This window comes from Monodelphis domestica, chromosome 5, assembly GCF_027887165.1.
Source record: "Monodelphis domestica isolate mMonDom1 chromosome 5, mMonDom1.pri, whole genome shotgun sequence".
Lineage (NCBI taxonomy): Eukaryota > Metazoa > Chordata > Mammalia > Didelphimorphia > Didelphidae > Monodelphis > Monodelphis domestica.
This window is the reverse complement of record NC_077231.1, coordinates 85,303,762-85,828,240: the sequence shown is the minus strand read 5'-3', so window position 1 is coordinate 85,828,240 and position 524,479 is coordinate 85,303,762. Positions and strand designations below refer to the sequence as shown.

At 37.4% G+C, this 524,479-nt stretch overlaps 1 protein-coding gene across 2 annotated transcripts; it reads right to left on the bottom strand.

Moving 5' to 3' along the window:
* Positions 1–41,611: 41,611 nt before the first annotated feature.
* ANO4 (anoctamin 4) lies at positions 41,612–516,802 on the bottom strand. 2 transcript variants are annotated; one of them, XM_007503277.3, is made up of 30 exons: positions 516,441–516,802; positions 500,312–500,395; positions 494,041–494,292; positions 292,732–292,923; positions 262,396–262,500; positions 250,634–250,770; positions 244,764–244,922; positions 226,452–226,552; positions 222,248–222,292; positions 207,747–207,878; positions 162,283–162,389; positions 155,752–155,807; positions 150,259–150,380; positions 146,700–146,834; positions 142,656–142,752; positions 138,111–138,171; positions 132,048–132,130; positions 129,331–129,471; positions 127,465–127,629; positions 120,020–120,056; positions 115,439–115,550; positions 113,953–114,010; positions 113,073–113,170; positions 109,964–110,106; positions 102,947–103,099; positions 101,911–102,058; positions 64,829–64,948; positions 58,678–58,783; positions 45,419–45,614; positions 41,612–42,383 (listed from the first exon to the last, which is right to left on the bottom strand). In XM_007503277.3, the coding sequence occupies exons 1-29, from the start codon at positions 516,574–516,576 to the stop codon at positions 45,423–45,425; spliced, it is 3,477 nt and encodes a 1,158-aa protein (XP_007503339.1). In that variant the 5' UTR covers positions 516,577–516,802; the 3' UTR covers positions 41,612–42,383; positions 45,419–45,422. The 2 variants fall into 2 exon arrangements, with proteins under 2 accessions (XP_007503339.1, XP_007503341.1); XM_007503279.3 differs by lacking the exon at positions 262,396–262,500.
* Between the last annotated feature and the right edge of the window lie 7,677 nt (positions 516,803–524,479).

Below are 524,479 nucleotides of genomic sequence, written 5' to 3'. Positions count from 1 at the left end.
AGGGACAGCTACCAGAAGCCTGGGTCCTGGGGCCGGGCCTGGGGCGATGTGGCTCTAGGCTGGAGATGATCTTGGACTGGGCCAAGGTAGGTTGGGATCAGGAGAGCGATCTGAGTCAAGCAGGTCTGTAGCGGATGACTGGAGCACAGAAGCAGGCAGCAGGAGCAAGTTGAATCAAGAGGCTTTGCTGAAAATCCTTGGAGAAATGTGGCTTAAAAAAGTTATCTAGGCAGTTATTCCCTCTGCAGCTGATCAAAATAAGCTATTAAAAGCTGAATTTATAGATAGTCACAGTAGAGAAAAGGTTTAGGAAAGTTAAGAAGATTGAAGATATTTCATCACAACCGACATGGTCAACCAAAACTGTAAAAAATAAATTAGTCTAGTAATCAAATATTATATTTTAAGAGGTTTATTAAAGATTATTAGATATCAAGGAATAATGAAAATACAAATAAGAAAAACCACATGCCGGGGCTTATTAGTCCATTCAAAGCTTACTTACTACATCTTGCAATGGCCAAGCCAGAGAGTGAGTGCATAGAAGAGCATAGAAATGGCCGAGGTAGGTGTTCTGCCAGTTTAAATACTAATTGTGATCTCGCCTAGGTGGAGACTTAGGTGAGATTATAGGGAATTCTGGGAAATACCAAGGACTTCTGGGGATTGAAGTCTAGGGTTCAAATCTCCATTTTACAATCCCATGATGTCTTCTGTTCTGTTCTTTCTTCTGTGATTCCCAACACCTAAATAAGGTGAAATGTTCTTTTGCTTGGAGTCCACATTTTAAAGACAAGTTTGTATTCGTTGGGGATCAAACTAAAAGTAAATAAGGCTTAATAGACCACCTAATCACTCTCACTTTCTTCTTTTCTATTTCCTATCCATGCTTTCTTAATAATGAACTAAGTGTTTTGTGTTTAAAAAAAAACTCAAGACTTACAAATTCAAGTGAATTTGAAATCAACTTGGAAAGAACTTTTCAATTGATGTGTTTTAAAAATAATTTTTTTCTTTTTAAATTTAAAATTTTTTTAATTTAAAAAGAAAAAAATTACTATAAACCATGAGACTGCATGTTATAATAGATTTTGTAATAGAATCTTAAGAATTATTTTGCTTCTTGTCCCCCAAAGAAGGGCTTATTTTAGAAATTAACTTAAAGTGTATATTAAATTTATTTAGAAAGATATTTTGTGGTTCCTCTTGTGAATAATTTGCAAGAACTTAATTGTTATTTGAATAAAGTTTTTGTAAATTATTACAGATTTTAATACTTGCTAATCATGCATCTCATGTTGTTGATGCCTCCATTTCTTAAAGAATGACATAATAAATAGCATTTCAACAGTTTACTTCATAGTTATATTAATAGTTGATATTGCACCTTGAGAATAAAAGTTTTTATGAATATCTTGTTAAATGGCAATATAGGCTAAAATTATAAAGGGGAAACTCAGTGAAATAAAGATTAAAGTTTTGGGCCCAGATAAGAACTTAGGACCCTCATAAACCACAATCCTTAGGGGAAGTCAGGCAGAGCAGGATGCCCCCAAGCTCCCATCAGCAACAGCCTCCTTACTCTTATCAGCCAGAAGCTGTAACCTGAAAATGCTCCCTACCCTATAGAACAGAATATAAACCCTGCATCAACCCCTAGGCGGGGTCCAGACTTGTATTTTTGGTCCTGGACCCTAGCTGGAGCTAGCAATAAAGTTCCCCTTGTGATTACATTGTTGGTGTGGTGCCTTCCTTGCATTCCGAATTGATTCTGGGACTAACAAAAGGATAGTCTGAAATACTATTAGAATAAGAAGGAGACTTTAGAAAGTAAATAAAATGAAATTTTAGGGAAGAATATAAAAGGAAATAGAACAGTGTAGGCTTTCAGACCACCAGAGAGATGCATAAAGAAGAAAAGAAAGTTAGGGTGTATTGAAAGAAAGCTTTAAGGGAACGTTTGCCTTTATTTAAGTGGGAAGTTTTAGATGTCCATTTTATTGGAAACGATAGTAAAATATATTGTAACTTGATCTGGGAGTAGAGAATATTTATTATAGAGAGCTAAGAGTACGCAGAACTGATAAACAATGAGTTCTTCCTGAAATTGTAAATGTTACCGTAGTAATGGTAAAACTCAGATTTCAACTAAATTAAACCGAGTAGAGTGATTTGGAATGGATTAATAGCTGATTTTGGACTGCTGTCTTTGAAATTCTTTGACAGAAGATTAACTGCTTGTCAAGGAAGTGTATCCCCTCCCCTTCCTGAGGAGCTTTCCCTGTCTATCAAACATTCCTAACATTGCTTGGATCAAAGTGCTGTGTGTGAATAAAGGTCAAGGTTTGGGGATTCTTAGCGGGGAGAATGGGAAAAGAATCGGGGAAGCCAGAAGAGAACAAAGAAGGAAGGAGTCAGGATGCAGAGCAGGCAGGTGAGAGAGAATGAGGAAGAGACATGCAGGCTAGGCACCACGTGGTCAGGTTACTTAGAGGAATAATTGTCTACCCTTTCCAATAAACTTTATAAAATATATATCTGAGTAGAAATATTTCCATTTTTTACAACTGGAAATAATAGACCCAAAAGTATTAAATATAAATAGCCACTGGATTAAATACAATGCTAACCGCTGAAATGAAAAATTGGGATTCTGTGAGATGCCATTTGGGAAATCCATCCAGGTGTGATTGAATTCAGTTTGGGAAGCTTTGTCTGATTGATTTACCCTCCCAACCCCTCATCACCTCCACATATAGGCAAAAACATGTAGAAACTCTGTCTTTTAACCTTTACTTTGCTCAGTCCTTTGAGAAACTTATTTCCGATGGAGCAGGGTCGCTTAATAAATTGCTTTCTTCCAGCATTCTGGGCAGGGTCTTTGTGTTTTTCCTTGCCATTTTCCCCTATCATTTGGTGCACTGGCCTGGAAAACACAAGGACTAGGCCATAGGCTGTGAGGCCACCCAATTGAATCAGTGCCGTGTCACTTGCTGGGGATTCCTTGGACAATGACCCTGAGGCCCCCATCGTGTGGACCCTCAAGGATTGATGGAAGGAGCAGACCCCAGGCTCATTGGTACCCTAAGTCAGACCTACCCCTACTGAGAAGGGGAAATGATCACCCCTTAACTCCCGGCTCACGGGCATAGGCTTGGCCCAAGTGTGCTGGTTCCTGAGAATCCTGAGGTTCCTTTATCAGGTTTTGCCTGGCAAGGTATTATTTTGGGAGGGAATGTCTTTAGCCTGAGTTTGCCTGAGTGTGTTTGTTGAGTGTGCCTGTTTTTAAACACGCCTGAAAATGGAGGACTTAGTTCACATTTTCAATGTCTCAAGATAGGCTTGGCTGGAAATTGGCTCAAGTCCTGTGTACCCCTGTTTGTTTGGTCCCAACTGGGGCTTGTGCCAGAGGGTCTAACAGCCTGACTCATGCTCCTGAAGTTTCAGCATAATGAATGGGTTTGCTAACCCCCACAAACTATTAGGGCACTCTTAGCTAAGTTGGACCTAAGTGCTGATGAGGGACGTGAGCGGGAGAGTATCTGATATCTGAGAGGTCCCAGCAATGGGGCTCCCTACCTTTGTCTGTCCTCACCAACATTCACCGTGGGAGGGTCTTCCTTTAGTTAATATAATAAATAACAATATATAGATTATTTATTATACATATTATTATTATTGTAAAACACTGCTTAGAACCACTAAGGCAATCTACGTCCATTGTTTCCATCCTGTAAATCATTGCCAATCATTGTTCCTGCAAAAGGCTTACCCAATTCCTTACCCTACATCATTTTCCCTATAAATTGTGTACCTCAAATCAATAAACTAAGTCACCACCTGGCCCCTCCTGAGTCCATCTGCATTCATACCCCTTGGGACCCCCAACCAGGTGATCTTCATGGGCCTGACAAATAAATTCCCTTTTCACCCCATTTAAGTCCTCAGAAAGACCAAATCTTTATTCAGGACAAGAGACAGGGCTCAGTATTTGGTGACACACAGAATCAAGTGCTAAATACCACACAGAGCCAAAGCTCTGGGATGCTAGGAACAGTGTCTCTGGGAGAATGTGGGCCAAAGATGATTCTCCAAAGAGGAAATGGACTGGCATCTGATACACCTTTGGGGGAAGAAAAGGCAGGGAAGTAAGATTGATTAGCTCTACAATGGATACAAGGAAAGGAGGAGCTCAGGGCTTGATGAAAAGGAAGAGACTGATGCTTTACACTGGATACAAAAAAAGATGTTTCAAGCCACAGGCTATTGGGGAAGGGTCTCTGATTAATGGAGTTAAACTTCTAAGGCAAAAAGGCTACTTAAGAATTGATTGCTTACTAATCTTATCTAAACTGGGATCATTAAGTACCTAAGGCCTCTTGCTCAGTCTGGAGATAAGTCAGTCTGGGACCTCCCCCAAGGACAGGGGCAAAATTGGGGGTTCCAAAATCACAGTTGATACTGGCCAGTATGGAGTTAGGATGGCCCTGCGCTGCTTGCTCCCTCTGTGCAAGGTAGAATGGCTGGCTTTTGGTATAGTCTGGCCTCCTGAGGGGTCCCTAGACCCAGGGACTAAAGGCTGTTTGACGCATAGTAACAGGTGACCCAGACTACAATGACCAGTTTCCCATATTGATTCTTGGCTCTGTATAGTGAACACCAAATCCCTATGGAGCCATTTTAGTATAGGAAAGAATGACAAGGTTAAGATACTTTTAAAACACTCCTTTTCACTTCTCACCAATGGAAAAGGAGGAAAAGGTAGCCAACATGTTGGGGAAAGAGGACAGCCCCAAACTCCAGCTTGGTGCCACCACCCCACAACCACCACCAATACTCCAGCTGATGCAGAGGAACCTTCTACCTGTCCCCTTCACTGTACCCTCAGCTTTCCACATTGGGGGTCCTAGACTCCCCACCTCCTTCTGTTTCTCCTATGCCACAACCAGTGCCCCCACCTATGCCAGAACAAGCACCCTGTCCTCTGCCTTCTGCCCTACCTGAACCTGCCATGTCCTGTTCTGGATGCTGAGGTCTATGGGGAACTCACAGTGTTCCTAGTGGCTCAGCCTTCCAAATGCCCCTCCATGAGACCCAGGGCCCAGGGCAGACCCGGGAGGATGGTCCTTTTCAGCCTGGCAGATCCGATCTGTACTAGGTTCTCTTTTCTATCTCCGATTTGCTCAAATGGAAACAGCACATCCCCTCCTAATCTGAGAAGCCCCAAGTTATGATAGAGCTCTTGGAATCTCTCTTTGAGACCCCCGAATGGGCAGTTCCTCCTTACCCTCTTTAACACAGAGGACCACCAACGCACCATTGTTGACACCCCAAAATGGGCCCGGGACTGAGTGATGAAGGAGGCTAATGACCCCAGAAGTGGGTCCGGCCCTTGGTCTCAGAAACATGCCCTGATTGGGGCTTTACCAATGATGATGGCTGGGCCACCCTCCAGACAGATTGAGAGGCATTATTCAGAGGGATCAGAGAAGATGGAAGGTGGCCCATGAACATGAATAAGATCACTATCATCACTCAGAGGGGGGATGAGGTGACTTCCTTGAGTGAATCTATGAGGCCTACCCCCTCTACACCTCACTGGAACCAGAGGCCCCTGAGAACCAAAGCGTGGTCCATATGTTAGGGTCCGGGAATTCACCCCCCCCCCACCTTGGAAGAGTTTTGGGCAATGCCATCAGACACGGAGCAGGCCCTTTATTGCAAAAAAACCTGATGCGCATCAGTGGGAACCTGTCGGCAGAGTTGCAAGTTGCTTCTGACAGGCTGGGGTTTAAATACTTTTTTTAATGAATAACCTTTGTTGGAAAGTTGCTTTTTGCACCTGGGGTCTCAGTGCTGAAGTTTTATCAAGGACCTTGGACTGCCCCGGCACAAGCCCGGAGCTTATCTGTCTGTGGGGCCTTGGCATTCTTCCTGGCTGAATTTCTCAGGGCAACTTTCAATTTTGATCTCCCTCACATACTGCCTTCAATCAGTCCCTGAAGGCTGGAAAAAGATCCAAAAGGTGGGCATTTTGAAGAAATATATATCCATCAGTGGCTTGAAGTAGCAGTTAGAGTATTTGGGAATCGGGGCTCGTAGGTAGGAGAAATGCCAAGCATCACTCCTGGCAGCAGCTATGGGGCACACTGACCCTTCCCACACACCTGTGAAAGCACCAGGTGCACTCTCCTACAGGGTGTGGAGGAAGTCCTCCGGGCAGCCTCCTCCAGAGCTGCCTGATGGAAAGGCACTCTCCCTCCTTGCTCTCCTCTCTGATTTGGGGTATAACGTTTCTAAAAAGGAAGCCCAAATTTGTGTTCCCCAAGTGAAGTACCTGGGCTACCCCATCTTTAAGGGCCACGGGACATTGGGGATAGAGAGGAAGCTTATCATCACTGGGTTCCCCATCCTCCAAACCCAGAAGCAGCTGAGTTCCTTGGGGAGGTGGGCTCCTGCCCTATCTGGATCCCCAGCTTGGCACACATCACTAAGCCCCCTCTACAAGGCACTCTGGGGACTAGAGACTAACCCCTTTCAATAGGGTAAGTCCCAACAGGCTGCTTTTAAGGAACCCAAAACATTACTCTCTCAGGCCCCAACCTGCGGGCTCCCAGATGTCACCTGTCTGTGACTGAGAAGGGGAAGGTAGCCCCGGGCATCCTCACCCAAGCTGTGGGCCCGTGGCAGCGCCCCTGGCTTACCTGTCCAAACACCTTGACACAGTGGCCGCTGGGTGGCCCCCTTGCCTGCGTTCTCTTTCTGCCACAATCTCTTGCTTAATGAGGCAAAGAAGCTGACTCTTGGACAGCCTACTTGCCTCAAGGTCCCCCATGCTATTGACACCCTGATGGATTCACACAGGCACCGCTGGATATCCATGCGTTCACACTGAAACCCTTCTCAGTCTTGACCATGACTGTGTGGAACTCTCAGATGAAGTGTCTGCAAGCAGACCGGACACCCTTGAACATCCCCTCGCTTAGGCTGATTTAACCCTGTTTACTAATGGTAGCAGTTTTCTCCTCAGTGGGGTCGGGCGGGCTGAGTATGCTGTCACATCACCTTGGAAGACAATGTGGCTGAAGCAGCCCCTCTGCCATCTGGCTCATCAGCCCAGAGTGCCAAACTGCATTGGCACTGATTGGATAGCATCCTGATTGGAGCTCAGGAGCTCTCCACTGGCAAGCCAGTGGACATTTACACAAACTCTGGCTATGCTTTGCCTACACTGCCCCGGTGTGGAGTGATCTACAGGGACAGGGTGCTGTTCAGTGCTGAAGTGCTGAAGGAAAACTCATCCAAAACAAGGATGGAATACTCCACCTCCTCGAAGCAATTTGGGCACCTGTGCCCGTTGCTATAACGCACTGCAGGGGCCACCAGCCTAGAGATCCACCTGTGGCCTGATGAAGCAGCCTGGAGGTGGGCAAACCAGGGAAGTAGGCAGAATGAACACAAGACAGGACCCTCGGGGAGAGATGGGGAACTCCTGGCACTGAGGCAGCACAAAGACAATAGGAAGAGAAATGGCTGGCTTACACACAGGCTGAAAAGGAGTGGATCAAGAAGGAAAAGGGATTTAAAGACGAGGTAAGAAACTGGGTTCTATTAGGTGGTCTCCTTTTAGTCCAACAAAATGACGCGCACACCGTTGTCCAGCAGTGCCATGCTGGATCACATGCCTAGGGAAAACCACTCTGGAGGCTCTCCTCCAGAAGTGCTACAACAGAGCTCGCTTGTCATCACTGTGCATGCCAGTATGCAGCCGATGCCAGAAGTGTGCAGTCCACCCCCTGGCCCAGAGACTGCCCCCACCTATGAGGATTCAACCAGTGAGGAAAACTCCTTTTGAAAGCATCGTTGTAGACTTCCCCGATGTCAAGCCTTGTAAAGGGTACAAGGATCTTTAGCAATGGTCTGATCATTCACATGTTGGGCTGAAGCATTCCCAATGGGAACTGAAAAAACAAAAAACAAAAACAGTTGAGGTGGAACTGGCCCTCCTGAGCGACATTTTCCCTCTTTATGGCTTGCCTCTAACTATAGGGAGCGACAGCAGCTGTCATTCAGAGCCTTTCCAAGGGTTTGGGGATAACATGGAAGTTACATACTGCATACAGGCCCCAGAGTTTAGGGAGGATAGAGAGGATGAACAGAACTCTGAAAAGCACCCTGGTCAAATTTCATCAGGAGGTGGGGTTCCCATGGGTGCCTCTCCGTGCTGGATGCACCCATGGGCCAACTGGATACACCCTACATGAGTTGTTTTTTAGTCTTCCCCTACTGATTATCAAGGAATTTGGGGGACATCCTAGGATTTTAGGGAAATCTACCCAGGATAAGGTCCTCATTCAACTTGGGAAAACTGTTCAAATTACTCAAATTAACATGGGAAAGGGAGCCCATTCCCTAGGGAATCTCATCCACATGACCCAGTGTGGGTAAAAGATTGGAACAAAGAGCCCCTTGTAATATTTGTTGGGAAAGGAAATAGGGAATTGGAAAACAGGGATAATGGGAGGTTTGTATGGGGTATGGAGGAGAGAGGGAAGAGGGAACACTGCTTGGTGAGGCAAGGGAGGGAGATGCCCCCTGCTGGGAGGAAACAGCAGGGGTCTGATAAGGACTGTTTGTTGTAGAATGACTGAAGTTCAGCTCCCTCTATGACCAGAAAAGATAGTCCACTTATCTGACTGCAAATCCAAATAATATAAAGTTTAATAACCAGTTGGAATTGGAGTTTTTCCTTAGCTTCAGAGTATAGGGCCAGGCCCTAGGGGCTGGCGGAGGATTTTCCCACTTCCATCTACTCTATATCAGTCCAGTTTTTCCTAATTCAGAATCTTAGCAGTAGATAGAAAGCAAACCAGAACAGATCTGACCTTCAGAAGCCTGTATCTTTGGGCTGAACCAAGAAGAACATGCCACTCCAGACTGGGCTGAACAAGCCCCTTCCCCCTCCAACAACAGGAAACAAGTCCCAACCAGCAGGAAGGAAGTGCTACTCACAAGACCCAACTGCTACTCCCAGTTGCCCCTTCCCCCACAAACTGTCAGTCTAGTTTCCTTTCCACACCCTGAAGTCCATATGGATGATACCCTATGCTGTTGTTCTTGTCACCCCAACTTCACTTAAAGTTACATGTGGAGCCATCATTTTCTGGTAAAGAAAGCGAGTCTGATACTGAGTAGGCTGCCAGTCCAATTCCAAGAGAACCAACCAGACTCCAGATGACCATGCCTGGGACTCCCAGCCAGAGGAGCTAAAGGCAAGGACAGCAGTGGCAGACAGCTCCTGCCAAGACCACCTGACCACCAAGACCTACTTAATCATCACCCTTGATGTTGGATTTGTACATTGTGTGCTCAGCCTTGTTGGTGTTCAGGAGAGCACCCTGTATAAATTCCTAGTTGTGGGGGGTGGAGATCCTAATCAATCCTTTCTGGGTGACTGCCTTTTGCTAATTTGCCAAGCATGTTCCCCACAAGTCTCTCCTTTCTGAAGTTATCTTGAAATGTAACAGGGAGGCTTAGGCTCCAAGTCACCCAATATTGACTGTCTGAAAAGATACCAGACTAGGTGTCTCCAAATCAGGAAGTCAAGGACTCCTATTTCTGTGAAGATTTGATTGATTTACCTACCTTACCCCTTGTCCATAACCTCAACATATATGCAAAAACATATGTAAACTCTGTCTTTTAACAATTACTTTGTTCAGTCTTTTGGGAATTTTTTTTTTCCACTAAGCCAGCAAGCTTAAAAAAAAACTGCTTTCTTCTAGAATTCTGGGGTTTTTGTGTTTTCCTTGACATTTTTCCATATCAACTGAGAATGCAAAGAGAATCAAAAGACAGTCTCTTCCCTCAAGGAGTTCATAAACTTTTGGAATTAAATCTAAGGAATAAACCAAGGATTCTGAATATTTCTTTTTTGTGTGTGGAATGGAGCACACCGATAGTGTAGTGAAGCCTCTGTATCCCTTTTGAGTTATTTTAAACAGATAAAGCAAAATGCATACAATTAATAACAACATTCATGAAGCACTTAACTCTGTGTGAAATCTCATTTAGATCATACAACTATTCTTAGAACTATCTCTTTTTAGTTCTTATGATAACCCTGGGCTGGGTGGGGGGGGGGGAGAAGAAAGGAAGGAAAAGAGTAGAGGATGAAGGATAAAAAGGAGGTAAGGAAGGATAATTATACGGTAAGGAAGAAATTATTAATGATCTATGTGCCAGGCCCTGTGGTAAATACTTTAAAAATTTGCTTTAATTTAGTCCTTAAAGTAAGTGAGAGCTTCATAGGTGCTGGTTATTAGCCTCACTTAAGGACAATGATGCAGACAAGTGAAGTGATTGGCCCAGGGGCACAGATTCAATAAATACCTGAGGTTGGTAGGGCAGGAACTCAGTCTTTTCTGACTCCAAGTGCACATGCCACCAAGCTTCCTGAATTACCAAGGCAACAAATATGTTGAAATTGTGGGGAAATTTCTATAAGCAGAAATGCCAATAAAAGAAACAGTCTCCAAGCCAAAAATAAATAGGTTTATTGAGAGGGGAGTAGTCTCACAATAAAGCCAGACTCTGGTCGAGACCAAAGACCCCAAGTCTTGTGAGATGGCCCCCTTTTATGCTCAAAAGACTTATCACAACTTATATACTGAGGTAAAAATAATACAAGAAGAAGGGAAGTGTGTCATATACAGAAGTCAATCATTTGGGTGACACTTAAAGGTCAAGACATACCTATGGTGCATGAGTAGCCTGACAAAGTCAAGTCATATGATAGATGCTGAAAGAACAAGGTTACAAGTTCAAAGTCATAATACTTAGATAAATACTACTAAAATCATAAGGGGGTAGAATAATATTAATTAACTCATGTTAACATTGTTTAACTATGCTAAAATTATAATTCTGAATAAATCAGGATATATAATGAAATAATTATAAAGACTGATGCTAAAAAATCATCATGAAGTTAATCATAAAGTGGGGTAGGGGATTTATGACTCACAAAATAAAGGTGCTAGAGATCATTAGTAAGGCGGCTCTGAAAAGAGTCATATAGCATTTGGGCAATTTAAGTACAATAAAGCAGAAAAAGTATGCTTCAATTTTCATTCAGAGTCTAGCAATTCTCTTCCTGGAGTTGAATAATATTAAAAAAAATCAATCATTTGGATATGTTGTAGATCATTGCTGAGTAGAGTAGCTAAGTCTTTCAGTGTTTATTGGTATAGTATTGCTATTATTATATACAATATGGTAGTTCTGCTCACTTTGCTTTGCATCAGTTCATGTAAGTTGTCTAAAGTTTTTCTGAAGCAACTTTCTTCCGTATTCTTTTAGCAAAATAATATTCCATAACATTTAAATCATTTAGATATTCAGCCATGGAGCCTTCTTGATTCCTCCCTCATGCAGAAAACTGTTCTTCTCAGATTTGTCTAGAATCCTTTTTGCCCATTTATTTTGTTCCCATAATACTATACTTTGTGTTACATTTTATAAATTTATATTCTTTATGTTCCCCCACTTGAAATACTAAATGAGTGTGGGGTTGTTGTTTTTTTTTTGTATGCTCAGCACCTAGCAACATAGTAGGCATTTAATAAATATTTGTAGAGTTTTTTTATTATAATATCTTCCCAGAAATAGGAAGTTGCTGGTGGTGACTGCTGCTGCAAGTGGCAGCTGCTCTAAGCCTCATTTTCTTAGAAATTCTTGCATAAGCCTCAGCCTAAGCACTTTTGGGCTTCTCTTGGCCCCACTCCTAATTCAAGCTTCTATGGACCTAATGCAAGAAAGATGACCAGGCAACATAAGGGCAAGACTATTAAATGAATAGAGAGAGGTGTGAATTTTAAAACTATTCCACCCTAATCAGACCATTCTTTAGAAGATCTGACTTAGCTATTTCTTCAGTAACAATGTTCAGTAACAATGGAGATAACTTGGAATAGCAGAATCAGGTCTTGGGAATTCTACATTTTTCCTTCTTAGTTTAACAAGATTTGAAAGGTCTGTTAGTGATAGACTCTGTTAGAAATATTTCATCTGAGGTTGAAAGATTGGCTCAAAACACAGCTCAAGCCATCTCCCAAACTACTAAAGCCATCTCTTACTACAGGAAGAGATTGATTCCTTAGCAAAAACTGTTCTACAAAATCAGCTGGCCCTTGACATGCTCACAGCCACATTGGGAGGTGCATGTGTCTTTATTAATCAATCCTGTTGTTCTTATGTAAATAGATCTGGAAAAATTGACACCTATCCATGAGCTTCAAAGGATTTTAAATGACACACAACAAGTGGCTATAGACACTCATGACTCCTAATGATAATTGGTGGAACCTGTCATGGCTACAGGTAACTGGTTTATTTGCAATTGTCATCTAATGAGCTCTTATAATTTTGGGGATTGTGATACTTCTTAGAATCTGTATTAGGTGTTGTACTACTGTTTACAACAAGCTTTTACCTGATCAAAAAATTATGTACACTCACTCTATGGATCATTGCCAAGTCAGAAGGGAAATAGAGCTCACTTTTGGTAAGAAACCTTTGTGTTTTTGCCTCTGTTTGGCTGACCCATTGTCACATGGAATGTGAACTATGAATTTCTAATTTATTATTATTGTTGTTATTTTTGTTTATATTCATAATAGAATATTTGATTTTTCTTTTTTCTTATTTTTTTATACTTGAGTACATGAAATCTGTATTAATGTTTATGATTTGAAGGATAAGTTTATAGTATCTATTAGCCCTAATACCAAAGTATACCCCAAAGCTTTAGACGATGGAAACTTGCCATTGTTGAATATTATGGGAATTTTATTAATAATTGTGTCTGATTTCAAAAGAAGGGATCACAAAAGAGTCATTGCACAGTGCAAGGAAGCAAAAGGCCAAGGAGACCAACAATCCCTGTGGGATTGATTAGGATCCTCACCAATATAGAGGACTTGTTTTGAGGTTTGAGGAAGTGGCTGTTTGACAAATTCAGACACTGGACTTTCCCATGCCAGGTTCCTACATGTACCTTAGTTTCATTTTCATTTGACCCTCCTGTCCCTGAGATTGAAGATAAAACCAGACCATGGAATCATAGTTGCAGTTTACCTCAAAATCTAGTCCCTTCTCTTTTATAGTATGGCAGTTTTGGTAGTCCTGGCTGCTGATGCATAAGTGCAATATTGCTGCAATTATGCTGCAGGTTTGTAGGATGTTGATAACTTTAATTGGGTCTTGCTAGTGATTCAAGGACCTGTTGTGGGTTTATTCTTTTTTTAACTCATAATTTGATACACATACGATTTTGATATATGTTTTTATCTAGAATTTAATTTTTTCTCTTCCATTGGATTTTTTTTTGTTGTTTTCTTTTGAGAATCGAATCATATACTCCATAACTCAGCCATGTATTCTGGGGTGATTGTAGTGTTGGTTAATAAGCTCCTTGGGGGGATGGAGAATTGTATAATTATTCTAAAATCCAAGGTTTAAGAATTTTTAAAGCAATTTTAGGAAAAGAAAATTGCCAAAACCCCAAATCGGGAAAGTGAATCCTTTGAAGAAGGTGCCATAAGGATGCCTACAAAAACCACACACTTCATCAAAAGATCTAGAGTGAACTTTGGGATATAATGAACTGAACTGAAGGGGGTTGAACGATATAATTTATTCTGAATGTAAACTTTTATGCCAAAGGGGAGTGTCCCCTAATTGACTTTTTTTCAATACCTCTATCAATCATTTTTTGTTTTCTTTATCCTTTTTCTTTTCTTTCCCTCTTATGCCCAAAATTGTTGTAATTCCCTCTATGTGAAGTGTAAGAGAATCTTTAGATGTATAAACTGGTTATGTGAAATGATTCATTGGGGAGACTAGGCATGTTAATCTCACAAAGACCCCCAATGGGGATATTTTTAACATGCTTGTCTCCCAATAGAATCACAGAGGGGATTATCAGAAGGAAATTTCTCTCTCTCTCCAGTGTCACTTCCCAGTGACCTGGAGGTCAAATACTACTGAGTTAATTCAGGTATAGACAAGCCTCAGATAAAGGAAGTTAAAGAACTAGTGAGCTAAAGAGACAGAAAACAATGATTCCATAATAATAATCCCTAGGCAAATCAAAAAATTATGACTGGTTCCTGAGATGTGACATGTGAGAGTTAGTGGGTGGAGAAAAGATCTTATAAGCTGAGACCTGCAGGAAGTCAAGGTCTTTGGCATGCTGGTGGAGGAGCAGACACACCTTTTGGAGTGTAGGAAGGAGCCCCCAAAATGTTGGCCAATAGATTAGAAAGCTAAGTACCTTTCTACCTCTCTCTTACTTTTCCCTCTCTTTTACTATTACTACTACTATTACTACTACTACTACTGCTACTACTACTGCTACCACTACTACTACCACCACTACTACTACTACTACTACTACTACTACTACTACCACCACCACCACCACTACTACTACTACTACTACTTCTACTACTTTTGATTTAATAAAGTTATTAAGCTACAAAAAGCCTCATAACTTTAAATATTACACAGGAAAGCAGTATTTTTGTTTACAACTTTTCAACATTAGGAAGATTAAGGTAATTCTAAAGTTCCCGTTTCACAATTTGTTTGCATTTTTCTTTTTAGTCATGGAACTTGAGATTCTGGGCTGAAATCATTGCAACTGGATTTTTCTGTACTTCCTACTTCTCATTGTTATGTTTATCTATTATCTCTACTTATTCTGTTAAATAGTCTGCATACCTAAAACAAAAGGGAATATTTCAGTATCTTAAAACAAGTTATAGTCCAAGACTCTATTCTAGAGCCTTCTGCTGAGCTTTTCCCCATTCTTCGGCCTCATTGCTTCTGGTTAATTACAGCATGTTGGGCTAATCCAAGTTCTGCTGGTTCTCACCAATGCTGAACTGCCTGGGCTATTCTCTCTTCTTACCCAGTGAGATGTGTTCCTCCTAATTTCCTTTGTTTTGAGGCAATTTAATATTATTATTGGTACTCTGTGTGTATGTGTCTCTGTGTGTAAGAATTGGAGGAGCAGAGCATTCTTTACTCTTCCACCTTAGCTCCCAACATTCAACTTCAACACTTGTGGTTTTAACCATCATCTCTATGCAGATAATACCCAACCCCAGTCCTTCTCACTTGACCACTTCACTTCAGTTTCACTTTACCAATTGTCTACTAGACATTTCAAACTGAATATGCATGTCCCAGAAAAATGTTGAGTTCAGGGTACCTAAAACAGGACTCTTTATCTTTCTCGCTTAATCTTTCCCTCTTGTAACATCTTTCTTTCTTTTGAAGGCTCCACCATGATTCCAGTGTCTCAGCTTTGTAGTCTTGGCATAATCCTGTATGCTTCACTTTCTTTCACCTCATATGTCTGATGAATTCCTAAGTCTTACCCTTTATACATTCACAGCATCTCTCATATCCAACTCTTTATCTCTAACCACAGAGCTGTTTTCAATTCAGGCTTTCCTCATCATTTCCTGAAATTATTTCAACAATTTCCAAATGAGGATTCCTGCTTTCAGCTTCTCCCCACTCCAGTCAATACTATGCATTACTGCCAAAATAATAATAAAAAAATATTATTACACTACAACCAAATCTGGCCTAAAACATGTACTAGCTACCTGATTCTGGGCAAATCACTTACCCTTCCTTTGCCTTAGTTTCCTCACCTGTAAAGAGGGGAAAATAATACGATCTACCTTTCAGTGTGGTTGTGAGGATCAAGTGAGATAATGATTGTAAAGTACTTAGCACAGTGCCTGGCACATAGTTAAGTACCATCTAAATGTTAGCTTTTATTATTATTATCATTAACCAACTCCAGTGGTATTTTGAATAAAGTACAAACTCCTTTGTTTGACTTTGAGAAGCTTTCGCACCCTGGCCCAGCTTATCTTTCCGGTCTCCCAGTTTATTACTCCCTCAGCACTCTGCTAGACAGCTACATTGGCCTTCTCTTTTTTTCTCACACATAGCACTCGATCTCTCATCTCTGGACCTTTGATCTCACTACTCCCCATGCCTGGAATACTCTCTCTCCTTCCTGATAGAATCCCTCATTTTCTTGAAGTTGAAGTTGAGCCTTCTCCGACTCCTAACTGTTGGTGTCCTCTGTCTCAAACTCCCGCACATTTAACCACTTTGCATATATTTGTATTTATTCACTTTACACTTACACATGGACTTGTTATCTTCTTCTTTAGAAAGTAAGTATTAAAGGCATTTAATAAATGTTATTTTGCTTGATTGATGAAGTCGTTGACAGAAGCATGGAGGAATGCTCCATAGATCATAAGAGCAAGAATTTAGAGTTGAAAGAGAGCTTAGTGAGCATCTGGTTCAACCTTCTGATTTTATAGACGAGGTTGGGTGACTGGTTTGATCTTACAGTGTAGTGTGTAGCAGAACTGAAATTCCAATCTGTGTCCTCTTATTCAAAATGTGTTTCTCTGATCAGTGGGCCATGATGTTCCCCCTAAAGTAAAATGTTTACACGGAGGTAGGAGAATAGCTTCTTTTCTACTGCAGATGCAGTAACCTTCCAGAGGTGTCCTGTACCTTAGAATGATCCCTAGATTTGGAGAATGGAGGAGCTAATCAGATTCAGTAAGATTCAAGTGATATCTGTTAAATGCCTGCATGTACAAGACACCATTTTAGATGCTGGGGCTATGTATAGGCAAATGAAAATCTCAGCACCAAGGGGCCTTGCAGAATTTAAAATAGTTGTAGGTATAAATTGTAATATTTAAAATTGTTGTGGTTGTAAACTGTAGTGAGTTAAAATGATAGGAGATATAAATTGTGATAGATAAGAGAGGGTGAGTAAATTTGACCACTGAAAATATGTTTCACTACAGTGTCTTGTTTTAAATCAAATATAAGGTGGTCGCCAGGGAATATATTCCCAAATTATGAATATGCCCAAGTCAATTGGGTTTTATAGAGAATTTAATTAACAATACAATGAGTAATCAAAGGAAGAGAGAGAGAGAGAGAGAGAGAGAGAGAGAGAGAGAGAGAGAGAGAGAGAAATATAAGTATGAAGGGCCTTAAGCCAACATGGCCTAAACCTGAGTCTTAAGAGAGAGAGAATCAGTCAGTTTTTTATCACTCACATAAGATTTGTCCAAGTAAGGGATGTCTGGGGAACAGAGTCTCCCCAGAGGGAGTTCCAGCCAGAGTCAGCCTCCCAAGGGACTTCTTCTCAAGAGATCTTCAAAGGGTCTCCTCCAAAAGGATCTATCTCCAAGGACCTAAGGATCTAAGGATCTCCAAGCCTCCCATGCTCAAGAGATACCTTTTCTTATATAGGGTTTTTTTTTTCTATGTCACCTCCCCTAAGTTCTTCCATCTACCAATCACCATAGATGTTTCCTAAAGGACAGTCCATCTGAATTCCTGCTAAGTCGACTAATCTCCTCAGTAAGTCTGAACCAGAGAAAATCCTGCTGTGACGACTAATCCCCTCAGTAACTCTGAACCAGAGAAAACACAGCTGAGTCAACTAATCTCATTAAGAGAAAACTTGCCCGACCCTTTTAGGTACCTAGCATCCCATTGTATCAATTCTAAAAACAGGTATGGCTCAAAGAACTCCCTGCCTCATCATAAGCATGGGTCCAAGTACTTTCATTGCTTAGCAAGGAGTTTTCTCCCCTAAAGCAGTCTTAAGTATGGGTGGAGTAGAGGTCCTCCCATAGCAAGGAGTTTTCTCCCCTAAAGCAGTCTTAAGTACAAGTGGAGTAGAGTTCCTCCCATTTCTGATCCTGGTGAGTTCTCACATCAAAATGGGGAATGTTTCCAGTAGGGAATTTTTCTAATTGAGAATTCCCCAATGTGGAAATTTTTAACATTCACAAGTCTGAGAATTTTCAAGATTTACAACCTACAAGGGGAGAAATCTCACACAGGCACCCATCTACACCATCACACAGAAGTCAATAAAGTATAACTTGAGGACAAACTACTGGGCAATCAGGGTAAGCTTCATGGATATCCATGAGCTATGTTGAAAAAAGTAAAATTTGGGATGCAGAGTAAAAGAAGGGAGTGCATTCTAGGCATTGGTATTGGCTTCTGCAGATGCCTAATGAGGAACTGTAATGTCAACTCTTTACAACATAGAATTGACCAAATGGAAGAAGAGGTACAAAGGCTTACTTGTGAAAATAATTAAAAATTAGAATTGTGCAAGTGGAAGCTAAGGCATTAAGAAACAAAGAAAGTCAAAAGAATGAAAAAAAAAGAAAATGTGAAATACATTATTGAAGAAACAACTTGACCTGATAAATAAATTCAGGAGAGATAATTTAAGATTTATTGGACTATCTAAATGCCATGACAAAAAGGGGGGAACTTTGATATCATCTTTTAAGAAATTATGAAGGACAACTGCCTTGATATTCTACAACTAGAGGACAAAATAAAAATTGAAAAAATCCAACAATAACCTCCTGAAAGAGATCTCAAAATGATAAGTCCCAGGAATATCATAGCCAAATTCCAGAACTTCCAGGTGCAAGGGTTAAAATTATGATTGAGACTGAATGTAATAATTATATTTGCTCGCCAAGGATTTATTTATAAAATCCTAATGAAACTCCCAATGGAAATTTTATGGTGATTTAATTGATATAGTGGAGGATATTTAAGAAGAAGGAAGAAGGAAGGGGCTAGTACCAAGCGGGAAGATTAGGAGATCTAGAAAGTAAGGTTTTGAGTGTGAAGGAGGGAAGAATCAGCTTGACCTCCAAAGGGGCTCAGCTAAGATGCCCGAAACTGAATCAGCTCACGGGCAAAACTCACCACCCAACACTCCAATATGTCGAAATGCCTAGCATACTCTCAACCAGAGTCACCTCTTCAGGGAAAGAGGAGGAGAGAGGAAGTGGCATGCCTTATATAGACAATTATACATCACTTTCTTGCATCTCATCTGTACCAATGATGACTTAGTTTGACTTAGGACAGCCCAGAGATCTGTCCTTTTTTCTGCACATGTCTGTTGAAGGCCATTTCCTTAGATAATTAAATCTTGAGTTTGATGCAGACCTTTCAAATCTTGTTAAACTAAGAAGGGAGGAGAAATGTAGAGTTTCTAAGACCTGATTCTGTTATTCCAAGTATCTCCATTGTTACTGATTAGGAAATAGCTAAATCAGATCTTCTAAAGAATGGTCTGATTTTAGGGTGGAATAGTTTTAAAATTCATACAGGTCAAGGAGAGCATATTACAAGCATTCAAAAAGAAGAAATGCAAATATTATGGAGCCAGTCAGGATAATGCAAGACTTAGTATATTCTACATTAAAGGATTGGAGGCTCTAAAACATGTTATTTCAGAAGGCAAAAGAGATAGGACTTTGGTCAAGAATCTCTTACCTAGCAAAACTGAGCATTATTCTTCAGAGGAAAATGGATATTTGGTGAAATATAAGACTTTTAAACATTCTTGATGAAAAGACCAGAGCTTAATGGAAAAATTGACTCTCAAACACAAGGCTCAAGAGAAGCATAAAAAAGATAAACTGGAAAGAGAAAGCAAAAGACATTCAATAAAGTTAAACTGTGTATATACTTACACGAATCTTATTATTTAGAAGAACTTTGTCATTATTAAGGTAGTTAGAATTATACTTAGAGAGTAAGGATGTGAGTTGAATATGATGGGATGGTATAAAAATAAAATTAAGGCATGAGAAAGGAATGTTTTGAGAGGAGAAAGGGAAAAATAGAATGGGATCAATTATCACACATAAAAGATTTATGAAAGAGCTTTTACAGTGGAGGGGGAAGATAGGAGAATTGGGGAGGAGAGCATGTGAACCTTATTCTCATCAGGTTTCACTCAATGAGTGAAGAGCATGCACAATCAATTAAGTATATAAAGCTATCTTTTCCTACTAGAAAGTAGGAGGGAAAGAGGATAACAGAAGAGAGGTGGGGCTGATTCAAGAGAGGCAAATTGGGGGAGGTAGAGGTCAGAAACTAAACAGAAAAATAGGATGATAGTAGTACACTAATCATAAAGGTGCAATTTGTTTTTGCAATTCTCTCTAATAAAACTTCATTTTTCAAATACATAGATAAATGACAGATCATTTCCCAGTTGATAAATGGCCAAAGGGTAAGAAAAGGCAGTTCTCAGACAAAATAATTAAAGTTCTCTATAGTCATGCAAAAATGCTCTAAATCACTATTAGTTAGAGAAATGAATATTAAAACAAGTCTGAGGTACTACTCCATACCTATTAGATTGGCTATTATGACAGAAAAGGAAAATGATAAAACATGGAAGGGATATGGAAAAATTGAGAGATGAATGCACTTTTGGAAGAGTTGTGAACTGATTCAATCATTCAGGATTTAGACTATTTAGACCTATGTCCAAAGGCCTGTAAAACACTGCATACCATTTGGCCCAGTGATGCCATTACTAGGTTTGTATCCCAAAAAGGTAAAAAAAATGGGGTGGTGGGGACCTATATAGAAAAATCTTAAAAGCACTCATTTGGGAGGGGAGCAAAGGTTTAGAAGGTTAAGGTATCAATAAGGGAATGGCTGAGTAAGTTATAGTATATATTATTGTAATGGAATACTATTGTGTTGTAAGTATGACAAACAAGAGAATCTGAGAAAAATTTGGAAAAACTTACCTGAACTAAAGTAGAAAGAAATAAGTAGAACCAGAAGAACATTATACACAGGAATAGGAAGAGTGCACAATGAACAAATATGAATATTAGCTATTTCAGCATTATAATAATCCAAAACTCTCCCAAAGGACTCATGATAAAAATAATATGCCATCTACTTCTAGAGAAAAAGAACTGAATCTGAATCCAAATCAAGTCAAAACTTTTTTCACTTTTATTCTTATTTTTTTCTGAGCTTCCTGCCACAAAAGATTCATGTGGGAAAATGTTTTACATGATTCGCACAGGTACAATCTATATGAGATTGCCTACTATCTCAACAAGGGTAGGGAGTGTGAAAAGAGGAAGGGAGAGAATTCAAGACTCAATATTCTTTGAAAAGTGTTGGAAACTTTTTATATATAATTGGGGAAAATAAAAATTAACCTAAAATTTTGTGATCTTTTTAATATTTAATTTTTGATTTTTCAGTTTGTATCTAAATTCCTTAATTACATCAATGTAATAGTTGCTAAAGTGCATGCTAGGAAGTTGTGATAATGAAGCCAATATTGATTTAGACAAGCACCCTTAGCTTTACTTTATATATCTATGTAGGTAAACATAAAATTAATATTTTTATTTTTAAAGTTATTTTTAAAGATTCTTCCTTTAGCTTGATATTAGAAAGACCTATATCAAGCATAGAATTCAGAAAAAGAAAAAGAAAAATTATTGAAAAACTGAAATTTCTGAAGTCTCAAGTGAACAATAGCTTCCTGATTTAGTGTTATCAGAACCACAAGGTTTTACCTGGGTTTAACTAATTATTGGGGAAAGTACTGCTTAAGAGGCTTTTTAAATTTTCTTTTTATTGTTTCAATTACATGTAGGAACAAATTTTTTTTATTAATAAAAACTTATTTTTTGAAGAGCTGCATACAGAAATAAAATTTGACAATTGTAACATGACATTTTAGGATTCAGATTCTCTTCTCCCTCCAAGTGGTATAAATATATAGTAATATATAGTTTGATATAGCTTATACCAATATGCTCATGCAATAGGTGTTTCCATATTCCTCATGAATATTTGACAGATATCACATCTATAATAACAATATTAGTGAAGGAAATACATTGAAAAATATCATGCTTTGATCTACAATCAGACTCTAAGAATTCCTTCTTTGGCTATGTATAGCATTTTTTCATCATGAATCCCTTGGAATTATATTGGAATCTTGCTTTGCTGTTTTAATTTAGTCCTTCACAGTTGGTTACAGTGCAGTATTTCCATTATTGAATATAGCTTATATAAGGTTGAATTTTTTTTAGGTTGTATTTTTTTTAACTCATACTGTTCTTCATTTCTTATGGTACAATAGTATTGCATTTCATTGGTATACCACTTGTTCAACCATTCCCCAGTAGATGCACCTTCCCTTAGTTTCTAATTATTTGCCACTACAAAAAGAGTTACTAAAAATATTTTTGTACATGTAGGTACAAAATCTATCTCTGATATCTCTGGGATACAGACCCAATAGTAGAATTGCTGAGTCAAATGTATGCATAATCTTAAGGCATTTTGGGTGTGGTTTCATACTCTTCTTCAGAATGATTGTTGTACCACTTCACAGTTCCACTAACAGTATGGTAGTGTTCATTTCCCCCATGTACCCCACCTCCAAAATATATTGTTCTTTTATGATATCAGCTAATCTGATAGGTGTGAAGTAGAATCTCAAAGTTGTTTAAATGTGCATTTCTCTAATCAACAGTAATTCAGGACATTTTTTCATGTGACTATAAATAGTTTTAATTTCTGCATCTGAGAACTGCCTATTTATGATTTGGCCATTTATCAGTTGGGGAATGTTTTGTATTTTTATAAATTTGACTCAGTTCTCTATATATTTGAGAAACAAGGTCTTTGTCAGAGACAATTTCCACAAAATTTCCCTCCAATTTGTTGTTTCCCTTCTAATCTTTGTTGCATTGGTTTTGCTAGTTCAAAACTTTTTAAATTTAAAGTAATAAAAATTATGTATTTCATTTAAAAATGTTTTCTATGCTTAGTTTGGTCATAAAGTCTTCCATTATCCATAAGTCTGGCAGGTAAACTATTTTGTGTTTTCTTAATTTGCCTTAGGTTTCATGCTTTGTTTCTAGAATAATTATACATTTTGACTTTATCTTAGTATATGGTGTCAAATTTTGGTCTTTACCTATTTTCTGCCACACTAGTTTCCAATTTCCCCAGAAGTTTTTGTCAGATAATGAGTTCTTCCCTAAAGATCCTGGATCTTTGGGTTTATCAAACACTATATACCTCTATGGTCATTAACTACTATGTGCTGATTATCTAACCTATTTCATTGATACACTACTCTATTTCTTAGCCAATACCAGATTGTTTTTGACCATTACCACTTTATTATATATTTTGAGATATGGTACAGACAAGCAGCATTCCTTCACATTTTTTTCATTAATCCCCTTGATATTTTTGGCCTTTTGTTCTTCTAAATGAATTTTGTTATTATAAAATTATGACTCTATAAAATAATCTTTGGATATTTGATTGTTATGGGACTCAATAGATTTTATAATTATGTTTATATAGCTGCTGGGTTTGTTTTGAAGGTAAACCCCCAGTATTTTATATTGTTGAGAGTTATTTTGAAAGGGATTTCTTTCCTACCTTTTGCTGTTGGACTAATGATTTATGTGGATTTATTTTTTATCCTGCAACTTTGTTAAAGTTGTTAACTGTTTCTATTAGTTTTTGGTTGAATCTCTGGGATTCCCTATGTATAGCATCATATCATCTGCAAGAGTGATAACTTTGCTTCCTCATTGCCTGTTCTAATTCCTTCAATTTCTTCTTCTGCATTTATTGGTATAGCTAGCATTTCTAGTACAATATTAAATAGTAATGGTAATAATGGGCATCCTTGCTTCTCCTTTGATCTTATTGGGAAGGCTTCTAGTTGATCTCCATTACAGTTTATGTTTGCTGATGATTTTAGATAGACGCCTTTTATCACTTTAAGCAAATCTCCATTTATTCTAATATTTGCTGCCGATTTTTTTTTAAACCTTTGCCTTCCGTCTTAGAGTCAATACAGTGTATTGGCTCCAAGGCAGAAGAGTGGTAAGAGCTAGGCAATGGGGGTCAAGTGTACTGGGAAGTGTCTGAGGCCAGATTTGAACCTAGGACCTCCCATCTCTAGGCCTGGCTCTCAATCCACTGAGCTACCCAGCTGCCCCCTTTGCTGCCAATTTTAAAAGGAATAGGTGTTATATATTTTTTTCCAAAAGCTTTTCCTGAAACTGTTGAGACTATTACATGATTTCCATTGGTTTTATTATTGATATGGGCCATTTTGCTGATAGTTGCCCTAATACTGATTCACACTTTTATTCTTACTATAAAACTTACTTTGTCATAGAGTAAACTTCTAATATAATGCAGTAATCTCCTTGCTAGTAATTTATTGAATTTTTTGCATTGATATTTATTAGGGAAATAGGTCTGTAGTTTTCTTTCTCCTCTACTTACTGTTTTGGGTACTAGTATCATATTTGTGTCATAACAGGAATGTAGAAGAATTCCTTCTTCCCCTGTTTTCCAAATAGTTCTTGCAGTATTGGAGATAGTAGTACTTTGAATGCTTGGTAAAATTTACTTGTGAATCATCTGGCTTTGGGGCCTTTTTTCTTTGGGAATACGTTGATAATTTCTTCAATTTCTTTATCTGATATGCAGTTGTTCTATTTCTTCTTTTGTTTATTTGGGTAGTTTATATTTTTGTAAATATTCATCTTTTTAACTTAGATTCAGATTTATTGGCAAATATTTGGGGAAAATATCTTCTAAGAATTGCTTTAATTTCTTCCTGGTTGGTTGTGATTTCACCTTTTCTTTTTTTGATATTGGTAATTCAGTTTTCTTTTTCTATTTTCTTCTATTTTATTGATTTTTTGAAGGTATTTCATATAATTTAATAATCATACATGAACTTAATTTTGATTGGTACTTTTTTCCGTTTGAATAAGTTTATTTAGTCAATTTAGAACATTATTCCTTGGTTACAATAATCACATTATTTCCCTCCCTTCCGTCCATCCACTCTTCCCTCAGCCATCCCGCAATTTCATTGGGTATTACTTGTGTCCTTGATCAGAACCTATTTCCATGTTGTTGTTTACACTAGGATGTTCATTTAGAGTCTACATCCCCAACCACATCCCTTCGACCCATGTATTCAAGCAGTTGTTTTTCTTCTGTGTTTTTACTCCCACAGTATTTCCTCTCAATGTGGATAGTAGTTTTTCTCGAAGGTTCCTCCAATTTCTTCAGGGTCATTGCATTGTCACTAATGGAGAAGTCCATTACATTCGATTGTACCACAGTGTATCAGTCTCTGTGTACAATGTTTTCCTGGTTTTTCTCCTCTCACTCTGCATCGATTCCTGGAGGTTGTTCCAGTCCCCATGGAATTCCTTGATTTTATTATTCCTTTGAGTACAACAGTATTCCATCAACAACATATACAACAATTTGTTCAGCCATTCCCCAATTGAAGGGCATCCCCATATTTTCCAATTTTTTGCCACCACAAAGAGCACAGCTATGAATATTTTTGTACATGTCTTTTTCCTTATTATCTCTTTGGGGTACAAACACAGCAGTGATACTTTCTAGTGTTTTCAATAGTAATAGGTATTGTATTTTATCAAAGGCTTTTTCTGCATCTATTGAGATAATCATGTGATTTTTGTTGGTTTGATTGTTAATATGGTCAATTATGTGGATGGTTTTCCTAATATTGAACCATCCTTGCATTCCTGGCATGAATCCTACCTGGTCAGAGTGAATAACCCTTGTGATAACTTGTTGGAGTCTTTTTGCTAGTATCCTATTTAAGATTTTTGAATCTATATTCATTAGGGAGATTGGTCTATAGTTTTCTTTCTTTGTTTTTGACTTGCCTGGCTTTGGGATCAATACCATGTTTGTGTCATAAAATGAATTTGGTAGAACTCCTTCTTGGCTTATTCTGTCAAATAGTTTGTATAATATTGGGATTAATTATTCTTTGAATGTTTGATAGAATTCATTTGTGAATCCATCTGGACATGGGGATTTTTTCTTAGGGAGTTCTTTGATGGTTTGTTCAATTTCTTTTTCTGATATGGGGTTGCTTAGGTAATTTATTACTTCCTCTGTTAGTTTAGGCAGTTTATATTTTTGTAAATATTCATCCATATCACCTAGATTGACGTATTTGTTGCCATATAATTGGGCATAGTAGTTTTTAATGATTGCCTTAATTTCCTCTTCATTGGAGGTGAGGTCTCTTTTCATCTTGTATACTGTCAATTTGGTTTTTTTCTTTCCTTTTTTTTAAAATTAGACTGACTAGTACTTAGTCTATTTGTTTTTTCAAAGTACCAGCTTCTAGTCTTATTTATTAAATCAATAGTTCTTTGACTTTCAATTTTATTAATTTCTCCTTTTATTTTTAGGATCTCTAATTTAGTTTTCATCTCAGGATTTTTTATTTGTTCTCATTCTAGTTTTTTAATTTGCATGCCCAATTCTTTGACCTCTGCCCTTCTTAATTTGTTAATATATGAACTCAAGGATATAAATTTGCCCCTGAGTACTGCTTTGGCTGCATCCCATAGGTTTTGAAAGGATGTCTCATCATTGTCATTTTCTTCAACTAAGTTATTGTTTCTATGATTTGTTCTTTAACTAACTAGTTTTGGAGAATCGTATTGTTTCATTTCCAATTAATTTTTGATTTACCTCTCCATATGCTCTTACTAATTATTATTTTCATTGCATTGTGGTTTGATAAGGTTGCATTTATTATTTCTGCTTTTTTGAACTTCTTTTCAATGTTTTTATGCCCTAATACATGGTCAATTTTTGTGAATGTACCATGTGCTGCTGAAAAGAAGGTATATTCCTTTTTGTCCCTATTTATTTTTCTCCACATGTCTACTAACTCTAATTTTTCTAAGATTTCATTCACTTCTCTTACCTCTTTCTTATTTACTTTTTGGTTTGATTTATGTAGTTTGGATAGAGGAAGGTTTAGGTCTCCCACTAGTATAGTTTTTCTATCTATTTCATCCTTGAGCTCCTCTAGTTTCTCCTTTAGAAATTTGGATGCTATGCCATTTGGTACATACATGTTGAGTACAGATATTTCCTCATTGTCTATATTGCCTTTTATCAGGATGTAATTACCTTTTGTATCTCTTTTAACTAGATTTATTTTTACTTTGGCTTTGTCAGATATCATGATTGCGACTCCTGTCTTCTTTTTATCAGTTGATGCCCAATAGATTTGGCTCCATCCTCTGACTTTCACCCTATGTGTATATAACTTCCTCATGTGTGTTTTTTGTAGACAGCATATGGTATGGTTTTGGATTCTAATCCACTCTGTTATTCGCTTGCATTTTATGTGTGAGTTCATTCCATTCACATTCAGAGTTATTATTACTAGCTGTGTATTTTCCAGCATTTTGATTTCTATTCCTGGTCCTGCCTTTTCTTCTTTCACTATTTCCTTCTACACCAGTGTTTGTTTTTAATCAGTCCCCCTAGTTCCCACCCTTATTTTACTTCCCTTTCTACCCACTTCCCTTCTTATTTATCCCCCCCCTTATTTTCCCAGTAGTAGTATTTTCCCAGACAGAAGCTGTCTATTGTAATTTCTTTCTTCTTTTTCTGTTGTTTGCTAATATTTACCCCTTCTTTGCTCCCTGTATTTGTCTGTGCTCTTGCTCCTCTCATTTTTTGTTTTTTGTTTTGGGGCTTTCTGTCAGTCTCACCTCTTGGAGCTTTGTCAGATCTCTCAGTGCAGCCTCTGGGGGAGGAGTGTTGGGGTTTTATTGATTTTTTCATAACACCAGCTCCTTATCTCATTCATTAGTTCATATATTTTCTTACTTTCAGTTTTGTTAATCTCTTCTTTGTTTTTAGAATTTCTAATTTGATATTTAATTGTAGTTTTAAAATCTTCTTTTTGTCTTTTTAGTTGCATGCCCAATTTACTGATCCCCTCTTTTTCTATTTTATTGATTTATTCTATTATTTTATTGAATTTAGAGAAATAAAGCTGTCTCTAAGTACTGCTTTGGCTGCATCCCATAAATATTTGAATGATTGCTTTGTTTTCACTGTCATTCTCTTTAATGAAATTGATGATTATTTCTATGATTTGTCCTTAGACCCATTCATTTTTTAGGATACTTTTACTTAATTTACAATTATTTTTTTAGTCTTTAATTCTGCTACCCTTTGTAGGATGTAATTTTTATTTTATTATGATTTGAAAAACATGCATTTAATATTTTTGCTTTTCTGTATTTGGTTGTGAGGGTTTTTATGCACTAAAATCTAGTCAGTTATGTGAAGGTGACATGTACCGCTGAGAAAAAGAGAGGGTAGAGAATGTGATTTTCCCCACATTCAGTTTTCTCCAGAAGTCTGTCTTATCAAAATTTTCTAAAGTTCTATTTATCTCCTTAACTTATTTCTTGTTTATTTTTTTCATTGGATTCATTGATTTCTGAGAGTGGAAAGTTTAGATCCCTCACTAGTAAAATGTTACTATTTCATCACATAACTCAAGTATATTTTAGGAATTTGGATATTATTCCATTTGGTGTATATATGATAAATACTGATATTGTTTTCTTGTTTACAGTAGCTTTTAGCAAGATGAATTTCCTACCTTATCTCTTTTAATTAGATCAATTTTAACCTCTGCTATGCCTGAAATCATGATTGCTTCCCTGCTTTTTTAAGTTCAGCAGAAGTGTAATTGATTCAGCTCCAGTCCTTCACCTTTGTTCTGTGTGGTTTTCTTAGCTTTAATTGTGTTTTTTTTTTAAGACAACATATTGAGGGAGTCTGCCTTTTAATCCAGTCTGCTATCTTCCTTGGTTTTGTGGGTGAGTTCAACCTAGTTCACATTCATAGTTATGATTACTAACTTTTCCCTTCCTCTTCCTCACCTATATTTCTCTTTTTTCCACTCAGCCTTACCCTGTTCACAAATATTTTTGCTTTTGACTACTACCTCCTCTACTTCCCTCTCCATTTCATCCATCCCTGCCTTTTTTGTTCCCCCTCCCCTTCTTACTTCCCTTTAGAGTAAGGTAAGCTTCTATAGCTGACTGAGTGTGGTTGTTCTTCCCACTTGGAGCTAATTCTAATGAGAGTATTCTTAAAAGCATTGTCTGCTATTCTCCATTTTCTACTCATGTACCTCTTCTTATGCCCTCCTTCTTTTTGTTTTGAAGTGATTTGTTTTCTATATTTGTATGCTTGGAAATTTTGAGTAAGCAGACCATCCTTTACTCTGCCATCTTAGTTCTTAGTGTGCAACTCTCTCCTGTTTAAGAATCTCTTTTGTGTAAAAGATTTCAGTGAGAATAATCATGCTCTACAAGTGATATGGGACCACAGAAGCAAATCTATGAAAGAAGAGACCATTTTAGAGCTGTCCTGAGAGTGAAGATATTTCTCAGACCTGACAAAGTCAGAAATTCAAGCTGAAATGTGTGGATAAAATAGTCATGGGAATGGATTACTAGTATATTAGTGATGTTAACTAATTTTGATGATCATTATAGTATTATTTTATCTTTTTGCTTCACAAATGTCTATGTTTACTAAATTTTCTTAGTTTTCTTGAGAACATATTTATCTCTTCTAAGATAGTCCATAATTTTTATATTATTACTGTGGCTTATACTGTGATTAATCAGCCCCATTATTCTTTTTACCTTTTATATTTGTTTCTGTGTTAAAGCCTATTTTAATGATCTATCAGAAAATTTGTATCAGTGTACCCTACTAATGATTAAATTAAAGATCTTATAGATTAGATTATAAATAGTTTATGATATACAGACATTTTATCAAAGGAAGGATTTAAAATTGATTGACCCTGTATTCACTGATCTTATTTAAAATTAATTGATTTTTCCTGTAACTGCTTATGTTGTGTTTTTTTCTCTCTCTCTCAACTTAATAAAGAATTTAGCTGGCTTGTAATGGATTAAATTTAGAATCTAACTTTCCAGCTAATCAGTGATATATTCTCACTTCAAGGAATTTTTGTTAATTTGGGGAAATATGCGAGAAAGCAAAAGAGTTAGACTTAATATCTTTGTGCCACTAAGCTAAACTTCCAGGATGTCTGGTTTATTGCCCAAAAGTCTGGGTTGCTATCTTGCACCTGAAATCCAACAATAAACACTTCTTAGTTTCATGAGAGAAAGAGAGAGCTTGTTCCTATCCCCTATTACCAAACTTCCAACTAATCATGTTGTTCCCTGTGTCTGTGCTGTGTAATTAATCATGATGCCTTTAATCACATGATGCCATCTAACCTTCTTCCTTCTGTATTCCCTGAAACCTACATAAGAGTAGATATCCTTTTGCTTGAATCTTTGGCACAAATGGAGACAAGCCATTGTCCCATTTATTGACAGATAGCATATCTCTGCCAATAAATGTTTTCTTGCTCGGATCTCCCTCAGGTTATACTTTTGTTCAAATTAAAATGTGTCATGACTTAAAAAAAAACCCTCTGCTAAATATAATATAATAAACATAAATATATTTTAGTGTATATGGGGATTTTCTTTTCAGCAGCTTCCTTGGGGTACGAGTCCAGTAATAGAGTCTCTGGTTCAAAAGCTTTACTCACTTTATTTGTATAACTCCAAATTACTTTCCATAATGGTTGCATCATGCCACAGCTCCACCAACAATTCATGAGTGTTCCTAACTTTTTGTTAACTACTCTACCACTTTTACACTTCTCATTTTTTTGTCATGTTGGCTAATTTTCAGGGTTTGAGGTAAAATCTAAGATTTGTTTTGGTTTATATTTCTCTTATTGTTAGTTATTTGGAGTATTTTCTCTGGTTGTGAATATTTTGTGATTTTTCTGAGAATTCTGCTTATCCTTTTATCACTTTTCTTTTGAGGAATGGCTACTGGTCATGTATATCATATATTTTGGATACCAAACCCTTATCAGAAAAAAATGCTTCCCTTCTTTTCCCAAGTGCAAGTTATTTTTTACAGAAGCTTTTCAGTTTCATATAATCAAACTTTCCATTTTATCTTTTATAATTGCCTCTATGCATTGTTTGGCTAAGAATTCACCTCTTGCAATAATAAAAAAATGGGAAAGCATCTACTTGTTCAAAATTATTTATAGAAGCTCTTTTAGTAGTGGTGAAGAATTGGAAATTATTTGAGGGATGTCCATCAATTGGGGAATGGCTGAAAAAATTGTGGTACATGTTGTTGATGGGATACTATTGTGTTATAAGAAATGATAAACAAGAATATTTTAGAAAAAGCTGGAAAGATCTGCAGGAATTGATGCAGAATGAAATAAGCAGAATTGGGAGAACACTGTATATAACAACATCAGTATTGTACAATGATTATCTGTGAAAAATTGGCTAGTCTCAGCAATATAATGATCTGTGACAATCTTGAAAGACTTTTGATGGGGAATGCTATCCACCTCCAGAGAAAGACTGTTGGGGTTGTCTTTCATATCAGTGAATTTATAGTTTTATTTTGGAGTTTTGGTTATCTATGCATTTGCTCTTTCATCATTGATCATTATGAAAGTGTTTTGCATAATAATAAAATAAAAATAAATAAATAAAAATAAAAGAATTCACCTTTTGCCCACAGGTGTGAAAGAGAAGATGTATAAAGCTCTTCTAAATTTTTAATAGAATGACCTTCAATATTGAGGTATCTGTTTAGAATGCATTATGGAAGATTGTGAACAGTACTAGTCTAAATCTAATTTTGCCCAATCTGGTTTCCATGTTTCCTCCCAGTTTTTTTTTAATCAATTAAGTAATTATTTTCTACGTAATTTATGTTTTCTGCTTTATTGAACACTTTTTTATTTCTATTTTTTTTCTGATTTTCCCCTATCTAATCTTTTCCATTGATCAACCTCCCTATTTTAAGCCAATACCAGCTGATTTTGATGAAAACTGTTTTGCAATATATTTGAATATCTGAAAGTGTCTTCTTTCCCCCTCCATCATTTCATCATTTCCCTTCACATTCTAGATCTCTTATTCCGAATAAATTTTGTTAGTATTTTATCAAGTCCCATAAAGTATCCCATTGGAAATTTGATTGGTATATCATTAGAAGTGCATCTTTAGTTGCACTGTCATTTTTATTAGCTTGGCACAGCATAGGTCTGAGCACTGCTATTTAAATTATTCTACATGTCTTTAAGGAGCGTTTTATAATTTCATCTATAAGGAAATATTTTGGTAGATTGATTTCAGATACTTTAATACATTTTGTACTTACTTGCAATGAAATTTCCCTATTATTTCTTCTTGTGTTTTCTTATTTTTATGTATACCATTTCTATGTACTATTTACTATTGATTTTTGAGGGTTTATTTTGTAGACTGCACCTTTGTGGAAGCTATTGATAGTTTAAATTATCTTTGCTCATTCTCTAGGATTTCAAACATCCCATTGTATCATCAAATAGAAATAGTTTTTATCTCCTCTTTACTCATTTTTATACCTTTAATTTCTTTCTCTCATCTAATTGCTATTGCAAGCATTTCCAGAACTGTATCAAATAGTAGAGGGGAGAATGGGCATCCTTGCTTTACTCCCATATTTATTAGGAAATGTTCTGGTACATACATTGCTTGCTTTTGATTGTACATAATTCTCTTTATGATACTAAGAAAGGTCCCTCTGTGCCAATATACTTTGTATGGCTTTTAGCACAAAGGAATGTTGGTACTTTGTAAAAAGGCTTTTTTCTATATGTGTTGAGATAATCAATATGATTCATCATGTTGCTTGTTCTCATAATATTGAAACATCCTTGCATCCCTGATATAAATCCTACTTGGTGATAAATGAATGATTTCCTGGGTAAATTGCTATTTGACAGTCTGACAGGATTTTCTTTAAAAATTTTAAATGATGATATTGATTCATAGTTTTCCTTCTGTGATACACCCTTCTCTGGTTTAGGAATGAGGATCATATCTGTTTCATAAAAGGATTATAATAGGAATGAGAATTTTTTTTTCCAAATTTTGAGCATAGTTTTGAAGTATGGGCTATAATTATTTATTTAAAGTTTGATATACTTCTGTAAATCCATCAGAGTTAGGGGATTTTCCCTCCCCACTTTTGGGTAGTTCCTTTACAACTAGTTCTGTTTAATTTCATGAGATTGAGTTATAAAAGATATCTATGTGGTCTACTAACAGTTTGGACATATTCTATTGTGGAGGTACTTCACTATTTTTTTTTGTTTTCCCAGTTTCTTAGCATATAACTATGGACAATAAATTCTAATTACAGGAATTCCTTGGAGCTATTGCAGGTTCAGTTCCAGAATACTGCAAAAAAAAGCAAATATCACAATAAAATTTTGATTTCCCATTGGCTCATAAAAGTTATGTTTACACTATATTTGTACCTTCAGTGTATTATTATCATTTTGCTAGAAGTGGGTCTTGCTTTGATGTTGATGGCTAATGACTGATGGGGGCAGGGGGTGGCAGCCAGTGGTTGAGGTGACCATGGAAATGTCTTAAGTGATGAAAACAATGACGTTTGCTACATTGATTGACTCTTCTTTTCACAGAAGATCTCTCTGTAGCACAAAATGCTGTTTGATAGCATTTTACCCACATTAGAACTTCTTTCAAAGTTGGAGACAATCTTTTCAAACTCTCAATTATGTTTATATAATATTTTTCAATATTGTTGTATCCCAGGGAATAAGGAGGCAAAAGGAAGAGGAGAGAGATAGGAGAATGGCTAGTTGGTGGAGGAGTCAAAGCACATATAACATTTTATTGATTGGGTTTGTTATTTTATATTGGTATGGTTCATGATACCCTAAAACATTACAATAGTAACACCAAAGATCATTGATCATGGACCACCATAATAGGTATGTTGAAAAAAATGTGCAATATCATGAGAATTTACCAAAATATGCATAATAGCATAATGTGAGCATGTGCTATTGGGAAAATAATGTTGATAGTTTTGCTTAACATAAAGTTGCCACAAACCTTGAATTTGTTTTTTTTTAAATATCTGCAAAGTGCAAAAAAGCAAAACATAATAAAATAAGGTTTCTATATATTCTTTTTTCTTGTCTGTAGTTTTCTTGTAATTCACATTTCTCTTATTTATCTGCTATTTTATTGATTTTAATTGACTTATTTTTCAATCAAATTTGCTAGAGCTTTATCTATTTTATTATTCTTTTCCAGTAATTGGTTCTTGGTTTTATTTATCATTTATATATATGTATATATATATTATTTCCAGTTTTTCTATTTTTCACTAATTTACATTTCCCCTTTTTTGATTATTTTTAAGTTTATTCATTTGCTTTCTAATTTTTAAAATGTATATTCAGTTAATTAATTCTTTTTTCTACTGTGTCAATGTATGTTTTTAAGGATATGACTTACCTAAGGACAACTATCATTGAGACCCAGAAATTTCAATATATCCCTTCATCATTATAAATTTCTTTTGAGTAATTCTCAATTATTTTTATGATTTGTTCTTTGATCCATTCATTATTTAGGTTTTCATTATTAAGTCTAAAGTTATAGATGGAGGTGGAGTTGTCTAGAAGAAATTTGGAGATGTGAGCCTAGATGTTTGCAGATAGGTAGCAGGTAGCAGATAGGAAGCAGACAGCAGATAGATAGTAGGATAGGACGCAGAGAAGTAGATTTGAAAATCATTTTCACAGAAACAGTTAAGTCCAATAGAGGAATAAGAAAAGAAGGTTCAGGATAGAGCCTTGTGTGTCACCTATGGTTGGTGGGTATGGCTTGGACAAAGATTCAATAAAGGAGATCATTAAAACATAGAGAAAAGAAAGCATCAAGGAGAAGGGGACGATACTGTCAAAGGCTGGTGAGAGGACAAGAAGAATGAGGCCTAAGAAAAGATCACTGAATTTGGCCATTAAACCATTAATGGTAACTCTGGAGAGAACAGTTTTTGTTGAATGCATTCAGAGGCAGAATGCAGAGTTAAGAAGACAGTTAAAGGAAAGGAAGTAGAAAGTTATTATAGATAACCTTCTCAATGAATTGCAGAATTCACTATTTCCAAAAGAAAGACAGAAGGAATTATATATAGCAGGGTAGATTAAGTGAAGTTTTTTTTTTTGAGGGTAGAGACATGTTTGTAGGAGGAATGAAAGGACTAAACATTTACATTGGGGCTGGGGGTGTCTACATACATGTGCACCAGGCACTATGCTAAACACTTTTTATAAATATCTCATTTTAGCTCCCAACAACTCTGTGAGGTAGGTGTCATTTTTATCCCAATTTTATGGTCGAAAACCAAGGCAGAGTTTAAATGACTTTTCTAGTGTAACACAACTATTAAGTATATCAGAATTTAAGCTCAAGACTTTCTAATTCAGGCCTCAATCCAAAGCTACCAGCAGACTTGATTATAGGTAGTAGGGAAGGATCCAGTGGAAAATTTAAAAGTGAAATACTGAAGATAAGTGAGAAACATAGGATGATAGAGGAAGCAGTCTGCCCAGGAAGCTGTGATAGAATTAGACTACTTTTTCATTTAGAGGGATTTACCTTGGTAAGGAGAATAATTATCGATAGATTTGAGATGGATGAAGAAAGAAATGGTGGCAGAAGATATCTGGAACATATGAGATGAGAAGAGAAGAAGAGGAAATTCTCAGTAAATGGTCTCTATAATTTTCAGGGAAAGTGCTCTCCTAAAGGGTGTGGGGTGGGAGAATTTGGGGAAATTGAGGAATAAAAATATTATGAAAACCTGATATAATAAGTGGGATAATGAGGCACTTAGAGATGTGTGAAAGGAGAGGATCTGGTTGACATTACTTAACCTACATTTGTATTGGGTGCTGTTAAATCAGTTTCATGTTTTTCTTCAGTTTCATTTAGCAACATGTGAGGAGGAGAGAAAGCAGCTGATGGTGGAAGTAATTGAGTGATGAAGCTTGGTTGGGCAAGATTGGTGATAAGATAAAAGTGCAAGAGATTTAAAGAAGGGGACAATGTAGAATTGGAGTGGTTCTCCATGGGTTCAAGATGGTAAAGGGAACCAGTGCAAGGGGATAGCCTGGGAAAGACCTGAAGGATGAAGGGATTGTAGGACCTAGTGAAATCAAAGAATAAAGTTTGGGGGATTACAAGACAAAGTGGGGTGTAGAGTAATGACAGTTAAGAGAATTTCAGAGATGTTGTAAAATAGAATTGGTATGTCTATGAGTAATGGCAAGATCTGTAGCTGAGTTGGGTAGGCTGTATGAAATGAATATATTTGGGTTGGAGCTATGGGTATTAGAAGGAATATCAATGTATATTTTGAATTATCCTAGTATAAGGGTATGAGTTAGAGAGGAGAAAGACTGTGGGTCAGGCACTGAACTTATTGAGGAAAAAAGGCTGATTTCCTGAATTAAGATTGGTAGCAGACATGGAAGTGAGTGGACCTCAAAGAAGGAAAGATCACAGAGTAATGGCAGTAGAGGGTGAGCTTGCATGTGGCAATGGGGGGCAAGAAATATTCTTATTCTTCCACCTTGACCAGTGAGCTGGAGGATCAGGTGAAGTGAAGCTAGAACTGGAAAGGAAGCTAGTACTGGTCTGTGTTAGCAACAGCCACATCTCAGAGCCAAAAGGTGAAAAGAGTGGGAAGGGAAAATTTGAAGATGCAAGCATCATTTTAAATGGGGCAGAAATTCACAAGAAAACAGAAGAAAGGCCAATCACAGCACTCATGCTGGATCTGAGCAGGATGTAATATCATTAGTGAGGGGCTTCAAAGAACTGAAGTGGAATGTGTCACCACAAAAACATACAAGAAGAGGCAATGGACTGATTGCTTGGGGTAGGGAGGCTGAAGAGGACAGGTAGACAACTTGATTGCTTCACACATAATGTGTCAAGAGAAAGCATGGACAGACTGCTAAATGTGTGACATCACATGGAATGACCAGGCATTCTTAGGCTATAATGTGAACTGTTGGCCACAGAGATTTGCTTTTAGTGTGTAAGTATGGAGACATATTTACTTGTATATATACATATATGATGACTCTCTTTCACAGATTGATTGTTAGATGGAAGTACCCAAGTGTGTATATAAGGAAGCATATGACAGTCTCCTCAGAGTCTGATAATCTAGGTCCAAGCCCAGCCTCACTTGGTACTAGACCTTGTGATGTTGGGCAAATCACACCATCTCTTCATGCTCTGGGCAACTCATTTCCAAGAGAATAATTTGCAGAGATCATTGCAACCTACAAAGTGAGAAGGTTTCTTCCCCTGGATTCTTTCTACATCAAAGAGATTGCAGAATGGACCAGAAAAAATATATGCTATATGATTATTTGTTTGTATGTTATAGCTAAAGGGTCAGGGCTCTCCCAGGGAGGAACCATCTCCACCAGTGGAGGACAGCAGAACCTTCTCTGTAAAATCATTAAAGAGTTCACTTTGTCACTAAAAAATTAAAAAACTTCCAGGGTCACACTACCTGTATTAATCAGAGATAGGATTTGAGCCTGGGGTTTCCTTTGAGGCCCCTCTATCCACTATGCCACATTGCTTCTGATATATGTCTATGTGTGTGTGTATAGAGCTTATATATATTATAATATTCCATATGATATTACATAGGTATGTGTGTGCGTGTGTTTATCTTTCTGTGTATATACACACACACACACACACACACACACAAGTCTCTGTGTATTTAGTGGGGGTGGGGCAGAAAACTGGACTTGTGACTTTATTGGTATAAGGAATTCCCAATGAGGAAACTCCTTTTTAACAGTAGTGTTTTGACCAGGATCATATGGAAGCTGACTTGAACTCAAGACTTCTCTATATATTTATTCTATACCTGTAATTTCATATATTTAACAATAAAATTCCACCAAGCCCAGGATATCATAACTAGGTAAGAAAAGGCATTTCAGAGTTTTACCAACTACCAAAAATGAATCTAATTAGTGTTGGTCCAATCCTGGTTCCCTTAGAAAATTGGCTAATTTTCTCTTAATTAGAGATAAGGAGTTTAGAGTAGCTTGAGTGGATTCTCAAGAAGAAGAAACAATTCACTGTGAGGTGAAAGGTTGGGTGGAGATGTTTTATAAACCTACCTATCATTTCCCCTTTACTCCTCTTATTAAAAATAAACTTTGTTTCTAGAGCCCATATCTGCTAAGAGATATGGGGAAGCCATGCTTAGAGACAGTTCAATGGACTCTGAGTACTGTAACCTCTCAGACCACAAATTATCTCATCTCTGCCTCATACTCTCACCCTTGGTCAGCTTGGGTCTGGGCTCTGGGTTCCATTCTCAGCCCATTTCCCCAGAGTCAGGACTCCAGATTGGCCCTATTTCATACCTTGTTCTTCCTTGGCCCTTGCTGCAGTCATACTCCTGTAGGCAAACACCTTAATAATCTTATGACCAGACAGCTGCTCCCAGGCTTGACAAGGACTGTCCTGACTTTGGCTTTGTATCTCATGTGACCCAATGAATTCTCACATCTTAGGGCTAGGCTTCTGGCTTTAGTGTTCACTTCTGAGCATGACACTCACTATGGAATATTCTTTTAATAAATTTTTGTTTTTCTTCCAGAAAGGAAAGGATTCCTTATAGGACATTGAAAGACATGAAGATCTTTGTCAGGTTTACCTCATATGAAAAGTGGAGGCAGGGGAGAACAGCAGTAAGTAAATGGTCTTGAAGAACAATAACAATAAAACACTGAAATAAAAATCCTTTCTAGATAGATAACCACCTACTTAGGGACCTCTTCAGGGCCAATAAAGCACAAAACCCCTTGGGCTCTAGAAACAAAGTTTATTTTTAATAAGAGGAGTAAAGGGGAAATGATAGGTAGGTTTCTAAAACATCTCCACCCAACCTCTTTCACCTCACAGTGAATTGTTTCTTCTTCTTGAGAATCCACTCAAGCTACTCTAAACTCCTTATCTCTAATTAAGACCTAGAAAACCCAGTGATCTGAATATAAGCTAACCTAATTAGTATGTATTATCAAAAAGGTAATGAGGAAGGTCTCAAAGATGTATTTGAGCCCTTATCTAAAGCCTGGTGTTGTTCCTAGGTATACCCAGAGTTCCAGATGACCAAACCCTGGGATATACCATCACCAAATGGATTTCTGACAGATGGTCTCTGTACTTCAGGGAAAAAGCAGTATATTCCAAGGCAAATTCTAAAACCAAGGAATCACTAATCTTTCCACAAGATTTGGATTTCCAAGGGCAAATTGCCAGAGCAAAGATCCTCCTTCCAGCTCAGCCAAAATAGGAGTGACAGTTAAAAAAAAACTCCCAAGATCCTTTTCTCCTTGTCAGAATCTTCTCCCAGGGCTTGTAGCCAAAGTCACCTTTTTTCCTCTTAAAGCTAATGCATGAAATTTACTCTATCCCTTACTTACTTCCCACAACACCTGAAGATTTATGAAGCACTGGGCACATTTTTGCCTTTGACCCTTCTGACAACTTATTAGGGTGTTATGATCCATTTTTTTTTACCAGTGCAGAAATGGCCTCAGAGAAATGATTGTACAAAGTGTCATATATTTAGTCACTGTCAAAGGGAAGCTTTGAACTCATTTTTTCTGAATTCCAAGACTTATCACTTATTCTACAATATCTTAGATCAAAATCAGATTTTTGTCACTATGAAGTGCCAGTGTCAGAAAGGTTTATGGCATGAATAGTTTGAGCAAACTTTGGAGATTTTTTTCTCACTTATTTTGGCTGATATCTACCCCCACCCCCACCCCTGTTCCAGTATACTTAGACTACCCCAGTTGGAAACAATTAGTTTAAAAGGAGAACAAAACAGAAATTTTTCAGTAGACACTTATTAGCCCCAAAGATATATGTAAAACTCAAGTCATTTATAATATGCAATGTGAGGACCCCTCTGTTGGGAGGGCCCCTTTGGTATAATAGCCTTTTGAATGAGGCTCTTCCACTAAATTTGATCATGATATAAATAGAATGAATTATTCCTAATTCTGAGAGAAAAAAATAAAGGGATTGACTAGATGACCTCTACGATCCATTCCCACTGTAGGCCTGTTATTCCATGATTTTCAAGCACTATTGTGGCTTTTTTTTAGTGTCTTTCCTCTTCTCTGTTCTTCATGACTTTTCCATGTTCCATTATCTCCATACCTATTTGACAAACCAAGGAAGAGTATTAAAGTTTCTTTTATTTTAGTGCCATCTAAAGACAAAACCTCCAATATGGTTCTCCTTTCTCCTGCAGTTACCTGGATACTTGAGAAGTTCCATAGAGGCTGCCTTGAATTTGAGAGAGGTTTGATCCACACTGTCTCAACTTGTGATTTCATGAATGTAATTTCTCCAAGCGCAGAGTGTTATGCTCAGCTGTTTCTCACTATTGTTCCTATTTTTTCCTGGCTTCCTTCCATTACTAGTCCGATCCAATACTATGAATACGTTTCTTGATTATACACTATACTCTCTGGGCACTTGCATGGGAAAGGAATTTGCTATCCTGTATCACATAAGCATAACTGTGCTAATCATGTAGTTTCAAGTAAAACCAGAATTTCAAAGATGAGGGGAAAAAAAAAGATGAAAAAGATGGTCTCCTCTGTGACAGAGTCGACATTGAGTGCTTACTGATTATAGAAACATGGATTTTTTTTCAGCTTATTATCTGATCTGATGAAGTTGCATAATTAAATAAATAAGCATTTATGAAGCATCATGATGGGTCAGGTACTTGTGAAAGAAGGCTATTGGCTGCCTGCTCATCCCAATTTATGCAGAGATTCTAGGAGTATTACCTATATTTGGTGATGCTTGGGTCTCTCATTTCAGTGGATAGATAGACCACAGGAAATAGGTAAGAGAATTTCCTTTCAGAAAATTGAAGCTTAAATCTATCATCCCTGCTTTTTGGGTCACCATTCTTAATAATGGCCCCCATTTTGGATAGGCCTCAAGTCAGGCTATAGAAAAATTGGTGTGGAATGGATGATGAATGGAAAATCATCCATCTCTGGGTGGTGAAGATCAAGGGAGAAAAAAACAAACATCTGAATTATAAATTGCACTTCTAAACAGCAGGGAAGACAAAGGTAGCTGTAGCCTAGAAATAGCCATTTTTGGATGGAGGGACACCTAAGGACAGAACTCCCAGTGTTTACTGGTATTTTGAATACTATTTTATTTTATTTTAAAATATATTTTTTCCATGAGAGATTCAGAAGTAGTATAAATCTATTAGTTATTTGGGGAATTTCCCCAGAAAATTGTCCTTGTAGCATCATTAAAGTTTCTTTTAGGGATAACTCTTCTGAGGTATAACCCATACTAGAGGTATGCTCAGAGTAGACCTCCAGACAATGAAGGAAGAATGAAAAAAGGAGAATAGCAGAAAACACTTCAAATGCTCTTGAGAGAAAATGTTCATACAGATTTGAAGAATTAGACCTGGAAAAGACCTTCGAGGTTCTCTAGTCCAACCTCTCCAATTTACTCCTGAAGAATTTGAGGCTTACAGAGGATAAGGGAGTCAATAAAGTTTCTCAGACAGTATCAGAGGTAATACCTGGACTTTGGTTTTATGAATCCAAATCCAGAAGTTTTTTTTTTCTGTTTTATCACCAAAAGGAGATGTGGATATTGCTCCACTAAAGTTCCTTTAATTCTTAGCAAATGAAAAAAAAAAGATTATTTGAAAATAAAAGTCAACTGAATTTCAAATGACTGAACAAAAACATTCCTTATGCATAATTTCTTTTAAATTTTATTGCATCACATTATTGAAGCATTAAACATGGCTTTATGTGAATGACTATTTAAATGTGAAAATTCAACATTGTTCGCAACTTTTGGCTATTTACAATTAAGGATACTTTATATTTATATATTTATAGTATATAAGTGTAATTGTATGTACATATGTAGGGAGAGGTGACTATACATATGTACATACACATACATCTATAGCCATTTGCTGATGGCTATAGAGATATCATGTAATAACTCCTCAGAAAGAGCTAAAATTTTTAGAAAAACAAAAACAAAAAAACCAAGAATAAATTTGTAAACAGGGTTTTGGTTCTGTTTGGTGATGTATATGGAGGCCTGGGCTAAGAATATCTATCTATGTATTCAGATTTTAATATAATTTTTTTTGTTGGTGTCTGTAAAATTCAACTGGGACAGACTGCAAAAAAGGTAGGAAACAGGCTGAAAAACAGTCCCTGTATACAATTTTCCCTTGGTTTTTTTAAAGTTCATATATATAACTGCCCATGAATGAAGTACATGCTTGGCTTTGTCAAAAAATGGCCTATGAAGAGCAGTCATATGCTGGATTGCAAAACGATTTCACAGTAAATCCTCGCAATGTGCTGACCAATTTGCTACTGAAAATGTCTTTGACATGCACTCAGGTTGCATTTTTTCATTCTCTTAAAGGGAGGGCTCTTCCACAGTTGGAATGAGTAAATAGAAGACAGATCCTTTGCATTCAAATGATCAATTAGTTACCTGGGGGAGGGAGGGAGAGGGAAAAAGGGGAAAGAAAACAGAATTAAAATCACATGCATAGACTGTACATTAAGAATACAGTAATTTGTCTTAACCATTCATTAGTGACATTTAAAGAATCTGTAATCCAAAACTGTGAAGAGGGGAAAGTAAAAACTGAATCATGCCTGTTTTGGAGGGAGATTAATGGAGGCAGAAGAAATTTTCAAGAACACAATGTCAAGCAAACAAGCTGTGCAATGATGTTCTACCAAAAGCACCAAGAAGGGCGATGATCTCCAAGCAGCCTGTGGTCTCCAGGCTGTGCTTTCAGACCCAGCTCAAGGTAGCCACAGCTTTCAGGAAGGTAGCACAGAGGCCTGGAAATGTTTATTTGTTGTCTCTTGGGCAAGACAGAACTTTTAAGTAAGATAATCTCTTAACCTCAAGGAGTTTGGAATCCAGTAGGGAGACACCAGCATATAGAGCTAAATAATGAAGTGATAAGGCTAGGGGAAAGTTTAAAAAAAAAATATGACTCTTTGTGGTCTGAAGAGGAACACTTCACGAATTAAGTGTGTATTTAAAGAAGGATGAGGGAAGGCGCAGGGAGGAGGGTTTATAAGGAAGAGCCAAGACAATACAGTCGGCATCCAGTTTGACTGGGGCTTAGAGTAATAAGAAAGAAGGCAGGAAAAGCAATGTGCTTTGGATGAACTTGAATGCTAAAAGAATGTTGTGACTGTGACTAGAGTTAAGAAAGATTGTGGGGGGTGGGAGCTGGGTAGCTCAGTAGATTGAGAGCCAGGCCTAGAGATGGAAGGTCCTAGGTTCAAATCTGGCCTCAGACACTTCCCAGTTGTGTGACCCTGGGCAAGTCACTTAGCCCCCATTGTCTAGCCCTTACCACTCTTCTGCCTTGGGATCAATACATAGTATTGATTCCAAGATGGAAAGTAAGGGTTAAAAAAAAAAGAAAGATTTGGTGGACAACGATAAGAAGAATGGAGTGAAAGAAAGAGCAAATGTGGAAAATCAGGTCATGGTGGGGCAGTGAAAATAAAGAAGAGGCAGCTGACAACAAAGATGATGAAGAGAGAACTAATGGACTTGATTAGAAATAAGAGGTGAGAGAAAAGAAATGAGTCAAAGATGAGTCCAGATTTGAATTCATAAAAAACACAGAAGACTTCCAAAAAGATGGTGCTGCAAGAAGGGGAAGTCAAAAGAAGCTGTAGATTTTGGGGGTGTAAGGTAATAACCTCAGTTTGGGACATGTTGAGTCTGAGGTCCTGGCAGGATATTGTGGTAGAAGTGGCCTCCTATAGCCAGGTCAAGGTATATATCTGAAGTTCAGGATTCAAAGGACCTTTGAGGTTATCAAGTCCAACCCTCTCTGTTTTACAAATGATGAAAGTGAGTCACAAAGGGGCTAGTTTCTGGGTCCTGGGCTACACAGCTAAAAAGTATATAAAGCTAGATTCAAATTCATGTTTTCCTGATTCCAAGACCAGTGATCTATGTAGTATTCTATGCTGATGTAATAGTGGAGAGGGATCAAACACATACAGAGGTTAATCAAACTGAACCACAAAATAGTAATGGACCAAGGAATGAATGGAGGTCATGATAAGGGCAAAAGAGGTGTGAATAAGAAGAAAAATTGGGGGGGGGGGCAGAATAGAATTTTGGAATAGATGCTGGAGTACATTCCATCCCAGACCATGGAAATGAATACCCTTGCTAAGAAGAGAATCTAAAGACAGAAGAGATGTGGAAAACATCTGCATGAGAGAATAAGTGCCAGCAATGAACATAGGGTATTGATTTAAGAAAGAGGAAGAGAACCATAATATCTTACCAATACCTCAAACTTAACATCCCTCAATGTCCCTCAAAACTGCTGCTCCTCCTGACTTCTACCCTTTCTGCAGTGCTACCATTCCCCAAGTCTTCCATATTTACAATTTTGGGCTCATGTTAGATTCATTAATTTTTTCCTCACCTCTCTTTTTCTGTGTGCCTTAGTTTTCTCATTCACAGAATGAGAAAAGTGGATTTGATGGCCCTTTGCAATGTCTGATTACAAAGGAAGAGAAAGTAGTAATAAAGAGATCACAAAGGTGGCAAGACTTGAAAGGAAAAAGGACAATGAATTTGATGATTGGAAGTTCACTGGTGATTTCTTGGAAGTTATTAATATTATTAATAGAGTGCTGGGGGCAAAAATGCTCATGCAAACAAAGAACGAGCAATGAGCAGTTATGAAGAGGCACAGTTGGATCATATGCTGAAGGACTAAGATGAGACTTTTAAAGTCTTGGGCACATGTAGGATTTGTGTTATTTAGATGGAAAAGAAGTGTTGCTGAAGCAAAGTCCCAGAGAAGTCCAGAGAAGCTTGGATCATGGGCACAAACAGAGAAATCGGTCTTTATGTTTCTTCTTCCATTGCTTTTTTTTCAGAATTTTGGTAAAGCTTAACTCAACCCAAAGGAAGGTGAATGAGTTCTTTCTTCCAGCACCCTAGTGCTTGCAGTTAGCTGATCTGTGTATATTAAGGAGAGAGAAGACACGAATCTGCTGATCCTATGTAGACTTTCCCTCCTAGCCAGTCACTGCCCTGAAATTCCTGGAAGTCAGAACATTGAAATAGCTCTGAAATATGTGACAAACCCCCAAACTGAGCTGCGATCACAGGACTTGGTGCTGCCTAGAGAGAAGATGCACCTTGAGATTGAGAGGGGTCTTAGTACTCCAAGTTTAACTATAGGAATTTGAGAGGAGGATCTGATACTGTTTCTAGTAAAACCCTCTGGTAAAAGAAGCAGGGCACCTCCAAAGGTCAGTAGAGATTGCATGTCTTTCCCTATCTCAGAGTGCTTTGGGGTTCTTTGAAAGAAGGGATGGTCCTGAAAACCCCATGGTGTTCTATACAATCTTATCAGTCTGATCTCTCTTTCCTGTTGGTAATTCATCACAGTCATGGCATGAGAATTATGTTTAACATTTAAACCTAACGAGCAAGCACATGAACCCACATGTTTTCTCACTTACCTAGTCAAGGCCACTCATTATGATGAGCTTTCCCATTTTTCTTCCTTTCCTTGCGTTCCTTCTGAAGTCGTTCCAATTCAGCCTCATACATCATCTCCTGAATTAGGTACTTTTCTCTCCTCATTCGATCCCTTAAATCTTTTGGAAGGTCTGGGATCAGGTAGGAGATCAGATGCTTTATGCAAAATACAAGATGCTAGAAGATAAGAGAGGATAAAACTGACTCAGGTCTGGGCTATATTTTTCCATTCATTTCCAGAGGGACACTGAGAGGGTAGATTGGCTTTGGGATCATCCCAGAAATTCTGATTCCATTTGGAGATTGACTTATAAACTTAGCTGATTCAACTTAGTCCTTCTTGGGCTTGGCTGAATTGAAGCAGCAGTGGGGAAACATTGGTTCAAATCCTTTCTGACATGTACCTGTCATTGAACCTTTTTGCATCTCAAAATGAGAGGGTTGGTCACTCTTCTAAGTGTGCACCCAGTTTGACTGCACTAAATCTGATTATATGACCTTGATATGAATAGAAGCTTTTGGGAAGATAGTGGAGTAGGCTATGAGACTACCCACTCTCCAAATTCTCCACTATTCTCTAAATTCTCACACAAACAATAAAAAGTAAAGCCTCAAAAACTAACTCTAAAAATGGATGAAACAGATAAGAGTAGGGCATGAAGTAGAGTAGTCAAGAACAACTTGGGAGGAAGATCTCTAAGCTCTCTGACCACAGTCTCACTGGATTGAAGTTTAAAGTGCAACTTCTTACATGGGAAAATATTATTTATATCTTAGGAATGACAACACTACTTGGATAACTTGAAAGAGCACATAGAGATAGAAAACTTGAGGTTAAGTTGAATTTAAAGGAATCAGTTCCAAATTGTAGAAAATAAAGTAGGGCAATGTAAAATGGAACAAATCAGGAACAGGTACAGTGGTAGTCTCTCATGATCGAGAATGACTATTGCCTTTGTACAGTTTCATCTACGGTGTACCCTCATGTGGCTTTGGAGTCCAAAGGCAGAGGCGCACAGTTTGTGGCACATGGGGCATGGGACGCCAGTTGTTATGGGAGGTGCAGTTGTAGCCTGGTGTCGGTTTTCACGCGTAGCGGCAAGACGTCGACGTTGCTCATCTTCAAAGATGGTGGCGGCATGGTGAATGTGGGTTCGCCAGCTTCTTCTGTCAGAGGCAGCGAGTTCTAGCTGCTTTGGTGTAATGCCAGCCCACTTCAAGTTGGACTTTAGCTGATCCTTGAATCTTTTCTTTGGTCGGCCTTGTTTCCTGAGTCCAGCTGACAGTTCACCATAGAATACCTGTCTTGGTATTCACTGTGGGTCCATGCGGATGACGTGTCCAGACCATCGTAGCTGGGTTTTGAGGACCATGACTTTGATGCTGGTGGAGTTGGCTCTGTCGAGGACTTCCTGATTGGTGATTCAGTCCTGCCATCGGATCCTCATGATTGACTGGAGGGAGCGTTGGTGGAATTGCTCCAGCTGCTTCATGTGCTTCCAATACAGTGTCCATGTCTCACAGCCATACAGGAGTGAGCTGAGGACCACTGCGTTGTACACTTTGAGCTTTGTTGCAGTGCTTACACCTCTGCATTGGAGGACTTTGTAGCGCAGCCACCCAAGTGCCTGGATGGCCTTTTGGATCCTGGCATTGATCTCGTGGTCTAGGGACCCGTCGTTGGCGATGGTGCTGCCCAGGTACTTGAAAGTGTTGACATTAGAAAGCTGCGTGCTGTCGATTGTAATGCACGGCTGGTTAGTTGGCCTCCCTGGTGCAGGTTGGAACAACACCTCTGTTTTGCTGAGGCTGATGGTCAGGACAAATAGTTTTGTTGCAGTGGAGAACCTGTCCACAATGGTTTGGAGATGATTTTCTTGGTGGGCCATGAGAGCACAGTCATCTGCAAAGAAAGCTTCCAGGATGAGTCTCTTTGTTGTCTTTGTTTATGCAGTCAGGCAGCGAAGGTCAAATAGCAAGCCATCCAGCCGGTATTTGATGTAGACGCCCAGGTCTAGATCCATCACAGCATATCGTAATACTTGGGTGAAAAATAGGTTGAATAGTACCGGAGCGAGGACACAGCCTTGTTTCACGCCATTGGAGATGTTGAAGTGATTGGAAGTCTCTCCACCAGATAGGACTTCCCCTGTCATGTCGACATGAAAGAGCTGGATCAGTTTGATGAATTTTGCTGGGCAACTGAGCTTGCTGAAGATCACCCACAATGCATCCCTGTTCACTGTGTCAAATGCCTTTGTCAGGTCTATGAAGACAATGTAGAGACTCAGGTTCTGCTCAAGGCATTTTTCCTGCATTTGCCTCACCGTGAAGACCATGTCGATGGTGCTGCGATCTGGTCGGAAGCCACATTGTGATTCAGGCAGGTTCTGCTCTGAAACAGATGACAGGAGTCTGTTGAACATAACAAGGGCGAGTATCTTTCCGGCAGTGGAGAGTAGTGAGATGCCTCTGTGTAGTAGAGGATCACCTCCTCTTTTCTTTATTTGTACTTGCTTAAGATAAAGTTGTGGATTTGCTTGTCTTTGCTTCAGACAAAGATGTGAATTAACCTTTACCCATCCTGGGACCAAGGATGGAACAGTAAACATGAAGGAAGCAGGATAACACTTATGAAAGGCAATTTATGATTAGGTGGGTGCTTATCCCCTTCTCTGCCCCTCTTCCCCTTGTTTGTATTTGTAATAAATGAAGGATGTGGGTTAACCTTTGAACACCTGCCTATCCCTGGACCAAGGTTAGGGTTTCTGGAATGAAGAATCATAAATTCTTGTGGGTTTTGTCTAAGTAGTCCTTGCCTATAAAAGTTCTGTGTGAAGCAAATAAAATTGGCACTATTTCTCTCTTTTCATATAGTGTCCATCTCTTCTTTTGTTACTCTTCATTTTTCGTTACCCCAAACAGGATGTCACAGGACTGGCCGACCCTGTGGATGAGTCTTGTAAGCCATAGAGTCTTACAAAAGGCGCCTAGACAGGGACTTTCATTCGTAACCCTGATTCCTTTGCTGGTCGTAGGATGACGAAGAGTTAACAGCTTTTGCCCCAAGACTGCAGCTCGGATGGGCAGAAGAATCAAACAGAGAGAGTGCAGTATTTGTGGGCCTCCTCTGTTCCCCAACTTTTTTTTCTCTCTCTTTCGCTTTTTAGTTTAAACTGTCCCCTATTAGGGACCCCCTTACCCCCATTCTTTTCTTTTCTTGGAACCCTTCCTTCAGTTCTCTGGAGAACCCCCGACGCTATGTGCTGGTCATGCAAAGTTTCAATGCTATGGAGATCCCCTCGGTGGTGAGTATACAAGATACTCTAAGGGTGAGAGGGAAATTATATTTTTTCTTTAGAATGGATCCTAAAACACTGATTTTTTTTCCTTTCAAAGCATGCTTGTCACAATGTTGTGTGTTTCTGTTTTTGGTTGTCTTTGTCAAAGTCTCATCTCTATGTATTCTTAAATTGGACACTCACAAAAAGAAAGAATATAAAATGGGATAGTTGCAAGATTGAACTTGTTTGTCAAAAATCCTCAGCAGAAGTCAAAAGCAAATACCTGTTCAATGATTTTTTCCTCTTTCTTCCTTTGGATGGGCCCCCAAAGGAGCGAAAAAGAGAAAAATTCAGAGCAGAAAAAGGGAGATTTTTACTCCACAATTAGAGGCTATTTTCCACTTAAGATTAATCCTATGGTTTGATGTATGCAATTTGGGAAGATTGTTAATGATTTTGATATGATCTAAATTTAATTTTGTGCAACTATTTGTCAGTTAAATGTGAAATATTAATCAGATTTTACTGAGCACAACAAAACTACTGGTTAGAAGTTTGTTTTATTAAATATTGCTATGCATAATGGTTTCAGTGAATTTGAGAATTGTCTAAATGTGGCTGATAGCTAGACTGACAGAGAGGGAATATTTTATTCTATAAGGACAAAAAATTGCACTGGCTATTTTATATATGTAAAAGTCATCATGTTGTTGAGAAGAACTTATTCTAGAAATTAAATTTGGGATTTTTTCAAATCAGATTTATTTTAATGCATGTGCTGTCAGGAATAGTAACAAGAAATCATATAACACACAAGAAGTTTAAGTAATTAATCTGTTCATGGAATTTTATAATACTAGTATTAAGAATTTGGTATTTTGCAAGAGAGAATTTCTAAATGATGTTTTTGATCAAGGTTATATGAATTGTTTTTAAATGTGAAAAATGCATAGGAAGGAATTGGTAATCTAGAGATGAACATGTATGTCAGCATGGGACACGCTTTATCAGAAGTCATCTTATATACAAAAACTAACTGATATTCCTGGCATTTACCATTTTGAGAGACAAGCTAAGGACAACAATCAGGCCAACAAATTTGTTTGTGCCTTTCAATTGGACTGGACTAGTTGAGGCACCCCCAGTGTGCCTTGCAAGAGACCATCCTGCATGCCTGCCCCTCAGATCTCTGCAGGTGCATTATTATGGTCATCCTGACCTGTCAGACTCTTTCTGGATAAGACCTTATTGTGTAGATAAAAGGGAAAAATATGAAGATTATGACCAACTGCAATATCTAGGTTGGCTAGGGGAATCTTGTGATAGTATTTGGGGACAAGAAAGACCTATTTGTCCATATGTGATGGGATATGAACAAAGAGACACTGTTAATATGTTTCTGCCCTTGCTATCATATAGATCTAAAAGGGCATCATGTATTCATTGGAAAAATATGATTTGGGTGTATTGGCATAACAACACAAGGTGTATTGGAAAGAAATTGGATTCTTATAAATTTCATGATTGTTTTATAGGATACAGCTCACCTTTGTGGGTAATGCCCCCAGAGGTAATTGGTTACATTTTGTTAATTTCACACAGATTTTGACTGATTATGGAAAGATAGCCCTGGCATTGGATAAAGTAAATATGTCTCATTATGTTAATGTTACTTATAATGGAAAAGTCCAACATCCAGTAACTAGAAGTGTTACATTAGACATTCAAGGTAAACACTCAGGGGGATGGTATCATTCACCGGCAGATAGAGCAATGGAATAATTGTCTCAACTAATCAGCCCTAAGAAAAGAAGATGTATTTCTTGCTTAGTTTTAGGAATTGTAGTCTTTATAGCCGCCATAACAGCTACAACTGTCAGTAGTGTTTCTCTAGTAAAAAATGTAGCTAATGTACAGATCCTGGAACATGATGCAGAATACTTACATGGGCTAGCACAGAATGTAACCCAGGTTTTGCACTTACAGCAGGATATTAATACAAGGGTTTTTATGCTTTACAACAAATATCTAAAGATGTATTGTTATTAACCAATCAAGTAGAAATTTTAGCTATTAAGGATAAATTAAGGTGTGATTATCGCTATTCAGCCTTTTGCCTCCTTCCTGTTAAAGCTAACACGTCTGATGCATTTGAAGAAATTAGAAATGATTTACAGGGTCTTTGGTTAAAAAGTAACATCTCAGAGGACATCCAACAATTGAACCATATCATTGATGAGATGGATAACTCTTTAGCTGAAGACTTTTGTCCCGAACATATTGCTGATTCCTTATACAATTGGATTAAGTCAGGCCAAAACTGGCTATCTCCTTTAGCTCAAATGAGTATAACCATATTAACTTTCATACTATTCATAGTTATCTTAGCAGTCCTTCTTCCCTGTCTGTTCCGACTCCTTTTGTCCAGCTTGGGCAAAATTGGCCTGACTTTGGCTCTCCACAGAATTCTTTTGCAAAGCAAATAGGGGGAATTGTAGTAGAGGGTTACCTCCTCTTTTCTTTATTTGTACTTGCTTAAGATAAAGTTGTGGATTTGTTTGTCTTTGCTTCAGACAAAGATGTGGATTAACCTTTACCCATCCTAGGACCAAGGATGGAACAGTAAACATGAAGGAAGCAGGATAACACTTATGAAAGGCAATTTATGATTAGGCGGGTGCTTATCCCCTTCTCTGCCCCTCTTCCCCTTGTTTGTATTTGTAATAAACGAAGGATGTGGGTTAACCTTTGAAGAATCATAAATTCCTGTGGGTTTTGTCTAAGTAGTCTTTGCCTATAAAAGTTCTGTGTGAAGCAAATAAAATTGGCACTATTTCTCTCTTTTCATATAGTGTCCATCTCTTCTTTTGTTACTCTTCATTTTTCGTTACCCCAAACAGGATGTCACAGGACTGGCCAACCCTGTGGATGAGTCTTGTAAGCCATAGAGTCTTACACCTCTGTAGTTGTTACAGGCTGCTCTTGAGCCTTTGTTCTTGTATAGGGCTACAATGGAGGCATCTCTGAGTTCTGGGGGCATGTCTTCCTCTTCCCATATGCTCGTCAGCACTATGTGGAATGCCTGAAGCACCTTTCCATTTAAGGCCTTGTACACCTTGGTTGGGATCCTGTCTTTACCGGGTGCCTTACCTGCACTCATTTGTTGAATGGCTTTTTGGACTTCCTCTATTGAAGGAGGGATGTCAAGTTGTTCAATGATGCGGTTTTGGGGGATCTGGTCAAGGGCACTTTGGTTGACTGAAGAGGGTCGGTTGAGAAGCTGACTGAAGCGTTCTTTCCACCTGTTGATGATGCCTTTTTTATCTTTTATGAGAGTGTCACCGTCAGAGGATAGCAAGGGAGTGGTGGTGGGTTTTGATGGCCCATAGACAGTCTTGAGGGCACTGAAAAATTGTTTGTAGTTTTTCATTTCAGCAAACTGCTGGATTTCTTCTGCCTTTTTTTCCCACCATCGGTCTTGCATCTTCCTGATCTCACGCTGCACCATAGCTTGGAGAGACTTGAATCTGTCCTTTTTAGGAGCAGAGTTTGCATTATTTTGTCACTCCATAAAGGCTTTGTTCTTCTTGCTCAATAGGTCTTCAATAGCAGTGTTGTTCTTTGGTGGTTGCGTTGTTTGGGGCCTAGGACTGCCTTTGATGTTTCCTTCACTGTGTCTCTGAACTGGTTCCATTTCTCCGTTGAGCTTCCAGTGAGTGGTCCCTTGGCAGACAGCTTGTCATCCAGGCAGGACTGGAATGTTTGCAAATAAGATGGATCTCTAAGATGACTCACGTTGTAAAATGCGCGAACTGTCTGGGCGCGTTTTGGATGGCGAGGCGCAATGCGCATTTGAAGAGTCACTCTAACCAATTGGTGGTCTGTCCAGCATTCAGCTCCTCTCATGGCTCTGGTGATCTTTACATCCTGGATGACTCGCCAGCGTACAATGATGTAGTCAATGAGATGCCACTGTTTTGATCTTGGGTGCATCCACGTTGTTTTATATTTGTTCGCCATTCGGAACACAGTGTTCGTGATGGTGAGTTCAAACTCTGAGCATTTGCTGAGTAGCAGTAGGCCGTTGTTCATTTTGCCCATGCTGTGTTTCCCAAGCACACCTTTCTATCTTTCATGGTCCTGGCCAACGTGGGCGTTGAAGTCTCCCAGTAGTATCAGCTTGTCATTTGTGGGCACTGAGTGCAGGACGGCACTCAGGTCAGAGTAGAACTGCTCGATGGTCTCCTCTGTGCTGATCAGTGTTGGGGCATATGCGCTGATGATTGTGGCATACGGGTCTTTGCTGAGAGGCAAACGGATCTTCATGAGCCTCTCACTGATGCCCACAGGCAAGTCTGGCAGCTGTTTGAGCAAACTGGTCTTGATGGCCAGGCCAACACCGTGGATTCTGTCTTCATTTGAGGCTCTACCTTTCCAGAAGAAGGTGTATCCAGTGGTGGGTTCGCTGAGTGATCCCTCTTCTGGTAAGCGTGTTTCGCTTAAGGCTGCGATGTCGATGTTATATCGAGCCAATTCTTTACCGATTAGAGCTGTTCTTCTCTCAGGTCTTGGGGTATTCTATCAAGAAATGTCCTGATGTTCCATGTTCCTAGTAGGAGTTTCCTTGTATTTTTTCTTTGATTACGACCGCTTAAAGGGGATGACCCGCCAGCCGCAGAGTGCTGACTGGGTGTTTGTAGGGCAGGCAATGTTTGAGACACCTTTTCTAGTCCCCTCCCTTGATTAGGGTGAGCAGTGCTGTCCTAAAGAGGGCTGCTCAGTCACCCAGGATGCTGCCGAACGTCCCTGCTGCCCACAGGGCCGAGCGACCACTGGTCCGTGGGCTGCCTACGTGCAGGATCGTGACTACAACTGCCAGTGGTCACCTCCACCTGTTGCGTCATCACTCCCCCATCGCCGCAGGTCTTGAAGAGGGTGGACGGCTTTAGGATAGATGAGTGTGCACAAAGATACTTGTGCGTGAAAGAGATTTAAGTGGAAAAGCCGATGCACAGAGACAGTCCCACTCTCTCGGCGTTGGAAGCCTGGGTCCAGTGGCACGAAAAATTGTTACGTCTGGAGACTTCCTCAGCTGCATTGGATGGCCGTGTTGTCCTTTGTTCTCCAACACGCCCTAAGCACTCCACAGTGCCTTGCTGCATCGCCCTCTCAGCCATTGAACCTTCTTATTGGTTTCTTCCGTCTGTTCGGCCGAAACAGTCTTCACATGCTGGGTGAGCAAAGCCCTGGTTCACCAGGGGTCGATGACCCGATGGCTACCCTCACAAGGTTTGGCTGGCCTGTCGAAGCTGTTGCCCGGGGTGTGGCCGCTGCCACATGCTAGCAGCTACTGGGAGCCACAAGTGAGAGCTGGGTGTCAGGTGGGGGTCAGAGGCTGGAGAGCTGCCCTAGGAGGGCACGACAAGCCCTCCATACCAGAGATACTACCCTCCCTGAGCACCCCATACAAATATCTCATATAAAAGAGGCATGAGTAGATGAACTGTCACAGAAAGAGAGGAAGGGGGGAAGAGCTAGAAGTGTCAGAATCCTATTCTCAGATTGAGGTTAAAGAGGGAACAACATATACAACTAGAAAGATAAAAGTCATCCTAACTTAAAGAAAAATAGGAGTGTGTGGGGATATTATAAAGGAATCCCTATAAGGAACTATGGGACTGACAAAGGAATATAGATTAAGAGAAAAGAGGGCAAAGAGATAAGATAAGGGAGTGATTCCTAGAAGGGAATACATATCAAGAAAAAGGATAAGGAAATGGAGGAACTCTTAGGATAAGAGAAAGGAAGGGTTCTTAGAAGGGAGGTCATATCAAGAAAAAGGAGGGCAGGGTGGAGGTGATAAAGGAGGGGCTTTTCCAAGAGTGAATAGAATAAGAACTAGGAGGCAAAGGGAAAGGAATAACAGGATGCCCTTAAAAGTGTGGGTTGATTTAGAAATATAAAGGCAAGAGAAGAGAATAAGGGAGGGACTCTTAGAAGGAGTGAGGATTAGAAAGGTAGTGGTCAGGAGTTGGACTTTTGAGGTGGGAGAAGGGGAAAAGGGTGGTGAAGAAAAATAGAATGGGGAAAAGTACACTTAGTATTTATAACTTTGAATGTAAGTGGGATGAATTCACCTAAAAATGGAAATGGATATCAGAATGAATTAAGAAGCAAAACCCAACAATAGGTTGTTTATAAGAAAGATACGTAGAAATGGGATACACACAGCCAAAATTAAAGACTGGAATGAAATATACTATGCCTCAGGTGATAGAAAGAAAGAAGGGGTAGCAATCATGATCTTTGCTAAGTTTAAAACTAAAATAGATTTAATCAAAAGAGATAAACAGGGAAACTATATGATGTTAAAATGTATCATAGATAATGAAGCATCATTAATATTAAATCTATATGTAGCAAATATTATAATAACCGATTTTTAAAGGAAAAGCCAAATGTTACACATGGAAATAGATATCAAAACAATAATAGTTGGGGACTTCAACTTTCCCCTTAAAAAATCTAGATAAATCTAACCAAAAAACAAATAAAAAAGTCAAGGTGAATAGAATCTTAGGAAAGCTAAGTGTGATAAATATCTGGAGTGACAGTAGTATCTGGTACCTTAACATAAATTGACTGTATTAGGGCACAACAATAACATTATAGTTAAATGTAGAAAAGCAGAAATATTAAAAACTTCCTTTGCAGGCCAGATTGCAACTATATATAATAAAAGACCATAGAAACACAAAATAAAAATTAATTTGAGATTAAATAACTTAAATCTTAAATAATGACTGGGCTGAATAAGAAATCATAAAAACAGAAACTATTAATGAGAATGATAATGAGATAACTATGGGAAACAGGAAAAGCAGTAGAGGAAAATTTATATCTCTAAATGCTTATATCAAATTTATTTTTAAAAAGAGAGAGAAAGAGTAGATCAATGAATTAGGAATATAATTTTTAAGACTAGAAAAAGAAAAAAGGGGAGGGGTGGCAGCTGGGTGACAGAGTGGATTGAGAGCTAGGCCTAGAGATGGGAGGTCCTAAGTTCAAATCTGGTTCAGACACTTCCTAGCTATGTGACCCTGAGCAAGTCACTTGACTTCCATTAGGAGGTCTTTACCACTCTTCAGCCTTGGAACCAATACAGAGTATTGATTCTAAGATGGAAGGAAAAGGTTTAAAAAAAGGGAGACTAGAAAAAGAAGAAATTAAAAATCTCCAATTAACCACCAAATTGGAAAGCCTAAAATTCAAAGGCAAGAACAATAAATTTGTATGTAATAAAATGATTGAATTAATAAATAAAACTAGGAGTTGGTTTTATGAAAAACAAAAACAAAAAATAGATAAAACATTGGTCAATATTATTTTTTAAAAAAAGAGAACCAAATCACTACCATTAAAAATACGTGATACTAGTGTCAGCTATTGTGGGAGCTCTGCAAAGCCCCCATTTGTTAAAAAATTACTTTCTATAAACTTTTTGGTGCTATTATCCCTTTCTTCTGAGTTCAAAATTCAAGTCACTTTTTGGGTCATTATGAAAATAAATATGTTTCCTGGAATAGAAGAAAGGGCTACAGAGATCAATTTTTACTTTCCCGTTAGCTCAATTAATTAGACATGACCTTGGAAGTCACAAAGTTGAAGCCAAAGGAGATAGGTATCACAGTACTAAATTTTAGAGTCCAATAGTGAATCCACCATGGTAGCAGGGCCACTGGTCCAGGAAGGTAGATAGGCACTACAAGAGGAGTTGAGAGAGTTATGGAGAATCAGTTTTGTAATTTATATTATATCCTATAAGGATGGAAAATCATAACTGGAAGGAACTTTTGAGGTTTTGGAGTCTCACCTCATTTTAGGGATGATAATACGCTAGCTGAGGATCATAAAAGGAGTAAGCAACACAATCCAAATTTGAAATCATGACTTGTTATTTCCAAACTACAGTTATTTCCACTGGAATGTAAATTAAAACTCAGTGTCTCTCCTATACCTTCCACTTACATTGAATATATCTTAAAAGCACAAAATCATTCATATATTGTTTTCCTCACTCAAATGTCTCTTCCTTACCAGCAAGGACCAATCTGTAGGGCTTAGCACAGAGCCTAGCACAGAGCAAATGTTTATTAAATGCTTGCTGACTGACTGAAACCTTGAAGAATAAGTAATGAATGGCATCAAAGAACTGTAATATAGAAAGAGAAGATGGGCTGTTTCCACAGCAAGAGGGAGAAAGGATATTATGTTTTCTGTTGTGTCTGATTCTGGGTTTTGGATGCTGGAGCAGTTTGCCATTTTCCTCTCCAGCTTATTTTACAGATGAGGAAAGTGAGGTTAACAGGGTAAAGTTACATGCCCAGGGTCACACAACCAGGAAGAGCATGGGGTCAGATTTGAACTTGGAAAGATGAGTCTTTCTGACACCAGGTCCATCCACTGCTCTACTTAGCTTGCCTTATCAGAGAATATTTATTTTTAATATTGCATAAGATAAGGCAAAATATTTGTTTCACAAGACAATCATCTAGAATTAAGATCCTCATTTATCTCTTTGGTTATAAAATTACAGTGTTTCAAAAGTTTCTATTATTCTTGGCAATATTCTAAATGCCACAAGATGGCAATGTTGCTTTATCCCCCCAAAATGTGTTTTGAATTGTCTCCTCCTAGGCATGTTTCTTTTTTCTTTCTTTTTTCTTTTTTTACAGGATTGTTGGGAAGCTCAAATGAATATAAGATACTTTGCAAACTTTTTTTAAAAAGTGACAAGGTGAATGAATCACTTATAGATTTTTATGTTTCTCTTTATGCCTCTTTTTCCCCCTCATTTTCTCATATGCATATATATACACACGCACAGACAATAAAGATTCACACAAACATAGTGTAATAAACAGTAGTTTCAGGATTATAATAAAGGTACTTTCTCCTATATTTGATGGTACTTTGAAGGATCAATTATAGTTCTGACTATTAAAGGAATATTTTATAAAGAACATAAAGACAGAAGCCTTGCCCAGAGAGTGGGTTTTTTTCATACTTTTTTATTCTGTTAGTGGCCCTTAATATACAAAAGGATGCTAAATGTTGCTATAGTGCACAGAATGCTGACCCTGGAATCAGGAAGGCTTGAATTTCTTCAATTATAAAGTAGAAGTAATAAAAGCACCTCCTTCACACAGTTGTTATATAGATCAAATTGGATAATGCATGTAAAGCACTTAGAAGAGTGCCTGGCACACAGCAGCAGGTACTGAATAAATTCCTGTTGCCTCCCCCTTCCCTTGTCTATATTTATTTTTATTTTCCTATCATGTCTTCTTTTACATGACCACATTTGGGGTTTTCTTGGCAAATATACTTGAGTAATTTGCCATTTCTTTCTCCACTTCATTTGACAGATGAAGAAACTGAGGCCAACAGAGGTTCAGTGACTCACCCAGTGTCCCAGCTAATAAGAGTCAGGCCAGATTTGAATTGGGGTCTTCTTTACTCCAAACTGTGTCCATTGTGGTAAATATCTACTACCTTACAACAAAAAATTTTCTCAAACTTAATAACAGATAATTCCTTTTCCCTGAGAGAAAATTGCCAGGTAGATAGACTTTTTCAGCAGCCCTAGTCAAAGGATAAACATTGATCTCTGAAGTTCAAATATGGATGCCTCACACATAACTGCTACTTGTTTCTAGTGTATTAAATTAATGATCTCACTTAGAGGTTAACAATAAAGGTTTTCTAGATTTAAGGGCCATAAACATAAAGGAGGTTTCCAAGGAAAATGCTTCAAATTGCTAATTAGACAATGGACCAGTAAAATGGTCACATCCCAAAGCTCCCCTTTGTTCTTGCCTTGATTCAGAATCCTTCCAAATTCCAAGTGACTTAAAACATCCAAGGAAACAAGGGAACCAGTTGTGGAAACTGACCTCAAATACGATAATAAAAGCCAAACGTGCGGCCAGGACATGCCAGAACTGCAGCGTGTAGCCATAGGGCACCAGCGAGTGAGGAGGGTCCCGATAATCTCGGTATCTATGAAAAAAGCAGAGCAAGTTATCTTCCAGTATGAGCCTGATTCTAGGATTGGCCCCTTCTTTTTCCCATCCCAGAAGGGTCATCTAGATGGACCAATCCACTCATCCTACTGTCACGACATTTTCAGGGCCAGATCAAGACCTGAGGTCTTAGGGAAGTAGAAAGTCACATTCAGGGCCACACAGGATAAAGTTCAGAGATGGAATTTAATGTCAGGTCCTTTTAATTCTCACATCAGAATTCTTCCCACTATGCCACAAGTCTGTAAGGGATGCCCTGGAACTCTTGATGTAGCTCAAAGCACTTAAAACTGCACTGAGACCTTTGCTACATGCTGCATAATTCCTCATTGTAGTCCTTCCTCTTCTCTCTCATAATATCTAATATTCCTGTATGTATAAAACATTCTTTTATGTTGTAAAACCCTTGACAAAGGTTATCTCATTTGATCCTCACAACTTTTGAAGGAAATTCTGTAATCTTCATTTTATAGTTGGGGAAACTGAGGTAGAGAAGTCTCAACACATTCTGAATTTAAATGAAAACATCTTTCAAGATTCAAATACTGTACTTTAAAGAAGCTTTGGGAACACAACCCATTGTAAGGTGGTATCTGAAGCTCTGAAAGAAAATGATCTGACTTTGATCTTGTGTAAACAGAAATTTTGTACCCGTGAACTACATTACACAGTATCCCTTTCCTTTTTGTTCCCAAGTCCTTACATTGTATCAATAAAGGTGTGTGTAACCCCGCCCTGGCTCTCTTCTGGGGGTGCTCTGTGCTCTCCTGGCCCCCTAGTGTGCAGTCCCTGGAAGCTTCTTTTCTTTATTGAGGCTATTACTTTCCTTTTGTTTCAAGTTATCACCAATAATCTTTATAAAATATAATACTTAGAGCATCTAGATACTAATTTTTAATCTTACAATCTTTCTAAAACTTTATTTTAAAGAAAAACCCCCAGAGTTTCCCTAGCCTGAAATTAACTATCCTCATTAAACCCTGAATCTTGTCAGATTCAAGGTCCCTCCTTGGATTGGTCCTTATATAGACCAATCCCGTGCCCGGAAGTGGGAGGTGTGGTCCCTCCCTAGCATGGGATTGGACCAGTTCAAGATCAATCCCATGCCAGGAAGTAGGGGGGAGGGACCATTGGGGCATGCTGGGGGATGCAGTCCTTCAGCCACAATATTTTTTAAAACCCACATACCTTTACATAATAGGTTAAATGATGTCTTTCTAGAGGTCCTAGACTTGGAGTTGTAAGAGATCCTGGAGGTTATGTATAAAATATGCTCATTTTTTTTTAAATGAGGAAATTGAGTCTCAGGGAGGTTAAGTGATTTCAGATGATATAGGAGTCAGAAGTATGTTTTAAACCTAAGTTTTCTGACTCCAGAGCAAGTACTCTGCATTGTATTATATCAACTCTTCACAGTCCCATCTGCGGTTTTCTTGGCAAAGATACTGGAATCATTTGCCATTTCCTTCTTCAGCTCATTTTACAGATGAGGAAACCAAGGCAAACAGGATTAAATGACTTTGCCAGGTTCACACATCTAGTAAATGTCTGAGCAATGAAGCTTCCTGACTTGAGACCTACTAGCTGCCCCTTTATAACATTATTAGAGGCTTGATATCATGATGCATTTTGCCTACAATGCAGGCTGTACAATCCTGTGATGATAGTATGTTAAAGCTAGAAGGATGAAGAGACATAGACAAATCTAAAGATGAAGAAACTAAGGCTTAGAGTTTAGAGAAGTGACTTGTGCAAAGTCACACTGTTAATCAGTGATTAAGAACTAGTTTTTCAATTGCTTGATCAGATGGGTCAATGGGGATATGACTGAGGATGTAGACTCTAAACAATCACCCTTGATCAATGACACATGTAAAACCCAGTGGAATTGCTCATTGGCTATGGGAGGGAGAAGGGAGGAGGGGAGGGAAAGAATATGAATCATGTAACCATGGGAAAATTCTTAAATAATCAATAAAATTTTTTAAAAAGAACTAGTTTTCAAATTCTTTCACTATACCATGTCTCTCTCCCTCTCTCCTAGTATAAAGTTTTCCTAAGAGTCCAAAAAGCTGACTTTAAGGTCAGCTAGGTAGCTCAGTGGATAGAGAGCAAGTCTTGAAGACAGGAGGATTTGGGGTCAAACCTGGCTTCAGATACTTCCTAAGTGTGTGACCCTGGGTGCCACTCAGCCCCCATTGCATAGCCATTACTGCTCTTCTGCCTTGGAACCAATACACAATTCTAAGACAGAAGGTAAAGTTTGTTTGTTTGTTTTTTAAAGAAAGTAAGTCTGGGAGGCAAATATTTTAGTCAATCAATCCAAAGACCTTTCTATCCCAATATATGGTAAGACTAAAAAATTTACGCCATTTAATAATTAAAGTAGCCCAATACAGCAAAACAAATAATTAAATCATCATCAGCTACAGATTTAACCTGGTTGAAAAAGAGATCAAAATAACTATAATCATTTCCATTTCAACAGCTAGGATTGAAAAATTAAAGTAATCTGGGGGCAACTGGGTGGCTCATTAGATTGAAAGTCAGGCCTACAGATGGAAGGTCCTGGGTTCAAATGCGGCCTCAGACACACTTCCTAGCTGGGTGACCCTGGGCAAGTCACTTAGCCCCCATTGCCTAGCCCTTACCACTCTTCTGCCTTGGAACCAATACACAGCATTGATTCTAAAACGTTAAGTAGGGATTTAAAGAACAAAAAGAAAATTAAAGTAATATTTGTTACCATTCTTCCTATGTATGACAATAGGCCCTCTAGTCCAAAATTTTCATTTTATAGATAAGGAAATCTAGGCCCAGAGAAGTTATGATACTTGCCCAAGGTCACACAGATGAGAAACATGATTCCATGTTTGTTTGGTTCTTTTTTTTTCTTGACTGTATATTTTTCTGATTTTGTATGTGGCCTTGGCATGGGAAATATATATGTTCAAATCCTATCTTGTACCCACAGAATCATAAAGCCATAGAATCTGGAGCCAGAAGAAGTCTCTGAGGTTCTATGGTCTAACACTTTCATTTTATAATTTCCTCAAAGTCTGAGAAGTTCAACAATACATATCTAATGTTCTTTCCCCTTTACTAATTAGGGGACAGCAACATGTGAATAGAAAGAAATACTTCTTAATATGCACAGTCTGTGGGGTTTTCTGTTTCTAGTACCCATTTGCCTCCATGGCTACTTTTTAGAATATTTCCCATCTCCAAAATCACCAAATCCATTTCCACTTAAAAATCAAATTAAGGTATATGGAATAATGGATCTCTATTAGTGTTCTCACTTGGAGAAGGAGTCTGAAGACCTCAGCTTAATTTCTCTTTGATCAATTACTAGCTATGTTACAGTGGATAAAGCATAGGGCTCTCCAAAAATGGTCCTAGAGTCAAAGGATCATGGATTTTCAAGGGTCCTTAGAGACCATCTCACTTAGAAGTCATCTTGCTCTCACTAGATGAATGTGGTACCTGAGGCCTAGAGAGTGTGTGACTTAATTAAGGACCAATGAGATTAAGTGAATTGACCAAAATGATTTGGCTCTACTCAAGATTTAAAACTAGGTCTTCTGACTCCAGATTTCATATTCTTTCTATTATGTCAATTATATTATTCAACTTGCTTGGTGAGATTTTCAATTTAGGGTATATATATATATATATATATATATATATATATATATAAATTATCAAGTCTTCACAGACTTCCAGCATCACTCTGTCCCCTCCACTCTATCTCAAAGGGTCAGCATTGTAGCAGGACATACAGAATACCAACCAATGTGAAGAGTCCACGTGATTAATATAGCTATAACAGTCCTAGAGTAGATGTGGCAAATACATGTCCCTTGGGCCATAGGTGGCTTGAAAATTAAAATGTAATTGGTCAATGTTTAACAAAATAAGAGGAATAAAGAAGACAACCATATAATATTGAATGGAACCACAGACAACAAACCAATATCAGGAATAAAGTTGTATACTCCAAATACCTCACCCTCTAAATTCATAAAGAAAACATTCCAAGGTAGCTGCTAAAAAGAAGAAAGCTCAAGTACACCAAAATATTTACAGCAGCACTTTTTTTTTGATAGCAAAGAATTGAAAACAAAGTTGATCACAGATATCATTGATTGGGGAATGGCTAGACAAATCATGGTACAAGAAATTAAAGGAATCTTACTGGGTTATATAAAATCATGATGAATATGCTAAATGCAGAGAAGCCTAGGCATAACTACATGAACTGATGAAGAGAGAAGGAAACAGAACCAAGAGAATAAGAGATAATAATAGCTACCACAATGTGTGAGAACAGCCTTGGAAGAATCAAAATTTCAGAATTACAAAGTGCAAGGATGGCTTGAGAGAAGATAGGAGAAGAAATCAACAAACTATAGAAAAGGATTGAGAAGGTCCTATGTGAAAGATCTGATCAGGAAGAGTATGATGCAAAATGAATAGTTGAGAAATTCCTTTAGAAAAGATGAGATAATATATAAGAACTATTAGAATCCTATCTAGAAGCATCGTGAAAGTCCAGAAAATTACTGAAGAGTCTTACTGTCTATCACCTGATGTACCATGCTGAAACTTCCTTGCAGTTGAGTCTTTAGAGACTATTCTGAGGGATGATGTGACAATGGATTTGTTGTAGCAAAATCTTCCTGGGACTGTAGGTAATACAGCCATCCTAAAGGAGCTCTGACTTATCTCACTGCTACTCATTAGCTGTGAGACTTTAGATAAATGACTTAGTTTCTATGGGCATTCAGTGATCTGAGTTTCCACCTTCTGCAAAGTGAAACAATTTGACTAGGTGATCTCTAAGTAGACTTGCTTCCCTGGGATCAGGTGCTACAGGACATCATGCACTGAGCTTGGAGTCAGGAAGACCTGAGTTCAGATGTAGCCTTGGAAACTAGCTGTGAGATCTTGAGAAAGTCACTTAACTCCTGTTTACCTTGGTTTCCTTTAAATGGAGATAATAATCACACTTCTCTCCTTAGGTCGCTGTGAGTCTCAAAGGATATAATTATTGAAAAGGGTCTTATGCACCTTAAAGTCCTATGAAAATGCTAGCTGTTACTATATTAAGGTTTTTTGACTGAAGCTGATTTCCCACCTAAGAACTGCTGATATCAAGGAGTCAGTGTGTTATACTGTCAAATCCAGAGAGATCAACATAGAAACAAATATAATTTTTATATACTGCTATTTTCTTTAAACAGCTGCAGATACTTTATCCCACTGGGGAACTTGGCATTACCATGGGCACATTCCAAAAGGCCCTGATGCATTCTCCCTCCTTAATAAAGAAAAAAGAAGAGTACATCTACAGCTTAATGTAGAAACAATCACATCAGGCTTCAGTTTCCTCATCAACAAAATGAGAAGGTCAAACTAGACAACTTCCAAGTTCCTTTTTACTTGAGATCCTATAGTCAAACTCTTCCCTCTGGCACTTTGTAGTTATGTGCTTCTTGCAAATTGCTTAAAACGAGGAAGGATCAGACAAGACAACTGCTAAGAACTCTCCCAACTCTACATTTATGATTTGGATTAGACTGATAAAGTCCTGTCTAATTGTTTATTGGTGATCTTATGAACTTCCATTGGACTGGAATCCTTGATCATAGTGTGCCCAACATCAGGGAGTGGAGCTAAACAGGAGTGGGAGGAGATCATACTCATTGGTAGAGGAACCTGACAAGAACTGTCCTCCCCACCCATTTTACAATTGCTACTCATGCTCTTGAGAGCTGTTTCATCCCAGTAAGTCCCTGTTCCTGTTTCTTCATGATGATTCTGAGTAAATTCTAAAATCCATTAATAAATTTATTTTCTAAAATGGTCATTATGAGACTTTAGTAGGAGTTATACTATTCTATAGTGAGGAAAAGGATTGAGAAGCAAAACAATGGATGGGAGAAAGGAAGAGAGAAGGGATAAGGGGAGGGAACCAGGTAGAGAGAGAGGAGGAGGAATAGCAGGATTGCATTCTCACCTGCAGTATTTTAGTGGTGTTCCAGAGAATTCACTTCCATCTGATGTAGGCTCAGATCGGTTTTCAAAGTCAGAAATGAGAAACACAGATAGGCTGGCATTAACATACCCAACCATGCATCTATGAGAAAAGCAAAAGTCTCTCAATTAGAACATTACAAAATTAACTCCTAATATGAGGTAGAGTCCTGTATTCGAGGGGTCAGGGATAATGACAATAATAATAAAATTTATATAGCACTTAATATGTACCAGCAGCTATGTGCTAAGCACTTTACTACTTTCTAGGACATTGCCTGAAACACAGAAAGATGAAGTAGCAATAGCTTTTATATGGTGTTTTTTAGATTTGAAAAGTGTTATCTGAATGGAGGCTAGTAATATATTAGTAAGGAAAATACTATTGTTATCCCTTGTCCCCCAGATGAGGAAACTGAGGGCAAAAGAAGATAAGAGATTTGCCCAGTCATGCATTATTAATAATAGTAATAACTTTATATAGTTCTTATTATGTATCAGATACTGGGCTAAGCACTTTATAATTATTATCTCATTTTATATTCACAACAATCTTTGGAAATACTATATATATATATATATATACATATATACATATATATATTAAAAATATATATATATATATACGGAAACTGAGGCAAATAGGTTGAATCTTGCCTAGAGTCACATAGCTAATTTGTAGAGGATGTAGGATTTGAATCTGGGACTTCCTGATTCTCTACAGCTAGGGCTCTATTTGCTTTACCATCTTGCTACCTTGAAAATAACTTGCCTAGTGTTGCACAGCTAGAGAATGCCAGAGGCAAGATTTGAATCCATGTCATCTTGATTTCAAATCCAGGTACCTAAAAATACAATTTTTAAATTATATTTTTTAAATTTAATAATTTTTCCTTCAAATTAATCTTTGATGTTATATTTTTATATTTATTTCATTTTATAATGAATCTGATTTGTTTATTTTCTGAATTCAGCTTCATTTCTATAGTTTCACAAATCCAAGTTATGTTCTAAAAGTAAAAACAGAGCTTTTAAGGTTTGATTTTTACATTTCAATCTTGAAATTTAATCTCTCCACCCGCCTAGAGACCTATGATGTACTGGTTTCAGGAACTCCTGGGAAGGAAGTTTTCTCCATTAATACAGAGAGATAATTTATAGTTCTAGAGGAGGAGCTTTATTTTTTAGACATTTTTGCATGTCCTAGACCCCTCAAAGTCTGGTAACATTTGTGTGTAACCCTTCTCAGAACAATGTTTTTAAATGCACAAAATAAAATAGAATAGATTACTAAGGAAACCCATTAATTTGAAATATAGACATATATATATATATATATACACATGTCTGTCATGTGTATATATGCACAAAACATATAATGCATGTGGTTATGGGTTATATACCTGTACATAAGTATCTATGTATCTATGTATCTAAATATTTCTCTATCTATATATCTCTCTATGTATCTACCTATCTCACAAGTAACCAATCTCCAGTTTAAGAAGCATTAGATGATAAATAACTTCATATTACAACAACCAGTGCAAGCTATCAATCTGCATATATGAATAGAAAATCTATTCCATTCTAAAAAGTACTATAATAGTTTTAAGACTTTTTTCAGTATGATACCATAGGATTTTATTAAATTTGTTATTCTGAGTACTCCTGGACTTCCAGGGAAACATGGTGGCAGTCTAGATGCGGGACACTTCCTCTCCCCAGCACTCACCAAAATAGACTACCCCAAAAGACCATTAAAACCATTTTAATAAGAATGGAGGGACCCTACAGTAGGGCACAGTATTGAATGTATGTGGGATTTGGGCATTTCCACACTATAAGAGGGTGAAAAAGCTCCCATCCAAATATGAGCTGATCTATCCTCCCCCACCCCACCTACGGAGCCAGAGTCAGAGCCAGTGCACACCAGAATCAGCGAGTGAGCGAGGGGCACCTCTAGAGAAAGCAAGGGGCACCTCTAGGTCCCTGGGAGCTAAGACCACCAAAGACCTACGCTGGAGAGCAGATACACCTGAAACTCGGGCAGGTGGGAGTGTAGACCTTGGGTGCTCAAAGCAATAGTGAGCCAAAATCAGTGAGTGAGTGAGGGGCACATTTAGAGTGAGCAAGGGGCACCTCTAGGTCCCTGAAAGCTGTCTAAGACCATCAAAGACCTACCCCTGAGAGCAGCTACACCTGAAACTTCAGCGGGTGGGGAAGCATAGACCGTGGGTGCCCCTGGGAAGGTAGTGCAGAGCGGTGAAAGACTGTGGTGATTCAAGAGCTTGCCCCAGGCAAAATCCTTATTCCTTAACTCCATACACAGAGAACCTGCCCAGCTCACTCAGATTTCTGACTAAAAAGGGAAAGTAAATCCCCACAGTGATGGCTAATTTAACACAGAAGGCCCAAAATCCCTCCAATAAAAGAAAAGAAAAGGCTCTGATCCTCAAAACTTTTTTTTGGAGGAAAAATCCAGGCTACAGAGGAAATGCAGGATGAAATTCAAATAAAGGCAAAACTTTCTAAAAAAATCCAAAAATTGTCCACAAGCTCTGGAAGAATTTAAATTGGAACTTATCAAAAAGATGGAAGTCTTCTGGCAAAAGAAGTGAGAAATGGTTCAAAAAGAAAATCAAAAAATTATAGCAGAGGGGGCAGATGGGTGGCTCAGTGGATTGCGAGCCAGGCCTAGAGACAGGAGGTCCTGGGTTCAAAATCTGGCCTCAGACACTTCCCAGCTGTGTGACCCTGGGCAATTCACTTGACCCCCATTGCCTAGCCATTACCACTCTTCTGCCTTGGAGCCAATAAACAGTATTGACTCCAAGATGGAAGGTAAAGGTTTAAAAAAAAATTATAGCAGAAAATCAAAAGATTAAAGCAGAAAACCAGGCCTTAAGGACCAGAATTGAGCAACTGGAAACCAATGATCTTGCAAAACATCAAGAATTAATAAAAACAAAGTCAAAAGACTGAAAAAATAGAAGAAAATATAAAATATCTCACTGATAAGGTGAGCCAGGAAAAGAGAGGAAGGAGAGACAAATTGAGAATCATTGGTCTACTTGAAAAGCCAGAAATAAACAGAAATCTTGACATCATACTACAAAAAATCATCCAAGAAGACTGCCCTGATGTTCTTGAACAAGGGGGCAAAATAGACATTGAAAGAGTTCATAGAACACCCTCTACACTAAACCCCCAAAAGACAGCTCCCAGGTATTTACATGCCAAATTCCAGAGTTTTCAAGCTAAAGAGAAAATTCTACAAGAAGCCAAAAAGAGACAATTAAGATACCAAGGAGCACCAATCAGGATCACACAAGACCTGGCAGCTTCTACACTAAAGAACTGCAAGGCCTGGAACACAATATTCAGAAAGGTAAGAGAACTGGGTCTTCAACCAAGAATCCATGAAAATGAGTATATACTTTGAGGGGAAATTATGGGCATTCAACAAAATAGAAGACTTCCAAGTATTTGTAAAGAAAAGACCAGAAATAAGTGGAAAGTCTGACATCCAAGCACAAAGATCAAGAGAAACATGAAAAGTTAAATAGGAAAAAGAGGGAAAAGGAGAAAAAAGTTTTTTATTCAAACTCTCTTCTTTAAGGGCTACAATTAGATCAAGTTATATATATTAATATGTGGAGAAAATGTTATTTGTAACTCTCAAAAATTGTGTTCATTATTATAGCAATTAGAAGAATCACTCATAGGAAAAGATTGGGGCATTAAGGGATATAAGATGATATGCAAAAAAAAGGAAAAAGGGTGGGGGGGGAATTGAAGATGGTACCAAGAGATACTTGAGGAAATAAAATAAGTAGAATAATCTTTTTCACACAAAGATACACATGGGAAGGGGAGGGGAAGAATACTCTTATAAGAAGGAGAGGAAGAGAGTACTAATAGGTAAAACTTAAACCTTACTCTCAGTGAAATCAACTCTGAGAGGGAAGAACATCTAGATCCATTAAGATCATGAATTCTATCTTATCCTACAGGGTAAGGGATAAGGGAAAACTAAGGGGGTATGGAGGAGGGAAGGAGAGGGGAGAGGGAACTTAATAGACCCTAAGAAAAACAAGAAGGGAACAAAAAATGAGGGGGCATAAAGGGAAGCATATCAAGGGAGGATATTAGGGGGATTGAATAAAAGTAAAACACTGGTTTAGAAGGATATAGAAAAAGAAGAAAGGACAGAACAAGGAGAGGATATCAAAATGCTAGGGAATACACAAGTGACAATCATAACTTTGACCGTGAATGGGATGAACTCACCCATAAAACGTACACAAATAAGAGTGGATTAGAATCCAAAATCCTACCATATGTTGTCTACAGGAAACACACATGAGGTGGGTAGATACTCACAGGGTCAGAATTAAAGGTTGGAGCAAGACCTATTGGGCCTCAACTGATAAAAAGAAGACAGGAGTTGCAATCATGATATCTAACAAAGTCAAAGTAAAAATAGACCTGATTAAAAGGGATAGGGAAGGTAAATACATTCTGATAAAAGGTAGTATAGACAATGAGGAAATATCACTAATCAGCATGTATGCACTGAATGGTATAGCACCCAAATTTCTAATGGAAAAACTAGTAGAATTGAAGGAGGAAACAGATAGTAAAACTATACTAGTGGGAGACCTGAACCTACAACAATCAAATTTAGATGAATCAAATAAAAAAATAAATAAGAAAGAGGTAAAAGAGGTGAATGAAATCTTAGAAAAATTAGAGTTAATAGATATATGGAAAAAATAAACAGGGACAAAAAGGAATACACTTTCTTTTCAGTAGCACATGGTACATTCACAAAGATTGACAATATACTAGGTCAAAAAAATATGGCATACAAATGCAGAAAAGGAGCTATAATAAATGCAACATTTTCAGATCATAAGTCAATAAAAATAATGATCAATAAGGGTACATGGCGAACCAAATTAAAAATTAATTGGAAATTAAACATTATGATTCTCCAAAATCGGTTAGTGAGAGAACAAATCATAGAAACAATTAATAATTTCATTAAAGAAAATGACAATGATGAAATAGTCTTTCAAACTCTATGGGATGCAGCCAAAGCAGTACTTGGGGTAAATTTTATATCCTTGAGTTCATTTATTAACAAATTAGGGAGGGCAGAGGTCAATGATTTGGACATGCAAATCAAAATACTTGAAAGAGAACAAATTAAAAATATGCAGAAGAAAACCAAATAAGAGATCCTAAAAATAAAGGAAGAAATTAAAATTGAAAGTCAAAGAATTTATTTAATAAATAAGACTAGAAGCTGGTATTTTGAAAAAACAAACAAAATAGATAAAATACTGGTCAATCTAATAAAAAAAAGAAAGAAGAAAAGCAAATTAACAGCATCATAGATAAAAAGGGAGAACTCACCTCCAATGAAGAAGAAATTAGGGCAATCATTAAAAATTATTTTGCCCAATTATATGGCAATAAATATGCCAATCTAGGTGATATGGATGAATATCTACAAAAATATAAATTGCCTAGATTAACAGAAGAAGAAATAGAATTCTTAAATAATCCCATATTAGAAAAAGAAATAGAACAGGCCATAAAAGAACTCCCTAAGAAAAAATTCCCAGGACCTAATGGATTCAAAAGTGAATTCTATCAAACATTCAAAGAACAGCTAATCACAATACTATACAAACTATTTGACATAATAATCACAGAGGGAGTTCTACCAAATTCCTTTTATGACACTAATATGGTACTGATTCCAAAGCCAGGCAGGTCAAAAACAGAGAAAGAAAACCACAGACCAATCTCCTTAATGAATATAGATGCAAACATCTTTTTATTATTATTATTATTAAACATTATTTTATTTGGTCATTTCCAAACATTGTTCATTGGTAACAAAGATCATTTTCTTTACCTCCCCCCCCACCTCTCCCATAGCCAACACACAATTCCACTGGGTGTCAGATGTGTTCTTGATTTGAACCCATTTCCATGTTGTTGGTATTTGCATTAGAGTGTTCATTTAGAATCTCTCCTCGGTCATATCCCCTCCACTCCTGTAGTCAAGCAGTTGCTTTTTCTTGGTGTTTTTACTCCCACAGTTTATCCTCTGCTTGTAGATAGTGTTTTTTAGATCCCTGCAGATTGTTCAGGGACATTGCATTGACCCTAATGGAGAAGTCCATTACCTTCGATTGTACCACAGTGTATCAGTCTCTGTGTACTATGTTTTCCTGGTTCTGCTCCTTTCACTCTGCATCACTTCCTAGAGGTTGTTCCAGTATCCATGGAATTCCTCCACTTTATTATTCCTTTGAGCACAATAGTTTTCCATCACCAACATATACCACAATTTGTTCAGCCATTCCCCAATTGAAGGGCATCCCCTCATTTTCCAATTTTTGGCCACCACAAAGAGAGCAGCTATAAATATTCTTATACAAGTCTTTTTCGTTATTATCTCTTTGGGGTACAAACCCAGCAGTGCTATGACTGGATCAAAGGGCAGACAGCCTTTTATCGCCATTTGGGCATAGTTCCAAATTGCCCTCCAGAATGGTTGGATAAATTCACAACTCCACTAGCAATGAATTAGTGTCCCTACTTTGCCACATCCCCTCCAGCATTCATTACTTTCCATAGCTGTCATGTTAGCCAATCTGCTAGGTGTGAGGTGATACCTCAGAGTTGTTTTGATTTGCATCTCTCTGATTATAAGAGATGTAGAACACTTTTCCATGTGCTTATTAAGAGTTTTGATTTCTTTGGCTGAAAACTGCCTGTTCATGTCCCTTGCCCATTTATCAATTGGAGAATGGCTTGATTTTATTATGTATAATTGATTTAGCTCTTTGTAAATTTGAGTAATTAGACCTTTATCAGAGGTTTTTATGAAGATTGTTTCCCAATTTGTTGCTTCCCTTCTGATTTTAGTTATATTGGTTTTGTTTGTACAAAAACTTTTTAATTTGATGTATTCAAAATTATTTATTTTGCATTTGGTGACTCTTTCTAAGTCTTGCTTGGTTTTAAACTTGTTCCCTTTCCAAAGGTCTGACATGTATACTATTCTGTGTTTGCTTAATTTTCTTATAGTTTCCTTCTTTATGTTCAGGTCATTCACCCATTTTGAATTTATCTTGGTGTAGGGTGTGAGGTGATGATCCAAACCCAATCTTTCCCACACTGGCCTCCAATTTTCCCAGCAGTTTTTGTCAAATAGTGGATTTTTGTCCCAAAAGCTGGAATCTTTGGATTTGTCATATACTGTCTTGCTGAGGTCACTCACCCCTAGTCTATTCCACTGATCCTCTTTTCTGTCTCTCAGCCAGTACCAAATTGTTTTGATGACCGTTGCTTTAGAGCATAGTCTGAGATCTGGGACTGCAAGGCCCCCTTCCTTTGTATTTTTTTTTCATTATTTCCCTGGATACCCTTGATCCTTTGTTCTTCCAAATGAACTTTGTTATGGTTTTTTTCTAATTCAGCAAAGAAGTTATTTGGAAGTTCCATGGGTATGGCACTAAATAAATAAAAAGTTTGGGTAGGATGGTCATTTTTATTATATTAGCTCATCCTACCCAGGAGCAGATAATGTTTTTCCAATTGTTCAAGTCTAGTTTTAGTTGTGTGGAGAGTGTTTTGTAGTTGTATTCATATAGTTCCTGTGTTTGTCTCAGGAGATAGATTCCTAAGTATTTTATTTTGTCTAAGGTGATTTTGAATGGGATTTCTCTTTCTAGTTCTTGCTGCTGTGCTGTGTTGGAAGTATATCGAAATGCTGATGACTTATGTGGGTTTATTTTGTATCCTGCAACTTTGCTTAAATTGTTGATTATTTCGATTAGTTTTTCAGTTGAATCTCTAGGATTCTTTAAGTAGACCATCATGTCATCCATAAAGAGTGATAACTTAGTCTACTCTTTCCTATTTTAATGCCTTCAATTTCTTTTTCTTCTCTAATTGCTACTGCTAGTGTATCTAGTACAATGTCAAATAATAGAGGTGATAATGGGCATTCTTGTTTCACTCCTGATCTTATTGGGAATACATCTAGTTTATCCCCATTGCAGATGATATTAGTTGATGGTTTTAGATATATACTGTTTATTATTTTTAGGAAAGAGACTTCTATTCCTATGCTTTCTAGTGTTTTTAATAGGAATCGGTGTTATATTTTATCAAAGGCTTTTTCTGCGTCTATTGAAATAATCATGTGATTTTTGTTGGTTTGCTTGTTGATGTAGTCAATTATGTGAATGGTTTTCCTAATATTGAAACAGCCCTGCATCCCTGGTATAAATCCTACTTGATCATGGTGAATGACTCTTCTGATCACTTGCTGGAGTCTTTTTGCTAGAATCCTATTTAAGATTTTTGCATCTATATTCATTAAGGAGATTGGTCTATAATTTCCTTTCTCTGTTTTGCCCTGCCTAGCTTTGGAATCAGTACCATGTTTGTGTCATAAAAGGAATTTGGTAGAACTCCCTCTTTGCTTATTATGTCAAATAGTTTGTATAATATTGGGGTTAGCTGTTCTTTGAATGTTTGATAGAATTCACTGGTAAATCCATCAGGCCCTGGGGATTTTTTCTTAGGAAGTTCTTTGATGGCCTGTGGGATTTCTTTTTCTGATATGGGATTATTTGAGAATTCTATTTCTTCTTCTGTTAGTCTAGGCAGTTTGTATTTTTGTATATATTTGTCCATATTGCCTAGATTGATATAGTTATTACCATATAGTTGGGCAAAGTAGTTTTTAATGATTGGCTTAATTTCCTCTTCATTGGAGCTGAGGTCCAGCTTTTCATTCTTGATGCTGTTAATTTGCCTTTCTTCTTTCCTTTTTTTAATTAGACTGAGCAGTACTTTGTCTATTTTGTCTGTTTTTTTAAAGTACCAGCTTCTAGTCTTGTTTATTAGTTCAATGGTTCTATCACTTTTGATTTTATTAATTTCTCCCTTAGTTTTTAGGATCTCTAGTTTGGTTTTCTGCAGGGGAGTTTTAATTTGTTTGTTCTGAAGTTTTTGATTTGCATTTCCAATTCATTGATCTCTGCCCTCTCTAATTTGTTAATATATGCACTCATGGATATGAATTTTCCTCTAAGTACTGTTTTGGCTGCATCCCATAAGGTTTGAAAGGATGTCTCACCATTGTCATTTTCCTCAATGAAATTATTAATTGTTTCTATAATTTCTTCTCTAACTGGTTTGGAGTATCATATTATTTAATTCCAATTAATTTTTGATTTGGCTCTCCATGTACCCTCACTGATCAATATTTTTATTGCTTTATGATCTGAAAAGGTTGCATTTATTATTTCTGCTTTTCTGCATTTGAGTGCCATGTTTCTGTGACCTAGTGTATGATCTATTTTTGTCAATGTGCCATGTGATGCTGAGAAGAAGGTATATTCCTTTTTGTCCCTATTTATTTTTCTCCATATGTCTATTAACTCTAATTTTTCTAAGATTTCATTCTACACATTTACCTTTTTCTTATTTATTTTTTGGTTTGATTTATCTAAATTTGATAGTGTTTGTTTCAAGTCTCCCACTAATATGGTTTTACTGTCTATTTCCTCCTTCAATTCTCCTAGTTTCTCCTTTAGAAATTTGGATGCTATACCATTTGGTGCATACATGTTGATTAGTGATATTTCCTCATTGTCTATACTCCCTTTTAACAGAATGTATTTACCTTCCCTATCCCTTTTGATCAGGCCTATTTTTGCTTTGGCTTTGTCAGATATCATGATTGCAACTCCTGCCTTCTTTCTGTCAGTTGAGGCCCAGAAGGTGCTCAGCTCCGTCCCCGTGCTCAGCTCAGCCGTAGCCCCGTGCTCAGTGCAGGATTCCCCTGTGAAATGGCCCTTAGAGGTCATTTCCTAGCAGTCTTTAGATCCCAAGGACCCTGTTGTGCCTCCCCAGACAGAGATGTTCCTCACTTTGCTTTATTAATTCTTGCTGTTTTACCAGCTCACCTTCTTCCAGTTACTTATTTCTGGCCTTTAGGGACTGGATTTGTTTTTCAGCTTATTCTACCCTTTTGTTAGAGACTTCCAGCTCTTTCTCCAATTGTGAAGTCTTGTCTATCAGACTGCTGATCTCTTTCTCCTATTTTTCTTTCCAGAAGGTTTCCATCTTTTGGGTAAGCTGTCCCAGTGAGCTCTTTGATACCTTACTCTGGTTTGGTGGGGGAGGTGGAAGGGAGGAAGAGTGGCTCAGTTCACGTTTTTGTGCAAGCTTTTCCTCCTTCTTATAGTGTGGAAATGTTCAAACCCCATGTACCTTCATTTCTGTAGGGTACTGGAGAGTCCCTCCGCTCTTCCAAAGGTGATTTTTATGCTCTTCTAAGGTAGTCTATTTCACTTGGTGCCGGGGAGAGGAAGCGATTCGTGTCTAGATTGCAGCCATGTTTACCTGGAAGTCTAGATGCAAAAATCTTAAATGGGATACTAGCAAAAAGACTCCAGCAAGTGATCACAAGGTTTATTCACAGGTGGGATTTATACCAGGAATGCAAGGATTGTTGAATATTAGTAAAAACATCCATATAATTTACCACATCAACAAGCAAAACAACAAAAATCACATGATTATCTCAATAGATGTAGGAAAAGTCTTTGACAAAATACACCACTCATTCCTATTGAAAACACTAGAAAGTACAGGAATAGAATGGTCTTTCCTACAAATAATAAACAGTATATATCTAAAACCATCAGCAAACATCATCAGCACTGAGGATAAGCTAGACACATTCCCAATAAGATCAGGAGTGAAACAAGGATGCCCATTATCACCTTTGTTATTTAATATTGTACTAGAAATACTAGCAGTAGCAATTAGAGAAGAAAAAGAAATTGAACGTATTAAAATTGGCAATGAAGAGACCAAGCTATCACTCTTTGCGGATGATATGATGGAATACTTAAAGAGACCTAGAGAATCAACTAAGAAGCTAGTGGAAATAATCAACAACTTTAGGAAAGCTGCAGGATACAAAATAAACCCGCATCAGTCATCAACATTTCTATTTATCTACAACACATCTCAGCAGCAAGAATGAGAAAGAGAAATCCCATTCAAAATCACCCTAGACAATATAAAATACTTAGGAATGTTTCTGCTGAGACAAACATAGGAACTATATGAACACAACTACAAAACACTTTCCACACAACTAAAATTTGATCTGAGAAATTGGAAAAACATTAATTGATCATGGGTAGGAAGAGCTAACATAATAAAAATGACCATCCTATCCAAACTTATCTATCTATTTAATGCCATACTCATCGAACTTCCAAGAAACTTTTTTACTGAATTAGAAAAAAAAAACATAACAAACTTCATTTGGAAAAACAAAAGATCAAGGATATCCAGGAAAATCATAGAAAAAAATACAATGGAAGGTGGCCTTGCAGTCCCAGATCTCAAACTATACTATAAAGCATTGGTCATCAAAACAATTTTGTACTGGCTAAGAGACAGAAAGAAGGATCAGTGGAGTAGAGTTGGGGTAAGTGACCTTTAGCAAGACTGTCTATGACAAGCCCAAAGATCCCAGCTTTTGGGACAAAAATCCACTATTTGATAAAAACTTCTGAGAAAATTGGAAGCCAGTATGGAAGAGATTAGGTTTGGACCAACACCTCACACCCTACACCAAGATAAACTCAGAATGAGTGAATGACTTGAACATAAAGAAGGAAACTATAAGTAAATTAGGTGAACACAGAATAATATACATGTCAGACCTGTGGTAAAGGAAAGACTTTAAAACCAAGCAAGACTTAGAAAGAGTCACGAAATGTAAAATAAATAATTTTGAATACATCAAATTAAAAAGTTTTAGTACAAACAAAACCAATGTAACGAAAATCAGAAGGGAAATAAACTGGGAAACAATCTTCATAACAAAAACCTCTGACAAAGGTCTAATTAATCAAATTTACAAAGAGCTAAATCAATTGGACCCAAAATCAAGCCATTCTTCAATTGAAAAATGAGCAAGGGACATGAATAGGCAATTTTCACTTAAGGAAATAAAAACTATTAATAAGCACATGAAGAAGTGTTCTAAATCTCTTATAATCAGAGAGATGCAAATCAAAACAACTCTGAGGTATCACCTCATGCCTAGCATATTGGCTAACATAACAGCAATGGAAAGCAATGAATGTTGGAGGGAATGTGGCAAAGTTGGGACATTAGTTCATTGCTGATGTAGTTGTGAATTGATCTAACCATTCTGGAGGACAATTTGGAACTATGCCCAAAGGGCACAAAAAGACTGTCTGCCTTTTGATCCAGCCATAGCACTGCTGGGTTTGTAACCCAAAGAGATAATAAGGAAAAATACATGCACAAGAATATTCATAACTGTGCTCTTTGTGGTGGCAAAAAATTAGAAAATGAGGGGATGCCCTTCAATTGGGGAATGACTGAACAAATTGTGGTATCTGTTGGTGATGGAATACTATTGTGCTCAAAGGAATAATAAAGTGGATCAATTCCATGGGAACTGGAACAACCTCTAGTAATTGATGCAGAATGAGAGGAGCAGAACCAGGAGAACATTGTACACAGAGACTGATACACTGTGGTACAATCGAATGTAATGGACTTCTCCATTAGTGGCAATGCAGTAATCCTGAACAACACAGAGGGATGTATGAGAAAGAACACTATCCACATTCAGAGGAAAAACTGGGAGTAAAAACACCCAAGAAAAACAACTGCTTGATTACATGGGTTGAAGGGGATATGATTGGGGATGTAGACTCTAAATGAACATCCTAATGCAAACACCAACAATATGGAAATGGATTTTGATCAAGGACACTTGTAATACCCAGGGGAATTGCACATTGGCTATGGTAGGGAAGGGGTAAGGGAGGGAGGAATATAAAATGATATTTGTAACCAAGGAATAATGTTTGAAATTGACCAAATAAAATAAACAAAAAGGAAAAAAATTAATTTGTTATTCTAATGTGAGAAGCATAGTGAAATGAGATGTCTTTGAAGTGAGGCACACCTGGGTTTAAGTACCTCCTCTGACATGTACTGTCCATATGGTCCTAGACAAAGCATCCACATCCTCATTGGTTGAGTGAACTAATTGCATGTCAGTAATTTTCCAACATTGTAAGTGGCAAAGCAGTTATCCAATGTCAAATTTCATTCTAGAACAAGGGTTCTTACCCTAGGATCCACAGTCCCACTTTGACCTTCTATGGGAAAAATGGTTTTTCCCTTCATCAACCTTTTACTTTTTTTGTCTTTCTATGAATTCATCTTATTCATTTAAAAACATTCTGAGACTGTCAAGAGGGAGCCATGCCACAAACAAGGGTAATAACCCATGTCCTTGAGATGATAGGAGCCATTGGTGTTTGAAGAGGAGAATCGATGAGAGTTGTATTTTAGGAATATCCTGGTAGCAGTTATGTAGACAATCAGTAGGAGAAGAGAGAATGTGGAAGCCAAGAAATTCAATTGGAGGCTCTTGTAATACTCCAGGTAAGATGTGATAATGGTCTAAACTGGGAGTGGTAGCCATATGAATTGAGAGAGGGAAAAACACACAGGTGTTTTGATAAGTTCCAACTCCTTAAAAATGCATCTACAATTTTGGGTTTAATTTGCATTATCATTTTCCCATTACTTGTTGAAGTCTAGGAAATGGATTAAACAATGGATTAGCCCCTGACATATAATTTTCCACTTTTGAGCTATAAATGTTCACAAAGAAAGTTTAACCATTAATTTTCTCCAGTGGTTCCAGTAGCTCCAGCCCACATTGGGTCAATGTAAAAGGAAAAATGTGTTGTTAGTTTCTGACAACAATGTTATGGTGCAGTTAATGCCATAGGAATAATGTTATAAAGATCAAATCAGCAGAATGACAATGGAGTTTGTGATTTTACAGTATTTGACTTTGTGATTTTGGGGTGGGGTAGAATTAATCAATGAATGAAGGAAAGCCCTTAGGCAAAAGTGATATTGTAAAATCTCTCATTTAGGGTATGTCTATATGTCTTGGGATAATTGGTCTTTAGGCCCTATATCATGATCATGATGATAATAATAATAAATAACCACAACACTTAAGTAGCTCTTTAAAGTTTGCAAAGCACTTCATATATAGCAACTCATTTGATTCTCATAACAGCCCTGATATAAGGAAATTGAAGCACAGAAGTTAAGTGATCTGCCCAGGATCGTAAGTAGGCTAGTAAGACTCTAAGGCAGAATTGGAACTCAGGTCTTCCTCTCTCCAAGTCCAGAGCTCTATCTTCTATTTATATAGGTGTGGCAGTGTTCTCCCATCTCCATGAATCTGTCCAGGTTCCCTGGATGCTTGTACCTCTAAAGATGCCTTGTATCTCTTTGCTTGACACGTGTTTTGAATGCAGCTCTAGTGGTATTGTGTATATGCCTTTATAAGCATATCTTTCTTTTAAACAAAGTGGCTCTTCCTTTTCAGTATATGAAATTCAGGGAAATGCCTTGCCAGTTACCCAAAGAGCAAGATGGAAAGTGGGTCCAAAGGGTGGAATCAGATACTTAAAGTGTTTTCCCATCTACACTAAGTAATTTTATCTGAGCTGTAACTTCCTAAATAAGATAATAAGTAGTTCATATTGGCACTACTCTAATTATTTTAAGGAAACAGCTTTGTCAACTATAAGTTATTTATGACCTGAGACCATTGCTTTTAGGCTCAAATACAAACGCCTTTGTATGGAATGCCCCTTACAGTCCAGCCCCAGGCTACCTTTCTGGACTTATTAGACATGATTTCCCTTCATATGGGTTATATTATGGCCAAAGCAACCTGCTTGTAACTGTTTGGAAGCAACATTTCTCCCTCCCACCTCTGTGCTTTTGGCCCAGGCTATGTCCCATGCCAGTGATGCATTTTCTCCTCACATCTAAAACTTAAAATCTCTCAGCATGGAAGCTCCATTTTGATGTTCCTAAATGAGGTCTTTTCTGAGCCTCACAGTCACTGATGTTCTCCCAAATGACTCTGTATTTATCTCACATATATATGTGCATATGTGTGTATCATATATACCTTATATATGTACCATACATGTGCATACATACACTACATATATATGCATTATATGTGTGTATATATGTGCACACATGATATATGTATAATTTATATATATATGTTGTTTCTACCATGGAATACAATCTTCTTGAGTCCAGGTACCATTGTTCTTGTGATTTGCACCTGCTCAATAATATACACTTAATAAATGCCTGCTGATTGATAAATGGGAACTACTATTACTGTTTTGTATCATCAGAACTTCAAGGTTTTGCTCCAGTGTTTTCCCACACACTATGTTTCCATTCTTCATTAACTTCCTTGGTTTCTTTTCTTAAAAACTCTTCCCTTTTGACATAGAAATAATTCTAAGACAGAAGAGCAGTAAGGGCTGGATAATTGGAGTTAAGGCACTTGCCCAGGATCATACACACAGCTAGGAAGGTTTCATCTGAGGCCAGATTTAAACTTGGAGGTCCTCCCGACTCCAAGGTCACTGTGCTACCCAGTTGCCCCTGCTTTTCCTTTCATGAGAAGGGCAGCTAGGTGAATAGAAAGCCAGGTCTGGAGTCAGGAAGATTCATTTTCCTGAGTTCCAATCTGGCCCCAGACACTTCCAGGATGTTTTCCTGGGCAAGACACCTTAACTTATTTGCCTCAGCTCTCTCATCTTTAAAAAGCAGGAGAAGGAAATGGCAAACCATTCCAGTGTCTTTGAAAAGAAAATCCCAAATGAGGGAATCACAACAACAACCACAAGGAAATTAGACAAAGCAGCGAAGTGACTTTTGTGGAGTAGGGCAAACTCTGACAATACTTACTACTGGGCTAGCCACAAAACTTTCCCTGCTATCTGTGGTTAAAGGAAATGAGATATATTTGCAAAGAGCTGTTCACACTCAATGAGTCTAAAAGCAAAGTCTAGGGGATTAAGCGTAGTCGCTGTGATAGCTGACAGTTTGCCTCAAAGGAGGGTAGAAACTCTAGAACTTTACAGAACAAGTCAGCATAGTTTAGCAAGTATTAATTTAATGATTATTACATGTAGGGCATCTTGATGAATATTTCTGTCCCAGAAGAGTAACCAAACCTCAAAACATTTGAGTAAACACCTGTGGTCTAATCTGATCAATTCCCTATCCTATCTCAATGGTCAAAATCGTTACTGGATGATTCAGAGAGAGCATCATTCATGGTTTTCCGGGCCCTGACCAAAGATCATCCATTTATTCATGTCAGCTCAATTTCAAACATTAATTTCCCTTGGGTAGGAAATTTTGTCAGACCTTGCCAATATGAAGAAACAGACACGACACAGAACTTCTTTTCAAAAAACACGTATACAAACATACAAGGGAGAATGTGGCATGTCCAAAGGAGAGAGATATTTGTGTATGAACTTGTTCTAAGTGAGGGGAAATCATTAACCCTTTTGAGAAAACATTACAAAGAAGCAGCATAATATGGTAGAAAGAAGAAGAAGGCCTCAGAGAAAGGTAAAGGTCATTTCAATTCATTTCCAAAATGTATTAAGTATCTTCTCCATACAAAGCCAGAGAGGCAGCATGGGGACAGAGAGAAAACTGAATGAAGAATTAGATAGATCTAGATTCAAACCTTGCCTCTACCATTAATTGTACTATCACTGGCCATTTATTTTTTTCCATTAGTGACTCTGCTTGCTTTCCATTCAAGGGAATATCATGACTCCCCCAGTCTAAGACTGTCTGCCCTTTGATCCAGCCATAGCACTGCTGGGTTTGTAACCCAAAAAGATAATAAGAAAAAAGACTTGTACAAGAATATTCATAGCTGCACTCTTTGTGGTGGCAAAAAATTGGAAAAAGAGGGGATGCCCTTCAATTGGGGAATGGCTGAACAAATTGTGGTATATGTTGGTGAAGAAATACGATTGTGCTCAAAGGAATAATAAAGTGGAAGAATTCCATGGGAACTGGAACAACCCCCAGGAATTGATGCAGAGTGAGAGGAGCAGAACCAGGAGAACGTTGTACACAGAGACTGATACATTGTGGTACAATCAAATGCAATGGACTTCTCCATTAGTGGCAATTCAGTAATCCTGAACAACTTGGAGGGATCTACAAGAAAAAAACACTATCCACATTCAGGATAACTGAATTCAGGAAAAACTATGGGAGTAGAAACACAGAAGAAAAACAACTGCTTGAATACAAGGGTTGAAGGGATATGGCTGGGTATGTAGACTCTAAATGAACATCCTAATGCCAACACCAACAACATAGAAATAGGTTCTGATCAAGGACACATGTAATACCCAATGAGATTGCGTGTTGACTATGGGAAGGGAAGGAGGAGGGGAGGGAGGGAAATAATATGATTCGTGTAACCAAGGAATAATGTTCTAATTTGACTAAATAAATTAATTTAAAAAATAAAAGCAAAAGGAGGTTCAGAAGCTCATGGAAGAAAGATATTTCTTAAACATTAGAATTGGGCAACTAGAAGTTAATGACTTCATGAAACATCAAGAAAAAATAAAACAAAATCAAAAGAATTTAAAAAAAAAACTGAAGAAAATGTGAAATACCTCATTGAAAAAAACAACTGACCTGAAAAAAAAAACTCAGGAGAGACAATTTAAGAATTAATGCACTATCTGATAGTTACGATAAAAAAGAAATCTGGACATATAATATAAGAAATTATCAAGGAAAACTGCTCTGATATTGTAATAGTGAGGGAGAATTAGAAAAAGAAGGAACCAGAGAGCAGCTGTTTGGATTCTAAGTTCTGTGTAATACTTCCTCTTTCTTTCCACTAAGTTGAGCAGCTTTAATGGAGTCAGTCAGTCAGATCAGAGGGTAAGTCAACTTCCCAGAGCTTCCTTCTTTTGATGGATTGAAATTCCCTTCCTATTACCTAGCCTCTGAGTCAATTTCTGTTGTGACTCCAAGTATCTAATTTATTTGATATATAGGTTATAGATGGAATGAGGACATGAAGAGTAGGGCAAAGAAAGAAGGGACAGAGAGAAGAAAGGAAGGTCCATACTACTTCTTTTTTACTACAACTTTTGAGAGCTTGACCAAAGAAATCTCTCCAGGGAGTATGCTCTGAGTTCCCTGAAGGGAAAAATAGAGTCTCTATTCCAAATGTTGGCTTCAGTTGGGCACTGATATCTTCATTCAGTTCAAACAGAAAGGATTTAGAGATGAGTACTTTCTTCTACACAGCTCCCCACAGAGTCCCAGATAAGAAGAACAGATCTTTCTGGATCCAACAGCTTTTTTGAATCTTCATGAAACTCTCCCATCCCCTACAGGTCCTGAAGGTTTCATTTGCCCTTCCTTTGAAGCATCCCTTCAAACTTCAGGTTTCTCTTGCTTTTGGTCATTCCCTTATTCACAATATTCTTTTTTAAACCCTTACTTTCTCTCTTAGAATCATTACTGTGGATTGGTTTGAAGTTAGAAGAGTGGTAAGGGCTAGGCAATGGGGGTGAAGTGACTTGCCCAGGATCACACAGCTAGGAAGTGTCTGACGCCAGATATGAACTTAGTACTTCCTGTCTCTAGGCCTGACTCTCAATCCACTGAGCTACCCATCTGTCCCCTGTTCTGATATTCTTGAACAAAAAAGTAAAATAGAAATGGAAAAAATAAAAAAAAAAATCCCTCCAGAAATAAAACCCCAAATGGGAATTCCCAGGAATAATATCACTAAATTCAAGAACCTGCATGCTCAAGAGAAAATATTGCAAGCATCCAGAAAGGAACAATTCAAATACTATGGAGTTACAGTCAAGATTACACAGAACTTAGTAGCCTCCACATAAGAAGAATGGTAAGAGCTAGACAGTGATTTCAAGGGCTTTGATGACTTAGTTGCTTCATAAGTAAAAGATAGATAAATGCTGGTGGTGAAAGGGAGTGAAATCCAGAGGTTTAGTTGGAGAATGTGTTGAATCCTGCTGGGATCAGTTTTGAAAGGAATGTACTTGGCCTTAGAAGTGAGGGTAAGAATTAAGAACCATCCATCTCCTGAGGTAAGAAAGTTTCAGACTCACCCTATTGTTACGCCTTCCTCAACCCAAAGTGATTTCCTTCCTTAAGGGTTTAGCGTTTAGGAGAAGTATAAACCAGCTGGTTGAATAATTATTGTTGAAAGTTTGTTCCAGTGGAGCCAGTTTAGCTTACCATTTCAAAGTCAATATAATCAGAAACTAGAGATGAGGACTGTCTGTGTCCCTTTTTAGGCAGTTAATATGGGGAATTATACATACAGTAACCATCACACATACACTACCATCGGCCAAACAGATGGAAGAAACCAATAAGAAGGTTTAACAGCTGAGATGGCGACACAGCAAAGCACTGTGGAGTGCTTAGGGCGTGTTGGAGCACAAAAGACAACATGGCCATCCAATGCAGCTGAGGAAGTCTCCAGTTGTAACGACTTTTCACGCCACTGGACCCAGGCTTCCAACACTGAGAGAGTGGGACTGTCTCTGTGCATCAACTTTTCCACTTAAATCTCCTTCACGCACAAGTGTCTTTGTGCACACTCATCTACCATAGATGAAAACGCACAAAGACAATCATCATCCTTGGTTACCGAGAGACTACTATTATACTAAAGGATCAGAAGGCTTGGAAAAGGATATTCTAGAAGGCAAAAAATCTAGTTTTAGAACCTAGAATCACCTATCCAGGAAAAAGGAGTATATTCTTTCAGGGGAAGAAATGATCATTAATAAACCAGAAGATTTCCAAGCATTCCTGATGAAAAGACCAGACCTAAACAGAAAATTTGATGTCCAAACAATAAGACACAAGAGAAAACTAAAAAAATGTAAATAAGAGAAAAGTTAAGGGACTCAATAAGATGAAACTGTATCTATTCCTACAAGGAAAGCTGATATTTATGATTCTTAAACTGTTTAATAGTATTAGAGCAACTAGAAGAATACACATAGACATAGGGTATGAGAGTAAGCTGATTAGGATGATATGATATGCATAAAAGAGGGGGTGAAAAAGAGAAGTACCCTGAGAGAAAAGGGAAGGGTGAGGTAGAATGTGGTAAATTATCTCACATAAAGAGGTGTGAAAAACTATTATAATGGAGGGGAGGATGTCTGGTGATGGGTAATGCTTAAACCTTACCCTCATCATAATTGGCTCAGAGTGATAATAATAAGAGCATTCAGAATATAGAATGTTCAGGTTATTCAGGCAAAGAATAGGAGGGGAATAAGATACGCAGATGAGAAACAAGTGATGGGAAGTAGAGGTTGGTAATTAAAAGCAAAACACTTGTGAGAAGGGACAGTGAAAGGAGAAATAGCAGAATCAAAAGGGAAAATAACATGCAGAAAAATAGTTGGTAATTATAACTGTGAATGTGAATGAGATGAAATAACCCATAAAACGGAAATTTATAGCAAAGTGGATTAAAACCCAGAATCTTACTATCTGTTTTTTATAAGAAAGGCATCTGAGGCAGGAAGACATACACAGAGTAAAGGTAAGGGGCTAGAGCAGAAATAATTGTTCATCATTTAAAGTAAAAAAAAAGCAGAAGTAGAAATCTTGATCTCAAAGGTAAAGCAAAAATAGATCTGATTAGAGTGCTAAAAGAGTGCCTGCCCTTTGATCCAGCTATTGCTGAGTTTGTACCCTAAAGAGATAATAGGGTAAAAGATTTGTACCAAAATATTTATAGTTGTGCTCTTTGTGGTGGCAAAAAATCGGAAACTGAGAGGATGCCCTTTGGGGAATGGTTGTACAAATTGTAGTACATGTTGGTGATGGAATACTATTTTGTGCTCAAAGGAATAATGAACTGGAGGAATTCCATGCGTACTGGAACGATCTAAAGTAATTAATGCAGAATGAAAGGAGAAGAACCAAGAGAACATTATACACAGAGACTGATACACTGTGGTTCAATCAAATGTAATGAACTTCTCTACTAGCAGCAATGCAGTGATCCAGGACAATTCTGAGGAACTTATGAGAAAGATGCTATCCACATCCAGAGAAAGACCTGCGGGAGTAGAAACACAGAAGAAAAACAACTCCTTGATCACATGGGTTGATGGGGATATGATTGTGAATATAGACTCTAAATGATCATGCTAGTGCAAATATGAATAATATGGAAATAGGTCTTGATCAATGACACATATAAAACCCAGTGGAATTGTGCATCGTCTATGGGAGAGTGTGGGTTGTAAACCTTAAAATTTCTTAGACTTATGAATGTTGGAAAGTTTCCCCATTGGGAATCTTGTGCTTGAGAAATTACCTATTGATAGTGGGAACTCTATTAGAATGTGAAACTCCTTGGTATGGGAGGATCCTTCTCCTCCCTACTTAAGACTACTTTAGGACAGAAACCTTTTGCTAAATAATGAAAAGGGCTTTGACCTAGGCTTATGAATAGAACAGGAAGTTCTTTGAGTTATGATTGATTTTAGAATTGATACAATAGAGATACTTGGAAACTTCAATCTCCACCCTACTCAGGGTAACAGGATTTAGGAAGGGCTGCTGCAAAGCTCAAGATTTAATTATTTGAGAATATGACCTTCAACAGACATGTGCAAAGGGGACAGACCTCTGGGAAGTCCTGGGTTAAGCTAGAGGCACCATTGGCACAGGGGAGACATTGACAGTGATTGGTAGATGTGAGAACTGAGGGGAGGGAACTTAGATTTTTCCTTAAAGATAGCAGGGTCTGAGGACTCAGGATGATTTGCTCTGAAGGAGGTGTTTCTCTGGAGAGAGGACTCAGGAGGGCTTGCTCTGAAGGAGGTCTGGAAGAGAGGTCTTGAAGGAGAACTCAGAGGAGGCTGGAAGGAGAACTCAGGAGGAGTCAGGAGGAGATTGTCTGGGAAGGTGAGACTGAGGTTGGAGAGATTCCCTGGAAGGTGAGACTGAGGAGGAGCTCTTGGAGACTCAGGTGGTCTTGGGAGAAGGATTTGGGGAGACTCTCCCTTTGAGGAAGGATGCTGGCCTGGTGTGATTAGAAGCCTTACCTAGACAGTTCTTGGGTGAGTGATAGAACAAACTGACTGATTTCTCTCTTAGGACTGAGGTCTAGGCCTTATTGGCTTGAGGCCCTTCATGCTTATTCCTTTCTTACTTTCTCATTTTCTATTGATTAATCAGTGTATTATTAATTAAATTTCTCTATAAAGCCCAGTTGGCTTGGGCATATTCATAATTTGGGAATATATTCCCTGGCGACCATCTTATACTAATTAAAACAAGACACTGTAGAAAACATATTTCAGCGGTCATAATTGTTATATAATTCCTTGTCTCCCAAACATTTTAATTATAACAGATTATGGCTCCCACTCTCTTATCTACAACAATTTAACCCCTCAAAACTAATTTAAATCTTACAGGGTACAGGAAAGGAAAGAACAAGGAACTTATAACCGTGGAAAAAATATTCTAAATTAATTAAATAAAAATTTCCCAAACTTAAAAAAAAGATGATTAAAAGAGATAAGAAAGAAAATTACATCTTGCTAAGATGTATATCAATAACAATATCAATATTAAATGTATGCAACAAAAGGTATAGCCTCTAAATTTGTAAAGAAGAAATTAAATGAGCTATAGGAGGAAATAGACTGTAAAACTATATTGGTGGAGAACCTCAACTTTGCCCTTTCAAATCTAGAGAAATCAAACCAAAAATAAGTAAGAAATAAAGGAAGGAAGTGAATGAAGTTTTACAAAAGTTCGGGCTCTGGGGAAAATTGAATGGAAATAGAAGGAATATATCTTTTCAGCAGTGGAAGGCATCTCCACAAAAATTTACCATGTATTAGGGAATAAGATCTTCACAACCAAATGAAGATAAGCAGAAATAATAAATGCATTCTTTTTAGATCATAATATAATAAAATTATAATAAATAAGAGTCCATGGAAAGACAAAGTAAAAATTTATGGGAAATTAAATAATCTAATGCTAAAAATGGGGAGGGCCAAAGATAAAATTATAGAAATAGTAACTTCATTAATGAGAATGACAATGAGTAGACAATATATCAAAATCTCTGGAATCTAAAAATCTAAAGCAGTAAGTACTTAGGGGAAAATTTATATGTAAACATTTATATCAATAAAATAGAGAAAAATAGATAAATTAAATGGGCATTAAACTAAAATAAAGACTAGAAAATGAACAGATGAAAAATCTCCAATTAAAGATTAAAATTGGACATTTTAAAATGAAAAGAAAATGAAATCAAAAGTAAGAGAACCATTCAACTAATAAATAAGACCCAGGGTGGGTTTTATGAAAAGACAAATAAATCAGAGCATTAGTTAATTTGATTTAAGAAAATAATAAGAAAAACAAATAATCAGTATCAAAAATGAAAAGGGAACTCACCACCAAAGAAGAGGAACTTAAAGCAATCATTAGGAACTATTTTGCCCAATTATGACAATAAACCTGAAAATCTGGGTGAAATGGATGAATACTTACAAAAATATAGATTGCCTAGATTAACAAAAGAGGAAGTAAAATATTTAAATAATCCCATCTCAGAAACAGAAATTGAACAAACTCCCCATTGAATGAACTTCCCAAGGAAAAAAAATCCTCAGTGCCAGATGGATTCACAAGTGAATTCTATCCAACATTTAAAGAACAATTAATCTCAATGCCATACAAACTATTTGGCAAAATAAGCAAAGAAGGAGTCCTATCAAATTATTTTTATGACAAAAATATGGGGCTGATACCCAAGCCAGGAAGACCAGAAATAGAGAAAGAAAAATTACAGGCCAATCTCCTTAATAAACATAGATGCAAAAATCCTAAATAAAATACTAGAAAAAAGACTACAGGAAAATATGACAAGGATTATTCACTATGACCAGGTGGGATTTATACCAGGAAAGCAAGGCTCATTTGATATTAGGAAAACCATCAGCAAAATTGACCATATCAATAATCAAACTAATAGAAATCACATCATTTTTTCAATAAATGCAGAAAAAACCTTTGACAAAATACAACACGTATTCCTATTGAAATCACTAAATAGTACCTGAATAAAAAGACCTTTTCTTAAAATAATATGTAGGATTTCTTTAAAACCATCAGCAAGTATCATCTGCAATGGGGATAAGTTAGACTCCTTCCCAGTAAGATCAGGAGTGAAACAATGATGCCATTATCACCCAATATTATTTAATATTGCACTAGAAATGCTAGCAGTAGCAATTAGAGAAGAAATTGAAGGAATTAAAGCGGGAATCAAGGGACTAAACTATCATTCTTTGTGGATGATATATGGTATACTAAGAGAATCCTAGAAAATCAACTAAAGGAGGCAATTGGGTGGCTTAGTGGATTGAGAGCCACATCTAGATATGGGAGGTCCTAGGTTCAAATGTGGAATCAGATACTTCTCAGCTGTGATCCTGGGCACGTCACTTAACCCCCATTGCCTAGCCCTTACCACTCTTCTACCTTGGAACCAATACATGATATTGGTTCTAAGGCAGAAAGTAAGAATTATGAAAAAAAACCCAAAAGAAAAAAAAAGAAAATGAACTAAAAAGCTAAAGGAAATAGTTAAAAACTTTAGCAAAATTGCAGGATAAAAAATAAACACACAAATCATCAGCATATCTATATATTTCCAATAAAACTGAGCAGCAAGAGTTAGAAAAAGGAATTCCATTTAAAATCACTCTAGACAATAGAAAATATTTGGAAATCTATCTGCCAAGACAAACATAGGAATTATATGAACACAATTACAAAACAATTTTGACACAAATAAAATAAGATCTAAACAATTGGTAAAATGTTAATTATTCATGGGTAGGAGGAGCTAATATAATAAAAAATGACAATCCTACCTAAACTAATTTACTTATTTAATGCCATACCTATCAAACTACAAAAAACTATTTTATATATGTAAAACTATAAAAATGTTTTATAGAACTATATATAATTATAGAAATAATGGGAAAATTCATCTGGAAAACAAAAGATCAAGAATATCAAGGGAACTAATAAAAACATGTGATGGATGGTGGCCTAGCAAAACTTAAACAATACTATAAAACAGTGATCATCAAAATAATCTGGTACTGGCTAAGATATAGAAGGAGGGACCAATGGAATAGATGAGGGGTAAACGACTCCAGCAATCTAGTGTTCGATAAACCCAAAGATCACAGCTTATGGGATAAGAATTCACTATTTGACAAAAAATGATGGGAAAATTTAAAAACAGAATTGCAAAAATTAGGTTTAGATCAATATCTCACATCCTCTACCAAGATAAGGTCAAAATGGGTATATGATTTAAACATAAAGAGTGATATTATAAGCAAATTAGGTGAAAATAGGATAGTTAACTGTCAGAGCTATGGAGAAGGGAAGAATTTATGACCAATGAATAATTTTGATTTTATTAAATTAAAAAGGTTTTGTACAAACAAAACCAATGAAAGCAAGATTAGGAGGGAAACAAAAAACTTGGAACAATATTAATTTATCTGATAAAGGTCTCACTTCTCAAATATATAGGGACTAAATCAAATTTATGAGTCTAAGTCATTCCCCAACTGATAAGTAGTCAAACAATATGAATAGGCAGTTTTCAGATGAAAAATTTACAGCTATTAATAATAGGAAAAAGTGCCCTAAATCACTCTTGATTAGAGAAATACAAGTTAAAACAACTCTGAAGTACCACCTCACACCTATCAGATTGACCAATGTGAAAGTAAAGGAAAATAATAAATGTTGGTGGGGATGTGGCAAAATTGGGACACTAATGCATTGCTGGTGGAGTTGTAAATGGTTCTAACCATTCTGGAAGTGTAAACCTCAAATTTCCTTAGACTTATAAATGTTGGTAATTTCACCATTGGGATATTTCATACTTGGAAAATTTCTTACTGATAGTCTATTGGAATGGGAACCCCATTGGCATGGGAGGTTCCTTCTCTTCCCTTCTTAAGATTACTTTAGGACAGAAACCCTTTGCTGAACAATGGAAAGGACTTTGACCTATGCTTAAGCATAGAACAGGAATTTCTTTGAGTCTTGATTGATTTTAGAATTGATACAATGGAGATACTTGGAATAAATCTCCACCCTATTCAGTCCTAATAGGATTGAGTAAGGGCTGCAGCCTATATCAAAATTTAATTATTCCAATCTCTACCATACTCAAGTTAACAGGATTTAGAAAGGGCTGCAACAAAGGAGTATAGATTTAATCATTTGAAAATATGACCTTCAACAGACATGTGCAAAAGCCAGAAACCTCTGGGCGGTCCTGGGTTAAGCGAGAGCCTCCATTGACAGGGAAATTGATGAAGAGTGATTGGTAGATGTGAGGACTGAGGGGAGGCAACTTGGATGGTTTCCTTAAAGATAGGAGGGTCTGGAGACTGGAGGGGGTTGGAGTTTTTGGAGTCGGTGTGGTTCCTGGGCTCTGAGGGAGCTTGCTCTGAAGGAAGCTGAAGGTGGGGGCCTCTGAGACTGTTTCTCCATTTTGGACACGTGAGTAATAGGGACTGATCTCTTTTCTTTGCCCCAGCTATCTAAGGGCTTGGGCCTTTTGGCCCAGCCTAAACAGAAGGGGTATTTAAGCCCTATTCCCTTCTCTCCCCTTTCTCTCTGAATATATATATATATATATATATATATATATATATATATATATATATATATATATATATATATATATATAATTCCTTTCTTACTCCTATTGAAATTAAACTCCAAAAAAGGCTGACGGCTGACTTGAGTTTTTCATTTAGGAATTACATAGCTGATTCCTTGGCGACCTTAAATTAATATATATATCAGTCTTTTAAAGTGATTCCCTTGTTACACTGTGGCTGACCACACGGGAGTCTAAAGAATCCTCTCAATAAAACTTTTTCCTTGCCTTTTTACTATACTGTTTCACCACTTAGTCCTTTTCTTTTTAACAAAAAACTTGGCTTAAAGACACAGCTGCTAGAACACGTGAGTATAAAAAACTTTTTCTCTTTTATCCTTAAGTTAAATTGGAATCAGAAGTTTTTTTCTTTTTCTTCCCTTTAATCTTAAGGGACAGCTGGGTAGCTCAGCGGATTGAGAGCCAGGCCTAGAGATAGAAGGTCCTGGGTTCAAATCGGACCTCAGATACTTCCCAGCTGTGTGACTCTGATAGACAGAAAACAGCTGTTTTAAATCTCAGCAACAGGACTCTAAAGTCCTGGCTGGAAGAACTGTTTCTAAATATCCTTTCCCTTAAGGAACAACTTCCTGGATTAAAAAAAAAAAACCCTGTGGAAAGTTTGTTGCTTTGCCCTGCTCCCCACGTGTTTTGTGAAATTACAAAATATACATATAAAAATGAGTACTACATTCTTTGACAATTATATGGCAGCTGAAGAAGTAGGGGCATTGAGGAATGAAGGATACCTCCAAATTTTTATATTAATAGGTACTGTCATTTTTGTACTCCTCAATACTATATTTAGAGATGAAAAAATAAAAAATATTGAGGATAAAATAAAACAAAATGAGGATAAAATAAAACAAAATGAGGATAAAATAAAACAAAATGAGGATAAAATAAAACAAAATGAGGATAAAATAGAAAATATTGAGGATAAAATAGAAAAAAAATGAGGACAAAATAGAAAATATTGAGGATAAAATAGAAAATATTGAGGATAAAATAGAAAAAATTGAGGATAAAATAGAAAAAATTGAGGATACAATAGAAAAAATTGAGGATAAAATAGGAAATATTGAGAATAAAATAGAAAAACTTGAGGATAAAATAGGAAATATTGAGAATAAAATAGGAAATATTGAGGACAAAATGGGAAATATGGAAGATAAAATAGGAAAAATTGAGGATAAAATGCAAGCCCAATTAGAAGATCTAAAAAGTTTCTTACAGGATCAATTGGCAAAAAACCACTCTACCAGAAACAGACTTGTTTCTGAACCTTTGAATGAGGAAATTTCCTTCCCTGAAATAGAGATGGAAAACACCTTCCCTATAGCCCAGTTAACAGACTGCTTCTCTCGTGTAGTGCAAATCTTGTCTGAATTTAATCCCCAAAACCCTTCCCCTGCAATCCCAGCTTCTCATGTTCCTTCTCCTACAGAAAACCAAATTCCAATGCAAGGGAGATCTTGTCCTCCTAGAGAAACCTGTCCTTGTCAAACTGACCCACAGGTGCAAAATTCAACTAGAGGCCTGTTTCCTCTAAGAGAAGTACCTGAAATAGGACGAAATGGGGATGTGGTGACTTTAAGACATAGGATACCGTTTACTCCCCAAGAAATAAATGAATTTACACGAAATATCCCCACATATGAACAAGATCCTTTTCTAGTAACAAAAAAGATGGGAGATATATTTTTTCAATATAATCCGTCTTACAAGGACGTTGAGAGCTTACTACAGGCTTTTTTAAGTGAACGTGAAAAAAATAAAATAATTGCTCATGTCAACAAAACCCGGGGGCGTAATGCAGCACATTGGCCATCTCAGGATCCCGAATGGGACTATAATAATCCTGAGGACTATCTACAACTATACCTTTGTAGAGAGGCCATCCTCACGGCCATGAAGGAATGTGCGGACAGTACAGATAAGTGGATGGAACTCGAAAAAATTAAGCAAAAGGAAAATGAAACACCCTCCAGATTTATGGACAGAATTATCGAGTTTGGGGACAGATACTTAGATTGGGACTTAAATAAAGAGAATAGTTTAAGACAAGTTAGAAGAATCTTTGTAAACAATTCTTGCAAAGTAATTAAAAATTATTTTAAAACACAATGCCCAAGATGGTCAGATATGGACCTTGAAGAATTGCGAAAAACAGCTATATATGTTTTTAAGGGAAATGAAGAAAAGGAGAAAGAGAATAATGATGACATGGAGGAAATGAAGAAAAAAATGAGATGTGTAATAGATAGGATAACTAAATTAGAAAGTGGGCATGATAATGAACCAACGACAATTGCCCCTCTCCAGAAATCCAATTATCAATCCATTACTTGCCACTTCTGTGAGAAGAAGGGCCACAAAATGATGGAATGTAGAACCTTTCTTAAGATGTTTGGAAGGAATACACAGTTTAATAATGGTTTTAGAAATAATAACTATAGAAATTATGATAATGGTTATAGAAACCAGAATTTTAGAAATTATAATAATGACTATGGAAATAACTATAATGAATATAGAAATAAGAACTTTAGAAACCAGAATTATAGAAATAGGAATTGGGAATTTAATGACAATGCTCAAATCGAAGAAAATTTTAATGATAATACTCAACAATATATGAGAAATGGCGCTCGTCCAAAAATTACTCGAGGTACTAATGACCCTCAGAAAGGTGCCCTTCAGGGGGGTGCCCAAGGAATATCCCAAACACAATGATGGTGCCTGGGGGGGGCTGAGGCACAGGAATCAGAGGATACAACCTTTGATTTCCCAGACCCTGATGTCCTACTACCCGTTGTCCCTATCCACTGCCCTCCCCATACTAATGAACCCCATGTTACCTTAAAAGTGGGTAACACCTATTATGATTGTCTATTAGACACCGGAGCTTCCTGGTCTGTATTAAAGAGAACACCTGATTTACAATGTTATTCTATTGGCTCAGAGAATGTAATGGGATAACCCAAAGAGTTAAAAGACTTCCTCCTAGAATGGTGTCTGTAGGACCCCTAGAGGTACAACACTCCTTCCTTTTGATGCCTGACTCCCCTTTAAATTTGCTGGGGAGGGACCTTCTATGCAAACTCAGAGCCACAATAACCTGCTCCCCAGATGGCTCATTATCATTAGAAGTACCAGAGGAATCTTTAAAATTACTCCCTGTACTTCTCTCAGAAAACCAGGAGGCAAAAGAACCTTCCATTTTTGAAATACCTAAAGATATACCGGAGTCTCTTTGGGCCACATCTTCTTCTGATGTAGGCTTACTTAAATCTGCTGTTCCTGTGCAGATAAAAAATAAATCTAGCCCACCTCCTTCTATCCCTCAGTATCCCCTCTCAAAGGAGGCAATTGAGGGTATTACACCAGTTATTAACTCATTAATAGAAAAGGGAATAATAATCCCTTGCAAATCTGAATACAACACGCCCATCCTGCCAATTAAAAAACCAAAAAAAGGACCCGATGGCAAACACATCTATAGATTCGTACAGGATCTAAGGGCAGTGAATAATCACGTTATAAAGAGACACTCCGTAGTTTCTAACATACATACTATTATTTCATCTATTCCTAGCACAGCTACATACTTTACAGTAGTAGACTTGTGTTCAGCTTTCTTTTCCATACCAATACATGAAAACTCCAGGCATATTTTTGCTTTCACCTGGAAGGGCTCACAATATACCTGGTGTCGGCTGCCACAGGGTTATGTCGAAAGTCCGAGCTTATTTGAGCAAATTTTGAGCCAAGACATAGACAATATAACATTTAAAAATAGCAAATTAATCAAATATGTAGATGATCTACTCTTGGCTTCAACAGATGCAGAAACATGTCAAGAAGATAGCAAACACCTTCTTTTGGAATTGCACAAAAGAGGACATAAAATCTCTAAGGATAAAGTTCAATGGTGTCTCCAAAAAGTAGAATACTTGGGATTCATCGTGACTGCGGGTGCTCGTTATATTTCTCCAAAACGAATTGAGAACATTCAAAAATTGAGTGCTCCTACCACTAAGAAACAGCTGAGAGCAATTTTAGGAGCAACAGGGTTTTGTAGACAATGGATTCCTTGCTATGGGGAAATCACTAAACCCCTTATAGCATTAACAAAGGATTTGGTTCCTGAACCCCTCAAATTAGAGCCTGAACACTTGTCAGCTCTAACAGATCTGAAAAAGGCTATCATGTCTGCCCCTGCTCTAGGCATCCCAGATTACAACAAGCCATTTACTTTATATGTGCATGAGCGAAGAGGAGTAGCCTCTGGTGTGTTAACTCAGACTTTGGGACCTTCTCAGCACCCAATTGCTTATTATTCTGCCCAACTAGACCCAGTAGCAGCAGGAGCACCACCATGCCTTAGAGGAGTAGCTGCTACAGCCTTACTAGTAACAAAAACCGTTAATTTAGTATTGGGATGTCCATTAACAATAATGTGCCCACATGAGATTGAAGCATTATTGGTAAAACATAGAACACAGGCATTCTCGGATCAGAGAATTACAAGGTATGAAATAACCTTATTAAATAGTGAAAATATTACCTTGAAATGCTGTTCAACTCTTAACCCTGCCACCTTGCTTCCAGATTTACCCACTTCAGGAGAACCACTACATAACTGTGAAACATTAGTGTCCATGGCAGAAAAGCCTCGAGATAATCTCTTGGACACTCCCTTAGACAATGCAGATCTGATTTTATTTACCGATGGTTCCTCTTTTATGAGGGATGGCATACGTTACACTGGAGCTGCCGTAGTCTCAGAATTTGCCACTGAATGGTCAGCTTCACTACCTTCTAACATTAGCGCTCAAGGAGCAGAACTCATAGCTCTAAAACAAGCTTGTATAATTGCCAAGGATAAAAAGGCAACAATTTATACGGATTCTAGATATGCTTTCGGCATTTGTCACTCAGTCGGGATGCTATGGCTCCAAAGAGGATTTTTAACCTCAGCTGGAAAATCCATAGCTAATGCAGAAATTATTAATGAAGTTCTTTCTGCTCTCAAACTGCCTAAAGCCCTAGCTGTAGTTCATTGCTCTGCCCATACAGGTGGCTCTGACCCTGTCTCTAGAGGAAATGACCGAGCAGATGCCGCTGCAAAACTAGCAGCCATAGAAGGACCTGGATTAATTTTAACATTAACAACCACTGATAATTTAAATTTATCACTCTCCTATAATGAAAAGGAAGTGGAAAAATGGAAACAAAAATTTAAAGCAAAACAAATTAATGGAGTATGGGTGTCATCTGAAGGAAAACCCCTGCTCCCTAGAAGTTTCTATAACCAAATTTGCCAATCTATTCATAAAAATGGTCATTTTGGCACCCAGGGCATCGTGGACTCTGTCAAGAGAGTATGGATAGCCCCTGGTATAACTACTGTAGCCTCTAAAGTATGTTCAGCCTGCCCCATTTGCCAGGCATATAACCAACATGCATATTGTGGAAAAGCCTTTGGGGGACGTCCTCTGGCTTACACACCTTTTGAACATCTACAGATAGATTTCATTACAATGCCAAAAGCTGGACGTTATAAATTTTGTCTAGTAATTGTAGATCAACTAACCAGATGGCCGGAAGCATTTCCTACGACCCGAGCCACAGCAGATTTTGTTGCAAAGATACTTTTAAAAGAAATTATTCCTCGTTTTGGCCTACCAGCACGTATTGACTCCGATAGAGGGAGTCATTTTACCGATTCTGTCTTAAATCAAATATATTCTTGCTTGGGGATAACTCCAAAATTCCATGTTCCATATCACCCCCAGAGCTCAGGCCAAGTGGAGAGGATGAATAAAGAACTTAAGACTATGATTGGCAAATTATGCACTGAGACCCATTTAAAATGGCCTGAAATTCTCCCTCTGGCCCTATTTTATCTTAGAAGCAGGCCTAGAGGAGACTTACATATTTCACCATTTGAGATGCTTTTTGGACATCCACCTATACAGGCTAAGCCTTTCTCCCCGGCTTATACATCGCTATTAGGGGGAGATATTACTATTGCTTCCTATATACAGGAGTTACAGCACAAACTACGTGAACTTCATGAATCCGGAGCTACAGTACAAGCTGGACCATTAGACTTTTCTCTGCATGACCTGAACCCAGGAGATAAAGTTTATATCAAGAATTTCAAGTGACCTGGAGCAACTGAACCTTCATGGGAAGGACCATTCCAAATATTATTAACTACTCCAACATCTATAAAGATTGGAGAAAGAGACTCTTGGATTCACTGCTCACATGTGAAGAAAGCATCTTCTGCTGAGACTGATTAACTCTATCTTATCATATGAATTGTGACTCTATCTTATCATAAGAATTGGAGATAATAATCCATAGACAAATGGATGCTGGTTTTTTTTCTTTCAAGAATATATTGAATTACTGATTTTTTTTCTTATTTTTTCTTATTTCTTTTCTTTTATTTTTTATCAGAATATTTGATTTTTTTCTCATTTTTTGTACTGAAGGTACACATAATTAATATTAATATTTTTCCCCTGCAGTAATACAAGTTAATATATATACTCTTGCTATAATATCAATATTTGCCTAAAAGCTTTAAACTATGGGAACCTGCCATTTATTGATAAAATATTATAGGACTGTGATTAATGTTTGTGTCTGATTCCAGGAAAAGGGATAAAAACAAGGAGCACAGACTAAACCTGAATAGTGCCAATAGAGCACACAAGAAATATTAAAGTGAGACTCAAGGTTGCGACGCTTAACTTATGTTTAAGTCGTAGGACTTCCTTGTATCTACACTCCTTTTGAAGTACTCAAACAAGTACAAAGCTTGACTATCATGCTGGCTCCCTATATCTCTGAAGGAAAAAAATCAGACAAGGGAATGACATTTCCCCATCAAAATAGAATTCTAATTCTTTCCTTCTTATATTATGGCAATTTCCTGTAGTCTTGGCTACAAATGGCTAAGTGAAATATTACTGCATTCTGTCCTACATACTTGTGGGATAGAAATTACTTTAAATTGGACCTATACAAGGTCTATTTTGAATTTTTCTTATGTTTTTGATTATTTTTCTATTCTTTTGATAATTGACACATATACCCCCATAACTGAACATTGCATTCTGAGCTAAACTTGATATTTTTTTTAAATACTTACTTCAGGGGGGATTGTTTTTTAATTTAAAATCTAAGAATTTTTGAATTTTTTTTGTTTGAGATTATATTTTTATAAAAATCCAAGACTTTTGTTTAAGATTTTACTGTTATAAAAAATTCAAAGACTTTGATTTTGTTTGAGAAAAGATCTTCAAGAAAGAAGCTTGAAACTTTTATATCCAGAGAATGAACTGTTGCAGAAAGATGCCGAAAACCTACACTTCATCAAGAAGATCAAGAATGAACTTTGGATGTGATTGATTGGACTGAACTTTTGATTGAACATTTATTGTAACATTTATGCCAAAAGGGACTGCCCCTGATTTGGCTTTCTGTCAATGCACCTAGCAAACATTGGTTTTGCTTTCTTTTCTTTTTCTATTTCCTCTCTCACTATTCTAATTTCTCCGAGAAAATTGAATATTGTGTATATCTTTAGTTAGAAGTGAATTTAGAACTACAAAATGATTATGTTAAATGATCAATGGGGAGACTAGTCTCCCAATGATCATCAGGGGGGATTGTAAACCTCAAATTTCCTTAGACTTATAAATGTTGGTAATTTCACCATTGGGATATTTCATACTTGGAAAATTTCTTACTGATAGTCTATTGGAATGGGAACCCCATTGGCATGGGAGGTTCCTTCTCTTCCCTTCTTAAGATTACTTTAGGACAGAAACCCTTTGCTGAACAATGGAAAGGACTTTGACCTATGCTTAAGCATAGAACAGGAATTTCTTTGAGTCTTGATTGATTTTAGAATTGATACAATGGAGATACTTGGAATAAATCTCCACCCTATTCAGTCCTAATAGGATTGAGTAAGGGCTGCAGCCTATATCAAAATTTAATTATTCCAATCTCTACCATACTCAAGTTAACAGGATTTAGAAAGGGCTGTAACAAAGGAGTATAGATTTAATCATTTGAAAATATGACCTTCAACAGACATGTGCAAAAGCCAGAAACCTCTGGGCGGTCCTGGGTTAAGCGAGAGCCTCCATTGACAGGGAAATTGATGAAGAGTGATTGGTAGATGTGAGGACTGAGGGGAGGCAACTTGGATGGTTTCCTTAAAGATAGGAGGGTCTGGAGACTGGAGGGGGTTGGAGTTTTTGGAGTCGGTGTGGTTCCTGGGCTCTGAGGGAGCTTGCTCTGAAGGAAGCTGAAGGTGGGGGCCTCTGAGACTGTTTCTCCATTTTGGACACGTGAGTAATAGGGACTGATCTCTTTTCTTTGCCCCAGCTATCTAAGGGCTTGGGCCTTTTGGCCCAGCCTAAACAGAAGGGGTATTTAAGCCCTATTCCCTTCTCTCCCCTTTCTCTCTGTATATATATATATATATATATATATATATATATATATATATATATATATATAATTCCTTTCTTACTCCTATTGAAATTAAACTCCAAAAAAGGCTGACAGCTGACTTGAGTTTTTCATTTAGGAATTACATAGCTGATTCCTTGGCGACCTTAAATTAATATATATATCAGTCTTTTAAAGTGATTCCCTTGTTACAGAAGGCAATTTGGAATTATGCCCAAAGGGCTTTAAAAGAATGTATATCTTTTGATTCAGCAATACCACTACTAGATCTATATCCCAAAGAGATTAAAAAATGGACATGGACCTGTTTGCACAAAAATATTTATAGTTGTACTTTCTGTGGTGGCAAAAAATTGGAAACTGAGGAGCTTCCCCTAGATTGGGGAATGGCTGAACAAATTGTGATATATAAAGGTGATGGAATACAATTGTGCCATAAGGAATGATGAAGCTGTTGATTTCTGTAAGAACTAAAAAGCTCTATATTAACTGATGTGAAGTGAAATAAGCAGAACCAGGGAAACATTATACAGAGTAACTGAAACACTGTGGGATGATCAATGTAATAGACTATGCTACTAACTGCAAAACAACGATCCGGGACAGTTCTGAAGGACTTATGAAAAGGAATGATTATTTATACCTAGGGAAAGAACTCTTGGAGTAGAATGCAGAAGAAAACACAGGCTTTATCACTTGTTTATTTGGGTATAGGATTTAGGGTTTTGGTCTTAGAAGATTACTCTCTTACAAAAATGAAAAATATGGAAACGGGTTTTGAATGATAATATATGCAAAACTCAGTGGAACTGCTTGCCAACTCTGGGTGAGGGGAGGGAATAGGAGAGGGACACAACACAAATCACATAACATTGGAAAACTTATGTGTAAATTTGTCACTGGAATAAAATAAAGAAAATTTTAAACAATTAAATTTAATTTAAAAAGAAATAAGAACATTGTACACAGGAACAGTAATATGGTATGATGATCAGTTGTGAAAACTTGGCTACTGTCATCAATGCAATGATCTGGGACAATTCTGACAGGGCATGCTACCCACCTCCAGAGAAAGAAGTGTTGAAGTCAGATAGATGCAGGTAAAGGCATTTATCTTTCACATCAGTGTATTTATGATTTTATTTTGGAGTTTGGGTTTTGTATGAGTGTGCTTTTACAATAATAACCAATACAGAACTGTATTTTGCCTGATAAATTTATAAGCAAATGCTTTTGTCAAATCTTGCTGTGGGAACAGAGAGAAGGGAAAACATTTTGCCCCAGGGCTCTGAGTTGTAGAGAATGGCAGCTTAAGACAAAAGTAATTCAGGCTATCTAGTTCTACAACAGTTGTATTGGGTTGGGTCTTAGGCAACAGCACTGAATGACATGTGTATGATATGTAGGGTTATTCAGGAAGGACTTGTCACAATTCCAGGATCACGGATGGAAGGGACCTTGAAGATCAACTAATTGAACTCTTTCATTTTACAAATGAAGTAACTGTCATCCAGGGAAGTGAAGTGAGATCTCTGAGATCATTCAGGGGGTAAACTTCAGAGGTTAGATTTGAACCTGGCTCCTCAGACTCAGACTATGGTCTGTTTTCTTTCTACTACAAGCAACTTAAAAAGATCTCTTATGTTCACAACTCTACCCTTAACAACTACCCCTCTCTCAGTTGTATCCCTGCTATGAATATTTCAGAAATGAATAATTCAGTACATGATGGCTCAGTGGCCCGCACTTACTTTTGTCCAGCTTCTCCTTGGCCTGCACAAGGTCCATATTTGTAAGCATAAACCAGGCGAGGGATGAAGTCAGATGTTATGGCTATGACAAATGCATTTGTGATCACAGAGAGTATCCCAATTCCTTCAAGAATTCCATACCAGATACCTAAGCCCCCCAAAAACAAATATATGTATTTAGTTAGCTCTAGGAACAACAATCTCTTAAGCAAGATTACATTATTGTCATCATTCTTCGTATTCTTTTTGTTTTGCAAGGCTCTTTCTGCCCTCAAAGAGTTTACAGTCTACAAGAAATTGTCTAAATCATGTTTTGAGGAACAATTTCTGTTGCAGCCATCACTATTTGAAGTTCCCTTTCATTGTGCTATAATACTATAATACTAATATTTTGTTTATTTTCTTTTTTTAAGCTATAAAGATTAAAATAGCAGTAAGACCTTTGAGACAACTTGTAGATGCTTCTTGGCCAACAAAATGAGCAGTGTCTTAAATGTCCAATTGACAGCATCATTTCTTCTTTCAGGCTATTATTTTCCAGAACAACAATAATAATGACTTCTATAATGCTTTGAAGTCTGCCAAGTGCTTTATATTCAGTGTCTCAACTGGCCTTCCCAACAGCCTTAGGAGGCAAGTATCTCTATTTTCTTTCTTTTAAAGATGATGAAATGAACTGGAGGCTTAGAGACACTAAATGACTTTCTTCCCTCTGAGGCTAGCAGAACAAATATAAACATTTCTCTACATGACATCCCTCCAAATACTTGAAGACAGATACTACATCATCCTGGAGTCTTCTATTTTATCTAATGAGTCAGGTTACCTCTCACTTCAACAACAAGAAAGAATATTTTTACATTGGCAACCACAGATTCATTTTCAACCCAGTGTAGAAAAAACAGTGTAAAAAAACCCAGTGTAAAAAAACCAAAACAAAAACACGTCGTAAGGTTTGCTATTTCTATTTTAATTTCCAAGTCCACAATGCCTCAACTTCTACCATGCATACATACACACATTTCCCCCACCTTACCTATGTCTTTGGCTCTAGAAGCTAAAGGTCGCCTCCACTGAGTCACAAATTTGTATGCATCCAGGCGGATTTCAATAATATTGTTCAGTAAGGCCAGGAGTGGTGCCAAGGGGAAGGCTGCGACAAAGATAGTGGTGAAGCCAAACTGAAGAACTAGAAAAGGGAAAAGAAAAAAAAATTACCAAAATCATGGGTTTCCACCCACCCTTCCCTAAAGCTAAACAGTGGCTATCAAATACTATTAGAGCCTTCCTTGTTTTCAATAAGAGAGATTAAAAGGGATCTTTTCCCAATGAGCAATTTAACAAGTATTTATTAAGCACCTACTGTGTGCAAGTATCAGGGCTAGGGAGATCAAAACACAAAAATGAATCCATCTTTGCTGTTTGGGAGTTTATATTTTATGGAGCAGTATGATTTCAAGTAATGCAAATAGATATCTGAACTATAGTTTGTGAACTAAAACAACTAGTTAAGAGTTTTAAAGGGTAAAAGAAGACAATTTCACTTTTTTCTTTTTTAGTCATCTAGGCAACAGACAAGTAGAATGACCTTTCCCCTTCCAATTGTTTCACTTTTGGCCCTTCTCATCAATCTTGTCATGATAAAAAAATTAGTAAAAGAAGCTAATTTTTCCAGTTGGATAGAAAATTGGGATGGGGAAAGGGCTCTATTTCTAACAATAAAAGTGTGTGAGATAGAATTCAGGGTATTATTCTCAGTGTCGGTTTATTCTCCAATATTTTTAGGACCACAGTTAGATTTAGTACTTCCCCTTGGAATAAAACTTTCTTCGATAAAATATTTGTCCTGTGTGCTCTAAATTTCAAAGACCTAAGGTGGCTTATCTTGTCTGGAGGCAGCCTTCAGATACAATAGGAACAAAATCTCCCCATCTAAGAATAATCTACAACTCAGTAACTTTCTTGAAGATATCATGTTCCCTTGCATAGGTATACATTGTCCTTTCTCAAGCCCTACCTTACAGTCTCTTAAGACAGAGCCTGGAAGTCAAGAATCTGATAAGATGAATCTGAGGGGAAGAAGGGAGGATAATTAGGGAAGAGGGGGTAGTTTTCTTTCGTGATTAGAAATCCTATAAATTGTTCTTTTGAATTTGATGCTTTGGCATCTCTGTGCATCCTAAGTTGGGGATGTCCCCTTTTCGTGAAAGGTACAATAAATTGCTATCTTGTACTGGGGTTTCTTGACTCTAGAGAATTGTGTTATTTGTGAGAAGGGGGATCCACCATTCATGACCCTGTCCCACACAACAGGAATAATGTTCAATATAAATGAGAGAAAAAGGCTACTTGGAGAATGAGGGCCCTTGGTAGGCATGTTTCCATGGCAACAACAGTTACTTAAAATATGAAAAAAACATAGTGGCTTGGTTGATTTTGGTCTACATGACACTAAAGAATGGGATTGATGGAGATTTTTCTGAAACTGAATTCTAGTTAGCCATTTTATCAATTATACTGATCAACAATTTTGGTGCAGCATAGAGAATTCAATCTAACATTTATTGTATCTTTGAAACTCAGCCAAACAAAGGCATTGTGCTAAGTGTAGTAGAATTAGGAACAAGAATAAGACATGGGGATTATGCTCAAGGAACTTACAATATGATAGGAGAATTATTAGATATATGGACATCAAGTGCTATTTTTTGCCATTATTTGCCAATAAGAGCAAGAGAGGTCTACCTAAGTGCTATGAAAAATTTGACAGGGAAATAGTTGCATCCAGCTTAGAAAATCAGAGCTTGAAAGAAGGAAAAGATTTCAGCCAGTAAGAATTGGGGAGGGAAAGATGGAAAGGTAGAAAGTTTATTCTTTGCACTGGTAATGGCATGAACAAATACATGAATATAGGAGAAAGGAAGACAAGTAAAGAGGAATGGTGAGTAGTCCAACTGGGCTCTCATGTTAGAGTATGCAAAGGAGAGTAATGTGTGATGAGGCTGGAAAGTTATATTGGGACCAGACTGTGGAGAGCCTTGGATACTTAAGAATTTATAGTTCATTTATTAGGTAAGGGAGTCATTGATGATTACTAATCATATTATATATTCAATATAGCTACTTGTACATTAGAAATGTGAATCAGATAGAGGTGTGAAAGATGAGTTACAGGAAGGTAGCTTGAAGAAAAGAACATTAATTAGGAACCTATAGCAAAAGTTCAGGAAAGAGGATAAGACTCTGAAGTAGGGTAGTGTCATTGGAGATGGAATGGATAAGACATGAATTTAAATTTCCAGAGGTCTTGTAGGGCTTGGAAATAGGATCTGGTATGAGATAAGGATGATTTGAAGACTGATATATCAAGTCTTGGAAACTAGAATGAGGATGGAGTCATTAATAGTAATAAAGAATTTAGGGAAAGGCAGATGAGTAGGGAAGATGATAAGTTGAGTTTTGGAAACATTGAGTATGAGGTGCTAGCAGATCATCAAGGTAGAGATATATGGTCAATCAATCATTCAACATTTATTAAACATGATTGTAAGGCACTATGCTAAGGGGTGAGAGTACAAATACAAATGTGAAATAATCCCTGTCCTCAAGGAACTTGGATCCTTAATAGAGGAAACAACAGATACATATGTGAGTATAGCAATTATATGCAAAATAAAGACAAGACCAAACACAAACATGAAAAAATTCTGATTCAGAGGAGATCTCTGTGGTCACAGTCATACTCATATCTAAACAAGAATGTCCCCTTTAAATATAATGGACAAGTTGTTATCCACTGTTAGCTAAAAGACTTCCAGTGTGGACAAACCTAATGCCTTCCTAATGCAGCCCATCCCATTTTTTGCTGTTGTTTAGTCATTTTTTTTTAGTCAGGTCCAACTGTTTGTGACCCCTTTGGGGTTTTCTTGGCAAAGATACTGGAATGGTTTGCCATTTCCTCCTCTATCTCCTTTGACAGATAAGGAAACTAAGTCAAATGGGGTCAGGTGGCTTGCCCAAGATCACATACCAAATAAGGGCCAGATTTGAATTCATTTTTTTAAACTCTTCCCTTCCATCTTAGAATTAATACTGTGTATTGGTTCCAAGGCAGAAGAGTAGTAAGGGCTGAGCAAGGGGGGTTAAGTGACTTGTCCAGAGTCACACAGCTAGGAAGTATCTGAGGCCAGATTTGAACCTGGGACCTCCCATTTCTAGACCTGGCTCTAAATCCACTGAGTTGCCCAACTGTCTTCAATTTAAATTCTTTTTAAAGAAAATTCTAATCATTTTGTAAACTTTCATTTTATCAGGTCTTAAATTTGTCCTCTTTAAACTCTGGACCATTACTACTAGTTCTGTTCTCTAGGGGCCTAACAGAACAAATTTAATCCCTCTTCAGCCCTTCAAAGTCAAAGAATTTGTTCTACTTCCCAATATCTATCCCCTGCTGCCCTCATATCTTTACTTCTTCATGGGAAATATTAACAGCAAAGAAATAAATGATCATAGATCCTTGATTTAAAAAATCATCTAGTCCAACTCCTCAATATACATATATGGAGACTGAGACCCATACAAGTTAAATATCTTCTTTAAGCTATGTCCTTCAGTTCAGCATTTCTTTAACTGCACAACACTTCACGTCCATTCTTGGTGTCTGACTAATTCTCACAATGCATGAACATGAAGTCCTTTACCTTCTTCGTTGCTCTCCTGCTTATCACTGCATTTCTAAATGATGGCAGACCAAACACTATGGTCCTTTTCACGGAAACTCATGTACCAAAGTTTCTAGTCTTTTAATAATTGAAGTTTTCTTCTTCCAGAAACTCTCTGGCTAGTCAATGTCTGCCTTAAAATAAATTACCTAGGACTGAGCCTAAAATCTGAGCATGTTCTGACACCTAGATTATCATCTTTCTTTTTCTTGACATTATATGCTAATTTTGGTTTGAAATCTTGTTTTTGGTGCCAGAACATTTTGCTAATATCTTGAAATTGTTTTAAATTAATTCAGTATTTAATATATAGGAATTAATATGTTTGAGAAAGCTTTAATTACATATGGGTTTGATGCATGAAATGATAAAATCTCTGAAATTTTAATTATCTTGTTTATTTCAGGGATGTCTCTGTTACAGATTGATTGACTGGCATTTCATCTCACTGACTGCTTGTTTGTCTTGCTATATTTTTTGAAAGAACTTAATGACCTTTTTATGAAATTTTGTATACTTGATCTATATTAGATTACTTCATAAATAGAATTTATATTTCCTTCTGCCGACTTGAAACATAATAACAAAGAAGTTTTTCAAATGGGTAAAAACTTCTATAATTTTTATATTTCCATGAAATTTGGTACATTGAGAGAAATTATAAATATCATAAGATTCATAGTAATAAAATTTTGATTTGTAAGACCCCTTAGAGGTTTATCATTTTATAAATAAGGAAGCTGAGTCTTCAAAAATTTAACTTCTCCATGATCACAAAATTCATATCAGAGACGGAATTTGAACTTGGGACTTCTAGATTCTAAATATAAGATTCTATCTGCTTTATTAAAAATTGTGACTTTACTTGGAATCCTCGCACTATTTAGCAGAAAAAAAACCTAGTTCCTTCCCCTTTCAAACTTTAAATTCCATTAGTCCAAAGATTATGCCTTATCTGACTTTGTTTCTCAGTGCATAGTAGTTGGTTAATAAATAGTTGCTGAAGAATGAATGGTCAAATCGATGAGTACAAAATGAAAAGGAATAAGCAAACTGGAAAATTGTGGTTTGAATATGTCCAGTGTTTCTTTTAGTTATGTAAGAAGCAAAGATATAGGAAACCTCATGGACTCATGTTTAATAAATGTGGTTTCAATTAAAGAGAAGTCCCAGGTGAAGGAACTCCCTCTACCAATGGCAACTTAAAGTCATAAAAAGTTGTCTGGGGGCAACAAATAGGTTCAGTCACTTGCCCTGGCTCACTCAAGTTATATTTGTCAAAGGAAGACTAGAAGCCAGGTCTTCCTAGTTTCAAGGCCAGATCTCACTCTATCACACCATACTGCTTATTTAACACATGCTAATTTAAAAATGGTTAAGGTTGGGTCTGCATGAGAATGTAGTGGACAAATGAAACTGATAATAAAGTACAGTTCAGTTGGATGCTTGAGATCTTTCTGCATGATGCACCCTCATTAAGGGAATAGAAATAATTATTTCCCTACTTCTGCTATGGCAATATCCCTTTGAGAAATAAGGTGAATTGTTGGGGATTTGCGGGGGGGGGGGGAGGGGGGGAGTGAGGAAAGGTACTTTCAGCACAGGTGTCCATTGTATGAAAACTATCGGTATCACTGTGATTATGTTTTAAAATCAGAAGATGCCATGATGTAGAGTGCTAAAATGATTATTCCCCTTAATTATTATTCCTTCTGTACATTTCAAGAATTCTGTTTTCTCTTCTCCCAGATCACTTTCCACACATCAGGTGTTTTGACTCCTATGAAGATGATTCCACACAAAGGTCAACTCATTGACTAGTGAGACCTTGCCTGGATCCACTATATCACCATTGGCAAAGATGTGGCATGCGTGCAGAGCAAGCACTCAGGGAGCTGCTCTGTTGCCCCTCTTCTCAGCACCCAAGGACATTTTTTGCATTCCCTGCTCCTCTTTCCAGCCACCCAAAGCAAGCACTTCCTCCTTCAGTAATGTTGGGGCTCACAGACATCTTGAATTTGCCTTCTGGGCACTTGAACTCTGAAAAGGTTTGCCAGTACTGCAACTATATCATCACAATCCTGGTCATGCTGCCTACTTTCCTCCTGGCTCACTCTGTAGCTGCTCTGAACCCACTTGGGGTGACTTCTTTGATCTCCCCTAATGCTTTTCAGCTCCTTGTGTGCTGTCTTCCCCCATTAGAATGAAAGTTATTTGAGATGGGAGATCATCTAACTTCTGTGTTCTTCAGTTCCCAGGGTTTCACAGTGTCTGGCAAATAATAAACACTTTTTTTCTTTCTTTCTCTTCTTTTTCCTTTTTTTCTTCCTTCCCTCCTTTCCTTCCTTCGTTTTTCTTTCCCTTCCTTCTTTCTTTCTTCCCATTCATCTATATCTCTCTTTTATTGGGGAAGAAGAAACAATAGAGCAGTGCCATCAAATGTTTTTTTCTAATAAACTATATTAATTAAATTCTGACAGTATTCAAATGATTTGTATTTAAAACTATTTCATTCATGCATTGTGTAACTGAAACTCTAATATCATTAGCAGATATTTAGTGTATAAGCCATCTAATAAATATTTCATATCAGAAGAAGGATTTGCACTTGAATTTTATTAGTGTCCAAAGAGATTTAATTATATTTTTTTAACCAGGAAAAGTATCCTAATGGGGGAAACTTTCAAGTTGCTTTCAAAATTTAGTGTCTGAGAGAAGAATTACCTCTAAAATGTGAGGCTAGTACAGTTTTTCTTTGGCTGGATAATTCTTGTTTCCTTGGTTTGCTATTTTCTGATAACTCATTAAAATAACAACTCATTTATGTTCTCTAATGACTTTGAAAGATATGAACACTGAACTTGCTCCTGAACATTCTGACAAATGTATACTTGGTATCAAAAAAATTTTTACTTATTTGCTTTTTCTTCATGTTAAATTTGTCTTTTTGCTATGGTGAATACAAAAGCAGAATCTCTTAAAGAAATCATCATTAGAAAATCTGTCATTTTACAGAAGATAAAAACTGAGGCCTAGGGAATCCGTCTCATCAGAGGTAAGATTTGAACTTAGGTCCTCTGGCTTTATGAAACAGTGCTCTTTCCCTTGTGCTATCTGATTTATTTAGCTCCTTGAGAACAGGAGTCATGATTTATTCAATATTATTTATATTGGTAGCCCTTAGGATGGTGCCTCACACACGACAGGTACTTTTTGTTGTTATACTATCAGTAAAACATCTTTCCAATAAGAGGAGGAATATATTTAGGTAAGAACATGCCAGAGAGCTAAAATTTACATTTTAAAATATAGGCAAAAGAAGTTTTCCATACTCATTTCTAGGTATTCATCAAAGAGCCCATAAGCATTCATGGGCTGCAGGTTATAATCCCTTTCCCACTGTGGGAAACTGGTTTTTCTCTGTGTGCCTTGCTCTTGACGGACTTTTCTCCTTGTCCACCAGTTCTGAATTAACCTGCATGACAAAAAAAATCAATTTGTGGAAAAAATATGTATTTATAAAAGACTTTCCAAGACTCAAAGGAATCAGTCACCACATGCAAACACAATAAAAGAAAAATGAAAAATTGAAGAACACATTCAAGACAAGGGAAAGAAGGATTTGGCCTTTGGAGTCCATGATGGTGGCAGAATCAGTGGTAAACAAGGAAAATGTGTGTCATTTACTAGATGCTTTATTTCCATCATCTCACTAGAAGTTCACAACATTCCTGTGATACAATTAAAAGTATTTCTGTTTTTCAGAGTATTCCTGAGATTTCTTCCATTAGCAGACAGAACTTTGAATCAGTCAGTGGTATAGAACAGAGCCCTGGGCCTGGAATCATGAAGACCTGAGTTTAAATTTGGCCTCAGACATTTATTAACTCTATCATCCTAGATAAGTCACTTATTCTAACTCAGGCTTAGTTTTATCATCTGTAAAATGAGCATAATAATACTACTGACCTCCCAGGATTATTTTGAGGATAGTATTTGTAATGAACTTTGTGAACCTCAAAAGGATATATATATATATACATATATATATATATATATATATATATTCTGGCTATCTTCTTCCTCCTCTTCCTCTTTATCTTTCCTGTTACTAGCATAGTGCCTGCATCATCTAGCTTAAACCATTTAAGGAGTCACGACAAGCTTTATCCTTGGAGCAACAAGAAATAAAGAATGAATTAGACCAACAAGAAAAATGCAGAGTACAGGGTAATGCTTCATCCAGGGGATGGCTTTAGGTGGGATAGCTGTGGGTAGGGACAAATGGTGGTGAAGAGAAGTGCTAAGGCAGGCAAAGGATTTGGAGAAATTGGAAATTGGGTGCATCAAAAATAAAAACAAAATAAACCCTCAAATTCACTGACTTTGTAGTAGGTCTCAGATTAGGAGTGCTACTCTAGAGCCTTTCCTGCAGTGACATTTTTGAGTTATCCACTTTTCTAAACCCATGCTTTCTCTTTTAAGAACAACTCTAAGACAGAGAGGCAAGGGCTGGGCAAATAGGTTAAGTAACCTGCCCAAGGAAGTGTCTAAGGCTAGATTTTAACCCAGGTCCTCCCAATTCCAGGCTTGGAGCTGTCCACTGTGCTACTTTGCTGCTCTGCTTTATTATCTGTATTGTGAATAGAATTTCCATGATAGGTCTTTTGAATGGAGAGAATCTTATTATAGTCAGTGATTTCAAATAGACTTCCTTGTTTTTGAACGTTTCTCCTTTGGTGCCTTAAGAAACTGGAGAAGGAGAATCAAATGTTTGTAATAAGGGACTTAGGAGACACAAATGAAGATAACAAACCACTCCCTGCCATGAAAGTTGCCAAGGAGGAGGTAAGGCTGACTTTTTAAGGCATATTGCCTGTTAGTTGTCTTGGCATGGGAGTGGGAAGTGAAAGGGAGGATAGAGGAGAAGGCCATACAGAATGTCCTAATAAAGGACTATGACACAAGCAGGCAGAAATGGGGAGTAAAATAGGAAGAGATAAAGCATTACAGATTTACATCCCCCATAAAAATTAACTGATTAAAAAAACTGTGCAAACATAGGTTTTATTTATTTGCAAAAAAGAAAGACCTCACAAAGAATACAGCTGTATGTGTATGTCTGTAGTCATGGACTTGCATTATTTCCACTTGGAAATTATATTATTATGAGTTTAAATCAGCGGGCTGTCCAAAGGAAATCTAGGGAATTTTTCCTAATTTCCTGAACTCCCCTTTGCCTTCATGTGCTTAGAGGAACTTAGATGCAAAGCTGGAAAGAACTTTGAAGACCATCTAGTCTGACCTCTTCATTTTACCACTGAGGAAACTGAGACCTAGAGCATATAAAGGACTTGCCCAAGGTCACACAGAGAATATATATCAGAAGTAAGAATTGAATCCTGGTCATCTGCTGTGGCAACTTCCAAATTATAAAATGATCATCCTCCTCCTAAAATGGTTACAGGAAGGGCATAGGTACACCCTTCTTATTATGAAGGCCATGATCCCAGGGATAGAATGAATCCTGAGGGTACCACCAAGGTATAAATTCAGAAGAGCTCCATGTACAAGGCTCTTAGCAGGTTAAGCACAGACTTTTATCAGCATATTTATTATTTTTAAAAATCATATTTTTAGAAGGCAGTATGGTATATGTAAAAAATGTTGGCTTTGATGTCAGAGGGCAGTGCTTAGCATATAGTAGGTGATTAATAAATGTCTATTGATTGACTGACCAGGGTTCAAAGCTTGGTTCTGCTCTTTTAATCTTCATTTCTTCATCAATGAATATACTATTATTTTATGTTACATAATTTATATGTAATGAATGTTTTATATATATATATGTACATATATATATATATATAATATAGACAGATGATCTTTGAGGTCTCTTATGGTCTAGACCTATGGTACTAATGAGAGTGGACACATATGTCATTTTAAGTTCATGAATTATCTTAATACATAATTTGATTGGATCCTTTCTGCCCCAACAGCATCTGAGAGGTAGTAATAATCTCATTTTCCAAATTCAAATACTGAGGCTCAGAAAGTTTCGTGACTTTTCCATCACATGTGTCAGAAGTAGAAGCATGGATTTTGATCTAGAAAGAACCTTAAAGGCCCTTTAATTCACTCCATTAGTCTCAGAGAAGGAAAATTATTTGCCTAAAGTTGTGAATCATAGAGCTGGGATTCAAACCCAGATATCTCCGGGCTCCAAGGCTAGCTCTCTTTCTATTCTACAGTGATACCTCTCACTGTTACTCCTGTTGGTGACTAGTATTGAGTCTTCTATAATAGGTCCTACCTTCCAAAGACCCAGGAAACACCTCAGGGATCTGGTTTGCCCAGACGGTCAGCTGCCTATGGCCCTTCTCTCAGGCCATTCATGGAAGGCGGTGAACCCTAAATTCAGAAGGTCTTTGTACTTACGGGTAGCCGAGCTCCATGAAATTGTTCCAGGTCTGCTTTAGCACCATTATAATACCCATTTGCATACAGAGATCAATAAGGCATCCACTAGGGTGGCACTACAATGTAAACAAACAGAGAACTTCATGAGATTGGAAGTTCCTTGAGGGCAAGGGCTATCTTTTGCCTCTTTTTGTATCCTCAATGTTTAGAATGGTGCCTGGCACATGGTCGACATTTAATGTCTGTAGAATGAATAAGGACATAAGAAGAACCAGGCTTGTTCTCTTCCTTTCTTCCTTCTTCCTGGTCCTCCTCATCTTTTCTCACAAGCTTTGAGAAATATATATAGCTATATTTACATGTCCTCTTGCTTGTTTTATTTTACCCAAGGTAAAATGCCCAAATTAGAGATTTAGGGCTTGAGTCAGGTGCTGGGGGAACCAGGGTTACAAGTATACACATATTATATATATATATATATACACATATATATGTATGTGTGTGTGTGCGTGTAAGATGTATATACACTTTTACACACATACATACATTACACATATTTTCTCTCCTAAAATATAAGATAGATAGATAGATAGATAGATAGATAGATAGATAGATAGATAGATAGATAGATACACCTCGGTCCTCTCTATACCAGTGTAACAATATATGTGTATACATATATATATAGGGAGCTTATAATGTAGATGTAAACGGGATTAGGTTAGCTTCCTCTTTACTTTTATTCCCTCCCTTCCCCCTTTGGATTTACTTCTGGCATAAGAATTTCTAGTTAGGACACTGCTCAAATCAAGAGCTTGTTTCTTTTTCCCCCTTCTTGTCCCCCATGTTACTTATTTGAAGGATGTAGGATGTGAGGCATCTGGGAGAAAATACAGACCTCTTCTAATCTCCACCTGTTTATCAGCCTCAGATAGGCACCTGGGTGTCCTGTAAACCTTCAACACAAGACAGCAAATTAATGCACCACACACATTGGCCCCCATGTATACTTCACATAGTTCAACTCCTCTTTCAAAACAAATCAGCTATCCAAGGGAGCTAGCACAGCCCTCGCTTTCTCCAGAATGAGCTAAGCCTTTGGGAAATTCCTGGGACATTCCAGGTTGTCCACAGTTCCTGAATTAGCTCTCCCCTTTGGTTCCAATGTAATAATCACTATTTAGGCATTTGACATAAGAGCAAATGTTTGGCAAAAGACTACTGAAGTTCACAGTGTTTGGATGGGGTGTGCTTAGGAATCCAGACATAGATTTTGGTCCCTTCCCTTTAGGAGAGTAATACCGTTACTATGTATGCCTGTACTTCTGACCCACTGGAAGAAGCATTTTTAGAAACTGAGTCTTAGATAAGATATAATCTTTATATTTCTTTGAACTGGCTTTTTGTATCAATATCAATGACTCCTGGGAAATTAAATAATTTGGACTCACACTGACTTAAACCAATAACTGGAGAGCTGATACAAATAATATTATCCATCCTAATCAACTTCCTTCATCCTTGTTTACTAACTGTTTTTTCTTGTTTCTCACAGCAATTACTGGTTGATGGGTCCATTCTATGAGTCCAGTAGGTCCAGGCAATTCTCAAGCTGGGAGAGGTCAAGAGGTTTCTCTGAACCTCCAGGAATAAAGGCTTAGCAGCCTCATTGGGTAGCCTCTTTCAGCCCCACTCATCATAAATCAATTTCTTCTGATCTCAATCTCCAAATCTTCCTTGCTGCCATTTCTGTTTCTTCCTTTTCTATTATTTGGAGACAGAGATCTGATTTACTCTCCTCCTTGTGAAAAGTTCTGGTACTGGTCTCAGATCCAAGTGGCTGATTTCACTGCTATGACAGGATGTGGGTGGTTTAAAAATGGTTGTTCACAAATGCAAGTGATCTCTACTTATATTAGGCACAAAAGGAATGAATGGAAGTCTTAGAATTCTGAGAGAATAAGGGGGTGTTTTCCGGATTCCAGGGAGTTAGAAAAGTGGGGTAAAGACCCTCCTATTCTTTAACAGGCCCAAACAAGTTTGGAATTAGGATGGCAGATGTTCAACTCTATTCTACACTAGGCATTGTTCTTTCTCATCAGTTGCCTTAGTAGGCTACATTTTCTTGGTAATCAACTCCTGGTCTTTGTGGGAAGAACACTTTCCTGAATTTCCTTATTTTAATAATACCTGTCTCCTCCCATACAACTAATTTCTAGGCCTTTTTCATCCTCCTCTCACCCTACAGGCATACATATAGCTGCTATATACATACATTTCACTTATGCCCCTGGGTACCCATGGGCTAGGGTATTGTCTCAGGTCAGCACCATGCCCATTCTCTCTTCCCAGTGCAAGACAAGATGCATAGACTCAGTCCTTACCTTCCAAGGAAGAATGCAATGTAAAAGGTAGAGCTGTTCAGATTGACAAACTGAAAAAGAAACATTTTCAAAGTGAAGCTGTTCTCCCACTCAGACTCGGTACGAGGCTGCTCTGTGGAAAAAGAGGGAGCAGAGGTTGAGAGCCTTATTAGTCTGATATCAATTGGGATGGGACTCTCAGTCAAAGTTCTGGACAGCTCCAGCCACCTTAGGTGTGCCTGCTTCTTGGCCCTCAGCAAGGTCCCACACAAGTGGTCCTTTTTGGCTTTCAGAAAGTTTTGATGGCACAGATTCTTTTCACTAACATCAAAAATTTAGCAGGGTAGTCCTAAGAGTTATCTGAGGCATGTGGGTATTATTTCATTGTGTGTACTGTAGTGATCAGGGCCTGGAACATTAGCAAACACTGGTTGACTGTTACAGAGGTTACATGACTGGACCTGGTCTACCCACCTTGTGTCTAAGAGGTGATATATGAACCAGGTCTCCCTAAATCTTAGCCCAGCCCCTATTCACTTTACCATCACTCCCTCTTGCAATAGGAATATTAAAATTCTATTATCTCTGTTGTCTAAAAAGCTATTTAGCTCAGGGTGTGTGTGTATGTATATGTGTGTGCATGTGTGTGTGTGCAAGTGCATGTATGCACACATGTACACTCACCTGGTTTTATGAAGTAATTATTATCAGTGACAAAATCCCAAGTTCCTCTAGTATTGAAGTCAAGGCAAAAAAGTAGTCCTCAAAGAGCAGTCTACATCCAATCCTGGGAGATTCATGTTAACTAGAACCTTACATTTCATCTTTGAAATGTACTGGAGTATATCCTTTCCTTTGTGTCTTTTTTTCCACTAGTGCATTAGTAAATGCTTACCAACCAACTCTCAAAAAAAAATCCCCAAACACCATACACTTTTAAATTTAGGCTTTGTTAGTAACATTTTTCAGTGACTCAAATATAGACAAAGAACAAAATAAATTTGATTCTGATATGTAGTTTGCTGATTTCTGACATGTAACTAAATGCTCTCATAGTAAATTCAACAATCAGCTCTAGCACATTTCTGCCTTTTGTAGTTTATTCTCACTAGAATGTAAATAAACTCCTTGAAACCAAGAATTGTATTTTATTTGTGAGTTAGGTGAAGTAACGATTTCAAATTCTACTTGAGCTACTTTACTAAGTGTGGGAATTTGGGTAAATTGCCTCAGCTTCCTCATCTGTAAAATGAGAGTAGTGATTGAACTTTTCTCCTAGAATTGTGAGGATTAAATGAAGTAACATGTGAAAATATTTTGAAAACTTTAAAGTAACATATAAATGCTTATTATTATGTACCATGACATGGACAGTGATGACTGTTAATCTTGTTTGGAGAAGCACCATCAGGTAATGGAAAGAGTGTACTGCATTTGGAAACTGAGGCCCTGGGATTAAATCAGGATTCTGTTCTTTACTACCAGTATGACCCTGAGCAAATTGCTTAGCCTCCTTGGGCTATAAAATGTGGAGAGATGAATTAGTTGGCTTCCTAAGGTGCCCTCTTGCCCCAAATTCATGATCCTATGAATGTTTCTAGGCCCTAACTGAGTTTCTACATTTTTTTTAAGACTAAGTGGTGTGATACTAAGACGTCAAATTTGCTGCCTACCCCAATCCTCCAATCTCTTGGGCATATTACCATTTCTGTTCCTAATTTCAGTATCTAATCTTTTGCCTCTGAATTTTTGTCCCTCCTGCTTGGAATAAATTCCTTCCTTTCCTCTCTCTCTCTCTTAGATTCCTTTGAGACTCAGTTCATATATTTCATATATATATATATATATATATATATATATATATATATATATATATATATATATATATATTTCCTTCAGGAAACCTTTCCTGATCCCCACAGGTTGTTAATGTTCTCTTTCTGCTCTTTATAAATTTAAGGGCTATAGTTCTCTCATTCCACTGCAATATATTTTCCTTAAATGCAAATATTGTTTTATTTTTATCTTTGTATCTCCATGCTGGATACACTGTTTCTCATTAAGAGAGTGGTTAATAAATCCTTAGAGGATTTATTCTCTCCACTGCACATTCTACCCCCATGGCTAGGTCCTCAGGAGAAGCTCTGGTCTAGCTCCAAACCCTAAATTTGTATTCATAATTTCTAATCCCAGGCAAGGACATTCTCCTCTCCTAAATTGCCTTGAGCTCTATTGCTATGAAATGCATTTTGAAGAATGTGTCAGCTGCCACAGATTCTGCCTCCAAATGGAAATTGTATGGTTAATTTCATTTATTCCTAATTGCATTCTCAACTCAAGTACTTGTTAAAAAAACTATATTTAATATAAAAAAATATTTTTTTCCTTTTTTCTCCCATTTCTAAAACTTAGAACAACTTGCCTTAATATTTCTTTTCTGTATCAATTTTTCATTAAGGAAAAGCTCAAAATGTTTCCTGAAAAGCCTCCAGAAGAGGAGGAAGAGAATCATTTTGGTTTAAAATGATCTAAGAATAGTTTTCAGAATAGGACCAAGTTGCTATTAAGATAAAGGCAGCTAGGTGGTTCAGTGAATAGAATGCAGGGCCTGGAGTAAAGAAGATTCATCTTCCTGAGTTCAAATTTGCCCTCTGCCACTTAGGTATGGGACCCTACACAAGTCATTTCACCCTCTTTGCCTCAGTTTCTCATCTATAAAAGGAATTGAAGAAAGCAATGGCAAACCACTCCAGTATCTTTACCAAGAAAACACCAAAAGGGATCATGAAGAGGTGGATACAACTGAAACAAATGAGTGAGCCATTAATAGAGGATATACTATCATTAGGACTGGGGACAGATTTTACCTCTTTGTCCCCTAGACCAGTGTTGGCAAACTTTTTAGAGAAGGAGTGTTGGGCCCCATGCCCACCAGACCAGGTGCCATGCTGCCTCCCCATGTGTTGCACCCCCCACGTTGACCCCTGCTCCCCACTTTACTACAGACAGGGGAGGGAGGAAGCACTCCCATTAGGTTGATGGGCAGAGGGACAGGTGAAATGAGCAATTTCTTCAGGAGTGTGTGGAGAGGGGGAGGGGAGCATCTCCCTCCTGAGTCCCACTGGCTTTCCAGTAATGAACTCTGTTGGGTTTCTGCAGGTGTATCCACTGAGAGGGCTCTGCATGCCATTTTTGGCACCCATACCATAGGTTCACTATCACTAGCCTGGATCATCAACCAAAGCACATTAAACAAAATCTACTAGATATGAAACAATGTGCCAGGTGCTAGAACCCAAGTTAATTTGGGGTTTCAGGGGGAAGCTAGGCACTAGTAGCTGGGTGGGATGTGAGAAAAGGTCTCATGTAGGAAGTGGTCATAGAACTGAGTACTGAAACAGGATTCCAAGAGGCAGGTGTGAAGAGGGACTATATTGAAGGCCTGGACAAGGGCATGGAGACTGGAGGAGTAGAGTATGACAGTTGTCTGTGGACCTGATTAGCTTTCAAAAAGATCGACATTTGTTTAAAAAAAGACTCCTTACCAACAACTTTTACTACCACTCTTTATATCAGAATAGAGCTTTCCATTTACACAGCTCTTTAAAAATATGGCTTTCTCTTTAATATTATGCTCATTTTATAGGTAAGGAAATGAGACTCTAGGGGTCACATGGCAAACAAAATGTAGACTTCAGACTCGATCTCAGGCTTTATTATTCAAAGTCTAATCACTTTGGTAATACTGACAGACAGTGGTTCCATTTTGTATTTTCTACCCATTATTTTTTACTGAGGCTGTAAGATAACTCAAGCTTGTGTATATTTTGTAGATTCATATATAAGTATATAATTGAAATATTGAATGGCAAAGAAATCAAGAAGCATTTCTTGCTAGAAAAACTATATATGGAAATGAGTCAACATGGGTCAAATGTGAGAAACTATATCTATGATTCCAGAGACTAATAGTTTGAGTAATCAAATTGGAGTTGTTCTTCACATCTTGAAACTGTGAAACATTTGTGGTCACTTCATGGTTTGTCCATCAGCTCATTCCATTGCTCTGTGAGGTCAGCAGAGTTTTCTTGGATGAATACCATTTTTCATTATCATAGATCACTGGTTTGGAGGGATTAACAAGTTTATTTACACTCTTTGTGACAACCATCTTGCTGTTGTTGTTCAGTCTTGTCTGACTTTGCAACTCCATTTGGGATTTTCTTGGCAAAGATACTAGAGTGGTTTGCAATTTCCTTCTCCAGCTCATTTTACAAATGTAAAAACTGAGGCAAATAGGGTTGAGCAACTGGCCCAAGGTCACATAGCTAGTAAGTGTCTGAGGCTAGATTTGAACTCAGTACGATGAGTCTTGCTGACTCTAGGCCTGGCTCTCTATCCACTGTCCCATCTAGTTGCCCCTATGCCAAAAGAAGGTATCAAATAAAAATAAACAAACATAGTTCCCCACCTTAGACAAATTCAGAAATTGTTGCTAACTGTTTCTGAACACATGGCATCTTCAACTTTTACCCTCAGGATATTTGAGTGCTGTTGTGCATCCCACCTCATAGTAGGGTGAAGTAAAACATTGTCACTTACCTAAATTTGTCAGAAGAAGAGCAACTTTTTCATACAACTGCAAAATAAGGAGAAAAATCATTCACAATTCAGAAATAATGTGCACAGACCTCAAAATATGTAACTCAAGAAGAAGAAAGTGACACAGCAATCAAAATGGAACCTTCCTATCCCCTCCAAAAGAGCCCATTTTATATTTTAGAGGGAACTTGTTGTCAACAAGTCCTGTGTGCTCTTGACTCCTTTTTTGGAGATTCAACATCATTGGGAAAATAAGTTATTGCCTCTTGATACATGATTTTCTTCCCTAAGATTGGACTTTCTTTCCTAAATGGCTACAGTTTCTTGGGACCATGAAATACTGTAGAATAGGATACAGAGTCTAAGCCCCAGAGTCAGGAAGACCTGACTCAGTCTTGCCTTTCATATAATCTCTGTGATTTTGGACAAATTATTTAATTCTCAGAGCTCTAGATGACTTTCTAAGATTACAAATAGTACCAGAAAGGGATTTTTTTTTCCACTGGGAGCCTCCATTACCCATGAAAATATAAGTCTAGTCATGTTTCCCTGAATTCTTGAGCAGAATGCAAATATCAACTAATATTTATTGAGGGCTCATGGTGCCATGGAAGTAGACTTCTCCATTAACACAAAGGGTCCCTGTTGACTATCTTGCAAATGGATTGCCCTATGGGGAAACTAGTTGAGAGTCTGAAGATAGTGCAGCTCTGATCCACCTCTACAATTGAAAAGACAGTGAAAGTTCACAGCTAACTGATCCTGGGTCAGACATGTGATTGCTTTATAGAAAAGCAAACTATTACTGGTTTAGTATTAAACAGCTCTTGAATGGTACCAAAGAATTTTATTTCAGTTTCTCTCTAAATCAGATGGTAAGATCTTTGAGAGTACAGATTACCTTTTGCATCTTTTTTGTATTCCCATCACTTAAATAGTGCCTGGCACATAGGCTTAATAAATGTTTATTGATTGATTGATTAGTTGATTCTCAGAAATTCTTAGATTTCTATTAAAGACCTCAAAACTGGGTTGGATATGACCTAATGATGATTTGATTAGAACAGGAATATGTATCAGTGTATATGGTTATATATGGACATTTTGAGACTATAGACAATATGAGAACAATTTGTTCCAATGGCCAGGAAGGCAGTGGAAGTGGGAGCTGTGGAACACTTCAGGGTTGATATAAGCATCACAGTAGGCAAGGTTATCCACTGAATCCTAGGCCATCATCTGTCATCTTGACTTTTGTCTCATCACTGGACTTCAGTGACTCTGGAAGAGAGAGTGAGGCAGATGACTTCATGCAGCTCTGCCTCACCTAAATCCAATTTCAGCATGAGTTGAATGACATCACCTTATAGTGTCATTTTGGTCCTCTTTGAGTACAAAAGAATACCATCAACCAACCAACATATGAACCTATTTTCTCTTTTGATAGATGAGACACCTTTAAGACCCTTAAGGGCAGGAATTTTCTTGTTTTTCTCTTTATCTCACTAGTGCCTGTTACAGAGTATGTGTTCAATAAACACTTATTCTTTAACAAATGTTGGAGGGATTTTTTTTCCAGATATAGGTTAGACTAGATGGCCTTAAAGGTTTCAGAGCTTCTATTAGCTGTGGTTGTTGCCGGCCCAAGACTTTTTCATCCTTTTGGGGAGAAAAGGTGCACAGAAACAGATTACAAGGTAGTACCAGTGTCCTATAAATGATTCAGTCAGTAAAAGCTATTCTTAGAAGTTTTATTATGAAAGATACCACTTAACTACAAGTGTGATTAAGAAGGAATTTCAGAAAAAGGGTGGATATTAAGGGCAAAAAAAATGGAGATGATTTATTTTCTCTCCATCAACATTCATTTTTAATCTTCTCAGGAGGCAAGGAAGAGGGTAGAGTGAATCAGAGGTATCAAACTCTACTCTATCTACCCATAAGTAGCCAAAACTCCTGTGTGCCACTGGAACCCAATTAAAATGTAACTTAAAAATAAAAAAAGAATGTAGTTAAGAATGTGTTGTTTTCTAAATCTATATGTGGCTGCTAGGACTTGTTTCTCTTTTAGTTTGATGCCACTGAACTAGATGATCTCTAAGGCCTGTTCAATAAATCAATTAATGACTTCAACAACCCCAAAGCATTAAGTAAGTGCCTAATACATGGCTGTTATGCATTGGGCATACAAACAGAAAGGAAGTATTATCTCTGCTCTGAAGGAGTTTACAATATGTTCAGAGCTACAAATTCATCACCAAGGCTTGTAAACTGATCTATTGTATCTTTTGCTATCAAGATGGTAGAAATGCAAAAGAAACATGCTGGTGAACATTTGAATATGAAATGAAACTTGAGAGAAAAGATGTCCTCTCTCCCAAAGGAAGCAAACCAAATTGCTTGGAAACCTCAAAGCTAAGCAAACTTGGAGTCTTTACCTTGGGGACATTAACTTTCTACTGGTTATCAAAATATCCATGAAAATACAATTCATCCAAATGACCTACAGGATCATATTTTGAACAATGTGATGACAGCAATAGACCATTCCTTTTATTTTAAGACTATGAAAGTCAAGTCTTGTTCAGGAAGGAGCACTGTGGTATGGATTAATCACACAACTTAGCGTGACAATAAATACCTAAATTATAGGCAAATATACAACATTAAAATGCATACCTTTATTTTAATCATAAAAAGACAAAAGAACTGTCATTTTGCGCAGAAATAATAAACCATGTATTGGATTAGACTGTTGGGGGCCTATTTTGTGAAAATTAAATTCTGTGTGACCTAAAAATTCAGCTTTAAGAGCAAGGCAGAAATGAAAGGAATATTGGCTTTGAAGTCCAAGGACCTGGTCTGATACTAAGCATCTGCAAAAGTCAATGACTCCCTGGGTCTTAGTTTCCTCATCTGTAAAATGAGAGGGTAGGATAGTGATGGCAAACCTTTTAGAGACAGAGTGCTGGGCCCTTCCCCCACCCTACCCCTTAGACCAAGTGGCATGCCCACCCCACCTAAAGACCAATTGCTCTTCCCAGCCCCTCACCTCTCCCACCTCACTTGCCTACTTTCCTCATTGCCCCATACAGGAGAGGGAGAAAGCATTCCCACTGGGCTTCTGGGCAGAGAGGCGGGTGATAAAAGATGTGTTTGGAGAGGGAGAAGAGAGTGGCCTTAGCACTCCACTCCCACCCATGCTCTGCTCTGCTCCAGCTATGAGTCACACTGTGAATTCTGCTTCCCTCAAACCTAACCCCATCACAGGAATCTATTCACCACAGACTCAAAAGGCTGCCATCTCTGCCTCCCAGCACCTTACCCCAGACAGGGGAGGGAGGAAGTGCTCCCATTGGATTGTTGGGCACAGGGGTGGGTGATGAAAGAAATGTTCTCAAATGCATGGAGAAGGGGAGGGGAACAGCTCCAACCTGAGTCCCTCTGGCTTTCTAGTACAAACTCTAGTGAACAACTGCAGGCAGAGAGAGCTCTGTGTGCCCTTTCTGGCATGCATGCCATGAGTTCACCATCATTGAGGTAGGACAAGATGGCCCCTGTCTCCTCTAGAATTCTGTTATTCTTTAGTCTGGATTTCACGAAGGTCTATTTGTTTCTGGAGTTCACAAGAACAACTGCTTTGCTCTATATAAATGGAGATTTTGAGCCTTTGACTTTGAGCCTAGAAGTCCTTAGTATTTCCCAAAATTTCCTGTAATATCTACTGTGTCTCCATGTTGGAGGGATCACATTATTGGTATTTAACTGGTGGTAACTCCTCCCATGTCCTCTTTTTTGGGCAACAATCAGCAGTGATGGTGGTGAGTGGGGATGGCTGAAAATGGCTAACCAGTCATGGGCATGTGGTTTTATTTTGTATACTCTTTATTCCTTGACTTCTAAGGATCCTTAATAAACCTCATAAAATATAATAAATTTATTATTAGAGATATTAATATAACTTTTGCAGCCCCCACATCCACATATATTATAAATGTATCAAAAGTCTTAGCAGCTAAAAATATTATATATTGTAGAACCAAGGACCTTTGTGAAAACACCATCAATGATAAAGTTACTGTTAGCATAGTAGACGAACATGATGCATATTAATGTTGTTCCAACTAGATACGGTACTATCTAGTAGAGACTGAACATTTAGGAAGATAATCATAATAACTAAGATATATAAGGCATTTTAAGCTTTATATACATAAAGTCCTTTGAGTCGTTATTTCATTCTATGAATCAGATGCTACTGTTACTCAAAAGCCATGATATATAAGCTTCTTATGAGAAGAGACTGATAAAAGTTTTTGGATTTGTATCCCAGAGCCTGATAGAAGGTGCTCAATAAATATTTGTTCAGGGATTAAACAGATTAGAGGTACTTAATCTTGGTATGTCTTGAATATCTTTGGCAATCTGGTGAAGCCTCTAGTTCTCTTTGTAGAACACTAATAATCAGCAAAATAACAATAACTAGCAGACAATTATGATAGCTGGCTTTTATATAGCATTTTACAGTTATTATCTGATTCTTATAATAACTCTGTGGTCAGTGTTATTATCATTCCCATTTTACAGATGAGGAACTGAGGCTGAGAGAGTTAAGTGACTTGTCCACAGTTGGGATAGCATTTAAAGTAAAGCCTTCCATTCTTCCATTTCAGGATCCTATATAATTGTTTTAAATGTATAAAACAAGATTCAGAGGATTATGATGAAAACCAATCACAATGAAATATAGTTATCAAATATTAAAATAAATAAGTTCACAGATTCTGGGTTAAGAACTCCTGAATTCAAGATTAAGGTTTTCTATGACAGGCTATAGATGGAGTCTGAGTCACAAACAGCTAAAGTAGTCCCTGTAGCTATGAAATAAAATAGCTAACAGGAGGGAAAAGATCTTATTGCAGCTAAACGCCAGCAGATGGCATAAGCAACTCTGATGAGGGAGAAGAGACTACATGAGAGGTTCCAGCTAGGAAACATCCTTATGAATGTGACTTACCCTGACAACTCATCTTGCTCCTGTGTCTACTTGTCACCTGGCTACATGTGATCTTCCACATGCATTCCTACTCTTATTAACAGTCTTAAAATTCCTGGGAGAGGAGAGCCACTGTGTAAATGGGTGGAAAATTCCACAATCCAAAGGGATACTTTACTTTGTAGAAAAAAATTCTAATATTGAAGAATGATGACTGGTACACTGTGGTACAATAGAATTTAATGGACTTCCCTACTAGCAGCAATGCAATGATCCAGGAAAAGTCTGAGGAACTTATGAGAAAGATGCTATTCACACTCAGAAGAAGAACTGTGGGAGCAGAAACAGAAGAAAAACATATAATCGATCCCATGGGTCGATGGGGATAATGATCACCCTAATGCAAATATCAATAATATGGAAATAGGTCTGGATCAATGACACATGTAAATCCCAGTGGAACTGCTCATTGGCTATGGGAGGGGGGAAAGATGAGGGGAGGGAAAGAACATGATTCTTGTAACCATGGAAAAATAATCTAAGTTAATTAATTAAATACAATTTTTCAATTAAAAAAACATTGAAGAATGACATTTTAAGTATCTTAGTTGCTACTGTGTAAATCCTTTTGCAAAGTGAAGAAGTCTTTGTTGACAATCAGATGATAATTGTTATCTTCTTGCTGATGCTGATATTGATAATCACCCCCCCATTTTATCTATTTTGAAAGTTCCAACTATTTTCTTTGCTTCCATGGTACCACTTAGCAGCAGTAGTCATAATACTAGCTAATATTCATACAGCACTTGTAGTAATAGTAGTGGTAGTGGTGGTGGCGGTGGTGGTAGTGACTGACAATGGTGGCGGTGGCAGGGAGGTTAGCAATAGTAATAGTAATGATATAGGCTGTACAAAATTGGCATCTTTCAAATATTGAGCAAGGCATGACCTTGAGGTGAGAACTATAACTCAGAGTGCTGCATTTCATGGACTGACAGATGACAAACTTCATATTTGTGAATATGAGGTCTCAAAATATAAATGTCATTCAAACCTCAAAACAACCTGGAAATTTCAGTCAGTAAAATGAATTGGGACCAGACTATTGACATAGACTGAACTACTTCCTACGGTGGACTTAAATTTGACCCATAAAGGCTCAAGAGTCTCATTTTTCATAGATGTCACCACACCAAACAGTCCTAACCTCTAAGTGTGTGAAACAAAAAGCTTTTGAAATACAGAGACTTGGGAATTATACTGAGCATGCTATCAGTAAGCCTACAAAAGATGAGCTTGTATTCAATTTAACACTTATTTTATCTGCCTATCCAAGAATTTAGGGCCATTAAATGTCTAAGACTAATAGCAGGATGGACTTTGTTCCAGGACCATTTCTACTGGGATCCCATTAAAAAAAGATGGTGATGATGATGACCCCCATTTTGCTTAGTTTTTTAAGACTCATGAGATGCTTAATCTCATTTATTTCTCAGAAGTCTTAGTACGATTTAAGGCTATTAAAGTTTTCGTGTTTGTTTTTTCTGTTTCATATAATTCTCTACAACAACTCTGTGTAAAATAAGTGATAATGTAATCCTGATTTTACAGAGGAAGAAATTGAGGTTTACAGAGATTGCAATCTGCCCAGGGCCTCACAGACCCTATGTGTCAAAGATGGAACATGAACCCAATTCTTTGCAACCCCAAACTCAGTCCTTTCTCTCTTGAGCCACTCTGCCCATAACAATAATAATCAACAGCAAAGCTCACATTAATATAACAATATATTAATATAGGGCAGCTAAGGGGCACACTGGATAGAAGCTGGGCCTGGAGTCAGGAAGAACACTCATGTTTCTAAATTTAAATCTAAATTTGGCCTCAGACACTTTCTAGCTGTGTGACCCTGGACAAGTCACTAAACCTCACTTTCCTTATCTATAAAATGAACTGGAGAAGGAAATGGCAAACTACTCCAATGTTTTTGCCAAGAAAACTCCAAATGGGGTCATGAAGATTTGGACATGACTGGAAAAATGACTGAATAATATTCATGTAGATTAAAAAAATGCTTGATATGTATACTGATTTGATTATCACAACCACCTTAGGATGTGGGTGCTATTATTGTGCCATCTTAAATTGAAAGAAGCTCAGTCTCTGAAATTAGGTGAGGTTCAAAGTTCAAGGCTTACAGAGTTAGCAAGTGGCTGAGGTGGGATTTGAACCCAGGTTTTTAGCACTTTCCCTCCTATACCACACATTCTCTCAGTGTTGATTGACCACAACTCCTGTGGCTAGTGAGATACCCCTGTGCCTAGACGAGGAACTATAGGATGACTGAGAGTTGACTCACCCCAGGTCAGCTCCTCCTAGTGCTTTAAGTCCATTGAAGCAGTGTATCTCCCTCACCCTCACCCTTCTTTCTTCTCCCTTGTTTACTTACCACATTCAGCAGCATGATGATACAAAAGTTGATGCACACTGCTGTTCCTGTGGTCGCAACCTGAGAGTTATTCCTGATTAAAGCCCACTTGAAGGCAGCAAAAGTACTGACAGTCACAACACGATAAATGACAATTCCAAACACAGCAGCAATCACCACACAGATCTATAGTGGAAACAGAGAAGCCCTCACATATATCAGAAAAAATTCTTAATCTTCGTGATAAGTCTAGACCACAGGAACACTGTAAAGCTGGGAGGGATTTTCCTCAAGAACAGTGTTGTTATACTCAAATAGAAGTGCATATTGACTTTGAAAACCATAAATTAGCATTATTTATGTTATGATGTATTTTAATTATTTACTTCAACTGTTGTTAATCATTTGTCAGCACATCCAATGTTACAATTCCTTGTCTGTTTTTTTTTAATCCTTACCTTCTGTCTTAGTATGATTTCTAAGGCAGAAGGGTGGCAAGGGCTAAGCAATTGGGGTTATATAATTTGCCCAGGGTTACACTGCTAGGCTTGCCTTACAGATAAATCAACTGAGGCTTAGGGAAGTTAAATGACTTAAGAAATATAGGTTCCTAGATCTCGAGATGAAAGGACCTTTGAAGGTCAGTTAGAGCAACTTCTCAGTTTGCAAAGAGCTTAAATGACTTGCCCAAAGTCCCTTGGAAGTACACATTGGAGGTGTGATTTGACTCTATGCCCTCTGACTCCAGATGCAGTTAATTCTCTTCCCACTCTATCCTGTTGCCAAATAAGCATCAATGAATTGTCCAGATAGAGATATTTTTTAGTGGTTAATTTTTCATTGTGTTTTCCCTGTTGAATTTATGTCCTCTTTAGTAATATCCTAGTAGGTGAACTGTACTTACTTAATTTCAAATGATTTAGAAATGAGTAATTCGTATTATAAAGGACAATTGTCTATGAACAACTCTGTATTCTGAGATGTGCTTCCCTGAAACCCTCCATTCTGAGTTTATTATTATATTTTTCTTTGAAGATTTCAAAACATGTGTGAAGCATATCAGAGAAACAATAGTGATATAGATTTATGCACACATATGTGTATGTGTGTCTAGGAAGAGCTCAGGAAAAGAAGCTAGCTCCAAAAGCTCTTCCTCTCGCCTCCCTTAAAAGAGAGCTCAAAATCGCATCATTAGTCACCAGCTGCTCTGTTTGGTCTACGCTACCATCATTTTCATCATGCCCCCACATTGCTATTCCCTGGCACTCACTTTTCAGCTTCTTTTGGGGTGATATCTCCCCCTCCATTAGACTGCAAGTTCCTTGAAGGCTTCTGGTCACTTCTCTTTATGCTCTGACTACTGAGCTCCCTGATTTCCTTTAAGTCCCACCACAATCCCATTTTCTACAGGGATTGTCTTTTCCTAATATCTTTCTTCTCTTATTTCTTATCTACCATTTATATGGATTACTTTGTATATATTTGTTTAGACTATAAGCTTCGTAAGGGCTTTTAGCTATTAGACTCTTTTTGTATCCTCAGCACTTAACATAGTGCCTGGTACACAGCAGGTGCCTAATAAATGTTTCCTGGCTGATTCACAGTACCGTGTAGAGAGAAAATTGACCGTGGAGACCGTGGAGAGGTAAGAACTTGATATTTGTTTCAGCTCACACACAGACTTGCTGGGTGGCTTTAGGAAAGTAACTTCTCTTCCTCTAAGCCTCAGTTTCTCCATCTTACAAAATGGGAATGATGATAATAATTTTCCCTCCCACTTGCTTCCTGGGTTTAATATGATGATGAAATGAGATTAAATCTTTGAAAGTACTTTATACAAAGATAGCATATTAGTTTCATTCAGAAAAAAGGAAAAATTCCTCAAACCATAAAAAATATTCCAGATGCAGAAACAACAAGTCTGCTGCATTTATCTGTAAATGCTTGATAAGGTTCTGGTTTTCCTGAAATAGGGTTCATCCGTTCTTTCTTGGAGTACTTGGCTTCAAACTGGGGCCGTATTTCTTCCTAAAGAAGAGATGGACAACTTTTATAGATAGTAAAGTTGTGACAGAAAAAAAAGATATATAAACAAGTCACTCTTTTATATTAGTATGTCATTCCATTGTGCTGGCAATAGCCTTCCCATCCACCAAGCAATGAAGTGACCAACCAACCAACCTATCTAATATGGCAGGTGCAGAGCTCCAAATATGATGTCAAGAAGTGGTTATATTGAAGAAAGTATACTCCATCACTTCCAAGCTGTGTTACCCTGGGCAAGTTACTTAAAACCCATTTCCTAGCACTTATGACTCTTCTGTCTTGGAATAAATAGTATTGATTCTAAGAGGGAAGGGAAGGGTTTTAAAGCAAGCAAGCAAACAAACAAACAAACCCTTACCTTTTGTTTTAGAACCAATACTGCTTATTGGTTCCAAGGCAGAAGAGCAGAAAGGGGTATGCAATGGGGGTTAAGTGACTTGCCCAGGGTCACACAGCTGGGAAGTGTCTCCTGGGACCTCATATCTCTAGGCCTGGCTCTCAATCCACTGAGCCACCCAGATGCCCCCTTTGTTTTGTTTTTTAAAAGGAAGTATATTCCAAATCTGCCATTGTTGAGAGCAAGTGATTCAGTTGGATTTTTAAAAAATCTTACAAGTGTTTCCATTATTGTATTAAATCAAACTATAAGTCATGAATGAAAAAGATTATTTTAAAGTGGTCCCCTACTAACCTGAAAGAATGAACAAATTTCCTCTCTACTACTAGGGAGCAACTCCAGACATCATAGAGAAGACGAAAATTGTCCATATTGGAAAATATAAAAATACAGTTCTCAGCTAGCTTCAATTATTCTCTTTGTTGTCTATCTTATTTCAGTAGCTGAAAATATGTCAATTAAATTTTTTATTAAGAGAAATTAATCTTTAATTAAATTATTTTATATATAATAATTTATTTTGTGAACATAATAATAATTTATCAATTCTGACTATATTCAGGGCTTTTGAGACCTCTAAATCAAATATAGATTTAAGTTATCTAGTTGGAATAAATCCTAATAAGAAAGAATTTTTTAAAAAAGCAATTGTAGGACTAGGGAAAGAATTCTAAAATATTAGATTCTCACTGATGGATATTGTATATCCTTTTCATGTATCTTGGAACAATAGAGGAAAGGAACTGAAACTGGGCTTTTAATAAGGTAGAGGGTGTATTAAACCCAGAGAGAAAGCTAGTCAGTGTTAAGAGGTGGGTACAGAAAACAAGTAAGGTGGGGAAAGGGGAGATAGTAAGAATGCTAATGAGTTCATGTTTATGTAGTGTTTTAAGAATTGCAAAGTCAGGACAGATAGATAGTACAGTGGATAGAGTGCCAGGCTTGGGTCAGGAGGACTTGAGTTCAAATCTTGTTTAAAACACTTCCTAGCTTTGTGACCCAGGGCAAATCACTTAATCTCAATTGCCTGGCCCTTGCCATTCTTCAGTTTTAAAATTGACACCAAGACAGAAGGGTTTAAAAATATTGCAAAGCCCTTGACAAATGTTGCATTTGATTCTCACAAGAACCTTGGGTGCTATTATTACGACTATTGTCCTTATTTTACACATGGGGAAATTGAGGCACAGAGAGGTTAAGTGATTTGCCCAGGATTATACAGTTAATATGTATCTGAGTCAGCATTTGAACTCTGCTTTTTCTGACTCTAAATTGGATGTTCAAATACCCAAACTATATAAAAAGCCTATGAGGTTTATGTGAATAGGTGAAGAGCTAAAAGCCTTTGTACTCCTAGTGCTTGGCACAGTTCCTAGTGCAGAAGAAGTGCTTAATAAATGTTTAGATTATTGTATCTAGTCAGCTTCTGGAATACATTTACCCTCATTCCATTTATTTAAGGCAACCACAATGGAAGATAAGCATGGAGACCTAGAAAGTCCCCCTCTCTGTCATATACACACAGACACATGCATGCCTCCAATTTTTCAGTTCTTCTTCATGTTTTATCTTCACATAGTAGAATATGAGTTCCTATAGAAGAGGGAATATCTTGTTTGCTTGTATTTGTATTCCTAGCACTTGATACAGTGAGTACTTAATACAGTGCTGGACACATAGGGAACACTTAATAAATGTTTCATCTTTCTATTTTCTCTATCTCCCCTGTCTGTCTGTCTGTCTGTCTGTCTATCTATCTATCTATCTATCTATCTATCTATTATCTATCCAACTAGAAGGCATGGAAGAGTACATTTTGGAGTAACTCTAGGTAAAAGGACAGGAATAGGACTGGATTGATGATTTCATTGGCATAAAGGACTCTCAAAGAAGTAAATCCCCTTTACCCAGGCATGTTGTAATTTACAGTTTTAGAGATTTGCTTGGAACAATGAGAGGAAGAAGTGACTTGCTCAAGATCACACTGCTACTATATATCAGAGGCAGGACTTTGACCTAGAACTTCCTGACACTGACTGCCTCTCCATTATGCCATATTGCCTCTATAAATACACCTGGAAGAAAGGAAGAATATACATTTCTAGATCACTCTTAGGAAGAGGATGGTCTTGCGATCTGGGAGGGATATTTTCATACAAACCTCTTCTTCTTCCCAGTCAATCAAGTCCCAGTCATAAGCAATTACTGCTCTTCTTCTCTTCCAAAACTCCAGGAAAACAGTGGCTAGAACACAGAGAGAAGGGCAGAAAAGACTGTGTTCAAATGAAAGTAAGAATGCACTGAAGGTACCAAGGAAAGAGGGATTGTACAACTGAGAATGGAAATTCATTGAAAGAAATACTGTTTCAGTTTTAGAACTTTTAGACCAAAAACCCAACATTTAATCGACTTAAGAAATTAAATTGAATGTGGAGAGTAACATTTATTGAAATAAAGGTTAGGGAATGGACCTGTAATTTCATTGAGATAGAGGGGATTCCAGATGAAGAAAGTCCCTCCATAACAGCTGAGAACTTCAATAAAACATTTAGGACATCTTGTATATCTGGGCCCCTTCTCTGAAATTTATAGTCTTCTTCTTTTGGTGCCTTCTTCTTTTGGCACCAACTGCTTGGATTGGTGTCCTCTGGCCCTCATCCACTCGTTTTCAGCTTCTTTTTGCATGATGTCTCCCTCCATTGGATTGTAAGCTCCTTGAGAGTAAACATTGTATTTCTTTTTCTTATTTGTGTCACTAGTGCTTAACAGAGTGCCTGGTACAGAGCAGTTGCTTAATGAATGTTTATTTTTTATCATATTCAATTAAAAATTACTGAGATGTCAATTGACTTGCCAACATCACTAAGCTATAAAACAATGATGATATAAAAATAAAACTGATAACTACAATAGCTAATATTTTTATTGTGTTTTAAGTTTTATAAGGTGCTTTGTAAGGATGACTCTAGGTTCCTTAAAGTTATACCATCATACACTGTTATGACTATAACTTTCAATCAAAAGATAATCAAAAAGGCTATCAATTTTCACTCATTATTCTTAGTTTTTCTTTAGATTGGCTGAGGGCCAACAGTTTGCTTTTTGTCTAGACACAAAAATAACTGGTGCCTAAATTCAAATCTTTCCAGAATCCTGGGTGCCTTTTTCTGGACACCATTATTAGTACCCTTCCCTAAATGTCTAGCCTGACAATTGAACATAATCCTTCAGATATGGTACAACTATAGCAGTCACTCAGTCAGTAAGTAATCATTGAGTACCTATTACATGCTGGGCATTGTGCAAAGAGCTGGAGATATGAATATTGACAAAGAATAGTGCTCACTGCTCACACAATCTAAAGGGAGAGATAACATGCAAAGAACTCTGGATAAATATATCACATACAGGACAGATTGGAAATAATCAAGAGAGAGAAGGTTTTTTTCCCCCTTAAACACTTACTTTCTGTCTTAGTAACAGTTATAAGATAGAACAGCAAGACTGAGGTAAATGGTGCTTAAGTGACTTGCCCAGGGTCACACAGCTAGAAAGCATTTAAACCTAGGTCCTCCCAACTCTATACTTGTTGTTTTATCCACTGTGCTACATTGCTGCCCTGTAGGAATAGTTTTTTTGTCAAGGTGGGATTTTAAGTGGAACTTGAGAGAAGCCAAGGGTAGAAATGAGGAAGAAGAGAATTGCACACAAGAGGACAAGTTCATGAAAATGCTTAGAGCTAGGAGATGGAGTGCCATGTGGAGAAACAGTAAGGAGGCCAGGTCCCTGGATTGCAGCGTAAATGGAAGACAGTAATGAAGAAGACTAAAAAGACAGGACAAGAGTAAATCAACGATTAGAACTTCTGTTGAGCAGTCTGATGAAGCCCAAGGAACCCTTCTCAGAATTATATTTTTAAAAACACAGAATGGCAAAGTATACCAATTACCTAGAAATGTAGCTTTATACATGCTTGTATTTTTGAATTGAATATGTATTGTGCATACACATATGCACATATGTATATGTAGACAATGGAATATTAGATACATAGAATAGGATACCAATATGATATGTGTACATAAAATTATATATGTATAAGTATATGAATTTATATACATAGATGCATATATATACATTCAAATATTGGCATGTATGTGTTGTATGTGGTGTGTGTGTGTGTGTGTGTGTGTGTGCGTGTGTGCTGCTCTCTGTTCTCTCTACCAGGAAACCAGGAATGCCCAGAGAAGCTGAATAAAAGGCAGAGGGGTTCCTGGCCCCAGCTCTTCTTCTAAAACACTTTTAAGATATCAAAAGGACTTGTGGCTTTTCCTCTTGATAGTGGATATTATAAATTTATCTCCAGAGAGAAAAGAGAAATTAATTTTTTCCTTTGAGCATTAATAAAAAAAGAAGAAAGAAAATGAGTTCCAGAGTTTAAAGGAGTGAGGACAGTATGATTCCCCTCTCTCCTTTCATTTTGGAAGAACAGTTTTTTGCTTGCTCATTAGACCAGTCATAAGTGAGCTGTGTGTGGCCAGTGACACAGAGGCAATTCTGTTGGGAAGAAAAATCTCTTTGATTTATTTGGGTTTTTTCCTCTCATTTCTGCAAAAAAGGCCTACATTGGGTTTCCCTGGAAATATTTCCAGTGAGCAGGTGAAGGCAATATTCATTTTCTGGAGGGGAGATCTCCTGCTGAACAGCTCCACCCTTAATGACTGTTTGTTCTATGGCACCTGACCCCAAGTGGAATTCTTTCTCTCTCTCTCCTCCCCCACCCCCAAATCATCCTGGGTTTATATGGTACTTTATAAGAGTCAAAACATTTCCATGCCCATTGAGTCATTTTCTCTCCTAATAGCCCAGTGAGATGAGATGAGATGAGTGAGATGGGGAGTAGAGGAGGTACAGCATGGGATTTAAATGCAAAAAGGTCTGGGTTCAGATCTTTTCTCAGATGTATCCTGACTGACTGGTCAAGTCAGGACTTATCCCTAAGCCTCAAATTCCTCCTTGTTAAAGTCTATCTTTGCCTATTGGTGGAAAGAACACAGGTTTCAGAGAACGTGGGCTCATCTGCCATCTGGTGACCACTGGGTAAATCACACACATCACAACAAAATGAGAGGACCGGGCTAGATGACCTCTCAGTTTCATTTAGATTCTAAATGCCTGATTCTGTGGAATGACATCGTGTATGTTAAGCACTTTGAAAACTTTTTAAAAGCACTACGAAAGTTCAAACTATCATCACCCTCATTGGGCAGGGTAAGTATTACAATGCCTATATTCCAACTGAGGCAATGGAGAGAAGATGATAACTGACTTGCTGAAAGTCATTTAAATCTTAAAAGAGGGTGTAAAACTCATCCTACTAATCTAATGTTCTCAATGGTAAATATTTTCTGCAATTAAAAACTCACTTCCATTATCTCTTTAGGTTGATTCGCCTGTGACTAATAAAGCGATAATTAGCACAAACATCCAGACATAGGAAAGACAATATGTTGTAACAGGGCTGGCTTTAGGGCCAGAAAGACCAAGATACAAATTCTACCTCTAAAACATGCTGGCTGTGTGCTCCCAGTGTCCCAACCAACCTCCTAAGACTATGCAGAAGAGTTGCTGACATGAATCAGTGGAGGGAGTTTTCATACTAGGAGTTCAACACACTGATTTAATCAGAGGCCTAGAACCCCTTTTTTCACACACCCTCAGATTAAATCTGGGAAAAAAGCAAATTATTTAAAATTAACTTTCAATAATTGGGGTATAATGAGCCTCAAGAAAAGAATTTTCTTTCCATTTTTCTTTCCTCTCTCCCTCCTTTCTTCCCTTCCTCTCTCCTTTATTCCTTCTCTCCATCCCTTCTTTCTTTCCATCCTTCTTCCATTCCTTCTTCTCTTCTACCTTCCGTAATGAGATTCACATTAAAGCAATCATTTCTATGGTTAGAGTTGAACTTGAGATTTAATCAATGAAAGGCACTCCCACAGTAAAAACTTTATCTACAATTACAGATCAGCAATTTGTCTGTAATTTAAAGTTTAAGGAATTGCCTAATTCCTAATACTAATAATGCCTAATTCCTAACAATGGAGCTACTGAGAGGTTCGGTAACTTATCCATAGTCACACAGCCAGCAAGTACTGGAGGAAAGTCCTGACTGAACTGAGGACTTTCTGACTCCCAGATCAACCCTCTATTTATTTCACCAGGCTGTCTCTTAACATTTTGGTTTGACTTAAAGATATGACTTTGGTTTGACTTGAAGATTTCACTGAGTTTCTCTTTAGAAGATAATTTAGTTTTGGGAAACACCTGAAACAGACCCAAAAAGCCATATCACAGAACCAAAGAGAAGCTATGATCAGTATCGATAATCTGCTTGCTGACTTGTCTCTACCAGTATCTAGCTCTCTAGTGATCCCCCCTTCCCCAATCCAGGGAGAGAAGCCAATTTGAATTCTGTAATGACTCTATCCTTTTATGAACAAAATCCATGGCTAAGGAAAAGTCTCAGTAACCCCAATTTAAGGCAACCCAGTTATCATTTTCTTTCCCTAAGGTATCAATCATCACTCAAAGTGGTGCCATCTTGATTGGTCCATGATGGCTAATGCAGCCATTGGAAGTGTTTCATAAAGTCAGTTTTAACCTGGTAAAGGAGTCTTGTGGTCCCCGACAAAGTTAGCTCAAAATAGAACCTTGGCAGCAACTCTGAAGGGGTATGAGAATTAAAGTACGAAGGCAACAAGGGGTCCTGAAAAGGTTGCACTGAATTCAGCTGATGTAGTGATTACCCCAGGCCCAGTGACTGCATGCAAAAAGCCTGTTTTTAGGCTGCAAATCTTTCCATCAACTGGGAAGCAATGATTAAACACCTATTATGTGTCAGGCATTATGCAGCAAGGTAGCAAGGACATGAAATGATATTTATGAAAGGCTTTTTAAACTTTAAAATGCTATATGAATGTTATCATCAACATTATTATCGCAAAATTTTAATTATATATAAGTATGAAAATGCTATTACATTTTGTGGTTGTTGTCATCATTGTCATTATTATTATTTGCTTCTCCTCATCTATATTGTTTCTTCTGAACAGTTCATATTTTATCTCAGTGATATTATCAGCTCATTGTTGTTGGATCATTTTACTCATGTCCAACTCTTCATGACCCCATTTGGGCTTGTTTGTTTTTTTTGGCAAAGATACTGGAGTAGTTTGCCATTTACTTCTCTGGATCATTTTACAGATAAGGAAACTGAGGCAAACATGGTTAAGTGACTTGCTAAAGGTCACAAAACTAGTAAGTGTCTGAGGCTGGAGTTGAACTAAACAAGATGAGTCTTCCTGACTCCAGGCGCAGCACTCTGTCCACTATCCCATCAGCTAAGTCTATGATCTGACAGGAGTCTCTTTGAATTCATACTAGGAAGAATACCTTCTTTCCTTCAAATGTTAGTCAGAGCAAACAAAGTGATTCAGAATTTAGTTCTGACCTTACATTTAGGAACAAATTACTCCAACTTAGACCAACCTTTCTTCTTATCAATATTCACCGTCAGATTTTTAAAGGTACATATTGAGTGAATTTGGCAGGTAGGTGGCACAACTGAGCACAGAGAGCACCTGAAATCAGGAAAAGAGGAGTTCAAATCCACCTTCAGACACTTGCTGGGTGTATGACTTTGGGCAAGTTACATAACCCTGTTTTGCCTCAGTTTCCTCATCTGTCAAATGAGTTGGAGAAGGAAATGACAAACCACTCTAGCATCTTTGCCAAGAAAACTGTAAATGCGGGTCATGAAGAGTCAAACATGATGGAAATGACTAAACAATTCATTTCACAATCTGACACACATTTATTAAATGATTCCTATATAAAAGTCCAACTGTTGGAGAGATGCAAAAATTAATAAGATGTGATTTCTCCAATAAAATGTAGGCTCCTTGAGGGCAGGGTCTATTTTCTTTCTGCATCTTCATGGACAAGTGCAGAAAACCCTTTAAAATTATTTGTAGAATTGAACTGAATTGAATTACTCTCTAGGAGTTCACAATATAAATTAAGGACACTGAAGTCAGAGACACAGACAGAGAGAAATGAAATTATCCTGGGCATCAGTGCTATGAAATCAGATAGAGGAGAACTGTATTATGTAATCTCTATGGAGTAAAGTACTTAAATAATAATACACCTTCCAAAAACTTACCCCAGACTGCCATGAAAACAGCAAAAAAGACAGTAGCTCCATTGTCAAAAAGATGGGTTACCTGAGGACAACAGGAATCAGGAGTTAGATTTATTTATAAAAAGCAATAATGCCCACATATAGTTTTTCTTTTTTTTCTGGTTTCTATAAAAAACAAGGTGTATATTATTTCAGTGTTTTGTTCAAGATCCAAATGATGAAAGGGTGCATATAAGTCATGAAAAGGATTAAAGTAGGGACATAGAATAGTTGAAATCCTTTGAAGAGAAGGAGCTGTTGAATCAGAGGTTGCAGGGACATTCTTGGAAAATTAGGGATCAGATTCACAGATCCATTCCTTTAATGTTGTAAAAAATAGACTCGAATACAGGACTACAATCCCCATGAGCCTTTGCTCCACTTCCCCAGAATGCCTTGTAATCTCACCTGGGCTGAGATCGAGAAGATATTTAAGCAAAGGCTTTTGAAGTCTTGGGCCCTTTTTGGACTTGCGTTTTGGAGCAGAGGCGTCTCTTCCATGATGTGAGGTTATTTTGTCTAGGCCTCTGGCCTAGGCACATGTTTCTTACTTGTATATTCTTAATCTTTAACCTTTAATAAACCTCTAAAAAATATAGTACTCCTTGCAGAGAGAAACTAATTTCTACCTGCCTCAGTCTCCCCATCTCCCCTAAATTTTAATCTTTACAATGTTAACCACAGCAACAAAAACTTCATGCATACAAAGAAATTCCTTACTTTGAGGGGAGGGATTGTAGTGGTTATAAATATCTATAATGTAATGAATATAAATGTCTATATCTATCTATCTGTCTACTTTTCTATATCTTAAGTGCTTGGCAGATAGTAATCATTAAATGAATACTTTTCATTCAATTATTCATTCATTTATGCAAAGAATATTTTGATATATCCTTTTAATGTTAGTGCCTTCCCTCCATTGATTACTCCTAATTAATCTGTACATATCTAACTATCCATAGTTGTTTGGAGGTTGCCTCCCCCATTAGCCTGGAAGCTTCATGAAGGCAGGGGTTGGGGTCCTTATTTTGTTTCTGCCTGTTCTTTGCATCATCAGTGCTTTACAATGTATCCAGCACATAGGAGGATCTGAACATAGACTTGTTGGCTTAAATATACTCTGGGTAAACACAGGGTTTTCTGTCCTAAAGATCCCCAACTTCATGTTTTCTTCATATCAAAAAACAAAACGCTGAAGCAGGGCTGAGATAGGAAAGCCACAGAAACCATCACTTTGACCCATATTAACACTGCTGAATAACAGCTATATTTATCCTTTATACATAACAGAAAGACAGCTGGGGATTTCTCCACCACTTGGATCACTTATGTAGCAGTGAAGGCTCTAGAAGAAAGTGAGATCTCTGCCAAGATCAGAATTTCTAGCCTGTGTAAATCACACCAGCATTGATGCCAAGCTGGAATGAATGATGCCTCTTGGCAAATGAGGATCTTTTTTTCATTTTATGTCCCTATATAAAACATACATTGTTGCCCCTGAGAGAAAAAGCCTACTACGAAGAGATTGTTTCCTGAAATATTAAAGGTATGATTGATTTTAGGTTCTTCCTGAATTTTATGCCTTGTTTTTTTCTGAAAAAAAAAAAAGGGAAAAGAACAGCTTATAGAACATGGGAAGAGAGAGGAAGGACTAAACTCTGAGTACTGTGGATGAGAGGATTACAGACTGCATTTTAAAGATTTGTTGAAATAACATCATGCAGAAAGAGGATGGAATTCTGCTGTCAACGGGGGATGGGGCTAGGACCTCTAGCCAAGAAAAGCAGATCAGCCGTTGGAGAGAGGGTTCTTCTCTCTTTTGAACTTGAAGAGCATCTTGCTGAGCTCAACCTGTTGTGATCCCTCATTTTTATCTGAAGAAAATCAGATTAGCTATCCATTCCTCAGGAGTGGATAGAGACTCTTCCCTTTGGGGAACAGAAGAAACTATCCATCCAAGAAGATTTTCAATTGACCTCTTCAATAACTGTACACTCCTCTAGATCAGTAAAATCCAACAGCCTCACTCTATATAATTCTACAGGGACTCAGGCTCCCAGACCTAAATCCTCAACCTCTGAAGGGAATTTAGTTTAAAATAATAATTAGAGATTTCCTAATTTTCTCTCTACCCTAAACCTTATAATTCCTAAAGACTCTAAAGAATAAACAGACCTTGTTACTTAGAAGGGACTGAATATCTTATTCATCTAATGTACTAAGGGGATCAGGATAATATCTATCAAGAGAAGCCAGAAACCAGAGACTGAAGGGGATTTCCTCCTTACTTCTCAGCTCTGGACCTTGATCAAATCTCTCCCCTTCCCTTGTGTAGCTCTACCTAAGAGAGGAAGCAGTGCTTCTTTTTATCTATCCCCTCTCTGTCTTAGACCTTTCTAACTTTGGTTCCTGATTCTTCACTAGTACAGTACTCATCTGCAATGGGCATCATTAGGATATAAGCTAAGGGCTACTAGATGAATGAACCTGCATTAATTATGCACATACCAAATTCCAGGCATTAATCTCTAGAGATACAAAAGCAAAAAGAATCTCTGATTTCAATCACAAAAGTGTAATTGTATATTTTTAGTCTGCTTCTGTTCAGTTTGGTTGTTTAGGAACTAGGATTTCATTAGATTTTCTACTTTGCAGGGAATTTCCCAGGGTGGAAAGTCCCTTCTCTGGTACATATTGAGATTTCCTTTATCATTTACAGTTAGTCCAAGAGAGTTACCTAGGGATGCTGAGACTTGCCCATGGTCTTACACCTAGTTTGTATCAGAGGCAGGACTTGAATTTCTGTATAATACTAATCAAGTCAGCTAAGTAGCCCCATAATGCACAGAGTGCCAAAACTAGAATCAGGAAGTCTCATCTTCCCAAGTTCAAATATGGCCTTAGACACTAGGTTGATGTCTTGGAGGCATAAGATGGGGAAGTGACTTGCAATGGGGATCACAGGATCAAAGATTTAAAACTGGAAGGGATCTTAAAAGTCATCTTGCCTGAGATCACATAGGCAATAAGCATTAGAAGCAGAATATGACTCCAGATCCCCTGACTCCAGAGCTAGTATTCCTTTCACCTTATCGTTTGCCTTTCTATGCCAAAGAAGGAGGGACAGTCAACAGACCAAGTCATTTCAATCTGCCCATTCTTATGATGGCTATCATTTTACTAAATCCATATCTAAGACCTGCTGTTGCAAACAAATATCTAGTTCTTACCTTGATAGGCATTCAGAAATACCAAGTCAACAAAGTTCTTTAGAACAGATAAAAGATCCTATGCTATTTCTAGTACATTTCCTCTTGAAACTTTTATGATGGAGATCCTCTTAGAGAACATCACTCAGATCTTACCAGAGACGATCTTTTTTTTTTTTTTAAACCCTCACCTTCCATCTTGGAGTCAATACTATGTATTGGCTCCAAGGCAGAAGAGTGGTAAGGGCTAGGCAATGGGGTCAAGTGACTTGCCCAGGGTCACACAGCTAGGAAGTGGCTGAGGCCAGATGTGAACCTAGGACCTCCTGTCTCTAGGCCTGGTTCTCAATCCACTGAGCTACCCAGCTGCCCCCCAGAGACTATCTTTTAATAAAAAAGCAACAGAAGGGGACCAATCTGAGATTTCTGAACAAGAACAGATTTGAAACTAACTACTTAAAGACTCAAAATCTGCCCTGTAAATTCAGTTATGCTGTGGATGGAACTTTCTGTCCTCATATCCAATTTAAACTTTCCTAACTCTCATTGCAATGACTCGCTTAATCTGTTCTCTCCTCTGTAGAATCTAGTTTTCTCTATCTATTTCACTTTTCTAACAGTTTGCCAAAGGTAGAAGGCTTTCCTTTTTTCAATTTATTTCAGAACATTCCAAAGTTCAGACTTAGTCTAAAATGCAGAGATGTTAGCATAATGGATAGAGGGTTGCATCTAGAGTAAAGAAGAGTTCAAATCACATCTCAGACACTAGCTGTGGCAGGTTGGGAAAATTCCTTAACTTTTATTAAACCTGAAATTTACCTCAATTTCCTCATCTGTAAAATGGGGGTAGTAGTGCTGCTGTGAGAATCAAGATTTTGTATCTATAGATATATATCTATATATCACATAGGAAATATACCTGTGATATATAATAGATATTATACATATATAATAAATTTAATTGCTATTATATGAATAACATATGCATATATATACACACATACATATATCCATATAAAACATATTATACACAGACACAGACACACATATTGAGCCTCATTCTACACCTGTAAAATGAGAGGAGTGGAATAGATGGCCTTTGAGGACCCTTCTGGTTGTAAATCTATGATCTTATCGCCATCATCATCATCATCATGTATTTATTTATTTCTGCATATAACATTAATCAGATAAGCAGACAATTAGAGAAAAATATTGTAGACCAACTAAACTATCCCACTTTGCCTGAGAAGAAAGTATAAGTAAGTCACATAAAAAATACAATGTATGTAGAATCCACAAAACTGGAATTTACCTTGGCATAAACACAGCTGTCTGACAGCCTCATGAAAGGACAATATTTATCACACACAGGACACATTATGATATCGGTAGCTTGGCAGACTTCTTTACTGGAAAAGAGAACAGACAAGGGTTCCTATTTTATCATACAAATGTAATTTCTCTCCACCTTCCCCAGGATATTCTATTGATAAACTGCATTGGGTCAATTAAGTTTCTGTTTTCACAAGTTTTGTGCTCTTTTCTGCTGGAGCTGATAAAAATCATCCATACATTTTAATAATGTGATAAATTCCCTTATTTATGAGTGTGTCTCCTCAGTTTTACATATTAACAAGATAACATCAGAAAAATATGATATAACATTTGTAGTTATGCACAAAACTGCTGAAAATTGGTCATAAAGACTGCAGAACTGAAACAATTTCTCTCTCTCCATTTCTTTCTCTCTCTCTCTCAACTAGCTATCTAGATATCTCTAAGTATCTAGCAATGGGATTCATTATTGAAAAAAAAGTAAAAGACTGGATTTGGGCCCCCCAAAAGTGTGGGGAGGCACCAGCTTTCACATTTCATTTTTCAGCAAACATTTATTAAGCACCTATTGTATATGAGGTACCATGTGGGATGTACTTTGGGGATACAAAAATGAAAAGTAAAATTGTCCTGTTCCACATAAACAGATACTTTATGGTTTCATTGAGCCAGACCTTTGACATATATGCAGGAGTAGGGACTGGGGCTATGATAGCATTAGCATAGGAAATTTCCATTTGAGGAAACATCCTCTATCAATCCAGGTACATATCTCTGCACCTTCAATAAAACATTTTCTTAAAAATGTGAGAGAAATTTTAAAAAATGTGAGAAGAAAAATAAAACACAGGAGAGGACACAATTGAATAGAACAGATTCATTACTAGGTTAAATTTTAAGTACAGGGTGTCCCAAAATCTTAGTGAGATCTAAAGTGATTAATTATAACTGAATTTAATAGGTTCAAAAATGCACTCAGACTTCTGGGACACCAAGTATGTACAGGACCTAGACCTCTGATTTTATTTGTACAGGGAACTCCTGGATGAGGAAACTCCCCTACCCTGGTATGTCAGCAACTTCCCCACCTCTTATCAGCTTAGAGCTCTCTAGAATGCTGAAAGGGTTGGTGATTTGCTGTGGGTGTCAGAGGTGGGACTGACTTCCAGGACAGCTGGTGTCAAAGTCAGATAGAAAAGGGAGGCCCCTATAGTGTAAAGAAAAATCTCTTATTGGCTTCATTCTGACTTAACAACAACATATGAATGTTATCCATGTTCTACTGTCTTTTTATTTATTTTGTTCAATATTCCCCCAAATTACATTGAATGTGGTTCTGAAAGCACTCAGAAATGTCAGAGGCTAGGGATGATTTATCTGACTCTTTTATACTGTCACCTGCCTCCTTATATGTACATATTTTGCATATATTTGCATGTATATGTGTATATGTATGTATATATGTGTATATAGCTATATATATATATATTCATTTAGATACCATTTAGTAAGGGCCTACTATGTGCCAGGCACTAAATTGAATATTTCACAAATATTTTTACATGCGATCCTCAAAACATTTCTGAGAAGTAGGTGCTATTATTATCCCCATTTTACACCTGAAGAAATTGAGATAAAGTAATTTGTTCTATTATCCTTCAAATCCCCAAGCTCCTATGGCTTGGAAAGAGGTATTTATTTTTTTAATTTGATTAAAAGGTTTCTGTAAGGGGGCAGCTGGGTAGCTCAGTGGATTGAGAGCCCAGACTAGAGACGGGAGCTCCTGGGTTCAAATCTAGTTTCTGACACTTCCCAGCTGTGTGACCTTGGACAAGTCATTTAACCCCCATTGGCTAGCCCTTACCCCTCTTCTGCCTTGGAACTAATACAGAATATTGATTCTAAGATGGAAGGTAAGGGTTAAAAAAAAGTTTCTGTAAAATGGGCAGCATAATAATAATAATTTGATGATGATGATGATGATGATAACTACAGGGATCACACAGCAAGAAAGTGTTTGAGGTTGAATTAGAACTCAGTTCTTCCTGACTCTGACCCTGGCATCTCTATCCACTGCACTACCTAGCTGCCTCTATGGTACAGACACAATATAACTTGGAAGGGGAGAGAACACTCAATAACCAGGGCATTCAGGATATGCTTCTCATAGGAAATGATTTACTAAACCAAGTTAAAATGGTTTGTACAAAAGCCAGGAGATTTGACATAGAGAGTTGGGTTTATGAACATCAAGTAGTAACACACTGCTTGTGGTTGATTTGGGCCAACAGTCCTGTTGGAGTAGAATAAGGGGAATAATGGGGAACAGCCCTGGAAAAGTTAGCTGCAGTGAGGTTGAGGAGGTTTGGGAAGCAAAAAAGTGGTGAAACAGATGGGGTGCTGGAAGCTGGAATTAGGAAGATCTAAGAGTAACTTCTACCGAAGTCTAACTGAGTGATTTTGAGCAAGTCACTTAATCTCAGTCTCAGTATTTATGTTTACAAAATGGAGATAATAATAGCACTTTCACTCATAGGACTGTTTTACAGACAAAATTAGGTAACACAGAGAGAGCTCTCCCAAACCTTACAGTGCTATGAAATTGCTACCATTATTTTTTTTAATGTCAAACTGATTTGAAGGATCTGGATACTGATCAATACAATGACCCACTATAATCCCAAAGGACTCATGATCAAATCCACTTTCTGTCTCCAAAGAGAGAAATGATAGATTGAGATACAAAGATAGAAAATTCAGAAGCTTCTCTCCTTTCTCCTCCATCTTCCTTACTGTTTCTTTTTTCCTTCATCCTTCCCTCATTCCTTCTTTATATTCTGTCTTCTTTATTCTTATCTTTTGTCCATGTTTTCAACATGGTTAAAGTAGGATTTTTTTATCTTATTATGCAAAAATTGCAACAGGATTTGGTTTTCTTGCCTTCCTAATTGATGTGGGATGGGGAGAGAGAGAGAGGGAGGGAGGGATGGAGGAAGAGAGGGAGGGAGAACATGAAAATTCAGGACTGAAAAGAAAATAAAACTGAACTTAAAAACTGAATTTTAATTTTGTCCTAGAGGAAAAGGGAGCCTTTGGAGGTCATTGGGTATAGCAGTGATCTGGTTGAGAAGTGAGTTAGGGCAATTATTTCAGCAACCTCATGAATGGAGACCAGCTATGAACAAATGACTATCACTTTTCAAAAATAAAGTGATAGTTTTAGATTAGCACCAAAATGAAGATTCTTTGAGCTTGAGAACTGTATTGCTTTTGCATTTGTATCTCTCAAACCTAGCACAAATCTTGCCCAGAAGAAAAATGCTTAATAAATGTTGTATTGAATTGGATTTCTGAAATAATTTTAACTACTTCCTGTTGACAGAAGAACTTGAATTTGAATATTCCTTCAAATTCCTAAATTCCTATGGCTTCAGAAGAGGTACTTCTTTCTAGAATATGAGTAAAAGACTTCTGTAAAAATGGGAAGCATAATATTAATATGAGGGTAGGGATAATAACCAGCACTCATTTAACACCTTAAACTTTGAAAAGCATTTTACAAATATCATCTCATTTTTATTATGAAAGGATTCCTTATAGAAGAATCAAAGCTACTTATTTAAACACATTGGGTAATTATTTTGTGAGTCGTTGAAGCTACAAATATTTCCAGGATCTGCTATTTTACCTGACGTTAATTTCCTACATGGACACTGATTATATTTCTTTTGCAATAGATTTGATGGTCTTGGAGAACTGTTATGGCTAACAAAACTATCACTCCTTGGCCAATCCGGGGATGACTGTCTCTGATTTTGACTAGTGTAGTCTTCAGAGAACAGATGTCCTCCATCACTTAGTCCATGTCTGCTGGAGACTGAGCTCTAGGAAGAAGGACTTTGCATTTAGCACAGTCACCCCCAGGTCACTATGGGGCATTAGTAGAACATAAACACAAATACCAAGTTTCTAATTGTGAAAGATAAAAGCCAATAGGCTACTCCAAGCTCTCCCTTCTTACCTGACTTGGCAGTGGTCCAGAGTGGTAACTCCATACAAAAAGACAAAGAGTCCAATGAAGGCAGCTGGGAAGAGCATTCCTGTGTACCAGCCCAACCAGGCAAAGTAGAGACCAATCTTCTCACCAAAATACCTCCTGTGTAAAACAGAACCACCTACAATATCAGGCTTATGGGTCATTTTATAATTTATAATAGCATTTTATTATATTATATAATAGCAATATAATAACAACTTATAATAGAATTGTTTAAGAAAGCAAAATTGTGGGTTTATAGAAAGCTTGTGAGCTGGGAAGGATCTATGAGGTTATTTATATCAGCTCATTTCATAGATGAGGAAACAGATTTACAGTAGGAAAGTGATTTACTCAAGATTACAAAGACTTAAAGTAAGTTTGACAGTATGTTAAACAGTCCTTTTACTTCTCAGGTGACTTACTGATGGCTATGTGCATTACCTATTTATACTCTCAGTGTAAATAGCATCTTGGAACCTGTTAACAGCCATAGGGACTTGGGAAGGAGTCAGATTTCAATTCTGCCTTAGACAGGTATTGGGTATGTGGTCCAGGGCAACTCAACAAGCCTACCTGAGCCTGTTTACTCACCTATAAAGAAGGGATAGGTTCTGGATAGGGATTAAGTTTCTAATTTTCTTCATTTATGAAATGTGCTAGATAACTTTCATTGATGCTTTTTAGTTGTTTCAGTCATTTCTGATTCTTTGTGACCCCTTTTTGAGGTGTTCTTCTCAAAGATACAGGAGTGACTTGCCATTTCCTTCTCCAGTTTATCTTACAGATGAAGAAACTGAGGCAAACAAAGTAAGTGACTTACCTGAGATCATATTGCTGGTGTTTGAGGACAGATTTGAATTTGGGAAGATGAGTTTTTCAGACTGAAGACTTGGTTCATTTTCTACTGGACCACCTAGCAGTCTTTTTTTTTAAACCCTTACCTTTTTCTTAGAATTTATAGTAATTATTGGTGCGAAGGTAGAAAAGTGGTAAGGGCTAGGCAATGGGGGTTAAATGACTTGCCCAAGATTACACAGCTAGAAAGTGTCTGAGGCCAAATTTGAACCCACAACCTCCTGTCTTCAGGCCTGGCTCTATCCTCTGAGCCATTTAGGTGCCCCAACTAGTAGTCTTTAATACTAAAAATTACCAAAGAATTGAGGGGAGGAGCTTATCTGCATTGATAGAAGGACTTTCCTCATCTGGAACTTCCCTCCTACAATGAAATCATGGACCTAGTCCAAATGTAACATATTGAATACAGTATGGCAATTTTTTTTTCAGAATCTCATCTAATTCAACCTGCTTATGATATAAATGAAGAATATAAGCCTCAGTAAAGCTATAGAATCATCCATCTCAAGCTGGAAAGAACCACAGAGGTCATCTAGTTGTACCCTTTCATTTTACAGAGAACACTGGGCCCCCAGGGATCTCTATGGAGGGAGTAATAGAATCAGCATTTGAACCTGGTTGCCAACACTGTACCATATTCATCTATTTCTCATAGATACATTAAGCTTGAGTTCTTCCTACTAAAGAAGTTGTGCCTTACTTTGTGACCCTCAAAGCTAACTTTATTTTCAAACAGTTATTTTCCCAGGATCTTTTTCTCTTTTATTATAAAACTGCTGATCAAAGGATCATAGATTTAGTTCTGGAAAAATTAAGTCCAAGTAAATTGCTCCAAGTCACACAGGAAGTGGGATGGGGGGGAATTATGGGGGTGATGAAGGGTGGTGGGGGACGTGAGAACTCAAGTTCTCTGACTTCCAGAGTCAAAAAGTGTTTCCCTGTTTGACGTTATGCTACAGCTCTGCAGTCTCTTCTAAGCTCCAAGATTCTGTAAACTAAATTGTAGATGGATTGAATTTCTTGATTTCTTTTCCTCCCTTCATATTTCATTGCTGTGCATACACTCAATACCTACTCATTGGTAGACTTTAAAAATCCAATTTGAAACCACAATCATGAACCCATATTTTTCTGCCTGTGGCAGTTTTCTCTAATATCACTCAATACAATATCCTCTGGGGACAAAGCATGGGGAAGACAGTGGCCTTGGTTCTCTTAAATCCTATTATACAATACCCATGTGGAGTTGACTTGAAACTGCAATACTCAGTCTGATACAAAGGATACTGATTCAAAGGGGAGGGATTTTTTGGTAGCAAACATTTCCTAACCATAGATCATCAGACTCATCTTCCACTTCTACAAAGAATAGGCTTAGAATACATTTAATCTCTTTTGATCACTGAGAATGAGGTTAGAATGAGAAAAGGCACAAGGATACCATTAATGACTCCCCAGGGAATGAAAGTATAAAGTGGTCTGTATAGGAACCTCCCCTCTAACCCCCCCCACCCCATTTTTACTACCACAATAAACACAGAACTAATTCAGCTGGTTTTAGAAACAACCCATTGCTCTTCCCATAAGAAATCCTGAAAATTGAGCTAACTGGTATTTTAGCCTAGTAATTACTTTCCAGGTAATAGCAGAAACTGTCTGTGGTTTCATGGCTAGGGAATACTCAGGAAAGAAACTCTCTCTGATAATGCAAATGGGCACCTATTCTGTGATTTTTAGGTTAAGAGAGTTTCCCAGGGTAGTAAGAGATTAAATATCCTGCCCAGGGTTACAAAGTTGATGTCACTGGTAAGATTTGAATATAGGTCTTCTTTTCTTTGAGGTTCTCTCTCTATTAAGCTGCAATCTTCAATGTCATAAAAAAAAAGAAAATCTTAAGGATCTAAATTAGCTTATAGGCAGACACAGCCTTGAAATGGAAATGACAGCCTTCTCTGAATAAATGAGCAATTGGCCAAAGACTTCCAATGACTGAATTACAGAGTAGAGTTCAGTATTCTGAAAGGCACTGTGGAGAAAGGGTTGGTTTCAGTCTGCTTTTAAGTCTGCCTCTGATATGCACTAGATAATTTCTCAGTTCTCTCAGAAAACTCAATTAACATTAGTTACAGTTGAGTTGATTATCAGTATCACTGGATGGAGTTTCCACATCAGAATTTCCATTCACCAGTAAGTTATACGTTTGGAAAAAACACACACATACAAGTTTTCCTCTGTGAACAATATAGATAAGATTAAAATATTACTGTTTTATCAAAACCTTCTAGAATTCTTTTTTTAGAATATTTCAATTGAGAGCTGTGTGATCTAAGGAAGTCACATGGAAAATACAAAATAAGAAATGCTTTGGGGAGAAAAGGATCAGAAGAATGACCCAACCTGGTGTACAGTTTTCTACACTACTCCTCTTAGATTTTCTTTAGCAAACACTATCTCCCCCAAAAGAGAGCTCCTTCAGCAAGAGGGCAGACAATGGAAAAAGAAACTTCCCTTCCCCATGAGGAGTCATCTCTCCTTAGGTGAAATCAGTTGGATTAACTTAGCTTCTAGGGATGTCAGGTACTTTTTTTTTCTTGTAAGAATGGCTCGTTCTACCTGTTGCTGCTCTCTTACCATTTGATCTTGGACTAACAAGTGCCTTTGTGGTCATAATCAGGTCAGAACTCACCGTATGAGATCCAGGGGCTGGTATTTATACCACACACCCCAAGAGGCCCAACACTCATACAGCAAGTGCCTGTGGTTTTCTGCTCCATGGGTTCTAATGGAATTTTTACTTCTGTAACTTCCCTAGGATTGAAAAAAAATTAAAAAGAGGATTGGTGATGCTTGTACTGACAAGGGCAGTGAGTACTATTGCCCCAAAATATTTCTTTCTGATATCAGGTTGTAAACATAAGAGCTGAATCAATATAATATCATATAATTAATTCCATTCCACAAACATATATTATATACTTACTATGTGCTTGGATTGGGATACAAAGACAAAAAACCAAAACATTTCCTGCCTACAAAGAGTTTACAGTCTACTTGAGCTACATGACAAAGACTTAAACCAAGTGTTGGGACTATAAAAATACTTTTTACTCTGCAATTAAGAGTGTTGCTCACAATACTGAATCATCAAACTACTTAACCAGGATCACACAACTGGGATATAGAAATAGTATTTGAACCCAAGTCTTCCCTATTCTCATATACTCCAGTATATATATATATATATATATATATATATATATATATATATATATATATATATATATATAGTGAAGTATATACTGACTTAAATAATAAAATTCGAAGAGGAATAGAGTAACAGAACTATATGTTTCTGAATTACTTTGTTTTCTTTTGGGGAAAAAACTTATTTGTAAGTTCATGGGTTCGGTTTAGCAACATTTTTGTAGTAGATTTGAATAAGCTGTTTTTTTTTTTCAATACTCTATTTAGCTTACATGCTCTTGAAGAACCAAAGTTTATATAGTCTCATAGGAGAGGCTTTTGGAAACAAGGGTTATACTTCTTTTGTATGGAAAGAAAAACTTTTGCAACACAGCCATAATAAGTTTATACATAATAAGAATGTAACCAAGACTGCTTTTGTCTTAGTCCTGAATTAAAACTGGATGGTGCCATGTTATATTAAACTAGCTTAAAATGGCAGTATGAATTTTGGGAAACTATGTAAAGTAGGCACCATAGTGTACTTGGAATAAGTTACACATAGAATTAGATCTTCGCTCTTGACAAATATTGGCTATTTGATCACAGGCAAGTGTTTTCAACTTTTTGTCTACCAGAATATTTAAGATTAGAGGTTATAGATGAGTTAATGATTTGCATTTGGTAGAGGGAGTCCCACAACTGGAGTTCCCAATATAGATGCAATCACAGGTTTTCTAATTTTCCCCACAAAAGTGCAACAATAAACCAAGGATGCCAACCTCTATAAGTCACACATGAAAACTAATCTCAGTATTTTGTTATCGTACTATCTGCATATAAAGAAAGCTTTTATGGAACCCAGACATGGGATTTTATTTGTATAGTGGAGTTCTAGATGAAGAAATCATTCTACTAAATTTTCTATCTCATATAATCTAAGAAAGTTCATGGGGCATTCAGAGATTACATTTCCTAGAGTCAGGATAGTCAGAATATATCAAAGGTGGAACTTGAATCTAGGTTTTTCTGACTCTAGAGGCTATACTCCATACACTATATCAGGCTGTCTCTACAATGCTATGATGGTGGTAAAGGACTAGACAATGAGGGCCAAGTCATGAGAGCAATTGTGTTTGGAGTCCTTGCTTCTGGAAGGTCATTATAGCATAAGGTGGGGATGGGATGGGGAAGGCAGCTCTATCAAGGCATGAATAGGACTTCTCAGAATAGCCTCTGGCCATTTACTATATGGCAAAGAAAAGGTTTTCCGATTAGTGGCTGAGTCAGAACTGACAGGGCATATAAAAAGGCACACAATGGCCAAACCAGATTTCACAAGGACTGCTATAAGTCTTAAGGGTGTGGAAAGTAGTGCCAGTGATTTACTCTCTCTATCTGGGTCCACCAGTGGCCATGAATACATGGTGCTTCTGTTCTCTGCCTATGTGTTTTCTTTTCTGCTTTGGGTGCAGAAGTACTGAAGATGGTTATAGATCCTTGAGCTTCAAAAGCATAGAAGATTAAGCCACCAGAAGTTGAGGAACTGGAGTCCATTATGGATCTTGCCAGTAGTAAAGGTGAGTGAAACACTAACAGAGATTTTATTTCAGCCTAGTGTAGCCTATAGCAAGGGAGTCACTGTCCAGAATTTCTGCCATACTGCCAGCACATATGCCATTCAGAAATGAAGTTAGTTCTGGTGAATATTTTAACTGCTTTAAGTTTGAATCCACTCTCCCTAGTGATCATGGTGATAGAATAGGGTGTCTTCTGTGCTCCATTCTAGTGATAGAAGGAATGCTTTGCAGAATCTACTGGTGCTATAAATTTCTCAGTAAATTATTTTTTCTGAAAGTTAATTGACATCATTTGGTTAAATATTGGATTTCTGAGGGGGTAGAGTCAAGATGGAGGCTTAGAAGCAGTGGAAGTTGAGTCCTCTGTGAAAATCCTTCCCCACCAATCAAAAACAAAGCACTTTGAGAGGGACACAAAGCCAAATACAACAGGATAGAGCTGGGGGACCCTCCTGCTTGATTCAACTTAAAACGTATGCAGAGAAGGTTGAATTCTCGGGTTTAAGAAAAAAAAAAGAAGGAAGGTCCCAGGGCTCTTCCCCCACCTACTGTGCTGAGACTCACACAGTTGCAGGGATCTCAGAGTGAGGGCTCCAGCCAGGAGGAAGTGCCTTGCTACCATAGTTACTTGAGTCTCAGGGCTCTGACCACAGCTGGCAGGGAGGCAACTGGAAGAGAGGGGCAAAGAGGAGGGCAGTCTGGTTGCAGCCTTCAGCCAACACTCCTCCTTCCTAGGGCTCTGCCTCTCGAGGTTTTGGCCTCTGGGCCCATCCAACTCTGTAGATCAGCTTCATAGGGAAGCTCAATCTCCAACACCCCTCTTCCACTGACTATGCTAAGACATTGTAAGAATACAACTAACTGGAATCCCAGGGCAAAGGCTGCAACCCTGACAGAGTACCTTGGTACCATCAGAGGAAGCTCAGGGCTCTGACCTGGCAGCTGGCAGGGAGGTGGCTGGCAGAAAGGAAGAGAGGAAGATGAGAGTAACTATCTTCTGCCTCCACACCTTCACCTTCACCTTCAGCTTCTGCTGTCAGCTGGGGAAGATCAGGCCTCAGGGCTCATTAATATAACAGATCAGCTCCATCAGCCTCATCCAGTTAATCAGAAGAGCAAAGAAGAAGCCCCTTTAGGACAGAATAGCCCAAACCCAGAGATCCAGCAAATAAACTGGGTGGGGGGGGTACATGAATACAGCCAATGAAGGGGGAAGAAGGAAAATATGAGTAAACAACAGAAAATGAAAAAGTAAATTACCATTGACAGCTTCTATCTAGGTAATGAACAAAGAACAAATGGAACAGAGGAGGACCAAGGAACACCAATCAAAAACTCAGGAACTCCAGCGAACTAGACACAGGCTTTGGAAGAACTCAAAACACAATGAAAAAAACACAATTAAGAAAGACTGAAGAAAATTGGGAAAAGAACTTAAAAAGCAAAATAGGCATCTGGAAACAGAGGCAAATGAACTAAAACAAGAAAATAGTGCCTTGAAAGTCAGAATTGACCAGCTTGAAAACGAGGCAAAGAAAGTGAAAAAATGACCTACAAAGAAAAACAGACCAAAAGGAAAAGGATGACCAAGAAGCCAGGAATGATATTCAGGCTTTAAAAATTAGAATCCAACAACTAGAAGCAAATGACTTCACAAGGTAACATGAGTCTATAAAACAAAATCAAAAGAATTAAAAAAAATTAGGAAAATATGAAATACCTCATTGATAAAACAATAGATATGGAAAATAGATCCATAAGAGATAATTTAAGAATAATTGTACTACCAGAAAATCATGACAAAAGAAAAAGCCTAGACATCACTCTACAGGAAATTATCCAAGAAAACTGCCCTGACATTCTTGAACAAGAGGGTAAAGTAGAGATTGAAAGAATCCACAGATCACCTCCTGCATTAAATTCCCAATTGACAATGCCAAGGAATATTACAGCCAAGTTCAAGAACTCCAAGACCAAGGAAAAGATAATACAAGCTGCTAAAAAGAAACCATTTACATATCATGGAGCCACCTTTAGGATAACACACAACCTGGCTGCATCCACTGAAGGACCAGAAGGCATGGAATACGATATTCTGGAAAATAAGGGAACTGGGTCTATAACCAAGAATCAATTGCCCAGAAAAATTGACTATATTCTTGCAGGGGAAATTGTGGTCATTTAATAAGAAATGAAGAATTTCTTAAGGAAAGTCCTGACTTAAACAGAAAATTTGATGCCCAAACACAGAATTCAAGAGAATAATCAAAAGGTAATTAAGAAATGGAAAATAATACTAGACTTCTAATCACTGGGTCAATCAATGATATAGAGAAGTTCTTAAATAATCAGCAAATTATATTGGAAAGAACATACTGCAAAGGTGGCTCAAACTGAGAGTTTTAGAAAAAATCCACTATACCTCATGTGTACCTTTAGAACTTTGTTTGGAATATGTAGTGGGGGGATCCAACTTATTAATATGAGCTTATATGAGCTATACATATATGACACATATTATACATGTCACTTTTAATTAGAAAACAGTAATAAGTTGATCTTGTTTCTATTCATTAAGAATATGATAATACAGCACTGTTTTCATAGTAGATGTTCTTCAAACATTTGAAGATAGAATGAGATAAATTAGGAAATCAAGAGACCATGAAGTGATCAGTACAGATAACAAAAGGAGAAACTGAACAAAATCTTTTTGAAAACAATAGACTTCAGTCATACTCATAATAAGAGGCAGTATGACAAAGTGAATAGACTGTTGGCTTTAGGGTCAAGAAGATTTGGGTGTAAGGTCCCTTACTATAAAAATGGCTGTTTGAATATGTGCAAGTAGATTAATCTCTAAGTATATTAGGCAAATACTGCAGGAAGGGTGCCAAGCTACATTGGTATAGGCAATATCCTTATCTAGGAGTTCCCTATACTAATGAAATCCCCAGTCTAGTCATTATTCCTCCATATCCCTATCAATACTCTGAAATTCCATTATTATATCATGATGTTGATGATGATGTCTAGCATTTATGAAGTGCTTTAAAGTTTTAAAAGCACTTCCTTGATATATATCAAGTGCCATCATATCTATAAAAATGGCTTCATAAGTAGGTAGGGCCAAAGAAATCCTTAGAAATGTGTTGCTTGGTGGTCACACTCCTGGAGATAACCCCTATTATATTTGGCTAGACTGATTCACAGAAGACACATAGTCCTTTGTTGGTCCCCCCACTCCCATTGCTTTCAACTTGGTGGCACCTGCCAGAAGTATGCCTTATTGGCATAGCTTTGGGGAATCCATAGTCCCCTCTATGATACAATGGGGCACCAGAGTAGGACTTGATTGGAGGGCATCTTTAGCAATCAGGATAAAAAACAAGAGGGGAGTTGAAGAGGGAAAATACCTCATGAAGTGGGAATGCAGCTTCATAGGAGCCATTAGTAAGCAATCGATTCAGTCCTGGAAAACACAAAATTCATCTTAAATCAAAATATGTTTAAATCTCTGGGAATCATTTTATCATAAATTTAAAGTTGAAAGGGACATTAGGGATCATCCAGTCCATCCCTTCATTTTATAGACAAGGAACCTGAGGCCCAGAGAGGTTGAAAGACTTATAAGATCATAGATTAAGAGTTGGAAGGGACCTTAAAGATCATCTATTTGAAACCCATGATTTTACAGGTGAGGAAACTGAGACTGAGGGAATTTAAGTAATATATAGGATTATAGATTTAGAGCAAGATTAAACCTTAAAGATCCAGTTGTCCAACCCCTTTATTTTATATTTTGTCTAGGATATGAAAGGGCTAGTCTAAACAATCTCTAAATTCCCTTCTAGTTTGAAATATTTGAACCTCTAATCATATGAATTCACTTGCCCAAAGTCACAAGGAGAGTTAGTAGAAGAGATTAGTCTTGAAGGATCACAGTTGTAGAGCTTGAAGGAAATTCAGGGGCTTTAACTTAACCTTTCATTTTACAGGTGAACAATTAAGCTCAAAATAGAGAAGAAATTTATTCAAGGTCACACAGAATATTCTTTTAAAATGTCTGTCTCCTGATTTTAAAACTAGTTCTTCTTCCACCATATAAGATACAAAGGCCAGATTCTTCCATATATAAGATCCTTACAGAGTTGAATATTGAATTTCTGTTTGTCTGAACCAAGGATACTGGCTTGCTTTTGGTTTTGCCTGGAACTTTTCTCTATTATGTCATGAGATTTTGCAAGTATTGAAATGTTTGCACCATGTTTCTTCTTAATTTCTTAGTATGAGACCTAACTGTGACACATATAGGATGTATTAATCATTTGATCTCTAAGTTCTCTGAACATCTAAGAATATAAATACAAAAAGTGCCTTGGCAGAGAGTGGTTCCTCATCTTGGGGCTTCTTGCATAAATGAAATATGCATACAATCTCTGTTTTTTTAAATAGGGTGTCCAGGGACAGCTGCCTCCTTTAGACAAGCATTAGTGGTTTACCTTCTTCTAGTAGCCTTCTAAAGATTATTAAATTAATATTTAAAGCTCTCATCTTGTACCTAACCTTCTCTGAGCTATGAAAATATAATTTGGGTGAGTTAGTCTGTAAAGAGATAAGAATCATAGGATCGAATATTAAAGAGTCATGGGATTTGAAGCTGGAAGAAATCTTAGTGATTATTCAATACATTTCTCTTATTGAAGCTGAGGCCCAGAGAGGTAATTTGCCTAATATAACTAACTTGGTCAAGATTGTTTTTTTAATTTAAAACTCCTTACCTTCCATCCTAGACTTAATACTAAATATTGGTTCCAAGGCAAAAGAGCAGCAAGGTGGAGGCAACTGGGGTTAAGTGACTTGCTCTGGGTCCCACAGCTTGAGTTCACATTTGAACCCAAGATTTTCTGTCTCCAGGCCTGACTCTCTATCAACTGAGCCATCTACCTGCCCATTGGTCAAGATTTGAATGCAGGTCTCTTGACTCCTAATTCAGTTCATTCTGTCCATTATACCCATATTCAGCCCCTTCAATGTACAGATAAGAAAAGTGATGTGCCCAACAGTAGCCAAGCCATTTGAACCATTTCTTTTGACTCTAGAACCTCTGATTCTTGTTTATCAGGCGGCCTCAATTCATAGTATTTAAATGTCTGAGACATTCATGCATCTTTCTGTTCTCTGCCTCTGTTCTGGGAATCCTTCACAAAACAGCCTCTGAGCACTCATCAGTTACAGGAGCCATGTTCAAAATCACTTAAGATTAGTCCTGTGAACTTCTCCATTAGTGGCAATGCAATGATCCAGGACAATTCTGAGGGACTTATGAGAAAGATGCTATCCATATCCAGGGAAAGAACAGTGGGAACAGAAACACAGAAGAAAAACAACTGCTTGATCACATGGGTCAAGGGGATATGGTTGGGGATGTAGACTCTAAATAATCACCCTAGTGCAAACATCAACAACATGGAAATAGGTCCTGATCAAGGACACATGTAATACCCAGTGGAATTATACATCAGCTACAGGAAGGGGGTAGGGGAGGTGAGGGAAAGAATATGATTCTTGTAACCAAGGAATAATGTTCTAAATTAACTAATTAAATAAAATAAAAATAATTAGTCCTGTGACATGAGAACCCTAAACTATTCAACTGTGCAGATTGTAAAGATGTTGTCTTAAAGCCCACTGTTCACACACTCATATCTTGTAAATATTTGCTCCAGAATCAATCACAAATATTTGTTGTCCATCTGTATTGTTTTAGGCATTGTGGTGGGTGCTGGAAGAGATATAAGTGTAAGACATAAGGACCCTGGTCTTAGGAGCTTAGTCTATAGGGAAATTTAAATCCACAAAGGGTTACTACCTAACAAGATTTAAATACTGCTGATAGATAATAATTAAAGAAATAGCATAAATTTGTATAGAATTCATTTCCAATTAACTAAGTGCATAGACAATTATTATGGGAATTGGTAGTGGGGAGAAATTGCTTTAGGATGAGGTGACCTAGGAAGACTTTTTGGAGAGAGTAGGATTAGAAGGGAAGAGAGAGTATCTATGATAATGTAAAGATTATAATCTCTAATAATTGATTCATTGTCAGAAGGGTAATGAACATGGAGTTTCAGAACTTGAGTTCACATCCTGGCTTTGCCATTTGTTCTTCTATGAAATCAGGTGAAATTGGAATAAATGACCTCAACTTCATTTCAAGTTCTGTGATCCCACCAAGACATTCAAATAGCTTCCTTTATTGCTTCAGTCATCTTTTTCTTCCCAAAAAGTTGCATTTGACAACTGATAAAAATCTGATGATGCTTACTTTAGCTTCTATAGTGTCTAACTCTGAACTAAAACTGCATCAAAGTCTTCTGTGCTCATGATGTATTGATAAGTATGAATTTGGTAGGAAATATGCCAACATTTTTCCATCTTTTCTTATGATATATTAACCTATTAATTTCCAATTAAAGAGAAAATACATCTGCATTTTTTAAAATCACATTTCATCAAGTCATACTCTTCATATTTCAGGTAGTAATGAGACTAGGAAATACTAAAAATCTTTTGTTAAAAATGAAATCATCATGGGAAAGCATTATTGGGTTGGAGTCAGAGAATCAAGGTTTGAATCCAGATTCTTTCACTTATGACTTCAGTGCCCTTCTACTTAAAGACATATACTCTTGGGACATCAAGTTCTTCATCTATAAAATAGAGAATTTGGTCTATGAGATCTAGAAGTTCTCTTCTTGCTCTAAATCCACTCTTATGATTCCTTGATTTTTCATACAAGACGGACATAAATTAAAATGCAATAGTGAACTAAATGAGAAAATTTTATATGGAAAATGGATATTTAAAGATTTTGATATTAAATCAACCAACAAAATTTAGATAGTATTTGGCAATTTTCATTCATATTCAACTGCTATGCACACAAATTATGAGCACATTTGAAGTTTTTTTAGTGAAGATTTTGTGAATGTTTCTTGGGAATTTTTGTGGGGAATTATGGAGAAAAGGTTGCAAATTCCAATTCTTTAAAATAATTATAGAAAAAAAGTTAGTTTAAACTTAGAAGATATCATGGTGTGATTTTTTTTTCCTTTTGGGGATAGGTTTTTTTTTAATTTTTAAAATTAATTTATTTAGAATATATTTCCATGGCTACATGATTCATGTTCTTTCCCTCCTCTCTACCCTTCCTACCTCCCAGAGTTGACAAGCAATTCCCCTGGATTATACATGTATCACTGTTCAAAACCTAATTCCATATTATTAATATTTACAATAGAGTGATCTTTTAAAGTCAAAATCCCCAATCATAAACCCATTGAACCATGTGATGAATCATATATTTTTCTTCTGAGTTTCTATTCTCACAGTTCTTTTCCTGGATGTGATTAGCATGCTTTCTCAAAAGTTCTTCTGGTTTGTCCAGGATCATTGCATTGCTACTAGTAAAGAAGTCCATTACATTTGATTGTTCCACAATTTTTCACTTTCTCTGTACAATGTTGTCCTGGTTCTATTTATTTCACTGTGCATCAATTCCTGGAAGTCTTTCTAGTTCACATGGAAATCCTCCAGTTTGTCATTTCTTTCAGCACAATAGTATTACATCACCATCAGATACCACAATTTCTTCATCCATTTCCCCAATCAATGGACACCCCCTCATTTTCCATTTTTTCCCACTATAAAGAGCACAGCTATAAATATTTTTGTACATGCATTTTTTCTTATTATCTATTTGGGATACAAACCCAGCAGTGCTATGGCTGGATCAAAGGGCAGACAGTCTTTTAGCACCCTTTGGACATAGTTCCAAATTGCCTTTCAGAATGGCTGGATCAATTCACAACTCTACCAGCAATGAATTAATGTCCTGACTTTGCCACATCCCCTCCAGCATTTTATTATTTTCCTTTATTATCATATTGGCCCATCTGCTATGTGTGAAGAGGTACCTCAGAGTTGTTCTGATTTGCATTTCTCTAACTATGAGAGAGTTAGAATACTTTATCATGGGCTTATTGATAGTTCTGATTTTTTTTATCTGAAAACTGCCTATTCATGTATCTTGACCCTTTACCAATTGGGGAATGACTTGATTTTTTGTACAATTGACTTAGATCCTTATAAATTTGAGAAATTAGACCTTGGTCAGAGGTTTTTGTTATAAAGATTTTTCTTTAATTTGTTGCTTCTCTTCTAATTTTGGTTGCATTGGTTTTGTTTTTATAAATTTTTTTTAATTTTAATTCTCTGTCTCTTGCTTAGTCTTAAATTCTTTCCTTTCCCATATATCTGACAGATATACTATTCTATGTTCATCTAATTTTCTTTTAATTTCCCTCTTTATATTTAAGTCATTTACCCATTTTGAATATATCTTGGAAGAGGGTGTAATATGTTGATCTAAATCTGATATCTCCCATACTATTTTCAAATTTCCTCAGTAGTTTTTGTCAAATAATGGGTTCTTGTCCCCCAAACTGGGATCTCTATCTTGCTGAGGTCATCTACCCTAAGTCTATTCCACTGACACACCCTTCCATCCCCTAGCCGGTACCATATTGTTTTGATCATCACTGCTTTATAGTGAAGTTTAAGATCTGGTACTGCTAGGCCGCCTTCCTTCACATTGCTTTTCATTAGTTTCTTTGATATCCTTGATCTTTTATTTTTTCAAGTGAACTTTGTTATAATTTTTTCTAATTCTATAAAAATGTTTCTTGGTAGTTTGATAGGTATGGCAGTGTGTTGTATTTGAAATAACATTGAATTAGATTCAGAGACCCAAATTTGAATTCCTGCTGTCTTGATTATCATTCAATGTTTATTAGCTGTGTAATGTGGGGCAGGCCACCTAATCTTTCAAAGGCTCAGATTCATCATCTGTAAAATAAGGAGGAGGATTGACTATAAGGTCTCTTCTAGCTCTAAATCTATGATTCTATAGTTTTATGACTTATCACCTATGCGACTCTGAGCAAGCCATAAAACCTGTTGTTCCTCAGTTTTCTCATTTGTAAGATGAAAATAATAATGACATCATCTTCAAGCATTTGTTGTCAGTGCCAGATGAAATATTCTATGCAAAGTACTTTGCAAATATGAAGATACTCCTATGAATCAGCTACTAATGCTACTATAACATCAGCCAAAGTAACAATTAATACTAGAATTAGGGCTATTACTACTTTGACTATTGCTACTACTATTATTGAATAGATCATTCTTCTGAAATGGCAGATGTAAGAAGGAAATTTAATTAAGCAGCCTCTCATTTGTATTAGTTTAACAATCCCTTTGGTTTGATACCTTGCAACCATCTGATTCTAGTAAGAATATAGCCCCAGGCAAGAGCCTGTGTATCTAACCAGATCAAGAATATAGTCCCAGGATAGTCTTTGAGTTATAACTTTAAGTGTGTGTGTTACTATGCTAATCCAAATCGATTATGTTAATCCTAGGGGTGTGAATCTATTTTATAATGTACTTTATATAAAACTAATTCATGTGAGAAGCTACAGAGGCACTCTGAGGGCTCATGAGGGATGGGATTTGGTAGATTGCCTGTTACATCAAGAGTAGCCCTTGTCAGTCTTCCCACATACACTATATAAGTTCCTTTTATTTTTAACTTTAAAAACCTGTCAATGTCAACGATGAGTATCTTAGATTCAATTGGAGTATCTACAGTCATCTGACTTGTTTGCCCACCAAATATAGTCAGACTTTGCTCAGAAAGTCTTTTTCTTTCACAGATAAATGAGACATTATTGTATAAAAGAAGATAACTTGAAATACATTACAAATCATAATCCATAGATGAGTCCTTTCCATGATCAAGCTTTGTCAATTAGGGCATTTCCCAAGTTCATTTTCCAATTCCATGTAGGCTTAAGTTATTTGGATGAAATACTTACCAATTTTATTTTTTCCTTCTTCATATTTAATTCTTTGTAAAATATGATGCACAATTCTACTTCTTGTGGCATTGTTGAAGAAAGTATCTTTGTTGTGAATGATGAAGCTATATATGCATACATAAAAAAAGAACAGAAGCGCATGGCATTAATTAGAGACAAAGGTATAAAGACTTCCAGAGTTGTTGAGCTGTACCCAAATGGGAGAAACTTTTCATTGACTCAAATGTGTTAAACTTATATGTGACTGTTGTCTCCTCTAGCAGAAGGATAACTCTTTGAGGGAAGAGATTATTTCGTTTGTTTTTCTATTTCATTTTTACTGTTTATCGGAGTTTATATCTAACAGGAGGTGCTTAATATGCATATTGACTGAATGACTGATGATCTATGTATGTGTTACCTCCAACAAAAGTAAATTCCTTGGGGGATAGGTAGTATTTAATTTATTTTTCTTTGGGTCCCTAGAACTTATTATAGTGGCTGGCACTTGAATGTTTATTGTTTGGTTGATTGTCAGAAAATATACTCCTTGGGGGCATGGGCTATTTCATTTTTCTATGTGTACCCTGGCACAGATCACAGTATCTATCTAGCACATAGCAGGTAATTAATAAGTGTTTGCTGCTTGATTGACTCATATGAGAACAGACAAAGGTTGACATGATCCAACCTGATTTAAAACTGAGAAACACTCTGAGAAAAACAAAACAAAACAAAACAACAACAAAAAAAAAACATACCCCAGATTGAGGGTCATAGATCTGGAGATAGAAGGGATTTCAGACATCATCTCCTTTAACCCTCACATTTTACAGATAGGGAAACTGAGGCTCAGAAAGGAAGTCACATCATTAGGAACATAGAATCATAGATTTTCAACCAGAAAATGCTGAAACTGAAGCCCCATTAGGTTAAATGACTTTACTAAAGTCATAGAAGTAAAATATAGCAGTATTTGCATTTGAACTCAGGGCCTACACTTTGAGTTCAGAGTTTTCCTCACTTCATCTCTCAGCCTCACAATCCTGGGCATTAATTTCAAATGTTAGATAACTAAAGAAACAATAATAAAATGCTTCATTCATTTCCCAGCAAAACACTAAGTAAAACTAACCAAAAAAATAAAAATAAAATAACAGAAAGTTTTGGGAAAACATTTCCCAGCATTTTAGATGCAAGGACTTTTTGTAAAAAATAGAAAATAATAATAATAATGATAGAGAGTAGGAACTTTTTTAGTAGGAGAATGATGTAGGCTTTGGGAAATGGAGTGGAGAATAAATTTAGAAAATGTCCTGTTTCTCTCCAAGATTTTTTCCTCAGACTCAGGAAATGTCTGTTCTGTCAGAGAGATGGACATTTGGGGTGGGTGACCAAGGCATTTCTCTGAGTTACTAAAAATGTTAAAGTGACCTTGGAAGCAATTCCACTAATCCAACCACAAATCATAAAGTAAGTATTTATCAACTGCTGGCTAGGAGCCAGGAACTGTGCTAGGATTTGCATATATATTTCAAAAGTGTGAAAGCTCTAGATTTGCCTGGTAACCCATGTGACCAGTTAGACTCTCCAGGAAGGCTGGGAACAGCAAGGAATCTGTTTCACTCATACTGCCTTTGAATATCCTTAGTGGAGTTGGTGGTACTGGGAAAGCTTGTATGAACTTATGATGTCAAAGGAAATGAGCAGAATCAGTATAATAATTTATGCTATCACAACGATTTTTGAAAAATCCAACAACTTTGAAAAGCTTAAGACATCTTACTAATGCCATTACCAACCATGACTCTAGAAGAACAATGTTAAATAATGCTCCCTTTCTTCTGACAGGCTCAAAGTGTAGAATGAGATGCATACTTCTATTCATGACCAATGTGGGAAATTTTTTAGCTTAGTACTGATCACAAGGGTTTTGTTTTTCTTTTCTTTTTCCCTTGGAAACAAATGGTAGTAAAAAGAGCAAACAAATGCTTGCTAACTAAAAACATAAATAATATTTAATTTGATAGTCACAGTGGTCAAAAACTGGAGAAAACTGGAGATCTATGGTGCAGAGGGAAAAGCATTGACTGCAGAGTCAGTGGACATGGGTTCAAATCCTGATTCTGATGCTTACTAACCTATGGGATATTGTGTGATCTAATTCACTGGGGCTCAGTTTCCTCATGTATAAAATGAAAGAGTTGGACCAGATGACTTCTAAGTTCCTTTCTGACTCTAGATTTTGATCCTAAATTGAGGAATCCAATTAGAAGTACAGTTTTGTTGCTCAAGGAAGATTCTAGGTATTGGATCTGGTTATTTAAGATCAACCTATGTTTGTTCTCAATTGAATGACCAAGTCTATATTCAATACCTACTCGGTGACAGCCCCTGTGACTGGTTCTGAGTTTACTGTACAAACAATGGGAGAAAGAGATTTTGATGAATTAGAAGAGGGACTGTAGTTTGAGCAACACATTCAAGGATGGTGGAAGGCTTAGAATTGAGACAGAAACTGAGGAAAAGAAAATAGGAATTTGCCTGGCTAAATCAGAGAATGGCTGTATTGAAGGCTATTAAATAAGAGTGATAAATAGAGGAAATGTTCTCCTGACATCACCATTTCTGAATTTTGATTATTAATCATTCCTGAGTATCAATCAAGTGAATGTGAATGAAGCATCTACTCTGTGCCAGATCAGGGGGAAGAGACATAAAAATGCAATACCTATCCTGGAAAAGAATTGGGACTGGCATTCAGATCACAGGACCATAGATCTAGACATAGAGACCTCAGAGTCCCAATTCTGCTATAGAGGCTCAGAAGGTCATAGAGAAATCTCAAAGGACTTTAGCCTGCCTCTCTATAGAGGAAACATCAAGTGGATGAAAAATGTTTATGATTCAGATTTCAAGAGGAGCAGACAACCCATAGAGCTTACCCAAGAGTACCTATATCTGAGCCAGATAGTATTGATGGAAAATGAGCTGTTTATAGAAGTGAACAAGGGTAGGAGAGTGGGCAAAGTTGCTCTGAGGAAACTGTAAAGCTCCTTTGATGATATTATGCCCTCTTGGAAAACAACATCTCACCTTTCCAATTCTATTATTTATGAAAAATGAAATATGAGTGACACATAGATGGCAAAGGGAGGTAGAGTGGGTATAATCAAGATGAAATGTACAACTAAAGAGGAGCTACAAAGGAAGACAGGAGTTGGGTTGTCATCAAGCAATGGTATGACAGGAAGAGAAGATGGAGTAGTCATATGTCAAGAGCAAAGGATGACATATGGACATACGCAGAGCTCCATGATACCCTGGTGACTTCTGGAGAAAGTGAAGGAAGGGGGTGCAGTTGGGTGGCTCAGTGGATTGAGATCCAGGCCTGGAGATAGGAGGTCCTGGGTTCAAATCTGGCCCCAGATACTTCCTAACTGTGTGACCCTGGGCAAGTCACTTGACCCCCACTGCCTAGCCCTTACCACTATTCTGCCTTGGAACCAATACACAGTATTGATTGCAAGATGGAAGCTAAAGGTTTAAAAAAAAGAAAGAAAGTTAAGGAAGGTCTCTATCACACTGGATGGACCTCATAGCAAATGATGGAGAGGAAAAAGGTAAGAATTGCACAGGTTGGGAAAGTATGGATAGGGTGTGATCTGTATCACTAATGAGAAATCTTGAATTGTTGAGAACACAAGTTCATGTAAATGTCTATAAATAGTTTACAAATGACTTCCAAAGAATGATAAAGAATTACTCCATTTTACAGTTGGAAAAACTGAGTCTTGATGGAGTGTGGTAACTTATTTATGGTTAGGAAGATTGTATTAGAGCTAGAACTTGAACATAGACTTTAAAAACCCAAAGTGTAAAGATTTTACAACTGTACCACCCTGTCTCTATGCATACACAGAGCAGCATCTAATCTGTTTCAAACAGAGGAGTTAATGCTGGGGCTGGGAGGGTGGATGGGCAATTTGCCTATGTGAGTCCTCCATAATGAGGCAGAGCCCAGACAGTCTTTTACCTACCTCAGTACCCAATCTCTTGAACCCAATTCCACTCCAGGTTCCACCTGGGAAGGTGATTTTCTTACCCTTCTAGGGGATAGAAATGCTCTTATTTACTTCCTTACTTTATAGCTAGCAAATTCTCTCCTCCCTTCCTAATGAGGAAAGACAAACTTCGATGTAAACTTCAAGATGGAAAAGATCCTAAGACTTGTAAAATCATATAACTATTACCTGATTCAGGGAAATAAACACCAGAGGACAAGTGATACTTTAAGAGTGAACCTAAGAAACTTTGGGAAAGAGTATAAAGTCTTGGGTAAAAGGAAAAAAGCCAGTTATCTTAGGGCAGAGATTCTTAACCTCACTGATATCATGAATGCCTTGGCTGGACTTGTGAAGCCTATATATCCTTTCTCAGAAAAACTGTTTTTAATGCATACAATAAAAAATATAAGATTTCTTAGTTACCAATTACATTGAAATAGAAAACAAATAAACACGTTCCCTGCTTTAGGAGCCCAAAAAACACTTCCATCAGTGAGGTCAGTGAAAGGCAGGTTTTAGATGACAAATGCAAATTTGGGAAACAGGGATAGTTAAGAAGTTGGTGTCAAAGAAAGGGTCCAACGAGGGATGGAATAGGATGGACTTACTTTTAAATTATGGTACTTGCCTGGAATCTTGCAAACCTAATAGAAATTACTTTAAACTGTAAAGGAAGAGGAGAGGAAGTAATTGACTACAAATACCAATGAAGCTGTGGAGTAGACCCTGCAGGGTTCTTCACCTGGGATTTGTGAACTTGAATTTTCTGTTATATTTGATAACTCATAATTGGTTCCCTTTTTAAAACTTTGTATTTTATTTTATATATTTAAAAACATCATTCTGATAAGGGGTCCTTAGGCTTTACTGGAATGCCCAAGGGGTCCGTGACAGAGAAAAGGGTTAAAACTCCTGCTGTAAAGAGGAAGGAAAATTACAGCACTGAAAGCATACAGTCTAAAAAACAAGAAAATCCATTAAGGAACTGTCAATAAAAACTGTGACCTTAGAAGTCAAAGCATAAACTTACAAAGGATGGCTAACATAGAAGAAAAACAAAAACTACAACAGCTAGCATTTATATAGCATTTTAAAATTTGCAAAGCACTTTACTAATATGGCATTTGATTTTCACAACAATTTTGGGAGGTAGGTGCTAGTGTTATTCTCATTTTAGAGGTGAGGAAACTGAGGCAGGAAGCAGTGAAGTGAATTGCCCAGAGTCAGACAGCCAGTAAGCATCCAAGGTGACATTTAAACTCAGATCTTCCTGATTAATTTAAACCCATGGCCTTCTGCACCTCACTAGCATCACATTATCTCTTGAAGAGTGTACCTTATTCAAGTGCAACAGGATTCATCACAGGATCATTTGGGGAAACAAAAAGAGTTAAGGTTTGGTATCTGTAAAAAGCTCCAATCAGAGAGGGAACATACTGAATAAGTATTTCTCTCTCTCTCTCTCTCTCTCTCTCTCTCTCTCTCTCTCTCTCTCTCTCTCTCTCTCTCTCTCTCTCTCTCTCTCTGCCTCTCTCCCTCTGTAAACCTTAAAATTTCTTAGACTTATGAATGTTGGAAAATTCCCCATTGAGAAATTTCATACTTGAAAAAAATTTCCTACTGATAGTAAGAACTCTATTGGAATATGAAACTCCTTGTCATTGGAGGATCCTTCTCTTCCCTACTTAAGACTACTTTAGGACAGAAACCTTTTGCTAAACAATGGAAAGGGCTTTGACCTATGCTTAAGCATAGAACAGGAAGTTCTTTGAGTCATGATTGATTTTAGAATTGATACAATAGAGATACTTGGAATGACAGAACCAGGTCTTGGAAACTACAATCTCCCTACTCAGAGTAACAGGATTTAGGAAGGGCTGCAGCAAAGATCAAGATTTAATTATTTGAGAATATGACCTTCAACAGACATGTGCAAAGGGGAGAGACCTCTGGGCAGTCCTGGGTTAAGCTAGACCCACCATTGGCACAGGGGAGACATCAACAGTGATTGGTAGATGTGAGAACTGAGGGGAGGTTGATGCTCTGAAGAAGTGGATGCTCTGAAGGAGGTTGATGCTCTGAAGGAGGTCTGAGAGGAGAGAGGTCCTGGAGGGAAAGCTCCTAGAGAGGTCTTGAAGGAGGCTGTGGAAGGAGAACTCAGGAGGAGTCAGGAGGAGAATTCTCTGGAAACATTTCTTGAAAGGAGGCTCTCTTGAAGGTGGAGCCTGAGGTTGGCATGAGAAGCCTTGCCTAGAGAGATCTTGGGTGAGTGATAAAACCAACTGACTGATTTATCTCTTAGGACTGAGGTCTAGGCCTTATTGGCTTGAGACCTTTCATTCTTATTCCTTTCTTACTTTCTCTCTTTTTCTATTGATTAATCAGTGTATTATAAATTAAATTTCTCTATGAAACACAGTTGGCTTGGGCATATTCATAAATTGGGAATATATTCCCTGGCAACCATCTTATATTTATATAAAACCAAGACACAGTAGAAAACATATTTCAGCGGTCATAATTGTTATATATTTCCCTTGCTCCCAAACATTTTAATTATCACATTTTATGGCTCCCACTCTCTTATCTACAACTATTTAATGCTCAAAAATATTTTAAATCTAACATCTCTCTCTCTCTCTCTCTCTCTCTCTCTCTCTCTCTCTCTCTCTCTCTCTCTCTCTCTCTCTCTCACTCTCACTCTCTCTCTCTCTCAAACCCTTACCTTCTGTCTTGGATTCAATACTGATCTTTGGTTCTAAGGCAGAAGAGTGGTTCCAGTTAGGCAATGAGGATCAAGTGACTTGTTCAAGGTCACATAGCTGGGAAGTGTCTGAGGCCAGATTTAAAACTAGGACCTCCAATCTCTAGGCCTGGCTCTCAATTCACTGAGTCACCCAGCTGTCTCCAGGATTTATTTTTAAAATACAGTACTTGCTTGGAGTTTTGAAAAACCTAATAAAGAGGTCCTAAAACTGTATGGATTTTTTTTAAAAAGTGATATTGTCATCAGGTCATCACCCTAGACTAGAGATATCAAATTCACAGCCCACTGGTCATATGGAACCCATAAAACTCTCTAATGTAGCTCTAAACAGATTAAAATGAAATTGGAAAAAGTATAATAAAATAAATAAGATAACAAATATAATGTTTCTTTGTAGCTCTCTAAATCAATGTACACCTACAGGGTTCTGTTTCCATCTGAGTCTCACTCCTGTGTATAGATAGATGCCTTAAACAGAAAGATGCAATAGAATTTGAGAACAAAGGATCATACCCACAGCTAGGAGCCATGAAAATATTATGACAGGGAAATTTTAAGTAGCCATGCACATCTGGATGCTCTTATTAAAGCAGAATAGTCAATGCATTCTTGACTTGCACTAGTGATAATTTAAAGTTCCAATGGCTAGTAGAACTGGAGACAAACTCATATGATGGAACTGATTCTCAGCAATATGGAGGAATGGGTTGTTGACAGAAATAATGGGGACTTAGGAACCATTCTGTCTTGGAATGTCTGGTGGAGAAGAGGAAAGCTGGTTATAGTCTACAATGTACCCTAGATTTTAAGAGAACAGATTTTAAAGGGTACAATATCATGGCCTAATCTTCTACTGATTAGAAGATGTGAAAAATTCTTGATAATGAATTCAGTGTTGCAAAAATTACAGAGAACAAATGTGGTTATAAGGAAGAGATAGCAGGACATTTGGAGGGATTCATTACTGCGGAACTTTACAAATGATGTCAGATTACTTTCAATGTATTGATTGATTTTGTTGAATGTTTTAATTTTTTCTTTTTTTAAGATTTGCTGTAAGGGATAGCTTTTACAGACAGAAAGAGAAAGAATCCAAGAGGAAAATATAGGTGACATAAAAACAAAACCACACAAATGTATTAAATATATATTAAAATAAATGAAATGTGGAGGCAAGAAAAACTCCCCAATCCACTTAGATTTTCCAAAGATGTTATCAAAAAGTGGAAGCAAGGATAGAGAAAAGAGAATAAATAAAAAATTGTTGCAGATATTCTGAGAATAATGTCAGGAGAGCTGATTCTGGACAGGAAAGCCAGGAACAACAATTTCTTTTAGACTTCTCCAACATGATCTTGAAATTCTGAATGGGGTAAATGGAATAATAGGTATTGGAGAGGAGGAAGAGGGGCTCAAGTTCTATCTTGCTCCTGTTGTCTTTGCCAAAGGGAATGATTTTTAGGCTGGGAAGTATAGCACAAAATAATTAATAGGGAGATAACAACCAAGATAATGAGAAATAGCTGCCCTTTATATATTCAACTCACACGTTCTAGATGTACTATACATGAGGCTGGGATTCTTAACTTGGGATCCCCATATTTTTTATATATTTTAACATCCATATTCCAATATGAATGGCTTTCTCTGTAATCCTACATATTTTATTTTATGTATTTAAGAATATTATTTAGAGATGATGTCCACAGGCTTCATCAGACTGCCCAAAGGAGCCATGAATGACACATAAAAAGTTAAGAACTCCTTCCCCAGAGTAGTGAGAAAATCAGCAGATATGATAGCTGATATTTAAGAGATTGTCGAAAACAGGACTGCCATCTCCCTGATCCCCTACCCAATAATTTTTTGGGAAGTGAATGGAATCTGTACACACTTTTGGCCAGTGAACTTCACTATAATGCTCACCAAAGATCGGGGTGATTTGTGAATATCTATAAAAGAAATCATTGATCACAACAGATAAGTATGGCTTCATCAAGAATAGATAATACCAGACTAACATAATTTTTTTAGAAAGGAATATAACACTGGTAGATACCAATCAAGGAGATACTGTAGATTTTACATGGATTCTAGCAAAGCATTTGGCAAAATCACTAATGCTATTCTAATGGAAAAGATGGATCAATAGAGGCAAGGTGAGGCTTCTGGTCAAGATGGCGGCTTAGAGAAAGCTAAAGTTCAGATCTCCGGAAACCCTTTCCTACCGAACTCAAACTATATGCTCCTAGGACACTGAAATTCAAAACGAACAATAGCATAGACCCTGGGCATCCTCCTCCTGGACCTGGACCTGGATCAAAAGGTATGACCCACCCCAAAAGCCAGAACACGAGATCACTCAGATCTAAGGGACAGGCAGAAGGAAGGTCCCAGGACCCATTCCTCCAACCCAGAGCACTGAGTCCGAGGCAGCAGAGGGAACTTCAGAACCTCAGGGCCAGCTATCCTGAAGGCCGCTTCCTGAAAACAACCTGACCCAGTCGTGGGAGCACCCAGACAGCAGGGAAACAGAGAGAGACAGGAGGAGCCTGTAACCCCCTGACCAGATCCTTCCATCTGAGTCTCACCTAAGGTCCCTGCCTCAGGGCATACTCAGTCTGAGGTTAATCCTATCACCAGACCTCAGAGCTCCAGGAAGCCAGGGCCCCTCCCCCCTCAGAGAACAGGGTCCTCTGAAACAACAGTAACCCTCAGGGCTGGCAAAAGGGCCTCGGGAGCCAGCTATTCTGAAAGCCACATTCTGAAAACAACCTGACCCAGTCAAGGGGGCACCAGGACAGCAGGGAAACAGAAAGAGATGGGGGAGCCTGCAGCCCCCTGGCTGGATCCTTCCATCCAAGTCTCAAGGTCCCTGCCTCAAAGCATACTCAGTTCAACCCAAAGAAAATTAATCTTATCGGGAGCCCTCAGAGCTCTGGGAAGTCATGGCCCCTCCCCCCTCAGAGTGCTGGCTCTCCTGACCAGCTAAGGCAGAGAAACAAACACCCCGAGGAAAGGGCCGAGCCAGGCTCAGAGCATGGAAATAAGGCAACAGAGAAGCATAGGGAGGGAACTGAGGAGGGTAGTAACAGGGAAACACCAACAATTCCTGGATTCCCTGGGAAGACAGAACAACAACTGCATAGAACGGACCTCTGAACACTAGACAGAGATAAGAAAAGCTAGTCCTCCCCACTCAGATAGAGATGGCAAACTCCACAGAAGCACAAAAGCCCCCATATTCCAAGAAAAACAAGAAGAAGGGGGTGACTTTGGACACATTTTATGGAGCAAAAATAAAAAATACAGAGGAGATAGAAGAGGAAACACAAGCAAATGCGCCGAAAACTTCCAAAGGAAATGGAAACTCTCCACAAACCCATGAAGAATTTGAATCAGAAAGGATCAAAAAGATGGAAGCCTTCTGGGAGGAAAAGTGGGAAATAATGCAAAAGAAATTCACGCATCTACAAAACCAGTTTGACCAAACTGAAAGGGAAAACCAGGCTTTAAAAGTCAGAATTAGGCAACTCGAAGACAACGAGCGGGTAAAAGCAAGAATCAATAAAGCAAAGCCAAAAGATCAAGAAATTAGAAGGGAACATAAAATATCTCACTGACAAGGTGACAGACTTGGAAAATAGAGGGAGAAGAGACAATTTAAGAATAATTGGACCTCCAGAAAAGCCAGAAATAAACAACAAACTTGACATCATAATACAAGATATAATCAAAGAAAATTGCCAAGAGATTCTAGAACAAGGGGGCAATATAGTCACTGACAGAGCTCACAGAACACCCTCTACACTAAATCCCCAAAAGACACTCCCAGGAATGTAATTGCCAAATTTCAAAGCTTTCAAACAAAAGAAAAAATCCTACAAGAAGCCAGAAAAAGACAATTTAGATATAAAGTAATGCCAATCAGGGTCACACAAGACCTTGCAAGTTCCACTCTGAATGATCATGAGGCATGGAACATGATTTTCAGAAAGGCAAGAGAGCTGGGTCTTCAACCAAGAATCAGCTATCCAGCAAAACTGACTATATACTTCCAAGGGAAGGTATGGGCTGGGCATTCAACAAAATAGAAGATTTCCAAGTTTTTGAAAAGAAAAGACCAGAGCTCTGTGGAAAGTTCGATATCGAAAAACAAAGAGCATGGAATACCTGAAAAGGAAAATATGAAGGAAAGGGAAAAGGAGAAAAATGTTATCTTTTTCTTTTACCCAAACTCTCTTCTATAAGGACTACATTTATATCAATCTATGTATACTAATATGTGGGGAAAATGTAATGTGTAAATAGGGGGAAAAGAAAGACCAAATAGAATAATCTTTCTCACACAAAGATTTACACAGGAAGGGGAAGGGAAGAAAACTCCTATAAGAAGGAGAGGAAGAGAGTTTTTACTTAAACCTTACTCTCAGGGAAATCAACTCTGAGAGGGAAGAACATCCAGATCCATTGGGATTGTGAATTCTATCTTACCCTACAAGGGAAGGGAGAAGGGAAAACCAATGGGGGAGTGGGGAGGGAACACAAAAAAGGGAGGAAAGAAGAGGGGTGAGGGGGAGGGAAGAAAAAGGGAGGGACTAGAAAGGGAAACATATCAAGGGAGGGGACAAGGGGGACTGATTTAAAGTAAATCACTGGACTAAAAGGTAGAGCTAAAGAAGAAAGGTTAGAATTAGGGAAGGATATCAAAATTTCAGGGAGTCCACCAGTGACAGTCATAACTTTGAACGTGAAAGGGATGAACTCACCCATAAAACATAGACGAATAGCAGAATGGATTAGAATTCAAAACCCTACCATATGTTGTCTTCAAGAAACACACATGAGGTGGGTTGACACCCACAAGGTTAGAATTAAAGGATGGAGTAAGACCTTCTGGGCCTCAACTGACAGAAAGAAGGCAGGAGTTGCAATCATGATAACTGATGAAGCCAACTCAAAAATAGACCTGATCAAAAGGGATAGAGAAGGTAATTATATTTTGTTAAAAAGGACTTTAGATAATGAGGAAATATCACTAACCAACATGTATGCACCAAACAATATAGCACCCAAATTTTTAATGGAGAAACTAGGAGAATTGAAGGAAGAAATAGACAGTAAAACCATATTAGTGGGAGACTTAAACCAACCATTATCAAATTTAGATAAATCAAATCAAAAAATAAATAAGAAAGAGGTAAAAGAAGTGAATGAAATCTTAGAAAAATTAGAATTAATAGACATATGGAGAAAAATAAATAGGGATTAAAAAGGAATACACCTTCTTCTCAGCACCACATGGCACATTCACAAAGATTTACCATATACTAGGTCACAGAAACATGGAATACAAATGCAGAAAAGCAGAAATAATAAATGCAGCCTTTCCAGATCACAAGGCAATAAAAATAATGATCAGTATGGTACATGGAAAACCAAATCAAAAACTAATTGGAAATTAAACAATATGATACTCCAAAATCATTTAGTTAGAGAAGAAATCATAGAAACAATAATTTCACTGAGGAAAATGACAATGGCAAGACAGCCTTTCAAACCTTTTGGGATGCAGCCAAAGCAGTAATCAGAGGTAAATTCATATCCCTGAGTGCATATATTAACAAACTAGGGAGAGCAGAGATCAATCAATTGGAAATGCAAATAAAAAAACTCAAAAGCGATCAAATTAAAACCCCCCAGCAGAAAACCAAACTAGAAATCCTAAAAATTAAGGGAGAAATGAATAAAATCGAAAGTGATAGAACTATTGATTTAATAAATAAGACAAGAAGCTGGTACTTTGAAAAAACAAACAAAATAGACAAAGTACTGGTCAATCTATTTAAAAAAAGGAAAGAAGAAAAGCAAATTAACAACATCAAAGATGAAAAAGGGAATATCACCTCCATTGAAGAGGAAATTAAGGCAATCATTAAAAATTACTTTGCCCATGGGTTCGAATCAAGACATATATGACACCCAGTGGAATCACGCATCAGCTACTGGGGGTGGGGGGGGGGGTAGGAAAAGAAAATGATATTTGTCTATAATGAATAATGCTTGGAAATGATCAAATAAAATATTATAAAATTAAAAAAAATTACTTTGCCCAATTATATGGCAATCAATACACCAATTTAGGGGATATGGATGAATATATACAAAAATACAAACTACCTAGACTAACAGAAGAAGAAATAGAATTCTTAAATAATCCCATATCAGAAAATGAAATCCAACAGGCCATCAAAGAACTTCCTAAGAAAAAATCCCTAGGGCCTGATGGATTCACCAGTGAACTCTTTCAAGCATTCAGAGAACAGTTAATCCCAATACTATACAAACTATTTGACATAATAAGCAAAGAGGGAGTTCCACCAAACTCCTTTTATGACACAACCATGGTACTGATTCCAAAACCAGGCAGGTCAAAAACAGAGAAAGAAAACTATAGACCAATCACCCTAATAAATATAGATGCAAAAATTTTAAATAGGATACTAGCAAAAAGACTCCAGCAAGTGATCAGAAGGGTCATCCACCATGATCAAGTAGGATTTATCCCAGGGATGCAGGGCTGGTTCAATATTAGGAAAACCATCCACATAATTGACCACATCAACAAGCAAACCGACAAGAATCACATGATTATCTCAATAGACTCAGAAAAACCTTTGATAAAATACAACACCCATTCCTATTAAAAACACTAGAAAGCATAGGAATAGAAGGGTTGTTCCTAAAAATAATAAACAGTATATATCTAAAACCATCAGCTAATATCATCTGCAATGGGGATAAACTAGATGCATTCCCAATAAGATCAGGAGTGAAACAAGGATGCCCATTATCACCGCTACTATTTGACATTGTACTAGAAACACTAGCTGTAGCAATTAGAGAAGAAAAAGAAATTGAAGGCATCAAAATAGGCAAGGAGGAGACCAAGTTATCACTCTTTGCAGATGACATGATGGTCTACTTAAAGAATCCTAGAGATTCAACCAAAAACCTAATTGAAATAATCAACAACTTTAGCAAAGTTGCAGGATACAAAATAAACCCACATAAGTCATCAGCTTTTCTATATATCTCCAACACAGCTCAGCAGCAAAAACTTGAAAGAGAAATCCCATTCAAAATCACCTTAGACAAAATAAAATACCTAGGAATCTATCTCCGGAGACAAACACAGGAACTATATGAACACAACTACAAAACACTCTCCACAGAACTAAAACTAGACTTGAACAATTGGAAAAACATTAACTGCTCATGGATAGGACAAGCCAATATAATAAAAATGACCATCCTACCCAAACTTATTTATCTATTTAGTGCCATACCCATGGAACTCCCAAAATATTTCTTTACTGATTCAGAAAAAACCATAACAAAGTTCATTTGGAATAACAAAAGATCAAGGATATCCAGGGAAATAATGGAAAAAAAAAACACAAATGAGGGGGGCCTTGCAGTCCCAGACCTCAAACTATATTACAAAGCAGCAGTCATCAAAACAATTTGGTACTGGATAAGAGACAGAAAGGAGGATCAGTGGAATAGACTGGGGGCAAGAGACCTCAGCAAGACTGTATACGATAAACCCAAAGATCCCAGCTTTTGGGACAAAAATCTACTATTCGATAAAAACTGCTGGGAAAATTGGAAGACAGTGTGGGAGAGATTAGGAATTGATCAACACCTCACACCCTACACCAAGATAAATTCAAAATGGGTGAATGACTTAAACATAAAGAAGGAAACCATAAGTAAATTGGGTAAACACAGAATAGTATACATGTCAGACCTTTGGGAGGCAAAAGACTTTAAAACCAAGCAAGACATAGAAAGAATCACAAAATGTAAAATAAATAATTTTGACTACATCAAATTAAAAAGCTTTTGTACAAACAAAACCAATGTAACTAAAATCAGAAGGGAAACAACAAATTGGGAAAAAATCTTCATAAAAACCTCTGAAAAGGTTTACTCAAATTTATAAAGAGCTAAATCTATTGTACAAAAATCCCAGCCATTCTCCAATTGACAAATGGGCAAGGGACATGAACAGGCAGTTTTCAGATAAAGAAATCAAAACTATTAATAAGCACATTAAGAAATGTTCTAAATTTCTTATAATCAGAGAGATGCAAATCAAAACCACTCTGAGGTATCACCTCACACCTAGCAGATTGGCTAACATGACAGTAAAGGAAAGTAATGAATGCTAGAGGGGATGTGGCAAAGTAGGGACATTAATTCATTGCTGGTGGAGTTGTGAATTGATCCAACCATTCTGGAGGGCAATTTGGAACTATGCCCAAAGGAAGATAAAAGAATATCTATCCTTTGACCCAGCCATAGCACTGCTGGGTTTGTACCCCAAAGAGATAATGGACAAAAAGACTTGTACAAACATACTGATAGCTGCGCTCTTTGTGGTGGCCAAAAATTGGAAAACGAGGGGATGCCCATCAATTGGGGAATGGCTGAACAAATTGTGGTATATGTTGGTGATGGAATACTATTGTGCGAAAAGGAATAATAAAGTGGAGGAATTCCATGGAGACTGGAACAACCTCCAGGAAGTGATGCAGAGAGAGAGGAACAGAACCAGGAGAACATTGTAAACAGAGACTAATACACTGTGGTATAATCAAACGTAATGGACTTCTCCATTAGTAGGGGTGTAATGTCCCTGAACAATCTGCAGGGATCTAGGAGAAAAAACACTATTCATAAGCAGAGGACAAACTGAGGGAGTAGAAACACCGAGGAAAAGCAACTGCCTGACTACAGCGGTTGAGGGGACATGACAGAGGAGAGACTCTAAACGAACACTCTAATGCAAATACTAACAACATGACAATGGGTTCGAATCAAGAACACATGTGATACCCAGTGGAATCACGTGTCAGCTATGGGTGGTGGGGGGGAAGGAAAATAAAATGATCTTTGTCTTTAATGAATAATGCTTGGAAATGATCAAATAACATATTATTTTTTAAAAAAAGGAGGCAAGGCAATAATGCAGTTTAAATGGCTTCAAAATTTGTCAAATGGAAAGACTCAAAGATAATAGTAGCAGGTATTTATAGAGAGCTTTGGGGTTTGCAAAATGTTTTAATACAGAAACTTTGGAACTTAGGAACTATAATTATCTCTATTTTACAAATGAAGAAACTGAAGCAAAAAAAGATTAAGTGACTTGCTGAGATCATACAGCTAGTATGTCTGAGGCAGGGTCTGAACTCGGGTCTTCTTGACTCGAGGTCCAATTTTCTAAAAACTACCACCTAGCTGCCTCACATGAATATTCATAAATGGTTTGATGTCATTTTGGAAGATCTCCAATGGAAGCCTCCAGGGACCTGTATTTGTCTCTTTGCTCTTTAACATGTTTCTAAATGATGTATGTGAAGGAATAGATGTTGCGCTTTCAAATCTGCAAATGATACAAAACTGGGAGGGATAGTTAAAATAGTAGATGCAGAATCAGAATCAAAAAAGACTTCAAAAGGCTAGAATACTGGGCTAAATCTATTAGGATTACATTTTAAGAAAGATGGAAAAATGTAAAGACTTAGAATCAATGGTCAGGCCCACAGGTATAATATGTGGGAAGGGTGGCTTCATAGCAACTAAGCTGAAAAAAGATGATATGTGGGTTTTAGTGGACTACAAGCTGTGATGATACTAAAAGTTAACATGTTTATTATGGCAACTAAGTGGCAGAGTGGATCGAGTTCCCAGCCTAGAGTCAAGAAAATCTAAGTGTATTGGGGAGTTTTTCTTGCCTCTATATCCTGAATTGGCTTCAGTTTCCTCATCTGTTAAATGAACTAGAGAAGGAAATAACAAACTACTCCAGCATTTTTGCCAAGAAAACCCCAAATTCAGTTATCAAAAGTCAGATACAATTGAAAACACTGAACAACAACAACAAAAATATATGTGTGTGTATTTAAGATATACAAAACCTTACAAAAATTATCTCATTTGGTCTTCACAATAAACCTGGTACTGCTATGATTATTATTATCAGTCCCATTTTACAGATGAGGAAATGGAGGCAGCCAGCAACTTGTGGAGAGGTTTTTTAGCACTAGTTCAGCCTAATTATTCCTGACTCCACCATATCATCGCTTCACTGACTCAACATGAATCAATGGTCTTATCTGGTAACTCCAACAATGAATGCAATCTTAGATGAGACTAAAAGAGGCACAGCACACTGTTTAGGCCTAGAGTGGTGATGGTCATACTGTACTCTGCTATGGACACATCTGGGGTTTTGTTTTCAGTTCTGGATCCTGCATTTCAGCAAGTATCTCAGTAAGGTGAAGGATGTTCAAAGGCAGACAACAAAGATGTGAAAGACCTCAAGACAATACAATTTGAAGAGTAGATGAGGACTGTAAGCTTTAAATTACTCCACCTTACTTAAACCTTACTTTAGGGGAAGATAAAGTTGTAATCCCCTGATTGAACAATGAAGGTACTTAGTTCTCACCTTATAGTGAAGAGAGAATGTTAAGCTAAGTCTATTTTTAGATCTTAATACAAAAAGGTGTTAAGTAACTATAAAGGTTAAAATTATCACAAAAAGGTCAAGTAACTAACAAAAGGTGAACTTAACAAAAAGTGTGAAGCAACTCTAAAGATATAATCTAATCAAAAGAAGGTGAGAACTAAAAGTATGGGCAGTCCTGGAGAAAGCCTTTGATGTGATTGGTAGATGTGAAAATTTAGAGGTGACACAAGAGTGAAAGGTCTATATATTTGGCTCCCTTGCTGTCTCTGGGAGAATCTTGATTGGAAGGACTCTCTTTCCTTTATTGGTGGCAGAGAGTTAGCTGAGAGGAGCCTGCTGAGCCTTTCAGCATCTTAGTGTGGCTACAAGCTATTGTCTGGTTTGATGGGGAGTTTCTGGCTGAGTTTTCCTCCTTTACTTTCCAACTATCCTCTTAGAAGCCTCTAATCTTCTTCAGAAACCTAGAGGCAGGGATTTTTAAATTCCCCCTTGCACAGGCCAGGTGGGAGAAATCCTATATCCCCTTCCATCCCTCTCCTTAATTCCTTCCCTCTATATTAATTAAATTACCATAAAATACCAGACTGACTTATTTGGGATTTCCCCTGGTGACCAATTAAATCTAGATTTTAAGTCACAACTCTTAAATCATCATTACAGGACATGGGGATGGTCCTGAAGAATTGCTTTGAAACACTTGGAGGTGGTAGGAGATATCCTGCTGCCTTTAAGAAATTGAAAAGCTTACCAGTAGGATGGGGGAACTATATTTGTTCTGTGTGGTCCTGAAGGACCAACTCTGAAGTCATGGGATTATAGATTCCAAACAGGAAGGGATCTAAGAGGACATCTAGTCCAACCTCAGAAGAATGAGGAATGCCCAAGGGCCATGAGAATGAGGTTATAATATGTTACTATGAGCCACCTAGCCTATAATAGATCCTTTCCAGAAGGAGAAGGAAATGGTAACAGTTAATTTTGGTTGAAGCCATTAAGTTAAAAGACAAATTTAAACCTCAGAAAACATTTATAATAATGATGTCAACAAAGAAAACTGTCACAGGGTAGAAAAATAGCACAAATTAATGCCAGATCCTAAAAATCTCTTTTCTAATGACTGAATTTGGTTTGAAAATAAGGAGGGGTTTTTAAAGACACAGGATAGAAATTCTCCCAAAATATGCTGGTAACCAAGCCCTCGAAGCATAAACCTGAAGGTTAATTGCTTTGACAAGAATGCTTTAGGTAACTACCTTAATTAGACATTCAACTAGTGATTTCATTTTTAACAATGAAAAACAAAGGTAATACAGCCAATTGTTATTTAAATAATGGCTTTGGAAATAATGAAAACCAAGTGAGGAACAAAGCAGCCAATTAATTTTAATCTTTCCTTAAATGTGTGACAAATGCTAGGCAGGGATTTTTCTGAGTTTTAGTTTCCCATCATGCATAACTTTCCTACTCCAGTTTTGTCTTAAACACATTTGTTAGCAGGAAAAGGGAGAGGAGCAAGTACAGGCAGATTGACAAGTGATATAAAAGGTAACATGCAAATATACAGTTGTCTGGCAAAGGTAATTTGTCATGCTACATTCCTTTGCAGAAGATGGCAAGTTATTTAAATTGCATCTAACAAGAGGCAGCTTGGCAGTTGTGGAAACACAGATAGATAAATCATTTATTAAGTCTTTACTATGCACCAGATACTGTGCTAAGTTTTAGGAATACAAATATAAACTGTAAGGCTGTCTCTGCCCTCGAAGAGTTTACATTCTTTTAAAATTAATTTCAAAAATGATTTGAAAACTAATTGTATTAATATTGCTAATCAGTTTTGAATCTTGAATTTCACATTTAAATTTCAATTAATTTGAATTATTTTCCCAATTCCCAAACTTATAATTCTCAAAGTGGATGATTGTACCAAAAAAGTAGCAGGGAGATAGGCAGGTAATACACAGAAGGAGGATATGGACAAGTATAGAACTTGGACTCTAGAAGCTTGAGTTTGAATTTTGTCTGTCACTTACCAGCTTTGTGACCCAGGAGCCTGAAGTCAGGAAGACTTTTTTCTCTCGATTTAAATCATTCAGACATTTACTAGCTGTGTGACCCGAGGAAAATTATTTCATAGGCAAGACATTTAACCTCTGTCTGACTTGGTTTTCCTAACTGTAAAATGTGGCTAATAATAGCAAGGACTTCATAAGGTTGCTGTGAGGGTCAAATGAAATAACATGAAAAATGCTTTGAAATTTTTAAAGTGCTTTATAAATGGTATATTATTATTATTATTATTATTATTATTATTATTATTATTATATAGAGTACACTGGCCTGAGAATCAGGAAGACCAAAGTTTACATGCGATTTGTACTTCACATCTAATAGTTTCTGGAACATAGGGGGTACATAATAAATGATAACTTAATTGCTGCACAATCCTCCATAAGTGATTTATCTTCTCTGTGTCTCAGGCAATTCTCTAGGAATTTTTTACTCAATCTTAGTTGCATTGAGACCTATTTTCATATAGGCAGTATGCAAAAATATCCTTTTTCATAGATATCCCCAACCTTTTTCCTGTAACTCATGTTAGGGTTTAGCAGTAGATGGAACCAGAAGAAATAACCAGTAGTGGACATTCCACTTTGAAGATGAATTGTGGTAACAGAAAGAGCCTTGCAATTCATCAGAGTGAATGTTAATACATTCATCTGTCTATAAGCATGTTTACTTACTCAGCAATTCCAAAAGTGTTGGCCTCATTTAGCAATATCACAGCAATCTTGAATCTTGATGTCTTGAGCAAATGAAGACTAAGAGAGAGTATAGTCTTCATATTTTATATTTTTATTCAAAGCCTAACACCCACAACTAAGAAGTTGCAAGGTTCTATGAAAAGAAAGAATGCTAGCATCAAAACAACTAGATTCCAAGCCTACCTTTTCCTCTTATTAATCTCATGACCTTGGGCAAGTGCCTTACACTCTCTTAGGCTCTTTCCTCATCTTTAAGATGGGAATAAAAAACAATGGTTCATTACAGGATTGTTTGTGAGGATCAAATGAGTGATGTATAGATCAGTCAAGCCTTCTTTTCCTCCTCTTTTCTTTCCTCTTCATTACTGTTTCATATCCCATCTATCCATGCAATCTTTCTATCTGTCATGATGATTCCTATCTTGGACCAGCATCCTATGAACCAGACCTCCAGAATCCAAGCTCCTAATCTCTGGAAGAAAATAATGGATTCAGTTCTAGAATTTCTGATGGAAGGCTAAGCTGGCTTGTTGGTGATATGGTGATTGCAAACTTGCTTGGTTCTGTTCACAACTAATTATCCAGTCAGATAAGGCTTTTTGACATCTCATCTAGTTAGATGCCATTTGGGCATCTGCCCTGGCAATGCATACCCGTTTCTCCTTTCTTTCCAACCCTTGCTCTGGGCTCAATAATCAAATCAATGGTGGTTGTTCACTTGTTTTTCAGTCATGTCCAACTCTTTGTGACCTCATTCAGGGTTTTCTTGGCAAAGATACTGGAGTGATTTGTCATTTCCTTCTCCAGCTCTTTTGACAGATGAATAACTGAGGAAAACACAAGTTAAGTGACTTGCCCAGGGTCAAAGAATTAGTATCTGAGGCTAGATTTGAATTTAGGAAGATGGTACTTCCTGACTCCAAGCTTGGTACTCAGGTCACTGCATTACTTCTATTTTTAAAAGGGATATGTCTAATTGACTGTTCTATAGAATAAGTAATTATCCCAGTGATTCCCTAGATCAAAACTCCCTTTCCTGACCACGATTCCTCTTTGTGTGTTGTCTCTCTTCATTAGAATACACACAACTTGAAGCCAGGGAAGAAGAGTTGATAATGAGTGTTTTTATTTTTTTTTCTATCCATTCATTATTAGTCTGGGCTTGTTATTTCAGCAGTGTAGTGACCACTAAGCTTAGAAATTCCCTCTACAGATGCATAATTCAACTAATTTGGAATCCCTGAGAGTTGCCTGAAGACAGTAAGAATTAATGAATTTGTCCATGGTGGTACATCTATGTTGTGGAGGCAGGTGCTGAATTTAAGTTTTCCTGATTTGAAGTTTGGTCCTCTATCTGCTACCTCTATTTTTATTATTCCACTAATTAGCATGGCAGTCAGTGTATCTGGATCCTGGGAAAGTTTAAGTATGACAAAATACTCTTATTTTATGAATTACTTGAATAAAGACACAACTGGAATATTTAACAAATTTGCAGATGCCAGAAACTTGGGGCAAAAGGATAATATACTAGATGACAGAATCAGCATACAAAAAAAGCTTTAAAGAAAAGAACATTTATCCAAATCTCATATGGTCAAAATCTAAGATAAATATAAAGTCCAAAAATTAATTTCATGAATAAAAAAGGGGCAAGATATGGCTAGACATCAGTTTATCTGAAAAGTATTTGGATTTTTTGAGGGGGGTGGGAAGAGGAGAATTGTAAGAAATAGATGAGTCAACAGCGTGAAAAAATAGCAAAGAAACTTCATGTATTATTAGGCTACTTGGAAAGGCTAAGGATCCAGGGATAAGGAGGAAATAACCTTGCCATGCCTTTTATTGGTCTGAATCTTCATGGAGCATATTGTGTTTAGTTCTAGGGGCCATATTCTAGGAATGTAATTGATCCTTTAGAAAGGATGAAGGGGAAGACAACTCGGAGTGATGAAAAGCCTTGAGATCAGGCCATTTGAATATTGAGGATGTTTAACCTGGGAAAAAAGATACAAGCTGCCTTCAAGTATTTGAAAGCCTATCATATGGAAGAATAATTAGACAATTCCTGTGATCCTACAGGGAACAAGTTGTGGGAGTGGGGGAGTGATACAAGGAATCAAATTTACATTTTCTTGTCTGAAAAGAATTCCTAACAATTAGAGCTATTTTGAATGTAATGAGCTAATTTAGAAGGAGAGAAGACTATAATCTCAAAAGATCAAGTCAACAAGTATTAATTTAAGTGTCCATTATGTTCTATGCTAAGTCCTGGGCATAGAATGGTTAGCATTTTTCCTTCCCTCAAGGAGCTCACAATCTAAAGGGAGAAGGCAACATGCAAACAACAATGTACAAACCAGACATATGGAGAGAATCTTAGAGGCAAGATATAAGCATCAAGGGAGACTTTAGCTGTGATGTAAAGGAAGTCAGAGGAGCGAGAAAACAGAAGGGAATGGGAAGCATGGGGGATGATGCAGAGAGCTGGGAATTTGTAAGTCTTGTGCAAACCACAGCAAAAAGCCAGTCACTGGATGGTAGAGGCCATGGACAGGGCTGAGGTCTAATAAAGGAACAGGCTGGATGATCACTTGCCAGGTATTCTGAAGAGGTGTTTTTGTTAGGGTCCAAGTTGCAGACCACCCAAGGAGCACATGAAGACAATGCAATTCAAGCAAGGGAAAGCCTTTATTACTAGCACGCTATCACTAGCATGCTAGGGGATAGGTCAGCAAAGGAGTCCCATCCTGCCAAAGTTGGGACTCTACATATATACCTCACAATGTTGCTCAACCTGGATGGTTGTTCCAGCCCTGTAGCACCTCATGGTCAGTTATTTTGCTGAAATGTTGTAACTGGTGTTACAACTGGGCAGTGTATCTGGAGGATGTGTTTATCAGATGTTGGAGGTCCTGTGCCCTTTTTCCTTTACTTCACCTTGAACTTGAATCCACTCTTCCTCACCCCAAGTCCAACACCATCCATCATGCCACACTGCCGATGATGCCTTGATTTTCTCAACTACATTTTTATCTCCCCTAAGTTAACTTGTGTGAATTATTATTACTAATAGCTTTAATTCTTTCCAGAGAATTCTATTAATTCATTATTATTAATTCATAATTATTAAAGTGCCTTCATTATTTCCTAAAGAGAATTTACATAATTCAGGAGAGATTAAGTACTCTGTAAAATTTTAACTGTAGGAACACTACTAAAAAGAGACTGGCTTTCTGAAAGAAAAGTCAAATGAAATAAGTCTTCAGTCCAAAAGTAGGAAGAATGCACTTCTTATGTAAATGGCTATTTTTTCTTGCATTGTCTTTCTGTGCTCCTTGGATGGTCTGCAACTTGGACCCTAACATTTGGGGGCTCGTCTGTATGACCCCCTGAGGACCACCATGACATGGGAAGCTCTTTTTCCAGGTCCCGTGACAATTCTTGAGAGGTGGGCAAAGTGGATCAACTGAGGAAGTGTGAATGGTTGTATGAATGGTTATAGGGGGATTTGGACTCTGGTTGGACAGAAGGCTTAGTGGATGAGAGATCCCATACCCCCGGATTATAGGGGTCGTCCTATGCCAAGCCCCCAGGGTAAAGTCCTAATCCTCACTTGTTTCTGAGTGTGGACCACCAAGTATCCACATTTTCTATTTTCCGTGAGGAACTAGGTCGGGAAAGGTGGGAAGTAACTGCAGTGAGATGGGTGGAGAGAATTGTCCGGCGCCTTGAAATCTCTTCCAGAACATTAGAGGGATTGAGTCCCTCTGCCCCGACATTGTAGTGGGGGCACCAGAGTTCGAGTCTCTGATGGTCCAGGGTTCAAGTGCCTGAGACTTGGGGTTCGAGTCCCTGACAAAGTAAGCCCCATAGTGGATGCACTACGGGCACAGATTAAGTAAAAGGGTACTGTGCACTGCAGGCACAGGACAAGTAAACGGGACACTGGGTCTTTTTAGACACCAGGGAAGGTGGGCTGGAGCCTTGAGCAAGCTCCAACCCCTGAAAGAGAATTCTTCGTTTGTCTTTTTGTCTCTTTGTCTGTCTTGTTCTCTTTGTTATTGAGCCACAGAAAAAATCCTCTGTTTGGCACTCTGCCTAACACTTCTCTGTCTTATTTTCTTCCTCTTCTTTTTTGCCCTTGATCTTTTCCTCCATCCCAGTCATGGACCAGGGGCAGTCAGTCCCCCTGGACTTGGTCCTGAGCCATTATCTGGACTTCAAAGCCCATGCCCATAAATTGGGAGTGACAGCAAGGCAGGGAATATAGTGACTGTTCCCCTACCTCCCCCACCTGCATCTCCACAGGGTAGGTAATTGGGGAGGGGCTCTGCCTGCTCTAGCAGCAAGCTTCCAGGTAGGAGAGAGTCACCTTCAACTCACTTGGGAGTAGATAGTTTTGTCCAGATCCTACAAGAGCATAGTAAAAAAGAGAGTCAGTTTCTGATAAGATCAATTCAAAAAGAGCTAGGGAACAAGAAAGTCAGCTCAGCCAATCAGATGGCTTAGCTCATCACAGCTTCCCTGAGTACGATGAAACTGTTTTAATGAATTTTCTCCCTGCAAATATTTTTTTCTCTTAAGAATGGATCCTAAAAACACCTATTTTTTTCTCTCAAAGCATGCTTGTCTCAGCATTGTATGTTACTGTTTATCTTTGTCTTTGTCACAGTTTCATCTCTATGTAAAAAGGGGAGAGTTGCAAGCTTGAACTTTCCTCACAGAGGACAAAAGCAAATACCTGTTCAATGATATTTCCATCTTTCTTCCTTTGGATGGGCCCCCAAGGGAGTGAAAGAGAGAAAAGCAGAAAAGGGAGATTCTTACTCCACAGTTAGCAATATTCATTTAAAATTAATTCTCAACTTGGGAGGATTGCTAATGATTTTGATATGGTACAAATGTAATGTATTGCAGTTACTGTTTGTCAGTTAAATGTGAAATGTTAGCCAGATTTTATTGAGCAAAAAAAAAAAAAACCTCATGGTTAAAGGTTTGTTTTGTTAAACCTTGCAATGCATAATGGTTTGATTGTCTAAACATGATTGATAGCCAGCCTGACAGAGAGAGGAATGTTTATTCTATAAGGACAAAAATTGTACTGGCTAATTATAGATGCAAAAATCATTCAGAAAAAGTTGTTATGTTGTTGAGAAGAACTTATACTAGAATTTAAAACTGGGAATCTTTCAAATCAGATTTATTTTAATGTATGTGCTGTCAGAACTAGCAGAAAAAAATCATATGACACAAGAAGTTTTTAAAGTGGCTAATCTGTGCATGGGATTTAATAACTGAGCATTTTATAAAAGAGGAAATTTTTAAATGGTGTTGTTTTTGTCTAAGGTTATATGACTTGTTTGTTTTAAAGAAATGTGCACAATGCATAGGAGGGAATTTGTAATCTAGAGATGAACATGTATTCAGATACCAAATGCTGGAAATTAGTAATGCTGAGTGAATGCAAAATATGTATGAATTTGTATTATGAAGAGAATTAAGTTTTACACCTAAGTAGGTTAGGGATATATGATATGTAAACTGTATGTCCTTAACAAGACAAACTTGACCAGCCCTGAAATCAAGAAGGGCTTGTCATGAGGATTAACTACAATTCAGTATAGTACCCTTTCTCTACTTATAATAATGGCAAAGAGGATGAGCCAGAAGAAATAAGAGTAATGGATAGAGTTACTAGTTGATACTATGAATTCTAGTGTGAAATAGACACAACAAATTATAAATTGGAATAATGTTGATGGACTTTAATTAGGAATGTGGTAATGTTTTGAGCTAAAAGAAAACTAAATTGGAGGTTCTATTCTACTTTAGACAGGTTTGAGAGAAGTACAGGTAAATGCTTTGCACCTCAGTTTGGTTACTGGTTACACTGAAACAGTGCTAAAGGACTTAATCAGAGTCATTTGGATGTGTGGAGTTCAAACTGAAATCCATTGAGAGTAAAGTATTATGAAAGGGGTTTTGATGCATTCAACATTTTATAGTAAGCTTACTTGTTAAAGAAGGATGGGACAAGGTTAAAATCTAAATCAAGCCAGGAAGCCTTAGAATAAATTGCTCACAGGTTATTAACCCCTTCCTTGCACACAGGAAGGAGAAAGAAGTGCTTATAATTGTTCCACACTGATACTTAGGGACTGAAATAGGGATCTAAAAAAGTTGACAATCACTGTGTGATATAACTTAAAGATGAGTATATTAATTGTATATTTTGTAGGTTTTAAGGTGCTCCAGCAAATAAATGTTGTCAGTCCTGTCTGACCAGAAAGCTTGTTTGAAGCTGTGGAATCTTAATGCAAATATTCCAGGTCCAGAGTAATAAAATGAGTTGATATGTAATTGATAAGTTACCTCACAAGAGTTCTGGGGATTTGTTGGTTGATATTTTTACATTTTGATCTGTATAAGGATATATGTTGCAAACAGTAGCCAAAGAGTGGGTAGGATGTTAAAAATGGTATATATGTGAAAAATGCTTGCTCAGAATGTTACGATTGTTATGTGAGTTGCTGCTAAAATATGTTTAAGTATTCTTTGTATGTAAACAAAAGCTCATTGTAAACCTGTACCATAGATTTTGTTCAATACTCAGTGGTTACCTCAGTTTACCAATTTGTACTATGAACTGAAATTTATAATGGATGAGCACTATGCCAAAGATAGTGTTTCAATGATGTAATCCTTTAAATCAGAATTCATTTGGGTTACCGATTAGCAAATTGAAATGATACCAATAGTATGTTTGTTTGACTTAATTTAGTCAGAAAAGGTGGGATGGTGTGTTGGATTTGAAATTGGAAGGAAGGGACTTTGATCTAAAGTCCATAAAGCTTTAGTATGTGGGTTTGTAAAGGAAGAATGGAAGCTGTGTTATGCTTTTTAAGCAGAAGGGTTTGCGAAGGAAGAAAGATAAAGAGAGAGAGATAAAGAGAGAGAAGGTGAGAGAACAGATAGATGTTCTGTTCTCATAATTGTATCTTTAACTTAGGGATAATTTCTAGAATTGATGTATGTGGAAAATCACAAATAATTCTGGAATTTCTCTGAAAATTCCTTAGAATTGTCTTAGTTCCTTTAGAAGGCCTAAGGCCAGTATTTGATATAGCCCAGATTTGTATTTACTGTAGAGCTAATGAGTTCAACATTCCTGTTCAGGTTTTGTGACTAAATTGTGATAAATTAATTATTGCTAAAATATGTAAGAATAATTGCTATAATGTAGATTCATAGGCTTTAAGGAATCCTTAGAGAGGGCAAATGGTCAGAAAAGCTTCTTTGAGGGTATGGAAATTTCTTTCTGGACTACTGATAAGCAGAATTTCTCTGAGCTGTAATGGGTGAGATTTGTCCTTTAAGGAAAAAGAAGGTTTCTGGGATCCAATGGCGACAAAATGCTTTAACGAGAGAGAAAATCCTAGGATGGTTAGAGAAGGCAAGCCACGGCTCACCTTGGACTGGACTTTCCTGACCATCTAGGCTGCTAATCCTTGAGTGAAACAATAATGGCAGTGACAGCCTTGCTTGGTACACAAAGGCACTCTTGGTATCTTAAGATGATATTTTCCCTTTTGGGCCTTCTTCCTTCGTGACATTTCCATAATCAGCACATAATACAAATTGGAAAATTAAAGTTTCCATTTCCCCAAACAACATATTAGGTTAATAATTGAACATTCTCAGATTGTTAGGGAACATACTTTGAGAAATAGGTGTTTATTAATTGATGACTTGTATTTGCAGCCCCAGTTGAGGATTGGATCTTGAGCTTGGAAATATAGCTCAAAGCTTTCTTGAATTTCCACCAGAATCTGGGGTAAAAGAATACATCTGTAAAATGCTGTTAATCAAATTTTTATAGATGTTTATAGTTAATGCATACTTTGCTAAAGGATATTTTTTAACAGAAATATCACATACCAGCTATTCAAACAACTCAAGAATCTGATTTCCTAAATGGATCTATTCCTGACAGAAGATGATTTCTGAAGATGGAGTCTGTTGGCTAAGATACCCAAATGCAAATGTGTAATGCCAATTACTGTTATACTAATTTTCTGTTTCTATTTGGTGTTTGCCCCAGTCCTGGTTTCTACACTTCTATCTTAAGAACTGACTCTCCCCCTTGTGACCTGTCTGCCAATTGGGGAAAGCAGTAGCTGGACATTCCACCTACCTAGGACCCAGGCATTCACTGAGGACATGCCCCTAAGGACCCTGCAGCCTTCTCCTCCCTGTTCAAGTTTTGGCTGTTCCCCTGTGGGATAGGTATTTGTATGCATTTGTAACCTTGGCAACCATTCCAGCCTGAAGCCCTGGATATTGCCTATAGTCAATACCTCTCTCTTCTAATGTTAGGAAGGGACAACTCTATGCCCATTTTCATCTCTGAAGAAATTACAGAAGACTGAGACCGTCATCCTTTTTCCTTATATATTAGGAGAGGGGGGAGATGACATGGGCATTGTACCTCCAGAAACTCGGGCTGACTATTGTCAGGGAAATTCCTTTGCTCCCTTACATCATCATGACTCCTAGCAACAGTAAATACCTTCTCCCGCCCGAAGGCACCCAATGGTTGTGCACGTTCTCAGGTTTGACCCCCTGTGTAGCTAAAAACTCCATAGACTCAAAGGTCTTAATTGGAGAGGGTCATATCTTCTATTCCTCCAGCAGGGTGGTCTTTGTGCTGCCCTTTGGGAGGAGTGTTACTTCTACTCAGACCACACAGACATTGTCAGAGGTCAGTAGCAGAGCTCAAAAAGAGTCTAGACTCCAGGGAGAGGGTTTGGGCAATAGGCCAGCTGTGGTACCAGCAGTTATTTCAGTCTTCCCCTTGGCTTACAACTCTTATCTCTACCCTTGTCGGACCCTTAGTCCTTCTCATCCTCCTTCTCACCTTTGGCCCCTGCATTTTGAACTGGTTAGTCCGGTTTGTTAAAGACCGCACTAATACAGTTCAGCTCATGGTTCTCAGACAGCAATATCTACCCATGGCTACAGAAGAGGGTTCCCCATGTGATGAAGCTTTTTCCATGAGGATGATTCCTCATGGTGGTCCCTGAAAAAAGTGGGGAATGAAGTAAAGGAAAAAGGGCACAGGACCTCCCAAATCTGATAAACACATCCTCCAGCTACGCTGCCCAGTTACAACACCAGTTATAACATTTCAGCAAAATAACTGACCATGAGGTGCTCCAGGGCTGGAACAATCATCCAGGTTGAGCAACATTGTGAGGTATATATGTAGGGTCCCAACCATGGCAGGACGGAACTCCTTTGCTGAGCTTTCCCCTAGCATGCTAGTGATAGCGTGCTAGTAATAAAGGCTTTCCCTTGCTTGAATTGCATTGTCTTCATGTGCTCCTTGGTGGTCTGCAACTCAGACCCTAACAAAAGTAGGGCACTTAGTGGTCTGTCCAGCTAGTAGTCTGGAAGCCTTGAGTTTAAATCTCTTATCAGACTTTTACTAGCTGTGTGACCCTGGGCAAGTCTCTTAATTTCTGATTCCTGCAGTTTCCTCAACTGTAAAATAAGGATAATAATAGCATCTACCTCTCAGTGTTGTTGTGAAGATCCAATGAGATATTTGTAAACTGCATAGTATGTTCCTAGCTATATAGTAAGCTCTATATAAATGTTAGCTGCTATTATTATTCAAATCCTGTGTTAGATAGCTACTAGCTATGTAACTAGGGAAGCCAGGTGACATAGTAGATAAAGTGCCAGCCCTTGAATCAGGAAGACTCATCTTCCTGAGTTCAAATCTGACCTCAGACACTTACTAACTTAGTCATTTTGGGCTCCACTTAACTGTTTTCCTCAGTTTTCTCATCTGTAAAATGAGCTGGAGAAGAAAATGATTAACCATTTCAGTATCTTTGTCCCTAAATGGGGTCACATAAATTTGGACACAACCAAAAATAACTGAACTAAAGCTGTGTGACTCTGGGCAAATCATTTAATCTCTCTCCTTAGTTCCCTCATCTCCAAAATAAGGATAATAGTAACTTATTGTGAAGATCAAGTAGATAATAGATACAAAGTTCTTTGTAAAACTTAAAGCATTATTAGAAATGTTGCTATTATTATTGCAATTATCATAGTTTCCCCCTTGAATTTTTATATCCTTTAATTGACCTTGATATTAAGATCCTTTGTTTGCCAGTCTTTGCCAATATCATAATCATCAATTAATACTTTCTTTTAGCTACTTGGAATGGGAAAGAAGGGAGGATTCAGAATAGCTTATCCTTTTTTCATTAGTCTCCAACCACAACAAGGACTCTCTGGAAAAGGACATAGCAATTAGCCATGTGATTGGATGAAGATGGCAGATTTCTGTTATTAATGGGACTGGACCTTGCGGTTTCAAAACTGACTTGCCCCTTGAGACATGATGGCAATCTTAACTGATGACCAGATCTAGAAATGCGCAAGGGACTGCCTTGTGTTCAGCCTTCTGGGGGGAGCTTGGGAGTGTGCTATTGAGACACTGGAGAGAGAGGAATGGTAGTTAAACGTGTAATGCCTAGCCTGAAAATTATGAGAAATTCTTCCAGGCCGGCTGGTCCCTATGTCTTCACTCAGCTTCTTTCTTGATGAACAGAATGACAGCTGCTTCCTTTCTTGATAAGAATACTGTAACAGCTAGTAGCATTGCTCTGATCCTCTTATTTGGTGGTCACATGGGACAAGGAAACTTGGGAGACAAGTTTTAAAAATCTACTCACCAAGCTGGGGTAGAGTAGTGATGGGTTATGTCAAGCACCTGCATTTCTGCTCACATCCTTGCACTATAAAAAGCACAACTACTAATATATTCTGTACTTGCCTTTCTGATATTTTCATTTTTTTTAAAAGGAGAAGAAACATCAGAGAAACATCAGGACTTCATCAGGACAGGTAAGAAGTAACTGATTTCTGAAAAAGGAATCATCAGAACTGAGAGGAAGAGACAGCACCATATTAGGGTGACATGGGCATTGTACCCCCAGAAACTCAGGCAAACTATTATCAGGGAAATTCCTTTGCTACCTTGCATCCTCCTGACTCCCAACCCAAAACATCTAATGACTCCTATAAAGCCTGAAAAGATTGTCTTCTTTTGATCCTCCTTTAGATTTAAGATGGACAGAGAGATGCACCTCCAGGCTACACCTAGATACTATCTGTTGGTATCTTAGACATCTGTCTGTTCCCTAAAGCTGAAGAATCTTTTATGAGAGTCATTCCCTATGTCTCCAAGCCAGATGTCAGATGACCAACCCCTGACCAAATGCCTGAGGGTTTACCACTCTACAGTCACGTCCTCACCATGACACAGCATATGTCTAAGAGTATAAAATCCCCAGAACTGATATCAGCTTTTCTATCCATGCTGTCTTCCCAAGGAGCAGCCTTCCATCTTGCTGTTCCACCTATACTATCATCCTGTCTATTCTCAACATTACTTTCTAAATTAATAAATTTCTCTTTTTATTTTTAAGCTAAGTTTTGAAGTCTTGCATTCTTGCAGAAAGGTATCCCTCCCAAACCCCAGGGGTGCACTTCTTCACCCCCACAGCAAGGGGACATGACATAAAGGAAAGAGAAAAACCAAGGTCCACACCTTGAAAAGAGTCTCTCTTTTCAGTCATCTTTGTCAATTTTCTGATTCACCAGAAAGTTACCTTCAATCAAACTAAATGTAGAAGAGGGAACTAACACATTCACCAAGTTGGAAGAGTGAGTCCTTATGGGTGATGTTGACTGGATTTTTGAGATAATTTTCTATTGAGACTAGAGCAGAATCCCATTGATTTGGAATTGCATGGAAATAAGCTAAAGATATTAATTTGGAAGAGCACAAAGAGGGTACAGGAACAGAGTGGATAGAGAGTTAAAAGCTTTGAGGGAGAGAAGATCTATTTCTGACACATACTAGTATTATCAGCAGTTATCTGTCTTCTTAATGGATAAGGTCATTCTTTAAGACTATACTATAGGATAAGGACAGAAAAGTGGTTCAATGGATTGGGAGACATGCCTAAATAGGAGAACCTGGATTCAAATCTGACCTCAGACATTTCCTAGCTGTGTGAGCCTGGGCAAGTCTCTTATCCCCCATTGCCTAGCCCTTACCATTCTTCTGCTTTAAAACCACTACACAGTATTGATTCCAAGATGGAAGGTCAGGGATTAAAAAAAAAAGACTAAGTCATAGGTAAATTGCTAAACTCCATGGTAGGAGAAGTTTTTTCATCAAGAGTTCCCCAGATCAATAAGATTACAAGTTTGAACCTACACACAGATGAAAATGAAGAACAGTCCTGATAAATGACATTCTTTTAAACAGGAGGCTTTCCCTTACTTATAAATCAAACCCCATTTGCCTATTTCACCTACATATAAAATGAAGCATTCAGAAAACTTTTGCTTTAGATAGATCAAATACTTTTTGTCCCAAATCTAAAAATCCCAGACTTAGTCTCAGGGTTTTTCTAGACCCTGGGGACACAAAGACAAAAATGAAATCCCAAAGAGGTGACAGTAGTTTGGTAGCCAAGGACATCTCATTATGAGATAGTAGAGAAAAACTATTGATGTGGGGCAAATTTCATGCATTTAAGTGTGATCATTAGACTCTATTGTGCCTTTCTTCAGAATGGCTTTATATTAGCTCATAATGTGGGGGCAACTAATCTTAACTTTAGTTTAGAGACAAGATAAGGAAGGAACATAATGGATGAGTGACTTGGGATAAGGTTATTTCAAAAGTAATATATCAAAGGGTACAGGTTAAATATTGGGTCTCTTGATACCTAGGGTAGAGATTTCTCCTTTTGACTAATTGGCCTTGTGCTGTAAAGACGAACTCAATAAATAACACCTTACTGAACAAAAATACCAGCTCCTGCAAAAATTCGAGCCTGAGATTGCATCATTTGTTTAATTTCCATAGCAAACCCAGACTTTCTTGAAGTCATCTGGATCTCTCCTGACAATGCAAATCAATAAAAACAACCAGCATCCTTTTGGAGTTCAATAAAGAATGAACAAAAGTAATAAAACAAATGTTTCGAGATACTTTGCAGTTACTGGGGGCACAAAAATGAAACATTCAATCCAACCTAAATGAACCTTAACCTTCCTCTCCTTTCCTGAGGGACTTCTCTAAAGTATCAAGATCAATAAAAATAAACACAGGCCAAAGAGATGAGATTGCCAAATGCTTTTGGTAGATGATTTGATCAATCTTAGGTACCTGCGGTGTGTGTTTACAAAGTTAAATATGAACACTTTACTGATGGGTACAGTGAAAACATCTTTATTAGGTGAATGATACTTGGCTTTCAATGATGATGCCCATGCTTGGGCTAAGCTGGGAAAAGAGCTCTAGGATTTAGAGGAACAGGGTTCAAATTCAACCTGCAACACTCTGGGTGGCTGTGGGCAAATCACTTGATCTCTTTGGGGCTCAGTACCGTCATATATAAAATGAAAAGGTTAGACTAAAAGACTTCATAGACCCCTTCTATGTCCAAATCTATTCCTCTATGCTTTTAAAGTGAACAGTCTCTGTAATGTATATCTCCCCCAATTTCCCTTTAATCACCAACTAAACTTTCCAAGTACTCTCTAGTCATCAGGGGGTTCTCAAGCTAAGACTAATGCCTTCTTAATTCTGTCCTCAAGCACCTTTCTATGACCAGGACTATTCCATTCCCCATTCTCATTAAATCTTACCATTTCCTTTGTATATTTCTCCATACCTAGTAATCTAAACAACTAGATAATATAATTCATTTATTTATATTGTCATTAGTGGCAAATTATATTACTCCTTTTAGATATCTTTGTCCTGTCTACTCATCAGAAAGTTTTAGATTGTATAATTTGAATCTGTTACCCTAAAAACGATGATCCCCAGCCTATGATTCCCAGCACCCTACTCTCTTCCTGTCTTTACATGCTGATGCAGACAGAAGATAAATTTGGTGGAGTTCTATCTCTTGTCTTCTTTTTCCTTCCTGTGGCCGCTTTGGTGGAGCGGGCTTTTTTGAGCAGGTAGAAAACCTAGTCACATGGTTCTATTTTGGCAGATAATAAACTTTATAAAAATAATACTTGAAATATTGGACATTAATTTAACTCCTACAAGATATAAACCTGGAAGGGACCTTAGAGTTCATAGACTCTCTCTCTCTCCCTCATTTTACAGACAAGGAAACTGAGGTGCAAAGTCATGACCAGACACATGTGAGCATATTCCAGTCAGTTAATGCATAATACAAATGTAAGTTATATTCCCAATATAAAGTTTGCTTCAACTTTCTACAGTCCCCTCAAAACATACACAGATATCAGCTATTAAGAGGAAGTGCTGCCAAATGAGTAGAGAGTCTGGCTCAGCTAGACTTGCATTGAATCCTGCTCTGACACATAGCTATTGTCTCTTAACCTCTGGGTTAAGTTATTTAGCCTCTCACTGCCCTAGGCAATCCTCTAAGTCTGTGGTGGAGTAGATATCAATCTCTTTTGGAAGGGGAAGTTTCCACACTGGAAGTTCTTTAAGTCAATAATATTACAAGTCCAATCCAATATGATAACACTTACTGACTCCTCTGTACTAAGTGTACTGATATTTCTTTTCCTCCTTCTATCTTCCTCCCTTCTTCTCCACTTTCTCTCTCCCCCCCCCCCATGTCTATAGCATTTTTCTGCATCATCTATGGATCTGTGATGTCATTGTTATGAGTACTCTCTCCAATGATACAATCAATCTCCCATGCCATGTCTTCTCATCCCATGTTGTTCTCAGGTATTCCATTCCATAAATTCACCATTGAAAACTCAGTCAGTAGGCTGGGATCCTTGCCCTTGGAGTTTTGTCCTAGATCCTCTTATAATTTGAGGGCAGCTCTACAATATATGCAGACTGTCTTTTTTCTACTCATATTTGACTAAACTAATGGCATCAATTTCACCTTTGTATGGTGATTTGATACAGAGAGGCAGCACTGGAGTCAGGAATATGCAATAGACACTCAGCATCACAGACTTAGAGCATTCTGACAGAAATGGTTTCCTTTCTAATCTAATGTATTTTATACATTTCACAACATTATTCTGAGAAGGTCTATAAACTTCAAACAAACTGTCAAAGGGTTTTATGTCTCAAAAATGGTTAAGAAAACTTAAATTTAACATTTGGGGAATGGCTAAATAACTTATGGCATATTATTGTGTGGAATAATACTATGCCATAAGAAATGATGAGCAGATTAATTAAAAAAAAAACATGGAAAAGCCTTCATGAAATTTGAAGCGTGAAAGAAGCAGAACCAAGAAATCATTAAATACAATGACAGAAATATTGTTTGAAGAATAACATATTAATTTTATAGAGAACTGATGAATGAAGATAAATAGAAATAAGAACATAGTTTTATATACATTTTTTGCTTTTTGTCAAATGATGTCTTTTCTAGTACAGGGAGGGAGGAGTAGGAAGGAGATACCTGGGAATTTTAAAATAATAAACAAATAAACTTAAAAATAAAAAGAACTTATGTTCTAGTCTGCCCTCTTCATTTTATAGATGAAGAAACTGAGGCCCATAGAGTTTAAATGACTTGCCCAAAGGCGCATAGTTAATAAGTGAAGGAAATGAGATTTGAACACCAATTCTCTCATTCTAGATCCAGGGTTCTTCCTACCATCCCATACTGACTCTTTCACTTACTACATGTTTGACTATAGACAAATCAATTAATCTTTCTCATCTTCATTTTTCCCTTCTGTAAAATGGGAATCATAATGGAAACTTATTCACATGGTTGTTAAGAGGACTAAATAAGTTAAGATATGTAAAGTAAAAAACTTTAAAGGGAGTTACTGAATGTGAACCTGATGGTCAAAATGCGAGTTTACAGTTCCTTTGATATCTCCTGAAATTTTGGCTCTTCTGAGATCCTGGTATTCTACTGGTATTTGCCAGTGAATAGACATATGAATGAAAATTCATTTATTAAGTATTTCTTATGTGCCAAGCACAGGATTTGAAAAGGTGAACTGTTTCAACAGTGAGCAGCTTGAGATCAATTACACTCTGGGCAATTTCCCAAATATGGCCTGGCTTGATGTCTTCTTCCTATTTAATTCTGGGCTCAGCTTATTGTCCATCTGCAATTCCTGTCAGAGGTCCATAGACTGATAGGTACAATGAGGCAATTGAGAAGGATTTTGATGGAGGATTTATAATTAGGTTGGAGAAAAAAAAGTTGGATTGTCTTTTGGAAACTGTAGACTCTAAGCTTATATCTTAAACAAAAGCTTATCTTTTTAATTCAGTAATTTTCTAGTGACATTAGATGGATATGATTCATGAAATACCAGGTTCTCTGAAGAACTGGAGTTGAGATTCACCTAAAGGGCAAAAGAGAAGATGCATGGTGGGTATGAGCAGGCTGCAATCTGCTACAAAGGAGGAATCATTAAGAAATGGTTTGAAGGAAGATGGCTTCAGGGAAATAAATGCCCAACTTAAAAAAATATGGACCGACGAAATAGCAAAAAATAAAGTAATAATCACTGGACAGCGTGACTACTTCACTGATAACAATGTGAAGAGGATCCAAGGAAAGCCCCCAATATATTAGAGGGCTCTCAAGTGACAAATTTATGGAAGGACATGAATAATATTTGTCAGGTCCATGCTTGACTGGTAACTCACACTATAGGAGAATGTTCAAACAATGAGATAATGGATCCAATGGAATAGCTGAGAAGAGAAAGAAGAGGGGAGAGTCAGGGGAAAAATTAAAGAGGGATAGAGAGTCAGCATGGTTTAGTGCAGTGATAGTGAGCCTTTTAGAGTTGGAGTGCCAGGCCCACCCCCTTACCCCAGATAGGGGAGGGAGGAAGTGCTGGGCAGAGGGGAGGGTAAAGTGAGGAATGTTCACAGGCACATGGAGAGAGGGGGAGAGTAACAGCTCTTCCCTAATTCCCTCTGGCTTTCTAGTAACAAATTCTGGTGGGCAAGTGACACACGTACCATAGGTTTGCCATCATAAGTATAGTGGATAGAAAATCGACCTTAACCCTACAGAAAATATTGAAACTGTATAAATACATAATGTCTCGAACATAGACATTTACATACAATTAGAAGTGTTAAGACCTACTTTTCCACAGACAGATTTAATGCTGAATTTTGTGTCTTTATATAATCTGAGTATATATTTTATATATCTTTACATATAACCCACTTATGCATATCTACACACATAAATTCTCACACTCATACAGACATAGTTTATTTATTTTCTTTTAAGTGTTCTCTTACTGTGCTGGGAAATCCCAGTGAGAAAATCTCATCTATCATTGAAGATCAGAAATTGTTCTGTCAGAGTAAGTCAACCCTTTTACTCCCCTTTAAGTTATACTTCATTCTACTCCCCCACAGAAGCTACTCCAAAACTTTTCTTTTATCCTCAAAGCTCCCACAACTCTATCCTCTGTTTCATTGAGGATTTCATTGAATACTTTATTAAGAACATAGAGATCATTCATGGTAAATTCTTTCATCTTCCCTTCCCTACATATCAAAAGCAAACCTCTCTACCTGAACCTTTGAGCTAATTTTTCACACTCTGTCATGTTTCTTACCTGATTGTTCCATTAATCATTACCCCTATCTCTAGATTATTTCCGTGTTCCTTACAGGCTTGCCCAAGTTTTCCTCATTCTGAAACAATCAAAACAATTACTCAACTCTACCCTGTCCTAAAGCTATCATTATATCTCTCCTTTCTCTCATCTAAGTTCCTGGGGAAAGCTCTCCACACTCAATGTGTTCATTTCCTCACTTCTTAATTCTTAGTCCTGTGTAGTTTGTCTCCTGACCTCATTACTCAGCTGAAACAGCTATCTCCAGAGTTACCCATCACTTAGTCACCAAATCTTATGGCCTTTTCTCAAGCCTCATCCTTCCCAAACTCTATTCAGCATTTGACTACTGAATCCCTTTCTCTCTAATCCAGGAGGATATTCTTTCCTTTCTTCATTTTTGTGATACAGTTCTTTCTTGTTTCTCCTCCTAACTGAATGGCCCTTCCTCAGTGTACTTTGCTGGTTCATCCTCCAAGGAATGTCTCATATATGTGGGCACATCCAAGGTTTGTCCTGACTTCTCTCTTATTCTCTCTTTGTTTTTTCACTTCTTACTCATCAATTCTCATGAGTTTAATTATCTTCATGCAGATAAATCCCAAATCTACATATTTATCCCTCACCTTGCATCTTACTTCAGTCAATGTGAATGTTTCAAAGTAAATGTCCCACAGGCATCTCAAACTCAATATGTCTAAAAATGTCCCTTCTGTCTTCCCCAAATCTATATCTTTTCTAACCCTATCTATGCTGAAAGTCCCACTATCCTTCTGGTCAGTCATCCAGGTTCACTATGGTGGTGCCTATCTTGAATAGTCACTCTCCTAATCCCATTTAACCAATTGTTTGCCAAATTTTGTCATATCTAGTTCCACTATATCTCTTCCATCTGACCTATTTTTCCTCTTAGTTTAGATCCCCCTAACTTCTCTACCCTGGACCACTGCAATGAGATCCTAAATGGTCTCTCTTTTTCAAATCACTCCACTCTAATCCTTCCTAAATAATTTTCTTAAAGGACAATTCTGATCATGACCTCCTTCTAATTGCCCACAATGATTGACTGGGCAAATAATGTCATATCTAATTGTATTTATGTTTGTTTCTCTGACTCTCTCTCTCCTTCCTTCCTGTTTATATTCTCCCTTTTCTTCCTAGCTCTATGTATGTATATTTGAATGCATATACACACACATATATGCACACACATCTCTCTTTATATGTAGGCATATACATATATAATATGTGCATATATGTGTGTGTATCTTAATATGAGGGTAACTAGGCAGCACAGTGGATAGACTATCAGGCCTGGAGTAAGGATGACTCATCTTCCTGAGTTCAAATCCGGCCTCAGACACTTACTAGCTGTGTGATTCTGGGCAAATCTTAACCCGGTTGCCTTACTTTCCTCATTTGTATAATAGTGAATTGAAAAAGAAAATGGCAAACTACCACAGTACCATTGCCAAGAAAATCCCAAATGAAGTTACAAAGCATTGGACACAACTGAAAAGAGTGAATGACAACATCTTAATATATATTAATACAGATAATTATATATGAGAAACAATATATATGAGAGGAAATAGGGAGTTGCACCTGTACTTATGCGATCTTAAAGAGGCAAAGAAAGATTTCCAATAGATGGGGTGAATTCTCTGTAAAGCATTTTTGGTAAGATTCAAACAAAAGCTACTGAAGATGAAGACTTGGCATGGTCACAAGCTACGTTGGTAGAGAGAATATATGCATCTAGAACATTTCAGGTGACATGTATGAAGTGTCTTTGTGTTTGTGTATAAGATCTATGGGGATTTTTTGCCCCCCATGGGAGTACTCCATTCATCAATGCATATTGCAAACCCTCAACACATTTCTATGGCCAGAAGAGTTCATCAACAGTGATGGAATTATCTAGCTGGTAATCTGTTTTAGACTACTAATCTTTCCTAGGCTAGGGATCGCTTATCAGTAAAATGACTGGACTAAATGGCCTCTGCCATCCCTGTTACCTCTGAACCTATGGTTCTATGGAAACATATTCATTCTGAATGAATGGGTCCATGCTCCAAACTCCTGACTTGGGAGGAGAGGCTCTAGATTGTGGAACACTAGTATTTACATTGGAAGCTTAAGGTCACCTCCATGTGATGACAAGGCAGTAGAGAAGGACTTCCACGGAGGAAGAGAAAGCATAGTCTTTGGCAGGTGAACACTTGCAACACATATCCATACCATTCTTATTTCTGACATTTCCATTACATACACATCTGCCCAACTTGGAAAAAAAAAAGATTCCGAACCACTTTACTTTGCCTTTGACTATTTTCCATTGAAAGAAGAGAAGAGGAGAAGAGAAGAGAAGAAGAGGAGAGGAGAGGAGAGCAGAGGAGAGCAGAGGAGAAAAAGATGGCAAAATGGAAAGGTGAAAGGATGATGATATGAAAAGCCAGACCTTTGCAGAACTGAGAGAGTTGCAAGGGATCTTTCACCCATTAGCATAATGGTTTCCTTGGATGGTAATTCAGAGCTGATCTAATTCTTTGGGAAAGAAAGAAAGCTGTCTCATGGGTCACATACCACTCTGTGACATTTGCTTCCCTTTGCTCATCCTAAGAAAAAACATCTATCACAAGATTTGCTCTAAGTAATCACTGTCCAGAGCATCATTTCCAATGACATCTCAGAGATGAAGGGCAGTCATATATAATCAGAGAAACAATGAAGAACAAGAAGTCAAATGGGGAATAAGTGGGTTCTTAAACCTGACCAGTCCTCATCACTGGGTTTGACAGAAGTTTAATTTCTAAAAAGATGTGTTTAGCCCTCTGTGACCATGTGCTAAGTGCTGCTGTCATTACTGACACCATTTTCATCCCAATTTCATCTACTTTGAATTCAGGCATACCAGATACTATTGACAACTCATGCAAAGCATTTCTAATTATAATCATGCAACAGAGTATTTATCACTGACGGCATATTTCCAGTGCCTCCATATTAAACGTACAAGAATATAGGAAGCAGAGAGGCATAAGGACTATGGAGGCAGCCTCAGAATCAGGAAGACATGAATTAAAAACTCACTTGTGACACCCACTGAGCATGTAACCACAGGCTGATACCCCCCAATTAGCTACAGCTGGGAGGATCCATTCAGTCCACTGAGACTCAATCAGTTCAATTGGTTGACCTGGAGCACAGCAAAGTCAATAGAGACATATCCTTGGGGTTGAGAAGATTTGATGCTGATACATACACTGATGGTGTGACCTTGGGCACATTGCCTGAGGCAAGTACCTTTCAGTGCCTCAGGCAGTTCTCTAAAATTATAAATGCAAAGCTGGTGTTGATTTACAGTAATGGGGAGTTTGCTTTTTTTTTTTTAACTCCTTTCTTCCATATTAGTGACAAATCTAAAACAGAAAGGCAAGGGCTAGGCAAATGGAGTTAAGTGACTTGCTCAAAGTCACCCAGCTAAGCTAAGAAATGTCTATGGTGACATTTGAACCCAGGTCATCCTGGTGTTCAGTCTACCTGCCATCTAAGTGCCCCAATAGGGAGTTTTCTTGCTAGAACATGCGTACCATGTATTGCTACTTCCTTTCCCCTTCCCCAACCTACTGCACACAAATGCATAAGCATGCATACATACAGTTCAATTAATTGATATTAAAATGCTGAATAAGTCATAATAACACGGGGATTAGTTTTGAAGGTCAGTGCAATTTGTTATTAGGGTTTCCTTTTTCTTTTTCTTATTCAAATGGAGGAGGGAAGAAGAAGGACAAGAAAATTAATCCATTTAATTGAAAACTAATAATAAGAGATTAAACTTCACAAAAAAAGAGCAGAGGAAGAAATAATGTTATTTGATGAAGTTCAATCCCCTTTGACACCCTAGCAATTGCTATGATGGCAAAGCATCGGTCAAATCTGCTGTGGCAGTAAAAAGAAAACTCCTAGCAAGAAATTGAATTATTCCATTAGAATCTGTAGTTTGCTAAAAAATCACTAATAATATATGTGCATGTGTTTGTTTATGTGCGTGTGCATACCTTGTAATACCTTGTAATGGAAAGGTTGATTTCCTTTTAATATAACAAACAGGTTATTTATGAGAGGTTTTGTTTTGAGTCATGAGGCTTCATGATAATTGTATTTTATTTTTAAAGTGGAAAGAGCATGAACTCGAGTCAGAGGATCTGAGTTCAGATTCTGCCTCTGATGCTTATTAATTGTGTGACCTCCAGCAAGTCATTTAACTTCTATAGGCCTCTATTTGCTTTTCTGTAAAATACAAGGCAGCTTTGTAGGTCAGGGATAGAGCTCTGCTTGGAGCTAAGAAGATTGATCTTCCAGAGTTCAAATCTGGCTTCAGATACTTACTAGTTGTGTGACCTTGGATAAGTCATTTATTCCTGTTGCCTCAATTTCCTCATCTGTAAAATGAACTAGAGAAGGAAATGGCAAACCACTCCAGTGCCTCTGCCAGGAAAACCCAAAATGAAGTCATAGAAAGTTGCGCATGACTGAACAACAACCACCGAAAATACAGAGACTAGACTAGATATCCTCTGAGGTAACTTCATGTTAGGCCTCCCTGGGTCTTAGTTTCCTCATATGTAAAATGAAGGGAGTAGGCTAGAGGTTTCATAAGACCCTTCCAATTCTAGATCTATTGTCCTGAGTTCAATTTTTGTTGAATCAATGTTAATATAAAGAGATTTTCTCATTTCGATTCTTTCATATTTTTTTCAATCATTCTCATTTATTCCTGGGCTATCACAATGTAAGAAACTCAGTTCCTGGGAGTTACCAGTAAGAGTAGACTGTGATTTTTGGTTTGTTTTTCATAATTTACAGGTTTTTTTTTTAATATAGCTCTTGTTTTTCCTTTAAAACAGTCACAGACCATTTTCAGGGACTCTGTGGAAACAATCTGGAAAGACACAAATTTCAACCTTTTAACATGGCAGCACATACTCGTAAGGTGTTGCTTTCCTCATACAATAAATAATAATGCATTATCCTCATGCAATACAATATGACATTCTTAGAAAAGATGCAAAATTCCACATTAACAGCATCCCTGGAATGAAGAAAATGAGGCAGAGGAACATTATGATTTGCTTATGGTAAATGGCAGGACTGTGATTGGAGCTCAGATCCTCGGTCTGTGTGATCTTAAGCAAACTGCTTCTCTCTTGGCCTCAGTTTCTTCATCTGAAAAATGGAGAGGTTGAACTAAATGATCTCTAAGCACCCTTCCAATTCCAGAGCAATGATCCTTTGACCGATGCACATTTTTAGAGATAGTTTCTGTCTGGAAAAGATGTTGTCAGACTTGAGGGAGAGGGTTCCAGGGATGCTGTAGATAATTTCATTTGCTACTGATAGAGAATAAGACTCTCAAACAACTACCCCAGGGAAAGAACTAGGGAGGGGGAAGCAACCTCCCCATTTATTTATCAGTCGTATTTCCTTGGTAGTACAATAGAACTTCAAAACAGATGGGATTCAAGTGAGACACCAGGTAGCAATCAGCATGTTAATCAGAATCAGGAAGATTTAATAGAAACCATTATTACTAGTTTCAGAAATCTCAAGATTAGCAATTGAGACATGACCAGACTGTAAATGGAGAGCGATAAAAATGTCAGTTTTGTTGCTGGCCTTTTTCCTTTAGGAAAATTCTCCCAACCCCTGATCTCCAAGTTAAAAATTAAGCCTCCTTTGATTTCCATTGTCAGTTCCTAGAGGCTTAACTAAGCTGAAGAAACAAGCATGTTGGCCCTGGGCACCAAATATAGTGGGTGCTGACAGCACATATGGTCCTTTGGCCTTTCCTCTGCTTCTCAATTGTGGTAGCCACAACCTCAAGCCAGGGTGTCAAAGTCCATGCCTTTCCACCAAGGGGGTCATGCACTGGTTGCATTAGCATTTGCATTAGCATTATCCTTAATCTAAGGTCCCTTTCTTTACTATGAAGTTCCTTCCTCCATGACACCTCTCCCAGCTCTGTCTTTCTTTTTCTACTTATATCCTTAGCACTTAGCATGGGACTAAAGCACACAGCAAGGCTGCACTTGCTCTCTTTCTGTCTCTCTTTTTCTTACACTCTCTCTATATATACATATGTGTAGATATAAAAATATACATACATACTTATATGTACAGACACATAAATAAATTACACACATACATATATGTATACACATGGATTCCAAGAGCATTCCAAGTGAAATCAGCCTGTATAAGTCAAGAAAAAGGAGAGAGTTGAGTTGTAGGAAAAACTTGTGATGTCTATCACTGGAGTGATGCTGTCTATGTAAGGGAGGCAGATAGGAACCAGACGATTTAAGGACATAAACAGTAGGCTAGTGAAAATGGACTGGTTGTAGGATCTTAGCATTAGAGTTAGGAGGGAATTTAGTGGCTACCTAGTCTAGGCCCTCATTTTACAGAGAGGGAAACTGAGGCCAAGGGAGAATAGTCAATTCAGGATAATTGATTTGGACCTGCACAGGATCTCAGAGGCTATCTACATGAATTCTCTTATTTTTACAGATGAGGAGATGGAAGCCCAAAGAGAAGGACCAACTTAGAATTCTGAATCTGGGACTAAAAGAGATCTTTGAGGCCACTGAAGCTGACTCCTTATTCTTACAGATTAGAAAAATGAGACTCACAAGAAAAAATTAAGATCATGGGTTAGGTTCTTTACCTGTTTTGTGTTATGGTTCCCCTTGGTAGTATCTAGTGAAACCTAGAGACCCCTTCTCAGAATCATGTTTTTAAATGCACAAAATTATATATATGATTACAAAGTAAACCTTTGGTGTTTATGTAGAGTTTTCAAAAATTAAAAAAGAAACATCCTCTAAAATCTAAAGTTCAACCAACTCTCTCATTTTACAAATAAGGAAACTGAGGCCCAGAGAGGTACATGACTTGCCCAAGTTTCCTGGTAATAAAGGAACTGGGACTCAGAGAAATCATAGATCCAAAGCAAGATGGCACCTCAAAGGCTATCTAGTCAACTCACCTTATTTTACTCTTGAAGAAGCTGATGCTTTCAAGTTGAAGTGACTTGCCCTAGGTCACAGTGGTAGACTTTGAACCCAAGTCCTCTGACTCCAAAGCATGCTCTTTTGACAGGGCCACACTACTTCAGGATTCTGTTAGAATCATTCTTTTTGAATACAGGAAAGTTAAAGAAACAATGCATAGGAGTCCTAGCTAATTTAAAGCTAGTCTCCCAGGTGGGGTGGGGAAATACCTATAGTCCCTGATACTAAGGAGGAGGTGGAGCCAGGCAACTCATTTGAGCTTAAGAATTCTAAGCAGTATTCCTTAGGTCTGAGGTCCACATGAATATGGTAAGCCTCTGGGAGCAAGGGGCCACCAGGATGACTAAGAAAGCCCAGATCAGAAAAAGAGCAGGTAAAAGCTCCAGGTTTAGTTAATGATAGTATCAAGTTTATGAATGGCTGCCATATTTCCATCCTGGACAAGGAAGAAAGACCTAATCTTAAAAAAATTTTTTAATTCAAAAAATGGAATTAGTCTCCATCTCACCCAGTCCACCCCCCAACAAGGCTCTAGAAGAGGGAAAAGCTCTATCCATGCTCAAGGAGATGCTTTTAACCAGAAACACTCACTGATGGATCCTTTGCTGACTGAAAGGGGCAGTGTAGCAATCATTTTCCTCCAGGTCTGGCAGAGTCTCCTTGTCCAGTCTCATAGGCTTTCTAGGTAACCATCCTCGAAACCTGCTTATTTGTTTATCGATCCTGTGGTACATGGGAGGCAAGATCAAACAGGACAGTACATCAGTATTGCCCTGGGATTCCTCAGGGAAGTCAATAGAGGCTCAGAAGACTATATCTGAGATGTAGCCGTCCCACCCCTATTCCTCTATGATGACCCAAGGCAGCAAGAACCATACAACAGCACTTGGCTTGTTCTGAATTCCGACCCTTCTAAGAAGCCAGTTGGGATTCCAGTTACATAGTACCTCGTGCCTTTTGTGGTACACAGTCTACTGAAAACAATCTCACTTTATGCCTAGAATCTCCCTATCTTTCTTTGCTGTGGGCATCTCTGACTAAAATTTAGTGTGGAAAATGAATGGCATACTACAAGGAGTTCATTGATGGCAAAATAACTGGAGGTGTGGCATTTGCAATAGAATGTGACAGCAACAGCGTGTTCTGGTGATGGAATATTGTGACAGCAGAATGTTGCAGCAATACAATGTCATGGCAGAATGCCATATTAATGGAATGCCATAGAAATGGAATATCAGCAGTGGAGAATCATTGTGTTAGAGGTCATGGCAGTAGACATGTCATAGCAGTAGAATGTGGCAATGGAACATCAAAGCAGTAGAACATCTTGGCAGCAGAATGTCTTAGGAGTACTAAGTCATGAAAGCAGAATGTTGTGGCAGCAGAATTTCAAGGCAAATTCTTTGAAGCAAATATGTCTCTTCACTACAGTCTTCTACACGTATTGACTTCTGCCACTAAAGTGGTCCTTTAGTAGATAAAGCTGGTGCATTTATTTTAATGGTCTTTTTTTGAATGGAGACAACAGATCTCTTGGATTTTGGGGTATATCATGTGTTTGAGCATCCTTGTTTGGAGAATGTATTAACTGAAGCTCTTCATTCAGGGAAAATAATCATGTCCCTCAAATGAACTAGTCAAGGATGAAGGGAGGGTGAGCCCCAGACTGTGCTGACTCAGAAGCACATAAAAGAAAAAAATGCCTCCCAAAGAGGGCCAAAGATCAGGACCCACTAAGGCAATGCTCTCAAGTATGCTTTGTTCCTCACTGATAGCATCTTCCTGCTAGCTCTTCCTTTGCTCCTCTAGCCCAGACCAAAGACAGGCTTTAAAGAGCCATGATTCTAAGTTATGCCTGTTCAAAAGCCACTAAAATATTTGCCAAAACACACCAAAAAAAACCCCTTAATGTTAAGGATAATGACTCCTTCTTAACATTTGTTCTACACTTTTCCTTTTCCAAGCCTCCTTTTTTCTATTTGATTAAACAGCCTTAATGGAAGGAAGGTGAGGACAGATGTTATTCAAATGTAACAGTCAGTCAGTCAATAATCAAAGTATTTATTAAGTGGTTACTAAGTGACAGTCATTGTGCTATGATAAAGAGTCATAAGATCACAGAGCAAGAAGAGACTTTTGAAGCCACAGAATTCTCCTTTTCATTTTATAATTGAAAAAAACTGAGAACTGGAGAAGGAAAGTATCATTGGACCATATATCTAAAGTTAGAAAGGTCCTCAGTGGCCAAGTTAATTTCCTTGCAGATTAGGAAACTGAGGCCCAGAGGTTAAATGACTTGCCCAGGATCCACGGACATGTAGCAACTAAAGCAGGCTTTAAACCAAAGTGTTCCTCACTCCGAGTCCAGAGCTTTATCTACTACCCCATAACTGCTTCTCACACAGGAATCTATCACCAACAGAATGTAAGGTTCTTGAGAACAGGGACTGTATCATTTTTTTTGTCTTTGTATCCCAGCATCCAGCAATGGGCTTCACATGTGGCAGTCAATTGATAAGTATGGGTTGGATTGATTTGGAACTGGAGTTATGTAGCTGGGGTTGTAATCAGTTAGTCGTAAAATGTAAATCTTCTCCAGAGATTAAATGAGAATATCTTTTCCGAAGATTAACTGAGGAAAGTAGAAAGTAGAAGAGTGAGGGGGCTACAGAAGATAAAATCATATAAAGAAGGAAATGGAATTAAATATGTGCCAAGTATATTGACCTACATTGTATAGCATTTTTCACATATTTGGCAAACACTCAGTAGAGTTTTGCACCCTAATGTAAACATTTATAGCAATGTAAAAAACCAAACCAAACCCACAGCAAAAATCTCATCTTAGACTTAGATTCATTCTCGGGTCTCAACCAGTTCTTTGTCCTGAGAACTGCTTCATATCTAGCTCCAGTTGCAATCTCATTGCTGGTTTGGGTCTCACTCTTGGCCCTATTCTCTTCTCTATCATTTCTCCCCCTCTAAAAATCAAGGAAATAGATAAAAGTCGCCATCAAGATAATTGAGTCCAATATCCTTTTGTTAGAAATGTGAAAACTGAGAACTAAAGAGGCAAATCAAGCAATCAATTGACAAGTATTTTTCAGTGTCCACTTTGTGCCAGGTATTGTGTGGAAATGATGTAACTTGATAAAAGCTCCTATAAGAAAAAAAAGAAATGGGAAGTTTGGCCGACTTCTGGCTCCATATGAGTCAAAAGTAGGGCATGGCAGCCAAAAAAGCTTCACTGATAATAGTAAAAATTATAGTGATGATGGCGAATATGATGGCAGTTGACATTTACCTAGTACTTAAAGTATTATAAAGTGCTTTAGATACATTATCTTATTTAATACTAGAGAAATAAAAATAATGAAATAATAGCGAACATTTATAGATTACAATAAGATTTTCAAAGTACTTTATATATGTGAGATATATATATATACATATATATATATATATATATATAATTTTATCCTCACAACAACTCTGAGAATTAGGTAGTATTATTATCACCATTTTATGTTGAAGGAAACAGAGGATGACAGAGGTTAAGGCCTTGTCTAGGATCCCACATCTAGTAAGTAGCTACGGTAGGATTTGAACTCAGGTCTTCCTAAATGCAGGGGCAGCTAAGTTGGGTAGTGGATAGATTGTTGGGCCTAACAGTAAGGAAGACTCATCCTCTTGAGTTCAAATCTGATCTCAGACACTTACTAGTTATGGACCCTGAGTAAGTAATTTAAGCCTGTTTGCCTCAATTTCCTCATCTGTCAAATGAGCTGGAGAAGAAAATGGCAAAGCAGTATCTTTGTCAAGAAAACCCCAGATGGGGGGCAGCTGGGTAGCTCAGTGGATTAAGAGCCAGTTCTAGAGACGGGAGGTCCTAGGTTCAAATCTGGCCTCAGCCACTTCCTAGCTGTGTGACCTTGGGCAAGTCACTTAACCCCCATTGCCTAGCCCTTACCACTCTTCTGCCTTGGAGCCAATACACAGTATTGACTCCAAGACGGAAGGTGAGGGTTTAAAAAAAAGAAAAAAAAGAAAACCCCAGATGGGGTCCCAAAGAGTCAGACATGACTAATCAACTAAAAAAAAAATCCATTGCCACTTGCTACTGTTCTAGGCTCAGTGTTCTTCATTATAAAAAGATGAATGAATTTTAGGGGGAAAAAAAAAAACAAAAGAGAGTATGAAACAGTGGAAAGAATTCTGGGCTTGGTATGGTGACATGTTTTGGAGGCCAAGCTCCAGTACTTGTAAAAGTCATGTGAGCACAGGCATATTATTAATCATCTTTCATGATCTGGAAAATGATATTATGGAAAATGATATTACTCCCAACATACACTTGTTATGAAGATCAAATGAGATAGTGTATATAAATGCTCTGTGAATCTTTTTTTTTAACTCTAATCTGTCTTAGTATTAATTCTCAGATGAAGAGTGACAAGAGCTAACAAATCAGGGTTAAGTGACTTACCCAGAGTCACACAGCTAGGAATATCTGAGGCAATATCTGAACCCATGTCCTTCTGACTGGCACTCCAGGCCTGGCACTCTATCCACTGTGCTACCTAGCTTCTCTCCACTTCCTTTTTTTGCTTTGAATACTTTAAAATGCTACAGAAATGTCAATTATTATTATTAGCTCACATGTCACCTTCTACATGAATCTTCTGATCTCCCCAGCTGTCTAGACTTTCTTCCCAGATCACCTGTGATGAGCCAAGGTAGTCCTGGGCTTCCAGGGGTCCTCTCTTCTTATAATTATAAAAATAATCAATTAAGAAATTATTAAGCACCTACTATGTGCCAGGTACTATGGTTGGCTCTGGGAGGTGAAGCAGTCCCTCCCTTTAGGGAGCTTATATAAGCAGGCAAATTGTCTCATTAAGTAGACTCAAACAATTCTTAGTCTTACACAGTGAAGACACTGGAAAACTCATGAGAAAAGAGAACATTTGCTCAATGTGTTCATTTAAAATATAAAAACAAGCAAAAGCAGTTATAGTGACATCTTATCTTCTAATGAATATTCAATCAATGTTCTTAACAAGAGAACAGTATGAAGAGTTTTAATCATATCTTAATTTTGGAGTATGGAAGAAATAAACTTCAGTTATAGAGCTAAGGTTCCATTTTTGGTCTTTGGTCTTTGGCCACTGTTTCATTAGCAAGGGGAGCTGTTGGTGTGAACTCCTTCCCCTAATTTAGCTCAACTTCTCTTCCATAGCTTGGCCTTAGAGAAAGGCTAGACCACTTAGAAGTTAAACAGCACCTTCAAGCACCCTCAACTAGCATGTATCAAAAAAGGGAATTTGAATTTAGGTCTTTCTGATTCTGAGGCCAGACTCCTAGCCACAGTGTGACTGCTTCCTTTTACTTGGAATATTATTGGACATAAGCAAATTAGATGATGAACAAACACATTTAACCATGGAAATTGGCAATTTTCATGGAGAACAGAAAATTCAGGGAAAATTAGGAAGAGGTTGAAGAAAAATGATCAATGAATTGGAAAAGAAGAGGACAGCTAAGAGACAGGTTATTGTTGAGCCTATAGAAGAGAAAGCAGAAGGAGGACTTCAAATATGGACTATGAAAGGATCATATATATGTTATACCAACTCTGGCACACTTTTTCTATGATAAGAGGACAGATGTGTTTAAGTTTGCGTAGGAAAATTCTGTTAATTGTTTTTCAGTCGTGTACAACCCTTTATGACCCCATTTGGGATTTTCTTGGCAAAGATAGTAGAATTGTTTGCCAGTTCATTCTCCAGCTTATTTTATAGATGAGGAAACTGAGACAAGTAGAGATTAAGTGACTTGCTCAGTGTCACTTACTTAGTATCTTTCTGATTTTATGCCCTGCACTCTAACCACTGGAGCTATTCCATGAAATCCACAGGCCCTGTCAACTTGTTAAAACACAGAACTACTAAGGTAGTCAGAAAAACCAAATCTTTAATCAGGAAAGAGACAGGTCCTTAATAATCGTCTGCCACACAAAGCCAAGCACTAAATACCACACAGAGTCAAAACTCTGGGGCTCTGGGGCTCTGGGGTCAGTGTCTCTGAGAGAATCATTAAGATAGATGATTCCCCAAAGAGCAATAGAACATAGGGCTCTTATACACTTTGGGGGGAACTAAGGGAACTAAGCTTTACAATGGCTACAAGGAAATGAGGAGTCCAGGGCTAGAATATCAGGGAGAAGCTGATGCCTTACACTGGATACAAAAGGAAGAATGTAGCCAAAGCTCCTATTAGAAATGCTCAAATCATCTCTAAATGGATGCTTGGGGATCCATTGTTCAATCTAAGACAGGGTCAGTTTGAGACTTCCCCTAGAGTCAATTTCCCAAGAGATAGGGACAAACTTGGGGTTTCCAGAATTCACATTGACAGCCTATAATACTATATCATAATATCTGTAAAGTGTTTTAAGCACAGTGAATGGCACATAGTAGGTGCTTAATAAATAATTGTTCTCTCATCTCAACCCCACTCCTAGTTAACAAAAAATAAGAACAAAAGACTCTTCTAGAACACTTTAAAGTTTTGCAGATTCCAAGATCCTGAAGCATGGTTCTAGTGGAGTATGAAATTTGCTTTCTAGGAATTTTAAATGACTTTACCCTGTTTGCCTCAGTTGTTTATCTGTAAAATTAAGTGGAGAAGGAAATGGCAAATCATCCCAGTCTCTTTGCCAAAAAAAACCCAAAAGGAGTCACAAAAAGTCAGTCAAAATTGAACAACAAGAAGAGATTTTAAAAAAAGGGCAATATAACAATTACAAATCCTGTCTCACATGCCTACTGCCTGGATGACCTTGGACAAATGACTTCTCTTTGGCTTCCCCTTCTTCCTTTGTAAATTGAGAGGAGTAGAATGTGAGAGCCTCTCAGGTTTCTGTCAGCTCTACATCAGTTATCTTAAGATTCTATTTACAAACTATGTGACCTTGGGCAAGTCAGTTTCTTCACCTGTAAAATGAGGTGATTTAACTTGGAGATCTTTGAGGTCCTGCCCAACTTTGGATCTTTAATCCAATTACTCTTCCTTTTTTCAATACTAGGATATCTTGTCTGAAAGCAGGGAGATGGCATACATGACTTTTTAAAGTTCTGTCTAGCCCTCAAATACTGTCCAATATTTTGAGATTCTATAAGAAAAGATGAACCTCCTTTCTCCCCATTATCTTCCCCACCCCTCCCTCATTCAAAAACTCTCCTAAAGCACTGACTTGACTGCTGAAAGATATATATACCTATAACCTATCTATGCTATGGGTGAGAAAGCCCCTTCATCATGATAATTTTCACCCACTGAAATTTTGCCTCCAGTTGCCATGGGGAAAAAAAAAGAGGGGAAAATTCTTAGTGTACAAAGTCCCCAAAGTCTTGAGAATGAAGCTTAAAGTGACAATGAGTCTTTTGGGATACCTGTACATTTGCTGCATCCCTTTTCAAAGATGAGATGGATGTAGCAGACTGATTCCTAGGCAAAGGATAGAAGCTGTGTGGCATATTAGTCAGGACACTATTGGGGGGAAAGAATCAATATATTATTGTCCTGGACAGACCATCAGTTATCCATGTATCATTTAAACTCTCTGGGCCTCTATTTCTTAATCTATAAACTGGATTCTAGTTCTAGAGCTTAAAGGGAATTTAAAGTATAGGTAGCCCAAACCTCATCATTTTATAGATGAGGATACTGCCAGGGAAAGCTGTAGCGGCATCATTCAAATTTTCTTTCTGGAAACTCACACAGAGGGGAGATCAGTTTGAGCAAGACTGAACCTCTGCCAGATCCTGAAAGTTTATTGTTGGTTATTTTAACACCAAAGTTTTGATTAATATTATTTAAGACAACAAACTGTAATTAGTGAGTAAATAATTCCTACTTTATAATACAACATGGATTTGCATTCAGAAAGCTTGCTAGCATGAAAACAAATTTCTCCCCCTCTAAATCCCAGACTTGTAATTCACAATTATGTTTTATAAAGTATATTCTTGTGATTTACAGATTAAACACATGGTGGAAATGCTTATCTGAAAAACCCTTAGATACTATAAAGTTCAAGAGAGAAAAATGAGAGCAATTTCATCTTCCGATTAATATATTTTTAAGTGATTGTTCTCTAAAAATGCCTTTATAGACAGATTTAGGATAAAAGCAGAACCATAACTAGTGTGGAGCTAATAGGAAATTTATCCAAGAGTTGCCAAATTTAGAACATATAGACACTTAAGACAGGCACACATTCAGTTCAGTAGAAGTCACTCTAGTAAGCTGATTACCCTACCCATTTGACTTGTTCCTGTGAGCAACTTCTGATGTTATTTCCACATCATGATTTGCAGAGTAGATTTGGGGGCGGTATCGTGCTGCGTGTCTCAAGTAACAAAATTGCTTAGGGATAGCGCTGGATCCAAGTTTTGTTGAGTCCTCACTTGCTACTTACTACCTGTATGAACTCTGACAAGTTACTTCATCTCATTTTCCTTATTTATAAAATGAGAGGATTTGGACTATCAAATTAACTCTGAGGTTCTCCCAGCTCAATATCTATGACTCTAGGATTTAGTATTTATTCTACTCTGAAAGATGACTGATAACATTCCCCTGTTTCTAATGTCAAATTCTTCCACAGAAATAAGGAAGGATTTTCTTCCAAACTGTATATACCAGGAATGGTGAACTTTTTAGAGACCATGTGCCGTGCCAGGCCATGTCCCATCCCACCCCCTACCGAGTGCCAGGTGTACCTCATCACCTAATTTATTATTAGATTAACAAGAGCTCACACCAGGGTGGTAAGAAAAAGAAAGGCCAAAATCCATTGAGGAGATAAACTGTCAGGTTTTAGCAAGTCTTTGACTGTGAGAGAAGAGAATTGATGTTATCCAACTAGTCAAAAGCTTAGGTCAAAATAAAATATAAGATCTTTGCTTGGTATTTAAGACCCTCCATAATTCAGTCCCAGCATCCTCCTTATATTTTCTTTTTTCCCATCACTTATCTCTACATGCTCTCCATTCCTGCTACACTGGCTTGCCCATTATATGTTGAATGTTTAGGCCTTTGCAAGGTGGTTTTCCATATCTAGAATGAGTTTCTGCCTCACTTCCACCTTGGGGATTCCCTCACTTGCTTTAAAACAGGGGTGACCTAAATGCTACTCTTTGGGTTCCTGAACCCCAAGGTATTAGTGTTCTCTCCCTCTTGAAATTACTTTGCATGTATTTCATATTACTAATCTGTATACATGTGTAGTATTATAGAATGGAAGCTCCTTGAGGGCAGAAATGATTGCATTCCTGTATTTTTATCTAAGATATGTCCTAGAAGGTCATTGTAGGGATCAGATGAGGTAACATATACAAAATGTTCTGTAAAATTTAAAGCATTATATGTTTCAGTTATTACAGGGTAGTCAAGTAGTATAATGGATAGAGAATTGGACTGTATTCAAGATTTTAATTCAAATGCAACCTTAGACATTAGGTGTGTGACCCTGGGGAAATCATTTAACCTTTATTTGCCTCAGTTTCCTTCTCTATAAAATGAAGACAACATAGGGTCTACCTCCCAGGGATGAGGATTAAACAAGATAATAATTATAAAGCACTTAACACAGTGCCTGGCACATAGTTCTATATAACTGTTATAAGTTATTATTTTCTTTAAAATTCTGGTTAAAATAAAAAAGTCAAAAAAATCAGCCTGGGAGGATGACAACATCTTCCTCTTATAAAGAGGTGGAGTGGGAGTAGGAGTGTTTTTAATCTCATTATGGTGTGGGGATGGCAAATCATTATATTCACATCTAACTTGGCTTCTTTTAGAGAGCAACTGAGATAATATATAATCTAGACCTTTAAAAACAAGCAAATCCAAGGTGGGTTTTTTTTTTTTATAAATGTGGGTTCAAAATAAACACTTTGTTAAATGATTCTTTTTCAATTTTTAAATAGTTGTTTTGGTGTCACAGAGACCCACAGTCATAGTAATTTCAGTAAGTGTCAAGTTCTGTTCTGTAGGAAACCAGGACATGCTGGACTGATAATGGAAAGGTTGGGTTTAGATTTCCTTTCCCTTTCCTTTGATCCAATTTTTCCTTTGTTGTCATTCTCATATCTTCACTATCTGATTAAAAAAAAACAACACCATTTTCTGGCTAGGAAATTACCATTGGGTATGTTATTGTCTTAATGACCCCAAATGAAGGGTTAATAAATTGAATTTATTTGACATTCCATGTTGGATGTGTTCATGTTACCTCCCTTTTGTTTATTGTTAGAAAAGATACAGATGCCACTCCCCACCCCACCCCCCTTCCAAGGCTAATCTTCATCCACTTGTGTTCCTAAACTCATTACTTTCTGCTTCCTTCTGATATCTTAATATACTGATCATTCCCTTTCTCTTAGCCTCCAGTTCTCTATCTCTCTATTTCTGATTTTCTTTCTCTTCAGGCTTTTTTTTTTCCCTCTGACTACAAACAGGTCAGATTTTCCTTAGAATAAACTAATTTTTCACAATCCCAATACTCCTTTGAGCTTTCTTGTTCCTTTCTTGTTCTCTTCCTATTACTTTCCTTTATTGCTAAATTTCTAGGGGAAAACTGTCTGTACTCACCATTCTTCAATAATTGGCCACTCCTTAGACAAGTATAGAGATTAAATGTGTGATTTCATTGGTTTTAGAAACACTCAGGTAAGAAAACTCACTCTACCAGCTGAGGTCAGCACTGAGTCTGGAACTTGTACCTTGGAGAGTTGCCTGGAGGTGCTGTGAGCTTGTCTTTGCTAGCCAGGAAATGTCAAAGGCAGAATATAAATCAATGTTTTCCTGGTCAGCTTTAATCACTGAGATACTGACTCTAAAAATCATTCTCAATATGCATAGAAACATTCTTTTTAAAAATTTAAAACATTTAAATGTATTATATGTGTACTTGTATACATTTATGTATATGTAAATATGTTTATATTTAAATATAAAAATATGTGTATATTTATCTATTCTGTTGCTTCAGTCATGTCTGACTCTTTGTTACCTCATTTGGGGTTTTCTTGGCATAAAGTAGTTTGCCATTTTCTTCTCCATTTCATTTGTCAGATGAGGAAAATGAGACAAACAAGGTTAAAGTTACTTGCTCGGGGTCACACAGCTAGTAAGAGTGTGAAGCCAGATTTGAATTTAAGTCTTCCTGACTCTAGACCCTGTGGTTTATTTCCTCTGGGGAAGAAATTTGTTTTCATGCTAGCAAGCTTTCTGAATGCAAATCCATGTTGTATTATAAAGTAGGAATTATTTACCTACTAATTACAGTTTGTTGTCTTAAATAATATTAATCAAAACTTTGGTGTTAAAATAAAATATATATATATATATATGCAGTTAGGTGGCATAGTAAATATACACAGTAAATATATATATATATATATGTATATACACACATATACTTACTCATATATACAGGTATATATGTGTATATCACAGACATCCACACATTATTCATTAACCTTCTTGAAATAAGCCTCTTGCTCTACCATTCTTTAAAACTGGTTATCTTAAAAGAGCCTGAGAGATTGATCCAGTGGCTTTTTGCAGGGTTTGGAGAAGTCCTTATCATCTTTGATCTCTAGACAGTACATACCACTGTTAACCATTCTTCTCCTAGATTCTGTCTATCTTTCCTACAGAGATACTGTCCTAATTCTCCTCCTATGAGACTCTATTTTTCTCTTCCTTTTTCCATGATTACTAATTTCCCCCCCCAACCTCTGGGGTTCTTTCTTTTACTCTTTTCTCTAAACTATATATCCCATGGCAATTTCTTCCCATCTTACAATCATCTCTTTGTACATCACTGAATGCACTTGTTCACTAGTTTGCCAATCATTTATCAAAGCTTACAGGATGCTGATCACTGTCCTAGGTACTAGAAGAGATAGGCTAATTAAGAGAGAGACCCTGACTTCACAAGATCACAATATCACAGATTTAAAGCTGGAAAGGGGCCTTAGAGGCCAACTAATCCAATCCCCCTCATGTTACAGATGAGAAAACTGAGACCCTGGCACTTAACCAAGGTCACAGAGCTAACAAATGACAGTCAGGATTTGAAATTAATTCTTCTGACACCAAATCCAATTAGGTGGAAATCAACTTCCTCTCCCAGTCTAAGGGTAGTGATACATAAATATCCAATACTATACACAATACAAATACTACATAATAATATAGAGCAGAAAAGTGGGCCACAAGATATGAACAAATGTCATTAATTGTTTATAGCAAAGAAATGTCATTTTGAACTAGTAGGACCAAGGATTACTTTTAAGAGAAAGTTCATCTGAGTAACATCTTGAAGAATACACAGGAATGTGGGATAATGGAAAAAAATATTTAGATTTGTATTCAGAACTGGATATGAAACCTGGATCTGATACTTCATAGCAGTGAGACCTTGGGTAAATCACCTTCCTTCTTTTTGTCTTTCCTGTAAAATAAGGGATCATTTTAAATAATGTACCCCCTAAGTAAAAATCCTATGTTTTCAAAAGACACAGAGATGTGTGTTCCATAGGGAAAGGATGAATTAGAGAATGGACATGGGAAGGCAAGAGGTGTGTAAAGAGGACAAAGACTAATCTAGTTTGCATAGAACAGAGAAGACTGGAGATAGGATAATTAAGCCTGGAGAGGCAAGAAGGGAGTAGGTTACAGATGCTTTGAATGCTAGACTAAATAATGTAGACTTTATTTGGTACATATCAGGAAGCCACCCTTGGGTCTTGAGTAGAGAAATAACATAATAGATCTGTATTTACATGAATGATCAATAATTTCATCACTGGAAAACTCTTGGTATGGGAGCTCCTTCCATTAGCTGCAGACAGCAAATCCTTAAAGTTAGTAGTTCCAGCAAATTGCACTTATAAGTAGAATAGTTTGCCCAAGGTCAGCTAAATGTCAGAGGCATGACTTGAATAAAGTCGTCCCACCTTCAAGTCCAATACTCTATTTGTCTCTCCCAAGTCTATGTATATTGAAGTGTTAATCTGGCAGCAGTAAAAAGAATGGGGCATATATGAACATTATTATATATACATACACACATATATGCATATACATTGAATATGGGGGAGGGAGGGAAAGAGACAGACAGACAGATAGACAGAGAGAGACAGAGACAGAGAGACAGAGAGACAGAGAGAGAGAGAATAGTCAGTAAGACCTGAGTTCAAAACCAGCCTCACTTACTATGTTACTCTTGGCAAATCACTTAACCCTGTTTGTGGAGGAGGAGACAGAAATGGAAAACCACTTCAGTATCTTTGCCAAGAAAACCTCAAATGGGGTTGTAAAGAGGCAGACATTTCTAAAACAACAGAACAACAATATAAAGAATGGCTTGAAACAAGAAAAAAACTGGACATGGGAAGATCATTTAGTATGCTGTTGCCTTACAAGAAATGAGAGTGAGGGACTGAGGCCTACAGTGTCCAAAATATCCCTACTGGCCTATTGCTCTCTCAGGTGTGGACATCAAGATACAAGAGCGAGTCTTTCCTTGGGCCCAAGACTGTTGAATCACTTTTATTTGCTTATATTTTTAGTATATACAACAGAACAAAGTGTATAATCTATTTTAAATTGAATACACTTTTATTGTAAAAGGGGTGGGGAAAAGATACCCTGATAATATTACTCCTCTGATCAAATGACTTTAATGGATTAAATTCCCTTTTTTTAATACATGAGGAACATGGGGCCCAAGTAGATGACTTGTTCGATATCATAGACCTAGTAAGTGGGAGATCGGGATTTGAAACAAAGTCTTCTCACATTCTTTCAAATACTCTTTAAACCATAATGCCTCTCCTTAGTAACGAACTCTAGGCAATAAACATAGTTTCTTTGAAGTCAAATTCCTGCTTTGGGTATCAAATATGGGCCCAGTTATGCTTGCTGCCTGAGAACCAACCTGGTTATGTTAAGAGAGACTCATCACCAAACTACCTTCAGAGAAATGAATTTTCAGCCACAACAAGTTTTACAGACCATCCACTATATCAAAGAGGGATTGTTACACCAATAAAGTCAAAGATCCTTCAAGTATTGAGACAGGCCAGCTCTCCACATAGCATTGAACAAAGTTAATACATTGAAAAGAATTTATTAAATTGCTCCATTAAGGAGCATGATTATATTAATTGTGGACATTCTAGTCTCCTTTTACGTAAACATATAATCAAAACAACATTAAGCCCTGAAACATTAGACTGCTGACATGAACAACTATTAGCTTTTTCAAAAAAGACGTATTAATTGTCAGACTAATTAGCTCACTTGAAGGTAGGAAAACTACTGTGATTCAGAAATCAAAAGTTTGCTCTAAATCTTATTAAGGGAGACATAAAGAACACCAATCCATCACTCCATCACCACCCTCCCTCTTTCTTCCCTCTAACCAACCAGAAGAAACAAGCTTTGGGAGAATTTGGAATATTTACACCATTTACCCAAACAGGGTTATATTTTCACAATAAGATTGGGGTATGGCTTTACTAGCTCTTGATCTGAGCTGAGAGAGTTTCATGGTGGACCAAACTGGGGTTATCAACTGTGATGTTATTTACAATTTAAAATGTGCCTACTGGAGCAGTTTTCAGGGACTTCAGCGTAGAGAAGAAATGATTTTAACTGGGAGGAAAAAAATATTGTATAAGTCAAAGATGTAAAGAAGCCTTCAAAATTGGGGAATGCCGATTTATCTGATCCCAGGCAGTGAAAAGAATAGTTCTCTAAACATATTTGCAAAAGAGCTAAGTTCCTGCCAGATATGGAGGACTGACTTATTGTACGGAAGAGTTTGAGAAGACCATCTTTAGCTTTGCTCTCTTTTAGGTCATTTGGAAACAGGGACTTTTAAAATCTGTAATTTGGCAGGCTTTCCCATGTGGCAAATACCCATTGTCCCAGCTTGTAACCTCTTGCAATTGTTAAATCCACCAAACAATGGGCCAAAGAAATGGACCTGGCTTGAATAAGTTACTAACCTGCTCATGAACTTGTACCGGCGGGGCAGGTAATAGATTTTTCTCCTGGAAGAACAGCAAAAATGAAGCCAGTCGAGAAGAAAACCCATCGTCAGTTACAGTTTGAACTAGCAAGGAAGGAAAGGAGATTGAAGATAGAAGCCTGTAAGAGGTGAAGGAAAAAAAAAAACTAAAAAGAGATTAACAGTGAGAACTGTAACAGGAACTTGGGGCAAATATTTCCCAAACCACCAAATCTTGTGCAACTGTTTTCATCATTTGCTCATTTCCTCCACTTTCCTATTTCTTTGACCTTTTCCACATTATAACAAGTGGAAAAGAAGGGATTTAGAGATATTTCCCTGGGCCTCATCTATAAAATGAGAGGGTTTGCCTCCATGGTCTCTGAGCTCCCTTTCAGCTCAAGATCCTTTATAATAATAGCATGGTTCCATAAGGCAAGTATTCCGAGTCATCTTGCAGAAGATTTTGGGGTAAAATTGTGTGGGTAGTCAAGGTGTCCATTTTAAGAAGTTAGCTTTTCTTCAAGGAAATGTGAATTCTGTGTTTGGCTTCCATTTTAAAATAATTTTATCTCATGAAAGTTGACCCTGGTGCAATTAAGTATAAGGGAAACAGGCACTTAGGAAAGTAATTAAGTCAGACTGCAAGCATAAAAGTTGTTGCATTATAAATTGTACATATGGCTTTCCTCACTAGTCTTAACTTGAGGGATATAAGTGAGAGATGGAGGAAGAGAAGAGGAGAGAAAAAGAAAAAGTGAGATGAAGAGAGAAAACAAAGATAAAGAAATGAAGGAGAGAGAGAAAGAAAGAAGGGAAAATATGGAGGAGAGGGAAGTAGAGAAAAAGAGAGAAAAAGGAACAGAGAGATGGGAGAGAGAGGGAAAGAGAAAGATAGAGAAGAAGGAAAGGAAGAGAGAATGACACATAGAGAGTCAAAGAGAGATCTACATTTGAGAGTTCAAATGTGAAAGTTTTTAGTAGGATTCTTTTCAGCATGATGCAGATGCTTTATTGAAATCTGGTCCCTTACTCCTAATTTTGACCATTATTCACTGGGGATTGTTGTTCTTTAACCAAGACAATTTCAATATGTTCTCAATTTCTCCTGATGCATGTAACTTCTGGAAAATGAAAGCTTTGCTCCACACAACTCATCTTGCATATTTAGGCAAACTTGAAATCTAACAGTGGTCATAAACATGATTCAGAAGCAGATTTTATTGGCAATTTCCTACAATAAAAGTGATTATGCTGTTTTTCCCTTCATCTTGCATGCATTGCAGAGGTGATAAATCAAAGGAGATTGAACTTGGAATTGCAATGAGCAGGATACAGGAAATCATAAATACATATAAAAGTTGATGTGACTTTTAAAACACAGCATCAAGTGGATGCTTGCCTGTTATATTGAAACTGTTTTGAATGAAAATGCTCCTTCTTGGATGAGTTCATGTTCTCTTCATGAAGCTAGAATTCTGTGCCTGACTGGAGAATACATGAACATCACAGCATGCCCATTATTGTATGTTAATAATCCATATATTTTCCCACTATGGATGCTCATATCAACCCATGATTTCCTTTTAAAATTGCTAAAGGGTAAAAATGGTCATGATGTTACTTGTAGTCATCATTTTAATTTTAATTGTTCCTATTAAATTAGACTCAGGACAAAGAGACCAGTAGGGATCCTCTTAGACAAGAAAATCATGGTCCTTGGGTAAACCCAACCCTTGTGGTTCCTAGGCAAGGTTTTGATAAACTATTGCTAATAGAGTAAAATCCTTCCCAGTTCCTTAAGATATTCAAATAACAAAGAGGCAACATAGAGCAGTGGATAGAGAGCTGAACAAGAAGATGTATGTTCAAATCTCACCTCTGACATGTCTTGGCCATGTAACTCTAGACAACTCTCTAAGACTATAGAAAAGGGGTCTATTTGCATTGGTAGAGAGAATTTCCTCACTGGAAATATCCCTATATCAATATAACTATAGGTCTGATGGATCATTTAAAAAGGGACTCAACCACAAGTCTTTTTTTTAAATATTGCAATAACTATATTTTAGTATCATTGAGCAGTTGGCAGATACAATGATGGATCTTCAATCAAGAAGACCCGAGTTCAAAATCCTGTCCCAGGTATTTACTAGTTCTGTGATCCTGGGCATATTACTTAACCTCTGTCAAAGTTTGCTCAACTATAAAATAGGAATAATAACAGCATGTACCACACAAGTATATTGTAAGGATCAAATAAGATAATATTTTTAAATTCCTTTGCAAAACATGAAGAGCTATATTATTACTGGTTTCCTTTGTAATCCTATATTTTGTTTTATACATTTCAAAACACTACTCAGAGAAGAGTCCCATAAGGTGCACCAGACTTCCAAAGGTCCAACACACATAAAAAAAAATTGAGAACCGTTGAAGAAAACAAAATAATTGACTTTTTAGATTTCAGTATCTATTTTTTCCATCCAAGGTAATTAATCTGGCACAGGATCTGCTGGTGTTTTGATTCAGTGTGAGCAACTATTTCAACAAATGTTTCAGTGAGATTACATAAAAATCTGTACTCAGTGATTGACTTTAAGATAAACAATTTCTGAAAATCCAAGCAATCAATCTCTCTCTCTCTCTCTCTCTCTCTCTCTCTCTCTCTCTCTCTCTCTCTCTCTCTCTCTCTCTCTCTCTCTCTCTCTCTCGTTAATGTATGACACCAAAGGCCCAGGGCCAAAGGAGATGATATAAGACAGGGAAGAAAAAATTTAGAAATGATTCAGTAGAAACCAGGCATTTTAAAAACTGATAATTAGCACCTTTTTTAACACTCTTGATGATCAAGTTTCACAGCATGCCCAATTCTTCATAGATCATTAAATCAGGGGTCTATGGGCAATATTATAAGAATACTTTGTTCCTGCTTTTGGGCTTGGTTTTGTGAGTAGACTATGGCCATCGAACAGGTTGAATCTTTCATTTCATTAAAATTAACCTTAGAGACAAAATTATCCTTCACTTTTGGGAACCCTCTTGCAGGGATTCCCTTGGTTTTGAATATCTCTTAAAGTCTACTACTTTTCCCACTCTTTTCTCATAAATGAGGATCCTCTTTCTTTCACCATAGGCAAATGGAGAATATAAACATAATTGAATTGAACAAAATAAGCTTTTGGAGATAACTGAGTTAAACCATGCATAAAACATTCCCAATTCTTCCTTGAATAGCAAGAATATAGTGTCCTCTGGGCATCCTGTGATCTGACTTCCTTATTTCATTTTTTCCTTCTTTTTTCCCCCCTTCTACTGGACCTGCAAAACTCTTTACTGCATTACAACTTGCAGTCTTAGAGAGATGCCTGAGGCACAACTTGGTCTTCCTGATTCTGAGGATATCTCTCTATATAATATCATATCATTCTGCCTCTCAAAACCTGGATATTTAAAGCAGAAGGCAACTCTTTGATGAGCTCATCAAAGCTAGTGTGGGTATATTGGGGATTCAAGATGGTGAATGTATCTTGGTCAGATTGTTTTGTAGCTGTGAACCGCAATGTGTATGTGTGTGTGCTTGTGTGTAGCTTGTGTCTCAATATCATAATGATATCAAAAGAATGACCAGGGGGCAGCTGGGTAGCTCAGTGGATTGAGAGCCAGGCCTAGAGACGGGAGGTCCTAGGTTCAAATCTGGCCTCAGACACTTCCCAGCTGTGTGACCCTGGGCAAGTCACTTGACCCCCATTGCCTAGCCCTTACCACTCTTCTGCCTTGGAGCCAATACACAGTATTGACTCCAAGACGGAAGGTAAGGGTTTAAATAAAAAAAAAAGAATGACCATTTGAAAGCAGCAACATATGCATACAGGGACATCTTTAAAAAAATGGCAGCTCATTTGGATAAAAACACCACTTGAGAATAGTGTCTTTATCACAAGGCTAGGCTGTTCACGTATGAAATAGTCAGGATTCTTCTCCAAGGGCAATGAATTCACCACTGACCATCTTAACTTATTGGTATTTCTCCTAATTATTAGGTACGAATTATTCCTTTAATTATTAATCTTATGTTTGGCCAATCCCTTTTCTATATGCATTTTGGTCATATTTTTCTGAATTTACTAGAGGAAAAGAAAGACAGTAAATTAAAAGGGAAGTCACAAAGATAAAGGGGGAGAAAGTGTATTGACCCTTACCTGAAAGGCATTCTGACATTCATGACTTCTGCATATCTTCCTAGTACCTCCCAGGGAGCGTGCAACTTCACAAAGATAATGTCACTATTTATGACTGAGGACTGAAAGAAAAAAGATTAAGTATTTAAACATCATGTAGGGCTAAATTTGGAATGGAATGGGAGAAAAAGTGCACATCTAGGGGCTCTTTTGCTTAGTATCTGAATCACTCTCAAGTGGCCACTGGAGTAGGGAGAGAGATGAATAGAGTGCTTATTAGGTGTGTGCTATGTCCCAAGTGCTATGCTGAGTATTGGGCTACTTAGAAAAGCACCCTGATCGATTCCAAGTCAGTGTTTCCAAATTACTGTAATGTTGATTCCAATAGATTTTCTCATGAAATCATAGACTTAGAGTTAGAAGGTGCCTTTGAAGTCAAAAAGATCAACCTCCTTAAATAACTGTAGATGGAGAGGGAGAGGTCAGCCCTGGCACTTTCATCCCTGGCCTGTAAAACAATTCAAGTCTGCTCAAGGCAGAGTCACACCCTGGGACTGTGTTTTCCCATTTGGCTGCCTTCCCCAATTCTTCACATATGATCTTAAGGAGTCTCTTGCCTTCAATCCACATTGATACAATTCCTTTGCCAATTGATCCAGTGATAGGGACTGATACCACTCAATGCATCAGTTCATAATGTCCACTAAGGACACCCATACATTCTACCCTACTAAGCTACAGTAATAGACCTTTGTTTCCAACTCCTTTGGTGTTCAGTATATCCTTCCAATCTGAAATCCTATTCAGAAATTCTCATTTTATAGATGAGGATATCTGAAGCTGAGAGTAGTTGAATTACTTGGCCCAGGTCATGACGGAGGTAGAATTTGAACCCAGGTCCCCTGATTTCAAATTCACTGAGGTTTGCATTGTACTATGATGCCTTCTTTGAGTAACCATTCACCTTGGCTTTCATGTTGGTGTTCTCTTTGATTCTCCTTTCTCCCAAATTTCTTATACTCAATAAAATTTCTAGTCCTAGTATTTATACTTCTATGTCTTTTACATTTGTCTTTTCATCTGTAATATTTCTGCCACCATCTTAGAAAAGGCTTTCATTATCATTCACCTGCCTATTTTGATGTTCTCCTTGCTCTGATATAAGAGATGATGTGGAGGCAGAAAGAAAAGACTTGCAAAATATTTGCAGGAGGATACTATGAGGAATTAAGGATAATTCCAAAATTATCAACCTGAGAAATTGGAATAATAATAATAGTAACCTTAACAGAAATAGGACCATTTGGAAGATGAATGGATTGGAATATATGTATGTAAAGATAATGAGCTCAATTTTGGACATGTTGAGTTTGAGATGATTTCATGAAATCCATTTCTTTTGAAATGTCCAAAAGGCAATTGGTGAGGGAGGAATGAAAAACAGAGGGGAGAATGGAACTGTGTATAAAGATGTGGGAGTCATTATCCTAGAGAAATAACTGAACCAATGGGAACTGATAAGTTCACTAAGACAGCATATAGAGAGAAGTTGGTATAGGACAAAGCCTTTGACAACAGCCACATTATCTGAATAATGAGCCAGCAAGTGAACCTCAAGGATGTTCAAAGAGGTAAGAAAAGAACCAATGGAGAACAGCTTCTTTGAAGCCTAGAGAGGAGAGAGTATCAAGGATAGTAGGATGGTCAGCAGCATCAAATGCTACAAAGAGGTGGAGAAGAATGAGCCAAGGACTGAGAAAAGGCCATGTATCAGATTTAGAAATTAAGAGATCACTGGGACCTTTGGAGTGAATGAGTTTGGTTGAGTGATGAGGCTAGAGGCAGGACAGCAAAAAAAGGTGAACAGTGAAATGCTAGGAAAAAAAAGCACTTAATGTAGACAGCTATTTCTAGGTGTTTCATCAAAAAAGAGAGGAGACATGTAGGATGATGGTCTCAGGGAAAGGTGAAGTCTGGATTTTTTAAGAATGGAGAAATGACATGTTATACTTATTCCACATATTTATATATTTGGCTGAGCTGTTGTTGTTGCCATTTATTCATTCAGTGGTGTCTGACTCTTTGTGACCCATGGACCACAGCATACCAATACTGTCTTTCTTGGCAAAAATACTGGAATGCTTTGCCATTTCTTTCTTCAGTGGATTAAGACAAACAGAGGTCAATGACTTGCCCAGGGTCACACAGCTGGTAAGTGTCTGAGATTGAATATGAATTTGAGTTTTCCTCACTCCATTGATCTACCTAGCTTCAGTCTTCCCTTTTAGAATGCAAGCTTCTTGCAGTTAGGAATTGTTTCATTCATCGTTTCTATATCCTTATTGCCCAGCACAGAGTTCTTGGCTTAATGTATAGTTCATTTAATAAATACTTGATTGATCAATTCACTGATTCCATGGATAGGGCCTTGAATAATTCCGTTACTATACTCTGGAATGAAATCAAACTCTTCTATCATTCACAGCATTCCACAAAGGCTCCAGCTAATCTTTCCAGTATTATATTATTTCCCTTTTTACACTAAATATAGTAGGCTACTTTCTGTTCACCAAAAGTGCCCTGAGTTCTGAAATACTGATATCTTTGCTTGTTGCTTCCTATGCCTGGAATTTCTTTCCTGTTTCTCTTCCCATATTCAGTTTACAGCCCAACACAAATGGTACCTCTTTCCTGATCTCCTTGTCAACAATCATTTGCCCTTCAAACACTGCATTGGGTTCTGTGGACACAAAGAAAAAACTGAATTTCTTCATAGGGCTAGTGGGAAGATATAGTCAACTGTAGAAAATAGATTACCAAAGAATGACTGTTCCCATATCATGTTTTCATCAAGGATGTCCTTGATGTAAGCATAGATGATTCTTATAAATATTTTATAGAGAAGAAAAAGTTGGTATATGAGGCCATAACTGCTCATATTTTTCTCAGTCATTTTAGTAATTGCGTAATTCATGATCTTTTCTACACTTTTGGGATCTTACTCCTTTCAGAGGGCTTTAAAAATAATCACTTACTATTATAACTAACTTTTACATAATACTTTCACATTTGCAAAGCACTTAATATATTATTTGATTTGATTCTTTTAATAATCCTGTCATGTAGGTGCCATTATTATCTCCATTTTAAAGATGAAGAAAATGAGAGGGAGAGTGGTGAGTGACTTGCCCAGGGCCATACAGTTAGTAGGTATGTGAGGCAATATTCAAACTCAGGCCTTATTGATTCTAATGCCAGTGTTCTATCTACCCTATCTTCTAGCTATCTTGAAAACAGATTCCTGAGGGCCTCTAAAATGGTCATGCCAGCTTGGATTTCTTCTACATATATTTAGTCAATCCCAAACATTGTTCAAAATTTCATCTCCCTAAGGACTATTGTCTCCTCTTTTTAGAACCTTTTTTCACATTATGGAGGTGGTGGAGCTCCAGGATCATTGCAGGTAAGAGATTCATCCCAGAAGCAGAAATAGACATCTCCCTTCTAGTTTCTCTCTGTTGTAAACCTCTTTGTTTTACCAACAAATGCTCTCATGATGACTGGGCTTACCTGGGCCTCATGCCAAGTTCTTGGCAGTCTCATTCCCTCTTTGACAGGTTTTTGCTGTTTTGTAATATGATGCTCAGTCAAAGAATCTTGGAGTTGGAAGGGGTCCTAAGAGCCATCCAGTCCAACCCATTATAGATGTGTTAAATGGCCATCCAGTGATTGCTTAAAGACCACCAGAGAGAGATCACCCACTATTTATTGATGTGGCCCATTCCATTTATGGATTTTTTAATTATTAGGAATTCATTTCTTAAATCTAGCCTAATCTGGTTCTTTGAACTTTTCACTCATTACCCCTCAAATTCCATTTTGTATGGCCAGCCCCTTCAAATAATTGAAGACTACTGTAATGTCCCACTTAAGCTTTCTCTTCATCATGGAAAATATGCTGAATTCCTTCAACCCATCTTCTGATGGTATGATCTATTCACAGGCTCCATCATTTTGCATTGGCTATTCCTGCCAGTCCCATGTTTGGAGCACTGTTTCCTCCCTTCCAGCTCCTAGCCACCTCCTGGGCTTCTTTGAAGACTAAACTCAAATTCTACTTTTTGCAAGTTTTTTCTGGTATTCCACATGCTCAGTGCCTTCCCTTTCAGATTATATTCCATCTACTCTGTATGTATTTTAACATCTACATGTAGTCTAGACTATGAGCTCTTTGTGAGTAGGAAATGTTTTTTGCCTTACTTTGTATATCCAGTACTTAGTAGAGTGCTTGGCATATAGGAAGCACTTGATAAATGATGGTGGTATTTATTAATTAATGCCATACAAGTTCTGCTTTGAAATTTTTGTTGAATATTACTATGTGTGACATTGTGACAATGAAGGCCCATACTTCTAATTTTGCTTTCATCAGAAAGAAACTGAGACACTAATTTCTCACAGCCACTGATTTTATGTGGATGTTGAATATCATGCCTGGGAAATTCCCCTGTTTTCTCTGCCTAGGGCAAACCAATACCTGGACAACTTTTCCATATGTGTGCTCTCTGTTCTTTAAAAAAAAACATTACTGAAAATTTGCAGTACATGTGTGATCAATCCTTTCCTATTAGCCCCAGTATTAATTTTTGACGCTACTATCTGAGGCTCTTTTTAAAGAATCTAGATTTCCTCAACCATAAATTTATTTTTAAAAAATTTATTCTTAATATACTTCTTACCAATCTAGTTAAATTGTTTTTTTTAAAACTCTTTACCTTTTGTCTTTAAATCAATATTATGTATTGGTTCTAAGGCAGAAGATCAGTAGGTCTAGGCAATAGGGGCTAAAGGATTTGCCCAGAGTCATGTAGCTAGTTAATGTTTGAGGTCAAATTTGACCCCAAGACCTCTCATCTTTAGGCCTGGCTCTCAATCCACTGAACCTCCTAGCTGCCCCATAAATTGTTTTTAATTAGATTATGTTCATCAAGAAAAATAGCATTCCAGTTATTCAGAGCAAGTGCAAATCTCTTATAAATGCACATTTATGGCTTCCACTCTATTTAAATTGCTCAGAAATGTTAAGAGCTATTTTCACAGTAAAGGGAAAATATTAATGCCATTTTCTTAGTAATGATAGGTTTCTACTGATGCAGCTATCATTGTACTTTCCCTTTGCATATTTAGGAGAGAATTAATCATATAGGACTTTCGCCAACAATAAAACCTAAGCCTACTTCCCAATACTGAATGTGTTTTGAAAATCACTCCCTGAAAAAATAAATCTGAAACAACTGATTAGTGATAAGACAGTCTATGTATAATTTTTCTTCTGCTGTGAATTATTTTTACTATTTCCTCCAAATAGTTTCTAAAAAGTATTAAGCATTTATCTTTACAAAAATTGAAATGTACAAGTAGCTAAGTTGAGATGAAAATTTTTTAAAAAAAAACTTTCTTAGGCATTGGTGCTTCTGTCAATATTCTATTTTCTCAATAGGATTCTATCAGTAAGAACTCTAGAGATACATGTCATCATAATGCCCAAGCTTGGACCTAAAGAAATGATCTATAGGAGCAGCAACTTTTTTTTCCTTCTTCCCCAAGGTGGGGAGATATGGATGTGAAACAGTGCGTATTATGTTGATTTGGTAAATGCACTTGTTTAGTTTTGTTTAACTTACTTCCTTTTCTGTTTTTTTAAATATATTTTATTTAAAAAGATGTCTCTCTAGAAGGGATGAGGGAGAAGACAAATATTGAGAAAGGAAGGTGATATTTAAAAAGATAGCAATCTTTTTTTTTAAGAAGTTGAAAATGAAAGTGATGGAGTATTTGTGAACTCCTCTCCCTCTTTCTCCAAATCCTAGACAAAAATTTACAAGTAGTTTTGATTTCAGCTAGAGGTAATGAAAGACAAGATTTGAGGAAAATGAAGTTAGTTAAGTATAAGAAAGAACATGAAGGAATAAAATGTAAATTTTCCTATTCTCACTTTTATCTCCTTTACAAAAATAATACATATATGCATATATGTGTGGTATGTATGTATATGTAACTTTTGCCTGTAAGGATCAGTCTTCTCATTGGTAGAGATCAATACCCCACACTTGTATAGGTAATAGGGAGGAATTCAGTGGGAAAGCAGAGATCTGAGTTCTTTTGGCTTCAAGCCTAGAGAGAACACAAGTAACTTAAGTCTCTCTCCACATTGCCAGAGGGAGAAAAACTCTTGGAATAAGCCAATATGATATGAGCTAGAAGTCTTTATTATGTCCCTATCCTGAGATGCTATACTAGAGACTTTGGGGTATTTTATTCTGGGGGAGATCTCGGTCTTTTCCTCTTTATTGAGTTAAGTCTCACTCCCAAAGGAAGAGCTCATTCAATTTGTAACATCTTTGGCATATTCTTATATGTAAACTTCCTCTGATTTCTGTTTTACTATTAACTTGGGAAAATGGATTTCTTTGCTATTGGCTGTGTTCATTGTGAAATTTACTCTTGGTGGTAAGGGTTCAAGTGTTGGATATAAAGCTTGGGGCTCTCCTCCTTTAAGAAAGAGTTACAGGGAGTAGGGAAGCTAAATGTTCAGTGGATAGAGAGGCAGACCCAGAGATGGGAGGTCTTGTGTTCAAATATGATCTCAGACCCTAGGCAAGTCACTTAACCTTCACTGCCTAGCCATTATCATTCTTTCATCTTAGAACCAATAGATAGTGTTGATTCTAAAATGAAAGGTAAAGGTTAAAAAAAAGAAAAAAGTTACAAGAAGTTTAGCTTGAACCTAGAAATAACACCTTGTATCCTGATAATAATAATTGCAATAGTGGATTAGGCAGATATAATTCTAGCCTAGTACCCTCTTCCTCTGAGTAGTGGCCAGCCTCCAGCCCTAATCTCCTGCTTTCCCTCCTGGCAGGAACCAGTCTTCTTTGAAGAAGGATTAGGGGAGGAGATGCTAGAAATGTCTATTTTTTGCCTCTGCATAAGCCACTTCTAGGACTCATGTGAATATATATCATCTAAATGGGCAACAGTTGTTCAGTCATTTTTCTGTCATGTCCAAATCTGTGTAGCTGTTTTGGGAGATTTCTTGGGAAAGATGCTGGAGTGGTTTGCCCTTTCCTTCTCTAGCTTATTTTACAGATGAGGAAATTAAAGTAAATGAAGACACACAACTAGTAAGTATCTGTGGCCAAATTTGAACTTAGGTTTTCCTGAATCCAGTCATAGCACTTTTATCTACTGTATCACCTACCTGCCTCAAGCAGGCAACCTGTCCTAATATATATATATATATATATATATATATATATATATATACATATGTATTATGTATAAATGTGTGTATAATATGTGCCAACTTTTAAAAGTTGTTTTCTCTCGTTTTATACTGATTATTAGATTTATCATGTATATAGGTGTGTATGTATACATTCATACATTGGAATGCCATTATCTTGCCTACAGAAATAACACTTCATGAAATTTTTATGAAATCCTTATTCCATTAAATTACTAGTTCTTCAGGACTTCCTTCCTCTTCTAGTACTGACTTGCAATGTTCATATAATGTTGATAATTTTAAGAAGAAAAGGAAAGAATGTTATTTTTCTAAGAATTAACCTAATCATTCATTCATCCAATATTCAACATAAGTATTGAACAGTGAAGTACTTTGGGACACTGAGAATGAAAAAAAAATAAAGAAGGGAAGACACAGAGTTGGCTTGGAAGAACTAACAATTGACTTCAGGTGAACAAAAATAAACAAATGAAACAGAACAATTACCAATAGATCTTTGAAAAAAATGCAATATGACATAAAACTTATAATGGCTATCATCCTTATGTCTATGTAATAATCATCTAATGATAATGTAATAATCAATACAGCAGGTTAGTTGGGGGGAAACTATGTACCCATTTTCCATATGAAGGCTGGCTTAATATGAGGAAAATCATCATCATAATTGACCATATCAATAATCAAAAAAACAGAAATCACATGCTTATCTCAAGATATACAGAAAAAAGCTTTTAATAAAATACACCACCTATCACTATTGAAAACACTACAGAGTATCAGAATAAAAGGATCTTTCCTTAAAATTTGATTTAATACCATCAGCAAGTATCATTTGCAATAGGGATAAGTTAGAATTCTTCCCAACAAGATCAAGAATGCCCATTATCATCACTGTTATTTAATATTGTACTAGAAATGTTAGCCTTAGCAATTAGAGAAGAAAAAGAAATTGAAAGAATTAAAATAGGCAATAAAGAAACTAAACTATCTCTCTTTGCAGATGATATGATGGTACACTTAAAGAATCCTAGGAAATCAACTGAAAAATTAGTTGAAATAATTAACTTTAGCAAAGTGGCAGCATAAAAACAAACCCACATAAATCATCAGCATTTCTATATATTTTCAACAAAACTCATCAGCAACTAATCAAAGTTAGAAAGAGAAACTCCAATTAAAATCACTCTAGACAATATAAAAAAAATATTTGCCAAGACAAATGCAGGCATTATATGAACACAATTACAAAGCACTTTTCACACGAATCAAATTAGATCAAAACAAAAATTAATTGCTCGTGGGCAGGCCAAGATAATATAAGAAAAATGAAAATCCTGCCTAAATTAATTTACTTATTCAGTGCCATACCTATAAAATTACCAAAAAATGATTTTATAGAACTAGAAAAAATAATAATGAAATTCATCTGGAAAAACAAAAGGTCAAGAATATTAAGAGAATTAATGAAAAAAAATGTGAGGATGGTGGTCTATCAGTACCAGATCTTAAACTGTACTATAATGCAGTAATTATCAAAACAATATGGTACTGGGTAAGAGATAGAAATGTGGATCAGTGGAATAGTTATGGGATAAGTGACCTCAGCAATCTAGTGTTTGATAAACCAAAAGATAACAGCTTTGGGTATAAAAACTCACTATTTGACAAAAACTGCTGGGAAAATTGGAAAAAAGTATGGCAAAATTTAAGTTTAGATCAATATCTCATACCCTATACCAAAATAAGGTCAAAACAGGTATGTGATTTAAACATACACATGAAGAGTGATATTATAAGTAAATTAGGGGAACATAGAATAGTTTACGTCATATCTATGGAGAAGGAAAGAATATGACCAAAAAAGAGATAAAGAACATTATAAGATACAAAATGAATAATTTTGGTTATATTAAATGAAAACGATTTTGTAGAAATAAAACCAATGCAACCAAGATTAGAAAGTAACAAACTGAGAAAAAATTTATAACCAATTTCTCTCATAAAAGTCTCATTCTAAAATATATAAAACAAAAAACTGAGTCAAATTTATAAGAACCCAAGCCATTCCCCAATTGATAAATGGTCAAAGGATAGGAATAGACAGTTTTCAGATGAAGAAGAATAAAAATGATAGTTTGCTATGAATATCATATAAAAATGTTCTAAGTCCCCGTTGATTAGAAAAGTGCAAATTAAAACAACTCTGAGGTACGGTACCATTCATACCTATCAGATTGACAAATATGACAGTAAAGGAAAATAATAAATGTTGGAGGGAATGTGGCAAAATTGGGACACTAATGCATTGCTGGTGGAGTTGTAAGTTGATTCAAACATTCTGGAGGGCAATTTGGAAATATGCCCAAAGGACTATAAAAAATGCATACCTTTTAATCCAGCAATACCAGTACTAAGTCTGTATCCCAAAGAGATGAAAAAACATGGAAAGGACCTGTTTGTACAAAAATATTTATAGCTGCTCTTTTTGTGATGGCAAAGAATTGGAAACTAATGGGATGTCCCTCAATTGGGGAGTAGCTGAACAAAGTGTGGTATATGATGGTGATGGAAAAGCACTGTGCTTACACAATAACTGTTACATTGTGGAAAATATCAAATGCAATAGATTTTGCTACTAATAACAATGTAATGATCCAGGACAATTCTGAGGGACTTATGAAAAAGAATGTCATCTACCTCCAGAGAAAGAACTGTTGGAGCACAAATACAGAAGAAAACATATGATTTATCAGTTATTTAATTGGGTATATGATTTGGGGTTTTGATCTTATAAAATTATTCACTTACAAAAATGAATGATATGAGAATATGCTTTGTGTGATAATACATGTATAACAGAGATTGAAATTGCTTGTCAGTTCTAGGAGGGGGGGAGAGAAAAAGGGAGGGCAACAACATGAATCATATAACTTTGGGAAATGTATGTGGAAATTTGTTATTAAAGTAAAATAAAAACAAAACATAACAAAGATACTGGAATGGTTTGCCATTTCTTTCTCCAGCTCATTTTCAGATGAGGAAACTAAGGCAAACAGGATTTTGTCTAGGGTCACATAGCTAGTAAGTGATTAGTCAGATTTGAACTCAGGAAGATGGGTCTTCCTGACTCAAGACTCAGTGCTCTATCCACTTCTCCACCTCATTGCATGGCATGTCCAGTGGAGAGAATGATTAGTCAGATGTAGCCAGATATTTCCAGTCTTGAAGACCTATCTAGGTCATGCCTCATCTCTGGAATTCTAGTTCCAAAGAACATCTGTTTGGATAAGGGTGGAGGTGTGTCACAGGATATGTGGTAAAAACAAAAATTTGTTCTCTTGAGTAATCTCTCTCCCTCTTTCTATCCCAAAAAGTAAGTATAAATGAGTCCCATCCAGGCCTAGGTAGAATTTATTTACACCACAAAATGACTGCCTGAGAGGAAGTCTCCTTATTTGATCAAATTATCTCACACAGAATATAAGCACTTTGAGGGCAGGAATACTTTTCTATTTGTATCTCCAAGGCCTTGAACAAAGCAAGAGTCAAAATTGAGAAACAGCAAGGCAAGTGTAGCTGCAATACAAAGTGTGGAGCTGTTAAGGAACTGTAAGGGGAAATTTTAGGGTTGTGACTTAATCTAAATTTAATTGGTTGCCAAAGAATATCCCAAATAAAATACCCAAGTCAGATTGGAAATTTTATGGTGGTTTAATTAATAGAGAGGAAAGGAATTTAAGCAGGAGTTCAAAGACCTCTGCCACGAGATCTTTTCAGAAGATTAGAGTCTTTCCTAAGAGGATAGTGTTTTGGAAGGTAAAGGAAAAAAGAATCAGCCTAAACTTTGAGAGAGCCCAGAGAAGATGCCTCACCTGAACTAGGATACTAAGCTTCCCCCAGTAGTGTATCAAGGACTCTCACCTCCAAACCCGGACAATAGCTACCGCCACACCAAGATGCCAAGACACTCAGCACGCTGCTGCCAGAGCCACCTCTCCATGAAAAGAGCCCAAGAGAGGAAGTGACGTGAAATATATAGACCATTTTTACATCACTTTCCTGTGTCTCATATGTACCAATGGTAGCTTAAGCTTGTCTTAGGACAGCCCAGGGGTCTGTCAGTTGTTACTGATTAGTCATTTGCTAGTACATGTCTGTCATAGGCCATCCTTCTCAATACTTAATCCTTAAGTAGGGGTGTAGACATTCCTGTTTTGTTAGATTAAACAGGGTGGAGTAAATCTAAAATTCACAAAGCCAAAAGAGTGGAAAAGTAAGAAGGATAGAGGTTGAACAGTAATTTAAGTACCAAAGGACTGACTTTCTTTGTATTTGATATTGTAGGTAATAGGAAACTATTTTCTTAGTGGAGCTGGGAGATAACATACACATAAATGTACACGAATTGATTCATTCATTCATCATTCATCTAAATCAGAGTGACTTAGTGACTGAGGAGCTGGCTATGAAACTAGAAGACCTGTGTTTTAGTCCTGATTCTGACACATACTGGTTTTGTGATCCTGGGCAAGTCACTTAAATCCTCAGTGCCCCAAGCAATTCTCTAAGACTAAAAGTTGTAGAGAAGGTTCTGACCTGTACCTGAAGAGGGAATTTCCTCTCCTGGGAGTTCCTCATACCTATACCTATGAATTCACAAGGCTAGTCCCTATCTATATAAATACTGATGCGATGTCTATCATATGCCTTTCTGTCTGTCTATCTATGTATGTATAAAAATATATGTATATGTATGTGTGTGTATGTGTGAGTAGAAAAGTGGCAAAGTTACCCATGAACTTTAGGAAAATTTCTTTGGCAGCTGTGTGGAGTATGTCGTGGAGTTGAGGCAGGATGAGATCTGATCATAGAGACCAATTAGAGGGCTACTGCAACCGTCTAGGTAAGAGATAACGAGGGCCTGAGCCAAGGTCATGGTCATGTGAATAGCGAGAAGGAAAGAAATGAAAGAGTTATTTTGAGGTAGAAATGGCAAGAGTGGGCTACTGGTTGAATATGGGCAGAGTGGGGGGGAGGGAAGCAGTGAGGTAGTGTGACAAATCAAGGATAATATAAAGGTCATAAACCTGGGTGATTAGAAGAATGTCGATGCCTTTGGCAGAAACGAGGAACCTGGAAAAAAAGGTGGGTTTGCAGAAAAAGATAATGAGCCTAGCTCTAGACATGCTAAGTTCATGTTGTCAACAGGACATCCACTTTAACAGACCTAATTGGAGATGTGCAATTAGAGCTCAGGAAAGAGCCGAGAGAGCTGCATCTAGAGACCTGGGAACATTTACGTAGAGATGGCAATTGAGTACATGGGAGCTGATGAGAACACCAAATACAAGAATGTCAAGAGAACACAAGGCCCAGGAAAAAGCCGTAGGGAACTCACAAACACCTACACAAAACCACATAGTATAAAAGAATATCAAGTGATATAATTTAGAATGTGTAATTTTTTGCAAAGATGGATATATACTAGACCAAAGATTTAGCTGGCAAAAACTCGCAGGCAAAGAATTTTCCTTCACCAATGCAGGGAGCACCTTCTCTATAACTTCTAGTCTTAACGACTTGTCTAGAGTTCTGAGTGGTTGTGACTTATCCAGGATCACAAAACCTGTGTGTCAAAGGTGGGTCTTGGGTCCTCTATTCAAGTAATTTTGTCTTTGAAATTGGGTCTACCAACACTACACTATACATATATAGGCACCAAAAAGTGAAAATGAGTACACTTGCATAGGATATATTTATGCATAAATACATTCACACACATGTGTATATATACATATGTGTATATATGTGGCCTACCTAGGTATATTTATCTATATTTCTATGTCTTTGCTATCTATCTCTGATCACTATTCTCGGTGACACTATGTATTATCTTCCTCCCTCCCTCCTTTCCTCCCTTCCTCCCTCCTTTCTTCTTTCTTCCCTTCCTCTCTCCATCACTTTTTCCCTTCCTCCCTCCCTCACATTCAAACTTTTGAAAATATCCTTGTGAGTAAAGCATCTCAAGTCACTGATTCCTCCCGACATATACTTTATTTTACCTGCTCTGGCTAGGCCTTTTTTTTTAATTTAAAAATGCATCTTTAGTTCTATATCACCTTGGAGACAATAAAGAAACAGCTCTCTTCTCTCTCCCATAGGAAAGTCTGTATAGGAGGCATTCATTCAGTCATGAGAAGTGGTGACTGAAGAAGGGTTAAATTTTAAGCATTTGTTTAGGGTTCATAATTTATCCACTATTCATGGAATGAGAGACTAGATGGTGAAACTCACAATACTTGCATCCCCCTACTCGGACCCTAAGTTAGTTACCCACAATGCAAACTAAAAAAAAATGTATCAATGGATTGAGAAAAGACAATCAGTTAATATAGAGGACATACAGAGTTCATCAGGAGAGCAATGGGTTGTTAGGAGACACTATAGGTTCTGCAGCAGTGAGAAAAGGGAAATAACCAATAAATTCCTCAGTTAGTAAGAAAGCAGTAACAGTGTGCCACATATTATGTGCTAAGCACAGTTGATACAAAGATAGAAGTAAGTCTACTATGTACCGGGCACTGTGCTAAGTGATGGGGATTCAATGAAAAGCAGAAGACAATCTGCTCTTAAGAAGGTCACCATCTTTTATGATGATAAAATAAAGTAACAAACGTAAGTTGACTTTAAAAACATTAAAGCTCTCCAGAAATAATAGCAATTAACAGGCAATATTTCCATAACTTCATCTGAAGATTAAGAATTTGAACCTCCTACGTGGAATCCACAATAAAAACATTGTGGAAAGAAAAAGAACATTGTGGCATAATAGAGTGCTACCTCTGGAGTCATTGGATACAAGCTCAAATCCTGCCTTTGCAATTTGTTATCTGGATTACTGTGGACATTTCTTTTAATCTCTCTAGGCCTTAGTTTCATCATTTTTAAAATAGAGAGGCCAAACTCGAAAGCCTCTGAAGTCTCTTCTAGGTTTACATTTTTCATGATCCTATAGGTACTATTATTAAGAAAGAAGAGCAAAGACAGACCCTTGGGTTCAAATGGGAAGGTCAGAAAAATAAAAACAGAATGATGTCCATCAACCCAAAAAAGATGAAAATAGGAAATGTGAAATTATTGCTTAAAAGCTGTACAAAGCACCAAGTATTTTTAAAAATCTAACAAGTCTTTATTAAGGACTTACTATGTGTAAGAGTCTGAGATCCGCTTCAATAACACATACTAAAATTATATAGAAAAAAGAAGATTGACATGGAATCAAAGGTGAAATTAGATAGTCCTTGTCAAGCAGAGGTTGACATTAATATGGTGAACTTTTGAATGGTCTCTGGTACAACTCATAGGAAAGAAAAATTCTTATTTCTGTTTGCCTAGCTTTCCTCCTTATAGACAATCATGGTCAGCTAAAAAAAATGTTTTTAGTCTCAGATCATTTGGTTAAGGAACCATATGAAGCCAGTTAAAGACCCAGACATAGGACAGTACCATTATTTAGAAACAAAAGTAAATCAGACTTTGTTTCTTATGAATAAAATGGCCACAAAATAAGCTCCTGCATTTCCATTATCTTAAGAATGGTATAGGGACTTTAAATGTTATTATCATATTAATGAAAAATTAACATTGGTATCCATAGTACATCATGAATAATACCAGTGATTTAAGAATCAATGCAGGGAAAATTCCAACATTTCAGTGCTTCAGTATTTCACATCAACAGGGAAGCCACCCAATAATAACCATTCAAGAATCATTGGTGATGTCCTAATGCCAATTGCATCTAGAATTTTTTTAAATGCTTACCATCCATAAATATCAGTTCAAATGCAGAAAAGCAGTAAGGTCTAGGCAATAAGGGTTAAGTGATTTATCCAGGGTCAAACCTGGAAGTATCAAAGGCCAGATTTGAACCCAGGTACTCCCAACTCCAGGCATGGCTCTCTATCCACTGAGCCACCTAGCTGCCCTGCATCTTAAATTTATAAAAAGTGACTTTGGGTCTCTGATTAAGCTGAGTATCCTTCATATTATTAAAAGGTCTTTTATGATGACACAGGACCATAGGCTCAGGGATCTAGGGCTGAACGTGGTCTTGGGGATATCTATAATAATTCCCTAGATGAAAAAATTGAGGTCCATGGAGGGTAAGTGACTTGTCCAAAGTCACACAGGTTGTGTCAGAAGTAATATTTGAACCCAACTCTTCTTTCTTCAGGGCTGGAATTCTTTTCCCTACAATGTTTTGCTTAATTTTGCATGTATATCTAATATCACATTATTTGCCTTCTCTGTGGGTAGGGGTAGGGTGGGAAAGAGGATATGGAACTTAAAATTTAAAAAGAAAAAATTAAAAATAACATTAAAAAAAAGAACTATTTAGCAGCACACCTCTAAGATATGACTGAATTTTCACATTTTTAACCGCATTCTTTATTGAAGAAGTTTAAGATTCATCCAGCTTTACCTGGTAAGTCTCAAAATAAAGCTTATAAAACCTCCAGGGAGTCCCTAGGCCTGAAGAGTAAAGTTGAATAACGAACTATTCAATATTCAGCTATCTTCTAGTCCCCAAAATACAAACCTTTTGTGGATTTAGAAAAAAGGTGATTCCATTTAAACCGAAATCATGCTCTTTTGATTGAGAGAGGAAGGGGGGGGGGAGGAAGGGGAGGGAGGAAATGATTATTTCTGAGTGTACTGAGTTGGATTTTTGTTCTTGTTCTCATTGGACCTCCACCTGAAAACTCAGGAAAATAGAAGAGGGAGTAAAAAATGAGAGAAATGGTGTGAAGTACAAATAAAAAATAATGTCTGTGTTAGCCAGGAAGAGCAGGGATGATTTCAAAAGCAAGACTTACTGAGGATTAGTCAATGGGGATAACAAAGGATTTTTTGAAGCCTATGAAAGTTGAAAAATAATAGATTTATGTTCCAAATTTCCCACCTTGAGGAAATGATCATGGATTAAGATCTAGAAGGCACCACAAGAGCTTTCAAATGGGGAAAACTAAAGCCTAAAGATGTTATGTGACTCTCCTAGACTCACAAAGCTAGGGTATTTTATTTGAGGCAGGATTTGAATCCAGATCCTGACTCTAAATCCTATTTACCTTGCTCTCCTACCTCACAAAGGTCATACCAAGCAATCAAGTTTTACTTCTTAGACATTTAAAAAGTCATTTAATCTCCTTGGTCCTCAATTTCCTTTCCTGTAAAATGAAGGAGTTGGTCTAGATGACTTCCAAGGTCTCCTCCTGTTCTAAATCTGTGTTCCCATTTTTCTGGCTTTTGACAAATCATTTTCTCACCCTATGTCTCAGTTTCCTCATCTAGAAAATGGACCATATGACCTGCAGAATCTCAACTAGCTCTAGACTGATGATTCCTCTGGCATTGGTTATCTTCTCCCCAAAGGCCACCATTCTCTGAGTTACTTCACTTTTTTTGGGGGGGGGCAGTTCAAACCATCTTTCTTTTGTTTTTAGAAACCTTTAAGTCTCCATGTCAGAGAGAACATCCTAGATAATTCTTCTAGGGCCATTATTCCAACCTAGCAAAAATTCCCATTTGCCTGAAAGATCCCAAGATCCTGTTTATGGATTTTGGCTGTCTATATCACTTATAAGAAAAACATGAAGCCCCCTGAATCAGCCACCATCAGTAAAAGTAAAACCAAGAATATAACCATATATTCTGGGGCCTTGGGAAGATTCACTGAGAGAGAACCAGCAAAGAGGACCATCATGATCAGGGCCCTGGACTAGAGATTAAGAGATGGAAAGTACTTTAAAGGCTGCTAGTACTATATCTTCATTTGACAAAGGAGGAAACTGAGCTCACAAAAATCAAGTGACTTGCTCAAGGTTATACAGGCAGTGACTTGTAAAGGCAGATCTCAAACCCAAGTGCTCTTATTGCAAATCCCCTACATGTTGCCTCCTACCCCTAAAGAGTTCAGGATACATTCCCATGGTATTGCTGACTGTTCTTGACCTTATGCTTCAGTATCTGTAAAGGGCAGCAGGCAGTGGAGAGTGGTGGGGAAGGAAGACGAGTTCTACAACTGGAGATATCACACTAGAATCTAAGGAGTGCCATCTTTCAGCTGAGCAAGTTATGAGGCCACTGGGAAGTAGCTTGGATGAGGCTCAGTGGTTAACCCAATGGATGACAGGCTTTACAATAAGGATTCTTAACCTGTTTTGTGCCAAGGACTCATTAGGCAGCCCAATAAAGCCTACAGATATCTTTGCAGAATAATATCTTTAAATGCATAAAACAAAACACTTAGGATCACAAAAGAAACCAATTATATTAAGATACATTTACACATGTATTCCTTAAATGGAAAGTTTATGTACCTTAGGATAAGACTGTGCTCTAGAAGGAAGCATGCTCCATCCCCAATTAGCACCTAAGGACAAAACTCCAGTAACCCCGTGAAGAGTTACAGATATGTTTTTGATGCCAAAGATCAAAGAGCAACACCATAGAAAACTAAGAGAATTTATCTCAAGATAAGCACGGCAGAGGTTGTCTGTGCTTCTAATTCCCTTCCATTTGTACAAACTATAAGAATCATGCCTAAAGAAATATGTGATGCCACTTGGCCAGAGGTCCATTGAATTAGAACAACCCACTTTCACTTACTGACTCTGTCATGGAAAAGCACACAGAGATAAAGTCTTAGAGAAAGTCACATTACCAGAATGCATTTCATGGAATAAGCAATGCAGAGCTGGAGGTCATCTTAAAGGCCATCTGGTACAATGCTCCCAATTGGACTGATGAGGAAATGGAGGCCCAGACACAGGGCCAAGGTTACACGGGTTGTAAGTAGAATCTTTGACCCCAAACATGGCACTCTTTGCATTGTGCCATGATCCTGAGGACTCCAGACTGGTAAGGTATAGCCAAATGAAGCAATTAAGCTTCATTAAAATGCCTTCACTTGAGAAGGACTCTATGGATATTTCACATTTTTTCATGCAAACACTTGCCTCCTTCTCCATTTGCAAGCCTTCTGCTCTGATATTTCTTTCAAACACTTCCCTCTTTTCAGTCTGTGGGTTGGTTTTCCGGTACACAAGGATATAGTCGATCCGGCACTTTCCATCTCTAAAATAAAGTCCATTCGATCTGTTCTTTTCTGGTGCTACCTGCATTCAAAGGAAAAGAGGAATCTATTTCATTAGCCAAAGAGACTGATCCTCGGGGTCTAGGAGAAGTTATGCTCAAGTTAAGAAATAAAAATAAATCACATACACATATATAGATACACTCTAAGGACAGTTGGGTCCTGCTATCCACCCTGTAGCTGACCTCTCCTTTATGTGAGGTCATCATCCACAATTTGAATGTCAGTGCCTGGACAGCACAGACCTTTATCACTTTCTAGCTGAGTAGCCCAGGGGATAGAGTACCAAATTTAGAGTCAGGAAAACTCAAGTTCAAATAAAGCCTTAAACATTTATTAGTTGTATGATCCTGGGCAAGTCACTTAATCTTGTTTCCCTCAGTTTTCTCTTCTGTAAAATTCAGCAAAGGAAGGAAAAGGCAAACCACTCTAGCATCTTTAATAAGAAAACCTCAAATGGGGTCACAAAGAGTCAGAAATGACTGAAACAACCGAACAAGAAAATATATACATACACACATACACATACATTACTCACTAGCTGCATAAACTTGGGCAAGTCTCTTAACCCTGTTGACCATAGTTTCCTCATCTATAAAATAAACTGGAGGAGGAAATGGCAAACCAGTACAGAATCTTTACCAAGAAAACCCCAAATGGGATCATGAAGATTTGGACATGGCTGAAAATGACTGAACAATAATATTCTCACAGCTTAGCACACTGCTTAGACACATGGTGAGCATTTAATAAATATTTTCCCCACATTATACATATATGTATAGATGTATGTATACCTGTATATATGCATGTGTGAGCCTTTATATACACACTGGGAACATACCGTATGCATATGCCTATGTTTAACTACTAAGAAGATCAGTATTATTTTTTCTGGTTTCTGAAATTCATTGTCATCAAATGCATAAATGATAATGCCCTAGGGGAAGGCAGGCTGCAATCCAATTTCTCATTTAGAGAGACTTTATTTTATTTTTAAAGTTTGATTAATGTCTTTTGTTTTCATTCTATAGTCATTTCCTCTTACAACTACCCCAAACCTCATCTATTAAACTCATTCATGTAACAAGGAAAAGCCATCATGCAAAGCCAAACCATGGAGTGGCTGCACTTCACACTGTAGTACAGTTGTAGGCCCTCCTCTCTTTGTAACTGAAATTAGGATATGCTGAGCGCAAAGGAGAAGCCAGAGTGCTGGGACAAACTCAGGGGGAGAGTGGCTTCCATCTGCAGAGGCTCAGGGAAGGCTTTGTTTAGTTGGTGACGTGTGGGCTGGACCTTGAAGGGAGGCTCTCTCAACTAGGTTCTCCATCATCTAATTCCAGAGGAAGGAAGTATGTTTTATGATCTGTTCTTTGATATTGAGACAAACCATCACAATGAGTCAGACTCTGAGTATTATTTCTATTTACTTTACTGCTGTATGTGCCATTCTCCTGATTTTGCTTACTGTCCTCTGTATCAGTTCCTATAAAATGATGATGACTGGAGTAGCCAGGAGGAGCAGTGGAGAGAACTCTGGAACTGGAGTCAGTAAGATATGAGTTCAATCTATCTTAAGATACTTACCAGTGTCATACATGGCCCTGGGCAAGTCATTTAACTTCTGTTTGTCTCAATTTCTTCATCTCTAAAATGGGGATACTGATAGTTCCTACTTCTTAGAGTTGTTGTCAGGATCAAAAGGGACAATAATTATAAAGTGCTTTGCATAGTATCCAACACATAATTGATATTATATAAATGTTGCCTATTATTATTATTATGACTTAAAAAAGCCCACCTCCATCTCTGGCTGGTCTGGCTAAGTAGGAGTATAGGATTTAGCAATTGGTGAGGGAGATAAGCATGCCAGATATTGAGGAGAGTTACGGCATGCATCACAGACAAATAGGGTACCTGGAGAGCCCAAGGGGGTCTCTAAGCCAAAGTTGTTTGTTGTAGAGTTTTGGAGGGAATTCTCATTTGAATATAGAGAAAATATGGCTTAGGGGATAGAGAACTGGCCTTAAAGCTAGAAAGACTCATGTTTAAGTCATATCTCTGACAGATAATGGCTTAAGCTCTCATTGATGAAGGCAACTCTTAAAGTCTACAAGTTGCAGAGAAGGTATCAATTTAAAGGAGTTTTCTAACCTGGGAGTCCCTTGGACCAGTGAAATCATAGGCTACAGGCTACTAGGTGGCACAACAGATGGAGCACCAGTCCTAAAGGTGGGAGGACAAATCTGGCCTCAGATACTTCCTAGCTATGAGATCCTGGGCACATTACTTAACTCCAATTGCCTAGACTTTACCACTCTAAGTATCTTAATTGATACTTATTATAAATTCTAAGTCAGAAGGAAAAAGTTTTTTTAAAAAATCACAGGCTTTAAGATCATCCCCATCCCTATCTCATTTGAATATGAGTCAGACTCAATGTGCTTTGATGTTTCTTCTAACTGAATAATTCTGTGATGCCATAATCACAAAAGTGAGTTTTCGTGAGTTTTTTTTTTTAATGGAAAATACTTTCTTTTGAAATGATTCTTTTTTCAACCAATAATAAATATTGGCTGATTATTTTGGGTAGTAGACACAGAACAATCTATTAAAAGCTAATTCTTTCTTTTCAAAGTAACCATTTGTTAAGTACCATCTATGACCAAAGGAAAATAATGGATAAAGAACCAGCCTCAAAGTCTAAAAGATCTGAGTTCAGCTCCTGCCTTTGACATATGTTGCCTCTGTGATGTTGGGCAAGTCATTTGACTATTAAGATTACAAATTGCATAGAAGGTATTGACCAACATTTAAAGAGGAATTTTTTCCTCATCTGGGTGCTCCCTATGGCAATGAAATTACAAATCTAGTCCTGTCCTCAACTCTTCTTATATGTGAAAATCTCTGCCAGGTGCTATGGGATTAAAATGAAAAACAACAAGAAAAATAAGCCTACTCTCCAGTCTCAGGAGTTTGTGTTTTACTGAAATTTAGATCTGAAGTGTAAGTTGTGACATTTATCAAATAGGAAAATCCTACCATGATTTTAGCCCATAGAGTCCTTAATAAGTAGACTTCCAAAGTAATAATCAATAAAAACAACAACACAAGTGACATTTATAGTCCTCTAGCATGCACAAAAATTCAGCATTCATGAATGTGAGACCTTTGAGAAAAGGAAATGATACCTTGTTTTTTCTTCTTAGCTCCAGAACCCAGCAGGGTTCTAGGCACATAGTAGATGCCTAGTAAATGTTTACTGATTACTGGTTATCTCAAGTGTTTTACAAAACAACCTACCATGGCATATCCTTCAAGTATGACTGTCTCTGATGTACAGAGAAAGAAACTGAGGTTAGAGGCACTAAGTGACTTGCCCATTTCAACATAGGTCCTAGAAGGTCAGCTTCTTAGGAGATAAGGTATGTTTCATTTTTGCTTTGGTACATATCAGGTACTTAATAAATGCAGGAACTTGCTGAATTCTTAAGTGTATGAGAGAGGATTCAAATCTAGATCTTCCTGTCTCCAAGTTTAGTACTCTGTCCACTACACTATGATGAGAAGAGTAGCACTAAGAACCATTCCAAAGAACTTTAGTAAATGGACTTCAAAATGGCAGTGATTTTACTCAATAGTATGAGGAGATATTAGAATAACAATCTGGGGAAAACTTCTTTCTAACGTTCACTTCCTTGAGCTATAATAATGCCTAATAGCAAAATCAGTGCATCAAAAAAGATGAGAAAATGAGTGGGTTTTCCTCAATAATTCCTATTTTCCAGAATGGTTGGATAAAAACCACATCTCTACTGACAATGGTTAAGTGTTTGTACATTTTTGAGGTAAGAGGAAAAAATGATGGAAAACAAATTGGGATAATTTCTTAGTTACTTACATACTTGCTTGTCTAAATTCATATGAGGTAAATAATTATCAGATGAGATAGGGGCTTTCTGTGACTCTAAATGAATTTTTCTATTTATTACACCTGCCTCCCCATAACTGGTTGAACAGTTACCTGGGAAGGGGTTTGTACATTTATTCTTTGAAAAATCGTCACCAAGCAAATATTTTTATGACTATAATTGGTCTATAAATTACTACAGTAAAGTAAATTTAAAAATCTTAAAACAAAGAAAACTAATACACTTGTAGTTGTGAATTTATTCATGATCCTTCTAGAAAATAATTTGGAATTATGAAAGAAAATGGATAAGTTGTTCATACTTTTTGATATAATGGCCACCTTATTAGGAACATTACTCAAGGAAATCAATAGCAGAAAAAAGATCCTATATAAAAGAAAATAGTCATAGTTTACTCTCTGAGGTAGCAAAATCATACAACTGGAAAAAGCAAGTATTTATCTATGGAGGAATGGCTGGATAAATTATGATATATGACCAGAATATAATATTGCATTGTAAGAAATGATAAATATTATCATTTATGTTCAACAATTCAGAGAAATGTGTGATTTCTACAAACTGATGTTCAACAAAGTAGGAAGAGCCAAATGAAAAGAATAAAACTGTTTTCATATAATTTTCTTACTGATTCTATCTACAAGTAACTGATTTTGTCCTGTAATTGCTTTTGTTCTATAACTGCTTAAGTAGTTGGTTCTTTGTCTCTTACTTTAGTACAGAATTTAGTTAGTCTGGAATGAATAAAGGTTATAAATCCAGCTTCATAGCCTCAATGATCCTTTCTTGACTCATAGAATTTTTGTAACCTTGAGGACTATGTGAGAAAGAAAGGGATTTGGGTCTGATATCTTCATACAACTAAACTGTCCTTTAAAGATTTCTGGTTTGTTGTCCAAAAGTACTATCTTGCACCTGGACTCCAACAAAGAACCCTTTTTAGTCTCATGAGAGAAGAATTGGGGTCATTGCGGGCCCCCATTAGCAAACTTCCAACTAACCATGTTGTTCCCTGTCCCTCAGCTCTATAATCAATCATTCTGTACTCAAATCCATAATGTCATCTACCCATTGCTGCTCTTTGTACTGTGCTCCCTAAAACCCTATAAAAGGGAACTGTCTGTCTGCTCGGGGTTTTAAAATCAGGAATGGAAGCAAGCCAGACTCATTTATTGAAGGTTAGCATGATCCTGGTAATAAATGCTATCTTGCACAAAGATCTGCCTCAGTTTACTCTTTTGTTAAAATTCTACTGAAATGCAAGAGAAGAAAATGACTCCAATTATGGCCACAAAAAACACATTATAAAAGTAAATTATTTCAAGTTCATTACGATAAATAATCGTTGTTCTAAAGAACAAGGGCTATAAAGGACAAATGCCTCATTTCTGTAATTGTGGTACATGACAGGTACAGAAGGTAACATTTGTCATGAGTTGCAGACACTTTGCCAATATTATGCAAGTATTTTTCTTTATAACAAGGGTGGCATCAATGGTGGTAGTAAAAGAAAGGGTAAGTGAATATATTTAGAAATTACTATAAGGTTAAAAAATAAAGCAAAAGGAGTAAGTACAAATGAAAAAAATGAATACTAATTCATAAATAAAATGTTCTCTCCTCCTAAATGAATTTAACATTTGCTCAAGAAATTCTTACTAATCAATAGCCCATAGACACACAACATGCACTAGACATTTCAAAAATATATCTTCCTCTTTTGCTAAGGGTACAGAAAGTAGTATGAGCAGTTGAGCACAACAGCAAGAATTTTGTTTTACGACTGTACCAGTCTTACCTCTCCTACAGCTTCCAATCTGCTAGTATCATCTGAAGTAGTGGTCAAATTACCAGGATGAAGGAGGGAATCATCATCTTTGCAAGGACTGTTGACAGCTTCTAATTCATCAAAAAAAATGTTGACATCCTTGGCCACTGAAAAGAAAAAGAGAAATCAATTCAGGCATTAAAAAAATTAGTAGGTTTTACAAAGAAAATTTTCTTTATTTATAGATACAAAAGTCATGTAGCATATAAACCTTACATATCCAGGAAAGTTTTCAGAAATATCCTCAAATAAAAGGGATACTTTGAGAGGCTTCCTATTACTTCTAGGAAAAAAATATTAATGTCTCTCTTTGGCACTTGACCCCCATATATATCTGACTCCAGTCTATTCTCCCAGGAAGATTAGATATTGCTCCTCCTCATGTGCTCAAACTTACAGTCAAATTTCCCAATTTTATATTTCCCATATGTGACATTTCCTTCTTATACCTCCTTGTGCTTGCACAAGTTCTCTCTAAAAGTTAGAATGCTCTCACCTCTTCACTTCTACTTCTTGGATCCCTGATGCCCTTCCAGGTTTAGCTCAAGGTTTACCTCCTTCCAAAGACTTTTCCTGATTCTCTTAGTTGTTAAGGAATATATTTGCTGCCTCTATCCCCTCACTGGAGTTTTTCAACACAATTATTTTGCTTCCTCAAATCTCATTTATGAGGATGATTCAGAGAAAGCTCAGTGGAAAAGGCATTGGTGAGGCAACTAAGTGGCAGAGTGGATAGAGTGCCTGGTGGCACAGCGGAGCAGGAAGTAAGGGAGTAAGGAAGCAAGTGAGTGAGGGAGTAGAGAGAGGAAGGAAGGAAGGAAGGAAGGAAGGAAGGAAGGAAGGAAGGAAGGAAGGAAGGAAGGAAGGAAGGAAGGAAGGAAGGAAGGAAGGAAGGAAGGAAGGAAGGAAGGAAGGAAGGAAGGAAGGAAGGAAGGAAGAGGAAGGGAGGGAGGGAGGGAGGGAGGGAGGGAGAGAGATCACTTTATACTTGTTTTTCATATATTCCTTATTTATTTCTCTCTGAACATGCTTCCTTCCCTGGTAAAAATAACCTTTATAAGTTCAAAGATGGTTTTATTCATTGTATCTGACTCCATAGAATCTGACACTTGGTACACAGAATGTGCTTCACCAATACAGGGTGAGCAGGAAGGTAGATGCCATTTTATCAGAAAGACAATGGAATTGAACCAGATCATCTGAAACAATGAAGGTGTAAGACGAAGGAGGAAAAATGGCATCACTAAACCTGAACCCAATGACTCATTAGTTTCAACAGGGATTCTTTACACCAGAAGTGTCAAACACATAGGTAAAATGCAAGGTTCACAATACTCCCCAGTGTGGCCAAACCAGATTAAAATGAAATTGGGAAAGATTTAACAAAATGAAAATGCAATAAAATATATTAACATTATCTATTTTATTGTATTTTTACCTATGTTTTATAGTTTAATATCCCTGTTTCTGTTGGCATCACTGACCCACTAAACTGATAAGTATTCCCTTGTGTCTAACATAGGTTTTTCTGGACTTTTCAACTGCATATATAAAGGTGGATGTGAGAAAACATTACATCTTTATGTTCACAAACCTCTAACTATAATTTAGCATTTCCTTCAATTATTTAAACACATTATTCTAAGGAAGATACAGATTTCACCACATTGCAAAGAGAGGTTAAGGATGCACAAGGATAAGAACCCACTTTAAGGTCAAAGCAAAATCTCTTGAAATGGATATGAGTTAGCTGAAAGTTCTATCAGTTTAGACATAGTTTTGAGTTTTAAGAAGGCAGGGATAGGAAAAGCACTAAAACTAAATCTCCTTTAGTGTTTGCTCAGTCATAAAAATGCAATTCCTGTGCAAATATAATGTATTTATATTTAGACAACAGATTAAGAAAAGGCTTTAATGGGATCCATTGTTTCATCATGGTATCCATCCTTTAGGAATGATAGACTTAAAAGATTTGTTGGTTCTATTGGCAATTCAGATTTGGCTCTAACAACTTCAAGAATTGTGGGATCTCAGAGGGGCAAACAACACTGGGCCACTGAAATATTGAGGGGTTTTTTACTCAAGTATCATTTATTTTTAAGCACATTATTTATGCATTCACTCATTGAGTTTTCAATCAATCTGCAATATTTAGTAATGTTCCAAGAGCTACAATGGATGTACAAATACAAAGAATGAATGTGGGTTACAAATGGGATCATAAAGAATCTGACACAATTGAGAAACAAAAGAAACATTAAATGCAAACTCCCTGAGGTCAGAGACTCTCTTACTAACATATTTGTCATTTCTTCATTTCATTTTCTCTTTCTCATTCCTTTTCTCCCTCCTTGGCTTGCTTCTTTCCCTTTTCCCTTCTGTTCTCTCAAGAAATGACAAAATATTTCAATTAATATTTATCAGAAACTAAATGGGAACAAACTAGAAATTTACACATAGATTGGAAATACAAAAAAAGAACACTCTGTAGAGATACAATGTCTGTTTCAGGACTCATGATATAAAAAATATCTTGCTGAATTTAGAAGAAAGGCTACTCATCATATTCATATACTGAGGAGACTGTTCAGGTACTCTTAATCCTTCAATAATGACTACTTCTAAATTCTGCAGAGGATGGAATATTCTGAACTTAATTCTGACCCATAAACTATAAAGTTGCAATTTTGAGGGCTTTTAACTGGGACCTTTGCTTTAAAAGCATGGCTATCTGATTCAAAAGAGAAATGAAATAAAGGTCCTTCACGTCTCCATCATGCCCCACTGGTAGTGTCAGAATGTCATTAGCAGGGGGTGCCATTTGAGTGTTCATGAAGTCATTTATAATGATGAATATTATAACACTGTTGTTGACTGACATCTTCCCAATAGCCTTAGCTGAGTGTGTAATTGTTGTACTGTCTATATAACATGACTTTGCAGAGCATCTAGATGAGTGGGAAACAGTAACAAGGACCTGGTGATCCTTTTGGAGAAGGAAGACCAACGCGCATTTCCATTGTAGTCACATCCATTGTGCTTGTGATAGGGATCCATTAACCACAAGGAGTGTTATATTTTCCTTATAACCTGCTGGCCAGAGGCTGTTATAAAAAGAATTATCCTTTGTGGGTTGGGGCTCCAGAAGGAGCAAGTAGTCTGAGAAAATGGGTGAAGAATGAGAGATACAGACAAGTCAATATTTTTGATAGGGAAGGTGTGAATCCCTATGACATTTTCCTTGGAAGAAGAATTAAAGGAAACTGTGAGAGGTTTGCAGACACGTGAAAGTAAGGGTTCTGAGATAGAAAGCACATGGCCAAGAGAGGCCTTAGGAAAGATAAAAAGAAAGACAGTAGTGAGAATTTCAAGGTTGCAGAAACAAGAAGAGAGGAATCATGCCTTCACTCCAGGCTTTATTGAGGATTGCCAGGATCAATGAATACGTAACAAAGCATAGTTGATTCTCATTGGTAGCATAGATAATGACAAGATCAGAGTAGGTGGGGATACACCTGACATGCTCTCTTCAGAGGAATGAGGTTTGATCAGGTAAGGGCAAAGCTTTTGTAGCTTAGGCCCAGGAATTCTCTTGCCCTTAGTACTGCCTATACATTGATCATTAACTGCTCTGATCAAGTATTTAATACATCAACCATACTTCCATGCCTGGTATGCTACATTCCTCTTTGGTTTAGTTTCAGGGAAGACACACTGATTAGCTGGAGGATATCAAAAGGACCATAAAAATATCAAAGGGTTTCATGTCATATAAGGATCAGTTGAAATTCCTGGGGTGTTTAACCAGGTGAAGAAAAGATTCATGGGGAACATGATGCTTTCTTCAGGTACTTAGTTGGTTGTATGGTAGAGGAGAGTTTAGACTTATTCTGTTTGGCCCCAGAGGACAAAAATGGGAGGTTTAAAAAGTCACATGGAGGCAGCTCTCTCACTCATTATAAGGGAGAACTCCTTAATCATTTAAGAAACGAGCCACATGAGAAGATGGTGGGTTCTTCCTTATTTAAGCTAATTTTAGATGACTGCTTGTTAGAGCCTTTGATAAGGCATGGTTTAGACTGGATGTCCTTTAACTCCCAGCTCTGAGTTCCTTTGATTTTTGGAAATTAAAATATCTCTTGATTTCACTTTATGGAGATTCATTTGTTCAAGAATTTTAGCTTCCAAGTAGTATGCCTGGTATCTCCAAACATGAAAAACTCAAGTCTCTTATGGGGAAAAGTTGATCAGTGAAATGGATAAAGTGCAAGACTTGGAATCAGCAAGACCTAAAATGAAGATGCTCACCAGTTGTTAGCCCTGGATAAGTCCCTTTATTCTCTCTCAATCTCTTGTTTCTTCATTTGTAAAATGGGAAGAGCAACACTTACTTCTCAGGGTGGTTGAGAGGATCAAATAAGATAAAATGTGTGAAGCATGTTGCCAGCTTTTAAGTGCTATATAAATAATAATTATTTTTAATTTTTATCATTATGAAGAGGATGAGGTAGTGAGGGAGATGAGTAAAAGAAAGGTCAGGAAAGAGGAGGAGGAAGAAGAGTGGGAGAAAGGAGAAGAAGAAGAAGGTGGAAGAATGGAGAGAGAAGGAGTAGTAAAGCTATATAAAGTGTGCTTTCTTACCAATACGGTATCTCTCACACATTTCTCCTTCTCTTAGGCAAATAAAGTCTTAATGTTTATACTCTGCCCAAGAGAGCTCTCTCCTGAGAAGAAGATATTTCATTTATCTTAGAATTCATTTTAGAATAAGAATACTGGTAGAGAAAGCAGTATATTCAGTCACCCAACAACCATGTTCTAGCATGCTTACTTTTTGTCACATTGAAATACAGGTGTCAAAAAAAGGCAGTTCTGATGGGGAGGGACCAACAGGGAGTCTGGCCAGACCCATTGAGGCAGGTACTCTCAGTGACAGAATCACAGAATTTTAGAGTTAGAAAAGACCTGGGCAGCCATGTAGACAGTGTTATACTGGAGTCAATTCCTATCAGCTATTAAGAGTTTGTTGTAAAATTTCAGTGTGAGCATGTACACCTCAGAAATAAGAAGACACCATAAATCATGATTTGCTATCTTGTTTTGTTGATTTCCAGGACTTCAGAAAGTGATGAAGAAAATATTAATAATAAGATTGAACTTAAAAGAGTTCTCTTTACATTTTCTCCCCAGAGAGCTGGTTCCGAAACATTTTCTAGCACCCTCCTGCATCCAGACCAACTAACATAAAAGGAATCCTGACAATAACAAACCTGATGTGTGGTCGTTCAGTCTCTTGGTGGAGTCCTCTGGGGAAAACTCACTATCTTCAATGGCAGCCCATTTCACCTCTAGATAGCTCTAATCTAGCTATACTAATCAAATTAACCAAATAATTAATTTCTTAACAACATTTAGTGGTTTAGTGGATTTGTGGACTTGAAGTCAGATGAATCCCACCTAAGACTCTTAGCTGTGTGACCCATGGCAAATCTCTTCCCTTTTTTGTATCTATTTCCTCATTTACCTTACTCAGAAAGTAAAAGACACTAAATAAAATGAGGCCAGTGGCAGTGTGATACTGCTTTGGAAGTCAGAAAGGAGACAAAGGAAAGAGTGTTGTGTGTAGAGTGAAAGGATTTAGGCTGGAATCCTAATCCGTCAGATAATGGGCAAGCCACTTGGACCTCAGTCACTCAGGCAAGTTGCTTTACTTCACCAGATCTCAGTTTCCTTCATCTGAAAAATGAGAGGGATGAACTTGAGGTCTTCTAATGTACCTTCCAGTTCTAAATCTCTGCATTTAAGATTTGATTGTCAATTTTCTGATAAAAGCATTGTCTATATATAATGAGTGGTGGAATGGTTAGAGTTCTGGTCTTGGAATAAGGAAAACCTGGATTCCATTCTTTTTTTTTTTAGGAAAAAAAAGTCATTTCATTTCCTTGAAAGCCTTAGTTTCATCATGTATACAATGAATTTGGACTAGGTGACCTTTGAGGTTCCTTCTACTTCTGAACTGTTAAACTTATGAATTTATCTTGTACTCATTTATCTGTGTACGTGTTCCTTTCTCCCAGTACAAAGGAAGATCCTTCAGAGAAAGAATATTTCCTTGATTATTTTTGTATCCTCAATGCCCAGCACAATGGCTGGCCAATAAAAGGTATTTAACAAATGCTTTGGAATTGAATTCATGATTAACTTTCCTTTTAAATGAGTGAGACATGAACTCTGCCAAGATGGAATGGCTAATCTTTTTCCAGATCCAGCAGACTGTGTATAACAAACAAGCCAAATGGTTAGGTTAACAATAGGAAACATTTCCTTTAAGAATGGGAGAAAATATTTCTTGCTGAAAATACAAATCCAGAATAAGAAATCTAAAGCCCAAATCAATGGCATAATAATACGAGGCCACAATTTGTGGGGTTGAACCAAAACATCAGAAGCTCATTTGGCCATGGAAAATTACTTAAAACACTCCTGAGATTCTTATTTTTCGTTTACTTTGCCTAAGTTATATGTTTCTTTAATCTATTCTAATTCTTTTAGGATCACTTCAACAGATTGCCTGTCATTTCCTATTTGTACAATGAGGAATGTGTATGATGTTGATTAGAGACCATGGCATGGAGTATACAATGGTAACCTTGGTGATCTAGCCAAGGTAATTAAATCCTAATGGGAGCAAGTATATGCTAAGCTTTAAAATATTTCATTTGCTATATTTCTATTCTTAGGATTAAACAGATCTCTGGGTTGCTTTAGATAACAAGGAATAAAATGAAGCCACTTTTCATGCATATATATATATATATATATATATATGTATGTGTGTACACAAATGCATATAGCCACATGTGTATATTTAAATACATGCATGTATGCTTATACACATATGTATATTTCCAGGAATAAAAACCACCTGATCTAGTTGTATTTATGAGTTGCTGATTCATGGAATATTATTTTGAATAAGAAGAGACCTTACAAGTCATCTAGTCCATCCCTGTATAGCTTTACCCAGGAGGAAACTGAGGCACATTGAGTTAAATAACCTGTCTAGGGGTGAATAACTTATAAGTGTCTGATTCAGGATTTGAATTCATTTCTTCTTGGATTTAAATCCAGTATCTCATGTGCCTCACCACCTAGAGGGATAATTAATTCTTATAAATCCATAGAAACAAAAGGAAAGGATGGCATGGGAACAGATGTTATTCACTCCAATCTATCCATGAGGAAGAACCTCCTCGATTCACCATGCCTGACAGATTTATCCAATTTGAATGAAAATCTACAGTAATGGAAAACTCACTACCTCTGAGAGTGCTAATTGTTAGGAAGTTTTTCCATAAATTGAGCCAAAATCTTCCCTTTTAAAATTGCTTCTTATTTTAGTTATATCTTCATATGTATCTCTAGAACCCAATTCAAATATGTTTAAATGCTTGTTTTAAAAGAAAGAAACTTTTTAAAATTAATAAACATTTTTATTTTTCTTCTCCCCATTCACTGAAAGGGAAGAAAAAAAAGAAGGAAGAGAGAGAAAATGAGGGATAGAAGGAAGGAAGGAAGGAAGGAAGGAAGGAAGGAAGGAAGGAAGGAAGGAAGGAAGGAAGGAAGGAAGGAAGGAAGGAAGGAAGGAAGGAAGGAAGGAAGGAAGGAAGGAAGGAAGGAAGGAAGGAATTAAGGAAGGAATTAAGGAAGGAAGGAAGGAAGGAAGGAAGGAAGGAAGGAAGAAAGGAAGGAAGGAAGGAAGGGAGGAAGGGAGGGAGGAAAGGAGGGAGGAAGGGAGGGAGGAAGGGAGGGAGGGAGGGAAGGAGGGAGGGAGAAAACAGAAATCAAAGATCAGCAATATTTTATATAGCCATACAAAAATGTATATGTTGGTCACATCTAAAAATAAATGTCTTGTTTTGCCTATTATATTTCTGCCATATGGTGCACAATGTTCAACTTCATCAATCTTCTGGAATCATGGTTAACCCATTTCTTCCATCAGAGTTCTTATCTTTCAAAACTTTATTTTATAATATTGATATCATTGTATGAATTATTTTCCTGGTTATTACTCTCTTTACTCTGTATCAGTTCATACTACAAGCTTTTCCATATTTCTTTGTGATTATCTTTTTCTTTAATTCTTAGAGCACAGTGTTCATATAATCATTCAAAGAGAGGAATCTTAGTGAAAATTAGCATTTACATAGTGTTTCAAGGTTTGTAAAGCACTTTAAATATTATTTTATTTGATGATCCATGAGGTAGGTGCTATAATCATGTCCATTTTACAGATATGGAAACTGAGGCAATATGAGGATAAGTGATTTGCCTAGGGCCATACAGATAGTAAATGTTCAAGTTGGGATTTGAACTGACACATATCTAATTTGAAATCCAATATGCGTCCACCATACCACCTAGAAAATGCCTTAAGCACCTATTATGAGCAAAGTTCTTTTAAAATATTGAGTTTCAGCACCCCAAGTCTTCTCTAATCCCCAGTTACTCTACCTAAACTTCACAGGGCATAGCTTTGAGCAGTCTTGCCATTTTAAGGATGTACTTCAGCTTATCAGGGTCTTTCCTCAAATGCACTACCAAGAATTGAGCACAGAACTCTGACCAAGACAGATAACATGTGTACATCAGTATAGGTTAAAATTGTATTGGCTTGTTGCCTTTCATGTCACACTCTTGACTGATGGTGACCTAGTAACTCTTCTCTGTACACATGTCCCTAATCCTCTCCCTTTTCACCATAGAAAACCAAGTGATGTTCTTCACTAATTTTTCTGAAGGTATACCAATATATCCCTTTCTAATGAACCCAAGCTATCCAGACTTCAAGTCCAACATTCTACCCACTATGTCAGGTTCTTCACTATTCTATTACTGTTAATATTAAATATTAAATACTCAGTGTTAATGAAGCACAATTGATAGAAGGAGGAAACGAGCTCAAATTCAGTATATAATATGCTAGGTGTATGACCCCAAGCAAATTGCTTAAATTCAGAGGGCTCCAGGAAAGTCTCTGAGACTATATCTTTAGAGGAGCTGTCAATCTGTAATTATGGACAAATTTTCCAAACCCAGATGAAACCACAGGTCTAGGTGACCTAAATTTCTCCCTACCCACCTTATCCCCTTTTTAACATGCACAAACCAAAACCCAGTGTACTAGTAAAACAAAATAAAAATCAAATAAACAAAAACAAAACCTTCTCTTCCAGAAGAACGTCATGTTCTCATAATTAAACACAAAATGGAGAAATACAGAAATGTCTTGACCTCTCTCATCTCAAAGCAACTTAGAAAAATAATACCAGCGAATAATGCATAATGCCATAATGAACTAAGGCTTCATCTGGTACCCTAAGTAAGTTTTACATTTATGTCCTTAAAGACTTGAAAATTAGCCCTTCTTTTATTCATGATGGAAGATTTAAGAAACATGTGAACAATAGGCAGTCCATCATCTTTCACATTGCAAAGCATACTATCTGATAAGTACCCACAAAAAAAGCTATTTTTCTACAAATTGCTACTAATTCAAGTTGGGTTATCTTTTGGGACATGGGGAATTCCATTTTCCTTGTATGAATCAACCTACCATAATAGGACTATTTGACTAGAACACGGCAAAATAGTTATTCTTTGGTGGAAACATACCCTGCCTCCTTCTGAGAACTTTCCCTGTCTATTATAAAATTAAATTGGTTCCATGTGATCAGATTTCATGGGAGGAAACAATGAGGAGATAGGAAAGCTGGATTCTAACCCTGCCTTTACCATGATTTTTAGGACAATCTTGGATAAATCCCTTTATCTCCCTCAGCCTCAGTCAGTCCAACTGCAAAATGGAACTAAGGCTCTACCTCCTAAGCAACAGAGGGATGTTCTTAGGACAAATGGCATGTGATCAATAGAAATTTGTTAATTGCTTTAAAAAGAAAAATAACATAGAATGCAGCATTATTATATTATTGTCACTAGGTATTGGGAATTTTGTCTCCTTTTTTTCCCCTACCAGAACCTTAATTTATTCCCTCAGTATTGTAAAGGGCAAAAGAATGCAGTAGAAAGATGCATTCCATCGTTATGAGTCTCAGGATCCTGATCTGTAGAACTAGAGTGCGTGGGACAGGCTGAAATTATTTTTAAGGTCCCTTAATTCCAAACTTATGATACTATGATCGTACTTCTCATACATTATCTAAGTATATGAATGTAAGCTCCTGATGAGTAGGGATTATTTCATTTGTTTGCTCTGTGATCAGTGTATTGACCCAAAGCCTGACATATAGGAAGCCCTGAATACATTCTTGTTGATTGGTTGATGCCTTATCTTTCTCCGTTAGACTACAAGCTTCATCATCTTTCTAACTCCTGAGATTATAAATTGTAGAGAATGTGTATTAGGAGCTCCCAACATGAATAAAACCATAAGTCCAGTCCCTATGTCTGCTACTCCTGATGCCTAGCACAGTTCATTTTAGGTATTTTGTTAATGTTTGCTGAATGAATAAATCCTTGACTTCTTTATTTTTATTTGCTTCTTTATCTTATAATTAGAATGTGGGAGCTGGGGATGGAGAGGAGAATCTATTTCAGGATTCTTATTGCTTGCATCTAATTAACCAGGGAAGTGAGAGGCCACTTTGTGGAAGCTAGGTAGTAGAGGGGATGGAGAACCAAATTTAGAGTCAGGAAGACTTTAAAAAAAACTCCCCTCCCCTTACTTTTTGCCTTAATAACAAATCTAAGATGGAAGGGCAAGGGCTAGGCAAATGTGATTAACTGACTTGCCTAGGATCACAGCTCAGAAGTGTCTAAATCCTAACGTTATATTCACTGTGCCACCTAGATGCCCCTGGAGTCAGGAAGACTTGAGTTCAAACCTGGTATCAGATTTTTACTTCTTGTGTGACCCTAGGCAAGTAACAACCCATTTTCCTCAAGTTTCCTCATCTGTGAAACAGGGATACTAACTCCAAAGTGTGTTGTAAGGATCAAATAAGATAAAATATTTGTAAAATGCTTAGTGCCTGGTACATAATAGATGCTCTGTAAATGCTAACCATTTATTGTTATTGTTATTATCTAGCAATCTATTGTTGGAATCAAGAAGACCTAGGTTCAAATCTTGCCTTTGATACAAATGAGCTGTGTGAACTTGAACTTGGACTTGGACAAGAGACTTAATAACTTCTCAGTGTACAAGGCAAATTTCTAAAATTCAAAGTTGCAGAACAGGTACCAGTTTGCATTGGTAGTGAGTTCTTCCTCTCAGGGAATTCCCTAAATCAAAAACATCACAGGGGGAGGTCCCCCTGACCCTTAAAAATAAAACAGAACAGAATAAAACAGGGAGTTATTGCATGTTCATTCATTCTACAAATGGCACATCAGTTATTTCACAGTGCAGGTATTTGGAGTACATGTCTGAGGTTGAGTCCTGTTAAAATTTTTCCATCCAACCTTAAAGAAAATCCAGACATGCTAATAGCTTAGAAATCATTCAATTTCATGAGTAAATTCTCCATTTTGCTGACCACCTTTCTGTTACAATGTGATTATCCTTTGTGGTCTTATCTTTCTTTCTGGTGGTCTAGCCTTCACCTATTCAAGTGCTCTATCTTTACTTTCCAATTTTTCAGTCCGTTTCAGCATTTTGCTCTGGTTTGGTGCTTGGGTAATCAATTTAAAATGTGAGCAAAACTTACTTTCTTGTATTGCATTAAGAATTTCTGAAAAGTCCACGTCACTCTTTGGGCCATCAGTCTGCATTGGCATATCCAGTGGGTAACCTTGCAAATCCACCCGGCCTTCTAAAGAAATGAAAAAATATGCAAGGAATTGGCAGTTGTTCTGCAGAGAGCCCAAAAGAGCATTTGGACTCCAAAGAGAAGCAGCGTCAATTTCCAAAAATGGGGAGCTGGTTTTTAATGCCGAGGGGCTTCCCTTTCTAAGAGATGATTTTCTGTTCTTCTCTTTTTAAATTGACCAGGACATTTATTCTCCTTGAGGCAAAGAGGAAAAACAGTCTTTCTACAGCAAAGTGCAGCTATGATTTAATTCCTGGGCCATCCAATTTATGAACTCAATTATTTCACTGATTGGTAATTTCCTATGGCAATGATGACCATACGGCAAACTAATGCTCTTACAAGGTTATATAAAGCAGTCAGTGATGATCGGTACTGAAATGGTGATCAGAATTTCAAATAATGGCTAAAAGTAACAACTTTTTTCTTCTAGTTAGTATTTAAAAAACTATACAAATAAAGCAAAACAAAAATCAATTGAAATTATATGAATCACAGAAATTCGAAGTTGGAAAGGTCCTCTGTGGCCATCTTGCATCACATTTTACATTAAAAGCATCTCCTTTATAACATCCCAAGTGATCCTCCTGGAAAAACTCCAGTAAATGAGAAACCACTTTCTGTTTAGGTAGTGCATTCCACTTTAAGGACAGCTCTAATTGTTGGACTGTTCTTCCTTATACCTTAAAACTCAGAGACACAAGGACATAGTGAATAGGGTACCAGATATAGATTCAACAAGAACTGGGTTCAAATCTTGCTTCATATTCTTATAAACTGAGTGATCTTGAGCAAGATGCATAACACTTCTGCCTCAGTTTTCATATTTAATTGAGGCAAATGTTGCCTTTATGAGGACCCTTCTAGCTTTAAATCTCTGATCTTAACTTGTATCTACAATTTCTAGCCCTTGCTATTAATTCTGCCCCATGCCACCAATCAGAAGAAATTTAATCGTACTATGTGTTGTGGCAAGAACATTCACTTCAATATAATTTAGCATCCAAGACATTAAAAAGCTTTATTCTGCACATTGTTATAAGCCAAAGCATGAAGAAGCATCACCTGCACATGCAAATGGACTTCTCAATAAAAATAATTCCTAAGAGGTATAAAGAAAATCCAAGGACATACAACTGGTCAGTCTTTGTTCTTGGGGATAGTTTGCTGGGTTCCAAAGGAAAATAAGCAGAGGTTTTCTCATATGCTGGTCTGTTGATAGCCTCTGAATTCCATATGAGGAAAGATTGGTTTTGGGGAGAGTGTTTGCCCAAGAACTGGGGTAAAGGAAGGCAAAAGGGTGGGGTTAAACATGACTGCCGATTTTGTTTTTGTTTACTGAAAAAAGCTAATTGCTAAAATGTCATTACTAAGATCAATAAAGAGAAAACAATGCTCAGCCTTCTCTCTTCCCCCCAACACACACTTCAAATTCTAGAAGGCAACCATCCAGTTTCTCTTGAATCATTCTGGGGAGACAGGATGATTCAATGGACAAAACGTTGGCATCAAAGTCAGGAGACCCACGTTTAAAAACAAACACTAACTTCTTGTTACCTGTGTCATTTAAACTCACTGGGCCTCGCTTTTCTTATTTATAAAATAGGAAGTTGTACTAGGGGGTCATTGAGGTCCCTTCTTGCACTAAATATATTATCCTCTTCTCCAGGCTAACTATCCAGAGCATCTGAAAATATATGTATTCAGCTGTTATAGCAAAGGACTGGGAATTAAGACTATATAAGTTATTATTTAACTTAACACAGTTATTTTATTATTTCACCACATGAAATAAAGGAGACAGAGGAAGCATGCTACTATGAACAGTCATCCCACTTCGCATCCCACCTCTGTCACTTATTAGTTGTGTGATCCTGGACAACTCACTTCATCTTGCTGTTTCATTTGTTTTGCCCTTTCCTTCTGTCTGGAACCAATAAAAAGTATTCGTTCCAAGACAGAAGAGTAGTAAGGGCTAGGCAATGGGGATTAAGTGACATGTGCAGGGTCACAGCTAGGAAGTGTCTGAGGCCAGATTTGAACTGAGGATCTCCCATATCTAGACCTGGCTCTCAATCCACTGAGCCATCTAGCTATCCCCATCCCATCTCTCTGTTTCTTAAGCAACTTTGTAAGACTTATCCACTAAGCCATTGATGGCTAATTAGATATGAATTGATGAAAGGAGTTCTCACACTAGTTGTTCCCCACCCTGATTAGATCTCAATTCCTTTTGGGAGAAGGGGCATGCCATTTCATAAGACTTTGTCTAGACCCCTTGTCTTATAGATCTGGCTTAAAGTGGGATCCAACTTTTTTTTTTCCTTTCAAGTGCTTTCTAACATGTGAGACAAATAAGAAAAATAATTTTCACAGAAAGCTGACTTGACATTGCAAAAGTGCTCCAAGGACTACTCAAAGTAACAGGTGAGTGATACCTCCTGGGACAGTGACCTAGTGTGGCCAAATTCCATAAAATAAGAAATATCCAGCATGAAGAATGAATGGTTGAATGCTGTGATATCCAATATCTTGGCATTTAGCATTCTTGTTATAAGGCCAGCCCTTATTTGGACTTCTTAATTGGGCAGTCATCACTGAAGCCCAGACTAACAGCTGTTGACTTCTGTTGGCACAGAATAATTCTGTGTTCTACTCCATGTGAAACTGGGTTTCCACAGAGGTTAAGTGACCTTTATGTTCCCCAATGAAAATTCTTATTGAAAGATGCTCAGGAGAATTCCTACTTAAATCACTTTTGATTGCATTAAACATGAATAAGTTAAGCATGATTTTTATTTTTGACAATAGTGTTTTTTTAGCATTTGTTTTCCAAAGCACACATCTCATTGACAGGTGAACATATTAGCAATGACAGAAAAGTAGGTTGCTTTCATTAAACAACCATTTGGTGCTTCTCTTTCAGAGTTCCCTTCATTCCAAATTAAAAGAATATTTTAAAAGAAATAAAATTTTTGAGATAAACAAATATGTCTATTATCTAGGAAGAAGAGTCATTTAAAAATTATATAAGTAGATATTCAGATGGATTTCAAAATCAACTTAATTGTAAAATTTAACCTATAAATTTGAAAGATGAGGGTCAGATGATAGTACAATGACATGATTTCAGGACTGGTGAAATGATGGTTACTCTCCCAAACCCCCAAGCATTAGAATATAGAAGACTTAAAGGAAATCTCTGGGGATCTGTCCTTGGTATTGTGCTATTCAACATTTTTAATCAATAACAAAGATGCCATTCTTATCAAATTTAGAGATGACACAAAATCATAAAGATGCTTAATATATGGAATGGCAAAATCAGGTTCCAGGAAGATCCAAACAGGCTGAAACAACTAGTTAAATCCAAGCCAATGAAATTTAATTAGGATTAATGGCAAAGTTCCCCTCCATGTCACCCTTCACTTGATAGCTCCAGTAGTGTCCTATGACCTCTAGGTTCAAGTAGTTTATCCTCTGGCATTTAAAATTCTTTACAACCTGCTCTCTTCTTACCTTTCTAGTCTTTTTACACTTGAATCTTCTCTACTAATTTTATGATCAAACCACACTAGCTCACTTCCTTTTCTTTACCTGACATTCCACCTCCCATCTCTGTCCCCCATGACTAGAATGCTTTTTATCTCACATTAGCCACATAGCTTCCCAGACTTTTTAAAAAATCAGCTAAAATCTGTTCCCCTAAAGAACATTCTAGGTCCATAGTCCCTCATCACTAGCTGGCTAATATCTTCCCCTCTGAGATTCCTTTTCATCTATTCTATAAATCTGTTTGTTTGTACTCCTTCCTCTACAGATCATCTCCTTTATTAAAATGGAAGATCCTTGAGAACAGGGACTGGTTTTGCCTTTGTATCCCTAGAAACTAGCACAGTATCTGGCACATAGTAAAAGCACTTAATACATTCTTGTTGACATGATAATGTATCCCCAAATCCACAAGTATAAGATTGGGGTGGGTAGGGATGGACAGCAATTTTTTTGTGGAAAAGTCCTTGGAATTTAAATGGAATTTAAAATTCAATAGATGTGGACTAACAGTGTAACCTGAGTAATGTTCTTTTGGGCTATTTTTACACAGTGCCTGAATCACAGAGGGTAAATATCTTACTCTACTCTCCACTAGGTCAGACCATATATGGAAAACATTGTGTCCAATTTTGGTATAACATTTTAAGAGAGGCATTGGTAAATTAGATGGAATAAGCCCACTGTCTGACAATTGGTCAAGTGAGGAAACTCAAAACAAAGTAATATAAGATAGATTGATACATTTAACCTGGAGAAAAAGAGACTTGAGAGAAAGGTAATGGTTTCAAATATCTGAGGAGCGAATTCGAAAAGCAAAGAGATTAGATTCATTTGCATAGCTCCAGAAGAAATGCAAATAGTAAATGTAGACAGATTTTGGCTGAATAAAAGGAAGACTTTAACAATCAGAGTTCCTGCAAAAGGGAATAGCCTGATATATAGGGTGGTGAACTCTCTGTCACTGAAGGTATTCAAATATTATTTGTGAAACAGTTCCCATCTCTGTGAAGCCTAGTAAATCTTTACTAATATTAGTACCTTTTCTCTCTGTTGATTATAAACAACTTATCCTGTTTATGTCTCATTTGTGCAGAATCGTTTACATGTTATCTCCCTATTAGATTTGACATTCTTAAGTACAGATTCTGTTTTATGCCTTTCCTGGTATTTCTTAGCACTCAGCACAGTGCCTTACACATAGTGGGTACTTAATAAATATTTGTTGACTTGTTGACCTAAACACTGAAACTCCAGTTTCCAGCTTTCTCAGCTTAGCAGAGTCAGGAGATTTTCAAGTCCTGAACTAAGAGTACAATCATCAAGTCCTAATGGAGCACTCAGCACGTGTACAGTAAGTATTCTTGGAGGAAGGAGCTCCCAGATAATAAGAAAGAAATTCAAGGGCACTTCTCCAATTTTGCAAGGCATTCTTCCACACTAAGAAATTCAAGAGGTTGTATGACATTTGTAAGAGACTGGGGCACCTTCTTCTCAATCCCTCCCCACCAGTAGGTAAGACCTGGCAAAGCAAATGATTGAAAATGCACAGACACACACACACACACACACACACACAAAATGAGGTCACCAGGGTTTCTTTGCTTGTTTTCAAAAATCAATAATTCTGTATGCATTGTAACAATGGCAGTTGGAGCACATCAGTATGACCCATGCCATCTCTTCTTCCCAAATAGTGGCTGCAGCTCCCATATTTCTCAAGTGACAAAATCTAAGGTTGCCCATGAGATTGATCTTTCTCAAATGGCATTGTTAAGGCTTTCACACAAAATTAAATTAATTGCTAAGTAAAACCAGCTGCAAAATAAGTGAGATATAAAGAAATGAAATGTTGAGGTTGGGCCTGATGAATAATCACTGGTGAGTAATAAGTGATTAAAGAGGGTACCGAGGGAGGATGAAATTTCTGAACATGTGCCCAGGCCACTGCCAGATGTCTGACTGATGCACTTGTACAAAAACGTGTCTTGTGAACTCCCCCTCCCACATCCATGCCCACCCTATCACATGGTCAACGCATGATGCTAACAAGATTCAATCTTTGCCTGGATAAGGTACAATTAAAATGGAATTAAGTTTAGTTCCATTCCATTCAAAAACAAAACACCTACAAATACGTTTCAGTGTCATGGATTGTATCCTTAAGGTCAGCAAGTTTCAGATAGTCATAAATGAGGAACCTAGCAAAAGAGCAAGGCTCATTAAATGCTTTTGTGAGCTTTTCACAGCACATCTATGATGATCATAGAATCATACATATGCTTGGAGCTGGAAGGAAATTCAAAAATCACCTAGTCCAATACTTCACATTTTACAGATGGGGAAACTGAGGCCCAGAGAAACAGTGAAACAGTGACTTGTCCAAGGCAACAGAAGTAGTAAAAGTTAGCCAGAATTGAAACCTAGGTTGTATATCTCCAAATCGAACCATGTTTCAACAGCAACTCATAATTCAACCCCATAAGCATTTGCTTAATATCTCCTTTATGCCTGCTAATAACCAAGATGATCAGGAAAGGCCTGATGTAAGTCTTTTTTTAATGCTTTTATGAATTTTTTATTTTAATAACAATTTCCATATAAGTTTTCCAAAGTAATATTGTCTTCTTCCTTTTTCCCCTCTGCCATCCTAGAACTGACAATTTAATCTGGATTATACATGTCTTTTCATGGAAAACATATTTCCATATTATTCATTTTTGTAAGGTAACAATCTTATAGAACCCAAATCCCAAAACATAAACCCAAACAAAAAAGTGAAAAATCATATATTTTCACATTCATTTCTACACCAACAATTCTTTCTCTGGAGGTGGGTAGTGTTCTTTTTTAATTTTATAATATTTTATTTGATCATTTCCATGCATTATTCATTAAAGACAAAGATCATTTTCTTTTCCTTCCCCCCATTCCCCGTAGCCGACGCGTGATTCCACTGGGTATCATATGTGTTCTTGATTCGAACCCATTGCCATGTTGTTAATATTTACATTAGAGTGTTCGTTTAGAGTCTCTCCTCTGTCATGTCCCCTCAACCGCTGTAGTCAGGCAGCTTTTCCTTGGTGTTTCTACTCCCACAGTTTCTCCTCTGCTTATGAATAGTGCTTTTCTCCTAGATCCCTGCAGATTGTTCAGGGAAATTACACCGCCACTAATGGAGAAGACCATTACATTTGATTATACCAAAGTGTATCAGTCTCTGTGTACAATGTTCTCATGGTTCTGCTCCTCTCGCTCTGCATCACTTCCTGGAGGTCATTCCAGTCTCCATGGAATTCCTCCACTTTATTATTCCTTTTAGCACAATAGTATTCCATCACCAACATATACCACAATTTGTTCAGCCATTCCCCAATTGATGGGCATCCCCTCATTTTCCAGTTTTTTGCCACCACAAAGAGCGCAGCTATGAATATTCTTATACAAGTCTTTTTTTCCATTATCTCTTTGGGGTACAAACCCAGCAGTGCTATGTCTGGATCAAAGGGTAGACATTCTTTTATCGCCCTTTGGGCATAGTTCCAAATTGCCCTCCAGAATGGTTGGACTAGTTCACAACTCCACCAGCAATGAATTAATGTCCCTGCTTTGCCACATCCCCTCCAGCATTCATTACTTTCCTTTGCTGTCATGTTAGCCAATCTGCTAGGTGTGAGGTGATACCTCAGAGTTGTTTTGATTTGCATCTCTCTGATTATAAGAGATTTAGAACACTTCTTCATGTGCTTATTAATAGTTTTGATTTCTTTTTCTGAAAACTGCCTATCCATGTCCCTTGCCCATTTATCAATTGGAGAATGGCTTGGTTTTTTGTACAAATGATTTAGCTCTTTATGAATTTGAGTAAATAAACCTTTGTCAGAGGTTTTTATGAAGATTTTTTCCCAATTTGTTGTTTCCCTTCTGATTTTAGTTACATTGGTTTTGTTTGTACAAAAGCTTTTTAATTTGATGTAGTCAAAATTATTTATTTTACATTTTGGGACTCTTTCTATGTCTTGCTTGGTTTTAAAGTCTTTCCCCTCCCAAAGGTCTGACATGAATACTATTCTGTGTTTACCCAATTTACTTATGGTTTCCTTCTTTATGTTTAAGTCACTCACCCATTTTGAATTTATCTTGGTGTACGGTGTGAGGTGTTGATCAATTCCTAATCTCTCCAACACTGTCTTCCAATTTTCCCAGCAGTTTTTATCGAATAGTGGATTTTTGTCCCAAAAGCTGTGATCTTTGGGTTTATCATATACTGTCTTGCTGAGGTCACTTGCCCCCAGTCTATTCCACTGATCTTTCTTTCTGCCTCTTAGCCAGTACCACATTGTTTTGATGACTGCTGCTTTGTAATATAGTTTGAGGTCTGGGACTACAAGGTCCCCTTCCTTTGTTTTTTTTTTTCATTATTTCCCTGGATATCCTTGATCTTTTGTTATTCCAAATGAACTTTGTTATGGTTTTTTCTGAATCAGTAAAGAAATTTTTTGGGAGTTCCATGGGTATGGCACTAAACAGATAAATAAGTTTGGGTAGGATGGTCATTTTTATTATATTGGCTCGTCCTATCCATGAGCAGTTAATGTTTTTCCAATTGCTCAAGTCTAATTTTAGTTGTGTGGAGAGTGTTTTGTAGTTGTGTTCATATAGTTCCTGTGTTTGTCTCGGGAGATAGATTCCTAGGTATTTTATTTTGTCTAAGGTGATTTTGAATGGGATTTCTCTTTCTAGTTCTTGCTGCTGAGCTGTGTTGGAGATATATAGAAATGCTGATGACTTATGTGGGTGTATTTTGTATCCTGCAACTTTGCTAAAGTTGTTGATTATTTCAATTAGCTTTGGTTGAATCTCTAGGATTCTTTAAGTAGACCATCATGTCATCTGCAAAGAGTGATAACTTGGTCTCCTCCTTGCCTATTTTAATGCCTTCAATTTCTTTTTCTTCTCTAATTGCTACTGCTAGTGTTTCTAGTACAATGTCAAATAGTAGAGGTGATAATGGGCATCCTTGTTTCACTCCTGATCTTATTGGGAATGCATCTAGTTTATCCCCATTGCAGATGATATTAGCTGATGGTTTTAGATATATACTGTTTATTATTTTTAGGAATGAGACTTCTATTCCTATGCTTTCTAGTTTTTTTAATAGGAATGGGTGTTGTATTTTATCAAAGGCTTTTTCTCTGTCTATTGAGATAATCATGTGATTCTTGTCAGTTTGCTTGTTGATGTGGTCAATTATGTGGATGGTTTTCCTAATATTGAACCAGCCCTGCATCCCTGGTATAAATCCTGCTTGATCATGGTGGATGACCCTTCTGATCACTTGCTGAAGTCTTTTTGCTAGTATCCTATTTAAGATTTTTGCATCTATATTCATTAGGGAGGTTGGCCTATAGTTTTCTTTCTCAGTTTTTGACCTGCCTGGTTTTGGAATCAGTACCATGTTTGTGTCATAAAAGGAGTTTGGTAGAACTCCCTCTTTGCTTATTATGTCAAATAGTTTATATAGTATTGGGATTAACTGTTCTCTGAATATTTGATAGAATTCACTGGTGAATCCATCAGGCCCTGGGGATTTTTTCTTAGGAAGTTCTTTGATGGCCTGTTGGATTTCATTTTCTGATATGGGATTATTTAAGAATTCTATTTCTTCTTCTGTTAGTCTAGGCAGTTTGTATTTTTGTATATGTTCATCCATATCACCTAAATTGGTGTATTTATTGCCATATAAAAGGGCAAAGTAATTTTTAATGATTGCCTTAATTTCCTCTTCATCAGAGGTGATGTCCCCCTTTTCATCTTTGATGCTGTTAATTTGCTTTTCTTCCTTTCTTTTTTAATTAGATTGACCAGTACTTTGTCTGTTTTGTTTGTCTTTCAAAGTACCAGCTTCTTGTCTTATTTATTAAATCAATAGTTGTATCACTTTCAATTTTATTAATTTCTCCCTTAATTTTTAGGATTTCTAGTTTGGTTTTCTGCTGGGGGTTTTTAATTTGGTTGCTTTCGAGTTTTTTTATTTGCATTTCTAATTGATTGATCTCTGCTCTCCCTAGTTTGTTAATATATGCACTCAGGGATATGAATTTACCTCTGATTACTGCTTTGGCTGCATCCCAAAAGGATTGAAAGGATGTCTCGCCATTGTCATTTTCCTTGATGAAATTATTAATTGTTTCTATGATTTCTTCTCTAACTAAATAATTTTGGAGTATCATATTGTTTAATTTCCAATTAGTTTTTGATTTGGTTTTCCATGTACCATTACTGATCATTATTTTTATTGCCTTGTGGTCTGAAAAGGCTGCATTTATTATTTCTGCTGTTCTCCATTTGTGTGCCATGTTTCTGTGACCTAGTGTATGATCTATTTTTGTGAATGTGCCATGTGGTGCTGAGAAGAAGGTGTATTCCTTTTTATCCATATTTATTTTTCTCCATATGTCTATTAATTCTAATTTTTCTAAGATTTCATTCACTTCTTTTACCTCTTTCTTATTTATTTTTTGATTTGATTTATCTAAATTTGATAATGGTTGGTTCAAGTCTCCCACTAATATGGTTTTACTGTCTATTTCTTCCTTCAATTCTCCTAGTTTCTCCATTAGAAATTTGGGTGCTATGTTATTTGGTGCATACATGTTGATTAGTGATATTTCCTCATTATCTAAAGTCCCTTTTAACAAAATATAATTACCTTCCCTATCCCTTTTGATCAGGTCTATTTTTGCTTTGGCTTTATCAGATATCATGATTGCCACTCCTGCCTTCTTTCTGTCAGTTGAGGCCCAGAAGGTCTTACTCCATCCTTTAATTCTGACCTTGTGGGTGTCTACCCACCTCATGTGTGTTTCTTGAAGACAACATATGGTAGGGTTTTGGATTCTAATCCATTCTGCTATTCGTTTACGTTTTATGGGTGAGTTCATCCCATTCACATTCAAAGTTATGACTGTCACTTGTGGACTCCCTGGCATTTTGATATCCTTCCCTAATTCTAACCTTTCTTCTTCAGCTCTACCTTTTAGTCCAGTGATTTACTTTAAATCAGTCCCTCTTGTACTTCCCTTTCTACCCCCCTCCCTTCTTATTCCCTCCCTTATTTCCCCTGTTATCTTTTTAAAATTTCCCCCCCACCCTCTCCCTCCCTTGTACTGCTTCCCTCCCCACCAGTCTGTTTTTTACCCTTCTACTCCCCTATAGGGTGCAAATCTATTCTCTTCCGCCAATGGATTGGATTGTTCTTCCCTCTTTTGGTCAGTTTGGGCTCAGAAATATACTTTAGAAACTTCAACTTGGCAACCTATGAACTGATGGAAATACCTCTTCTTACACATGACAAATTATTCTAATCTGGTTCCTGGAACCTGGACTTCCTGTAACCAAACTGTTCCTTTCCCAGGACTCTGGCTCACAAATCCTGGTAGTTTTTCTCCCTGACAAATGGAGAAAGAAATGGTGCACCACTCCAGTATCTTTGCCAAGAAAACCTCAAATGGGATTACAAAGATTCAGACATGACTGAAATAATTAACAATATCATTTAATCAATCAACTAGAGCTGATTAGGAACCTAATAGGTGCTAAATACTGGGGTTATCTATCCTCAAGGGGTTTGCATTTTACCATGGGAAATTACTTGTAGAAATAAAAGTAACTAAAATATAAATACAAGGTGATGGTAAAAGCCACTAATATCTATGGAGATCAGAAAATGACACATGAGGAAGGTGGCACTTGAGCTGATCTTTGAAGGAAGCTAGGGTTTCAGAGAGATAGACGTGAAGAGAGAGGTATAATATTCCAGACCAGGGGGGCAGCCAGTTCCAAGCCACAGAAGTGGAGATAGAATATTATATAAGAAATAGCAAGTAGGCCAGTTTAGCTGTTCTGTAGCTTAGTCTAGTATCTGGCACAAAGGAGTTAATAAATGCTTGTTTACTGACTAATTGGGTTTGGTTGATATTGTTTTTCAATCATTTCAGACATGCCCAACTCTTCATTCCCCTATTTGGTGATTTTTTTTGCAAAGATACTCAATCGGTTTGCCATTTTCTTCTCCAGTTCATTTTACAGATGAGGAAACTGAGACAAACAGAATTCAGTTATTTGTGCAGGGTCACATAGCTTGTGTCTGAGGCCAGATTTGAACCCAGGAAGAGGAGTCTTCCTGATTTCAGGCTTTGTGCTCTCTCTACTGTGCCACCTAGCTGACTGAGAGCAATATGTAATAATTCTGGAAGTGCAGGCTTGAGCCATTTGGAGAAGATGATTGATTGATAGATAAATAGAGCATTTAAGTGCTTATTATGTACCAGGCATTATGCTAAGTGCTGGGGATAACAAAAATAAATACAGAAAATCAAGATAATCTCTATTCTCAAGGAGTTTGCATTTTAATAAGAGAATACAAAACAAAAGGGAGCTGAAGAAAAGGGAACAGAGAGAAGTATCCACATGAGGCGCAAAATGGAGAAATCTGCAGTTAGGAGTAAAACCAAGGAGGAGGGTCATGGTTAGCTTGGACACTTCCTGAAAAGGAAGTTCCATGGAGGCATACTCTAACAGAAGCATTTCTGGGACAAAAAGATTGAGGGGCTTTAACTGCCACAGAGAGGAGTGTACATGATCTTGGGGCAAAACAAGGACAAGACAAGAAGCCCTAAGGTTTCTTGAGCAGAGAAGGTTCCAAATGAAATCTTTTTTTTTCCTTTCGATATGGCCACGGTATTGTTTTGTTTTGCTTGTCTATATTTTTTTTTTATTATGAGAAGACTTTTTATTTAAGGGAAAGTGATGAGTTAGTAGAAGTGATACAGGTAGAAAAATATTTCTACACCATCAATCAAATATTTAAAACATTCAGAGGAAACAATTTAAAAGGAGTTCAGAAGAAGATATAAATATACAGGGCAATTTGGATATTGCTTTGTTAAACCTAACCTTAAAGCCCAAACTATATGTAAGAAAAATTCAGAATTGACTACTTTTTTGTTCTTTGTATAATATCAAAGTGTTCATGATTGTTAATGTTTTATTAAATTTATACTATTTTTAAAAGGGATTAACACTTTGGTAATGGTGTAGAAGATGAATTGAAAAGGAGAGAAACTTGAGACAAGGACTAGGTGGTTTTTGCAATACTCTATATGAGAAACAATGAAAGGATTATGTAGCAGAGTTGAAATGTGAAGGGAGAAGTATAAGTATAGATGTGGGAGACATACTAGAGTGGTGAAATTGACAAGATGTGGCTACTTCTGGACAATGGAGGGTGATGGAAACTACATAGTACAGAGGAATTATCAAGGATGACTCCAAGATGGTGAACTTGGGTTATTGGAAGGATGGGGTTCCCCCCTCACAGAAATAGGGAAGTTTGGAGAACTAGTGAATGTGAGTAGAAAGATAATGAGTCCTGTTCCCCTTAACTCTTTTCTCCATGCTAAACTTTCCCAATTGTTGCATATGGCATGATCAGAAGGCTTTCACTATTCTAGTTCTTGGAATCATAGTTAAAGTTGGAAGGACCTTGAAAATTATCTAGTCCTACCCCCTTGTTTCATAGAGGATGTAAGAGATGCAGAGAAATGAGCTGTCCAATGTCACATAGGCAGGTTCATCATATAAATCAAGGATCAGAAGGGATCTCAGAGATGATTGAATACAACTGTATTACTTTGCAGATGGGATAAACTGAGGTCCAGGTGAGGATTGGTAGAGCTTGAATTCAAACTCTTGCTTTTCAGACTCCTAATACAGTGCTCCTTTCATGTTATTAAGCAAGGGGCACTGTTTCTACATATTTTAAACACCTAAAATCTGAATTTCCTCAAAAGTTAAAACATACACAGACAAAGATTTTAAATATTACCAGTCCGTGACAACATTAAAAGAAATACCTAATATGTTAAGAAAGAGGATTGAATGTCAAGGAAGACAAGTTAGATTCAAGAAAAATGTAAAATTCAATTGAAATAGAGCAATAGGGTTAGAAAAGATTGGGAACCTTAATCCTACCCTCTCCCTCCCCCCAACATTGGTATAAACCTATAATTTCATTAGAGTAGAGAACTCCCAGCATGGGAAATCCTCTGCTGATGCAGATTTGTGACTCATCTGCAATTTATAATCTTAAGAGTTTTCTGTGGCTTTGAAAAGGCAAATGGATTACTCAGAATTACCCACCAATGTGGCTCAGGAGCAAAACTTGAACCTGGGTCTTCCTAAAGCCACATTTCTAACTTCTAAACCTTGTTGACTACTTTCTATCCTATAACCAAAACTTTATAATAAATGGATAACCACCTGCAAAACCAAGAAAAAGACCAAAAACTTAAGGAGGAAAGTACAACATATTTGCTATGTATTCTTCTTGATGAAAGGAAAAAGCAGTAGGCAACTATGAAATCAAACTCAAAAATTCATTTTATTACCAGTTTGTCTTTGTTTTAATTGCTCAACTCTCTGGAACATAGGAAATTCCCAGAGTGTTCATTCCTTACAAGTGATCTAAGATCATGATAACCATTGGGACATAGCACTGCAGGGCTCTCAAGCAGTACAAACTAGCTAAATGTGATTTGCTTACTTTAGAGCTATTTCTTCTGGATAAAATATAACCCCCTCAACATGAAATAGAAAGCTTGCCAAAGTTTCATTCACACCTACTTTCTGATAAACATTTTACATAGCCTCTATTCTATTCTCAATTACAGTCAAAATGGTCTGGCATGCTCACCTCCACCTTTTAAAATTTAAAATTTAAAATTTAAAAATCCTAGTCTTCTGCAGTTGAGGAGCTGCCCCTAAAAAAGCCTTCCTTGGTAACCCAAGTTTTTAAGACTCTTTTCAGATGATCATGAAGCCTGGAAAAACTTATATGAAGTAACAAGTGATGTAAGCAGAACCAAGAGAACACTGAAAGCAATAACAACAATGAATGATGATCAGTTGTGAATGACTTAACTATTAAAAACAAGGCAAGGATTCAGGACAACTCTAAGAGACTCATTACCAAACAAACAAACAAACAAAAAACAAAACAAAACTGGATATCCACCACCATAGAAGGAACATATGGAGTCTAAATGCCAATTGAAACATACCACTCTTTACTCTATTTCCTCTATTAATTTTTTTCTAGTGTAAGCAATATTTGTCTTATTTTACAACATGATGAATATGGAAATGTGTTAGATAATAATATATGTACAAGATATATTAAAAAGAGACTCTCCCTTGAAATTATTTCGCATTTACTTATGAGTGTATATGCTGTATTCTTCAGCAGAATTTAAGGTTCTCAAAAGAAAGGACTTCATTTTTTTCTTCTTTTTCTTTCATAGTTTTCTTCAAGATCAAATAGAATGGCAAAGGCAATAAGGCCATGTTGGTGAACCTATGGGATACATGCCAGAAGGGGCTGCTCCCTTTCCCCTCTCCATGTGCACCTGAGGACATTTTTCATATCACCCACCCCTCTGCCCAGAAGTACAATGGGAGATTTTTCTCCCTCCCCTGTCTCAGGTAACGTGGTGGTGGGGCTCATATGCAGCCTGAGGGTTATAGTTTGGGTACTTGGTCTCTAAAATGCCAGCTCTACACTAGGGGCTTAGTTCAAAGACATGAGGACTTTCTTAATGATCCTAGCTGTTAGTGTATCCCACCACAATATTGACTCCCATTACCTTGCATCAAGGCTGTAAATGCACACACACACACACACACACACACACACACACACACACACATATAAGTGAGGGAATGTCAGTACTGACATTGTATATTTAGTAACTTAGGGCTTAAGATTTTAAAAAAAATATTTTTTACTTTCTGATGTCTAGACTATAAGCTCCTTAAGAGTAGGAAATGTTTTTACTTTTGTCATTGAATCTGCTGAACTTAGTGAAGTACTTAGTATTTAGGAAACCTCATATATTCCCTAGCTGTGCAAACTTAGGAAAGTCACAATTTCTATGAGCATCTATCAATTAGTGGTTTGGATTCTGTAACTCCTAAGGACCTTCCAGATTTAGCTCTATGGTCCCCGGATTTGAAATCCACATCAGTGAAGGAAATGACCACACAAGTGAGATCTTATATCTATCATTGTGCATTTGTTCTTCTATCTTTATAAGCAACTCAGAAACTCAAATAAGAAAAACATTCCCAAAAGCAGATTTCACACAAAATATATGAAACCAATTTCCCAAGTCAAGCATTAATAAACACCAAATGACAGGGTGGGAAATGGGGATTAAATTTAAGAGATACATATGGAAATTCACTTTAGTTCTTTAAAATGCATTTAGTCACATCTAGGTAGTACAGTGGACAGAGCCTGGAGTTGGGAGGACCTGGGTTCAAATTTGGCCTCAGACACTTCCTACCTGTGTAACCCTGGGTAAGCCCTATAAACTCAACTGCGCAGTCCTTGCTGCTCTTCTTTCCAAATTGTCTCTCTTATTAGAATATACGGGGGCAATTGGGGTGGCCCAGTGGATTGAAAGCCAGGCCTAGAGTTGGGAGGTCCTAGGTTTACATCTGGCCTCAGACATTTTCCAGCTATGTGACCCTGGGCAAGTCACTTAACCCCCATTGCCTAGCCCTTACCACTCTTCTACCTTGGGACCAATACACAGTATTGACTCTAAGACAGAAGGTAAGGGTTAAAAAAAAGAACATACATTCCTAGAGGGTAAAAACCATTTTAACCTTTTTTTCTTTGTTTACTCATCACTTAGATCAGTGCCTAACACACAGTAGATGCTTAATAAATACCAGTTGATTGGGCTCTGAAAAACAAAAACCACCTCTACCCAACAAGCAGGTCACACTTTGCCCTCTCAGTGTACTTTCTTTGCTAAAAGGAAGAGGAAGAGCACATGTCTAAAGAAAGAATTCAGTGGGTATTTTTAGAAACCACAATTTTGTTGCTCAGCAAATGATAGCATGGAAAACTGATCCTGATGTGCACATCGGTTCAAGCCAAAAATATCTCATTTTTTTTCCTAAGCATCCCCTAGCCCACCCCTTTCTTGACTAGGTTCTTATCACACATCTAAAAAAAATCCCAATAAAACAGATTCAAATGAACCCAATGAAGGATGATTAGTGTTATTTCTGAACCAGAGGGCAAAATGTCCTGAAACATTCTGCATTCACCTTCAAACAGGGTAGAACATTTGTACTGAACTATAAAGCCGACTTTATCACCTTTTGTCCACAAGATTTCAAAGTTTCTTGGAAGGCTACAGGTTCCAGCACTGTGGGAAGTCATTGTCCAAGGAGAAGAACTGAAACATCATTTCCTCCAAGGTTAATGCTGCAAAGGATCATAGTGAGGATGGAGCTTCCTTTCTCCTTTACCTACCTCTTGGTTCTCCCTCTCCCTTTTTCTTTTCTTTTAATTGTTTCTTTTGAATTTAACAATCATAAAAAGCACAAGTGCCACTATACATAAGCAGAAAAAAAAGAAAAAAGATTGTAAATGAAACCATAAATTTCTGCTATGAGGGTTTACTGACCCTGTGACCCTGGGCTAGTCATTTAATGTTTCTCAGCTTTGATTTTCCTATCTGTAAAATGAGGATAATTATAGCCATATTGTCATGAGGCTCAAAAAATATGTAAAGCATTTCGCAAATCTGAAAAGGCTATATAAATGTTAGCTATTATTATGTAAGATTTTTTAAACAGTGATTTATATTTTATACAGTGGTAAAAAATTGCCCTCTTGTACCCCATTTTGGACTCGTGTGTGTGTGTGTGTGTGTGTGTGTGTGTGTGTGTGTGTGTGTGTGTGTGTGTGTGTGAGAGAGAGAGAGAGAGAGAGAGAGAGAGAGAGCATCTTTGAACATTTATCCATTTACTTCCTTCTTCCATTTCTCTTTCTTCCTTCTTCTTCCTCAAAATTGGGACAAGGCACCTGATGCTAAGAAGATGGGAATGGTGGGTTAAGTATGGCATATTGTGACCAAGCACAGAATGGCTGATGGCTAAACATTCTTCTGGGCAGGGAGACCAAGTAGTTATTGTTTGACACCAGAAGGCAGGAGTCTATTGAAGATTTAGGCAGATTTTTGTGACTGTCTCCCCTTCTGCTCCTGCCAGTTCTCTAGCAGAATCAGTAGCTTGGCATGGAATAACAAGCTTAGAATGACAGGACCAATAGAGGGGCCACATGGAAGAATGATATGTCTTAAATCACCAGGGCTGGTCTTGTGACCAGGTCAGTATTTTCTGTCCCATTAGTCCTATGCATTTATGTCCCCTCTGATCTCAATCTTAAGAACTCCTATGGGCAGCATTTTATAAATTGATAGGACCCTGAACTGGGAGTCAGGAGAATCTAGATCCAAACTGACCAATCGGTTAGCTTACTAATGCTTTATTTTTCTTCATCTGTAAAATAAGGAGGGAGGGGGTGGCTCAACAGTGCCAACCAACTCAAATGCTTTATTCTACTACTTGACGAAAGTGTTTCTAGAAACAGGTCTTGGTGCTTCAGGTCCTAGAGTGTGGCTGCATGACCTTGACAAAGTTATTTTTTCTTGGATCTTCATCTGTTAAAAAAGGGGACTATTTGGTCATGCCTAAGATGACTTGTAGTGAAAAACCAAAATCTATGAAGCTGAGAATTAGGACAGAAGAAAAGTCCATTATAAAAATAAGTGTAATTTTGCATAAATACAATGTAAATAACAACCTTTACTGTCCTTCAGTTTCTTCATCTGTAATGTGAGCGGTGGGGGGTTGTACTAGATGCTCTCTAGAGTATTTTCTAGCTCTAAATCTATATTACTTTGATAATATGAAATTTATAATTTATAAATAAATGTTTATAAATAAATAAAATTTATAAATAAATAAAATGTATAAAATTTCATTTTATTTAAAAGAAAATAAGGAGGTAATAAGTGTAATGGAACTATACTATAAAAGTTACTGGTAGTGTAGAGGAAAGCTATCACTGAAGATGGCTGTTAAGTTGCAGAAGATTACATTCAAGAAGGGAAAGAGTAATATAACCTTCATCTATCTAGATTGAAACATGAAGAACATATCCATACAGAAATGTTCATATCTTAGCCTGAGAAGGTAATCTAACCTCATTATTATCCTTAAGATATGGAATGTGACACATGACTAGAAGATTATGAAAGAGCCAAAAAGAGGAGATTAAATAAAAGAGACAATGGAGGAGCTTTGGATTTAGAGAATATGTACTCATATGAGGCCATTAAGGTGTATATGCTCAGAAGGAGAAATACATTTTATTACAGTGGGGGTATATTATAGAACAACCAGCCAGAAGGAAGATATAAATGATGAAATAGAGAAATATCCAAACCTAGCATGGAGATGTGATATAGTAGTGTTGGGAAACCCCAACTATGTAAATAACTCTCAGAGCTCTTTAATACAAGTATTGCAGATGAAGTTATTGATTTGAATTGATTTTGATATGCAGATGATATATTTATTATAATATTTTCATTCTTCAAAAGAAGACATAATGAGGGAAAATGTCCTTCTGGAATTTTATCAGTAAAGGGAAACTAAATGTTGAGGTGGAAATGATGGAATTCTTGGGAGGAAGTAGACACTTGATCACAGAGTTCCTAATAGAGGACAAGGGAAAAATTGGATCTAGTTCAACATTCACCTTAGGTTTGGGGTAGAAAGTTGAAAAGAGGGCAACAAAAAAAGAACAAGTAAACTCATGGCTTTTGGGGCTGTTTGCCCCTATAATTTTTGACAAATCATGCAACTTCTGAGCTTCAGTTTCTTCATTATAAAATGAGGTGTTTGTACTAAATGGCTTCAAAAGCATCTTGTAGTTCTAAACCCATAACCTATCATACAAAAAGAACTTGATCCCAGAGGAATAGGAAGTTCTAAAGAATGAAATCACAATGATATTAGACCATTAGCTCTGTGATATTAGGGATGACTTTTTTTGCCTCTCTTTGTATCCCTAGCACTTAGCACAGTGCCTGGCACATAGAAATTACTTAATAAATAGAGGAAGGCATTTATGATATCATAAAAAAACACTGAATTTGGAGGCTGAGGAACTGGATTTGAATTTCATCTTGTTAACTTTATTTCAGGATGACTTTAGGCACCTAAATTTGCAAACTAAGGGACTTTGGACTTTACCAATAGCTCACCTATCACTCCCTTAGGACTCTGGGGCCCTTCAATCTGTCATGTAGATGAATTTTCTACATGTATTGTACTTCCAAGTAAAATCCTTGAGAGCAGATGCTGTCTAGATTTTTCTTTTTTATGTATCAAACACTTAGCCTATTGCCTTAATACATATATTTTTATTCATTCACTCATTCATTTATTCACTTATGCCATCTCAATCCTGTAACTCTAGGTTTGCTTATCTGTAAAATAAAGTTGGGCAAGATTATCTTAAACAAGCCTTTTAAATTCTAGATTCTATGATCCCTAACTTATTTAGATGTATAAAATAATGGAATGAAGTATGTATGATTGAAGACAAACTCAAAGGAATGTGACATAAAACAGTGACATCAGGTGTATGAAACCTAACAAGATGAAGTTGGCAGAGGATGGTAGGAAAAGCAAAAAAAATTTTTTTAATTATGCTGGCCCAAAAGAAAGAGTAAAGAAGACATATAAACACTAGTTATCATTGATGGAAAAAAGAGGAACATTAGAGAAAGGGCACAATTTGACTGATTTTCCTTCTAGTTTTTTTTTTTTTCCCTGTCAAGGACAATCCTGAGAATGAGAGAGGTGGTAAAAATTGGATAACAGGAAGTCAAAATCTAAGTTAAGTGAAAGGGAAGAAAGCCCCACAGCTTTCCCTGGGAGTTCAAAATACTGACAGAATTAGAGAATGTGATTGGTGACCTTTTTAAAATCATGGAAAATAAGAGACATGCTTCAGAAATAGAAAATGTAAATGTTGATTTTTTTTTTTTAAAGGGAAAGCAGAGGACAAACTGTGGGAGTAAAAACACCGAGGAAAAGCAACTGCTTGACTACAGGGGTTGAGGGGACATATCTGAGGAGAAACTCTAAATGAACACTCTAATGCAAATACCAACAACATGGAAATGGTTTCGAATCAAGAACACATGTGATACACAGTGGAATCGAGTGTCAGCTATGGGAGAGGTGGGGGGGGGGGAGGAAAAGAAAATGATCTTTGTCTCCAGTGAATAATGTTTGGAAATGCTCAAATTAAAAAAAATGTAAAGGGAAGATGGGTTATTTTAGCTACATTTCACTGATCTTGACTTTTGACTCTTGGCAAATTTCTTGAATATGCATAAGCATTTAGAAAGGGAAGGGGTGATCACTAAGATCTATGATGGGTTCCATCAAGAGCACATCATTTCAAAAAACTTAATTTCATACAAAAATGAGTAATTTGGAAATGTGTTTTGCTTGATAATATACATATAACCCAGACTGAATTGTTTGTCAACTCCAGGAGGGGGAGAGGGAAGATGGATGGAGGGAAGATGGGAGGGAGACAATGTGAATCATATAACTCTGGAAAACTTATGTGGTAATTTCTTATTAAAATAAAATAAAGAAAATTAGTTTTAAAAAACTTAATTTCATCTTGGGCACAGAGAGTAGACTTAGCTTTGTATATAGTATGTCTGTATCTGGGTAGGATATTTGACAAAGTTTCTCCTGATATTCCTATATAAAAGATGTGGGCTAGAAGACAACATAATTATGTTGTTTTCAGAACTTGTTGGATATCTGAACCCAAACAGTAGTGATTAATAATGTCAATTTCCTAGGAAGTCTCTAGTGGAAAGTCTTAGGGATTTTTCCTTTACCCTGTTTTGTTCAGCATTTTATCAATGATTTGGGGGAAGGCAAAGATAGCCTGCTTGCTGCTGGGTTTATACTCCAAAGAGAAGAGGAAAAAGACTTGTACAAGAATATTCATAGCTGCGCTCTTTGTGGTGGCAAAAAAAAAATGGAAAATGAAGGGATACCCTCCAATTGGGGAATGGCTGAACAAATTGTGGTATATGTTGGTGATGGACTACTATTGTGCTCAACGGAATAAAAAACTGGAGGAATTCCATGGGAACTGCAATGACCTCCAGGAATTGATTCAGAGTGAAAGGAGCAGAACTAGGAAAACATTGTACACAGAGACGGATACACTGTGGCACAATTGAATGTAATGGACTTCTCTACTAGCAGCAATGCAATGACCCAGAACAATTTGAAGGGACTCATGAAAAAGAACACTATCAATATACAGAGGAAAAACTGTGGGAGCAGAAATGTAGAAGAAAAACAACTGCTTCATCACATGGGTTAATGGGGATATGATTGGGGATGTAGACTCCAAGCAATCACCCTAGTGCAAATGTCAATAATATGGAAATAGGTCTTGAACAAGGACACGTGTAAAACCCAGTGGAATTGCACGTTGACTATGGGAGGGGGTGGACGTAGGGGAGGGAAAGAACATGATTCTTGTAACCAAGGAAAAATATTCTAAATTAACTAATTAAATACAATTTTCAAAAAAAATAGCCTGTTTATCAAATTTATATATGAAATGAAGCTAGAAGAGAGAGCTATTTTGTAAGTGAGTAAGGATAGCCTTAATAGGAAAGAATAATGGCATATAAAATTTAATAGGGACAAACTTACCTTGAAGAAAAAGAGTAGACATAGGTTGTAGGAAGAAGATTTGTGAGTTTTACTAGCCTGTAACCTTAATATGAGGTAGTAGTGTGGCATAGCTGATGAAGAAGCTGATGCTCTATAGGTTAGGCTATAATGAAATCAGTACATGGGAGGGAAAAGTATTATTGTGCTTGTCAAATCACATTCAGAATATTAAATGTAGTTCTGAGAACCACATTTTAGAAAGACAACTAATATTTTAAATTGTACCCAGAAGTAGATGAGTAGGATAGTGAGAAGACCAAATGTGCCATGTGAGGATCAATTTAAGGAACTGGGAACATTTGACCTGGAGAAGAGAAGACAGATTTGTTGTTGGTCAGTCGTTTTTCAGTCATCTTTGATTCTTTATTACTCTATTTTGGGTTGTTTTTGTTTGTTTTGCAAAGATAGTGGAGTGGTTTGTCACTTCCTTTTCCCTCTCAATTTACAGATAAGTAAAATGAGACAACTAGAGTTAAGAGACTTGTCTGGAGTCACATAGCTAGTGATTATCTGTGGTTGCATTTGAATTCAGGTCTTTCTGACTTCAGACCTAGTGCTCTATACACTGTGGAACCTAGCTAATAGTTCAGCTATTTAAAGAGAAGCACTGTGAAAAGATTATACTTGTTACATTTGCCACCAAAGATCAGAGGTAAGAGAAATGGGTAGAAATTACAGAGATACCAGGGTTAATTTGCTCTAAGAATATAATCATGGGAGCTTTCCAAAAGTAGAATGGATTGTGTCTGGACACAGTGAATTCTCCATCATCGAAGGTATTTAAGCAGAGGCTCCATTATAGTATTTGCTATTGGGGGAGTTTGGTCTCCTCTAGATGATCTCTGGTTTCTTCCAACTTAGCAAACCAAGAGTATGCATGAGTGCATAACATCTTAATAGGATAGAATGTCATTTAATAAAGCAATTGGAAGATAATTTCATATATGCATCAAAAATAAAATCTATATTTTAAGAAATATTCTCAAAACAGAGTGTCAGGTCTTAGTGCTAAAATAGTAAAGGTAAAGGGTATGAGGGGATGGGGATTAAAAAAGGAAAAAAGAAAATAAGGCCAACACACCAATTATATGAAAGTGTGGAAAGGAACTGCAATAGATGGCCAAGTTGAAAACTCATTGAAAAAAAGTTTTAAAAAATGAATTTGTCAAGTCCTAAATGAGAATAAGATCCAATGAGGTAGTCATTTTGGTTTTATAAAGCATTATTAGCCTGATTCTAAGTATATTTCCTTTGGAGTTTGACAGCCCTGGGAGATAGTTATGATGTAGCAGGTAAAATACAGTCCATCCCAATTTCGGATTCCAACTTGTGGCATATCAATCAAATCAAGGAAATCCAGGCTGTGTCCATAAGGATCACGAAAACATACACTTGGAACCTGAGGGGTATCTTAATGACCATGTATTACAACCCCTCCTTATTTTAGAGATAAGGAAACTGAAGTTTATTGAGATTAAATGACTTGTCCAAAGTCACACAAATGGTTGCATTAACTATGGTTACAGAAGATAAGAGATATAATTCATAGTTTCAATATATCTGAGGGGCTGGAACAAGTGTGAACTCACAGGTCCCAGTCCTAGATTCTGTACAATTTTTACTAATGACTAGTAGAAAGGCTTGAGAAATACAATCACTCAAGTTAGAAAAGTAATTTAAGGCTTCAGAATCACTTGGATAAATGACAAAAAGGTCTAGACATAAAAAAAGTGAATAAAAAAAGAACCAGTCTCTCAAATAAAAAATAATGGCAACAAATAATCACAGGATGGAATAGAGAAAGACTAGAGAGGCTCATGGGGACCCAGAGGATGACCAAGAATCTTCAGTGACTACTGGTGATTTATGTATATATGTGGTGGTACATAATATAAAAGATCTGCCTGGTTTTCTCACCCTTTAGAGAGACTATTTCATATTCAAGACACCATTAAATGAAAAATGATTAAAAGGAAAGAAAGGGAGAAGGTAGGGTGAGGAGGAATCTATCTTTGTTTACATTTAAGAAACTTGGATTATCCATTGGTGTGGAGAAATTTGAAAGATTAATCATTAAATCAGTAAGCCTTTATTAAGTGCCTACTGTGTGCTAGCCACTATACAAGGCATGAGAGGCACAAAAACAAAGAATGATTTAAAACTTCTTATGAATAATAGAATCCAATCTAATACATTATAATATCTTACAATAAAATGTAAATCTCTTGAGGGTGAGGGCTACTCTGTATCCCCAGGGCCTAGAACACAAAAGGCATTTAATTAATGATGTCTAATTATAAAATGTGAACATAGTATTATAAGAAAATTGTTTAGGGTAAATTTTTTACTAAGATCTTGCATAGCATAGTATAGTAGAGGACTGAGTTTTCGGTCAGGAAGACTGAATATTGAATCCTGTCTCAGACATTTGCTAGATTAATGACTGGGGTAAATAATTGCACAACTCTGAGCCTCAGTGTCCTAATTTGATTAATAATGACCTTCCCCTTACAAGGCTGTTGGGATGATCAAGGAGATGATGTAAACAAAGCACTTGACAAACCCTAATAGAATGGTAAGCACAAATCTGACCAAGTCACTCCCTTCTTCAAAAACATGAAGTGGTTCCTTATTCTCTCCATGATCAAAAACCTACATTTGGCATTTAAAGTCCTTTATAACCTTCCCTTCTCCTAACTTTCCAAACTCTTAACTTCCCCAACTCTGGATTATACTCCATCATCTACTTGTCACCCACTAGGACAATGGCTTCCATAATGTTCCATGAATGAGATACTCTACACCTCTTAGCTCTAGATATTTTTTCTGGTCTCCCCATGCCTAGAATTCTGGCCCTCCTTATCTCTGACCAGTGCCTTCCCTTATTTCCTTGAAAAGCAACCTTATACATGAAGTACACATTCCTTCTTAGTTCTAATGCCTTCCTTCTCTTATTTCCTATTTATCGTGTATATAGCTTGCTTGCTTCTACATCTCTGTTTGCTTTTTTATCCCCTTCATCAAACCATGAAATCCTTAAAGACTGGAATGGCCTTTTCCTCTTCTTCCAGTGTTTTGTGTAGTGCCTGGTACATAGTAGGTGCTTCACAATAATAGTTAACATTGGTATGTTCCAGGCACTATGTTAAGTGATTTACAATTATTATCTCATTTGGTCTTCACAACAAACATCTCACTTTATACTTATAGCAATGCTGGGAGATAATAAATGTGTACTGACATGACTTTACCACTATAACTACAACAGCTACTATTATAATTTTCAGAAATAATGATGAGATCTAGACATAAAAATTCAATGATAAAAGGTAAAAAGAGTCATCTAATAATCATAAGAGCATTGGGCATTTATAGAGCACTTTAAAATTTACAAAGCATTTTACAAATATCTCATTTCATCCTCACAACAACCCTGAGAGAGAGAGATGTGATTATTGTCCTCATTTTACAGATGAGGAAATTGAAGTGAAAAGAGGTAGAGTGAAATAACTTGCCTGTGGTTACACATCCAATAATCATGGGGGACAATATTTGAACTCAGATCCTTTTGGCTGCAGCTCTAGTACCCTATCCACTGTGTGCGGAAATATTTTGATACAGTGGCCTACTGCTTAGGAAATATTTCTTCAATGAGGAAACTCTACCAATGCAAGTAAGCATTTTTTCTGCAACTTCTAGACTTGGGAGTTTTGGTATATGATTGTAATGGAACACTACTGTGCTAAAAGAAATGACAAGCAGGATGATTTTGGAAAAACCTAGAAAGACTTAAGTGAATAATGGAAAGTGAAGAGAACAGAACCATGAGAACATTACACACAATAACTAATTTTTGGATGAATAGCAGTGACTCACCTAGTTATCATCACCAATACAATGATCCAAGACAATCATGATGGAAAATGCCATTTGTCTTGAGAGAAAGAACTGATGGTGTCTGAATGCAGACCAAAACAATATATTTTGTTTATATATATAATATATATATTTCTCCTCTTAATTTTTTTGTTTGAAATCTCTTCCACAAGTTGATTAATACAAAAAATGTTTTACATGACTGTACATGTAAAATCTATATTAGATTTATTTCCATCTCAGGAAGGGGGAGTTTAAGAAGGGAGTAGAGAATTTGGAAATCATTTTAAATGAATATTAAATGTGTTTACATGAAATTGGGAGAAAATAAGATGATGTTTTTTAAAAAGAGGAAGATAGATACCTAGGATACTAAGAATTAGAGTCACATTCAATATGTGCCAAAAATAAGACTTGAAGCCAGGTCTCCCCTAGCTTTGAGACCAGCCCCATATCCACTACACCAGGGTGACTCTTATCATCAACATCATTGCCATTATCACCATCCTCAACTTTACCATCACCATCATCATCACAACCGCCATTGTCACCATCATCATTTTTATTAGCTACAACTTTGAAGGTATAGAGAGCTCTGTATGGGGAAACCCACTGTACCAAAACATTTCAGCACTATCCTTATAACTTAAAGTCTTAAAAGAGTCACCTGGGTAATAAAGAAGTAAAATGACTTTCCAAGGGATACACAAACAGCTAATTTTCAGAAGCAGAAGTTAATAAAAATATTCCAATTCCCAGTTCTACTCCATGCCCACTATGATATCATTACCACTGATAACATTCCACTCATCAATAGCAAGTTAGAAAATCTAATATAAAATGGAATTAGATCAGGTACTAGGTTGCCTGAGAAGCAGTAATTTTAAACTCACTTCAAAAGAAAAGTGGATGTATGATGATAATTTGTGACTTAATCTTAATTACAACTCTGAGCTAGAACCAATTATTTACCTTTTCAAACTCCAATGAGCATACTTAGCATTCATAGCCATGTGATAGCACATTAACATGTTAAGTAGAAACAAGACCTTCTAAATCATTCATCGAGATGACAACTGTGACTGTAAAGGCAAATGAAGAAGCCTATATTAACATTAAAGAGCTTCTTTTGGAATCATGAATACCTGGGCTCATGCTTCACTTATTGTCTACACATTGTCTATGTGACCCTGGGTAAATCATTTCTCCCCTTAGGGTCTGGAGATAATTCTAAAAACTTTACTTACAGAGTAAGTGTAGGCTAACCTGAATTGATAAAGAGAATTTCCTCCAATGAAATCAAAGATCCAGACTCTATCTCTATACTACAAATCACATTAATATTTTCTACTTTAATCATTTGTTTATTACAATCACAGAATAGCAAAAGAGAAACTAGACCTATTTGACTATTCCCATACAAGCCTGATTCTTTGTTCATATTTTCTTTGCACAGGATGCCCTTATACCTCTTTCCCTGTTGGAGATTGTTGAACTGAATCCCTCTTTTTTATACTTTAAAGTTCAGCATAATGCCATGAACTATAGGAATCCTTCTCTGATTCCCTACCCCAAAGGATAATGACTTTCTTTCCCTTTCTTGAACAGCAGACTGATCTGCTTATATCTCTCTTGTGCAGTTATAACAGGTTACTTCAGATTCCATTCACTTGCATCATGCCATCTTCCCCCTTTTTAGATTGTAAACTCCAGGAAAGCAGGGACCAGAGTTATAACTAGAATGCTTTTTTCCCTAGGGCAAAAGTAGTTGTGCAGCAGGGTGTAGGGCAGAAGGACAAATGACAGTGATGGGAGTGGATTGAAGAAGGAACAAAATGTTCTCTCTTTATCTGTGTCTCTGTCTCTATCTGTTTCTGTCTGTCTGTCTGTCTGTCTGTCTGTCTGTCTCTCTTTCTGTGACTGGGACAAAGTCCTAGCTGCCCTTCCTCAGTTACACTTCTCCTTAGTGTCAAGCACAGAGTTATATAAATAGTAGGTACTTAAATGTTTGTTGAATTAGAGTATATATTGTAAAAAATGGCCTTGAATCCAGGACTTCAATCCCCAGAAGTCCTTGCTCCACTTCCCCAAAATGCTTTGTAATCTCACTGAATTCTCACCTGGGCGGAGAGCAAATCATTATTTAAAGGGTCTCCACCCATGGCAGGGGCTCTTCTCTTCCTGTCTCCAATGGTAAGCAGATGTGTCTCATGATGTGAGTGAAATTGAATTGGGCCTTTCAGCCCACCTGGCACGTGCCTTTCTTACTTGTATTTTTCTTAAATTCTCAACCTTTAATAAACCTCTAAAAATATCATACTTCTTACAGAGAGAAACTAATTTCTACCTCTATCAGTACCTAAATTTTAATCTTTACAATATGGAGAGTCATGTCACAATAATGAGGGGAAACAGATAAAAAACTCAAATGTGCTACTGATCACTACAACAATTAAAAGACTAAGAGAATGGTATTTCTAGAGGGGCATGAATAAGAATTTCATGGAATGAGAAGACAACTATGTTGGGAATTCCTTAGAAAAGACAATACCATCACAGACAATTTCAAATATCGGTTATATGATAAATATACAGAGAAGATTCAGAAACAAAGTGAAAAGCAAAAGGAGATGGACTCAAACTGTAGGAAACATAAAGAAAGGTGTCTTTAAAAAACAGTGTTCATTAAAACCATAATGATTTACTCTGTAGAATAATGAGTTCACTCTCTCTTGATATATTCAACAAGGGATGAGATGACCATTTCTCAAGGGTGTTACAAAAGTACTATATTGTACTGGATGCTATGCAGTTTTCTTTTCAAACTCCAGGATACCTTGATTTCTATTCTTTTTAGTTCTTCTGTGTCCATCAGAAAGTCTTACTCAGGGGTTCTTACTTGTGGGTCTTTGAATTATTTTTTAAATATTGCAGTAGATAATTTAATAAAATTGTTTTCCTTTCTATTGTTCTGTTTTATGCATTTCAAATATTATTCTGAGAAGGGGTCAAAATGTTTTTCCAGGCTACCAAAAGGATTGAAGTTTGGTGAACTGAATAGAATATTCCATAATTAATGATATAATAAAACTAGAAAGCTTTAATACCAAATAATTCTGAGTTTTCTATAAAATATAGCTAACATTTATTTGTGGGCCACACAGATTTACCTCGATGAAAAGTACATTCAATATATTGGGTATAAATGTTTCACTTGAGTAGAGAACAATAAAATGGATCAGATAATTCTGCCTTCGAAGTAGTTATTGGGGAATATAGAATGATAATTCAGGAGGAGCAACCAGATTTGTTCCAGAGCCTGAAAATGTAAAGGAAATCAATTATGCTCAGCTTGCAACATAGAAGATCTACTAACCTAAGCATAAAATAATTAGCTCCAGGCAGTAGTTTCTTCCCTAGAGGCTGTATCTTGGCCTATCCTTGCTCTTTTCCTCCTATCTTCTCCCTTATCACCTGCAGATATCACAAGGGATTATCATCTCCTTTTCTCCATCAAATAAATTTGTTTCAGTAAGTCAATTAAAAGATATCATTCATGTTATGGACCTGAATAAGGTTGTTTGATATATATATTTTGCTGTTTATACCCAGTGCTGTGATTAGTCTTTGAGGATGCATATAGAAGCATCCCACCCATTTCTAGAGCAGTTAAGATAGCTGAATGATAGACGATTTCTCCCCCACTGCATTGTGGAATATGGCAGGCCTGTGAGTCCTTCTAAAATATAAAAGAAATTGTCTACCATGATTTTAATTTAAGTTTTTGCCACTGAAAGGTTATTTTGTTTTTACAAAACACAAACACAGTCTGCATATGCAGGGATAAAGGACATCAAAGCTTTCATTTCAAGCATCTCTGAAACATCCATCCAACCATGATTTAAAGTGAGCATGACATCCAATTGATCTTGCCATTCACCAAGACAATGGAGGGCTAAGGAACATGCCAGATTCACAAAGAAGTGTTACATTGTGAATGAAAGCATAGCATTATGAGAGATCAGCACCATGGCACTGCATACAACAGTCAGCTGCTATGGCAGTCTCCCAATGGCATTTTCCATGCATTACCTGGATGGGGAATTTTGGTTCTCCCATTAGTGGTTCCAGATGAGGATGCTTCCATTTTTATTGCCCTTCGGATAGGTGGGAGTGAAGAATGCCTAACCACAAGTGGTCGATGGGAGGCTGGACGGCTCGCCACACTTCGCCTTTGATGGATTTGCAAACGTTTTTCAGCCCCATGAAGAGATAAACTTAAACCTGGAATGAGAAATAGCACCATTCTATTGCAGAGGTTGGCTTGAGGTGGCTAAAAGACAAATTGGTTTCATTTTAAGTTAATGGCTACAAGTAAATTAATGTCAAATCCTTAGGCAAACAAGTGCACATTGCTTTCAAATTATTAAATGATGCTAGACACATCAAAATGTGCACACTGGTGGATTTTTATGGTATCAGTTTTGTGAATGACATTCCTAAATTGATTTAAGTTTTGCGCTCTCTCTCTCTCTCTCTCTCTCTCTCTCTCTCTCTCTCTCTCTCTCTCTCTCACACACACACACACACACACACACACACACACACACACTCCTGCACATATTTACAGAGGTGAATTAACTTTTTTATTCTAAACTTAACAAGAACAAAATAAAATAAGCATTTCCATATGAAATGAAGCACAAAAAATCAAATACAACTCTTTATTATGTACAACTTGGTTTTTCTTTTAAATATATAATAAATTCAATATGTAATTTTCAAATCCCTTGTGCTTGCCAATAGAGATATATTTAGTTTCACTTATGTCTATTAGACACTTACATCTAATTGACTTATGTCTATTCATACATGCATCCTTCTATCTGTTCATAAAATCATGCTTCCATCCAACCACCTACCTATTCATCTACTCATCTATCTACTTATCATCCATCCATCCATCCATTTGTCTCTCCTTCCATCCTTTCTATCCATGTATTTTTCAACATACCTACCTATTTTTTTTAATTAAACCCTTACCTTCTGTCTTGGAGTCAATACTGCGTATTGGCTCCAAGGAAGAAGAGTGGTAAGGACTAGGGAATGGGGGTCAAGTGACTTGCCCAGGGTCACACAGCTGGGAAGTGTCTGAGGCCAAATTTGAACCTAGGACCTCCCATCTCTAGGCCTGGCTCTCAATACACTAAGGTACCCAGTTGCCCCCAACCTACCTACCTATTAATATAGTGTGAAAAACAAGGTGATACAGTGGATAGGGGGCCAGGGTTAGTGTCAGGATCTCTGTTCAGATCCTGCTTCTGACACAAATTTACCACGTGACTGGGCAAGTCACTAAACCTCTCAGTAACCCTCTTGGGCAACTCTTTTAAATTAAAAGTTACAAAGTGGATCTTTCTGCAATAGTGTACAACACTTCCACAGTGGGAGTTTCCTAGACCAACAAAACAAAATATAACAGACTTAGAAACATTCCTCTTCCTATCTATACTAAAAACTAACATTGTTTCATACCTTATGACTTACATAATACTCTGTGTAAGTCACTGGACCTGGAGTCAGAGGACCAAAGTTTAAATTCTACCTGTTTCACTTAAAACCTGTGTAACTTTGAGCAAGTCATCTAACCTCAATGGGTCCTGATTCTCTCATTTGTGAAAGGAAGTGATTGCACTATAGAGATTCTTAGATTCCCTCTCATTCTTGGTCTATGGTCTTATGACCTTATTTGAACCTCACAAGAAACTTGGTAGTAGATATTATTGTACCCTTTTTATAGATGAGAAAACTGAGGCAGGGAGAGTTTTCCTCATGATCATATGGCTAATAAGTACCTCAGACAGAATTTGAATGCAAATCTCTCCTTACTCTAGTACAGCACTCTTTTCACTACATCTTTCTCACTCTTATTGTCTCTCTTAACTTCCTACCCTCTTCATCCATCATATATATATTTATATATATGTGCATGTGTGTGTATGTGTGTGTGAATATACATACACAAACACACATACATTTGTACATGGTTTCCCAAAAATCTAAAAAGGTATTAAAGGCTAAAATTGTACTGAGGCTTATGGGATACTATATAAGTTATATAACCATAGTTTTAGAGGACCTCAGAGGCACATGTTATAATTTCACAAACGAGGAAACTAGACCCATAGAGTTTAAATGGCTTGCCCAAAGTTATAAAGATAATAAGTTTCAGAGAAAAGATTAGAACTCAAGTCTTTTGACTCCAGATATAGTAGACTTTTCACTGTATTTTTCAAATCTCCTATCTCATTTCTGTTTAGGTATTTGTTCATCTACAAATATCCATCTGCCTATCTTTATATCGATCTACTTATACTTTCAGTTTTAAATATATTTGTTTTCCTAAATACTCACTAGACCTTAAGGTCTCTATCCTACTCCTAGAAAAATATAAAAGGAAATAAGAAGACATAACTCTTTTCTACTTCTCTGTGAATTAACTTTGATGAGACTTTTAAAACTGGAGGATCAGGATAAAGATTCCAGAACTCCCTCAAGAGTATATATTCTTCTGAAAGCTAAGTGGGCTCAACTAATCTTGCTAATTCAGCACCATTATTACTAGGCTTTTAATTATATATACCCACAAATCATCCCTACTCCTTTGAAGCAGTGCAATAAGAAAAAATACAAGTAAGAGGAATTCAGAGAAATAGTGAAGATTTGTTTGAACTAATACAGAGTAAAATACAGAGAACCATGGAAACAACATATACAGGATAGTTGGGCCCTTTTTCTTTTTTTTAAACCCTTATCTTCCATCTTAGAATCAATACTGTGTATTGGTTATAAGGCAGAAGGGCCCTATTTCCGCAGGGGATATGTTCCAAGACCCACCAAGATGGTTGGTACCATGGGTATAAGTAAATAATTCTGGCATCTTATATATGTGCTCTCTCTCACCCTGATCCTGTTCCATTTACCATCTTAAAAAATAAAGCTAAATAAGTGAAAATTAAAAGTGAAAGTAGAAGCAGAAGAGACCACCACCTCCAACAGACCTCAGTACTTTGAAGTTGACCCCTGATAACTGAAATCTCAGAAAACAAAATTGCAGATAAGGAGCCCCTACTATAATTACAGTGTTTAGATGAATGAATGAATATATGAATGAAAAAAGTATTTTATTAGATGCCTACTATGTGCCAGGCATTGTCCTAAGCACCAAGGATACAACTATATAAATAAATCAGACCCTGAGTTTATAATATAATAGGAGTAGACAACACACATGTCAGGGAATTATGGTCAGAGAAGGGTTATAGGAAATGTGAGTGGAGTCATGAGGATGGGTAAGGTGAGAGAGGATATGTAAAAGCTATCAGGAAGATACCAGAAGTGGATGGCTACATGCATTGTACAGAACGGTGGGGCAAGATATAGTGAGTTCATTGACTTTATATTTATTGACTCACTAAAGAAGAAATATAGGAAGATACCCACCCCTATTCTTTGTAGGGATGGAAGCTTAAAGATAGAATATATTGCACTGTAATGTAAGACGTATTTTTACTGTTAGTGGGCTTTACTGAACTGCTTTCTCATAACTTTTCCATCTCTTATGAAGGATAGGATGGAGAGGGAACCAGACTACATTGAGTGATACAAAAGCAAACTAGAAATAAAGATTTTAAAACAGTATTGGGAGTTCTTACTGTAATTATCACTGAATAAAGTCTCAGTAGATGTCTTGTCCAAGAACAATTTCCCCAGCAAGTAAAGCAGTAATCTTGTTCATAAAACTGACTCCCAGTTTCCCAATTTTCTTATGGAAAGAAAGGTGGCTGCAGTTGAGGAAAGGGGGCTAAGGAACATTCTATCTATCCACCTATCCATCCAACCAACAATAATATACTAGGCACTGGTGATACAGACAAAACAAAATAAAATGGTCCTTGCCCTCAAGGATTTAGCATCCTATTAGAAGAAATAACACATAAATTTATATGTAAATTCAAATATAAACAGAAAAATACAAAGTTATTTAGAGAGAGAGTCCCCCCCAGGTGAAGATAAAGAAAGACCTTCTTTCATATAGGAATAGTCATTTGAAATGATTTTTGAATAAAGATAAGGATTCTAAGAGGGGGAAATGAGGTATTTTTAAGTGTGAAGATATTCTGAATACAATAGGTAGGCAGCCAAATTTGGTTGGAATGTGGTCCCACAAAGGAATAATAATATATAATAACACTAGAAATGTAGGCTGGAACCAAAGTGTAAAAGACTAAGTTTCCAAGAGAAGAGATAGTGCTTGAACTATCCAGCAATCAATTAATCAATACTAATATATAACAGATATTAGGTGAATGTAGTGCTGGGTCTGGAGTCTGGTATATCCATCTTTATGAGTTCAAATCTGACTTCAGATATTTACTAGTTGTGTGACTTTGGGCAAGTCACCTAATCCTATCTGTCTCAATTCCTCGACTGTCAAATGAGTTGGACAGCGAAAGGTTAAATCACTGCAGTATCAGTGCCAAGAAAACTCTAAATGGGGTCATAAAGAGTAAGATATGACTGAATAACAACAACAGCATGTAATAGGCACTAGAGTTACGAATGCAAAGACCAAAACAATCCTGTCTCTCAAAAGGCTTACACTAATGAGGAGAGACAATAAATATGAGAATACATATAAAGATATATAGAGCATACACATAAAGTAAATAGATATAAAGGGGTTAACTACAATGTGGTTTGTTGGGAGGCCATGAGTAGGTGGGGGGATCAGGAAAGGATTCAAGTAGGTGTTGGTGCTTGGGCGGAGTCTTGGAAGAAGAGAAGGCTTTCAGATGACTGAGATGTAAAGGCATGTGGGACAGCAAGCACAAAAGCATGGAAATGGGATATGGAGAAGCAGAGAGAAGGCCAGTTTGGTTAGATTGCTGAGGAAGAATATATCCAATGGGACAGGAAAGATAGGTTGGAGTTAGGTTGTGTATGACTTTAAACACTAAACACAGTTATTTATCATTTATCCTAGAGGCAAAAAGGAGCCACTAGAGCTTCTTGGACAGGGGAATAATGTCAGAGTTGTGCTTTAGGGACACCCATTTCTACCAAAGAATGCATAGAAAGAGCCCAATTATTTCACTGAGTGATACATCAAAATTTCTTCCAAACAAAAATATTCTATTTTATTGTTAAAACATTAAAACAGAAACTCCAAGGGACAAATTAACAGAAACATTTTGAAGTCCCAAATGTGTTTATACTTTTTAACTTTAAAGAAGAAAATGGGAAGTTTAAGAGTAGATATTTATGTAAGGAACATCTTAAAAACCTGTTAAATTTTCATATGAATCCATGGGGGAGGGGAGAGAGAGAGATTTTCTTTCCTAGCAAAAACAGGTTTGTTTAGATGTCTCAGTCACCTTATCCCCCCCACACACACACACACACTTTTTGTTTTCTAATATATTCACTAACATACAATATGAATTATAGAAGAATTTACATCAGTATGAAAGGAACTTGATTCATTTTGTTAAAATATACAAAGCTGCCCCCAGTAATGTTCATATATTAAAGTAATAACTCTAGTATGCCAAAAATTTCATGAATTAAAAAAACCCATATCTTGGACTGGGAATACTGGTCAACCTATCATATCACTCTCTTGGCTTAATTAGTTTTTACATGCCATTTTTCCTGCTCTTCCCAAGGCTTGTGGCTTCTCTTACAAAATCATCTTATATATGCTTAGATATATACAAGTTGTCTTCTGTGCTAGAATCCAGCATTTAGTAAAATGCCTATATAGTAAGGAGGCTATATTTTAGATGTACTCAGTAGGTGCTTATTAAATACTTGTGGGTTGATTAATTAGCATTTTGGTAGGGAGGAAGGGACTATCCTGCCACTGTTGGAAGGATGGGCAGATCATAATACTTTTTTGTCCCTCAATAGTCAAATTGAGTTGGAGGAAGAGAGCAGTGCTCTTAACAATGCAAAGGTTCTTTCTGAAACAAGTCATTGAGAAAAAAAAAGTTTTATTGATATTTTTTCTTTTTGGTTTTCCCATTTCCCAATATACCTTTCTCCCTCTTTCCCAAAAATTATTCTTTATAATAAATGAAAGGGAGAAGGGGAAGAAAGACTTAGCAAAAAGCTAATCAGTACACTGAAAAAAATCTGACAAGCACATACTCTTATCCCCGTTTTAAAGATAAAGAAATAATCTGATTAATGTGAAGTAACTTGCCAAGAGTCACACAGCTAATAAATCTTAGAGGTAGAATTTGAACCTAGATTATCTGACTCCAGATCTAGCATTCTATCCACTGTACTTTCTAGATGTCAAATGGCTGTTCAACTTGTAATATTGCACTATGTAGACAATTACAGTTGCAGGTCACCAAACAACAATAGAGGGTAGGCTGCCCCAGATTACTGACAAGAAATTGCATATAAGAAGATAGAGAAAAGGCATCATTATAAAAATCTATGACTGCAAAAATATGCAGACCAGTGTTCTAGTACCAGTGGACGGCCCATACTCTCCCCTGGTATCTAGGCATTGCCTACAGACTTAGAGAAAAAAACTCAGAACATAGGATGAGAGACCTTTCTCCATTGGGAGAAGAGTACAGAAGGGCATTAATGGACAAAGATGGTGATACTGTATGGGCAGACTATAATCTGTACCTTGAGAAGGAGAACTCAAATCAATGGGATCATGGCTCCTTCAAAAGGAATTACATTTTTCTTGTTTCATTCAAACATTTTTCAAAGCCAGGAAGCCTGTTTTTCCAGGTTTCTCTCCCATCTATTTTCTGTTATTGGATAGCTGGAGACTGTAGATAAGGCAGGATATGCACTGCAGGAGTTTGAATCTTCCCATCCTCTGTGACTGCAGTTGTTATGCCTGAAATTGTCCTGCTGTGATGTCACATCCCTTCCCATCAACTGGGCCCTGAAGAATTGAGCTGGTCCCTATCTCCTTCCCCAACAGCCTCTTCTGGTGCCCCATGGTCTCAGTGTCAGTTTTGCAAGCACTTTCTCTGAAGCACAGTGCCTCTAGTCTCCAGCTCCCTCCTTCTTCACACAAAGGGCTTTGGTGCTTATTTTCACATTGCAGGTTCAAAACAAAGAAGCAAAAACCTGAAATTATCCATTACTTTGAAAAATTACTATTTGAAATGAGAAACCAGAAGCATTAATATGCTTCACTTTTTTCCTGGCCTCTGAGGCTCCTACCAGTCTTCAATCCAAGATGCTATGATTGAATGAATGTCTCCTATCCTTATTTATGTGTCTTAAGTTCTCTGAGGGCAGGCACTGTTTCTCTTTTCGCCTAAATATGTCGTCCTTTGATCACAAGTTGGCAACTATTGACCTAACCAGGTGACCTAAGGTAAATCACTTAATTTCTCAAAAAAAAAAATTCCCTACCTGTAAAACGAAGGACTCAGACTAGATGGCTTCTGGAGTCCCTTCTGCTCTAAAGCTGTTATCTGGGTTTGGATCCTGGATCTCTCCTGTCAACTGGAATTTGATGATTTTGTAAGAGAGAGTGAGGCTGAAGACTTTGTGCCACTCTGTTTCACTTATATCCAGCTGTATATATTCATATATGGCTCAAGATTTTATCCTGTGATACCACCGATTCTCTTTGAAAATGAAGGATAGACAACAACAAATGAGAAAACTGAAGCGTGGGGGAGATTAAGTAATTTGCACTAAAAGACAAAAGAAAGCCAGGATCCAAACCAGATAATAGCTTTAGAGCTAGAAAAGACTCCAGAAGCCATCTAGTCCAAGCCTTTTAATGAGTTTTAGTTTTCCATTGCTTCTTCATTTCTTAGCCTATTTCCAAACTTATCGCTCAATTGAAAACTTTTTTTTTCCCTGTAAGGTTATCAATGTCTTATCAGTTACCAATGCCAATGGTATTTTTCTCAAGTCTCATTTTGTTCTCTCTACTGTACCTGACATTACTATCTACTCTCACACCCCCATTAGTCACTCTTACCCACCTTAATTTTCATGATATTGTTCTTTCCTAGTTCTTCTATTTGCCTATTTACCCAACTATTCCATCTTTCAGAAAGAAAAGGAATATAAAAAAAGGGAAGGCAAGGCAAGAGAAGGAAGTAATTTATACATCATTTCACAATTTACAAAGTACTTTATAAATATTATCTCATTTCATCTTTCAACTCTAGGAGAAAGAAAGGTGTTATCATTATCCTCATTTTGCACAATACGAAATTAAAACTAAAATAGATTAAGTTATTTACCCAGGATGTCACCTAGCTAATAAGTAAGAGACCACATTTGAATTCAAGACTTTCTGACTTGAAGTCACATGTTTTATTGGTTGTGCCACCTAGATCATCATCCCTATCTCATTCCCTATGTGAAAGTTGCCCCAGGGCTTTGCCCTGGTTCCTCTTCTCTCTTTATATCTACAACATCTCTTGATGACCTCATAAGCTTCCATAGGTTGAACTACCACATTGGCCAAATGACTCCCAGATCCATATGTTTCAGCCAAATATTTCTTGTGCGAATGAGCTTCATATCACCGTCTATTGGTCATCCCCAATTGGATGTCCTAAAGGTAGCTCAAACTTAAAATGTAGAAATCTGAAGTCAGTATCCTTCTCCCCATAAACCTTCTTCCTAATTTCTTTGTTTCTACTAAGGCAAAGACTCTGGTCAATTGGGTTTTTTAATGTAGAGTTATCCTGGACCCTTCCCTATATTACTCACCATATATATTCTAGTTGCCATGCCTCCTTGATTATACTTTCACAATGTGCCCTGCATTGTATTCCTTCCTTTACTCCTACCTCTTTCACTATCATTGAAGTCCTCAACAACCTCATAACTGGTTTTCCAGTTTTTAGTCTCTTTGTAGTCCACTCATATTGACCTACTTACCTGTTCTTCATACACAACATTCCATGTCCATGTCTTCACATAGACTGTCCTTCATCCCTGAAATGCTCTCCCTTTTCTACGTTCTGGCTTCCTTTAAGACACAACTCAAGCTATACCTTCCATAGGAAACATTTTCCAGTGCTTCTCTAGGGCTACCATGCATCTACTCCATAATTTTCTCATAATATTGACTTATACATAGTATCTCTCAATCGAATGTAAGCTACTTGAAAACAGATATTGTTTTTGCCTTTCTTTTTATTCCCAGGCTTTAGCACTTGCTTGATATTCATAAAATGACTAATGTAATTATAAAGTGAATAAAATTATCATAAAGTAAAAATATTTATTGACTGACAGATTTTATGGACACAGAAGCCAAAATTCCAAGAAGTTTGTGTCTAGCAGAGGACCTTTTGAAGAGTATGAATTCTACTGAGTCATTGGTCAACTTATATTTTTGGAAGTCCTCCTAAGCCTTTAGCATTATGTCTCTCCTCTCCAAATTCAGTAAACAATCTGAGAAATTTATTAGTAAAATGAAAGTTCCTCATAACCAAATGCTAAGATACAGCTCATTCTTGGCAAGGTTCCAAAAATTGTGAGTTTGTTAGCTCTGCCTTTCCTAACACAAATTGCCTTGTGTTCATCAAAATGCTTTTATTATGATTCATAAGATCAATATGCCATATGGACACATGTACCTTCTTCAGGGTTGCACAGTTTTTAGGGCTCTTTTCCATGTGCATCATTACTTGCATTTTCATTTCTAGGAGTGAATTACCTTTCAAGGCAATGAGTAATTGTATTGTGAGTGTTATTAACACTGGATCTAAAGGCACCAAGATAGAAAGAATATGTCCAAGAGGCACAATGCTAACCTACAAGATTGGATATTTAAATTTCTATTATTGAATTATTGAAGACTTCTTAGAGACCCAGAAGAATCATAAAACCTTTGAGGCATCCAGGCCCTCAGGAGACATTTAGTCCAACCTTTTAGTCAAGCAATGACTATTTCCTAACCATTTGTTATTTGCTAGACACAGGTAATTCAGAGATGTGATATTTAAAAGTCTCTGTCTTCAAGAAGTTTATTCCATTCCAGAATCTCCTCCATAATGCCTTCATCAAGTAATCTAATCACAAATGGCTTCATACATTCAGTGAAATTGAGTTTATTGCTTCACAGGAGAGAATATTCTGTTTTTTTGAAAAAGCTCTAAAGCCATTGGGAGGCAGCTAGATTACTGAGTAGATAAAATGCCTGGCCTGGAATCAGGAAGAATTGATTGCAAATCTGACTTCAGACACTTACTAGCTGTGTGACTCTGGTCAAGTCTCTTAATCTCTATTTCTTTTATTCACTTGAGAAGGAAATGGCAACCCATTCTAGTAACTTTGCCAAGAGAACTCCATGAACATCATTGGTTTGCTATGGCCCATAGAGTCACAAATATTTGAACATGACTAAATGACTGAAGAGCAAAAAAGGCATTTACTCATGAAATTTTTATTTTCTTCAGTCACACAGATTAAGTCTAATTCTTCTTTATATGGAAAGTCCTTCAAATATTTGAAGACAATAATGGAACATCCTTCCCCTTTCCACCACAAATCTTTTTTTCCAGATCTTGTATACTGGCTTTCTTTTTCATTAGTTTCTATCCTTCTCACCATCCTAGAGTCTAGTCTTCTCTATAAGTACCCCAATAATAAATAACATTTATTTTCATTTACTTTATGACAGAATTATTCCAAATAATTAAATTGCTTTGGGGTCACATCTTTTCCAATAAGAAAAAGGAATGACAACTCTCTTGTTACCAGATATTACAGGATTTGCTTTATACCAACACAATAATAACTAGCCAAATTCTTTCTTTCTAATAATGTAAAGATTTCTTTAAATGTTGTTTTCTGAACAAATTTCCTTCTAGATTCAGAGGTGGGACAGTTCAAATATATAAGTTTTCCCTTTTATGGATCCTGTGTCTATGATTCATACTGCCTTTGAAAAAAATTCTACCCAATTTGCAATTCCACCAATAATGAATAAGTTTACATATTTCCTCACATTCCCTTGAGCACTGAGCTTTGTCACTTCAAATTAATTTTGCCAGGTTAAAAGGAGTGAACTGGTACTTTAGAGTTATTTTCATTTGCATTTCAATAATTATTCCTATGGCAAAAGAAGCACTTTTAAAGTTTTTTATCATAATGATAAATTCTCTTTTTAACATTAATTTTTAATTTTTAGTTCTACATTATCTACATCCCTTCGGCCTCTCCACTACCCATTGAGAAGGGAAGCAATATGTCATACATAATATATGTGAAATCACATAAAATATTACATAAAATTACAAAAAAATATACATTTGCCATGTTGTAAAGAAAAATAAATAAACTGAAAATGAATAGTTCAATCTGCACTTAAGGTTAATGATTAATTCTCTTAAAGGCTTGGAAGGACATAGGAAGGAGGATGTAGAGTCCATATGTCCTTAGAAGAATAAGAATAAAGGAAAATGAAACAATAATGATGTGAGAAAGAGGTTATGAATTGATGAGTCTTAGTTGTGACTAATGTTAGTAGTGATTGAGGGCAGAGAGATACCTGAGCTGTCATTCAAGGAAGGATGAGGAAGGGTTTCCTGGACAAATACCTTTGTCAATATGGAATGCCAACTCCATGCCTAACCTAAGAAGTAGTTACATCAGATTGTACTTCATGCTAAATTTTGGATCACAAGATCAAAGTTTTAGAGCTTGAAGGGAGTTCAACCCTCTCATCTTATAGATAAGGAAATTAAAGCCCAGAAAAATTAAGTGACTTGCTTAGAATCATACACAGTAATTATCTGAGGCAGGATTTATGTCCAAGATTTCCTGACTACAAGTCTGTTATTCTCTCCACTACTCTATTTTGCCTCTCATAGAACTAAACATGAGAAAATTAACTGTTATAAAACATAAGAGAATACAGGAAATACTGTGGTATAGTTGCCATTTAACAAAATATTTATTAAGTACTTAATGCATTTTAGGCACTGTGCCAAGAAAGGGGGAGGGAGACATTTTGTCTTGAAGAAATGTATATTCTATTAAGGGAAACTTTACAGTAAACATGTTTTACTTGACCAATGCGTTCCAAGACCATTCATGTGAGTTGAAAAAATCATACATAATGGCAAATATCATTATTGGCAACAAAAAATTGATTATTAATTTGATCATGAATTTTAATGATAATTCTCCAAATTTCTCAATAATTGATTTTTTAGATATTCAATGTTTTATTTATTTTTTTAAACCCTTACTTTCCATCTTAAAATCAATACTGTGCATTGGTTCCAAGGCAGAAGAGTGGTGAGGGGTAGGCAATTGGGGTTAAGTGACTCATCCAGGGTCATACAGCTGGAAAGTGTCTGAGGTCAGATTTGAACCCAGGACCTCCCATCTCTAGGCCTGGCTCTCAATTCACTGAGCTACCCAGCTACCTGCCCAATGTTTTATTTTTAATCTTTTCCTTTAGTGTGATTTAAGACAATGCAGTTGTTATCCATTCCTCTCCACTCCCCCCCCCAAAAGTACACACTTTTGTTAAAATCTGCAAGACTTTGTCATTCTTTGGTGATATTAATGCCATCCCTCTGAGGCTGTCTCTTTCTCCTTATTTATACATACTTTTACTTTTGCACAGTCTCCCCATTAGAATGTGACCACCCTGAGGGAAGGAAATATTTTTACTTTTCTTTGTGTCTCCAGTCTTTATCAAAGTCCCTAGCATATAGTAAATACTTATTAAATATTTACTGAAGGGTAGCTAGGTGGTTCAGTGGATAAGAGCATCAGGTCTGGAAAGGGGAGGCCCTAGGTCCAAATCTGGCCTCAGACCTTTCTGAGCTGTATGACCCTGACCAGAGTGCTTAACCTCAATCGCCTAGACCTTATCACTCTCCTGCCTTAGAATCAACAGAAGGTAATTTTTTTAATTATTAAAAAAATGCCTATTGACTGTTGACTAACAATAAGTGATTATTGGCTTTACTTTGGTATTCCAAAAGTTATTTTAAAACTTCCTTTGTTTGTGATCCAGAGTAAGTCTCTTACTGAAGTAAAAATTCAATATATTGATTTAACTTAATGACAGTAGTTATTAACTGCCTGTTATTGGTAAGTCCTATTCTGAGTCAGAAAGAGAAAGGAGATCCTAAGCTTAAGAATATTACATTATTTTTTGGAGATATGACATGAAATAGTCCACCAATACTACTGGTGGTTAGAATGAGCAATTAATGTTTGGTACCATGTGACGGAATACACTATCTTACAGCATGCCAAGACATACTGATGGGAGCCATGGCGCTAGCTAGACACGACTACTAGATCTAGGTTTTGTAATTGGCCTGTCTGGACCTTCCTTTATACAAATATGCCACTTGATCTGTAATCCAGAATTGCCATATGTATCTCATAGTACTTGGATAAAGCAAAATGAATGGAGTCAGAGGACATGAGATTGAATTCCTCTTTGTTTCTGAGCAAGTTATTCACCTTTCCTCAGTTTCCTCATCTATTAGGTTGGACCAGATTGTGATGCAATAGAAAGCACACTGGTTCTAGAGTCAGGGGACCTTGGTTTAATTTTCTCATGGTTACTGCTGCTATGATCTGTATAAATAATTTCCCAACATCCATAGCTTTTCTGTGATAATCACTAAAGTCTATTTAAAAGGAGCATAGTAAGAGAAAGAATTGTATGCAGAGAAGTAACATGTGCATTGGTTTTAGAGCCAAAAGATATAGCTAGGAAGTTTGGCTTTGACATTGACTAATAAATGACCTTGGGCAAATTTCTGCAGACATCTAGGTGCCAATCTCCCAATCAACGAAGTGATAAATAGCATGAGGAAAGAAGGATTTTGTCCAGGATGCCAATATTTAGGAGTGCGCATTTATTTACTGGGTGAGGTACATTTTCTTCCCAGGGAGACTACCATCCTTTAATCTGTAGGATAACAAATACCTCATGCATTCTGGCCAAAGGTTCTTCTTCTCTACCCATCTTTCCCACTAATCTTTTTTGCTGTCTTTTGTTTATTTATATCTGTTCATTTTATTTTTCAATAACAAGTAGAAACAATTTTTAATTGTTTTCTGACCTCTAGAAATACAAATTATCTTCCTCTTTCTCTCCCTTCCCTTTCCCCAGATAGTAAACAATATGAGATGGGTTTTTTCAGTGTTATCATGCAATACAAATTTCCATATTCTTCATGTCATGAAATAAACATATTGCACAAGCTAGAAAACACTTATGAAGGAAATAAAATGAGAAATATTTGGGTTCAATTTACATGCATACTACTCCTTTTATGATAGTGAATAGCATAGTGGAAACCTTTTTTCATCATGAGTTCCTTGGGGTTGTCTTGCAGCCTTGCTTTGCTAAATAGAGTTTTGTCCTTCACAGCTGATCATCACAAAATATTTATTTTACTGTATACAATGTTTTCCTGTTTGTGCTTACTTTACTTTGCATCAGTTCATAAAAATCTTTCAGGATTTATCTGAAATCATCCTATTCTTAAGTCCTTATGGAACAATAAACATTTCCTTAAAACCATGTATCATTTGTTCAGCCATTCCCCAAATGATATCCTTTCAGTTTCCAAATTTTTGCCACCACAAAGAGCTGCTACAAATATTTTTGTACATAGATCCTTTCCCCTATCCTTGATTTCTTTAAGATACCAACCTAGCATTCTCCACTAACTTTCAAGGGAGAGGCAGATTGCTCCTTTTTATGGAACACCTGAACCAACATTTGGATCTCCTCTGAGCCAATAGCTATTTCAGCCCCAGGAAAACAAAGTTCTAGTTTCAGCTCCACTCACCCATAAAATGGTAGCATTTGTCCAGTTCATCTTTAATGTCCCCTTTTAGATTTAAAGCCTATGATCAAAACAGGCAAAACAGATGAGAGAATCATAATGTAATGAAAGAGCTTTTATAAGGAAATGATTCATGGTTTACCATGACTTTGGAAAGATTGGATATGGGATTTCTGGGAAGTGTTTGTCATACTTGTCTCACATGATAGTTAAATACTTACAGGATCAAATGATCATAGTGTGGTGGCAAAGAGAAAAGTATCACAGTTCCTTTTTCTAGACATGAGTATTTAGAATGCTCCTATATTTCAGTGGTAACATGACAGTCATATCCAATCGCAATGTTTTCTCTTTCTTTTTCATAGTTCTTGCACAACCTCAACAAAAAGAGAGAGTCTACCTTGGCTTTAGTCCCTGAGGCCAGCAATGCAAAGAGTTCTAAAGCCTTCCTTATGTCCCTGAGTCCTTGGGAAGCATGATGAAGACTCTGGATCCATCCTCATAATAACATCATTAAATATATAAAGCAAAAAGCATAAAATTACAAAGGAAATCAATTACATCCCTATATGGTTATCAAAAAAAATTAAAAAACAAGTTCACAGACCTCAGGTTCAGGACTCCTAGACCAACAGATTAGGATGCCCCCCAAAATAAAGCAAACTGCTCAAGGACAGTGAACTCAATGTAACTATGGGTTTTCTGTAAATGATAAGTACTTGTGAGATATAGCTTCGATTGAGAAAACCACTTTCTCCATAGAGAAACAACTCTTTAGACCCTGGGTGAGGAATCAGAAAGACTCAAGTTCATATCCAGCTTCAGACATTTACTAGCTGGGCCATGCTGGCCAAGTCTCTTCACCTCTGTTTGCCTCGGTCTCCTTACCTGTAAAATGGGGGATAACAACAGCACCTTCTTTGCAGGATTGTTGTGAGAATCAAGTGAGACAGTTTTTGTAAAATACTTAGGATAGTTCCTGGCACATAGTAGGCACTATATAAATGGTTATTATTTTCCTCTTACCTCAATGTTTCTTCCTAGTCTAGGCTTATAACAGTAGGATATAATAAAGTCTGCAATTAACTCACATTTTAAGTTGTAATAAAGTTCATTTCTCACAATGACAGGAGGATATTGAAATAAAATCCTCCCTCCAAAGGGAGGTAGATTGTTTGGGAAAGGCCCAGATGGATGGGAGATGAGAAACACCCACTTAGGGACCTCCCCAGGGTCAGCAAAGCACAAAACCCTTGAGCTTTCGAAACCAAGTTTATTTTGATAATTGTGGAAAAGGGAAAGGGTAGGAAGGGTCCTAAAACTACAGATCTAGACTCAGACCCAACTTCTATGCACCTCACAAGAGGTACTCTTCATTGCTTCTGTAGGCCCTGCCTATCCACTCCGTTCTCTTACTTAAAAACCCAAATGCTATCTGACTGTCTGCTAATCTAACTACCCAGATTGTCTTTAAGAAGGATAAGAAGACAGGACTCACTAGTATCAAACCTGGGGTTGGCTTCCTAGGTAACCCAGAGTCCCAGGTGACAAACCCTTGGGATAACCTTAGCCAAGTGAATCTCTGGCCAGCAGTTCTCAAACAGATTGTACTCTCTCTACTCCAGGGAAAAGACAGTCTACTCCAAGGCAAATTCTCCAACCAGGATTCCCTAAGTTTTTCCACAAGATTAGGTTTTCCAAGGGAATGCCAGAGCAACCACACAGCTCTTTACATGAAAACTCATTTTGTTCATCTGGATAATTTAATTTCTCTCTTTTCTGTTTCTCAAGCCATGATTTAATTTAATCTTTTTTAAATCTTAATTTAATTATTTCCAAACTTAATTTATATTAGATAGTCTCATCCCAACTTACTACTAGGACTTTGAGGAAAGGAACTATATAGTTTGTCAGCTTTATATCTACAGGACACTGGACTAGGTCCATGTTGGCAAACCTACTGGGGGGGGTGGCACTCAAAGTCCTCTCTGTGGGCACACCTACCATCAGCTACCACCACAAAATCCTACTTCAATATTCCTATGTTGTAGAATTGATCCTGGGTTATCAAAGTCTATATTAGTTGAGTTTAAGCTCTGGAGAGGACTTCCAAGCTAGAAAAGTCTTTCAATATGGACTATGTGATATAATACATTTGCTTTCCAAGGAGCAATCTAGTTCAGTGTGGAAATGCTGATCACCAATGGTATGGCTATTTGGCATACATACATACATACAAATATATATATATATATATATATATACATACATACATACATATATATGCCATATATTTTTTTTACCAAAATAACTTTTACTATAACCTTATCTGAAATCATGATTACTTTTTAGACTTAAATTGAAGCTTAACAGACTTTGCTCTGGCACCTCATTAAACTCAGTGAATATTTGTGTTTCAGGGTTGTTTTTTATGAACAACATTAGATTCTACTTTGCTTTCTATATTGCTGCTTTCTTATCTTTTGTTTGTCCAAAGAGCTCAAAGAGCAAGAGCACTGAGATTTTAAAAAACAAACAAAAAATACCAACGATGCTCAATAGGTAGATGTTTGTAATACATCTTCTTCCTTAATGGGAGAAAGAATGGAAATCAGAAAAAGAAACTCACTAGAATGTGAAGAACTATTTAAATAACTTCATTTTATCTAAGTTTATGTGGTCTGCCAGGCATTTACATTTAAGGAGAATTCTTCTGACCTTCAGAGACATATATTCATAACATGACTTTCTAGCAGTAAATATAAAACAAGCACCTCATTTATTACATGCATTTTTTCTATTTCCTCATTAACTTATTCATTCTATATGTCCCTTTATTTAATTACCACATATTATGTTTTGATTTATGCTGTATCTCCTTTCCCCATTTCATGCCCTAATTCAACTAATTATAAATATTTATAATTATTTTTCTTTCATACTACTTCAAAATTATTTGTTTTCTGATGATTATTTTTTAAATCCAAGATTTTAAGCAATGTGGTATGTCTCCCACCTACTTACAAAGCTAAATTAAAAATAAAAAAACAACTTTGTGAACTGCTATAGCAAAGGAATTCTACCATCTGAGAAACAAACTCTGGCCTCTCATTTCTCATAAAGCCATGAGGAAGATACAGTTTTATATATTGTTATAATTATTGTAATTCCTACTATTCCTAGTACAGTGCCCATAGTGTATAGTAGATATTTAATAAATATTTGTTTATTGTTATTCAAAAGAAAATAAAAAACAATAATTTATTAAGTGTCAAATATGTGTCAGAAACTGTGCTATGTGCTTTACAAATATTATCTTTTTTGATACTTACAACAAAATTGTGAGGCAGGTACTATTATCATTTCCATTTTACAAACTAGGAGATTGAAGTAAAAAGAGGCGAAATGACTTGCCAGGGTTCACATTGTTAGGGAATATCTTTACCTAGATTTGAACTCAGGATTTCCTGACTCTGAGCCTGGTGCTTTATTCATTGCACTATCTAATCCCTAACAGAAAACTAGAACTAGACTTTAGAGACTATCTAGTCTAACCCATCCATTTTATATATGAGGAAATAGAAGTCTAGGGAGATTAAGGCTTTCACAGGGATTTAAAACCCAGAAAAAGAGATGGACTGGCATAGAGCAAGAGCAAAGAATACCTAAACATGAGATTTTCATACACACACACACACAAAAACAACCCCCCAATAATTTTAGGTGAGTTGATTCTTATAATACATTTTCTTCCAGTAAACATAGTGGGGAAAGAGAGGTAAAATTCATTAAAATGGAAATTTCAGAGGTAAATTCTTTGGCTTGATGACCAAAAAATCCTGCCAAACCATTAGCCCTATGGAAAAGTCAAATAGATGACCTTAGTCTGAAAGATTTCAAGAGGAATCTGGATGATCCCTTGCCAAGTATAGTTATAGAGATGACATGTGTTCAAATATATACTGAAATAGACGTCCTTTGAGGAGGCTTTCAATTTGGAAATTCTGTATTTTTATGATTATTTGTCCTCAAAACAATATATCAGATATTTTATAAATATATTTATATACATATCAGATATTTTATATATCAGATATAAATATATTTTATAAGCATATAAATATAATTTTATATATCAGACATTTTATAAATATATATCGAATGAATAAAAAACATAAATGGCTATGTGATCAGAAAAATGTCAGCTTTTTTCTTTTGCTTTTAGTAAATTAATCTATTTTGCAATGCTATGCATGACAACCTGTTATGTGTCTCTCATTTCTCTTCTAGAACATTTACTCTGGTAGGGGAATGTCAATGAGACATATTCCTTAAAATAACAGCTTTCATTTAATTAAGTCCAATAAGTACAGAGTTTGCCACATGCCTAGCACTGAATGAGGTATAGAAGGAAATATAACAGCTATGAAAAAGAGCATGAGACTATAAGGGGCCCAAGGCCAGGAGGGCTAACACTCAGGAGAACCAAAGAAACCAGCACTTCTAACAGTAATCATTCTAGGAAAAGCACACTGCAGACATTTTTGAAAAAATATATAGTCACGGGAAACCAAAAATGCATAAACACAACATTGACAGAAATACTTTTGGGTCAGGAAAACACTTATGGATTCAATTATCATTCTTTTTCTGTTTATTTGGGACCCTCTTGCTTCTGAGAGAGGAAACCTTATTTAAACAATTTATATTAGGCTTGATGTCCAATTAAAACATGTATATACACACACATTATAGAGGGAATTCTTATTTCGGCATAGGTAGATGGGAAAAGATAACCATTGAGAGCCCTTCCAATTATTAGATGGAGACTTCCCCATTCCAATGATTATTATTGCCTCAGTTAATAACCCTGATTCAGCACCAAGATGGTTGACAGCACCAGCTACTCTGGAACATCCTCCTTGCTTTTACAACCTAATCTATGCCAAGACTTTTAACCTCTACAATTATGAAGTAATTTATTGTTTGTTTGAACAGAGTTTACTGTATTATAGAAATGCTTACTGTGAGTCAAGATGGCAGACTAGAAAGAGCAGAAGTTCAGACCTCTGAATACCCTTCCTTACCGATCACAAACAGAATGCTCCTAGGGGACTGAAAAGCAAACCTAACAACAAGACAGAGCCAAGGAACACTAGAAAGTAAAGGAATAGAAGGGCCTTTCCTAAAAATAATAAACAGTATATATCTAAAACCATCAGCAAACATCATCTGCAGTGGCGATAAATTAGCAGCCTTCCATCAGGAGTGAAAAACCAAGATGCCCATTATAACCTCTTTTCTTTAACATTGTACTAGAAACAGTAGCAGTAGCAATTAGAGAAGAAAAAGAAATTGAAGGTATTAAAACTGGCAATGAGGAGACCAAGTTATCACACGTTGCAGATGATATGATGGTTTACTTAAAGAATCCTAGAGAATCAACCAAAAATCTAGTTGAAACTATCAACATCTTACACCTGACACCAAGATAAACTCAGAATGGGTGAATGACCTGAATATAAAGAAGGAAACTATAAGCAAATTAGGTGAACACAAAATAGTATACTTGTCAGATCTTTGGGAAAGGAAAGACTTTAAAACCAAGCAAGAGCTAGAAAACACCACAAAATGTAAAATCAATAATTTTTATTACATCAAATTAAAAAGTTTTTGTACAAACAAAACTAATGCATCCAAAATTAGAAGGGAAACAACAAATTGGGAAATAATCTTCATTACAAAAACCTCTGACAAAGGTTTGATTACTCAAATTTATAAAGAACTAAACCAGTTGCATAAAAATCAAACCATTCTCCAATTGAAAAATGGGCAAGGGACATGAATAGGCAAATTTCAGTTAAAGAAATCAAAACCATTAATAAGCACATGAAAAAGTGTTCTAAATCTCTTATAATCAGAGAAATGCAAATCAAAACAACTCTGAGGTATCACTTCACACCTAGCAAATTGGCTAACATGACAGCAAAGGAAAATAATGAATGCTGGAGGGGATGTGGCAAAGTTGGGACATTAAATCATTGCTGGTGGAGTTGTGAATTGATCCAAACATTCTGGAGGGCAATTTGGAACTATGCCCAAAGGGTGCTAAAAGATTGTCTGCCCTTTGATCCAGCCATAGCACTGCTGGGTTTGTACCCCAAAGAGATAATAAGGAAAAAGACATGTACAAGAATATTCATAGCTGCACTCTTTGTGGTGGCCAAAAATTGGAAAATGAGAGGATGCCCTTTGATTGGGGAATAGCTAAACAAATTGTGGTATCTGTTGGTGATGGAATACTATTGTGCTCAAAGGAATAATAAAGTGGAGGAATTCCATGTGGACTGGAACAACCTCCAGGAATTTATGCAGAGTGAGAGGAGCAGAAGCAGGAAAACATTGTACACAGAGTCTGATACACTGTGGTACAATCGAATGTAATGGACTTCTCCATTGGTGGCAATGCAATGACCCTGAACAACTTGGAGGAACCTACAAGAAAATTCACTCTCCACATCCAGAGGAAACACTATGGAAGTAAAAACACTGAAGAAAAACAATTGCTTGAATACATGGGTCGAGGGGATATGGTTGGGGGTGTAGACTCTAAATGAACACCCTAGTGTAAACCACAACATGGAAATAGGTTCTGATCAAGGACACAAGTAATACCCAATGAAATTGTACGTTGCCTGTGGGAAGAGTGGGTGGAGGGGAGGGAGGGAAATAATGTGATTATTGTAACCAAGGAATAATGTTCTAAATTGACTAAATAAACTCATTCAAATGGAAAAAAAAACAAAACCAAAAAATAAATCTAGAAATGCTTACTTAACAGAGGATTCAATAATCAAGGTATCACAAGTACCAAAATGTACAGACAATAAAAAATAATGCACTATAGTGCAAATCATGATGTGGTAAGGGGAAAAGTACAGATTTGAAGTCAGAGGACTGCATTTGAATACTGACTCAGACACTGACCTTTAGCAACTCAATATACCTCTCAGCCTCAGTTTCCTTACCTGTAAAATGATGGACTAGAATTCCTTTGAGATACCTTACAGATCTAAAAGTGGGATCATATGGAGTATGCTGGCAGGACAGGAAGAGGTAACAGTATTGGCTGGAGTTGTGTACATAAGCTTTAAGTTAATGTAGAGTTCAATGAACACTAATTTAAAACATCCTGCATGTAAGGAAGAGACAATAAAACATGAGAAATATAAAGATAATCCTAGACTTGGGAAATATGGGTTCTGCCAAGTTACTCAACCTCTCAGTGCCCTAGGCAATTTTTTTAAACTTAAGAGATGTGGAATAAGTGTTGACATACATTGATAACCAGTGTTTCCTCCTCAAGAATTCTCTATACCAATGAAACCACATTTCTTGGCCCCACTCCCCTAAATGCACATTAACAATTAACAAAAATAATTATTTTATAAAATTCATTTATTTATTCAAGAAATATTTATTAGAAGCTAACAGGTATTGAATAGATGATGGGAATATAGGTCAAGAAGTCAAGTCCAAAAGAATTTATTGTTTGCTATGTAAAGACTTGAGTTTGAATTCTGCCTCAGAGATTTACTCGCAGGGCAAGTCACTTTGCTACTCTTTGTCTAAGTTTCATGGGAGTAATAATATCATCTACTTCCTGGGGTTGTTGAGATGAACAAATGAAATAATATTTCTAAAGTCCACAATGCTTGACATATAATAAATACTAATATATGTTTCCTTCCTTCCCTACTGACTTGACTTATACCTCAGTTTCCTCTTCCTGAGCATTAAATCTATGATCTTGTAATAAATTATAATATGTTAGTCCAAAGAAAGTTACTTTCTAGCTAGTTATTGGGGAAGGGGATAGCAAGTCTTCATGGAAAAGGTAGCATCTCATTAGAGCTTTAAAATAAAGGAAGAATTTCAACTGATAGCATTGACGTTGAGAATGAGAAATAGAGCATCTATTCTAACTCTAGGAAACATGGAACAAGAAAAAAGCCTAGAGAAAAGTGAAGTCAGGAAATGGTCAAGAAAAAGATAAGAGCCCAATGTGAGCATTTTCTGCATGAAATAGCAAAAATAATGACGTACAACATCTTTCTGTAAGATTCTATAGCCGATGAGATGCTCTGCAGAAGTCCTGGAGTGATTTTCGCTAAATGCTCTGTAACTAACTGCTACTAGTCTTCACCTGTCAGGATTAGCCAGTATTGTGATACACAGATCATTATGGGCCATGCCAGGAGGTTAATATTCTTGTTTTGATCTTTAACAGTGTTTTTCCAACAGCCGCTGTTGCATTGAACCCAAAATGATTCCAGGTGGCTTTGCATTTTCTGGACCCTTTTCTACCTTTGAAGTTCTCCTGTACAAACTGATGCTACCTTTTCTGTCTCTGCCATATTGATTCATACTGTTCCTCACTAACAGTTCATTTCACACAGCTACTCTGTTTCTAATCAAGGTTTGTCTCCAACCCAGTCTACTGCGATCATTTGTTATTAACTTTTTTGTGTGTTTCCTAGACCCTTGTGACAGCCTGATAAAGCTTATGGACTCTTTCTCAGCATGTTTTTGAAAGCCTAAAAAATACACAGGATTGTAAAAGGAAACCAATTATATAGAAATACAATGATCAAATTTTTTCTCTTAAGAAATAAATTCATGGACCCCAGGTTAAGATCTCCTGAAAGAGGAGGCAACTTTTCTGTGAGCTCTGGACTAGAAAAAAGACAATCATCAATGGAAAGAAAATTAGACTTAGAATGAAAAGACTTGGTTTCAGACTCCAATTGTTACTTAATATCTCTAGGCCTCTGTTTCCTCAAGTAAAATGTAAAAATAATTTCTAGCTCCAGATTATGACACTATCACAAATAAGACCCCTTCTAGCTCTCAATGATCTTATGAAGTGCATAAAAAGAAAGAACATGACATATTTATTTTAATTCACTTATTCTGTCTTCCCAACTAAGTTCCTAGATCAGTTCTTCTCAGCCAGCCATGAATAGTTTAGGGGAACTCTTATCTTCCTGTCAAATTCCTTTGTGGGTGTTAAGTTGTCACGATTCACCAAAAAATGCCTAATTTCAATTCTGTATCCAGTGTTTATCTCTGGTAAACATTGGATAATATTGTGGGGGTAGAACTAACAGGAGCTCAATGTGAGTCAATATAGTTAAATTCCACAAATGTTTAAGTGCCTATTGCATATGAGGCATTGTGTTGGATGCTATGGAGCCAAAGATAAAAACCTACACAGGGTTGCCCTCAAGGAGTTTATAATCTAATGGGGTGGAGATACTAGAGACTTGGCTAGAATAAGGTGAAACGGGCATTGCACCAAGGCACTGAATTTAAAGGATGCTGAAAAGAAAGTTAGTCTCCCAAAAGAAAGAAGCTTAGCACATAGAAATCAAGTTAGAATATTCCATGTGAAGTCTTTTCCAATGCCCTCAGCTGTCAGTACCCTACTTTTCCAACTACCTTGTACTTAAGTACTTCCTGGTTTTTTGTATTTATTCTCTTTATATTTATTTGGTATGCATTTATATTTGTACTAACTATCTTCCCTAATAAAAAGATAAGCTCTGGGAAAGAAATGATTGTTTCATTCTTTGGTCTATGTAGTGAAGAGAATCTCCTCATCTGGGTATTCCCTATAATGGAATCAAAGCTCCAGGGCCATCCTTATTTCTTTTAAAGACTAATGTACATTCATTTTGTCTTTTCCCACTCTTTCTTCCTAGAATGTTTGTTCTACAAGGATTATCTATGTTGTTTATTTCTCTACCAACAATCCTTAACATAGTGCCTGGCCTATGATTAGGTCCTAAAAAATACTTATTTGGCTTATTGGAATAGGAAACAGGACTGAATAGAGCAATGGTGGTACTTGGCACTTTGTACAAACAAGAGATACATGTGAATATGATAACTTTCAACAGAGAATATAAACTAGCCAAAAGCACAGTGAAAACTATTAGGTTATAACCTGCCAATTACAGTAATATTTTTTATAAAACATAAGTGATTTTAGAAAGTCAATGTGTGGCTTAAAAAAAGATTCGTGTGACTTATACATAAATGAAAATACAAATAGGGTCAATTTTTGAAGATTGGTTTTCTAAGTGGAGATTAGCAGAGTTGTATCTGTAATATTATTAAGTTAATTAGATTTACAATTATTTGATTGGCTTCCTAAAGAGAAAAATAGGCTTTTCATAGATGATAATTACTATAAAAGGAAAAGAAAAATGGCTAAATAGAAAGTAAAACAAAAAAAGAAAACTTTTGTAAAACAAGGGTTAAGAACTATGTGCCAATAAGTATACTAAATATTGGGGCTACAACGAAAAAGCCAAAATTCTCCCTGCCCTCAGAGTGCTTATATTCAAATGGAAGAGACACTATGTGCATAAAAGGGCATTAATAAGACACATAACAAATAAGTAGAATTCAATTTAATGGGGCAGGCACTGGCAACTAGAAAGGACACAGAAAGATATGCAGAAGGTAGCATTTAAACTCACCTTTGAAAGAAACTTAGAGATTCTAAGTGGTGAAAATGAGAAGGAAGAGCATTCCAGGGTGGGGAGAGAGTCAATGCAAAGACAAAGAAAAGGGAAATGAAGAATAGTATGAGAGTAATAAGCAGGCAAATGTGTCTAGATCAATTTTTATAAAGCCAAAGACTCTACTAAGCATTTAGGAAACAGAAATGTGCAAAAGTACAGCTTCTATCCTCGGGGAGCTCACGTTCTTAGAGAGAAAACAATACACAGATAACTCCATATATATAAAATGTATAGAGAGCAAATCGAAGATCATTTCTGGTGCATTCACCTCTGTTGGGGAGGTAGGGGGACCAAGAATGATCTCCTGAAGAAGATCAAATTTAAGCAAAGATTTGAAGAGGCAGAAGGGACAAGGGAAATCATTATAGGCATGGGGTACAGAAAATACCCAGGAACAGAACTGGGAGATGAGGCAACATGAACAGGGAATAGTAAGTAAATCAAGGTAGCTAGGTCGAGAAATTCATGGAAAAGAATGAAGTATATGACTGGGACAATGGGAAGGGGGCAGGTTATGAAGACCTTAAGATCAGTGGTAACAAACTCAAATAGAAATGGAACCTCTAAATGATACCTATGACACCCCCTTTCCCCAGATGCATGCTGACAGAAAACTGTGTTAAAATTATGTATGTTTTATTGTATTTTTATTTCTTTTGTTAAATATTTCCCCAATATATTTTCTTTTAGTTAGACTTGTACTAGGAAGTACTGCAGATCAACTGTTATACACTTTTTCCTTACAGGGCAGAAGAATCTTTATTTGATCCTATATATAACAGTTAGTCACTGATTTATTGAGTAAGGTAATCTCTAGTCAGATCCACACTCTAAAAAACTCACTTTGGCAGCTGTATGAAAAATATATTGGAATGGAGAGAGACTTTAACAGGACATCCAAATAGAAGGCTATTTCAATTGATCATCTGAGAGATGAAAAGGGTTTGAACTAGGGGAATGGCTGTGTGAGAAGAAAAAAAAAGACAATGGATACAAAAGATGCAGAGGAGACTGAAGTTACAATATATAGCAAATTGTTTAGATGTTTGGGCTACTCAAGAGAAAGGATTAAAGATGATACTGGGATGAATCTGAGTGGCTTAAGGATGGTGGTACTCATGATAGTCCTCAGGAAGTTCGAAAGAGAGATGAGTTTGCAAGGAATAAAAGTGAGTTCTGTTCTAGACATGTTGAATTTGGAATGCTCTTAGGACATGCAGTTCTAGATGTTCAAAAGGCAGTTAGTGATGCCAAACTAGAGCTCAGGAGAGAAACTAGGGCTGGATATATTGACCTGAAAGATATTTTTATAGGAGAATAAATGAACCCAAATGGGCTGAAGAGATCACCAAGCAAAAGCACAGAAATTAAGAGGCCTAAAATAGAGTTTGGGGGGGGGCGTAACCCACAATTAGTGGATATGAACTTGAGGAAGCTACAAGAAAGGAAAGTGAAGTGAGAAGGGAAAGTTAGACAAATAGGAGGGAAACCAAGGGAGAACAGTGTAATGAGAATAGGTAGAGGAGAAAGTATCCAGGAGTATCTAACATTGTATAGAGGAGAAGGAAGAGCAGGACCAAGATGATGTCATCAAACTTGGCAATTATGAGATCATTATCAACTATGATGAGAGCAGTTTCAGTTGAGTAATGAAAGCAGAAGCCAAATTGCAGAGGGTTTAGCGAGAGTGAGAGGAGAGGAAGTGAAATCATAGTTGTATAACTTCACCTTTTGTTTCATTTCATCTTCCAAACTAAAAGATGGTATCAATCAGAATTGTTAGAGGAAGCTCATCCAACTAAAAACTCCCTACACTGATGAAAACACAATCTGATCCAAAAACAAAAATCAGATTTTTTTCTATAACATTTTAAAATCAACACAAGGTTTTACATGGATTATCTCATTTTATTTCTTTCGGAACCCCTGGATTCCTTCAAAATTTAGTTCAAGTATCATCTTCTACACAAAGCCTTTTCTGATCGACCCAGATGCTAATGTCCTTCCTGTACAAATTAACTTGGATTTCTTTCATATATATTTTCTGCATGTTTACATCTTTATTTGTTGCTTCTATATTGGGGACAGAGCTTGCTTCACTTTTGTCTTTGTATCCTCAGTGCACACAGTAGGCACATAACAAATCCGTATTGATAGACTAGAAGAACCTTATGATTCAGAAGGGATGATGATGAGTGATGACAATGGCTGATATTTCTACAGCATACTAAGGTTTTAAGATTGTCACATGTACTTTTCAATCACTGTGAGGCAGGGGTCATATTGTATAATTTTCTTTATTTTAAAGATGTTGAAAATAAAGCTCATAAAGGTGACTGGCCCACAGTTTTGAATACCTATTTGAGGCAAGATTCTATCCCAGGTTTACATGACCCTAAATTCAGGGCTCTATTTATTATGCACCAATAGGGAATGCATCACTAAAAATTAGGTACCAGTGAACAAAAAGACTCTTATTCTAATCTCCTGCATGAAATTTATTCTCCTCTATAATGCTTCATCCAAAGTCTTGCTGAAGGTTAAGGTCGCCTCTCTTCTCTACTTTCTGTTCTCCTCTTCTTCCATATATAATCTCATTAGTTCCCATAATATCTGTGTATTCAACCCATCTCTCCTCAGCTTCTTTCACTTAGACACTTCAAACTAGATGTACCCACAACATCTAAATTTCAAGATGCTCACCCAGCATGTGAAGACTGCTTCAGCGGAACAGGTGGAAGAAACGAACAAGAAGGTTCAACAGCTGAGATGGCGATGCAGCAAAGTACTGTGGAGTGCTTAGGGCGTGTTGGAGCACAAAAGACAACACGGCCATCCAATGCAGCTGAGGAAGTCTCCAGGTGTAACGACTTTTCGTGCCACTGGACCCAGGCTTCCAAAGCCGAGAGAGTGGGACTGTCTCTGTACATCAACTTTTCCACTTAAATCTTCATGCACAAGTGTCTTTGTGCAGAAAAACGCACAAAGACAATTGTCATCCTCAGTTACTGAGAGACTACTACCACCACAGTTCCCGTAGGTTTAACCATCATCTAATATCTGTCAATTCAACCCATCTCTATCCTCAGCTTCTTTCACTTAGACACTTCAAACTAGATGTACCCACAACATCTAAATTTCAAGATGCCTTAAGCTGAACTCATTATCTTTTCTCCTCTAGAATCTCTTCCAGCTTCCTTATTTCTGCCAGAGATATCACCATATTTCCAGGTTTCTGGGTTCATAAATCCAGTACTGCACTTGTCTTCTCATTCCCCCTCATCCCACATATGTCACTGACTGCCAAATCTTGCCCTTCCTAATGTTACAATATCTCTCAAACCTGACTTTTCTTAAGAAAAAAATGTCCCTTAGACTCCCTGGGCCTCCTTCCTCATCTATAAAATGCAAAGGTTGAATATTTACAAAAATATAAACTGCCTAGACTAACAGAAAAAGAAATAGGATTCTTAAATAATCCCATATCAGGAAAAGAAATCCAACAGGCCATCAAAGAACTCCCTAAGGAAAAATTCCCAGGGCCAGATGGATTACAAGTGAATTCTATCAAATATTCAAAGAACAGCTAATCCCAATACTATACAAACTATTTGACATAATAAGCAAAGAGGGAGTGCTACCAAATTCCTTTTATGACACAAACATGGTACTGATTCCAAAGCCAGGCAGGTCAAAAACAGAGAAAGAAAACTATAGACCAATCTCCCTAATGAATATAAATGCAAAAATATTAAATAGGATACTAGCAAAAAGACTTCAGCAAGTGATCAGGAGGGTCATTCACCATGATCAAGTAGGATTTATACTAGGAATGCAGGGCTGGTTCAATATTAGGAAAACCATCCACATAATTGACCATATCAACAAGCAAACCAACAAAAATCACATGATTATCTCAATAGATGCAAGAAAAGCCTTTGATAAAATACAACATCTATTCATATTAAAAACACTAGAAAGCATAGGAATAGAAGGGTCGTTCCTAAAAATAATGAACAGTATATATCTAAAACCATCAGAAAACATCATCTGTAATGGGGACAAACTAGAAGCCTTCCCAATAAGATCAGGAGTGAAACAAGGATGCCCATTATCACCTCTATTATTTAACATTGTACTAGGAACACTAGCAGTAGCAATTAGAGAAGAAAAAGAAATTGAAGGCATTAAAATAGGCAAGGAGGAGACCAAGTTATCACACGTTGCAGATGATATGATGGTTTACTTAAAGAATCCTAGAGAATCAACCAAAAAGCTAGTCGAAATAATCAAAAACTTTTGCAAAGTTGCATGATACAAAATAAACCCACATAAGTCATCAGCATTTCTATATATTTCCAACACATCTCAGCAGCAAGAATTAGAAAGAGAAAACCCATTCAAAATCACCTTAGACAAAATAAAATACCTGGGAATCTATCTCCCGAGACAAATACAAGAACTATATGAACACAACTACAAAACACTCTCCACACAACTAAAACTAGACTTGAGCAATTGGAAAAACATTAACTGCTCATGGGTAGGACAAGCCAATATAATAAAAATGACTATCCTACTGAAACTTATTTATCTATTTAGTGCCATGCCCATTGAACTTCCAAAAAATATTTTTACTGATTTAGAAAAAACCATTACAAAGTTCATTTGGAAGAACAAAGGATCAAGGATATACAGGGAAATACTGAAAAAATAAAAAGGAAGGTGGCCTGCAGTCCCAAATCTCAAACTATATTATAAAGCAGCGGTCATCAAAACAATTTGGTACTGACTAAGAGACAGAAAGGAGGATCAGTGGAATCGACTTGGGGTAAGTGAACTCAGCAAGACAATCTATGACAAATCCAAAGACCCCAGCTTCTGAGACAAAAACCCACTATTTGACAAAAACTGCTGGGAAAACTGGAAGAAGGTGTGGGAGAGACTAGGTTTGGATCAACACCTCACACCCTACACCAAGATAAACTCAGAATGGATCAATGACTTGAACATAAAGAAGGAAACTATAAGTAAAGTAGGTGAACACAGAATAGTATACATGTCATACCTTTGGGAAGGTAAAGGTTTTAAAACCAAGCAAGACTTAGAAAGAGTCACAAAATGTAAAATAAACAATTTTGATTACATCAAATTAAAAAGGTTTTGTACAAACAAAACCAACGAAACCAAAATGAGAAGGGAAGCAACAAATTGAGAAACAATCTTCATAAAAACCTCTGACAAAGGTCTAATTACTCAAATTTATAAAGAGCTAAATCAATTGTACAAAAAATCAAGCCATTCTCCAATTGATAAATGGCCAAGGGACATGAACAGGCAATTTTCAGCCAAAAAAATCAAAACTATTAATAAGCACATGAAGAAGTGTTCTAAATCTCTTATATTCAGAGAGATGCAAATCAAAACAACTCTGAGGTATCACCTCACACCTAGCAGATTGGCTAACATGACAGCAGAGGAAAGTAGTGAATGCTGGAGATGATGTGGCAAAGTAGGGACATTAATTCATTGCTGGGGGAGTTGTGAATTGATCCAACCATTCTGGAGGGCAATTTGGAACTATGCTCAAAGGGCGATAAAAGACTGTCCTTTGATCCAGCCATAGCACTGCTGGGTTTGTACCCCAAAGAGATAATAGGGAAAAAGACATGTACAAGAATATTCATAGCTGCGCTCTTTGTGGTGGCCAAAAATTGGAAAATGAGGGGATGCCCTTCAATTGGAGAATGGCTGAACAAATTGTGGTATATGTTGGTGATGGAATACTATTGTGCTAAAAGGAATAATAAAGTAGAGGAATTCCATGGAGACTGGAACAACCTCCAGGAAGTGATGCAGAGTGAAAGGAGCAGAACCAGGAAAACATTGTACACAGAGACTAATACACTATGGTACAAACGAACATAATGGACTTCTCTATTAGTGTCAGTACAATGTCCCTGAACATTCTGCAGGGATGATCTAGGAGAAAAAACACTATCCACAAGCGGAGGACAAATTGTGGGAGTAAAAACACTGAAGAAAAGCAATTGCTTGACTACAGGGGTGGAAGGGACATGAATGAAAAGAGACTCTAAATGAACACTCTAATGCAAATACCAACAACATGGAAATGGGTTCAAATCAAGGACACATGTGATACCCAGTGGAATCACGCATCGGCTATGGGAGGGGTGGTGGGAGTGGGGTAGGAAAAGAAAATGATCTTTGTTTCCAAGGAATAATGTTTGAAAATGACCAAATAAAATAACCTCTAAAAGGAAAAAATAAAATAAAATAAAATGCAAAGGTTGAACTAGCTAAGCTCAAAGGTCCCTTTCAACTTTATAAGACTATGAGCCTATGAGTCAATGGTACCAAACAGTGGGGTTGGTGATCTCCTAAGTGAGGCTTCAAAATCTAAGGGTACATTTTAAACCTCAGATTGGGGAATCTTGTGATATGATATTCCAGTTGGAAAATTACAGCTAGGGTTTTTCAATTCTATTGAAAATTTCTATTCAACAGGAAAACCATACTTAATGGGATTTTGAGGGTAAAAACCTAGAAAGCACAACTGTTCCTAAAGGAGCTAGAGTCATATCTGCTGGAGACAAAGAAAAGAAAGTTATCAATAAAGTCCTTGGCACTGTCAAAAGATTCCACATAAAAATTGATATGATTTTATCATTAGAAATAGCATGAAAGAAATATTATCATCTTTTTTGCTGCTGTACCCTAAGGATTATGGGATCTTTCTATATATTTTCTCCCCAGTAGGATATGAGCTCCCTGAAATCAGAGACTATTTTTATTTTCTATTTGTTTAACCAGTGCACTTATTAAAGTTTTATTTAGTCATTCAGTCATGAGAGAAGACCAATGAGGTCCAGCCATTCATAATCACAATTCTAAGAATTTCTCTGATAGAAAAAATGTAGGTGATATCCAAGTTATCTCCATGGATTTATTAAATAAGCGATAACAAAGGACTGTGTAAATTCTCAGACAATTAATTTATTTTCCTTTCCTCTTTTGCCTTCTCTCTCATTTTATACTCTAATCTGAACAAACACAGGTTTGGGATGTAGCAGAAGGAAAAATACTGAAATAAGTAAAATCTATTACCAACACAGAGAATTGTTTCATTAATGTGATAATTCCTCATATGGATTATCATTAACCTCAGAGAAAGTATTCTAATAGAAACTCTTTCTCTCTCATTTTTTAAGCTGAAAATCCTCCAAAAAGTAATTTCTAATCTAAGAATTTCCTTTTTCTCCATGTATTAAGGCCATTGCAGAACATTAGTCCTAAAAAGAAAGCTGATTTGCTCCAAACAAACAGGATTTCTGTACTTAGAAAATGTGTAAGATGTCTGTCTCTCCTAAAAGAATATTGTACTTACAAAACTGTAATGAAAATTCAATTAGAGCTTTCTAGAAGTGGCATCTTAAGACTTTACAGGACAGTAAATATGTCATCTCTCAAAGTCAAGAAACATTATTAAGAGATAGATTTTTATACAAATTGCTTAACTATTTGAAATATTATTATTAGCCTTTGTATATTACCTTGATTTCAATATATCTTCCAAATATTTCTCCCTCCCACCCTTTCCTTGTATAGGCAACATTACACCCTATATAGATCTCTACCTTCACAAAGAAGAGAAGGAAGGTCCAAGATGGGTGATTATATATGTATTTACCTAAGTGGTTCCTTTTTTATCTTTCCATTTGCATTGATGTTGCTTTCCTGATTCAACGTACTTTACTTTGCATCAGTTCATAAGTATCCCTATGCTTCTCTGAATTCACCATATTTATCACTTCATATGAAGCAATAATATTCTTTTGCTTTCATGTGGGTGGAGGGGGGGAGAAAATAAGCATAGTGCCTAACACCTACTATGTGCCAAACTATTTTTTAACTTTACTTTCCATATTAGAATTAATATTATGTATTGGTTCCAAGGCAGAAGAGCAATAAGGTTTCTAGGCAATGGGGGTGAAGTGACACACATCTAGGAAGTGTCTGGGGCCAAATTTGAACCCAGAATATCCATCTCTAGGTCTGGTTCTAAATCCACTGAGCCACCTAGCTGCCCCTGTACCAAATGTTTTATAAATATTATTTCATTTGATTCAACTTTATAACTAAGTATAGTTGCTATCCCCATTTTGCAAAGGAGAAAACTGAGGCAAGAAAAGGCTAAGTGGCTTGCCTAGGGTCACACAATGCCCGAAGCAATATCTGACTGCAGACCAAGCATTCTATCCACTAACCCACCTGGCTACTTCATACTTCAGGTACCAATATTCATTTAGTCATTTCCTAAAAAATGGGCATCTACTTTGTTTCCAGTTGATTGACATCACAAAAAATGCTGTGTTGAATAGTTTGCTGTCCATGGGACCTCTCTTGCTATCACTGACGATCCTGAGGCATATGCTCCTAATGCTATTTCTGAGTTAAATGGTTTTGACCATTTTTTTAAAGCATAAATTTTTGGTATGATTAGACCAACTCAAAACTCCAATAATAGTGTATTACTTTGTATTTGTATGTTCACAGACTTTCTAATACCATTTGCATCTTTTGTCATCTATGAAAATTTGCTGGATATGAGGTAAAACCTCAGAGTTCTGCTATTTTATATTTATCTCATTAATGAATGACTTGGTATCATCTTTCATATAATTATTAATAGTTGAAATTTTTCATTTGAGAATTGTTTGGTGATATTACTCAACTATAATCTTTATCTAGTAGAGAATACCTTTTGGTCTTACCTGTTCATTTATATAAAATCAAGATCCAATAAGGTCCCCAATGCACAGTTTCTCCTCTTCTCCTAGCTCCATTTCTTTGATTTGTGCAATAGTTTCTCAGTTTTACATAATCATATTTGTCTGTTTCATCTTTTCTGTTCACCTCTATGCATTCTAAGGACTGTCCCTTAACCTTGGGTATGAAAAGTAATTATTCTGATTCTTTTTCATTTATTATGTTGTCTCATTTAATATTTAGGTTGCATATGCATTTTCACTTTACTGTGATATATGGTTTAGTATGTTGGTCTAAAATGATTTCTTCCCAACTTTTTTGGTGTCACCAGTGGTTCTTGTCAAAACTCTTTCCCTGGTAATTTATGTTTTGGGGTTTATTAGACATTGGATTATTGAATTTGGTTGTTTTGCTTAAATGTTTTTAAAGGAAGGTACTGAGATTATTTTTAAAAATGACTATCAAAGCAAAATGTATCAATATAAAAAGTTTTAAAATATCCAAATTTTTAAATGACAAATTTACTTCTAACTCCTTTCAACCAAAGTCCACAGCTTATTAGAATTACAAGTAGAAGGAAAAAAGACATCAGATGGGCTCAGATCCTTGCTTTTCTTGATGAGGATTCATTTGTCCTTCAAAACACAAACCATTTAGAGAAATGCTTTTAGCTCTCTTGAAAATATCTAGGATTCCATTGCTGAAATTCCATTGTGTTCAAGACATACAGTGTTTGGGTACCAGAGATGAAGAGAAGAATCCTGGCATGAGATGAGGAGAGAGGAAATGGTAGTGAAAGAAGAATGGCAAGAGAAAGGGAGAAGGGGAAAATGAAGAAAGGGAAGAGAAAGGAGGAGAAAAGAAAAAAGAGGGAAATGGGAAAACGACAGAGAGAACATGCACTAGACTGAGAATAAGAGACTTTGCCTCTAGGTCTAATGAGTTTTATGGCTTTGAGCACATCACTTCCCCTCACTAAGTCTCAGTTTCCTCCTTTGTAAAAATGAGGGAATTAAACTGGAAGAACTTTAGGGTCTTTCCTAGTATTCAATCTGTGTTTCTAATGAGTTTTAACCAATAATCATTTTAAAATCTACATTCTTGAAGCTCCTCTTCACATTCCAAGTTTTGTGTAAAGAAAAATTTCCTTGAAGAAAGTCTATTTCCTTTTTGCCTTTGTATTCCCGTGGCCCAGTCCTGTGTTCAACAAAAGGTGGTCATTTACTAAATGCTCATTGAATGCCAAGGCTAGTTACAGAATCTCAGAGCTGAAAGGATCATTAAAAAGCCTTAAGTCCAAGCCATATGAGAAAAACAATTATTTCCACAATATTCCCAACAGATTTTGGATGGAGAAGAACTAATTGCTTCCTAAAGCAGCTTATTCCTACTTAAGAAAGCTCTAATTGGTAGGATTTTATTTTATTTTTTCCTTAAATGAAGAATTTTTGAAAACACATGAATAGGAGAAACTCCTGAGGCAGCCCATTGCCCATCACAATAATTCTAATTGTTTAGAATGTATATTATTTTTCTGCTGACATCAAACCTACACTTGTCTCCTTACATCTTCTATTCATTAATCCTACCTCTGACATCTAGTATCAAGTAGAACTTGTCAAATTCTCTTCCACATGACAAGCCTGAAAATAAGGTTATCATATCTGCTCTGAATCTTCTCTTCTCTAGGTTAAACATTCCCAGTTCCCTTAAGCTACTGTTCTGTGGAATGAACCTGAAGTCTTTTGCCATTCTTGTTCCCTGCCTAAAACACAGCAACAGAACCTATCTAAGATCATCTCATATTTGGAATGATGCAGAATTTATCTCATTAGGACCAGAAACTCAAGGGAAGGCCATAGCCCTCGTCCACTGTTAACACTAGATCCACAGGGCACTAAAACAAAGCTGGTGCCTACCAACTTAAGTCCTTCACTAGCTCCAGTAGCAATAAAGAATTTTAAATTAATTGCTATGAAAGTGCTATGCCTTTGGTATCAAATCTCTTAATTTCAAGACCTTGGAAAAAACCATTGCAATGTGCTGGCTCAGCACCCAACTTCTAGCCATTTAAAATGCTAATATATCAGGCCTCAGGGGCTAAAGTTGCAAGATCAGGGTTTTTGAAAATTAGGATTTAAATACCCAAGGTGGCAAGGAATGTAAAAAGTAAAGCTGACTCATGAAAGAGAATCCCCTAAATGGCTCCAGGTCTTGATGAGAAATCCACTTCCCTAAAATTACCTTGAATGCATGAAGAGAGAGTGGGAGAGAGAGAGTGACAGAGAAAGAGACAGACAGGCAGACCAACAGACAGAGAGAGATACATAGGTGGATAGACAGAGAGACAAACAGATAGATGATAAAGAAAGAAAGAAAGAAAGAAAGAAAGAAAGAAAGAAAGAAAGAAAGAAAGAAAGAAAGAAAGAAAGAAAGAAAGAAAGAAAGAAAGAAAGAAAGAAAGAAAGAAAGAAAGAAAGAAAGAAAGAAAGAAAGAAAGAAAGAAAGAAAGAAAGGAAGGAAGGAAGGAAGGAAGGAAGGAAGGAAGGAAGGAAGGAAGAAAGAAAGGAAGAAAGGAAGGAAGGAAGGAAGGAAGGAAGGAAGGAAGGAAGGAAGGAAGGAAGGAAGGAAGGAAGGAAGGAAGGAAGGAAGGAAGGAAGGAAGGAAGGAAGGAAGGAAGGAAGGAAGGAAGGAAGGAAGGAAGGAAGGGAAGGAAGGAAGGAAGGGAGGGAGGGAGGAAGGAAGGAAGGAAGGGAGGGAGGGAGGGAGGGAGGGAGGAAGGGAGGGAGGAAGGGAGGGAGGAAGGGAGGGAGGGAGGGAAAAATAGAGAGCATTTATTAAGCACTACATGCTGGGCACTATACTAAGAGCTAAGGAAGCATGTAAAAGCAAACCAGGAGTTTACATTATAATTGAGGAAGGCAACATATAAAGGGAATCTAGAAGGGTGGGATAGTCCAAGTTGAGGCAGAATGGTAAGAAATCCCTGAGGATAACATGTAAACCTAGTCACTAGCAAGATGACTTGAAAACTCACCTATCAAAATGCATAGTGGTTCCAGAAAATCAGCTCAAGTTTTAGAGGGGCAGGAGCTGGGAAATGATAGCCAGAGTATAGGCTTTACCATTTAGACATTTCAGAAATAGAGATTACCTAAATACTTTTTGATTCTGACCATCAGCTCTATATAATACTTCTGACTCTTAAAAGAATCAATTACTTTACAATCATTTTAAAATCTTCAAATTTCTCTGGCTTAGCACAAGAACTATAACTAGGATGGGCAAATTGAGCTTTGTCTCAGAGTAACAACATCTTAGGGACACACTTCATCTTTCCAGCAACCACAATTCCTGCCCCTCTTCTCATAATCCTCAATCAGCTAAATTTGGCTTCCAATCCCAGGGGTCTGTGACTATGCAGCCTCTCCTTCCCCAACCCTATCTTTCTAATCCAACTCCTCTGGAGGTGAGTGCTTGATTTTCTCTTCATAGGACTCATGTCATCTCACAGGTTGTCTTTAGCGACAAGTTAATCAATCACTAAGCAGTTATTAGGGGCCTCTTTTCCTATATTCCCAAGCACTAGGGATACAAATATAGGTGACACAATCCCTGCCATCAAGGAGCTGACATTCTTTCAGGGAAGAATTCACACATCTATCTAATTATAAGCTAAATAAATACAAAGAAAGTGTATCTGATTGAAACTAGCTGTGTGACACTGACCAGCTGTGTGATACTGGGCCAATCACTTCTCTTCTCTTGGGCACAATTTCCTCATGGACAGGTTGGTGTTTGGACTTGATGGCCACTGAAGTAGTTTTCACTTTTAGATACCTGATCCTGTGAGTTTTTCTCAGACACATTAATGACTAATTAGGTCTCAGATGGGCACATCAATTCAGCAAAAGTGTTCTCAGGTATCTGGCAAAAGACTTCTTAGGAGCTATACATGATGCATCATAGGCAGGATGAGTGTGCCATGACAATGAAGGTAACCTCTACCTCTACATGCACAGCTCCTTCAAATTTATAGAGATCCTTACAATAGACCTGTGAAATATTTAGTGTATCATCATTCCTATTTTCCAGATGAGGGAACTGAGAAACTGGGAGGCTAAGTTTCTTTCTGAGTCAAGAGCTGAGTAAAAAGCAGAAGCAGGATTCCAACTCAGGCCTCCCCTGACACTCTGCTAATGCCCTTTTCATAATACCATCTTGCTTCAGTGTCAAAGATTAACTGGGAAAGTATAGCAGAAAAATTTCCTCTCACTGAGACTCACTGACTTCCTTTTAGAGGATGTGTTTTCCATAAATCTGGCTAACTACTCCAATTTTAGACATAGATTTAGATGATTTGTAAGGCAGTACTGGGAAAGCACACTAACATGATGACATTGCTTTGCTGGAAGCCATATTACCCATCCCAAAAAATCTGGGAATTCAGCAAAGAATGGATGACATTGAGGTATTGCATGTGAGGTTAGGAACAATAAGTGTGAAGGAAGGAGGAAGGGAGGAAAGCTGGGAAGGAGGCATGGATCAAGGAAAGAAAAATGAAAGGGATAGAGAGTGAAGGGATGGAAATAAGGAGAGATGGCTGGAAGGAAGGAGTTAGAAAGGAAAATGTGGAAGGAGGAAGGAAGGGGGGATGAATAGAAAGAGGAAAGGAAGGATGAAGCAGAGAACCAGGGAAGTGGGATAGAGAAGGAAGAAAGGAAAGAGAATTAAAAAGGAGAGAAGGAAGGAAAGAAAAGAATGAAGGGAGAGAGAAGGGAAGGAAATGGCTCACTTACAGATTAACAGATTTTTCGCATTTTTCTTATGCCTATCAGTGACTGTGTACAAACTCTTTTGTGTTTCTTCCTGTTAGCACCTTTGAGACCTTGTTTCTTTTGCACTAAGCGCCGCAGTAGATTGAGAATTCTGAACATTCATTGGTCCATAAGTAAGAGACCAAGAAGACCTAGATGGCTTGACTGGACAATTTTTGTGACTGCCCATTGGATGAGTTGTTACCCACTATTTTCTACTTTCCTGAACTGAGCATGAATCAGATTTCAGTTCAAAACTGAAGCTTGAAACCTAGTGTCCCAAAGTGATTAGGAGTAATGTGTTTCAGAAAGTGGGTGTTAGGAAATCAAATGATTCGAGAATCCTAAGATTGAACAGGAGTCATCTAGTTCAACACCTTCATTTTTATAGAGGAGGAAACGGAGGCCCCAAGAACTAAAGAAACACTCCCTGGTCAAAGAAGTATCATGTGGCAGAAGAGGGTGTTTTCCAGTGTTTCCCTTGTATTGCAATGGAAAAAAACCAAACAAAGGAGGGAACTGTAGCCTCTCATACAATGGCCAGCCCTCCCTTATCTAATTCAGAGGGAACCTGCTACTGGACAGTAGAGAGGGAAGGAATCATTAAGAACCTAGAGCCCTTGTATCTATTTGTACAAGGAAGCCCAAGTGAGGGCTAGCTCAGGGAAGAAGGCTGAAGATCTTTGGGGCCTGGAGCATTGAAGTGAGTTCTCATGGCAATAGATATAGATACCACAAACTATTGAGCATTCTGTAGTCTTTGAGTGATTCCAGAAGAATATGATTGAACCCAGAGCTCATGCTATGAAATGAGTAACAATCATCAACCTATTAATAAATGTTGACAAGAGGGTCAGTGACATTCAGTAGCAAGAATCCTTTGGTTTTCAACTAAAAGCCACTCAGTGGCTTTGCCCTTGGCCAGCTAGAGTGAACCCTTTTGCAAAAAAAAAAAAAAAAAAAAAAGACATTTCCATAAAGACTAAAAGCAATGATTCAGGAGTAAGAGGACCTGTGTTCAAATGTCATCTTAGATTCTGCCTGTGTGACCTTGGGCAAGTCAATTAACCTCTTTGGGTCCCAGTTTCCACATCTGCAAAATTAGGCAATTGGACTAGATGACTTCTAAGGTCCTTTCCAACTCTCTATCTGGGATCTGTTGTTTGCCTCCAAATGTATAAGTTCAACAAATTCAAATGTCTATATATTTGATTTTCCTTATAAAGGACTCACCTGCATATGGAATGAAGAAGGGATGACTCATAAAATTTCACTATTATAGATTTTGGAGCTATAAGATGACCATATAATTTATTCTTCTCAGTTTTAAATGTTATAAACATGTAATCTGGAAAAAATGAAGTAATAATAAAAATACAAAAATGTACTGCATCTTGAGCACAAAGAAAGGATGTGACTTGTCCACACATAATAGTAGAGTCAGAATTCAAACCCAGAGTCATTCTTTCCAAATTCTGTGTTCCTATCAAATAGACCAGTTAATGTTTCCTCCTTGTAAAACCTGGGGAAAATCATTTAACATTCCTCTGTTTTCTCAAATGTAAAATGAAGGTATAAGCCTAGATAGCTCCTGAGATTCTTAACTGCTAGATTTAAGATCCTATATATCACTTATGTTCTGTGGACCTCAGTTTCCTTATCTGTAAAATAAGATGATTTAACAAAACAGCCTCCAAGATTCCTTCTAGCTCTGGATTTATGATTCTATAAAGAATTTTTTTTTAATTTTAACTTCCTCGTTACTTTACAATAAAATGTCTAGATATGGATGTGCCTTTTCCATGAGTTGCTTAACAGAGATCTGACCATACTAGCAAAATTCTGAAGTGAATCATTTTGTAATTTCAGTTAAAGGAGATTGTTGTTATAGTTATAGTTCCAGGCAACTTTAGAGAAAATTAAATTTCTCACCCTAATGTCACATCACCCACCTCCACTGGATCCTGTGTAGTGTTTATATTTCATTGTTCATGGCCTTTTCAATATTGCCATCACTCTGGTAGCTGCATCAATTTAGAGATTTTGAACTTGGCATTTTCCACTGGTACAACTAAGCTAATACAGTAATAACCTCATCTCTACATAAGCAAGTTTGGAACACCTAGAAGCCCTGGCTAATCTTTGTTTTCCTCTGCCTATGCATCGGTTGTTGCTAGGACACTCTGTCCATTTAAGCATCCATTTGGAAAGGATGCTATACCCCAAAGGAGAATTTCATAGCAACAGAGGAAGGCTGAGGAGACTGCTGGGAAGGAAAAAAAGCAACATCCAGCATCAACCCATGGAAAGTGCTTCTATTGGTCGAGCCAAATACCTTTTACATATTACACATCCCAATCCCAAGTCTCTCTTAGTACAAAAGACATATTAAAGCTTACTTAGCCCCCTGACACAATCTCCACTCCATGGTCAGCTGTTTCAATGAGCATTTTAGTCTTCATTCCTGACCTAGACCTACCATACCTCCTTCTTATCACTCATCCCTCTAGTTGATCCTTCCTGTAAAGAGCCACCCTTTAATGTAGGTAAAGTATGTGTTGATATTCTCAATATTTCATAGACTTGTACAGAGTCACATTGCTGATGTGTGTCCACTACAGCACTGAACTCTGAACATCTTCCTGACTTCAAATCCAATATGTCATTCAATATGGCAAGTTGCCTATGAAATCAGCTGTTTACTCTGGTTCACTCAAAAATTCCCAATGCTTTCTTTTTACCCACTTCAAGCAAATTTTGCAAGAATTTCTAATTTGTAGATCAGTTGGCTATGTGCTATTGGAGATACAAAGTTTAGGTAAAAGAAGACCCTTGCTCTCAATGAGCTTACAAACTAGGATGGTGTGTGTGTGTGTGTGTGTGTGTGTGTGTGTGTGTGTGTGTGTATGGGGGGAGGGGTAGCTCATTTAAGATCCAGGCTCAAGTTACATTAAATAATGTTGAAGGGAATCAGAGAGTAAAACATTCTCTGCAATCATATATAAATGGATTCAATATTATTTATATTATGTAATGTTTTAAATGAGAAATATTTGTATGAGAGCTAATCAGTTGAACTGAACTTCAGTTAATTCTCTAGGACTAGAATTTAATTACAGTTACACTGTGATCTGTTTCAGTAGAGTCTCCACACTGACGAATTCATAGGTGCTTTACAAAGATGTCTTAATTAAAGGGCCTTGCTATTGGACTTATTTGTGTCTGGTATGTCTAGAGTAGCATTAGGTTGGGGTTGGAGCTTTATTAGTTATCCCAGACTAGCCCAACTGAACCTGGAAACAAGTCAGAGAAATTTTGCGCAATTATTCCTCACATAGAGAGCATTGTGCTTTGTGTTGGGGAAGACAAAGTTCATATAAAATGGGGATTCTGCCTTCAAGGAGCTCACAATCCAGCAGGGTGCTGACAAATCCATGAATAACAATCTGAAAAAATGATATATAATAGAACTAGAACATAAGGGCCTCTGTCTTAGAGCATTCAAAATATCTTCTGATTGTTATCAACCCATATGGAAATTTAGTTAGACTACTTTCAGAAATGTGTATTAGAGATTTTTTGCTTATTTTTTAACTCAACAATCATTTGAAATTACATGGCAACAAAGCTGGGAAGCAGATGTAGCATAGAGAGACTAAGGAAGTCAGTATTCATTTTTTCTTTCAGCTTTTTCTTATCTATACATTATCTCTCTCTCTCTCTCTCTCTCTCTCTGTCTCTCTCACACACACACACACACACACACACACACTTTCCAGTTCTCCTATTCTCCTATTATTCCATTTTTTCTCTTTTAACTCTTCCTGACACTTTCTCTTTTTCTTGTTTTCCTCTATCCTTTCAACTCCTATTTAAATTCAAATCCAAAAAAAATTAAAATTGTAGCTTGTTTCCCTCCTTTATCCTTTTTCTCCTTCATCATTACAGTTATCTCTAGCTTGCTTTGCTTTCTCTCTCTTGTCAGTCTTCTTTCTTTTTATTATTCTACTTAACTTTTTTATTTTTGGTTCCAAATTCTCTCACTCTCTTCACACCTCCTGAATCCATTAAGAAGATAAGAAAAGGATATTTGTTATACATATAAATCATGCAAAAATATTTCCACATTAGCTTTTCCAGAAACATCATCATTTCTCAGAACATAATAGTATTCTATCATAATTATATGCCATACACGTTCAGCTATTTTGCCAACTAATGGGCATCCCCTCAGTTTCCAATTCTTTGTCACCAAAATATATGTATATACATACATGTAAATAAATAAATATAAATATATTTGTATATAGAGACTCTTTTCTCTTTATAAAAATCTCTTTGGGGTATAGATCTAGTAGTGGCGCATTTTCCTAACCTTTTGAATATAGTTTCAAATTGTCCTTCAGAATGGTAGAACTAGCTCACAACTATCATTTACCATCAGTGTGCTGGTTTACCTCTTTTCCCACATCTCTAGAGAGTTCATTTTTCTCCCTACTTTAGGTATATGCAGGTACTCTATTTGATGCTGACTTACTATGTGGTTTCCATTAGCTTCTAAAATAAAACTAAAATTATACATAATAAAAGACTTTAATCAATCTTACTTTCTAGTAAGGAGAAAGAAAAAAAATTCTATAAAACTACCAGTTGAGAGAATTATTGGCAAAGAGGGGCACCAGCTTCCTAGTCTCTCCAAAACATCTTGAAACTATGGTGCTGCCTCTCTTTCCTTCTCCATTTCTTTCTTGATTTTAGGTAAAAGTGTATCTTAGATGAATGGACCAGGAAGTATCCTTAAGATGCTCACATGGTTGGAAGAGCCATGAGAGACCTAGTAGTTAGAATCCATTGCCCAGTCTGCTGGCAACTACAGCAGCTGAGTCCAGTGTGGAGCCATCTCTGCTTGATACCACCCAACAGTAAATTAACCCTAATCTTAGGACTCCTATCATCTAAACCAGGCAGCAACTTGTCATTCAGTTCTACCACAACCAGAAGTTAACTTGGTATGTCAGGGAAGAAGAGAGAAGGAAGAGAAATACGTGTAGAAACCACTGCATGAGCTCACCCTCCCCCAAAAATGAAGCAGTTAGTAGAGGAGAGTGAGCTTTCCAACTTGGGTCCTTGCTCTGTCTCTTCATTAAATATTCCTCTGTAAAAGTTAATGGATATTAATGAAATATCAACTATTTAGAACATTGTTCATTTTTTTTAGATTTTAGAATTTTAGATAATAGTTGAAGGGATATTAAATGGTGGTGGGGTACACCAAAAGGGGGCTCAGGAACATTAATACTAAAACCCCCTTCAACCCCACTAGAACCCTAAGGAATGTATTAGCCAAGTTCTAAGGAGCCTGACTTGATACTTTGTAAGGGAGTTGGTCTGTAGTGCCAGAGTCTATATTTTACATAATGTGTACATAGGAGAGGCGGAAACCAAAGACTGGCTGTGGTCCCACTTGGGGAAAACCATGCCTGACTAATAGGGAACCAGGGAGGACTTCAGAGGGTAGATAACATTTGAGCTGAATCCAAAAGAAATAGGCAGGATTTCAATAGGTAATAGGTGGGGATGGTGAGAGTATTCTCTAGCATAATGGATGGCTTCAGCAGAAAGGTGAAATCAGGACATCATAATACATCTGAAGGGTGGCAAATGCCCCCTGGAAGGGAATATGGTAGAGTGGGAAGGGTGCTGGATTGGGAGTAAGAGGACTGGGTTCAAATCCTGATGCTATGATTTATTATCTGTGTGATAATGGATGAGTCACATATCCTCTCTCTAGCCTGAGTTACTTCATCTGTAACCCTGAAGGGTTGAACAAGGCGACTTCTGAGGATTCTCCCAGATCTATATCAAATATCCAAAGTAGTCTGCTTTGGGTGAAGTTTAGGGAAATAATGTAAGATAAAGTTGGAAAAGGAAGGCAGTGCAAGATAGAGGATAGAGTCTTAGAATCTCATGTTAATAATGTTTAAAAAAAAAACAACTTTGTTCTGGGGGAAAGAAGTGAACCTGTAGATGTGAAAATAGAAGAGTTTCATGATAAATCCTGCCATTAGGAAGATAATAGGACAGTGGCAGAAAGGCTGAATTGTTGCTAAGAGAGAAGGGAGACTGAAGAATCAGTTAGGAGATTACTGTCACAATTGAGCCAATGACACCAAGGGTATACTGGTGGGCATTAGAACGAGAAGTAGAAGAGAACTACAAGAGACAATTACAATATGTATGCAGATTATTATAGTATTACTAGAAGAGAAGCTAGGTGGCATGGTGGATAGAACACCAGGTCTGGAGTCAGAAAGACCCGAATTCAAATCTAATCCCAGATACTTAATAGCTGTGTGACCTTGAACAAGTCATTTCACCTCTGTTTGCCTCAGCTTTCTCATATGAAAATAGGAATAATAGCACCTGCTTTCAGGGTGGTTGTTATTAAATCAAATTTTTAAAAGTCTAGAACTGTGATTCTATAAATACAGGGAATTCTCACTCTGGAAACTCTCTCCACCAGTGGAACTCCTTTGAAAATTATGAAGAATTTCTGGGGCTAAGAAGATATGAAGTTACTTGTTCATACTCATAAAACTTCCACATGACAAAGGCAGCACTTGAACCCAAGTCTCCCTGATGTCAAAGTCAGCCCTTTTTCTATTCTACCAATAAATATACACAGAACATCGATCTAATAGAGATTTACTGCCTCATCTCTTTCTACCTTTCTCTAAGGTTTAGCCATGGTTCTTAGGTATAGACAAAACACTATTAAGATACATATACTGATGTTATATATATATATATACTAATATGTATAATATATATATATATTAAGATAATAACTGACCCAAGGCAGTTGCATAGTGGATATCTCATAGGATCAAAGAGATGTTAGGGTAAGACCCAGTGAGAAAAGAGCTATTAATAAATGTTGGGGTCTGACCCAAGGAGAAAGACCACGAACACAAATAATTCTCAATAGGTCAGACCCCAACTTCTTTTTGACCCTTTCAGATATAGCATTAGAAAAGAGCTGTGTTCAAAACCTGCCTCAGCTATTTAATAACTGTGTCACCCTGGGCAAGTATGAGAGAGAAAATGTATGCAAAACATACATATTACCCGCCTGTTTCACAAGTCACTTATCCTTTCAGAGTCTCAGTTTCTTCATCTGTAAATAAATAAAGGTGTTGGACTAAGTCATCTCTAAGGACCCTTCAGCTATATATCCATGACCCACTGATTTTTATGTTTTATCTCCTGAAACTCTATTGTGGTTTTTCCTTGAAATTTGCTAGATTTGAGTATCTTGATGAATGAAAAGTCCACAATGTCAAAAGAATTCTTGGTTTGAGATTATTTTCTTTCTTTTAAAAAAGACTTATTTTTTTTATCTTTCCCAAAGACATTATTTTATTTTTCCAATTTCTTACAGAAACAAATTTTTAAACCCTAACCTTCCGTCTTGGAATCAATACTATGTATTGGATCCAAGGCAGAAGAGTGGTAAGGGCTAGGCAATGGGGGGTCGAGTGACTTGCCCAGAGTCACACAGCTGGGAAGTGCCTGAGACCAAATTTGAACCCAGGACCTCCCATCTCTGGGCTTGGCTCTCAATCCACTGAGCTACCCAGCTGCCCCCAGAAACAATTTTTGACATTAGTTTTCTGACATTTTGCAATCTAAATTCTTTCCTTCCCTTTCTCCCCCCAATTTATTTGTTTCTTAAAGATGATGGATTTCTAGTTACTCTTTCTACTTTTTCCCTTTAAAATGGTCTCTGGTTTTGATGCGTAAAACATCTATTCTATACATAAAATTATGCCAGGCCCAATCAGGTTACACAAAAAAAAAAAAAACGTAAAAGATGCCTTCCCATCCTGAAATAATTAGAAGCATAATTATGGAGACAAGAAATAGGTACAATGCCAAGACAACTTGTAAATAAATACATGACTGTTTGGTTCCAATTTCTGAATAAACACTAAGAGACTGCCAAGAGAGGAAAAGCTCAGAATGGGGTAAAGGTAGTCACCACAGGCTTCTCTCAGCAGGTAGTGCCTTTAAAAGATTATGTAAGTTTAGATTCATGAAAAAGAAGGAGATAAACAAAAGAACGTCAGAGGATGAAAACCAGCAAGAGACAAGAAGCCCAAAGAATGATGTGGTGGTACCCAAGTCTCGACAGTTTCCATAACCATGAGTCTAGTTGCCAGATGACACTCAGAGCTCTTAGCCTTTGCATCTCTTTCTACCAGTCTCCCAGAGAGTAGAGCAGGCATGCTCCACCTGTCCTGAGCTCCAACTTCCCCCCAGAATAACTCTTCAGAGGGCTACCTCTAGAAAGGTATCACTATGTCATCCAGTGATAAAAAATCCCCAGACAGGACTACAAGAACATTACTAGAATTTTACTATCCAGGTCTGGAGTCAGGAAGACCTAAATTGAAATCTGGTCTCAGACATTTACTAGCTTTGTGACCCAGGGCAAGTCACTTAACCCAGTTTGCCTCAGTTTCCTCATCTGTAACGTCATCTGGAGAAGGAAATGGCAAATCAGTTCAGTATCTTTGCCAAGAAAACCCTAAATGGGATCGTGAGGAGTCAGGAACAACTAAAAATCACTGAACATTAAAAAGATAATTTTCCTAAAAAGGTGTTAAGCTCCTCCTTCTTAGGAGGAGAAGCCCCCTAACTTCCGCAAAGTCAGGAATGTTGAGTCAGGGCTGATATTATTATTTCCTGATTATGTGTAATTTGGCAATAAATCTCAACTACAGATTTGAGCATTTTGCATGTCTCTAAATTCAATACAGCTAGCTAACTTCACAAGGCAGACATGTGAAAGTCAAGATTATCCACAAAGATATATCACACAGCAAGAATTTTTAAGTACCTACTATGTGCTAGGCATGGTGCAAGGTTCATGGAAACAGAAATACAAAAGATGAAGCAATCTTTATTCGCAAGTGGGGGAGACACAGGTATGCCAAAAATTTATACAGAATAATATAAAGATAATAAAATCAAAATCATTAAATACCAGTTAGCTGGGGAGGTAGGACATATTGGGGAGATCAGAAAAGTCTTCAAGCAGAGGATAGAGTCTGTGTTTCTTCTTAAAGGGAGCAAAAAAGTGAAAGGAATACAAACTATAATAATTGGATGGATTTGCTCAAGTCTCCATTTTTCCAGGGATTTCTGATACATAACAATAATTATTTACAACTATAAGCCAAGTTTGAGAAACAGAGATCTACCAACTGAACCCTGCCCTAACTGTACCAACAGGTCCTGGATTGAGGACAATCCTAGGAACCTTTCCAGATGAGATGATCATTATCTCACCAAGAAGGACTCCAGAGATTTCCAAATAAGATAGGTGTTATCGGTCTCTCTCCTAGAAACCCCAAAAGTCACTCCAAAGAGTTACTAAAAAGAATTTGCTGTTATACCTGTCCTTCAAGCAATAATCTTGTTTTTTTCTTTTTCTCTTCTTTATCTTTCAAACAATAAAAGCTGTCTAATTTTGTACCTAATGGACTCCCCTTTGTAGGAGAGGGGTTCCCATATGTATGCTGCAGAGAAGAATTCATTAAACTGTCCTTTGCTTCTTCCTCAGAGCCTAATGTGTTTCTTTGGCTCAATTCAACTCTGGTCCAGCAAGGACAGACACTAGGGGAAGGTAAATGGGTTGATAGGAGTCACTCTCTGAAACAGAGATAAGGAAAAACTATTCACTATACTTAGTAAGAAGAGATTTTGGTTTCTTTCATCCTTTTTTTCTGGCATTTTCTTGACATTAGTCAAACATATCTATTCATTATCTCCCTGAGTAGTGGCTCATTAGTACCTCTTCACCCCCAAATACTTCACTCCTTGAAACCCTACTTTAAAAGTCCCAAGAATAAGCAATAGGAAGTTCTTTGATGCCAATGTGCCAGACACTGATCTAGGCACTGAGGATACAGAGATAAAATGGGAGTTCTGTAAGCTCAGTCAAGGGCCTTATATCCCCTGGATGGTCAAGTAAATAAGAAACCAGCATGATTTATATACTAATAGTGTGTCAGCTGCTGTGCTGGGTACTGAAAGTGTTGTGGAGTTGTGTCCGAGCCTTGGTAACTCCATTTGGGGTTTTCTTGGCAAAGATACTAGAATGGTTCACCATTTCCTTTCTCCAGCTCATTTCACAGACGAGGAAACTGAGGCAAACAGGGTTCAGTGACTTGCCCTGGTCATATAGCTAGTAAGTGTCTGAAGCTTGAACTCTCTCTCTCTCTCTCTCCCTCTCTTTCTCTCTCTCTTTCCCCTCCCCCTCTCGTTCTCTCTTTCCCTCTCTCTCTCTCTCTCTCTCTCTCTCTCTCTCTCTCTCTCTCTCGTTCTCTCTCGCTTTCTCTCTCTCTTTTCCTCTCTCTCTCTCCCTCTCTTTCTCTCTTTCCCTCTTTCTGTGTCTCCCCCTCCCCCTCTCCATCTCTCTCATTCTCCCCCTCTCTATTTCTGTACCTACATACTCATCTACCAATCTATCAACTGATCTGTTCTACTTATTATATTATACCGGCTCTTAAAATTTACCAAAAATAAACAAGAAATGCTTTCTTAATTGCTTAAGCTTCCATTTGGGAATTCACAACAAATCATTTTCCCTAAAGACACACAGTCTATTCTCCTAAGAACCAACCACTCTCATATTACTGACCATTTCCTCCTTCAATTCATGCTGCTTCAGGTTGGCACCTATTACACTGTGCTAAGTCCTAAGAATACAAAGATGAACTGAAAGAGTCCCTTTGCTCAGGTGACTTGTATTCTTCTGGTTTTCCTGATTTATAGGACCATGTCTAAAGTAACTGTCCTTCCCTTGAATCCTCTACCCTGTGAGTAATGAAATTATCATTAAGGCATGTCAAGAATCTATCAGATTCTCTGCTCTGCCAAAATGATACTTCCAGCAGATGTCCCGATCATTAGAGTCCTCCATCACTGCTATCTCTGGCCTCAATGCTTGTTTTGCTATTGGTATTTGGAAACCTGTGTGACAGACCAGGTGTGTTCTCTCAGTGATGGTCCATCTATTTTTCTCCCCTTTTCTTCTCAGTAAATGTGCTCCCCTGTTTTTAACTCTCAAGTTCATGGATTATACATAGTTCAGTTGGAACTCCACAAATATTTATTAAGTCACTCAATCAACAGTCAGTCAGAAAGCATCTATCAAATTCTCACAATATGCCAGGCACTGTGCTAAGTCCTGGGATTTTAAAGAAAGGCAAATACGTGGTCCCTTTTCCTCAAGGAGGTTTGTTCTAATGATGAAGACAGTCTGCAAATGATAAGACAGATGCAGATTAAATGAAAGGAAATCTCAGAAGGTAGGCTCTAGTCTGGGGAAAGGAGGAGAAGAAATGGGAATGGCCTCCAGCAGAAGAGAGGAATTTGAGCTAAGCCTTAAAGAAAGTCAAGGAATCCAGTAGGGGAAGGTGAGCAGGAAAAACATTCTAGGCTTGGGAAAAAGCCAATATGAAAGCATGATGGGAAGATGGAAAAAGAAGGGTTGTATGTGAAAAACGGGACAGGTAGATCTCCTACTTACTAGCTGTGTGACCCTAGGCAAGTCACTTAACCATTTTTAAACTCAGTTTTTCATTTGTAAAATGAGCTAGAGAAGGAAATGACAAACCAGTCCAGAAAATCCCAAATGGGGTATCAAACAACTGAAATGATTCAACAATGATATGAGAAACAGTAAGAAAAACAGTGTTGCTGGATCATAGAATGTATGGAGTAGAGTAACATCCAAAGGCTGGAAAGTTCCTATTCTGTGCTAGATGAGAAGCAGCCTGATACATTGGGTAGAGAGCAGGTTTTGGACTTTAGACAGCAATTCTGTATGTGACATATTAACAGAATCACTGAAAACTGGCTTTCCCTACTGAGTCACATTGCTCTTGTAGATGTTAACTGTCATTGAAAAACTGATTATAAAATATCACTGTGGCACAGACATCCCTGCTTTAAGAAAACCACCCACATAAAAAACGAGATTGATTTATGCAGAAAATAAATTAGAATATAATTTCTTGCTCTCCAAAATAATTCACAGTAGAATTATTTTAAGGAAGAATCATTTTCATAAAGCAAGGTACACCATGCAGGGCAGAATATGCCTCAACCCTTTCTACACATTCAAGGACTCTGGTTGGGAAAAATTTTCTCAGGAATGGCATTTGGGAGTAGAAATGTTAGGTATCCCCACAGATCTTATCAGACACCAAGCAGCTGCCTAGAAAGTGGAAACTGTAATGATTCACATCTTCACTCCACCACAATTTAGTCAACAAGATATATTGAATCATTGAGTTCCTGAGCTGAAGCCTAAAGATAAAGTTCATCCAGAGCTGGTGAGAGCTATCTTGCTGAAATACATTTTCTCTGTATGTGTTTTTTGCTTATTTAAATACGAATGGTATTTCTTCAAGTAGAAAGCAGTCTTCTAGAGGGCCAGGACTGTTTCTTTTAGTCTTTGAATTTCCCATAATCAAATGAATCTAGGATCTCTGAGAGTGCCATTTCTATTTAGTAGGTACTTAATGGCCACTTTTTAAATGGAAATGAAATGGAGGTCCAAGATGATAAAATACCTAGCTAAAATTAGGCAGAGTAAGAGACAGAGCTGGGATTAGAACCCAGGTCTTCTCTTTCCTAATATACTCTCTATCTTTTCTGTTGCCCTGCTTCTGTATAAACAGAGAAGATATAGAATATACTTAATGCTTGAAGCCTTTTGTGACCCCTCCAACTGTTTAGTGTCCTACCTCCCCAGCTACCCTGTATGTAATGATTTTGTACTTATTATCTTTATATTATTCTGTATAGATTTTTGGCATCCATGTGCTTCCCCACTTATGAGTAGAGATTGCTTCATTCTTAGTATTTGAGATCCCATGAACCTCATACTATATCTAGAACTTGAAAATTCTTGTTGAGTGATATGATATGAAATTCCATATGTGTGCCTTGCGGAGCCAGTTGGCCATATTGAATCTAGAGAGATGTAGACAGTTACTATTGAGATTTATTGCTGGGTGGGGGGGGGGAAGGGGGTGTTTTGAGGAGAGTGAGACTCCTCAATCATGATTTTTAGGATGAAATTCTAGCTGTGATTTCACTGACCTAGGGAAGCTTCCTCTACTGATATAGGTTGGCAGCTTCATCACAGTGATGGTCCAAGACACCATGGACCAATGGAGACACCAAGAATGTAAATTACTTTTGCCAGGGTCACAAAATCAGGGTTGAAGGCAGAACTGGAACCCAGGAAATCACAAATTCCAGGTCAGCTCTCTGTTCACTCTTATACTACCATGAATAACAATATGTATTAACTCAGAATTTCAGAGCTCAAGTGGAACTTACACTTCCACCTATGGATGTTCTTCGTACCTACCATCTTGAAATTACTTTATATTTACTTATCTGTATATATGGTTACCTACCTAATAGGGTGAACGCTACTCGAGGACTGGGACAGTTTCATCTTTGTACTTCCAGTGCCCAGGCAGCTAATGGATAGAGCATGGGACCTTGATTCAGGAAGACCTGAATTCAAATTAAGCTTCAAACACTTACTAGCTATATGACCAGGGAAAGTCACTGAACCCTGTTTGCCTCAGTTTCATCATTTGTGAAATGAGCTGGAGAAAAGAAATGGGAGAGATAGAGAGAGAGAGAGAGAGAGAGAGAGAGAGAGAGAGAGAGAGAGAGAGAGAGAGAGAGAGAGAGAGAGAGAGAGAGAGTGTGCACATTTTGAATCTAGGAAAGCTTGAGTTCAAAATCAGCCTCTCACAAATATTAACTATTTGACCCTAGGCAAGTCAACTTCTCATGGCTCTCACAATATAAAGTATAGAGTACATGCTGACATGCATTGGTAAAAAGCAAAGAAATTCCTCATATGGGAATTCATTATGCCAGTAACACTTCAGATCTAATACCTATCCTTATCCCCAAAACTCTGACATCACTAATCAACTAAATACAAAATAACTAAATTCCTACTTCACCCCTATTATCTTATCTCTTGGGGTTTCACCATTCTCATTTCAGCTCTCCAGACCTGCTTTCGTCTGTGACTCTCTTCTTATTCTACCAGCTATTTCTGTTGTGGGAGAGCTTGAGATTAACAGGAAAGCCAGGAAAGGTGCTCCCTCAAGAATGAAAGGCTCTGATGATTATCTTTAAAAATTGAGAAATTTTTTTAGGTTGAATGACCTTGTTGAAGAGGATTTTTACAACCTAAAGGAAGAGGGTCTATATGACTTAGAAAGAAAGGTGGGGAGGGGGACAGATAGGGGTGTGTGGTGATGTGCCTTAGAGTCTGGGATAGAAGAACAGGTATACATCAAGTTTATGACATCCTGATCATAAAGGTGGGTAAAATGCCAATCTTGAGGAATCTAGTGATATCTGAGATGCAAACAGAAGTATCCCTCTGCACTAAGACCCCATCATAAAACTAGTGTAAATGCATCTAGAAACAAGAGGCAGAGAATCCTTTGTTTATTCTCTTTAGTTTCACTAGGACCAGCCAAAGTCATACAGATAAGAGCTACAAAGAACTATGAATGATTGGTACCTATCTTATTTTCCTTTTCCCCTTTCTCTCCCACTGCATTAATTGCAACGAAATAAAATATGCTATATTTGATATTTATGTTGTCTCCCAGAAGAACAAAAGCTACTTGAGGTCAGGGACTCTGTGTACACAGAATATATTTTATGTGTTTCTTAAACTGAACTGGACTCCATATACATTTGATCCAACTGCATGCCAAAACAAAATGGGTCCAAAAATTGGCAGGCAACTTTGAAAAGACTATGGATCCTTGACTTAGTCCATATTCCAGTCAGTCCCCCTTAAGACCTGGCACAGTGTCAGGAATCCTTTGCTTATTCAAGTGATTGGCTGAATATTCATTTAAGAGGAAATTTCAGATGAATGTGTGAAGATCAGCTCCAGCTACCCATTAATTGAACAGACAGCATCATAAGGAGTGAAATTAGTATTTTGTCTGTGTCTTCGCATTTCCCATCAGATGAATGAGACCCTGAGGCTCTGGTCTCCCCATCACTAATTGAAATTTGCTTTGTTGATTTCTAGCTCAGTTTTGTTGATTCATGTAGCTCCTGAGCTTAATTAAATAATACAAATGCTTGGTTTCAGAAGGGCCTTGATGGTTCCACTCCAGAATGTAAGAAGCCAGACAGAAATAGGAAAATCATTGGTCAGAAGCTAACTGTAGAGACCTGGGGTAGCATGCCTTAAAATTGAAGGCTATCTCAGGAGAACTGGGTTGTGTACTTAGAACCAAGTGTCAACATCACCATATCTGGTCAATGAAGTAATTTGTCATTTCTTATAGCATGATAAAAAAAAAGGTAAAAAAAAAGAAGTTAAAAAAAACAGAATTTTTGGTAGGAATACAAATATGTTTTTCTCTTTTTTTAGCAATAGTCAGATCTTAGATTAAGATCTGGGAGGGAACCGTATTCTTTGATCTGCATCTGACTCCAACATCTTTTGCCAGAGGTGGATGTCATTCTTTGTCCTAATTCCTTCAGAACTGTCCCAGATCATTGTGTTGCTGAGGGTAGCTAAGTCTTTCACAGTTGATCATTGTACAATATTGCTGGTACTGGATGCAAAAATAGGCATGTCTTTATTATTAATATTATTCATTTATTTTTAATTTATTTATTTAGAATATGTTCTATTTAGATTATATTTATTATATTATAAATACTATATATAATATGTATTGTAGATTATATATTATATATAATATATGTAATATATATATAGATTATATATATTATAAATATTTATAATATTTCTATGTAACCCATGGTTACATGATTCATGTTCTTTCCTTCCTTTCCTTCCTCCCCCTTCCTGGAGCTGAGGAGCAATTCCACTGGATTATACATGTATCATTGCTTAACTTCTTTTTGTATCTCTTCTCAGAAGAAATCCAGAAAATAAAATACTTAGGATTACAAAAGAAACCCAATATATTGAAATTAAGACTTTTTTCCTCTCACTCAAGTTCATAGACTTCCTGAAATCTAACAAAGAACCCTCAGTCCTTGGGCCACCTTGGACCATACATTAAAAATCTCAGCTCTAGTTCCAAAGTCCCATTTTACAGATGAGGAAACTGACCCCCAGAGAAATTCAGTGATTCATCCAAGGATACACACACAGTAACAGATTCAAACCCAGTTCTTCTGATTCTAAAACCAGTGCTTTTCCTCTTACTATACCACTGATTACATAATAGAGTCAACCTGGAAAAATACAGAACCTCAAAAGCAGTAACAAAAGTACACTTCTTTGATCAAGGCAAGGGAGACAATGATCTTTTGGCCACCCCACAGAGTCTAACACACACACACACACACACACAAAACCCCACACAGAGCCACCATCTCTGAGACTCTGGGAACAATGTCTCCAGGAAAAAAAAACACTTCAAAGGAGAATTTTCCATTAAACTCAAGAACTTGGGGTTCTATTTATTCCTTGGGAAATATAAAAAAAATTGAAACTGACAAGTTACATAGGGGTTAGGAAAGAGACTGTAACCCCCAGCCTAGGATACTTGGGAGCACCCTAATACCATATGAGAAACTTAGAAGATAAAAGAGAATATTTGAGATTTGACTACATTCACCACTCCTATTCAGGTTGTTCAGTAGGTACTCGATGGCCTATTGCTCAGTTTGGGACAATGGTCAGTCTGAGAGTTTGTTGAAAGAAAGGACCTATTTGTACAAAAAAAAATTTGTAGCAGCTTTTTTTTTTGGTGGCTGCAAAGAATTGGACTTTGAGGACACACCCACCATTTGGGGAATGGCTACACAAGTTGTGGTGTATGATTGTGATGGAAAATCATCATGCTATAAGAAATGATAAACAGGATTTTCAGAAAAGTCTAAGGCACAGATGAACTCATGCAAAGTGAAGTGAGCAGAACCAGGAGAATACTGTGCACAGTAAAAGCAACATTGTAAGAATGATCAACTGTGAAAGACTGAGCCATTCTAATCCAGACAATGATCTAAGACAATTCCAAAGAATCCAGGATAAAAGAAAGATGCTATCCAAATCCAAAGAGAAGAGGAATTAGGAATGCAGAATGTAGCACACTTTTCCTTAACTTCCTTTTTTGTGTGTTTTATTTTGCAACATGGCTAATATGAAATGTGTTTTGTATGATATCATAACTATAAGCAATATTAAATTACTTGCCTTCTGAAAGACGGGGAAGATATAGGAGGGAGGGTGAGAATTTGGAACTCAGTATTTTTAAATGATTATTTAAAAAATTTACATGTAATTGGGAAATATTTAATAGGAAAAAAAGTTTTAAGTTCAGAGAAGTAACGACCTGACAATTCCACATGCTTGTTAGAGATAAATGAATCATGATAACAAAATTAAAATAATGGTTGAGTTTCAAGTTCAAAGGTCCAGCAGAAAAGAAATACTCTGAATCATTTAGGTATGAATGAAGTATTTCTGGGAGAATCAGCAGTTATCTGAATCTTGTTTTCCCTTCCAATTCCTTACCCAGGATGGTATCATTAGGAGGATGGATGATCTGAAATTGCCCAGTGAATTTATTTAGGATCAGATAAGGTTTCATGCATCTTCAGAGGCAGAAGGCATGGACTTGGCAGGTGGTTTGTGAGCAAATGATCAGCAGAGATAAATTAGCTAAACTTCCCTGAGCCAAAATAGATGACCCCCAGTGTCAGAGGGAATACAAATGTTTATCTAAGTGAACATTTCATACATATTTCTGAGACGCCAAACAACTAGGATGCCCTCTTGAGATGGCAGTGAAAGCTTCCAAATACCATTGTCTTCAGACATTCTCTGCAGACTTATTTAAGGAGACAGAGACGAATCTCTAATAATTACATGCACTTTCTTTCATGGGTCATTTATTGCAGCCCTCCGTTGTCTTTCTCCTCTGACTGCCCTTGCTTTCTTTATCTACACTTAGCAAAAAGTTATTAACAATGGTCCAAACATTCTTGTCCAGTATGGCAATGCTCACTGCCAGGGGGTTAAGAAAGTGGCATAAATACAGTGAGGAAACAAAGAAGTCAGAGATGAATAGGGGAGCTGAATTGAGCAGGAGTTTTGACCTGGTCACCTCATGGGCAGCCCCTTCCAGCAGGAAGACAGGGAAAGTCTGCTGGCCTTAGAGTCATAATGATTCAGGGCTGAGTCCTACTCCTTACCCACACTGGCCCTGACACCTTAGGCAAGAGGCTTGCCTAATTCCAATTGAATTCCAAATTGAAAAGCAGATACCAATCTGAACTTTTAAAGCTTTCTCATCTAGGAGCTCCCTAGACCAATGACCAATCTCCTCATTTCATAGTCCAGGCAGATTAGGCGACTTTTCCCAAAGTCATAGAATTTACTTGAACTGGCCCTTTGATTCCTTTTCTAGAATTCATTTCTGACACAACATGCTGCCCTCTTACTAAGGTTACTTTATTACAGTTTTGTCAAATGGAGAGCTTTATAAAATGAGCAGCTTAGAGCTGGAATCAGGGAGACCTGAATTCAAAGATGACTTCAGACAGCACACAATAGTGATGTGATCCTGGACAAGTCATTTAACTTCTCTTGGCCATAGCTTTCTAAACTGTGAAATGGAAGTAATAATAGTACCTATCTCCTAGAATGATAATATGAAGATAAAACGATATAATAATTATAAAGTGCTTGACAAAAATAAGTACTATATGAATGTTTGTTATGATTGTAATCAGATAATACTTATAAAGTACCAGGAACATAGCAAACATAAAATGCTTATTCCTCACAATCATGCAAATTACCATTATTTCACACATTTCTAGTAACAGAGATTGCACTCTCCAGTCGGAGAGCAGTACAGGGCATAGAGATAAGTAAACTCACAGCCTCTGGAAGTTCTAGTAGTTTAGGGAATGTTGAGTGGACTGGCTGTCTTATAGGAACTCCTTGGTATTTATCTTGGTTTGTGATTCTAGTAAATGCCTTTTGCTTTTTTCTGACTTCACATGTTTGATTAGATCTTGGTTTAGGATATTCACTACAAGTGGGGGCTTGTGAGCTATTGATAAAAAATAAAGAATTATCTCTTAAACAATATGATCTTTGAAAGAGCCAGCTTCAGGAAGAGTTAGAGTATAACTTACCTTTGGATATTCCTGGTTGTCTCAACATCTTCTACTTAGATCTTTAGGACCAAACACTTAAAACATTTAGAGCCAGAAAGTAGCCTATAATTTATCTAGTCCAATTTCAATATTTAACAGATGAGGAAACTGAGGCTGAGGGAAGTTAAATGACTTGCCTACAGTCTTTAAAAAACAAACAAACCTTACTTTCTGTCTTAGAATCAATACTAGGTATCAGTAGGGGCTAAACAAGTGGAAGTATCCACCCTTGTCTATAGTTTTCCAACAAGTGGTAGAGGTTGAGTTGGAACCCAGGTCTTCTTGACTTGAAGTTAGGCCTGGAGTTAGATCTTTTAGATCTCTCTGAGTCTGGGTTCCCATCCTACTTAAATAGAATGGATATATGTTTTCTGACTAAACCTTTCTCTCAACCTCATTTTCTGATAACTCTCCTCTTGTTCCTAACTCATGGACAAAACTGAGATTTCACGTATCATAGATAGAGTCATTTAGTACTAGAAAGCTCAGTTACTTGTTTTAATTGCTTCATATTCTCAGGGAAATGTCATGGTCTTTAGATTAGCCCTTGTCTCCTAAGAGTAGATCTAAGAACAACATGTTTTATTCTCATGATTTTTTGAAAAATCATGAGCATTCAACAATTATATATTATTTCCCTGTCTTCTCCAGAAATTATAATTGGGCTGGGTCATTTCACTACATATGTTTACATCTTATGTATAAGAAAAGCAGACAAATAGAAATAAATATTTCAGAGGTCAGCTAGTTTCTCCCAGAAGTAATGTGACATTCATTTTTATAAATATTATTGCATTTTAAAGTAACATGGGAGTATATCATTAAGAGTTTACTATTTAAATTAATGAAGAATTGTTACATTTATCAAATTTAAAAATTCATAATATATGTTTACAAATGCAGGTTTTCATACAATTTGAAATACAAAAAACTTAATGGCTCACCAAAATCTCGAGAGAGAGAGAGAGAGGGAAAGAGAGAGAGAGAGAGAGAGAGAGAGAGAGAGAGAGAGAGAGAGAGAGAGAGAGAGAGAGAGAGAGAGAGAGAATTCCTAGTCATGGATCTGAAGAGATGGGAACTGAGATGGCTAGCATATAGTCCTAAAGCGATGAACTCTAGAAGCTGGTACTAGGGAATAATACCAAGTAGAGACCATGAGATCAGATAATGTCCAGAAGAAGAAAGAAAGGTGTAGCATATTGATATCACCAGAGAGCATCAGCAACTCTATATACTTTCATAGAACTGTTCCAACAATGTGGGCTTCTTATATTCTCTTAATGTATGTGCTTGGTCATATATGTTCTCTACAGGTATGGTTTATGATTAAATATGTGCATGTGTGTATCTTCTTTCCCTGGTTATGTGACAATATAGAGCCAAATGTACCCCTAAAATCTTAAGGGTAAAGTATTTGCTTAACATTTAATGTCTATGCTCTTTGACCAAAATGTCTTTGGTTTGAACTAATATGTCCTCTGGCTGAAATGATCACGTCAATGGTGGTTCGTGAGTTTTGGTTTTGAACAAATACTCAAATAATATCTTATACCTTGGGAGAGGGGTTGTTCCAAGTGTTACTTATACTAGATTTTTCTGAAGTGGAATAAAACTTATATTTAAAGGTGTGCAGACTTACAAAGGGAAACCAGTGAAAATATTTGTGTCCAGTTAAGTAGACCAGGCTTGAGAGGAAGGAAACATCTGGTAAATGCTTGTTGACCATCGAGTTCAAGCAACACTTGAGAAAGGTATTTTGTTCTTATTTTAGACAACCAGTAAGAATGAAATTGGAGCAATCCAGCTGAGAGAATCAGGTCTTCAAAGGGCCCTGGCATAAGAGCCAAAGAGAAAAGACTATTTTCTGAAACATTATGTCACATCTATCATTTATGGAATCATAAAATGTCAGAGAAAGAAGAGATCTCAGAAGCTATCTAGTCAAACCCGTAGTTGAACAAGAATCCCTGCTAAAACCAACCAATCTGAACTGATGAGATGTAAAAGGGACTAAAGCAGGAAGGATGACACTAAAGTTTCAAATTTGAGAAACTAGAACTCCTCTCTTTTCTTCAGTATTTTTTATCTTCAGTATTAAGAAATGGATGAGGCAAAAAGTTCCATGACACCATAGTTAACAGTAGAGCAAGTCACAGATGTGGAAATACCTTGCTTACAAGTGGGGGAATGAGACTGGATGGACATCATAATTCCACAAAAGTCTATCATCCAAAAAAATTACCCTCATTTAGAATAAAAAAGAAAAGCAATTTTGAAGACCTCTCTTCACTGAGGTTCTCCCTTAAGATTTTGTTGTTGTTGTTGTTGATTTTTTATTTTATATATTTTTTAGTTATGGAGGTAATCAATTTTATTCAAAGTCTTGACCAGCTCAGGCTTGACAGTCTGTCAAATTGGAAAGGCTTCAAATAGGGTTCCAGTGATGGGTGCATTTTACACTGTTGTTTGAAGGCTGGCCTTACTGAAAGAGGTGCTCATCTCTGACAGTATCACATACTGAGGACAATGTAGGGTTTGACATCAAGAAAACATGGGATACAATCCAGTCGCTGGTATATATTAGCTGTATGACCCTGGTCATGGTCATTTCCTCATCAGTAAAATAAGAGTTTGGCCTAGTTTGGCCTTGAGGCCGATTCTAACTATTAAGTTTATAAATCTATTCTCCTATAATTTATTAGGCTGAAGTTGAATAGCACCAGAAAATATGAGCTTTCCCTATACAAAAAATGGAAAGAAATGATATGTTAAATTATTAATTTCCATTACAACAGTTCATTTTACCAGAAAATACACAGGCTTATTTCCAAAGGGTGAATTTCTATAAATCCTCCACCATGGAACTGCCCTAGGTTCTAGTGGACCATGCCTATTTAAAGATGAAAGAGAACTAGGGTCAAAAAGTAAAAACAAAATTCTCCTTCCATAGTGGAAGGGGGAAAAAGGACAAGAAAACAAGTTGTTTGCAAAAAAACACCATATTTCCACTTATATTTTCATTTTCATTTAGAATCAGATGCCAGGAAAAGCAAAGAGAAAATGTGATCCAGCAGCATCATAAGCTGGGAGGGAAAGAATGATTTAGGGTAAGCCAAGGGTCAGATGCATAACTCTGAAAGGAATCTGGGCACAGTACAAGCTTTAAGATTTCACAGCACAGCCAGAAACAAGGACAGCTCTTCTAGGCCAAGGAGATACTCATGGAATACTTTTGACCAAGAGGAGCTGTTTTGGAACATTTTGTCTTCTGTATCTCTGGGAGGACACCTTAGAATGTACCTAGAGATTAAAAGAGGCCTCAGACTATATACATCAACCCCTGATTTTATAGATTTGGAAACTGAGTACCAGAGAAGTGGCTTGTCCAATTGGTAACAAGTTTTAAAGGCAAATTTGGAACCCAGTCCTCTTACTACAAGATGGCAGTCTTTATTTTCACTGCCTCACTACTAGTTAAATGGCTCCATGACAGTGCTGTTTGAGATGAATTTTGAAGGAAACCAAGGACTGGGGAAAATAAAGGTAGTCAAGGGGTACATTTCAGGCATTTGGGACAGGCATATGGGGAAGGAGGAGAAAAAAATATGAGAAGACAGGAAGAGTAGAAAGATGCTGGTTGTGAAGAGTTTTAAGCATCAAGTAAAAGAGCTTATATAGACTGAAAGTAATCGTGAACCACTGAGGGTTGCTAACGAGGGGAGATTGACATTTCTTGAGTGTCTTATGGCTTATAAAGTAGGTTTTCATAGAATTATAGTTTGAGAGGTTTCAGAGACTTTAGAAACCATTGAATCCAACTCTCTAATTTTACAGAGAAAGCCCTCAAAATTTAAATGACTTGTCAAGGGTCACACAGCTAGCAAGTATCTGAGGCTGGATTTGAACTTGGGACTTCTAACTCCAAGTTAAGTTGTTTTTTCATTCCATCTCTATGATGCAAACAATATAAATGTATTTTAAGTGCTCAAATACACCAGTGGATCTGTGATCTCATCTATTCAGGAATCCCCTTTCCTGAAACAGATTTCCAACCCATTCATGCTTGCCTATCCTGCCTAATTGATGTCTTTCCATAAATTCATCATGGGATAAAGACCAGTTTACTGAAGGGGTCCCTGTTTTTCTCATCCTCAAGAAAATGTTATAAGAGCACAGAAGCTATGCAATCAAGAAAAAGGCACATATTAAGTGTTTAATTATAATAAATAGGTAATAGCTAATATTTATATAGTACCTACTATGTACCACACACCATGCTAAGCTCTTTACAAGTATTATCTCATTTTAACCTCACAACAATCCTGGGAAGAAGGGGTTAAGTGGCTTGCCCAAGATCACACAGCTAGAATTATTTCAGGTCATATTGGAACTCTGGAATTCCCATCTCCAGGTTCATATCCAACTGTTTTTGCTGAGTGGAACATTAGAACAAAATTCTTTGTGGGTGATTATGGATCTATCCTGAAGACTCTGCAATGACCCAGAGTTTGATAACAGATCCTATACAAGTACAACCCAATGAGCTCGATACAACCAACACAATGTCACCCCCAAAGCAGGAGTACATAGTGTACCCTATTATTTATAGAATCCCTCTTCAACTTGGACTTGTACACTGGGCAAGTACTTCTAGACCCCCCCTTTCAAATGATGAATCTGAGTTATAGATAACTGAAGTGACTTTTGGGGCTGTTACACTGCTAGTAATGATCAGAATCAACACTTGAATGCAGGCCTTACAAATCTCTATACTATTCTCTGCTTCAAAGAATCACAAGGCTATCGATTTGGGACTAGAAGAGACCTTAGACGTCCAACATTCCTAATTTTGCAGATTCGGAAACTGAGGAATTGAGTGTTTAAAGGACTGGCCCAATACCACACAGCAAGCAAACTGAACTCACATCTTTCTGACTCCAAATCCAGTGTTCTCTTCACCATTCCACGCAACTTTGTTGAGTGTTGGCTATTGGCAACCAATATGACAAAGCATAGTACTTCTGCAAGAATTTATTAATACAGTTTATTATGCTTCAAATGGATTCTATTGATGCCATTTCAATCAAGGTTAATTTCAATCATATAATTTTGATTAACACATGATTAGTTCGTACTGATTCTGTGAAGTCTACACTGGAATAATCAGAAATGTCTCATAGAGAAGGGTGTTAATTTTTTTCAGATATTAAAAATCCCAGTGACAAAATCCGAGTAAGTGATTTTTAGCTTAAAAATCTGGAAGGTATGAGGTCATCAGTGTTGTAGCTTAAATGTGACACATTGAACATATCCATGTTGTAACCCATGAGTAGAATATAAGCTCATTGTGGGTAAGGAAAATTTTAGTGTACGTCTTTGTATCTCCAGGGTCTTGAACATACGTGATGCTGTGTTGAATTAAACAGTGAAAATAGAGGAGGGTTCTGCAAATTCATCCTTATAGAGAAATCCCCACATGGGAATTCCCTTCACCAATACAGATAGGAACCTATCTATGTCTTGGTAGATATGTCCTTGAACCACCTTGGCAAAGTTGTGGTACATCACTGTGCCCGAGGGGGGGGGGCTGCTCTGTTCCCCCTCTCCACCACACCCGAGGACATTTTTCACATGCCCCAGCACTCTGTCCAGCAGTCCAATGTGAGCACTTCCTCCCTCCACTGTCTGGAGTAATACAGGGAACTCACAGGCAGCTTGAAGGTGAAGTCTGGGCACAAGATTGCTGAAAGGTTTACCAACGCCATTCTAGAAGATTTCCTGGATCAAATAGAGATTAAATGATTTTCCAAGGGTCACCCAGGTAGTAAATTTCAGCAGCTGTAATTGAGCCTATATATTTTTGTGTGAGGCATTTCCTGATGTCCCCCTCCCTCTCCCTCTCCAACTCTCAGAGTACTTTGCATTACTCTAATAAATATTTACATGCATTTCATATATATTTATATGAAATATAATATATTTATATCTTTTTTCCCTTAACAGAATGTAAGTTCCTTGAGAATACAGGATGGTTTTGGTATGGGTCCTCTGGAAACCCCAAGCCTCTAGAGGAATCCCAAGTTAAAAGAGTACGGAGGAATTTCCCAATTCTGTATCCCTAAGGTGCTGGGTAAGGAAAACCAGGCTTGATGCAACTAAAGGAACAATGCATAATCAAAGGGTTTTCTGAGAGATACACTTCTTTCTGTTTTAGGTGAATTTCTCCTAGTATTCTTTTTAGCACACCTCCTGTTTTCATCTCAAACATCTCTAGGTTCTCTGAGATATGCAACTCACCCTCCTTTATGATCAAGGCTTAATGTGTCTTAAACAATGTGTACCTGTGCTTATACCCCAGACACCAAGGCACCTCACACAGGAATGTCACCTAATCTCCCTGGGTTGTCCCCCTTTCCACCTTCCAATCCTGGTCACATAATCTCTGTTCCTTTAAGGTATAAAAATCCTGAACCCCTTCTCTTCAGGGAGGCAGGCTTCACCTGTAACTGCCTCCTGGTCATTCACTCAATAAATTCCTCTACCAGAGCTTGGTAATCCCCCTGAACCAGATACTATCAAGCTCTCCCTCAACAGTTTAATTTTTGTCTTTGTATCTCCAATGCCCAGAATATATTTTTTGTTGTTCAGTCACTTTCATTCATATTCAACTTTTGGTGAAGCCTTGGGGTATTCTTGGCAAAAGCTACCAGAGTGGTTTGCCATTATCTTCTCCAGTTTATTTTAAATATGAAAAGTTGAGGCAAACAGTGGCTTGTCCAAGGATCATTCAGCTGGTAATTATCTGAGGCTAGATTAGAAAACAGGTCTTCTTAACTCAGCACTCTATCCACTCTACCACCTAGCTGCCCTTAGAATATAGTAGGTGCTTTTAATAAATACTTGCAGATTGGCTGATTACTGCTTCCAAAACCAGCACTTTCTTCACTCTACCACTGTTATCTCTGCAACATAGTAAACATTCTTATATTAAGACCAGAAGTCTAGAACCAACCAGATATTTGGTGATTCCATTGCACTGACACTTCAGTCTGACAACACAATCAGGATCTGAAATCTTGCCTTGAGCAATGAATAAAACTTGGCAGTTGGTGGGGATATATAACAAATATAGGCTACATATTGTACCCAGTAAAATGATGTGATCAGGGATTCTGTAATTCCTTTTCATTGCTGATTTCTGGGTAAGACTCAGTGATGAAATGCTGGTGAGGTGTGGCTTTGTAAGGAAGCTGATTTTACAATGTAGAATGCCATTGTTTTTTACCAAACCCTTGTAACCTTTTCACTTTATCTTCAACAAAGGAACAGGGCATTTTCAAGCTATTTAACAAAATCAGTGTTTCTGAATGTTTCCATCATGAGAGCAAAGAAATAGATAACGGAAAATAATTTTGGAAATATTTTGCTTCATCATAGCAACAGAAAAGTAAAGGCAATGAGGACAGCATAGTATGGAAGAAGTGAAGGGAAAGATGGGAAACATGGCACAAGGAGTAAAGGTATTATAAAGAAAGATATCATGAAAAGATCTCCAGGCAAAATCCTTTCAGAAAGCAAAAATGTCAAGTTGGAGGAACCTTAGAAACCACAGGATCAAAGATCAACAATCTTAAGGGATCTCAGAGACCTTTTAGCCCTTTCCCCTAATTTTACAGATATTCTAATTTAGGATCATTGAGGTCACTTCCCTAGGTTAAATAATTAGTAACTTAAAAGTAATTTGAACCTAGGTCCTGTGACCTCTCTATATAGGTCCATTGAACCACCACAAAATATTCGATGACAAATTAAAATAAAAAAGTTTAACAAGCAAAAACATACACATGAAAATACAAAGAGAAAAAATATATATAATCAAAGAATTATAGAATTTGTAAAGCCTTCTATTACCCTCTCTTAATATTTAAACAGAAATTCCTGCTAGAGTACACCTGACAGATGCAGCCCAGCCTTTGTTGGAAGACTTCGTATGAAAAGCCAAACCCCCAGAAAGCCCACTCTGCTTTGGTATGGCGTTCATTGTGAGCCTTCTGTGTTGCTTCCACCCATTACTCCTAGCTCAGCTCTCTGAAAGCCCTGCCCTCAAGCAGCTTTTATTCTAAAATGTTTCAGTTCTATTTAACAGTATTTTGTTCTCTGGCCAGAATAAAATTTCTTTAAACAGCATTTCACTACAGCAATTTTTTTTCCAATATAAAGGATGATCAGAAATTATTGAGAAGGACTGACCCAATGATTTCTAATGTCCCTTCATGCTCAATGCATGGACCTATGATCTAACATAGCCATGAGAGGGAACTTGCTGTAGTAACTCGCTCTTTGCAACAGAACCTCTGTCTGGCAGATTTTGATGAGAATGTGAATGGAAGGTTTCAAGTTTGGGGATGTGTAGTGGGCTGGAAACCATGAAACACAGAAAGGGCAAACAATAAACATTTGTTAAGCACCTATTAATGGTGCTTAATGGTATGTTACCATTGTGCAAGGCACAATGATCCAAAGACTAAAAGGAAGAACTCCTTACTCTAAAAGAGCTTAAATCCCATTGGAGGAAAAAAATGTAGGTGGGTACATACAGACAAGGAAGGAAGGAAGGAAGGAAGGAAGGAAGGAAGGAAGGAAGGAAGGAAGGAAGGATGGAAGGAAGGAAGGAAGGAAGGAAGGAAGGAAGGAAGGAAGGAAGGAAGGAAGGAAGGAAGGAAGGAACGAAGGAAGGAAGGAAGGAAGGAAGGAAGGAAGGAAGGAAGGAAGGAAGGAAGGAAAGATGGAAGGAAGGAAGGAAGGAAGGAAGGAAGGAAGGAAAACAAACCAGCATTTTTCTTAAATACCTAATAAAAACCAAGCATTGTGGCAAACCCTCTACAAATACTTTCTCATTTGGGAGGTAGGGTGCTATTATTATCTATATTTTATAGTGAAAGAAAACAAAGTAAACAAAGGTTAAGTGACTTACCCAGGGTCATACAATTAGTAAATGTCTAAGGACACATTTAAACTCAGGTTTTGCTGACTCTAGGCCATGTACTCTATCCACTAGGTCACCTAGTCTGCTTCTTACTAGGGAAAGCTACCACATTTTTCTTTCATTTCTTTTTCTTTTTTTGAGGCAGCTGGGTAGTAGTACACTAGATAGAATACTGGACCTGGAGCCAAGATAATTTGACTTTAAATTCAGTCTCATATACTTATTATCATTGTGACCCATGGCAAGGCTCACTTCACTTTTATATAACTTAGTTTTATTCTTTGTAAAATGGGGGCAATAATAGCACTTACATCCAAGGGTTGTTGAAAATTTAAAATAAGATAATATTTGTAAAATACTATGTAAACTTCAAGTCTTATATAAGTTCTGTTTATTTTTTTTCTTCTTACCAGCATCTTTGTGTTTAGCAAATGCTCTGAATTTTCTTTGCCAAATATTGTAGTGGCAAATAACCTGATATTTGGTTTCCAAATACCAACACTACATGGGTAATGGAGATGCCCATAAAAAATGAACATTTTGCTTTCTCAGTCCAGTGTTTATTCCATATTGAAGCACACATCAAAGGTCTCTTGGTTCCTATTCATTAAAAAATTAACTAAATGCTAAAATTTCTTTTATAAAAAATTAACTGATCTAAGAGAAGTTGGACCAGAATCCAAAATAATGTGTCTTTTGTACTAGGTAAAGGCAATCAAAAGAAAAGAAGATGGGTACTGGCAAGATCCCAGGATTTAAACCAGAGGGCTTAGAAGTTTGATTCCCATCTCTGCCTCTTACTATTTATATGACTTCAAGTAAGTCACTTCAGCTTCTCAGAGTGTTCTTATCCGTGAAGGGAGGGAAGGAGGGGGGCTGGGTAATTAATTGCTAAGGTCCTTTCCAGCTCTAAATCTCATAATTCCAAAATAAACTATAATGGGAATCCTTTCTGCACAATGATCTTACTCCTGAAATAAAAGTCAAATAAAAATTATGAACCTCAGAAAAAAAGCAATATCATCACAAAAGCAGCCAAATTCCAGATATCCTGTGGATATTTAATAAAGAATTTAGCCATTTACTTCAAAAATCCAATATTCATTTGGAATTGAATTACATTTATAAAATCTTTGTTATTCAGAGCATAATTCTAGGCTCTTTGGGGGTGGGAGAGAAGGATGATAGTAAAGAAATAAAAGGAAAACTTTTATGCCTTCAAGGAGCTTATAATCTATTCGAGAAGGCTAGGGTGCATTTATTAGATTATTTTCCTTCTTAATTTATTTCTCTGAGGAAGAGAAGATGGGTTGGTCATGTGACAAGCACCAAGAGTAACAAGTGAAGGGCCCAAATGGCACCCTTATGATATCAAAAGAAATCAAGGAAGGGCACCAATACATTGGTTAGACCCCTGTGGTCAGCTTATTAGAGGATAGTCAAGAATGAATTTCAATTTGCATTACTGGAAGTATCTCCAAAATTGATGATTAAAGATTCAATGAGTCATTAGAATATTTATTTCTAAATCATCTCATTTTGAGTAAAAATTCAAGATAAAAATTTCTCCCACTCTAAGCAAGATTACTCAAGTCACTGATGACATGATAAAGGAACATAGAAATGTTATGAGGTCTCATTTCCAAATTATTTTTCTGTCATTTGCTATGTAATTCAAACTAAGTAATTTTTTTATTTAAAGAAATGACTCTTAAACCTTTTGTATCAATAGATCCCTTCACATTCTACTCCAAACTTCAGTAAAACTAAAGAGCAAACTTTTTAATGATATTTTAATACTATTCATTTAAAATGATGCCCAATAGTATAAGGATGAATTTTCTAAATTTTTATTTTAATATATTTGTTAAGAGAATCATGGCTTGAAAGCCAGAAGAAATTTTAATGGCCATCTGATCCAACTCTCTTGTTTTTTTCCAGACAAAGAAACTGAGGCCCAGAGATAGTAAATGACTTGCTCAAAGTCATGTAAGTAGAATAGATGGAATTTAAATCCTGTTCCTTCAACTGTCTTTTTACAGTACCATACTCATTCTAATAATAACAACATTTTAGTGAAAACAGGATTATTTTCTATCACTAACTTTAAAAAATAGAATACAATATTACATGAAAGAGCTTACCTCCATAATTTTTCAGTTATTCCCTTTAACTTATATATGATAGTATTGAGGGGATTATAACAGGTCCACATTTTTGCTTAAATAATCAGAGAAATTTATTTTGCAATTCACTGTTTTGTTTATAAATGGTTCTGTAATTTTCCTAGAATCATGGCATTAACTTAAAAATGTAGTCAAGAATACAGGCATTAAGATCACTGAATTATAAAAATCATAGTAAGATTTGCATATTTGCATTTTCCAAATTTGAGATTTAGTACTCAAGCTTCATGAGTGTTTTATTTCATCATCAGATTCTTTGTGATGTTTTTGGTCTCCTGTCATTGTTTTCTGGCATCCCAATTTCCCCTACATTATTCCTAAAAATGCACAAGTACCAAAAATGTTTCTTTACCCAAGAAACCATTAAGCCCACAAGTGGAAATGTGTTGAAGTAGATTAACAATAAACTGTATGTCATACATTCTTAGTTGTGCTCAATAATAGATTTCCAACCAATAAGAGACTCATTTTATCTATCTTGTGACCAATTTTGTCCAGTCCCTGGTGGTTTTCCAAACCAACTGTGGCTAACCATACAATACAACTAACTTATTAAATATCTGATATATAAAAGGTGGAAGGTAAGTTTGGCATAGTGGAAAGAGAGTTGGACTGGAAGGTAGGAATGCCTGCCAAATACTAGCTATTAAATGATGAATCATATAATTTATCAGTGTCCCACACAGCAATTTAAGAGTGTAAGTTACAGATGAGTTCCAAGTCTTTATCAGTATACAGAGTTTCCATAATGGGAGTTCTCATTTCCAGTTATATCACAGACACAGATTGCCTCCTACAAATGTTAAAGGTACTGTACTAGGCTTTAGAGATATAAATATATGAATAAAATAGTCATTCAAGGAGTTTATATTCCATCAGTGCTATTCTATAGGTATATAAATAAGGCAATGCAAAGTAATTTGAAGAAGATGATAGGACTGACAACTGGGTACAATCACAAAGAATTCTCTAAGGAGGATAAAAGAAGCAGGGCATTCAAACAGATAGAGGGTAGGAAGAAGACCATTCCAGGCATGGGAAGAACAGATGCAAGGAGGTGGGAGACAATGCACCTAGCTCAGGAAAGAGCAAGTAGAACAATGTGGCAGTAACAAAGAGTGTGTGAAAGGGACTTGTATAAAATAATCTGGAGAAACAGACTGAAGTCATATGGAAAAGGTCACTAAAATGCCAAACTAAGGACTTTGCATCACTAAGTGAATGAGCATTTTCATTCAGTCTACCATTGCTGGAAGACTGTCCCTTCTCTTCTCTATCTAGTAACTTCTCTGGCTTCCTTCAGGTCTCAGCTAAAGTCTTACCTTCTTCAAGAAGCCTTTCCCATTCCTCCCAGTACCTTCCTTCTGTTGGTTATTTCCATTTTATCCTTTCTACATCTGGTTTGTGCATTGTTGCTGTAGTCAGTAGAGTACAAGCTCTTTAAGAAGAGCAAAGACATGCTTGTTTGTTTGGTTTTGATTTGCCTTTCTTCGTGTTCTCGGAACTTAGCACAGTGCCTAGCACAGTGTGTGCTTAATAACATGCCCTGCTGATGATAGCTAAGTGGTTGGGTTAGCTGTACACATGATCTCATCATTTTTTTGCATCCTACAAATCGCCTCTCCAAAACTCTAGATAACTTCATGACTCAGGGGAACACAGCTTGAAAAATGTTGCTTAGGAAACTGGCATGGACATCTCAAAGATTTATTAAGACACCTCTTGTTTCTCTCCCCTTTCAGAGTGAAGATGGGGAGGGGAGGATATGGGAAGCAGAAATTACAGGTAACAATGATGGTGTACATTGTGCACAAAATAAGAAAATCAGAAATCCTGATCACAAAGTATAAACTGCCTACAAGTTGCTATAGGAACATGAAATCTGGGAATAGACAGAAATGGCCATGAGAATGGTGATGAGATCTATTAAATGACATTTGCAAAGCACAAATTATAGCTCATGAAGTATTTACTGCACAATACTTTATCTGATATTTATTTGGACTCAGAGAGGAAGCTCAGTTATTTGTATCCTCATTTTATAGATGAGAAAACTTAAACCTAGAAAGATTAAGCAACTGGTTCAATGCCATATTGCAAATCCATGTCAGAGGTGGAGTTTGGCCCCAAGTCTTTCCTACCTGCAATCCCCCAGGACCTATCCACTAAATCTGACTAAGTCATAATTATCTAATCAAGAAATTCACTTAATTTAGAGTAATTCATAGTTTTGTTTTGTTTTCTAAGCCATTGGAAAAAGGAAGAAATTAAGTAGCCATCTACGGTGTTCTAAATGTTATATTTATTATTATATTATATAATAATTATCAATATATTAATTAAATTAAAATATTAATATATAATAAATATTATACATAACAAATAAACATTCCATTGAATATTCTTTTCACATTACATTCAATTTATTCCAGGGAATTTGAAAAATTCAAAAAGTGGGAATGGACTCTACCCTGAGCCTGTATTTGTGAGCCCAGGGCTCTCTTGGGCTAGTGAGGCTCCCAAGCACACTTTCATGCACCTTTGTTGATGGGTCTTTAGTGGATGTTTGGAATTCACCTATCTTGGTTTATTACATAAAGCAGTCTCACACATTCTCTGTCCAGTTGCAAACATACAGGCTTGGTAAGCCTACTTCTGATCATGAGTGTCCACGGAGCTACTATTGTGTGAAGATGATGAGTCTTCCAGCTGTCTAAGGAAACAGTTTGCTGATCCAGAACTGAAGATACACTAGGGATTATATGATCCACTTTTAGTCTTTTTTGTGCTTTCTTCTCAATAGCAAATATGGTTTATGACTATAAGCTGCCATGTTTGGGGTACAGTGGCTGCTCTGTCACCTGCAGAGTCACTATGTGTCCCTGACACTGTTGATTTTTTCTCTTTTGTTTATTCATTATTGACCTTAGGTAAAGGACTATTCTGAGGGTAGAGTGACCAGGGAACTGGAAAATGTGTTAAAGTGATCAGAAAAACTGGTATTGACAACACAATCTTCTGGAGGAGCAGGGGCTGATCTTGGAGAAAATGTCTTTTGATGGGAAGTGGAAAGTCAGTCCTTCAGAAGTAGCAGCTTCAAGGATCATGAATCCCAATTGTGAAAAGGACTGACTTTGGAAATAGTTCGCTGAGGTCATTGGCAGCCTCATTTCTCATGAGTCATTGGGTTGCAAAATAATACTGGCAATGGATTTTACAGAAAGGCATGGAGACTTGGAAGCCCACTTAAGGGGAACCTAATGAAGACTCCATGAAGACAGAAAAAGCCCTCTGAGATTCAGAGTTGAAAGGTACTCCCTGATTCTATTTGTTCCCAAGACTTATGCCTGACTGCTATTATACTTCTATTTGTGCTAATGTATATATACACATATAAAGATAACATTACATAAATTTGAGCCTGTTCTCCCTAGAGAGCTTGAGTGCAGAAGAGGGAGGTCCCTCCCCAGGTTCAAGTGAGGGGAGGAGGAGGCAGGCACTGTCTGGGGACCCAACTTACCAGAATAATTGAGAAGAGAAGCCTGGGGCGGGGAGGGATCTTATACTTGTTTCATAAAACGGGACTACAGACATTGAAACAAGGCTTTGTTCTTCCCCATCTCAGTGTAAATTCTGCCTCTTAGGCTATAAATTCAAGGTTCCTAGAAATTTCCAGAGTCAGGATCTAAGAAGTGTGGGACAGTGGCTTTGGACTTAGAGACCTTGTTTTTGTTTTCAAACCTTGTCTCTGATGCTAATTCCCTAGGTGAGCTCAGAAACAAATCATTTAACATCCATGTTATTTCATTTATCCATGTGTAAAATGATGGCGTTAGATTAAACAGCCTCTGAGGTCCCACACAGCTCTAAATCTGTGCTCTTAAGATCCAATTATACTATATTTCTTAAAAAAAACTTGCCTTCTATTTTGTCATCAATTCTAAGACAGATGAGTACTGGAGCTTGGGCAATAGGGGTTAAGTGACTTGCTCAGATCACAGAGCTAGGAAATACTTGAGACCAAATTTGAACCCGGATTCTCCTGACTCCAGGCCTGGCAGTCTATGTACTGTGCTACTTAGTTTCCTTGGTGCTATATTTCTGACCTCCCAGGGATCAAAATGGGGGAGATAAATGGGAGAAATGGGAGGAGGTTAGGAAGAAAAAGAAGGCGCAGGGGGAAAAGGGAAGAAATGCCTTCTTAGTATTAGGAGATCTCAACTCTGTCATATCCAACACATAGAGAATATGTAAGAATGGGACTGGACAAAATCAACTTTGGACATTAGATTTGTGTATTTCTGTGTGCAGTTTGTTATGGAAATTATTCAAAATAATCACATAATTAGATTATCAGTTTTCCTCACCAGAAAAGAAAAATGGGCAACCTAATCTCATATTTTCCTTTCCAAATGAGCCCCAGATGCCACTTTTGAGTGTTTAGGATAAAATTCAGGTGGTTGGGTCTAGAAATGAAGTTTTAGGGTAGCGGTAGGGAGCAGATCCTCTGTGTGAAATGTTAATCATTACCAGTGAAAACTATTTTGATGGGACTGAGTAGGAAGATGATTTGTGATGAGAAAGAAACATGAGCACACAAACACATATCTAGGCAAAGATTCCTTTTTTACAAGTCTTCTACAATATTGTTGGGGTGTATGGGGTGCTCAGGGAGGGGTAATATCTCTGGTATGGAGGGCTTGTCGTGCCCTCCTAGGGCAGCTCTCCAGCCTCTGACCCCCACCTGACACCCAGCTCTCACCTGTGGCTCCCAGTAGCTGCTAGCATGCGGCAGCAGCCACACCCTGGGCAACGACTTCAACAGGCCGGCTAAACCTTGTGAGGGTAGCCATCGGGTCATCGACCCCTGGTGAACCAGGGCTTTGCTCACCCAGCATGTGAAGACTGCTTTGGCCGAACAGACGGAAGAAACCAATAAAAAGGTTCAACGGCTGAGAGGGCAACGCAGCAAAGCACTGTGGAGTGCTTAGGGTGTGTTAGAGCACAAAGGACAACATGGCCATCCAATGCAGCTGAGGAAGTCTCTAGGTGTAATGACTTTTCGTGCCACTGGACCCAGGCTTCCAACGCCAAGAGAGTGGGACTCTCTGTGCATCGACTTTTCCACTGAAATCTCCTTCACGCACAAGTGTCTTTGTGCACACTCATCTATACACCATAGTTGGAAACGCACAAAGACAATCACCATCCTCGGTTACCGAGAGACTACTATTACTATTACTACAGCAAATACACTCCAGACTTCTATGTCTCAAGTGCATCCTGACTTAACCCTTCTTTAAAGCTAAAAATGTCATTTTTCAATAAACATCAAAAACAAAAACCAATGATTATCCATAGAAAATACTAAGTAAAATGCCCAGGCAACCAGATTCTTTAGTCCTTTATTCAATTTCCAACTACATCAATTAAAATGTAAAAACCCAGTATGCCGGTTTCTATGACAACTTGGTCATTTGTTTAATGAAGCTGCCTTTAAAAAAAAGAAGTAGAAGTAAATATTCCACACTTTAGGGACTTCATTGATATCCTCTCACCAACTGCTAGGCTTGGATTATTCCTCACACATTGGGATGTGTTTGGACAACTAATGTGTTCCCATCTGTGGCTTTAACCTGAGCTGTATTCTTGCAATTCATGATGGCCTGATTAAATAGAAGCCTATTTAACGCTAGGTTGCTCTGTAGGTCTATGAAGTATTTTGTGCTCTTTGGAGGGAAAGCCCTGGGGAAAATGTGTCAAACAACAAACTAACTCTAGCTGAATTGAGCTAATCACTGCCTGGAGGATTTCTAAGAAATGAAATGTTTTCTTTTTATTTCTTCTTTACATTCTTAGACAAATCAGAGATTTTTTTATGCAGGAAGAAAGCTTAGAGAATGTGATTTCCTAGGATTTGGAAGTAGAAGGCAGCTAGCAGTTACCTAGAGTAATCACTCTTACTCATGAAGAAGGTATTTCCTGGAGAGAAAATATGATCATAGACTTGAGCAGGAAGGGACCGTAGAAGGCATCCAGCCCAATCTCCTCATTGTAGAGAAGAAGATGAGGCCCATGGAGGTCAATGGATTATAGATTTAGAGCTGGAAGGCATTTTAGAAATGATCTAGTCCAATCTCTTCATTTTACAGATGAGAAAATTGATGACTTCGTGAAAGTCACAGAGACAGAGAGTGCTTATCAGGGACTTGAAACCAAGACTTCTAACTCTTGTACCTGGTGTAGTCCAATCCCTTCACTTTGTTTTATTATCTTTTATAAAAGTGCAATTGTTGTCCTTTTTATATCATTGTCACTTCTCAATCCTTAATGCCCTTCTTCCATTACTTGAGTAAACCCAGAATTAAACTCTCCCTTGTAACACTTTTTTTAAAATTAGTTAAAATAAAATAGTATACTTGTCAGATCTTTGAGAAAGGAAAGATTATTTTTCTTTTTTTGAAAATTTTATTTAGTCAATTTAGAACATTATTCCTTGGTTACAAGAATCATATTCTTTCCCTCTCTCCCCTCCCCCAACCCCTTCCAGTAGCCGATGTGCAATTCCACTGGGTTTTACATGTGTCCTTGATCAGAAACTATTTCCATGTTGTTGATATTTGCAATAGGATGTTCATTTAGAGTCTATATCCCCAATCATATCCCCTCAACCCATATAATCAAGCAGTTGTTTTTCTTCTGTGTTCCTACTCCCACAGTTTTTCCTTTTAATGTGGATAGTTTCTTTCTCATAGATCCCTCTGGGTTTGTTCAGGATCACTGCATTGCCACTAATGGAGAAGTCCATTACATTCAATTATACCACAGTGGATTAGTCTCTGTGTACAATGTTCTCCTGGTTTTGCTCCTCTCACTCTGTATCAATTCCTGGAGCTCATTCCAGTTCACATGGAACTCCTCCAGTTTATTATGAAAGGAAAGATTTTTAAAACCTATCAAGAGTTAGAAATAATTACAAAATGTAAAATAAATAATTTTGATTACATTAAATTAAAAAGGTTTTGTACAAACAAAATCAATGCAACCAAAATCAGAAGGGAAGCAACAAATTGGGAAACAATCTTCATAACAAAAAGCTCTGACAAAGGTTTAATTATTCAAATTTACAAAGAGCTAAACCAATTGTACAAAAAATCAAGCCATTCCCCAATTGATAAATGGGCAAGGGACATGAATAGGCAGTTTTCAGCCAAAGAAATCAAAACTATTAATAAGGACATGAAAAAGTGTTCTAAATCTCTTATAATCAGAGAGATGCAAATCAAAACAACTCTGAGGTATCACCTCACACCTAGCAGATTGGCTAACATGAAAGCAAAGGGAAGTAATGAATGCTGGAGGGGATGTGGCAAAGTAGGGACATTAATTCATTACTGGTGGAGTTGTGAATTGATCCAACCATTCTGGAGGGCAATTTGGAACTATGCCCAAAGGGTGATAAAAGATTGTCTGCCTTTTGATCCAGCCATAGCACTACTGGGTTTGTACCCCAAAGAGATAATAAGGAAAAAGACTTGTACAAGAATATTCATAGCTGTGTTCTTTGTGGTGGCAAAAAGTTGGAAAATGAGGGGATGCCCTTTGGTTGGGGAATGGCTGAACAAATTGTGGTATCTGCTGGTGATGGAATACTGTTGTGCTCAAAGGAATAATAAAGTGGAGGAATTCCATGGAGACTGGAACAACCTCCAGGAAGTAATGCAGAGTGAGAGGAGCAGAACCAGGAGAACATTGTACACAGAGACTGATACACTGTGGTACAACTGAATGTAATGGACTTTTCTACTAGCAGCAATACAATGATCCAGGACAATTCTGAGGGACTTATGAGAAAGATGCTCTCCACATCCAGAGAAAGATCTGTGAGAGCAGAAACACAAAAGAAAAACAATTGCTTGATCACATGGATCGATGGGGATATGACTGGGGATATAAACTCTAAATCAGGGGTCCCCAAACTACAGCCTGCAGGCTACATGTGGCCTTCTGAGGCCATGTATGCAGCCCCTACTGAACTTCTAGAAGGGGCACCTCTTTCATTGATGGTCAGTGAGAAGGACACTGTATGTGGCAGCACTGCAAAGCATGGCATCACTCACATACAGTACTATTTCTGGTGACATAATCCTTTGTGTGGTGCCTTAGAACAACCTGCCACACAAAGGATTATGTGGCTGCACAATGAAAGATGTCAGCATGGTGAGCAGCAATCTGGGGGAGGGGATTCTGCACTGTGTATACTGCTGCCCGGTTAGGATTAGGGTTAGGGTTAGGTTTTTATAGTTCAGCCCTCCAACAGTCTGAGGGACAGTGAACTGGCCCTCTGTGTAAAAAGCTTCGGGATCCCTGCTCTAAATGATCATCCTAGTGCAAACATCAACAATATAGAAATAGGTTTTGATCAAGGACACATGTAAAACCCAGTGGAATTGCGCATGGGCTACAGGGGGCTGAAGGGGGGGGGGGAAGAAAATGACTCTTGTAACCAAGGAAAAATATTCTAATTGACTAATTAAATAAATTTTCAAAAAACATAGTTAAAATAGCTAATGTAGTGACTGAGTCCAAAAACATATGTGACCATTCTTTTTTTAAAAAATATATTCCCATAAATCAAGATGCATGTAGTAAGGGCCCACCCTGTGCCAGACATGTGTTAAAGCTCTGGGAATATGAATTCCTTCAAAACCTTTTTCAGTCTCTCAGGAGATAAATGGATACATGTAACCCCAGCATCAGTAATTGTTTCCTCAGAAAGCAGATATTATTATTGTATCTTAAAAAGGTAAGAGAATTTTAGGAATATGACAGTTTAACTGTGGTCTTTTTCTGAGAGAGACAAAAGACAGACAAGAGAGAGAGTGACAGAGACAGAGAGCGCTAGAGAAAAAGAGATGTGGAGAGAGAGGAGAGAAGAGGAGAGGAGAGGAGAGAGAGACAGAGACAGAGACAGAGCAGAGAGACAGAGACAGAGAGACAGAGAGACAGAGACAGAGAGAGAAGAGGGGGGGGAGAGATAATAGTAGGGTAGATAAGAGTTCCCTCCTCAAGAGAGGTAAAGAAATATTAATTGACCTTCTTTCCTGAGAAATGGAATAAATTAATTGTCAAGGAGAAGCTGTAGAGATGTTTTTTTAAAGAACTGATGATAAATCTTCTTTTGCAAAGATCATTATAGAGAGAATTATTAGGGGGAAACCTGGACTGCCATTCTGAAAGAGCTGAGTGGTCAGGCTGTTTCCAGAGTTTTATGAGATGCTGCCATCACTCTATGAATATTCTTGTACATGTCCTTTTCCCTATTATCTCTTTGGGGTACAAACCCAGCAGTGTTATGGCTGGATCGAAGGACAGTCTTTTATCACCCTTTGGGCATAGTTCCAAATTGCCCTCCAGAATGGATCAATTTACAACTCCACCAGCAATGCATTAATGTCCCTACTTTTCCACATCCCCTCCAGCATTCATTACTTCCCTTTGTTTTCATGTTAGCCAATCTGCTAGGTGTGAGGAGATACCTCAGAGTTGTTTTGATTTGCATTTCTCTGATTATAAGAGATTTAGAACACATTTTCATGTTTTCATTAATTAATTTAAAATTTCATTTTCATTAATTAATGTCCTTAATATTAATAGTTTTGATTTCTTTGGCTGAAAACTGCCTATTCATGTCCCTTGCCCATTTATCAATTGGGGAATAGCTTGATTTTTTGTACAATTGGTTTAGCTCTTTGTAAATTTGAATAATTAAACCTTTGTCAGAGGTTTTTGTTATGAAGATTGTTTCTCAATTTGTTGCTTCCCTTCTGATTTTAGTTACATTGGTTTTGTTTGTACAAAAACTTTTTAATTTGATGTAATCAAAATTATTTATTTTACATTTTATGACTCTTTCTAAGTCTTGCTTGGTTTTAAAGTCTTTTCCCTTCTAACAGGTCTGACATGTATACTATTCTGTGTTCGCCTAATTTACTTATAGTTTACTTCTTCATGTTCAAGTCATTCACCCATTCTGAGTTTATCTTGATGTAGGTCATCACTCTTTCTTATTGTAATACAATGTTGATATAGTTCATTGTTTCTCTGTTATGCTGTTAATAAATTGTTTAACTCTGACCCTTATTTAGATTCATGGTTCTGGAGGCTGATATGGAGAGAGGTAAGTGAAAGCTTGGAAAAGAAGGGGGTTTTGTTTATTTTATTTAATAAACTGCATCTGGAGCTCAGAACTAGCTGATTAATTAAAGGGTGCTTTACCTTTAACTTATAAAAAAAAAGACAGAACATATTCCTTGATTGCCTCAGAGCCTGAGATGAAAATTACTAAAAAAATTGATTCAAGAAGAAGGCTAAAGGTTAATAGTTTCAAGTGGTTTTCAAGGAGTACCCACCTGATGCCCACATAAGCTACATCTAGGGATGTTAAATCCTTGCTCCTCAGATATAAAGGCAAATATACAACATGTAGAGAAAGTAAATATAAACTAATCTCCAGATGAGATAAGGCAATAATAACAACTGGTAGGTGATGAAAGGACTCATATATGAGGTGGTATTCAAACTAAATCTAGAAAGAAACTAAGGGTTGAAAGAGCTAGAGGGAGAGAGGAAAGGAGAAAATACTAGCACAGATACAGAGACGAGAGATGGGATAACATATAAGCAACAGCAACAGGCTGATATATTTCATTATCTGTTCTCCATGATTCATTTAAAATCATGGAGCTAGTTCAGGGTCAAACTTAAGCTTTCAACTGGATTTAAGTACTTTCCTTTCTAATTACTCTCTTTCCCCCAGGAAAGAATGTAAAGATTTTTGAGGGCAGGAATGATTTTATTCCTGTCTTTGTATTTCTCCAGCACCTAACACAAGACCTGCCAATGAGTAGGTGTCAAAAAAATTTGTTGATTGATATTTATTTTACCTATATTTTATATCTATGTCTATGTATATGTTATCTCCTTTGAATGTAAGCTCCCTGAGGGCAAGAAATGTTTAATTTTTGTCTTTGCATTGCTAGTACCTAACTCAGAACTAGGACATATAGTAGATGTTAATAAATATTTGTTGATTGAAATTTACATCTATTTTGCATGTGTGTGTATATTATATGAATGTGTGTATATCTGTATGTGTATACATGTATATATAAATGCTATCTTCTCTGAAAGAATGTAAGCTCTATGATGGAAGGAACAATTGTATTTTTGTCTTTGTATCTCTAGCACCTAACACAGGATCTTGCACATAGTTGTGTTAAATAATGTTTGCTGATTTGCTTTTATTCTACATATATTTTGTATGTGGAGATGTATGTCTGTTTCTCTCTGTCTGTCTGTCTGTCTGTCTGTCTCTCCTCCCCATCTTTCTACATAAAATATATATGTATGTATATGTGCATATGTATGTATGTGTGGGTGTGAGTAAACATTGTAGCCCATGACAGAATGTAAGTTTCCTGAGGGCAGGGACTGTTTTAGTTTTGTTTTTATATGCCTAAGACCTAGCACAATACCTGACACCTACTTTTAAAAAATGCATATTTTATGGTTCTTATAATCAATATAGTATCTAACTCTAAAAGTTGATGGTTTAATATTGGACCAAGTAGTACTTGGGCAAACTTGCATTATGGTTTAATATTTCATGACATAAAGGAAATGTATGGATAAATGGAACAACCTCTAATCCAAGTATCCATTTCTTAATGCAATCAAATAATAAACTATAAGCCATTGTACACTTGATTCAAATGGAAACTGTTACATAATTCAAGGAATAGGAAGGAAAGATGGCTTACTGCTTACATTGGACCCTGATATTTATCACAAATCCTTCTCCAGTTATGCTCTATAGTACAACGCATTGTCATCCTATAATTTTTCCAGGTTTTGATAGTTTCTTAATGTAAGGGTCTTTTTGAGTGACTCACTCCCTAGGTTTTTAGAACTTCCAGGTACTAGTGACTAGCTCTCTAAAATTAGCTTATATTTCTGTATTTATTTTGTGTCTCTTTATATTTATGTACTTTTACCACTGTCTCATCTGAATGAATGTAAGATCCTTGAGGGCAAGGACTGTTTCATTTTTTCCTTTTGGACCCTAAGTACCTTAACCACAGAAAATGATTAGTCAATATTTGATGGACAATTAATTGCTTTTGCCTAAAGCCAATAGTGATGTTCCTTTGACTGTCAGATCTTCAGAGCTGAGCCTGTTAGCTTGTGGTTCAATCAGGTCAGCTGGGTTTTCTTCCTGACCCTGTTTGGAATTTCCTAAGCAAAGATATTAGAGTGGTTGGTCATTTCCATCTTCATTTTGTTTTTCAGATGAAGAAATTGAGGCAAACAGAGTTAAGTGATTTCTCAGGGCCACCCAGCAAGTGTCTGGGGTTGGATTTGAACTCCAGGCCTGGCACTCTATCCACTATATCATCTTGAATTCAAATCTAGCTTCAGACATTTACAAGCTGTGTGACTTTGGGCAAGTCATTTAATATCTGTTTGCCTCAGTTTCCTCAAGTGCACTGTTACATAATTTCTACTTCCCTGGGTTGTTATGAAGGTCAAATGAGATATGTGTAAAGCAGTTAGCACAGTACTTGGCACATTGTATGAGCTCTAGAAACACTAGTGATTAATGATTGATTGATTCTCCTGCCATAACATTTAACATGTCTTTCTGTCCTCACCTATAAAATGAGAGAATAATAGTACCTGCCTCACAGGAGGGTGGTTGTCAGGATCAAATTAAATAATAGTTATAAAGCAAAGAAGATTGGCACTGTCATGTAAGGATAGCAGCTATGACAAGAGAAGAGATGTCACTGGGAAACCTCAGAGACCGGAGGCTGCCATTGCCCCTATAATTATACATATATAACAATTAATATATATATATAAATTATTTTTCTGTATAACAATTTTATATATGTTATATGATACTTTAACAGAATAATGTATAATAATGAATTATATATATGTGTGTGTGTGTGTGTATGTATGTGAATATGTGTGTATGGCATAGCCCTAACAGAGAATGTTCCCTTCTCCAGTGAGGAAAGGCAGTAGGGCTTCTCTGCCTCACTGAAAATCAAGTATTCTCTAAGTCATTCATTAAGGAATAAGGGATAGGGAGCCAGGAAACTTAATTTGAACTATGCTATAGACATAAGTGATTGGGAAAAGGAGGCACCAGGTCAGTTAAGCTTTAGCATCTTCAGGGCTGGGGCCAAACCAGTTAAATTAGATTGTACTGGTTCACAAAAACTTGAAGCATAATTAGCAATTGATAAATCCATTGACCTCTGAAGGCATGACACAGAGATAGAAAGACATCTGAGGTCAACTCAGTAATTCTAATGATGCCACATTGCTGTTGATAATCATAACATCTGTTCCTATGGCTCTTTGGGGTTACAAAGTACTTTTCTCCCAACAATATTGGGAGGGAGGGAGTGTACATATTATTATCCCCATTATAGAGAAGAGAAAAATGAAAGAAGCATTAAAGGCTAGAGATGCGAGATGAGCCATGCATTTTCAGACACATCCAATGAACTGGCATGTTTTACTTCACTACACTCATTTCTTACAAGGTTGGGGTTCTAGATTAGGTATACAGCATGGAGAAGAAAATAAACATGGCAGTCTAATGTTCACTATTTTCAAATACCCCAGATACTGTAATAAGGACTCACTATTCAACAATAACAGGAAAAAAAAACTAAGGAAACTGGAAAATAGTCAAGAATTAGACACCGAGCAGCACATACCACATTCCAACATAACATCCAATTCCATAAATAATCAAGATATAAAAGGTCGTGTCATTTAGAAATTAGAGGAGTGAGGAAGAGAACACCTTTTGCAACTATACAAAGAGGACAATTTCATGACCAACAAGGGAATACAAAGTTCACATATATTAAAACAGATAAGTTTGATTCCATAAGATAAAAAGGCTTTGTACAAACAAAACCAAAGCGATTCAAATTAGAAGGCAAACAGTTAACTGGGCAGGGATCTTTGCAGCAACATTTTTTCTGCCCTCTTAAACCCCTCCTCTCCCAGGGTCTTTGGGGGCAGATACTGGTTTGCTTTGGTACTTGAAATTACTACTGCTTAGCATAATGTCTAATACATAGTAAGTGATTAACAAATTCTTTTCATTCATTGACACATAGATAATAACAAACATTTATATAGTGCTTGAAGGCTTGAAAAATGCTTTACATGAACTGCTTTTGATTTTGAATGCATATGCACATATATATCTGTGTGTGTGTATACACACACCCAGAGGTACAAATATGTGTACAAATGTGTACGTATGTATATATGTACATATTTTGGTTTTCTCCAGTTCTTGGAAATTTGATCCTCAGCTTGAATTAGCCAACTTCTGGCATAGTGAAAGACCATATGGAAGTTTATTAGACACAGATACACTACACTTAAACAATAGCTATAAATATAAGGATAGAAATTACCTCCAGAGTTTTGATGGAATAAATTTGGAAGCAGCCTCCAATTCTGACATATGGCATTTTCTTTTTTCAAATGATCAAAGAAGCATTTTACTGTCATTCAAAGATTATAAGACCATAGATCTAGAATGGACCTCAGTCACCAATTTCATCCAACCCCCTCATTTTATGGTGAGGACACTTGTTCCTCTGTGGTAACAGACTTGCCAAGAGTCATGCTAAAATTTCATAGGATCATACAGTTTAGAGCTAGAGGGGGAGCTTAATGGCTATTTAGTCCAACCATCTCATTTTGCCAATGAGGAAATTGTGTCCCACATATATGAAACAACTTGCCTAAAGTTACAGATATAGAAGTTACAGAACCAGGTTTTCTGATTCCCAAGTCAGTGCTTTCCATTGCATCATACTGGAGGATGCATTTCAAGAGGTAGAGTGGTGAAGGAGATAGACAACCAGACTTGGAGTTAAGAAGACCTTCTTTCTGCTAACATAAAATTATTCTCAAATCTAGGTTAAGTTCAGGAAAAATGAAACAGTCTGGTGACTATAACATAGACCAAAAGGCCATTGCTTTAGGATCATAGATTTATAGCCAGAAGAAATACGTAAAGGTCATCTAACCCAACATTTGTATTTTACCGAGCAGGAAACCAAGGCACAAATAGGTTAAGAGACTTTTTCAAAGGACTACCTATTGCAAAGATAGTAAACTGCAAAGCCAGAATTCAAACCAAGGTATTCTGATTCTTCTAAAGGCAAAGCCAATACTCTTCCTACTGGCCATCACCAAAACCATCCATTGATTGATTCAGATTTTTCTCTACTACAAAATTTTCCTCTACTATTACTGTTTATTTATTTATTATGCATATCTGTCAGCAGCAAAGCCTTATTGCTTTGCCATTATATTTTGGCCATTGAAAAAAGGTCATTTTTTCAGTCCTAACTAAATTCTTGTTGTACTACAGCTAATTGTCCTTCAAGCACCCCTACTCAGCGGTACTTAGGATCAGACTTGAGCTTCAACTTAGTCACCATTCATAACACTGAAAGTAAACAAATATAATGGGGGGGGGGTGAATGAGAGAGATAGAATTGGGAGAATCATGGGTTTTTTTTACCTCTTCCTGGCAACCATTTTAATCCTTAGGTGTTCTCCTAAAAGTATTTGCCAAATAACACAATGAAGAAATGTGCCAGAATTCACCCTAAACATCAACAGCTGTAGTTAAGTACCATTTTTTTTGCTATGATGATTCTATTTTTGAATTTTTTTCTCATGTTCTCAATACATAGTCATAAGTAGGGTGGGGCAACCAGGGCTTTCCCATGGGACCCTAAAATATAGAGGGCAATAATAGTACTTTGCACTCTGTCAGCTGAATTTAGCACCTAATTAAAAAAAGAATAATTCATTAAAAATTGAAACTATCAGGTAGCATGCTTTCTCCCAGAGCTGAAACTAGGGCATAGTAATTTCCTTGGTGACTAACTGCACATCAGCTGTTCACAGAGTGGTCCCATTCTACTTCCTGTGCTCATGGTGGTCTCTTCAATAGCAGACTCCCTATTTATCCATCCCAGAGGATCCATGTAACATCATCCACAGCCTCTCAAACCCAGCAATATCTGTCTTGAGGTCCTTTTTCCATTCTATTGCTTGATAGAGTCATGAGAATTAGGGGTTTTCAGCTCTGACAAGATGATATGAAACAAAGACAGAGGTGTATATTATAAACATGGTCTGGATATACATGATGAATGAATGGAAATGTATTAATTTAGTGCTTACTATGTTCTCAGAACTATGCAAAGCACTGAATACAAATACAAAAAGCAAGGATAATCCTGCCCTCAGGAAAATTGCAATCCAATAGGAGTCAAGAGAAGCAAGACTAGATCTAGATACAAAATGAGGTAGTAGATAGAAAGCTAGGAAGACCTAGGTTCAAGTCCTTCCTCTGAGTGACACACATGGTGTGACCTTGAGCAAGTTTGCTCTCTCAAATTTATAGTCTTGGAAAGATTATAAAATGCAGAGAAAGGACTAGTCCCCATTGGTAGAGCATAGAGCATACTTCCTCACTAGGTGTTCTCTATGACAATAAAATTACAGGTCTAGTCCCTAATCCATCCCTATCATCTACTGAGGTATAGCTCTGTGTGTGTGTGTGTGTGTGTGTGTGTGTGTGTGTGTGTGTGATACTATATCTCAAGAGAATAGTTCCTCCCGTGGTGGCTGTATATTGGTGAGTCATTCACAGACCAGTCCCAAACTATTCTCCTCTTGTGATGGCCTTGTCAGCAGTTGACTCTGAGAGTTTCCACTCCCTAGGAGCTATATTCATGTATCTACATAAACGCACGCACACACACACACACACACACACACACACACACACACTCTCTCAAGTAATGTCTGTCTTGAGGTCCTTTTCTACTCTACTGCTTAACACAGTCACTAGAATCAGTTCTGACAAAAGATAATGATATAGACACACATGTAGACAGATAGATAGACAAACAGATAGACAGACAGATAGATAGACAGATAGATAGATAGATAGATAGATAGATAGATAGATAGATAGATAGATAGATAGATTTAGATAGATGGATAGATAGATAGATGGAGAGAGAGAGAGAGAGAGATATGGATGGATGGCTGAAGGGATGGCTAGATAGATAGAGACAGATACTTAGATACATATATAGAGAGAGAAAAGATATATAGAAACATAGATACATACATAGATATAGAAAGATAGAGATAGTGCCTATGAATATGGAAAAGGATATTGATAGATATAATATAGGTCCAAAGATCACAAGAAAGATAATTATAGGTGATATGAATATAGCCCATAGAAATGGCATAGTTATACCCATAGATGGTATAAATGATAGATTTATATATAGACGGTTAAAAATACAGGAAACATAGATACAGGCAAAGATTATTTGAATATCGATATAAATGATATAGATATAGATCCTATATATAGATGTCAATTTACACAGAATCTGAGATATGTATCTTACATCCATTAGGCAACATCTGACATTTCAAAGTTGGCTAATCTAAAAACATTTTCAGAATTTCACTAACACTGATAATCATCTCAAGCTGAATTCTGATCTTTAAAACTCTGTTTGCTAAACTATCTCTGCTTTTTTACATCTTATGAATCCTGTAAAGTAATGCATATCTCTAGATGATGCAATTATCTGAAACACAGTTTTCAACTAAAACATGGTGCTTAAGCAATGCAATGTTAAATAGCTTTTCCTTCTCCTTCAAACATTGTTGGAATCAAACTGACAAGCACTGGGAAGCTGTCATCTTTCTGGAAGAAGAATTTCAATCCATCTTGGAATGCTTATCAATTTTACTTAAGCTGCCTGCTTGAGAGTTTAAAAAAGATATGGTTGTAATACAATAAATCTTTTCTGTGCCATTCTCATCTTATGCTTATGCTATTTAATTTGTCAGTCACTAATAGTTCTAAGGTTTGCTTTTTCTTTCTACATTCATGCTTTCATTCTATATGGATGACTTTGACACAGAATTTCCACCAACAGATACTGCACTTTGTCTGTAACATAGAGTCTTACATAGTTACCAAGATTTCAGAGAGGGCAAGTGGCTTATCCCTCATCCCACAATTATTAAATATCAGAGAAAAGAACTGAAACCAAGCCTTCCTAACTTCAAGGCCAATTCTCTATCTACTACACTACTCTGCCTCTCCCTTTTATAAAGCACTGTTGGATTAGGGGTCTGGTGTACGGTGTCTGGGACAGGTCTTTTCAGGAAAGGAAAGGGATTTTGTTTCTGAGAAAATGATGCTGTGTGAGAGACATTAGGCAGATGTCTCTCACACTAGAGAGCCTGTGAATAGACATTCTATAACTGGGTGTGGTTGGCTAACCATGTGTTGAAGAGAAGGATCTTTGACTGAGTGTAGAAGCACTCCTAAAATCCTGTCCTCTTCAGCAACTTCCTCTTTTGCTTCATCTACTCCTGGGAGATCTTGGTGACTCACTTAGAATGTCTGGTGAGACTAGTCTATAAGTGGAAAGGTCTGGGGGACTTTACTCTTCTAAGGCAATGTGGATCCAAAAAAACAGACCCTGATCCCTGGCCTCTGCATTCATTCTTTCCCATTCTAGATGAAGGGGGTAGAACTTCCACCACTTGTGAACATAAAAGCTGCAGTGGGTGGTTGGCATCCCAGAATTCTAAAGTCTGGGTTCCTGTGCCATTTAGCACCAATGCTCTGGGGAATAAGGAGCAAACTTCAAGGGTGATCTTTGAGACCCCAACCTAGTGGCAGCTAAAGCAAGGACTAATAAAATTCAGATGTCACCTTTGGACATGAACTTGGTGGAACTATGTAGGAATTGAGTTCAGTTCAGCTTACTCTCTCAAGAGAGATCTGAGATGGAGGTAGTATGGGGGAGAGGATGTCAAGGATATATCCAGAGAAAATATTTGTTTATTTGTTCATCATACACTGTTGAAATAGACATCTTAAAAAACAACAACAACAACAACAAACCCTTACTTTCTGTCTTAGTATCAATTCTAAGACAGAAGAGTTTTAAGGGCTAGGCAAGTGGGATTAAGTGATTTACCCAGGGTCACACAGCTAGGAAGTGTCTGAGGATAGATTTGAACCTTAACTCCACTATACAATCTAGCTACCTATCCTTTTGTAAAAGTCAATTGAGGGGACACCCAAGTCCAGGCTTAGAGATGGGAGGTCCTGAGGTCAAATCTGGTCTCAGACACTTTCTACATCTGTGACCTGGGCAAGTCACTTAACTCCCATTGCCTAGCCCTTACCACTTTTCTTCCTTTGAATGTCACAGTATTGATTCTAAGATGGAGAGTAAAGATTAAAAAAAAAAAGACAAATGATGCTAAGTGGTTATCTGGATCTGGGGTACTAGTTATTAGCCACCTAACAATGAGAGAAACTCATCTGGTGGGGTGTCAGCTAACAGTGGTAGAAAGAGATTAGATCAATCCCTCAAAGCATACTAGAACCAGATGAATATTGTTGATGGAGGTATAGGAGAGCAAGTCAGAGAATATACATGATATTGTTATTTTACAGATATTAAAATTATCTTAGTGCAGACAGATCACATCCCATCTACAATCTCAAATCTTAGATTCCCCTAAATCTCAGAGATGTTAACGGATTTGCATATGACCACAGCAGGAGTTGGAATGATGTCTAAATCTATCATTTTAAACCAAGGTGCCTCAAAGTCGCCATAAGTGAGGGAGCATAGCATTGTGGACTTCAAGTCAAAGGATGTAGACTTGGATCCCAGCTCTCCTGTTTACTGAGTTTTGACCCAGTCTCAGTTCTACCACTCATCAGCTGTGTGACCTTGAACAAATTAGCTAATCTATTTGGAGCTCTGTTTCCTCCCCTATAAAATGTGAGATTTGAACTAGATTGCTTCTAAAGTCTTTTAGAGTTCTAAATTAGTGATTCTATGCCCTTGCATGGAGTCTAATTCCTGTTGCTCTGTCCTTTCAATCGTGTTCAACTTTCTGGACTGGAGTAGTTTTCCATTTCCATTTCCAGTTCATTCTACAGATGAAAAACTTAGGCAAATAGGGTTAATTGACTTGCCCAAGATCACAAAGCTAGGTGTCTTTGGTAACATTTAAACTCAGGTCTTCCTGACTCTGGAATTCAGCCTAACTATCTACACAGGAAAAAGCAAGTGGATGAAGGATGCCTAATTTTCTAATAGGGAAGCTAGGTGGCATGGTGAATAGTGCTGGGAATGTAATTAAGAAGACTTTCTATTCCTGAGTTCAAATCTGATCTCAGACACTTACTACCTGGGTGACCCTAGGCAAGTTATTTAACCCTGTTTGCTTAATTTTCCTCATCCAGAAATTTAGCAGAAGAATATTGAGAGAAGAAATATAGAGAAGAAAATGGCAAGCCACTCCAGTATCTTTGCCAACAAAACTTCAAATGGGGTCATGAAGAATTCAGTACAACTGAAAAACAATTGAACAATTTCTAGGAAGTAACATGGAGTTAAATGAACAATCTATAGAATTTTCCCATTGGTATCCATTTATGTATATAGATGTACATGCACATCTGTGTTTATATAAAATTTCCTACATGTGATTAAGTGCATATGTTAATCACCAAGTCGTTCTATGCTTTATAATAGTGTAGATGTGACCCAGGGTCTTTAATTCTCTGTCAAGGGGCAAAAGAGCTCTGGCAAGTTCAAGCTGGGAAAAAAAATTCTGAAAAAGATCTGGCTCAATGAATTGATGATATACTATGGAAAATTCATGTAGTCTTAGGTTTCATTAAGAGAATTATAGCTTCCAGGCTCAAGTTGATCCTGACCTAGTTAGATAACATGTGTAGGATTGTGCTTGGTTCTGGGGTTCACAGTTTAGGAAAAACCTAGATAAACTGGAGAGTTTCCAGGAAAGGAAAACCAGTATGGTGAAAGTTCTTATGTTCTTTCCATAGGAGGATCCATTGAAGGAATTGGAGATTTTTAATAGGGTGAAAAGAATACCTAGGCATAGGGAGGCAGAGGACAAGCATGATAATTGTCTTTGAAACTCTGAAGAATGTGGGAGAGGGAGGAGACTTCTTCAATTTGGACCTAAAGGGCGTAGCTGAGAGCAATGATTGGAAGTTATAAGGAGGCAAATTGAAGCTTACAAAAAAAGTGTCTTCATTAGAGCACTCCAGAAGTAGAATGGACTGCCTTGGAAAGTAGTGAATTACTCTTTATCTTTTCAAAAATATTTAGCTATTTTATAAGCTCTTATAACCTGTCCCTCTCACTGTACCCTCCTCTACAACAACAACAATTACAAAACAAACAAACAAACAAACAAAAATCTCTCATTATAAACAGGCATGGACCATCAAAGCAAATTTACACATTGGCCATGCCTAAAAATATGAATATTTTTCTTTGCATTCTAAGCTCATTGCCTCCTTTAGTAGGAGGTGAGCATTATATTTTGTCTTAAATCCTTTGGACTGATGATGTATCATTATTCCAACCACAGGGCTAATACCTAATCTTGATGTCTTTCAAAATTGTTTTTCTTTTACCATATTGCTATTGGACAAATTGTTCTCTTAGTTTTGCTTATTTTATTTTTCATCATTTCTCACAGGTCTTCCAAGTTTCTGAAACTATTCTACCATTTCTTTTAGCACAAGATTAGTCCATTACATTCATATGCAATAATTTGTTTAGCCATTCCTCAAGAGGAGACTTCCCCACTTAGTCTCCTTTTTTAAAAATCTAACAGCAAAATAGCTTCTATAAATAATCTTATACTATAGGTCAATTTCTTCTTTGATTTCTTTAGTGATATGGGCCTAGCAGTAAAATAACAACATCAAAAATCAATCAATCAACATTTGTCAAGTGCCTATATTGTGCCAGGCAGTGCCCTGAGCATTGGGAATAGAATCACAAGCAAAAGACGTTTGCTGCCCTCAAGGAGCTTATACTCTAAGGTGTCTAGGGGTTGGGAGGTGTCATGCAAAACACCATGAAAACATTATACAAAGCGAGCAATATACAGTACAGATAGGAAATAATCAACAGAGGGAAGGCACTAGAATTAAGGAATGTTGATGGAGGCTTCCACAAAAGTTGAGATTGTCCTTGGAACTTTATGGAAGCTATATAGAAAGTTTTGTAACCTCAACTGCATAGTTTCAAATAGCCTGAATCAATTCATGGTTTCCACAACAGTGCTCATATTTTTTTATTTTCTTCTTTGATCAATTTTGTTGGTCTGAGACATGCGAGGGGAAAATCTAAGTGTAGCTTTAATTTGCTTTTCTACACTTATTAATGATTTAGGGCAACTTTCATATGGTTGTTGATAGCTTGAGTCTCTCCCTTTGGAAAATGCCTATTCATATTATCTATAGGGAATGGTTGAGAATTTTATAAATCTGAATTAGTTCTTTATATATCTTAGATGAGACTTTTATCAGAAGAAATTATTACTACGATTTTTCCATTTATGTTTCCCTTCTAATTTTAACTGTTAGATTTGTTTGTGCACATCCTTTAAATTTTATATAATCAAAGTTGTCCATTTCACCTTGTGTTATGCTCTCTGTCTCATGTTTAGTCATGAATTATTCCCTTATCCATAAAGCTGAAAAGTAATTTCTTCCCTGACCTAGTTTTTTTCTTTCTTTCAAATGAGATAGCCTTATCTTGGCATATGCTATGAGGTCTTAGTATAAACTTAATTTCTGCTTCACTACTATCCAGTTTCTCCTACAGTTTTGTCATGTAGTGACTCCCTCCTCAAGTACCTGGGGTCTTTGGCTCGATCCAAATATGTGCTGGGACGTTTGTTGCTTCTAAGGGCTGGATGAATATTTGTTGAGGCTGATATGGAAAAGATTCTTCTAGCATGCAGTTTGGATTAGAGAGCTGCTGAGCTCCTTTCAATCTCTGGGATTCTGGGAATCTGAGTTCAGAGATGGACTGCCTGTCAAGCAAAGATCAGCTTAGCTAAGTTTAGATGGCTCATCTGTTTGGCCCCAAATTTTGCAACAATAATGACATTTGAAGGCCTGGCTGCCAAGGCCCAGGTGGAAAACTAAGAGCAATTTTGATGGAGTATTCATATGCACACAGTCACAGCTTTTTGAAACATTAACTTTAATATTTTAATACTCTGTAGAGACCTTTCAAATCAAGCAAAAAAATATAACCCCATTAGGGAAATTCCTATCTTTAGGAAAAGCATCCACCACTGGTATGAATCTATTTGCTATTCTCCCAGGGTAGAATCTATCCCTAAGGAGTAAATTATCATGTTTATTAAGGGTCGAACCCTTATAATACGATCATTTTTTACATGATTTCGAAGGTCTAAAGAGTACTCTTTGAGAACCTTCTAAATATCAATTAATAATATACATTCAAAAATTAACTTATCAATATTTCTAAAGAACTCAAGAATATTAATGTCAACAGGGCACCTATTTTCATTTTTTTGCTTCCATGAAATTACCACATCATGGAAATATTGATTGCATCAATTTTTTTTCATTTTTATCATTATTGCAATACTGGGAGATTGGGTTTAGGGACCAGTCTTTGAAGCACGTAGAGATATTCTCTGAATGGTTTCAGTACACGTGACCATGTGTGTGACCCAGGGGCTACTACTATGTGATGATGGAAAGTTTTTAAATTATATTCAAACCTATAAGAACTGATAAATCAGGACATAAGCTATAGAACTGAATGGGTATAAATAAGGAGTGGCACACATATTTCTCTTCCTTTGGGGCTCAATCCATAGAATCAGGTCAAGGAGGAATCATAACCACATAACGCATGAATACATGGCCACCTCTATACTTGGCTGTGAATTTTTTCCTGGTCTTAACTGAGTGAGTATTCTGAAAAGTGTTTAGGAAACGGGTGAAGACAGGAATTCTAGCAGTCACATCACTCACTGCTCCCACTGGTAGAAGAACCTAAGTGGCAGCAGTAGCTGTAACCATTGGGCAAAGAGTAGTAGCTCATGGAAGCTGAAGTAGCTACAAAAAGATATAAAAAGAACCACTTAAGGATGGAGGCATCCTTTGGGAGTATGATTCCTCGTGATGGAGAGAAGGGCTTGGCTATAGACTTGAGAAAGGCATCTAATCCAGGTGCCCAGCTGAGATATACACCAGAGGAAACTTCCTGAGGACTCCAACAAGAAAAAAAAAACATTCTAGGGCCAGGAGAAGGCAGTAATCCTTTGCTATGTGTGCTTTCCAGCTAATTCACTCTCAATATATTTTAAGTTAGTACTCACTCAATGGACTTTATGTGTATTTGGAATACAGTGTTTGGGGGAGAAAGTTTTACACGATTACATTTACAATTATTTACACTACTACTATTTACCACTATTCTTGCTTTTTCAGTAAATACCCTTGCTAAATGCTAATTGAAGCTATTTGCTGATCATCAATAAGAAGTACATGGGCAAGGGCACCTGAATTACAGCACTAGAAATTCCAGTCCCATAGGTTTATCCCCAGAACTCTTCCTGAGGGAAGAAGTAGTGAGCTGCCTCTAAGGACCTCAATTTGAGTTTGCAAGTTCCCAGTTAGAGGAGTGGTCCTAGAGGGGGTATTACAGTAGTTTTTGCTTTTATGTCATCTTCATTTCTAAATACATCCCTTCTCCTTCCCTTCGAAAAGGAAAAGAAAACAAAAAAAGAGGAACAAAAAACAAAAAAATTTAAAACAATTCAAGAAAACCAATCAATCTATCAAAAAAGTCTAGCATTATAGTCAATGTTCCACACCTGTATTTTCCCACCTCTATAAAGAGGAGAAAAATATCTTCTTATATATCCTTTTTGGGACCACAGCCACTAAAGATGTCTGAAGAGAAGGATCTGAGCAGATACATGTATAGGGAAGATTATTTCTCAGTAATATAAAACTGAAATGAAGGGGTTAGAGAATAATAAGGAGTAATCGACATGTCTTTATTAGGTGCCTACTATGTGTCAGACATTGAAATATTATTGGTATTAATCATAATATCTAAAATTGAAATAATACTTTAAGGTGTGTGAAGTTACTCTACATATATTAGGGAACTATATAGGAGGCTACTCTAGTAAGTAAATAATTTTGAAGGACTTTCCTAAAGTGGCAGTAAAAGGAATAGAGAAGAGTGGATAGATTAAAAAGATTTTGCAGGCATACAAACTGTATAGTATTTAATGGAGTAGAGAGATGTCAGACATTCCTAAAGTTTCAAACATGAGAGATTGGGTACATTCATGTGCATGGAAGTGATAATTGAACCATGGGCAAATCACATAACCCTGGTTACCTCAATTCCCATATCTGTAAAATGAACTGGAAAAGGAAATGGTAAACTACTCTGGTATCTTTGTCAAGAAAATTCCAGAATGGGGTCTTGAAGAGTTGGTCATGATTTAAGCAACTGAACAATGAATGTATACCAGTATCTTAGTTCTGGGAACACAAAGAAAAAAAGTCAAATAACCCTTGCCTTCATGGGGCTTACATACTAGTAAAACCAAAAGGTGAGGAAGATTTAGTAAGAAATATAATCAACTTGGTATTTAGATGTATTGGGTTTGAGGAGCCAGGGATCTTAGACAGAGATATGCTCTATAGATAATTGGAAATGTAGCTCTGGAGGGAAGATAGATGCCACAGTGAATAGAGTGCTGGAAAACTGACCTTTATGAGTTCAAAGCTGGCCTCAAATACTTAATAGCTGCATGACCCTGGGCAAGTCACTTAACCCTCTTTGACTCAGTTCTTTATCTATAAAATGAGCTGGAAAAGGAAATGGCAAACCTCTCCAGTATCTTTGCCAAGGAAACCCCAATTGGGGTCATAAAGAATTGACACAACTGAAAACAATTGAATAACAACAAAGGTCACTCAGTGGATTCATATTGAACTTAATGTCCATTTTTTTTAAAAAGGAATATAGCTCTGAACTTGAAAAAGAGCACTGAAACCATAAGAAAGAATGAATTTGCTAGGGGAGAAAGTGAGAGAGAAGAGAAACAAAGTTGTTTTCATTTTCTTTGGGTCCTTCCTATGGGTTTTGTCTGGAACCCTCCTCCCTTCTTTCCATGCTCTCACTCCTTTGGTGATGCTGTCCACTACCCTGAGTTCAATTATCAGTTCTCTATGTATTATTCTCAGATCTTCATACCCATCCCTAATTTCTCTATTTACTTTTAGGCCTTTAATTGTTAATCACTTGGTATATATTTTTACTTGAATAGCCAATCAACATTTCACCCTGTCTGAGACTAATCTCCATCCTCCCTTTTCATAGTATGTTTATCTTTGTCTCTATTGAGAGCATCTTCGTTTCTCTAGTAACTCAAAAGAATTTTAACCTTAAATTCACCTATGACTAATCTCTCCACCTTCCTGTAGGACCTGTAAAAATGGAAATTTGAACCCCAGATTTCAATCCCCAGAAGTCCTTGGCCACTTCCCAGAATGCTTTGTAACCTCACCTGAATTCCCACCTGGGCCGAGAACAAATTACTATTTAAAGGGTCTCTGCCTATGGCTCACCCTCTTCCTACTTCCGCTTCCAAGCAGAAGCGTCTCTCATGATGTAAGTGAAACTGAATGGGTCTTTCTACCCTCCTAGGCACATGCTTTCTTTCTTGTATTTTCTTAAATTCTTAATCTTTAATAAACCTCATAAAAATATAATACTCTTAGCAGAAAAACTAATTTTAACTGCTACAGTTCATAGGTTCATATATCTACAGGTAGAATGGACCTTCAACACTCACATTTTACAGATGAGGAAGTTGAGTCTCAGGGATGTTAAGTGACTTGCTTATGATCTCAGAGTTCATTAGTATCAAAGGCAGAATTTGAACCCTGGTCCTCTGACACTAAAACTGTAATCTTTCCACTCCAATACAATGTCACTCATGTCTTTAGTAAATTCACTATCAAATATGTCAGAGTCCATTGGTCTTTTGGAATGGATTAATCCATGTACAAAATGAGAAATGGGAAGTGCTAATAGCAAAGCAACTCTTGCTTTAGTTATTAAACAATAAAGTAAAATTTTAAGTCCACTTTTATTAACTTAAATGCCACTTAAAGTCATTTAAAAATCTTGCAAGTTGACTTTAAAAGATAATGAAATTGGGGCATCTAGGTGGCTCAGGGGAAAGAAAATCAGGCATAGAAATGAAAGATCCTGGGTTGAAATCTGGTCTTACATTTTCTGGTTGTGCAACCCTGGGCAAGTCACTTAACCCCCATTGCCTAGCCCTTACCACTCTTCTGCCTTGGAACCAATACTTAGCATTGATTCTAAGACAGAAGCCATCCTTCCTTCCTTTCTCCCTCCTAAAAAAGATAATGAAATCACACCAAGTTTTGAAATTTGAGATAATCGTTGTTTACTCATTCTTTTTAAAAACTCATTTAAGTAGGGTGGTGTGTGGGTTTTTTGTTTTGTTTTGAAGTTCTATTACATTTTAAGCTGTGAAATAAGTATTTCTCTGTGATTGAATCAGTGCCATCTGCTGATCTGCAAAAAGCACAGGTCTGTACTTGGGTCATCACATATTCCTGAAACCATTAACATCACATAAAGCATTAAATTATACCTCTTACTTCAATGTACTACACTATAATTTGGTGTGTATATGCTATTAATGGCTTCATTTTGTGAGGCATTCAGTTCAATATTCAAAGAATATTTCTACCTACTATCAGATAAAATCCTCTGCTATCCACAGACACTCTAATTCTGGGTAGGGGGCTTATTACACCGAGGATGTAATTTAAGATGCAATCTTAACTTTGAACCTATCGATCAGGGGTATGGTTATTTTCTTGGATTAACTTCTTAGAGCTTAATAGTTGCTTTGATAAATAAATTATGACTAAAGAAGGGCTATTGTCTCTGAAAAATTTTGATGACTTTATCTCCAATGTAACCAAACAAGCAGACGTTGAGAGAATGGAGAGAACCAGGATGCATGATTCCTAAATGCTTTCCTTATATGAATAGGCATAGTCTAGAGACCTAGGGAGCCCCAATTTACTACTTAGTGTTTGAAAATATCTGACTCAAATTGACCAATAGTAAGGAATCAGAATTGGAAAACTGGAATATTGCTGAGAATTGAATATTTAGTAGAATAGATGGGACATGAGAAAGGTTAGACTCAGAGGGGACATAAGAGAGACACATGACAATGAAGGGCAAGTTCACTGCCACAGCAGAGGCTACAGCTGCCAGTGGGTTTGAGAGTATCCATGGAGCCAATGGTTTAGAAGGGTCCTTAGAAAGTATTTGATGGGCTACTATTTGGGAAAGGCATTAAACTTTCTTGGTTGGCCCTATAGAGCAAAACTAGGAACGGGGGTAGTTGTTACAAAGAACTCAATTAAGGCTTGAACTTCCTAACAGTGAGAACTGTACCAATGTGAAATGAGAGATTCATGGATGTGGAAGATTCCCCCTCCTTAGAGATCTGCAGTCAGAAAGCAGATAACCGTTTGCTGGATATGCTATGGTAGGGATTTGGGAATGGCATGGGTTGAGCTAGATGGCTTCTAAAGATCCCAAGAATTGTATGGCACAAATATCTGTGGCACCAAGCAGGAAATAAGGATGAGCACAAAAAGGTATCAAGAAAAGAAACATGATATAATAGCCAGAATGATAGCCAGCAGGCTTAATAACTGATTTTTGTCTGAGCTCTAACTTTCCTAATTGCATGGAAGATATTTTGAAGAATGCAAATGCTGGTGGCATGATCACAATTTAGAAGGCTGGTTGAGTCATTCAAGTGAAAAGCAATAAGGCTATGAGGAAGGGGGCCATTTGAGTGGACAGAAAGAATCAGATGTGAGAAGGTGCTGTAGAAGAATAATCAACAGGAACTGATTTGAGATAGGAAATAGTGATTAGACAAAGACAATTTTAAGGTCATCTATAACCTGGTGACTTAAGAGAAAATGAAACAAAGATAGGGGCATTATGAGAAGGGAAAAGGTTGGGAGAGAAAAGAAAGGAAACTGTAATTTGTTGTTGTAGTTGTCATTCAGGCATTTTCAGTTTTGTCCAACTTTTCATGGCTCCATTTGGGGTTTTCTTGGCAAAGATACTAGAGTGGTTTGACATTTTCTTTTCCACCTCATTTTACAGATGAGGAAACTGAGGCAAGCAACATTAAGTGACTTGCCCAGAGACACCTAGCCAGTAAGTGTCTGAAACCAAATTTAAACTTAAAAAGTTGAATCTTTCTGACTCCAGAACTCTGTCAACTCTACCACTTAGCTGCCCAAGAAGTAGTTCAGTTTGGGACAAATAGGAATCCATACCTTTTGTATGAGATTGTTGTGAAAAGAAAAATGAATCGAATACATAGAAGACATTCAGAAAAAATGATATAATTATACACAAATGCAAGGCATTATTAAAGAGCCATACAATGGCTAGGGTTTTAGGGTATAGATAAAATCTTCCACCTTGCCCTACTGGGTTTGGGATAGGAATATAATATACATATGAAAATGTCTTGCAGACAAGATACATATGTATATACATATATACACACACACATATATATACATGGATTCAATAAAAGGGACTGAACATGAAGAAAAAGATTTATATTAGTATATTATTTCATGGTTAATTAAAGTGGGGCAATGGAAAAACAATGACTAGAAAATAACTGCTGCATTGATATTCTGAAGTATAATTTTGAACATTACATAGCAGTGGACTTCTGGTAAATCATGATAGTAAGCATATAATGCTAGCAGGTGACAACCAAGGAGGGGTGGACCCATCTGAAAGATATCTTTAGGTATATTTTGAGTTTAAGAGGCTACCACAGTAACTGAAATCACAAAGCTGCAGTAATAACAATAAAAGGGCAAAAGGGGTAGAAAATAGAGTAAGTGAGAGTAGTTGGTGGAGAAATAGAATGCAAAGAACTGTTGGCTATTCCCTAGTACACTTACAGATAACATCCAATCAGGGGTACCTTCATCTGCACAGGGAAAAGATAAAAGAATTTGGATGGCCTCTGAAAACTTGTAAGTGAATAACCTTCTAACAAAATGGATGTGAAAAGAGAAGAAAGGCCCCCCAAAAAAAGAGTCCTTCAAGAATCCTTGTATCAATAAATTAGGAAGGAAAAGAAATCAGTGAAAGAAATACAGGAAAAAATCCCTTAGTCAACTAATTCATCTACCCATCAAATTAGGTCTGTGTTGGAGAAAGCAATACAGAGATCAGTGGCTCCTTCCCTCAAGAAACAGTCTAGTTAGGAGAGTTAAGTAGGACATTCACAAATGGCCATAATAAAAAATGAAAGGGGGCACATCCCAACTAAAAGATATTGTTGGCTATTCTTTTCAATAAATATTCATATAAATATCATCTGTTTCCCTTAGCCTTGTTTCTGCAGCTGTCACCTTATTACAAATCCTCAATTATCAAATATTTTTAAGTGCCTACTATGTGCCAGATACTATACTAGGGACTGCAAAGACAAAAATTAAAGTTACTGATCACAAGGAAGTTATATTCTATCATTATTATTAATTTCTACCATTGCAGTTAGCCTAAACAAAACAAAAGTAATAAATGCAAATCTGTTCCCCTCATATTGTTTACTGTCTAGTAAGATAAGAAGTGGGCATTTTCTTTTCCAACTCATAATATTTTGTCAATCTTCTCCCATATACTTTAGTTCCTATTTACATGTTTATAAATGGGGTCCAATTCATCTCCCTAACTAAATTGTAAGCACTATGAGGGCAACAACTGTATATCAATCAAATTTACATATACCAGTAGGTAGAAAAGTACTTTATACTCAGAAGTTACTAATAAATGTTGAAACTGAACTGATAAAATGAATTGTTCCCAACATATGAGTTTCAGAGCTCCAGGAAGCCTAAGAATTCCTGCAAGAGGTCACTAAATATACAAATGAATAAATAATGAGACATCCTCTATAAATTGGATAAATGTTTCAATATATGTATCATTATTTTTAGTTTTTAAAAGTGTACATGTATGATAGTGATTAATAAATTAGAAATCTATTGAAAAGCATTCTTAAATTAATAAAAGCTTTTTGAAAATCAATTGATATGAAAAGCACAAGTATCATAACCTGAAGATAATATTGTAGAGGGAAGAATATATTAGATTTCAAAAAGCCTAGGTTCAAATCTGTACTGGCTCAATTTGAAAGTAAATAAATCTTTACCCTTCGCTGGTCATTGGATTAGGGTTTTTATTATAACTTGATTTTTCTTCCTCAATTCATGCCACAAGCATTTATTAAACATGTTGCATGCCAGACAAAAATGAAACTACTCCTTCCTTCACGGGACTTGCATTCTATTGTGGGGAAACATCCTGCAAACATGTAAATAAATACAAAAATATATTTACAAAGTAAGTATAATGTAATTTGGTCAGGGAGAATACAGATCTCTGCAGCTTTTCTCTCTCTCATCTTTCTTCCACTGCTTCTCAGTGTGGATCATTCCCTTCTTTCTGGGTTTCAGTTATCTCATTTGTAAAATGAGGAGTCTGGACAAGCTATTGACTTAAGATCTCCCTGTAGTTCAAAAATTCCATGAGGCTATACTTTTATTGTCACATCAATCTGATCAAAGATGTGGAGACTATTTTTTTTACAAACTTGGGAATTTTTTTCATGACCATGAGGTGGAATTCTCTTAGTTTTTACCACCAGCCCTTTACACATCCTGCAATTTTTTTTTAAAGTAAAGTCTCTGTCATAAAGGAGTATATGAATGGAGTCCATTATGACTTTGATTTTCTGAAATTCCCTCATCCACATGAAACTAATTTATTTAGATCTCAGGAATGTATAAAATAATTGGATTTCTAATAAATGTCTTGAGGTTAATAGCCAAAAAAAAAGATAAATATGAGCATGTTATTTGTATAACTCCCTAAAGGCTTTTGGGAAAAGATAATGGATCTAGAGTTGAGAGGTACCTCAGAAGCAATTCACACTAATCCTTTCATTTCATGAAAGAGACACCAAGGCCTAGAGTACTGAAGTGACTTACCCAAGGTGGCCACATAAATAGTAAGGGGCAGAAATGAGATCAATAGCCAGGTCTTTTAACTCTAATGCCATTGTGTTCTTTCCACCATGCTTTTAGTCTAATTTCGCCAATGGAAATTCTGGCAGTCTTGAAACTAATACCTCTCCTTTTTAAAGCATCCAGATTAGGCTGTGCTTCTGGACCTTATTTCTATGTTTTGTTTCTTAATTCTTTGGAGAGTAAAGTGTATCCTAGAAAGCTTTATCTTCACAAAACTTTAAGATCTTCTAAGTTACCAAGGATAGAGGGGCAATGAATTCACACATTTGAGCTTCCTGAGTCCACTACAGATTCATGTTATTGGGTGGTAGCAAAAAATATAAAGTTTATGGAAGATACTCTCCTCTTATAAAGCATAGAGTACAATATGATTACAAGTGATATTTTCCTCCTGCCAACTCTCATAGAACCTTGCACTTCTCCTACATTCTGTTTCAAATTCAAGTTATATGTATACAAATTCTTTCTCCTCTATTTGAGTTTTCAGTCCAATATAACTCTTTTGGGAAGCTTTCCTAGATTCCCTCAAATGAAAAGAATATCCCCTTTCAACTCTTATGAGACAGTATAGTATTTAACCTGCAGTTATGAAGAACTAAGTTCAATACCTATCTAAGATTAAAAGTTGCGTCCCTGGACAAGTCACTGAATCTCTCTGGGCTCAGTTTCCCCATCTGTAAAATGAGTGTGTTGGATAAGATGACTTCAAAGGCCCCTTCTGATTTTAAATCTTTGAACCCACAATATGTCTGAATTCCAACAGTACTATATTTGTATCTCTATTCAATCCAATAAGTATTTATTAGGTTACTATATTGGCATAATACCATATCAAGTGCTAGGAAAAACATGACCTAGCCCCCACAGCTCTACAATAATCCTTTTATCTTTGATTAGCTCCTCTTTTTTCAAATGCCTCACTCCCTTCTCAGCAGATGACATCAACTTTGTACTCAACTGAGAACTGGAAGACCATCCTTTGCATGTTCTCATATTCTTTCTCCTTCATATTTCAAAATCTTAATATTTAACAATTCTCTTCCTTCCTTTGTAAGATGAATAAAAGAAATAAGCATTCCTTATGCACTTACTTTATGCCAAGCATTATAATAAGCATTGGGGATACAAATAGACTAAATGAACCAATCCCTATTTTCAAGGAGCTCACATTCTAACCATGGAGATAACATATAAAAAGTTCCACTTCTAGGAAAATGGAAAAAAGTAAAACTTATTGCCTCAGTCAATCTCCCCACTTGTGTGACTGACTGTCTCTCTTGGGTATTCTCTGAATCTGCCAAAATTAATAATATTTATTCTCATTTATGTTTCCATAACTAAAACTCCAAACTTTATGTATCATGTTTGCATAATGAATTCTCGGGTATCTTTTTCTAAAAGGAACTTCTTACTCAAATTTCTTATCATATTTTGATTGGATCTCTCCCTTATTTAATTCATGTGATCATAGATCACATGAATTTTGACTCAGATCATAGATCAGGGTCAAAAAAGAACTTTAAGGATCACATCCAACTCCTTATTTTGGCTGAATAATAAATACTTATTGGGGAAGTAGCTTGCCCATGGTCACAAAGCTTTTAAGAATCAAAAGCAGGGGGCAGCTAGGAAGCCAGGCCTGGAGAAGGGTGATCCTGAGTTCAAATCTGACCTCAGACACTTCCTAGCTGTGTAACCTTGGGCAAGTCATTTAATCCCAATTGCCTAGCCCTTACTCCTCTCTTGCCTTGGAACCAATATTTAGTAATGATTCTAAGACAAAAGGTAAGAGTTGCAAAAACAAAGTATCAAAGGTAGCATGTGAAGATCTTCTTGACTCTAAATACAGTATTTTATCTATTATGCCATGCTGATTCATTTGACCATTTCAGTTTACAAATGAAACAACTGAAGCCCACAGAGCTAATGTGATTTATCTGAGGTCATATGGATAATAAATAGCAGAGCTGAAATTTAAACCTAGAGCCCCTGATTCCCAAACCAGGTCTTTCCACTATACCACACTATCTACAACACCTTGAAAAATAATAGGTTGTAAAGTATTATTATAACTATTTTACAGACAAGGAAATAAAGGTTTAGGAATGTTACAAGATTTGCTCAAGGCCACTTAGCAAGTGAAGGAGGGAGTATTTAAGGGTGTTAAGTATTTAAGTATTTCACCTAAGGGAAAATTGGGGCTACCTTTGGAATCAACATAACAATGATACTATCTATATGATCTTAGGCAAGTTAGTAAACTTATCTGGGTCTCAGTATAAGATGACTGGTTTAGATGGAGCCCTAAGGTTCATCTAGCTTCATTATCCTATTTCAACCATTACCTTGCAGTTTTGTGATGGGCTTAATTTCCTTGTTATTGCCAAGAATTCCAACACTGGAATCAAACTCAACTGCACACTCTTAGGTCACTTTTCAGCTGATAAATTTGGTCATTTCTACTTCCATGACATGCTATACATTTGTTGCCTCTCCACTCACAGAGATGCTTACCTGAGTTCAAGTCTTCTGCTATCTCTTACCAGGACTAATAAAAGTCTCCTTATTAGTCTTTCTGCCACAAGTCTCCTCTCTCTGATCCATCTTCCACACAGTGATTTTCCTAAAGCAGAGCTGACTATGTCTGTCCACTATTGAGTGTTAACAATTATACCCTATTTACCTTTTTGTGTGTGAAAATCCCAAGGTCAATTTAGTACCTATATTCTACCATTGACATCAAAGCATTAGGGTCATAACTTTCCTAAGTCACACTTTTGAAAGAAGCTAGGAAGTAGGGCGATGATCTGGTTCCAGACAAGATAGGGCTATGGTTCATTTACAAGGGCCAAGAGACTTGACAGGAATTCAAGTTGTAGTGGAAGTAATAGAGGACTACAATGTAGGTAGCATGATTTGGTGATAACTGGGAACCTGTTTAATAAATGCATTTTGAATGCGTGAATTATGTGTTCAAAAACTAGTATTATATCTAGCAATAAAAATAACAAAAGATTTATAATTTTATACTTCAACACAATAAATGTTCAAATTATTATTATACCTATTCTTATTCTTCTCAAGCATTAAGATGATCTAAAGGGTTATCCCAAACTAATTTTCATTTTTCAAGCCAGAATAATTATCATCATCCAGTTTCCAGAAATAACAAGCCATCTTCTGCATATGACATGGCATCCTCTAAAAACTTCATTTTTGCCTCAATTCTCCAGGAGTCACAGAAGTCTTCAGATCCAGTGCAAAGACCTCCTGCTGGGCTCCATCATGGCTGAGGCTGGTCCCTTGAGTCATATACAAGTCATTCCTGGAGTCATACTGCTTTGAATAATTAGGTTCTCTGAACTGAGGAGGAGCTGCTAATGTGCTCACAGTCATTTTTTTTTTTGGAAAGGCCATCTGCTCAGCAGGCACTGTTCTAGCCAGAAATTAATTTAAGGTCCCAGGTAGCAATGACTTTTATTCCCCTAAACACACACCCTCCAATATGTGGAAATGCCATTTCTGGAGAATGCTGTCTGAACTCTGTAAAGACAGAAGAGTTGAAGGAGTAGCTTTGACTCATGGATCACCTCTGTTGAAACATGAGTTTCAACATGCTTAAAATAAGAATAGCTGGGGGAGAGGGGAAATCATTGTACAAAATGGAAGATATTCAAGAAAAAAAGATCTGAGTTCTAACCCAGACTTTTCTGCTAATTAGCTAGGGAAATCTCAAGTCTACACCATGTTTTCAGTTACCAGGTCCTTCACTTCAGAATCATCCTATATGACTTACTGTCCTGTCCTCCCCCAGAAAATCAGTTGCCATAACTTGTCAATTCTATTTTCATCTTTCTATTCAGTCACCCAGCCCCCATCCTAGTTCAGATTCTCTTCACCTCTCACTTGGGACTATTGCAATAGCTTCCAATGGCAAATTTGTTTTTCAGCTTTTAGTTCAAACTTTCTCCAATTCCTTTTCCACACACTGGTAAAAGCATCTTCCTAAAATTTAACTTGAACCATATTTTAATCAAGAAATTTCACTGACTCATTGTGCTTTCTCAAGTAGACCTATGATTTCATTGATACAGTAAACTTCCAGCATGGTAACCTCCTCAATCAATGCCAGTAGAAGCACCTAACTCTTTTGTGGCTTATAGTTAGTCAGAGCACTGAAATATGAAATAAATTATTTGTATAAGGTTACATAGCCAGTGTATATTGTCTACTAAGTGTATGACAGTGCCAAATACTGACTATATAACAACAAACAGCCTCTACCCTCAAGGAGTAGACATTGTATGGTGGCTTTAAATATACAAAGGGGAAAGTGACTAGAAGATCCTTTGAGGAACAAGAGGAGGATATTTACAACTGGGGGGGATTAAGAAAGGCTTCAGGAAGAAAGTTAACTTTCTTGTATTTATTCAAATGTATTGACTTTGCCATGACCCTCCTTGGTTTTCTTGGGTGAAGAATGGCAGTGGGAAAGAGGAAAGGAAATGGAGGTTTCAGAATAGCTAATCTCTAAGGGTTTAAAATCCAAACTTTCCGCTGGCACTGGAATTTTCTCAGAGGAATAGACACAGGTCCAAACTGTTTATATAGTCTTGAAAGTGGTCTCTCTTTAAACAATGGGATTCATTAACCCCATTCCATTTGCTGGAATTCATTCTGAAGATCTGGATTCAAACAACACTTCTCCCACTGGCTTCTGAGTTATTTTGCCATGTGATATTACATTTATATAAAATAAAGAAAATGGTATTTTTAAAAGAAATTGTTTTGAATATAATTTATTATTTTATAATTATATATATAACAATCAATATTATTACATCAATCATACTTTCATGCCTGGTATGTTACAATATATGTATTATTTCTTCCAGTAGAAGTTTGTTCCTTGAAGGAACTGTTTCCTTTTTTTCTTTGGATCAATAGTGTCTACCACAGTGTCTGGCACTTTGGGGGGAGAGGTTGGAGATGGGAAGACTGGATCTGTGATTTCATTGCTATAGGGAGCTCCTGGCAAGGAAATTTGGTGTGAACTGGCACTGCTTTGAGGAAATTTCCTTGGATCACTGAAAAACTAAGTTCCTTTTCCAGGGTTATCCAATCATTAAGTGGGTCAAAATTAAAACCCAAGTCTTTTCGGACTCTAAGCCAAAAAGCTCTCCAGTGCATTAAACTGAAAAGATCACATGATGCAATGGAAGGGACACTGAACTTGGAATCATGAAACCTGATTTGAATACCAGTGCTGCCACTTATTTCCTAGTTAACATCAGGCAAATCTCTTAAACTTTCATAGTCTCAGTTCCCTCAGATATAAAAGGAATGGATTTACAATACATCAGTGGTTCTTGACCTTTCTAATGCCATTACCCCGCAGTACAGTTCCTCATGTTGCGGTGACCCCAAACCAAAAAATTATTTTGGTGGCTACTTCAAAACTGTAATTTTGCTACAGTTATGATTTGGAATGTAAATGATATGCATTATGTATTCTCATTGCTACAAATCAAACATAATTTAAACATAGTGATTAATCACAAAAACAATATTTAATTATATGTTGAGAAATATTAATCCAGCAGGAGGCAGCCCGAGCGCTGGGGCAGGAGGTAAATCCTGCCTGGAGAGAAGGTCCGCAGACACTGCCTTCTTCTTCCTGTCGTCTCCCTCCAGCTCAAGCTGAGGCTTCACTTTGCTGGGGTTACTCGGCTCTGTTATCCGCTCCAGGACTCATTCTTAACCCCTCCGGAGTCAGTGGCCAGGTGCTCTCTCTGGGTCTCTGTTTGAGTCTGGCTTCCAGGCAACAGGGTAAATCCATCTCCCCTCATAGGGGGAGGGCTGCTGATAGGTAACTAATATTAGTACAATGTGCGGGCAACAGGGTCCCCGTTCTTTCTGAGATCTTGCTATAAAGTAGCGTGATTTCTCAGCGGCTAAAGCCATTGGAAATATGTATTTTCCGATGGCTTTAGGTGACCCCTGTGTTTTGGTCGTTCTACCCCTGCCAGGGTCACGACCCACAGGTTGAGAACCGCTGCACTACATGATCTTTAAGGTCTCTTCTAGATCTCGGACTATGATTCTAGACTTTCTTCCCTTCTCTATTATCTCATTTGGTTATCTCAGCAGATCCTATGAAGTAAATTACCTTCTCTTTGTGGATGACTCCCAGATCTATTACTCTAACCCTAACCTCTTTCCTGACTTCCCACACCACCAACTCCTCTTTGACATCTTGTATCAGATATATTATACATTTCAAACACAAATATCCCAAATAGAACTCTATTATCTTTACGCCTAACAGTTTGCAATTTTCCTCTTATTATCAAAGGGCACCACTGTCTTCATAGTTTGTCCATGCTTGCAACTTTGGTGTTATCCTTAACTCCTCACTCACACTCACTCTACTGATCCAATCTATTGCCAAACCTTGTCATTTCTATCTTCACAACATCTCTCCCATAGGTCCCCTCTTTTCACTCATGAATCCATCACCTTATACACTACTTCATTCCTTTGCATCTTGCCCACTGCCATAAGCTTCTAGCTGATGTCCTTGTCACAATATTCTCCCCATTCTAATCCATCCTCTATTTGGTGATTTTCTCCAAATTTAATCTTTTTAAAAATTTAGAATATTTTCCATGGTTACATGATTCCCTCCCCTTCCCTCTCCATTCCTGGAGTTGACAAGCAATTCCACTGGGTTATACATGTATCATTGTTCAAAACCTATTTCTATGTTATTCATATTTGTAGTAGAGAGATCTTTTAACATCAAAACCCTAATGATATCCCTATTGAACTACATGATTTATCATATGTTTTTCTTTTGCATTTCTATTCCCACAGTTCTTTCTCTGGATGTGGATAGCATTCTTTCTAGTAAGTTCCTCCGTATTGTCCTGGATCACTGCATTGCTGCTAGTATAAAAGTCTATTATATTAGATTGTGTATCAGTCTCTGTGTATAATGTTCTCCTGGTTCTGCTCCTTTTGCTCTTCATCAAATCCTGGAGGTTGTTCCAGTTCACTTTGAATTCCTCCAGTTCATCATTCCTTATTGCATAGTAGTATTTCATCACCAACAGATACCACAATTTGTTCAGTCATTCCCCAATCGATGGACACCCCCTCATTTTCCAGCTTTTTGCCACTGCAAAGAGTGTGGCTATGAATATTTTTGTACAAGGATTTTCCCTATTATCTCTTTGTGGTAAAAACCCAGCAGCTGTATGGCTGAATCAAAGGGCAGGCAGTCCTTTAAAGTCCTTTGGGCAGAGTTCCGAATTGCCTTCCAGAATAGTTGGATCAATTCACAACCCTACTAGCAGATTAGTGTTCCAATTTTGCCACATAACCTCCAACATTTATTATTTTCCTTCACTGTTATATTGACCAATCTGCTAGGTGTGAGATGGAACCTCAAAGTTGTTTTGATTTGCATTTCTCTAATTATGAGAGGCAAAATGATCTTAAAGTTAGCTCTGACTGGATTGCCTTTTCCCCCATTCTGTAAACTGTAGTGGTTCCTTACTTCCTCCAGGATCAAATTAAATATCCTATGGTTATAATTTCACAACTTGATTCATTCCTACCTTTCCAGTTTTCTTACATTTTATTCTTTCCTCCGTATACATTATGATCTACCCACACTGGTTTTCTTACTACCCCTCATATACAAACATATCTTCTCCTGGCTACTACATGCCTTTTCACTGATTGACCCCCTGGACTGAGGTTTTCTCCCTCTTTATTTCTATCTTCTGGCTCCCTTCAAGACTCAGCTCAAATTCCACCTCCTTCAAGAGGCCTTTTTCAATGCACTGGTACCCAATACCAGTTCCTTCTGACTGAAACTACCTTCTACTTTCCCTTATGTTTTATATGTAAAACTTTTAAATGTCTTTCCCATTAAAATGTGAAATCTTTAAAGTAAGAACCCTAGTTTTGCTTTCTTTGTATCCCCGGTGCTTAGTACAATGCCTGGTACACATTAGATTATTAAATGATATTTACTGACTGACTGATTCTATGATCTGTTCAGTAAATATTTATATAGGTGGAAGAATATCTCATCTTTCATTGAGATCAATAAGGATGTATTGCAGTGGAAAGAGAATTGGGTTTTTAAGAAGATAAGAGGAGTTTAAATCTTGGTTATTCCACTTATAACCTATATGACCCTGAGGATGTCATTTTACTTTATGTACCTCAGCTTCTACAAATGTAAAATTTGAAGACTAGAGTATATGACACTCTCTCTCTCTCTCTCTCTCTCTCTCTCTCTCTCTCTCTCTCTCTCTCTCTCTCTCTCTCTCTCTCTCTCTCTCTCTCTCTTTCGTAATTTGAGAAATATGGAAACTAAAGCATGGCTATTTAGACATTGAAGTTCACAAAGGTAATTCAAGGGTTCATGTTAGTCTCCAGAAGTTCACTCCTTTTTTCTGATACTTACAGGAGGTAACCACTAGGAGACTAACAGGAAATATTTAAGTAAGCAGATTCCAACTGTATTACAATATGCCTCCATTCTCAGAGGATGGTTTGGCTCAGTCGAGGATGACTAGGTCAAAGGTAGAAGTCTAATTAAAGGTCCTAAAAGACCTGAAAAACTTGTTATCAAGATGTTGTAAGATTTCCTTAGCCATAAGCAGACCTCAAAACAGCATGCTGATGCTGGAATGTCAGACATTGGCTCTGAAGATATATTTTTCCCTTCTCTGTTCCATCACTGTAGGGCTGTGGCTTGGTTCTCTTCCAAAATTCTGTCAGCTCTCCCCACTCCCCCTAGGAGGCAAACCTTGCAATACATGCTTTAATGACAGTCTGGGTAGGGGATCAGGTTACTGAGTGTGTGGGTTTACCTGAGAGTATGCTCCTGTGGATGCCATTCTAACAGAAACCAGGCTACAGTGGCAGACAAGAAATTCAGGATTGTGTACCACCTATGTGGCAACTTTCCCTGTTTAAAGGCTCCATCCTATGGGCAAAAGTTCTTTTTAAAACAATCCCTTACCTGGGGCCAGAAATAGTTTTCAAGGCCTCCTATAGGCATACTGTTCCATAAGACTTACATGGAAATCTGACATTATCCTGGTTAATATGAAGAAAGTCTCACAAAAAACCTCACAAGAGTATAGTACCATGGTTGCACCAAAGACTGATAAAAACCATAATTGAGAAATATAACAACCTGAATGAGACAGTCTGTTCTATTACTTGATGAAAAATTTTACCATACAGAAGCATAGGTTTAGAGCTTAAAATGCTGTGAGAAAACATTTTGTCCTACCCCAACATTTTACAGATGAGGAGTCTGTGGAAGCCAGAGGAGGTTAAGTTATTTGCTCAAGTCATGCAAGTAGTAATGGACAAAGCCAAGTCTCTGAAATCTAAATCCAATACCTTTCTGTTGCATCCTGTTCCAGCAAGTCACCAGAATCTCTCACATGCATCTCTCTTGATGCATTTTCTATTTCGTTGACCTTCTAGCTCTTTTCCATATAGGACATTCTCATTTTCACCACTGTACTTTTTGCATAGGAAGTTTCTCATTACTGAAATGCACTCCTTACCCACCTACTTCTACCTCATGGGGGTTGCTAGTTTCCTTCAAGGCTCAACTCAAGCATTATCTTCTAGGTCATGTCTCTCTTCATCTCCCCAGTTACAACAACTATATCTCCCCCAGAAAAAAATGATCTCTTGTTTATAGAATATATTTTGTAGATATATAAGTATATTGCCTCCCCTGAGAGAATGTAAGCTCTGTAGGACTGAGACTGATTTGTTTTTGCTCTCATATCCCCAGGACTTAGAAAAAGCCTGGCATATAACATATAATACGTGCTTAATGCATACTTAAAAATGCTCCTTCCTCTCTCTCTCTCTCTCTCTCTCTCTCTCTCTCTCTCTCTCTCTCTCTCTCTCTCTCTCTCTCTCTCTCTCTCTCTCTCTCTCTCTCTCTCTCTCCTCTCTCTCTCTCTTTCTCTCTCTCTCTTTCTCTCTCTTCCTCTCTCTCGCAATACTTTGTAGTATTGTGTATATAATTTTTAGCTACTTACTTGTAAACATACTGTATTTCCTCAAAGTATACAATAATCAATCTCCTTGAGGGTAGACACTATTCATTTCTGTTTCTGAATCCCTAGCATGTAATAAAGACCTTAGCAAACTCAGGAGGTGCTCAATAAGTGCTTGGATTGAAACTACATTCCATTGTCCTCAAATAGAATGTCTTGATTTCAAAGATCCCTTTAGACCACAAAAGATCTAGGTGTATTTGGTTAGCCCAATATAGTCTCCTACTGGATATCACTGATTAGAATGCAGAACTGTCACTCTATTTCTGGTGCTGATAATCAAGTATGGAAAAGAGTTTAGGTGACAAAAATGCCTACAGGAGGACAAGATGATGTTTCTATTAATGGAGGGCAATTTCTTCTGCCTTTGATATGATTAAAGCTTCAACATTTGAAGCTTGTGCAGCTAGGAGAGAAATGATGCAGTGAATTTCCATGAGAGCTTCTAGATCCTTTATATACATCCTTAAACTTAAGCTTAAAACTGCACTAAGACTTTGGAGAACACTCTGAATAAGATCCTCTCCTTCCCTCCCTCCCTCCCTCCCTCCCTCTGTTCCTCTCTCTCTCTCCCCCTCTCTCTTTCCTTCTCTCTCTCTCTCTTCCCCCCTCTCTGTATATGTTTGTATATCTCTCTCTGTATGTGTGCGTATGTATCTGTATGTACATGGAGTATTTATGAAGAATGGAAGAGAAAGCTAGAGAGAGAAGATAGATCTGCAAAAGAATCAATCTATATTCATTTTTAGGAAAGAATTTGAATTTTTATTTCTATAATAATGATATCTACTTTTTTTCCTACTAAATACCTTTCTTTCAAATCTGGCCTCAGTACTTCTTAATTCTGTGACCCTGAGCAAGTCACACTCCTCACTGTCTAGCTCTTACTCTTTTCCTGCCTTAGAACCAATACACACTATTAACTCTAAGACAGAAGGTAAGGGATTTTTTAAAGAATCTTTCTGTTGATTTTATTGAATGACCTAGAAAATTATGGGAAAGCCTTAAGAAGAATTTGTTCCTAACCAAATTACTCTCAGGTTGTGATGTATTAAATATCACTTACATATTAAAATGGATTCTTTTCACTGGTGATTACATTAACTCCCTGGGAAAAGAAATAAGAATTTCATCAAGATTATTAACATTGATAGCATTTTAGTAAGTAATAATAATAATTTGGATTAATCAGATGAAAGCAAGCTACATTTGCTGTCTTTGTCCAACGTTTCTAACTTTTGATTCTTTATTTTTAACATGAACACACTTTTAGTGTAGTAAGCCCATGTTTATGACAAGCATATTTATGGATTTTGAGGCCTATTTGTTTCTCTCACTGAATGGTTGAATTAATTTTTTATATCAATTGCTAGGAAAATGGAAGAATTAGGGTTTAGTTTTATTTCTATAAAACAATTTTTTAAATAGAGGGAGAGAGACTTTTTTTTAAACCCTTAACTTCTGTCTTGGAGTCAATACTATGTATTGGCTCCAAGGCAGAAGAGTGGTAAGGGCTAGGCAATGGGGGTCAAGTGACCTGCCCAGGGTCACACCGCTGGGAAGTGTCTGAGGTCAGATTTGAACCTAGGACCTCCCGTCTCTAGGCCTGACTCTCAATCCACTGAGCTACCCAGCTGCCCCCGAGAGAGACTTTTTTAAGCTTAGAAGATTTAAAAGACGATGAACTTAAGTGGACAGACTGAGGGAGTCAGAAGACCAAGGTTCAAATACCACCTGTGACACTTAATAATAATAGTAATAGCTATCATTTAAATAGCACTTAAAAAATACTATCACCTTAGAGCCTCATGACTACCCCCAGGAGTTAGGTATTATTATTATTATTATCTTCATTTCATAAATAAGGAAACTTAAACAGAATATAAAATGACTTGCCCAAGGTCACATATTTAATAAATGTCTGGTTCCAGATTTGAACACAGGTCTTTCCTGACTCTAGGCCCAGTGCTACATCCACTGCCCTACCTGACTGCCCATATGGAAACCAGTATTTGTACAACACTTTAATATTTACAATGATTCACAAATATTACCTTATTTTGTCTACCCAGCAACCCTACGAATATTCCATCTCTCTACGTCTTACTTACTGTCCTTGTCTGCCTGTATTATAAACCTCACACAAAGTTTTGAGCTCCCTATGAGTACATAGTTGTGAAGCATTTTGGAAACCATAAAGCATTCTATAAATGTTAGTTATTTGGGTTATGTGATCATAATAAGACTAGTAAATGGATGAATGAATGCATTTAATAAATTTATTACACCTTTACTATGTGCCAGGAATTGTGCAAAGAACTTAATTCAGTGCTTACTAGGTGCTGCCCACTGTGCAAGCAGTAGATACACAAATTCAAAAGCCAAGCTAGTCTCTCTTCTAAGGGATCTTACATTCCAATAGAGAAAGAGAGTACAGTCAGGGAAGTAGAAACCAGGGAGAGATGCTTGAGTCTAAGAAGTCACAGAGATGGTGAAATGAACTATAGGGCAATTGACTCACTCCTCCTTTCCAGTAATGATCATTTGGATTTAATCCTTGTTCTCAGAGCTGCAAATAGAAAGCGAGCTATGGGATGGAGGGAGTAGTATGCACATTAGATAGCACAGAATATAGATAACTAGAGAGTTCTGGGCTAGTCATGGAGAACTGCCATCATCTGGGTGCCCAGGGCTCCAGAGCAGGATGGAACAGAGGCAAAGGCTATGGGAAGGAGGCATAGACTAAGGATGATCAGTGAGCAGGAAGATCATCCCTGGGCCTCAGTTTCTTCATCCAAATAGAAAGTTGAACTAAATAGTCTCTGGTATCCCTTGTAGTTCTAGACATAGACCCCAATACCTATTTTACAAATAGGTTTACAAATTAGGAAAAAAGTCCAGGGAGAGGAAGAAACTTGTCCAAAGCCACACAGGGAATACACATGAGAGACAACATTTGAACTCAGGAGTGCTGCCACCTTGGCCACTGAAATTTCTCCTGAACCATGTAGCCTGCCATTATTATTGTATGTGTTTGTCTGAGGTATGCAATTATGATAAACTAGAGCCCAGATGGTATAATTGGGTTTAAAGAAAGTGTACTTCCAGCAGAGATGACAAATGGAATGCTCCAAATTCTTGCCAAATGGACATAGTCTAGAACCATTTGAACTAACTTGAATTCAGAATATCATGCCTCTCCCCAGGAAAGGAAGGACACACACACACACACACACACACACACACACACACACACACACACACACACACACAAACCACCAAAATGTTGCAATGACTTCATCCCACCCAGAGAGCTCTGAGCTCTTTTCAGTGGCTGCCCTTCTCTTCTCTCCCTCTCTCCCTCTCTTTTCCTGCAGTAGTGTTCTATGCAGCCTTCATACCCACTGCAAAGGAATTCACATGACACCATGCTTTGATACAAGGAAATGCTGAGGACTGGACAGCATCCCAGTTCAAAGAATTCCTAAAGGGGTTTTCTGGTTGGGGAGAAGGTAGAAGGAAGGGAAGCTCCTCAAAAGCAAAGTAGCACAAGACTATAGATCTCATCAGTTCTCTTCCTGCCTCTGGAAGAAATTGATCCTTTAAATTAACCCTGGTGTGCTAGATAGAGATCAGTCTGCATTCATAGTTTGTCTCATTCTATGAGTACTTATAAATGAACATGAAAAAATTGAATACCATATGATTTTTAAATAAGAACAGAAAACATATGTATATGTAGAAACTGCGTAAGGTACATAACAGGATTAATTTTTAAATTCCAAGGGGAAATACTTTGTCCAGTTAAATAAATAGAGATTTCTGAATGTACAATCTTAAGATTTTATGAATTTCTCTAACAAAATATGGTTGATCAGCTCCCTTGCCTACTTTCTGCCTCTAGTTAAGGCAGAAATTCATGTAAAAATAAGCCATACTCTATAAATGTTGGGAATTATTTGCAATATGAAATGGAGAGCCCATTTTCTTAATATCCAGACTAATGTTAACCCTCTCTTTCAGGAATAAGTGAATTAATTGGAGAATAAAAGAAATCTGAAAGGTACCTCAAATGTCAAATCCTTTATTTCACAAAAGAGCAAACTGACACCCAAGGAGAATAACTGACTTGCCTAAGATCACACAGATAGTGAGAATAGGAGGTGGGATGACAACCAGGGTCTTCTTAACTCCAGACTGAGTATACCCAATGTACTATACTGTCTACCACTTCATGTCAGCCTTTCAGCTAGGAAAAGAAACAAAGTATATTTCACTATTCAGCATGGCAAAAGGAGCTAATTATTTACACATTGAATAAAGGCTAGATTTCACTTTGTAGTAAAGGAAGATGTTTCTGTCAGTCTGTATTATGGTGATTGACCATGCAGAAGCTTCAGACCATAATTCTGTGAAAACAACAGAGCAGACAGCAGAATGGCCTCTCCAATTAATGCAAAAACTTTCAACTTTATTTAATAGCATTGAGAGGCAACAGTATCAAGGATTCCTGATACTCTCTACAGCTACCCATTTGGTAGTTATATTTTCTTCTTGGTTAATCATTATCTAATTAATTCATGGTGTTTATTTAAAAGTAGGCTTTCAGTCCAATGGATCCAAAGTACTCTTGAGCCCTCTTATGTACAGAAAAAGAAGAATTAAATTTAGGGTGCCAAATAAATCATCATAAAATAAACAACCTCAACTCTTCCACTACCGTGTAAAGAGAAATGCCAACCAAGTTGGGCATTTAAAACACCAAGGAGAGGAGAAAGAACACACTATGTGAACAACTTTAGAGCACTAAACTGCCAATCAGCATGAGGAATGAAGGAAGAAAGGAGAAAAAAATCACACTGCATTCTTTGGCTTCTATATTTTCCAACAAAGCATAAGAATACGACATCCTGTCAATCTCTGAGTAAACTAATTATCCAATGAATGAAAAGCACCAAGACATAATTTACCCCAGAAATTCAAATCAAATGATTAACTTCCAGTTCAAGCTGGAGAAATCGTCATTGCAATCCAAAGTAAAGAGCTCCATCCTAGGCACACACGCCCCTTTTGCAGGTATTGCAGCAAACACAGGCTCACCCCCAAACAGCATTTCCTGTAATACCCAGGCTCCCTAGGATGAGAACTCTACATTTTTTGCTCTCTGTGGGCTCTAGTCAGCCTGTGATGTAGTCAGAACTAGAGTGCTATAGCATAACCCTGCAGTGAGCCTTTGGGGATGACGGAAAGTGGTACAGTATGATTCCTAGAGTAACATAATGAGGACTACAGCAGGGAGAGTGAGCAACCAACCCACCTGGGGCTCTCCTAATGCAGCTTATGTTTAGCCCCTCCAAATACACAGAGATGAGATAGCAGTTGGAAAGGGTAACCATCTGTATTAGAAAGTGCTTACTCTTTGGAGACGCCAGCATACTCTTTTGTTTAACCCTTCCTGGCTCGGTGTTTAGTTGAAAGAGGGCTGAAATGGGAATGTTGTTAGGTGGGCTACGTATTTTCAAATGCCATCAAAGCATCTTTGAACAGGACGGTGTGACCAAAAACAAAGAGATGCTTTCTCCACTGCTGAAAACGTGGCTTGCCTCTCCCTCCTAAAAAAGGACATCCCAAGAACTGGAAGTTGAAAGTACCAATGAGGTCATAGAGCAACCCCCCCACCCCAACTCTCCTTAAGGCAAGACTTACTGACTCACCATGCATTTTCATACGGAGTTGCAAACGTCTAAGAAACCACATAGCTAGCCTGGACACACATACTGCTGGGTCCCTTATAAACAGGCACCAGCACTAGCATGGGACACACGTGTGCACAAGTGCCCCCACATAACGGGATGGAATAGTTTTCTATAGGGCTGCAACGCAATGTGGCTGGTCCCTGGGGGTCTTTATAGAATCCCTCACAGCTTCAGGCACTTAATACCTCCCCCCCCCACCCCAGTTTGTTTTTCAGCTCCCTCAGACACCCCCTCCAACTAGCACACTGCTGCAGTTTACAACTGTGAGCATATTTCCATGGCTCCTGCTTCAAGGACAAAGCCACGGAGCTTATGTTCCCAAGCTTGCAGAAGGGCTCAAAATAAGGAAAGAAAAGCAAAGGAAGGTCAATTCGGGCCCACCCCCACCCTGGGGGTATTTTTCAGAACCATGAACAGCGTTCAATTAGAAGAGAAAAGGGAGGCAAAGAAGGAAGGTCACTAAGCCCTAAGCCAGCAAAGAAAGCATCATCCCCATGGCTGTTGCTGCAGCAGACAAGCTCTGATCACACTTACCATCAAAACAGAAAGTGTCCAAAGGAATGAGACCAAGGATCCTTTCCGGAGATTTTCAACAGCAAGAATTCCACCAAAACCTCCTCCGCACAGGGCTGGCCAGGAAGGAGCAGGCAGACAGTGGGGAACCCCCTGCAACCACCAGGCACAAGCCCTCTCTCTCTCCCTCACTGGCTTCCTTCAGCAATGCATGCAGCTGTTTGTGCTGGGAGAGCTTAAGAAGTCTCGATCAGGACTCCTACATAGAGAGCTGGAGTTACAGCAGACTGGTGCATTTCTTCAGTCACTAAGGCTGCTCAGACCTCTCCCCCTCCCCCTTATGTGTCACTACTGGACATCCTCATCCAGATCTGGGACTTCCCTCCTTAGGGGGAGTTGCTAGGGTCAGGTCAGGTGGGGGGACCCAAAGGGAAGGGTTGGGAGGAAAGGGGGTGACAAGAAATGTTTTGCAAATGTAAAGGGGCAGCAAGGAGACAGCATCAGTGTTCCAGATGGGCTACAGACAGCAGCCAATCGGCACACCCTGAGCTGTGTCAGCCTGACTACTGACCAAGGGACTGATGGCACAGTTTGGTGGGAAGGCAGTGCATCCATCCCTTTGCTTGAAATAGACAATCAGCCTGAGCTGGCCTCCTCACCCCTCTACTTCCCCATAAGTGGCTGTTAATCTTGTCATTATTTTAAAGAAATAACAACAACCTCCTACCATTTAATCTCAAACCACTCAACAACTTTCTCACATTTCCTATTTTCTCCTTTCAAGGAACCAAACTTGAAAAGACCCTTATAAAAATCTTATAAAATTAGAGCATATAACTATAAAGTAAAACATATATAAAATCCTTATAGAATATAAAATCCCATTTTCTTGATATTCTTACTTCCCTAGGATCATAGACTTAGAGATAGAACCCACTTCCCCTCCTTTTTTTTTTTGATTTTTTTTTAATATATTTTATTTGATCATTTCCAAGCATTATTCGTTAAAGACATAGATCATTTTCCTTTCCTCCCTCCCACCCCCCATAGCCGACGCGTAAGTCCACTGGGCATTAGATGTTTTCTTGATTTGAACCCATTGCTTTGTTGATAGTATTTGCATTAGAGTGTTCATTTAAAGTCTATCCTCTGTCATGTCCCCTCAACCTCTGTATTCAGGCAGTTGCTTTTTCTCGGTGTTTCCACTCCCATAGTTTATCCTTTGCTTATGAATGGTGTTTTTTTTTCCTCCTGGATCCCTGAAAGTTGTTCAGGGACATTACACCGCCCCTAATGGAGAAGTCCATTACGTTCGATTATACCACAGTGTATTAGTCTCTGTGTACAATGTTCTCCTGGTTCTGCTCCTCTCGCTCTGCATCACTTCCTGGAGGTTGTTCCAGTCTCCATGGAACTTCTCCACTTTATTATTCCTTTGAGCACAATAGTATTCCATCACCAACATATACCACAGTTTGTTCAGCCATTCCCCAATTGATGGGCATCCCCTCGTTTTCCAGTTTTGGGCCACCACAAAGAGCGCAGCTATGAATATTTTTGTACAAGTCTTTGTGTCCATTATCTCTTTGGGATACAGACCCAGCAGTGCTATGGCTGGGTCAAAGGGTAGATATTCTTTTGTCGCCCTTTGGGCATAGTTCCAAATTGCCCTCCAGAATGGTTGGATCAGTTCACAACTCCACCAGCAATGAATTAATGTCCCTACTTTGCCACATCCCCTCCAGCATTCATTACTTTCCTCTGCTGTTATGTTAGCCAATCTGCTAGGTGTGAGGTGATACCTCAGAGTTGTTTTGATTTGCATCTCTCTGATTATAAGAGATGTGGAACACTTCTTCATGTGCTTGTTAATAGTTTTGATTTCTTTATCTGAGAACTGCCTATCCATTTCCCTTGCCCATTTATCAATTGGAGAATGGCTTGATTTTTTGTACAATTGATTTAGCTCATTATAAATATGAGTAATTAAACCTTTGTCAGAGGTTTCTATGAAGATTTTTTCCCAATTTGTTGTTTCCCTTCTGATTTTAGTTATATTGGTTTTGTTTGTACAAAAGCTTTTTAGTTTGATGTAGTCAAAATTATTTATTTTACATTTTGTGATTCTTTCTATATCTTGCTTGGTTTTAAAGCCTTTCCCCTCCCAAAGGTCTGACATGTATACTATTCTGTGTTTACCCAATTTACTTATGGTTTCCTTCTTTATGTTTAAGTCACTCACCCATTTTGAATTTATCTTGGTGTAGGGTGTGAGGTGTTGATCTATTCCTAGTCTCTCCCACACTGTCTTCCAATTTTCCCAGCAGTTTTTATCGAATAGTGGATTTTTGTCCCAAAAGCTGGGATCTTTGGGTTTATCGTATACTGTCTTGCTGAGGTCGTTTTCCCCCAGTCTATTCCACTGATCTTCCTTTCTGTTTCTTAGCCAGTACCAAATTGTTTTGATGACTGCTGCTTTGTAATATAGTTTGAGGTCTGGGACTGCAAGGCCCCCATCATATGTGTTTTTTTTTCATTATTTCCCTGGATATCCTTGATCTTTTGTTCTTCCAAATGAACTTTGTTATGGTTTTTTCTAAATCAGTGAAGAAGTATTTTGGTAGTTCAATGGGTATGGCACTAAATAGATAAATAAGTCTGGGTAGGATGGTCATTTTTATTATATTGGCTCGTCCTATCCATGAGCAGTTAATGTTTTTCCAATTGTTCAAGTCTAGTTTTAGTTGTGTGGCGAGTGTTTTGTAGTTGTGTTCATATAGTTCCTGTGTTTGTCTTGGGAGATAGATTCCTAGGTATTTTATTTTGTCTAAGGTGATTTTGAATGGCATTTCTCTTTCTAGTTCTTGCTGCTGAGCTGTGTTGGAGATATATAGAAAAGCTGATGATTTATGTGGGTTTATTTTGTATCCTGCAACTTTGCTAAAGTTGTTGATTATTTCAATTAGCTTTTTGGTTGAATCTCTAGGATTCTTTAAGTAGACCATCATGTCATCCGCAAAGAGTGATAACTTGGTCTCCTCCTTGCCTATTCTGATGCCTTCAATTTCTTTATCTTCTCTAATTGCTACTGCTAGTGTTTCTAGTACAATGTCAAATAGTAGAGGTGATAATGGGCATCCTTGTTTCACTCCTGATCTTATTGGGAATGCATCTAGTTTATCCCCATTGCAGATGATATTAGCTGTTGGTTTTAGATATATACTGTTTATTATTTTTAGGAATGACCCTTCTATTCCTATGCTTTCTAGTGTTTTTAATAGGAATGGGTGTTGTATTTTATCAAAGGCTTTTTCTGCATCTATTGAGATAATCATGTGGTTCTTGCTAGTTTGCTTGTTGATGTGGTCAATTATGTGGATGGTTTTCCTAATGTTGAACCAGCCCTGCATCCCTGGTATGAATCCTACTTGATCATGGTGAATGATCCTTCTGATCACTTGCTGGAGTCTTTTTGCTAGTATCCTATTTAAAATTTTTGCATCTATATTCATTAGGGAGATTGGTCTATAGTTTTCTTTCTCTGTTTTTGACCTGCCTGGTTTTGGAATCAGTACCATGTTTGTGTCGTAAAAGGAGTTTGGTAGAACTCCCTCTTTGCTTATTATGTCAAATAGTTTGTATAGTATTGGGGTTAATTGTTCTCTGAATGTTTGATAGAATTCACAGGTGAATCCATCAGGCCCTGGGGATTTTTTCTTAGGAAGTTCTTTGATGGCTTGATGGATTTCAATTTCTGATATGGGATTATTTAAGAATTCTATTTCCTCTTCTGTTAGTCTAGGCAGTTTGTATTTTTGTATATATTCATCCATTTCTCCTAAATTGGTGTATTTATTGCCATATAATTGGGCAAAGTAATTTCTAATGATTGCCTTAATTTCCTCCTCATTGGAGGTGCTGTCCCCCTTTTCATCTTTAATGCTGTGAATTTGCTTTTCTTCCTTCCTTTTTTTAATTAGATTGACCAGTACTTTGTCTATTTTGTTTGTTTTTTCAAAGTACCAGCTTCTTGTCTTATTTATTAAATCAATAGTTCTATCACTTTCGATTTTATTAATTTCTCCCTTAATTTTTAGGATTTCTAATTTGGTTTTCTGCTGGGGGTTTTTAATTTGATCGCTTTCGAGTTTTTTCAATTGCATTTCCAATTGATTGATCTCTGCTCTCCCTTGTTTGTTAATATGAGCTTTCAGGGATATGAATTTGCCTCTGATTACCGCTTTGGCTGCATCCCAAAAGGTTTGAAAGGATGTTTCGCCATTGTCATTTTCCTTGATGAAATTATTAATTGTTTCTATGATTTCTTCTTTAGCTAAACGGTTTTGGAGTATCATATTGTTTAATTTCCAATTGGTTTTAGATTTGGTTTTCCATGTACCATTACTAATCATTATTTTTATTGCCTTGTGATCTGAGAAGGCTGCATTCATTATTTCTGCTTTTTTGCATTTGTGTGCTATGTTTCTGTGACCTAATGTATGGTCAATTTTTGTGAATGTGCCATGTGGTGCTGAGAAGAAGGTGTATTCCTTTTTATCCCTATTTATTTTTCTCCATATGTCTATTAATTCTAATTTTTCTAAGATTTCATTCACTTCTTTTACCTCTTTCTTATTTATTTTTTGATTTGATTTATCTAAATTTGATAATGGTTGGTTTAAGTCTCCCACTAGTATGGTTTTATTGTCTATTTCTTCCTTCAATTCTCCTAGTTTCTCCATTAGAAATTTGGGTGCTATATTATTTGGTGCATACATGTTGATTAATGATATTTCCTCATTGTCTAGAGTCCCTTTTAACAAAATATAATTACCTTCCCTATCCCTTTTGATCAGGTCTATTTTTGCATTGGCTTTATCAGATATCATGATTACCACTCCTGCCTTCTTTCTATCAGTTGAGGCCCAGAAGGTCTTACTCCATCCTTTAATTCTGACCTTGTGGGTGTCAACCCGCCTCATGTGTTTCTTGAAGACAACATATGGTAGGGTTTTGGATTCTAATCCATTCTGCTATTCGTCTACGTTTTATGGGTGAGTTCATCCCATTCACGTTCAAAGTTATGATTGTCATTTGTGGACTCCCTGGCATTTTGATTGCCTTCCCTAATTCTAACCTTTTCTTCTTCGGCTCTACCTTTTAGTCCAGTGATTTACTTTGAATCAGTCCCCCTTGTCCCCTCCCTTGATGTTTCCCTTTTTAGTCCCTCCCTTTTTGTTCCCTCCCCCTCCCCCCTCTCTTTCCCTCCCTTTTTGTTCTCCCTCTCCCCCTCCCCCCCTTGGTTTTCCCTTCTCCTTACCCTTGTTGGGTAAGATAGAATTCAAGATCCCAATGGATCTGGATGTTTTTCCCTCTCAGAGTTGATTTCCCTGAGATTGAGGTTTAAGTAACCCCCCCCCTCTCTTCCTCTCCTTCTTATAGGAGTTTTCTTCCCCTCCCCTTCCCCTGTGAATCTTTGTGTGAGAACCATTATTCTATTTGGTCTTTCTTTACCCCCTATTTATACATTACATTTTCCCCACATATTAGTATACATAGGTTGATATAAATGTAGTCCTTATAGAAGAGAGTTTGAGTAAAAGAAGATAACATTTTTCCCCTTTCCTTAATATTTACCTTTTCAGGTATTCCTTGCTCTTTGATTTTCGGTATCAAACTTTCCACAGAGCTCTGGTCTTTTCTTTGCAAAAAGTTGGAAGTCTTCTATTTTGTTGAATGCCCATACTCTCCCTTGGAAGTATATAGTCAGTTTTGCTGGGTAGCTGATTCTTGGTTGGAGACCCAGCTCTCTTGCCTTTCTGAAGATCATGTTCCATGCCTTACGATCATTCAGCGTAGAACTTGCAAGGTCTTGTGTGATCCTGATTGGCATTCCTTTATATCTAAATTGTCTTTTTCTGGCTTCCTGTAGGATTTTTTCTTTTGTTTGATAGCTTTGGAATTTGGCAATTACATTCCTGGGAGTTGTCTTTTGGGGGTTTAGTGTAGAAGGTGTTCTGTGAGCTCTGTCAGTGGATGTATTGCCCCCTTGTTCTAGAATCTCTGGGCAATTTTCTTTGATTATATCTTGTATCACCATGTCCAGTTTGGTGTTTATTTCTGGCTTTTCTGGGAGTCCAATTATTCTTAAATTTTCTCTTCTCCCCCTGTTTTCCAGATCTATCACCTTGTCGGTGAGATATTTTATGTTCTCTTCTAATTTCTTGGTGTTTTGGCTTTGCTTTATTAGTTCTTGCTTTAAAGCCTGGTTTTCTTTTACAGTTTGGTCAAACTGGTTTTGTAGATGCGTGAATTTCTTTTGCATCATTTCCCACTTTTCCTCCCAGAGGGCTTCCATCTTTTTGGTCCTTTCTGATTCAAATTCTTCATGGGTTTGTGGAGAGTTTCTATTTCCTTTGGAAGATTTTGGAGAATTTTCTTGTATATCTTCTTCTATCTGCTCTGTATTTTGTATTTTGGCTCCATAGAATGTGTCCAGAGTCGCCCCTTTCTTCTTATTTTTCTTGGTATTTTGGGGCTTCTGTGCTTCTGTGGAATTTGTCATCTCTGAACGTGGAGGATTGGCTTTTCTTGTCTTTGTCTGGTGATCAGTGGCTTTAGTCCTGGGCAGATGTTGGTTCTATGAGCGTTCCCTGGGTTAAACTGAATATGCCTCACTGGAACTGGAATGGAAGGGTCGGACCACGAGGCCACACTCTCCCCCTGGCTCGATTTCCAGAAGTTGCCTTCAGAATCCCTGGCCGTGAGGCTGTTTCGTCGGCCTGCGGGGGGATGGGCTGCCGCTTCCCCAAGCTCCGAGAGCACAGACTTTCACTGAGACTTGGATAGCAGGATCCAGCCCGTGAGGCTGTCTTGCCCGCCCTGAGGGTTGCTGTTGTTTTGACCAGCTCTCTGCAGCGGAGGCCCCAGGCAGTAACTTTCACCCGGACCGAGCGGCTCTTTGCAGCGGAGGCCCCAGGCAGTAACTTTCACCCGGACCTACCGGCTCTCTGCAGCGGAAGCCCCAGGCAGTAACTTTCACCCGGACTGGGACTTGGGTAGAAGACCCTGAGGGTTGTTGTTCCTCAGACCCTGCTCTCTGAGCCCGGCGCGGCTGCCGCTTCCGGGAGCCTTGGACTCTGCGCTCCTACCCCTGAGGTCCGAGGGATCTCGGGTTCTGGCTTTTAAGGGGAGCCGTACCTTTTGAACCGGGTCCAGGTCCAGGAGGAGGGTTCCCAGGGTCTGTGCTGTTGATCGTTTTGAATTTCGGCGCCTTAGGAGCTTCTAGTTTGAGATCGGTCGGGAAGGGTTTTCCGGAGATCTGAACTTCAGCTTTCTCTAAGCCGCCATCTTAACCGGAAGTCTTCCCCTCCTTTTTTTGGTCCATGGAGGTCATCTAATCTAACTTCTTAATTTTACAGATGAAGAAACTGAGGTCCCAAGGAGTTAAAGTTACTTTCATAAGATTACATGGGTAAGAATCCAAGTCAGAATTCAAACTCAGGACTTCTGAGTCCAAAACTAGTGTACTGACACTTCCTCTTGCTATTACCCCTCATGAGATCAGTCAAAAACACCATTCCTGTTTATAAGCTTAACAATTTAGGTTGAAAAAATAACTCATCTAAAGCCACAGAGACTGAGTCCTAGTCTTAATCATGTATGTGTGTGTGTGTGTGTGTGTGTTTCATCTCTGGGGAGATGAGCAATTTTTACTCTTTGCAAGTATTAGTGCAAAGTAGGAATCAGAAGAAAGATCCAGCTGTCCCCTGAACATTTTATCCCCTACTCCCTATACTTACAAGGTATTTTTAATTTTAGCTCCTGCTTTTACCTCTAACTTGAATTGCATTTAAATATTTTGTTACCATTTACATTCCTCTGAAAGCTGACCTTTTCTTTTTTCTTTCTGGGGAAGGTATAGCCAAATGCTAATGCTTTAAATGGAAGTCCAGCCTTTAGGGAGGTAGCTAATTCACCATCATAATAAGTCACAGACCAGACCATAAAAACTCTCTGTATCAAAAATGATTATGACAAAATGAACACTTAAAGGTGTTTCTTTTAGCTGACTTCTTGTAGTATATCCCTATGCAAGACAAATCATGTGACAAATCTCCAATGAAGTGCCAAGCCCCTTTTCAGATTCTCAGAAACTTGGTTTCATATGTCAGTAACTCAAATATTCTATGAAAAATGTTCTTCCACCTTCAGATTTGGGAGAGAACTCAAAAAATCTATGCATAACAAAGTATTCTCATGTTCTAGTGTTACCTGGGTAACACCAGGCCTTGAAAACTGACTACCATGCTCTCAGATCCAATTGAAGAAAGGGAAGCAGGACTGCCCATTATAGCTTTGAATTAACCTCAGAAGGTCATCCATTGGAACTGAGTGAGTAAGAGTCTTTTCATGGTAACCATTATGCAAATATAGTAGGCACAAGCTTAAAAAAGAAAAAAAAAGCAACAACATCTAAAATTACAGGGTACCAAAATCACCTTTCTTCACTGCAGAAAATGGACAACATAATAAAAAAGCTTTTTTCTTAAATGTAGACTCTTTAAAGCTAAAAAAAAATTAATTTGGGTTAGTAGTGTTTTTTGCAGATCATACCTAAATATAGAAAATGTGATGGTATAGAAAAGAAAACATAAGAAAAAAACTAATCTGCTAATGGTATCCAGAAAGACCATCTTGCTCAATTTTCCATTCTATCCTTGAATTAACGTAATTTTAAAACACCATTTTAAGAGAAGAAAATAAAATGGAAACTATTTTCTATAACAACATTAACTGGTGATTTATAGTATAATTTATTGTTAATAAAGCTCTTTTCACAAGGCTTCACATTTGATCTTCACTAAAAAGAACTGAGTTAGAGACTATCAATATTATTTCCATTTTACAGATAATGAAATTAGGGCTCAGAGAAGTTATAAGATTTAACCATGATCACTAATAAGCATCAGAGCGATCAAGACAAATCAATGGCACAAAGCTACCTCAAATGTTAAGGGGAAAGGTCTCCCTCCCTTCAATGGAAGGAATCCTGCAATATATAATGAGGCTACCGATGGGAAAACTACTGTTCAGGAGAGAGCAGAGCCAGGAAGGCTAGGTCAGGAAGGGCTCCTATGAAAGGGCATCACTAGAGGAAAGAAGCATTTATGCATTTACCATCTGGTACTTTCCTATTTTCATTAATTACTCTTGCTTTCTGGGTGCTAAATTCAATTACTTCCATATTATTGAAGGACTGAAAACAATTTCACACCACCTAAATTTTGGTTCCCTGGAACAGAGTCCCATTTCCCTACAGTAGTTTCTCCTCTGTAAAGAGAGTAAGAGAGAGAGCTTGAAATCAGATCTTGCAACACTGTAGTTCATCCCCTTTTCTACAAAACTGTACAACTTCTCCTGACTACAAGAGAATCCAAATATTTACCAAAATAAATAAAAATTAGGAAAGATGATGAATAGGTAATCTGACCAGAATCCCATAATTCAAAGTGCTTTTTTTTTCAAGAAGGGGGGGGGAGGAAAAAGGAGGGAGAGAGAGAGAAAAGGAGGAGAGAGACAGACTGAAAAGAAATATTTTTAAGAAACTGATATTAAGGGCAAAAAGGCAGAATAAAATAAGTGAAGGGAGAACTCTGTATTTTGGTATTCAAAGTCTTCCCTTGTTAGGCTACAATATACCCGTTCAACATTATTTCACTAAGTTCTCCTATAAGTTCACTTCATTACAGTCAAATTAACCTATGAAATAACCATTTGCCTATCCATTATTGATTCCCTAGACCAGTGATGGTGAACCTTTTAGATACTGAGAGTCCAAACTGCAACCTTCAGGCCACATGTGACCCTTCTCCTCATCTTACCCCAGACATGGGAAGGGCTCCCATTGGGCTTTTGGGCAAAGGGATGTAAGAAATGTCCTCAGGCATGGTGGAGAAGGGCGGGGGAGAAGCCTCCTCTAGCACATGTGCCATAGGTTCACCAACACAGTCCTAGACTGTCTAGTAAAGTGGTTCTTCTTTATCTCGGTGTCCCTGGTGCCTTACCATATTGTCTGACACACAGTAAGAAATTAATAAATGCTTGCTTGAAACGGATAGCAAGTCTCCTCCCTTCCCCCATGCCTGGAGTATGCACCATTTCTTGTCAGATCTTTTTTTTTTCCCTTTGAACATGCATTTTCCAAATTCCAAGTATAACATCTCTTTTCTTTCTCTATAACTTCTCTTTCTTTCTTTCTTTCTTTCTCTTTCTTTCTTTCTTTCTTTCTTTCTTTCTTTCTTTCTTTCTTTCTTTCTTTCTTTCTTTCTTTCTTTCTTTCTTTCTTTCTTTCTTTCTTTCTTTCTTTCTTTCTTTCTTTCTTTCTTCCTTCCTTCCTTCCTTCCTTCCTTCCTTCCTTCCTTCCTTCCTTCCTTCCTTCCTTCCTTCCTTCCTTCCTTCCTTCCTTCCTTCCTTCCTTCCTTCCTTCCTTCCTTCCTTCCTTCCTTCCTTCCTTCCTTCCTTCCTTCCTTCCTTCTTTCCTTCCTTCCCTTTCCTTCTGTTTTACTATGAATTCTAAGGCAGAAAAGAGGCATTCAGAGTTAAGTGACTTGTTCAGGGTCACATACCTAGAAAGTTTTAGAGGCCAGATTTGAAACCAGATTCTCCTGACTAGGCCTGGCACTCACTCTATCCACTGTGCTAGCTAGCTGTCCCCCTTCTTTTTCACTTCCCTCTTTCAAAAATGTTTCCTTGAAATAAATAAATGAATTAGACTGTTTTCTGACCATAATCTTTAGAATAAAACACATTCAGGGAAAAGAACTTGGTACAAAAGAAAGAACATTAGTTCAGAAATCTAAGGCTCTAGGTTCAAAGCCTGCCTTGGATGTTTGCTAGCTATGGGACTCTAAGCAAGTCACTTCTCCCTTTCATGGTCTTAGTTTCCTCATTTGTAAAATGAAAGAGCTTCTCAACTACCTGTCTGCTTTAGAGCTATGAATCTCTGAACCACATATAGTATATTTACCAAGAGAAATTCTTACAAAGATTATGTTTTTCTTTTTCAGTGGGAAGAGGGCTGAGTTGTAGAGGAAACAATTGCCTGTTAATTGGAAAAATCAATTAAAATAAAAGCAAAAAGAGAAATGATTATTTCATCACAGTTAAGTCAGAAACTTCATTTTCCCATAGAGATTAAGTGTAATCCTCTTATACTGTAGATCTGGATTTGAAGCTTGTCATTTAAAGAATCAGATAATTTGCATTTGCAGGTGTAGTCACACACACACACACACACACACATACACACACACACACACACACACACACACACACACACACACACCCCACTCCTACAATTAATTTTAAAGCCAGGATGAGTGCTCCTCAATTACAGGAGAAGTGGGAGGAAAACAGTAATCCAGAAAAGTGTGGGATCTAATGCAAATGGTTACAATATGGTCCCTTTTAAAGTCTATTCAAAATTGAGATTTCTCCCTGGAATTCATCAGGAGACCTGAGCTGCAGATTCCACCAGAGTCTCCTAATGCTGCTGCCCCAAAGGTCACTGACTGGAGATAATTACTCCAAAGTGCTTAGTAGGCGGCCTTTCAAATGTGTGATAATCGTCCAAAATAAATGAAAGCCAAACCAGGGAAAATGTACAGTCACAGCAGCCAAGTCTCATGGAAAATCTTGTACTAGGGCTCTGCTGCCAGCATAGCCCTGGGAAACCCTCATAGATCCAACCAAGAGAAGGGGATCCAGAAGATCTTAGATCAGGGGGCCTTTTCTCTTCTATGCTATGATATCCATGGGGGAAAGGACCCAGAAAATTCTAATACATTAGGAACCATTTCTCATTTGTCAGCAGTTAGGTGGCACTGTAGAAAGAGTGCTGCACTTGTACTCAGGAAAGTTTCAAGTTCAAATCCAGCCTCAGACTAGCTGTAGGACCCTGGCCAAATCAATTAACCTCTATCTGCCTCTGTTTCCTCAGTTGTAAAATGGGGAAAATAACAAAACATAACTCACAGGGTTGTTGTCAGAACCAAATGAAAAAATATTTTTAAAGTGCTTCACACAATGCCTCATACATAGTAGGTGCTATAAAAATTCTGATTCCACTTCCACTCTATATGTTCCCTAATACTTATTTTGTCATAATCATGGTAGGCATGAAAGGAAAAGATCTTCAAAGACAACTAGTTCAATCACCTATTCAAGTTAAAATCATTTGCCTATGGTCAAATAGAGCTAAGATTTGACCTCAGGTCTTCTGCATATAAATGCGCCATTCTTTTCTAGGAAAGAGGAAGATTGGGAAGGAGAAGAAAAGGAAATTATGAAGATATAGAATGAAGAAAAAGAGAGAGATGGTGTAACATAAGGAAAGATTGGTAGAGATAGGAGGCAGGAAAAGGGGAGGTGAAAGGAAGAAGAAATAGAGAGGAAAAGGAAGAGTAAAATAAGTAGAATGGAAAGTTTGGAAGAGGCTAGTTCATGAAGAGCCTTAAATTCCAAATGGAAGACTTTATATTTGATCCTGGGGTAATAGGGAACCATTGGAATTTATCAAGCAGGGGAATGATATAATCAGAGCTGTGCGTTATAAAACTGGATTGGAGTGGGAACAGATAAGGAAAGAAGCATCCCAGAAAACTACTGCAACGGTACAGATGATCAGGGTCTGAACCAGGGTAGTGCCAGTACAAGTTAAGAGAAAGAAATGTACAAAAATAGTGTTGAGAATGTAGACAACAAGATTAGGTAATTGGAGGGGAAAAGGAAGGGAGAGTATGGAATTTACAAGATCATAATATAGGATACTAGATAGAGAAGGATGGATCTTGGAGGAAAATATACTGAATTCTACTTAGTCACATTGAATTTGAGATAATTACAGGACATCAAGTCCAAAATATCTAATAGATTGTTGGAAATATATTGTTGAAGTTTAAAGTAGTTTTCCCATCCTGGGTTAATATAGTTCATGAAGCATCTAGTATAGTATCACCTTGTACCAATAATCATTTTGTGATGTTAACACCTCAAATAATTTATAATACTACCCAAGAAAAGGCTATAGCAACATATGTTAAAACATTCCGGCAACAAGCATTTATTCAGAACCTAGTAGGTCCCAAATATTCTGTCAGGCAGAAAGAAACATAAAGAAAGGAATGAAACAGTTCAAGAAGCAAAAATTGCTTTGGTAAGAAACAAACTAAACAGAGGTAAAGCAAAAGGACTTGATTTGGGATTTCAATGATCCTGGGAACTCCCACTAGGAGAGTGGGTCAGCATCTTCTCTGAAACTTAGAGTCTTAAAGCATAGCCTAGAATATCGAAACGTTATGGAGCTTACTTGGGGTCACAGAGTCAATAAGTGTCAAAGGCAGGACTTAAATACAGGACTTCAACAAGTATGGTGGGCAGAGCACTGTACCTAAAGTCAAGAAGACCCGAGTTCAAATACAGCCTTAGATATTTCTATCTGTGTGAATCTGGTAATGTCACCTAACCTCTACTCCTCATTTTCAAAATGGGGATAAAAATTGTCCATCATTCTCAGGATTGTTGTGAAGATAAAGTTTAGGTACATGTATATATGTATATGTATAATATATGTGTATAAATATATACACACAACACATTCTGCATAAAAATCTATAGTATATATACAAATATAAATATATGCATACAAAAGGATACAAATGCTTCATTTGACCATCCATTGTTTCTATATGAAAGGCTAAGACAAAGTGGATAGAGATCTGACCTCAAAGTCACAAATAATCATTATCATCATCATATCTAGCATTTATTTATATAGTATTTGAAAGTTTTCAAATGCTATACAAATATTAATTTATTTTATATCCTCACAAAAATCCAGAAGTGGGACTATAATTATATCTTATTATGAGTATAATATATAATTTAGTATACTATATGCTATTTTATGTAGAGCACTAGGCCAAGAGTCAGGAAGATCTGAGTTCAAATATAGCCTCAGATACACACTAGTGGTGTGACCTTTGGCAAGTCACTTACCCCATTGGCCTTAATCCATTGAAGTCGGGAAATGTCAAACTACTCCAATACCTTTGCCAAGAAAACCTCATTTGGGGTCACAAAGAGTTGGACATGACTGAACAACTGGATATCAAAACCACATATGTGTACCCTGTATACATACAAATTTGTATATAAGTATATATATATTTAATACATATAAGGCAATTTACAAGGAGAGGAGGCTGACAAGTGGAGGGAGTGTGGGGTTTAGGAGAGACTTCCCCTCGGATGTAGTAGCTGAGATGAATCATGAAGCAATCTTGGGATTCTGAGAGGCGTAGATGAGGAAAGACTATATGACAAACCTTGGAACAAACCAGGAATGACAGAGAGACAAGAGTCAAAACAACATGTTTGAGGAACATGAAATGAGCTGGTTCTATTGGAACATAGTATGGGGAGGAGACTAATGTACCATAAGTCTGATACCAAGAAAAGAAAAGAATATAATTTATCTTAAATGGAAAAAGAGATCCACTGAAAATTCTTGGGCAAGTGAGTGACATGGCCAGACCTATTTCATATTTCATCACTATGCAGAAGGATTAGAGGGGGAGAGATGAGAGACAGAAAAGCCAATTAGAAAGCTATTGCAAGGGAACAGCTAGGTGACTCACTGGGTTGAGAGTCAGGTCCAGAGATGGGAGATCCTGAGTTTGTATCTGGCCTCAGATACTTCGTAGCTGAGTGACCCCGGGCAAGTCCCTTAATTTCCATTGCCTAGCCCTTACCACTCTTCTGCCTTGGAACCAACACACAGCATTGATTCTGAGATGGAAGATAAGGGTTCAAAAAAAAAAAAGAGGTGATGATGGTCTGAGATAGGTTGGTAGCCATGGAAAGAAAGAGAAAGGAAGATACATGAGAGAGATTAGAGAAACAGAATTCATTAGACATGACCAAGAATTCAGTATGTGAAGTTAGAGAGCAAAGAGCTGAAAAGGACTTCTAGGTTACAAACCTAGGTGACTAGAAGGCTGGGGATGCCTTCAACAGAAAGAGGGAGGTTTAGATGAGGAGGAAGCTAAGGGGATAAAGATACTGGACTTCATTTTGGATGCTCACATTTGAGATTCATATGGTACATCCAACTGGTGATGCAGGTGTGAAGCTCATGAGACAAGCAAGGGCTACATCTATGGGAGTAAACTGTATTGCTGCTGTTGTTCAGTCATGTCTGAGACTTTGGGACCCCATAAGCTATACTATCTGTGGTGTTTTCTTTTGTGGGATTTTTTAATATACTTTAAGAGGAATTTCATAGTAAAAATTGATTAAGGGAAGCAAAAAAAGAGATATCAGAATTTTACACCGAGAGATTCCATTGGGATGTCCCCTTTACCATATAACTAATATCTACTACATTTACCACATTTGGTTGCCACTTCCTCCTCCAGAGGATTAAAGCAAAAAGATGTTAAATGATTTGCCCAAGGTCATATAGCTAGTTAAGTGTCTGAGGCCAAATTTGAATTTAGGCCCTCCTGATTTCAAAGCTGGTGTTCTATCCACTGCACCTAGCTGTCTCAGTTATATAGAGATATACAAATATTATTGTTTGTATATTATAAAATTATAGTATAAATGGTATAAAAATTATAAATTAATCAATGAGAATAGATCAACAAGCAGAAGAAAAGAAGGCATTCTAAAATAGAACCTCCAAATTAGGGGATAGGACAAAGAATTGAGGCTGACAGAAATTTTAGGGGAAAAAAATTAAAACTAATCTGACCCCTTCTTTTAACAGTAGAGGAAAGTAAGGTCCAGAGAGGCTAAGTGACATCTTCTAAAGGTAGCAAATAGTAGCCAGGGGTTGAACCCTTGACTTTTGACTTACAGCCTTGTGTTGTTTCTACTACAGTAAACTTTATCTTATGTATAGGTAATATTTTAGATGGCACAGTTGGGTATTTTTCATGGTATACCAGAATAATTATTAGCCTGGGAATCAAGAGACAGGGTTCAGGTTCCATTCCTATCACTTGCCATGTGCCTTCAGATGAATCATTTTAACTTTCTTGTCCTCTGTGCCTTTACCTGAAAGGGGAGGGGATTGGACCAACCTTCCTTTAATATTCCTTCCAGGGGACTTCCAGTCAAGATGGTGGCTTAGAGAAAGCTAAAGTTCAGATCTCCGGAAACCCTTCCTTACTGATATCAAACTCAGTGCTCCTAGGGCGCTGAAATTCAAAACGAACAACAGCATAGACCCCAGGAACCCTCCTCCTGGACCTGGATCAAAAGGTATGCCCCCCTTAAAAGCTAGAACCCGAGATCACTCGGACTTAAGGAGTAGACAGAAGGAAGGTCCCAGGACCCATCCACCCCAACCCAGAGCACTGAGTCCGAGGCAGCAGAGGGAACCTCAGAGCCTCAAGGCCGGCTATTCTGAAGGCCGCTTCCTAAAAACAACCTGACTCAGTCGTGGGGGCACCCAACACAGACAGCAGGGAAACAGAGAGAGACGGGGGAAGCCTGTAGCCCCCTGGCTGGATCCTCCCATCCGAGTCTCATGGAAGGACCCTGTCTTAGGGCATACTCACTCCAATCCAGTGAAAGTTAATCCTATCAGGAGCCCTCGGAACTCCGGGAAGCTGCGGCCCCTCCCTCCTCAGAGTGCTGGGTCTTCTGGCCAACAAAGGCATTGAAACAACTCACAGAGAGTGCCAAGCCAGGCTCAGAGTGTGGAAGTAAGGCAACAGAGAAGCATCGGGAGGGAACTGAGGAGGGCAGTAACACCGAAACACCAGCAATTCCTGGCTTCCTCGGGAAGACAGAACAGGTGCAGAGAATGGACAATTTGCCTAGGGCTAAAGCCTCTGAACACCAGACAGAGATAAGAAAAGTTATTCCTCCCCACTCAGATAGAGATGGCAAACAGCACATAAGCACAAAAGCCTCAACAGTCCAAGAAAAACAAGAAGAAGGGGGCAACTTTGGACACATTTTATGGAGCAAAAATACAAAATACAGAGGAGATAGAAGAGGAAACACAAGCAAATGGTCCAAAACCTTCCAAAGGAAATGGAAACTCTCCACAAACCCATGAAAAATTTGAATTGGAAATGATCAAAAAGATGGAAGCCTTCTGGGACGAAAAGTGGGAAATAATGCAAAAGAAATTCACGCATCTACAAAACCAGTTTGACCAAACTGAAAAGGAAAACCAGGCTTTAAAGGACAGAATTAGGCAACTCAAAGACAATGAGCAAGAATTAATAAAGCAAAGCCAAAAGACCAAGAAATTAGAAGAGAACAAAAAATATCTCACTGACAAGGTCATAGACTTGGAAAATAGAGGGAGAAGAGACAATTTAAGAATAATTGGACTACCAGAAAATCCAGAAATAAACAGCAAACTCGACATCATATTACAAGATATAATCAAAGAAAATTGCCCAGAGATCCTAGAACAAGAGGGCAATACAGACACAGAAAGAGTTCATAGAACACCCTCTACACTAAATCCCCAAAAGACAACTCCCAGGAATATAATTGCCAAATTCCAAAGCTTTCAAGCAAAAGAAAAACTCTTACAAGAAGTCAGAAAAAGACAATTTAGATATAAAGGAATGCTAATCAGGGTCACACAAGACCTTGCAAGTCCCACTCTGAATGACCATAAGGCATGGAACATGATTTTCAGAAAGGCAAGAGAGCTGGGCCTTCAACCAAGAATCAGCTATCCGGCAAAATTGACTATATACTTCCAAGGAAAAGTATGGGCATTCAACAAAATAGAAGATTTCCAATTTTTTGCAAAGAAAAGACCAGAGCTCTGTGGAAAGTTTGATTTCAAAAAACAAAGAGCATGGAATACCTGAAAAGGTAAATATGAAGGAAAGGGAAAAGGAGAAAAATGTTATCTTTTTCTTTTACTCAAACTCTCTTCTATAAGGACTACATTTATATCAATCTATGTATATTAACATGTGGGGAAAATATAATGTGTAAATAGGGGGAAAAGAAAAACCAAATAGAATAATCTTTCTCACACAAAGAGATACATTGGAAGTGGAGGGGAAGAAAACTCCTATAAGAAGGAGATAAAGAGAGTTTTTACTTAAACCTTACTCCCAGGGAAATCAATTCTGAGAGGGAAGAACATCCAGATCCATTGGGATCTTGAATTCTATCTTACAGAACAAGGGTAAGGAGAAGGGAAAACCAAGGGGGGAGGGGGGAGGGAACACAAAAAAGGGAGGGAAGAAGAGAGGGAGGGGGAGGGAACAAAAAGGGAGGGACTAGAAAGGGAAACATATCAATGGAGGGGACAAGGGGGACTGATTTAAAGTATATCACTGGATTAAAAGGTAGAGCTGAAGAAGAAAGGTTAGAATTAGGGAAGGATATCAAAATGCCAGGGAGTCCACAAGTGACAGTCATAACTTTGAACGTGAATGGGATGAACTCACCCATAAAAAGTAGACGAATAGCAGAATGGATTAGAATCCAAAACCCTACCATATGTTGTCTTCAAGAAACACACATGAGGCGGGTAGACACCCACAAGGTCAGAATTAAAGGATGGAGTAAGACCTTCTGGGCCTCAACCGACAGAAAGAAGGCAGGAGTGGCAAACATGATATCTGATAAAGCCAAAGCAAAAATAGACCTGATCAAAAGGGACAGGGAAGGTAATTATATTTTGTTAAAAGGGACTTTAGATAATGAGGAAATATCACTAATCAACATGTATGCACCAAATAATATAGCACCCAAATTTCTAATGGAGAAACTAGGAGGATTGAAGGAAGAAATAGACAGTAAAAACATATTAGTGGGAGACTTGAACCAACTATTATCAAATTTAGATAAATCAAATCAAAAAATAAATAAGAAAGAGGTAAAAGAAGTGAATGAAATCTTAGAAAAATTAGAATTAATAGACATATGGAGAAAAATAAACAGGGACAAAAAGGAATACACCTTCTCAGCACCACATGGCACATTCACAAAGAATGACCATACATTAGGACAGAAACATGGCATACAAATGCAGAAAAGCAGAAATAATAAATGCAGCCTTTTCAGATTACAAGGCAATAAAAATAATGATCAGTAATGGTACATAGAAAACCAAATCACAAACTAATTGGAAATTAAACAATATGATACTCCACAATCGTTTAGTTAGAGAAGAAATCATAGAAACAATTAATAATTTCATTGAGGAAAATGACAATGGCGAGACAGCCTTTCAAACCTTTTGGGATGCAGCCAAAGCAGTAATCAGAGGTAAATTCATATCCCTGAGTGCATATATTAAGAAACTAGGGAGAGCAGAGATCAATCAATTGGAAATGCAAATTAAAAAAAAAAACTCAAAAGCAATCAAATTTAAAACCCCCAGCAGAAAACCAAACTAGAAATCCTAAAAATTAAGGGAGAAATGAATAAAATCAAAAGTGATAGAACTATTGATTTAATAAATAAGACAAGAAGCTGGTACTTTGAAAAAACAAACAAAATAAACAAAGTACTGGTCAATCTAATTAAAAAAAGGAAAGAAGAAAAGCAAATTAACAGCATCAAAGATGAAAAGGGGAACATCACCTCCGATCAAGAGGAAATTAAGGCAATCATTAAAAATTACTTTGCCCCATTATATGGCAATAAATACACCAATTTAGGTGATATGGATGAATATATACAAAAATACAAACTGCCTAGACTAACAGAAGAAGAAATAGAATTCTTAAATAATCCCATATCAGAAAATGAAATCCAACAAGCCATCAAAGAACTTCCTAAGAAAAAATCCCCAGGGCCCAACGGATTCACAAGTGAATTCTATCAAACATTCAGAGAACAGTTAATCCCAATACCATACAAACTATTTGACATAATAAGCAAAGACGGAGTTCTACCAAACTCCTTTTATGGCACAAACATAAAACCAGGCAGGTCAAAAACAGAGAAAGAAAACTATAGACCAATCTCCCTAATGAATATAGATGTAAAAATCTTAAATAGGATACTAGCGAGAAGACTCCAGCAAGTGATCAGAAGGATCATCCACCATGATCAAGTAGGATTTATACCAGGGATTCAGGGCTGGTTCAATATTAGGAAAACCATCCACATAATTGACCACATCAACAAGCAAACCAACAAGAACCACATGATTATCTCAATAGACGCAGAAAAAGCCTTTGATAAAATACAACATCCATTCCTATTAAAAACACTAGAAAGCATAGGAATAGAAGGGTCATTCCTAAAAATAATAAACAGTATATATCTAAAACCATCAGCTAACATCATCTGCAATGGGAATAAACTAGATGCATTCCCAATAAGATCAGGAGGGAAACAAGGATGCCCATTATCACCTCTACTATTTGACATTGTACTAGAAACACTAGCAGTAGCAATTAGAGAAGAAAAAGAAATTGAAGGCATTAAAATAGGCAAGGAGGAGACCAAGTTATTGCTTTTTGCAAATGACATGATGGTCTACTTAAAGAATCCTTGAGATTCCATCAAAAAGCTAGTCGAAATAATCAACAACTTTAGCAAAGTTGCAGGATACAAAATAAACCCGCATAAGTCATCAGCATTTCTATATAATTCCAACACAGCTCAGCAGCAAAAACTAGAAAGAGAAATCCCATTCAAAATCACCTTAGACAAAATAAAATACCTAGGAATCTACCTCCCGAGACAAACACAGGAACTATATGAACACAACTACAAAACACTCTCCACACAACTAAAACTAGACTTGAGCAATTGGAAAAACATTAACTGCTCATGGATAGGATGAGCCAATATAATAAAAATAACCATCCTACCCAAACTTATTCATCTATTTAGTGCTATACCCATTGAACTACCAAAAAATGTCTTTACTGATTTAGAAAAAACCATAACAAAGTTCATTTGGAATAACAAAAGATCAAGGATAGCCAGGGAAATAATTAAAAAAAAAACACAAATGAGGGGGGCCTTGCAGTCCCAGTCCTCAAACTATATTACAAAGCAGCAGTCATCAAAACAATTTGGTACTGGCTAAGAGACAGAGAGGAGGATCAGTGGAATAGACTGGGGGCAAGCGACCTCAGCAAGACAGTATACGATAAACCCAAAGATCCCAGCTTTTGGGACAAAAATCCACTATTCGATAAAAACTGCTGGGAAAATTGGAAGACAGTGTGGGAGAGATTAGGAATTGATCAACACCTCACACCCTACACCACGATAAATTCAAAATGGGTGAATGACTTAAACATAAAGAAGGAAACCATAAGTAAATTGGGTAAACCCAGAATAGTATACATGTCAGACCTTTGGGAAGGGAAAGCCTTTAAAACCAAGCAAGACATAGAAAGAATCACAAAATGTAAAGTAAATAATTTTGACTACATCAAATTAAAAAGCTTTTGTACAAACAAAACCAATGTAACTAAAATCAGAAGGGAAACAACAAATTGGGAAAAAATCTTCATAGAAACCTCTGACAAAGGTTTAATTACTCAAATTTATAAAGAGCTAAATCATTTGTACAAAAAATCAAGCCATTCTCCAATTGATAAATGGGCAAGGGACATGGATAGGCAGTTTTCAGATAAAGAAATCAAAACTATTAATAAGCACATGAAAAAGTGTTCTAAATCTCTTATATTCAGAGATGCAAATCAAAACAACTCTGAGGTATCACCTCACACCTAGCAGATTGGCTAACATAACAGCAAAGGAAAGTAATGAATGCTGGAGGGAATGTGGCAAAGTAGGGACATTAATTCATTGCTTTGTGAACTGATCCAACCATTCTGGAGGGCAATTTGGAACTATGCCCAAAGGGCGATAAAAGAATATCTACCCTTTGATCCAGCCATAGCACTGCTGGGTTTGTACCCCAAAGAGATAATAAGGAAAAAGACTTTTACAAGAATATTCACAGCTGCTCTCTTTGTGGTGGCCAAAAATTGGAAAATGAGGGGATGCCCATCAATTGGGGAATGGCTGAACAAAGTGTGGTATATGTTGGTGATAGAATACTATTGTGCTAAAAGGAATAATAAAGTGGAGGAATTCCATGGAGACTAGAATGACCTCCAGGAAGTGATGCAGAGCAAGAGGAGCAGAACCAGGAGAACATTGTACACAGAGACTGATACACTGTGGTATAATCGAACGTAATGGACTTCTCCATTTGTGGCGGTGTAATGTCCCTGAACACTCTGCAGGGATCTAGAAGAAAAAACACTATCCATAAGAAGAGGACAAACTGTGGGAGTAGAAACACCGAGGAAAAGCAACTGCCTGACTAAAGTGATTGAGAGGACATGACAGAGGAGAGACTCTAAATGAACACTCTAATGCAAATACTAACAACATGGCAATGGGTTCGAATCAAGAACACATGTCAAATCATGCGTTGGCTATGGTCGGGGGTGGGGGAGGAAAAGAAAATGATCTTTGTCTCTAATGAACAATGCTTGGAAATGATAAAATAAAATATTATAAAATTAAATATATATATATATATACTTATATGTGTGTATATATATATATATATATATATATATATATATATATTCCTTCCAACTCAGAGGATCTATACTTAACTCTCAGTCCCTACTGAATAAGACATGGAATTCAGAAAGCCTGAGTTCCAGTCCTGTTCAGACATAGCTATATGTCTGAGCAAGCCACATACCATCTCTGAGTTTCAAGTTCCTTATCCAAAAAATGGGGATAATAATAGGACCTGCCTTAAAGGGTTGTTACAAACATTAGGTAGTCTATGTAAATCCCTATGCAAACCTTTCAGAGCTGTGTAAGTATCTGCTGCTGCTGTTGCCATTACTACTTCAACCACTACCACCATCACTACTACTACTACTACTACTACTACTACTACTACTACTAGAGTCTAGCACTCTATTAGCATTGCTACTACTAGCACTATTACTGAATTGTAGCACTCTACTACTACGACTACCACCACCACAACCATCACGACCACTATTACTACTACTACCATTATTATTATTGCTACCACTACTACTACTACTGAGTCTAGCACTCTACTATTATTGCTGCTACTACTACTACTACTATCACTACTACTAAACTGAAGTACTCTACTATTCTTACTACTACATCACTACTACCAGTTATCATTGGAACCCTACTTGGCAAAGATACTGAAATGGTTTCCCACTTCCTCCTCCAGGGGATTGAAGCAAAAAGAGTTTAAATGATTTGCCCAGGGTCATATAGAAGTAGATGCACAATAGATGTGAATAAATACTTTTACAGTGAATGAATGACTAAGGAACAAGGGAGTAACCAGAAAACTATAAAATCTCACATGTTAGTCTTATATTTAAAGTTTCCAAAGCTCTGGTCCAAACTGACACTGGAGAGTAACTGAGAAGATTCTTGATCACTTTAGTTTTCCTAAGAGTGAACTAACTGATGCTTTCAGAGTGTTAGGGGTTAAGGGGTTCAATAATTCATTCAATATTCCTCTTTTCTGCTGGTTTCTTTGGATATTATTCCAAAAGCCTCTGGAAAATTCCTCCTAGAACATCCTTCATTGTATTTTCTATGAGAACCAATTTTATGTGAAGTAAAAAGCTTAATACATAAATCATCACCAGAAGGACTTGTAATGAATGAAGGTCAATTCCAATGGTCATCTGGAAAGATAAATTTTCAATTAACACACTTTTCAATTACCAACAGCATGTCCAATCTCAAAAAGAGGTTGCAAATAAATCACTAAGAGGGAAAAAATTATTTTTAGTAAATTGCCTTTTCTTAAACAAAACAAAAATATTTGTGAGATTAAAATTTGTTCAAGGTAAAAAAGAGATGCCTATACTTGAGGAGGGGCAAAAAGGAGACTAAATTTATATAATATTCAATCAGCTCACTTTAACTTTTTATTAGTTTTATTTATATAAAAAATTTTAATTTAGTGTAATCAAAATTGTTCACTTCATCTCATACAATCCTCTCTATTCCTCCTTTGATCATGAACTCTTCTCCTATTCTTAGATCTAAAAAATAATTTCTTGCTGTTTAATAGGTTTATGCTGTGATCTTTTATATCTAAGTTATACATCCTCATCTCACGTACTAAGATGAGCTTTAACTGTATCACTTAAAAATATTTCATTGATGATCTATCTTAGTTTTAACATGACTCTCATTTGCCAGGGACTTCCTTCCCAATATCTCCCTTCACAATAGACACTCTCTTGGGGAAAAAAAAGTAGATTTAAAGGGAAGAAGTATTTATTTATTTACTTATTTTAAACCCTTACATTCCATCTTAGACTCAATAATGTATACTGGTTCCAAGGCAGAAGAGTGATAAAGGCTAGGAAATGGGAATTAAGTGATTTGCTCAGAGTCACACAGCTAGGAAGTGTCTGAGGTCAAATCTGAACCCAAGTTCTCCCATCTCTAGGTCTGGTTCTCAATCCACTGAGCCACCCAGCTGCCCTTGAAAGATGCATTTATTAAATGACTATGCTGACCTAGACACCACACTATGGACCTTCCAAATATCTCACTTGGTCTTCACAACAATTCTGGGATGGAAGAGTCATTATTATCCTCATTTTACTGTTAAGAAAATTGAGTCAGAGAAAGGTTAAGTGATTAGTACAGGGTTGATCACCTAGTAAGCATCTGAGGCAGGGTTTGAACTCAGGACTTGCCAACCCTGTGAGTCTAGGACTTTTTCCACAGTGCTAAATTGGCTGTACCTGATGGGGTTTACCTCATTCATGCCTTCTCTAGAAGCATACTTCACGGTCAGTCTCCTTGACTCGCCATTGGTTTTTAAATATTTTTCTTTATTTCCACTGTCAACGTGTGTGCTCTAGATCTGTGTTGGTTCATATAAATATTGCCAATATTCTTGAATTCATCTTTTCTTATGACCTTTTTTGATTTCCTTGGTCATTAGGACTCCCTAAAGCTGACTACCTAAAATTAGTTGACATTTATTTTGCATGTCAATGATTTCAGCAAGGTAGTGGGCATCCCACAGGTGTCTTGTATGGGCAACGGACCTTGGGTAATTCACTTCATTTTTCAGGGACTCCCAAGAATAAGTTGAAGTCATCAGCATTGGTGAAGGGTATTTCTTCACTGGAAACTCCTCCACCAATGAAATTGCAGGTCAAATTAAAAAAACAAACAAACCCGGTTTTACTTACATGTGTACAGGTCATTCATGCCCTGTTTGGCTATTACTTTTGTATTCCCAGAGCCTCTCCAAGTGCCTGCCGCACAGAAAGCACTGACTAAATGTTTGCTGTGGAACAGAATAATCCTGAGCTCATAGTTTCAGAGCCAGAAGAGAACTTCAGAGCTTACCTAGTCCAACCAATTCCTTTGATAGGTAAAGAAACTAAGACCCAGAGAGAACCAGGGACTTGTCCACTTTAATGAAAGAACTAAGATTCAAAACTGGGTTTTCAGACTTTAAATCTACCAGACTGCCTTCTTATTCCTTGTTATGCATGACTTTTCCATGTGATGAGTCTTTCCATCTATCTAAAACATTTCCTTAAAACCCTGAGACTTTCTGGACATTCATTTGTTTTATAAAAGTTCATCCTTGGGTACTAATTAGTTCTCAAAGCTAATGGGAGCACTTTGTAGACAAGTAAATGCCCTCAATTCACTACTCCTGATGAATAAAATGCTAGACACAAAGGTACTGATTTTTGTCTCATTTTTCCCACCCCACCTTATTCCATAAACTCTAGTGGTTACCTATCACCTCCTCAATCTAATTGAAAATCCTCTGGTGCCTCCCTCTAGCTACCTAGTCTTATAGTTTACCCTTCCTCTCAAGCCACACAATCCAATGACTATGGCTTCCTTGCTGTTTCTTACACAAGACTTTATAACTCCAGGTTCCCTTTCACTGACCATCCCAGATACCAAGAATGCTCTCTACTCATTTTTTACCTCCAAGATTTTGTGATTTCCCTCAAGTCTCAGCTTAAAATCTACCTTCTACCAGATGCCTTTCCTAGCCTTCCACAGTGCTGGTGCTCTCTCTCTGCTGATTTCCTGTTTTTCCCTGCCTATGGTGTGTTTGTACATAAATGTTGAGCTAAGTGGTGCAATGGATAGAATTTTGCACTTAGATTTGGGAAGACCTGAGTTCAAATTGTATAAATGGAGATTTTGAGCCTTTGGACTTCATCCCCTAGAAGTCCCTTAGTATTTCCCAAAATTCCCTTTTCCTGTGTCCCTGCATTTTGCATGATTGTATGTAAGTGGCTGGAAATCCTCCCTCTTCCTCTCTTGGACCTGCAACTAGGCTGAAGTCAGGCTGTTTTAGTTGTTATTAATAAAGCATTATAAAATATAATATTTATTTATTGAATATTAATTTTAAGACTCACAAAATCCACCCTCAGAAACATCCTAGCTGTGTGATCTTGAGTAAGTTACTTAATCTCTGTTTCTCACTGGATAAAGAAATGACAAACTGTTCCAGTATCTTTGCCAAGAAAATCTCATGGATGGAGGTTAATGGAGTCATGAAGAGTCAGACAGGATCAAAACTATTATTAACAATATAGATGTTTATGTGTATTTTCTTCTCATTAGACAATGAGTAGGCTTTTGTGAATTGTTGAATTTTTTTGCATTTCAAGAGTAATTTCATAGCAAAGATTGATTAAAGGAAGCAAAAAAAGAGATATCAAAATTTTACACAGAGACATTCCATAGGGATGTCCCCTTTACCATTTAACTGATATCTACTATATTTAGCACATTTAGCAGGTAGCTAGGTGACAAAATGGAAAGAGAGCTGAACCTAGAGTTACAAAGATCTGAGTTCAAATACAGTCTCAGACACTTACTAACTGTTTGACCTGGGCAAATCACTTAACTTTGTTTGCCTCAGTTGCCTCATCTGTAAAATCAACTGGAGAAAAAAATGGCAAATCACTCCAATATCTTTACCAAGAAAACCCCAAATGGGTTCCTGAAGAGTCAGAAATGACTGACACAACAACATGGGACAACAACAACCACCACATTTGATTGGTAACTACCATTTTCCCCTCATTTAACACCACACAAGATTTCTTCTGTGCCAGGTTGGATATATCTACTGAGAGAAGCTTCGAAAAGAGCTGATTAGGTCATATCACTAGCAGGGTAGTTTCAAACATCACCACCCCCACCCCTAAGAAGGAGCTTAATAATATTGCTTCCAAAATGGAAATGGCGGTGAACAGGGGGGGGAAAGCATTTACTAAGCACTTCTTATGTGCCAAATGTTGGGCTAAGCACTTTACAAATATTCCATTTAATCAAAGAGCTAGAGCACAACACCTTTGCTATCAAGAGATACTGCAGTGTATTGGATAGAGTGCTATACTTGAAGTCAGTAAGAGCTGGGGTTCAAACATGACCTCAGACACATACTATTAATGCTCCTAAGAAAGTCATGCCCTCTATGAATATGTTCTTTCATCTGTAAAAAGAAGAAAATAATAGCACTCATCTTACAGTGCTATTTGGAGAATAAATGAGATAGTGTACGTAAAATACTTTGTCAAAACTTAAAGGGTTTTATCAATGTGAGTTCTCATAGTTCATGGAGCTCATGGAGGGGACATAGACAAATGGAATTCTTGGCTTCTCTTGGTCTTCAGAAGGAAGGAGGGCTGTGAGTTTCCAAGGAACAACATTGCTTTCCCCACCTTCAGTCTCCACTAGAAGAGAAGGAGAGAATGGCTGAACAAGCAGACGAGGCATGTGAATTCGAACTGAACACAGGGTGACAGAATGGGAGGAAGGGTTTCATTTTTAGTTTCACTAACTATTGGGAATGCAAAAGGAGAGACTGGGAGCAAAATCATTTGGAAAATGGTATAGAGCTGTTGTGGGCTTTCAAGACTCTCAGGAAGGGCATACTGGAACAAACGAGGGCTTCTGGAATTTTTCTTTCTGGGTAAAGGACAGTAATACATTTTATTTGTCTTTGTCCTCTCCCTTTGCCCAAGATGGCCAAGATTTGATGCAAAGTTTGTCCTCAATTTCTGATTTAACTATAATAATAATAGCTCACATTTATACAGTACATTTAGGTTTACAAAGCACTTTACATATATTTTCACATTTAGTCCTCACAACAACTTCAAGGTAAGTGCTAGTATTATCTTGATTGTCAAGATAAGTGAACTCGGGCAGGAAGAAGTTATATGATCTTCTAACATAGTATAGTAAGTAAATGTCTGAGGCTGAATTTGAACTGAGGTCCAGTGCTCTATCCACTCTGCCAACTAGTTAGCTGTCTAAGTAATATATTAATTCTGGGTTAATCTAGATAAAACATAATCAATAACAACCTCTTTTTATTTCTATGTCTTACTATTTGTGAATAAGGAATTGCAAAATAGAGAAAGAGTCATTTTGTTTTGGTATAGAAGACACAAAGTACTATTGGTAAATCTGAATATTGACTAGAAATTCAAGAGCTATATAAATGATAAAATTAATTGTAATAAACATTCCAGAGGGCATGAAGCTATGCTTGGGACTTCTGCAGAAGTCTATAAATCACAATTGCTCACTGGTAAGAGGCTGGGCTGGAGAGCCACCTTGCTCTCTCCATTGCTTCTTCACTTCCTGTCCACATGCCAAGAAATCTCTCTATAAGGGCAAAATGGCCAACAGTGACTAGAAAGTTTGTCATGCTCTAGAGAGAGGAGGAAGATAATGTCTGGATGAAAGTCATGGCGTAGATATTCCAAGAGTGGGAGTCAGAGAAGGGAGTGCCATCAGATGTGTGATACATGTCTTCTATCCTGACATGAGCAACATGGAAATATGTATTACATAAGTATGAGTATAATTCATTTTAGACTATTCCCAGCCACAGGGTAGGAAGATAGATAATCTGCATTCTAAAATGTCAAAAAGCAATTGTAAAAAATTATTACTACATGTAAATGAAAAAAATTTTAAATGGAAAAACCCCAAATATTATCTCATTTCATTAAAAATCACAACCCTGAAAAAGAGGTGCTATTGTTAGTCTCATTTTTATAAATTAGGAAACTGAGGCAAACTGAAGTTTAAGTGACTCTCCCAGAGTCAAATAGGTAACATGTCTAAAGTTGGATTCGAACTCCGGATTTTCTTGCTTCTGAGAATCACTGGCTATGTAACTCCAGACAAGTCGCTTAAACTTACCTGGATTCAGATACTCTCACACTGTAAGCTACAGGACAAATGTTGTCTTGCTTTGGGATAGGGGGTTTCCTCACACCAATGAAATCAGTGATATATCCTCCTTTTCCCCAAATGGAGAAGGAACTGAGACTTAGAGAACGAGATCTAGACCAGTGATTTTGTTGATATTGGGAACTTAAATAAGGAACTCCCTCTATCTACAATTTATAATCAGAGCGTCACCTAGAACACTGTCAAGTCAAGGGACTACCACCTCAGAGTGCCAGAAGAGGGCTTTATTCTTAGCTGTCTTTGCATTTCACCTTTTACTTCTCAATGCTAGAGATTCTAGGACACAAATAAGCCACTCCTTAACCTCGAAAAGTTTGCTCTATTAGGATAATGGGATTTTTTTTCTTGTTTTATGGAAGAAAAATGAAGGAGAAAGAGAACTTTTGGGCAGAGGAAAGTAAAGAGAAGTTTTCATGGAAGAAATGTCAGTACAAGTGAACCTTAAAGTAAAACAAGAATCTGAACGGATATACTCCCTCCTCCAGGAAGACTCAAAACAGATTTGGAGATTTAAAGAGGCTCAGACATCATAGACTGAAAGATACATAAATTCTAAGTTGAAAGGGGTCTTAAAGGTCATGCCACTCAACTCCCTCGTTTTAAAGTTAAGAATATTGAAGACAAATATGACAGAAAAGAAAAATGATAATATTGAAGGGGCTGGGAAAAACTGGGACACTAATGCACTGTTGTCAGAATTGTGATCTGATCCAGTCGTTCTGGAGAGCACTTTGGAACTACACCTAAAAGGCTCTAAAATTGTGTATACCCTTTGATCCAACAATACAACTACTAGTCCTATATCCCAAAGAGATTTTTTTAAGAGAGAAAAGGACTTATATGTACAAAAAGATTTATTATGCCTCTTTCTGTGGTAACAAAGAATTAGAAATTGAGGGGTTATCCATCAATTGGGAAAGTGATAAACAAGTGGGTATATGATTGCGATGGAATACTATTGTGCTATAAGATACAATGAACACGATGATTTCAGAACTAACAAATAAAAACAGGAACTGATGCAAAGTGAAGAATATTGTTCATAGTGACAACAATACTATATGATGATCAGATGTGAATGAACTAGTCTCAGCAAAACAGTGATTCAAGACAATCCCAGAGACCCATGATCAAAAATGGTATCTGCCTTCACAAAAAGAACTGAAGGAATTTGAATGCAGAGCAAAACATCCTATATTTCACTTTCTTCTTTTTCTTCATCCCCCCACCATTGGAGATCTCTTCCACAAAATAACTATAACAGAAACATATTTTATATGGTTGTATATGTGAAATCTATATCAGATTTCTTACCATTTCAAGGAGGAAGGAATGGTGGGAAGAGGTAGAGAATTTGGAACTCAAAAATATTTTTAAATGAATTTTAAAAAATGTTTTACATGTAATTAGGAGAAAATAAAAATGCTATTAAAAAAAAGAATACCTAGGTCATAAAGACCAAATACCCAGCCAAGTTTTCATGTCTGTCATAAGATTATAGGCTTGGAGCTGGAAGGGACCAGAGAAGCTATATAGCTCTGCCTTCTCATCTCAAGATGAAGAAACTGAGGTCCCCCAAAATGAATTGATTTTCTCCAACTCACATAGGCAATATTACTTAGGATGCCAGAATTAGAACTCAAACCTTCTTGACTTCAATTCTAGCATTCTATTCACTATTTCATGTTCATTCTCATCAAGATTTAACTAAAATATTTGTATTAGAGAAAAGTAATGTAGGAAAGGGAAAAAAGAACTTCAGAATTGAAAAGACTGTGTTCAAGTCCTGCCTCTGACCCTGTAAGTCACTTAACCCCTCAGTGCCCAGACAACAGATTATATTTTGCAGAGGACCAACTCAAGTGCATTGATAAAGTGATTATTTTTACCAAGAGTTCCCCACATTAATGAAATTCAAATTTCTTTCAGTTATTTTAGTCTTATAGACAGTTTATGGTCACATTGACAACTATTTTATAAATGAAAGTGTAAGCTAAAGTTATTCAATAAAGAGCCTAATGACCACAAGGAAGTAAGCCAATAATGGCAGGATCAAAGAATAACCAATCAATACCTTGAATGTTCTACTGGTATCCATCCAATCTAGAAAAAAATCCCCAGTATATTGCTTGGAAGAACATTTCATGTAGGATTTATGAAAGAACATGGAAAAGAGATGCCCACAATGAGTAGGTATGAATGAGTAAAAAACTATACAACTATGGGAATTATCCATAATGCTCAAGGTACAGATCCATTAAAGCATAAAACTTTGGATTGGACCCATTTTTTTTGTTAACACCTTATAGGCAGCACACATACTCTAGAATTTATGAATTGGATAGGGGGAGAGAAGATTGAACAGTTAAAGTAGATCCTTCTAACTACTGAAAAAGACCTCTTTTTTAAATTTTAGTTTCAAAATTTAGTAATTAATTCAAAGTTGGTTGGGAACCTCAAAAAATTCTGAAAGCATTTTTCTGAATATAATTAAGCATAACAAAGAATTCAGAGCTAATTAGACTTGGTAGATTAGCACTGAAGATGGTGATATGAATGAAAACTATAGATTTAAGAATAAAGAAGTAATAAGACATAATGGAAAGAGCATTGGACTTGGTATCAAGGAATATATGAGTTCTAATTCTACCTCAGATCCCTGGGATTTGATTGTGAATTCAGGTTGTGCCACTTGCTACCCATAGAAACTTGGGCAAGTTACTTAGCTAGTTTACTTATTTGCAAAATCAGGGAGGTTGTAGTAGATGGCCTCTGAGATCCCTTCCTCTAGATCTCCCTTTCTATTTTCCTATCTAGCTAGCTGTGTGACTATCGACAAGTCATTTCAATTCTTTGAGCCTCAATTTCTTCATCAGTAAAATGGGAATAATGTTTGCTGCTTGCTCCACAGGATTTCTGTAAGGAACAAATGAGATCATAGTTTAAAAGTACTTTTAAAAACCTAAAATCAAAATATAAATATTAGCAAAAATGAGGTGAGAAAGAGGGAAAGGACAGAGTTAAATATATGAATCCTGTTTAGTCTTTTCAGTCATATCTAACTCTTTATGGCCCCATTTGGGGTTTCCTTAGCAAAAATCCTAGAGTGATTTGACATTTCCTTCTCCAGCTCATTTTACAGATAAGTAAACTGAGGCAAACAAGGTTAAGAAACAGGCCAGGGTCACACAGCTTATAAATGTCTGAGATTTGAACTCTAGAGGACAAGTCTTCCTGATTCCAGGTCCAGAACACTCCATATATAGCTGTCCAGCTATATAAATCTTAACTCCCTTTAACAACATTCCTACATCTGGCCTTGACTCTTTTCCCCAGCAAATAAGTCAACAAGAATCTTTTAAATACCTACTGTGTTCCAGACACTGTCCTAAATGTTAGATGAGCGGCTAAATGAAATACACAAATAGTGCCTAAAATAAGGAATGTAAATTAATAATAACAACATGAAGGTATCCACAAATCACTAATAATAAATAGGCAGATCAATGTCTTTACTAAAAGGTGGCACTAGATCTCATCAGATAGAATACAGAGATTATTACCTCCTCACTCCTAAAAATATATGTCTAGGGTGCTTTGAAGTCCCTTTCACTTCTTTATCTAAGATCCCATAACTCCTTAATGCCTTCTGAGCTCACACACATATTCCCATTAGCTCTTCTCAACAACACTGTGAGGGAAGAGTTAATATTATCTACATGTGACAGATGAGGAAACTGAGACCCATAGAGGTTATAACTGGCCCAAGATCACACAGATCACAATAAACCCAAACCTCCTAATAATAAACCTAAACTCATGTAGCTTTTTTGAGGTTGGGAAAAAACGTTACATTATCTCATTGGATCACCTTATCATCAGTGTTACAGGTATTATTGTCCCTATAGCCAGTCTCTAATGCTCTCCTTTCAAGAAGAGTGTGCTAAACAAAGAAGCCTCCCAGAAGCTCAGAAAAGCCCTGACTCCCCCATTGGAAGAGGGAGTGGAAGCACCTGTGGAAGACCTCTTGCACACATAATTGGCCAAGACAGATCAGGTAGCAGGAAGAGTCTCTGTCCATTTATTGCAGCAGCCCAGAATCTGGATCTGCCCCCAGGGCTGAGCTTTCACTCCTTGCCCCCAATACCATGGGGGTTTGACTGAGACAAGAACCCTGGAAACCACCACTTCATCCCACACATCTTTGGTCATTAATCCATGCTGGACACCAGCAGACTGTCCTCCTCCCTGGCTAGCTGCATAAAAATAAAATTTAAAAAGGATGAGGAAACTGAGTCTTAGAGAAGTGAATTGCCCAACATCACACAGAAAATAGATATCTGAGGTGGAATATGAACTCCTGATCCATCATTCTTATCATTCTATCATACTGCCTTTTAGTTAGTTAGTAGCCTAGGTAGGATCTGAATCCAGGTCACAGGAGATCCAATATGCCATAACACACTGCTTCTTTCCAAAGGGCTCTTAATTGGTGTTGAATCTCCCTGACTATAGTATGGAGGATAATGGTTAGAATAGTCCACCCTTCCCAATTAACTCCCCCACAAGCTACCTCCATGGGTGGGTGTCTGGAGGGTAGCTTCATTAAAGAAGTATTAAATGTGAATGGTCAGCTCTCTGTCTTAAAGTCCCCCATTACTGATTTATATACATTTGAGCTCCAATTGTATTTGGCTAATCCATGGAGATAAGAGTTGGAATAAGAAATTGGGGAAGCTGCTAGTTAATTTATTTTGTCATTCTACATAGTACATTGAGGGAAGTAATATGAATTGAGGCTCACAAGAGGCAAACAGCAACTAAATCTTTTCCTAGAGGCCCATTTGTTTCTGAACCAAAGTCAAAAAGTGCCAAGCCAGCACAAAACAAAGCATAAAACTAACTCACTCTCTCTCACTCTCTCTCACTCTCTCTCTCTCTCTCTCTCTCTCTCTCTCTCTGATACTGAAATAGTGGCACAAGATACAGGGTGATTTTTTTTACCTGCTTTGAGTCAATTACATTCAACAAACATTTCTAGGGAGAGTCTCCACTGACTGCTTAAGACTCTCTTCATCCTGCCTTCCATATTTCATCACCAATTTTGCCTCCACAGTATCTCTTGCCTCCATCCACCTCAATTCTCATGTTTGCCAGCCTAGATTCTCATTCTCTTTCACTTCAAAGACTATAGCAGCTCCCTAACTCGTTTTCCGGGGTTCATTCTCTTTCCTCTCTAACTAATCCTCTGCAAAGCTACTAAAATAAGGATCCTCTGACACAGCATATCACACCCCTGCTCAAAGTTTTAATGGCTCTCTATTGCCTCAAGGGAAAAATACAAACTCAGGCTGACCTTTAAAAGCCTTCAAACATCTGAATTCAGACTATCTGTCCAGTTTTGTCTCAATTTATAACACTCTGTGCAATCTGCATTCCAGCCAACCATTAGGAGCAGTTATCCAAATTTGTCATTCCATCTCCAATCGCTGTATCTTCAAAGGTTGTCAGTGATGGCTGGAATATACTCCCTCCTGAAGTTACCCCTCCAGAATCCTTCTATTTCTTCTGTGAGTTTTAAAATTAATATTCAATAACTAAGTATTATATTTTAAAAGTTGTATTAATAATAACTAGGGCAAAAAAACCTGACTGAATTCAGCCCTGTCGCAGGTAAAAAAAAAAAAAGAAAGAAATTAAGAGGGAGAATTTATAGCCACATAAATACAATCATGCAAAATCACGGGGACACAGGAAAGGGGAATTTTGGGAAATACTAAGGGACTTCTGGGGGATGAAGTCCAGAGGCTCAAAATCTCCATTTATACACTTCAAGGTTCCACTCAGGTGTCACCTTCTCTGTAGTTTCCCTTGAGTATTCATGTCTACTGTCTCTTCAAATTGCTTTGTATCTCCTTATCTGTGTTCATGTTATGCCGCTCCTGCCACACTGTCCAATGAAATGTAAATTTGCCAGGTATAGGGGCATAGTTCTACAATCTGCTATAAAGGAAAATGGGGTTGGTAAATTACTTGAGTTTAAGGGGTTCTGAGCTTCAGTAGGGCTAAACTAATCCGATGTCCAAACAAAGTCTAGCTTGAAAATGAGGATCTGTCAGGAACAGCAGGGGCATCGTACTGCCCAAGGAGATGGGCAAACTGATTCAGGTCAGAGTTCCTGTTCTTATTGGTCACATGCTTTCAGCCTGTTTGAAATAGAGAGATCCATCCTTAAAAACACATAAATGGATAGGTAAACAGATAGGTGAATAGTAGATATAGAAAGATGAATGTAAAGATAATGGTAGGTGGCTGGCTGGCTGGATGGATGGATGGATGAATGGATGAATGGATGGATGGATATAAATAAAGAAAGCAAAATTAACAGTGAGAGCAAAGCAAGTAAGCAAAAGACAGAAAGAGAGAGAGTAGGAGGAGGGAGGACAAAAGAAGACAGAGAGACAGAGAAAAGCAAAGATAAAGAACAAGGAGAAGATTGCCATGGTAGTAGCTGACTTGGATGATGGTGGGTCTACACCTGGGGTCTAATGTTGCCTGGTCCACGTCCATGAGCTGACTTTAAGTATTTCAAGATCCATCTCATGGAAGAGGGGTTAGGTTTGTTCTCATGCATACATATATATGGAAGCACATATTTCTATATATATTCAAAAATATATAGTATACACATAGACATAGACATACATAATGTGTGGAAGTTTCTTTTTTTCTGGTAACCATGCAATTAGGAATCTCTACCAAAGCAATTTAGCAATCTTATAGTCATAGAAAGTTGCCCAGTGTTCTAAAAAATTAAATTATTTACTCGGGGTCACACAGTGAGTATGTTTCAGTTAGAACTTGATCCCAAGCTTCTGTGTCTCAGAGAACAGCTCTTTATCTATTAACAACTATTCTGCAGTTCCTGCATGCGTGTGTGTGTGTGTGTGTGTGTGTGTGTGAGTGAGTGAGAGAGAGAGAGAGAGAGAGAGAGAGAGAGAGAGAGAGAGAGAGAGAGAAAGAGGCAGAGAGAGGGAGGAGGGGTTAGTTCACTTGAGTGTTTTTGCATCTCTTAAAGCTGAATGCTATCTTTTAATGCAAATTTTGAAAGTATAACACAAAGTTGTAACTAGGGCACTACAACTGGAGCTTTGTCTCAGGGTGCCAGATTTAGAGGGTGCCAAATTTAGAAGGTGCTGACAGAACTCTGAAGTCCTTTAGCCACAAAGAAACAACCAAGTTTAACACCTAGTTTTTGAGAATAGTTAAAATAGGAAGCTACCAGATGTTAAGTTGAGGTGAACTCCTTCCCTGCATATTTCCCTCCCACTCCCTGGTGTGTCAGGGTCTCGGTTTCTCCTCATGGGATAATGTACTATCTTCCTTTGACTGAGGGGTTGCTTCATGCAATTTGCCCCAGGTGCAGGGTATATCCTGGGTTCAAAAAAATAATCCTAGTAGTAGCTGAGAAAGTTCTAATAAAAGACTAAGTAAAATTACAAATGTAATTTCAAAACTAGATTTTTTTTTAAATAGAGGGCTAATATACTCAATCTCTGACATTGCCTAGGATGTCAGGATCTCATCTGACCACCTAATGTTTTCTGCTTAACAGAAGCCCCAGCCAATTGTCAACCATGTTGTTTTACTCATTGATAAGGTTCTTTGATTCAGACCTATGATCTCATTGACTAAGTGAATTCTTTATAAAGAAACTCCTTTTACCAAAGCGGGTCATCAAATTCTCTGTAATTTAGCCTTGACAGGTTAAGCTTTTACTCAGGGTTATGCAAACACAAGATGTTCAATTTCTATGTCTAGCTGACACCTAAAAGGAACAATTCTCCAAATTATCTGTCATTTGTTTTCCAGAGCATTTTCTTATATACAAAATGAACAGTTTATAGCAATATGATTACTGCCCTTTTTATAAAATCTCCAAAGGGGCAGCTGGGTAGCTCAATGGATTGAGAGCCAGGCCTAGAGACAGGAGGTCCTGGGTTAAAATCTAGTCTCAGACACTTCCTAGCTGTGTGACCCTGGGCAAGTCACTTAACCCTGATTGCCTAGCCCTTACCATTCACTCTCTGCCTTAGAACCAAAACACAGTATTGATTCTAAGATGGAAGGGAAAGATTTTGTTGTTTTTTTAATATCTATTACAGGATAGTTTAGGCTATGTTTTCTAACTAGTTCAATGATGAGATCTCTAATGAATTAGGAATTTAGAGATATCAAGGTTTTAGCTTGTACCCACGAATGAATAACTAAACAGAAGCTCTAATCATTTCAAGGACTATTAAATTCTCTAGCAACTTACTATGGAGGGACTGATCTTTTCCTATATTCAATTAGTTAATCAGAATGACCTAAAAATTACTGGGTTACTCTAGTCTCCTGTTAACTAACCCCAGCTAATTAAAAGGAGGGCAATTTTTTAGACAAAATTAGCACTAGATTCATTTAGGGTAATGAATTAAGTTTTCAGTCAAAAGAAATCCTAAAATGTTTAATGTTTTTAAAGGCATTTGCCTATTCGCTTAATTTGTTTGTATGAATAAAATTTTCTTTTAAATTTTTTTAATTAATCTGTGTATTTATTACATTAAAATGTCCAGATATCTCCTTCCCTGTGTTCCTTCTCTGCATTAGAAAAGACCATTACTTGACAAAATATATATATATTTTAAATAATTTTTAAATAAAAAGATATATATATTATTACCCTGTAAACTGTCTTATGTTTCTATTTATCAACTATTTCTCTGGAGGAGAGCATTTACAGGTTATTCTTCAAATATTAATTCTTTACCTGTATATAATACTCTCTTGGTTCTATTTATCTTGCATTTCACAATTTCACATAAGCCTTTACAGGTTTTTTTAATTAATCTGCTCATCATTTCTTATAGTGTAGTAGCATTCCTTCATCATCATATGCCACAGCTTGTTCAGCCGTTCCCCAATTAATGGGTATCCCTCAATTTCCAGTTCTTTTTCACCACAAAAAAATACCTGCTATAAATGAGAACATAAAGCTTATATTCCTTTTTCCCTGATCATGATAGGATACAGATCCAACCATGGTGTTGCTGGGTCTAAAGGTATACACTGTTTTATAACTCTTTGGGCATAATTCCATATAGCTCTCCAAAATGGTTAGATCAGTTCACAATTCCACCAAGAGTATATTAGTTCCCCCCCTTTTTAATAAAGATTTCTTACTTTTAACCAGTCAACAACCATTTTATAAGCAACTACAATTTGTAAGGCACCATAATGGGCACTCCTGTTGACAGAATCAAAATATTTCCTACAATGCACTGAACTATTTTAAAAATATTATTTTATATTTTCAATATTACATGTAAAACAATTTTAATATCTTTTTAAAGTTTTAATTTCCAGATTATCTTCCTTCTTCTGACCTTCCCTCTCTTAGTCTTTTTCTGCCTTCAACACTCCCTAAAATAGTAAGTAATGTGAAAGAGATTTTACACGTGTAATATAAAATGATTTTTCCATATTAGTCATTTTGTGGAAGAGATCTCAAATGAAAAAAAAGAAAGAAGAGCCCTGACCTACTAAAGATCAATTTCTTCTCTTCCTTCTAGTCATGGCAGGGATGGCCTTTATAAAGTCAGACCTTGATATCAAGTGACTAGGTAAAACTTCACAGAATCAAAGAAGTTTTAAAATTAGATGGGACCTCAGAGGTCATGTAGTGCAACCCATTTATGAACAAGAATTCTCACTCTAATGCATCTGCCATGGCCATTCAATCTTCTTTACTTGACAATTTCCAATGATTAAGGAACAATTCTAGTCATAGACTAAGTCCCTCCTTCTTTTGGATGGTTCCAAATGTTAGGGAGTTTTCCTTTATAGTAAACCTATAGTTTCCTCTTCAAAACTTCTGCCCATCACTCCTGACTCTCTCTTCCAGGTCCAAGCAGTGATGTCATTGGAATAAAGAATTACCAGGAACTCCTTCTATAGATCAAAGCCAGCACCTTCTCTGAAATTTATAGTCTTTATGACTAGGAGATCAAAGCACTAGGACAGTGATGAACATTTTTATAGACCAAGTAACCAAACTGCAACCCTCACATAGCAATGGAGCCCCCACACCCCCACCCCCACCACCTTACCACAGACAGGGGAGGGAGGAAGTGTTCCCATTGGGTGATGGGATGGGTGATGTGAGAAATGTCCTCAGGCACACATGGAGAAGGGAAAGGGAGAGGCTCCCTCTGGCATGCTCCAGTACCATGCCATAGGTTTACCAACATGGCACTAGATTAAATGATTTACCCAGGGTCACTGAGACAATGTATGCTATGAAATAGCCTTGGGGGAATCTTTCAAAGACTAAATCTATACAAATTAATATAGATCTGAGAATTAGTAAAGGGAGATACATCTACACTGCCAGGTTCCTCTTTCATTTGTCTCAATGACCAATCTTGATTATCACTAAGAAAATATTGGATTGGCCCATTTTATTTCCCATTTACTCAAACTTGAGACAGAAAGACAGACAGACAGACAGGCAGGCAGACAGACAGAAACAGAAGGAAAAGAAGGAGGAAATACTGCAGCATTCACAGCACTTTAGTGGTGAAAACAGCACTTGATACATAGTAAGAAATTAGTAAATGTCTGTTGACTTGATTTGACACACAGATACAATCCTGAAGTATGTAGAGCTCAGGTCTACAAACTGTAGTAGGAATCCAAAGAAGAAATAGATGTGTCAGTAGAGGACAAGAAAATCAGAAAATATGATAATTGATGGAGAAGGCTTCATAGCAGAGTTGAGATTTTACCTGAAGTTTGAAGGATAGGTGGTATTTGGATAGATGGAGAAAAATAGGACATGATAGCCCAGGGGAACAATATGAGCTAGAGGGCACATGGGTAGGCATTAACAAAGTATATGAAGGAAGAGTAGGAGATAAGGTTGGAGAAGCCATGATAATGCATGTCCTACCTCTACTCCACTTTATAACTAGTCTTTATGGGTTGTCTTCCATTAGAATGTAAGCTCTGAGGGCAGGAACTATCTTCCTTGCTTATATCTATATGCTCATTACTTAGCACAGTTCTTGACACATAGCAAGCACTTAATATTTTTTCATTCCTTCATTCATAACTGTAGGTCTCCCAAATAAGTAGTTCTTAACCTAAATTCACAGACACCCAAGAGTTAGATGGATAAATTTCAGGATATTCATGACAACCAATGGGAGAAAAGTAAATTACTATTTCCATTAGCCTCTCATACTTACATGTCTATTAATTATGATTTTTTTCTTAAAAAGCATTATTCTGAGAAAAGATGGTCTACAGGACCCACTAGACTGAAAAATATGTCAATGACAAGCAAGGTCAAGAACTCATACTAAATCCAATCTCTGTGATTTTGAGAAAGTCATTTTACCATGTTGGCCTCAGGCGCTTCCTCTACAAAATGAAGAGTTTGGCTGGGATGACCTTTGTGACTGCTTCTACCTTTAGGTCTGGGATTCTAGGATTCCACAGACTTTCAGAATTGGGAAAGATCAAGATGTATGTAGGATGATTTTTTTCTTTATTGGGCATTTAAGATCATAGAATCACAGGTCTAAAACCTGGAAACAGTTCCTTAGAGATTAAATAATTTAACTCCTTCATTAGAGAGATAAGGAAACTGAAGACCAGGGATCTTAAGGATTTGCCCAAGTAGTAGGCACCAAAGGTAGAATTTGAACCCAGGTATTCTGACCCCACAGCCAGTGCTCTTTTCACATTCTGCTTTTATTGGATCATACTGATATATAGCTAGAAAGATCCATAGTAATCATTCCATCTATCTGCTCCTTTTGCAGATGAGGAAAATGAGGCACAGAGAAGGGAAGTGACTTGCTCAAATTCACCCAAATACTCATAAATACCAGGGCTGGGATTCAAACCCAGGTCTTCTTCAGGTTCAGTGTCTTTTCCACTCCAGCATATTGCCTCCCTGTCAAAGAAAGCCTGTATTTCACTTGAAATATATAGGAATTCCTCCTATAGGAATCAACTTCCTATATGATCAAATGATGAAGAGCTCCTAAAAATGAACTAGAGGGCAGTTTATCTTCCAAAAAAGACACTGAGCAGGTCTAGGTAACAAGAACTGAACTTCATGGAACCAAAAACAATCGACATAAACTAGGCGCTATGATCTAATAGTCAATTTTTTGGACAGACATTGACACAGGGAGCACAATCAGTTCTGGTTTTCAGCAGAAGTATGCTCTCAATGTGCAAAGTAATGATGAACAAATAAATGAATGAATGATACACAGCATTTGATACAGCTTCCAAAACTTCCAATTTTAAAGTGTTAGAAATATTCAGACTTAAAATCAAAAGAAATCTGAATCAAAGAAAACCTGTAACTGTCTGCAGGAATACACGACAGAAATAACAAATTTTGGCAACAACCCTTTTAACACCCAAATCTCTGTTGTCAGCTATGATATAACAGGCAAAGTGTTTACAAACACAAATTATGTGGTCTATTTTCCCTAAAATACACTTCATTTTTATGCTATTTCTTTCTAAAATTTTAATCCCTCCCTTAAGTAAAATTCAGCAAGATCCTACTTTTGAAGAATTCAAAACAAGACTTAATTTTTTTGACTTGTTTCCCATATCACAAGGCAAAAATAAACAAAGGTAAATTAGGTCAGTATAGCTTGTCTTATTAATAGCTCATGCCAGCTGTCTAGAGATGGTTAGTGCTAGCTGCCTACAGACCACTAAGTGACAGTAGAGAGCCCAGGACTTGTAATCATGACGACTTGAGTTCAAATATTGCTTCAGACACTTACTAGCTTTGTGATTCTAGGCAAGTCATTTAAACTCTGTTATTAGAATTAAATTATTAAAACTAATAACCATCCATCTAATAAACTCTTCTAGAATTCTGCCAGACATATTTCCTAGTCTATGGTTTCAATTTATGGTAATCTGTTGTCCATTTCTATCTTCTAAAATGTATCACATTCTTTGATGTTTCTCAGAGATTACTGTCAGTAGTTTAGTGAACCATGTGCTAATTCTTTTAGGACACTGTAGTATAATACATCTAGTCCTAGACATATGAATACATCCAGGACTACTAGCTGACAGTTTACTATTTCCTGGCTTATCATGGGCTATAGTTTCCTTTTAATCATTTATAATGATGAAATTTATAATTTAAATTTATAATTTCTCCTGCTCCAGTCCAGACTTGTGATATGCATTAAGGAAGCATTATCCATACCCTCTATCTAATTAGGAGGTTTCCAAATTCTGACACCATTTCTCTTCTAGCCTAGACTTAGTGATTCTACCAATCAATAAACATTAACAGTCTTTGCCCTCATGGAGTTTACAATCGTATAGAGGAGACAACAAGCAAATATATGAAAAAAGCTCTAACAAGCTAGTTAGAAAATAATTAACAGAAGGAAGGTACTGAATGAAGAAAGCTTGGGAAAGGCTTCATGTAGAAGCTGAAATTTTAGTTGTGACAACAAAAGCCAAAGAGGTCAGCAGTTAGAGCAGAGAAAGGAGAGCATTTCAGGTATGGAAGACAGCCAGAGAAAATGCCCAAAGATGAGAAATGAAGTGTCTTCTTTGTAGAACAACCAGGAGACCAGGGTCACTGGATTGACAATTACTTGTCAGGAAGTAAGGTACAAGAAGACTGGAAAGGCAGTAGAGAAATAAGTTATAAAGGGTATTGTATGCCAATATTGGAAAGTAGGAGTCATGATGACTGGTGATGACCTGGGATGCAGTATATCACTTGGTATATTCAATGTCTGACCAAGTTCTGAGTTCTCCATGGTGCCTGCTTCTGGTTTAGCTAGTCTGTTGAACCAGTTTTACCAGAAGATGGATTCTGCACATGCTACAGCTTTTTGGAGCCATGGGTGAGAGTTGGGTAAAAGGCAGACACCAAAGTTGGGTAAGCAGCCCTGAAAAATGCTTGGCAAGCCCTCAAACCAAAGGTGCTAGTTCTCCCTAAACACCCTATACCCCCCAAAAAAGTTTATGGAGACTATATAAGTAGGATGGAGTTAAATTATAAAAAGTTTTAAGTGATAAATAGACGAGTTTATATTTGAGTATGCTATATCTTCAAAGCTTTAGATGAACAAAACATCTCTCTTCTCTCCAGATATATCCCTGGACTCTCCCACTTCGATATCCTTGCTCAAGCAGCTCTAATACCTAGAACACTTCCCTCTTTATCTTCCCTCATGGCATACCCTCACATCTTCTAAAGTCCAATTTGATTTAATCTCTATCATGGAGTCTTCTGAATTATCCAGGGTGATAACATTTTTTCTTTGTAGATGTCATATAGATATTTGTTTTACAATGTTGAGCACAGTAATTTGTCATGAAATAGCATGGCTATCTCTTTTGGTTGATCATCACCCATCCTCCTCAGCTCAAATTCTTAGAATCCCCAGTTTCCCTCAAAGCTCAGCTCAGGGAATATCTTCTACAATGTAAAATTTACAGGGAATATTTCCCCCTATCACCTAGTACCTTTCCTCATGGTTCTTGTCATCCATGGTGCTGGAGATGCTAAGGTTGGTGGATTGCTTAAACTGAGGAGTTCTAAACTGCAGTTAGGCTAAACCCATCAGGTGTTCATATTGACACCAAAATGGTGAGTCTTCCACTCCCCCATCACCAGGACCCAGTACCAACAGGCTACCTAAGGAAAGTTGAACCATCCCAGAACAAAGTTCTGAGGGCTGAGGAGCAATGGGACTTAGCCATGAATGACTACTGGAATTTCAACCTAGAATCTCAGCAAACAAAATGAAAAAAAAAGTTTAGTGAAGGTATACAGGAGAGATCATTTCAGCAAATGGGGGAAAAAAGGAAAGTATATTAAATTCATGAAAAATTTCTCAGGAATGTGGTCTGAAAAGGACTGCATGCTTAAGCAAAATGATGGCAAAATGAGATGGCAAAATGGCTATGCTCAGAAGCCTGATCTGAGAAAGATGGAGAGTAAGGCAGTCTGACTTGATTCCAGTGGCTTACTATACAGAATATATACCAGCAAGGAGAAATCAATAAGGACCTATCAAAATAGATTATCATGAGTTAAAATCCCAGCATTACCTCTTAGCATCTGTGGAACTTTGGGCAAATCACTTTCTCTGGGCCTCAGTTTCCTAGTGTATAAAAAGGAGATGAAATAGATAATTTCTTTTTTATTTTTATTTAAGAATTTTTCCATGGTTACATGATTCATGTATTTTCCCTTCCCCTCCCAGAGCCAACAAGTAATTCCACTGTTTTATACATGTATTATCATTCAATACCAATTTTCATATCAATCATTTTTGTAATAATCTTTTAAAAACCAAAACCCCACACCCAATACCCAGATAAAGAAGTAAAAATCAAATGTTTTTACTTCTGTGTTTCTGCTCCCACAGTTCTTTCTCTGGATGCGGTGAGCATCTTTCTCATAAGTCCCTCAGAATTGTGCTGGGTCATTGCATTGCTACTGTGGCAAAGTCTATGTTTCAATCTCTGTGTACAATGTTCTCCTGGCTCTGCTCCCTTCACTCTGCATCAGTTCACAGAGATCTTTCCAAGCAGTTCATTATTCTTTATAGCACAGTAGTATTCCAACACCACCATATACCACATTTTGTTCAGTTGGAATAGGTAACTTCCAAGGATCCTTAAAACTCTGAAGTTAGTCTTATGATCTTATGGCATACTACCATATTGTAAGGTCCACTTATTCCCACAAATGACCTAAACCCCTTGGGCCTCAGTTTCCTCATTTATAAAAAGATAGAGTTGGACTAGATACCATAGAATTTCTCTTCCAGGACCATTTTTATAATAGAAAACCCTGTTGCAATATTTCATACTTATCAAATCATCAGAAACAAAAGCAGATAAATAAAACTCCTTAGAAAACATGATCTTATGCTAGAAATAACTTTATGACCTACTGCATTTAATTATGTCCACAGATCTGGATAGAAAAATCACCAAACATAATCAGCAATTTGATTAATTCACCCATAGATAATTGTGCTGACCATACTGTGAAGTTTACTTCCTTAGCTCATAAAAGGCAACTCTGAGTTCAGTTAAGTTTTTATTGTCTTACTGAATATCTAAACAGTTTTTCTGCATTATTTATTAAGAGGTTAGATCAATTTCAGTAGCAAGAGTCCTAGTAACTTCTCTTTCCTATTAAAATCACAAAGGCCTGGCTTTTCTCTTATCTTGACATCTGCCATCTTCCTTAAGGGAAGCATTTTGAGATGAGTAGACAAAGAGATGCAATTTGGTGGATCTAATGGCTGAAACCCAATCAAACATCTTTGAAGCCTTCCTTTTGTAAAGTGCAAATAGGCTGAAGTTTAAAGCGATGGTATTAATGGGTTAGTTTATCTTTCCCAATTGACACAGGGATATGCATCACTGACACAGGCACCTAAACAAAGGGTTGTTCATATCCTAAATCTGATTGTGATTGGAGTAAATAATTCAGGGAATTACTCTCTTGAAAAAACTTTTGAATGTTAAGATTTCATAATTCTACATCTTTTGAAATTTAAAAAAAAAAGCAGAAATGGACAGTGAGTGGTTCCGTGGATTAAGAACTAGGTCCAAAGACCAGAGATCCTGAGTTCAAATCTATCCTCAGGCACTTCCTAGCTGTGGGACCCTGAGAAAGTTATTTATCCCCAGTAGTCTAGCTCTTACCACTCTTCTGCCTTGGAACCAATAAATAATATTAATTCTAAGATGGAAGATAAAGCTTGTTTTTTTTTTAAAGAATTAAGTATATGTACCAGCAAAGGAAAAGCTGTTTCAAAAATTTGGTCAAATTTGTTCTTCTGTGAGATAGTTGAAGATAATTAAATCCAATTTTCTATGAGTGTAGAGATATAAAGTTTCACCTACATCATTTCTTTTATCTTCACCACCACCTGATAAGGCAGGTAGAATGGGAACCATCAGAGATTCACTCAAGAGACTGAGACTCAAAAAAGTTATGACTTGTCTATTGTCCCATCAGTAAGCAGCAAAACTAGGACAGAACGATGGAATTTATGGCTAGAAAAAATTAATGCAACCCATGACCCAGCTCTCCAAATCCTAGGCTTATGGCAGTAGAACCAAACTTCAGGTACATTACATTGAATCAACACTCTCTGGTTTATGTTGTTCCTACTTGTTCCTCTCACAGGCAGTAAATAGACAGTTAATATACAGAGCGCCTTCATGTCTCACCACTTTTTATTATATATTATTTATTCATTTATTACATAGCATTTGTTATATACATTACATAACCAGTTAATATATGCTCCAGTTTTGTGGTTCTGCTTTTTTGCACATAGATATTTCTTAGTTTCTTTGTAAATCTCAAACTTGTATGTCTTAAATTCATTGTCATATAATTGCCTCAACTATCTGCTATCATTGGACAATGAAGCTATAAATGGATAATTGTTTTGCTTTGTTTCATTTTGGGGTCAATGTCTGATTCTGCTATACTATAATTTTTTTCATACTTTGAGAGTATTGGGTCATACTTATATTCTTTTTACTACACTAACAATCAGTGAATATTGCAAAGAGAGTGACTAAAATGCCCATATTCTTTGACTTTTAGGCAATTTCCCCATGCAGAGGTCACTAGTAAAATTAAGAGGCTCCACAGACTCCAAAATTTTTCAATGGCCCTTTTAGTGATAGCAAAAAAATGGCAAACATTCTTCTTCCTGAGTTCAAATCTAGACTCAAAAAACTTATTAGATGTGTGACCCTGGGTAAGTCACTTAACCTTATTTGCTTCATTTTCCTCATCTGTAAAATGAGCTGAGGAAGGAAACTGAAAACCACTCCAGTATCTTTGCTAAGAAAACACCAAATGGGGTCAAGAAGAGTTGAACAAAACTGAGGCAGAAAAGGAACTTTTGGAGTCAGTGCAGATCAAAGCAATACCATTTTCCACAATATTTCATTCATGAGATTTCTAGTGTGTGTATGACATCTAACTTCCATCATGACAATGTAGGCATTTTCCTTTCTTTCCCTCCTCCTTTCCTTCCCCCCCTTCTTTCTTTCTTCCTTCATCGTCTCCTCCTTCACTGCTTCTTCTTCCTTTCTTGATACTTTATTGTAAGGACTAGCTCTCTAGAAAGAGGTGAGGGTAGAAAATACAATTGGAAGAAGTAGAGGTAAGAAACAAACAAAAGTTATCAATAAAAATCAATTAAAGAATATTTTTATTGCTTAGGTACTGGGCTAGAGCTTGGTATACAAAGGTAGAAAGAAAATAGTTGCTGTCCTCAAAGAGCTTACACAGGTTACTGTGGAGAATGGTTATAAAAATAAGAATTTTTTAAAACATAATGAAAATGACCTTTTTAAAAAAAGTTATGGCTAAAGCAGCTAGATGGCTCAACAACAAAAAACTAGATTATGCCTATGGTCCTTTCTAGCACTAATATTCTATGATTCTAAATTATTTGGACCAAGTAACAGAAAGTCTTGAAAATCAAGTTTATTGGGTTGGGAAAAGGGAGTCATTGAAGGGTTCTGGAAAAAAACAGACATATGATCCAAATTCAATTCAATAATTGAAAATGGCCTTTTTTAAAAGCTATGCCTGGAGCAGCTAGATGGGTCAACAATAACAACAAAAAATAATTAATTTAAAAATTGTTCATTATGTTCCTATCCTGTACTAAAAATAGCACTTAACCTTCAAGGAGATTACATTCTACTGAAGGATTCAGAACATGGTATAGAGGGAAAAGTGCTATCTCTGAATTGAAAGGACATGGGTTCAAATTCTGCTTCTAATACTTACTATCTATGTTGCTTTGGGCAAGTCAACATAATTTCTCTAATTCTTAGTCCCCTCATTTCTAAAAGATGGCTTCTAGCTTTAGATTTGTAACCCTATATAAAGAAATAAGTGAAAATAATTTAATTCAATACAGGAGAGAGAGCACCCACAAGCAGTGCTGACTGCTTTGAGAGGCAGTAGGTGAGGAGGCTAGCTTGGCATCAAGAAAACCAAAGTTTCAATCTAGCCTCGGATAATTTATTGCAGGTTGACCCTGGGCAAATCACTTAATTTGTCTGAGCCTCACTTTTCATTCTTCTGTAAAATGGAGGGATTATTAGCATCCCCTTCCCAGAGTTATTTTGTGGATTAAATATAAGAAAACCCTTTGCAAACCTGAAAGCTGATTGTAAAGGAGAGTCCCTTGCTCCCCACAATTACCAATCTTCTGTAAACCTCAAAATTTCTTAGACTTGTGAATGTTGGAAATTTCACCAGTGGAATGTGAACCCCATTGGCAAGGGAGGTTCCTCCTCCTCCCTTCTTAAGATTACTTTAGGACAGAAACCTTTTGCTGAACAATGGAAAGGGCTGCAGCATAGATCAAAATTTAATTATTCCAATCTCCACCCTACTCAGGGTAACAGGATTTAGGAAGGGCTGCAGCATAGATCAAAATTTAATTATTCCAATCTCCACCCTACTCAGGGTAACAGGATTTAGGAAGGGCTGCAGCATAGATCAAAATTTAATTATTCCAATCTCCACCCTACTCAGGGTAACAGGATTTAGGAAGGGTTGTAGCAAAGGATCAAGATTTAATTATTTGAGAATATGACCTTCAACAGACATGTGCAAAGCCACAGACCTCTGGGCAGTCCTGGGTTAAGGTAGAGCCACCATTGGCACAGGGAAGACATGGACAGTGATTGGTAGATGTGAGAACTGAGGGGAGGGAACTTGGATGGTTTCGTTAAAGATAGTGGGGTCTGAGGACTAGAGGTGGTTGGTTGGAGAGGTTTGGCTTTGAGAGGTTGTGCTCTGAGAAGCTGGCTCTGAAGGAAGCTGGAGGTGGAGGCCCCTGAGACTGTTTCTCCATTTTGGTCACGTGAGTGATAGGGACTGATCTCTTTTCTTTGCCTCAGCTACCTAAGGGCTTGGGCCTTTTGGCCCAGCCTAAACAGGGGGTATTTAAGCCCTATTCCCTTCTCCCCCCCCCCCTCTCTCTCTCTCTCTATCTCTAATACCTTTCTTCCTCCTGTTTGTAATTAAACTCCATAAAAGGTTGACTGCTGACTTGAAGTTTCATTAAGTAATTACATAGCTGAATTCCTTGGCGACCTTAAATTAATATATATCAGTCTTTTAAAGTGATTTCCTTGTCACACTTCCCAGATAGGAAGGGGACCTTTGGCAAGGCCTTTAAAAACAAAGTTTTCATTTTCTATATAATCAACGTTATTTTTTTTCCAGACACCTGGTTGAGAAGTCCCAGCCTCTGGGAAAGAACCCCAGTAAAAAGGCCATTTGCTAATTAATCTGGCCATTTGCAAAGATGATGACATTTTCCATGGCAGGAATGATGTTCTGCACCTAATCACACATATTTATGGACTGCCATGGTTGACTCTTAATTAGCTACAGAGAAACTCTTGGCACTTTGGATTTAATTTTGGAACACACTGCAGATAGGCCTCAGATGGGGGGATGAGATAAGCTACAAAAGTTTGCTCATACAGAAGTTGTTTGAATTTCAGAACATTTTTCCTATTAGGAATAATGTTATAAAAGGCAATAAAGTTCCCAGTTTAGCTCAGTAAAAAGGCATAATTTCAGGTCAAAAGAATAGCACCCCACCACATAAACTCAGACTTTGAATTGGAAGGGGCCCTAGAAGTCCTCTAGTCTAATCCCATGGTCTTATAATTGAGAAAAAAAGAGGTCTAGAGAGGTTAAATATCTTGTCTAAGATTATATATATATAAAATAGAACTGATGGAATTTGAATCCATATCTTCTGGGTCCAAATCAAAGCCCTTTCCACTGCTTCTTTCTTGGTTATAGCACACGATCAAACCATTAGGTGTTTGTTTACATTTACACATGATTCCTGATTCTCATACTTGAAAGTAGGGGTGTTTTAAGTTGGAAATAAGTAAGCTGCCCCTAAATTACTTATGCATTTAGATTCTCTTTCCTAATTAGATGTCATGTCCAAAGGGAAAGTCATGGAGGTCAACCTGGCCTTTCACCAAGCCAGGCAAACGTGGGCTGTTACAAATCCTAGGAAAATAGGAAGGCTTTGTGTTCTGTTGATGATTAACCAAAAGCCAGCCCACCTAAACTAAATGGCTCTGTGCCAGTCAAATAGTAATTCTGATGGATTCTGCCTTCAGGATATTATTTATAGTTGCATCAATCAGAAGGGACTTTAGAGGTGATTGAATCCAACCTCTTCATTTTATAGACAACAAAACTGAAGCCCAGATCAATTAAATGATTCCCCAATGTCACGCAGTAAAGCAATAGTGGTTCTCTAATGTCACACAGCAATATTTGAGCCTAGGTATGCCAAGAGAACCCTAGGGGTTCAACCAAAACACTAATAGAAATAATTTATAATTTCAACAAAGTTGTAGGATAGACTATAAACCTACATAAATCATCAGCATTTCTATTTACCACTAAAAAATCCAATAGCAAGAGATAGAAAAGGAAATTATATTCAAAATCACTTTAGACAAATTAAAATACCTGGGGGTATACCCACCAAAACAAATCCAGCATCTATATGAACACAATTACAAAACATTCTTCCCACAAATAAAATTAGACCTAAACAACTGGAAAAGCTTATGGATAGGCCAAGCCAATAAAGTAAAAATGACAATTCTGTCTAAATTAGTTTATCCATTCTGTGCCATACAAACCCAAAATTTATTTCAAAGAACTAGAAAAAATACAACAAAGTTCATCTGGAAGAGCAAAAGACCAAGAATATCAATTAAATTAATGGAAAAAAAATATGGAAGTAGGGTCGGCTGTACCAGATCTCAAACTATACTATAAAGCAGTAATAATCAGAACAATCTGATACTGGCTAAGAAATAGAGTAGTGGATCAATGGAATCAACTGGGTCATCAACATATGGCCATCAATGTCCATAACAACTTAGTGTTCAATAAACTCAAAGATCCAAGTTTCAGGGGAAAGAACTCACTACTTGAGAAGAACTGCTAGGAAAACTTGAAAGCAATATGGCAGAAACTAGGCTTAGACCAGCATCTCACACCACACACCAGGATAAAGTCAAAATTGATACTTGATCTAGAAATAAAGGGAGACACCACAAACAAATTAGGGGAACATAGAAAACTTTACTTGTCATAATTATGGATAAGGGAAGAATTTATGATCAAACAAGACATAGAGAACATTACAAAAAACTAAATGAATACTTTTCATTACATCAAATTTTAAAAGTTTTGTACAAATAAAATTAACATGACCAAGATTAGAAGGGAACCAAAATATTTGGGGGGCAAATATTATAGCAAGTATCTCTGACATAAGACTCATCTCCCAAATATATAGAGAACTGAGACAAATTTATAACAATAAAAAGCATTCCCCAACTAAAAAATGGTCAAGGGGCATGAATAGGCAGTTCTCAAAGGAAGAAATTAAAACTATCCATGGGCAACTGAAAAAATGCTCCAAATCACTATTAATTAGAGAAGTGTAAATTAAAACAACTCTGAGATTGATTATTGTGACCAAAAAGGAAAACGATAAATGCCGGAGAGGATACAGGAAAATTGGGACACTAATACACTGTTAATGAAATTGTGAACTGATACAACCATTTTGGAAACAATATGGAATCAGGCTCAAAGGGCCACAAAACTATGTATAACCTATTATCCAGAAATACTACTGCTAGGTCCATAATCCCAAAGAGATCAGAGATAAGGGAAAAAAGACTTATCTGTACCAAAACATTGTAGCAGCTCTGTTTCTGGTGTCAAAGAATTGGAAACTGAGAGTGTGGAGACTCCTGGTCAAGATGGCAGCTTAGACAGAGCAAAAGTTCAAACCTCTGAAAACCCTTCCTTACCGATCACGAACTGTATGCTCCTAGGGCACCAAAATTCAAAACAAACAACAGGACAGACCCCGGGGAACCCTCCTTCTGGACTCAGACCAAAAGGTATGCCCCCCAAAAGCCAGAACCCTAGATCATTTGGATCTAAGGGGTAGACAGAAAGAAGGTCCCAGGACCCATTTCCCCCAACCCAGAGCTCTGAGCCTGAGGCAGCAGTGGGAACTTCAGGGCATGCAAAGGCACTGAGATACCTTGTGGACAGTGCTGAGCCAAGCTCAGAGTGTGGAAGTAAGGCAGCAGAGAAGAAACTGGAGGGAACTGAGAGCAGTCACACCTGAAACGCCGGGAGACCCTGGGCATCCCCAGGAAGACAGAGCAGCTGGGGAGAATGGACAATTTGCCTGGGGCTAAAGCCTCAGAACATCAGACAGATACAGGAAGAGCCAGTCCTCCTCACTCAGATAGAAATGGCAAACAGTACAGAAGTACAAAAGCCTCAAAACACCAAGAAAAACAAGAAGAAGGGGGCGATATTGGACACATTTTATGGAGCAAAAATACAAAATACAGAGGAGATAGAATAAGAAACACAAGCAAATGCTCCAAAACCTTCCAAAGGAAATGGAAACTCTCCACAAACCCTTGAAGAATTTAAATCGGAAATGATCAAAAAAGATATAAGCCTTCTGGCAAGAAAAGTGGGAAATAATGCAAAAGGAATCCAGTAATCTGAAGCATGAAAAAATGCAACTACAAAAACAATTTGATCAAACTGAAAAGGAAAACCAGGCATTAAAGGTCAGAATCGGGCAACTGGAAGACAATGATCTTGCAAAAGAGCAAGAATTAATAAAGCAAAGCTAAAAGACCAAGAAATTGGAAGAGAACATAAAATATCTCACTGAAAAGGTGATAGACCTGGAAAATAGAGGAAGAAGAGACAATGTGAGAATAATTGGACTACCAGAAAAGCCAGAAATAAACAGTAAACTCAACATCATAATACAAGATATAATCAAAGAAAATTGCCCAGAGATACTAGAACAAGGGGGAAATACAGGCATTGAAAGAGTTCACAGAATACCCTCTACACTAAATCCCCAAAAGACAACTCTCAGGAATGTAATTGCCAAATTCCAAAGCTTTCAAGCAAAAGAAAAAATCTTACAAGAAGTCAGAAAAAGACAATTTAGATATAAAGGAATGCTAATCAGGGTCACACAAGACCTTGCAAGTCCCACTCTGAATGACCATAAGGCATGGAACATGATTTTCAGAAAGGCAAGAGAGCTGGGCCTTCAACCAAGAATCAGCTATCCGGCAAAATTGACTATATACTTCCAAGGAAAAGTATGGGCATTCAACAAAATAGAAGATTTCCAAGTTTTTGCAATGAAAAGACCAATGTAACTAAAATCAGAAGGGTAGCAACAAATTGGGAAACAATTTTCATAAAAACCTCTGACAGGTTTAATTACTCAAATTTACAAAGAGCTAAATCAATTGTACAAAAAATCAAGCCATTCTCCAATTGATAAATGGGCAAGGGACATGAATGGGCAGTTTTCAGATAAAGAAATCAAAACTATTAATAAGCACATGAAAAAGTGTTCTAAATCTCTTATAATCAGAGAGATTCAGATCAAAACAACTCTGAAGTATCACCTCACACCTAGCAGATTGGCTAACATGACAGCAGAGGAAAGTAGTGAATGCTGGAGAGGATGTGGCAAAGTAGGGACATTAATTCATTACTGGTGGGGTTGTGAATTGATCCAACCATTCTGGAGGGCAATTTGGAACTATGCCCAAAGGGTGATAAAAGACTGTCTGCCCTTTGACCCAGCCATAGCACTGCTGGGTTTGTATCCCAAAGAGATAATAAGGTAAAAGACTTGTACAAGAATATTCATAGCTGTGCTCTTTGTGGTGGCAAAAAATTGGAAAATGAAGGGATCCCCTCCAATTGGGGAATGGCTGAACAAATTGTGGTATCTGTTGGTGATGGAATATTATTGTGCAAAAAGGAATAATAAAGTGGAGGAGTTCCATGGAGACTGGAACAACCTCCAGGAAGTGATGCAGAGCGAGAGGAGCAGAACCAGGAGAACATTGTACACAGAGACTGAGACACTGTGGTACAATTGAACGTAATGGACTTCTTCATTAGTGGCAATGCAATGTCCCTGAACAATCTGCAAGGATCTAGGAGAAAAATACTATCCACAAGCAAAGGACAAACTGTGGGAGTAAAAACACCGAGGAAAAGCAACTGCTTTACTACAGAGGTTGAGGGGACATGTCTGAGGAGAGATTCTAAATAAGCACTCTAATGCAAATACCAACAACATGGAAATGTATTCAAATCAAGAACATATGTGATACCCAGTGGAATCACGCATTGGCTATGAGAGAGGTGGGGGTGAGGGGGAGGAAAAGATAATGATCTTTGTCTCTAATGAATGTTTGGAAATGATCAAATAAAATATTATTTTAAAAAAACTGAGAGGGTATCCATCACTTGGGAATGGATGAACAAGTTGTGCTATATGGTTGTAACGGAATATTATTGTACCATAAGGAACAATGAACAAGATGAGTTCACAAAAATCTCGAAAGACTTACATGAACTGGTTCAAAGCAAAGTAAGAACCTGGAGAACAATGTATAGGATAACAGAAATTCTGGGAGATGATCAACTGTGAAGGACTAAACCTTTGTCAGCAAACAAAGTCTCTAAGATAACTACAAGGGACTCGGGAAGAAAATGCTCTCTACAGCTAGAAAAGGAACTTTTGGAGTCTGAGTGCAGATCAAAGCATACCATCTTCCACTATATTTCCTTCAGGAGATCTCTATATGGAGATAAGTATCACATTGAAGTACGGATATAACTTATAAGAGAATATTCATTGTCTCAGGGATGGGGAAGAATATAAAATGTCAAAAAAAATTATCAAAAATTGTTTTTACATGTAACTGAAAAAATTAAAAATCAAAAAAGAATTTAAAAAAAGATTTGAACTTGGGTCCTCTGACTCTAAATGCATAGACATAATCCATTCAAAAACTAGGGGTAGGATTTGTATGTGGATCATGCTTTGCATCGTTTCCTGGAATCCTTTAAAATATTCTTTGTATTTGTTATCTTTATAGTTTCTATGATACAATATAATACTCTTTTCCATTAATATGCTACCCAATCTTCCCACAGGGATACAAAGACAGAAATATAACAGTTCTTGCCCTAAAGGAACTTACATTCTACCTGGCCACAGATAAATACATGACAATTAGGGAAGAGAGAGACAGCATACTAACTCACAGGGCTGGTCAAGAATGGGTTTCCAATAAAAGAAATCGAGCGAACACCTGCAGTAAGCGAGTAGAGATGATGAGGGGATGCATTTCAAGCAGAGAGGGCTACCTGTACAGTCACAGAGATAGGATATAGCATTTCAGACTCAATGAGTACACCACATGAATGAAGGTAATAGGAAACAAATCTGAAAAAGTTATTTGTGGAGGGCTTTAAAAGACAAGCTAAAATACTATAAGCAACAGGGAGACCAGAAGACTCTTTGAACAGTAAGAGTGACATCATCAAAAGTGTGTTTCCAGAAGACTATTTTGGCAGCTGTGTGGAGGATGGATCAGGGAATAAGAGAGGATCTTCTTCCAGAGCCATATTGATTTTAAACAAAGTTATCTCGTAAATCACCGATCTAAACACTTCTCTTTCAAGCTCAAAAGCTTTCCAATCCTTACTGTATAATGTTCAAGTGCTTCAGCTGAGCTTACCATAACCTGGTTCTAGTCCAGTTTTCCTTATCTTATTTCATACTGCTCCCTCCATGACCATGAAACAGTCAAATTGTACAATTGTGATCTAGAATAAAAAATCCTGACTGCAGTGTTCCAATCTCTCTTCTTCTGCAATTACCTGAGTGTTCTTGGGTGAGTCACTTGGGCTCTAAGAGACTCGGTTACCTCTGCTGTAAAATGTGAGAATTGACTAAGACAGCCAGTAAGGTCCCTTTCAGCTCTTAGCCTTGTTATCTTATACTATTTATTTGTCCCCAAGTCTACCCTTTTACCCAAGTCTGAGAAAGACTATTCTATCCCCTGTACTCCATGGACTGAATGACATCCTTCCTCTTCCTTTAAGACCCAACTACATTCAACTTAAAACTCGATATTATAGCTCAAGACAAAAGTTAATAATCCTTCCCACTATCACTATGGCTACTCTATTTGACTGATACTCCTCCTACTAGGCACCTAACCATTTTTAACACTTTTTCTAACAAAATATTCTCTAATGATGAGCATATTATGGTACAGGATAAAGAATGCTGGACTCCAATTCCACCTCTGAGATTGAGTATTCCCTGCTTGCTGTTCCTCCCACTGTCCACCATCTCTATTGTGAAGATTGGATTTAGCTATCTCTTGATAGTAACAATGAAGGTACTTAGCTCTTCCTTTATAGTGAAGATAAAATTGTAATCCCCAAAAGTGATAACTCAGTATTTAAAGTAGATCTACCCATTTTAACCACAAGAGGGAATGAACTAACCACAAAAAGGTGTGTACACCTATTTCATGCATTGAGTGGGAGATGTGTGACCCACCTGTGAAAGAATGGGCAATCCTGGAGAAAAGTGTCTGCTATGATTAGTAGACATACAATTTAGGGGAGGTGACACAAGAGAAAAAGATCTTTAAATAGAGGAAACAGAGGTACAAGAATTTCAATCAAGAATCAAGATTCAGTCACTCAGAGTTGGAGTGGAATGAAGGAAATAGATCAAAGTATCAGTCACCTGGGCTTGGAGTGAAGGATTAGTCGCTTGGAGCTGGAGGGAAGACAGACACTTGAGGAAAGACTGGAAGACAGACACTCAGATTTGGCTGTGGAACTCAACCCTGGAGGAGCTCATGCAGAAGGTCTCAGACTGCTTTCCTTTTAGACAGTCACTGTGGTGAGTGTAAAGGCTGACTTAGTTTCCCTGCCTTTTTGGAGGTGTGAACCTCTGAGAAAGGCCAATAGTCTTGAGACTCCTTTCCCTGATTAGGGCCTTACAATTTCTACCTGGCTCAGAGGAAGCCAGAGTTGTTGTTGTTTTGTTGCTGTTGTCTTTTTCTTCTTCTTCCTTCTTCCTTTTTCCTTCTTCTTCTTCTTCTGCTTCTTCTTCTTCTGTTTCTTCTTCTTCTTCTTCTTCTTCTTCTTCTTCTTCTTCTTCTTCTTCTTCTTCTTCTTCTTCTTCTTCTTCTTCTTTTTCTTCTTCTTCTTCTTCTTCTTCTTCTCTCTCATTCCTTAATATCTTCCATAAATTCCATTTTACTTTAGAAATTCATTTTGGGATTTATAAATTAAATCTCTGGCAACCACCAATTAATCTATTAAGTCCAACCAACAATTAAATTTAATACTAGTTTCCATTCCTTTTCAACTGCTAATTCCTCATGCCTGTTATAGACTAAACCTCGGCTGATTGGAATATCCAGATCTCATTAAGACAGCTCAAATGCCACTTACTGTAGGAAATGTTTCCTGAGTCCCCCACTACCAACATCTTTCCCTTGTCTCTAGGGTTATGATTCTTTTTTTTATCTTGAGAAAATTTTATTTGATTATTTAATTTGGAATATTTTCCAAGATTACAAGATTCATGTTCTTTTCCTCCCCACTCGTAGATGACATGCAATTCCACTGGGTTTTACATGTGTTATTGATCAAGAACTATTTCCATATTATTGATATTTGCATTAGGATGATAATTTAGAGTCTATATCTCCAATCATATCCCCATTGACCCATGTGATTAAGCAGTTGTTTTCGTCTGCGTTTCTGCTCCCACAGTTCTTTTTCTGGATGTGGATAGTGTTCTTTCTCATAAGTTAAGGCTATGATTCTTAACATAAAGTCCATAACCTTATAGGAAAAAGAAAAATGTGATCACTGTGTTTTCAAAAAATTCATTTCTTTTTCAATCCTAGGAATTTTATTCTATGTAATAAAAACATGATTCTGAGCATATAAATGGAGATTTTGAACCTTTGACTTAATTCCCCAGAATTCATTAGTATTTTCCAAAATTCCCCATAATCTTTCCTGTGTCTACATGTTGGTGAGATCATATTATTGGTATTTAAGTGGATGTATGGTCCTCCCATGTTCTCTTTTTGACCTGCAACCAGGCTGAATTCAGGCAGTTCTTTTGCTTTAGTAATTATTAATAAAACTTTATAAAATATAATATGTAGTTATTGTATATTAATTTTAATCTTTATATAAACAAGGGACCTATAGCTTCACCAGACTACCAAGGTAGCACATGATAATAAAAATAAATTAAGAATTCTGTTCTAAGGGCAGCTTAGTGGATAGAGAGCCAGACCTAGAGACGGGAGGTCCTGGGTTCAAATCTGGCCTCAGATACTTCCTAACTGGGTGACCCTGGGCAAGTCACTTGACTCCCATTGCCTAGCCCTTACCACTCTCCGGCCTTGTGACCAATACTTAGTATTGATTCTGAGACAGAAGGTAAAGGTTTAAAAAAAATCCTGCTCTATCTAGAATGGTTTCAATGGTTTCAGAAAAACCTGGGAAGACTTACATGAACTGATGAAAAGTAAAGTGAGCAGAATCAGAGAGAAGGAGCAGAGCCATTGTACACAACAATAGTAATATTATATAATGATAAACTATGAGTGATAGTTATTCCAAAAAGACAATCACAAAGGACTTAGGATGAAAAATGCTATCCACCTCCATAGAAAGAATTAATGGAGTTGGGGGGAGGGGGTTGGTTTGATTCATGTTATTTTTTGCAATAGGGATAATCTGGAAATTTGTTTGGCATGACTGCACATGTATAATTCATATCAAAGTGTTTGCTTTCTCAAGGGAGGGAATTTGAAACTTTAAAATGATTTTAAAAATCAATGTAAAATTGTTTTATAAGAAAAAAATCAATTAAAAAATCAAAGAAAAACATCTAAAGTTATCTTCCATCTACAATGTAGGCACATAGATTTATAGATACATGAAAACAGATACTTATGACCATACCCACATGTATTAATTAATATGGGCCTGCATTTACATATGTGTGAATGCTACTGAGCACATGTCATATATGTATTTATGTGGGTAAATATGTATGTACATGACACTGCATATATATATTCGATATTTTTAGTTGCTTATTGATGGATTGTATGATCCTGGGCCAGGCCCTTTCTTTCCCCAGGGCCTCAGTTTCCTCAACTATAAAATGAGGCAATTGGACTAGATCCTCCCAAAGGCCCCTGTTAGCTCAAGATCTTTAATCATGCCTATATTTTTTCTAGAGCTATTCAGACAGACCTCGAAAGTATGTGATTCTAGAAGTTCAATTTATCTAGTTTATACTGAGTCTAGAACTCTTTAATTTTTTTTTCTTAAAACCCTTACTTTACATCTTAGAATCAATACTGTGTATTGGTTTTAAGACAGAAGAGTGGTAAGGGCTAGGCAATGAGGGTTAAGTGACCTTCTCAGGGTCACACAGCTTTTTAAAAGAAGCTCACAGGGACAGCTGAGTGGCTCAGTGGTTTGAGAGCTAGGCCTAGAGATGGAAGGTCCTGGGTTCAAATCTGGCCTCAGACACTCCCTAGCTGTAGGACCCTGGGCAAGTCACTTAATTCCCATGGCCCAGCCCTTACCACTCTTCTGTCTTGGAACCAGTATACAGTGTTGATTCTAAGATGGAAGGTAAAGTTTAAAAAAAATTTTTTTAAAGAAAGAAAGAAAAATAAAAGCAGCTTTCCCCCTGTTGACCATCAGGGGTATAAAAGACCTCTTTACCTGAGAGTACCCTGATAAGTATAAAGTAAAAAGAGTTTTAAGGGAGGAATTAAAATCTAAATTTGTTAGTTTGCATTTGGGAGGAAGATGGTAAGGACGAGTGAGAGATGGGAAAGACTGAGAGAAAGGAAGACTTACTAAGTAGAATTTAGAGTTCTGAAAGGTCTCCCTACCACCCAAACTGTCACCTATAGATTGTCCATACTTCTTGTCATTCTTAGTGTTAGCTTAAAAATTGAAACAGTAAGGCATTCCCAGAGATGAAAAAGTCTGATATGGTGCTAGATCTATACTCAGGGGCTATGGGTTCAAAACCTGACCCTGCTACTTACTAGCTGTATAATTGTTAGTAAGTTAATTAACTTCTCTAGGCCTCAGTTTACTAAATTGTAAAATTATAGAGTTTGGACTATATGACTTCTAGAGTAGTTTTTCTGGTCTACTGTATGACTGTATTTATTTATTTGCAGAGAATAATATGGTCAAGGGTTTTTATGGGGAAAGGATTTTTAAACAGGATTTTTAAAGCTGCTTCTTTTATTTTTCTTTGGTTTTTTTAAATGAATCAGAGAAGAAGGAAATAGCATAGACATGGGGCATAGCCCTAAGAGAAGAGACCCAGGTGCCATGAGCTCATTGGAAAGACTTCTGACAATCAACTAGAGATATTTTTTTACCAACTTCATTCCTCTTAGGTCCATTCCTGAGTAGCCATAGAAAAGCAATGTTTGCATTTAGAATTTCCTTCCAGTTTCAGATTTTCCTAAACACCCTTTGTCCAAGGAAGAATGACAAGGCAGCTACTCCTGCCTCAGCATAGGACTCCAGGGATCCCTGGTAGATTTCAGGGTTGTTTGTCCCCTCTGGCGCTGCCTGTAATTCATTACAAGGTGAGATCTATACCAAAGGACAGACCCAAGACAGGAATGATGTGTGTGCAGATAAGAAGTCTATAATGCAGTAGGAGTCCAAGAGAGAATACTAACTCATTTTTCTCTTCACACACACGTGTATATGACTGTATGTGCACATACATGTCTAAATGTATTTGTGTTTATACATATACTTACATATATATGTATGGACATCCGTGGCTGTATTCTTATGTATGTAGAGACAATGGCCATGGAGCTTATGGCAAAAAGCAAAGTATGATTTACTACTCCTTTAATTAACTGAAAAAGAAAAAAATACCCTATAAAATTAGAGTATAAAATACTCCATAAAATTATAGAGTATAAAAATATTCTATAAACAAAAAAAATGTTTAGCTGTTTTAAATCAGGTCTGTCTAAGACCCTATTTGGAGTTTTTCTTGCAGAGATAATGAAGTGGTTTTCCATTTCCTTCTCCAGCACATGAGGAAATTGAGGCAGAGTTAAGTGACTTGCTTAGAGTCACCCAGCTAGTAAGTGTCTGAGGTCAGATTTGAACTCAGGAAGATGAATCCTCCTAACTCTAGGCCTGGTGCTCTATCTGCTGCACCACTGAGGTGCCCATTATACAGTATAAAGTTCCCCAAACTCTAACCGCATATTTGAGGGGTCAAGAATAGAGAATCACAGAGAGATGAATCTCAGAGTTCATCTAGTATCACCAGACCCTTAATAAGAATTCCCTTTACAATATGTGGTCATTCATGCTTTGTTTATTAAAAACCTCCAATGAGGGGGAACCCACCACTTCTCTAGGGGGTTCATTTGACTTAGACAAAATTAATTGTTATGGAGTTGTTCCTAGTATGCAGCCTAAATGTGCCTCTTTTACTCTTCAACCTTCTGCTTTGAGTTAAGGAAAGTAAGTTTGATCGCCCTCTCCCATGTCAGTCTTTCAAATACTTCAAATACGTAACTATTAAACTTCCCTTTGGCACAGTGATCACTGCTAATTCCTTCAACCAATCCCAATATGGCAAAAACCCAATGTCTTTTCACTTTTCTGGTTGTGTATTTTTTACTTATTCTCTCTAGTTTATTAATTTTCTTCCTAAAATGTCACTCCTGAAATGTCCTTAGGATGGTACCCAATACTCTAGACTAGAGCAATATCTAGTGGAATTGTCATCTTTCTGGTTGTGGACATTTTGCCTTTCTTTTTTTTAAACCCTTACCTTCCACTTTAGAAATCAATACTGTGTATTGGTAATGAGTTTATAGTCCAGCAGGACCCCAGATCTTTATTTAGATGAACTGCTGCCCCCTCCCTCTTTCTTACACTTTTGAAATCTTTTTTTAGAAACTGATTGTAAGATATTACATTAATTGATTTCATCTGATTTGATCTAACCTAATGTTTTGGAACCCTTGGGGATCCAGATTCTGCCATCCAATGTGCTTCCTATTCCTCTTCAATCTGTTATTGCTGGGGTATGTGACCTAGCTCACTGGCTCCTGAGGGCTGACTATATTTTTAGAGTAAGCCTTCATGCTTCATAAATTGGTGAATTCAACAGATCAGAGCTAGATGTATTGTTTTGTTGATTTCTAGACCCTAGATTTAAGAAAGTGATGGAGAAAATATTAATATTTCAGATTAAGTATAAAAGTGTGACCCATAATACATTTTTCCAGAGATTTGGTTGTTAAACATTTATTATTACACTACTAGTTAATCTACAAAGTTGGTAAGTGTATGCCTTTTTCCATGGCAATGATAAATAACAAATGACAAAATGACAAAAAAAAGACAAAATGACAAAAAACACAAATCCAAACCTAGATCCCAAAGCACTCCAATGGACACTTTCCCTTACATTGGATCAGATAATATTTAATAAACACAATTTTAGCAAATGATATTCACATGACATTTAAATTAAGCTAAAATCTGAATGAAAGACAATATGGCATAATTATGACAGGGCCTTGAATTTTTTTAAAAATGAGTTCAGTTCCAGCTTCTGACACATTCTAGCTCTATGCCTGTGAGAAATTCATTAACCTTTCAATGTTCCAGGTAACTCTCTATAGATATACTGCTGATTGGCATTGATGGCAAAAGGTTCCAATTTTTCCACCCTAATAAAATCATAAGCCCAGACCAGAAAATTAAAAATATATATGTTTTAAGTCTAGGAATGAATGAGATACTGAAATAAATACATCCTTGCCCTCTTGTCTCTTCTCTTCAAAAAGCTTACAGTTTAATAGAAGAAAATTATTAAAGTTCTTCAACAACCTTAATACAAAGTGAAATATATAATGGGTAGAAATGGGTCAATATTATGAGAGTTAAAAAAAATAAGTTCTTTTAAGGGGATGCAAGAATTTTTCATTAATCAATAAAGAAGTATTTATTAAGTACCTACTCTATGGAGGTACCATGCTAGGAGCAGAGGATTTAATAGCAAAATATCCCTGCCTTCAATGAGCTTACAGTATCTTAGGGGAACTACCCAGAAGAGAAGCTATAGATGGGTTGGGATCTACTCCAGTGTAAGGAATGCTCACATCAGTGAGAATAGGACTCTACTATATTATAAGAATCATCCATCCATCATATGCTCTTGAGGGAGAGAATACTAAAGCTTTGCATTGAAGAGATTAGATTCCAACAGGCAGAGATTGGGATCCAGAGAAAGGATGTAATGTTTTGCCTATTGACCTTTCCATGTCCAACTACTCAGGTAAGTAAAAATGGTCACTCTTTACAGCTGGTCCAAAGCCTCTGACTCCCTTTGCAGGAAGCCTCTCAGGACTGAACTCTAACTTCCCAATCAGCTTGCTCTACTTGGCCTTTTGCCTTGGAGGATGACTTGAGCATCAGCTGGTGCCCAAGGCAGGTCAGTGCCCATCTGCTTTGCTAGGCTAGTCACATGGAGCAGATAATACCTAAGGCTCTCACCATCTGGACTAACTTCTTAGTTCCAAATACAACTCTACACAATATTGATCTGGCTCAGGAGTGAGCTGGGATCAAGGGCAGGTCACTGCAGGGAACTGGTCCTTTCATGACTAGAGCAATTCAGAGGAAACAAAGCATTTCAGAAATTGAGATCCTTGAATATTAAAACAAGAGGGCCATTACTATACATGCTTTTATTTCTTCTCCATTACTCAGAGGGTTCCCTCATTTAACACTTCAGAGCACAGATTGTGTTCCCCATGATATTTCTCCAGGCTTTTTTATACAGGAAGTTTTAAACATTGGGAGGACTTAATTTAAGTTTTGTATTAACAGGAAATGGTTAAATGGAATTGTAGAGGTCACTTGTGGTCAGTCATAAGGATTAAGGGGCCCTGGTCACAGTTTGGGGGCAAGAAGAGCACTAATACTAGAGGCTGTAGGAGAGCCAAAATATAAACTAATTAATTAATTAATAAGTAAAAAAATAAAAAGATAGATAAATAAGCAAATAAACAAGTAAATAAATAAGTAAATAAAGCCAAAGAAAAGATAGAAGAAAATGTGAGAGATTTCTTTGGGAAAACAACTGACCTGGAAAATAAATCAAGGAGAAAGAAATTAGAAATTATTGGACTACCTGAAAGTCAGAAGGTAAAATAAAAATTTAAAAGTATCTAGTTCACTTCCTGAAAGAGGTCCCAAAATGAAAACTCCCATAAATATTATAGCCAATTCCAAAGCTCCAATTTTAAGAGAAAATATTGCAAACAGCCAGAAATGTTTAAACAATTAACACATCACAGAGCCACACAAGATTTAGCAGCTTTGACATTAAAAGAGTGGAGGGCTTAGAATATGATTTTCCATAAGTCAAAAGAACTAATATTACAACCAAAAATAGTGTACTCAACAAAACTGAGAATAATCCTTCAGGGAAAAATTGATATTTAATGAAATTGAAGACTTTCAATTATTTATGACAAAAAGACCAGAGTAGAATAGAAAATCTGTCAAACACAAGACATATGCATAAAAAGGGAAACATAAAAAAGTAATTATAAAGGATTAATAAGATTTAAAAATGTTGACTTTCTGTTGTGGGAAATAATTAATGCACCTCGTAAGAATTTTACCTTAATGAGGGCAATTGAAAGGAGTTCACAAAGAGAACAGGGTGTCAGTTGATTTTCTTGGAATCATCTATGAAAAATAGACAATGAAATCATGTAAAAAATTTTATAACAAATTTCACCAATAAAGACCTAATTTCTAAAATATATAAAGGATTGAGTTGTATGTATTAAAAAAAATAAAAGAGCCATTTTCTAACTGATACATGGTCAAAGATATGAACAGGCAGTTTTCAGAAGATGAAATCAAGACCACCTCTAGTCATATGCAAAAATCCTCTAAATCATTGTCATTAAATAAATGGAAATTAAAAACAAGTCTGAGGTACTACCTCACACCTATCAGAAATGACAAATGTTGGAGGAGATGAGGGAAAATCAATACACTAATAAACTGCTGGTAGAATACCAAACTAGTTCAAAATTCTGGAGAATAATTTGAAACTATGCCCAACAGCTTTAAAACTGTGCATACACTTTGACTCAGAAATATCACTACTAAGTCTGTACTCCAAAGAGATCAAAGAAAAAGGGAAAAGATCTATAAGTTCAAAAATATTGATATCAGCTCTTTTTCTTCTGGCAAAGAATTGGAACTTGAAAGGATGCTCTTCAATCAGAAAATGACTGAATAGGTTGTGGAATATGATCAGAAGTTTTCAAAAAAAGAAAAACAAGCTATTGATAATTATATGGAAAAACCTCCCACTAACTAAAAAGTAAAATCAGTTAAAAGGTAAAACAACTCTCAATTTCTATCCCTCACCCATGACATTGGCAAAGATGAATTTAAAAAAAAGGAAAAAGACAGTTGATATAAGGACTATATGGAAATGAAGGCATGTTAGTTCACCATTAGTAGAAATGGAAATTGTTCAAAGAAGCCTGGAAAGCAATTTGGAATTTTATCCAATAATAATGGATGTAAACTGTTTATTCCTCAATACTAGGCATATATCCCCAAAGATATGATAGAGAGAAGAAAGGAACCCTAGGCATAAAATATTTATAGTAGCAATTTTTTGTTACAGCAAAGAACTGGAAACAAAATACATTCCTATTAGAGAATAGCTGAATAAATTATGATGTGTGACATAGAAATGTGGTAATATGACACATGTAATAGATTATTATTGAGAAATGACAAAAGCAAAAGATGCAGAGAAATCTGAGAATTCTTTGAACTGATGTAGAGTACAATGAGAAGAAGCAGGAGAATAATTATACAATGATGACAACATTATAAAGAAAAACAATTTTAAAAGACATGAGAAATTTAATTGCTGTAATATTCAATCATAACCCCAGAAAGCTCATGAGGCATGCCTCCCAACCCCTGGGAGAAGGTGGATGGACTAGAAGTACAGAATGAGGCAAGCATTTTCAGATATAGCTAATACACTGATTCATTTTTATTATCTTCATTATGTTACAAGGGAAGACTTTAATGGTAGAAGAGGAAAAGGAGAGGCATGAGTCTTGCACTTTAAACATATTATCTCATTTAATCCTCATAACTTTGGGAGGCAGGTATGATTTTTACCATCATTTTACAGATAAAAAACTGAAGCAGGAAAAGATTAAATGATTTATCAAATCAAGAAGTACTTATTAAGCACCTATTATGTTCTGAGCACTGTACTAAGTTCTGGGGATACAAATAAAGGCAAAAAAAATAGTCATCTTTAGAAATGTATAGTTTAAGAAGGGATGACCAGGGTTTCACTTCTAGGAAATGTCTTAAATCAGGTTTCAAAATTTTGTCTTCCTGATTCCAGGTCTAACACTCTCTCTACTATGATACTCAGCTACCTGAAAACACATAGAAAAGAATAGAAGGTTTGGAAAATAACATGAATAAACCAGGCAATGTTGAAACTACTACCTTAAATTTAATATGTAGAAGGGCAGCTGGGTGGCTCAGTGGATACAGACAGGAGGTCCTGGTTTCAAATCTGGCATCAGATACTGCCTACCTGTGTGACCCTGGGCAAATCACTTCACCCCCTCCCCCATCGCCTAGCCCTCACTGCTCTTCTGCCTTAGAACTAATACACAGTATTGATTCTAAGATGGAAGGTAAGGGTTAAAAATTTTAATATGTGCTTTAAAAAAGCTCTATATACTATATCTACATAGTTTCATATAGAGTCTAATTTTTGAATTTCTAGATACTTCAAATTTAATACATCCAAAATAGAACTCACTGTCTTTTTCCTAATACCTATCTCTCTTCTAAACTTCCCTAATTCTGTCAAAGGCACCACCACCTTTTCTTCTAGTCTCCCAGGTTTATTATATCAGCATTAGCCTCAACTTCTCACTTTCTCTCATTCCACATATCAAATCAGCTGCAAAATATTGCATGTCTACTTCTACCATATCTCTTGTAGGAAAGCCTTTAAAATCTTAGTTCAGGCATTCATCATCCCTCCCTAAATTACTCCTCAATACTCTCACACTCCAATCCACCCTATATATACTTCTGCCAAAGTGATTTCCTTTAAATATAAGCATTGGTTTTATTATAATTTTATTGTTTATTTATTGAATATATATTAACTACCTACTATGTGTCAGTCAGTTTTCAATACAAAAAATTAAATAGCCTCCCCACAAGGTACTTACATTCTAAATGGGGGTAAATATATATTCAGTTATTCCAAAAGTCTAAGTACTGTCTTAAGCTATTTTGGACACTTGTACAAAATATAGACAAGGTAATTTTGAAGAAGAAGGCACTAACATCAGAGAAGCCCATGTTAAAAGGAGAGCTTAAGCTGAATTTTAAAATAAGCTGAGAACTTCAAGCAATAGCAGAGAGGAGAGAAGTCATTTCAGGCAAAGAGGGTAGGGATAACCTGAGCAAAGGAACAGAAATGAGAGATGAAATGTTCCTTCTGAGGAAAAGAAAGTCAGCCAATGTGGCTAAACTGAAGGCAGAATGATGATACCCTCAAGTCATAATCTCTGAGCTGTTCATTGTTTCTATTAGTTTTTTGGTCTCAGTTATATCTTTTTAAAAGCAGTTGTTTCTTCAAACTGCCCTGAGGTTGGCTCTCTGAACTGTAACTTGTGGGAGCACCATTTTTTGAGAGAATCCCAGCCATGCTTCTCATTTTATTTTATGCTCAAGTAATTCTTTGCCAGTTGTCCTTTCTTCAAATGGGTATTTTTCTCTTTCTCCCCTCTCCTTTTCCATTTCCCCTGAGTTTTATATTCTTCTGTTAGAATTGTTCCTTGAGAGTAAGGACTGTATTTTTTCTATTTATATTATATCTTCCACATTTATTACAGTGCCTAGCTAGCACATAGTTAAATGCTCTATCTTTCCAACCAAATTTGTCTTTCTGTACTCTCGTGTATTCCTAATACCTTGTTAATGAAGCCAGTCAAAATAGAGGAAGCATTTTCTTTTATTTTGTTGCTTTTTCTAAATGAAATAAAACCTAAAGAAAAATCAGGCTGTACTTGTGCTTAGAAATTATCTTTCTTTGTCCATCTTCCTTGCTTTGTAAGTAAAAAATAATCTGCTGGCTGGCAATTGTGTCTAAGAATTTTTCTCTCAGTGACCAACATAATTCAGATGCTCCAATTCTCATCTTATTCACTTTCTTCTAGCAACAGAAGATAGGGCACTGCACTTCGAATTAAGGATACTTGGCTTTAAATTCCATCTCAGATACTTCCAAGCTATGTGACCTTTACAAATCACTTAAACTCTCTTCCAGCAATAAATCTGTAATCCTCCACATAGCATCTTTGGGCCTCCGTTTCTTCCTCTGTAAAATGGGACTCAAAAACTTGATCCTATAATATCAAACATATGCAAAATTTGTCCTTTCTTGACTCTTCTCTGGAGCACCAGAGGAATATGAGTGTTTGGGTTTCACAGGATTCTTCAGCCTAAAACAAAGAGGGACAATTGGGAAGAAACTAAGAAATTAATAGGGCTGATCAGTTATGTACATGTGCTGACAAAAGAGAATCCTCAAGAAACCCAGAAAATAAATATGTAAGAATAGAGGGGATAGGCTTTTACAAGATTCACCAAAGACAAGACAATTAATGATAATCAGACAGATCATTAAAAGGAATTGTAATGATTGATTAGAATTAAAAAACAAGAAGTCAGGGATTAAGGAATAGGGGGGTTAGTTTAAGGATGAACCCTAGAACCCCCTATTCAAGAAAATGAACACAATAACCTACACAAATTCTTCTCTAGTCTAACAGTGTTGAAGGAACAAGAAGCAAAGTGTGTGAAATGAACCCTCCATTCAGGATAAGAAGAAAGGAGATGATGATGATGATGATGATGGCAGCTACCATTTATACAGAATGTCCCAAAAGTCTTAGTTTTCTTTTCAATCTTAACAGTTTTCTATTTCTAAATCAATTATCTTTATGACTTCTTGAATGGTAATATGTCACAGCTTGCTCACATCTACCTTACATTGCCCTTTGGGTGACCTTCAACTTTAATTCTTTGAGAATATGGAATTCCATGATTTCCAACTGGTGAGCATTATTAGGCAAAATATAGCTAAGTTTTACTAACAGCTTAAAATTGCACTAAGATTTTTTGGACATACTTTATTGCCATTTAAGATTTTAACAACATTTTATATTTTATTTAATTGGGAAGGAAGCAGGCAGAGGAGGAAGACAATAAGGAGAGGACCAGAGAAAGAGATGAGCTTTAGATAGTGTAGGGAGAGAATAGGAGAAGAGGGAATAGGGACAGAGGGAATAAAAGGAAAAGAGGAGGAAATGGAAGGTATAAAAGGGAAAGAAAATAGGAAGATGGGGAGAACAGAGGTGGGGGGAAGCAGAGGCAGAAAAGGGAAAGTAGAGAGAAGCATCTATTTTTACCAATATGACTTCACCTTCTAATAATAAATAGGTGTCATCTGTAATTCTTGACTTTGGAGTCAGGACCTAAATTCAAATCTTCCTTCTGTGATTTATTACCTGTTTGACCTTGTACAAGTCACTTCCCTCCTGTGAACCTTGGTATTCTTATCTATAAAATGAGGCAGTAGACTAGTTGATTCCTAAGGTTCTTTCCCACTCTACACCTGTAACCCTTTGATTTCTTGAATGGTATTATGTCATACACTGTTCGCATCCATCCAGCCTTTTTCTATTGTCCTTTGGACGACCTTCAACTATAATACTAATTCTATTTAAGTCTATAGTATTCCATGATTTCCAGCTGGTGAACACCACTGGACCAAATGTAGTTATTAAAAAATATGGTCCTAAGAACAAAGGTTTCCATTTCAAGACTTGTTCCTTTCAATAATTTTAAATTACGGGTTGAAATTCTCAAACCATCATGATTAAATTTAGAAACTGCAAATTCTGCCTCAGCCATCATCCTTCACTATTCCCCTGGGGGGCAAAGGTTCAGCCAAGATCAGAACTTACTGGCCAGCAGCAGCAGCTCCCCGGAAATGACAGGGGACTGCAGCTGTTCTCCTCCCACTTATGGCTCAGCTCACAAGTGATGGTTGTTAGAATGAAACTACAGATATTCATTTTCAGCATCCTCAGCTTTCTGACATATACACTTATTTAACTGATATCAATCCCAAAGGAATCAGCAAACATGTCAATCAAACTCCAGGGAATAATTGGGAAAAGATGGAAGAGTGCTAGACTAGAATAACCTCATTCCTTTTTATAGGTCTTGGTCAATCAAAATGTAAACTTAAAGGCTCAGGGATTTGCTTTCTAAGGAATCTTATCTCTGTCATTCTCTAAATGATAAACATAGAGGACAGAAGGACAGATAATAAGGAATGGGAGGATGGAGGTCTTTCTGTTTCAGATCTGTGATTTCTTCAATGTAGAGAAAGTTTCTCTCTTCATCAACTCCCCAGCACTGATACAGATCAGCTAGCGGACAGCTCCTAGGTAACAGAGCCTTGAGCCTCCAGAGGCACAGAGAAATGAATTTCTCTCCTGCCATATAGCTAGGATTGGGATGGAGGGGAAAGGAAACCAGACTTTTCCGACTCAAAGGTGGGTCTCTATCCACATGGCTCCTCAATATTCTCATATTTCAATGGATCTCCACTCCAATGATTCAAATCATATTCCATCCATGCTTGATCAGGCTGTGCAACTCTCGTCCTTGTTCTCCTGTGATTTAGCTATAGGAGGTCCATTCAGTGTGAATCTCTTAATAACAGTGCTAATTCTAATAATAATATTTCATAATGTTGGATTTTTCAATCATATGTTGGTTGATTTCATGCAACTTTTTTCCTCTCATTTATTTTTTATAAGGGATGTATCTCTGGGATACAAAGGGAAATGTCTGTTATGTAAAAACAAAATCAGCATAAATTTATCTAAAAATATCAATGGTCTCGTTGAACTGATGAGATTGCAGCCTAAGAATAATATTAATAGTTTATGTTTATATGTTGTTTTAAGGTTTTAAAACACTTTATATATGCTAACTCATTTGATCTTTTTACTCAATTTTTAAAAGCAGCAATTTTATCTACCAGCATAATAATTCACCAGATATTCAAAGTAGTGCAGTGGTTAGAGTATTCAATCTAGAGTGAGGAAGACCTGAGTCCAAATCCTGCCTTTGACTAACTTCAAAACTCTGTGCAAGTCAGTTAACCTCTGTCTAACAAGGACTAAGGACCAAAATGATATAGCATTTTAATGTGCTTACCAAAGTGCCTAGAACATGGTAGATGCTTAATGCTTGGTAGGACAACCTGAATTCAAATCTGGCCTCACTTACTAGCTTGATACCCTGAGCAGTCACTTCTCTGTTTGCTTCAGTTTTCCCATTTGTGAAATGTTAGAGAAGGAAATTTTTGCTCAGAAAACTCCAAATGAAGTATGAAATGGAATTATCCTCCTTTGTTTATTTTAACTTAATCAATCAAGAACTTGGAGTGCCCCCTCCTTTCACACTTAACCTTTTACTAGAAAAGGAAGTTCACACCCTCAAAAGACCAAAAGTGGATCCCACAAGCACTCCCCATCCCCTGGGCAGTCAGGCTAATTAAGAAACTATGATTGGTTCCTGAGATGTGATAGATCAACCCACAGTAAGAGGAAGTAGAAACCAGAGAGACAGGAAGTGACGTGGAAAAGGGCTTATAAAAGATGAGACCAAAGAACTGAGCATTTACATCAGCATTGGATTCCTTCTGGGCTGGAATCTTCTGCATTGGAGGGCTTCTTCTGATGGTCTCTTCAGTGAGGCACTCAGATCCAAACTTAGGAAATTTAGCTAGGCAATATTTTCTACCTCCTTCCTATACATCCCTCTCTTTACTATCTCTACTTTGCTGTAATAAAGCTACTAACAGCCTTGTAACTTAAGAGTTAATTTTTATAAATGGTGACCACAAAACCTTTTTAACTCTTACAATTTGGAAAAAATCCATTTTAACTCTTACAGAGGTCACAATGAGTCAGATACAACTAACTAAACAATCTTCTTTCTTAAATGTAAAAGAATAATAGCAGCATAGCAACTTGCCCTGTGGCTCTTGTTGTTTGAATTTCAATGAATGAAGATGTAGAAAGCTGAAATAACAATATTAATAGCTAACAGTTACTTAGGACACTAAGTCTTGCCAAGCCCTTCATGTAAAACATCTCATTTGAGTTTCTTAACAACCCTATGTGGGAGGGTAGATATTACTGTCCCTTTTTTACAGGTAAGAAAAATTATGCTCAGAGGCAGAGGTTAAGTGACTTAACCTGGTTTACACAAGCAGTAAATATCATGAGCAGAATTTGACTCCAGGTCTCTCCTGATTCTAGACTCTTTTACTAGGAAGCTATCCAACTCTTGCTCCTATACTACTCTCTCTCTCTCTCTCTCTCTCTCTCTCTCTCTCTCTCTCTCTCTCTCTCTCTCTCTCTCTTTTTCTCTCTCCCTCTCTCTCACTCTGATACACATATAAAAAGATCATCAAAGTCTAGCACTAACCCCACCCTCAGTGGGATTAAAGATACAAATACCAAGTACATGGTAGAATTGGAAGGCACATTACACCTTCCTTGCCTATTGTACTTCAATGGTGCTTTCTACAACTAACAGCATGTCAAGGTCAGCATCCAAGGACAATTCAGAAGAGGCAGGAAAATGATGGAAGAAGGGAGAGAGAGAACCAATTAGGCCAAGGAAAAGGAGAAGAGCCAAATCACTTTCCCATCTGCCCACCATAGTTAATAAGAAGGTTTCATTTACTGCTTATTAATTTATTGGCAAAGTACACATATAATTATATATCTATAGCTAGACAGGACTTCAGAGGCCATCTAGTCCAAAATTTTATCATTTAACAAATGAAGAAACAAAGGCCTAAAGAAGCTAAATACTTTGTCTAGTCATACTGGTAGCAAGCATTAGAAATAAAATCAAATCCACATTCTTCTGCCAACAAAATCAGTGCTCTTTTTTTTGCTGACTTGTTCAAAATGAACTTCTTTTTTGCCCCATCTCCCCCATCCATTTATATTTTAGTGTCTAAGATCCAACTAATGGGAGGGTGTTTCATAAAAACATAGAATTTCAATCTAGAAGTTTTAGAGATCATTTTGTCCATCTCTTTCATTTTACAAATGAGGAAACTGAGGTGGGAAGTCTAAGCAATGTACCTCTAGGTCACACAAGTAGTAAGAAACAGAGCCATGAATTGAACTCAAATACTCAGACTTCAAATTCCTTCTTTTCAATGTGTTATGGAGCCATAGTTTCAATGATTACCTAAAATATCCTTTGTTGTAGAGGCTTAGTCCTGGGTACAGGTGTGATACTTGGGGATAATGGCTAAAGTCTTTGCTGGAACAAACATTTTTTGACCTTCTGCTGAAGAGCTCATGGCTTTGTCTTTTAACCTGTCTTCCTCCCATCCCTAAGCTTCTATCCCCTCCTCCCACTCCCCTCTGATTTTATCCTGCCCCAGTCTTTTCCCTATGAAGGATGTTTTAAATGAGAGATGGTATCCATGGCGTTAAAACACTTTTCAAATTTTAAGATATTAGAGAAGTAAAACAGTTGTGACCCAGGGCTTGGACTGTCTCATTGAGTTTTTAGAGGCAAAGTACCCAAAGAATTTTTCTTGCTATTTACCTACAAGTTAAGAAATAGCTCCCCCTACTGGCAAAAGGATGTAGTAAATATCCTGCCTTCATTATTGGTTGATAGTCTCATGCCAATTTTCTCTCCACCCCCAAAACATTACTTCTCTACCTCTGCCCACTGAATTCCTTTCTTTAATTAAATGAATGATTTCTATCTACATAGCAATAATTTTTAAATGATATGCACAGATCAAAGGATCAAAGGATTTGGAGTCAGAAGGCACAGAATTGGAAGGTCTCACAATTGAAGGCTCTTTGGACACTGTCTAGTCTAAGCTGTACGTACCTAAACAAGAATCCAGGTTGTATCATCTCAAACAAGTGGCCATTCAAGCAAAATTCAGAATGGGAGTCCATGACCTCCCAAGACAATTCATTCAATTTGGAATGTAGACAGACAGACAGACAGACGGATGGACGGAAAGATAGATAGATAGATAGATAGATAGATAGATAGATAGATAGATAGATAGATAGATAGATAGATAAATAGATAGATAGATAATGGATGGACAGATAGATGGATTGATGGATAGATGGGTATATAGGTAGATAGATGGAGAGATGGATGGACAGACAGATACCTAGGCAGATAGATAGATAAATAAGCAGACACAGATAGATGATAGACCTAATTTATACATGAAATATACATAATATATATTAGTTATATATATGTGGGTGTGTATATATATGCACATGTGTGTGTAATTAAAAAAATCATAGTGTTTAGAGTTAGAAGACATTAGGTCAATTTCTGGCTCTAATATTTGCTACCTATATAACTTAACCTTTCTGAGCCTCAGTTGCTTGTCTGTAAAAGAAAGGGGTTGGTCTATATACCTTGTATACTTCTTTCTAGTTCTAAGGTATATGATATTAATTGTTAGAAAGTCTTTTTTCCTTGTTTGAACAGAAAAGGTTTGTCAAGGCATCCTCTAAGGTTCTTTATAACCCTAAAGTATATTTTGCTAATTGTGAGGAAGACTTTCCTTGCATAATCTGAAATGAATTTCAGCAAATTTTATCCAGTGCTGATAGACCTGACCTTTGGGAGCTAAGGAAAATAATCTAATCTCTCTTCCACATTCAGGTCCTTCAATGTCAAAACAAATAACATGTCATCACTTATTATCACTTTTCCAGGTTTCTATCCCCAGTTCATTTAACTGATCTTTAGGACATCTCTAGTGGAATGTCCCACCACCATTTTACACTCTTAATTATCCTCAGTCAATTAATCCATCAGCAGACATTTGAGAGTGTACTATCTGCTGAGCACTGTGATGGATGTTAGCAACACAAAACAAAAGTGGACTGCCCATTGAGAAACTTACATGCTCCTGAAAGGATATGACACAGTCACAGAAAAGTAAATATACGCGATATACAAGACAGACAAAATTCTTTCTAGAGGGGAGATTTCCAAATTGAAGGAGTCAGTGCTTTGGCTGAGACTTGAAGGAAGCTAGGACATTTTAAGAGACAAAAGGAAAAGGGGAAATATTGCAGGCAGGAGATAACAGAAAGGAGGCATGAACTCTAAAACATACTTTTCACATTCCATTTTTAGAGCCATAATTCTTGTCATTATATGTTATATCAAAGAATTACATTATCATAAAATAAGACTTATGACTTCTTCAACATAGGGAACCACAAGAGAGGAACTCCCTCTGCAAGTACATGTTGGCATTTGTTCTGCTACTGAGAATCTTAGAGAATCCTCTAGGACAGAGGGCAAGTTTCTTAATCCTCCCCATTGAGACCTGAACGAGAATAAAAGACAATTCCTATTTAATTTTAATGTGATATATGAATTTTTAAAACTCTCTATTTCTAAGTCGATCGGTAGCTGACAGGGATCTTTATGTACAATCAATTTAGTAGCCCCTCCATCTTTGTCCAAGTTTGACATAGCTGCTTTTCTGGCTACTGAAAGGAGACTTGTCTGGTCACACACCAAGTATATGGTAGAGATAGAACTTGAACTTGAACCTAGGTCTTCCTAACAATGGAACTGGCCCTTTATCTACTGGCATGCTGTCATGCATACGTGTGTATGTATGCCAGTGATATAAGCACTAGTCAGGTAGGGGTCGAGGTTTAACTCATTCTGGTTTGGGTTATCAGTCAGACAAGATGACCACAGAGATGCCCCTCAATTCTACATTCATTCTATGATGGTTTGAATACAGCCTCTGGTTGGGTCTGAGAATCATGGGATCGTGGATCTCAAGTTGAAAGGGCACAGAGATCATGCTTCATAAGAATTGGTTGAAGGAAATGGGATGGTTAGGCTACAGGGACAGAGACAAAGAGATAAGAGTCAGATTCAGAGAGAACTCCCAGTTTCTTTACCATCAAACAGAGAGAACTCTTAACATTCCTTTTCCCCCTCTCCTTCTCCCCCTTTTTTTTTGCATGGAATGATTCACCTTCCATTAATGATACTTCAAGAAGCCCCAATACCCTCCCACAGAAAGTTTTGCAGGCCAGCTGCCTGATGCCAGGATAGACAATGAGGATGATCAGCACAGCCACAAAGGAGTCCTGTGTGCTTGCTGGCAGAACAAACCACCTCTCTACTGGAGGTCAGATTACTCTGCACCCAATTGTTCCCTCAGGGGCTCAAGTTGCAATATCTGTATTCAGCATGCCCTCTCCCTGAAATGTAAAACTCCCAGCCTTTCTTTGATATTGGCCCTGACTGTATCTAGTCACAATCTACTGGAAAAAGGTGAGATCTGTATGACAGGTTAAAAATTGGAGTGGGAGAGAAACATATCCCAGATACTTCATCCAAGACAAACTAATGATATCCAAATGCTGGTGAGGCCAGTGATGTTATCTTAAAAGATAAATAAATACCATTACGAATTACTCTGAATTACATGGCAAGATATATGTGATCATTCAAACTGTGTCTTAGAGAAAGAAGCTAGAGTCTTGGGTATTATCATTTGTCTTGAATAGTGGAGGCAACAATATACGCTTTTCTTTAAAAAAAAATACTTTTACCTTCAGTCTTGGTATCAATACTTAAGACAGAAGAGCATCAAGGATTAGGCAATTAGAGTTAGCTAACTTGCCCAAGTTATACAATTAGAGAGTGTCTGAGGCCAGATTTGAACCCAAGTTCTCCTGATGTTAGGTGGGTGTGGTATTTGATGGTATTTACTGAGTTTTAAAGATCAGATCATTGGCCTTGCCAGCATTGGGAGAAAGAATGTGCAGTAAAGTTTTTGAAAAAAATAAATAAAATAAAATACAAAATATTACAAAGGAAAGAAGTAGCCCTGAACTAGAAGTTTCTCGGTTCCTTTCCAATTCTCCTTCCATAATCCTGTCCATTTAGCATTTTCATTTCTTTCTCTATTTTAAAAGGTGTTTGATCCTGGGTAAGTCACCCAATTTCTCAATGCCCAAGACAACTCTCTTAAGATTATAAGCTACAGGTGAGCAGCTAATCTGTAGTAATGGAGAAATTCTGTCCACCATTTTTGTTTGGAAGAGAAATATGTGAAGGAGGAAGAAGCAGAAAAAGATGACGTAAATTAATTATATAACTACATCTCTGGTATAATATTGTAAAGCATGAAGTAAATAATGCTCTAACTCTGTGCTCAGTTCTAGGTATCACTTTCCAAAAAAGGACATTAAGAAGCTTCACTTCTCCACACCTCAGAGAATCTTTCCCAATTTCCCTTAATCCTTTGTCTCTGTTATTTCCAATTTGTCTTCTGCATAGCTTCTTTATACATAACTGTTTCCCCCATTAGCCTGTGAGAGCCTTGAGAGTAGAAACTTTTATGCCTTCTTTTGTGTTCCTAGCATTTAGTACAGTAATAAATGTTTATTGACTGACTGGCCTCAGTTTCCTCACCTGTAAAATGAGGGGATTAGACAAGACTTGTAAGCCTTGTCTTGGAAGTTGCCTTCCAAATCTATTATTCCCCAGATTTTTTAAGCTATTGTATTCTGGAAGGGAAGCCAGGATCTTCAGATAAGACCAATCTATATAAAAAGAAGGTGATGGTTAGCTGTGATAAGGATTAGCAGATACACAAAAGCTTTCTACAGGTATGGTAAGGTCTCTTATACATAAAAGAGATTCAACTTGTTCTGTTTAGCCCCAGAGAGAAGAAGAGAGGCAAAGAGTAGAAGTTGTAGATTTAGGTTGTATTAAGGGAAAATGCCCAGACAATGAGAGCTTCCCTAAAATGGAATGGCTAATATTAAAAAATAATGATCTGTCCAGTTCTGAAGATAACTACATGAGAAGTCTAAACAGTCACTTATTGTATGTGTTATAGAGAGGATGCTTTTGGTTTTCTACATACAGTTTGAACAGCTCCCACATCCTCAGAGCTGACTGACTACTTCCAGGGCACTCTCTCCTAAATCAAACAAAAGAGAAAATAGATAAGAATGGGGTCAATTCTCTAGAAAATCAGTACCCCAGAAAAGATAATGTACCAGCAAACAGCAATTTTATCTGGGGGAGAACTCTGTCTAGGGAAGCTGAGCAAAAGTCTACAAGTTAGAGTCTCTGAGAGTTGACTGACACTATGCTATAGCCAAAGACTATGCTAAGCACTAAAAATACAAAGAAAAACAAAGGGGTGGCCTCTGCCTTCCAGGAGTCCACACTCTAATGGAGGCAACAATATACAAATAACTAGGATAATTGCACTGTAAAAGAATGATAATCTCAAAGAGAAGGTACCAGTGGTAAGGGCAGGGGAGAGGGGAATGGAGAAATTGGGAAGGCTTCCTGCAGAAAAGATAGTATTTGAGCCAAGACTTGAAGGAAGCGAGGGGAGGGAAGAGGCAAGAATGAGGAGGGAGAGTCCTTTCCAGGCACTGGGGAGAGCTAGTGTAAAGACATGGTATCTTGTTTGAGAAACAGCAAGTCAGTCAGTTTAAGAGAAATGAAATGACTAACCCCAAACGCCACAATCCCAGAGGCAGGATTTGGAAATAGGTCTTAGCACTATACCTGTTTGTCCTTCATTATGAAGACCATGTTTTGATCTGAGCAGAAATTGGATTTATGTGAGATTTACAGAGCTGCACTCTCTACATCTGCCTCACACTCACACTCTCACACCAGTCCTCAATGCCCAGTGGCAGGACGAAAGTTAGAATAAGTGGTGATAGCCCAGGGTGCATTTGGACGACCTTGGCATCTTTGATAGCTGACTAAGCTCTATGGCACTCTATAGCACCTACTTCAGCTGCCTTCATGGCCAATGGAATAAATAGTTCTTGCCTGCCCATTTTGCCTGGGGAAGTCTTCCCACGCACTTATGAATAGCTTTGACACCTGCCAACTACCTTCAACCTAATTCAGCCCATCTACTGAGATGGTTTTACTGGAATGTTGTCATTGCTCATACTAGAGCTTCTTGGAGTCATGGGTGAGACCTGGGTAATAAGGAGACACAAAAGGTGGATGGGCAGCACTGGAAAGGGCTAAGCTGGGGCAGCTGGGTGGCTCAGTGGATTGAGAGTCAGGTCCAGAGATGGGAAGACCTGGGTTCAAATCTGGCCTCAGACACTTCCCAGCTGTGTGACCCTGGTCAAGTCATTTAACTCCCATTGCCTAGCCCTTATCACTCTTCTGCCTTGGAACCAATACACAGTATTGATTCTAAGACAGAAGATAAGGGTTTAAAATAAAATAGAAAAGGCTAAGCAAGCCCTCACAGCAGAGAGGTTGACCCTCCTGGCACACCCCATTCACCTCAGTACACCTTCATATTTTAATACTAGCTGACATGTAAAATAGCTATGTGTCAGACACTGTGCTAAACATGTTAAAATTATTCTCTTACTTGATCCTCACAATTCTGAGAGGTAACTGCTACGGTTAGACCCATTTTAGAGATGAAGAAACTGAGGTAAACAGAGGCCAAGTGAATTGGCCAGTATTATAAAGCTAGTAAGTGTTTAAGGCAGCCTTTGAAGTCTGGTGACCTCAGGGCCACCTGTCTAGATAGGGAAAGTACCTATAAGTTCATCAATATAGGGAACCTCCTAGAAAAGGAGCATCCCTTCACTAGTATAGGTACACATCTCCTCAATAACTTACAGTCTTAGAGAGCTGCCTAGAACACTGCTAAATTAATGATTTGTCTATGAGCTGAAGGGGGAATGTGAACCCAGGTCTTCCACTTCTTTATCTACTATGTCACAATACAAATAGTAGTTTGTTTTTTAAGCCCTTACCTTCCATCCTAGAATCAATACCGTGTATTGGTTCCAAGGCAGAAGAGCAGTAAGGGCTAGGCAATGGGGCTTAAGTGACATGCCCAAGGTCAAGTATCAGAGGTCAGATTTGAATCCAGGACCTCTCATCTCTGGGTCTGACTCTCAATCCACTGAGCCACCCAGCTAATAGTAGTTGTTTTTTTTTTTTAATCAAAGAATGATTAAAAAACATCATGTAAGTAATTGTGAGCTTGGTTCAAGCCGAGACAAACCATACCGTTTACAATTAAAAAAAAGAAAATTAAAAAAGAAAAACTGTTGCATAGTAAGTAGTATATTCAAGTGTCCTTTCCATCTCTGTGACTCTACCAAGAAACAGCAACATGATTGCCTAAGGGGATTCAATATCTTATTGCTAACAGCAAGACTCCCAGGAATCAAATAGCATTTTGTATTTTTAAAGCTGCCAGTTAAAAATAGATGCCGCATACTGAAATCAGATTGCTTCTGATTATGGTAATCTACAGGAGAAAAAAAAATACTCCATTGTAAGAGAGACATGATGAAATGGTAATGTGGCAGTTGTCACTTCCCAGGAAGCCTCACCTCACACAGCTCTGTGGCCTCTCATTTTCTCTGGCCAGGGAGATCCCCCTGACCCCTAATTTCGTGCCATCTGAAGCCACTGTGTACAGGAGTCAGTTTTCTATAAAAATCCAAAAAAAGAGACTGACAGTGAAGTAATAGGCTAAATATGCAAAATGAATATATGTATCAAATGTGGTCATTGTGGGAATCTGTTTTGCTTAACTATGCATATGTGTTACAAGGGTGTTTTTTTCCCCAGAAAATAGACTTTTCTTCATTGAAAACAAACACTTTTATTAATAATATTAAATATTAAATTATATTGAAATTAAATGGAAGAAATTTTTGGCTGAAGTCAGTACTCTTACAGTGGCAGGTCCAAATGATTTCCAGATCTTGGATTACTTGTTTCTAATAAGAATGTCTAACTGTACACACTATGAGAAAAATAATTAACACTACAAATATGGAGTGGCATGTTTCTGTGTGTGATGCTGATGAGGCCCCAGTTTTGACTCATGCATTCTCAGAGGACATTCCAAAAATCTGGTATATGAGAATTGATCAAACTCAACCTCACAGCATTCTATAACGTCTTCCTGTACAATGGAGACTTCTTACCTCTAAGTGGCAGCATCTGTGAAGTCTTACAAGTAAGTGATCAGTGGAATCCAGATATGGAAGATTTCTAGAAGAATTCTTTAGTTTCTTGGTCAAACAACTGCTTCCAAAGTGCCATCATCCACATGGGGAAGAAATGGCAGAGGAAATTCTACATAATTCATTTGTCTCCTTACATTCATTTAAAAAAATTCCAAACCTGTGATTCCATCCCTTTCCCTGTGTGAAAACTCTCTCCCCATTATTGTAAGTCGTCAGGTGCTCCATAATTGATCAGAAGGTTATAGATTTAGAGCTAGAAGGCAACTCAGTGGCCTTCGCCTTCATTTTACAGATCAGGAAAAGGAAATCTATGGAGATTCAGTGACATTCCCAAGGTCATATATGTAACAAACATCAGAGCAAGAATCTGAACCCAGGTATTTTGATTTAGTATTCAGACTTCCTTATGGGGTGCCAAGACTAAAGAGTATTTATTAAATGTTTACTGATTGCCAAACAACATGGTAAATATTGATGATACAAAAAAAAGAAAAGAAAAATAATTCCTGCAGTCACGGAGCTTATATTCTAATAAGAGGGTTTACATATATATATATATATATATATATATATATATATTTAAAAGCCCAGGAAGGGGGACAGAACAAATAAAACTGTGTTTATGGTCACAGAGACAGGAATTTAACATGGTTTTTCCTAACTCCAAAGCCAGCTCATTCTACATGATCCCAATCTATTTCTCTTTGCAACTTAAATGCAGTAACAAGATGGACTCCACCACTTTTGTACTTCTAAGTTTAATTACCTGAAAACGAAGCCATAAGTAAGCAGTGACAAACAACACTCTTGTATGCACTTCTGCTTTCGTTACTCAGAGCACTAGACCTAAATTCTTATATGCATAGTACATCCCACATGGAGAAAATGAACAGCAGTTTGAGAATAAGAATTAATGATCAATCAGTTCTAGACCCTAAAATATCTAATGAAAGAACTGAATGAAAGTTTGAAGAGTTGCACTTTTATTTTTCTTTCTGATTTATAGTGGAATTAATCACTTTTATTTATTTCACTTTTATTAATAGTTTTAATTTTTACGCATCTTTACTTCTAAAGTTATTTCCCCACTTCTTCCTCTATTCAGTTAGCCAAGCATACCTTGGGAAAAAAAGGAGAGAGATAAAGGTGTGGGAAGGAAAGGGACAGAGGGAAAAGGTGGGAAGGGAAGAAGGGAGGGAAGGAAGGGAGATAACATACCAACAAAATCTGACAATATACATATTGCACATCCAGAGTCCCCAATCTCTGGTGAGGGAGAGGAGGGAGGAAATGCTTGATCACCATCTTTCACTACAGATCAATAGCATTTGAACCAATAACCAACTACTTCAAAATTTGAGCTAGCAGGAACCCATGGAATTCAGTTCCATGAATATTCAGTAGGCTCTTTGGTAATCTGGGTGTCACACAATCAGAATTTTAAGTACAATTTATGTTTTAGTACGATGCAGAAAGGAATCAAAGCAAATGCAGTCGAGTCACCCACTCCCACAAAAAAGTTAAACGTTCTTACCTGTTGTATCTTGACTAAGAGTCTCTTGGCTGCTGCTGCTATAAGAAGGCACTGGAGTGATGGACAGTGAAGCTGGGCAAGATAGAGGGGTCGCTAAGTCAGTCTTTCGAGTGAAAGAGCTGTGATACACAGGAATGCCTGCATCTTTGGAGATGAAGAGAGGCAGATCAGATGATAGTGGAGGTCCACCTTGAGCGTATGGGTTCTTCCAATGGGATAACCCAATAGCCACTGGTCCGGCAACATCATAACCTGAGAACATAAATATTTAAGGTCAGCACCATTCTCTATCTAATTTACAAAACCCTTTGCTGTGACTTTGCCCAAAGAAAGTCCTCCTTGAGGACGTCCCAATGCCTAGAGGAATGATAATGGCAATTTCTGGTCCTTATCTTTGATTTCATGGGTGTTGACAGCTCTCCAGTGAAGAGAGTCTCACTAGTGGTGCAGAATAACAGTAACTTGAATTCAATAACTCTTCTGTAAATGAAAGTCTTAAGAGATGAAGACACTGACAACAGCAACGTCATCATCCAGAAGAGCCACAACTGACTTTGGAGAGAAGTCCCACCTCAGATACCTACATGGTGTGTTGTCCTGGGCAGGTCACTCTCCTAGATAGAAGTAGTGGAAGTTCCTTTTTTGGTAGTTCCCTATATTTATAAAATTACAGACCATACCACCCTCTCTCAAATAATTATCATGAAAAACTGACCTCTGTATAGCATTTTAATGTTTGCACAATATCTCATCTGAGTCTCATAACAGTCCTGTGAGGCAGGTGCTACTGGTATAATTATCCACATTTTACACTTGAAGAAAGTGAAACTCAGAGAGATATTACTCCAACGTTATGCAGAAGGGTCAAATTGTGACTCAAATCCAGGTCATAAGATCTAGAGCTGGTACTTACCTCAGAGACCATGTAGTCCAAAACAATCATTTTTACAGAAGGGAAACCTGAGGCCCAGAGGGGTTGTGATTACCCAGAATAAGAGAAGTAATTAGTTGAAGAGTTAGGATTTGACCTCCTGCAATACACCTTCCACTGTGTCATGTTGCCAGATTATTACAAGCCTTGAACATAAGATTAATGAGTTTGGACTTCACTCTTTAGGTAGTGGAAACCATTGAGGTTTTTGATCAAGGGGAAAGAGTAGAGGTGGAGACATCTACACTGTAGCCCAGTCATCAGATAAAATAGGATCAGAATTAAATTGGTGGCAATGGTGTCATTGAAAAGAAAGAAAGTTGTATAAAACTTTGTTAAGAGGAAATCAACACAACTCAAATGCGAAATAAATTTAGGAGGTAAAATAAGGAGTAAAGTACAGTTACATTTATCTTCTAGCCAATGAGAAGGACAATGAAGTCAGAGTAGAAAAGTTGTGTGGGGAAGACAAGTTCTGTTTTAGAAATGCTCAGTGGTATATTATGGGTCCTATTCAACTGGAGGCAAGGAAAAAGATTATTTTGAAGTCATCTACACAGTTAGATTTAAGAGAATAGATGGCCCTGATCCCAGTAAAGAAAGAGAAGAGGTCAGATGTGGAGAATGAGGCACCTAGAAATAGGATTATGGTGATTATATTAGTGAAACAGGATCTTCTCTCCAACAAATGGATTTTTAAGACCTTTCTGGCTCATAGAGCTAGAAGGGACCTCTGGGAGCATCTTGTCCAACCCTACCACATACACACACTTTTCTGGTTTTATAGATTAGGAACCTGAGGCCAAGAGGGATAAAGTGATTTACCTAAGGTCACATAGAGAATAGTATTTTGCAAAAAAAGCTCCAATTATCTCAAATGTGTAAGTATTGGTAGTAATAATAATAATTCTTCCTGAGTTCAAATCTGGCCTCAGACATTTACCAGCAACTCACTTAACTCTGCTAGCTTCAGTTTCCTCATCTATAAAATGAGCTGGAGAAGGCAATGGCAAACCACTCTAGTATCTTTGCCAAGAAAACCCCAAATGGGGTACTGAAGAGTTTGACAGGACTGAAAATGACTGAACACAGAAAAGTTAAATGATTTGGCTAGGGTCCCAAAACTAGAACATCCAAAATTATTACTAAAGATAATCATGTGTTTGAATTTCTATGGTTGTCTAGAAAGAGAATGATTAAAGAGGAAGCTTACTTTGGCAGCTTGGTGGCTCAGTGCTGGGCCTGAAGTCAAAAAAACTTTACCTGAAATTCAGTCTCAGATTCTTATTGGCTTATTTGGCAAGTCATTTAACCCTTGGTTGCCTCAGTTTACTCAGTTGTAAAAGGGGGATAATAAAAGCACCTTGCAATTAGGGTTAACCCTCAAAGACTGTTGTAAGATAATTTTGGTAATGTGCTTAGCACAATACACATATAAACTCTTATTCCCTTTCCTCTCCCCACCTCTCCAATGAGGAGAAAGAGCATTGGACTTGGAGGCAGTTGTTCAAGATTTGAATCTCACCTCCAATGCTTACAAATTATGTGGCCTTGAAAAAAAGTCATTTACATTCTCAGTGCTTTAGACATTTCTTTAAAGCTATATGTTGAAGAGCAGGTCCCAATCTGCTTAGGTAGAGGGAGTTCTCTAAATCAATAGGGTTAAGATCCAGCCCTTATTCCTATCCAATCTACTTCACAGGGTTTCTGTAGAGAAAGTGCTTTTTAAAACCTTAAAGTGACATAGAAATGAGAGATTATGACAAGGACATCTTTGTCCATTTTCTTTTCACTTCCCTTGAAAATGTCGGTTTCCTTGTCCTCCCTTCATATTTGCAACCCTGGATGGAAATATTGTACTACACAAGAAAACAGCTAAAGGCATTAGGTTGGATGGCTCCTGCAGAAGCTTGCAGCATGCCAAGAAGGTAAGAGTTGTTTTGCTTTGTTTCCTTTTAGAGGTAAACTTTAGACCAATTTACAAGCTCTTTTACAGTGGAATTGATCCACAGTTCATAAAACTAAGGAGGCTTTTTATTATTTTCTGAAACCACTACATAATTTGGCATAGGAAATGAAGATATTAACAAATATTTTCAGTTCACATAATATTAAAATAAAATTAACTCTCCGGAAGAATATCTTTTTACTGCTCCTAATGGAATTAATTTTGCCTATAGTGCAAGATAGAAATGAATTGTTCTTGGTCAATTGTAATCTCTATAGATAAATTATATAAGAGGCATGGCCAAGATCATGAAGGATTTAGAGGCTACTCTCTGGAAGGAAGGATCAGAGGTGCTCAGAGTGATCTGAACTCAGCTAGAATATTTCCTCATAGACCCCTGGATTCTACTGCCTTCCCTGACTCCACAAGGTTAAAAACTCCATAAAGGCAAGAGTGCTTATTTTGCAGTCAGGAGACCCAGGTTCCAATCTCACCTCTGATACTTGGTGGCTATGTGAATGAACCTATTGGATGATTCATTCCCCTTCTCAAAACCTCAATTTGTTCACTTGTAAATGAATGGTAGGACAAGATGGTCTTTGGTGCCCCCTTCCAGCTCTGGATCTATCAATCTTAGATTCTAAATAAGAAAGGTGGGATTAGGGTCCAGGTTATCTGACTCCAAATCCAGAGCAAGCTGCCCTCAATGATTACTTAGGAGCAAGTTTCAACCAGTTGCCAGGGCAACCTTCTTAAGGCACATCTGATATCTGATTACATCACACACACATACACACACACACACACACACACACAAATACACACATCCCTTCAGTGTCTCCCTATTGCTTATAAAACAAAAATACAGCACTCCAGGGCCCTTTCATGTACTCTCATAGCAAGACAAATCACTGTTTTCCATTTTGGTCCTGACCTTTCTACCTCCAGAAATTTCTGTTCCCTATACCTGGAATTAATCTGATTCCACATCTCCACCTGTGAAAACTCTTTTATTTTTCAAAGCCCAGCTTAGGTGTAGCCTCCTTTTCCATGAAGCCTCCTCTGGTCTCTACAAAGAGAATTAATTGCTCCATCCTGGAACCTCTCAGGTTGCTTGATATGATTTCCATATATTTAATCATTTTCTCATTTGTTTTATGGTGTTCCATAGCTCATCCCCAGAATCCAGGGACTGTGCTCAGTGTTATTGCAATAAGCAAGTTCATAATTTAATTTAGAAATAACCTTTCTTTAATAATAAGGCAAGTAGACTTCAATACTCTATAGAATCATAGGATCATAAATTTAGAGCAGGAAGAGACCTTAGAAGCTCTTTAATCCAACTTCCTTGTTTTACCATTGAGGAACAAATCCCCAAAGGATAAAGGACTTGTCTAAGGTAACAAAGGCAGTACACAGCAGAGCCAGGAACCAATCTCAGGATCTCTGTCTCTAAAATTGGCATTCTCTGTAATGGTGCTGTATTGACTCCAAGTGGGTACTCCCTCCACCAATCCATCTATTCATTCATTCATTCATTCATTCATTCATTCATTCATTCAATAAGCATTCACTTGGCACCTATTTTATGCTAGGTGCTGGGGATATACAGATAAAAAAAGAAAATGAAAAGGTCACTTCATTGCCCTCCAGGAGCTCACATGGAAATCTACAGAAACCTATGTACATTGTTATGTAAATACAAGATACATACAAAGGAAAAGAAATCTGGCTCTGGAGTCAATCATTTCCAACTATGTGTGTAGCCATTTAGGATTTTTTTGGCAAAGATACTGGAGTGCTTTGCCACTTCCTTCTCTTGCTCATTTTACAGATGAACAAACAAAGGCAAAAAGGTGAAATAATTTAGAACTAGCGTCTAAGACCAGATTTGAACTCAGGTCTTTTTAATTCTAAGCCTAACGTTCTATCCTCTGCATCACCTAGCTGCCCCAATGATAATAACTATAATAATAATAATTATTATTGGCAGGTAGCATCTATATAACACTTTAAGGTTTACAAAGAGCTTTACAAATATTATTACATACAATAATCCTGGGAGATAGATACTATTATTATCCTCATTTTATAAATTATAATATAATAATAGCTACCATTTATGTAATTCTTACTATGTACCAGGCATTGCGCTAAGCACTTTGTAAATAATATCTCATTCAATCCTCACAATAGCCCCTGGTGCTATTATTATCCCATTTTACAGATGAGGGAACAGACAAAGCTTAAGTGACATACTTAGGTCATACAGTGAGTGAATGTCCCAAGTCTTCCTGATTCCCGGTGTAGCTGTACCTCCACTGAGAGAGGTAGTTTCCTCACTGGGCATTCCCTTCACCAACAATCTCATGGGTCAGGGACAAAAAAGGAATGCTTCCAAACAATTCAAGTAAGGACGCTGCAACCAACTGAAAAAGCAGTGAAGCAAAGAATTCCAAGGCACAGAATGAATTGTCAAGAGCTTCTGACAAGGCTCGTGCCTCTTTTCTCCACTGTGTAACTTTTTGGCCATCTGAACTAAGTGAGATTATAGCAAGATTCAAATGGATAATGAAAGTTTAAGTTTATTCATTCTTTCAAAAAGTATGGTAAGCTTGCAATATATAATCATAGGACTGCTGAAACTGCAAAAGATATATTTAAGGGAAAATTTATTCTATTTCTGAAATCTTATACAGTTCTAAAGCCTTTTTTTCTGCCCAAATAATCTGAAGGAGCAATAAAAAACACTTGAGTTTCTAAGCTTCACAGATCCCTAGGCGAAGAAGAAAGGTATAATCATATGTAAGTCTATATTAAGACCACAAAAAGAACCAGAAGCAACTTCAGTAGGGGAAATACCCAGAAAGCCAAGAACAAATGGGATTCTGAACTTAGGGAACCTGGAATATGTCTCTAACTCTGTGTTCTAATTTAGTTACCATGTACCATATATCTGCAATTGTTTTTGTTATTTTATCTTAATTAGTGATTTAATAATATTTGTTATTTTATTATTATATTTATTCTAAATTTATTAATTTACTATTATTTATCATTTGTTATTCATAATTTAATCATCATAATGTCATTGTAGGTAATAGAAAGAAAGAATGCTGGGTTAAGAGTCAGAAGATGTGAACTGAAATCCGGATTCTGCCACAATTTTGATCCAAGTCAGCCTCTTATGATATCAATTCCTAAACAAAATTTTCCTTCTCTAATGTAATAGAAAAACTCTAAAGGGCTCCCATTACCCTTTTCCCCACAAAAAGGGACTTGTAGTCCAATCTGATCCCCAGAGCAAATGCTCTAAAGCTCAGGTGTCTCCAATCTCCATTTCCAGGCAGATATGTAGTTTTACTTTCTAAAATAAAATGGTGCCTACTTACCTATGGTGATCTGGCTGACACAGCTGTAGTAACTTCCTGTTGTTGCAGTAGAGAGATTGTAGCTCCCACTACTAACCTCTTTATCTGTTTAAAAGAAAGAGAAAGGGTGAGTCAGCATAAATTAGACAGTTTGGTCAAAGAAACTAAGGGATAAGACCTGAATTTTGATATCAGGAACTCCTAGGTCAGGAAATTCTCTCCACCAATGCAAGTTAGCATCTTCTAGGCAACTTACAATCCCAAAGAGTCACCTAGAGCTCTGAGCAAGTCAATGTCTTATAACTTAAAACCAGAGATATTGAGGGAATCCAAACTAGCCTTGTGTGTTCGTGACACACGTAGCTTCAAATCCCAGAGATTGGCTCTGTTCAAAAAGATGAAGGGGGTTGGGGGGGGGGCAGCTGGGTGGCTCACTGGATTGAGAGCCAGACCCAGAGATGAGAGGTACTGGGTTCAAATCTGACCTCAGATACTTCCCAGCTGTGTAACCCTGGGCAAGTCACTTGACTCCCATTGCCTAGCCCTTACCACTCTTCTGCCTTGGTGCCAATACACAGTGTTGACTCTAAGACAGAAGGTGAGGGTTTAAAAAAAAAAGAGGAAGGTGCTATTGATGTCTCCTGGGCTCCCAGAATCCCATAGAGAACAAATATTCTAGACTCTGGGGTATACCCTAATAAAAGGAAATCGACCAACCTCAAAGGAGCTGTCAGGTGGATTAGGCATTTTCATTACACCAACAGGAAACAAAGGATTAAAAGCATTTTCAGAAGAAGTAGGGAAGTGTAAATTGTTATAGCACAAGTAGTTCATGGGACTAGTAAGATATAAGTCAAAAGAGTGAAGAGTACAGCTATGACTCAACAGGAAAGGCTTCCAGGAAGAAGTGAATTTGACTGGCTTCCAAAAAAGAGAAAATGATGTGGATTGAATGAGAAAAAATAAAGCAGGGACAGATTGCTCAGTGGATAGAGAGAGTCAGGCCTGGAGTCATCAGAAACTGGGTTCAAATCTGAAATCAGACACATCCTAACTGTGTGTCCCTTGACAAGTCATTTAACCTTGTTTGCCTAGTCCTTGCCCTTCTGTCCTATACTTGTTACTAAGTCAGAAAGTAAGGGTTTGCTGTTGTTTTTTTCTAATTTAGAGCAGACACAGAGGAAGCATGATGGAACAGACAGAATCTTGAACTTAGAGATAGGAAGACTTGGGGTTAAAAACTGTCTTTTACACTTATTAGTTGGGTGACCCTGGGCAAGTCATTTGGCCTCTCTGGACTTCAGTTTCCTTATCTGTAAAATAGGGGCAAGGTGGTCTCTTAAAGCCCCTCCCAGCTCTCTATCTATATTCTAATCTGGGAAATGGGATAATTATACACATAGGCATACCTCCTATGCTTATTGTAATGATCAAATAATTGAAGGAACTAATCAGTGAGAAATAATTTCTAAGTACTTTTAATATGTTCCAGTCACCATCTAGGGCAGCCAAGTGGCACAGTGGACAGAGTGCCAGACCCAGAGTTAGAAGACTTGAATTGAATTGAAATCTGTCCTTGGACACTTAACTAGCTATAGAACCCTGGACAAGTCACTTCACCGTATTTGCCTCAGTTTCCTTATCTGTAAAATGAGCTGTAGAAAGCAATGGCAAACCATTCCAGGATCATTGCAAAGCCAACCCCAAATGGGGTCATGAATTGCCAGACACAACAGATCACCCTCTAAACACTAGGAATATAAAGACAAAGGTGAGACAGTCCTTGAACTCAAGGACTTCATAGGATGATAGTCACAGTGCTGGAAGGGACCAGCTTGTCTACACTTGAAAGATGTGGAAACAAGAGATCCAGGAAATTAAGTGACTTACAGAATCATAGCACCAGCACTGGCCATGACCAAGCCCAAATACCTCATATAACATTTTAAAATTTTATCGTATTTTATCAATTAACAAAAATCTAGTTTCTTTCCTTCTCAACCCAACATTGAAAAAAAGTACTTGTAACAAATATGTATAGCTAAGTAAAACAAATTCCTCCATTAGTCATGTCCAAAAAGGCAGTGCTCTCTGTCAGGAGGTGGGTAGCATCAGGCTTCATTGAAATCTGCCCCTCTGGAGTGAGCTGAATTCCTTCCTTTTTGCAGATAAGTAAATCAGGTCCACTTAAATGGCTTGCCCAAGGTCACATGATTAGGAAGCATCTGAGGCAGAATGTTAACTCATGTCCTTTGGCTGCAGAGTCAATAGACCCTCTACAAGCAACAGTCACATTGCCTGTGTCTATCCCACTTACTCTCCATCATTTCCATCCTTCATTTTCTTAGATTTAATGTACAGAGGTTTATCCATTATATATGTATATATATATATATATATATATTTCTGGAAGATAATGTGCATAAACCAAACACTGACTGTCATTATTATTATATTGCAATTAGGGAAAATGATGCACCACAAAGATACTGGTAAGCAAAACATACTCAAGACATGCCAGGCGAAAGAGCTGAAATGAAGAATTCTTTCCCCTGAGGCAAAAAACAAAATAGGAGTGGGGGCAATGTCAACTCAGAGAAGAGAAAAGGTGGCAGCCAAAGGCACTTTCCAGTCATAGGTCCCACCAGTAAGTCCGAGGACATAGGAAAGGCTGCCCCCCAAAACTCAGGCTTGTGGCCCCATCCAGCAATCTGACTTGTAAGAAAATATGCATCCATGTAAACATCCCAAGGCAGAATCCTTGTTTTCCTGTCCTACTTACACATCTGAAAGATATTATTGTAGAAGGAACAGGGAGCAGTAGATGACCGCATTCCAAAAATTGGGGTATGTTATGTTGTCTCTTTGTTGTCATTTTCTTGAATGAAATTGTTAATTGTTGCTATCATTTGTTCTTTATTCCATTCTTCTTTAAGGGATTTAGTTTCTAATTAATTTTTAGTCTCTTAAAAAAATAACCATTACCTTCTGTCTTAGAATCACTATAGTGTGTTGCTCAAGGGTCACCCAGGTTGGAAGTATCTGAGACCAAATTTGAACCCAGGACCTCCCATCTCTGGGTCTGGCTCCCAATCCACTGAGACACCCAGCTATCCCCTTTAGTCTTTTTTTTTCTGGCAGCAATTTTGTGAGTATAATTTTTATAGTATTATGGTCTAAAAAAAAGGGTGCATTTTGTATTCTACTTTTCTGCATTTGGTTGTGAGGCTTTTATATCTTATTATGTGATCAGTTTCTGTAAAGGTGTCATGTATTGCTGAAAATAAAAAAGTATTTCCCTTTCTATTCCCCATTCAGTTTTCTTCAGAGGTCTACCAAATCTAGCTTGGAGCAGTAGATGTCTTGTGGGACTTGTAATCAGGAGGACTTGGGTTCAAATCCTATTTCTGATTTTTGCTAAGTGACCCTGGTCAAGTCACTTCACTTCTTTAAAACTCAATTTCCTCATCTTACAAAATGGGAATAAACTAACTGCAGGAACTGTTTCACAACACTGTTGTCAGGATCAATTGATGTGAAATACCTTGCAAACTTTAAAGCATTAGGTAACTAATTTTTATTATGTGTTTATATAGAGTCTACTAGGCAACAATAAGCCATCAATTTAGTAAGTTAGAAAGAAGAGAGTCCATAAAGGGCCATGAAGAATTGATGGGGAGAATGGATTTGATAGCATGGCTAACAATGATAGCCTAGGGGAGGTAAAGATGGAAAATTGAGGAAATCATTCTAGCAGTTGTACACGATACAGGTCATCTTTCATTTTTATTCAGTTCTGGTTGTGGTGGTAGTTGGTGGTGGTACAGGGAGAAGGAAAGGGAAGAGGAGAAGAAGGAGTGGTAATAGGGATGGTGGTAGTAGTAGTGGGGGTATTAAAAATAAAAATTCTATGCCCAACTGGCTAGAAATTTTTTATACATTATTTTCCTTGCATTTACTGCTTTGTACATGGTAGATGTCTTCTAAGTTTCTTCCCTACTTAAGCCAAATATATTTTTAAAACTTTGATTAAAATCCACTTCATATATAGTCTGATCTCTGTGTTCTGTTTTAAAGGGTTTAAATATTTTATAGAAAGGGGCACGAGCTGCACCCAGCCAGGTTACACTTCAGCTGACAGACATAAACCCCATCAGTAAACCTACATCCAAAGCCTTGCCCTCTCTGGAACCCCTGTTAGAGCTTGCCCAATGCTAGCACTGTCTTTGATAGCTAGGATCACGCCCACACCAAAATGAAGGATCAGAGGAGAACTTCATGGAGGGTCGATGAGACTACATTACTATTCATCAAACTCGGCTCTGCCTAGGATTCTCCTCTGTCCAGTTTTGCAACAAAGACCCTTGCAGCTGGCTTCCATTTAGTATGACTGAAAAGATGCCATCATTCCCCCCCTGACTCCTCTACAACCTGATTCAGCATTAAGATCCCCAATTGCCTATTTCTGCCTTTGCTTGGGGTGGAAGAACCCAGCCCATCATTTCTTTTACTGCTGTAGGTTAAGTTTGGATTGTCACTACTTTCTGCTAATCCCAGAAAAAAACCTGACGTGGCCTCCCACACACCCATGACCAGCTTTCTGACCACACAGCATTCCTCCACCTTTTCTCCTAAAACAGACTCAAGCAAGGAAAAGCCAGATTACAGTCATCTCTTGTTTGGCAGTGTGACTTTCCCATGACTGGCCTTTCCCCAAGCAAGAGACCATTGTTCTTAACTGCCCAATGCACCTCTCTCAGATCTTTACTTTGAAATAATTGTTTTTGTCATTGCTAACTTTACACAAAAGTTGGATTCTCCTTTTATTTTTGAGTGTGGCCTTTAACATAAACTACCATACTTTAAATGGATAAGGTTCTTTTCTATAGAACGCGATCATTTAAAACATTTAAAAGCAAATTTCAAAAGATGCATTAAGTATATCTTCAAAGTATTGAATATACTGAATTGATATAGAGATATATCTCAATTGTCATAGAAATGGACATATTCAATTGATATATTCATATTCAGTATTTCATTATTTTTAATTTAACATTATTCATTTATGTGTATTTGATACTATTAAGAAACCAATTCATTTATGCCTTAAAATGGGATATCCTCTTTTAAAAGACTTTAAAATGTTATTTTCCATATAAAGGAGCATGAGCCACTTAAAAGAGTTAGAAACCAGGCTTGAAAACAATCTAGAGCTGTGTTAGCAAACCTATGGCACACATGCTGGAGGGGGCTGCTCCCCTCTCCCTCTGCACGTGCACCTGAGGACATTTTTCACATCACCTGCCCCTCTGCCCAGCAACCCAATAGGAATGCTTCCTCCCTCCCTATCTAGGGTAAAGCAAGGGGCTTACATGCAGTGTGAGGGTTGCAGTTTGGGCACTCAGTCTCTAAAAGGTTCACCATCACTTATCTAGGGGAATAGATAGGCAAATCATTATATAAACAAGTACATATAGGTATATATGTGTTGTGTGTATGCACCCATCTGTTTTCATATATGTATGTAAATATGTAAACATTGGTAAAATAAGGATTAAGTTAATCAACATTTAATAGTTGATCAATGGATCAATGGTCTCTAACTATACCTAAAAATGTATTTATATGTCTTTAAATCCCATTCCAAACTGTGAAATAACCATAACTCACATTTATATAGTTTTGTAAAGTTTGCATGTACATTAAGCTATTAAAGCTTAAAATTACACTAAGACTTTGGGATCACTTTGAATAAGAATAAAGAAGATGATATAAATATAATTAATAATTCAATTTAAGTACTTATAAAAATGATAACAGTAACTAATGATGGATCACTTTAATGTTTGTAACTACATATATTATCAATTATACTGTCTATATAATTTATATATGCATATATCCACATATGTGTTGTGAATTTATCTGTAAGTATATGCACACAATCAGGGAAGGTGGGGAGAAATGTAGAAGGGGCTGGAAAAGAAAGGGGGGAAATGATGGGAGATAGGCAGAATACATTGGGAAAAGAAATTTCCTCATCTGGGAATTCTCTATGCCAATGAAATCACAATCCTGTCAAATGAACCTCCATAACACCTCTCACAGCTGTGCCCTTTACTCACAAGGAAATCAACCTTTTGTTTGGGTCCTCAATGCCTCTCACTTAGACTCATAGTAGCCCACTAATTCATTTATCAGCTTCCACTCTCTGCCCTCTTGGATCCACCCTCCACAAAGCCATTAAAATCTCCTTTCTGAGGCTCCTCTGCTCGAATCCTTTAACAATCCCACTATTGCTTCTAAGATAAAACACAAAAGATTTAGCCAAGCATTTAAAGCCAAGGACAATGGGGTTCCCACCTACCTTCACAGTTTTGTTTCCCCATATTACAGACTTTTTTGAGCCCTCTTTTCCCATCAATCAAAATCTGGTTACTTGGCTATTCCTCTAACTCAGCATTCTCTCTTTTGCTTCCATGCTTTCCTGCAAATCATCTTCCAAGCTTGGAAGGCATTCCTTGCTTTCTCATTTTGGATTCTTTGAATTCTCATCTTCCTTCCAGGTTCAGCTGAGGTGCTATCTCTCTCTGAAGCTTTTCCTGATTCCCCTGTGTTCCCTTCTTCTCTCCTCAAATTCCCTCATATTTACCTGTATATGTTTTAACTTCCATCCTCTCAAACCAGCACCATCACTACCCAATAGAATGAAAGCCCTTCATAGTCACTCTATCCTCTTTCTAGCCTGATTTCATCTCTCTCTATCCCTCCTCCCCCTTCTCTTTTCTTTCCTTTATTTCTCTTCACCTTCCATTTCCAGTCAGGCTTGTCTACTTGCTTTCCATTTCCTACTGCTTTTGAATGAGCTGTGATGCCTGTAATTCTCTCCCTGCTCAATTCTACTTCTTGATATCTAATTCCCTTTAAGTGTCATCTACTGCAGAAGGCCTTCCCTAATGTCCCCAGGTGCTAGAACTTCCCTCCCCCACAGAAATTACTTTTTACATACTATGTATATAAGTATCTTATCCACATATATAATACTTCTAACATGTAGTATATACATATTCACATGGATAAGTTTCTGTATCCAAGTTGTTTTCCCCACAATGGAAGAATATTCCTTGAAGGTAGAGTGTCTGTTATTTCCATGGCACACAGAAAGCACTGAATCCTGTTTAGCATAATTTATGAAATTTAAAATAGTTCCTCCATCCAAAAAGTAGCTTGGCATTTGCTTTGCCAGATGCTCATTAAAATAACCCTTATTAATGCTTAGTCAAAGAACTATGGGTGGTGTAACTGGAGAGCAAAACTCATCCAAAAATCACCTAAGACTTGGGAACTGCATTTAAGGCTAAGTGAGGAACAAATCCGTTTTTAGCCAGTGGATTTCAGTGACTGGAGAATACATACATCCAAGGGCAGCTTTAGCCTTTTGTTTTCAAAGGGTAAAAGGCATCTTCTCTCTGCCATTTGCAGTGAGGAAAAGACTTTTCAAAAGCGGTGGACCTTAAAGCTTTGCTTTAATGCCACTGGCTAGGGAACAGAATTCAGAACAAATTCCCCAAAGGGATTTAGAAATAGTTCCACGGGACCGGAAGGAGTGCCACAGGCTAGTTAGATCAAGCCTCTAAGGTGGAGTACCTGCCGCATATGCCTCTTAAGGAATTCAACCAGCTCCTTGTGTTTAGCCTTATCAGACCTACTCAACATGGGTTTGTTTCTATGAAAGTACCAGCTCCCTTCTCTGTGGCAGTAGAAAACCAACCTCCTAACTAGCATCTCAGGGCCATCTCACTCAATAGCTGTTCTGTTGTCTGAAGAAAATGTAGTTCCTGGGAACAGGGAGCAGTTCTGAACACTGCATTATTTCTCAGTCTGAAGAGACAGAAACCCGGCAGGGGGCAGCAATGAGGAATTCACAGCCTTCATCTTACCGTTTTGGTATGGGTAAGTTTGTTGCACGTTTCCTAATAAAAACCCATAGTCAGTTCAGTGAAGTTGAAGTCTGAGTCTCAGTTTCTCAAAATTCCAGACCTCATGAATGCAGAGAAGTTAAGCCCCCGCCGATGGTTGAGGAAACTGGAGTCCAGACTAGTTTAAGAAGGGTAGGAACAGAAGTCGGATCCTCCACAGCATCCCCACCTATCATGCAATTTTGAGATTTAAACCCATTGTCTACGATTGCAGAGGAATAAGAAAATGGCAAGAAATGAGCCATGATCTCTTCACAAAGTGATCCAGGAGAGTAGAGACTTCAATTTTAAGCAGAATGGAGGAAGCATTTGTATGGCCCCCCCTTTGAAAATGACATCCCTTTTATGCTACAAGACTTTGAGCCTTCCCTGTAACTGCATTTAATAGCTTTAATTGATATAGGGAGCTCTCCAGCTAGAAAAATGCTTTACCAATGCCTAAGAGGACTTGCTCTGCAATTTTACAGTTACCCAGAGCACTGAGAGGTTACATTATTTGCTCGCGGTCACACAGCTATTATGAATGAGATGCCACATTTTAACCCAGGACTTCCCAATTCCAAGGGCAACTGTCTGACTACATATCACATTGTCTCTAACTCTGTACCATACATGATAACACCACAAAACATCTGTGAATTATGAAAATCCAAATTTTCTGATTAAGATATGAATGCATTTTTAAAAGAAAATATCAATTTATTTAAATTTCTTCACTTTTAAATAAATTCCTAAACATCCCCTGCTGTGTCATCTGAATGGTGTGTCCTAGCTGTATATCTACCTACTCCTGTTACATACACTTCTGGTCCTAAATCTGCTATCTTAATTAATGTGTCATATAGAATAAAATATTGTCTTAGAGTCAGGAAGACCTGGTTTGAATCACAAGTTACTTAATATCTCAGAACATCCCTTTCCCCATTTTACAGATGGGAAGGTCATGCAGCTAATGGAAATAAAGCACTTTGACAAGAAAGTGTTCATAAATATTAGCTTTTTATTATTATCTCTGCTTTGCTTGAGTGCCTAGTGCCATTCCCTGCCCACAAAAGGTGCTTAACAAATGGTTCTTAAAATAAATTAAGCCAAAGATACATAACAAAGCCACATAATTATCGATCTAGAAGTGATAGGGAACTTAAGAGGACAGTGAATCCTGAGGCTTCATTTTTTAGGTGGAAAAAATAAAGTTCAAGATGGGTAAGTGACTTGCACAGGATCCCACAGGTAATATCATAGGTGGAATTTGAACCCATATGCTCTGACTCCAGAGTTAGTGCTTTTTCTAGTTATTGAACCACTAAAAACAGAATTGGGGGGGGGGGCAGCTGGGTAGCTAAGTGGATTGAGAGCCAGGCCTAGAGATGGGAGGTCCTAGGTTCAAATTTGGCCTCAGCCACTTCCTAGCTGTGTGACCCTGGGCAAGTCACTTGCCTAGCCCTTACCACTCTTCTGCCTTGGAGCCAATACACAGTATTGACTCCAAGACAGAAGGTAAAGGTTACAAAAAAAAACCAGAATTTAGGGACAGCATTTAAAGATTGGTGCCAATGGTTCTCACTGTTAGAATATATTTATAAAAGGACAGAACCAAGAGAAAAAGTCCCCTTCTTCAGACTTTTCTGATGGAAAAATTGGTCTAACTTCTAACCTATTACCAATATCATTTATTCCTTATTTCTGTTGAAAGTACCACCATCACCCCAATCACCTAGATTCATCTCTCTGGAGTCATTTCGCCCCTTTCCTCTGGGTGTGAATCTTAAATTTTCTCAGACTCTACCTTGGAACATTATCTTAAGGTTATGGTTAAGGTTATTCCCCATTTAAACAATGGAGGTACTTGATCAGGAATGTACTGGGAACTCTAACATTACTCCACCCATACTTAGGCATACTTTAGGGGAAGATCAAGTTGTAAACTCCTTACTGAACAATGAAAAAGTCCCCAACTCATACTTACAGTGAGGCAAAAGCCCTTAAGCTAGGTCTATTTTTAGATCTAATACAAAAGGGTGCTAAGTACCTATGAAGATCAAATTAATCACTAAAAGGGCAAGCTTAGCAAAGAGATGTGAAATACTCAGAAGTTGTAGTCTACCCAGAGAAGATGATAACAAGATGTGAATTAAGGAGGTGATAACAAGATGTGAATTAAGAATGGTCAGTCCTTTGGAAAACGTCTACTGTGAATGGTAGACGTGAAAACTTAGGGGAGGTGACATAGGAGAAAATTCTCTTTAAGAGGAGCTGTCTGAACCAGTTCAGGTGAAGTTGGATCAGTTGAGCTCAGGAGCTGAACTGGAGGGTCTCTCTGAACACTAGAATTCTGCTTGGAAAGATCTTGTGGTGAGTGATTAAAGATTGACTTAGTTTTCTCTCTTAAAGAGAAAGGTCTAGGCCATTGGTCTGGCCCTAGCCTTTTCCTATTATTTCCTTTTACTCTGTCTCTTTCCCTTTCCTCAATTCCTTCATTCATATTAATTAAAATCTCCATAAAACCCAGCTGACTTGGGTATTTCATATTTGGGAATTTTCCCATGGCAACCACTAATTTTTGATTTAACTGAAGACACTGTCTTGAAACCATATTTTTGCGGTCACAGTTTATGGCAACCACTCTTTTGTCTGTAACATCTGTCAATGACTCCTCTACACACATATACAAATAATCACACACAGAACTGCAAGTCCCCTCATTTCTATCTGAAAGTTATCTTTTTTGTATATCCCTTTCTCTATATCCACATGACCACCACTCTTCTCTGTTCTATACTCTCATCACTTCTTGCATGTAACATGACTAATATGCTTTCCTTCCTTGACTTTCCTTATCAGAGCTATTAGAGTTTATATCCCTCTAAAGTAGAATGTAAGCTTCTTGAGATTAGGAATCATTTCAATTTTCTCTTTCTATCCCCTATGTACCACCTCTCCCAGGCAACAGGAGTTAATTTACTAATATTGTTGAATTGCTTCACTCACCCAATGGACCTCTGTTAAGTTTCTTTAAGTACCACTTGGCATCATAGCTAAGAAGTATACAAGTCACTTTCATCAAGGATTTGGTAAACTATCAGCGACAATCTTCTTTTGTCTACTGTGTAGAACTAAGTTCCTTGATACTTCCCTCACAAGGCTAAAGCATAACAATCTCTTCTTTATAAAAGAGTCACTGTCATCCAGCTACGAACCTATGGTACATTATAATGTAATGAGTTAAACAGAATTAAAATTGCAAAAAAGGATATAGATAATGGGCATAAGGTCAAAAGAAGAAATACAAACTATCAACAATGGACAAAAAATAAAAAATGTTCAAGATTCCATAAAAGAAATGAAAGAAAAAACTGAGATTTCATCTCATATCCAGCCAATTAATGATAAAAAAGAAGCAAATTATTACTGTAGGATGGGCATGGGAACATAGGCACACTAATACACTATTAGTAGAGCTTTACAATGGTCCATTTTGGAAAACAGATCAGTTATTCTAGAAAAGTCACTCAGCTCTTCATACCTTTTGATTAAGGTACCTCATAATCGAGTACATCCCTCAAAAAAGATTTTAGGAAAATGAATTTCTCATATAACAAAATAATCATAACAAGACTTTTATGGCACCAAAACATCTGGAAACAAAGTTGGGACCCATCAAACCCAAAGAACAAATTTTGGTTTATCAGTGTAATGGAATACAATCACATTGAATGAAACAATGAAGGAAAAGAAATTCAAAAGAATACATGAAGACTTTATGAGCTGATATAGAACAAAGAAAATAGAACCAGAATAATGGAATACCCAATTCAACTAAAATGGATCTGTGGCCTCATTGATATAAATGTTCCTCACAATGAACCAAATCACAATCCATCCATGCCTGATCATGTAGTATGATTCATGTCCACATCCTCTTGAAAGTGTGCCACAGAGGGATAGGGCAGCTAGGTGGCTCAGTGGATTTAGTGGCAGGCATGAGATAGAATGTCCAGGGTTCAAATATGACCCCAGATACTTCCTAGCAGTGTCACCCTGGGCAAGTCACATAACCCCCACTGTCTAGCCCTTACCACTCCTCTGGCTTGGAACCAATACACAGTACTGACTCTAAAAAGAAGGTAAGAGTTATTTTAAAAAGAAAGAAAGAAAATTTACCACAGCAAGTCTATCATAGTAGTGAAAGTCTTCCCCAGGTTTTGATGTCAATTCTAGAAAAAATCAAGAGTCCCCTGATTGTATAGTAACCAATAATAGAAATGCAAAAAGAAATGGTCTAAGGGAAGATTTTCTGTAGGACTGGAAGAGCAGGATTATTAGGAAATGATTAGTGTTCTTAAAAAGGAATTTTCAAGCTTAAAAATTATAAATACAAGAATCCTTCAAAATAAAGGACACAAAGCATTAGAAGCAAATCTAGGGGCTCATTTATGCATCTTTCAATGATATTTATTGGCTGCCTACTATGAGAAAAGGACCCATGATTTGAGTATTTTTCAGTGCATAACTAGCTTTTATTTCTGTTTAGTTGCCAACTAGGGAAAAGCCAGGAGTAAAATGAGTTTACCAAGCTTTCAGTATCTGCTCTGAGGGCAAGGTTTTTATAAAGTATAGCCATTTGGAAGGAAAGCAAATAGTGATTCTAATGGTCATGAGCTCATTACAGTGAGATGCGTTTTCAGGATTCTGGATTCAGATGGCCTGGAATCAGATTCTACCTCATTCCTTTGTTACCTTGGGTAATCAATTCATTTCCTGGGACCTCAGTTTCCTCATAAGTAAAAGGAAGGGATTGAGAGATGGCATCTGAGGCCTCTTTCAGATCTAGAACTTATTACCTTTCTACAATTCAGTTTCCTCATTTTCAAAATGAGAGAAATTGAGCTAAATAGTCTCACCTTCTCTTGCAGTTTTAAATTTAGGATCCCATGAAGTCCATGTGTATGACCTTGAATAAGTCCCCTTACTTTTCTTGACCTCAGATTCATCATCTATAAAGTAAGTTAAGCTAGATGACTTCTGAGGTCCTTTCCAGTTCTAAATCTATGATCCTGATTTATGAGTCATTTATTTATCCTTTGAGTGAATACTTGGAAATGTTTTGCTTTGCCCCCTTCCCAATTAAAATCCTTTCCACCTTTCATGTCTCAGCTCAAATAATATCTTCTTCCCAAACCCATCACCAAGTACTCACAAAGGTACTCATATCTCTCCTGTGGAAAAATTTCTGCCTAGTACTATATGAGAGGTTCTTAAATGTTTTTTTATCATGGCAGCCTAGCAAAGCCTATGCACCCTTTCTGAGAATTTAATTTAAAATGTCTCAGTTTTTTTTTAATTAAAGAAAATGCTTATTTTCAGTGAGAGGTTAATAAAAATAAAGATATTTATGTTTCCCCTTCAAGTTCAGAATCCCTAAAAATCTACTGAAACTAAATTCTAGAAATTCTAGAAAACTAGAAAAACTAGACAAAAACTAAAAAAGTACTAAATACACTGAACCCTTTGAGGAAACTGTGGACCCCAGTTTAAGACCTCCCCATACCAATATTGGAGGACCTTTTAGAGGTCAGATGCCCAAACTGCACCCTCAAGCTGCCAAGCAGCCTGTAACACCCCCCCCCCCTGCGCATTACCCCAGGAAGTGCTCACATTGTGCTCCTGGGCAGAAGGACAGGGCATGTAAAAAATGTCCTAGGGCACTGTGGAGAGAGGAAATGGAGAAGTCTCCTCTGGCACTTGTGTCATGGGTTTGCCAACACAGCATTCTATATTATTCTATAGTTATCTATCTTAATCCCCCTTTCTTGCTAGATTATAAACTGCTTGAGAACTTTTTTTTATCTTCTAACATTTTCTCCCTTTCCTCTTGCCCTGCTCCAAAGACTATAAAATGTATGTTGCATTAAAATTCCAATCTTCATCAGTGCCTAAAACTTCCTACTAACATAGAAACTGGTCATCCTCCAAGATTTGCCTTGCAACAGAACAGAGACATTTCATCAGACAACAAAGGCAAAGTTGGATGCCTCTAGTGCCAGGATAGGGAGACAATGTTCAGCTATCTCACATCCAATCACCTAAATGCAGACTCAAACTTATGGTCACTCAACAGTCCTTTAAAGCTGACTCTGCCTTCAAGAAAGAGATGAGTTAAATCATGGCAGTTGTGGTGGTATCTTCAGATCAGGAGCTGTATATCCCCTAGGAACTAAAGAAAATGCTGAAGACTGAAGGAAGGTGAAATGAGGTTGTTGGTAACTTATTTGTTTGATTGGAAAAACCTTGACAAGACAGCATCTTATATCTTTATTTTATTGCTACAGATGTTTGGATTAATATCAGCTCTGTAGATGATATGCAGCAATTATTAAGAAATCATAGGAAAGAAGGAGAATTCTGGGAAACCAAACATTATTTAAAAAGTAGATGCATAGAATCATAGGATAGAAGTATAGACTTAGATCTGGAAGGGACCTCAGAGTTCATCCTTTATTTTACTGATAAAGAAACTGAGACTAAGGGATATGATCACACAGAAGCAGAATTTGAACTCAATTCTCTGATTAGTATATTTAATTAAGTTTCAAATATCTCTAGTATTTTTTTAAACCTCCTGTCTAATTTTCAGTTGCTAAGAAATGACTTGATTCCCCTTTAATTACTCAAGTATTCTTTCTTTTCAAAATGATTTAACTGATCCTGAATTCATTTTCCCTACTTGGGTGCCCAATTAAGCCTTGAAAACTTCTAGACATTTATAGCAACCGTTATTATTTAAGCCTGGCATTGGGTGCATCCCCCAGGCAGTCGGGGAAATCTAAAATGCAGTCAAGTCAGAAGTTGGATTCCTCTGATAGGGGAAAGGATTAAAAATAGCTGTCTGTCAATGAACGGATGTATTCCTAAATCCTCATCAATGTGCTTACCCATCCCCGGATCTGTAAAATTCTTCAGATGCAAAAAGAAAACTGTTAGACAGTAAAAAGTGATTGCCAGGAGAACCATTCCTGATTCCAGCAAAGGGGGAGAGAGGCTACCCAATGCAATTTGTTACCTTTTTTCAATTTGTTAGGAATTCACCTACACATCCATCTGAAGCTTCCCAGCAGTACTTGAGTAATCATTTTGAGTGGTTTATGTCCTATAGGACAGGGCTCTTTAGGCTTCGATGGAGGGAAGAAAAAATGGATGCAGCCTTCTGTATATTGGTTTGCCTTTGCCTGTCTCATCTTGCCAAAAACTTCTAGACTTTCCTACAATAGGGGCTATTAAGGCAGTGGCTAATATTTCCCAATAATTTCTTACCAGGCTTCACTTTTTAAACATCCAATCCATATGTTATCACCTTTCTCAACTGATTTAACACAAGAGGAAAGGGAAAATCATTCTGAGTTTCTATTTCCTAACCAAGGCACTTCGCAGCATCTCTGATAAAGGATGAACTAAATTACTTATTTCCCCTGTAGAAACAGAATCACTGATAAGAACCCCCTTGCTGGCTCCTTAGTATAGCTTCTGGTGCTGAGTCTGAAATCCTGGGGACTGTGATTTATTCTGAAATTGGAAATATTTGCAAAGAACAGTAGTAATGCCTTCTGTCTACACAGCACCTTTATTTCCAAACGGATTTATTTTTAGGGGATCGGGTTTTAATTAATTTAAACTCATCATAGCCCTATCTACAATCCCCTTCTAGAGATGTGGAGAAACTAAGGCCTGAAGAACTTGGGAGACTGGCCCAAGGTCACCCAGGCAGCAGTAGACTCAGGATTAGTTGAGCCCAAGTCACTACCTCCTAACCCAGCAGTTCTCTCTCCTTGAATCCCTACAATACAAATAGCTCTCTGGTGGTTTAGGAGGAAGAGAATCTTTTTTTTCCTGGAAGCTAAGCCTTAAGTTTTCCAAGATCGCTAATTTTTGCTAGTATCTTTTCCCAACTCTTCCCACAGCCCTGTTTTCACAGCTAGGCACCCCCAAGTCAGTGACCCCATCTTCCTTTTAAAGTCAAGCTGTAGCAGCCCCCACCCCACAGTTCTCACTCAGAACTTTTCCACTCTGAGATGAGAGGGTATCCAGAATAAGGACAGCTGGGGGATTGCCCTCCTCCGCTGCCTCCTCAACAAACCAAAAGGGAGGAAAAATTAACAAGCAAACCCATTTACCGTACGCAGCCAAGGATGACATCCTGGCCCGGGGTCTGCCCAGGCTGGCACTGGAGCTGGAGATCGTGGCGGCGTCGGGCCCTGGCGCTGGCCGCTCGCTCCCATGGACAGGTTCCACCTGGCCGGGGTAGGGCATACGCTTCCCACTTGCAAACCCAAAGGGTCCTGCCTCCTGAGCATGCCCAGTTCGCCGACAAAAGCCACGAAGTTTCAGTGCCGAGCTCACCTCCCGTGTTTCAGTACACCCCAGAAAGAGGAAGAAGGAAAACAGAGAAAGAAGGGAGAAAGGGGGATGGGGGGAAGGAAGGAGTCAGGATAAGGACAAAGTAGGGTACTTGGCCAGTGCACAACTAGGAAAGGAGGCGAAGGAATACACCGCGGGGCAAGGCGAAGGAGGGGCAAGGGCGGAAGGTGGGAGGGGCACTGGGGAAAAGTCTGTCCACCTCCATCTGAGAATTCTGCGCAGGACCACTTGCTGGGACCCACTGGAGGGAGTGGGAGGCGGGGGAAGGGAAGAGTGTTCAGACACGCAAGCTTCGGATTGAAGAATGCTGAAGGATTTGTAGGGTCTTCTGTTTCTTCGCCCTAAGCCAACTATGGACCCTCCCAGTGTTGGGAAGGAGTGAGGGGCGCTGCGGAAAGCAGATCTAAGCCTATTAATCCAAATCCTGTATGTCTCTCTCCGACCTCTTTTATCTATGTGTGACTGTCTCTTTCTGTGTCTCCCTGTCTCTAATAATAGCTAACATTTACAGTGTGCCTACTATGTGCAATTCTACTAGGTCCTTTAAAATAATTAACTCATTTTATCCTTACAACAGTGCGAGGTAGGTGTTTAGGAAACTGAGGCAAACATTAAATGTCTTGCCCAGGGTCACACAGTTAGTATCTAAGCTAGATTTGATGTCATCTTCCTGACTCTAGACCCAGACCTAGTTGCCTCTCTGTCTGTTTTATACCAGAGGAAAGTGAGGAACTGGGAGAGGAGTGAAGTGACATATCCAGGGTCATAAAGGTAATGGCAGAGTTGGCTCTGAAAACAAATACTTTAAATCCAGAGCCAGGTACCAAGCTGTCTCCCTTTGGTTTGGAGAACTGGTGATAGGGACTAGACCTGGGATTTCTTTTGTATTAGGAGCTTCTAGATGAGGGAACTGCCCCCTTGAAATCGGTGTGGGCACCTTCTCCTTAATTTCTACTCCTAGAGAGCATTGAGAGCATTGAGAGTCTGAGACTTGCCCAGGGTCATACAGCCTATATGTACCAGAGGTGGGAAAAGAAATTGCCCAGCAGACTTGGGTGGGAGGTGAGGAAAGAAACGAGGAGGGGAGACAGGAATCAAATGAGTCTTGTGCCCCCAGCTATAATATTTTCAGGAAAAATGTTCACCTCCTGGATCATCTTTCACCTAAGGGTGAGTTAGTTGAAACTCCTTCCTGGAATCATTTTAATAGGAGTGTTAGCTGCCAGAGAAAATGGCCATATTTGGAATTCCCACATCCCCACAGCATCCCTTTCAGACAGCTTCCTTGGGGCCACAATAAAGGAAACACAACACAGGACCTATCCTCCCACTGCCTGCTGGCAGACACCCCACCCCTGCCCCCACCTTCAACCTCTCTCTCCTAGAGAGGACACTCTTGCTTTAGAATTTGACCATGGGGCAAGTTCATTCTGGTCCAAGGAGAAAGGAAAAGTTTGTGGTCCCAATGGACTCTGGCACGGGGGTCTCCATGGTAAAAGGTGGGAGATTAGCAAACCCTAGATCACACAGCATCATTTATAGCAGTCATGAAGCCAGACACCTATGTGAAGTTTTCCACATGTGGCTGGTAAAAGGCAAGGCACACACACCAATAAACTTGGCCTTCAGGCCCTTTTATGTTCAAATGGATTACAGCTGGAATGGCTTAATTTTTTTTTTAAATGAGATAGTAGATACAGGTGACTAGAAGAGCACTTTCCTCTTCACTCTCCCCACCCAACATGTGTAGGTGGAGCTGTTATGACTTAAATATTTGATGGAAATAGTCTTTTTTCTGGTCATACAAATTCTCATATACAGCCAGTAAGGCAAAGACATGATTTCTTAATTGGGTTTCTGCAAAGAATGTTATATTTTGGGTTAGCAACAACTGAAAGTCATTTCCACCAACTTCCCTCATTTTTTTCAGATAGGGAAACTGAGGCCTAGAGTGATGTAAGGTCTCTGGGCCTAGATGTGAATCCCTGGGTTACCAGTGACTATATGTGTGCCCTTGGAAAAGTTATATCCCCTCTCAGGTCCTCAGATTGCTCTTCTGTAGAGGGGAGAGATTGGATTCTACCATTTCTGAGGCTCCCTTCCAGTTCCAACTTTCTTGGAAATTTTCTGTGCCTACCTCCCTTTTCCCCATTATTTTCCTCTCTTCCTAAATTATTTCTTTCTCTACTCTCCTTCTTCTGTCCTCCCACATCATTTGGAAAATAGTCCCTTTGCCTTCACCTTCACAGGCATGCAGACTTCCCCTTCTCATACTTTCCACTCCTACTTGCCCAGATGGCCCAGGTTACAGCATAGGACTAAGGTCATTGCTCTTGAATGCCCAGGTGAACCACACTGCAAGCCCAACTCTTACACCTCTGGAAAATATAAATCCAGGGAGAGTTTCCTTTGGTGGCTGTCTTAAAGGAAATCTTGTCCCCTCCAGCTCTTGTCTGTCTCCTCCTCCATGAAGACCAATAGCTTCCTTTTAAAAATGTATTTACTTTTTTTTAACATATTTTCATATTAGCCATATTGGAAAAAATCAAGAAATGTTTTAAATGAAAAAAAATTCTCCCATCTACATGGAGTCGATCACTTCTCTCTCTAAAAGTAGATGGTATTTTTCATCATGAGTCCTTTGGAATTGTCATGGATAATTGCATTAATCAGAGAAGCCTAGTCTTTCACAGTTGATTATATTTATGTTACAGTGTACAACTTCCTCCTAATTCTACACACTTCACTTTGCATCAGTTCATGTAAGTCTTCCCATTTTTTGAAACTATCTTTTATTCTCTCTTAAAGCATGACAACATTCCATCACAATTATATACCAGAACACATTTAGGCAATCCCCAATAAATAAGTATCCCCTCAATTTCCAATTCTTTGCACCATAAAAAGAGATACTATAAACATTTTTATATAGATGGGATCCATAGCTTTCAAGCTTGAGGAGATAGTACAGGTCATAAGATCATAGCTCTAAAGCTGGAAATTATCTAAATGACCTTCCGATATAAACCACTCCTTTTACAGAGGAAGAAACTGAAGCCCAAGGAAGTCAAGGAGTAAATTGACAGACTGCATTTGAACTAGGTTCTCTGATTCCCAAGCCCACAATCTTTCCACTGAACCATAGTCCCATAATTTTATTTTATAGATGGGGAAAATAAGACCGAAGAAGTATCATGACCAACCCAACATCACTCCTAGGGATGACTGGCTGAGGAGACATTCAAATCCAGGTTGTGGGATTCACATTCAGCTCTCTGACCCCCATCTCCCCAAGTGTTGTTCAGGGAGTGGGTTTTTTCCTATAAAGAACTTCTAGCTTCTCAGGCTGCAACTACCAGCAATGAATAGGAAAACCCTGCTCCTTCCCTTTCTTCCAAGAATTTCCTTTCCCCTTTGTCTCATTCATTTTTTCCTCTCCTTCCTCTGTCTTTTTTCTCTGGCTTTTCCACTACCAGCTGCCAGCAGCTTATCTAGTTACTGCCCCTGTCCCAAGTCCTGAGAAAAAATAGGGAGGGGAAAGTGTATTAAATACCTACTATGTGCCAGGCACTGTGCTAAGCATTTTACAAATATCCTCTCATTTGAATTTCACAACAAGCCTGAAAATAGGTGCTATTATTACCCCAATTTTATGATTCAGGAACTTGAGGCAGAGCTTAAGTGACTTGTCCAAGATCAAATTGCAACTAAGTATCTAAGGCTGGATTTGAAATCAGATCTTCTTGATTCCAGGCTCAGTGCTTTTTTCTAGCCACCTAGCTACTAACAGTAGAATTAGATGACCTTGGGAGGTTTGGAGAAGACTATATTATTAATTAAACAATTTCCTGTATGGGAAAGGGCACAGTGATTTTGGAATTAAGCAAGCTGGTTCAAATAACATTGCTTGGTCATGACATCTAACCTATATAGACCTCAGTTTCCTCCTCTGTCAAATGAAGGGGCTTGGACTAGATAGCCTCTGAGGTCCCTTACAGTCCAAACTCTGAGACTTTATGACTTACCCAAGGTCACAACTTGTAAATCATGTCTGTCCAGACTTTAGACGCCAGAGCCCTAGAGATGCTACTCATGCCCCCTCTCCAAAAAAATAGCACTTTTGCAAAATACAGTATGTCCCAGATAGAATCCGCCTTAGAAGATGTCTAATTTAATCCTTTCATTTTACAGATGAGGAAACTTGCAGTGTAGAGAAATTCCAACCTTCCATGTTCCATCCCATTAGTTGTTCCAAGACTTTTCTGAAATAGCAAACATTGGATGATGCCAACCTTTCTTTTGTCTGATGCTTGTCTCCACATCAGGGGATGTGGGTGAACCACATGTATTTGATTACAATCTAATTTTCTTGGGAGCATATCCTGTGGTTGGCAGTTATGCATCCCTCTCTATAACCCTATGAATAGCCAAATGTGTCACTGGCCACCATTTTGTGCTCTCAAGGTTATTACTAAGCTGTCTTTGAATGTTCTTTCTTCCCCATTTTTTAATCTCTAGATTTCTTTTTATGATTTATCCACTGAAGCAGCAAAGAACACTGAACTTAAAGTCAAGAGATAGCTGAGTTGAAATCTCAGTGATGACACTAACTGTGTGAGCCTCAGGGAGTTACTGGAGTACCTATTGGAGGTTCAATTTCTTTCTTTGAAAGAGGAATATAGGGGCAGCTAGATGGCATAGTAGATAGAGAACCCGGCCTGGAGTTGAGAAGACCTAGTTGAGAAGATTCCAATTTCCTGGCCCTTGCCACTCTTATGTCTTAGAACTGATAGTAAAATAGAAAGTAAGAGTTTTTTTAAATGAATATAATAATATTTAGAATATCCCTTATGGGTTTGCCCAGAATTGCAAAGTTTAGTGTCCCTTATGTGGTTGTTTTGAGGATCAGTCAATAAGTATTTATTAAATTCCCACTATGTTCCAGATATTGATACCAGGGGAATTATGGTAATGGGGAAATGTTAGAGAGGTAACACAAGTAATCAAGCCAGGGAAAGACTGGATCTTGAACCCTTCCCCCTGTACTACTTCCTGTTCCCTTCCAACTGTCTGAAAATATTTTTCTCAGAGATGGTAAGCTTGAAGATTTCCTCCAAATAACCAAATCTCACAATCAAATCTTTTAATTAAGAGGGCTTTTATTCTTTTGGGTAGAGGAGGTAAGGAGAGAGGAGGGGTGAGAGGAAAATAGGTCTCCCTAAATTTTCTAAGTTATCCTGTTAATTGAAGATTTCAAGATATATTCAAATTCAGGAAACAAAGTTATCTTTCCCTAAAGGGAGATGTGACAGCAACACTAACAGGTTTCTTCTGGGCTAAAAACCCAAAAGTCTTTTCAGTACCCAGTCTAATGGATAAGGCAATAGCTAGAGAGGCAGTCTATCTTCCACTTTCTGGTTCAACAGCCAGAGAAGGAATCCTTTCAGCCAGTTCAAGCTGCTTAACTGCTTTTCCCCAAGGTTCCATGGAACTTTCTCCTCATCTCAGTTGATTGGAATTTCACAAGGTTCTGAGCTCCTTTTCTCTTTGCAGATGCATTTGTCACTTCTCAAAATCTTCATTTATAGCATTATGCTAAGTGCTATAAATATTAAAGAAGTGGGGGGTGGGAGAGGATGTCCCTCCCATCAAAAATGTATATACTAATAATAATGCTTAGGATTTATACAGACTTTAAGGTTTGTAAAACATTAAGCATAGATTATCTTACTTGATCTCCACAATAATGCTGTGAGAGAGATATTTTTGTGATCCCTATTTCACAGATGAAGAAACTGAGACAGATTCAGTGAATGTAGCAGAATTTGAGCTCTAGGCTACCTGACTCCATTTATTATATCCACTTGGCCATCCAACTGCTTTCTAATGGGATTAAAAGAGATAATGCTTATAAAGGGCTATGCAAACCTGAAAAAGTTTGAGAAATGTCAGCTTTTCTTGGAGCATCCTAATGAGCAGTGAAGCATTCTTTCTTGTTTCTCTCATTCCTTGCTCTGTCTAAATAGCACTAGCAGAAAGACAGACTCAGTGATTGATTGACCATATTGTAAGATGGACTCATTTCTACTTGCATTAATGCCAGTTTAACTACTGGAGAAATTGGGACCCTAGCAGGAAATCATGATCAGAATGACTGCATCCATTCAGAAGTGCCAGGATTTGTAGTATTTGAGGAGACTAGCTTTTGAAGAAAAAGGCTTCACTTTCATCTGTAAAAAGAGGGGGTTCAACTAAGCCTAAAAGAAACATCCAGAGCTGAAAAGGATCTCAGAGGAATTAAGGTCTAGAGAGGTCCAGAGGATTTGCCCAAGGTCATTTGGTAGTAATAGATGCAGAATTTGTACCTAATGAGAGCATTCTATTTTTTTATTGCATACTGGGTAGTTCACAGTGTCCTGGAGAATTTGAGAAATGGACTCCATCATATCTCTATCTTACCTTCCTAAGTCTGCCTGTTTTCTATTAAAAATGTTTCCCTCTGTTTATCTATATTTTTTCCTAAAAATAAGCTTATAAGCTAGCTTCATTGATTTGATATGTAAGGGGGGGAAGCCACCCTTAAAAAATAAATGCTTTTTGTTATTTCTGTATTTGATAAATATCCTAAAACATGAGCTTTTCCAGTGAACATAAGTAAAAGAAAAAAAAAGACTGGGGCTCAGTTTTCCCATCTGTAAAATGAAAGTGGTTGACTAGGCTCTGAGGTACCTTCCAGCTATAAATATATGATCACACTATAATCCATGATGTAGGGGCACTAGACTTCAGCTTCTTCATCTATAAAATGAGGGGGCTACACATAATTATCTTGAACATTTCTTCCACTACTTGACTGTGATCCCACTTATACCTGCCATATATTGTTCTTTGGATCACCTAAAGTTTTGATTCTTGCAAGATAGACTTTATTTTTTATCATCAAAACCCAGGAATTAAATTAAAAATAACTTGAATAACATGAATCAATTATTATCTTTCATCCAAGGAGACTTTCATATGAAAATACTGCCAAAAACTCAAATGAATTTCTCTGATGACTCCAGAGAATGGGCCACCAAAATATACATACCAAATCTAGCCCTAGTTCGTATTACAAAAGTTTAGATGGATATTTGTAAAACATTTCTATAAGACTCACTCCATCTCCAGGTTTTGCCTTCTCATTTTCTATTGCAAATGGCCTTTTCTGGTCATGTTTCTGTATTTTTTCTAAAAATGATCTGATAGGTTAGCCTCATTGATTTGAAATGTCAGGAGGAAAAGCCTTTGAACTAGTTCATTTCATATTTTCCATAAAGAACACTAAAGTAATTAGCTGGTTGGGAATAAGAACTGCTTCAGATTATTTGACAGGCATGGACAATTTGGGTATTTCTTTTGCCTAACTATGCACATTTATCACAAAGATTTTGTTTTTCTTTATCAATTGGTGGGGGAAGGAAAATGGAAGAAAATGAATAAATGAAAAAATGTTATTAAAATATCATCAGACAGAGACAGCTGCCTGAAATTGAAGTCAACAGAAACCTGTAGTCAAATTTTCCTTCTGTCACACTGGCTGTGTGACATAAGTAAGTCATCTCATTCCTCAGAAATTCAACTTACTTATCTACAATATTGAGATGGTAGTAACTGCATCATTGGGGTGTTTTGAAGATCAAATGCAATAGAAGGTAAAGCCAGGATGATGGAGGTGCAACAGAAGGCAGGTAAAGGAACTTCTTCCCTGACTCCCCCAAATAAAACTCCTTCAAACAGATCTGGAAAATGCAAT

Excerpts from the sequence above, each read along its gene's own strand:
- ANO4 (XM_007503277.3), bottom strand. The coding sequence starts at position 516,576 with ATGCCCTACCCCGGCCAGGTGGAACCTGTCCATGGGAGCGAGCGGCCA. Across the intron at positions 155,808-162,282 it reads AGAAGGAAAAAATAAAATTG|GACTGAATCGATTGCTTACT; the intron begins GTAAGTATTTCA and ends TGTGTTTTCCAG. Across the intron at positions 110,107-113,072 it reads TTCATGGAGCTCGGCTACCC|GTTAATTCAGAACTGGTGGA; the intron begins GTAAGTACAAAG and ends TTTGTCATGCAG.